Here is a 576,716-nt window from a genome sequence, read left to right on the forward strand (position 1 = left end):
GTCTTAGAATATATGCATTTTTGACTCAGAAATTCCAATTTTAGGGATTTGTCCTAAAGAAATGAAATCATATGATAAAATTTAACCACAGTGCTTTTTTTCTAATAGTCAAAAATTAGGCCCAAACTGTATACCTGAAACGAATAGAACATTGTATGGTAACTATACTGGAGTTAAAATAAAAATCTTAATAAAAAAATTAAGCATAAACTTCATGTCCAATAGTAGGGGCCTGGATAAATAGCCTGGGATTCATACCAATCAGAATGGTATTTTAAATGTATATTTATTGACTTGGAAAGATAGTCACAATGTATTAAGTGAGGTAGCACACTATAAAAACGACATGTACAGGGTCACCTGGGCAGTACAGTCGGCTGAGAATCTGACTCTTGACTTCAGCTCAGGTCTTGATCTCAGGATCATGAGATCGAGTCCCGCATCAGACTCTGCACTCAGTACGGAGTCCGCTTGAGACTCTCTCCCTCTGCCCTTCCCCTACTCTCTCTGTCTCTCAAATAAATAAATATTTTTAATGACATGTACAGTATTCTATTTTTATTTCCTTAAAAAGTCACAGAAGGTTGCATAGCAAAAATTACATACACTAAACCACTAAAAGTTGTTCTCTCTGGATGATGGAAATTATATGGGTGGTTTCTTCTCTTTATTTAATTTTCGTGTTTTTTGTCTTAATGTCTGTAATGAGGAATAAAAGTGAAAGTTTTAATTAGTAATAAATAAACTCTACAGAATTGCACTTGTGGAGTGAAAGCACAGGCTTTAACTCATGCTGTCTGAATTCGCAGGTCGGGAAAACCTCGCAGTGATCGGGGTCTTCACACCTCGTAGGCACTTGGCTTACCTCCGTGGGCTCTAATTACCCTCTGCTGAGCTCGGTCCCTCCCATTTCTCCATTGCCCTCAGTGGAAGAGAGCAACAGAGATGCGGTGGTCCAGGTGATGGCAATCATTATCCAGAAGACAGTTGCTGTAGCTACAGGCCCACCCACTGTGTGGGGCACACTTGATTGGCTGGAGTTTCTGTTCATGACCCAAGCTGAGATTAAAAGCAGCTGGGGGGGCTCTGTAGGGATGGTGGTGGCTGAGAGGGGGCGCATTGTTCTCCATTTTGCTTCTCCAGACTCCTTTCTTCTAGGAGATTCTTATGTCTGGAAGTTACCAGTGCCATGGTGATTGATGGGGGATGCCACATGGTTTCATCTGATGATGGTTTGGAACAAAAGTAGCCTGTGCGTGGCCAGCAGAGGTACAGAGTTTGGTTTTCTATGTGAGTGGGGTAGTGCTTTGATTCATAGCTACTTTAACCCATCTCTGTTTTCTTCTTCTTTTTAAAAAGATTTTATTTATTTATTCATGAGAGACACACGAAGAGACAGAGACATAGGCAGAGGGAGAAGCAGGTTCCCTATGGGGAGCCTGATGTGGGACCCGATCCCAGGAGTCTGGGATTATGACCCAAGTCAAAGGTAGATGCTCAACCACAGAGCCACCCAGGTGCCCTCCATCTCTGTTTTCTGAAGAGATTATTACAGAGGGAGGGTTCTTTCTGCCTAATTTATGGCTTCCTCAATGGTGACAAGCCTGTGCCATAAACTAGACACAAAGCCAGCTGTTCAGCATCCACAATCAGATAAGATTAGCTGATCCAGGGTGCTAGCATTTCAATAAGACCTCTGGCCTTTCTACCTCCTCCCCCACCCCCAATCGCTTCCCTTCAGTTTGTAAATCAGTGGCCTCATCATGTTTAGAGAAAAAGCAAAGGTCCAGAAGCAGAAAAAGGTGTTGAAGTGTAAGAGGAGCCTATAATCCCCTTGAGGGAAAGACAGAGGGAGAGGTAACCATCACCCCTGTCCTCACACTCTCACATCTTGTCATGTGTTCTGGGAAAAGGCATCAGCCTCAGGTTTTGCTAAGTAAATAAGACCAGATCTGAGCCTCCATTTTCTTATTGAAGAAGGGGCAAAATGGCAGGGGGCAGAGCCTTTGACTTTACCAGCTTCTTGTCCTAAAACCCTAGGACCCTGGTGGACTCATAACTAACCAAGTATTCTATGCTTGGTGATAGCAACAAGTTTGTTTCCAGGTCCTGCTTACAGATTTCAAAAGGGAGCATCCTACAGATCTAGCACATCTGGTACTAACCATCCTCTAAGTAAGAGCAAGTAAAAAGGCAGCTATTACCTGTCTGGGTGTGAACTTCCAACTTCCCTGTTGTGCTCTCCACTCTTTCAAATAGTTGTGATGCAGTCAATGAATACAAAGCTAGTAAGTAAATGTTTGAGGAGGCACAGGAAAGTGGGGTAAAGGTTGAACTTGTGTAAAGGGAGAGAGTGTGTTTTCTAGAACTGAAACAAAGTAAATCCTTTGGATCTCCTTTAGGTGACCATTCTTAACTAGTTCTAGAAGGCCAAGGATGAGGCACTGGCTGTGGCTTTCTGATGAGGACATGCTGGTCTTGTTTCTAGAAATATTTATATGAGGGGCCAACAATCCTTGTTCATGGAGACATGACTTCTTAATGTACTTCAACATCTGATATTTATCCTGGGAGGCTAAAATATGCTTCTTCTGGCCTGTGATGGGTTGCCCTTTCTCATACCTGTTTCCACCAGGAATGAGTCTTTGCCACCTGAATGGTGCTTCTTACAATCTAGGGATCCTACTCCATACTGTTGAGTTTTCTTCTGGCTACAGATATAACCTGAGGTTTAGCAGGTTGGTCCAGTCTAAAGGCCATATTTCTGATCTGAATGTTTATTTTGTGGTCTTTGACCTGCCTTCCAGATTACTGCTCCCAACCCCCCAATAAAGCCTTAGCATGACGAGCAAAAACATTCAGAAAGTGGAGGGTAAGAGGGGCAGTTGTCTGCTCAGTAATCTAAGATATTTAATAATATTAACATTGACGCATTACTTCCCAAGCCATTTTCAATAAAATGTTAAGTTTTCCAAGAACACCTTTCCTGCCACAGTGTCCCAGATGCTGAACAAACAAAGTGCCCCTGCCTTAATATATCTTTCTCTGATGAGTATACACTTTAAACCCATAAGCATGATCTGCTTCTCCATCCCATTGGGGGCCTGTGTGACATAAGGCTTGTTGTCTGAGCAGCTTCTCTCTGGTGTGTAGCCATCTAAAGCGAGGCAGGATGTTCCTTTCTGACTCCTCCACCCTCTTCAACTTCTTGTCTGGAGAGACCAGAACCCCTCCCACTTCCTGGTATTTCCGCTCCACTCATGTGAGAAGTTCCCAAATAGCTCTCTAGCCAGGCTCTCAGGGTTGTGCTCTCATGCTGTGAGCCCAGGGAACCAAGACTGCAAAACAGAGGACCATGTCCCTAAGGGGTTGGTGAAGAGGGAGGTGTTGGCATGCCCCCCAAAGTATGGACACCCCCATCTGCATTCCTCACTCACCCTCCTGGAGGAGGTAGTGTAGCGAGATGGTTGGGGGCACCGGTTTGCAATGAGATTTAAGCTGACTTGTACATGTTATGCAGTGTCTAAACCTCGGTTTCCTTATTTCTAATTACCCTGATGAGCTCATGTGAGGATTAGATGGAAGAACAGATGTAGATAGGACACGCAGGCTGGTGCCTGGCATGGAACAGTAGCTTTAGAATATGGGACTGTTACTCCAGTCAAGGTCATAACCTCTGTGGAAGGGATGTTTAACTCATGCTGTCTGAATTCGCAGGTCGGGAAAACCTCGCAGTGATCGGGGTCCTCGCACCTCGTAGGCACTTGGCTTACCTCCGTGGGCTCTAATATGCCAAAGCTATATGCAAAGCAAAAGACCTTACTGTCTTCAAGTTCTTCCAGTTATGACATGTTCGCTGCTGCCGCTGAGTGACACACCTTTTGTTTATATTCTGGAGGCATTAAAGCCAAGAACCTATGGTCTAAATCAGCATTGTCCAAGGAAAATACAGTGCAAGTCCCTTCAAAAATTTAAAAATTTTCAGCAGACCTATTTCTAAGAGGACAAGGAACAAGGAGAATTACTTATCTAGCATATCCTAGATATTCTCACTTCAACATGTAAGCAGTATTTTTAAAACTGACATGTTACACTATTTTCTTCCATACTAAGTCTCCAAATTTTGGAATATGTTTTGTATACATCTAAATGTGGACTTGCCCCCTTTCAAGTGCTCAGTAGCCATATGTGGCTCCTGGTTAGCTATTGGGCAGCACAGATCTTAATCATTCCTCTCAGCCACCTTTCTAACCTGCTGGGAAATGCCGATGATTTTTACCAGATTATTGAGGGTTCTGGGAATTTAGAGCTGACAACCTCTCTCAAGGATCTTTCCACTTTCCATCTGATTTGTAAATGTTCCTGGAAACCACTTGCAGGAGCAAGTTGCCTGTGTCACTTTGTCACTGACAAAGGAGCAAGTTGCCTGTGTCCAACCTTGCTGACATCATGAACCTGAGAGTAAGCGTATTTATGTGACACACTACCCTAGATGAAGCTATTCACAAGCATACCAGCCACTGTGAGGGCTGAGGGCCAGTACCTCATGGCCCATCCGTGTGCTGTGGCTTACCAGTCAGAAAGTTCAGACCGAAGTCTACAAGGCCATGTGCTCTGTGTATGTTGTGTGTGTGGGGAGGTATGGCATATCTGGGAATAGGGAAAGCTTTGTATCGCAATCTATGCAAACACTCTTCTTGTAGACTGAGTGCTCACACTTGAATAACACTTCCTTCCCACAAAGAATGAGCAAGTGGCCTCAAGGGCCTGGGTGCTCACGCTGTTTCTGTTCATGACCCAAGCTGAGGAAAAATGAGCTGCTCTAGCACTGAAATGGAGGCCAGCTTCTCCCACACATGTTGTGAAGTCCCATGGTCCAAGATTTTTTTTAAAAAAGATTTATTTATTTATTCATGAGAGACACAGAGAGGCAGAGACACAGGCAGAGGGAGAAGCAGGCTCCATGCAGGGAGCCTGATGTGGGACTTGATCCTGGGTCTCCAGGATCACTCCCTGGGCCGAAGGCAGCACTAAACCGCTGAGCCACCCAGGCATCCCCCCATGGTCCAAGATTGACACAGTGCCCTGGGCACTCACGACTAAGCAGACCAACCTGAGGGTTGCACAGCTGGATCTATGGTGCATTGGGCTTCTTGAGTTGAGTGAAGTGAGGCTCTGTGTGGGAAATGATCTCAGTGGCAGGAAGGATATCTAGGCAGATGGAAAGCCCTTCTGAGGAGGGAAAAGGTAGCTGTTGTTTCACCCTTGGCATCAGATCCTTAGGCTGGCATTGTGTCCTGCTTCCTCTAAGACAACAGCTCTTAATTTTCTTTGGGAGACCAGTGAAAGATTCCCGAGATAAAGCATATATATAAATGCACAAGATGGCAAGAGGTTGATGGAATGGGTCATACTCATAGATATATACCTAAACTTTGGACTCGACTCCTTCAACTCAAAATCTGACTCTGAAACTTTGCCAGCTATTAGGCACATGCCTTGGGCAAGTTAATTGCCCTCTTTTAGCTTTTCTTTTACAGAACAATAAATTCTTTATGGGGACACAGTGAAGTTAAGTGAGATATTGCAGACAAAGCTCTTGGAACAGTGCTCAATAATGTTCCTGATACCTTGGAAGGCCTTTATAAAGGAGCTGGCATAAGAACCTTAGCTTGCTACCTGGCAAGGTGTACTTTGAGTGCCATAAGCCTTTTGAAACATCAGATAACCAAGGGAAGGGTGGGTATAGAATCCTGATAGTTGGAATGGCAAATTATATGGCACCCTTGTTAAGAGTTTAAGGAACTTTGCCCCTTCCTCTTCACATCTCCGTAGAAGGGTAAACTTCAAAGTCAGCTCTGCCATGTGGAAAGCTAAAGGTCATTCCCTCACAGTTTTATTTGTACCCACTCTATGCCATCACAATGTGTCCTCCTACACAGCCACCTCTAGAGAGGAATGTCTTGTCTCCTTTCTTTCTGAGCCACCATTACTAAGTTAACATGAGTGGATCCAGCCTATAGCTCTAGGCTCTGCTCTTTCTCCTCTTATTGCTTCACTTCTAAAGACGTTAGATTAGCAGTTGAAACAGGCTAAGATTCTTCCTAAGTAAGTGTTTCCTATGCCACATATCATAGCCATCTGGTAGGTTTATGGTGAGGGCCAAAGGACGCCTGTGTCACAGGCCCCAACAGATACTGAAGGTTTGGATGCTGAGGGTACTGTCCCCACTTAGACCTCACAGGTTTGTTAAAAGATAGTGGAAATGTTTTATAAACTGGGAGGAGCTACATAAATTCACTGTGGGGCTACATAAAAAGTCAGACTGCTTATAGATCTGTCTTTCCCTGCTTTCAAAAATGAAGGAAACCTGGAGTCTTCTTCTAGAGAGCTATCAGCCACTATCATAAGATGTATCTGGGAGCGACTGGGTGACACAGTGGGTTAAGCATCAGAGTCTTGGTTTCAGCTCAGGTCATGATCTCAGAAATGTGGGATTGAACCCTGTGTCCTGCTCTATGCTCACTGCAGAGCCTGCTTAAGATCCATTCTCTCCTTCTCCTCTTCCCCCTCTGCTCACCTTCTCTTGCTCTCCCTCTAAAAAAAGAAAAAAAAAGGATGTATTTTGACTATTTACAGGCTGTGTTATAAAACTCTAGAATACTGGCTCCTGGTCTTCTGGAGTTGTTGTATATGAAATACGTGGTTTCTTCGTCTCTGCCAAAGGCGAGGGCATATAAACAAACCGACCCCAGCACTGTGTGTAAGTGTGTCCAAACTGTGGCTGTTGGGTCAGACTCATAACACCTGGAGCACCTTACCTATAAACGGCATAAAACAATAAAGTTTGCACTTTGTGGGGGCTACAGGATGCTCAAACCTTGAAGGAATTTGTATTGAATTCTAGACATATATGGCTGTGGGAAGGGTGGGGAAAAATGGAGGGTGCTGTAAAGAAGCCTTATTTCACATAGGTTTTTTTTTTTTTAACTTTTTGTTTTTGAGGGTTTTTTTTTTCTTGAAGAGAGATGATATAGGAAATCGTGGTTTATAAAGAGATTGGATAGCCCATGGGGACACTGGAGACCTGGCTTCCAGATTCCCTTCTCCTACTGAGTCTATGCCCCAGCTGCTTTACATTTTACTATCTCAGGTATCCTTAAGAATAAAGTTAAGGTTGTTGGATCAGATGACACCCCCTGTACCCCCATCCTCATACCCACATAGGTTGTCTGGTTATGATGCTGCGGGACTTTGACATTTACACAAGGAGAAGTGAGGCAGGGAATGTCAGTACCTCCTGTTACTACCAAGGTGCCACTTTGAGACTAGCCTGCCTACGACCTTGAGGAACATCTGTCTTCCATAGCAGTAATGAGTTCTACTCTGGGCCCCATTTTCCTCCACCTGCAAGGTCACCATAGCCAAGACTTCCCCAAACACAGTCCCTTTTGACATTTCAGTAGTTGGGCTCATTAAAGGCAAAGTGGCTGCTTGGTTCAGTGGTGTTCCTCATGTGGTCCCCAGACCAGCAGCATGTATATCACCTGGAATTGTTAGAAATGCAGATTCAAGGCCCTAACCTAGACCTATTGAATCATAAAGTCTGGCACCAGCCCATAAATCTGTATTGCAACCAGCTCTCCAGGGGACTGTGATGTTTGCTAAAGTCTGAGAATCACTGGTTTGGAGCATCTTTTTATCTAAGCAAGTATGGCATAGTAGGTGGCTAATTAACACAGTTTGGCAGGAATTCAACAAATGGGTTCAACTCATGCCCCCAGTTTTCATTAACCCACATGTTCTTTAGTTATTTCTTAGCCCTTTTCCCTCAGGTACTAAGGCAGGACTAGGGCTGTGTGCCATCAAGTGATTTTAAAGACCCAATGTACCTAAGACCTGGGTAAGAGTCTGTCCTACTAAAACCTAGTGTGGTAGCTGCTTCATATGGGAGTCCACAGGACAAGGTGTTGGCTTCTGATTTTGAGGTTATTAGCTGACTGACTGAATACAATTAGAAGAAACCTAATGCAGCATTGCCACAAATTTCTGCCAGCCCAGTACACAGAAAGTGGTCAAGTCTAAAATCTCCTGGTGGTTAAATGACTACGTATCAATGAAACAGAACCATATCAGGACAAAGGCACTGAAGTGGTTGTCTGGGGCCAGAGTCAGGTGTCACTTTCACAACGAACTGGTTGTATGATTCTGAGTGACTCCCTTCACCCGAAAGGCCCTTGGTGCCCTTGCCCTCGTCTATAACACGGAAATTGAACACGATCTCTGGTGCCTCTTTCATCTCCTTTTTGTTTAATAATGGTGCCCTGCAGTCTTAAAGAGTTTAGAACTAAGAATGATGACCAGTGATCTCAGAATGGAAAGAGAGAGGGGCACCTGGGTGGCTCCACTGATCAAGCATCTGACTCTTGGTTTCAGCCCAGATCATGGTCTCGGGGTAGTGAAGATCAAGCCCCACGTCTAACTCCGAGCTCAGCATGGAATCTGCTTGTGATCCTTCCTTTCTCCCCCTCCTCACTCTCTCTAAAATAAACATATAAAATCTTTAAAAAAAAATGTCAAGAGAGAGTTAGCAGAGGTTGAAAAGCGATGTAATAGTAATGTACTTCTTTAAGGACCTTCCTAAGCCATGGGAGGTTCAGGCTGCATCCGTGGTTCTGCATTCTGAATTCGACCCAGGTAGGCTTGCCCCTCAGTCTAGATGCTTGAAAGATTTGTCTTATTTCATCATCTTGGAGATGTTCTCGTTCTGGAGGGGGTCACTGGCCTCTTCTGGAAGAAGACTGATCTTGAAATGCAGACCTCTGCCTATCTGATTCTGAAAGTTATAGCTTGAACCAATTAAAGTGACTTCCCATGTTCCTCTCAACCTTACCTCAAGGAGCAGGTTTTCCCTCTTTGTTAGCTAGACCTTCCTCTTCCTATCACAGTTTCAGGGATTCTGTCCCAAAAGCAGATGTGAAGACCTACTTGTCCACTTCCTTTCCCTTGAGGTTGGGCTTCATAAAGATTTTGCTTGTTAAATGACAGCTTTCAGAGTAGAGGGTTGTCTTTTCTTCTCCTTCTTTTTCCTCAGCCCTTGCATAACTATCCCGGTTTTAACCTTTTGCCAAATTCTACACTTGTCACTGTTGGAGGTTACTCCATGTGTTTGAACAGGTAACTTCTACCTTTGAACCCCTATTGCAACAGGTTCAAAGGTTTCAGGGAGCTTGTTGGTCACTCTCAAGACGGAACACATTGGCTTCAGATGTGGCCTCATCACAGGAGCTGTGCAAGGGGCAGAGTTGTCTGGATGTGGTGCTGATCCAGTGCAGCCAGCTGTGAGGAGTGCAATTCCTGGGCCCAGGAAGGGAGCGTACTCTTGCAAGGTAAGCTGCAGCATGGCTTCCTACTCTATACATCTAGGGACGATAAGGACAGGGACAGGTGGGAAATGCATGTCTCTCCTCGGTCTAAGGGCTCTTTTCTGACATGAAATCACAGTTGTTTAAATAGCGATCTCAGCTGACTTGTGCAGAGGCGAAACAGAAACCAGTTGGAAAAGAAGTAGAGACATCGAGGCTGTATGAATGGTGGCAGGAGGTAGATTTGGGAGAGAAAGTCGTTAATTTCACTAAATGGAACTACACTAGGGTTAAAAGTCTTAAGGGCTATAGACCGAGCCAAGCTGTGTTTCTCCATCTTCCATTCAAAAATTTTCCTGTCGGGTTGGTTACAAAAGCTATTTGCCAGCTTCTGATGACAGCGAGTCCTACTTGGAAGGGACTAGGGGAAGAGAATCCTTAGCAGACACTGTCTTGGGTGCTGGAGTCTATGCTAGGTGTGTGGCATGTGTTACCTCGTCCACGCACCACCTTCTATGAGGCAGGTGGGATTGCTCCCATTCCACAGCTGAAGGAAGTGTCTCTGGGCTGTTACACAGCCCAGCCCCAGGCGACCTACCCAGGAGGAGGTGCGGCTAGGATTACAGTCCTGATCGGTCTGTCACTCCAGGCTGCTGCTGCAGAATGCAGAATTCTGCTGGGTTACCGAAACCTTCCATTATTTCCTGGAATCTTGAGTGTGCCTCGTGTGCACAGAGGATTGAGTAGGAATGCAACTCCATAGCCTGTTTGAAAGACCTAGGCAATTCTGAACTTGAGTGTCCAATCCTGGAGGAAAATAGTAAAATGGGAGTAAAGCTCATCTGGCCCTGAGCTCTTCGTCCAGCTGGTAAAAGAAGCCAGCACTCGGAGTGTTTAAGGTAACTGAGACTGGACCCCTGTTTGGCCATCCTATGCTCTCTGCTGGAGGGAGCTGCTTCTAGAAGAAAGAGCTCCCGTCACTAAGCAAAGCCAAGGGCCCCTCCAGCTGCGAGATGAGCCAGGGCAGCCCACCTCCTCTTCTCTGACAGGGTCTTTCTTCCATATCTAAAGGGGACTCCTGAGTGAGGCCAAGGGATCAGCTCCCATTGTCTGAGATTGCAATGTAGCTCATATTGGCATTTTGTTTTGTTTCAGTTTGGAGGCTTTAGGATCTCCTCTCTGTAGAGAAGACGAATCCTAACCTAGCTCTGGTAAAGGGCCAGGTTCATACTGAACTTAACATAAGCCTTCTTGAAAGAACTAAGGCCAGAGAAAGTGTTACTTAATTCTGGGGTGTCAGGGAGAGGGGTAGGAGGGAGCAGGAGAACTCATGATTTCTGCCTCTAAGTCTAAGAATGGAAGCTCTCATGCCCTTTGTGGCCCCAGCCTTAGGGGAGTCCAGTGAGACTACTACAGGTCCTGTTATCCTCTAGACCAATCTCCGGGACCCTTCCAGACGGTCTACACATTCAGAACAATTTTTACAATAACACTAAGACGGGATTTGCCTTTTCCTGTTGCTGACTCAAGTGTGTCCAGTGGGGTTTCCAGAAGCTGCAAGATGCAGGATCAATCTGACAGCTAATGGCATATATGCTTGTTGTATTCCCGTGGTTTAAAACATTCCCAGTTTTATTTTTATTTATTTATTTTTAAGGATTTTATTTCTTTATTCACAAGAGACACAGAAAGAGGCACAGAGACATAGGCGGAGGGAGAAGCAGGCTCCCTGCGGGGAGCCCGATGTGGGACTCCATCCCAGGACCCCGGGATCACACCCTGAGCCAAAGGCTGACACTCAACCACTGAGCCACCCAGGCGTCCCTGTTCCCAGTTTTAATTTGGGGAAAGTGAGCGGGGGCAGCAGACTGGACTTCTAGTTTAGATTTTGAGGTACAAAAATCTAAGGGCTGATGTGTCAGAGGAAAAGAACAGGCTCTCCATCCGTGTCCCTGCCACTCTTGACTTGCTTGTTTTGTTGGCTGTATCAGAAGTGCTTGGGGACCGAGGCAGGTGGAGAGGGAGCATGGGTTGGAGGAGGGTGACCCTGCCAGGTGCTCCACGATCAGGAAGAATGAGGGGACCTGGGGCTGGACCTGTCCTGGGAGCCGATGGGGGAGCCCTGTCCCCTTCCTGGCACTGGTTGTCTGCTGGAGCAGCCTCAAGTCAATTTGGTCTGTTTGGATTTTTTTGTCTCGGTTTCGAGGTCGTCAGACACAGGGGCGAAAGTGAATTGTGTGCTGCAGGCTGGCTTTTGTTTGAGCCCTTAGAGGCTGGGGTTAAGGCTTTGAAAAGGAGCCAGGGCGCCTGGGCGGCTGTTCTCCTCCTGGTCAGAGCAGCTTCCACTTTCATTTGTGAAAGAAAAACCAGGAAGTGAGGTCCCCGAGCACGTTTGAAAGCCCGGCCATGGCCTGACTCGGGACAGCTCAGGCAGGGGCACAACCGGGGCGCTCCGAGCCGTGGCCAGCTGCCTGCATGGATGCTCTGGAGCCAGCCTGTCCCTGGATGAACTGGGGCTGAGGGAAGGGCGACAGGGATTCTGTGCCAGGAAGAACCTGGAGCCTGGAAGCCCCATTCGCAGGAAGCGCCAAGAGATGCACCCCCCTCCCAGGGTAAGGGGAACCGTCCTGGGGGGGCACTTAGCAAGGGGTCTTGTGTGCATGAGGTAGAGGCCGACAGGGCACTGTCACCCCTGGCTCCAGGCAATCTAGAGCTTGCTGTGCCCCGAGCACGTGTAGTGCTTTCCTCTCCCTCCCAGGTCTCTAAGGGACCCCTTTAAACCTTCCTTATCAGGAGGAGCGAAAGGGAAGGAGGACCGTGGGGGTGTAAGGGGTGTGGATTGGATTTTCTTTCTCCTGCCTCTCTCGGGGGAGGTGGGCTACAGGCCAGACCTCCTCAATATTCATTGTGAGCTTTGACTCTTTCTCTGCTGAGAAGTGATGGATCAGTGGTGGGTGGATGGTTCCTGAATGAACTTAGATCTGTTTAAGGGGGGCCACAAGTTGAATCTCAGGTGAGCTTCAAGGACCTTCAAAGAATGAGCTTTAGAAGGGATTCCATGGTTCAGGATTGTTACCTCATGTGGGGATTAATCTGTTTGGTGGTCTGAAAAGTAAAATTGAATCTGGAGCTTGTAGGAGATCGGTGTTTTCCATCAGCAGCAGAGTCTTTAAAAAATAGTCAAGTTTAATTTCAAAAAAGATTGATTTAGTAAAAATCATTTTTAGTAAAAATTTTTAGTAAAAAATGTTTTTAATAGAATAGTTGGTTTCACTTGACCCCCTCCCTTTATATTCCAGCACGGGAGTAACACTATGGAGGAGGGGTCCCCTCCGATGGATACGTATTTGAGATGAACACAGAATAGTCTTGTAAGAGACATGGTAAAAATTCTTGTAGGCATCACTTGTATGTTTGGCACAATCTAGAGAACAAAACACAAAGACCACAAATATTTAGAGAACAAGCAGATAATAGAGTTAAATAGGTGGTAGATAGTAAGATGCAGGTGGTAGGGACTCTGGCAAAATGCAAGGTAGGTGCACCGGCCCCAGAAAAAACACATTCCAATTTTTTTGATTTTTTTGATTTTTTTAAACATATTATCCAGTCCAAACAGAATGTTTCAGCCAGGTATTTGGCTAGGTCCTGACCTAAAATAGTCTTCTCTCCCAGGCTATATATTCTAACTCCTTGAGGGCAAAAGCACCTATCATAACATCAGGGAATCATCGAACGTTTAAGGGCTAAACGCATAGTGTAGGCCACAGATTTTATAGTGAGGCTCAAGGTCAGAGAATGAATGGAGAAAAGGCAGATGAAGCCAAGTTAAGCACCAGCTCATAAGAGCTACTCTTAACGTTTCATTGAGATAAACTTATGATGTGGATGATTTCACCATTTTATGGCTGAGGAGGTTCAGAGAAGTGAATTAATGTTCCAAAGTCAGAGTTCGAAGCTGTAGTCCATGTGCTACTGAAAACCATGCTGCAACTACTCCTATGCAGAGTTAGCCTTTCTTCAGATTTCCTAGAAAATCACATTTTAAAAAGATTTTATTTATTTATTTATTTATTTATTTATTTATTTATTTATTTATTTATTTATTTGATGGAGGGAGAGAGAGAGAGAGAGAGAGAGAGAGAGAGAGAAGCCAAGGAGCAGCAGAGGGAGAGGGAGAAGCAGGCTCCCCACCAAGCAGGGAGCCCAATGTGGGGCTTGATCTCAGGACCCTGGAATCATGACTCTGACTCACCAGAGGCAAACTTGCCTCAATTCCAGATGAGGCTAGAGGCGCCCGGGTGGCTCAGTCGGTTGAGTGCCAGACTCTTGCTTTCAGCTCAGGTTGTGATCCCAGGGTCCTGGGATGGAGCCTGGACCATCCCATCCTGGGATGGTCCTGATATTTCCTAGGCTCTCAATCCATGTTCTGTGAATGAACACACGAGTTTTGGAGTTTGGAAGGTCAGGCAGCACTGCATGGCTGTGGCCAGGTCATGGTTTCAACCGTCTTTGGGGGAGCAGGTCACAGATCTGCAACTCTGTAGGTCAGTCTATTTTATGAGGTTGTGAGTACCTGCGGGCAGGATGCAGGGGTAGGGTAGGGTCGGAGGAGAGAGCTGCATCAGAATTCAGAGGTGCTCGATGCCCTCTCCAATGAGAAATCCTCTGTTTCCACAGAAATGAGAAGTTGTGAAGACTTTTGCTTGTAAGTTGGAGGGCAGTTAGAGTATAAAGGTCCCGATCCCCTCCCCTCTTTCAGGAAGCCTCAGGATAGAACATCTGATACTTGATAAGAAGTCAGAGACTGAGGGAGGTGGGGGCGGGAAAGGGAGCCGGTCCTCCTGAGGACTTCCCACCTACCAAGCATTGCACTGGAGGGGACCGCGTAGGGTATCCCTTTCAAGTAGGGACTCTTACCTGTCCCTTCCTGTGTGCAGTTGAAGGAAACGGATGCTCAGTGATGTTATGGGACTATCCCTGGGTCACCCAGGTGGTGACCCAGGTGACTCTTCCTCTGACACCCAAATGGGCAATGGCCTTGAATGTCTGCTGCTAGAAATGAGACTGTTGGCAATAAAACTTATTGTTTGCACTTTGAATCTGTGACTCCTGACCACTGGCGGACCAGGGAGTACGAGGGCTGACTCTGCAGGAGCCCTGGCAGGAAGGTCTCTTTCACAACAGTTTGCATCACTGCTTTTATCCTGCCTGGGTGACAGGGGCCTAGCACTTTGTCCACACTATCTTTTTACAGGCTCTCTTATCAAGTCCAGTGGACTTCTGGTACCGATTCTCCTGACCCCACTTCTTTCAGAATCCATTCGGTCAGCAACAAGCTCGGGAAGCCTTTTGGGGTGTTAACTGAGACAAAGTTTTCCACAGGGTAGGGCTGCTGGGCTGTGGTTTGTTGGAGGCACCCTGGTAGACCAAGGTTGACTGTGTCAATCTGAGATCCAGTGGGATTTATCACTGCCTGCCACCAGCCCATGGGTGGCTCAACCATCCTATGCTAACTTCATGGACTGAGTTCAGAGGCTTTTGGTATTTGATTTTGAGGACTTTTTTTGTGAAATACCACTCAGCTCAACTGGTCAAGACTTGGCACCCCAAGACTCTCCAGTGTTTGTGAACTGATATAACTTCTATCATCTAGTATCTCCACCAGGCCCAGATACTGTATCCTTCAGCCTTCTTTTTTTTTTTTTTAAGATTTTATTTATTCATGAGACACACACACGGGGGGGGAGGGGGGAAGAGACACAGGCAGAGGGAGAAGCAGACTCCATGCAGGGAGCCCGACATGGGACTCCATCATGGGTCTCCAGGATCAGGCCCTGGGCTGAAGGTGGCACCAAACCGCTGAACCACCCAGGCTGCCCTCCTTCAAGCCTTCTTAAAGGCTTCTTCTTCCCCACACCCTTTCAACTAAATATGGATTCTCTACTTCCACCAGAAACATCCGTTCAACCATTTCCCTTTCCCAAATAGGATGTGTTCCTCTGCACATGGCAGAGTGCTGGGCACCCAGTTGGTCCAAGACCTTTGTTTGCCTTACTGAAATATATAAATTTATAAACAAATTTAAAGCACAGAGAATAATCTAATCTCTTGCCACACACACACTTCTCCTGTCCACCTGTCCACCAGATGCTCCAGAGGCTGGGCTATATGCCATGGTACGTTTGTGTACTGCCTGGGGAATTGTTTTTAGGTCCTGGTAGACTATTAAGCTTACGGGAGCTTTCCCCATGCTGAACACGCTGCTTGGCACATAGTATACTCAAATGCTTGCGGCATCAGTGACCCTCGAGCTCATTCAGGTCGAATTGCTTAGCGTTGCCCATGCCATGGCATGAAGCCTCTGGCTGTGGCATTTCTGAGAAGAGGTGGGCCCCCTTCTGCTGACTCTCTCTAGTTAACTTAAGCCACTGGTGAGTCAAAGGGATAAGTGGCTCCCTGGCACCCAGTGGATTCCCACTGTACCTCAGGCACCGTGCCCGATGCAGTAGAATCTGAAGGCTGAGACCACCTCTGCCTGGGAGCCCTCACGGCTGGGGTATCCACTGAGTCATAGGCAGCTTACCAAACCCAAGGCTGAACTGGTTCTGCTCCAGTCCGTACAACTCTCCTGAGCTCTGGTCCCTGGAGCTTTCCCTGTGTGATTCAGCAGCAAAGATCTTACCAATGGATATGCATCAGAAACCTCATGATTTATTTATGTGCTTGCTTGCAGGCCAGGAAACCTGTTTCAAGCCTCTCCCTCCCCTCACCCTGCCAGCTGCCCTACAAAGTGGAGTTGTTGGATATGGCCTAGCAGTTGGGCTAGGAAGGGCAAGATGTGTGACTTAATATCCCTTTCCTGTTTTAATTATTGAAATGCTCGCAGAATCTCTCCATGGTGTGGAAATGACTGCTTAGTCACCCTCTGGGTTTGAATAGGGATCCCCTTTGGTGATGCTGACTCCCCTCTCTGTCCTGTATGACCTTGAGGAGATAAGAACACCTCTTCCCATCTGCCTGGGCACATCCCATGGTGTGTGCACCTTGGAGCACCCTGGGTGCCAGGCCCCAGATGGAGAGAGCCCCTGCTTGCTGGAGAAGCCTAATGTGGGCAGTGACCTGAGCACCTGGGTGCCTGTGACTGGCTAGAAAGTCATCTTCAGACTCATAGGTCAGGATCTCATGCCAACCTCTCTTCTTAGCTTCTTGCAGTGAGTGTTGACAGATGCCCTGCGACTCAAACTTTACCTTTGGCCTAGCTCTTCATGTGCTAAAGAAATGAATGAAAAACATTTCTACCCTGGAGCAGCTGTCCAAACCAGCTTGCTCTGCAGTTGACAGGCTTGCACATGACGTGAGTGCTCGAAATGTGTGTTGAATGTGGCTTTGGTGGCGAGAAGGCTGCACTTGCAGAAACCGAGCTGAGGCTGTATTCTCAGGCATGTTCACATGAAATGCCGCCAACCAAGGTGGTGGAAGTTTGTGAGTCGGCTGTCTCGGTCAGAGGTAGGGTAACTTAGAGTTGTTGGTTTTATGTTCATTTTTTTTAAGCATGCATATTTCAGATTAAACAGTATCTACTCTCAAGTCATTTTCTCAATAAGACCTACTTGAAAACTTATACCCCCTGCTGTCCACAATCGTCTTTCCTGATTCTATCTTTTTAATTCCATATACTATATAATCTAGCTCTTGTTCAGATTTGTTATCAAACTCACCAATAAAATACAAACCCACAAGGGGAGGGTTTTTACTGCTAGATCCCCAGCTCCTGGAATGATGCCAATATATAGTTAAGCCCTTAAATATCTTCAGCTCAATGACCGAATACTCAAAACTTTCTGGAAAATCCATTTAGGACTTCTCCTCTTCCATCTGTCTTTTCCTGTGAGGAATATACTTCTAGAAACACAAACACGTACACGTTTGTCCAAGTGGTTCTTTTTTTTTCTTTCTACATGGCAATTTATCATGGAGCTCTTTCCACATCAGTACACACAGATCTGCTCTATTGTTTTTAATACCTGCCAAGAGTACCACTGTGTAGACATGTTATAATTTATTTGGCTATTCCACCAAGGGGGTCTTTCTTGGTCTCTGGCATTATAAACAATCCTATAGATGTAATGATGATGAACATGATAACTAATGCCTTAGCCTATCCAACAGGCACTATTACAAGTATTTTACAGGCATATTAACTCCTTTAATTCTGGGATAGATATTATCATTGTTTTTTTGCAGATGAGAAACCACAGAGAGGTTTTCTAACCCAGGTCAGACAGAAGATGATCACGTAGGGTATAAGCCCAAGTAATTGGACTCAGAGCCCACATCCCAAACCAGTACCTTACACAGCCATTTGTGATATATTTCACTGAACTGATGTTTTTCTCCAGAAGTTACTAGTAGGGTCATTATGTCAAAGGGCACAGATTTTAAATTGTGGTAGAAGGAAAAAGGCACCTCTTGAAGGATAACCAAATTTATGTTTCCCTGGTTAAGAGTGCACTTTACACTATTTCATCATTGCTAATCTTATGGATGAGGAGAAGACGTTTCCTTTAAATTTGCATTTTTTTAACTACAAGCAAAGATGAATGTCTTTCTGCAATCATAAATAATCTGTTCAGCTGTGAATGTTCTGGTCATGACCTTTGCTTTTTGTTTTGTTTTGTGTTGTGTTTTGTTTTTCATTGACTTCGAAGCATTCCTTTTGAGGAAATGAGCTCTTTAGACAGGCAAAGTACTTGATACATGTCCCAGTTTATCTTTGTCTCTGGTACCTTTCCTGAAGGGCAAATATTTTTAAAAATTTTATGTGCTCAAACTTGCCAATGTCTTCATTTATCACTTCTGGATTTTGTGTCTTTCTTGAGTCTTCTTTGTGCCATGATTATAAAAAGAATCCCTCATACTTTTTATCTCCAAATACTCATGGTTGTCATTGTTCCATATTTCAGTCTTTGATCCACGTTTAACTATTTTTGTTGTGGGAGTAAGATAGTAATTGACTTCATGTCTTTTCTCTGAGTAGCTAGCCAGCTGTCTCTATACTCTTTTTTTTTTTAAGATTTTATTTATTTATTCATGAGAGACAGAGAGGCAGAGACATAGGCAGAGGGAGAAGCAGACTCCTCATGAGGAGCCTGATGCGGGACTCCATCCCAGGACCCTGGGATCACAACCTGAGCCAAAGGCAGATGCTCAACCACTGAGCCACCCAGATGCCCCTATATACTCTTATTTAAGTGAAAAAATCTATCTTTATTTGAAATGCAATTTAGTATATAATAATATATCCACTAGGAGTTTCAAGATGATTTTGTTACATAGTTTTGTCCAATAGAAAACTACCCTAGCATTATGGAAGCAAATTTGGTAATGTTTAACTGTCCTCCCTCCCCAATTCCTGTTATTCTTAAAAAATTTTCTGACTCTTTTTAATAAGCTTTATTTTTCTGGGTGAGCTTTAGAATTGGCTTTTTAATTCCCATTGGTCTTTATTAGAGTTGCATTAAATGTATAGACACATTTAGGAATATGGAGTCCTCTTGACTGCTTTGAGTATGTATTTGGAATTTTCAAACCTTCTTATTTCCCTAAGATCTAAACTTTTTAAACAAAGTGTTTACACATTTTTTTTCTTAATATGCAATTGTGAATGACATTTTCCCCATTATTTTTGAATTAGTTATTTAAATGAAGTTAAGGAAAGCTATTGATTTTCTGGCTACTGATTTAGTAACTGGCCACTTTACTGAATTATTTCATGGCTTCTAAGGAGGTTATATTCATGTTGCATGTTAAGGAAAAGTTTATATTCATAAAACTGTCAGTTCATAATGTTCTTTTAACCTTTTACCATTACTTTGCAATTTTTCTAGAGCTATTGACTATGTGGTTAAGAATAGAGATGGAGGTTTCCTAAGTTGAGGGTGGCAGGAATCTAGGGGGGCTGGGCTGGTGACTTAAAACCCAATCAAGAAGGCAAAACCTTCATATACAGTCTTCTAAATCACACACAAGCCCCTCTGGAGTCATTATGAGTTGTGAAGCCTTGGGACCTAGTCTCTAGGAGAAAGCAAGTCATTCAGTACAGAAGAGTGTGTTAACAAATTGGATAAGAACTTGGTGACTGTGGTCTCTCTTTTAATGAGCTCTCTGTCACCACAGAATGAGTCCATACATGTAAGGGAACAGGGAAACCAATTAAATTTAAATTAGTATATCACTTTTTAGAAAGTAGATTGTTCCTCCCAAAAGTTCATAATTGAAATTTATATCCCATTATTGCACAGAAAATAGTTCTCCTGGCCTAAAAGCAAAGATAATTTGTCTTATTGTTCTTTGAATTCCAGAAACCTAGGGTAACCACAATTATTTATTTCTAGGCTGGGTTTCCTGCTCACTTACTACTGTAGATGACTTCATTTGATAAGATTCATCCTTTAGATTCTTTCAAACACAGAGGAGTATACTCATTCTGAGTAGTCTTTGATTTGTGTTAGAAACACATCCTTTTCACCCCCTACCATCCCTAATCCAATACTGTGCCAAAGTAGAAGTTTGATTTAGAAGTACCCATCTCAAGATTGGTCAGAGTGATTTTTTGATGATTTAAGATTTGGGAGCTTGGGGGTGGGAAATTTTACTAAGGGAAATATGGGTTAACAGAGTATTTGAAACAGACAATTCTGTACCAGAAAACTGGTCATTTATTCAACAACCACTGATGGTAAGCTAACTATGTGCCCAGCATGGTAGAGGCATTAGAGATACAGTGGTGAACAAAACAAAAATCTCTGTTCTAATTAGAATATCAGTTCAGTGGGGGCCATGGATGATAAGGGACCAGGACTATTTCAGAAAGTGAACAGCATCATAGAAAAGAGAACACAAGGTTCTGTGATAGTGATTGGAGTGGAAAGGGTGATGTTTAAATAGGATAATCAGAGAGAGTGAGTTTTTGAGGAAGTGACATTTGAGTTGAGGCCCAGGTTATAAGCAAGGCACAACCATTTCAAATCTGGGGAATAGTCTTTTAGGAAGGGGAAGAACATATACAGAAGCTCTAATGGAATTGACTTATGGTTGGAGAGCTGAATACATGTAGAAAAATAAATTTTTGAAAGGAAAGGGGCTATAAAACAAACATTATTTGTAGGCTAAAGGGATAGCCTGAAAGCTTCATAGCAATAAATATAGTTGACCAAAAACTAGAGTAGTCCAAGGGTCCATCTAAAGGACTTCATTCAAAGAAAATGAGACCTAGTGAAGAAATGGTAGCCCAAATCCTCAGAGGAGCAAAACTCAGAGCTGAATATAGGAAGGTCCAAACCTAGGTATCGCGGTCCTGGGAGTTGGAAAGCAGGTGTTAAGGCAGAAGGTAGAAGGCATCCTTCAGCTAGCTTGGGAATTAAATGTGTTAGAAGCTAGTAGATGAGGGACTACCTACCACAGAGGAGGGGGGGCCCTGGAGTGAATCCTGGGGAAGGACTGGGGACAAATGGACATCCTGGTGTGTGGGGCTGTGGTGTGTCCCTATCACTATATCAAAAAGTGAAGGAAGCTTTCCACATGGGGCCATCCTAATGTGTAGTATGGCTTGCTCATCCACCTGTAGATGACCTGGAAGAGGAGCTCCCATGTACAGTATAACATATCCTTACCGCCATGATACTTTTCTCTACCTCATTTTTTTTCCCAAATAGTAGTGTAAAGGGACGAGGAAATGCCACCACATCAACTGCTTACAGGAGGTCCCAGGAAATGACCAAACCAGAACTGTAATCTGAGTGACATTGGACATATGACAAAAGAGATAGTGTTTTCTCTTCTCATTTACTTGAGCATATCTGGAAGTGTTAGCAGATTCTAAAGGTTAGAGGGTTAACCAGAGCTTCCCGGTCCAGTAGTGGTAGAGCCCAAAAAGTTTTACCATCTCTTGGGCCCTCAGCTTCTCCTAGCTAAACAGTGAGAGAGTCACATGATATGTGGTTGCAAATCGTCTCTGGTACTAGCATCATGAGGTTGAAATTGTGTGTATGTATAAAAAAGGTGATCGAGGGATGCCTGAGAGGCTCAATGGTTGAGCGTCTGCCTTCAGTTCAGGTCATGGTCCTGGGATCAAGTCCTGCACTGGGCTCCCCACAGAAAGCCTGCTACTCTCTCTGACTATGTCTCTGCCTCTCTGTGTGTGTCTCTCATGAATAAACAAAATCTTTTTTAAAAAAGCTATCAAGATAGTAAAAAGACTATAGAATGGAAGAAAATATTTGCAGATTATGTATATGAGGAGGGTCTAGTATCCATATATATAAAGAACTCTTACAGCTCAACAACAAAAAGACAAATCACCCAATTTAAAAATGAGCAAAGGACTATAATAGACCTTTCTTCACAGAAGAAATACAAAGGATCACCAAGCACATGACAAGACTCTCAACATCATTAGCAATTAGGGAAATGCAAATCAAAACCACAATGAGGTGCCATTTCAGATCTATTAGGATGGCTATTATTAAAAAAAAAAACAAAAAAAACACAAAAAAAAACACAAACCCAGAAAATAGCAAGTGTTGGTGGAGATGTAAAGAAATCAGAACACCCTGTGTTGTTGTTTGGGATGCAAAATGGTACAGCCACTGTGGAAAACAGTTTGGTGGTTCTTCAAAAGGTTAAATGCAAAATTACCATGTGACCCAGTAATTACACACACTCCTACATATTTACCTCAAAGAACTGAAAATTGGCATTCAAAACAAAGTCTGTATACAAATGTTCATAGATAGCACTGGTCACCATAGCCTAAATGTGGAAACAATCCCAATATCTATCAGCCGATGAATGCATCAGTAAACTGTCTCTCCATATAGTGGAATATTTACTTAGCCATAAGAAGTGTAGCACTGATATGTGCTACAACATGGATAAACCTTGCAAATATTATGCTTAGTGAGAAAAGTCAGACACAGAAAGTCACTGTTACAGGTTTCCATTTATATGAAATATTAAGAATTTGTAAGAACAAATTCTTCAATTATTCAAATTGAAATAAAGTAAATTAGTGGTTGCCAGGGGCTGTGGGGGTGGCGGGAGGAGGGAATAAGCGGGCACTTGGTTTTCTTTCGGGGTTGAGAATGTTGTGGACCTAACTAGAGGCGATGGTTGTACAACATCACGAATGTGCAGAATACTGCTAAATTGTACATTTTAAATTGGTTAATTTAGTCTTCTGTGAATTTTACCTCAATTTTTAAAAAATGTGAGGCAGCAGAGAGGAACCGTCTGAAATTCTGCACAAATCCTGTTTCAACTGGCTTGGTGATTTGCCATAGCAAACAAAGTGAGTAAGCTCTTTCAGTTGACAAATAGACACATCCTTCAGTGTCTTCTGCAAATAAAATCCCTTGCCAGCATAAGCAAGGTATTTCATTCTCCTGAAAACGCCGTCTTCACATTTATAACTATCCTTCTCGTTTGTAACAAAGGATCCATCTCTTCCATTTGCGGGAGGTGCAACTGCAGTATGTCTTAAAGGAGGGCTCAGGAGTTGACACACCATGGTCCAGATTAAGCCAGATATCTTTTTGTTTGTCCCATACCAGACCTACTACTTGAGCCAATAGTTAAAATTGAGGTTTTACAAAAATCCAGTGTTCTAGATTTTCTAGGGAGAAAAAAAATCTAATCTGGTGATCATGGGCTCACATTACAAAGTGGTAACAGTCAGAGAGGGGTGACGCAGGTGTTGCCCTTAGACTGATCCTGGGTTCTCTCTCTCTCTCTCTCCTCCCCTCCCCTTGTGCTGCTCCTCCCTGGTCCCACACTGCTACCTGAAGCAGAAATTTCACCTTTAGATCCTCCTTGAAAAAATTGTTTGCAAAGTCTCTGGTTAAAATGTAAATCTGCTCTCTGTAAGAAAAAAGCCAAAATCCTTAGGTCAACAATTTCTTCCCTTAGCTGAGAAGGGGAGTAAAGGTTAAGAATCTCTTAATTTGAAGGTGTGATTAAGACAGAGGAGAGAATTCTAGGTCAGAAGATACTCCAGGATGGGGGGCAGTGTCTCAAGCTGAGGGTGCGTAGGATGGCCAAGCACAAATTAGGTCTCTCTTCTTCTGGGTGCTGCTCCCCACTCTGCCAATTTCACAATTTTCCCTGGGACACTCCATTCCCCATCTGGGAAAAACAAAGTTCTACCTGGCTGGCTCTTGAACACATTCTGACTCCTGAACGTGCCACTTGACCCTACAAATCCGGATAAGGCTTGATTTAAAAAATCTCAGCTCTCAGAATCCTGGCAGATGGTCACAATAGCACCAGTTGTGAGGTAACCTAGCACCTATGGGGCCTCGCTTTTGTTTTTGTTGTGTCTTCTTTTTCTTCCCCTAAACACAATGTGGAAGAAACCAAGGAGTGGGGGCCAGTCATCCCAGTGTTTGGAAGTTCAGCTTTCCTCCATAAAATGGAAAGGGATTGCTCCAAATTCAAGTAATAACCTGTCAGGGAGCAGAAGAATGCCAAGATGACTGACATGATTACCAGACTCCATAGCCTTTGTTAAGGTGAAGTGTTTGTCTTCTTGGAGAAAGTTCCAGATGCCAGCTGATGGCAGCTGCCCCCAAGTTCTCAGGGCAACTAGGATCTTGATCAGATCAAACTTTGTATTGAGCATGCTTTGCTCTCTTGATTTTTAAGTGGGAAACTTTGGCCTCATCTCTGAGATCTTGTTCTATAGGGCACCGTGGTAAACTTTGAAGAATGCAAACTCTGAATTTTCTTTGCTGTTACCCATAAGGTTCCAGGCAGGTTTGGTCTCCCTGAACTCTATAACTGGACTCCTGAGGAAAGAGGAGTAGTGGTTTTATAGATTTCAATGGGGAAGCAGCAGTGGGAAGTGGTACGTGACCTTGGACAAGTTGCTTTACCCCTAGGAGCTTCAATTCTTCTCATCTCTAAAATGCTACTTCATGACATTGGTTGGATGGAACTCCATGATCCATGCAAACAGCCTGGTCTGAAAGCTGTCCGGGGCAAGAGTTGGAAGAGATGGCCTCAGCCAAAGTTCCTAGGACCTGCCCAAACACTAGTTCCTGCTACCAGAGCAGTTCAAAGCTTGCCTTGGCTGGAAACTACAAGAAAAGCTGGGTTGGGGAAAACCTTTGTGGTTTCAGTTCCTTGAGATCTCTTCCTGGCCTAAATCTTTAATGCTCACTTGCTACCATGTGCTGGGTCCATTCTCTAGCACCTTTTCTGTGAACAGGGCGGACGTTGCCTCTGGTAAAAATGGTTTCTCTTGGCTCCCTGGAGGAGAGGGCATTGGACATAGCAAACTGAGATGCTGTTGCTCTCTGAGACTCTAGTGATGCTTCAAAAAAGAAAGCAATGCATGAGGCCTATCTGGTCAGCAGGAAATGTCCTTCATACAGAATGCTTGAATTTTAAACTCTGTTGAGTCACCTCTACAGATGTTCCCTTCTCTGCTTTGTACTAGAGAAATCCAAGCCAAACAACCCCTCCTTCCCCCTGGTTGGCCTGGACAGGTGAAGGTCTCTAGAGGGCCCTCCTCTGACTACCAGCTTAGGCTGGAGCCAGAAAGGTTTCTTCTAGGCCCTGTGGGCCCCAGTTAAAAGGGCAGTCATTTCATAAAATTGTCTGGGAAATGATTAACTTGTTTCCTTTGATATTTTCTGCCTTTCCTTTCTCCCTCTGCTGTGGGAGGACAGTCAAGTCGCAGGAGTGGAGAAAGCTATTATTTTCAACATTGCTAAAGTCAACAGTGAGAGAAACTCTGCTTCTAGAGAGGTCCAACCCCGGTTTTTGGAGGGTTAGACGTTGAGGTGTGTGTGTGTGTCCTTTTGTAAACACAACTATCGAGTAAAAATTTCAGCCATTTCCTCTAACTTTTTTCTTTCCTTTTTTTTTTTTTCTTTTTAAAGGCCTGAACTTCCTGCTGCTACTCACAAAGATGCTTTTTATCTTTAACTTCTTGTTTTCCCCACTTCCAACCCCGGCACTAATCTGCATCCTGACCTTTGGAGCCGCCATCTTCCTGTGGTTGATCAATAGACCTCAGCCCGTCTTGCCTTTTGTGGATTTGGACAACCAGTCGGTGGGAATTGAGGTAACCGAACCAATCCTCTACCTTGGGAGAACTCATGAGGAGGATGGGATATAGGGTGAGAAAGTTAGCCTTTTAGGTTCATGATCACCAGCAAATCTATAAATTTACACTTTGATCACTGGCACACTTGGCTTTGTAAGAAAAATGAAACCACAAACAGCTAGAGTTTATGATGCCAGTAATCTAGATCAGGATTGGTAAACTATAGCCCGTGGGCAAAATCCACCTTTTACTTTTTGTACAACGAGGAAGCTAAGAGTGGTTTTTTATACTTTTAAAGAGAAGTGATAAAAAATATATATATAAGAAAAAAGAAAAACAGTTCATATGTGTTCCACAGAGCACAAAGTTTTTACTGTCTAACCCTTTACAGAAAAAATCTTGCTGACCTATGTTCTAGATGACAGAGCCAGTGCTTTGCGGGTAGGAGAATGTTCTCATTGAGACACCCAATATCTGAGAATGATAAAGAAGTTATTTCCTTGAGTTAAATTCTGGCTTCGAGTTACTATCCATTCTGAAAACTGGCAGAAGTTGAAGTGGGATTTTCCCCCTCAGTTCCCTGACTTTCAGCAAATCACACAGCTTTCTACATCTCTGAGCAAAGGGAAGTTCCCAGAATGTTCTCATCATTTTCTATGTTCAATCCTTTTCAGAGAAGAAAGTGTTTCTGCTCCTTTATAAGGCTAACCCCTTCTGATCTTTTCAAGAGCTTCTTCCCTCTACTCGGGACTCTAACTCCATGTTACGTCCACTCTCCACCACCAGCACTTTTATTTAGGCATTGTCTGCATGTTCTTCATTGGCATCTTCCTATGCTGCTGATCTGCTGCTTCAGACCACCACCTCCTTTCAGTCTTCCCTTTTTCCAGTACAGTTCTTAAGAGTGCCCTGTCGATTTCCTTTCCTGAACTTCAACCCACTGAGATCTGACTTTTGTTGCTACCATCTTCTCCAAACTTCTCTGGGTCACCCATCATGTAACCTTGAAATTCAATGACTTCTCCTCCAGCTTTCCTCTCAAATGACTTGAGAATTCTTCTTTCTTAAAAATTTCTTTTTGTCCTTCATAATGTCCTTCAATGAGATTTCTTTCTAATTTCAAGGTGGTCTTTGTCACTGAGCTTCTTTTCTCCCCTTGTCTAGCGTTTCAGCCTCACCATCTCGATTCCTCTAAAGCAAGGGTTGGCCAACATGTGCTTTAAAGGCCAGATGGTGAGTAGTTCAGACTTTGCAGGCCATCTGGAGTCTGTTGCAGCTATCCAACTCTGCTGCTGTAACATGAAAGTAGCAGAGAATATGTAAGTGAATGAGCATGCTATGTTCCAATAAAACTTTATTTGTGAAAAGAGATGACAAGTCAGATCTGGCCCTAGATTACAGTCTGCCCACCCCTGTGAAATCTTCCTAGCTGAGAAAATCCTTCCTCTTTCATGACATGAAATTGTACCTAAACATTTATGACACTCAAATCTGGCTTTCTAATTCTGAACTCTCCCCAGCCCTAGACCATCTCAGTGACACTCAAGCTCAACAAGTCTCTTTATTGCATATCTTCTCCCTTACACAAACTTTCTTATTTCCCCTCCTGCTCTATCTCAGTTAAATGCTTCTCTTCTCATCCAGTTGCCTAAAACTGAGTCTGAATAATCCCTCCTTCTTCCTTCTTCTTAGGTCCATCTGTGTAAACAAACAATAAAACCCTGTCTTCTGTTACTAGACAGGGAACTTTATTGTTGACACTCGACTTAATGTGACATATGGAAATCTTCTCTGATGCTCTAGACTAAGCTAGATCTCTTGTTATAGCCTCATGTGTTACCCAGCACTTTTTCAGCCATTATCTCTGCAGCATTTTTGAGTGTTTTATTTGCCTGGGTCCCCTGTAGACTAACTTGTGTGAGGGTTGGACCATGCTTGTAGCTCTTCTTGCTGCTCCAGGATCCTCATCAGGGCCTGATCCTGTGGTTCCAGCTGACATTTCTAGGCACAGCACTATTCACTATCTCTTTCTCTAATACCCTGCTCTCTACAGGACAGAGACCACCCACCAGACTCTGCAATGTGTCTTTCACCTCTGTGTCTTTATTCAGGCTGTTCCTTCACTCTGAATTGTTCCTTCTTTCCCTCCCCTCTACCAAACTATAACTTTTTGGTAAATGCTTCAAAGTCCTTATTAAGTATTCTTTCTTTACCACCTTTCTACTTAATACAGAATGGGTAGCATCACGCATCTTCCTATATCATCACAATATTATAGTTGTAGGTTTTCCCTTTTCACTTCACCTCCACTCCAAAGATTCATTAATGAGATGCTGATGGACAAAGATTTTGTCTTAACTCACTTTGCATTTATAGTATTTATATAGTGCTGGAATATAGTGTGCATTTGGTAGATGATGAAACTTGGTATGATTTTTTTAAAACATAAAATATAATATTATCTCTCCTCTCTCCACATGTGTATGTATATACGCTCATAGGGGTTGAGGAAAATTGCCAAAAACATAACTGTGACATTCACTGGGTTTCTATAATGTTGAGATACTACAATTTGGGGATTTAAAAATTGATTGAATAATAAAGAGATCATTCCTGTGACCTCAATGTTCAGTATTTATGGTCTCTTCAATTCAATCCATGAGAGTTTGGAAAGGGTGGGAGAGACTCAGGCCTGGCCTAAACTTGATCTTGTGTCTTAGGGAGGGGCACGGAAGGGTACTGGCCAGAAGACCAATGACCCACTGTGTTACTACTACTCAGATGTCAAGACAATGTATGACGTTTTCCAAAGAGGACTTGCTGTGTCTGGTAAGCTTGGCAGCCTAATTTGGCTACAAGAAGACCAAGATGGGGTCTTGTTGCATACCTGTTCTTCCCTATCTCATTTCTTAAACCCCAGTGGTAGTCTAAATGCAGACATACAAAATGCAGAGGACGTAGCATACAGTATCAGAATGGGTGCTGGAAACAGGGTAAGACAGACTCGAGTTTGAAACCTAGCTCTTCTATTTCCAGCTGTGCAACTTTGTGCAAAATCACTCTGCCTCTCTGGATCTATTCCTTACTTAACACAAGGAAAGCTTCCCCAGCTAGTTGGTAAAGAGCTGACAATAATATGTAGGAAAGTATTTTGATTAACTCACAGGTACATTAGATTTGTTTAGAAATAGAACTTTCATAAATGCAATTCCCTGCATTTACAGTTGCAGAATATGAGCCTAAATTAGCATTCAGGTCTCCTGACCTCTAACCTTGTCCTTGACCCCAGTACTGGTCCACATCAATACTCTAGTATCACAGAAGGCAATGATCTTTTGGACTTCCTTGGAAAGGTCACCACATGGACTTTGGTAGGTCCATTTGGAACATCAAGGCTAATCAGCCCTACATACACATCAAGGCTCACTACTTATATCTGTATTACTGAACATAACTCAAGGTGCACTAGTTTCCTTTCAAAATCAGCCGGCTTATACTTCTCCCTACATCTTTTTTTTTTTCTCTTGTGACACTCTGTCCAGACATAGATTTGCTTATGTACTTTTTGTTTTCTAAAGATTTTATTTACTTATTTGAGAGTAAGAGAGTGAGACAAGGGCATGAGTGGGAGGGAGGCAGAAAGGGAGGGAGAAGCAGACTCCCCACCAAGCAGGGAACCTGATGTGGAGCTTGATCCCTGGACCCCGGGATCATGACTTGAGCCAAAGGCAGACGCTTAACTGGCTGAGCTACCCAGGTGCCCCTGCCTATGTGATTTCTTATCCCTTCTGCCCTTTAGCTATGACAATATTTAATAGCCAACTCCTCTCAAGTGCAAACTATGCAACAGGCACTACATACATCCTAGCTGCTTACCTTCCCCTAACCCTTAAGGATTAGTTATTATTGCCTTTATTTTTAAAAATGAGGAAATAAAAACTCAGAGGTTCAGGAACATTCCAAAGGTGATGGCATTAGAAAATGTTGCAGCTGATACTGAAATATTTCTGACTCGGTTGTTCTATTTTTGCTCAGCTCCTAAGTGCTTTATAAAAGTAGTTGCTTCTCCAGACAAAGAAAGGTTTCTTGTAAAGAAAACTTCTATGCCAAGGCTCCAAAGGGGACTACTTGGTATTTCTGGCTCCAAATCAGTACTACTTTAGGCTTCCATGCAAATAACAAAGCCCCAAACAACAATTAGTTTCTTACTTTTCTACAACTGAAGATACCATATGGCTGAAATAACAGACTTTCCTTTGGAATTTTCTGTTTTTCAAATGTTTCTTCGTTATTTTCTTTATCCCATTGTCATTGTAACTAGAAACAAGCCATTGAACACATATTACATGGCATTTAAGATTCTTCAGTTAGAATGTGTTTTTCAATACTGAGTTACAACTAAACAGATGAAGTTAAAATGGCCTCTCCTGTAGGCAGGCATGAGAAAGAAAAATGATAGGTCTGGTCCCAGGTGGAATTGAATAAATCAGCCCTACATATACCTTTTTTAAAACAAATTTTTTAGAGAGGGAGAGAGAGACAGAGGGGCAGAGGGAGACAGAGACTCTTAAGCAGACTCCATGCCCCGCCTGATGCAGGGTTCAGTCTCACAACTCTGAGATCATGCCCTGAGCTGAAATCAAGAGTCGAATGCTTAACCGACTGAGCCACTCAGGCGCCCCAACCCTAACATATACTTTTAATCTCTACCCAATAGATGGCCTATGTTGAGAATCATCTATGGATAATGTTTAAAATATAGATCCTCTCGCTCCACCTTGTTGCAGTGGATCATATTGCCACACAGTGAGTCCTAGGAATCTGAATCTTGAACAAAGCTTCTCAGGGGTTCTGCAGGCCAGAGTTTCAACTCTTCTGCTTAGGGCAGCAATATTGCCAAGAAGTTAGCCAGTGGGCTCTTTGTAGATAGCCACACCTTAGAACAGAGGAGAGCTGAGTTGAATAAGTTAATCAAAGGCTAGGCTGTTGCCTGGGCAGGACTTTGGCTAAATAGCCTGAAGCTGACTAGGGGACAGAGTTTAATGAGACTTTGGTTGGTGCCCCTTAGGGCCAATTATTTGACTTGTTCCTTGACCATGGGCCTCTGCTAGAATTTTCATCTTTAGTTATTAGTATGTATTTCCACATTTGCTGCCATTTCTTACTGGGTGAGCTTGAAGAAACTGCCCCAGTCCATCATAATGCTTAGTAGGGATAACAACAGTTGGTTATGGTGTACAGGGAATATTCCAACAGTGGTAGCTATCACTAGTAAGGAGTATTAAGACCAGTGCTTGCAGTGGTAGACTGCCAGAAGTACATTCTCTGGGATGGAGCAGTGGTTGTGAACACCTCTGAAGCAGGACTTGTCTTGCCTCTGGGGAAGTTTCAGTGTGAGACATACTTCTTGAGATTTCATGCAGCTGTTCCAGCAGAGAGAAAGTGTCCTAACATTTCCTGTGGACAAGTCTCCTCATTCATTTTTGTAAAGATTTTATTTATTTATTCATGAGAGAGAGAGAGAGAGAGAGAGAGGCAGAGACACAGGCAGAGGGAGGAGCAGGCTCCATGCAGGAAACCCGATGTGGGACTCGATCCTGGGTCTCCAAGATCACGCCCTGGGCTGAAGGCTGCACCAAACCGCAGAGCCACTCGGGCTGCCCTCCTCATTCATTTTAAAAATACTTCTTTAATCAGAGTGGTTCTATCTTTCCAGCTTTCTTTCCCTTTTTTTCTGTCACTCAGATTGGAAGTTCACTGATTTACTCTTGAATTCTGCCTCAGAATGCTACCTTTTGGCAAGACCTGAATCCCTCTAGCCATTTGACTAGATCCTCTAGATAGAATTTCCTTACCTTCTACTTTTCTGTTGATAACTCCATCTCACTCTGGTTTAGATGTGGGAATTTCTCAGTTAGTGCTACACCCTAACCTAACACCACCATTGCCATGGCTCTCATGGTTGACATTACTATTTATTCTAGTAAGTGGAGTTCCTAAACTTTAGCTCTTCAGGAGTTTAGTTCTTTGATTGTCAAATGTATGACACAATTGTAAATATGTTGAAGGCAAATGCTTATGTGTGTGTGTACAAGTGTGTACGTGTGTTTGTGTGTGTGTGTGTGTGTGTGTGCGCACACAAGTATGTATATGTTCCTGGAGTTGCTTATGAGCCTCAGTATCTCAGGAGACATTCTCATATAAACAGGCAAATTACATTAACAAGTGATTTGAGAGAGTAAATGAAACAAGGGAAAAGGTCCCACTTTTATAGCTGTTAAAGAAACTTAGACAAAAGTACTAACTTTTTAAACTTAGCAAACCAGAAGGCATATGAGAAAGATACTATTGAATGACTACTGCTTGAAGTGGTGCTGATGGGAGAAAAGTCCATTCTCACAACTGCTCTGCATCACGGTGTTTCATTTCAGAGACTCTATCCTAAGAAATGTTCTGAATTTGAAATTAGCAATTTGGAAATATTTATCAGAGCATTATTTCAAGTGTCAAGCTTGGAAACAATCTAAATACCCACAATGAAACAAAGTCATTGCAACAGTGCCTTTCCTCCATTGGCCATAAAAGGCCACTGAAATCTATACAGAAAAGAAATAATAACATGGGAATTTTTATATCAAATGGAGGAAGAAAGTAGGATCCAGGATATATCTTTGGAATGAGCATAATCCTGTAAAACTATACAAAGAAACTATGAAAATCAATATCAGTGTTAATAATAGTGTTTAGGTGATAAAATCATTGACAACTCATATTTTTATTTTTTTCTACATTTTTTATGAGCATACATTTCTTTTATTATAAGGAAGTTCAATCTAAGATTATCATTTGATATAGGCTGTTTGTGTTTACTTATGGGCTTTTACTTGTTCACATCATGTGGGTAGTTCATACTCCTGGTTTTCTCCAAATGCCTATTAACCATGGAGGTCACATATTCCGATATTGAACCACTCTGAATGTTTCAATGCATTTCCTAAATGTTTCAGATGTAGTTTGTAAGACTCTGCCTTTGAGAATGAAGTCCTTACTGCCTTCGACTTTCCTTGACACATAAGAGAAGCTCACATCTTTACTGGATTTCTCCTCCTTTGTGCCTTGTCTCTTCCTAATCTCTTTTTACCTTCTATGATTACTAAAGGATTTGCAGCTGGCACTGATTTTTCTTTCAATATTATGTTTTTAGACAATGGGCCTTGCTTGGGATATAGAAAACCAAACCAGCCCTACAAATGGCTGTCCTACAGGCAGGTAAGTCATGCCCATGGTTTTGGATAGATTCTTTTGTTAATGTGGTATTCTGGGTTATTTGGTCTCTTTGAGGTCTTGACTGCTTCCCCCCCCACCCTTCTGTCTCTCTCATAGGTGTCTGATCGCGCAGAGTACCTGGGCTCCTGTCTCTTGCATAAAGGATATGAGCCATCATCCGACCAATCTGTTGGCATCTTTGCTCAGAATAGGCCAGAGGTAACCATGCTCAAGTGAACTCCAGAAATAAGTCAAGGCTAGGTCTAAAGACTTAAACCCCACCCCCAAACCAGCACTCTGACACCTGCTGATGACTTAGCAACACTATTTAAAGCCCTGCTATCCTTTAAATATTGTCCTCCTGTAAAGAGTTACAGCTCAAGGGCCTCCTTAATCCCTGCTTGAATGCTTAGTGCTCTAAGCTGGTAACTGGATTTCTCTTATTTCCTAGCCCATAATGATTCACTTTAACTCAGTCTCTTTGTTGTATGAGGAAAATAAGAAGGCTGTGTGGGGCTGGCAAATAAGAGCTTGTGGATATTGTAGAAAGGAAGAGGCATTTGTATTAGAATTGGAACTTGCATGCTGTATTTGAACTTGTCAAACAAGGTACCCATTGCTACTGAGACTGGCTGTCCCCATCTTTCCACAGGGATTTAAAGCAGATTTTAGACATTGAGATGATTGGAATTAAGCTTTAGTTAAGTCATTAGACCAATATACTTAGACAAAGCCTTTGTATGCTTCAGAGTAGTTGGATGTCCTATGCTCCCTAGAGATAGTTGCTTCACCAAAGACCTGAGAGCACCAGATGCACTTTTAGGCGAATCTCCATAATCCACCTTTGTGACCACCCGGCCTCAATAAGAGATATCCTTGATTCTAGTTTAGGAACTTAATGCCAAACCTAGTCTATTCATCTCCTTGGGCTGCCATAACAAAATACCACAGATGGGGTGGCTTCAACAATGGAAATGTATTTTCTCATGGTTCTGGAGGCTAGAAATCCAAGATCAAGATGTCAGCAGGTTTGGTTTCTACTGAGGCCTCTATTCTTGGCTGGCAAGTAGCTCCTTCAAAGTGAGTCCTCACATGGTCTTTCCTCTGTCATCCCTGGTGCCTCTTCCTCTTCCTGATAAGGACACCAGTCATATCAGATCAGGACCCCATCTATATGACTTTATTTAACCTTAATTACCTCTTTAAAGGCCTCTAAAAAGAGATATCCAAAAGCAGTCACATTGGGGGTTAGGGTTTCAACATGACTATAAGGTTGGGGGTTGCACAGTTCAGCACATGACATCTAGACGGACACCTAAGGCCCACCGTTAGCAGATTCTGATCATCTTTCCAATTTGTTTTGTATTATTCCTCATGCCTCTTGATGTATACACAGTGATTTTGTACTATCCTTTCTTCATCTGCTTCCTTCTTCTCTGAATGCCTGCTCTGCCTCCATCTTCATGACCAAATCTTACCAGTCCTTCAAAGCCCTGCCCAATTTCCATCACTTTCCCCAGAGCAGTCCCAGATGCCTTTACGACCCCTCCCCAAAAGAGTTTTCTCCCTTCTTACACCTCTTTAAAGTTGGGGCCCTGGGTAGATTGGTCATTTGAGCATTCAACTCTTAATTTGGGCTCAGATCATGATCTCAGGGTTGTGAGATCAAGCCCCATGTCAGGTTCCACACTCAGTGGGGAATCTGCTTGGGACTCTCTCTTTCTCTTCTTCTGCCCCTCCTACACCCCACCTAAGAAAAATATCCTTATAACTAGTGGTTTCTATACCTTTTATGGATAGAACTTACCACGCTCTACCTTTGTATTTTGGTCCTTTGTATTGTAATCATATGTGCTTAGCTTATTTCCCTGATTTAAATGTTCTCTATCACATTAGCAGTGGAAGTCTCCAGGGCCCCCAGGTGATTTCTTTTAACACAAAGGCATCAAATAAGCATTTATTGGCTGAATGATTGAAGTAATACTCTTCCTTTTCAAAGCATTCTTTAGTCCTTACTTGAGCTTTTCTCTGTACAGTGGATCATCTCCGAGTTGGCTTGTTACACATACTCCATGGTAGCCGTCCCCCTGTATGACACCTTGGGAGCAGAAGCCATCATATACATTGTCAACAAGGGTAAAACTTCGCTATTAAATTATAACTTGATTTTGTTTTAATGCTGTGTAATTCCTCAACATCTGCTTGCGTTAGCCAACTTGGAATGCTATGGCCAGAATTTGCTGAAGTCTTTCCTATCTTGGAGTACCAAGGATATAATTTACAAGGAAATTACAAAAAGCCCAAGCAGGGATATTCACAGATAAAAGGCTCAATAAAATGCTCAAGGTGGCATGACAATAGAGTCTAGAGATAACACAGCTTACTTTGGCCACACTGGATAATTGGTCATAGAGTGGGTGACTAAGTCATTTAATTGACTAAATCACTATGAAACCACTGATTTCATTTCCTGTTGTTGTAAATTCAAGTCAGTAAAATTAGCCAGCATATACCAATGTCAATGGTGGATTTGTAGAAAAAATTACCATTGTTAGAGAAACAAGGACAAGTTCAGTGGTCAAGTAACAGCCCATTCACATATCTAAAATCTTACTTTCTGTCCCAGAACTAGGAGGGGAAGTGAGTAGACCCATTGGGACTATAGACACAATCAGAAGTTTTAAATTTTTATAAACAAGTATCAAAAAAACATGCTAACATATAGAATCATAAAATGCCTGTCTGCTAAAATCCCATTTGTCCCTTCTTTTTCCTTCTACACCCTACTTCCCTTCCCAACAGAAAACACATTGACAGGACCACACCTGAATGATCCATGTGTGTTGTCAGTATTTTTTAGCAAAAGGAATTTCGTGATTCTAGAAACTGTAAACTGGGCAGCACGCATGCAAACAATGTGCTTCTGTTTTGATTAAGTTCATTTATTATTGATGGAATTGCTTCAGGTTTTGCACATTATACACCTGATTTGCAGGTGTAATCTCCTTTGGGTACCCACTAGCTTTGAAATTTTCAAAAAAAAAATCTCTCCCTCCTTGCAAGGCAGTCAGGTACCTAGTAGAGCAAGGAGGTGACCTCCAGCTCTGTTTTTGCTTTCAGCTGATATCGCCGCAGTGATCTGTGATACTCCCCAAAAGGCATCAACCCTGATAGAGAATATGGAGAAGGGCCTCACCCCGGGCTTGAAAATGATCATCCTCATGGATCCCTTTGAGGATGACCTGAAGGAAAGAGCAGAGAAATGTGGAATTGAGATCTTATCTCTGTTTGATGCGGAGGTATGTGCTTTAAATTCAACTAGTGGCTTGAAGGCTGGCCTGACACCAGGGGATATACACTCAGGACATCTACATGAGAGCACAGGTTGTTGTCTGCCTGCAGTGGCAGGAGACGAGTCCATGAGACTTATGCTGTGAAGCTTTGAGAATAATGTCCCTAAAATGATTCAGAAGCCATGTCAGAGGAGAGGGTCTGTGGCCAATGGGAACAGACTTCTAAGCAGAGGATCTATCCATACTGATAGATATATAGAGGTCTTGGAGTCAGGTTGCAGGGTTTGTATTCCAGCTCTACATCTATTAGGTGACCTTAGGCAAGGTGCTCCACGTCTCCCTCTTCCCCTCTCTAAAATGAGGCTGAAATAGTCCCCACCTCGCAGATGGGTTGTAAAGAGTTACATGAGTTCATCTATATAAAGTGTTCAAATAGTGATTGGTATGTAGTAAACCATGCAATGTCGACTATTTCTGTTATTCAGAAAGATTTAGTAATGGTCCTAAATGACTAGACCTCAGAAGTACAATGGGGAGTTTGGACATCTGGAATCTACCCTCTTGAGATTGACGTCCTAGAGAAAATTTATGCTCCTCCCTCAGGCTTCCTCTGTGCTGGAATGTTGGCTTCCAGGTCTGATCTAGGTTAGAATTTTGGTTCTATCACATAAAAGTGAGGTGTTTGCATAGAGAAGAGAGAGGTCGGTGTTTGTCGTATGTCTTTCCATCATAATTAATGACCTCCTTTCTTGGCTTCCTATTCATGTAGATTCTAGGCAAAGAGAACTTCAGAAAACCTGTGGTAAGTTTTTTTTTTTTTTCTGCTCAAATGTCAGTCTTGCCCCGTTCAATTCTCAAAGCTCTTGGTAGGTTAACCCTTGTGCTTCCCCTCTCTAGCCTCCTAGACCAGAAGACCTGAGTATCATCTGCTTTACTAGTGGGACCACAGGTCAGTGTGCATGAAGCTGAACCAGTGTGCAGAGGCCCCTGGTTGGCTAAAACATAGCTTGAGTCACTGAGCACTGGTGGGCTGGTAAATATATCCTATAATGAACCCTATCCTTAGGATCTCATAACCTAGAGCTTTTGAGTATGGATGCCCAATAGAAAAACCTAAGTATAAGCAAGTAAATTTCATTGAACACACTGGGAGGTGTTTACATGGTATGGATTTCAGGAGCCATTCAGATGGCATCACGAAGTCAACTTTCTTCCCCAAGCCCCCACTCTCTCAACCTGACACCACCAGAATAGTTTCACTCAATCAAGGTGACCCAGGGATAGTTCTACACAGATCAGTGTGTGCCTTACCCTATCTCAGCCATTACTTTTCTATTAAAACTCCTTTAGCTTTTGATAATGGCCCATGATGACCTAGAGTCACATCCTCCTGTCCATTGAACCCGTTCATGATGAGATAGTTAGGTAATATAGTTAGGTCTGAAGTCTTAAAAACTGCACAAGATGAAGTTACTTGAATTTTTGTTTTTGACTGTTGCAATCTGAGATTGTGGCTGTTACCCTCTGTGGTAGTAGAAGGCTAATAAAGGTGTCAGCAGTAGTGTCTCTGGGTGCATTAATCATTTATAAATAGAGTCCTATAGCATTCATAAAAGGGCACAGTGACAGGAGAAACTCTTGGCTCTTGGGAACAGAACCAATTGAACACATCTTCTTTCATAGCCAAAAGCTACCTATTAGTTATCTAAAGGATCTTTCTCTTCATGTCCTGTTTCCTACAGGTGACCCTAAAGGAGCCATGCTGACCCATCAAAATATTATTTCAAATGTTTCTTCTTTCCTCAAATGTATGGAGGTCAGTGGTCAATTGTCAAGGAGGTCTTCATTAAAATGTAAATCTGTCATAAGATTTTAATCCTGATGTAAGAGGAGTCAGAGACTAACACAAAACAAAACAAAAACAAAACTCATGATAAAGGCCTGAAGAAGGGACAAATCGTGGTGTCTCTTTGTCCAGAGGACTGTGCATTTTCAAGCCTTGGCCTTTTAGAATCACTGCACATCTCTACACTCAGTGAAATTAAGGGGCACCTCTCAGAGTTATACAGTGCACCACCTGTACAACTGGGTGTGGCAGTCCTGGGAAGGAGCAGTTTTTTTTAAATTAAAGAAAAAATTTTGAGATACAATTAACATAACACTATATTAATTTCAGATACACAACATAATGATTTCATATATATGTTGCAAAATGGTTCCCACAATAAATCTAACATCCATTATCACACATAGCTATAGTTTCTTTTTCTTGTGATGAGAATTTTTAAGATCTGCTCACTTACTAACTTGCAGATATGCAATACAGTATTATTAACTATAGTTAACGGGAGTTACTTTTAAGTCTCCTTCGGAAGAGAAAGTTGGCATTAACACAATGTCTCCTCTTTGTTCTAATCTACAGTATACTTTCAAGCCCACCCCTGAAGATGTGACCATATCCTACCTGCCCTTGGCTCATATGTTTGAGAGGATTGTACAGGTGAGTGTCCTAGGTTCCCAGCACATATGTGAAAAGGTGGTCTTGACTTGCTAGTTCCATGTTTATTCCAAAGGCAGCTACACATTTCCAGTCCTTTCTCTAATGGGAAACCAGTAGGCAGGGAGCTGGCCCAGCTGAGTCCAGCATTACTCCTAACTTGCCGCAAAGCCTTTCTCACCATGTCTGTGTATGTCCAGCGGGACAAATGCTTGCTCCTGCTTTCCCACGGCGTGCCTGGGAATGGTGAAGTCCTACCCAGGGGCTTACTATCCACTCTTAATTTGGAGCCAAGATAGGAAACACTGTTTTGTCTTTTATTTTATTTATTTATCTTTTTTAATTTATTATTTTTTTATTTATTATTTATGATAGTCACAGAGAGAGAGAGAGAGAGAGAGAGGCAGAGACATAGGCAGAGGGAGAAGCAGGCTCCATGCACCGGGAGCCCGACGTGGGATTCGATCCTGGGTCTCCAGGATCGTGCCCTGGGCCAAAGGCAGGCGCCAAACCGCTGCGCCACCCAGGGATCCCTGTTTTGTCTTTTAAATTTTACTTTGGTTAGGATTTTTTAAAAAAAGATCTCGAGTTAGAGAATGGGAAGTTAACCACAGAAGGACAGAGAAGGAGCACCTGATAGGTAGGATGTTCAGTGTCGTGAGGTAGAGCCGCTCAGGGTTGTGTGTGTGCCAGAGAGCCGCCTTTCTGAGAGTGGATTCCAGGCTTTCCAAGCAGCTCTGAAGCTGATCTGAGAACTGAAAGTAGTGTTGGCTTTCCAAAAACATGTGTGGTTGTAAGACTGGAAAATCCCCTCTCTGCTACCCACTTAAATACCACTTCAACCAGCTTATCTGTGGACGTGCGAAGTGCCGAAATCAACAATTCAGTTCAGTTGGGCTAAAGTATTGACATCTGATTAATAAAATATCAATTCTAATAAGCACATTTTTTTCACATTTTAACACCTCTGAAACTGAGATGGTCTTGCAATTGTAGGCATGCTGTAGTTTAACTGGCAGTGTTTTCCTTAGTGCTACGTAATGAACCCTCTCTTACAAAGGACAGCTCTCAGACTGTCCCTCCCAGCTGTAGGTGGAGTAGGCTGGGCCCTAAGTCTCACGGCTGGTCTTACCTGTCCTGCCACCCCAGCAGCAGTGAGTTTCCAACCTGTCTTGGGGTTAGGCTGCCAGAATTCTGGGTATCTAATGTTTGTGGGGGAGGTGCTATCCAGAGAGAAGTGCCCATGAATGTCAACCTCGTTCCTCAATTCCGTCCAAGACAGGCCCTACCTATAGTGGACCTTTGGCTCTGAACCCTGCTCTCTGGTTTTGCTTTTAGGCTGTTATATATTCTTGTGGTGCCAGAGTTGGTTTCTTCCAAGGAGATATTCGGTTGCTACCTGAGGACCTGAAAACTCTAAAGCCCACACTTTTTCCTTCTGTGCCTCGACTACTCAACAGGATCTATGATAAGGTACCAACCTTGGTTCTGCTGGGCTGGCCCCGAGATTAAGCCTAACTAAGGCTCTGAGGGACTCCATCTTTCTAAGAATTTTTTTCTACTTCCACCCCCCATTCCCTACAATCATCCACTTATGGCCACATTCACAAATGGCAACTGTGAAAAAACATCATAAATGAAACCCCTTTCATCTGGATATGATCACTTGGACCAGATCTGGAGAAAGAGCTAAATTAAGAGACTTAGGGAGCCTCAAAATTAAACTGAGTCACTGAGGGGTTACTTTGATTTCATCATACCTACTGACTATTGAACTTCTTAATGAGGTACCAGGTCCCACGGTCAGCATTTCATATGTGTTCTGTCATTGAATCTTCACAAAAACATAGGAAATCACATCTACACTTATTATTGAGACTGAACCTCAGAGATTAAAAAACAAAACAAAACAACTTGACCAGAGCGACATCCAGTAAAGGGTTGGGCCAAAGTCATATTGTCACAAAGTAGTTAGATTGATCACTGCTCTGCTTTTCATTACAGTCTACAACATGGTGATTTTTCTAACTTAGTCACTTCTCTTGCATTCATTAGCTGAGATTCTTCCATAAAAACATGACAAATACTCTTTCCCTTGATCTATCAATCTTCAGAATAATGAATTGGTGCCCCAGTGATCTTCTCAAATGACCGAGATTTTTTCCTTTTAATATTATGAACTGTGATTTGCATAATTTTATGCTTAATCCATTTCAGTCATTCTTTGTGATCTCCAAATTGTCCCACCATGGAAGCTGGGAGCTCCATCAAGCTGTTCATGTGTCCTTTTGATATAACCCTGGTAGTTTCTGATAGCTTCCCTGCTTGTGACATAACATGTCCCAATATTATCTTGTATGTTTCTCACCCAAGTCTTGGATTGTCTAATCTTTCCAAGGAGCCCTTGTAACTGGGATATGAACCCAGGCAAAATAGTAATAGAGCCCAGGCTCTTAAGCATGTGTTTGGTCGTCTTATAATTCCATAGACCTAGGAGCCCTGAGGCCCTGGGGAAGTAACATGTGGCCACTCTTCACATGCTTTGGAATCCACCCATGAGTTCTAGCTCTCTTCTTCACACCTGTGAATCTTAAGATACTATGCTGGGACTTCAATGATGGGACAGACAGCATTCTAGAGCACGGATGACCCTGAGACATTGAAAGTGCTGTTTTTAACAGAACTGTTCACAATCCTAGTAGCTCTCAACATGCTATGGAATTATTTGGTGGTTGTTATGGTTTTTGTTCATGTTGTTAGACATTTTTTTTGTTTTTTGTTTTGTTAGACATTTTTACTTTTATTTTTTTAAAAAAGATTTATTTATTTGTGAGAGAGAGCATGAGCAGGAGGAACAGAGGAGAGGGAGAGAGAATTTCAAGCAGACTCCACACCAAGTATGGAGCCTAACTCAGGGCACGATCTCATGACCCTGAGATCATGACCTGAGCAGAAACCAAGAGTCAGATGCTTAACCAATTGGACCACCAGGCTCCCCAAACATTTTTACTTCTGATAATTTTTTGTGATATGGTGATACTTAACATAGAGTTTATTTCTGCCACTTATTTTAAAAATGGAGGGCTTTATTAGTGTGAGGCTCCAAATTCCAGCTCTTGTCAGTGACTTATTAGGAAGGAGCTGTCTTGTAAAAAATTGAAGATAAATCTCTTAAGGTTGAAACAGTTATCAGGAATGACAGGATTCTAGCAACATTTGAGTGTAGATCTTGGAGAAAGCTGGCGAGACACTGGTAAAATGATGGTTATAGGCACGAGTAGATGCCTAGAGCTGACCGCACAGTTGGCATTAGGGGGTGAGAATGAACAGCTCCATCTAACTATATACTCAGAAATGGAAGTATAAATATGGAAGATGGCTAGCGAGTTCTCTCCCCATTTTGACCTGGAAAAGAACTTTGCTTTCCTTTAATCTGACTTCCAATAGGATGGAGTCCCAAAGACCAGAATATGGGGTTCAGGATTTAATTTCAGAAGTAAGGGGGGATTTCAAGTAGTACTTGAAGCTCTCCTTTGCCAGGTGCATGGTTGATTAGTCAGTGAGACAAAAGTACAGGAGTCTGGTGAAATAATGTGAGCTGGTAAAATGGTGTCAGAATTAAGCCCAAAGGTAAGAAATAAGTGGGAAAGTCTGTTGGGTTATGTGTGGTGTGGCTAAAGGAGATTTAATTATGGATAAAAATGGTTTTTCTCTAAACTTAATGTATATAAGCATCAGGTATTGTGGGGATCAGGGGAGGGTGGTGCTTGTTTAAAAAACAAATCAAATCCCTAGGCCTTTGATCTATTAACTCAAAAGCCCAAAAGGTATTACCCATTGAGCTTTGCTTTTTTTTTTTTTTTTTTTTTTAAATCTAGTATTCTTAGGTGACTTTGGTGGGCAGATATTGACAACATTTTGAGGATATGCTTTTCTCAGTTGTCAAAGTTGTTTGCCAAGGACAAGAAATCTCCATACATATATACTCAGTACACTTATGTCTTAGTGTGGCCATAATTTTGTGGAATCATCATTGTTTAGCACCCAGTTCATGAATGAAAGTCACTTCTTTGTGAAGCAAGAAGTCACTCTTGCTCACTGATAAATGGCTTTGGTGAGTATCCAATAGGTTTCTAACTAAGAGGAGCTATCATCTTACAGGTACAAAATGAAGCCAAGACACCCTTGAAGAAGTTTTTATTGAACTTGGCTATTTCCTGTAAATTCAATGAAGTGAAAAAGGGTATCATCAGGCGTGACAGTATTTGGGACAAGCTCATCTTTGCAAAGATCCAGGTAGGCTGGTTGGGGCCTGGACAGAGCCAGGCAAATATCTGGGCTTCCTTATAGCTTATCATACTTTGCTTTTTCTCTGATGGCTGAGTGTCTCTTTAATGGTGTTTACTTACTTTTTGAGATCTCTCTTGGACAATTTTGTCATTGAAGGAAATTGGTCAAAAAGTAAAATATAGATTTTACTCAAGTTCTAGCACATACTCTTATTCTTGTAGGTGTTCTGTTGAGAATATATGTAATGATGCGAAGGGCCTGAGAATATGCATTATCTGAGGAACTTTTTAAAAACTGCAGGTATAGTGCCAGCTACAGATGATGGCAACAATAGCAGCTAACATTTTGAGTGGTGTTTCTCAATGTCAGGCCCTATTCTAAGTGCTTTGTAAACTAACTAGTTTAATTCTTATAAGAAAAAACACTGGTTAGGCTGTTCTATCCATTTAGCAGTGGAGGAAATGGAAGCCAAGGGAAGAGTTTTCAACAGTTCTTTTGTTTCTACTGCACAGGCCACCCTTGGAGGGAGAATAAACTTTGTGGTTACTGGAGCCGCCCCCATCTCCTTCTCCAGTCCTGATGTTCCTCCGGGCAGCGCTGGGATGTCCGGTAAGCCAAAGTATCTTCTTTGAAGATAGCTTATTTAACTTGGGCACAAATCTCACTCTTTAAAAAATGAAGACACCCTTTAAAAAATGAAGTCAAGAGAAAATAATCCTATAATCCTTCTTTATGCATCTGTGTATAGAAACCTTTATATCAACTGGCATCAGGTCTAAAATACTTGTTAAACCACGTTCCATCAAGATTGGTCCTGGTCAAATCAAGATCTACATCATTTTAATGGTTTTGCAGTATATTATTGGATGTACCTAAGTAACTAGTCCCCTACTGATCAACACTTAAGTTGCTATTTTTTCTCTATTATAATCAATGAAGTGATCAGGATATTTGTATATCCTTTACATTTATGCAATTATCAACTTGGGTATTGAAATCACTGCAAGTAGGTATTACTGGGCCAAAATGTAGGAATTTTCTTTTTAAGTTAATGTAGATTATTACACTTCCCTCCAGAAAGATCTTGTCTTTTTTATACATTGCTGCAAATAATGCATGCGATCTTCTTTCCCCACATTCTTGCCAGTGTCAGGCTTTCTCAGTCATTTAAATCTTAACCAACCAGATACATGAAAAATCTCACTGCAGTTTTGTTTCTTTTATTAACACTGACCATTTTTTCTATCACTTATTGGCACTTGTATTTCTTCCATGAATTACTCTATTACTTTCTTATAGAAAAATGGCTGGATGAGATGGTTATTTTTCACATTGCTTCCAAGAGTTCATATAGTAATAATATTTTTTTTAATTTTTTTTAATTTTTATTTATTTATGATAGTCACAGAGAGAGAGAGAGAGAGAGGCAGAGACACAGGCAGAGGGAGAAGCAGGCTCCATGCACCGGGAGCCTGACGTGGGATTCGATCCCGGGTCTCCAGGATCGCGCCCTGGGCCAAAGGCAGGCGCCAAACCACTGCGCCACCCAGGGATCCCAATAATATTTTTTTAATTCTTTTTTCATATAGTAATTATATTCTTTGTCTTGTTAGAAATATTTTTCCTAATCTCATCTTTTTGTCTTGTATATTGCTATATTAAAAGTTTCAAATGTTTATTTCACCACACTGATTAATCTTTATTTGTGGTTTTTGAATTGCTTACCCAGGACTCCCTGACTCCAATATTCCATAAGGCTGCTGTCATTCATGTTTTCTGATAATCTTATGGTTTTACTTTTTTCCAATGAAGTCTCTATTCCGTATGAAATTGCGTACAGGTACTTGGGCATGGAAATTCTCAATTTTCTCCCCCAGATTGCTAACTAGTTCATCCATTTGACCAACATGCACGGCGTGAAATAGATGACCTGTCCTCACAGAGTCCCCTTAGGTATATCCACCATCAAAAAAGATTCTGAACTGATGCCAAGGTCAGAGGTCCTCTACTCTTTCAAATTAGCACCCTCTTGGCCATTCTTCATACTTTCATTTCTCTTAGCCCCTAAAGCCAGTGGATCAGTAGGTCCTGTTGCCACACCCTTCCCAGAAACACCGCCTTCTCCATCTCTACAAAGTCTGCCTATCACAGCCCCTACCCCACTGCAGTAGTTGATGCGACCTGTTTGCCCCACCAGCTTGTCTCCAGTCAAGGTTATCGATACTCTATACCAGGGGCTGGCAAACCACAGCTCAGGCCAAATCTGGCCAGTTGCCTCTTTTTGGAAGTGACATTTTGGTGGAACATAGCCATACCCAATCATTTACATGATGTCTATAGCTGCTTTTGTGCTACATTGGCTAAGTGACTCAGAGCCCAGAGGCTCACAAAACTGAAAATATTTACTATCTGGTCCTGTAAAGAAAAAGCCTGCCAACTCCTGTTCTATATCACAGCTGAAGCTATTTTCCTTAAAAAGCAACAACAACAAAAAAATACCACCACCCCGCCCTCCAGAAAACAAACAAAAAACACTGCTCACTTCCCTTAGTGCCTTCAGAAGTGCTCCAACTGCCCAGGCTCAACTTGAAATGCTACCTTTCCTGAAGGTACAGTAGAAGTTTCTATACTTTGCTCCATCTCTGGAGCCTTTTGGTTTTCGACTGCATCCAAGTTGTAGAGATTTTACAGCTCAGGTGTGGGTCAGAGGTATTAGGACATCAAGTATTTTCCAACCCTGAGATCTTGCTTTCCTCATGTCTTGCCATTGGGACCTTGTTACCACACTTCATGCTTTCTCTTAAGTCTCAAACCCTTCTTTTGTTTCCCCAGGTGTTCGAAGCTTATGGTCAAACAGAATGCACCGCTGGCTGTACATTTACATCACCTGGGGACTGGACATCAGGTAGGTTCTCCACCTACTGGGCAGATGCAGCGGTTGGGAGAAGGGTTCTAACTGAAACTGAAGGGTTTAGGTTAGACGACCTCACTGCTCTGGACAAGTGTGACAAATGCCAAACTCAAGTTTCAGTCCAGACGTTTCTATCTTGGCTATCCAGCATTGGCATCAGGTAGCTTTTCAATCTTTTTCTTTTAGAGTCAATCCATAAATATCTCACAAACGTGCCTGGAATTATCACTGTTTTGTGGTTCCTCAGCTGATTCAATGTGGTGTATTCTAGGGCATGTTGGAGTCCCCCTGGCTTGCAATCATGTGAAGCTAGAAGATGTACCTGACATGAACTACTTTTCAGTGAACAATGAAGGAGAGGTGGGTAGATTATACTCTGTAGTCATGCCCAGACAATCACGGTAGAGATGTTTATGTCACAAAGAGCACACAGCTGTGATGTGAGCAGACTTGGGTTTGACTTGAAGTGCCTCTGCTGGGAGGTGCAACCTTTGCCACTCTTAACCATCCTCTGCTTTCTTGTGCAGATCTGCATCAAGGGCAGCAATGTGTTCAAAGGATACCTGAAGGATCCTGAGAAAACCAAGGAAGCTCTGGATGAGGATGGCTGGCTTCACACAGGAGACATTGGTCGTTGGCTCCCGGTGGGTGCTTCTTCAAAATTTCTAGGAGCTTCTGCTGTTGGATTGAAAAGATTATAATATGCAAGATGGGCAGAGATGCAAGTAGATTAATTAGCTGAGGCAGCTGGAAGGGTTGGGTCTGTATCCTATCTGTATCCTACATGGCTTGTGGCATCTTCATACTATAAGGAGGAGAATAATACAGCTGAAGAACTTAGGTGGGAGATCTGTGGTCTAGTCCCAGCTCTTTCATGGATCAAAAATGTAATTCTGAGTAAGTCTCCACACTAGAGTTAGAGAGGGCCAAGCCTTATTAGTCACTTCCAGATAATATCCGTTAGGCTGAATTGAAGGATGATTTCTGGAGTCAGCCTTCTTGATGGTTCCATGGTTGGTTCATCCCATCCTATTGTCCTACTTCAGAGGTGTGATCATGTGGCTTGTATTTGCCATTTGTCCCAGTTCTACAATTCAAATCACTAAGAACCTAAGCCCTTGGACCAATTAACTCAGAGAAATGAAGCCGCAAATGACCTCTGGTAGCTGGTCAGCCCTACCAAGCACAATTATTGACTTGCTTGATTAGCATTAGGACAGTGAAGCTACCTTAGCCTGCTTCAGAATTTAAGAGGACTGATACACAAAAGGAGTCAAGGAGAGGGGAGATCTAAATAATTCAAAGTCTTAGTAAAGATAACTCCTTCCCTATTCCTGAGAGTTCTGGAAATGGAATAATTGGAAATTAAGTAATTGGAAATTCAGAGCTGCCAAGTTTCTTCCCTGGATGAGGCAACCATTTCTACAACTTTAGAAGGTCCTGGGGATGCTTTCTGAGGCTGCATAATGACTCTCCAAAAGGACAAAACAGTATAGACAGGTTCTTGCTGGAAGCTGCTCCCTTTCTCTTTCCCCAAAGCCAACAAAGAGAAATGAAAGCTTGCTCAAAAGTCTCTAGAGGGAATGAAGTTTACCTGTGAAAATACCTGTGACTTTGCCACTGACCTCACCCATAGGGCTCAAAAACACTGATACTGTTATCTGTTTCCCATAGAATGGAACTCTGAAGATCATTGACCGTAAAAAGAACATTTTCAAGCTGGCCCAAGGAGAATACATTGCTCCAGAGAAGATAGAAAATATCTACATCAGGAGTAGACCAGTGTCACAAATTTTTGTGCACGGGGACAGCTTACGGGTAATATATTATATTAACGATAGCCATTTTCAGGGACAGGCCATGCTGGTTCCTGTAGCTACAAGAAATATGTATAGGTGGATTGAGGATGAGATTTGAGCTTATAAAACCAAGAAGTGAAGTCACACTCCAATCCTCAAGACAATACATAGGTTATAAAAAGAAAATTGTTTATGATGGAGTCTGTGAACAAGTCAATGGAATTGTTACAATGGTTCTTCTAACGGGTAACAATTTAGTAACAAAGGTCCTCATGTCACACTTAGTTCCCAGTACAGTGGGAATTCCTCTGGCACAATAAACTATTTTGTACATATTGTGCTTACACTTAATTTTTGGGGAGTGTGTAGGGGTTGGAAAAAGAACAGAGATGCTTTAGGCTTAACGCTGAACATCATTTCCTTTTGAATCATCAAATTTAATAGAACATTTTTGTAAAAATATATTGAGTAGGAAAATGGAATCAGAATTCCATAAGGGTTTGAAATATATGGTGAGAAAAGAATGTATAGGATATAAAAGACACTGTATTGAACTGAGGTCTTGTGAAGTACCTACCACAAAGATAGAATCCTGGTGTCTTCATCTGTTGTGGGACACCACAATCCCAGCTCTCACATGCCCTCATGCCTTGTTTCCTTTCTATAGTCCTCCTTAGTGGGAGTGGTGGTTCCTGACCCAGAAGTACTGCCATCATTTGTAGCCAAACTTGGGGTTAAAGGCTCCCTCGAAGAACTGTGCAAAAACAATGTAAGTCTTGCCCAAGAAAGTTCTATGCACACCCATGGGGCCCATTGTGGGAGAGCAGAGGCCTCACCAACTTAAGCATGAATCATGCCTTCCTCTCTTGAAGAACAGACTTTTCTGGCACTTGGGATAGGTGGCTTTAGCTGAAATAGATTGACTGGTTTTATTTGACTGGAGGATAGAATGGGAAGTTAAAAAGGAACAACAAAAACAAAAACCCTCTCTTCTTTTTATAGTATGTTCATTATGGGGGAAAAAATTGGAGAATAGAGATTCAAAAAATGTCATCCAGAGGAAAACATCCCTGTTAACATTTAGATTTGCCTTTCCTTCTCATTATTTTTTTTGAGCTATATTAAGCATTAGACATGCTTGTACATACATATGCCTATATCTGGCTTTTACCCTGATGAGCTTTTGCAGGCATTTTGAGTTGTTTCACGTTTAGCCTTTCATTTGGTCTTTTTTTTTCAAACCAGCCATGCTTTAAGCTGTGTGTTATATTTTTAGAATGTAAGGGAAGCCATTTTAGAAGACTTGCAGAAAGTTGGGAAAGACGGTGGTCTTAAGTCCTTTGAGCAGGTATGTACTACTGATGTAATCCTGGTCTCTCAAGTCATACTAAAGTTTTAATGTTTGCATTTAAAATAGAGTTTCAATGTAATTCCCAAGGTATTGATTTGAGATTTTGTACCATTAACTCATTAAGTACAAATGGCAGTGACCTTTTATACTTACTTGTACAATCCTCTTTTTGCCATTTATTATCCATTCTCGCTTCTTTCCCAAATTATCAGTTTGGGGAAATGGGCATGCATTACTGTTGTCTATCCTCCCACTTCATCAATCCCACTTGTATCAACTTCTTTACATGGCATGCAGAGGGCTCTACGAAGAAGTCTGAATCACTAATAAACGTGTATGTGTGTGTGCATCTTCTCTTCCAGGTCAAAAACATCTTTCTTCAACTAGAGCCATTTTCCATTGAAAATGGACTCTTGACACCAACACTGAAAGCAAAGCGGGGAGAGCTTTCCAAGTACTTTCGAACCCAAATCAACAGCCTGTATGAGAACATCCAGGAGTAGGTTAAGGTACTTAGAGCTGGAGGGGGCTCAGAGGGAGCCTGCCTTGTAGGAATATGTATTAAAAATGAATTTTCTGTTCATTTTCTGTCTTTCCTCCTGTTTTTTATTTTACCTACTAAATTAATAAAAACCATAGTCTGGAGTCTTTTTAAAAAATATTGTGAGAGTTATATGTAAAAGCTTGGCCCTAAACTAAATAAATCTTGTCCTTCCCATCTTAAATGTTGCTGATATTTAGGTTTTTAGGTCTTCAACATGCCTTTCTTCAAGGTCCATTTGTTATTCTTTGTCCCTTCCTCATAACTTCTAACCTTTAAGTGACCACTAACGAGCTCAAGAGCCAGAGTGACTTCTTCCTGGCTGTTTGACAGTAAGCCTACCTTGTTCACAGTCCCAACCCTTAAGCTTTCCAAGGTTTAAATTACGAGACCTTTAAGTTTTAAAAACTGATTATAATTCATGGTTTCTAACTATTCCTCAAAACCACTGAAATTTTTAATCAACTTATAACCTATTACTAATATCAATCATATCTGTGAAACTAATTTCTGTGTACACGAACATGTCTACAGAAGGCAAGCTTGATTATACTGAACATTTCCTAAACTCACTAGTTTTTCTGACTTGGGAGAATTAAAAAGTGAGGTCTATAACATGTCCAAAAAGAATGTTCATTAAGTGTTTAATCTACAGCAGTATCTGTAAATCTTTTCCTTACAGTTTGCTGCTGAGCTGGAAGCTCTGGGGGAAGGAGTTTAAACTCACGTCAAGTGCACTTTTCCGTAAATGAAGCTAGCTAGAACTGTGGGAAAAATAATCTGAACTGGGAATAGAAGACCAATGGGCAAGCATGAAACATCCACAACAGGATTGTCTTCTGGGAAGGAACTGACTGATCTCTTCTCTGCTGGACTCCAGTTCCCTCCATGCCTTACCCCCAGACAACACACGTTGCTTCCACTTGTAAAGTCTTTAAAATAAACTACTGCAAATATGTACACTGTGGTGTGTGTTTCCTCACAGACTATGATAAGAATCAGAATCCACTTAGATGAGGACCACTTAGCAATCAAGTAAGCCAGTGGCTCCCAGACTGGAGTCACTGGAGGGGTTTACAGAGATCCTAGAAATGACTGGGTGTGTTCTGGCTGAAATGTAGCCTGGGCATAGGGATTGTTAAAAGGTCCCTAGGTGATTCTAGTACACAACCAAGATTGGTGGCTATTGAAGGCAATGTGGAGAGGACCAGACCTTCTCGTCCCCCAGCTGTGAATATTAAAACAAATACCAGCTGAGCCTAAACTCCAACCAAGCACACTATTCAGTTTCCTCCTTTACCATCTTTGTTGCTCTCGTCTTGAATGGTGTTTCTTTCTGTCCTCTAATTGGAAGTAAGAACATTCCTGGATGGTCCTTCTAGACCCTAAACCCAGAAAAACTGAAGAAATGTCTATTCTTGGGTATCTGAAACAAAGGGAAGGCAAGAATTAACTTACAGGGTCCCTCCATGGTCTAGCTCCTATCACCTCCTTGGCCTCCTCTCCTACTCCCTCCCTCCAACTAAAACCACACTGGCTGCCTTCCTATTCCTCAACGGTGCCAGGCACATTCCTGCCTGTTCTGGCTCTTCTAAGACGCAGCTACTCCCAGAGGCACGTGACTTATCCCTTCAACTGCTTCAAAGGTCACTTCCATCAGACCATCTTACCTGCTTTCTTCATAATCCATGATTCCATCTGATGCATATTTTGCTGCTGTCTACCTCCCCACCTATCACTAGAAGGGGACAGAGTCATGTTTCATATACTGCTAAATCGCCAAATGCCCTTTCCTTAACGTTAACTGTTACAACCCTCCAAAAGCTCAAGTTCCCTGCCTTGGAAATAATTAGTATGGGAGGGGGTGACTCCTCTCATTCTACTTGTGTTTGGACAAGCCCAACGTTAAGCATCCAAATCCTCCAGCTTAGATCCTTCCCTTTGCATGAGTTTCGGGTTTTGAGAGATTCAAGTGTACATGACTAGCTGAAGCTCGCTAGGTTGAAAGTCTCCCAGAATGCTGTGATCTCAATATGCCATTAATTCATTTACTGAATACCTTAAGACTCATGATTAAAGATGCCGATTTTTCATAAGTAGTAGAGCAGTTTTTCCAGAAAGAATGAAGATAAATCTTTTTAGTCAACCCAAAGAATGAGGCTTTAAGTAAAAACTGGATTTATATAGAACATCCATTGACCTTTATTTGATTTGACAAAAATTTGCATTATTAAAAGACAGGTAATAAAATTTAAGCTTATATTGAATCTGACTTATTATGTTCTATAGTATCTAGAATATTATATAAGAAATATCAACTGAGGGGGAAACAAGATAAAAGCATCACATGCAGATGCTCCTGGCAAACGGGGGAACTCTATCTGCAGGTGAGGTCCATAGTGTGCACAGCATAAAAAAAATCCTAGAGAAAATGCAACTGACTTACTTGGGTGAAGTGTTTTTCCTTTTGAGGAGAGGAAGAGGTGGCAAAGAGGGGGCAGAAATTCAAAGGCATGTGCAGAATGGCTTCTCCATTTCAAAATGGTAATAAAAATATTTAGATTATGGCACTAGGGCACCTTTGAAGAAAAGAACACCTTGCCCAGAGTAGGGTCATTGCATAATTCTGTAGTAATATGTACAATTTTCAAGTAATGGAGAGGATTTAAAGAGTAATTTTACTGTAACAGTGGCTATCTATTTTTCTTCTCGCCCTCTGGGGCTTGATCTGTTTCAGCATCACAGGGACACTTCTCCACACAGTTTCTAGGGAACCAGCCTCTGATTCGTGAGACACCTGATGGAGGAAATGAAACTGACGTGAAATAGATTTACAACAATGATACCGCTGAGCCCTATAAGTCCTATTCAAATCAATAAGTTTTTAGTTCTGCTTTACTTTTTCCCTTTACCATCTTTTACAATTTGAGAAAAAAAATAGTTTTAAAATGCTATCTAACAAGCTAAAAAAAACCAGTATTTCCCAAATGTCATTATCTGGAAAGGTGCTTATGTGATTCAGAACAACCCGAAGTAGAGCTGGAGGGGATGGACTTCTCAATATGGGTATTCACTTGCACATGCATGCTTGTGGTGTTCTGGGCCCAATGTCATACTTTATCTGTTCCAGGGAACCACCTCCCTGCAGCGTCTATGAATTTCCTTCTTAGGTTTTTTACTAACATGTAGGTTTTTTTCTAACAGGTTGCCTAAGCAGTTATATGGGGTTAATTCACGGTTAACCTAGTGTTTTAGAAAAAGCATCTGGGATTAATCTTTGCTTTAAGAAAGAACAATCCTAAAACTTAAAAAAAAAAAAAAAATTGAAGACACAATTTCAAATCCATCAGTTTCCATAATAACTTCATGGGAATATTCATTCACAGAGGGACTGTATGGTAGAGGGGTTTATTGTACAGGTTCTAGAGCCAGGCTTCTTGGATTGGAGCCCTGGCTCTACCTGTTTTTAGTGTGGTCTCGGGCAAAGTGCTCAGTCTCTCTACATTTCAGTTTCCTCACCAATGAAATGTAAGTAAGGGCTGTTGGGGACTTCAATATCACAAGTGAAGCACTTCTATAAGAAGTCTTTTTTTCTTGCTTGATGATGTGTCTATTTCCTAATGCATGTGACACTGATTGTGTTTACAAGAGTTATTCCTGCAAAATTTGGAATTAGCAACCTTGTCTATTAAACATTTCTTTCCATTTCCATACCTTCTACAGAGGCATCATCAAGAATTTTATCTCCATACAACCAGTATCTGAAATATTTAAAAGATTAAAATTAATTTTTTTAGGTTAGATGCTAATTTCATCATTAAAGAAGAAATTCAGTACTTCCTACAACTCACCGTAACCCTCTTGTGGCTAAAATGAATTCCCCTTTCTGTAGCCTTATTCGAGGCTCCTCAGTGCAGGGGCTGGTGAAGAACGTTTTGATTCCTTTATTCAAAGGACAGCAGGCACCACTGTAATCCTCTATTACTCTATACCGCACCTGTCATCAGTAATCAGAAAAACAATTTAACATTTACCCCTTAATTTCTGTAAATTTGAATTTAAGTTGTTAAAGGCAGATCCAAAGTATCAGGTGACAAGTCTTTCCCTCCCAGTTCCTTTATAGGAGGCAACTGATGTTTCTAGTTTTCCAGGCTTTTCTTACCCTGCATTTTAAGCACATAGCTAAGAATTAAGTTCTAGAGCAGTGCTGTCCAGCAGAACTTTCTGCAATGACAGAAATGTCCCATATTTGTGGTAGACACATGTAGCTATTGAACACTTCTAATGTGGCCAGTGCAACCAAGGAAGTGAATTTTTAATTTAATTTTAATTACTTTAAATTTAAATAGCCACATGCGCCTAGTGGCCATCATATTGTACAGCAGAAGTATAAGGATGAATTTCACACTAATGAGCTATATTGAGGATAATTACTTTCCTGTTGGCAATATAAGCGGACTACATTCCCTCTAAACCTCCAGTCTAAACTATTTAAAAGAAAACAAAAGTGAATTGTATCAAATTTCAACGGTTATACTAAGAAATATTATTTAATAAAAGCCAACAGTTGGCTTCTACACAAAGGCAATTTTGAAAACTACACAGAAGTATAGAGCCTGACAAAAGGAAAAGAAACTAGTATAATTGCAAAAAATATGACTTACACTTCTGATTCTTTTATCTGCTTTTTGTTTCAACTGTTCAATCTGTTTGGAGACATAAGAAAAAATGTTATCTTAGTGTTGAAAACAGCCTTGTGCCATTTACTGTATCACAGTGACATGACAAACTCCCAATTTTCCAGCATTTCACAGTGCTGACAATTCAAAGGCCACATGTTTTGTTTTTTTGTTTTTGTTTTTTTCAGAAAAGTAGGCACTATGACTGAGAGTTGGAGCTGACATGGGGCTTCCTTCCCTGTATTCTACTGTTTTAATCTATGTATACTCACTGAGCATTTGCTAAGGCCCAGGGAAGAGGGGAGATGTGCTCACTGCCCTCATGAGGCTTCTAGGCTAGTCCTGAAGGTGAAGATGACCCAGACATTCAGATTCCTTACAGACAAGGTAGACAGACTGCAAAATTTATCTGCAAGTCTCCACTAAAAATCATTTCAACTCACTTTTCTTCACTTATTCAGCAACAATTTATTAAATGGTACTATATTAGATACAGTAGGGGAAATCAAGATAACTCATGGTCTCTGTACTAGAATCTTGTCAAATTAAAGATATTAGATATAAGAATTAAATGAAAATATGAGACCTCATGTGCGCCATACAGTGGCACATAGTTAAGGGCCACATCCAGATGAGGTGGGGCTGACACCGGCCTTGATAATTTCCTATAGAGAAGAGGTAATACAAGACAGAAAAACCAGCATAGACAGAGGCAGGTGCAAGATTGCACAGGGAGTTCACTGAGGAAACCAGGCGGACTGGAAAGGGTGATTTCCATTAGGAAGTAGTTGGAGACAGCTTTAGGCCAGATTTTATAACTAAGTGAAGGGATCAGGACTCTATCTCACATGTATGGAGAATTACAGAGAGATTTAAAGAAAAAGAGAGATAGGATATATGGAGTGCTTTAGGATTGTTAACTTAGATTTATTTTTGCCAAACTGAAAAAAATTTTATGACTTATTTTACTATAAAATGTCATCTGAGTTAAGGGAAACTTAAGGGGAAGAAGGGAGACAGAAAGGAAAGATTATCTGAACAGAAACACTTACTGTTAAGCTGTACTGGTGACAGTCTTCTCTTACTGGCCATGCTAGTCCATCTCCTTCAGGGACCCCTGACCATGTGAATACCTGTTTAAAGTTCTTCCATCGACTTCCCATATCATAGGGAAAAACAAAGACTTCATCTAGTTGGTAATATTGAATTCGATCCTTAGCCTGTGGGTAACAAAGAGGTAAGATGGTAGATGTCTCTGCCTCGAAGGGCTTTAAGTGATATATTATTGACAGTCTTGATAGTAATATACATTTAGTCCTCAGATTTGTATCACTCCTAAAAATGCTACCTCCTTGTTGTAGTGTCAGTGTACATAAAAGAGATACACAAAATTTACCATCACGTAAGAGGAACTTGCTATTCAATGCCAATCTCGTATGAGGTCATTCAGGAAATGTCTAGGTGGGCTTATTCAGGAACAAGCATTTTTGAATAAATTAAAAAATAGCTTTATTCCACATATAACAAATCCTCACTGTTCTTGGTCATTCAGCTAATAAAAGAATCCAGGTGGAAAGAAGGGATGTTGATAAAAAGATTTAAGAGAAAGCAAGAGTTTATTCAGGATGAAAGGAACTGTTTCAGGGGTGATCCAGAAGGCAGCACTTGTTTCTTGGGTGCAAAAACATCTGTGGGAATGGCCAGGTAAAGAGGTATGAGGGGAGGCATCATTTTCTGAAAATTATTTTTTTAAAAAACTAGGAGAAATGTGTAGATCTTCTTTCAGTTTCTTTTTTTTTTTCTTCTTTCAGTTTTTTATGCTGTTACACGTGTATATGTACTCACTTATACATGTATTTCTATGTACATTTTATGCATATATATATAAATATTCAGGTTGCATAAATTCTAGACATTTAAATTGATCACTTTAAAAACGTAAGGAGATACACTGGCTTAAAATTTCTTTAGTTCCACTGACATCTAGTGGTATAAAGACACATTATTTATTTATTCCTCCCATGAGTGTACAAACCCAGTTGTACATTTGTAAAATTTGTATAAAATTTAGTGCCTAATTTTGATGAATTTTCTATTAAGTTAATATAATCACTTACTTGTACTTTTTAGTCAGCAACAGAGTGCCAGTTTTAAAATCTTCTAGATTTGGCACAGCACTTTATGAAGAGCCTTGGTTATTAGGAAAAAAACTATTAATCTAATCATGATATATTATGCTAACTAGAAATTATACCTTGAAATATTTTTTATCAGGGGACAAGATCTTAGGGAAAGGCCTCTTGCAATTACTTATAAAGTAATATTGATGTTAATTCGATTAAAACTATTATCAAACTATGTGCGTATGAATCTACTAAATTGTAAATCCCCACAAACAGTAAAGGATAATTTATTTTCCCTTTTAATAAACAAAAGTTTCAGAGTCTTCAAAATGGACAAGAGTCTCAAAGAACAGAGATCTAGCCTATTAACAAAGGAATAGTGGTAAGGATAAGAGTTGTTTACAAAAATGACTGAGCCCTGGTCTCTGCCTAAGAGAAGCACTCAGCGAAGCTGGGGGGATTCTATTAATACTGTGTTAAAAGGTGGGGCGCCTGGGGGGTTCAGTCAGTTAAGCATCTGACTCATGATTTCAGCTCAGGTCCTGATCTCAGGGCTTTAAGATTGAGCCCTGCATCAGGTTCTTGCTTGAGTGTTGAGCCTTCTCAGGATTCTCTCTCTCCCTCTCCCCGTCCCCCTGCTCACACTCTCAAAAAAAGAGGAAAAAAAAAAGGGGGGGTGGGGAACAGAGGTGAACAAAAGGTGCTATGGGAAAGACAAGAAAAAACTACTTAGCTAATCTACGAAGATTCAAGGAAGGTTCTTCAGAAGAAATGACACCTAAACTAAGTCTTGAGGCAGAAGAAATCAGGCAAAAAAAACAGGGAAGACATGAAGGATTTAATTATGCATAAGCTAAGGAGCTTGGACTTAAATGTGTATCAATGGTTCTCAAAGCATGCTCTGCACAGCTCTTCCAGTCCCCAAGACCTTTTCTTGAAGTTCAACAAAGTCAAACAACTTTCATTTTAATACTAAGATGTTATTTGTCTTTTTCATTGCATTGACATTTGCAAGAGTGGGTTAAACTGCTAGTACCTTAAGCAGAAATCAAGGTGGTGGCACCACTTTGTGTAAGTAGATATTGTATTCTTCACCATTACACATACTCATAACTCAAAAAAAACAACAAAGTTTTACATAACATAAGAATGTCCTTGATGCAATAAAAATTATGATTTTTATTAAATCTCAACTCTCAAGTAGATGTCCTTTCAATATTCTGTGTGACAAGATAGGAATACACATAAAGTATGCCAAAGTGCTTATCTCAAGGAATACATGTGTTTGAGCTGTGAACTCACAAACGCTGTGTAGCCAGCTGTTTTTATATAATGCTAATTTTACTTGAAAAAATGAGTAATAAAACAAACTAAGGTTATTGAAACTTCAATATTAGGCAGAAATTTTCTCAAAAATGAAGTCAAGTTGTTACTTCAACATAAACAACTATTTGTTGCCAATAAAAAACTAAGACTTTCAAAAAAAAAAAAAAACTAAGACTTTCAAGTGAAAATTAGAATTTTGGAAAATTTATATCCACCACTATGAGCTTGACAGCTTTCCAAAATCTAAAGATCTTCCCCCATAAAATTGGTAGTGATATGAATGAATGTGTCAACATCTGGAAAATCTGAATAACCCTATAAAACTGTATTTTTGTATTTTCCAAATAACCAATACCTGATGTTATAAAGTCATATGTGAGTTTAAAAAAAAAGGGCAGCCCAGGTGGCTCAGTGGTTTAGCACTGCCTTCAGCCCAGGGTGTGATCCTGGAGATCCGGGATTGAGGCCCTGCATCGGGCTCCCTGTACGGAGCCTGCTTTCTGCCTCTGTGTCTCTGCCTCTCTCTCTGTGTGTCTCTCATGAATAAATAAATAAAATATTAAAAAAAAAAAAGTCCATTCAAAGAGCAAGATGTCCTGATGGACTGAAATGTAAAAGACTACAAAATGTTTACTGATACAGCTTCACATCTCACATGCAACTAACCTTTCAAAACTATCACTTATTAAGTTTTCATGTAGTATCAAAGAACATTCACTATTAACTAAAAAGCCTATTGAAATACTCTCTCCTTTTCTACCTACTTATCTGTGTGAGGCTGGATTTTCTTCATATACTTCAATCAAAGCAACATATCTCAACAGATTGAATGCAGGAGATGTGAGAATCCAACTGTCTTCTGTTAAGTCAGATATTAAAGAGATTCGTAAAATTATAAAACAATGCCACTCTTATTTTTTACTTTGAAAAATATAATTTTTAAAAATATGCTTTTTTTAAACATATAATGGGTTTATTATTTTTAAATGAAATAATAAATCTTCAAAATTCTTCTCAGAAAATATGGCAATCACCGGCAGACATTATACACATTAACAAAAGCTCTTTAGTGTCCTTAACAATTCTGAGAATGTAAAAAGGTTCCTGAGACCAAAAAGTTTGAGAACCTACTGCTGTAAATTAAAGTTCGCAGACTGGCTGCCAAGGGGCTAAATATGTCCTACTGGTGTGTTTTATTTGGCCCCCGAAGATTTTTGTTAATTTGAATTGCTCGCTAATATTTATAAACAGAAAAGAGATGTCAAAGAAATCCAGATCTATTACTTTTCTAGAAAAAGAATTAGATGATTTCACAATACTGGGTGAGTACCCACCAATGCTATTATAAAATGGCATTAATAATTACATCTAGTGAATATATTAGTGGGTAATCCTGGGTTAAGTCATTTCACCTTTCTGTGATTCAAAGACTCACCTGTAAGGAAGAGAAAATACTTCTATGACAACAGTCAACTTCATCTGCTAGGCAGCTTTAGTACACAGGACTAGCTCCTGTCACCGAAGTTATCTCCCTGGCCCCCTGCAGGCATTTGGGTTTGTAACCCCTGCTACAGTGACGGTGAAGCTCTGAGAAGCTTCAAGCAGGGAGCAAAGTAGTCAGATTGACTTTTTACAATAGAATCACAAGATAGGATGGAGTGCGTTTAAAGGTTGTGAGGTCTGTAGCAAGCTATACATGGAACAGGTAACAATAAGCCCAATCTGATATGGCTTATAAAGCACTGAAAAAAACTTGATGGCACCTTGGTAGGAGTGAGGTTCCTTTCCAAATAGCCTATCTTCACCCCTAATCTGAGAAATAATGGCCAAATGGTTTAATGTATGGCTTAGGCATCTTCAGCAACTCGGGGTGAATGAGAAGCAAATTTCTGTGGGCATTATATTAAACCAAGAATGAATCAAAATATTTCTTTCCTATATTTACCTTTTATGTGGCAAGCAAATGACTTAAGAAAGCCATCTGACAGTGAAGTTTTCACTTGTGGGTATTTATTAGTTAATCTGGCCTATGAACTAATCTTTATTGAGATTAAGGAAACAATTATTAAAATTTACCTTTTCTTCAATCCATGATTCAATAGAAGTTTTGTTTCTGAGAATTATTTTCATCTGAAAATTAAATGATAAACAGTAAAATTTTATGATGAAACTTTGGTTAAGATTATCATCTTCATAGTAACCCTATGAGAGTTTTTATTGCTCCATTCCACTGATGAAGAGACCAGGATACCAAAGGTTAAGTAACACACTCAGGGTGTGGTCCATCTGACTCTCAAGTTTTTGTTCTGAAGCCCTGAACTACAATGCCTTTCCACAAGATGATTATGGCAATCCATAATCAAATCTGAATCCACTATTTTAATAAAGCTTCATGTTTTAAGTGCTATCTTCTGAATAAGGTTTCCAGAGTATTAATAAAACATTGGTATAATCCATTTAATCAGTACTTGTACACTTTGCTATTAAGATGTCTTATCATTATCTTTAATTAACCTTAAGTTTATGATTACTTTATTTACTATAAGAAAGTATCTCAGTCAACCCAGATATTGTTTGCCTCAAAAACTGAATATATTCAGACTTGATTCAATTAATCAATTCTCCTAGCTATAACAAATTCCACTAATGGGGCCATTTACACCACAGGGTTTTAGTTTACTTCTAATGTGATTATTAATTAGAGGCATTCGGGGAGTTTTTTTTCAAAAAATTTGATCCCAGGCTAATAGAAAAACATGAAGTATAGCCAAAACCAGCATATTTTAAAAACAATGAGTTTTAATTTAAAAGAGTGGGGTGATGCACAAGGGTCCTGAAGCCAGCATTTCTGATTCTATGCGAGGCCTGCCTTTTCTTTCAGTCTGGCTGTGTCCAGAGGCAGTGTGGCACAGTACAAACACTCAGGTGCAAGGAGTCTTCATCACATTCCTAGGGTTGAGCACAACACTTGGCCCACAGCAGGCCTTCAATTCATGAACAAGCTAATTAAGTGAATGAAATAAGTCATAACTGTTTTGTGATCTCTTCAAGGGTCACATTCTCCTCCTCTGTGTTCTCACAGCACTTTGTACATAAACCTACGATACACACATGAGCCAGAATTAACTGTTTACTGCTAATTGTGACTTCTCTAGGGGCCAGACACTTTTCATTTTCATTATTGTAGCCTCAGGAATTAGCAGTTGTTCACCAGAATAGGCATTAAATAACACCTGTACCATAGGGTTGTTATTGAAATAAAATGAACTACATGTGATGTCCCTAAACAGTGTCTTGTACATAATAAGTGCTCAATAAACATTGGCTATATTATAAGGATGATGATTAAATACATGCTATTATAAAATGGCATTAATAATTACATCTACTGAATACATTAGTGGGTAATCCTGGGTTAAGTCATTTCGCCTTTCTGTGATTCAAAGACTCAGCTGTAAGGAAGGGAAAATACTCCTCTTCTGCTCTTTCTGGGGATTGATGTGAAGATCAAGAGACTATAAATGTGAGGAGAGCTTTCTCCGCTATAAAGTGATATATAACTCTAAGATAACATATTAAAAATTAAATAAATTATCTGGAAATTCTGGTGAAGTTACTTCAAAAGTTACCTGACTAGTACAGAGATTAGTTACCTAGATGGAACAGGTAACAATAATTTTCATTTCTAATGCAGGCTTTATCTCTTTCTCATTATAAGCAGCTCGAAAGTTGACAACTTTTAGCTAGAGTTAACCAAGAAACTTACCTGGATAAAAAACAACATCCCAACAGCTATGGTTGTTCCTAAAGCTAATCCCAAGGCAAACAAGGTGGCCGCAAATGCTGCTAATCCAAAGGGAATAATTGGAAGGGGATCTCTCCGGGCTGCACTCATATCAATCTTTACCGTGTTCCACCCAAAGGAGAGCTACAAAAACAACACACACTTGAAATACTCAGTTTATGTAAATGTTCAGACTACTGGAACATTTAAACAACTTGATCAAAAAAGAACAACAAATGATGAACTGAAACTGTGGCTAAAAGCAAGTGAATTTCTAATTTGCTTCTAATTAATACTGGGGCTTGAACTCCTACTAATATGGAGGATATCATTCTTAGTTATTTTCAAATGTTACTTTTTTTGTTCTTAATCATTTCCCCTCAGAAAGCATAAGGCATAATTCACTAACATTAATATGCATGAATAGGACTAGACATTAATCTAAATTGTAACTGTGTCATCCATCTTTTCCTTGCTTTTCAATATCTACAGGAATCTTCCACTGGAACAAAAGAAACAAAAAGAGCTTAGAATTCCTTGCTTCTTCCCTTATGTGGCACAACCAGAGGTTACAAATTGGCAAAATGCAACCAAATATGGCCTGTTGATGCCTACTGGCTGATCTGTAATATGTTTTAAAATATTCAGCCAGGTCCCAAAATTTAAAAGGTAGGAGATGGGGATGCCTGGGTGGCTCAGCAGTTGAGTATCTGCCTTCAGCCCAGGGCGTGATCCCAGAGTTCCAGCATCAAGTCCCACATCGGGCTCCCTGCATGGAGCCTGCTTCTCCCTCTGCCTGTGTCTCTGCCTCTCCCTCTGTGTCTCACATGAATAAATAAATAAAATCTTAAAAAGAAAAAAAAAAAAGGCAGGAGATACTAAAAAAGTCCAGATTTTCTGAGTTTCCCTGAAAAACTAGAAGACTTAGTATTACTGGACTAGATTTCCAAACATGAGAAACTGGATGAGGTGAATATGGGTTATCCCACCTGTGAAAGGCATGTGTTCTCCAGAGGCCACAGCCCCATCAGGCCTGGAAAACTCATTTACTCACCAAGCCTCTTTAGGGATTGAATTTGTAACCTCTGAACTTTATCTGCGGACAACTTGTCCATAAGTCAACCTAATCTCCTTGAGGATATTTTGGGACATGCGTCTGCTTCAAGAGCCACCTCCCCGGACATTGGAATTAGAAATGAACAAAAGAACTACAACTTGCCTCATAAATTAGATGGAAATATAAAATATTAGTGTTGTCTTTTTCTTTTTGTTCCTTTTTTTCCCTCTAATTATTCTTATCATAGGTACAATTATTCTTATCATAGGTACAAAATCTAACAAATTTTATATATAGTGATAAAATATTACCAACTTCAACTACAGCTAGTAAGGTAAGTTTCCAAAACAAAGTAATTTTCCTCATCTTAAAAATTACATTTTGGGGCACCTGGGTAGCTCAGTAAAGCATTTGCCTTCAGCTCAGGTCATGATCTCAGGGTCTTGGGATTGAGTCCCACCTCAGGCTCCCTACTCAGCAGCAAGTCTGCTTCTCCCTCTGCCTTCCCCTCCCCCCACCATGCTCTGGCTCTTAAATAAATAAATAAATAAATAAATAAATAAATAAATAAATAAAATCTTTTTAAAAATTAAATTTTAATACTTTTTTAAAAAAGAAATTCATATACAGGTAAAACAGAGTTCTGTTTCCCAACCTAATTCATAGAAATCATATTTCCAAAAGGGACTTCTTAAAAATAACTACCATTTAATTTGGCATGAATGGTTTTATAACAAACACTGTCACTTACCCGATTATAAAGCTGTGTATACATAGTCATAACAAAAATGAAGGCAGCATGAATACAACCCAGTGGTGCTAAAAGGAGAAACAGTGTGAACGAAGCATGATTTTGGTAACCACAACAGTTGTTGATCCAAGGACAGTGATGGTCCATCTTCATCACACATCTAACAAGAAAAATTTACATTAAACATGAGGCAGAAAATCCAATCTACTTTAAATAACTTTGGTCTTCAGAAGATCAAGCAAATAGGAATCCAGCATGTTCATGAGTCACAGAGGAATTATACTCCATGGAACAGAAAGCAAAGTCTTTATGAGTTTTTAAATAACTCTGAACCATGACTTCTTTTAAATTCTAAACAGCACAAGAAAAGTCAGGCTTTGTAATAGCTTCTGAGAAAGAGATGTCTGCTACAAGTGAGTTTATTTAAAGAAGTCAGGAGGCCCGCTGAGAGGTTCATTATAAATACGTGTGGGTTCCCGGTCTTCCTCTAGCTCTGAAATGCAGTGACTGAAGTGGAATACAACAGAGACTCAACAAAATCACTTCTAAATCTCCCCTGGGGTTGATGGGACCCAGCAGACCTTGTAACTTCCTTCCTTCCTGTTCTCATCCTTTAGATGTGGATTCTCTGAGCTAAGCAAGCTAACTATGGAATATAAGATGAGGTATAACAAGCAAAGTCTTACTGAACTTCCTTCCCTTGTTGCTACAAGAAAATTTCTTGGCCTCATACCAAACTTTATTTGCCACAAATGGTTTTCTTAAACCTCAAACATTCTCAACACAAATTTCTTATTAATCAGTGGAATAGCTGGGTGTTTAAAAACGTTCTAGTTTATTTCATATTTCTTATAGTGACTCAATTTTCTCCCCTTTACGTTTTTTGTTAAACACTTGTGATAACATGCACCTGAATTCATCTATTAGATTTGTATAAAATGTAAATGTTAGTCAACGTAAATAACAGAAAAGGCAGGTCTTCCTTATAATTTAGGCTCAGAACAATTCTAACGCTAGTCAAGATGACAGGAGACAAGCACAACTAATCCTGATCTATGGAAACACATGAAGGCATAACTTTTTATTCTTGGAGGGCATGGAGCAAAGTAAATGTGTATTTTTCCAAAATAAATAAATAAATAAATAAATAAAATCTTTTCACTTATAACAAAAAAAGGTGGGGATTATTTATTATCAAAATTGATGACTTACGGATAAAATGGATAAAATACACAAGTATTTTGACAACTTTTTTTTTTTATAAAGAAGCCACCTTGTAGAGACTAAAACTAAGACTGATGTGGTAAAAAGAACAACAGAAGACCAATAACAAAGTTGATCAGTCCCCAGTGAGGAGCAAAGACAGTACCTGTTACACTTTCTGCAGTGATGTGACCGTGGTGCCTTGTATGCTTGGCAGACTTTACAATACTGGAGGTACATGCTATCCTGAGAATTTTCCTTAGTAGCAAAATATAAACAAAAATACATCAGATATCTGATCCTAAGTAATAACATGTCAAGTCTTATGAATAAATGCTTTGGTATGGTTTGATTTTGTTTTATGGGGGTGGGGTTAAGGATGGAATTCTAATTGCGTTTCCAGCCCTTTTATTTGAGCTGAAATATTTTTAAACCTTGAGTTTCTGGTAACAGCTGCATCGCTCTTCCAATTACCCAAGTCATTTTTAATTTCTCTTCCCCATGCTCCGCTTAAACCCACTGCTCCTGAGTGTAACTAGTCCTATCTTTCCAAACTCTAAGTAGATTGGGAGGAGTTCAGGAAAAAGGTAGCTGACCATGTAGCAGGTATTTTGCCGTGGGGATGTAAACACTAGAGCTGATGCTCTTTAGGAAATTTCTCTTACACTATTTTAATCACTTCGAACTACTTTCCTTTACTGTAGTTTCTCTCTAATCCAAACTGTCTATTGTCAGAATAATATTCCTATGACACAACTCTGATTAGGTCAGAGCTTGGCTTGAAAACCTCTCATACCTCCCTATGGCTTCATGCATTTAAGGCCTTCCAAAATCTGCCTTTGTTTCAGCCTTATTGGCACTACATAACCCGTTACATCTGGTCATACGCTTCCACCACCAATAAATTGAAATGCCTTCTTCCCCATCCACGGAAATTTCCACTCCTCCCTCAGGTCCACAGCTGAAAAAGATCAGGTCCTTCTAGCTTCAACAGCATTCATCCCATTCTTTTCTATAGTTTAGTTACTTATACAAGTGCCATGGTTTCTTTCTGCAATTACAAGGTTTTTCAGAATATGAAATTGTCTTACTCATCTCTGTACCCACTTTAAATAGTACACTCCTAAGTGTTTTTCCAACATTAACGTACCTAAGAATCATGTAGGGATTTTGTTAAATGCTGATTCTGATTTCTAGGTCTGCAGTAGGGACCAAGATTCTGCATTTCTAACAAGCTATCAGGTGGTAGTCCTCAGCAAGCAATATGGAAATTCATTAAACTTTCTATAATTTTTAAAAAGTCATAAATTGATTCATACTGTACTTCCTAATGTTATGGTTTTAAAATCTTACGATTTAAGCCAGCAATTTCTAAAGAGTTTTTCTCAGTTCTGAGGGCTGTTAATGTATTACATGAATAAAGATCCTAGAGCCAAACTGCATTGTGAAATTTTAAGAGGTGCATGACATGCATTATTTCTTAAATTTAGAACTATTGATTCAACAGCCCCTTCTTCTTCTTCTTCTTTTTTTATTCCTTTTAATGCAGGACAAGTATTCACTAAAACTCTGCTGGGAAATACTAATTTAGATTAATACTTTCCAACAGATACAAAATAAACACTTTGAGCTTTAAATGATCGGTAATTCGAATAATATGCTTAACCTCCACCAAGGCAAAAAGAAGGTTGTGTCTGATATTATTGGTTAGTAGATAAACCATAAACTAAATATATGATTATCATTAGAGTTCCTTATCTTAAAGGATCTTTTTCTTACCGGTTTCCACCCCAAAGGGACAAAGCCAGGACCAATAAACATGGCATTGAAGTAGTTATAAAGAATCATGACAGTCCAGTTTATCAACATAATGAAATTCACGCTTCCTCCAGTTGTATGTAAAGGCCAATACCACAACACAGAGTCAATCATGGCCATTGTGGAACATATTGCTATAACACCGAGGGCTATGATGGGACCCCAGTGACACAGTCTCTTTAGTTCTTGGAGATTTTCAAACTTGATAACTGAGCAGAATGTATCCATTTTGGTGAGGAAGAATGCCTTCCTACTTTTAGAAAATCATAGATTTCCTTTTTCTGTGCACACATTTCCATGTGCCACGAGTCCACGTGTGTTCCTTAACTGCCATGCCTTCAAATTGTGGGAGGCCAATGCAGATCACGCCATTTTCACGGGTACACCCTCAGAGCTCTTTAATGTGAACTAGGAGAATCCAGGGTCTTGGCTCGAAACCCAACCTAAAGAAAACAAAATGAGAAAGTTCAGTTAAAAGAAAAAAAAAATTTGTATTACATTTAACGCCCATAACCATCTAAACCAAAGCATCTCACAAGCGCACTGCTATGGGACGAGCGCCTCATCAAACGCCAAAGAGAATTATTTTTATCTGATCCAATGTAGGGCTCGAGTCTGAACGGTACATAAACTGGATACTTGATTCCAAAACAGTTGTTTTTATGCCTTTGTCTCCAATTTATCAGGGGAACAGTGCTTGTCCGGCGTTCAGCGAGTGGTGGGAGGAGACCCGAGAGTTTTAGAGCTGGAGCAGAGGGCTTGAGGGTTGATGGAATCAATGGCTTCCTGCATCGAAGAAGAAGAAATCTGGCCCGGAGAGGAGGCTACGTGCTTGCACCAAGCTCACAAGTAACAGCTGAACCTACACTACGAACCAAGTCGCTGAAATCCTTTTACGAAGTTTCAAACAGCCTCCAACAACCGAGGCTCGATTCGCCAGGTAGGAGGAGCCCGACACGGTCTACACGTTGGCCTGGGCTCGCGCCAAAACACCCAACTTAAGGGTCTATTTGGGCCGAAGGTTAAGAGGCGAGCCAGTGAAAGCAAAGACAGAGTGAAAGGAGGGGAGGGGACGGGCCTCGAGGAACACAGGAGGATGAACACGAAAGAAAATATTTGGGGGAAAAGAAAGAAAAACAAAACAAAACAAAACACGATGAGGAAGTGCCTCCGGAGCGAGGGACAGGAAAGGCAGGATGCAGGGCGCCGGAAGACCCGTGGAAGGGTGTGTCGGGCTGGGCAGCCGTGGATCGGCGGGAGGATCTCGGCTGCAGGGTCATAAGGGGCTTCGCGCAACAGATGCCACGGCTCGAGCCTCAATTTCCCGCCCGCGCCGCAGAACAGAGCGCTTCCAGGTTCTCGCTCGGGGACGAGCATCCCGCCCAGCGTGGTTGGTTTCAACATTCTGGAGCTTCTGGGCTCACTCGGGGGGGGGGGGGGCGGGGCGAATCACCGCCCGAATCATGATTCCATCCCTTGCCTGGACTCCCACCTCTCAGCCTGGTCCTCGGTACCCGCTCCTCGGCCATCGCATTTCCGGGGCGGCCTGGGCTCACCCGGAACGGGTCTTCTCCTCCGCCGACAACCCCGTCACGGGAAAGTCAGGCCCGCGCAAGCAGTAAAGCAGATCTCGGTTGTCCGGGGCTGCAGCGCGGAGCCCGCCGCGCCGCCAGCGCGTCTCCCCAGCCGGCGCTCCGGCCGCTGCTCTCCCGCTCCCGCCCAGTGCGCGGTCCCCGCGACAGCCACTTCCGGGAGGTTCGCCGCATCAGACTTCCCTCGGGAAGCAAGTTCCTGCGACTTAGAGCTCTATTTTCAGGAGATAGAAGGGCCAAAAAAAAAAAAAAAAGCTTCCAGTGACCCCCCCCCCCCAAGAATCCTCAGGTTTCCGAAAGCTTCTTGTTGGGGGAGGGGGGGCAGTAATAGAAGCGCTATTCTTTCGCGAATTTTTAAATCTTGAAGCCCGAGCGGACAAAAAACAACGCACCCAAGGCAAATTCCGGGGCGGGTGGGGGGGACTGTGATTGCGACGAACAACCAGGAAGCGGCCGGGTTGGGAGCTGTCCCCGGTTCTCCCCGCTCTGCTCCCGAGGCCGCCTCCCGGGGTCCTGACACCGCGTTCCTCTGTCCCGCGTGGCCCCTGCCACGACCTGGGCTCCGGCCCGGGGCCGTCACTCCGGAGCCGCCATGTCATCCGACTTCGAAGGCTACGAGCAGGACTTCGCGGTGCTCACGGCAGAGATCACCGGCAAGATTGCGAGGGTCCCCCGACTCCCACCTGGTGAGAGCCCTGACCCGGCGGGCGGGGGTGGCCCCGGGGGCGCCGAGGCTCGGGGGCGGGGCGGGGGAGCGTCTCTAAGGCGCCAGGTGGTGCCGGGGCCCTCGCGGAGCGACGCAGCTGCACTCGGCGCAGGGTTAAGGGACCGTCCGGGCTGGCTCGTGGAGCGCCGGGACGCCCCGTCCCTTGCACTACCTTGGGCACGTTTCTCGGAGTCCTCGGTTTTCGTGTTGTTTTTTTGTCTCGTTTGTGAAAGGGAGATGCGAGTTTTCAAACGGAGCGAGTGGATGCATCAAGATCATGGGTCCAAAAAAAAAAAAAAAATTGAGAAAACAACAACAACAACAACAACAACAACATGGGTCTGCGATACACAGTCCTGTTGTTTTGTTAGCAATGATAGTATCCCAGGTGGCAGAACAGGCCGGTTAAGAGCCACGGTGCCAGGGTTCGGATCCCAGCTCTGTCACTTAAAAGTCGGGGCACTTAGGAAAGTTTCTTAATTAAAAAAAAAAAAAAAAAAAAAAAAAAAAAAAAAAAACAAAGGAAAGTTTGTTAAACCTCTCTCAGCTTTCTCCTTCTTGGTCAGTAGGGGAGAGCTAGCCGTACGTCTCTCTCGTGGAGTTGTGGAGATTAAATGATTTAACATACGAAAAGCCCTGTTTTGGTGCAAGCTGCTATTAGTATCTTTCACACACCCCTCCACCCCACTTCTTATTTCTCATCCTTCTTGGGAGACCGTAACCCAATTTTCTGTAACACCTGGTACAGTTTTTCTCGCTTTAGAAATTCCACGTATCCTACCTATAAGTGTTCTTGATTTTGTTTTTGTGGGTTTTTAAATTTTTTTGATATTTTATTTATTTATTTATTTATTATTTATTTATTTATTTATTTATTTATTAATTAGAGCTATGGGCACAGGGGCAAAGGACAGAGGGAGAAGGAGAAGACTCACCCCCCGAGCAGGGAGCCGCCTGCCAAAGGGCTCCATCCCAGGACCTGGGATCATGACCTGAGTTGAAGGCAGACACTTAACCAGCTGAGCCACCCAGGCTCCCCTTGTTTTTGTGTTTTAGCATGACTTACTTTCCATGCTCAACTGTCAACTTGGCATTTACCTAGAAAGGGCTCAGAAAAAATGTTAAAGTAAATGAACCGATGAATATGATATTTGGTAATTTTTTTTTGTTATGTGAGACACTGGTTTAGGATTTATCTTTCCCTAAATACAGATTTAACTTGAGTGGTTAGCTACAGATAGGATTACTACTTTTAGCTTAGTTTTGTTAAGGAAATTGAACCATCGTCTGGATTTGGGCCTACCTGGCTCTGGGGTGTAGTGCGTAGAAAAGGGGATGCTCACTGATCTGTGAACTGGTGGGCAGCTTCCTGTTTCCCACCTCCTTAGTCAATCCTTGATGTCAGCAGTAATCTCTGCAGGACCTAAGTTGACATTCCTATTTCCCTTTCCCTACTTCCCCCAAACGTGCGTGTTTATAAATAATTTTCTTCCTTTATTTGTTTTTCTTTCCCCTTCCCTCACCTATTTTCTATTAATAGGGACATTTGCTTGAAACCAGGATCTCTGAACTTACACCCCACTCATCTCCTGAAGTCCCAGTTAGTTCTGGAGAGGTGGATGATGTCTTAAAGAGGTTTATGAGCCCAAGTGAGGGAACAGGAGGAGAAAACCAAGGTAGCATATATCACCGAGCTCTGCTGCCTCAGAGATTTTTGTGGAGAAAATAGCTGATGGCCTCATCACTTCATGATACATCACCTCGCCTCTTCTCTTCAGTTCTGCCTTTCTCCACTGCCCAAGACCATCTTGATTTTTATTATCCTTGTTGCTGGAGACTACTTCCTTTGACTTGAGTCCCAGAGTTTCAGGACTTGTGATTTTAGTTGGATTTTTGTTCATTTTTAATTGTAACAGTTTTAAAAGAGAAGCATTTTCTATTTGGGCTAATAGATTTTTGTACTGGGAAGATGTTTTATATAAAGTAACAAAGTCATCCATGGGTGCAAAGTTGTAAAACCTGTTTCTAAGAAAACAGATTTTGTTACAATTGATTTTTTTTTCTTGTCTTTATGTTTTAATGTAACTATTCTTACTATATAGAAGGAAACCTTTAAGTGCCTTAAAAATAAAGGCTTGACTTGGCCTTGCATATGGTATAATGTAAAGCCCAAACATAGGAGCTCCAGTGGAATTGAAAGAAGACTGTTTAGCTGGCAATGGAAAAATGCTTACTGATTTGACTAATTGAATGACAGTAATTCTTTAAAAATGTAGTAGTTTCCCTGTTAATAGTTACTTATGCTTGCTCCCTTTATAATCTGTTTCTAATTGATAAATAGAAAAGGATGAATGAAAAGTATATCCATGTCGTTATGCATTTCAGATATAGGTCTGTGGACTAACAATATGTACCACTATTTAAAAAGTATAATTAAAAGTAATTATAATCTCTTTCTGAATAGCATTAGTGGTTGATCTAGAGGAGATAAACTATAATTTACTTGAGTTGAGAAGTTCAAAATTGGACCAAACTTTGCAGCCAGAGCGGTTCTTTCTCCAACCTATTAACTTATTTAAATTGAAGTAGAGTGAGTAGGATTGATTATAATGAACTTCAATCTCTGCTGTGCATGTATGATGTATTAAAGTGTTATCACCAGAGAGAATAGAAAAGATTGAGTATCTTAAAACTTCACTTGAAAAAATAAATCTTATTCTGTGACATGTTTTAAACAATAAAAAGACTTTGCTCTTAAACTGAAGTGTTTGAATTTAACTAATTTTAGTACCTGGATTAATGAAACAAATCAGTCCCTTCTTAGGTAGTATTCTTATGGTACTGTATTTGAAATTTAATTTTAGTGATTAGAGTTCTGTGATAAACTCAAGAAAATGGATGGGTGCAAACCATAACTAATACTAATTATGAAGTTCTTTTTCTTTTGGTGAAGAATTCTAAATGGGGGATATTTTGCAGAGGTTCCATTACAACAAGCAGGCATCCCCAAGAATCTTAAATGTTCTTCTGCAATTATTTGCTTACTTCATTTACAGAGAGAATAATGGTCTTTTGTGACTCCTACCACTTGTAAGATTCACACGTGACATCGGATCTGTTTAGAATCTCTGCTGCTTACTAGATGTGCAATCTTGGGCAAATCGCTTGGCCTCTCTAAGCCTGCTTCCTTCATCTTTAAGTTCAGGAGAGGAGATAATTGCTTCAACCTTACAGTGTTGTAAAAAAATCAAATGGAAGAAAGCCTGGAACACACTAGCACAATTTTTTTCCCAGAAAATGTGCAGAATAAATTAGCTATTAGCAGTATTCTTGCCACTGCTGAAGACGACAGGTGGTAGGGTTAGTCAGGACCCAGCTTCACAGACTGTGATATTAATTGAATTCTTAGGAAACTTGGACCTCAATTCTTGCTTCCTTTTCTGCCTAGACTAGAGTTAGGTGGATCTCTCTTGCTGAATGCCTACATTTGAAAGGATATGAGTATCAGGGTTTTTTGGATATGAAATGGAATTGAACTTTGAACTCAGGATATCAAGGATGGAGGCAGAGGAGATAAATCAAAGTTGTGAAGCAAGACAGGTGTCCTTTCTGGAAGAAAATGCTCAAGTCTCTCGCATTAGTTATGTCAATCCTTGAAGGCTTTTGGAGACTATCTAGGCATAGCCATGAATGGAAGAAGCTGTAAATGTTCCATAATTTTCTCTTGCATTTGTAGTTGTAGTAGTTGTAGGTGGGAGAATTCAGAAAAGTCAGCTTTTACTTATGAATACTGTGGTTTGCGTTTGTATGTGGCTTTGGAGCTGTAATATCCACATGTATCTGAGTGCTTGAAATGTGGATACAGAGTGAAATAATATTTTGGATATTATGGAGCTAGATTATTAAAACTTAATGTGCATATATTAAAATTAATTTATTTGTTCCTTTTTACTTTTTAAAATGTAGATGCTAGAATATTTAAAATTATACATGTGACTTGCATGCATTACATTTCTGTTGTTCTAGAGAGTTAGAGTTGAAGAGATGGTTCCAGTCCTAATTCAAGAATTTATGTGCGCAGTAATTGAATTGACACACTTTAATCCCATACCCACACTCTAATCCCAGAGGGACTGCTCTTCCTTCAACAATGTAATTAAGCTGATAATGCCTTCATTGATTTTTTTAAAAATAACTTTTAATTTCAGAACAGGTATAGATTTATAGAAAAATCACAAAGATAATACAGAGAACCCCTAAATATCCAGTGCCTCGTTTCCTCTATTGATAACATCATATATTACTATGATACATTTGTTGTTGCAGCCAGTGAACCCGTACTGATATATTATAATTAAATGAAGTCCATTCTTTGTTTAGATTTCCTTATGTTTGTTTATCTGTTTATTTTATCTAATGTCCTTTCAGTATTCTAGGATCCAGTCAGGATACTACAAAACATTTAGCAGTTATGGTTCCTTATGTTTTTCTTAGCTATGACAGTTTTCTTAGGCTTTTCTCTAGACTTCAGTTTAGAGGAGTACTAGTAGGATATATTATAGAATATTTCTCGGTTGGGATTTGCCTAATATTTTTCTCATCAGAATGAGTTATAGGATTGGGGGAAGAAGATCACAGAAATAAAACACTATTTTTTTTATCACATATCAAAAATATACTATAACATAACTTAATCGCTCACTACTGATGCTAATTAACTGATCACCTGGCCAAGGTAGTGTTTGTCAGGTTTTTCCACTGTAAAGTTACTCTTTTGCCTCTTTTCCATACTCTTTGGAAGAAAATCCTATGCATAGCCCACACAGGAGTTGGGATCACATTTTACCTCCTTGAAAGTTTAACATCTGTGTAAATCATTTGGAATTCTCTATAGAAGAGATATTGTCTGTTCTTCATTTACTTGGTCATTTATATCCGTGGATTCATGATATTTATTTTATTCTTTGTATTATATTCCAATACTACTTTATTTTGTTGCTCAAATTATTCCAGCTTTAATCTTTGGAAGCCCTTTTAGCTGGCTTCTGTGTCCTTTGATACACCCCTATCATTTCAGGTTTGGTTTTTGGTTTTTTTTGTTTTTCCTTTTTAGCCCTTTCTTGCTTTCTAGTATTATAAGATATTCCAATAGCATCTTGTATTTTCCCTGTTCCAGTCCCACAGTCAGTCATTTCTACAAGTCGTACTCCCATTTATTGTGAAATGGTGTTAGAAACCAAGATCTAGGGGCACCTGGGTGACTCAGTGGGTTAAGCATCTGCCTTCACCTCAGGTCATGCTCCCAGGGTCCTGGGATTGAGCCCCACTTTGGGCTCCCTGCTCAGCGGGGAGACTGCTTCTTCCTCTGCCTGCTGCTCCCTCTGCTTTTCTCTTTCTCCTCTCTCTCTCTCTCTCTCTCTCTCTCTCAAATAAATAAATAAAATATTTAACAAACGAACAAAACCCCCAAGATATAGGAGCATATGGGTGGCTTTAAGAGTCTGATTCTTGATTGCCTCTCAGGTCATGATCTCAAGGTCATGAGCTCAAGCCCCATGTCAGCCTCCATGTTGAGTGTGGAGCCTGCTTGGGATTCTTTTCTCTCCCTCTCTCACAGCCCCCCCCCCCCCCTTAAAAAATCTTTAAAAAAACAAGATCTGGATACAAGGTAAACTCATTGCTATTGGAGTATTATTGCTTCTAGTCCCTCTGAGCTGACAGATAAGGAAGTACATGTGTACAGTAAATATGTACATATACATATTAATAAGTATTTGTATATGTAAGCTTACAGATATAAGCTAAACAGGAGTTCATATTGCTATCACCAGCTCTGATCCATTATTATATAGATCATTCTAGAATGGCTTTGTTTCAGTATTGATCATTTTCTACCATGCTATATAGTGTAGCATTAGTAATATATCCATTTTTAAGTTCTCTAATATAAAAAGTTCCTCTATTAGTGGTTTTACTCCACAGTTCCCAGTACATAGTTTCTTCTGCTATTTTATCTAAAAGTATCTACATTGCACAAAGACAGGTATCTGTAAGTGAATTCAAGTTAGCTCTGACACTTATACTACTTTATGAGGGATGGTGGGTACAAGGCTAACTAAGCACTTCTTTTAATACTAACAAAACATGCTATGTAGATTTGTTTGTATAGCACTAAACACTTCTGTTAATATTGAGTGCATAAGAAGAGATCATACTCTGCAAAGACTTACGTGTATACCAGCATTCGTCAAGTCCGTTTGCCAAAAAAAAAAAAAAAAAAAAAAAAGGTGATGAAATTTGTTTAGTGTATTTTATATAGTACATCAGAGGTTAAGAGCTCAGTTCTGGGCAGCAGACCTTGTTGGAATTCCAACTCTGCAATTTATTAGCTGTTTAACTTTGGAGAAATTAATCACTCTGTGTTTATGTACTTGCCTGAGAATGGGATAATACTGGTATTTCTCAAGGGCCGTTTTGAGGATTGGCTGTGATAATGTTCAACACATAGCCCTGTGAAAATAATGATAGCTGTTAGTTATGGAGTTCTGAGTCCTAGGAACGTGCCATTTGTAAAGGGGATGACATTTGGTGTGGAAAGCATGAAGCTCTCTTGGAAATTACATAGGAATAGTGCTAGAAGGCTGCCAAAACTTAATGTTGAAAGATTATTTCCAAGGTCATCTCATTCAGTCTCTTTTCCTTCTTCCTCATTCATGCTTTCCTCCTAAATCATAACCTTTTCGTTCTTCTCTTAACGTGCGGAACACTGGAGAGGGCTAAATTCAGAGTTAGGGCAGAGCTATGTCAAGAGTGATCCCTGCCTCCAAGGAGCTGAAAATGAAGGTGAGGGGGAAAGTACAGAAAGCACCTTCTCGTGACCATCAGAGGCCACTAGAGGTCTGGGAATTCAGAGGAGATAAGATCTGTCCCAGGAAATCACCTTGAGGAGAGATGGGATTTAACAGACAAAAATGGGGAAAGGTATGGTAAGTGGGTGCGGTGGGTATCTGTTGTTTTGGATTCTCCAGAAGCCTTCTATGCTGTCTTCTGAGAGCAGCACCTTAGTTTTCCAGTGAGAAACTACCTAAACCCAGTCTTGGTGGAATTGACAGGCCGCCCCTGTGCCCAATTCAGGTCAACGTGCGCATATTCAGAGAATGTTTGCTGGGATTCAAATTTTGGACAGACTGAACCAAGAAGAGAGCATCGCATTGCTGCTCAAGACTCTCCTTTTGCAAGGACTGTCAGTGAGTTCCTGACTAGCCAGCCTAGCAACTGTCCTTTCTGAATCTGGGGGCTCATTTTTAAAATTGACTCTATGAGCAACTCCATTTTATTCTAATAAGATTCCCCCTCTAATTCTAACAACCATCTTTCTAATAAATCCCATTTTTTGGCTTAGGTTAGCCAGAATCAATTCAACCAAAGAACCCTAAATGGTAGCTTAAAACAAATGTTAGCAGGAATAAGGGAGAGAGAGAGGGTGGGGGTGGTGTTTGGCTAATAATGAATAGTCTGTCTGGTTAGCGTGTAGCATGCACACTGGACAGGTAGTAGTTGGAAATAAAGTTAAAAAGGTTGTTGGAGGGATCCCTGGGTGGCGCAGCGGCTTAGCGCCTGTCCTTTGGCCCAGGGCACGATCCTGGAGACCCGGGATCGAGTCCCATGTCAGGCTCCCAGTGCATGGAGCCTGCTTCTCCCTCTGCCTCTCTCTCTCTCTCTGTGTGTGACTATCATAAAAAAAAAAAAAAAAAAAAAAAAAAAAAAGGTTGTTGGATCTGGAATGTGGAGGACCTTCACTGCTGGGCTCAAGTGATGCAATCAAAGCCACATTTTAGTAAGATTAAGTGGTAGAGAGGAGCTGGTATGAAGACAGGGAAAGCAGGGTGGTTGGCAGCATAACTTCTTTTGTAAATGTTTTTACCGTCCTACATTGTTTATTCAATTAACCATCATTTTTCAAGAACTGATCATATGGGGTGCCTGGGAGGCTCAGTGGTTGAGTATCTGCCTTTGGCTCAGGTCGTGATCCTGGAATTTGGGGATCAAGTCCCACATCCTGCTCCCCGCAAGGAGTCTGCTTCTCCCTCTGCCTATGTCTCTGCCTCTCTGTATCTCTCCGTCTGTGTGTGTCTCCCATGAAAAAATAAATAAAATCTAAAAAAAAAGGAACTAATCATATGACAGTCTCAGTGCTAGATTTTAGGACTATAAAGATAATTTAGACATGATTAAAACCCCCAACCTAGAAGATGAATCAGACCTGTATATGTAAGAGATATCGAAATTAGATAGGAGTTGTTGGTGTTTTCTGTAAGAAAGAGTGGCTAACTCTCTTGTTGGATTAGGAAAGGCTTCGAAGAGGTGATGATTTCTGAAGCAAGTTTTGCATAGCAGTTTGCCAGGCAGTCACAGTGGAGTTGGGCATAGGCATTGGGATTAAAGGTCTTAGGTCCTGGAAATATATCAGGATTAGAGATAAAGACTTGGGATCATAAATGTATAATATGACAGCTTAAAAATGGGAGTGGATGAAATTGTCCAGGGACATGGATCATAGTCTGAACTCCCAGGAATACCGACAGGTTGGAGGATAAATGGAAGCAAAGGATGCTGGCAGAGGACCCTGAGTCAGAAGTGAATGTGTGAGAGGATCAGAAAATCAGAGTCTCCTGGAAGCCAGGAGCAGAAAAAGTGATAGGATGGGAGGAACAGAATGTCAGATGCTACAAGATTAATTGAAAGTAGGACCAGAGAATGTCCATTGGTTTGGGCAAAGGAAAAGTCATCAGATTTAGAGTCATTTCAGTGGGCTGACGGAAGTGAGAGTGAGATTACTGGGAGGAAATGGGGAGATGAGGAAGGAAAACATGACTGTGGATAGAAGAGAGAGAAATTGGTAACAAAGGCGAATACAGGACAAGGAAGGCTTCTTCCTCTGTTTTGTTTTGTTTATGAGAAAAACTGGTGCTTATTAGTCTTGGAGGTCCAGCATGGACTTTCCTAACAAATGAACACCTTACAGGAAACAGATGTTCCTTCCACTGTGTAAATGCATAATCTCACTCTTGGTCCAAGATGCTTGGACTTGTCTTATTTCATATTCTGCTCTGGCTTAAAAACAGTGTGCTCTGCTATAACGTGTGGAGATGTTGGACAGATTGACGTGTACCAGGAGCAAATAAATTAGGGGTTCAGTATTGTCAAGCCTTCTGAAGAGCTAGTCATCTACTGAATATTATACTCATTTCAAGCTTCATGACTAATCTAGTTTGTTGTATTAGTTGATCATCATTAGGTTCACAGAAACCTAACTTTCAAGATATTTATTTATTTATTTATTTATTTATTTATTTATTTATTTATTTATTTATGAGAGATTGTGCATGCAGTGGGGAGGGGCAAAGGGAGAGGGAAAGAGAGTCTTAATCAGACTCCACATTGAGCACAGGGCTCAATGTGGGTCTTGATCTTAAGACCCTGAGATCATGGCTCAAGCCAAAACCAAGAGTCAGATGCTTAACTGACCGTGCCACCAAGACATCCCAAAACCTAACTTTATTTTTTTTAATTTTTTTTTATTTATTATTTATGATAGTCACACAGAGAGAGAGAGAGAGAGGCAGAGACACAGGCAGAGGGAGAAGCAGGCTCCATGCACCGGGAGCCCGACGTGGGATTCGATCCCGGGTCTCCAGGATCGCGCCCTGGGCCAAAGGCAGGTGCTAAACCGCTGCGCCACCCAGGGATCCCAAAACCTAAATTTAAATAAAGAAATCTAGGGATCCCTGGGTGGCGCATTGGTTTAGCGCCTGCCTTTGGCCCAGGGCGCGATCCTGGAGACTCGGGATCGAATCCCACGTCGGGCTCGCTGCATGGAGCCTGCTTCTCCCTCTGCCTATGTCTCTGTCTCTGTCTCTCTCTCTCTCTCTCTCTCTCTGTGTGACTATCATAAATAAATAAAAATTAAAAAAAAAAGAAATCTGTTAGTTCAAGAAAACAAATCATGATAAAGTCGAGCAAAACCTGTTTCAGAGTTATCTGGAATGAGAAACTAAATCTATCTACCTACCTACCTATCCCTCAGCTTTGTTTCTTTCTCAATATAGACTTCATTCTTAACCACTATAAGATGGCTCTCCTTATAGCTAGAACAATGGATGCCAACAGCTTCTAGACTGATGTCATCATAACTCTACCAAGAGAGAGGAAAAGACTTTGCTGTTGCTCTAGGATATTGATTGGTCTACCTGAGTTATATGCCTATACCACTTCTACCACCAGACCAATGTGGCAAGAGGTATTGAGCTACTGGGATTGATTCAGCCTGGGAGAAGCCCGTGCTTTGCTAAGTCACTATGACCAAAGGAACAGGTCATAAAAAGAGATTGCATCTCTCATCCACCTCCTTGGTGGAGAGGAGAGCCTCAAAAAAATTGGGTTATTGCCTGAGAAAAGAAGGGTGCTAGACACAAAACCATAAATGGTCAATATGTTTGCTTAGCACAAAACTTACGTGTAGTCTCTGAATAAATGGACTGATTGTTTTGGAATGGGAGTGAGAAGTTTTCTGAAAAAAACTGGAAAAACCTGCTGGAACATGTCTCTCCCAGGAAAGGTAACTACAATTGGGTTATAACTTAATAGTGGTAGAACTTGAATAAACTACATACAGAGACTTAGCACTTCATAATTTTATTTATTTTTTTTACTTTTTTTTTTTGAGTTCAAGTTGCCAACATATAGCATAACACCCAGTGCTCATCCTGCCAAGAGCACTTCATAATTTTAGAAGTAATTTTACTTGCATCAGCTTTTTGAGCTAGAAAGAGTTAGACATTTTAAATGTCCATTTTAGGAAGTACCAACTGAGTCTCAGAAAAAAAGTTTCTAATTCAGGATCCCATAACCAGCAAGTAAGTAGTGACTTTGGGTTTAGAATCAATAGTCCTGACTTCAAATATTTCTTACATTACACCCAATTCTTTTTTTTTTTTTTTTTAAGATTTTATGTATTTGTTTGAAAGAGACAAAGATAGCAGCAGAGAGTGCAAGTGGGGAGGAGAGGGCGAAGCAGTCTCCTGCCAAGCAGGGAGCCTGACGTGGGGCTGATCCTAAGACCCTCGGATCATGACCTGAACATAAGGCAGATACTTAACTGACTGAGCCACCCAGGTGACCCTCATTACACCCTATTCTTTTTTTTATTATTACCCTAAATTCTTAATCAAACTACAGTCTTTTAAAGGATCGTAAGATCATGCCCATTTTCAGGAATTGTTGTGGTATGTGACTTTTTTCCCCAAGTTTTTATTTAAATTCCAGTTAGTTAATATACAATGTACTATTAGTATTGTCTGTAGAATTTAGTGATTCATCACGTACATTCAGCACCCAGTGCTCATCTCTGCAAGTACACTCCTTAACCCATCACACATTTAACCCATGTGACTTTTAAATTGTATTCATAAGGGACGCCTGGGTGGCTCAGTGGTTGAACGTCTGCCTTTGGCTCAGGGAGTGATCCTGGGATCCAGAATCAAGTCCCACATAGGGCTCCTTTCAGGGAGCCTGCTTCTCCCTCTGCCTGTGTCTCTCATGAATAAATAAATAAAACTTTTTTTAAAAAATTGTATTCATAAGTCATTTATTCCCAGTTTATTAAAGTCATGACTCTGAACACTTCTCGTGCAAGCACTGAATCTGCTGCAGTTGATACAGTTTCTCCTAAAGACAAACTAATTTTTTGTTTTCTCTTGGAAATGTTATGGCATCTTTTTATAATTAGGTACTCCGTAGGATTTTATATATATATATATTTTTTTAATTTTTATTTATTTATTTATGATAGTTAGAGAGAGAGGCAGAGACACAGGCAGAGGGAGAAGCAGGCTCCATGCACCGGGAGCCCGATGTGGGACTCAATCCCAGGTCTCCAGGATCGCACCCTGGGCCAAAGGCAGGCGCTAAACCGCTGCGCCACCCAGGGATCCCCCGTAGGATTATATATTATATATCTCCACATCAGTGGGAAAAAGTGGTTCCTAACCCACCAAAGAATGATCCAGTCATTTGCCTGATGTGGTAATTCTCTACTCTGACTAGAAAGGAAAAGGTATATAAAAATAGAAGTTTTCATTTAAATTTACTTGTATTCTTAGCAATTCCTTGGTATTGATTTTTTGTTTCAGATGAGAAGAAGCAAATGGTTGCAAATGTGGAGAAACAGCTCGAAGAAGCAAGAGAACTGGTAGGTACAGACTTGGTCATGTGTCTTAACTTACAACCAGAGCCATTTCTGCTGACGCCTTCCTCTAGCCTGTTTTATATTATGCAGAACTGTGAAACATTTCTGATTAGCATTTTATAATTTGGACTTCACCAGTTAAAATGAAGAGAATTAATAGTTTCTTGGGATTTTATTCTTCTTAATAAAGGTGATTCATTAAAGGTCTACTTTTAATTTTTATTCCTTTGTAATACTTTTCATAGTAGCTGGAAATAGCTCACACTTGTTAAAAGCATACTGAGTACCAAACATTGGGTTAAGCATACTACTTGCTTTATAATATTTAATTTTCACACAAGGCCTGTGAGACAAATGCTATTCATCAGAAAGTGTTAAGGATCTGAGATGTTCCCCTACTGTGCTTGCCACAGTTTCATCGATGTTGGCGGAAGATAGGAGATTTCTAGATCAGAGACAAAAGAATTCTATGACAACAGAAGGTGCTGCCCAAGGTTCCTGAGCCCCAGTTCCCACAGGGTGATGCAGGTTCACCAGGAAGACTGCCTAACACAGCAGAATACCTGCTAGGGATGGAACCTGGAGCCTGGGAAATGCCCTGAGCTTCGTAGCAGCCTGTGAGCAAGCTTGCTGTTTTTCCCAGAGGGACGCAAGATTTCCTCCCCCAGGGTTGCTCTGTGTGAATACAACCCTGAGGAATGGCTTGAGAAAGGAGCTGTCAGGGCCTTGCATTCTTGGCACATCCAGCAAGACATGCGGGAGTGTGAGAGATACACGGAGGAGGGATTCTCAGTGCTCTTATTGCCCCCATTTTGTAGATGGGGAAACCGAGGCCTAGAAAGATTAAGTAACTTTGAAGTCCCACACCAGCAAATGGTGGATTGCGGGCTTGTATTTAAATATGGTAAACTCAGAGCTCTAGCTCATCCACAACTTTCTGATATAAACAGACTTGCAAATCAAGGAACAAAGAGTATTAAAAGGTTTTATGTCCCACTGTTTTTTTTTATATATATAAATTTATTTTTTATTGGTGTTCAATTTGCCAACATATAGAATAACATCCAGTGCTCATCCCATCAAGTGCCCGCTTCAGTGCCTGTCACCCAGTCACCCCCAACCCCCGCCCACCTCCCTTTCTACCACCCCTAGTTCGTTTCCCAGAATTAGGAGTCTCTCATGTTCTGTCCACTATTCGGTTTTAAAGCCAAGTATTACAAGTACGACTCTGCTTGTTACTGCATCATGGTCTTGAATAAGAATGTTGCTTTCCTAAATACTGAAGGGCACTGCATGGTGTTCCTTTGGTATGTACTTACTCATGTACTAGAACAGTTCCCTAAGTGTGTTTCTTGTGACTGCTGTTACTAGTTCAAGTAAGTTTGGGAAACTGACTAGCTTAAATAGAATTGGGGGTTGGCATATTTTTCAGTTGTTGTTTTGCTACAGAATCTTCTTGGCCCCTTAAAGAGGCTGAGAGGCATTATGAATCTCTAAGAAGGAGATTCATAGGAGGTATATAAAGTGTGGAGCATTTCCAAGCTTATTTGACTGACTGACTTTTGTTAACAGAGTCATACACAAGGAGCTGCCACTTTAGGGGGTCTGAAGAAATAGGTGGCTGTCATTCCCCATAGCACAGCAGACCTTCTCTCTGTGACTCTGAGGGCCAAGGTAGCAAGCTGCTGCCACTGCTCTGTCTTTGTCACTGGCTCTTTTCTAGCTGTCAAAATGTCGCATGACCTCTATGCCCCCAAGATCAACATCTCATCTGCAGTGCTGTTGCCCTGGCAGCTTTGCTTCCAACTCCTCTGCTTCAAATGTTTGCCTCTCTTTTGAAAGTTTCTCCCTTTTAGCAAATGCTTTTCTCCTTACTTTCTTTTCTTTCTATATTCAACTATTTCTCTCATGCTTCCTGGCCTTGACGTAAAAAGACTGACCTCTAGAGACCAGCGCTGCCGGTCAGGACATTCCTTCCTGCTGGCAAGATCACCATAAATAGTACAGTACAGTTGTTTGGATCTTGAGTTGACCTCTTATATTGTTGCTGAGTTCCCAGGAGCAGTTCTTTTGCCTCAGAATCTGGTTTTGGAGCAGCCCAGGTGACTCAGCACTTTAGCACCTGCCTTCGGCCCAGGGCATGATCCTGGAGTCCCGGGATCGAGTCCCACGTCGGGCTCCCTGCATGAGTCTGCTTCTCCCTCTGCCTGTGTCTCTGCCTCTCTCTCTGTCTCTGTCTCTCAAGAATAAATAAATAAAATCTTAAAAAAAAAAAAAAAGAATCTGTGTTTTGGCTTGTTGAGCCATCAGTGTACTCAATGATGTTAGAAAGCTGATTTCCTAATAACCAAGATTTTGCTGTACCAAGAAATGTAAAACATATTTAGACCCTCATGGAGCTTGAAGTCATCCCCAGTCATGACCAACACCAAAGTTCTAAGATATGTGTTTCTACTTGTTTAAAATGATCAGACAGCTGATTTACTTAATTTCGATGACATCCTTGTTAAGGACACTGTTTATTGCATTACATCCTCTCCTTTGGATGAGGATCGTGGCAGAAAAACTTCTTTTTTATTTCACTTATTAAGATTACTTGTATTTCTGCCAAACAACTGCTTTGTATTAATCTCTCGGACACTGTTTGTCTTGTGATTACCATGTCTCCCCCTTCATGTTGGCCGTCTGAATGTTGTAACAACACAAAACATGTTCATGTTAGCCGTATTTCTGGTTTCATTGAAATTGCTTATAGTGTGTTTCCTTTTTTTCTTTCTTATCTGCTTTTAATTTTGTTTTCAGTGTGTTTATAAAGTGCTATAAGCAGAAGTGTAGTTAACTCTCAGATTTTCACTTATATGTACTTAGGCAGTTACTTGGATGATCCTGCTCATCTTATTAGAACTAGGTACTTAATGATGATTTCAGAGAATTTTTTTTTTAATTTTTAAAACTTTTTTTTGTTAGAGTGCACAAACAGGGGGAGGGACAGAGGCAGAGGGAAAAGTAGACTCCCCACGGAGCAGGGAGCCCAACACGGGGCTCAATCACTGGACCCCGTGATCATGACCAGAGCCGAAGGTAGATGCCCAACTGACTGAGCCACCCAGACACCCCCAGTGAAGTATTTTAAAAATTACCTTTCTGAGTAACTGTTTAATTTATTGGTGCTTCACATTTTTGTTGAGACATGGTAATCATATAAAATAGTCACTGTTTAAATCAAGGCTAATTCAATCTCTCTCTCTCTCTTTTTCTCTCTCTCTCTTTAATAAAAATTAAGGCCTGTGAATTGAAACATGGTTTATCTGAGAGCTACTATTGTTATTCAGTCTCTAATGCTGGACAAGTAAGAGTTTTATTAGTTAGTCATGCAAGTAATTCATTAGAATGTTTTAAAAGGTAAAATATATAGCAGCATTTTTGGATGTGAGTTTATTTGACATGGCCTGAGCCAAATTGCTTTTGGTGGCGGTTTTTATTTTTCAATGCCAGTTATAAATAAGTTGCCTCTAATACCTTGTGTCTGTACTTGGTATATTTCTTCAGCATCATCAGTAATCATCTTTACTATTATTAACATTCATCCAGTGATTACCAAGCAAGAGACACTGTTGTAAGCACATTAGAGGAATTAGAACATATAATCTTTACAGCTGTCCTACAAAAGACATACTATTTTTAGAAATGAGAAAAGTAAGGGCCAGAGGAGTTAATAAACCTGTCCGAGGCTGCACAGTGAGTACATAGTGGAGCCTATCATGTGGACGCAGGTGTCTGACTCGAAAGCCTATGTTCTTTATTTATTTATTTTTATTTTTATTTTTATTTATGATAGTCACACACAGAGAGAGAGAGAGAGGCAGAGACATAGGCAGAGGGAGAAGCAGGCTCCATGTACCGGGAGCCCGATGTGGGATTCGATCCCGGGTCTCCAGGATCGCGCCCTGGGCCAAAGGCAGGCGCCAAACCACTGCACCACCCAGGGATCCCGAAAGCCTATGTTCTTAACCATCACACTATTTCTGTATTGCCTCTTATTAAATGTGCATGTGTTCTATCCAAAGTGTTATTAATTCCAGATTATTGAAAAGTATGCTGCTATGATTTCAGTGAGCTTTATGTAATTTAGCAGATTACTGTTTTCATTTAATGCCATGTCAACATGGTATAAAGTTAGGAGTTAGGCTGGATGTTGAGATCACATATTGGTTGGCATGTGATTTCCTAATCAGAAAAGAATTTCCAGAAGAATTTTTACCAAATAACTAAGGCTGGGCTGACATTTTATAGATTAAGGGTAGAAATAAATGGTTTGGTTTATTTTATATTCCTTTAGTCCTGGTGGCTTGGGGCCAGAAGACCAAACCAGGTGGGGTTGGATTGAAGGATAGGACACACTAAAGGTATTAAAGTTGTTATATTTGAGAATGTTTGAATTGATACATATTTAAAAAAAAAAAAAACATTCTTGACAACATGAGTGCTTTTACACTCTTCATGTCACTAGCAAGCACTCAGGAACTATTTGTTTGTTGACCTAAGCAAAAGTGAAGCACAGAAGCAGCCCCAATATTACTTGATCATGGGCAGCTAGCTCTATCTGCCTGGCCCCTCAGGTATAAAATGAGAAATTGGGATTAAATCCTTTCAGCTCTAAATGTCTGGCCAAATGAGGTATAAACATATGGTTGAAGTCACATTTTCCTCTTACCCTGCCAGCTTGAACAGATGGATCTGGAAGTCCGAGAGATACCACCTCAAAGTCGAGGAATGTACAGCAACAGGATGCGAAGCTACAAGCAAGAAATGGGCAAACTTGAAACAGATTTTGTGAGTCAGATTTCACCCTTTGATATTTACCAGTCTCTCAACTGAGTTTTCACCTGTGTTTTCTATTGTTTCCTTCACATGCCTCAGTTAGCCTGACATGCATGATCTCTAGGAGCTGGTGTAAGAGATAGGCCCGGCTTTTGTTGTTTATGGCTCGGAGTGTGGGGGTGGGGGCTAAAAATTCTTGAAGAGCTAGCTAATGATGGAATATGAAGTATGTTGGATTCATGACTCACAGATCCAAAGCATGTTGTCCTCTGAGTTTAAATAGTATCTGTTGATACTTAACAATTATTAGAATTTTGAAACTCAATTTTGGGCCTTTCTTAGTTGGCAGCCTTTCTGATGCAGATGGACTTCAGGAGCCCATGAATGTCCTGAAATTATATAGGTATTTTTGGATGTCCATTTCTATGTGCACTTTTTTCCTGGGCTAGACACTATGGACTCTATTACAGTCTTTAAAGGATACCTTACACTCCTCCCACCAAAAGGACAAAAGGGATTCAATTAATAGTTTATACAAGTGGTCCTTTATACCAGTTGCCCCATGAGAATATTTAGCTTTTTCTTCCTATGTGTCTTTCAACTCTACCTACTTCATAGCAAATCTAAGTATATAAATTTAAACATATAATGTTGAAATTGTTAGTAATTAGCAAATAGTAGGTGTATAAAAGAGAGAGCTGAGCAATTCCACTTCTGAGTGTATATCCCAAAGAATTGAAAGCAGAGTTTTTATATTTGCACACCCATGTTCATAGCAGCATGACTCACGATACCAAAAGATGGAGGCAACGCAAGTGTCCAGCAACAGATGAATGAATAAACAAAATGTGATACATGCATATGATGGGGTATTACTCAGCCTTAAAAATGGTGGAAATTCTAACATATGTTATGACATGGCATAACATGATATGCTTGAGAACATTACACTAAGTGAAATAAGCCAGTCACAAAAGACAAATAGTATATGATTCCATTTATGTTATGTACATTGAGTAGTCAAATTTAAGAGACAGAAAATAGAATGGCAGGTGCAAGAGACTGGAGAGAGGGAGAAATAGGCAGTTGTTTAATGAGTATAAAGTTTCAGTTTTGCACGACGAAAGGTTCTGGAGATTTGTTGCTCAACATGTGAATATATTTAACACTATTAAACTGTACACTTAAAAATGGTTCAGATGGCAAATTTTATATTATGTATATTTTACTACTTGAAAAAAAAAGAAGATACAGGTGAAGAAAGATCTGAGCTTTACCTGTAAGTCATGGAGGAGTCATGTCTTGGTGTGTGAATCAATTTCATTTCTGACCCTGGGGTCCAAATTTGTAAAGAAATTCAAGAATTTATAAGATGTTTCTGCCTCTCTTCCTGCCTTAGGTGTTTCACTTACAGAGGCTGAGCCTCTAGGCTATGGTGCTACCAGACCTAGTAGAAATCCCCCTAGGATCTGGAGATAGGGTGATTTGTAGTTATGCATGTTTATTTTATATTTAGATGGATATTTTCCTATGAAGTTGAGATAGGCTCTATCTGCGACTCTGATGCAATTGCCTTTTAAATTGTGTTTCTATTAATTAAAAAATAAAAAATTGGAATCCACAATGGGCCTAAATTCAGAAGTGAAATGTGGGATGCCTGGGTGGCTCAGCGATTGAGCATCTGCCTTTGGCTCAGGGCATGATCCTGGGGTCCTGGGATCGAGTCCCGCATCAGGCTCCCTGCAGGGAGCCTGCTTCTCCCTCTACCTATGTCTCTGCCTCTCTCTTTCTGTCTCTCATGAATAAATTTGAAAAAAAAAAATGTTGGAAAAGAAAAAAAGAAATATAATTGCCTAGCTCCTGTGCTCTGTGCTAGATAAAACCTTCTCTAACTGCTTTGTGAAAGGTGGGTTCTCTTAGCAAGAATATTAGATATAGCGAGAAAATTAAATTGATTTGAGAACTTGACAACTCAAATTTATACTTAGACAATTATAATAAAAATTAATGTTTCAATTTATTTTAAAAAATTTATTTATTTATTCATGAGAGACACATGGAGAGAGAGAGGCAGAGACACAGGCAGAAGGAAAAGCAGGTTCCATGCAGGAAACCCGATGTGGGACTCGATCCCAGGTCTCCAGGATCACGCCTTGGGCCGAAGGCAGGCGCTCAACCACTGAGCCACTCAGGGATCCCCTAATGTTTCAATTTAAATGATGAAAGTAAAGTATTTATGAGGGTCGTTTAAGTTTGCTAACCTCATCTTTGTGAAATGCCTTTATTAAAGATTTATTTCTTGGTTTTTAAAATCACTAACTCTATTAGTTTGTAGGGGCTGCCATAATAAAGTACCACAGACCAGATGGTTTAAACAACAGAAATTTATTTTCTCACAGTTCTAGAGGCTGAGAGTCTAGGATCAAGAAATCAGCAGGGTTGGTTTCTTCTGAGGCCTTTCGCTTTGGCTTGGAGATGCCCATCTTCTCCTTGGGTCTTCACATGGTCTTCTCTCTGCTTGTGTCTTTGTTTTGATTTCTTCTTGTTTTTTCTTTTTTAATCTTTTAGATTTCATTATTTTATTTTATTTTATTTATTTTATGTTTTAATAATAAATTTATTTTTTATTGGTGTTCAATTTGCCAACATACGGAATAACACCCAGTGCTCATCCCATCAAGTGCCCCCTAAGTGCCCGTCACCATTTCACCCCCACCCCTTGCCCTCCTCCCCTTCCACCACCCCTAGTTCATTTCCCAGAGATGCAGATGCAATGAAACGCCGGGACACCTGCACCCCAATGTTTATAGCAGCAATGTCCACAATAGCCAAACTGTGGAGGGAGCCTCGATGTCCATCGAAAGATTTCTTCTTCTTGTAAGGAGACCGGTCACATTGGATTAGAGCCCAATGACCTAATGACCTTGTTGTAACTCAGTTAACTCTCCTCCAAATGCATTCACTTTCTGAGGTGCAAGAGTTAGTCCTTCAACATATGAATTGAGGTAGACACAATTTAGCTCATAACACTGAATGTAGTTTTAATCTTCCTATTTTTTTTTTCAGAAATTAAATCCCTTCTATTGCTTATAAGTCAATTAGCTCAATCTTCAGTTTTTTTTGTCTCCTAAGGAGTATAATCTGGCTAGAGTCCTTTAGATATTTGAATATTGTATGCTTGGGTAAGTATTTTTTAGGCATATTTTCTGTTCTAAAGGAAAATGGAACCAGTGACTATGATCTGAACATTTATTCTCCAGGCTATCATTAAAAATTCATGTGTTTATGTGTATAATTGTTAGCACAACTTTCTTCTCCTGTGTCAGAAAGCATGCTTTACCACTATCAGCCCCCACCTTCCATGGTATAGTGACTTAGAGTTTTAAGATTTCATTTATTTGAGAGAGTGAATGAGAGTAGAGAGAGAGAGAGAGAGAGAGAGAGAGAGAGAGTGAGCAGGGGGAGGGGCAGTGGGGGAGGGAGAGGCAGACTTCCCTGCTGAGCAGGGAGCCTGACGCAGGGCTCTATGCCAGGACCCTGGGATCCTGACCTGAGCCAAAGGCAGATGCTTAATGACTGAGCCATTCAGGCGCCCTGTGACTTACGGTTTATAAAGTGCTCTAACATACACCACTTCATTTCATTGTATGAAGAGTAGACAGAGTCAATGTGGATGACTCTCCCCATTTTACACATGATAGAACCAAGAGGTGCCAGTTGATTCTGGATGCCATTCAGCACATCCTCATTCTCAAACCTGGCTGTGTGTGAGACACTGCCCTCAGTGCTTGGAAAAAGCTGTAATTAAGATAAAGTTCTTGTTCTCATGGGATTTAAATCCTAGTGGGGAAGACAAAAAACAAATAAACAAATACATATATATCATAATTTCAGGTAGTGATGAGTGCTCTAAATGACTGTAAAGTAAGTAAATGGGTAAGAGTGGCTAGCACAGTGGTTGTGGCTGTTTTTGCTAGGATGTTCTCTGTGGCGTGAGTGAAAAAGGAAAAGGTTTACAGAGGGAGGCAGGAGAAAGATCTACAAGGGCATCATGGGCATGATGAAGACCTTGGCTTTTACTCTGTTTGGTTGAGAAGCCATTGGGGGCCTTTGAGAAGTGGGTGGTCTCTAAAAGCTTCCCTCACTTTCCTGTACCCCATCGCCTGAGATATTTGAACAGAATATAGAAAATACTTACATAATTCGTTTTTGATTTGTATTTCCTTTTTATATTTCTTTTGTTTTTTAAGGGAATGAAGAATATCTTCTTAAAGATATTTGATCATTTTCTAATGGTGATACACCTAGAAACATTGAACCCCAAGAAATATAGCACAGATGGTCCTTCATGTCCATTTGCAACATTTATTGCAAATGAAGCAGATGTGCTGTTCCCTTTGTAACACTGAGACTTTGGGGGATTTTTGCACCAATGAGGAAGAGCAGAGGACGGCTGGATACTTCTTTCTTTGTCTACTTGTTTTCTTTTCTTGGTCCCTCCTCCTCCTCTGCCTGTTCCTCAGACAACTGGATTCTTTTTTTTTTTTTTTTTTTTGACACTGAATACGTTTTTATTGGAGACAACTGGATTCTTCAGGCTTCTCCACTTACTCCCACTATCTTATTCTGTGTGGCAGCATCCACTCCTGTGGCTTCAATGACCACTTCTATACCAACCTGCATTTCTAACCCAGACCTCTATAGCTCTAGATTCATAGTTCTTACTACTTACTTTACTCCAGAGTCCCTTAAACACAAACACTTAAATTTGACAAATTCTAGTCACTTCCAAGTTATATTTAATTTCTTCCTCTCCATCACTTTGCACATCCAGTTGATCACTGAGAATCAGCAATCCTGCAACTTAACTATCTCTCACTTTCATCTCCATTACTGGAAGCTTTCATATTTTTCCATCTCAATGTTTGTAGTAGCCTTTCCTCCTCCTAATTCTTCTCCTGTGCTAAACCACCCTCTGCACCAGTGTCGAATTATCTTTCTAACACACTGATCTGAATATGTCACATTGTTCCACAATGTCCTATAGAGTGCTCATTGCCAGCTGAATTATATCCAGGTCAGCTTGTAGGCTTTCTGTTCTGTTCCATTGCTTCTTCACATATCTAGGAATTTTATTATCATATGCTTGGTACTGTGAATCATACATTGTTAAAAGCCTAGATTTTGTTGGTTTCCTTTAGAGCAGTGCATTCTCAACCTTTTCTTCATTATCTCCTCCTAAGGAACCTTTTTGGACTTTTTTTTTCATTTGCCCCTTCCTGAATATAAATAATAGTGAAAGGGAATATAAGGGAAGGGAGAAGAAATGTGTGGGAAATATCAGAAAGGGAGACAGAACATAAAGACTCCTAACTCTGGGAAACGAACTAGGGGTGGTGGAAGGGGAGGAGGGCGGGGGGATGGGGGTGACTGGGTGGTGGGCACTGAGGGGGGCACTTGACAGGATGAGCACTGGGTGTTATTCTGTATGTTGGTAAATTGAACACCAATAAAAAATAAATTTATTTTTAAAAAATTGCCCCTTCCTCCTCCCACCCTCATGAAATTTTAACACTACAGATATACTGTAGATCTGTACATACTATGACCCTTTGGAGAGCCCTGTGTCTTTCTGATATCTAAAAAGCTACATCCTCCCAAGAATCAATTTTTGCCTTTGTGGTATGATGTCACCTCTGATGAAAATGCATGTTTTAGAGAATTTTTTTTCTTTTTTTTTTTTTTAAGTAAGCTTTATGCCTAGCATGGGGCTTGAACTCACAACCCTGAGATCAATGGTTACATGTTCTCCTGACTGAGCTAGCCAGGCACTCTTTGAGAATGTTGAGCTTTATTTGGGCAGGCAGGTAACTTACTATCAATTTAGATTGATCCTCTCAAGGTCTATTGTTAAGATGTTTTCGGACATGTCTAGAGTAGACCTACTTTTGAGGTATGGTTCTTCTTGGTTTCCACTTGAGTGACTGGAGCATTCAATGACCTCTCTACCTTATGTTTGGTCAGAATTCTGTCTCTCTGTTTGGCTGCCCTCCAGAAGCTCCATGCCATCCATAGCTTCCCAATACCTGTTCTCTGTGGGATCTTGCCCTCTGCATATGCAAATTCATTTTCAACCATATATTCATTTTCACCTTTTTATAGATTTCTGGAGCCCCTTTTCTGTGTAGCTCCTTTCTCTATATTAACCTGCTAAATTCTCTCCATCTCAATCCCAAATTCCAGTGTCTGCCTCTTAGGCCCAGTGACATGCTATGCTCTATTTGGGCTCTACCTCCCCATGCTGTAGTCTGAAAGGTACCTATAGGCTGAGAACCACAGCAATTGTAAGGCTCATTTCAAGTGTTTCTCTTCCCCCAAAGGATTATAATTCTACACTGCCTATTGTAGTTTTTGAAAACAATCATTACACACATTTTGTCCATTTTTATAGTCGTTTAGAGTGGGAGGATTAGTCTTGTACCAATTGCTCTGTCATGACTGGCATAAAAATTCAGTGTATTTTTAGTGTTTATTAGTATTTAGCAAATAATGCATCTGAAAATAAATAATAGTCTCCTGTTTATAATGACTCATATCATAGGTTTCACTTTGTAACTGAGAAAATAACTACTTAAAGGAATTTAAAATTCTGGTTATAATTTGTATTCATAATTGTGAGAAGTTAAGGGAAGACAATTGTCATCATTGTGTTCCTTTTTATATTGTTGATATTCCTGATGATTCTGCTCATTCGCCTGTCTCCATTATCCTGAACATTTAGCCTCTTGTAGCCTCCTGGTGTTCATTTTTGGCTTCTAGGGTCTCAGTGGAAGCTAGGAATGTTAGGTCCTGAGAAATTAGAATCTAGGCATCTTATTTTTAGATGAGGAAATGCAAGACGACGAGGAAGACCAAATGACTTACCTTAAAGTCACACTGTTATTTTAGTTTTAAAGATTTTATTTATTTATTCATGAGAGATACACACAGAGAGAAAGAGAAAGAGGCAGAGGCAGAGGGAGAAGCAGGCTTCATGCAAGGAGCCCAATGTGGGACTCGATCCCAGGTTTCCAGGATCACACCCTGAAGGCAGGCGCTAAACCTCTGAGCCACCGGGCTGCCCAAGTCATACTGTTATTAGAACCAGGGCCAGAATCACATCGTCTAAACACACTTTCTTATGTTTTCTCCATGATCCTTTGCAATCCCCCATCTCCAATTTCACATTTCCATAAGAAATCAATTTAACACCCTCTTCATGTATTTGAAAACACTTTTAAAATTAGAATTCATATTTTTACATTGATCTGGTAATTTCTTTCCTCAGTATTCATGTAAGGTTAGCTAGAGCAGAGTCATGTCAGGATATTCTAGGAAAACAAACCAACCCAAAGGGAGGAATACTAGTAGAGGGTTTTTCAAGTTTAAGATTATTGTTTGTTTCTTAAGAAAATAAAATTAAACAAAAAACGCCTACAAAAGAGTCCTCACACTTTATAAAATGTTTGACCAAGTCTCATAAGTAGAAAAAGAAGGAACAAGTACATGATGTACCAGGATAAGGTTCCAAACGTTACGTGAGGACATGGGCGTTGAACGCCTTTTCCATCTGCTATTGTACTGTGGTGCTAGCGCCATCTTGTGGTTTATTTGTGTAGTTGCATAATCTTTTTTCTTGTAACAAAGCTGAACTTCCTTTAAGACGGATGCACACACACAGCATTTGGGGTGGAGGAACTGATTGTAATGAATGTTAGAAGTAGAGCTTTTTAGCCCCCGTCTCAAGTTCACTTCTATCCCAGGTCATTGACGACCGAATGCTGTCCTTTTCCTGTTTGGCAGACTATGTGATGTGATTGTTAGACCAGCTCCTAGTGCAAAGCTGTCTACATCAGAGAATGGCACTTCTATTGACAGTCTCAGCAGTGAGGCTGAATGGTCCTAGAAACCCAACTACCTGCAGACTATCGGAGTTGGTCCCTTAGGTCAGGGTTCAAAGGATGTTGTGGAACAGCTTGAAGCTTTTACTGCTACTACCTGCACTCTCTCTTTTAACAGGTGAATGGACAACTTGAGTGTCTGAGTTTATGAGTGAAGCCAGTAGCCGTATTCTATTTTTTTTTTTTTAAGTCTAAGACAGACTAAAGAAGTGCAAATGAGAAAGCTGAACTCTTTTAAATTTTGATTTTTGTTGAAAGGTCAAGAACTTGATGCTTCTGTTTACATTTTATCTTTTCTGTTCTTATGACTCCCTGGGATATTTTACTTCTATTCTGTGGAAGCTGTAGAAAACCATGAAATCATGTTTTAGAGATTTAGATAGTGTCAGTGGTAATATGTTGTAATTATAGCATCAACATATCCTTCTTGCAGGAACATAAGTGCATTCTAGAAGGAAATTAGACAGCCAAAGTGGATAGAACCATTCCAGAAAAGAAATTTACTTCTACTATATGCAATTAATAAATATGATTTATTTAAAACAATTTTTTAATTAGATTTGTTGTTTGATTCTCTGTAAAAATAATACCTGCTCATTCAAAAATATTCTGAAAATAAAGACGAGTAGAAAGAAGAAAAAAGAAATCACTTATCCTTATTCCCCAAAAGATCCACATTTTACATTTTGATTTGTTTTTTTTTTAGTCCTCCTCCCTTCCCATCTCCCTTGCATAATTTATTGTTTTATTTTACATAATAATGATGTTTCTCAACCCATGCTTTTTCCACCTTATTTTTTTTCCACTTTTTTTTAACACAAAATTCTAACATTGGTATTTTTCAACTCTATAAATTCAGAATCATTTTAGTGGGTGCATAATATTTCAGTCAGTGATACTAGTTCATCTTTTGTTGAATTATAATATATTTCCATTTATTCCCTCTATAACTTGTGCCATGATGAACATATTAGAACAGGATTATTTTATCAGGGTCATTTCTCAGAGGGCAAATTACCAAGTCAAAGGGTTTCAACAATATTATGGCTTTTATTTTTTAATAAATATTCCTTGGAATTATTTTAGGGATATTTTTAAATAAATATCCATTGGAATTACATTTTTATTGGGACTCCTTAGATCATTTTTGTTGTACTTTCTCCATATCTTCTTTGTGTTAGAATGTGATAAGAAATAAAATCATAGGCCAACTAGGCCTAACAACTTAAAATACATTGCTTATTTAATCCACAATTACATGAGAAAGATACTGTTACCTGCCATTATGGAGATTTTACAACTCGAAAATTAGATACAACTGAGATCTTGTTTTAAGTTACTTTTCTATGGAAGATATATTAATATTGGTAAGGCAAGCAGATATTCATGGCTCTCCATATCTGGTCTAAAACCAAACCCATTTTACCTTTTCAGTATTTCTTAATCACAAGATTTTAGTTATTTTGATATGACTTGGTCCTTAAGGGAGAAAGTAATACTGCATTTATGTGCACATATGTGATTTTCCTTGTTTGTAGTTATTTCCTAAGACCATTGTTCCTAAGGCCCTGCTGGGTAAAACTGTAAAAAAAAAAAAAAAAAAAAAAAAAAATCATCAGGCAAATAGCCTTCTTTGTTTGTAGGATTCTCATTCCAGGCATTGACCCTGGTAAATCTTCTGCTCATGAAGCCTCCAATAATTCCAGAGGCTGACACAGGAAATGGACCCACCAGATTGGGAAGAAACAAAAGTCTATTTTTGGCTGTAGTGATGCCAGAAGGGGCTGATCTGAACATATATGTCACTCTGGTCTCTTAATCTAAATGCTGTAAAAGGTTCATGTTCTTGACCCTTCTCCACACCATATATACTTGAATGGAACAGTAGTGTGCATTAAATATCTTATCATTGGTCTTATGTACTGAATTTGAAGTTGGTCAAAATAGATTTTCTCAACTTCGGAAGCTCTGGACACTTTCTTCCAGTGTGCCTTTTTTTATTTTTATTTTTTTTTTATTTTATTTATTTTTTTTATGATGACTGTTTTGGGCTTGAGATCATTGTCTTTAGCTCCTGTAGAGCTGGATGACCTGCAAAAATAACTTCCACATCCACTATAGTGATTCACCAAGTTGAAGTGTGTACTGGTACAAATACGTGTGTGTGTGTGTGTGCACTCACACATTCTCTGTGTGTAGGTTATTTAATTGGTGTCAGATCTCTGATTGGACTTTGCAATTTTGTTGGAATGTTTTTTCTTACCTAAACTTATGGATTTTTTTAAATCATTGAAATTAAAGTTATAGTGCCATTTTATGGCAGAAGGAGCAAATTTTTGTCATGACATAAGGCATTTCTAGCAGTTTGAGTTTTCTAAGCAGATGAAATGTATATTTTACAATGCTAAACTGCTTTAAAACAAAAAGAATATTGGTTTTAATGTAGTTGTCTCTGCTTATAATCCTTTTTAAATGACTTCACAAATTATTATCAGCTTTTCTGTTGTGTGCTTGTTTTGCCATGCCTCTTTGATCTTACCTAAGAGATACAGAGGAAAGGTAAAAAAAAAAACAGGTAAGATTTTTGAAAGATTAATTACAAACCCGTGGCAAATTTGGCTTCGTTGTTAGTCACTAGATGGCACTGTTTATTTGCAGAGTGCCTTTTTTTTTTTTTTTTTTTTTAAGGGAACTGGTGGTAACTGAAATTACTGCCTCATGAATAAAATATTTCTGATGGGATTTGCATTTCTATATTGGCTGAAGACACTGTTGAATGTTTTATTAACCAGCCCAGTGCAACTGTCAGCCTATTAAAGAGATCCAATGGTCCCTGTTTAGATAAATAAACTAAATAAATCCAATTCGTCAAATTGTGTTCCTGGCTGTTTATTTTCCATTCTTTTGATGTACAGTTTATTTTAAGTTAAAGCCACATTGGTTTAAAAATTAATGGGAAAATGTTATTTGGTGTTTGGAACATGAAGAAGCTAATTGCCATCGTCAAAAAGCCAGCTCTGTTTTAATGTTAAATTGTTTGCCTATAAATAGTAAACTTTTTACTGGTTGCTTATAAACTGCCCCATGGTCAAAAAGAGTCTGATATTCTGTAAATATACGGTCAGAGGCTGTGTTATCAAGAGTTGTGGAACCTGTTTAATTCTCTGGAAAAAGCACTAAGTAGTTTAAAAGACAAGTCTTTTACTTGGTTTTGCCTCTGAGTCATTCTCATTTTTCATGTATGGTATGCTTTTCTTGGAAAGAAAAGTAGGTAATTGATTTTTAAATGAAATGCTTTTTTATCAAAGTACTTGCCAGTCACTCTGCTGGTAAATGGCACACATGGAAGTGGTACAGTGATGCTCTGGTAGTGGTGGTGCTGGAGTACCCTAAAGCTTCCACGTCATGGCTCCCCACAGGACTATTACCCACATGTTCATCACTCTCTTAAAGTTTATGTTCTAGGGAATCTTGAAATTCACAATTGCATTATGTAACACCACTGCCTGAACTAGAAGTTTCCTACCTAAGCCCTAGGGTTACAAAAATACTCAAATCAAGTGTGTCACTTTTGTGCTTTGCTACATTGAAGTAAATTAGCAACTGGGAATGACATATGGTGGTTCGTTCTGACTTTTACTTACTTCTTTCTCCGTGAATCTTCAGTTGCTCTTTATGCCATTCTTATTGTCTTTTATCTAGTTCTACACCTGTGAGATTTAGAACAAAACTTAAAACAGATTAGGCATTTAGCATATTGCTTTTAGGTGCATTGAGCTGCTGGTGATGAAGATGAGCCAGAAGTGATCTCTAGGGTAAAAGGTTTTAAACTGTGTAATAGTAGTTGAAGAGCTTTGCCATGTCAACTACCGTAAGCTTTCCTGTACAAGTTAAAATGGGGCTACAAGAGATTTCAACCAAAGATGTTTTTTTCCTCTTGATTCCAAGTCCTTGAAAGCCTACCAGGAAATGGGCAATGCGTAGAGATGGTCTCATTTTTTCGCTTAGATTGTTTTGTTTAACTTTGTATGTTTTAGTTTCCCAAAATGGAAGAATCATATTTAAGAATAAAAACAAATAACAAATCTGGAGTCAAATTGTTCTTTTTGGCTTTTCTTTTAGTAAGTTCATAAGACAATGGATTAAAAGCTTTTCTAGAAATCTCTCTGAAATGCTTAAGTGTGGTCAAATTGGGGAACATCAAGAGATGGAACTCCATCCTCAGTGCATTTTATTAATTCTTGAGGCTTCTCATGTCTGCAAATTCACAAAAGCTGCTCCAGGTCAATCTCCATCACAGAAGATTCTAAGGAAATGTCCAAATTTTCTCATTCTCCATTTGGTTCTGTTCATTGTGGTTTAAAACAAATTATCTCTGTCCGGGACTTAGAAATCTACTATGAAAATGGAGATTTCGGGGTACCTGTGTGGCACAGTTGGCTGAGCATCTGACTCTTGGTTTTGGGTCAGGTCATTATCTCAGGGATTGAGACCTGCATTGGGCTCTGAGCTCAGCACGGAGTCCCTTGAGACTCTTTCTCCCTCTCCCTCTGCCGTTTACCTCTACACTAAAATAAAAAATAATTTTAAAAAAAAGGAGAAAAAAGAAGAAGGAGATTTCTATTATTGGTTATGAAGAATGTGACCTGTAATTGCATTCTTAAAACGGAGTGAGTATCAGAGTTTATGGTTTGGAAAGTTACATTGCATAGCATTGGCCTTGGTGTGAAATGTCTGATTATATAAATGAAATGAGTTTCTGAAAAATGTATTCTGTACTTTAAAATAAGAGAACCCTTTGCTAATCTCTTCTAAATTTTTTACCTGATGCTCTGACTTTTGTAATGGAGCATTGCATCTTTGCATATTAAATGACTGACATTTTTTGTCTCATTGTTTTCTTATTTTGATCTTTTTATATAAACCTAGTCTCCAAATAAATTTCAACCAAAGTAAGACTAAGGTTGTGTTATTTATACGTGCTTTTTAAAGTGAAGCTTAGAAAGCTTATATGTGCTTTTTAAAGTGAAGCTTAGGAGAAAACTATCTCCACAGTTAGAATCTTATAGATTATATTCTATCTCATTTCAGTGAAGCTTAAATTTTTCTTTTTCTCCATTTTTTAAAGAACATGATTCAGTGCTATTCATTTCAAATGCTGTCTGATCCAAGGCCCCTATTTGACGGCTCTATTTACACTTCAAAAAAATCATGTATATATTGTTAGACATTTGTTAGAAATGGTCCATCCCATATTTTTCTAATATTGTGTGCTAGCTAAATTTGGTCACGGACTACTTCGTCAGAAGAGGAAGTGTGAAATTGTGAGAACAGCCCAGGAACTGGAGGCTTGAGACCTCAGACGTGGCATATTCATCCTATGCAGCAGTTTAATACTGCAAATTTAGATCATCATATCAGTTCTGCCTACCTAATCGGTAAACATGAATGTAAAATAAAATAAGAACTGAGATAGACTTTGAGAACAGCGCTGATTTTTAGTCAGTGACTTTGCTGTGCATAAGTAGTAATCCTATAATTAAAGAGTTTAGAGGTAAGGTATGGTAAAGCCAGAAGATTCCTTGAGTATTCTAAACATGTAAACCTTCTTTCTCAGTGCTTCAGTGGACTAACTGCCATCTAGACAAAGGACAGAGACTTGAAATCTTCCATCTTATTCTCAGATACGACCTTCTAAGTTTCATTGCTTTTATATTCTAGTGCATTTTGTTTTGTAAAAAAGAAAATCTTAGAAATTAGTCTATACAGGCAGTTTCTCTTTGACTGTGTAGTAGGAGATTGAGAATTAAAGGTAGAAGAATTATGGTAGTACATATAATTTTATATTACTTTATTATATGTATCATATTACTAATTAGAGTTATGGTTATGCTGAGTTTTTCATCTAGAGTTAAAAATACATGTTAAGTTATTTACTTTGGATTTCCTTCTCATTCATTCCCTAATTTCTGATAACTGATTTATTTCCCAGAAACTATCAGAAATCACTTTTTTTGCATTGTTACGTCACTGGTGTAACATATATATCAGCACTGAGGAGGAGAAGGGGGAAGATTCTATAGTATCTGTTAAATTTTGTCATTAAGAGCAACAAAGAATTGACTTTAGCATGCCTAAAGACAACCAAATAGCTTTATAATTTAAAAGTTCCAAAAGTTGTCATATACTGAGAATTTGGTTTAGAATACACCCAAATATATAAGGCAGGATAGTACACAACTAGGAAGTATATGGTGGGAGCTAAAATTATTTAAATCAAATTCTCACTAGTAAAGCAAATAATACTAGAATTAATTTCAAACTAAAGAACAAATGAGGGGGCGCTTGGCTGGCTCAGTCAGAAGAGCATGTAACTCTTGATCTTGGGGTTGTGAATTCGAGCCCCATTTTGGGCATAGAGATGACTTAAATAAATATTGAAACTAAATAAAGAACAAATGAGGAAGCTGAGGAAGAGAACTTTCAAGCTATTGTTTTTTCTGTCCTCTTCATTAAAGTTAGTTTGAATTTTGGTAGCTTTGAACAATCTGTTGTTTTGGTATAGATTACTATAAACAATTTACATTACTTAATATTTATTATGTGTCAAGCATTGAGGAAGTGGTCAAAAGATGAGTAAGACATATTTTTCAAGAAGTTCACAGTCTTTATAATAATGTGGTAAGTGAAATTGGAGAGGCTCTGAAGGGATCATGTGTGAAAGGGTGTGCTTTCAGGGAGGGAAGTCCAACCTGTGTGTTTGTTTGGAAATGAAGGTGCCACAAGCAGATCACACCCAAACTGAGACTTGAAGGATGAGAAGGAATGTGAGAGAAGCAGGATTGATTCAGTTTGGAAGTACCAGGTACTTCCAATGTAAGTACTGTGAAACGTTTAAACTCTTCTTTCATGAGAGTTGCAGTGCCATTTTTTTTTTTTTTTGCAGTGCCATTTTAACTTGCTTTCATTTTTTCCCCAAAATCTTCAGTGCTTTTACTTTACATACATTTTTTTTAAGTTGGCAAATTCAGCATCTAACAGTAATAGTTACCCACATTTCTTTTGTATCAATTAAGAAATTGCTTAAAAATTAATTTCCTTTTGGTTTAAAGTTACGTGCTATGATAGCTTTTATTTGGGGAAAACAGAGAAGCCATAGCATGAAGCCATAACCAGAGCATAGCATAGCATAATTTTTCTCCCTAGGTGGCAAAATTTGCATTTTAAATTTTCACTTGAGCTTAGAGCAAAACAAAACCCTTGGCCCTTAATTTTATACTACTAAGTCGACTGTTCCTTTGACCTCTTAAGCCAGTGCCAATAGAACATCTTTATGTGAATATTTTGTCTATAAATATTCACTTTTAACTGCTTTGGAAATAGGCATATTAAGACCCCTTTTAAGAACGAAATAGTTATAAAGGGTGTGTGTGTATGTGTGTGTGTGTGTGTGTGTGTGTTGTTTTTAGATTTAGCAGGAAAAACTATATATTTTTTTCCTTCCCTTGTGAAGTCTTGCAAGACTGATTGTAACTTAATTTTGTACAAGAATTGTCAAGAAATTGCTAGTAATCTCTAATCAGAAAAAGAAGTACGGATGTGATGGATAAATAGGATTCTGTTATGGCCAACATCTTCATTGATCTTAACAGAATTGCTCTTTGCCTCCCCTGTGTCTGTATTTTCTCTTGGCAGTAAGCCGAGTGAATTTGGAACAGAAAGAAAGAGAAAATCTACTTGGTTCCAAATGATGATAGCTGTGCATTGGTGTGGGGAAAATAACTTACAACTTGATAGTAGAATTACTAGAGGATTTCTCTTGTTTAGGGGGAAAATTGAAGTTCCTTTTGTGGCCAGGTTGAAAAATTTCTAATTTTATATAACCCATAGCTTATGATATCAGCTTAAATCTTATGATCATCATGTCAAATGGTATTTAGAGTTTTTGATTATGAAATAGCTTTTAAACTATTTTTGAACCTTAGTCAAAAAAGACTCAGATTAGAAAAAAATACTCTGGTGTCTTAAATTATTATCTTAAAATCTATTCTATTTCTTAAAATAATTTTTATTTTATCAGGTTTTTTTTTTTTTAAACATAGGGAATTGATTGATGAATCTTGGTTTATGGGTGTATTGTTTTGCTATAGGCTCCACAGTCAGATTATCATCATGAAAGTATATAATTTCAAAATGTTTATATCATACGATTCACAAATTTATGTCTTTTTAGCTGATTATTACCCCCTCGGGTAGATTCTAAGGAAATAATCTTTCCATGTGTCTTGAAAATACAGATTTGGGCCAAGATTTTTGTCAGGGCATTTTGTAGGGGAGAGGGCCTTCTGTCTTCCTAGTCTTCGGAGATTGTCAAAGTAGCAAAACCATGCTTTCCAATTCAGATGGCCATAGATGGCACTGTAGCTCACACTGATACTTAAAAATATATCATATTGTGGAATTTTTCTGATAGAAGTCTCCAAGACCAAATTCATTTACAATAGCCCCTTTGTATGAAGAGTTCACTTTTCACTCCAAAGAGGAATGATTTTAAATCCAGCAAAATTAGAAACACTATGTTTTTAAAAATTAGTAAATCGATTATGAGCAACTATATTTCTTGAGCCCTTGGTAATGTTTTTCAAAATGAAGGCTTTTCCAATACTACCTCGGTGAAATTTTTTTTTCTGTAGGTGTAGCATCTAGAGAGTGCAAATTAAAATACATACATGGTTCTATCTCCTTCCTATCTCACAGAAAGCGTCATTGAAACCTTGCCACTGAATCAAGCATTTTGTCTCTTGAGTTCTGCCATGAGTAAGGCTAAACAACTGTTACTGGGAAGTGACAAGAGGCATAGACAGCAGGGAAAAGAAAAAGAGAGAAGGGAAAGAAGGAGTCGAGGAAAATAAAAGTGTAAGAGAAAGGTGGGAAAGGCCCAGGTATGTACAAGAAGGGCAAGGATGCCGGCAGCAACTGCCTCGGGTGCCCATTTGCTGGGACTCATGCAATGATCTGCTTGTTCCTGCTATATCCTGATATGCTGAATATCTTTTTGGAATCCAGGTAGTACTAAGAAAGATCTCAAAGTACAAACTCACATTGTCATTAAGTTCAGATTTGCCTGAAGAATTTTCCAGTCCTCCAGTTAAAAAAGAGAGAGAGAGAGAGAGAGAGAGATTCATCAAGATTCAGAAATTTCTTTTTAACTAATTATTACTCCCTCAAGGAGATTCTAAGGAAATTATCTTTCCATGTCTCTGGAAATATAGATCTGCATGCAGATCCATCACATGCAAATAGAAGACTCCATATAGCAAGGAATATTAATGCAATTGTATTTTTGTACTCTATGTACCCCAGCTTAGGGATCTGATATGTTTCTTTTCTTTTCTTTTTTTTTTTTTTTTTTGATATGTTTCTAATTTGATTTTGCTACTTTGCTGAAGTTAGGAGGCTTCTCTTTGGGGGCAGAAAAGATATGATCTCTTTTCTAACAGAACACTAGTGGTAATGGGTAGTCCTTGTCTTTGGTCTAGAACAGAAATCCTCAACCTCAGTACTATCGAAATCTGGGGCTGGGTAATTTTTTGTTGGGGTGAGGGAAAGCTGCCCTCTGCCTTGTACGATGTCTGTCAACATCTCTGGCCTTTACCTACCAAATGCCTGTAGACCACCGCCACCCCACTCTAGTCATGACAATCAAAATGTGTTTCTAGGTATTCCACATATCCCCTCTGAGGCAAAATTACTGCTTATTGAAAACTCCTCAGTCTAGAAGGATCACTGATGAGGACTGGAGAGGGATAGAGAAGAATAATTGATGACTTGTAACAAGCTAGACATCATGTTATGTATCATTTAATCTGCCCAGCCAGTTTATAATCCAGACATACAAGGTTATGAAAAGCTAGGACACTTTTCCAAGGTTTCATAATTTGGATCCAGGACTTGAAATCAAATCTATCTGATTCTAAAGCTACTAAATCATACCACTTTGTGACATTTATCTTTAAAGAATCACTATAGTCTGCAAGTTCCAATGTATAGAGTTTAAAGAAAATTTGGTTCGCTAACCAGTGTTCATTTATTTCAGACAGGCTGTTAACCAAGAGAAGCAGTATGATGCAATGGAAATTACATTGGATTAAAGGTCTAGAGCTCTGGCTTTGGGTGTCAGCTCTGAAACTAACTAGCTGAGTGCCACTGGGCAAGTCATTGTGTCTCTCTTTCTTTAGCTCAGATATACAGGGGGCAACCTCTGTGCTGCCTAGGGTCCGTGAGCTGTGTTGTTGAACAACTTTGAAAATTGGAATGCTTGGTATTTCAAGACTGGTGAAAGTTTTCAGATTGCTTTAAAACTATTTTATATGCAGTTTGGTATAATAGGTATGCATTGAAACTTTTGGCTCAATTTAATCTATTAGTCTCATATTGATATATTCTGTTTCTACAACCCTTAGCCCTTTATCCACTTCCCTTGTGAGGTCTTTTGTAATCATCTTTCCTATCATGATAGATTTTCTTCACTTCCCGTTTGCCTTGGTATATATGTTTATAACCTGTACCAACCTACACACTGTTTCCATGTCAGTGCTGAAATGATTTATTGATTTTTACTTACTTTTTATTACTCCAACTAAATTGTAAGATCTTTAAGAGAGGAGTCTGGGTCTTGTACTTTTCATGTTTTCTCAAGTATTCAAAAAAAATGTAGTACATAGTAGGTGTTCCATAAGTGTCTATTAATTCAATTTAAGAATTCACAGTTTTAAACACCATAGTAAGTGACAAGAACACAAAACACAAGTCTTCTAACCAAACAGTTACATCTAGTATGAATTGTTCTCTGAGCACAATTTCTGTCTAGTGAAGTAAAATAATAACACCATGTGTTACAGTGTGTGTTTCCTGTGTTCTGACTCCTTTTAAATTTCTCATACCTGGGAATTAAGATGCTTCAAGAATGAAGTTTCTGAAATGCTCCATTGCATACATCTCAGGAATGGCCATGTGTAGGAAAATATGACATATTCATTGGCAGAGAAGAGCTGATAAATACAATTTGATGTAGTATTTCAGCAAACATTTCAATAACTTTTTGACATTTTCCTGTAGTCCATATTTACCTTATCAATAGTTATAGTGACATATGATTGCCAACTTTTTATATTAAGACCAAACTAATAAATTAAACATGTTGTGTTTATATCTGATGAAAGCTGATGTTCTGGAAGGGTGTTAAAATATACTGACAGGTCCTGTTCATAAGCTCCTTTGGTATAAATATGCAGATGACATCTTTAGATATTGTTTGTACACATGTCGATAGACAGGAAGCGTTGACAACATAACAAATGCAAATGTCAACCTCACAATTTAACCTTTCAGTGTAGAAAAAGATGTTAGTTTTAAGTTACATGCATCTTTTAACTTTTTTCAAAGTTTTTATTATTTTTTAGCCTGTTTCCACTCCTGTTTCATGTTCCGCCGAAAGCAGACACTGCCGTAAGATTTACTCTTGAGGGCTTTTCTCTGTAGTGCTCCTACTGAAACAATGCAACTGCAAGATGTATTTATTTTTCTAATTCTTTATGTTACTGTCCATGTTTATTTCCTATCTCTTGAATCTTTTCTATTTTTTTTTCTCTTGAATCTTTTCATAGCATCCTTCTATCCACCTATACAAAGTATTTTGGGTTAGTAAGAGAGTCTGAGAAAAGCGTTATGAATCCCCCTTCTACCCCACAGATACTTTAAATTAAAGCATTTCTTATTAACACTTGGCCACTTATGTCTGCTAAGATCTAACAGTTGAGAGTGTCGTGTAGCACTTAACTTGACTTATAGAGGCTCATATGGGACAGCACTGGAGTGTGCTGGAAAGAGCACTGGATATTTGAGTCAGGAGGCCTGGATTTAAATTCTTCCTTGGGGGATGCCTGGGTGGCTCAGTGGTTGAGCATCTGCCTTAGGCTCAGGGCATGATCCTGGAGTCCCAGGATCAAGTCCCACATCCTGCTCCCTACAGGGAGCCTGCTTCTCCCTCTGCATATGTCTCTGCCTCTCTCTCTGTGTCTCTCATGAATAAATAAATAAAATCTTTAAAAATCAATGAATCCATCCATCCATCCATCCATCCATCCATCCATCCATCCATCCTGTCTTGGCCACCATTGGCCTTTGAGAGTTTTTGCAGGTCTCCTACCTTTTAGGGTCATCCCTTCTTCATTTGTAAAATGAGAGTAACAATCCCTGTTCTACCTGCCTAAGCATGAAATAACATATCATAAAAATGTTCTGGGAAATGTATTTTTAGAAAACATATGGAAAAGACATGTCAGAAAATTCTTATAGTGTGCCCTTTTGTGGGGTATCCTTTTCTTGTTTACCCTCTCTGTCTTTGAAAGAGTAGTTTTATGCTTAAAGGCTATCCAAAACTAGTTTTGGAAATCTGAGTCTTAGACACCTTTAAATCCAAGATAGTAAGTTGGATCATAGTGATTACATGCAGTAATGTCACAAGTGCAAATAATATGCAGGTACCGAAAAAGCAAATAACCCATAATATTTCTCGTAATAACATGCTCAGATTAAAGACTCAGATACCATAGTTTCTGAACCTACACATAGGCCTTTTTTCTAAACTCCATGGCCAATCTCTAGGTCATATCATTTCTGTATTTCCATATCCATATTCTTCTGTTTATAGCATCATATTTTGGATATTACCACATTAAATCTCTTCTTCAGTGCATTGTGTGTGGGTCTTTTACTGTTAAAACAGTAAAATATCAGAGATAATACTTTTTAAAGGGGTAAGGTGACCTCAGAATAATAGTGATTGTGTAAGCATATATATTTTATAAATGCTGTGCATCTGGATTGAGAAACACTATGATATAGTTGGACTTGTAAAAAGAGGTGTGGGGTTTCTCCCATGTTGCTTCTTTGAAGAGCATACAAGGGCTTTTCATTGCCAATTGGGTCAAATCCAAATTTCACATTCTAGCATTCATTTCATTCCCAATTCTCCCTAATTTCTAAGCTTCATCATTTCAGAAGCTTAAATTGCCTGTATTTGCTTCCCATAATCAAATTAATGTTTGAGTTATTGCTATGTGCAACTCATTCATGTATTCTCACCTAGCTGCTTTATGTGCTGTTTCGTTCAGGATTTTCTCCACCTGCTTCCCACCCAATGGCCTTTAGTATATGATTCAAAAATTATTGCTCCAGCTAGTCTTTCTGACCTGACACAATCTCTTCTACCTTATGTATCTTTTGTAATAAATTCATCTAAAAAGGAAAAAAATGCTTTTTCACATAGTTTAGCTTAAAAATTGGCCTTCATCTCAAAATTTAACTTAAGTCTGTAGAAATATTTTGGTAGTAATAGGTCCAATCCTTAATTTTCTGCCTGTGTAGATGGCTCAGGAATAAAGGCTGGTGGCCGTACAAAGAAGTTTCAAAGAACTATTTAGATGGTGATTTGATGTATTGAGTCACATTTTAAAACTGAAGGAATACTGTGATATTGTCAGAACACTTATTTCCAGTGGAACTCTAACATGTTTCTGATTGTTTTGTCCACCGTCCTGCCAGCTAAACTCTATGCTGCCTTACAGTTTGCTTTTTTCCCATGTGCAATTAGTCTTGTCATTCTAACTACATTGCTATTTTAGAATAAGAACTGTCATCATACTGTGCAAAAGTCTCTCAATTCTAAATAAATATTTGTGAATGAATGTATGAAGTAAGTGGGTGAAGAAACCAAGTTGGACTGTATTATGAGATGTACATTACAACATGGTGCATTTCTAACTTTGGGTAAAATGCCTGTATTCCTCGTGGTTAAAATATAGGACTTTGCTATCCCATATCAACCCAGAACCAGACTCAGAGGTGTTACTTAACAGTGTAATTATGCCCATTGGTTTCTAAGAAAGTGAAGTTTTTCCTTTAAAATAGTACATTTTTGGGATCCCTGGGTGGCGCAGCGGTTTGGCGCCTGCCTTTGGCCCAGGGCGCGATCCTGGAGACCCGGGATCGAATCCCACATCAGGCTCCCGGTGCATGGAGCCTGCTTCTCCCTCTGCCTGTGTCTCTGCCCCTCTCTCTCTCTCTCTCTCTCTCTCTCTCTGTGACTATCATAAATAAATAAAAATTAAAAAAAATAAAAAATAATAAAATAGTACGTTTTCATACTTATATCCCAAGCAATCCAATAATGTTCTGCATTTAAAATACAAAATAAGATAATCACAATACAAAACTTTAGCCTTATACCCTAAGGAACAGTATTTGTTTTAAAATACCCTGCGGGGTTTGTGTTTACCATCTTTCTTAAGTTACTAGAAATTTTCTGAGTTCTTCCTTTGTTTCTGAAAATATACCACTTTCTCACTGATGAGTGTAGAAGGACCTTTCTGTTCACAGATTGACATCCATAATTTTAAATTCAGTGTGCATTACCCAACCCCAACTGCCTTTGCCTTCATCTTTGTCCATTTGGGCAGCTGACAGTCACAGTCGGAAGTCAGGATTATGGCTCCTCCTTTTCTAGTATTGAAGATAGTACAGATTAGCAGTAGTTAAGGACCAGGAATGCTCAATCAAACTCTTTGTGGCACTTAAAAACAAACAAAACAAAACAAACGAAAAACAACCACAAGTCAAGGATTCCCCCTGGGAGATTATGTTTCCACAGACCGGAGTTAGTTCCAAGTAATTCCCATGTAAATCTTTAAAATAAAGCTATTAGGTTAATGTTCCCCAGTCTGTTCTCCACCAGGGAAACCAAATTAAGAACACTTATTAAGAGAGTGTTGATTTCCTTTTTTTTTTTTTTTTAATTAACAAAGGGAGATCTTAAATATATGAGAAAAGTCAAGGTTTGTTAAATAAGTATGAGAGAACTACGTTCATATATTCCAGGCCAAGAAGAAGAAAAAAAAAACCCAAAAAACTCAACTTGATGTTTTAATTGAGCTGTGTAGTCTTGTAATGGTAAGTATATGATCACTATTAATCTTTCTGAAATATTAAAAAAAAAAAAAAAAACAACCCATGAGCCCTTCAATGCTTTTCTGGATATCTCGTAGAGAGAATTGGAGAGAAACAGGGCTGAGGGCTAATGGAGAACAAGTCCATGTCTAGACAGAACCATGAATTTCAAGAATGGAGCTAGATAGAGCCTCTCAGAACACAAATCAGGACAGCTAGGAATGTGACTTTCTATCTGCATCCTCTATAAATTGAAAGAGAAGAGAAAGAAGGGGCTACCATTTATTGAGTGCTCATTCAGTACCAAAAGCTGTGTTAAGGACAGTGTGCATTTTATCTTTTCAGAAGCCCTGCAGAGTAGATTTAAGAGATAAGGAGCCACATCCCCAGCCAGAGGTACAATGTAGCTTGCCCAAGGTGATTGGCTGAGCAAGAGTGAGAAACCAAAGGATACTTTGATTCTGTATCCAGTGTTCTTTGCATTATAACACTGTCTTCCAAGTGCTATTCTTGCAGCTGTCTGGTTTTTTGGTTTAAAGTCATGTAAGACCCTGGCTTCCTCCTCTCTCTCGTCTTCATTTCTTGTTAGTTTAGTATTTGTGGAATGTTATGTTTTAGGGAACATTGTAACCAATACTCTAGGAATGTCTATGTGTTTCGGTCCCAGGAGCTCAAGAGCTAAGTATATTGTGAGAGGAAAGAGCTGCTGGGGATCTCAAGGATCAGTAGTCCCAGAAGTTATCTAGGCCACAGTATTATAGTTTAGATACTAACGGAGATTTTTTTTTTAATAAAAATGAAAGATGATAGTAAGTTCCTCAAGATCATTCTTTAATTTTATCCTTGTGCATTAACTTTGGCCTCTAATCTCCACATTCAGTTTCCTCATCTAGGCAGCAAAGTGGTTAGACTATCAAGAGTTCCTAAAGTAGACCAGCGGTGAGAATCACCTGGGCAGCTGATTGCTGTGCCCACCCGAGTACTTCTGATTCAGAAGGCATAGGTGGGGCCCTGCAAGGATCTAGGGGTTTGAATTTCTAAAGAGTTCCAGGTGGTTGGTGAAGCTGGCACCTAAGATCATACTTTGAGAGCCACTGGAATAGATAATTCCTAGAGTCCCTTTCAGCTCTAACATTTGTATGACTCAGCTCTGCCAATTCCTGGATTTACTGGGAAATAGCTTGTATCTCCCGCTTTGAAGACGTACACCTTGAATCTCTGCTTTATTTAATTTTGTTGGTTGTCCTTTCTGGTCATGCTGCAAGTTCCTTTTCCTTAGAAATTCTTTCTTTTCCCCCATTCTTTATGTACTGCCAAACAGAATGTTTGTTTAACTAAAGTTAGTGCAGTGCATTTCCCAAACTGCCTTTTGGGGAAATTTAAATGAAAATTTAAAGTATCATTAAGAATGCAAAACAATAAATTCTTTCACTTAGCTGTAGGCATCTTTACATTGTGATGACTAAAAAAGGTTCTGGTTAATTAGAAGTAATTTGTTAGAAACCTGAATCCTTTTTTTCTCTCTCTCTCAGAATAAAACTCAGTTCCCAGCTGGATGCTTATAAGTACAGGAAATGTAATTGTCAGATGATTAATTGCAAAAGATAGATAATTAGAGTTCATACGATGTGTCAAATATGGGCAACCAAGAGGCTGACTACACGTTGAAAGAGGACAGCTGAAATCCGGGTTGTGGCTATAGATGGGTCACTTGCCACCAGAGCTTGTAAAAAGACTTAAGTAGAAAGTATACTTGCCTGAACCTTGCCTCTTTCATCCCATTTTGGGCAAATTACTACATTTGCCACAATAAAATTGCTAGAGAAGAGTTTCCACTACCTGAAATCAGGCTTAGAACATTGAGCTATTGCTGAACTACCTTTTCTAACATCAAATAAAAGACTGGGGATTTGTAGATGTTTCTCAGTATCGTATATATATTTTTTAAATCTTTCTATTAAACCAACATTAAATATTTCTATTTCCAGTTGAAATGACTTGTTGTTATTTTCTAATTTTCCATGGCCAAATTTTATATCCTTTGAAATTAGTGTCCCTTCCTCCTGGAAGTTAAATGTTTTCAAGATAGGTCGTTGGATTCCAAGATGGAATAGTTTTACCTTCAAAAAAAAATGCACTTCTGGTGTTTCTTTAAATCTCCCATCAAAAAAATTAGTGAGATGAGAAAAAAAAAAAATCTTACAACCTGTCAGTAATTAAATTAACCATCTCCAATCTGGCTTACCTGTTGGTTTATTTAGAACCACAATGAAATTAATAAAAACTGGAATCTGTCTCTTGCATTTGTAAATGGGACCTTCTCCATTTTCTAAACTTTAAATTTTTACTAAAGAGTTTTTCAGCCTTCAGAAATACTGCTTTACAAATTCAGCTAATGACCCAAATCCAGCTTGTTTGTTGTGTAGGAGTTGTATTAAAATAACTCACTGTATGAGTATTGTCATTAATGATATGCTCATTTTGATAATGGGGCTGCAGATTCTTAGTCTATAGTCCTTGGGGAGATGCTACAATTTTTTTTTTAACTAAGTATTGTTCTGGCTCCTTTCCTTGATTGGCCCAGAAATAGCAATCAGCTGGGGAGCAGGATGACATGCCTCTTAGCGATCCCTTTGATCTTTGAGATGAGTATCAACATTGTATGCTTCCTAATGGAAGTGTAATTTAATGAAATCTATTGGGTAAACATACTTCAGATGTTCAAAGGAGGTGACAAAATTTTTGCTGGCAGCCAGGACCTGGCGGCTTTCCAGCTTGCCTCTAGCTGCTATGCATATAGCATTGAGAAAGGCACTTAAAATAGGAACACAAAGTATTATTTTCATTGTGTTTCAACCCCCCTGCCTGCCCTCCCCTACCAATTTCTTTCCCTTAAGTTTATTTTTGTGGTATTTCTGCAAGTGCCCTTTGACATGTAACCTTTCCTAGTATAAAGTAGAATGTGAGATTTGATCTTTTTATATTTTTCTTGGTTTATTTTATGACACCAAGAGTAGTGCATTGGATGTATGGCACCAAAGTCAGAAGTTGTAGGCATGAGACTTACATAGAACATCCTAGAGGGAAAAAAGGCACTCTATAAAAAGTACATATTTCAGTACCAGTTGATTAAATTAAACATTCTATTTTGGGAGGAGATGATAGAGCACTTTTGTTTTAACAATCCTTGAGGAAGTGTGATGGAAATAGCCATAGACAGCAGGAGTCAGGGGACCTGACTAATCTCTGCTATGTCACTTTCTAGCTGTGTGTTGTAGGGCCACTTTCTCTAGGTCTCAGTTTCCTTAGCTGTAAAATGAAGGAACTGAACTAGGTGATTTCATCTCTGAGATCTTATGATTCTTTTTAAGAATGATTATCAGCAGTGTCCAATAAAAATATTATTGTAGCCACATATGTAACTTCAAATTTCCTAGTAATCACACAAAAAAGAAAAGAGGTGAGTTAGCTTTAGTAATATATTTTATTTAACCTAGTAGATCCAAACAAAATATTATTTCAATATGCAATAGATGTTTAAAATTATTAGTGATATTTTTTACATTCTTTTTTTTTTTTTTACTAAGTCTTCAAAATCCAGTGCATATTTTACAAAAACAGCATATTTCAGTTCTGACTATCCGTATTTCAAGTGCTCAGTAATCACACATGGCTGGTGGCTACCATATGAAACTGCAACTGTTTCAGACCACATTCCCAGAAGACAGTTGGTCATGAACATAAAGGTTCTTGAGCCTCCACATCTTCCAGACTAGTGGTTCTCAACTTTGGCTGCACACACCTGGAGAACATTAGAAAATACTTCTACCTGGATCCCCTTGGTCTAGGTACAGCCAAGGCACAGGGATTTTTAAAGCTCTCCAAGTTATTCCAGTGTTCATTCAGGATTAAGAACTGGTGCCCTGGATTTAATGCTTCTAAATGAAGCTCTTTCTTATTCCATAGGCTCCCCACCATCAAGAAAGCTTCTATAACCTCAACCTTTCCCTTACCTATTCTCTTTCTAATAAGGAGTATAGAAGATCTTTAGAGCAGGTCCAAAATGTTGGCCCTCAATATACAAGAAACTAAGAGACTGACAGATTTTATTTCTTCCATTAAAAATAGGGATATGATACATAATAGAATGTGGACACTCAAGTGTTTCCAGAAGACTAACAACAACAAAACTCATATAAAATGTAGGAGGAGATTTTGACATTTTAAGAGCCTTTTATAGTCTCAGAAATTCTATGTGGTAGGCAATTTCCAGTTAACCAGTATTATTTTTTTGAGACAATTTTAGATTTTTTTTTCTTAGAAGTTTATATCCTTACAGTCCAGCTTCTTTCTTAAAAACAGACTTATGGAGGTATAATTGCATATTATAAAATTTTTCATTGTAAATATACAATTCAGTGTTTTTTAGGACATTTATGCAGTTGTGCAACCATTACCACAATCCAGTTTTATAACACTTCCTAGAGATTCCCTCATGCCCATTTGTAGCCAGCCTCCTTCCAACTCCCAATCCCATGCAACCAATGATCTGCTTTCTCTATATATAGCTTTTTTTTTTTAACCAAAAGATTTTTGAGGTCCATCTATATTCTAGTATTATCAATAGTTTGTCTTATTACTGAGTAATATTCTAGTGTATGAATATGTAACACATTTTATCCATTGGATTAATTGCAGTTTATACTATTCTGACTCTGCTGCTGTGAAAATCCACATATGTGGACACATATTTTCATTTTTCTTGGGAAACTACCTAGAAGTAGAATTCCTGCATCTTATGGTAAATACATACTTTTTAAGAAACTGTTTCTGAAGAGATTGTATCATTTTATATTCCTACCAGCAGTGTATGAAGGTTTCAATTTCTCCATATTCTGGTCAGCAGTTGATATTTTTGTTTGAAGTCATCTATGGGATATGTAAAAACATCTCATTGTATTTTAATTTGCATTTCCCTAATAACTAATGATGTTAAGCATTTTTATGTGCTTATTAGATATTTCTATATCTTTGGTGAAATGTGTTTTCAAATCTTTTGCCCATTTTTTATTTAGGTTGTCTTCTGATGATTGAGTTTTTTGTGTATCCTGGATGCAAGTCCTTCATCAGATATATGGTTTGCAAATATTTTCTCCCAGTGTGTGGCTTGCCTTTTCATTTTCTTAATGATGTGTTTTGAAGTATGAAAGTTTTAAATTCTGATAAAGTTACACTTATTAATTTTTTTAGTGGATTGTGCTTTTGGTATTGTATCTCACAAATCTTTGCCCAACCAAAGGATACAAAGATTTTCTTCTAGAAGTTTTATATTTTTAACTATTATATTTATTATATTATAAATTTATTAATATTATTATATTAATATCATTATATTATATAACTTCAAGAATCAACTGTGAATTTCTATGAAAAAGTTTGCTGAGATTTTGATAGGGATTCATTAAATAGATTCAATATAGATCAATATGGAGGAAGTTGCTATCTAAGCAACATTGAGTCTTCCAATCTTTTTATTTGTATATTCTTTAATTTCTCAGCAATGTTTTAACAGTTTTCAGTATAAGATCTATCTTGTACTTATTTTGTTAAACTTATTTCTAAAAATTTTATTCTTTTGATGCTATTGCGAATGAATTTTTTCCTTAATTTTATTTTTGGTTTGCTCATTGGTCATATATGGAAATACAGTTGATTTTTGTATATTGGTCTTGTATCCTGCAACTTGGCTAAACTCACTTAATAATTAATTTTCTTTGTGGAGTCTTTTAGATTCTCTACACTAAAGGTCATGTCATCTGTGAATAAAGACAGTTTTACTTCTTTCCAATATGTGTACCGAATTCATTGATTAATTAACTTACCTTTTTGCACTGACTTAAAACTCCAGTACAATGTTGAATAGAAGTAGTGAGAATGGATTTGCTTGTCTTGCTTTTAGGGGGAAAAGCATTAAGATTATCACTATTAGGTTAATATTAGCTGCAGCTGTTCTATAAATATTCTTTATCAGGTAGAGAAATTTCCCTTTAATTTCTTGTTTGCTTTCAGTCTGTATTATAAATAAGTGTTGGAGTTTGTCAAATACTATTTCTTTGTCTACTGAGATAATTAATTGTATGGTTTTTGTTCTGTATTATATTCATATAAGACCTTAATTGATTTTTAGGTGTTAAACCAGTTTTATATTCTTGGGATAAATTACACTTTGTCATATTATATTTTTAATGTGCTGCCAGACTTAGCTTACTCACACTGTGTTAAGGATTTTTATATCTATGTTTATGAGGAATATTGGTCTACCTTTTGCCATACCTTTGCCTGGCTTTGGCATCATTGTACTATTGGTCCTATAGAATGAGTTGAGAACTGTTTTCACCTGTTTTGTAAATGTCATTGTATAGGTTGTTTACTTCCTTAAATGTTTGATGGAATTCATCAGTAAAGGCAACAGGACTGGGCTTTTCTTTCTAGAAACATCCTTTTACTAATTTAATTTATTTACTTGTTATAGACCTATTTCTCTTTCTTTTTAAGTCAGGTTTTAAAATTTATGTCTTTCTAACAATTTGTCCACTTCATCTAAATTTCCTAATTTGTTGGCATAAATTCTTCATAATATTCTCTTATAATTCTTTTACTTTTTGTAGGGTCTGTGACAATGTCTCATCTTTCATTCCTGATTTTGATAATTTTATATTTCCTTTTTCCTTAGCCAGGATAAAAGTTTATCAATTTTTAGATCTCTTTAAAGAAATAATCTTTGGCTTCTTTGATTTTCATTATTTTATCTGTTTTCTGTTTCATTGATTTCTGCTTTGATCTTCATTATTGCCTTTTTTTCTACTTTAGGTATCCCTTGTTCTTTTCTTTCTAGCTTCCTGAGGTAACAGATTTCTTTTTAGATTCTTTCCTTCCTTTAATGATAAAATTTAAAGCTCTCAATTTCCCTTCACCAGCTTTTAAAAAAATTTAAACTCATGGCCATTTTCTGCATTATTTTCCAGACTAATATTGGTAGGCTAAAATAAAATTTGGCAATAAGTGTGGGAAGCTAAGAATCAGAGTTTTGGGGTTTTTTGTTTGTTTTTGAGGGGTTCTTTGTTTTTTCCTAATACTGAGTAAATGGCTCTTAAGGTCTCAGTAATTTTCTAAAATATATGAAACTCACAAGCTGATCTTTCTAGATGCAGTGAAGAGGGCTGAGTGTTCTGTCACAGTGCTTCTGCTTTAAGGACAGTAGCTCATTGGGGTGCCTGGGTGACTCAGTTGTTTGGGCCTCTGACTCTTGATTTCGGCTTAGGTCATGATCTCAGTGTTGCAGGATCAAGACCCATGTTGGGTTCCACGCTGGGTGTGGAGTCTGCTTGAGATTCTCTCTTTCTCTCCCCTTCCCTCCTTCTCCTCCTACCCTCTCTCTTAAAAAAACAAAAACAAAAACAAAAACAAAAAACAGAAAAGACTATTAACTCAATAATGGGCTATGTGCCAGTGGTTTATTTTATTGAAGATAATAATTTACCAAAGCCCTTTTTTCTGTAACTTAAATTTTTTTCTCAAACTTTTCAAGTATAGAGAAAAGTTGAAAGAAGAGTATAATGATCACTTATGTTCCTCTTCTTAAATTCAATAACTGTTAATACTTTACCTCACTTGCTTTCTCTGTTTCAGAGAGAGATTCCTTAATTTGTTTAATCTATGACTATTTCTCAAGAAGGAACCAAGAATAAACTCCCAAGTTTCTAGCTACCTAATGAGTTGGGGAAGACTAGTGTAGGACAAGTCACTTCTTGTTTCTTTGTTTAGTGGGAGAATGGTTATAGAATCAGTAATTCACTCTCAGATGTTTTAAAGTCGAGATACCTATGAGACATCCCAGTGGGGAAATTAAATAGTCACTTGGAAATACCAAGTTTGAGTTCAAAAGAGAAATTGAGTTAGATCTATTTTGACATCAGCATATAGATAGTATTTAAAGCCTTAGAAATAGATGAGAATACTTAAGGAGAGAAGAGAGTGATGGAAGAGGGTTCCTGACCAAGCTCACAGCAATTATAGCATTTAGAGCTCAAATATAGAATGATTTGAATTGAATTAGGAAAAAAAAGCTCAGCTGGTGAGGTAGAAGTAAAGCCAGATCATTTCTACAGAAGAGACTAAAAAAGAGGACATTTCAACCAGATTGAATACTGTTGAGAAGTTGAGTAAAATGAAGACATGAAAGAGTGCCCACTAGATTGTCAGCATGACAGTCACTATTGACCTTGAAAAAACTTGTGGCTTGAGTAGCAGGAACTAAGATTTAGCAAATCCCTTTAAAGCCTGACTTGGTCACTCTCAACCATAATCATTGAAATGTTTGTGTATGAAGATCATTGAAGTGAAATTATTGCTTTCTTAAACAAATGCAATATTAAGTTCATTTTACTTAAACAGATATTTATTAGCTAATTTTAAATCATTTAAATGGTCATGATAATTCAGATTGATAAAATGGACGCTACAATTTTTTTGGTCAGTATGATCCTGGCTGTGCCACTAACAAAGGACTGTTTCAGCTAAGAACCTAAGTTATTATGAGTGTTTGAGAAAGCATTTATATGTGGTCATAACCACTTACAAATTTTTTTAGCACTTATTTACACTTATTTTATTTCCAACCAATACAGCTGCCAGTTGGACCAATGTTTAAAACAAGTGGCTTTAAAAATTAAAGACAAAACACAACACAAAACATTTTGGCTATTCTTTCTTTAGCAATGGAAGAAGAAGGGTAGTAATAGAAAAAACTCTTTGAGTAAATGTGAGCAGATTCATTATAGAAAGTGATTTACTTTTTAGAAGCTTAGCCTGGTTTTAAGTTCTTACTGACACTAATTGTTTGAATTTAAACATTTTACTTATTTAATCTTTCTGCTTCAGTTTTCATATCTGCAAAGTGGGAATAATAGTAGTGTCTGCTATTGTTACTAGTGGGATTGTCATGAAGAGTGAATTCACACACACACAAACACACACATACACACACAGCTGTTAGAACAATGTTTGATACATAGTAAGTTCAAAAGATATATTAGCTATTATTTTTTAAACATAAATTAGGTTGGTTTTTAAATAGTACCTCCTCAATTCCAGATTAAACCATAATTTAAATTAGGCCAAAATCCCCAAGAGAAACAACTTCTCAGTTGTAAACCTCTAAGTCACATGTTTGTCCAGTGTAGTAAGACCATTTAATTATTGATTGCACAGTTTACCAGCATTGTGTTTTCTAGCTCTGGATAATAGATTTAGATGAATATGTAAATAGGTTAAAGTTTATTTCTAATGTAGAGTCTCACATAAACTAGTGTCAGTTTTATATATGATATTTGATTATCCTCTCCTAAAATTTGTGGCTTGTTAACCAAGAAATCACTTAAACCATCATTTTCAGTTATTGTTTATATTAAATATCATAAAATAATATGATTGATCATCCCTAAATAATTTCTAGTATGATTCAGAACATTTGATGTTACTTGGTGTGTCCTTCCTCCACTGGATTATGTACTATATATATAAATGCTTTCTGTCCAAGCATTCAGAGTCAACTTGAGTTTTAGCTGAGACAGGTCTTTGTCAACTGGATTTATAATGACCAAGGAACTGCTCTTTCTATTTCATTAGACCATAATTTGCATTTTTGTCATCTGTAAGGGGAAGAGGTTAAGTTATTCTTAAAGAGTCTTATAATTCTGAAGTGCTGTTTTGGGATAATTTATAAAATGTTAATGATACTGATATTTTATTCTTTAAGATTGTTTGAGGTGGTTTATTTTAGTGAAAATGGGTATTTTCTCTCTTGATTTACCGGCAGGATCCAAGCACACATTAAATAACCCCCCTCCCTTCTCACCCCCACCAATGAATGCAGTACTTTTTAAAATGCTTTTTTTAGGGGAACATTATAAAATACACTGTGACTATGGGAGCAAAATTACTAATATGACTAACTTACAAATATATTTAAACCAGACAGAAAAGAACAAATAAAGCTTGTGGGATTTATTCATCCCAATTGGCTATTTTTGAGTTTATTCATAGGGGGCTCAAGTCAAATAAAGATTGAGTAGACCTCTGTTTGCTGTTGGAGTTTTGACCACCACTTTTTTTTCTCATGTGACTTCCAAGGGTTATTCTATATTCAGATGAACAATTTTCTTAGGAATGCTGTTGCTTCAGGTGGTAGGTGTTCTATTCAGGTAGCCTGTCACTTTAACAAATGTCTCCTTTCCTAAGTGTCCCTACCCTAAATAGAAATTATTCTATTTTCACCACAGGGACTAAAATGTTATCCAGTAGAGTTTTGTCCAAAGAGAATGGGATGGCACCTGGTGGTACAATCAATCATTCATCTGCTAGATGTCAGGAAAGGTTTAAAGTAGATGAAGAAATAACCAACTTTTGGGAAGTGGCCTTATCTTGTGTCTATACTGTACAAATATTCCAACATTTAGAGAAAGGGAGATACTGCATTTTAAAAATATGTGTAAGGAAAAGTTTGAGCGTGTTATTTTTTTATTGCTTTCACCTATGATAGATTTCATACCTCTGAAACTTTTTTGCTGACGTCACATGTGACCTGTTTCTGAGGTCCCTTTCTAGTATTTATCATACTTGTCTTCCTTCTATGTAGCATTTGATTCACTCCCATCTTCTTTTTTTTTTTTCCTTAAGATTTTATTTATTCATGATAGACACAGAGGCAGAGACACAGGCAGAGGGAGAAGCAGTTTCCATGCAGGGAGCCCGATGTGGGACTTGATCCTGGGACTCCAGGATCACACTCTGGGCAGAAGAGAGGCGCTCAACCACTGAGCCACCCAGGTGTCCCCTGTCTTCTTCTTCTTCTTTTTTTTTTTTTTAAAGATCTATTTGAGAGAGAGAGTAAGCATGGGGGGGGAGGTGGGATAGGGAGAAGCAGACTCCCTGCTGAGCATGGAGCCCAGCTTGGGGCTCTATCTTGATTCTGAGATCATGTCCTGAGCCAAAGTCAGACTTAAATCGACTGAGCCACCCACGTGCCTTTACTCCCATCTTCTTCTTTTTTTTTTACTCCCATCTTCTTGAAACTAATTTCTTTGACACCAGGTTTCTTCCTGGCTTTTACCTATTTCCTTCATTGGGTTTTCTTTTCCTGTCTTCCCCTTAATTTTTGTGTTTTCAGCTCACTGTTGCTTTGACTTGTCATCTCTGTATTCTCTCTGGTTAATTTTATGTATGCCCATGGCTTCTATTAATGCCTATACATTGATGATTTCAAAATCATGTCTCTAGCTCAGACTTTCACATTGCAGCACTGTACCATTTTCTTTTCAATTATCTATTGCATCTGTTCCAGTTTTACAGATATTCAGATACAGTGTTCCAACCTAAACTCATTAAACTTACTGTCTTTCCTTCAAAATCTGTTTCTCTTCCTGCCTTCATTATACTGGTTAATGCTTACATTGGTTATGCTGGTGAGTATACCATCTACTTAGTTATCTACATGAGAAACCTGGGAGACACTTCATATTTCTTTCTTGGCCTTGACCTCACATCTAATTGTCACTAAGTCCCATGGATTCTACATTCTCTCTCCCCTCCATCCTCACTGTTGTTCTGTTCATTGAGGACCACATGGTCTCTTTCTTAACCCTAAAGATAAAGCCTGCAATTTCTGCCTTCACTCTAGTTCTTCTCTGGACTATTTTCCACTTTGAGTCTAGAGGAAACTTTCAAAAAAAAAAAATAAATCTGATTAGATCAAACTTCTATTTTTGTGACTTTCCTATACTTATAGGAGGTCACAAGGAATCTGATCCAGCTAAAAGAAATTGTTTGCCTCCCCAGTGTTTTTGATATGTTGAAATTGGATGCCAACATTAAAACATTGAGAGAGATCACAAAACACCCAAATTTCATATTTCTTTGAAAATTCCAGGAGATCTAGCATTTTGGAAACAGCTATAGCTGAGCTTGCATTTTTTAAAAAATTATTTAGTTTTTTAAAACTATTGAGTTTTTCAGCTTCTTTTTTTAGATATATGACTTGGAAATATTTTCTCCCATTCCATGGATTGCCTTTTCAGTCTGTTAATTATTTCCTGTAAGAAATCATTGCCACGATCAATGTCATGAAGCTTTTCCCCTATGTTTTCTTTTGTGTGTGCGTTTTGTGATTTCAGTTCTTACATTTAAGTCTTTAATCCATTTTGAGTTGATTTTGTGTATGATGTATAATAAGGGACCAATGTTATTTTGCTGGTGGATATCTGTTTTCCCAGCATCATTTGTTGAAGAGACTATCCTTTCCCCATTGTGTATTCTTGATAACTTGCCAAAGATCAGTTGACCATATGTGTGTGGATTTATTCTGGACTTTCTATTCTGTTCCATTGGTCAATATGTCTATCTTTTTGTAAGTATCATACCATTTTGATTACTGCAACTTTATATATATATTTAGAAACTAAGGGATCCCTGGGTGGCTCAGTGGTTGAGCGCCCGCCTTCGGCCCGGGGTATGGTTCTGGGGTCCCGGGATCGAGTCCCTCATCGGGCTCCCTGCATGAAGCCTGCTTCTCCCTCCGCCTGTGTCTCTGCCTCTCTCTTTCTCTCTGTCTCTAATGAATAAATAAATAAAATCTTAAAAAAAAAAAAAGAAGAAACTAAGAAGTGTGGTGTCTCCACTTTAATCTTTCTCAGAATGATTTGGCTATTTGTGGCCTATTACAATTCCATATGAATTATAGGATTGTTTTATTCTCTTTCTGTAATAAGTGCCATTAGGATTTTTCTTGGGTGAACCTGGGCAATTTTATTACTTCATCCCCAAACCTCAGTTTCCTCATTGGTAAGATGAGGATCATAATAGCATCTATTTTGTAATTATTCAGATTATACACATTAATGCAAGGGAAACACATTAATATGTACCTGGCACTTACTAAGTACTCAACAAATTTAGCTCTTTATGTATGCTGATGTCTTCAAACAGGGATAGAATGCTTCACAAAGCAGATAGTAGGTGCTAGCCACTCACATGTTCTCTTGGCTTCTGACACATGAGCTTCCCTGACCCCAGTACATCCAAGCACATGGGCATAGTTTTCCTTAATCTCTACAGAGGTTTGATAAGAGACAACTGTCAGATGCTTTCATCTGCATAACTGAATAATAAAAGCTATTCTAGCTGTTTTTGAAGGACAAGACAGTACAGATTAATCTTTAAACTTGATTGACTTGGAAGTACTCCTATCAACATAAAAGATTTTGTCTGGGGGAATGGAGGAGCCAAGGCCAGCACCCTGATCTTACTGCCAGCTTATGGCCCAGTCGTAGTCCTGCTGCAGGTTCTGCTGCAGACTGGCAGCCACCTTCTTGTTGAGAGCCAAGGTGGGCCTTCCAGTCATGTTAGAGGGGCAGCTGAATGAAGGGGACACATTCTTAAAGCCACCCATAAGTTTGAAAAATGTCTGTTTCCTTTTCAAACCCAGCAGTATCCCCCTGGCCAAACTGAGTTCTTGTCCCCTTCCTAACTCCTGAAGCTTCCTTCATGACTGCCACATCATTAATTTCTTCTTGCAAGGCCTTCGCCTCACCTGGTCTCTGCACGCCTGTGTGTATGTGTGTGTGTGTGTGTGTGTGTGTGTGTGTGTGTGTGTGTGTGTGTGTGTTTCCTTTCTTTTTCAGCACCACCTCCTCTTCCCAGGGTTATCCTGCTACTCTCCTCTCTTTCCTCTTCTCTCTCCTCCTCTTCAGAGCCAGCTTTTCAGTGCCTGGCTGCTCTGCCTTTTCCTTGGACTTCCTTTTCTTCTTTGCCAGGAATTTGGGGTTCTGTCCTATTGGGATGTATTCTGGAGCCTCCACTTGGATTGGCTGCTTCTTATTTTCTTTCTGAGAAATGCTCTACATGGTCTTGGAGAGCTCAAGGTGTCCTAGGGAGATGTCTTCCCTCTGGTGGATTTTCTTTTTCTTATTCATCTTCACAGTGTATTCCCTGGGGCTCCCCTGCTTCCATTTCTGACCTGAGGCCACCTGCTTCTTACCATTCTTCCCTACTAAGTAAGCATACTGAGCATCCCCAGACTCACAGAACCAAGGGTCCCTGGCAGAGGAGGCCACAGCCCCCTGAGCCTTTTTCTTCTTGTTGTGATTTTTGGGCTTCTTGCCAACTCTGGTCACCCTCCCGTGATGCCTGGGGTCCAAGGAGGTTTCTACCCTGGAGCCAGAGGACATGGCCAGAGGCCGTAAAGACTACCTTTTCTGTTTCTTCTCCCCACCTAGGAATTCAGATGAGCCAAGAGACTGCTTCCTGGGGCTGGATGACTTCTCTCTCCACCTAGCACATAACACGGTTTCAGGTTCTAGGTGCTCCTTACAGAGGGTCCTGTGGCCCTTCTTTTTCTTTACTAGAGGCATCTCAGATACCTGCCTTAGAACCATACTCTTTGAGGGGGGTGTGGCTCTTGTGGGACAGACTTCAGTGAAATAATTGTCACTGTTTAAAATGGACTATTGAGTCTCTGGTTCTTTGATCACCTTCTTCTTCTCTTTCTCTGTGAGCCCAAGGCCCGGTCTCCTTTGTGGGTTTTGGTGATTATTCCTGTAGGCCAATCTTCTCCACCTCCAGGTGAAAGCCGTCATTGGGACTTTGATAAGAATTGTGTTAGATCTGTAGATGATTTAGGGGAGCAGGGACAGTTAAAATATATTAATTCTAAAAATATATATATATTAATTCTTGGGGTCCCTGGGTGGCTCAGTCAGTTAAGGGTCCAATTCTTGATTTTGGCTCAGGTCATGATCTCAGGGTTGTGAGATAGCCCCACATGGGGCTCTGTGCTGGGTGTGGAGGCTATTTAACATTCTTTCTATCCCTCTCCCCCTGCCCCTCCTGCCTGCCCTCCTACCCCAGCACGCATGCACAGGTGCCCTGCCCCCCCTTCTCTCTCTCTCTTTTAAAAGAAAAAAAAATTGAATTATTTCAATCTGTGGACATGGGATGTCTCTCTATTAGTTTGTTTCTTCTTTAATTTCTTTCATCAGGGACGCTTGGGTGGCTCAGTGGCTGAGCATGATCCCCAGGTCCCAGGATCAAGTCCTGCATCGGGCTCCCTGCAGGGAGCCTGCTTCTCCCTCTGTCTGTGTCTCTGCCTCTCTCTGTCTCTCATGAATAAATAAATAAAATCTTTAAAAGAAAATTTCTTTCATCAATGTTTTATAGTTTTCAGCATACAAGGATTTTATTATCTTCGGTGCTATTATAAATGGGATTGTTTTCTTGATTTTCTCTTCAGGTAGTTTGTTCATGGATAGAACACAACTGATTTCTGTATGTTGATTTTGTATCCTGAATTTACTTTTTACTTTACTGAATTTATTAATTCTAACAGTTTTTTTTCATGGATTTTTTAGGGTTTTCTATATATAACATCATGTTGTCTGCAAACAGAGACAATTTTACTTCTTCCTTTCCAATTTGGATTGTTCTTACTTCTTTTTCTTAACCTAACTATTCTGGTGAGGACTTCCAGTACTCTGTTGAATAGAAGTGGTGAGAGTAGACACGTTTGCCTTATTTCTGATCTTAGAGAAAAAACTTACAAGCTGTTCAGCTTTGAACTTTTGATTATGATTGTCAAGGCCTCATATGATGATCCCTCCCCTTCTGTTCTTTCTAACAGTTCTTCCCCTTTCACCCTCTGTCCAGACGTGTCAAAGTACCCCAGTCTATGGTGTCATGCACCATAGACTGGGGCTTTAATTATTATATGTATGCTATTTCTTTGTTTTGCAATGGTTATCCTTTCTTCTTTTCCATTTGATAAACTATTCATCATGTAAGCCCCAGGTTACAGAGCACCTTTGTAAAGCCATTCTTGACCTGATCAAACCAGACTAGTTGCTTCCTTTCTTCCACTGTACTAATATAAATCTCCCTTTTATAGTACAAGTTTATACTTACATATAACAATAGTTATTTGTCTTCATGGCTGCCTCCTCTGATGTCCTTGAGAAGTCCACAGTCCAGGAATCTGCTTTGTTAATAATGGAATACCTGGCATGTAGTGTTGTTAAAAAATGTTAAATAAATTCAGAAGTGAATGAAATAATTGGTGAATGGTGCAGAACTCCATGCTTGTGGTCTTATTTAGATTTGTTATCTTCTTTGACCTGAGCATGAGATTCTCAGTAAAACTTTGTGACTTTATTAATTGAACTTTTTTCTAAAAATCTATAGCAATCCTTATTTTATGTCATTATAACATATTCAGTTTTATAATTAATTCAAATATTTCTGGTCTTCTATGGTAAACTATTTTAAGAACTGTACATCTTTCTGTTCTCTCTTATGGAAAATTCTAAATTAGGGTTCTTAAAAGTTATTTACAAAAAAAAAAAGAGAAAGTGAAAGAAGTAGTAAATATTACTTCTAAAATTCTTTTCTGGGATCCCTGGGTGGCGCAGCAGTTTGGCGCCTGCCTTTGGCCCAGGGCGTGATCCTGGAGACCCGGGATCGAATCCCACGTCGGGCTCCCGGTGCATGGAGCCTGCTTCTCCCTCTGCCTGTGTCTCTGCCTCTCTCTCTCTCTGTATCTGTCATAAATAAATAAAAATAAAAAAAATATAAAAAAAAAATAAAAAAAATAAAAAAAATAAAATTCTTTTCTTTCCTGATCAATATTTTAACATACTTTGTTTTTTAAGTATTATATTAATAATCACATTTTTCAAATACTCTGTGATTTAGTTACTGATTAAAAACAATTTTTTTTTTTTTTGGCTGGTTATCCTTTTCCTCAGAAATCTAGAACTTTTACATGATAAATTTACTTGTAAATTGAATAGTAAGATTTTTTTTTTTTTTTGGTTGGGGATTAGAAGTATCTTGTTTTCTAAAATAATGTCTTAAGTAAAATATAGCTTTCTTAAAAGATATTGCATGAGTTTGGAGCCGTGTTGATGATAGTTTGTAAGTGGCAACTTTAAAACAGATATTTTCTTCAGCTTCTATGATCTTATATCTTCCAACTTCTACAGTTGTATATCCTCTTTGCTATTTTACAAATAAACATAATGTTATTAGCCAGCCTTGAACTTAAGTAGCAAAATATGTATCTGTTCAGGTATCCTAGAATCCTTACCTTTTTTTTTTAATCTAGTATAATTTTTTTTACCTGTCCTAGATAAATCAGTGGTTAGTATTTATTTATATCTATGACCTCCAACTCAATAATCCTTATTTAAAAAAAAAAACCCAAAATGTCCATAAATCAAATGAAAATGAGTGGTTAATCAATTCGGTAAATGTGGAATGTTAGAAGGATGGCTGCATATGATTTTCATATGTGTTAATTTCCTATGAACATAACTGCTGACCTATTGTCATCAGGTCATGTATTTTTAGTTATTTTCCTAAAAGTGAGACTAAATCGTATATATCTGTCTTCATTTTCTCCACAAGTTCTGTTTGTAATCAATAGCATGATCTTGCTTTAACATTGGCTCTAGTCCCTGGAATCAAATGTCTACAGCTTGCTCAGGAATAAGGAGATTGTGACCTTTTCCAGAAAATATAAACTCTAATGTAACTATATGTGCTTTTTTATTGGTAGCTTAGAATTAAATCTACTTCTTTTGTTTCTTTTAACACAGCTAACTCAACTTCTTTCCCATTATTCTATTTCTAATGTTGGTATCCTGCAAGCAACTAATTTTTATGTTTTTATATCTTGGTTCCTCAGGAACAAACAAAACAGAGATTTTATGGAAGTTTGAAGCATGCTTTAAATTTAAATTGCCTTGGCTTTCTCTCATTCCTGAAAGAAAGCAAACAAATTTTCGTGTTGCCTATTTTTTTTTCCTAAGAAGGTAGAGGATTCCCATTTGATAAGGTTCTAATATTTTAACTAGTGAAACCTAAAACTTAAATTTTTCATATCAATTAAATGTTTTCTTTAAATAAATTTTCCAAAAAAACCCCCAAAACAACAAAAAATAAATAAATAAATAAGTTTTCCAAGTTTTCTTCCACTAACAGAATCATGGTTTGGAGGGACACTTTGAGGACAGCCCTTATATTAATGTTTAACTCTTCTGGCCTGTGTGATAGAAATCATCCTTTATCACTTAATCGCTTGGTTTTGAAAGTCTTATTTCTTGTTATCCATGTGAAATCGTGCATTTATATTGTTCTGCCTTGGGTCTTCAGTTTCCATTTCTTCTTTTATCCATGCATATAAGTTTGATGTCCAAGAGCTACAGAGATTATGGATGGCAACATTTACTGGATCACATACATATTCCTTCTTCTGTAGGCCAGTGTTTGATTGCACCCTGTGGCATAGTGTTTAGCATTCTGCCCAAGCCACTTCACTCAATGGAGTCAAACATGGTGATTCTTTCTTTTTTCCTGTGGGAAACTTCTCCATGCTGCAGAAGTTCTCACTATTTGGAGAACTTTTCTTAATCTCATGCCTAAAATGTCCCAATTATTTAAACTATCCTGGTAAAATATTCACGGGCAGTTGCCAAAATGTCCTAAAAATATAACCTGAAGTTCTTTGTTGCATTGTTGGAAACCTTTTACCCAGCAGATACTGGAGATTGTGGAACTGACTGATAAAGATGATTATCATTTACACAGAGAAAATTCTTCCTTTTTCCTGTGTTGCCTGTCTCAGTTCCTCATTCCACCTCCCCTTCAATCCCTAACTCAGGGAACTGCTGTTATTAATTCCTCGTATATCTTTTCAGCTTTTCTTTCTGTATATACAAGCAAATACAAATGTATATTCTTTTCCCTCCCCCTTTAAATAACAACAAGATGGCATGCCAAACAAAAGACAACCTAAATGGTACATACTGTTATACACCTTGCTCTCTTCACTCTTCAGTTGATCTTGGAGAGCAATACGTAAAAAAGTCATTCATTCTTTTTTTTTTTTTAATACCTGAATAGTGTGTTCCATTGTATGAATGTACTAGATTTATTTAATCAATCCTGTGTAGATGGGTTTTGGTATTGCATGTGGTTCTGCAGTGAATGACACTGAACTTTGTCATTTTTCATGTGGAAAAATAAAAAAACAGAATTACTTCTTTGAAGAGAGTGTGTGTTGGCAATATTGATAATCCTTTCACACTGTCCTTTATGGGAGAGGTCTCAGTTGACACTCCCCATGACAGTACATGAGAGGTTACTCATAAAATGAATTTTCACTTACCACATTGAGTATCAGACTTCTGGATTTTGGTCAGATTGATAGAAGTAAAGCAGTAGCTTAATGTAGTTTTCATTAAACTTTTCTCATAAGTGAAATGGAATGTTTTCAGGAACTGTTTTTACCCTTTGCCAGTTTATTTGGGGAGATGGGGAGGACTGGTGATTGTTGCTCTTTTTCATATTAACTTCTAAGAATTCTTGATACAACCATGCCTCATTTTATTGTGCTTCACGGATACTGTGTTTTTTATAAATCAAAAGTTTGTGGAAACTATATCGAGTAACTGTTGGTGCAATTTTACTCTGTTGGTGCGATTTTTCCAACAGCATTTGCTCACTTTGTGTCTCTATGCCACATTTTGGTAATTCTCAATACTAACTGAATATTTCAACGCTGTCATTATTATTATATTTCCTATGATGATCTGTGATTAGTGATTATGACTTGTTGAAAGCTTAGATGCTAGTAAGCATGTTTTAGCAATATTTGTAAATGAAGATATGTACTTTTTTTTCTAGACATAATGCTACTGCACATTTAATAGATTACAAGATAGTGTAAACATAACTTTTATATGCACAGGGAAACCAAAAAATTAATTTGAATCACTTTATATTGCAATATTTGCTTTATTGTGGTGGTCTGGAACCAAACCCACAATATCTGCAAGGTCTGCCTGGTATATCTTGAAGATTAACCCATTGTTCAAAATACAATTTGTTTTTTCTTTTTTCTTTTTAGTTTATAGTTTGTCTTTAGACTAATAAATAAACACTAAATTTATTCTATCTTTGTTTATATTTTGCCATTCAAAAATACTTCTTTTACGTGGTCAAAATCATCTGTCTTTTATTATTCTATATTTAGAATCATAGAAAGGATTTTTCACCTCAGGATTATAAATGAATTAAGGTAAAATTATTCCTGGTTGTTTTATATTTTTATCTTAAATTTGTCCCTTTCTTCCATTACATCTTCTAACTAGTTGTCATTTGTGTATATGAATTGTTTCCTGTACTTTAATATTTCAGCTTGCTCTCTTATTCACTTACTGTTTGCAATTTCAGCTGAGTCTCTTGAATTTTTGAGATATACAATTATATCATTTGTAAGTAATGATGGTTTTTTCTTCAATTTTATACTTTTAGCTGGTCTAATGATGTTTGCTCGTATTTTCAATAAAATGTTAAGTAACAGTAGTATTGATGCTCACTTTATTTATTTTTTCTTTTTTTGTAAAACAGCTTTATTGAGGTATACTTGACATGTATGTGACATATGTTTGACATGTGACTGTATATACTGCACTTGTTTTTTGTTCCTTTGTTCCTTATTTCTTACCTTCTTTATTTTTTTTCTTTCTTTCTTTTTTTAAAAAGATTTTATTTATTTATGAGAGACACAGGGAGAGAGAGAGAGAGAGAGATAGTGACATAGGCAGAGGGAGAAGCAGGCTCCATGCAGGGAGCCCGATCTGGAACTCTATCCCGAGACTCCAGCATCATGCCCTGTGCCAAAGGCAGGCGCTAAACCACTGAACCACCCAGGTGTCCCTCTTACCTTCTTTAGAGTAAATCACAAATCACAGTTTCTAATATGTTCTATCTCCTGTATTAAATTTTTAAGTATACTTCTTTGTGATATTTTTTAGTGGTTCCTATAAGAGCGTACAGTGTGTATCTCTAAGTTACTACAGTCTGCTTTCAAACAATATCATATTTTGTCATGGATAATGTTAAGACCTTACATAGTAGAATTCCACCCCACCCTTTGTAGCCTTGTTGTTTTATATTTTACTTCTACATATCCTATGAGACTCATGGAATATTCTTAGAGAAGTCTTTTATATCTACACAGGTATTTACTTGTTAGGGCTCTTTTTACTTCATGCAATTCATAATTTCCATTTGGTGTCTTATCTCTTCAGTCTGAAGAACTCATCTTAGCATATCCATTTGGGCAATTCTTCCAGAGATGAATTATTTCTACTTTTATCTATCTGGAAAAAAAAGTCTTTATTTTACCATCAGCTTTAAATAATATTTTCACTGGACATTGACTCTTGGTTTGGCAGGTTTGTTTATTTTCCTATCTTTCTACACTTTAAAGGTATAATTTTATTATCTTCTGGCCTCCATTGTTTCTGGTGAGTTGTCCATCATTTATGTTACTTTCACTCTCTATGTGATGAATGTTCTCTTATCCTCTGGCTGCTTTTAAGATTTGCTGTTTATCTTTGTGTTTCAGCAGCCGGTTTAATTATATTGTACCTAGGTGTGGTTTCTTTGTAGCAGGTGTGAACTTGCTGGTGATTCATTGAGCTTGCTGGACCTATGTGGTGATCTCTTTCATCAGTTTTATAAAGTTTTCAGTCATTATTTTTTTTAAAGATTTTATTTATTTATTCATGAGAGAGAGAGAGAGAAAGAGAGAGAGGCAGAGACATAGGCAGAGAGAGAAGCAGGCTCCACGCAGGGAGCCCAATGTGGGACTTGATCCCAGGACTCCAGGACCACGCCCTGGGCCAAAGGCAGGGACTAAACCACTGAACCATCCAGGGATCCCCCATTATTTATTTAAATATTTCTTCTGCCCCACTTTCTCTATTTTCCTTTTTTAACTCTAATTACAAATATATTAGGTCATTTAATATTATGCCACAGTTCTTGTGTGCTTTGCTTCACTTTTTGTATCTTTGTGTTTTGGTTTGGATACTTTTCATTGACCTCCTGTTAACTTTATGGGTCCTTTTCTTTGCTGTTTCCAGTTCTTAAGTGATTTTAATGATATCATTTTAATTATTTTTTGATACTACATTTTTGTGTTAACATTTTTATATATTTGGTTCATTTTTATAGTATCTCTTCCTCTACTGAAATTCCCCATCTCTTCATGTGTATTGTCCATATTTTCTATCATATCCCTTAGCATTTTTACCATAGTTATTTTAAAGTCCTTGTGTGATAATCCGAATACATGGATCATCTCTGGATGTGTGACCATGGGTCACATTCTCTTGCTTTTTCATGTGTCTTGTAATTTTTGATTGTGTGCTGGATATTTTAAATAAAAGATAATAGAGAGCAAAGTAAAATTTTATCAGAAAATAAAACATGCAAAACAAACAAAAACACTCCCTTTTCTTTCAGGCTTCTATGGTGGAGTGGCTAAGTCAATCTGACCTATATAATTGGGCTGTATGTGGGCCCTTTATTTTTTGCAATTTCAGTTTAATTCACATTATAAGGCTATAGTTAAGCCTTTCCTGTCAGCAGGTCTTGAGCTTTGAGCACTGGTGAATTTCCAAGATCTCATTCTGCTCTTCAGCCAAATCACCATCTTTTTGGTTTGTGGGATCTTGCTCTGCTATTTTATAGCCCCATTGCTAACTTTTTGACCCTCTGGGGAGTTGTCTTTGCTCTCCAGTCCTATCTTGACTTTCTATATCTTTAGAGATTTCTCTCTTTTCCACTTAAACTAAGCCTTAGGAAATTAGTGGGTTTACAATCTTTGAAGACCCAGAATGCCTCAGAGCATTTTCAGTCAGCACTGCTGTTCCCCTCTCCCATTCCAACCTTTGGTGGCTAAAATGCTGCAATGCCTCAGTTAGGTTTCTATCAGTTGTCTTTCCCTATCCCTACCCTACATATCCAAGATCTCAGAGTACTTAGCATGGATTTCTCTAAGCTCTGCTGCCTTACATCCCACTTTCAGAGGGTCAGCTACTTTAGAGGAAGCCTTGCATAGCCTAGGGGAATATCTCTCAGCAGCTCTATCATGTCCTGGGTACTCAGTGATGACTCATATGAAAGCATTGGTTAGTGAACCTTATACTTCATTCTGTGGCTCAGGATCATTGAAATCCTAACAGATGCAATGAAACGCGGGGACACCTACACCCCCCTGATGTTTATAGCAGCAATGTCCACAATAGCCAAACTGGAAGGAGCCTTGGTGTAAATCGAAAGATGAATGGATAAAGAAGATGTGGTTTATGTATACAATGGAATATTACTCGGCCATTAGAAACGACAAATACCCACCATTTGCTTCGACGTGGATGGAACTGGAGGGTATTATGCTGAGTGAAATAAGTCAATCGGAGAAGGACAAACATTATATGGTCTCATTCATTTGGAGAATAAAAAAATAGTGAAAGGGAATAAAGGGGAAAGGAGAAAAAATGAGTGGGAAATATCAGAAAGGGAGACAGAACATGAAAAACTCCTAACTCTGGGAAACGAACTAGGGGTGGTGGAAGGGGAGGTGGGCGGGGGGTGGGGGTGACTGGGTGACCGGCACTGAGGTGGGCACTTGATGGGATGAGCCCTGGGTGTTATTCTATATGTTGGCAAATTGAACACCAATAAAAAATAAATTTATATAAAAAAAATCCTAATGTGTTTTGCCAGCCCTGATACAAACCCTAAAAGTTTGTTAGAAGTTTGGCCATTTTCTTCTTACATGTATCTGTGGAGGCTTGTTCTACTCCTCCAGGAATGAGAACAGCCATAGGTCTCTTCTTTATTATGAAATGCTCATGATTTTCTGGAATGTTACCCTTGGGTGATTTTTAAAATGATGATTTTTGTCACTTCTCCAGCTTGCTTTGTTTGTTAAGGTGAAAACAATAGTCTTCTAACCTTCTATATTCTTTAGGAAACTGAAGTCCTATGTTATTCTTTAATTACCACTGCTTCTAATGCTTCTTTGAACATATTATGTCTAGGAAAGCCTCTGCCAGTGACCCACTTACACTTGTCCCCACACCCATTGTTTCAAACAAAGCATATAGGTTTTATGCTTCAGAATGAGTCTCCCACCTTTAGGCAGTATATGTTGGCTGGTGCCTGTCGAGCTCAGCTATTGTTGAGACCCCTTAACCTTCATACATTTTGTCGAGACCCCTTAACCTTCATACATTTTGTCACCCTCTACCAAGTGGATCTGCATGACCTCACCTGCTTTTGGACAGCTCTCCACATATTTTGGGATCTATGAGTAATACCTGGTTTCTAGTCTTGCCAAGCATAGAGAATTCAGAGTATATTTGTTCTTTCTTCTTGCCCACCCACCCACACACTCACTCCATCCTAGAGGGGAAGGAGAGGGAAAATGATGACTTAGAAGGCACCTGTTAACTTATGCAGCAGTGTTCTTATTGCAAGTCCCATGTAATCATTACAACAAAGTGTTTTTATTTTTCTTATGCAGATGTGCAGATGGAAACTCAGAAAGGTTAGACACCCTCTCTGCAGTCACACATATAATAAATAGCAAACCTGAGATTTAAATCATGTTAGACTGGGATCCCTGGGTGGCGCAGCGGTTTGGCGCCTGCCTTTGGCCCAGGGCGCGATCCTGGAGACCCGGGATCGAATCCCACGTCGGGCTCCCAGTGCATGGAGCCTGCTTCTCCCTCTGCCTGTGTCTCTCTGCCTCTCTCTCTCTCTGTGACTATCATGAATAAATAAATAAAATCTTAAAAAAAAAAAAAAAAAACATGTTAGACTCATAATGCTAAATAATGTGCTGATAATGAAGTGCATTATCTTTGAAGCTTCTATCTTGTATTACTGCCTGAATTCTTTTTAGAGCTTGGAATAACATAAACAGGTATTTTCTCTTTTAGAGACAGAGCAAAAGAATGGGTTGGAACCTAAATGCTCAGAAAACATTAAGGCTCAAAGCAGAGGAACTTAAGTTCAGATATAAGTTTAAAAAGAGTCAAAAGAAAAAAAACAAAAATAAGAGGCAAAATTGAGTCCCAGGAGCCAGAAGGAACTGGAATGGAATAGCAATCACGTCTTTATATCAGGAGTTCATGTGACAACTGGGAAGCAGAACTGACCCAGCCATGTTGGGCCATAGGTGTGTGAGGTCATCTTAAAGAGCTGAAGCAGCAAACCCAGAGTTTTATACACTGGAGAAATAGACTTGCTGGCATTCTCAATAATAATAATTATTATTATTATCAGAGCAGTTATTTTTCTTTAATGCCTACTCCATGCTAAACACTGTACTAGCTGTTTCATAAACTTAATCTCAATTAGACCTGAAGTGCATAGGGACTCAAAAACTTGCTTAGTAAAATCACAACTGGAAAAGGACAAAGCTGGAATTTGAATCCAGACTCATCAGATGCCCAAATTGGAGGTCTCTCTGATTTAACATATTGTTTCTTCAAAAGACAAGAAAATAAGAGTAATAGAAAGTAGCCCCAAACTCAAATAGAAATTAATATGTGTAAAGAATATTAAGTGTATTCAGAGTAGAAATAAGGGGAAAATGAAAAAAGAGTGACCTCCTCAACTTAACATATCATCAACAAGATATGGTACACATTGGTTCATGTTAGACTTTGGAAGAATCTACTAATGTCCACCTCTGGGTGCAATTAGGGCTACCGTTCATAAAGATAACTCAGAGAAAATTCTAGGTGGGCCCTCCAGATGATTAAAAAGAATGGAAACAAGTTGGAAAACAAGGACAGATAAAGAAAGGTCCCACAATCATTTTCCATGATGGAAAGTTGTGGAGTTTTTAAGTGTCTTCAAGTCTGTGAAGAACTGTCTTGCCAAGTATGGGCAGCAGGTGTTGTTGGTCTGTACTGTATGTATAACTATAGTGCCATACATTTGAGTTTAATGTAGGGAATTAGTTCCTGACAGTAGCCAGTGACTGTTGGTAAACCTAATTGGTGAAAGTTAAGGCACCTTCTGTAGGTTTTTATAAGATACATTTAGAGCAGGATGATATAAGGGAGCAAGGCAGACTGGAGGACCTCTCAAGGTCCCTTCTATCCCTAAGGTTCTATTATGATTGCATATTTATAGAGCACCAAAATTGACTGTGTTCTTTTCAGGGAATAGAATTGCATTCAGTCCCTGTCCAGGGCCATCACACTCAAAATTAGATCAACAATACCTTGGTTGCCAAATCAAGTCAAAGTTTAGCAGGTACATGTCTAACTATCTGAGAATGTGTGTTCTCTTCAAGAATGTTAGAGAATGTCCTAATAGCATGGCACAAGATCTTTAGTTACTGCAAACACTCCCGTAAGATTTGTATTAGGTTCCTCTAGGGTGTTTTTATTAAAAGAAATAACAATAATAAGTCATTTCTTACTATCAAGCAACCAACTTTAGAATGATTGAATCAAAACTTCTAATTCAGAAGGAAAGGAAGGAAAAAAAGAATTGGATTTTATTGCCAAACTGTTTTAAATGGTAGGTAATATTCTGTTATTATTAATTTGATAGCTTTGAATTTCTCTGACTGTGGGTGATTTAAATTCAGTCCATTCTAATAGGTGAACTACATACAAAAAATAAAAAAAAAAGATGTTGCTAATTTAAAACTAGCCAATAAAGTTCTGTATTTTACTGAAAAAAAGGAAAACCCCATCATATATGGTAAAAATTAATAGTTTAAGTTGTCTGATTTTGACCATATTTTTTATTAACATGTATAATTATATATCTAATCAAGGATTGATTTGGACATTTAATTAATCTCATACATTTAACTAGTTGTAGAAAAATTGCTTATCAAGAGCCTCTACACTTTTTTCCCCACTTATCTTTTCATACTTTTTAATAATTTTAAACTTTTGATTTGGAAATAAACTCACGTTCAAAAGAGTTTAAAAAAAAGTGTAAAGAATAGTACAAAGAACATACATATATTCTTTTTATTTATTTATTTTTTAAAAATTTTATTTATTTATGATAGACACACAGTGAGAGAGAGAGAGAGAGGCAGAGACATAGGCAGAGGGAGAAGCAGGCTCCATGCACCGGGATCCCGATGTGGGATTCGATCCTGGGTCTCCAGGATCGCGCCCTGGGCCAAAGGCAGGCGCCAAACCGCTGCGCCACCCAGGGATCCCTTGACCTGAAATTTTATTAGAAAGCCTCATTCTCCTCTGATAACATGTAATTCCTGTCTGTTAGTTTTTTTTCTTGTGTGCTTATTAGTATTAAGTTGACTGTATGCTTGCTTTATGCTAGACCACTGCCAGAAAAACTGGACAGAATTAGTCTCAAGAATATTTTTCCTTCTGTAGCACCCACATGCAACATGTACGATCTATAGTAATTCTTATTCATTTGAAATACAGCAATTTGTTCCTGTCAGTAGAGGATAGGTTTGTTGTTTTAAATTGCCAGGTTTTGTTTTTGTTGGCGTGTTCCCCAATACAAATTGAATGGCTGACAAAAATCTATTTGTATGACAGTTCAATCTAGATAAGTGCCCTCTGTGGCCTAACGGTACAATTTGGGGTCTCAGAGATAAAAGCAAACTGAATGCCAGGCTTCTTGTAGCAGAGCTTCTTCATGCAGATAACAGAAGTAATCCATATTCCTGAGGTACACAAATCAGACAAACAAAGGAGATATATGCATGCACATCATCTCGTTTGAAACAGTGGTCTTTTAGCTTCCACATAATAAAAAATGGGAATATCTAACTGAGGAGAACAAAAAAAATAGCTCATATGAGATATGGCTATATTTGAAATTAAAGAGAAACATGGTATGGACTTATAAAGTTGGCGAGAGGTCTGTTGCCTAGCATTTTCCCATGGTATCCAGGTTTCCCCTGTTATCAGAAAGTTGAGTGTTCCTATGAAAGCTTTCGTAAGCCGAAATGATGTAAAAAAGCAAAGAAACAGTTATTATATGGCAAGATTTTTTAACATTCTCAGACCCAAAGAATAACCTCTCGTATGCTTTGCTGATACGTTAGACACATCTTGCTAATGGTCACACAAAATAAATTGAGACAAAGCACAGATGCCTACAGACACAGTTCAGAACCCTGGCAGCCTGATGCTGAGATGCTGAGTGCTGTTCCTAGGGAGGGAGCCAAGCGGGGCCACATTCACTGCTTTGGGGGGAGCTGCCTTCCTCATGGTTCACTGAAAAACAAATGCTGTCATTTTCGCTTTTCACTTTTTTTTTTTTTTTGTAAAAGTAAAAATCCTCTTCAGATTTCTTCCAGCTAGCAAAAACAGTTACTAACATAGGCCTTTAACTAAAGTTGCATAATGTGAGTTTTCCAAAAGCAGGGGATACCTGTATTGGCTTTTGTCAAATGTATTTGCTTTCTATTTTAACATTTTCTCTTCTGAAATATCGTTAGACAGTGATTCCTTTGGAGCTTTGATATTCTGCAAGAGATAGGTTTAAAGAGGGTCTCCTTTAGTTCCTAAGATGAGGAACTGAGAATTTGTACCTTTTGGCTTACCTCTGCCTTTAAATATGTCAGGCTTACCACGCAGATATCTCTCAAATATAATTCATTTATAAAAAGAAGGATGAAATATATGCTAACAACAGTTATAAAGAAAGAGCTGTGACTAGTTCATAAGGTAACAGACACCCTGGAAGTAGGGCTAAGAGGTCCAGTTGTAGATATTCTGAAAAATAATCCATAGTGCTTGGTGATGTAGTGGATTTGGGAATAATTTTTAGGTTCTTATCTGAGGAGACTGTGTGCCTGGTAATACCATACATCAAACTAGGGAAAACATAAGGAGGAGCCAGCGTAAGAGAAAGAAAATGCCCCACTGTGTCTGTGCTTAGTCTGAGATGCCTTCGGGTTTTCTAAGGTGCCCAATGGGAATTAGATTGGTAAGAAGAATTTGCAGAGAATATGTCTCTCTTTGCCAGCTTCTAGGTGATAGTTAAAACACTGGGTAAAAATAAGATCATTTAGATGAGTGAGAAGAGATCTAAGGATGAAGACCTAGCCAGACAAAGAGAGAAGGAGAGACCAGAAGGGTGGGAGGAATTCCAAAGAAAGACAGTGCTGTAACTGCTAAGGAGAAAGTGGGCAACAGTGTCAGATGCTATCAAGAGGTCAAATGTGAAGATGTCTGAAAGGTGGCCATTGGAGCCAAAGTTGGTGCACCAATTTGAGCAACAAAACTAATGATGTAGTATTAGACTATAAGTCAAAGTAAAATAAATATACATAAGTCCATACAGATATCAACAAATTATTGAATAATGATTGAGGAGACACATCTTTCATACAGAAGATTGCCAAATGAGTTATGAAGATACTCCTCTCTGAAAGGACATTGAGCATAACTCCCCACTCTTAAGTGTGGGCTGCACATAGTAAGTGCAGTACAGGAGAGGGAAAAGAGTAACTTTTCAGTAGAGAAACATGACAAACACTACTTCAGTCTGGTACCAACATCAACATCAATAGTGATAAGTCATATTGATAGTATGTACCTTGATATGATCTGATGAAAATGGTACTTTACCTTTTGAGTCTTCCTCCAAAAAACAGTACCACAGTCTAGTCAGAAGAACATCAGAAAGATCCCAGTTGAGGGACATTCTACAAAACACCTGGCCAGTCCTCTTCAAAACTTTCAAAATCATCAAAAACAAGGAAAGTCTGAGAAATTGTCACAGCCAAAAGGATCCTAAGAACACATGACTAGTAAATGTAACATGGAATTCTAGATGGTATCTGGAACAGAAAAAAAAAAGTATTAAGGAAACCTGGAAAAAGTATGTACTTTAGTTAATAATAATGTATAACAATGAAGTATTGATCCATTAACTATGACAATTGTATCATAAGGTGTTAATAATAGGGGAAACTAAATGTGGGTTACATGGGGACTCTACTATCTTTGTAATTTTTTTATAATTCTGTAACTATTCTAAAACTTCAAAAGTTTACTTAGAAAACATGGCTAATGATTTTGTCAACGAGGAAGATACTGGTGATCCTAGGGAATCCTGTGGCATGGCAGGAAAGCATCAAGTTTTAAGTTGAGAAGGGGCTGGGGCGTAATAAGTGGCATCTATGTTCATGGAATACTCCTTCAAGAAGCTTGGCCAGGAAGGGAAGGATGAAGAAGAGGTTGGGTATTAGATGGGGAGTGTAGTACTGGCTGAAATAACATTTTGAAATATATAAAGCTGGATACACTTAAGAATGTTTATATCCTTAAAGGAAAGAACCAGTACAAAGTGACACACTGATGATATAAAAGAAACATTCAGCTGATGAAGCAAAGCGTTTGCCTAAGTAGGCAGGATTTTATTCTATTCAACTGAAGATGGAGATTCTTATAGGAATAACATGTTGTTTATGAATCAGGTATGAATATTTATATTTATTATACTTCATAGTTTGGGGTCACCCTGATAGGGAAGTAATCTTCAGAACGTTTCCATAGAGAACTTGGGCTTAAAAAATTTAGTTTTATTGCCTGAGCATCACAGTTTTATTAGCCATATTCATAAAGCATGAAAAGGCATCTATAAATTATGAGAACTGTAACCTCACTACAACACAGCATATACTATAATAAAGAATCTGTCACAACATGGGTTCAAAAGCAAGTATTAGGGAAAAAATATTGTAAAAATTATTTGCCTGTGAGATGGCTGGTTCCAATCTAAAATTGTAGAGTAACTGTATAGGGAGTCACCAGATCCCATGGGTAAGGAGGCAGTTCTTAACACATTTTAATAACTAGTGCAGCTCCTCTCCTGCCATCTGGGTAGATTATTGTTGCTTTATGGTGGAGCCTTTGAAGATTAGTCTTGAAACATATCTAAGTTACACCCATAAGTGTGGTTGTGACTCACCCTCAGATCAGACATTTTATTCTATGATATAAAATATTCTGCCTTAAGCATTCATCACCCTTGAACTTCCAAATTTATTGTTGTCAAGATTCCAGATGTTGACAACAATGTATAAATAAGGCTTGCTTTTTGTTTATTTATTTTGGAGGAGGGTGACAAGAAACAAAATCTATAAACTGATCAACTTTATAGTTGGTGATCAATACCTAGAACCAGATGAATGGTGCAGCCAAACCTGCCTTGGGGAAGGAGCAGTAGGACGGCCTCAGCCTGCCACAGTGGTTTTGTAATATGAAAGATGATGTGGTAAAGTAAAAAGAGCATTGACATTGGGAAATAGATTCCATCTTTCTTTTGCCTAGTCTTTCCCAAATATGTGGCCTTGGGGAGATCACTCATCTGACTTCAAACTCCTCATCTCTAAATATGTATGGTGGCTGGCCCAGATGATGCCTCATGTCGCTGTCAAGATTCTGTTTTTTGAGATATCTTAGTTCTTTATTGAGATCATTTGCTCTTGGAGATCTAGACCACATGAAATTATGGCTATAGACAGACTTTCAGTGAACAATTGCTTTTTGTTCCTAATTCTTAGCAGATTATGTAGGGAAATCAACATACAACTTAATTATGTAATTTGTGTACTTTGTTTCAGTAATTCTTTTAAAAATACAAATAAAGCATATGTTATATAGCATTCATTTATCAGAGTATCATTTTTCCAGTGGGAGTGCGTAGGGTATGTATGAGTTATTATCAAACAAAACAATAAACATTTGACATTTTATTTCAAAGATAGTCTATAGAGTGATTTTATTTTATATTCAGAAAGATTTTTAAAAATTAGATTTCCTCCACTGAAAACTTACACTATTCCAGATGTTGACAACAACATCTGGGCATTCTATCATGAGCTGATTTTCTGAATGAAGTAACTAAATTATTGATTGACAAGCTAACATGATTTACGGCAAAGCCACACTGTGTTCAATAGCAATGTGAAAGCCATAAACTACAAGCATATGCAAGTGAGGCCATGATACTAACTAACTCACATTGCATTTCGAAGCACCAATGCGCTAAACTTAAATTTTAGGCTTAAGTTTAGAATTGCTGGAGGAGGAAATGAAGAAGTACAGTTACATGATTTCTGGGCTCTCTGTTTTGCAAATCATTAAATGATGTAGCAGCAATGTGGTCAGAGTTCCTAGTATAAATAAAGGTCTATTCTAGCATTGTGAAACACAAATAGACTTATTATTCCATATGGATTGCATATGGGTTTGTGTGAGCCTGTATGTATGTGTGTGTATACACACACACACACATATATAACCTCATTATATGCATATAAATATTCACATGTGATGTTATAGATAAATTTTTAAAAATAAAAGTGTGTATAATCTAACTCGTTATTTACAGCCCAAACATAAATATCCACTTCAAACATGTAAAATGTTTTTGAAAGTATAAGCAAAAATAAGAAGTGAAAGTGATTATGGTAGAAAGACATTAGTCTTTTTCAAAAAAAAAAATATTTAAATACCTTTTCCTGGTATTACATACTAAGAACAATGGATTCTTTCAGTATTCTCACGTTAACCTGCTTTTCCAACTGTTGGTAGCTAGCAGCAGGGCATGTTAGTATTTTCTTTCTGGTGGCTTGCATATGGTCCATTGGCCATGAGTTTATGATAGATAGAAAGTGTGCTTTCCCTTTATGAATGCTACAATATTGGTGACATGTGGCCTGTGCACTTTCCAGCGAATGAGCTTGACCTTTAACTCTAAACAGTCCCTTGAGCAGAAGCAAGCCATGTTTAGTGGAATGATTACTTAGAAGAAACGGATTGGAACCTACTTTCTCTAATAACATTAAAGAAATTCAGTACAGTTTTTCCCACTGAAAGTCATCCAAAAATGGTAGCATCACAAAACAGGGAATTGGGCAAAACAATATAGTAGACTTACTGAGTTAAATAATGTTAACTTTTTTTTTTTTTAAGATTTTATGTATTTATTTGAGAGAGGGAGAGAGCACAAGCAGAGGGAGAGGCAGAAAAAGAGGGAGAATCAGATTCCCCACTGAACAGAGAGCCTAACGTGGGGCTTGATTCCAGCACCCTGGGATCATGACCTGAGCAGAAGGCAGACACTTAACTGAGCTACCCAGGCACCCCAAGAGTAGGAACTTTTAAAAGTTATTTTTGATATGTATTGGTCTAGGAAAGGTACATTAATTTGTACTCTCAGCCATGTATGTGTACTGGTTTTATTGCATCTTTTCCAATATTACTAATATTTAGTTGAACATCCTTTGCAAGGTTATCACATTCAAGGTATTATGATTGGTTTCCATTTGTTTATAATATTTAAATTCACACAACAGCCCCAAGAAATAAATATTGTTGCCATTTTTATATATTGAAGAAAGTGATATTCAGAAAACATAATTTGACCAAGATCACATACTGAAATGTTATCTCCATTCTTTTTGCTCAGTGGCCTGTGCTTTTTTATCCTAACTACTTTCCAAGAATCTAACATTTACCTAATAGTATACTTTGCCTTTACCTAGATCATGTACTATGGTATGTTTTAATCATAAATCTTTTTTTTTTTTTGCTAGAAATTAATGTGGCACAATGAGCACTGTGATGAACAAAATTTCATAACTTCCTTTTTTTTTTTCCTCCAAAATGTAAGTTTCCTGTCCTGGATTGATGAGCTTTTTTAAGTCTTGGGTCAGGGGTGGAGTGTGTATGAAAAGCTGAAATTGGTCATGGAGAAATAGAAGTGAGGTTAAAAATGGAATGCTTTGTGCCAAAGATAGATGCATTTTAGAAAATGCCATCTGGGCATTAGAGAAGTATGATATTATTTAATTCAAACCAGCTAGAATTCAGTAAGAAATGAATGCCAGCAATTATATGACTGGCTAATAAATATAATTTCATGGTATTCTGTAAGATATCCCAAAGTGTTAATTGTAACAGGAGCAGTTAAATTCTTTAGACCAGTTAAATTCTTTGGCTATGAAAGCATAACAGTTTCTAATCACCTGGTAACTTTGGGCACTATTAAATATATGGAGATTGAAAGACATGGTAGAAGCAATGGAAAAGTCTGGCCAGACTGAGTAATTTGTTTTAGACCTATGGAGAAATCTATTAACCATTTCTTCTATAGACCAATTTGATTAGGAAGTAGGACAAGCTGTTCTTTCATTACTTACCAAAACCGTACTGCACTTTGTATCAATTATTTGGCTGTCTGCAGCACATAGATTAGAATAAAGGGCTTTCTTAGTGTTTGTGAATGTTGCGGATTGCTGATTAGTAATTAAAGTACTGAATGAAGAAAATTAGGCCAAAATTGAATGGGAATGAGAAAGTCTTAATTCTGCGATACAGATGTTAGAAACAGATTGTCTTGAGCAGCCCATTCAACATAGTGACATTCTACACAGCCATGGAGTGTTTGCCTCCCATGTAAAACTCAAGTCAAATGCCTTAGAGATGGTTTCCTCTCCCATGCCTTGTGATGTAGCTGTATGGGTATTAATTTAGTGAAATATCCTGTCTGCCAGGTGTGGGAACTAGCTGATTTTATTGTAATACCAGATCATTACTTAATTCATATGCAACAGAGTGCAGCACATGGAAAGCATTATAAATCTATTTACAATGTGGCTGGTCTGATGATAACATTGTATTAAATTCCCAGGTGAGGCAATTTAAGCAATTGCTTTGCCATGTGCACGCTGTGGAAATTAAATTCTCATATATGCTTTAGTAATAAACTAACTGCATTGTTATGCTTATGTGAGTGGTGGATTGTAGAATCCTCATTCTGGCTATGTTGTACCCTATCTTACATGTAGAATCATATAGAAGGCTGCATCACAGATCACAGTTCTTAATTAGTTTCAGCTAGGTTAATTCGTTTTGTTTCTAGTCTAGCAGTGCCTATCCAGAAACATATTCAGTTCAGTTGGGAAATACTAAGGCTTGGGTCAAGTAGACAGATTGTTTCAAGCCAAATTTCCAGACAGAACTGGGCAAGTGTATCTGTTTGAACTTGGTTTAAGAAAATCAGCCAATCAGTGTGCAAAATCAGCCAATCAGTATCCATATACTAAGTGAAAACTGCTTGGAATCTGAAATCCTCACTTTCATAATGAAGAACTCACTTCTGTCATCAGTTTAAAATAGCCCTTGAAACTTTGTGCGCCTAACTTTTTAGGGATAACAGTCAATTGTTAACTTGCTGTATATTTTCTAGAGCTCATCTACAGTCTGTAGATTTTTCTGCCCAACTATGTCTAGTCTACCTAAGTTTAGTATAAGTTAGAAGGAATAAGCTATACAAAAACACACAACTAAAAGTGAGGAGTGCTGTTGTATTTAACTGTGAGTGTGTGTGTGTGTGCGTGCACACGCGCGTGTGTGCACATGTGGGGGGGGGGGCGGTGGGCAAATATTGTCAGTCGAAGCTTTCCACCCTTATGGTACAGACCTGAAATTGCAATAGATTACAAACTGCATAGAGCTTCTGTCTTCTCCAGAAGCCACATATAAAGCACCAGTAGACAGTGGTAACTGACAACTAAGACTAAAAATGTTGACAATTTCTTGATTTGCCTGGTTAGCTTATGTATAGAAGTCATTAACTATTTATAAAATGCATTATGAATTGGGTTCCTTCAAACTGTAGCTGAGTGTGTGACATTTCCAGCTCAAATTCTCATGCTTGCATTTGGCTAAAATACAGATTTTATACAGTTGATAATAAAGTAAAAATATTTTAGTTACTTTATGAAGATACAGTTGATGTTTCAGTTTCATTAACTTCCAGTCAGCTGAATTAAAATATACATAATACTTAGTAATGGAGAGTGGGGTTATTAAAAATTCCACAAAAGGTAAAATTATTTATTAATGTTTTGGAGAGAAATTATCAATAAAATAAGCAGTTTGTCTTTCAAAGGAATTTGCCTTTTTTTGGTATTCAGTCAGTTTAGTGATGATCTTGCAGTCTAAATTATGGCTGATTACAATCAGCTTACTTAAAATTTCAAACCACAAAAAAAATTAAAAGAAAATACCAATGTCAGGCATTTAAATATAACTCTTAATAAAACAAAGTCTTGTTTTTTTTTAATTGTAAAATGATACTCCAGTGTAAAGAGTTCAATTTTCTGCATCAATTGTGTCATTTTCAAGAGAAACTATTTCTGATATTTGAAATGAGGGGTTTTTTTTTAATTCTTTAAGAGAAGTTAGTTTAATCAGAGAACATTTTATAAACTCAGCATATCATTTGCTTAATTACATCCAGAAAGCCATCCAAATGACCAGTTTTTACCATCCCAATAGTAAGGACTGACATTTATAGAGACCACCCTTCAACTGTGGATAAATCCTTAGTTCTCTGTTGCTGAGCATGTACACTCTTAATTGCTGGTTTTCAAAAGCAATGGATTCTCACCAAAACAAGATTAGATATTTAGGGATACATGTTTGTAATTTTCTTCTTCTTTTGAAGTTTAGTAAATCAAAATAAGAATATAATGTAATTGAACAATCTATGCCAATTTGTTGGTATTTTGGTGAAAGGGGGAAAAACAAAAACAATCTCCATATGATATTCTTGCATACTGTGGAATGTTTTAGTCTCCCATAGTGATGAAATGAATAATTAAAAAGGCAGCTCTGATACCACAGCCTGTTTAAAGGTTCTCATTTCCTTTAATGCTGTAAAATACTTTTGCTTAGCTAGTTTGAGACTACTGTAGTGGGGATCTCCAAATGGGCAAAAGAAAGGTTTGGCTTGATCTAAATATTGTTGTAAGGCCATGAGGGATACTGACCTTGCAGTTTAGCATTTTTCAATACAAATTCTGTATGAAGTCTATAGAAATAATTAATAGTAGCTTCAGTAAATACAGTAAGAGAAGCAGGCTTAATATATGCTGTTTGTGGTGGTAAAAAGTCTGGCATGTTCACGACCGAATGAGTTGGTTCACTCTTGAATTGCTAGGACATGTGATATAGATGTCATTACTGACCCCAGGCTAATGACTTAACTTTGCTACTTTGTCCTCTGCAACACTGTTGGTTTTATTTATCTATTTGCTGCATTTGCTAAGGTACAAGAGATACAACTGCAGCAGAGAAGGGGTTTGGGGTAGAGATTTAGGGCAGAGAAGGATGCCATCATCTCCTTTGTACTGAAACATTATGCAATGTTTGCATTTTTTTCCTGAGTGTATTCAGAGGTCAATAAAATGAGGAGGAAATTTTGCATGGTAGAATGAGAACAGGTTCTAGTTTCAGTTTAACCAAAGTGATCTGTAGAATTCCATGAGATTGACTTGTTTTTCTGAAAAAATAAAGGGATGTCTAGATTTGTTTATTATTATTTACACTCCAGTCAGCCTTTTTTCAGCTAAATTCTACCAGAGAGTTAAACCCTAGTGCCCTTAGGCTTCTATTCTATGTAATGAACTAAATTCTCTCTATGTGCCATCCTTGGGAGATTGAGAAAACAGTCACTGAAATAATTTTCTGTTTTGTGGTTCAGATAAGGAACCCCAGTTGAGAAAGCCTGCAACTTTAAAATGATTCAAAATCTATGTGGTTTTCTTGTCAAAAGGCCTTTTAAATTTTAGTGTGATTTTTACATTTAAGATATTATGATCTCTATGTAGCAAAGCGGTGTTACTTACTAGTATAAAAATCTAATTAAAAATCTTGTTGACTTCTGCTCAAGGATTATGAAGAGTCCTTTTTAAACTACAATAATTTTTCAGATCATAGTTGAACAAGTACGAAATTTTAAGGCCTAAACTATAGTCTGCAAGTGAGAAAAGATTACTATTTCCCAGCTGCCATTTTAAGATTGACTCTTTTTTGCTTAGTTCAGAAGCAGAAAAGGCAGCAAAGTAACCTGTAAATCTGCATTTGGATCTGAAAGGGTGATGCTGAAGGAGGATCTGAGGATGGCACTCTAGCTTCATAACTAACTTTCAGAGCCTTTAGCTTTTCCAAATGTGTGGACATTTAGATAAGTCATGAATTGCTTATAGACATGTCCCTCTGACTTAACAGGTCAAGGTTGATTTCTTATAAAACAAAATTTCACTGAGTGAAGTGTTGACTCATAGCCCACTTGTCTTTATTTACTGGGATTGAGAAAGGTTGACTCAGCCCACTTGCCTTTATTTACTGGGATTGGGAAATTTAATTTGTTTTAACACACACACACACACACACACACACACACACACACACATGCATTTCTTTTCCTTAGGCCATTATTTGAGGAGGGCTTAGGGACATTTAAGTTACTGTTTGGAAAGAGGATGGACTTTTAAGTTCCATCTCTTTCTGGCTAGTAACATTACAATAATGCAGGAAATACAGATGAACTGTTTTCCAGGCATTCCAGTTGGAGTCATAATATTATCCTAGAATTAGAGATTTTAAAAGACCTATATTATATAGTTCATTTCCTGCCACAATTTTAAAGACCTCAATATACACTTGTTTTAATTACAATCTGGTGAGTTTTGCCAATATACAGCTAGACAGCTATATCTCCTTCAGTTCAGTGGTCTTATTTGAATGACTACATATGGAATAATATACCAGTTCTGATCCACTTGTGAATATTAATGGAGTACTTACATAATGCAGATTTTTCTTTCATTACTGGCATTTGAAAAACTTCTAATTTACATCAAACTTCTCAAGTTCAAGAACTTTACACAACTTTGCTCGGCAGATCTTAGCAAATAGGTTTCCATTAGGGGGCTCTCGAGGTTTGAAATGATCAGCCTTGATACCAATAATGCTTCGAAGCCTTTACTTTCTAACGTTCATCTCGCTCTCTCCCTTTTTGTTTTGTTTTATAGAAAAGGTCACGGATCGCCTACAGTGACGAAGTACGGAATGAGCTCCTAGGGGATGATGGGAATTCCTCAGAGAACCAGGTAGAATGCTAATCAGGAAGGCCCGGTGGGTGGCTGGAGGGTGAAGGAGGTCACTGGCATACTGGGCTCTCAAGCTGCTCCTTAACAGTATTAGCAGCAACTCATGTGGAAGCGATACTGTTTAATGCAAAGCTGGAGTCTTAATCAACTTCAAAATGTTTCTTGGAGATCTTACATTTAACCCTTTACCTTGTGATCACTGTCTGCTATCTTTTAAAAAAATCTTTTCTTCTCTTTTCTTTATTATTTAGTACTTAAGGAATAACTTGAAACACACTGTTTGCAGACAAAGCCAAGGTCTTCACCTCAAACACATGTAAAAGGAATAAAACAGTACATAATGCAGCTTTGATAATAATGCAGTATAATTAAATCAACACTTGCAGCAAAACAAATGAAAGTAAGCTTTCAAAATTCAACAGGGCAGCTCGGTCTCCTATTGTGGGGCTTCTTAAAATACATTCACCAAAATGCAAATTGTGAGCACCAGTGTGGAACTTAGATACTCAGAGAGAGGTCCTGCCTCTGTCAAATAATAATAATAATAGGAAAAGTCTTTCTACAGTTTAAGATCTGCATAGGCCAAAAATAAGATACAATTTCTTCTTAAAAGGGCCTTATAACTTGGCTGTCAGTTCTCATTGGATCACACAGCAGTGTCATGAGTCTAATTAATGTCCCACTTCTTTCTTTGAATTAATACTGCAGACTTCATTAATTCTTCTAGATAATATATATGACTTAAAAAAATGTTTTAAGAACCTCCGCGTAGAGATGACTTTTAAAATGTCTCAAACAACCCTAGTGACTTACTCTCTTTGACACTTTTAGAGAAAGTAAATGATGGGAACTTCAGAAGCAAGACCTGAACGTGTTTATTAATATTCCTTTGACAAGTATTGTAAAGGTCTCTACTCTGCCTAAATAAAAATGAGCATAAATCATTCATTGAGTAAACCGAAATTTTAATAAGATGGTAAAACATATTGATACACATTATAAGACTTGTATAATTGTATTTAACATTTCAAATAGATTATAAGTCTATATATGCTAAAACTTTATTACTATCTACTCTAATGTAAATATTGTAAATGGGATGTTGTTTATGTGATTAAGGCCCCCAGCCATCCACACCCCCCCCCCAATAAAGGATGGGGGGAGGAGAAGAATCACTCAGCTGATTATATTTGATTTTGGAAATATCTCACCTCATCCACCATTTGGATGTCATCAGCTTGAGTTTAGACATGTAAACATGTTAAGATTTGACTTGGGATTTCAGCTTTTCTGATTGAAATGTGAGAACAGCTAAGGGGAAGAAAAATAAGGAGCACATCAAACATAAAAGGGTGATGGGATAAAGAGTTTTACTCATAATAGGTTAAATAACACAAGAATGAGAGGAAAAATATTTTCTTCCTATTTTAAGTGTGATTTAGATTGTTCATATCTCTTGAATGAGTGAATCATAATTTTATTTCATATCTTTACTACAAAAAAAGTATTCTCTTTTTTGCAAAAAAAAAGTGAATGCAGAGTTCCCATGTCAATTCTCTAGAAAGCTATAGATCTTTCCCTCATTTGAAACTACTGCTTAATATAGAGGAAATAGAAAGGAAGGGGTGTTCCTGTCTAACTCAGACTCCTTTATTCTAATAGATGTTGTAGTACTCTGACAGGGATCCCTTTTTTTTTTTTTAAGGCATGTTCACTTCTCTTAATGGACATTTTATGTGCCTAAAACATTTGCCTCACGTACATATAAGTATGATTTTTTATGCCTAAAGAAAAATATTCTACAAAAATAGATAGAGTTCGTATTTTCTGAATTTTTCAAATTATATTCCTGTCACTTTAAAGTGATTACGCAGAGATTTCCTCTGGACTTGTATAAATCAAACTTACAAATTCTGAATGTGCTTGGAGAACCTGAAGTTTAGTTGTAAGGAGCTGTCACTTCAATAAATAGAATATGATAAATTATAGTCATGAGACAGTGTAACTGTTAGATTATTAGTTATGTGAACTTTTCAGTCCAAAATTTGAATTAGGTTTGAAAGTTCAAAGAGACCACACTTAACTTTTTGGATATCTTGTCGCCAACCATAACAAAATTTTTATTCCATAATGAAATCATTAAATTTTGTTTTGAGGATTTTTATCATAATATAGGAATTAAAATCCCTCAAAGTAAACCACATCCCTTAGCCAGGAATGGTCACTTGAGAATTACTCTTAATTCTGCATCAGTATTCAGTCAGACTATGGAATCAAAACAGAAGCCCTTTCTTTAAAGGAAGAAAAGATTTTAAGTTTGCTCTTTATGTATTAACTTTTGTAGCTCAGGGGCTGAGAACATAGTTTTGTTTTTTGTTTTTTGTTTTTTTTTTCAGGGTAGGATTACCTATAATTTACATAAGAAAATATTTTCTGCCCACAACTAAGTTTATCTTCAAGTTAATTGTTGATAAATTTTTAGAACTTTATAGCTATGTAATATTTAAGATAAACTTTTAATAAACAGAGAAAACTTGGAGATAAATAAAATGAAACCAAAATATATGTTTCACTGAAATTGGGATATATCTCAACTTAAAAATACATATATCTATCAGAAAAGGGAAATAATAAAGAATTATAACAATGGTTGCAAATAGGTCAAATAAACTAACTGCTGACTAGTTATTTTCGATGCAACATATACATCCTCCTTATAGTAGCTTCTTTGTAGAGATTTAGGCAAATATGAATGCCATAGCTATTATTTCTCATTCTGGTCATTTATAATGCTTTTTTTTTAAGGCATCTAAAATCTGTTAGACACATAATCTGTCAATTAACTATAAAGTATATTAATTTACTCTTATATAAACATTTCTGACATGATTAGAAATGTCAAGATTTCAGCAATTAAGAATTTTTCAAGTGCATCTTTAACGTCCCTCATACAGTACACAGTTTCATTTAATTGCAAATTAATTGCTTTGTATAAATTCATTTCTGATTCATATCCATTTCATACAATCAAATATAGCTCATCCCTCATTTACAAAGAAGGGACAAAATTACCTACATTGCACATTTGAGTATTGTTGGGTCATCATCAGCTTTCCAAGGACTATTGTCTTAGGCATTATCATTCTATTATTTTAAAATACCATGTTTTCCATTCCATATGGCAACATTGTAATTCCTTGAGAGAGTTGTGTTTTTGAAATGTAGCAGTGCTGTATTTGAGTGGAAACTTTAATAATTGTTACCTTGATTTAGTTTCATGAAAATCATTCTCAGGAAAGGAAAAAAAAAAATCTTACCGAATTAAATCCCCTAATCCCCTTCATATAGTGGAGTCTGATGATGGGGCGCATAAAATGTTCCAGACTCTTACGTTTGAACCCTACTAATGGTCTCTCAGTTTCCGTACGCAAAATTACACTGATCGGTGAATAAATGTGAGTAAATGAAATTTTAGTAAATCCTAAATAGAAGGTTCAAATCCGTGTCTAAGGAGTAGGATATTCCTAAACGTGCCGAAAATTTTGTGGCGTAGCAACATTTAGCAGATACGATTGCTTAATTTTTTTTAATGCGAGGTTCTCTTAAGTTCCGATTTGGGCTTGCTGTGCATAAAGTGTGTCAAACTTCAGCCACAGACCAGGGGGTGAAGTCGGTCAATTTAATTCCCCAAGATCTAAAGAAGGTCGGTATCATTTCATATAGCCCTGGCAGAGCAGATCATTACCAGGCACAAATCTGTTCGTTACGTGCTGAGGGTTTATAGCAAAATAAATAGACTGTCATCATAAGTTCAGAAAATTGTGTGTTCGACCCACGATAATGTGTAAAGGGCGTTTAATAGAGTTCAGCATTTATTCGTTATCTGTATGCGGACAGAGAAGGCAGTGGCGTTATCAGCTTTAAAAAAAAAAAATCGGTAGTTCTGGGGCTCACGTGACACCCTCACACACACAGGCGCGCGCGCATGAACCCTCACATGCGCTGCAGTGCAGTTTTGATTTTAGCCACAGCAGAAGGCTTAAGCCACAAGAGATTCCACTGGTTCAAACCAGCGTAAACCAGATTTTTTTTCAGCCCACAAAGGAACAGATTACCTCTTGTATCAAATTCTGCATTGGGGGAGAGGGAAAAAAAAAAAAAAAAAAAACATCTTTGTTTCAAAAAAGATGTTGATTATCATAACTCAACATGGTGGCATGGCACATTTTCAAGTCGCCTATGATGGAGCTAGTAACTCAATAAAATACGAAATCACTACTTTCAGTCCAGTCTAAGCATTGTTAATTTTCAAAAATAGACCATCTTTTGTTTACTTGAATGAAAACTCCCAGCCTAACAACAACAAAAAAAAAAGATGAAGATTAAAACCCCTCCCATTACCTAGCTTAGCTACAAATCCGGTGTAGAGCTTGAATGCAGCCATGCAGCACAAACAAGATAGAACGTTTTTTGTTTGGAACCTATTGAAAAAACAAATGGGTAGCATTTTTAAACACTCATTGATTATGGCAGGGTGGCATGCCCCAAATGGTCTCAATTGCTGAGGAGTAGTTTTAAACTTTGGCCCTTTAAGTATCATAGTCAACTGAAGAATGGTGCCCCCAGAAAGAAAAGATAGCTGTGCGATCAATTCCCAGATCGTCTCTTTCTGAGAATTAATGTTTGCCTTTTTCTCCCATGATGTTCAGATAGCACAGAGAAAGATTCCTATATATGATAAGCCAGGTATTTTAGTTTAAAATTTTACTTATTCTTGGGAAGAATGGTAACTTTTCACATGAAACAGGATGCTTGACTCATAGACACTGGATGGTTGCTGAGAGAATGAGTATATTAATTAAAAATAATTACATCTTCCTGTACATTTTGAAAGGACAGTATTAAAAGTTTCATTTCCACTAAATGCATTGAGAGACATTATGTAATAGATTCTGTACCCTTTCTCTAAAAGATTCATAACGATTTTGAAATCTCATTCTTTGTACTTGAAATACTTTTCATGTAATAAATAACAGAATGAGCTGGAATGCATACTGCCTTCCTTGAATTGGAGACAAAAACAGCATTAAGCATTGAGAAAGCAGGACTAATAGTAAACATGAAACTTCTAGAGAGACTTATAGTGAGCAATTTATGGCATGTTTTCTCCCAAAGCAATAGTTTAATTTATTGGCCTGTATATGTCAAGTATTATAACAGATGTTACAGATATTTGGATGTTTAAAAATTATCAGTTGTAGACCTGAAATGCTGAGGATGCAAATTTCAGACCTAGAATGTGGTTTATAGTCTTTCACAATATAGGTTTCAGTTTCTGTTCATTGCAGAAACTATGGCAGTCATCTCAACTACACAATGATATTTGATTTAAAATACTGTGAAACATATACATACCCCCAGTGCACGCACACACACACACACAAAGAATGAGTCAGATATATGGTTATATATCCATTTTCCAGTTTCTAAAGAATTAAGTAACTTATTTTATCTGTTATATTTAAGGCAAATAAAAAATGTTCTGCATAGGAGAATTAAAACATTATCATAGGGAATTTACTTACAAGTAAAGAGTGTTTTTTTGGTGTGACTTCAGTGAGAATAGACAGCAGTACAAATGAAGTAGGAGAGCTCATAGCATAGCTCATGGCTTTGAGATGACCTGGTTTACAAGATGAAAATTGAAAAATGAAGAAACTTCAAAAATTAAAAATAAAAACATCGCACGATTGCAGTAGCCTCTTAAGCAAAACAAATCCTGGAAACTAACACCGATACACACAATATTTATAAAGATAGTGAAATATTTGGGTACTATGTCTTGAATATTGTCTCCCTTGGCATGCTTTATTCCCAATTAAAATAATACAAATACAATCCTATTACTAGAGTGGGCCCATGTATGATATTAACTAACATAACTATTTGTTTTAAACATTTATTGGGACAAAAGCATGAACTATTAATCATTTTCATTTGTAGGTAAAATCTGAAATCAGTTGTCAAGATTCAAAATAGAGAAACATCCTGAAAACTTGTATATACAAAACCTCTTCAGTGGTACATTCTTAGAAGAGAGGAACAGTAAACTTGTTTTCTTTCTTTATAATATAGACTTCTATGAAGCCGTTCCCCTTTATTTCATGATGGTGTCTTAGATGTACTTTAAAAGAGAATTTCACACTATTCTCTTTGTTTAATGTGACAGTGTGAGAAAGTGATCTTTATTCGTTCAAAAAACTCTGCATGTAGTCTATGTTTAGGTTCTTTTAATGTGTTTGTCTGTGATTTTTAAATGCTAAACATGTAAACAGATAAATTGTCAATGTTAATTCTGTATCCTGTCACACAACTGATCTTTCCTTCCTGCCATTTCTTTCCTTTTTATCTTTTTTTTTGTGCATTCATGTTGCAGTTGATAAAATTACGTGAAGAGGTGAGTACTTCCTAGCTTGCTTTTTTTTTTTTTAATTCTGCTTTTTCCTATAAAATTGAGTTTCCAAATCTGAAGTAAGATCTTTGGGTTCATTTTTTTCCAGGAAAATTTACACATAGCAAAAATATTGATTATATGGCTAGCAATGTTCTCTGCTGACTATCTTTTAAAAAACAAGTAAACCCTAATCATGCTTATCACAGTGATCGTTGTTGTTGGTTGGCATCCGGAGAAAATTCATATTTTAAAGGCCAAAAAAGGAAGGAAAAATAAAAGGATATCTTAAAACTTTATCCAAGTGTAGTTTTAATGTTAATGTAGACTAACTTCAGGTTTATTTTATTTGTATTAGTTTCTCAAAGAAGTCAATGTGATTAAAATGTTTTTTCCCCTGACATTCCAATTTACTGAAATTTTTTTTTAAATACACTCTTTTCCCTCACCCAAAATTCTTAGGTTCAACACAAGATACCACGAATCTGTTTTCCTTTTAGAGAAACACACATATGTTATAAATGCTCTACTAGACTGTGTACACAGATACTTAAGAATAGCCAAAGCTCTCCTCATTGTTAAACACTTTCCTTTTTGTAGGAAATAGCACCCAAGTGAGTTCTCATTTTCCTGAGTTGCTGGCCTGTTTTATAATGCAGGTCTGGACTTTTTTGTGTCCCAGCAAATATTTACAGCAAAGTTTATCATTTTATCCCTGTATCAATGAGGGATGCTGAATGATTCTGGTCTTGTTTTCTATCTTGTTGTGTGTTTTTTTTTAATTAGAGTTACTTTTTTTTTTTTTTTTTGGCTTAGTGAGGTTGAGTTTTGTTGCTTTTATATTAGGACATAAAATAATGGCCCGTATTGCAATTTGAAAGCTAATTGCTTATAAAGAGTACTACGAATTATTTTTGAGGTTAGACTGACTGCATTGATTGAGATTTTCCTAGAATTTTTTTATTAGTATGTCATCAGTCTATAGGTGACATGAATGCTAAATGAGAGGCTTGTAGACAGTGGTTTTCACCAACCCTTTTGACTTAAGATACTCTAGTGATGTCCTCTCTTAGTAAAAGTAATAATGATATATAAAATAAAGGGTGAAAATATATAAAACCCTTATCCTCCAACATTTTTGTGGTTTTTTATGATAGCAGATGTATATGGTAAGTGAATATAATCAATTGTAGTTTTGTTGTATAAGATTATTCCTGAGATGAGTGATACTCAACATTATTTTCCTTGCAAGCCAGAATATCTGCTTTATGTGTATTTGTGTATGCTCCTGCTTAGGTAAAGAATATGTTTTCAAATCTTAATGGAACTAACAATAGACGCACAAACCTCTATATGAAGAAACTACACGAAGCTCTTCTCCTGAATTTAGTGAATATAATTAATAAAATATTAGGCCTTATTACAAGTCGGCGTTTTTGACAGATTTATTTTTGTTAAGCTGAATTGTATGGACTTAGAAATCTTAATTCTAAAATCTGAAAACCTCACATCTGCATTTCTTGTAAAATACAGTTTTATCATCGTTTTTGGCTTAATTCTTTTGTTGTGCCTATAGCAACCGTTTCATCAATAATGGCTCTGGGCTGCGTGTTTCCAAAACTATAACCCGGAATGGAATTGTACTTGGAAGAATTAAATCATTCAACTAATAGAATAATATACTCTGGAATATTCTTTTAACAGTCTTTGATATGTATATAGCATCGATATTTGTAAAATAGATTATGATGATGGCAGTGCATTGGTATATGGTTTGCTCAAAAGAAATTGTTTCTCAGCCAGGATTCAAATAGTAATCGAACAGTGAGTGTACCCCAGATTTCCTCCTTGTACCTCTTCTAAGAACACAGGCACCAGTCTGCTTCAAAATAGGATGTTAGGTTGTGTTTGGATACAGAGTGTGCCCCATCCCTTCCTTGTGATGCTCTTTCCCGGCTCAGTTCTGGAAACGGGGCATGCTTGGAGGCAGGCTAGTGTGCACAGGCAGCTGAACTGGTGTTGGCTGTGCTGAATCCTGCATCTCCAGTTCGCCACATTGCACAGCTCCTCATGCAAGTAGAGCTCTGTCTGAAGCTCCTGCACAGCTTCACTTACCTGCTTTGAAAGGGCTGAGGAGAGGGTGAGAGAATGAGTTTGGGATGGAGTGTGGGGGCAAGTTGAAAGCATCAGCGGCTACTGTAGTGTATTTCCTTTCATTTTCAGAGACCAGGGCAATGCACAACTAAGGGAACAATGTAAATAGCACAGCTGTTACAAGAACTTGATTTTAGCTTGACTTAAGTGAAGAGGTTCCAAAATACAAAGTGGGGTCCTGCTGGAAAGCTTGCTGGTAAACTGGTAGTCCTCTTGTGTGCAGATTTGCTCTGATAAACTGTCCTGAAGAAGAGTTGCTTCCATTATTTAGGAAGATATCTTTTTTTAAAAAACAATCTTTTAGAAATTTTGCTCCCCGTTAGAGCCATACACTTAATAATCCGCTTTGGCTCCCCTTCGTGGAATTCCAAGAATCATTTTACATTTAAATGCTTTGTTTCTTACACCATCTAGTATCATATAATTAGACTGTCCATTCCCAGTATTGATCTTTGATTTTTTTTTTAAATTCTACAGTAGCTAAGTGTTTTCTTTTAATTTAGGGATTTCATCCAATATGAAAATGAGCCCAAAATTTTTGTTCTGTTATTCAGAATTCCAATTCAGATTTACTCTTGATTTCACAAATGTGATATATTTTTAAGAGAATTACCAGTTTGAAATTAAGTCCTTTGTTAGAGTAGAGAACAATATTCAGAAAAGGGAAGAATACTCCCTACTCCTAAAACATGCGTATAGAGAAAATTAGGAGGAAGAAAGCTATTTTTGATAAGCTGAGTGAAGTGTTTAATTTTATTTAAAAATAGTCATGTATACCAAACACAGAGAGCTCCTCTTGCTTTTCTTTTTCTCAATTACAGCCTTCAGTGATTTAGCGTTTTCATGATATAAGCATTCCTTCCTTCCTCCTTTTTATTTATTTAGGTTTTTTTTTTTTTTTGTGGAGGGAGGGGCAGCTTTTCTCTTAATTTCTTCACTGTATATTAGACAACTCTATTAATTATTATAGACTGTTGCAGCTTTCCTGACCTTCACATCAGGTCCTATCTCTCTGTTCGAAATGCATTGTTTTAATGATTCTTCGCCCCCCCCCCCCCCCCCCCCCCCCCCGCCCTTCCCCCCAAAAAAAATTTTCAAGGAAAGCTTTGATGTGGCTTTAGCTGCCTCCAACGTCTGGCCGCATCTCAGATGTGTCACCTATGCCGGGAGGGAATAAGGAAATCACGTTTTGAATGGTAATGATAACATACTAATCACTTCCTTTCTTTGAAGATGGAAGCGAGATAGTCTGTCAGCATCCCTGGCTGCTAGAGCTTGGAGGCACTGGTCTAGGTGTATTAGCTTAAGTGTGCATGTCAATACAGCTTGCATCTCCACGATCCATGGGGGCTCATTAGAGCAAGGTAGATCGTTTCGCTCGACAGCCACTCAGATAATATGTGTGGCACCTCCTTTTTTATTATTATTAGAAAGCATTTCTTCGATTTTAAATGACATCTGTCAACAACACAAAGTTATAGGAGTTGTGGCTGCATTTTTTTCTTACCGTTTGACCAGATACCAAAACTGATTTGGGGGTGGGGGGAGAGTACTAATTTATACAAATACATGTATGCGTGTACACACAGAGAAATATACAGATACACATATTCATATATTTCTAGTATCCAGACGTATGTGCATCTGTACACACACACACATTCACATGTGCATGCATACATTCTTACTCATTCACAGCTATGATTAGTTTATGAATATGTTGGTCAACCTGACTGATCGAGTGACTGATCACTATGGATAAAAAAACAAAACCAAAAAATCAGCCTCAATGTAGAAAAGAAAGTTGAGACATGGAGAATTATGGGAAAATCCTTTCATTTCCCCATCAAATATAGCATAAAAGAGTACATATAATTATTATCATTTTAGTTCAGTCTAAAACAGGAGGAGTCAAAAGTTCACCTTCAATCTAGTGTCCTATATTTGGAACTAACTCACATTTTTGTGTATCTGTGCAGGAAGAAATGTGTTTCTCTTGTTTCTTGGTGGTTGCCCCGAGTTGTCTTAAAACCAAATCTGCTGTTTAATATTCTGTTCTAGTAGCAAATGTTGTTCTATATGGCATCTTGCCACACATCCAAAATTGGGGAGCATTCTCTTGAAAATAAAGTTTCTGTTTAAAATTTACTATCTGCAGGAATCAAAGGAGCAAATGAGTTTTTTTAATGATGGCATTTTATAAAAAATAAATACAAAATAAGGATCATAAATCTATGCAAGTGTCTCATACATCTACTCTGCTGAAACAGGAAAGATCCAGTTGGCTCTCGTCTTCGTACATTTGTCAGTGTTTGGGAATAAGATTCATGTGACCACATACAACATGAATCTGCCTTTTAAAACAAAAAACTGGATGATCCGTACACAATTGATTGATTGGAAATCTGCCCATAGGAGATTTGCTAAAAATTATCTATAATGCATAGTATCTCCCCCCACCCCAGAAGTGATAGGACATAAGAAGGCATTAATTTTTTTTTAAGGCAAAAAAAGAACATTGTAGACGGCCGTCTGATTTTTTTCCCTTTTTCTTTTTCAGAGGGCACATCTGCTCGATAACACAGAGAGGCTGGAAAGGTCATCTCGGAGACTAGAGGCTGGATACCAAATAGCAGTGGAAACCGGTAAGAATTCTGAGAGTGAGCAAATTGTCTTGCTTATGCACAGCAGTCTTCACAACACATGACATTTCAGGGAAACTTCAAAGGAGTAGCAGAGACAGCAGCCCGAGATGTGGTTTACATATTGGGGAGACAATTGGGAGCTTATTTGCGCTTATCTTTTTTCAAGTTAAAAGGCATGACATCTACTGAAAACAGTTCCTGAGGTTTAAAAGTATACATCTGAAAAGAGATGGAATACTTTGTCTAAATTCTACATTTGTCTTAATATGCAGTTACATGTTGTCAGTTTACCCACCCGCAATGATTGCTAGCACACAGTGCAGTCTCCAGTTGTTTGCTCCTTTACATTTCTTCACATATGGAAAAATTAACATTTTAATCAGTCTAAATGATGTGAGCTGGGGGCAAAGAAATAACAGTATCTAGCTTACCTTATGTGCCCTGGTGTTGAAAATGATTCCTAATGATTCTGTTTTTTAAAAATCATAAGATAGGAAAAAGATATGGAAAAAGAAGAGTCATAATAAGCAGCAAGACTAATGTTCATGATAATCTTAATAGCATTACTTAATAATTGTCCAAACTTTTGGTTTGAGTTAATACTAGTTATTAATTTCAGAAAATACAGCCCTAATTTGACTTCTAAGACTTGTCTATACTTAAAATGGACAAGCTTTTTCATTATAAACATTTTATGCAACAACTGTGTATTTTTACACAGTAAATAAATATCTATTAATCTTGCATAGTCATCCGATTTGTATAATTTAACTACGTTTTTTGTTTTGTTTAGTGAAGTATAGATTGTATAAAATTTATTTTATGTAGTTCAGATAGTTCTTGCCCTGTATATAAGCCACAGAAATAGGTAGTTAGCAATAAGTCCATTTTAAATATTTTAAATTTTAAATATTTTAAATTTAGCATCATAAAAATGTTTTTTTTGGAAGAACAGGTATAATGAAAATTATTCCAAATAATTTTTTTTTTGTGAATGGCTGATGTTTTCTCTTGCCCTGAGCTCATGGCTGTCCTATACTGGCTTACTATGTGATGAGTTCTAAGGAACTGAATAGGAAGAAGCCCAAATGGCATTGGCATTGTAGTAATAGTGAAGAACCTAAAGAAAACTGTGACCCCTCCAGATTCTTTAACAGTGTGGGCAGCCCTTCGTTCTGACATTATCAATAGATTGGCTTTCTGCCCTGATTGGAATAAAAGCCAGCTTTCATTTGTTCTTTTTTGTGCCTGGGCTCACCTTTAGAAGTCACTGTCTTGGTTAAGAATGTCAGTAACAGAAAGAGCCCTGAACATGAAGTCAAAAGACCAGACTTGGGTTCTAGCTTTTGTTGGTGAGACCTTGAGCACATCACACAATGCCTGAGTCTCAGCTTCTTCTTCAGTAGGTGGAATAATATTGCCTGTCTCAGAATATTCCTAAGAAATGATACCATATGCTAAAAATGTTTTGTATACCATAAAACTACACAAATAAAAATATTATTAATCTGTGATCATTTGGTGATATATAGGCATTTATCTTTCTCTATTTATAGAAAAAAGTTTTATTGTGGTTGAAATTTGTATATATTTAAGGACTTTTTAGAAAATGTTACTTTGACATCCTTGGAGAATGTAGTCCTTAGCCAAACATTAAGGGACTTTCTTTGACAAACCATCCTATTGGTGAGCCTCTTTCTACATGGGACTTGGTTGGGTTGGGGATATTCTTGCTTTGACACTTGATCACAGGGCTTGATTTGTCGGATTGGGCTACCTTTTCTCTTTCACTGTACCATTCATATATTTCCCTCCCAAAGCTTAAGGAAGTCATCAAAGAAGATCACAGATACTGCATTGATCAAGATGATAAGATTGAATGGGATTTGATGGTTATTCCTTTTGATGTGTACTAAAACATCACATTCACATCAGCTTATCAATATAGTCAACATGGAAAATGTCACTTTAAGAGTGTCCCCAAAACCAACCTCCATCCCTTTGGTAGAATACAATGGTAGTTTATAAAGTTTTGTAAAATTAAATATCTATTTGTCATATAAGGCTTGGGAAATTATTGCAGACTATAAAACCAAGTCTGGAAGAAGGAACACGGCGGGCTTTGTGGAAGTAAAGACAGATATGGTACAGCCTTTGCATAGACAAGAGCCATCACATTTTCTTGGATGAGTTTGGAAGTGGAGTGAGAAATGAGAAGCCAGGCAGAAAGCCTTTGTCTTGTCCTTGCTTCTTATCAAAGTAATATGGGGGGCGGGGGGGAAATGTTACTGTAACAGGTCCTATGTTGTTTATGCATTTCCTGCTTCCTTGTTAGCCCTCAGCCTGGTCATACCTGGTCAGCCAACAGCCCTCTGTTTTGACTGGGATTAAATATGTGATGCTAATAATTTTTGTTAAGATATTAGTAGAAGAACAATATCTTTCAAAAGGAAAAACTTGGCACATATTGGTTTCTTTTTGTTAAAGACTATGAAATGCAAGGAGCAAAAGAAGTAGAAAAGCTAGTAAGACTTGAAACAGCACAAAAGAGGGAAATGGTTTACAGGTATTGGTCTAATAGTTCTTAGACCGCAGCAGGAGTTGTGGGTAACAGCAGAATGAGAAAAAAAAAATGACAAAATAGTAACTTTCTCATAAGGCAAATTTTATTAATTAAAAGGACTGCACTTTTCCTAAGATGATGTTTTTCCTATTTTGGGGTGATAAAAGACAAGATAGTTTTATGATATGATATAAATAGCAGGTAGAAGTTATATATTTATTTTTCCCTCTCTCTGGAAAAATAACAAAATTGACAACCCTATTTGGGTCTTCTAAAATGTTTTTTGAAATTTTACTTGTCCACAAAATCTAGGAAAATACTGTGTGATGGACTAAATTGGAGAAAGAGAGAGCAACTCTATTATTTGGCCTGGTAATTAATGAGCTGTGTGACTTTGAGAAATCACTTAACCTCTCTGTGTATGTTTTTGTATTTGCAAAATCTAAACCTGACACCAGACTCTATGTATCTCCTAAGGTTGTTATAAAGTAAAATGAGGTCATGTATATATATTCAGGTTCTTTAGAAAGTAGAGATGGCTCTGTAAAAGTCAACATTTTTATGTTATTGTCAGCAAAAGTGCTCATCTTTCAGAATTACTGGCAAGAGGTTTCAACAAAAATCTGTAAACTTTTCTATTCATTTACTTGATAGCTATTATTGGCAAATATAAAAGAGTTTGATTATTATATATAATCAATTATATGTAAACAGCATAGAAAGCATATTAGTTTAACCACTAGTGTCTTCCTAGCAAACAATGAAATTCATCTTCTAAAGTTCTTGAAATATTTTTTATGTTCTTAAAAGTTAGTCTGATTGGCAGTTACTGTCTCTTTAGGAACTGCTTCTCAGCAGAGGGACACATGTCCAGAATGCTTTTGGTTTGAGAGAAAATACATGATTATTTCCATGTGCCATTTACACCTTGATATATATTGAGTTTAATACCAATCAAATTTCTTTCCAATCCTTTCCTTTTTGAGAAAATTGATGAGATTACCAGTTAATTAGATAGCTCTATCTAGAAAAGAAGAGACAGAGGAAAGAGTATATGATATTAAACTAAAGAGCTGTTGGTAGGACATTTTAATCTAAGACTTGCATCAAGAGGGACAATTATCAGACCTGTTAACAGACTTCCTTGAGAGTGACCATCAAAGACCAAACACTGTGGCAGTTGTATGAGCCATTGGCTTGACCCAGTTTGGCATTTCCTATAAGTTCTTATTCTAAAATATGTGCATAGAAAGTGACTCTTCCTTTTCTTCATTTACTACTAATAGTCAGGGATGACTCTTAGCTGTGGAGATAACCATTTTGTTTGACGTCAGGGACTTTATACTTAAAACTCTGGGTCATCTGCCCTTCATTCTGAAATGATGATTTTTCTTTCCTCTGAAGCAAATTATACCAGAATTACAACAGGCACACAACTAATGGAAACTATATGATTAATAAACAAAATAGATTGAAAGAGAAATTATACAAGTGCAGAAATACAAGGCTCACTCTCTCCTTTCAACAGGTGAGCAGATAGTTTAAGATAGTCCTTAGTATTCTACCCTGTACCTTAAGTAGGCCCAGGGCACCTGCTAGTACATCTCTGGAACCATAAGAGTGTTTGTCTACAGTTAGTAGCCTCACATCTTTGAAGAGTAGCCTATACCAATTATGAACTTTGCTCCTGCCATCTCTGAGTATCCAAGCCTTATGAGTCAGCACTCCTTCTCACTTCAAGCCACCTAGCTCTGGTGTTTCATTTTGGTCATTGATCTCTTACAACAAGGTGCTCGACCTCTGCCAGCTTCCTGGTGTGAAGAAAACGTGCTCCATCCACCTTTGTAGGTTCCTCGCCGTGGACTAGTGATTGGACCTAATGGAGAAATGGTGCAATGTTTATTGAACACTTAACATGGGTCACACACTGTTCTCAATCCTCTACCTTCAGTATCTCTTTAGTCCCCACCACAACCCTGTGTGGTCATTACTCTTCTCATTTTACAAATGGGAAAATGGGTACAGAGAGATTAAGTTATTTGCCCACTTTTACAACCAAGTTAGGAAATGGTATAGTAAGACTATCTGACTTCATTTCATGCCCTTAACCAATAGACCAAACTTAGATATGAATGAGTCTAACATACCTAGGTTTTCCAAGCTGATCTATTGTAGTAAAAATACGTCATTTTCTCACATCTATTAACTTCCTTTCACATAATTTTTTCTGAAACTACTATTGGAAACTGTGTGCCATGTGCTGTGATACAGTAGTAATCAAGATAGCTAAGGTCCCTGTTCCCAAGCAGCTTATGTATGGGGATAGGACTTGGGGGCAGAATGAGACAGAAATTTTGTTAAATTAATGAATGAACAGACTAGTACACTTCTAGTGGCAAAATTAAGCAGGGTATTAAAAAGTTACTGATGAAGGCTACTTTAGACTAGCTAGTCAGGAAAGACCTCCCAGAGAGGTGCTTTGCAACCTGAGTCTTGAACAGTACAAAGGTGCCATCAATAAGCAGATTTGGAGCAGAAAATTCCAAGAGGGAAAAGTAAACACAAGGACTCTAAAATGAAAAGATGTTTGGGGTATTCAGGCAACAGAAAGAAGACCCATATGGCTGCATCAGAGTGAACAAGGGGGTATAGTACATGATTAGGTCAGAGCCAGGTAAAGTACAGATTCTATGGGGTCCCAGAGCATGGGATGGAGCCTGAATTTGACTCTTAGAGTATGATGCCATTGGAGAGCTTTCAGCAGACAAGTGGCTTGATCTGCGTTGTGGAAATCAGGGATTATAGGGGTAGAGTGGCAAAGTAATGGAAACAAGGAAATTATAAATCATTTTTAAAGCCATTCAGGAGCAAGGAGCTTGAAATTTGTCCTCATTTCCTAAACAATTGGCATGAGATTCCAAAGATTCTTCCTTAAGGATATCACGCCCCCCTCAAATAGAGACTTATTAGTCCTTACACCTGGTTGGACTTTACATTAGACAACGGCCAGTTCACTGGGCTGTTGGTGATGGCCACTGCAATTATAAATCTGTGCTTAAAACCAGGTTTGTGATAATATTTCATTTGAAAAATTATGATTATCATACCTATTTCCTAGAGTTTATGAGAGGCATGAATTAAATAATGTATGTAGAAAGATTTTGTAAATTATCTCATAAAAGTATGGTGTCTTTTTCTCTAGAAATCTTCACTTTAGGTAGGTTCTGAATGTAAACATATATTACTACTTTGTTTAATTTTCTATTGGTGTAAAGAGTAATGGGTTAGTTCCTTACTACCCAAAGTGGGGATCAGGACCAGCAACATCCCCAGGGAGCTTGTTAGAAATGTAGAATCTTGGGTCCCACTTCACATCTACTGAGTCAGAATCTGCATTTTAACAAGATCAGCCAAGATTAAATCAAAATTTAATTAGATATCCACTCTCCAGGGTTAGCAGTTAGTCTGTGTCTGTTTAAACTGGATAAAGGTCATGTCACTGAATCTCCTATACATGTGTAGATATATGTATCTGAACATGTATGCAGAAACTTAGGCAGCTAGCCGTGTATAGTTAACACCTACAATCCCTATGAAGTAATACAGATGGTGTGTCTGTTAATACTGGTGGCATAATGAGTCTCTTTTGGGTTACTGGATAGGTTACTAGCTATTCTAGTTGCCAAGTAATGCCTACTCACATTTTCCTAAACAAAGTAAGGTAAATAATTATTATAACTCCTATGTTTTTCCCTATATTGAGCACTACTTACATTTTTTTTTAAATGATACATTTATCACAATTTCCTGTGTGTCTTATTTCTTATTTCATTAGGGAAATGCAAAGATAGATGTTCTGAGTAACCACAATACACATGCTATGTATTTATAAGTTATTTTCATAAAAGAAATATTTTCTATCTAATCCTTATTTGTTGTAGAAATGATATAAAGGATTCTTCCATATATGTTTAAGGGTTTTCTTGGGAGTGCCATTCTTTTTCCTATGAAGACTCTTGTGTGTTTCTCTCTCTCTCTCTCTCTCTCATTGTAAAAACATTTAAATTCTGCTTTCATAGCAAGTTCCAGTTATGATAACACTATATAGTGTTATCAACTATGATCACCATTGTTAGATCCTCAGGCCATATTCATTTTACAGCTGAAATTTTGTTCCCTTTTTCCAAAGTTTATACCCCTTACAAATTTTTTAATTTAAAAAAATAGATTTTACTTCAATTTCAATATTTCAGTTCTCTGTAATAGTTAACCTAATTTTAAGCTGCAAATATTCCCCATTTTAGGAATATACTTCCACAGGCCTGTTTTACTTGATGTGTTCAGATTGTTTTTGCTTTTTGATTATATCTTATCAAAATCCGAATTTATTTGACCTAATAGAGTAAGCTAGAGAAACATATGGAATACTTTTTTCTTCTTCTGGAAAACAAATAATTCTTAGACTTACAGCATTTTCATGAGGATAAGATATCTTATGTACACCACTGTTTCTGCTCTTTGCCTACATCTTTTTTTTAAGAGTTCATATAAGAAAAGCAATCAAGTATCAGCTTACCTTTTTAAAAGTCAAACAAGATGTGTTTCATGTTTGAAACTTTTAAAAGAATTAGAACAAATGCATTTAAGATAATAAAGTCCCTTCCTTTGTATCTTTAATTGTCTCAGAGTCTTGGCTGAACTCCTGATGGAGTTTTCCAGAGTTTCATGGGGTTATAGGAGGATTACGAAGTATAAGACCACAATACTGCAGCTTTATCACATTCTGTCTTTTGGTTCTTGATACTGTCTTTCAACTCACTTTATTATTATTATTATTTTGATCAACTCACTACAGAACTCATTTTGAAATTTTAATCAGTCTTGGAAGTATCTAGTGAAACAAGGTTTTTATCAAACTGAAGGCAGTCATTTTCTATATCATTTTAGTTTTTCCCATGTCTGCTGACATTTCCCTACTCTTCTACCTCTTCCTCATCATTCGTATTAACCTCTTTCTTCTCTTTTTCTCCTTCCTCTACTCTTCCCTTCTTTTCAAGAAATATTTTAGGTGTTGATTGCTGGGTACAGTGTAATAATTTTATTCAAAAATATAAATCATTGAATGTATTACTTTATCATCTACAGGAAGATTGATGGGTAAAACAATGCACAATAATACAATGTAGTACATAAAACTATTTTTGAAGTTTCAAGCTAGTTTTAAGCTAGCTTGAAACTGAGCAAATATATCTCCTGCACAAAATAAAAGAAAGTTGTTTTTTTTTCTCTCTCTCTCCATTTACCAGTACGCCATTTATAAGACTTCTGGGAAAATAGATCCAAAATGGTATTAACTGTATGTTTCTTGCTCTTAGAGCTGTTATCAGTTGGGAGAAGAATAAATTTCAGATTCGGTAATATTAGTGGGAGTGATATACATTATATAAAAGAAGGTACACATTGTATTTCACGTTTTCAACAAGATTTCATTGAGCTCTGCTGAGTGTCAGATGCTTCAGGGATGCAGAACTAGAAAAACAAGATATCCTAGTCCTGGGTTATCTGAGTACACAATGTTATGCCTATAAACACTGATCTGATTTTTAACTTAAGTATTTTGTTTAGGCACAGGTTGGAACTTAGAAAGGCTATGTCCACATTATTGCAACAATATCAAATTAATACTTTATATTGTTCTACAGTATAGGAACAGAATATGGGATTATAAAGTTGGGTTGATCCTAACCATCTATTTTATCCAAGTGTGTATGTATATATATTAGAGAAAATATTTTCCTGTAGAAATGTTAAACTTTTTGACAGAAAAAATAATTGCTAGAAAGAAGTTTCTCTATTCATTATTTTGGCTGGTGGAGTATGTGGTTATACTTTCAGAATCCTAAAGATACCTTCGCTTTAAAATGCATTTTTTTAAATGCCAATAAGAATTATTTGACCATGTCCTGTGAGTTTATAAGAGTTTTTACCTGGTGGTAAAATAATCACTTTTAATGTGTAGTTATCACTTACTTTATAATTACAACCCTATTAAAGTCTTACATCTCAAAAAGCTGTGGTTTTGCTCTGAAAAGAACAGAGGAGGTTGTCATTTGGGTGAAGCTCTTGAAGAACATTTTCAAGTTACACTTAAATTTACTTTGTGAGGTTCTCTGAAATATTGGTGAGCTCCATAGTAGTAAGAAAAGGATGTCATTTTTTCCCTATTTGGAGAACCTTCTCCTTAGGTGGTCCAAGTGAATTCATAGGTTCATTTTTAATCCATTAAAAAGTATTATACTCATTTTTAAAGGTGTCTTACCCCATAATGCCTATCACTTTTCCATTTGGTTTGTAAGATACACGTGAAGCCATTCTTATTCTGTTGCATCTCTGTGAGTTGAGAAAAAGAATGACGACCAAAGCAGACCGCTAAAATGCCAATTTACTTTCAAATATTACAGTGAAGGACGGTTAAGCTTATGACCTTGTTGCACTGTACTTATATAACTTTCCTTGGGATTTTTTTTAATCAGGTTTATTTTCCCTTTGAGTCTGACTTCTAGTGCCCAGAAGTTTTCTTTTCAGCGGTGTTTATGTATTTAACAGAATTTTCTGAGGTGGGTGCTACAGAATTTTCACAGCATGGGTTCACATTGGACTAAGACTTTGTGTACAACTTATATCAAGTGGGAAACTTGATGGACATGAGCTTTTAAAATGTCTTTTTTGTGTGTGCTCTACATTTGAAGCTTTCGCTTGTATTTCCTGTTGGGCTACAATGTTTTCCAGCATTGCCGTAAGAGAACAAAGTCAACATTAAAAAATAATTTTTTTATTGAAGAATATATTTTTCCAAGTCAAGTCATTATCAAAGAGACTGTCATGGTGGGTCATCATTCATGTATGGCACTATGTTGCCCTTTTGCATCTTGAGGTATAAACTCTAAGTCATAGTTAAATAAATATCTATTTATTTAGAGAGACGAAACCACCCTAAAGCCAGACAAGGAAGCTTTTTGAAGACTGTTCCTTTCAGAGGAAAACCAAGCATGTTGTTGAGTAATCCTCCCATTACCCTCCATGTTGGTAGTCCCATCACGATCAATTGCCTATGGTTCTAGTCCACATTGAAAGGTTGATATTTATGTCCACATAAAGTACACCTTTAAAATGGAGCTAATTTTCTTTATTTCCTTTCCCAGTGCTATTTGTAGTATGTGGCACTTGAAAAGAGCACACTGGAGCCTTTACATTTGTTCAGATAACAATTATTGGAGTCCTAAGAAATTAGAATTAGGGTTCATTAGACCTGGACTAAGCTAAGCTGATCTCTAAAAGAGCAAGGAAATACTGACTTAAATTAATATTATTAGCAATATTGTATTTGGGAGTAGGATAGGGGAGATACTCAACTCACCCGAAAGGAAATATAGTTTTTATGTAATTTAGAAAGAAGCAGACCCTGGCACTGTCCTAGGCACTTAGAATACAAAGTTTCTTTCATAAGGGGAAATATCTTGGCAAAATGTCTACGGGGACATTTTGTTTTAAAAGCAAGGCAGGGAGTAATTAAGTACATTTCACTGTGTTGGGAAAGGTGGATCTTATAGAATAAATACAGAGAATGCAGAGTGAGCAAGATGAAGTGGGTAAAGCATGAGCAAAATCAGGCTTCAGGGCAAATATGTGGCTTATGAAGACTTCTAGAGTGTGTCCTATGACATAGCTAACATTCATCTTAGTTATTAAGTATACTTGAAAGTGATAACATTTGGGGATCCCTGGGTGGCGCAGCAGTTTGGCGCCTGCCTTTGGCCCAGGGCGCGATCCTGGAGACCCGGGATCGAATCCCACATCAGGCTCCCAGTGCATGGAGCCTGCTTCTCCCTCTGCCTGTGTCTCTGCCTCTCTCTCTCTCTCTCTCTGTGACTATCATAAATAAATAAAAAAAAATTAAAAAAAAAGAAAGTGATAACATTTGTTTTAAAAACATTTTCCCTCAAACTTTTTATTATTTCACAGTAACCCTGCCAATTAGCCTATCCATTCTAATTGTCAGATGTGTAATTATTTTTTAGTACATTACGAAGTTTCTTAATGCTTTGAATTATAAACTTTAGGAGTTTTTAACCTTGTATTATGTGCTGAAAATAATAATGCTAATATTAAGAATAACATTGTATAATCTACTTTGAAATGTTCAGACTACTTTTATATCTGTTATCTCATTTTATCAATCAATAAATTAATTTATCTGAAATGGAAATTATTTGTTCAGACTTAGTAGACTGTTCCCCTGAATACTATTGCTATCTATTTTTACCAGCCAGAGTGGATATTAAGTTTCATTTGGTTTAATGAAGGAATCAGTATTTTGTTTCCTTCATCCTCATTTGCATGTCTATAAATTATCTAATAATTATCTATAATGTTCAATGCTCTATGCAGTGACTTGTTGATGATTAGGGCCTATTATTTAAACAAAGAAACAAGCAAACAAAACTGTCATAATAAGAAAGCTACACAAATTTAAAGGATGCACCAGTTTTTTTCACTGGTGTTAGCATAGAACTTTTACAATGTCATCCAAATTTTTCATGTAGGTTGAGTTAAAGAAATTGACTGGAGTGACTTTGTTAATATAAAAAAGAGACCTTTTTAAAAGAAAAAAAACACTATGACCCTAAAAGGTAAGCATGAAGATGGACCAGATATCTTATTGCCTCCCTGATATTGCCTGCCAGCTGTGAATTCTCTTACTACAATGAGACCCCTCATTTTTATTGCTGTGTGCAAGGTACAGTGTTTCATTTTTCTTCCTACTTGGGCTTCCTGTAGAATGCACACCCCATATAGTTCTTTAAATTCAGACTGTTGTGAGAACAAGTCAGTCTTTCTGTTCTCTCTTTGTTAACTATATACCTCATGGAGCAACAGTTCTTTCTTGCCCTCCCTGTGTTGTTGGACTGTGCTCAAATTAAACACTGTAAGAGTATCAGCAGGTTACAAAGGTGAAGTGTATCTTTGTATAACATCCTGTATTTTTGTATAACATCGTCTTGATCTGGAAAATGTTAATACATTTAAGCCAAGTAATCATCTCATCCCCACCCCTTGTAGATGAGGACTTCCTATCTACCATATAAAAGTAGGGAGAACATGTGTACAATTTTTGCTCTCCTTTGAGGCTAAAAATACTCATGCATATAAAATGCGGAAGAATTATTTTATAATCCAAGAATCAAGTCAGATCACCTGTCTTTCACCTGTAGTGAAGCAAAATGGAATGTTCATGGAGCTTCGTAACTAGACAAGTTCAAATCTTGGTTCTACCACATATTTTGCCAGGAGACCTTGGGTAAATTCCTTAGCCTTTCATTTCCTAATCTACAAAATCTTTGCAGGTTTTCTAGATGGAGGTTATTCTGAGAGTTAAGTGAGGTAAACCTTATAAAACACTCATTGCATGTTCAGTTCATCATAGGTATTCAGAAATGGTAGTTTCCACCTGTGCTACTTTATATAATAACTCAAACTGCTGTGACAAATAAAACCCAGTACCCAAGTGGCTGGAGGTAGTAAAGCTTATTGCTCACTCTTGGGAACATCCAGTGTAAGTGTTCCTTCCTGGTGAGCAGATGGCCTTTCAGGCAATGTTTCAGAAAACCAGGCTTCTCCCACTTTGTGGCTCTGCCCCACTTAGAGGCTTTTGAGTCCTCTACATTTTGCCAGCAACCAGGCAAAGAGAGAATGGAGAAGAAGGCACTCCTACTTTTAAAGCTCCATAGGCACCAAGTGACACACGTTGATTTTGCATACATTCCACTGGCAAGGACTCGTTGGATTGTGCCACCAAAATGTGAGGGGGCTAGGACCTCTACTTCCAACTGGATAACCACTTTCTAATCACTACTTTGTTCCAGTATAGACAAGCAGCTTACCCTCCTCTGCCATATCAGGTATTCCTTGCCCACTTTACTTCCTTATAATCCAATCAGTTAGAACCCTGGCTAGTAGAACATAATGGGGAGAGGTGGAGGAGGAGATGGCTTATGGGTCAGGTCAGTGCATGTGATCTTCGAGAATTTGTGACAAACGACATTTTCTCTCTTACGTATATTCTGTTAATAGACACAGTAAAGAGTCAATATCATTTGCTTTCTTTTCTACCAAGCATTTATCTCTATGCACTTCTCAAATTTATATTCCTTAGATCTGTAACAAAAGATACTTCTGCTGCATGTATTTTCATCCATGTGTTGACAATAGACACAAGTCAGCAAATTTATTTATACCACTTCTAAAGTATGTGCTTAAAGAATAGTGCGAACTGTCAGAGCTGAGAGGAACCTAAGGAGACATGGTAACTAAATGTAACTTGCTAGCCTGGGTGGGATCCTGAAGCATCAGACAAAGGTCTGAGGACATTAGACACAAATGAGGGAACTATGAAGAAAATGTGGACATTAATTGATAATACTTACCAATATTAGTTCATTAACTGTGGCAAATCTATAGTAATGTAAGAGGTTAATATTATGAGAAAGTAGGTGTTAAGACTATGGGAACTCTTTATACTATTGTAATTTTTCTGCAAATCTAAAACTGTCCTAAAATGAGTTTACTTTTTTTTCCTTAAGTACATTGTAATCACAGTGGTCTTCATATTTGCTGAATAGCCACAGTGTAATATTGCCACTGCTGCAGACCTGGCCTCTCCTTTTGAACTTTTATATCACCAGTGTCAATAACAGGGCCTTCCCAGTAATTGACAGAACCCATGTCTGTTTAAAGCATCTGGCTCAGATTGTGGCACTGGAAATGCCCCAGGAATGTTTTCTCCCCTTTCTTTGCTCTCCCTCCCTCAATGCTTCTAGTCATTCTTAAAAGAACAATATGAACTTTTATTTGTCTATCAAAAAAGATCAGACTAATAAATCACTTTATTTTATAGCTTCAGGAAGTAAAAGATACATTATTGGGACATGGTCCCAGCGTTCATGTGGTTCATCTGCATGTGCCCTGTTTATGATGTGTAGGGAGAAGACCATTTTGCTTATTAGAAGAATGACAGTCTATACTTTTTTCTTTTTCCGTCAAGAAAAACAAAACAGACTATACGATGACAATAGAAACAGTTTTGTAAGAATAGTAAGATGGTAATTTTTCCAGTTTGGATCTCCCAAAATGTTACTGTTTAATTTTAAAGCTAAAAAAAATACCTAGATTTAAAAATGCCTCAAATATATTCTTGAAAATCATTTCACATCATAATTTCTCAAAACATACAGCTAGAGAAAGAAAAAGAAAGAGATTCCATATGTCCATACCACGAAGAGACAAAACAGTTGTAAAAACATTATTTTCCTAATATTTTTGTTTCTCTCTCCAAATTGTATAATACTAGGATTTGCATCTAAGGTCAATGTCTGAAAATTCTACAGTGACTGACTTTTAGAACTATACTTCTTTGGTTTATTCCAGCATCATAGTGATGTTTCTTGATTTCTCCACACACAATTGTACCCATTTCAGCAATATTTATATGTGAAAGGAAGTGGAAGTTTGAATCCAGATTTGTTGACCCTTGAGATCTTATATTGACCTTAGTGGGTATTAACTTTTTAGATCAATAAGAGCTGTTATTGACCTCAAAGAAAAGTCAATATCTGCTTGTTAATTTGCAGCTTGAAAATGTTATACATTTTGTTCTTCATTATTACCTTACTTATTTCAGCCTTTTAAAAAAAATGTCTTTACTGTTTCTACCAAGAGATCATCTTGTCAAAACATTTTAGTTTTGGTGTTTAAGGAGATAATCATTGGGCATGGTGGGCATTTGTGAGTGGGTCATTTCAGTTTCTTATAAAATTACAGCTGGCTGAGATTCATGCTGTTCAGGAAAGTGAAATATACTTAATTGTATTTTATTGAATGTAGTTTTTAGCACTCTAGAAACAATTTAAATGATCTATAGCTCATGATAGGAATATTCTGACGTGTATATATGAGGAACGAGAGAAAGTTAAATTGGAAATAAGTGGTCTGAAAAGCAATTAATAATGTTTTCTGCTTTTCCATAAAAGTATGAATAAAAAAGATCAATGCAGATGAATGTTCAGCAGGTACTTTTTATATGGATAAACATTGAAAGCTTTTATAAGTACTTCTTGTGTGGGTTTGAATTTTAGAGGCCTATGCTTCTAAAGTTTTATTAAGTGTTTAAGTTTTAAGTATTGGTAGAGAAGTGGCTTTTCACATCATTGTTTTGTATATTAACATGGAAATGTCAAGTTTTGCATAACTTTAAATGTCTCAGAATTGCCTATTGCTGAAATTCAAATGTCAGAACAATACTTCTGCACATATATGACTCTGATATTTCAACTCTAAAAACCTCATAAATGATTCAGTATCACTTTGGCCTTGTTATGATACAACTTTAAAAAGAGGCAGAGAGATTTAAATCTGGTTTAGGAAGTGGTAGTCTCATTCATTCCAGGCTTAAAGCACTAATCTCTCACTCATTAATGATAATTAATCTTTTTAAAAAAATATGTAACCATTTTGATGAAGAATTTGAGTTTTAATAAGGATCCTTTCAGTATTTTGCAGCAGTACAAAAAATGAAGTTATTTCATTTTTGAGTGACAGGATTGGCTTATATCTTACACTCTTTTGTGATATTAGTTCATTGTCATGGAGTTCTCAAGATTTATTTAAAAAAAGAGCTTTATTCAAAAGATGAAGGATTTCTAGGACATAAATGATAAATAGAGGCCAAATGGCCTGTAGAAGTAGACTTTCAACTATTAATTTACTCTTGTAAAGTTCGCATGGCATCTATACCTTTAAGATTTTAAATTTGAGAGCTGAAATGAATGAGCCTTAGAGGTGACAAGCTTACCTTTGTCATTTTATACAGGAAACTGAATCTTGATATCCAGTCCCTATTTATCGCTAGTAGATTTAATTTTTTATTTAAAAATCTCAAATATTGTTGACTATTGCTGGCATATTAATAGTTTGAAATAAAATACCTTTACCAGCCTCATATTTTTATATTAAGTATTTCCTTTCTTATGGAAAAAAAGCTTTCCCCAGGGGGACTTTATCACTTGAAGAGGCTTATTTTCATACATGGTCCTAATAGCCTGTTCTATTTCCTTTTCTTGGATACAAAGTTATGACAATTAAAATATGCCAGCATTTCAATATGATGAAATTGATATGTTTGGGGTCTTACTATTCCAGAAATAAAAAATACTATTAGGGTCATAGCTTGGAGTGTGTACCTTGGCATGTTTCATTTTTCCTGTGCTAGGAGATTAGTGGAAAATAAGCTCTGTAAATTAAATTTTATTGCAAAATTATCTTCCGATGTTCAGCAGTGAAGATAATATTGAATGATAAGGCTAGAGTGGATTTTGTATAAGGCAATTACAGCATGAAGACCACAATCTGAAAGAAAAAAATATTGCTCAAGATTTTCTATAATCTGTAGAAAACTTCATTTTGGGATGTGTTTAAAAATTGTCTCATTTTATACAAGTGATTATAAGACTTAAGGTAAATTGCAGTTTGGAAGTAGCATTACTGAATGGTTTTAATGACCATTTATATATGGTGAAAGGGACAAATTTATATATATATTTTTTCATTCTTGGGAAATTGTTATCATTTCAAAAAGTCTCTCCGCTACTGGAGTTCTTTCTATGAAGCTTGCTTTATCCAGTGACCCTCTCTCTCTCTTTGGATAACTGCATATGAAAGTTAAGATCAAAATGTGCACGGTGTATTACACTCTCACTGTGGCACATGTAAAGAGGAACTTCTGTTCCAGGTCTCCATTGTGTAGTTGAAGAAGTATCTGGTCCTTTATTAACTTTATTTATACCTCAGGGCTTGAGTTTTGCCTTTACATAGCAATTGCAAACAGATAAGAATAAAGTCATTGTTCTTAAATTATGTGGAGAGTCCTTAGTTTCAGAGAACTTTCTACAAGTAAACTTGAAGCGTGTGTACATGCTTGTGTGTATGCACCCTCTCCCACCCCCAAAAACTCTGGTTCATGTGTGTGTTTCCTGGCCTTATGTTCTTTTTTTCCACCAATTAATCAAGACATGTTTAGTGGGTGTCTGAGATGAGCAAATTAGTGTCACAAGATTCTGGAATGGTAGAGACAGATTATGGTTGTGTCAGCATTGGCTCCATCCCAAGGAATTGAACATCTTCTAATAGTATTAGGCAGCAGAAATTATTAAAGGGATCTGCTTGTTACCTAATATGCATAGGATCCTGTCATTTTTTAATTAAAAAGAAGCCATTCCCTTCAATAAATAGCAACCTAAAAAATGAATAATAATTCAGAAGAAGTTCCTTCCTACAAGCAACTTGGAAGAGATAGCTTATTGAGTCAATATATATGAATTCTTACCATAGGCTTATCATGTAACCATCACTTTAGACAATTCATCCAGCTGAACTGACTCTAATGCCATCATGAATGAAGACTATGGAGGTTTATCAAGATGAAAATAACCCATTAAGAACTGATTTGTATCAGTTTTGAGAAGCAGAGCCCGAGACCTGGCCGGTAAGGCTTGGGCTAGGGAAAGTTCACTCGGTGCTGGGCATATACCAGCTCCACAGGCCCCAACTCTATTAGTGTAGAGATAAGCTGATTAGGTCTTGTCAATCAAAGGTGCCCATATCTCGATTGAGAGACACACACTCTCTCTCCATTTTTCTTTAAGCATTGAAGCAGGCAACAAAGAGAGAGATGTGTGGTATGCATCCCCACGGTTGTCGCCACGCAGGGTGCAAGGGTCCTGTGATGATGTGATGACTGTATTAAAGAGTACATCAATTTGTTTTAAAGTGTTTTGATTTTTTATGGTGGCATTAAGAGAGAGAACATTGTGGTTGCAGCTTTACTAGAAAGCAAAGAGTTCTAGAAGAAGAAAAAAAAAGTGTTTCTTTGAAGCCTACCAGGGCTTTGAATCTTGCTGTGCCAATGGGCGCTTAAGTGCTCCCGTAACTGGCATCCTCAGATCCACCATCAGCTTAGGAAGTACCTTCCTCTCCAAATTATTCCTTTAGAGGAACAGGGGGAAAAATGTCAAATTGACAAATGTGATATTCATATTTATTGACCACAAGTTTTTTGTTTTCTTTTTTAAAATGATATAAGATTTTGGATGAACATATGACATATATTGGATATACTGATGTACCCTGATCCATCTGTAAAGAATGGAGATACTTCTAAATGTTCCCCAACTATGGATGAGCAGTGTTGCTTCATTTGAATTGTTTTATACAGAATAAAAATATGTCTGGAAGATAAACTTGACTAATGAATATAGGCTGTCAAAATGGAATTCTGTAGGGCTTCAGCTTGAGACCTCATCATCTAGTCAGTGTTGAGAAAAAGGTAGAGCGATGGTGTAAGGGGAAAACCTGGCCTTTTGTTCTTTACATCTGAAGTTTGCTCACTGCAGGCCTCCTTCCTACTTCAAATGCAACAACAGAAAGGAGCCCTTCGTCCTTTCCCCCAACCCTGCATGCACCCCCGAGTGCCACAATCCTGCATGGCCATGGTGCCACAGTGGATTATCTCTTTATCAGCTATTCCTCCCTTCATTCCATCCATTTTCCACTAACCAATCAGGCAGCCCTCTTAGGAAAGACTGGTGCTTATATCAATAAAATGTGAATTCAGAACACACAGGTCCACACAGCCATTCTAGATGTTGCTGGTCACAGAACAGAAAAACATTCATGCTCCCCAGACTTGGATGCCTCTGCTGAGGGTCCTGTGAGAAAAACAAAAATTTGAGTAGATGAAAACAGGACTCGTAATAGTGTCTGAAGTGAAAAAGGTATTCCATTTTACACAGCACTGATTTGCCAGAGTAGGCACATTAATACGTAGATGTGTGTGGCATGCATATGTGTGTGAATGTGCTCATGGGTACCCCCAAGAAATGGGTACAGCATGTAAGACATAGGAGAGTAAAAAACAAGCAAACAAACTACTTTGTCACTGGTTCTCTTGTGACCCAGATAGGGGTAACTGGCCATGATGAGTCTGTTTTAAAGAAAGTCTGGTCTTGAGGTGCATTTTTAATTGGAAAGATTACAGTCAGTGGTGTATTTTAATATATACAGATTTTCTACTCAGGATTCTTTGCCTGAAGACATTTTATTCCTGGATTTATGTTAATAACAATAAAGTCTTTAGAATGCTCACTGATTTTTTTCATAAAAGTTAAGATGCAACTTTCTAGAAACACCTTTTAAAAACATATATATTGGTACATTCACATTTTGGATACTGTGTATCTCTCTTCTCTGTAAGCACCTTCTCATTGTTTAGGTTTCTAGTTTAATATTACTTTTTCAGAGAAGATTCTACTGACCACTCCATTTAAAGCAGCTTTGCCCTCCTGTCTTATCAGACCCCTCCCTCATAGCATTGACTGTAAATAAGGATAATCCATAACTCACTTCTGCACAAGAATGGAAGCTTCCTGAGGGGCATTTTGTTGAGTGACTGAAAGAATTGGACAGCTCTTTTTTCATTACAAAGAAAAATGCTTATTTCCAAAGTTCCTCACTAACCTTTAAACATTACAATAATCATAGCCTCTTCCCAGACTGCTTTCAAGGAGATCTACTGTGGCTTTGTGACATCTTAGGAATTAGTTCTATCTGTCTCTCATTGCGTTGAAATTCTTACTACATTCAAGTAGTTCTCGCCAAAATAACATTTTGCACATTAAAAAAACATTACATTTTACTCAGCAAAGTGATAATTAAGAAAAGTATACCTTACTTAAGCCAATCCACCATGCAGCTGGTGCGTACCCATGAATAAGCATTTGGTGGTAAAGATTTTAAGCCAATAATGAGTCTGGATTCCCTTTTTCATTCACTACATACTTTAGTTGTTAAGCTTTGTTTTTCTCCACTATTTACCAGTTATAATTTCCTAAGTTCACTGTGGTCATTGTTTCTAGGCTACAAAATTAATAGTGAAGTTAGGTTGCAGTATAATAATGTGGACTCATCATGACTTTGGATATAATGTTTGTTTCACTGAGACCCTGAATCAAGTATGGGAAGAAATGGCTTGGACTAAGGAGCATTTGCTAATAGTGGCTTTGTTGTTGCGTAAGCCTCAGTTTTCCTCTTTATTATGTGATGAGCAAAGCATGTAACTGTTTCTTGTTTGCTGCTTATAAAGATAAATACTTAAATTATTCAACTTTCAGCTGTAAGCATCTTCAGTTCATAGCAATGATTTTGGAGAATGGCTTTTTGGGGGCAAATTTAGAAGCTTAACTCTAAAGGGAATAAGATATTTTAATATGATTCTCTGATCACTGTAACTGAAAAAAATCTATTTGAATAATATAGGGAATTGTACACCAAAATAGATCATGCTTATAATTAGCATTTGAAAAAGCATTCTTGAAAAAAAAAAGCCTTTAATGAGAAAATTTAGGGATACCCTTGAAATATTTGGAAGAATATTATAAACTAAAGACTACTATCTCTTATTTGCCCCTCAGAAGTATTTTCCATCAACAAAGAATATATTTTGAGTTGTTTTTATCATCAACATTTCACACACACCCCCAAAGTATAAAAATCTATCACTGAACTTTATTTATAATGTACCAGAATTTACCAACATCACTAGACATGCTTATCCCTGAGACACTACTTTTTTATTTCATAAGGCAGAGGAGTATTCTGAGCGATTTGATGAATTTTTCTTTGGGAAAAACAATTTTTAAAAAAATAAATTACATCAAGTGCTTATTTTTCAGCTTCTCAGATGACCTTTCAAATAGTTGTCATACATAATAGTCCTGGTTTATCAGGAGTAAACAGACATAACTGCTGGACACTGGAGGTTTAAAGTATCATCATTAAACTACCAAAATTCAAAAGCAATAATGTTTTATTATTTTAAAACAAATGTGGTTGTTTTTGCCATATTCTTCCTTGATGCATTAGTATTTGTTCATGAATTAGAGGGCCAAGATCTTCTGTTTCTTTATATTTACCTTGCAATTCTGCTTGACAAATGTTTATTTCTGAGAGTAAGTAAAATTGAGCATATTTAGGACAATAGAGTCAATGGTACCTCAGTTCGATTTTCTTTTAGGATGTTATATTTTTCCTAAGTAACAAATACCAGGTAACTTCCAGAAGTAGGATTTAGATGGCAGTTTTTAGGATGTGTGTATGTGTGTGTGTGCACGCCGCGCGTGTGCATATATATAACTATATAAAATAGATTTTCTTTTATAACAACATCTAAGTGTCTCTTGATTCAGCTAGTTTTATCATAGCAATCACATGTTGTAGGGAGCTCTTTTGTACCATTAATAATAACTAAAACACAATCGTCTCTTTAAGGGAGAGAAAGAGAAGAGGGAAAAGGTGGAATTTGAAAAGGGAGGAAATCTGTTCCTATTCCTTCCCTGAGGCTGAACTGTTTATCACTCTATCCTCATTCGATAAAAGTGAATTTTATAATAAAATTTTCCCTAATCGGGCACTGTCAGTGGAGGTGTCTTATCGCTGAGAGGAAAATGACACCGATCCTATCGGAAAACAGAAACGATGTCACCATGTTCCCAATCACAGCTCTTCAGCCCCCATATCTACCTTCTCCACAAACACCAAGCAGTGCTTTTTTCATAAGAACATCAAAACCGAGCAAAGTCATTAAAATTGCACCCGCGTAGAGTTGCTGGGACCAGCCGCAATAGCGCAAAATGGGATGTGGGAAAACAGACTCTCTAAATGTGCTAATTCCATTGTCACGTGTTTACGGCTTAATTTTAATCAGTTAAAAAAGCCACACATTGCAATAAATTGGCATTATCTTCTGTGACACCAGAAGACACAGTTGGTTCAAGGATTTAGAGGGTCACTGGCAACAGTATATAGTATTACAGACAAAGTATTTTTACGCTTGAACTGCGGTAGCTAAGGTACAATCCCCAGTTAAGACTGCAAACAAAGACTATAACCCACATTGCACTAAGTTCAACTTGCAGACCACCTCCATCCTGGATGGACTTTGTATGCAAAACAAAGAATTTTGAGAATTTTTTAAAGCGTAATTTATTCATCATATAAAAATTTTTTTAAAGTAGCCTTTCAGTGCTGTCGCCTAACTACATACTTGGCAATAGACCAATAGTCTTTCCATAGGTCCTCTCCGTAGACTTGTCTTCCAGTACTGATGTTTCATTGACTGTGTTTACATTGACCGTTCGACTTGTGAGCCTAAACAAAGATACATTAACACGCTTGAGGAAATGCAAACAGAAAACAGTGTCATTGACAATTGTTGAAGGCCAACAATGAAAGACTATCTCTAATGGTCTTAATTTATTAACGTCAAATCAGCACCAAGATATTTTTACACAATTAAGTTCAGAAACTACTGAAGTAGAAACTGCTGGCAAATTTAATTTTAATTTGTTCTGTGGGGTTATTCTTAGGATATACGTATCTCTATTTCAAAGCAGAATAACCCCTTCGATATGGACTGACTCCTCTGCATGGGAATATCTGTGAGTGGTTTTTGGGCAATAAGTCATTTTCCATGGTGAGGTGTAAGATATCACTCTGGTTCTCAGCTTTGTAAACTGTCAGCACATTTACAATAGAGTTTTAAACATTAGCCATCATAAAGTTTGTTTTAAAACATCTACTAAAATACTAAGAACTATCTGACCTGTGTGGTTAGTGAAATAACAGTGAGTGGAAAAGAATTCCAGTTTCATCCTGAAACTAGTTTTTTTTTTTTTTTTCTTTTTAATTGACAAATCTGACCTTGGGGGAGAAAAAAAGAATGCAACCATAACTTTTATGGAATGAAAAGAGCTTTCAGACTTAAATCATTTGACAGTGACTGAAAAAATAAACATTTAAGTGGCTTTTGTTTTAATTTTGTTCAGCGCATTGTTGATCTGTTTGTACCAAAAGCAATAGAAAGAAAAGATGAAGTAAGAGTGAACCTAATAGAAATAATTTTTCAGTGCATTGTGCTTGTCTTCACTGTGAGTTCAGTTTTCTATAGTTGATGTCAAATTGATCAGACCTCTGCTGCGTGATTGAAGTACACTTTTTTAAAACCTCTCATATTGTGAAGTTAAAATGATTAAGTTGTAATGCCACTAAAACAGTTTTTCTGATTGCACTCACTTTGCCACAGAGGCTGTCTGAGTTACTGCACTTCTTCTTAACAACTTGAGTAAATTTACAGGGTCATTCCTTTAAAAAAAAAAACAACCTAATACGGAAGAGGAGTGGGTGCAAATTTCGAACACAGTTCTTTTCTCCTAGGATTAACAGCCAGCTCTGCATGAAGGGAGAAAAGTTGGGGGCATATAGAAAGGACTTCCCTAGATGATGGCTCTTGGCTTCTTAAAGGAGATGCTCACAAAAAATAAAAAGAGCATTAATTGTGTAAAATGGGATGCTGGCTTTTGTTACATGTCTAAAAACGGTTTCATTGATTTTGCTCAGACTTTACTAGTAGCTATGGGTCTTTGTCAATGATTTTTTTTCTTTCCTTTTCTTTTCTTGTTTTTCTTTTTTTGAGGAGATAAGCTAGTTAAAATTTTCATGTGTATACATACATATATATTTTTTACTCATTGTATGTTAATGTTAAAAAAGTTGTCCGAGTTGATCATTATGCACTGCCTTAAAGAGAAACAGCTCCCCCTCTATATTTGGATGGAGACCCATAGGATGTGTTGATTGAAGGAGATTTATGGGAGGTAACGTGTTTATCGAGTTTATACATGAGGTAGCAGAACAGGTTTTATTTAGCCTTCCTACACCATAAAATTAATAAGCCTAATACAATTGCTAAGTTGAAATCCTGTTTCTGATTTAAAATTTTCAATATATATATTTAATCTCTTTTTGGGGAAAGTAACTATTTTAAAGAGATTACAAATCACAGTGTCATAGTTAACCTGACAGAAAACACTATGGAAATATTAGTTCAGCCACAAAACACCATACTTTTTTAGAGTTTTGACAGTAAAGGATATAGAACATTTTTAAATCTATTTAGAGGCTGTGTAAAAATCAATTAAAAAGTATAATGCTTCATGATTAATGAAAAGACTATGTTCTATTTATATTTCTTCTTGATTTACTTTAGTTACACAAATAGCAGTTATGCAATAGGAACTGAGTTCTTTCATAGGAGCTCTCATTTTTAAAAACTATATTGTATTTTTAAACCCTATTTATAACTTACACTACTACTGACTGTAGTGTGCACACCAGTTAATGTTGTGTTATACTTTTCTACACATAGGCTGCGCCATTGAGCCACTAGTTAAAAGAATATTTCCTGTGCTGCCTGCAGTACGTAGAAATGAAAATGCAGAGTAGATGAGAGTGACTGGCTGAAAGCTTTTTAAATGTTTGTTACCAAAATTAACACAGAAAAAAGAAGCATATTTTGATATACCTGTCAAACAGTTTAGGATCTTTTAAGATAATTCCTAATAATTTTAAATTTAATGCTTTTTAAAAACACACTCTTTAAGTTTTTTTATTACATCCCACAGACATTAGAAAATATATAAGAAAAACATAAACTAGAAGAATTCAATGTTTCATTTAAGTATGTGGGGTCATTTTAGTATTTTTATATGACTAAAGATTATTTAAAATTTATTATAATTTAAAAGATACACTATTTAAATAACTTTGAAGCATCAAATATAATTAACATAAATGTATGCTGAGAAATTTTACATTAAAGTCTTATTCAAAATGAATAACAAAATCTATTTAACTTCCATATCTGCATGAGAAATTTGTGAAGTCAAAATCAATATCTTCTCTGGTGAAATATAAGAAACTGTTCAATAAATCTAAATTAAGGACTAGTTTGTTATTATGAATACACTAATTTCCATTAATATTGGGACTAGCAGACATATAAAGACTATAGCAATGTCTTTATTATATGTTTACCCTTTGATTTAAGAATACTTTAAAATAATTGATTGAAATAATATTTACAACTATATTATATTTTAACCTAGATGTTTATTTACTTTTATATATTGGAACATAAATTTTAAGTATAATCAAGTACTTTTGTTAAATATGTAAGAAAACTAAACTTTGTGTGTAGGGTACAACGTCATTCTTTGATCTTGGCATTTTGTAGATCTGTACATTCTGAAAGGAGAGCTCTCTGGGACTGTTTCTTGGCATAAATACATCTTGTTTAAACATTGCTTTGTATTTAGCAGAGAGACTTTTATTTATTTTTTTTTTTTTAGTAGAGAGACTTATTGAGAAAAGTGCAGTATCTTCTCTCTCTGCTAGTAGTGGAGAAGTTTGTGATTGAAAATCTAAGCGGTCATATTTAGTTAACATAAAGCACAAGTTCCAAAACTGTTAGTGCTGTTGCCAAGTGTGGCTCTTGCTTGGATCCGCAGCATGCAGGCCCCTACATGCTCCTGCTCATAAACGCCACCTCCTTCTGAACACCCCATGACTTCATACGTGAATCTTCAGGGAAGAGTTTATAAAAGTATGTTCCTCAACCAGTTCTGTGTTGGGGAGGTCTTCTCCAGCGTTAATTTATACTGAGGCTAACCTACAGCCAATTTGGACATAATATCTAAGTTTATCATAAGAGAAAAAAATCTTATAGCTAGTAAAAATTGAGTCTTTTTTAAAAAATATTTTTTTTATTTATTTATTCATGAGCGACAGAGAGAGAGAGAGCGAGGCAGAGACACAAGCCGAGGGAGAAGCAGGCTCCATGCAGGGAGCCTGACGTGGGACTCGATCCTGGGTTTCTAGGATCATGCCTTGGGCTGAAGGCGGCACCAAACCACTGAGCCACCCGGGCTGCCCTAAAAATCGATTCTTAATGTGTTGCAACATATTTTTGCAAAACCCCATTTTCATAGTTTATTGTGTCATTTACTTTATAAAATGTGGTTTGTTAGGAGTATGATTTTCACCATTTTGTGCATTCATAAATGAATGAAATCTGGGCACACAGTTCTATTTCTCATTACTGAGAATAGTATGATGTGAAAACTTATTATTGCTTATATTTATATCATCTTAATTCTATTATGAAAAATAAGTCTGTGATATCAAATAAACATTTTAGGGTTAACAGTGATTTGAAATTTACAGCATTAGGTTAACATGTATTTTATATCTTAGTGTATTTCATGTAATCAAATTTTTGTCTGTGAGTGCACAATGGTATCAAAGCATTAGCAGTATAATTGGGGGAAGATGATTCTTCTTGTAACTTAAACTTTGCATTGGTATCTGCCAAGTTGGATAAATTGATATCGTTAGTCTGTTACTTGTAGAATACCTCTGTGGTCTGATTTGAGATACTCAGTAAGTGCTACATGGGTAACCTGTCCAAATCCAAGAATAACAATTATTCTAAAAGGTATGATAGAACATAGACATGTTAATGACATGTCTTTCTGTTAATGACCTGAGATTATATGGATCTTTCTGGAAAGGAAGATTATTTTAATTGAAAAGGAGTAATCAGAATTAAATTTTTTTTTTTAATTTTTTATGATAATCACACAGAGAGAGAGAAAGGCAGAGGGAGAAGCAGGCTCCATGCACCGGGAGCCCGACGTGGGATTCGATCCCGGGTCTCCAGGATCTGCCCTGGGCCAAAGGCAGGTGCCAAACCGCTGCGCCACCCAGGGATCCCAGTAATCAGAATTAACACTTAAACAGAGCACACACTGAGGTAGTACACGGGACTAGATTGGCCTTTGTTTATGTTACTACATTTGAAAATGACTAGATAGATTTTCGCTATTTGGCGATTATATTTCTGCTCATCTCACTTAAAATAAGGCTATGAAATGTACCCCAAATTCATTATGGATCCCCAGGTGTTATTTCATAGCTGTTTCAGAGCAGCTGAAACTGAAATGTCGAGAAATATGCTATACATGTTAAGATACTGTGGACGGAGTGGGGGGAAAAGTGTACAGTTTCAAATATAGGCACCAAATTACAAATCCCAGAAGGAATTACACACACCAAGATGTGATGGAGCTGCTTTTCATATTAGTAGGTCTGTGTAGCTGAGCTCCAGGTGTGGAGCCAAGACAATTATTTACCAAATGATGGCAAATGATTTTCCTTTGAAAGGTTGGAGAGTTCTAAATAAGATCCCAATCTTATCCTATAGCAACCACCCAACAGCTAAAAATGACCACGTACAATTATGCTCTCTCCTTGAAACTCATTTAAATGGTCATATTTTACTTACTTATATTGTTTACTCAATTTGAGGATTATCAAGGCTTCATGCTTCTCCTCTTGCTTCCTGTAACTCTCCTTTGACTACCTCTGCACTTTTGGCTGCTTTTCTGCCATGGAGCAGGCCCACTCAAGAGGTAAAACTCAAATAGGTTAATTATATGCTTTCTAGAAACCCTAATAAGAGATTTGTTGAGAAGGAGAACAACCATTTATTGAGTGCTAAGCATACACTTCATTTGATCTTCACAATTATCTTAGAAGGTAAGTGCTATCATTCCCATTTTACAGATAAAAAGCCTGAGATCCAGAGAAGTACCCAATCTAAATGAAGGCCCATCTTTTTTTCATTATCACATGCTAAAGATAAAGTGTTTAATTATCCCGATTGACTTCTAGTATAGAAAACAGAATGGAAACGCATCTTGGGACATCTCTTGAGTTAATACTTTGAAGACAGAGGTTGGTATTTTGCCCTCTCCCTAAGCCCACTCCCATAGCAGTGTTATCTATAATGCTGCTGGCAGGTATGTGTACATTGGTGAGCCTGAGAACTGACTAGCAGAGAGGGCATCCAGGGAACACTTTGGAAGGTGGTGATATGATGTTACTGTGAACATGCTTCAGAAAGTGGGTAAAAACCCACATCAGTACCACTGAGTGCTTACTAACAATGCAGCTGCCTTGCCCCAATGCTAAATGACCAGATCCAGATCTCTGGGGGGGGGGGGGGGGGGGGGCGGGCAGACTTTCACTTCTAAGAACTTCGGGTACTTCTGAAGCATACTAACTTCTGAGTGCCCTGCTTTCATGGATGAAGCATATATGAAACTCGGAGAACCTGTGCTTTGAAATGCTGTGTGCCTGCCTGTGAATTCTGTTTTTCTCTAGAGAATTGTCTTTTCTGTGCAAAGTGTCCATTTAGTACCACTAATACCCCAAATTTTGGTGCTCAAACACTCAAAGACTTAATTAAGGGGGATTCTTCTTTAAAAGCCTACTACACGGTATCTTGTACAATTATATAGCTTGTCTATTTTTTGGTCCTTTTAAAAATACAAAGTGAGGAAGGCCTGGGTGGCTCTATGGTTGAGTGTCTGCCTTCAGCTCAAGGCGTGACCCCAAGGTCCTGGGATCGAGTCTAACATCGAGCTCCCTGCAGGGAGCCTGTTTCTCCCTCTGCCCATGTCTCTGCCTCTCTGTGTCTCTCATGAATAAATAAATAAAAATCTTAAAATAAAATAAAATATGAAGTGAAATATTGCCTTGAGCAGCCATCATTTTAAAATATAAAATTACCTTTTGCAAAAAATGAGATCGGGGCATATATCTGGAAATCCAACAAACTCTAAACTGTACACAATTTTTTTTTAACTTCAGAAACCAATGGCTGCCTGAAGGTCGCATATTTAAGGTCAGTTTCCCTGTTTTCTTCATTTTTACCCTATGGCAAAGCAAGGCAAGACTTTCTAGAAAAAAAAATGCAAGAAATAAAAGAAAGCCCAATCTTGGCATTCCGTTGGTATAGATTGAGCCTGGAATTTGTAATCTTTTGAATATTGGAAATTGTAATGTTCAGTTGGTAAATTAGTACACAGTATGTTCAGATTAAAGGTTCAGTGAATATTGACTCACATTTTGAGACATAAGCAAAAAGGTAGCACCTTTAAATGAAGAGATAAAAGCACTTCAATAAAGTTTAAATATGAAAGTGAAGTGGTGTTCATATAGCAACCTGAGTATCTCTGTGCGCAGCATTTCTCTGAAGAGGTTCAAATGCCAGCTGACTTTTCGTGTTCATTTTCTCACCAACTTCTGGTGCCAGTAAAGGAAGTCAGCATGTTTTATCTCATTGAAGTTATTATCTATCTCCGAATTCTTCCACATTTCTCCTTCCTAGTTTTTGCTGAATGAACTGAGGTGAGAGAGTTAACAAATAATAGGCTAATAATAACAGCAGTGGCAAACATTAATTAAGCAGTTACTGTGTGCCAGGCACTGTGTTAAAGAGTTTACATAGATTATTTCATTTAACTCTAAAGTAATTTTATGAGTATTATTATCCTCACTATACAGATGAGAAAATCAGCAACCGATGCAACTAATATTTATCAAGCATCTTCTGTGTGCTGGTACTGTACTGTGCTATTCCCTATATTATCTTAATCTTCAAAGCTTTCTAGTTGTAGTATTTGGGTATTTATCTTTATTTCACATATGAGGAAATTGAAGTTGAAGGACCAAGTGGCTTATTCAAAATGACAAGTAACTTGTAGATATTAGAGATTCAGGGCCTCTTGATTCCCCATTCTACTTTATGGTTGTCCTAAGCTGCATTTAAAATATCGTCCTGGGACGCCTGGGTAGCTCAGCGGTTGAATGTCTGCCTTCGGCTCAGGGTTTGTTCCCAGAGTCTGGGGATCGAGTCCCACATCCGGTTCTTTGCGTGGAGCCTGCTCTGCCTCTGCCTGTGTCTCTGCCTCTCTCTCTCTCTCTCTGTCATGAATAAATAAATAAAATCTTTTAAAAAAATAAAATAAAATATCGTCTCTATCATGTTTATTCTTTTCATGCTTTTACTCCAAAGAAAAGACTAGTAAATATTCCCACACATCCAGTGATCCATCTTGAAAACTATTCTTCTCTCAGGGACAACAGTAACCTTGGAAAGATATGTGAGGATGCCTTTAAAAACTCCACAACAAAAACATCCATTATACGGTGATGGTTGAGAGCATGTCCTTGAATTAGACTTCAGGTTAGGTCCTGCCCTACTACTTTCCTAGCTGTGTGACTTTGGGAAAAGTGATCTCCCTGTGCCTGAGTTTCAAACATCAGTTAAATGCAGGTAATGATAGCATTTTTGTGTACCTAGTAAGCTCTCAGTGAAAAGGATTAGTGGTAGTGGGCATTGTTAATGTACTCCTACGGCTAAATCCTTGAAAAGGTTTGTTTTTATAGTTCTTTCGTTGTTTGCTTTTTTTTTTCTCAGCCCTCAACAGAAGGGTTAAATGAAAGTAAGGAGGATAGACACCAGGAAATAAGAGAATTACCATTAAAAAAGGGTCATAAAACCATCCTTAACTAATCAAATAATGGCTACTTATAGTAATAACTTTAAATCAATAAAAAATGGAAATATTCTCTATCCTTTGTTTAAGGAGACAATGAAGTGTATGCTAATCATGTCTTTTAGACGATTCTCATTACTTAATCAAAGTATTTGTTGCTTGAAGTTAAATCAGTTTTAAATATCTGGAAAGTTCTCTTTCCTAAAATGCCTTGTTTAACCACAAGACTAGATAATGAGTTGCTACCCAACCCCTATAGTACTATAAGTTTATTAGGGATGATGGACCCAAACGCTAGGTTCACACATGTAATATAGTGAGTTGGGCCTACTATGGCTGAACTTGAGGGAGCATGCCCTCACCTAAAAACATTTGGTGTTTTAAAACACTGTGCTGGCCAAACAGATGCAATTGGAGCCGATATTGAGCCCAAAGTGAATGCCCTGGAGTGAGAATTGCGTCCATGGCCCTTAATGCTCACTAGCTGTGTACATGTTCACCTTGTGTGCTATCTTCTCCATTACCTGAACTATTCTAAGCACCTTGAGAGTGAAGACTAAGCCTTAGACCTCTTTCTCACCCCTTTTTCCTGCCCAGTATCCTGCACTCAATGGTTCTACAACACTTGCTGATGACAGAGGATGTGTTTATTGGGAAAAAGCCATATTCATGAAACCCACCAAACTATATCCATAAAATTGTTTCATCATTAGACATAAAAGAACAATATGTTTGATGAAAATATTCGACCCCAAGAAATGAAAAGGTAATAAAATATCACAAAGGGGATTCACTCAGCTGCTATCTCTCCTACCTACCTGGGAGGCAGTATCATGGAAGTGGAGAGTCCATAAAATCACAGAGATTCAAATTTTAATTCCGACTTCACCATGTATGTTTGTGTGGCTTTAGGAAGGCCATCCACTCTCCAGTTCCTCCCACTTCTCCTGGAGATCCCCATATTTCTAGCAAGCAGTAATGCATTGAAAACACATGGTAGTAGAGGTATGCACACGCTCTGTGAGAGGGTCCTTCAGAACAACAGTTTGTCTGAAGGGAGGCAGTAAGTCTTATTCCAATAAACAGTAAAACTGCTTTCCTTCTCTGTTTTCTTTTTTAAAAAAATGAACTAGAACTAATGCCAGGCTCTACTTTAACTTTGGTTTTGTACTTTAATAGTGCTTTCCAGACACTTCAACATACAATAGAATAAATTGTTAAAGCGTTAATTCTTTTTCTGAATGTAACCTTTTATCCTCATAGATCTCTGAGATCTCTAGTAAATACTGTAGTTTTATTCCATTTTATCTTAGTTACTTATATTACAATATTCTAAATCATTGTGTATTCTAAATAATCATTTCGCAGAAATTTGAGTTCAAAAATCAAATAAATTAAGTGACAAGTACTATAATGAAGCCCTGGTAAGAGCATGAATCAAACAGGCAAGACAAGCAAATCAGTGAGCAGAGTGTAGAGGGCGGGTACTGCATCAGGAAAGGCTTCAGTGTCCTGGTCTAATTACAGAAATTTCCAGATGTACAAAGGAAAATGCTGGATGAATTTGGCTCGGCTGGTCCAAGACTCTATTGCTGACTTGTTTGAATGGTGGACCCCAGTATTAAACCCTGATATATGCATTTTCTCCCTGAAATGATTCAGCTCACCCATTCCATTTTAACAGATAAAAGAATTGAGGCTGTGATATGTGAAGTGACTTGACTATGTTTACACAGCCAGTGAATGGCAAAGGAAAGATCCAGATTCCAGGTCACTATTGTACTTTGCTTCACTAACATGCAATTTCCATGACCACAGAGACCTTGTATGGTTTGCTCACTACTGTGTCTCTCTTTGGTGCTAATAGTAGGCACTAAATAAATATCTGTGGAATGAATGATTGATTTCTCTCTTGAGATTTCACAGCCTAAAACTCCTCTTGCTTTCCCTCACCTAATGATGTGTTTCCCCTGGCACTGCAAACTGATGCAAGTTGGTAGTGTTTCTGTGGCTCATTTTCAGCGTCTGATTTTCTGATACAGATCTCATTTCCAGATCTTTTCATTATAATATTTGTAGATGTTTTTATAAATGTACAAATCAAGATATTCTTCATGTGGATTTAAATATCATTGATATTTATCATCTCTTTGCAAGAGTGGGTTTTGATAACAGCCAGAAGTACAGTGCTTTTCTTCCTTCTTCAGTAAATGTTTGTTCATGTTGATCCTTTTTTCAAGAATGTTTGGTTCCTCTTCGTCCCTGTTGTGTGTGCCCTCCAGGGAATCATGCTGGTTTCGTTTCCTAGTTCAGTTAAATTAATATCACCTTCACTTAAATTAGAAATTTTTTAAAGTAATTACAGAACTAAATTATCTTTTACTTTATGAAATTAATTAATGTTTACTATATAACTTGAAGGATGGCACTCTCTTTTTCCTGTTATTTACAATGATACATTCATAAAATTATTTCATTGCCTTATTTTCTAGGCAGTACTGGAGCCATTTAAGCTATTTTGCCAAATAGACTTCATATTTTTAAGCCTTTATGTTGTTCTGTTCAATTAATACTATTACCTTATTTTAGATGATGTCTCCCTTAAAGTGAATAGTATATAATTATCTGTTTATTGTACAGGAAATGTAAACCTGTCATGGTTTCCTTAAGGATTTTTCTCTGTTCATTCTGTATGTTTCCCCTTTGCCCATTCCTATCCTGTCCCTTCTAAAAGGACCCAAACTACCCATTTCTATTTTCAATGGCTTTTCCCTACATGTGTTCTACATACATGCTATTAGAGCATGCATTTAATTATCAGATCATTTCTAAGTACCTAATAGGTACGATGTACTATGCTGGTGTGCGGGCAGCACTCATATTTAATAGCTTCAGAACTGTGCCATTCTCAAAATACAAACTTCAGAACCCACAGAACATGAAATATGTTTCCAAATGGAGTGTGTGCAATTAACAGTAAAGGAAAATCAGGAGGAGGAATAGGTTTTAGGGAAAAGATACCGAGTTCAAGATACCAACAAGGTGCCCACGTAACGTCTTTGATCTGGCTATTGCAATCTGAAAATTGAAGTTAGGAATGAAGTTAGAGTTGGATATATAAACATAAGTCATCCATGAAGTGATGATAATTTAAGCCTCTGTATTCTAAACCTTAGCCACTTGAGGCCTATTTGTAAGCTTTTTGCCATGTTTGAACAATACTTATACTCTTATTTATTTAATATTTTAAAATATACTATATATATATTTATTTATTGACTTTTTAAAGTATAGCACCATTCTAAACACTAATATCTGTGAAACCTTCGGTTTGATGTAATAGGTGCATTTTTTAGGATACTCATTGAAATAAATATGTAGTTACTATATTTCATGATTGTAAGATGTACATCCTTTCACACTTTAACATTTCTGAACTTAGGGTGTTCTACAGTTGATGACGTCTTACACACTGTAGTGGTGATCTACTTGTCATTGCCAACACATGAGCAATCATGGTTGTTAGTCCCAATGGCATGAGTAAAAACCTGCAATCTTAACATTTCAGTCAACAAACCACTGAAAGATCTTTAGAGAAAAAAATGTAAATTTTATTTGTTGTCTGAAAACCTTACTGTCCAGTACAATCAAGAAACACTAACATGGAAACTTGCAGAATGAGTATTGGCAACATAGAAGAGACTCCTAGAGAGAATAGTTGAAGACATTTAAGAAATGCTGTGTTCCTGGTACTCTTGATGGCTGGGAGAATATTGTTGCCTAGAAGTTTAAAATTGGTTCATAAAGAGTTGGACACAGAAAATTTTAGGAGAACCAAAACTCATTTGTTTTGTCTACATTTTCCTCTTTGAATACACAAGAATGGTGTGTGGTATATAAGAGAATCTCTATAAGTGAGTAATCTGAAAGAGCTCTTTGAATAAGAATATAAAATAAAAAATACTAAGTGATAAGAGAGCCATTTTCTAAGTAGTATATTAAAAAATGGTGCTTCTTACAATGTATGCTATCCAAGGTCAGATTAAACAAAGTATCCAAATAAAAAAAAGTCAGTTCATGTTCCACTTAAAGTTACCTCATAAATACTACTTTATGGAAGCACATTTAAACCAGGGGGATAAATAAGATCACCAAGAGAACATTTATGCAGAAGAAAAGAGCCTTAGAACGCCGAGGAAAGTCTACATTCTGTGGGACAAAGAGGAGTCAGAGAAAGTAACTGAAAAGGATTAGTGGATGACTCTATGCAGTACAGTTTCATGGAAGCCAAAGGAGTGATTTTTCAAGAAAGAAAAGTAACTTAGAATAATCAAATAGTTCAGAAGACCTGGAGAGTATTTAAACAGACAAGAAATGGTGGTTTTGAGAATTACAAGAGCTTGAGTAGTGGGAGCGGCAGTGGTGGGGGGGTATTAATTGCAGACTTTGCTTTTTAAGAAAAAGTGAGTAGAGAAATAAAAAGGTGATTCTTCATAAGGATCAGAATTGTTTTTCCTTAAGGTCAGGTTAGTCTACGGCCATACCACCCTGAACGCGCCCGATCTCGCCTTAAGGTCAGGTTAGCCCTGAACATGTTTTGGGACCTCGAGGTAGGAACTGACGGAGAACTATTGTTGCCATCATGAAGGACAATAGTTGATCATTTTAAGTCCCCGAAGACGTGCAGAGGGATGGAACCAATAGTATAAGTTGAAGATGTAACCTTAGAAAGGAGAAACACTTCCTCAGAAGCAGAGATGAAGAAAGAGTAAGTTTAGAATGGATTCTGAATAATGTTGAGTTAGAAAGGAAGGAACTTTGGAAGGATCACCATGATTCCAGACAAGTAACCAAATTACTCCCTGAAGGTGAAGGACAGAGTCAAGGTCTTAGGAAGAGTGTAGAAAAGGTTTAGAACAAATGGTTGTAGGAAATGTCAAGGAGACTCAACATGAGTAGGTCAGAAATGGCTGAACTATGCAGGAGCCCAGCTGAGTTCTGGGAGCATGAATTCACTGGTATGATTTCACAGGCCTCCTCAGGATTGCCTGGCAGACCAGGAGTAGGAGCCAAGAAAGCAAACAGTGGAAAGTTGATGCCTGTTGAGAACTGGCAGAGTAGGAATGACAGGAGAACAAAAGGGAGTGATTGTAGGGTAGTAGTGAGTGCAAAGTTGAAATGGCGAACTGTGGGAGGTAGGCAGATGGGGAGGCAATGGGAGGCCAAATCACAGTGATGGACAGGAAGAAAAGGGGGGCCTTGGGTGATTGACACTCACAGTGTGCACAGAGAACCAAGAGGGAAGAGAAGGAATGTGGGAATCCAGTTGGGTGAATGGAGAGTTTGAGAATTGCGAGAGATTTTAAAAATAGAAGACTTGGGAATAACTATGTACCAGAATTAGATACATACATGTCATCCTAGAAGCAGTTGGTAGCCTGATGGCTAATAGCAATAGATTTGGATTCAAATCTGAGCCCGACTAACATTTATACAGTGTGACCACTCTGGACCTAAGTTTGCCTTCCCCACATCCACTCTGCTTTGTTCTTTGGATGACTGACTCTGAATAGACCACACCAATGAGCTTTCTTGCCCTCTGGGTTCCAGTTAAGTTCACCCAGCGGGGAGCACCAGCAGAACATAGAACACTGGGAGGAGAATAGGGTTGGGGTATAAATTATCCTGGCTCTCTTCCTGTGGGATTGTAGTGGGCTGGCTGCATCATTCTGTCTACATGGCCCTTTCTTTCAGTGTTGGTAACCACTTTCTCTCCTCCCATCTTCAAGCCTAAGGGTGGTAACCTGCCCACTATTACTTGCCCCAGGCTAATGTGCCAGGGCTTGTGGTTTCCCACACTTTTAAATAGTCTCTTTATTGTAATCTGCTTAAATTGCCCAATTTGATTATGTGATCTGTTTTCTATTGGTACCTCTGATAAAAATCACCTTGGGCAAATTGCTTAGGCTCTCAGCTTCACTTTTCTAATTTGCAAGATTGAAATAATAGTACCTACTTTGTAGCTTGGGTAGAAGGATTAGATGTGATCATGCAAAATCTTTACATAATGCAGGGCATTTAGTAAGCTCTTAATAAATGATGATGATGTCGTATAAAGTCTGGAATTTCCATTCATCCACTTGTAGATTTATAGAGATCTATAGATCAGGGATTGAATGTTTATATTAGCAAGTATTATTTCCTGAGGTATCCTCATAGATGGTAGAGTTGAAGAGAACTCAAACTGGGGAAGGAGAAAATCTAGCCACCTTTATAATCTCCATTTTAAAAAAAATTCTTTATAATCTCTATTAGTCCCTCCTGCCAAAGGCACTTTAGATTGATAACTTAATTTGTGGAAGAAGAAACCAAATATGCAAAATGCTCTACACCACAATTGGAGTCTATAATATACGATCTAAGTGAAAATAGCGTGCTTCATATGCAAATGCAGCTTCACGATGTCCTCCCTTACTCTCGTCTTTGACATATTGTAGAGCCACCACCTGTCCTCTTGATTGTGAAGACTTCTCTGGTTCTCCTGATTACACAGCTAATTGTGAGACCTTTGAAGGCATGGTTGTGCCTTTTAGGTGGTAGGAAAGTAGTGGCTTTTTTAAAACCGGGGGGTTCAAAAACAACTTTAGTGGAGAAATTCAAAAACTCTTTCTTTCAGTTGTTAGGACTCAACAAGGCAATACTTGGGCTTGGTCAAGTATTCTGAATTATCAATCCATAATAATGATGCCATCTTACACTTGCTTAGGGCCTTTTAATTTGAAAGTGTTTTCGTCACTTTCCAAAAGTGTAGACATTGTCATACCGTGAACATGAATCTTCTATGAGGCCAGCCACCAGGAGACCACCATCATGGACCAGACTTTGAGGGATACCCATGAGTGTCTCTTAGCTGTTGCAACCTCTAGGCAAAGAAGGCCCGCTAAGCCTTAATCAGGAGCCCACTCAAGTTTGCCACTGACTGTGATGCTCGGGAAGGGGGCATTTCTGTTAAGACACGTACTCGCACTTATTTATGCATCCACCGGAGCCATTCTGTAAACTTTACAAAACAATTCAGTGGTTTCATGTTTCATGTCCTAGGTGCATGTAGGTGTACATCTCAGGAGGGGAGGGGAGATGGTAAAAGGGTAAGCAGGGATTTGGAGCAGAGTTCCCAGGGCTCAACTCGTGATTTTGTGATTCTCTTGCATTTCTTGGACCTGGTGCCGATGATAACAAGAGACTCGACTCACCTAGGCGCCATATGTAGTTTTAAGCCTGGGATAACAACTTGAGTTTGGTAATGTCTTGTTTGTCACCCTCTCAGTTCCCTAAATTTGATTTTTCGAAAACCTTCAAATCTGGAGGCCATTTCTCCATTGGATATATTTATGTGTCTATCCGCTTTATCAGGAATGTGGTTTCATTCAGGTCTGTTGTCCTAAGCGCCTTTGTTTGTGGCTGCATTCCATGCGGTTCAGTCTTTCAGCCTCATGTATTTACTAACTATTCAAATGCCTTGTGGTATTCACACACAGATTATGTAAAATAAAAAAAAATACATTATTAAGGCAGTGGATGCTGTGAATGGATTATTACAATTTGCCTATCATGGTAATGGCACCTGTTAGAGGTGTGATACAAAAGGCAGTGACAGGCAGTGTAATTTAGTCATTGTGGCCATTGTACTGGATGGCTGGTCAGTTCACCAGGCAAGTACAAAGGAAGCAGTGTTATAGCAGAGTAGGGGTGGGTACGCTTAATAGAGAGAGCTAGTTGTGTACTGAAAGAGACTTTTGGTGGAGGGCTAACTCCCAGGGGGCAACTTCGAATGAGTTGAAAAGAATGAACAAAAGTACAAAAATGGTACAGGTTTTCCTATTTCAGCTCTTAAAGTGACAGACGGGTTATGTGGGTGCACATTGCCAACACTTTCTCCCACTGCCAAAAGAGCTCCTTTTCAAAATACTCAGTCAGCGTTGCCTTGTGGTATGGCAGTCGCATATAATGTACTCTTTTCTTCCCCTATATGTAAAAACATACTGTGTCAAAGTTCAGATCTAACTGGCATAGGGGCCAAATGCACTAAAGTTTGGGAAAACCATTTGTTTACAGTCCGTAACAGTATTTCAAGAGCATATTACTGTGGGTTCAGGAAGAATGTATGTCACTGGCCTTCTATTATTTTTTCTCTTCTCCTTAGTATTACTTACTATCATGGGTGGTTTTGCTCCTAGTCTGAAAATTCTGGCATACTAAAAGAGTAATTAAGGCTGAACTTTGGCATCAGAATAGGTAATAGAAATGAATGGTAAGAATTTAGGTAGCTTATTTTCTCCTTACCTCAAAAACTTGTGATGTCAGGCTGTTTCTCCAGACAATACTGAGAAATACTCGAGAGGGAATGAGTGAAAGCACAATAAAAAGGATCAAACATGCCAAGATGACTTTAGTATCTCCAAATAATGTGTCTTGGGTTCCCTTCTGGAAGGACACCAAGTTGACTGCCATGCATCATCTCTTTATAACGTCAGGTATAATATACCTGTGATGCCAGGTATAGGACAGGATGTGCCGCTGGAAGCAGCAACTTCCTCCACCAATCTTTTGCTTGCTTTACTGTCCCAATTCAAGTGATGACTGACAACAAACTGCTCTTCTCAGGTTTTAGATATTGAATTCTTCTTACGGGCCAGCCCCTGTGCTAGACTCTTTATAAGCATTTCCTCATTTAATCTTTGTACCAACCTATGGAGTATTCAAAGAATTACTATCCCCATTCAACAGAGAAGGAAACAGAATCAGGGAGGTTCCATAGCCTTCTTATATGCAGTGATTTGGGATGATATTTTCACACTCTCTGCGTGTGTGTGTGTGTGTGTGTGTGTGTAGATAGATAAACATACACACACACACACACACTATGGTATATACATACAGTACATTTAATTCTACAGTATCTTGGAACAAAGTAACCATGATATATTTGTAATGATAGTTGACAGTGTTCTGGAAACTGAATTGTGTAAATTTGTCCTAAGATTCCAGAATCTTATCATGGAATGAAGTATTAGTATTTTGTCCCACAAATCATTTTAATAGCATGGGCTACATGAACTGGGTCCATTATTAAACTTATGTAGACTATATAATGCTACTGGGAGCCAGCCCAGTTTTAATAAAGGGCCACACAGAAGAAAATGTATGCTACAAAATGTCAATTCATGTCTCTTAACTTGTGTAAATAGTGTTGCAGACAGTACTAGACATGTGTGAATGGGCGAGGTGTGCCACTGTTCTGAATCACTCATGCAGCGCTTTGGCCATCAGCCCAATGAAGCGGGTGTGCCACTTAGAAGGGTGCCAGCTGAGTAGATGCAGTTGTATATTTAAAACATGATTTTGTACTTTGCTGTGTAGAACAGCTATTACAGCTTGTTACTTTTCTTTGCACTAGTTTTGACATATGAACATTTTTAACTGAAAAAGAATGTCATTTTCACAAGAGAACTTTCTGTACAATGAAGTTAGCATTTATAGTCATCCTAACATATGCAATGATTTGATAAGCTTGAATATTCTAATAGGCAGAAGTTTCCTTTTTCTGCTTCCTAGAAATTATCCCCAAGTTTGCAGAGTGGCCAAGGAGAAAGATATAGGCATTTATTTCTGGCATCAAGTTGTACAAAAACAACAAAAGATTATGGATTTTCAGGGGGTTGTGTCACACGCCCTCCCCCGCTGCTGCATTATAATGTCAGTAACTATGGAATGAATTAGCATGTTGACACACTGCATATAAACAGTATTCCACAACTGTAACGTAGCACTCAAGCAGAAAAAGCACTGGGTGTTTTGGACAGACAGAAGCAGAGTCAGAGATCAATATTCTCTAGCTTAAGGATCACACTTCTGTCTGATAAAACCACCTGGGTTTCCTCAGTGGCTGAGGTCAAGGATGTGGCCGCAAACCCGTGTGCTCATCAGACTGTTGGAGTCAAGTCCTCTGTTTGTATACAGTGTATAAATGGTAATGTGGATAAACACTGCCCTCTCCAACCGCATAATTACGTCGATTGCTGAAAAAACCAAGAAATGTACCAAAATATCACAGGAAAGCTATTTCTAACACGACTTTGCTCTTTATGGCTAAGTGGCCGCCACCGGTTTTTTTTTTCTTCTTCTTCTAAATTATGTGTTCTTGTTTCAAGCATTTAGATGATGCAAAACAGATTTTTGTGGCAACATTCTTTTTCGCAGCCAAAAAAGCATTCAAGGAAGCTCTGTGCTCCTCAGTTGCTATTTATTCTGGACCTTTCGTGTTATCGGCATAAACTCATTTCATTTTAAAATGAGAAATAAACCACTTTTTAAAGGCTATTTCTTAGAACTGCTAATCATGACAATAAAATATCTAATTATGATGGGAAGCAGAAGTTTTTACATTATTAGTCAGAAATGAATAAGTGAATGTAATAGGTACAAAAAAAAAAACAACATTGTTTTCCTACAGGGCTCTGAAGTAAGCAATTCTTTTTAACACAGACATGCTAGTTCTTCATCCAGATAAGACAATGGGTAATGTTGTGATGGGATCTGACCTAAAATCTCAAAAAGAAGGAATAATTTTATTACCAGTCTTTGACATTAACTTTCTGATCTCTTTTTTTCCCCTCCTTCATCTTTTCCTTTTTCTCCATTCCTGTCACTTTTTTCTGCCTTCCCTCCTCTCGCCAATCTCCTTAGAAACAATTGTGGTTAACAGAGTCGGAAGTCAAAATAGTTACTCTCATAGCCATGGTAAAAAAGACCAAAGTAAACAAATTCACAATTTCTCATTTCCAACATCTCCATTTTGCACATCCTATTATTATGGCACTTAGTTTTAGGGTAACCACTGGTGATTTAGTTGTCTAAAAATGGCCAGTGGTTTTTAGCAGCAAACATGTTTTATTCTTTCAGGGACCTTGAAATTTTAAACTCAGAAATTCCATATCCATAAACTTAGCTTCTTCTAGCACTATCCATTTATATGTGTAAGTTCACATTGTCATTTGTTTGTCTGACTTTCTTAGGCATGAGATTTAGGATCTGAGGAGGATGTACTATGTTTCAATAAGTCCTGATGCTATATATGGAATACAAATCCTCTTGATAGGTATTAAAATCAGTTGTTTCAAGAATACTTCAAGTAAATAAAATTTGTGGGAAAATACTATTTTTCTATTTCTGGCATTTCCAAAAGCGTATTCAAGGTTCCTTCAGTCTATAAATGTTCTGAGTGAACACTATTTTCCAAAGATTCATGTCACAGATACTTGCCATGTACACACCATTGCAGTAGTTACTGTGGAAACTTAAGAGGTGTACAATGTATGTTCTCAGGAGTTGATGGCATAGATATAGGAGAGTTAAACAATACCAAAGCAAGAGCTGGAACTGGCTCAGAGAATGAGTGTGACTAAGGGGAAGGAATTGGAAAGAAAATCGAGAGAAGAGTTCTTAGCTCTAACTGTTGTACATTAATGAAGAGGAAAAAAAGAAAAAAGATAAAGCTTTTGATGAAGGAGAACATGTGAAGTGGATGCATTAAATGGAATTCCCTGAAATCTGATATCAAAATATACCTTGGCAGAAAATGTTGAAAATTTACTTCTTATATTAAGTTGCATTTCTTAAAGAACTAAATGGAGTGGGCACATTATCTGGGGTCTCCCCATAATTTGAATGGATTAATTAGTAAATGTAAAAATGCCACTAATACTCAGAATTAGATTCTGAGAGGCATAACCAGAATTATAAAAATGTATTACAAAAACGTAATGGGATTTTTTTGAAGGTTATTTTCCCCTCGATGTTAAGACAGAAAGAAAATGACTTTTAGACTTCCTTTCTTCTCCCCCTCCCTCCAAATTCCTGAACTATTTTAAGTGCTTCTGATGGTTTCTTACATTCTTAATGCATTGTTTTAATCAGGAGAAGGGTGTGTATGTGTGTGTATATGTGTGTGTGTTTATCCTGAACTCATGCTTTGTTGGTTTTAGTAAAATAAGGTTTAAAAGCCAAGTCTTTCCCACTGAAATGAAATTAAAAACCACTGCTGCTGTGATGTCATGAAAGAAAAATGAGGTGGATTTAGGCAGGAAAATTGTGTAAAGAAAACTTTACGGAGCTTTTAAAGGAGCTTATGCAGTGTCTTCTAATGTGAACTAAGCTGCGATTGTGCATTCGCCATTTCTACATTGAATTTAATTGTATGAAAGGAAAAAGTAGACAAGCGACAGAAATATATATGGAAATATGAGTGGCTTTGGAGCAAAAAGCAATAAATATAGTTTTCCCATTTCGTCTAAAATAGTTGTAATTTAAGCTGTATCACTATGAAGGATTGTTTTTTTTTCTTTTTGAAAAAAAAAAGACTGATTTCTAAGGCAAATCAGTACTAAAAGTAGTAAATATAGTACATTTGTAATTTAGGCTGTATCATTATGAAGGGCTTTATTTTTTCCTTTTGAAAAAAAAAACCACTAATGTCTAAAGCAAATCAGTACTAAAAGTAGTAAATATAATAAATTTCAGAGTATTACTTCCGGATAGTATGTTCATGGCAAGTACTACTTGTTGAATGTTTGAAGTCATTCAGTGAAAGACTGATAATATTATGTTGTAACATGTTTGAAAATTAAGTTTCTCTATTCAGTATGGAGCTACTCTTTAATTTCTTTTGAAATGAATGACAATACCCCCTTACAAATCGAGAGCATAAAGAAGGATGAGGCCATGTTTCACTCTTCCCCGAGCCTGCCTTAGAACTGTGGATAGAAAGTAGTGGGGAGTAGAAAGGCATGAAACGTACGTTATATTAGCTTTGCAAGTCCGCGTCCCTCACATAGACCATCATTGTGTGGGGCTTTCATGCACCATAATGCGTGTTCAACACTTTCTCTCAACTGGCAGCATTACCTTGCATGCACGTCATCACTGTGTCATGAGTGTGTTTAATAACATCGCTCCTTTATTCCAGGCTTTGTCCAGCTTTCTTACCTCTCCTGACACCTTCACTCACTTGCAGAACACAGTTCCTGGCAGAGATGGAAGTATTTATTTCAGTGGAAAGCATCAGTGCAGTTTCTTATAACCGGTTTTTTTTTTTTTACAGATTTCTACTCTTGGCTTCCTTTATCATCTTTTTTTTTTCTTTTCAAAGTTTTATAAAAATGAAAGTGCAAATGTTGAAGATTTTTGCTTTTAAGAGAACTATTTTGTTTGCCTTATGGTGTCTGAGAACTGGTTGGTTTTCATAAAACTAAAACCTCTCTTCTCTTAATAATTTGGGGGGGGGGTAGAGGAAGGGAAATGGATTGCAGAGAGTAACATCTGACATCTAAAAATAATAATCATGATAATAGCTAACATTTGTCAAGCACTCACTACAGTGTAGACATTGTTGTAAGTGCTTTACATGTATGAAGTCTTCGCAACAACTCTCTTACTTTTGTCCCCATTGTGAGGAGGCTACAGGGAGTTTAGTAATTCGCCAAACGTAGCACTACTGGAAAATGGTAGAACAGGGATTTAAACTAGCAATCTGACATCAGAATCTGCATTCCTAACCAGAAAATATTACAACACACAAGAGTATTAAGTCAGAAGAGAGAAAATTTTATGTTACAAAAGCCCGAATTTATTTCATGACAATTGCAATGTGCATTTCCTTAAACTTGGTGATTTATAGTTTTCTTCCTTTTTATAGATTTAATGTGTATAGGGATTGAAGGGCCAAACCTTAATGTTAGGGTGCTATTTAAGTGGAGATCTCTAGTTTTCATGACACAATATTTTTGTACTTAGAATATGAACTCAGCAACTGAACCTAGCTTACTTTTCCACTCAGATGTTTTTACCCAAATCTCCATTAGAGTTATTTTGAGTCCTAGCCATGTTTCTTGATGTTGAGTGTGATATGCAAGTTGGTAGCTGCTCAAAAACTTGTATATGGGTGAATTGATACTAAGAATTTTTTCCTTATTCAGTGCTAATAATGGAAAGGTATATTTAATAAATGAGAGTTCTAAAGGGGAAAGTCAAGTACTGGGCATATCTATAAATATATAAAACTTATTTTTTGCCTTAGACCAGAGATCGGAGGCAGGAACAGAAGATTCAGCCAGAATACTAAGTGTATAGAAAGACAGCCACAACTTGAGGAAGAAGGTACCTTCAGCAAAGGTATCTCTGTTTCAGGCTTTGATGGTAGGAGCATGTAAACCATAAGAGCCAAGTTTTCTATTGTTTCCTCAGAACTATGTTACAAGAGTTAGCTTTCAAAAACAATTTCATATTGCTTAGACTATGAAGTTTACCTTCTCAGAATCTTTACTGCCTCTTACTGGCAAGATAAAAATCCAGACATTTCAGCCTGGTATTTGAGCCCTGGAGCTCCTTCATCTTATCTCCCAACATCTATGCTCCAACCATATCATGCGGACTACACTGCACATTATTTGGTGGACAAAATGGCCTCCAAACATGTCCATTGCCCAATCTCTGGAACCTGAGAATATTTTATAATACATGAAAAAAGAGACTTTGCAGAGGCAATTAAGGTTACAGAACTTAAGATAGGGAGAGTTTCTTCAACCTGGTGAGCCAGTCTAATCACATGAACTCTTTAAAGCAAAGAACTTTCTCTGATTAGAGGCAGGAGAGATTAAGCTGAAGGAGATGCTGAAGAGATTCAAATTGTAAGGAGGACTCTGAGTACCTTTGCTGTCTTAAGGTGGAGTGGGCAAAGCGATGAGGAGTACAGATAGGGGCTGAGAGAGATCTCTGGCTGGTAGGCAACAGAGAAACAGGGACCCCAGTCATATAACAGCAAGGAACTGAATTTGGCCAACCACCTGAATGAGTTTCAAAGTGGATTCACCTCCAGAACCTCCAGAAGTGAACACAGTCCAGGCAATACCTTGATTTTGGCCTTATAGGATACAGACCAAAAGAAGTAGTCATGCCCATCTGGACCTCTCACCCTTAGAACTGTGAGATAATAGGGGTACTTGGGGGACTCGGTTGAGCGTCCGACTCTTGATTTGGGTTCGGGTCATGCTCTCAGGGTTGTGGGATCAAGCCCTGAGTCAAGCTCCATGCTGAGGGTGAAACCTGTTTAAGATTCTCTTTCCTTCTCCCTCTGCCCCTCTGCTTGCTCACGTGCTCTCTCTCTAAAATAAATAAATCTTTTTTAAGAACCTTGAAGTAACAAATTTTTGTTGTTTTAAGTTTGAGGTAATTTGTTATCACAGCAAATGCCCTGTCTTCATCCTTTCTAATTATCTGTTCATCCTCTAAGGTTTAACTCAAATGGCATTTCCTCCATGAAGGCTTCCATGGAAGTCCCAATCAAAAGTCACTCTTCCATCTGTGGATACTGTTGGGTTTGGGCCTCTTTGACGGCATTTCTTCGCTAGGCTTGGTGTTGCATTTAGCTGTTTGCCTTCAATTCTTTCCTACTAAATCGTAGCACTTGGAGTCTGTCTGTGTTTTGGTTTATATCCAGATATTATTTCACATAGTATTTGTATGCAGCAGGTTCCCAGTCCATAAATATTGCATTCTGAATGTCATCCTCAGAGAATCTACAAACAGATAGACATGGTGCCCACATACAGATACTCAGTCTGTAAATTATGGGGCCATATGGGAAATAAAACCAGGTGTTGCTCTTCCCCTCATGGAGCTGACAGTCCACTGGAGTAAAGGAAAATATTAATCCAAAAGGTAAACCTAAAATTAGACTTGGTTAAGTGCCAGGAAGAAAAGGGTTATAGTACTGGGGTGTAGTACTTTCTATTCAAGTGTTTGTCAAAGGAATGATTGTATGGTATTGGAAGAAAGAAACAATTCAGATTGATTCAGCTTAAAGGAGAGACTGCATAGCAGCGATTTCAAATAGATTAGAGATAAGGATGAACGTCTTATAACAAGAGTGAGAATGGTCTTCTTTTGCATCTTCTTAAAGGATGCAGTGAGACATGAAATGTGAGAAGTGAAATGAGGCTGCAGTCCAAAGACTTGAGGTCAGATGGGGAATTTTCAACCCTGGCTCAATATTAGAATCAACTGAAGAGCTTTTACATATTATTAATGTGTGGGCCCCATCCCAGACCAATTGAATCAGAATCTCCAGGGTGAGGTGTAAGCAACAATATTTTTAAAAGCTCCTTGGCTACTTCTGATGCTAGTGAAGACTGAGAACCACTACTTTGGCATTTTTAGTGCATTTTCGGGTGTCATGGTCAGAGGATAGACAGGCTTGTGAAGTACAGACAGTGAAGTCCCCTTCTGCAGAGGGAGCCCTTCAAATAGGGCAGAAAAAGCCTCCTCCCAGTGGGTTGGGATCAGTAGGTCTGTCTAAAAGCAGGCTGGGGTGGATTGTCATTTTTTTTTCATGACATTTTTTAGAATTTTTCTGATTATAAAAGTGATTATTATAAAAGGTTGGGGTACCTGGGTGACTCAGTTGGTTAAATGTCCAACTCTTGATTTCGGCTCAGTTCATGATCTCATGGTCATGAGATCAAGTCCCAGGTTGGGCTCCATACTGGGCAAGGAGCCTGCCTGAGGTAATCTCTCCCCCTCTTCCTATGTGTATCCCCCATGCTTGCTCACACTCTCTCTTGCTCTTTCTCTTAAAAAGTAAATAAGTAAATAAATAAATCTTTTTTAAAAAGTGGAATCTGGGGTTTTTTTTTTCTGTACAAAAAGTTTAGGAAAAGTAGAAAATCACACAGAAGAGAATAAAACTTACTCATAATCCCCCAACCATTCTAAATATTTTTTGGCAAATATTCAAGGGTCACAGGCTGGTGGATGCATGTCTATGTGAACCATTTATAAAGGACATGTGGCTGCCCTTTTAAAAACGTGGTTGTGTATCATTGTGCATTTGTTACTATTCTCTGTAAGTGTTTAGGTTAGTAACCCCTAAAATACAGATAACTTTCTTTAAGCCTACTTTAAAAAAATTAATAGAATATGAAGTCTTTTCCATATCATCAAATGTTCTGTTGAGAAATATAAATTAATGTCTGTCTACAACTGCATCCTGTGAGCATACCATAAATTTATTTAACCAGACCACTATTACTGGACATTCTGACTCTCTAATTTTTTACTATTCTAATGTTGCATGGGAATATTTGTTCATAATTCCTTACACAAATTTCTGTTTTTTTTCTTAATGGTATATTCCTAAGCGTGGAATTGTTAGGCCAAAGAACATAAATATTTTCATGATTTTTTTAAAGATTTTATTTATTTATTATTATTTATTTGATAGAGACAGCACAAGTAGGAAGGGAGGAGAGCAGGAGAGAGAGATTCTCAAGCATACTACATGCTGAGTGCAGAGCCCTATGCGGAGCTCAATCCCAGGACTCTGATATCATAACCTGAGCCCAAACCAAGAGTCAGATGTTCAACCAGCAGCACTACCCAAGCACCCTTTTCTTGATTTTTTAATACGTAATAACAAACTGTCCTCTATAAAGCTATAAATGGTTTAATTTTTCTTTCCTAAACCTTCACTCACACTGAGCGAAAATGTGCTTGTGGTTTTTGTTGCATTTCTTCATCACTAGTAAGGCTGATATTTTCTCTTATGTTTATTAATCGTTGTAATTCTTTTGCTTATTTTTTTCTTTGAAAGTTAATTTTTTTCTGTTGATCTGTTTGTGTTTTTCTTCTTGATTTACATAAGAGCTCTTCTAGTAACTGTTTTGTGTGTCATGTTTGTGGCATACTTTTTTCAAATTTGTCAGTAGGCTTTTTCTTCTGAAGTACTGAAATTTTAAATTTGATATGATGAAATTTTTCTTTTTTTTTATTATATTTCCCTTTGAATTTCTGCTCAGAGAAGCCGTCCCTGCCATAAGTGAGATCAAAAACAAACTCATATTTTCTTTCTAATTCCTTTATGGTTTTGCTTCTTGGGTTGTTATCTGGTTCTCATTCTTTGAAGCTAACTTGAATTGGAGGTTTGAGAATGAGACAGATCTGGAAGAGACACTACCACTATTACCTGTGAGAATTGATTGAACCTCTAGGGATCTGTTTCTCTGTCTATAGGTATTCCAGGGATAACCCAACCTATGAGGACTAAATGTAAGGTAACAAAAAATACTGAGCCCAGGGGCACCTGGGTGGCTCAGTCAGTGAAGCATCTGCCTTTGGCTCAGGTCATGATCCCAGAGTCCTGGGATTAAGCCTTCCAGCAAGCTCCCTGCTACAAGGAGCATGCTTCCTCTCCCTTCCCCACTTGTGATCTCTCTCTTGCTATCTCTGTCGCTATCTCTGTCTCTTGGTCTCTCTATCAAATAAATATATAAAAATCTTAAAAAAAAAAAATACTGAGCCTGAGCCTAGGGCCTGGCACATAGTAAATGCTTACAAAACAAAACAAAACAAAACCAAAAAAACAAAAAACTCTGGTCGCTTTCTTCAGAGGAACGTTATCAGACTAGCATTCAAAGATCCAAAACCAATACTCAAGTTTCCTGCAATAAATTCTGACACCTTGATTTTGGACTGTCTCCAGTTTAACCCTTTTCTGTCATTGGTCTCTTAGGTCTCTCAAATTATCCAAACTGTATGGTTGCATTTTCATGTATGCAACTAGTTTATGTACCGCTTATTGAAAGGCCTCTTCCTTCTCTGCTGAACCATTGTTTTCCTTCTGTTTCGTCTTCAAATGTACCTTTCTATTCTCTTTAGCCTTTGACTGACATTTCTGTGAAGCATTTTGTGATGTCCATTTAGAACACTATGTAAAAATAAACTGCATTGTGTTATTTAAATATTTAGAGGCCTTTGTAGCCTCGCAGGCTATTTTTAAAATGACCTTTAAAACCATTTGCAAAGAAGACAAAAGTAATGGGGAGAAAGCATAACCTTTTAATGTTTCCTTCATTAGTGGTGTTCCCTCCCTTGGATGTATTGCCTTGCTTTGATAGCTCATAATGTAGGATACATCAAAGACCCAAATAATGGAGAACAATGGGGAACAATTTTTAAAAGCTTATTTTGTATTATTGCTGTCGCCATTAGGTGTCAGATGGAAAAGCTCCCATTCTTTTAAATAACCTGGACTCATGATTGATTTCCTATATACTGTCCACCCTCTTGGTAATGCTGGTATGTAAGGAAAGGCCTGCTACATATTCATTTGTGAATTAGGCTTATCTGGTTTTCTCTGGCTTTGCTTTCGTGAAATGATTTTATTTTCGAGATGAAAGAATCAACCTACATTATATATGACTTAGCAATAACAAGATTGGATTGCAGTAAGAGTCTACTCTCTTCCTTCTTTCCCTTACTCATTTCCATTCACCATTTCTTCAAAACATACCAGTCACTCTTTGACTGTGTTCTGAGGATCTGCACCCAAAACAGGAGCCACTCATCTAGAAACTTCTCCAAGAAACTAGGATGAAAGACAAGAGGTCAGAGCCACTGTGAAAAGCCAAGATTTTAATGCCTGAAAAGGACTGAAATGAGAAGCAGCTAGCAGGGTGGGATTCACCGATCAGTGAGGCTACAGTAAGGTCACAGGGAGGGGATCTGATTAGGGTAAGAGCATAATAGGCTAGAGAAGCAGGCTTCCAAAATGTGACTCCCCATGGTGTTGGTTAAGTGTTGGAAAGTCAAGTTGGGTTGACTTTATTACTCATTTTTAAATAGAGCCAGGTAGATATTGTCCTCCAGTATATATGTGCGTATGTCTGTATGTAAATGAGAAGTTAAATATCAGGACAAAAAGCAGTAGATGGTGAATGCCAGTAAGTAGACTGCCAATCAGCACTGGAGGAGAAAGCCTTTGTGGAGTGCTTTCAATAATAGAGACTTCATTCTGTACTAAAAAAGAATAATAATATCCCAGCACAGGGCCTGGCACATAGAGATTAACTCAAGTAAATATTTCAAAAATTAATCATGCTATGTGTTTGGCATTCATTATCGGATTATCATTATGAAGTAGATACTATTATTTTCCTCCTTTATAAAATCAGAAACTAAGGTTTAGAGAAATTAAGAATCATGTCCAAGGTCACACACACAGCTGGGTGGGTAATGAAGCAAATTTTAAATCTGTGGCTGGCTGATTCCAGAACCCTAATTATTAACCACCGTGGTTGCAAAACATTTCTGAGAAATGAAATATTTGAAAACAATGTGTGGCAGTTAGAATATTGCCCTTCTCCCCCAATATGTCCTGTGAATATGTGATCTTCATGGCAAAAGGAACCTTGCAAATGTGTATGATCATGAGATAGGAAGATCATCCTGAATTGTTTGGTGGTCTCAATAGAATCATAGGGTCTTTACAAGAGGTGGGTAGGAGTATCCGAGGCAGAGGAGGTGATGATAGAAGCAGAGGTCAGACAGGGAGGGGTTTGAAGATAGTGGGCTACTCACTTTGAGGATGGAGGGAGGCGCCGTAAGCCAAGGAGTGCAGATGACTTCTAGAAGCTGGAAAAAGCTAGGAAACAGATTCTTCCCTAGAGCCTCCACAAAGAACACGACCCTGACAAAACTTTGATTTGGGTCCAGGGAGATCCATATCAGACTTCTGGCTTCCAGTTTTTGAAAATAAATTTGTGTCCTTTTAAACCATTAAGTTTTTGGTAATTTGGTTATAGCAGCAATAATCTACCGTGTTTTTAAAAGATTGGTCCAGCAATGAATCAGCAGAGAGAGACTGAGGAGTCCCGTTGCAACCACTCCCCGTCTGGTGACCAGGAACTATCTCCTTTCTTCGCTTTTTATTTCCTTCCTAACATAGATTATAGATTGTATCTTTTGGGTTGATGAGCCATAATTGGGACAGGCAAATTTTCCATTCATTTTTTTTCCTTCTTATTAACAGCCTCACTTGAAAATAAGTAAGGAGAATTTCTTTGGGGGAATTGTACATATGGGCAGAATTAGCTAATTTTATTTAAGGGGGAAAATGGTGAGTTTTCATGTCTCCCCATATCTTTGTTTTTTACCACATGTATGTATGATATACAATGAATAGGTACCTGTATTGGGCTGGCTTTTCCATTTGAGTCTATGGCACAAAGCTGGCCAGGAGAATATAAACTTTTTTTAATTTAATAAAATTTTAAGGATTTTTATTCTTTTAAGCATTCTGTGTACAGCTTGGGACTAGGGGATGAGGAATTAAAAAAAGAAAAGTATAGCTGTATAGTGGGGAAATATTACTTTAAGTTATACATGGAAAAACTTGACTGCATTTTGGAATTTCCAGAGGAAATCACAGACATGCTATCTAACATACAGTGACAGAGGTGATGTCTAAATTAAACATTCATGTTCCTTCACATGACTATTTGCTGAAATATTCATGGTAGAATATACTTTATTCTTTTTTATGATTAAAGTTTGCCCAAAATGTGCATGCTTATTTATGCCTTTGGGATTAGGGTCAACTGTTGATGTGGTAGGCAACAGATTAAAGTAACTTTATTTTTAAAATTCAGTGTGCCTTAATAGGTTTTAAGTGGGCTTAAAAGTATACCAGTTAATTTTAACCTTGTAGCCTCAAAAGCATATATATGTATTCATAGATTGCAGCTATATTCCCATAAATTTCACATTTATATCTCCAAGTGCAGACATATATCTAGCTACCTACTCAGCATGTCCAACTGATGCTCTTTGTTGGCTCAAGCTTCATGTGTCCAGAATAGAACCCTCCCTTCCCCACCACCCTACCTTCTCCCACCCCATCTCTTCCATCTTGGTTAAGGTAATAACTTTCATTTAGTTGTTCAAACCAAACCCCTGGAGACAGGTTGGATTCCTCCCTCTATCTCAAGCCTCATATCCAATCTATCAGCAAATCCTAGAGGCTCTATCTTCAAAGAATATTCCAAGTCTGACCAGTTGTCTCTACACTATTGTTTGCACTCCGATCCAGGCTACCCGCACCTCCACCCTGCACTGTCATAGTAACCTCCTAATTGCTCCCCCTTCTACAAGTACCCCAGCATAATCTTTTTGGTCCTTATTAGTGGCCAGAGTGATGCTTTGAAGATTAAGTAACCCTCCGATCATAAAATCCAGTCTGTACTTCGTGTGGTCCAGAAGGCCTTCTATTATCTGGCCACTGTTTCCTCTAACCATAATTTCTACTTCTCCTTTTTGTGTGTTCCTCCAAAATGCCTAGTATGTCCTTGTCCCAGGGTCTCTGTTTTACTATTTCTTCTGCCCAGAAGCTCTTCTCCCAGATATTCACATGACTCACACTTCATTCAAGTGTGGCCTCCTCAGAAAGCTCATTCCTAAGTACCCTGTCTAAAATACTATCTTCATTTTTGCCTTATTCTACACATCACTACCGACCTCATAGTCCATGTTTGTTTATTGTGTTTTTTACCATCAGAATGTAAAGTCTTAAAGGAGAGTAGGTCTGTTTTATTCTCTGCTAAGTCTCTAGCTCCTAACATAGTGCCTGGCAAAAGGTGAATGTTTAAAAAATCATGAATGGATGAATGAATGAATGTTTACAACTTTAAAATTAGTGTTTGGTGAGAATTACATTATGGCATTTATTTGCACTGTTTCATCTAGAGTATGGGTATGTAGGTACAAATATTTTATCTGCTGTGTACGATTCCTCATGCTAAGGCTTCTGAATAGGCAATGATGAATAAAGTACAATCCCTGGTTTACTTTCAAGGCCTTTACAGTCTAATAAAGGTGAATTTCAATAAATGTTAGGCCGACAAGTATAACTTAGAGTGACTCTAAATACTGTAATCATGTTGAAAGCATAGTTCTATGGGAGTCCAAGAAAAGAGCATTCATATCTAGTTGCTAGATTAGGAAAACCTTCATGAAAGGAGAGGTGAAGTTTGGCCTGGGTTTTGGACAGTGAGTACTACTAAGTGGAACTTAAAGAAAAGGCATTCTGGGTGAAAGAACCACCTAAACGGAGGTACAGAGGAAGGAAAGTCCAAGATGCTTTTCTAAAGGAAAAATTGACCAACAAGAAACCAGAGTCTATAATACCCCAATGATAGTAAATATTGATGTTCATTAAAATCAGTTGGCATGTCTGCTATGCATAAACAATTTTGCTAATATTCGGAATGTTCTGGACTAAAATTTTGACTCAAAATTATTTGCTGCATTTATTGTATTTAAAATCTGTTTCTAGAAGGAAACTTCTAAATGGATCTGGCCTAACTTACTAGATACCAAGCAGGTACTCACTCCACATTTTGTCAACACTCTTTATTTTATTTATGGTTTCTCTGGTATTTGGTCAATTTTATTACTTGTCCCATGCCTCATCCTAGGAAGTAGATCTGTCCTGTTTGTGTTCTTAAGTGTGACTAACCAGCATAACCCTTGACCTTTAAGCTGATAAGTATAGGAACTCACTGGTTATACAATCATAAAACAAGTATTGTCTGCATCAGATATCCTCAATAAGGCAAGAAAAGGGAAGTGACATGTGCTGTAAGGTATCATTATGAATTAATGAGAATCGTCCACATTTTAGCCTTTATAGAAGTAATTCTTCTCAAGGCCTTTGGGAAATTGAATATACAAACACATCTGAAATTGGGTTTCAGTTTTGATAGAGCACAAATTATCATAACTAGGGTCCTTTGGTGGCTTAGAACTATTCACATATAGATAAAGACAGTGCATTTCCATAAATTCTAAAGAAAGCATGTGGATGGAGTCTGAGTCACATTCTTCCGATTGCTGGGCTTACAGGCCATTAAGAATGGGAAGAACTGAAAAACTTCAGGCATTTGTTCTTCATATGACAGTTACTCAAATAGTAGACCATCTCATAAACTGCGTTTTTTAATGTGAGCATTTCTAAAGTTAACACGAGCGGTAGAATGTCAAAGTGGAAATTAAATCATTAATTCTAACATATTCCTTTCCTAATTAAGAGTAATTATACCAGGGACTAGGTCTTATTCACCCTTTGACCTCAACCTTGCCCAGTGCCCAGGATTTAATGTTCATTGAGCAAATGAAAAAATTTTTTTTCTCAAATCTTTTGCTTAGGCAGGTCCACAAATGGCAAGGGGCATAGCCTGGATATTGCTGAAAATGAGCAATTGATATGCAAAAGTTTGGTGAAATTCAGCTGAGGCGACCCAGGGCTTAAAGAATAATACTCAAAAAGTTAAGGAGGATGGAGACTTATCAAAGCCTTCCCTCGGATTGATCGTTAATCGTGGAATGTTTATCTTTAATTCTGAAATCCTTTAAATGCTAAAATAGTCCTAATACCTCCTGATAACAAATTTTGAAATGCCTCAAATAAATGTGAAACTCGAATTGTTATGTCTTTAATACAGAAATATTGGGGCTAATGGATTTATAAGACATTCCTGTAGACTGACAATTAAGAGTCTTTACTAACAGGCAGCCTTTAGGAAGCAACTACCAACATATGTTTATAAGGGATGCATAAGCTGGGAAATTGTGGTCAAATGTCAAACAGTAAAACAGCAGAGTTCAAGCTAGTTCACATCAATATTTATGTTAATTTTGTAAACATTTATTTGGGTGATTTTTTTTTCCTGATTGACTAGGCTTTAGAGAAGCACCTTTATGGAAGAAAGATATCAAGGATCAATTTTAAAAATCATCTGGTCACATAGAACTACTTGATAATATTGTCCACACAGTCTGCTAAGCAAATGCACTGCTTAATTTTTTAAAAACCTATTACACAATTGAAGCATTTTTAATGTCAACTAAATAGTTATTTGGGGTCAGGAGTATTTATTGTTAATAGTATTTTATTTTTAATCCATTAAATACACTATGCAGACTCATGAAATGGGTTCTCTTCAGGCTTCTGGTAATTAATTATGATATATTTTACCCAAGTTGTACTGCCGTGCTGGTAAGTCAGCCATACCAGGGGGAAAAAAAAAACGACTCTTTTAAGCTGATTTGGACCTTGTGGCAATTTAATTGCAAGCATAAGTATAACAGGCTAACCCCAAATGAATGTGGACACTGATTAACTGGGAACTTGTTGACAGTGTAATGAGATTAAGAGCCCTTTTCTTAATACCACAAAGGCTTTGAGGAACATTTGTCCCACAGAAGTCTTTTGGTCCTAAAGGTGTAGGGCTGTTTTTGGCCACTGATGTACAGCAGAAGTGTGGAGGATTTTGTTTAACTTTTCAATAGCATTCATTGTCTTTATTTCTGAGTATAAAAAGTCACTATTTTATTTTATTTCGTTGTGTTTTTTGGCTTGGCCTGGTTTTGATCCATTTCAATACCAATAGTATTTTCCTTAGTTGCCAAGATTTGTCTCATTCGGATCTTTCCCCCATAGGAACTAGATGCTGTTTTACTTCAAACTGACTTATTTACACATTGGGCTCTCACAATATATCCTAGGAGTCTCCAGAATCCCTTCTCTTTACATAAGATGCTCACAGATTTCTTAGATAGTCAGAGGGATATTATGTCTTCAGACTAGCTCAGTAAGTGATAAACAAGAATAGTTTCCTATCACGGCCTTCCTGCCCCTAACCTTCCACTTCACTTACACTCTCCACGCTGCCAGACATACAAGGCCCAGTTATATGTCTGGTTACCTATAAAGGAGAAAAACAGTTACTGTTGAAATTTGACAACACACAAAAACAAGTGTAAAACCTTCATGAGTTCATTCCCTTAAAAACAATTAAGTCAAGTCCTGCCTCCCAATTTCCCTGTAGCATCTCCCATTGCTCATGGGCCGTGATTTAGGATTGGGGTTCTCAACATGCTTTGGAAATCGACTCATTTTGGGGCTTCTGGGTGGCTCAGTCAGGTAAGCATCTAACTCTTGATTTTGGCTCAGGTCATAGTCTCAGGGTCTTGGGTTCAATCCCCTTGTTGGGCTCTGTGCTCAATGGAGAGTCTGCTTGAGATTCTTTCCCTCTGCTCCTCCTGCCCTGCTCCCCACTCATTCATTCATTCTCATTCATTCATTCTCTTTCTCTCTCTCTCTCTTTCTCAAATAAATAAATAAATAAATAAATCTTAAAAAATTCTTTTTTTTGGTCTGCGAGTTAACCAAAGATTCAAGGATAAGAGTAAACCAGTACAGAGTGAAGACTAAACCCTTTAATCTATCCATTAATTTTGCAGAGGAGATGCTCTGGAGCCTGCCTGCCTGGGTTTGAATCCAAGCATTGCCTCTACCAACCATGCTAGGTTAGGGGAGTTATCCCATCTCTTTATGCCTCTTTTTTTTTTTTTTTTAAGATTTTATTTATTTATTCATGAGAGACACAGAGAGAGGGAGAGAGGCAGAAACACATGCAGAGGGAGAAGCAGGCTCTTCGCAAGGATCCTGGACCCTGGGATCACACCCTGAGCCGAGGCAGACTCTCAATCACTGAGCCACCCAGGGAAAGAGTTATACATATAGAGATGCCTTGGTGGCTTAGTCATTTGAGCATCTTACTCTTGGTTTTGGCTCAGGTCATGGTCTTAGGGTTGAGGGATCATGCCCCACCCACATCAGGAGATTCTCTCTCTCCCTCTCCTGTGTCTCCACCCACTCATGTGTGCATGCTCTCTCTATCTCAAATAAATAAATACATCTTTAAAAAAAAAAGAGTTATACATGTAAAAGGTTAAAACTCATACATGTAAAGAGCTAGAACAACACTTAACACAAAGTAGGATCTAAGTAAATTGTGATGGTCTATTTTCCTATCTCATTTTCTCCCCCTCTTTCTTTCTCCTCTCCTATCTTCCTCTCTTTCCACTTGTGCTTTCTCTTGCTTCTAGAAAGAATGTAAAGTGCAACAGGATTAAAGAAAATTAGGACAAAGATAAAATAATTACAAAGTGAAGTTGGTCAGAAATGCACTCTGTAATGCCTTATTGTTAATGAGAAGTGGGTTATTATAAATTTGCCTCTGAACTTTCTATTGGCCAAAGATGAAAGTCTGACCAATTATAAGAGTCAAAGTAACTAAAAGATAAAACTTACCAGTTGGTTTGGGAAAGCACGGCTCTTCTTAACCCTGAGTTCTATATGCCATTCTTTTCATGGGCTCTCACAACAGGAATGCCATGGGATATGATGGACAGTGTCTTCAACATTTTCCTTCCCATTATTTCTCAAGTTCAAACAAATACAGGACTAGGGCAGTGCTCCCAGATTGATGTGATCACAAGCTCTTTCTTTACAGAGCATCTTGCTAAACTGGCATTCCACCAGATGCAGTATTTCCGCAAGTGGGAATTGCCTATGAATATTAACATGGTAAACTGGAAAATTCAAGAAAAGAGGAAATCTGGCATTCAAGTTGAAAGGGCTTCATAGTGTTTATATATGTTTGCCTCCTCACAGTCCATGGATCTGCCTTTGAGGCTTTCAGATAATTTGACATTCCTATATACACAGAAACTACTGATTATGTTGCTTCTAGATTTCAGTCTGGTTCTACATATCACCTCTTTCTTATGGAGCTGTTTGGGTATATTACTGTATATCAGGCTATTTCTAGAGAACAAAGGAATGAATTTTAGGAAAAAAATACTGTGTGAAAGTTAAAAGCCAAAGAGCTATAAAACATCACATTTCTGATGCTTCCTGTTTAATTTATGAAATGACCTTGTCTAAGTAAATGAGATAGTCTTCTCACTTAGGATAAGGTTAAAATGTGTCAAAATGGACATTGTTTTCAAGTACATAGAAGTTCATAGAAGTTTGTTGATTTTGAGTTAATTTGCTAGTTAAATATATAACAGTGTCCATCTATTCATTTAGAAATTATACCTCTCTTGTGATGAGTCTCTTCTGAAAATTTGTGTGAGGAAAAAAATTCCCAAGTCAATTGGGGATTGAAATTCCTTTCAGAATATCCTATAACATTTCCCCCCATTGGAGCTAGGTTATTTTTGGTCTTGGTTGTGTTCCTGACCCCCAGAGACTTGCTCAGCTGCCTTTCCAACCTGATCTTTCACCACACTCAAACTCCACCTTCCGCATGTTTTTATTTTACCCCTTCCAGTTCACCTCATACCCAGGAGTGTGACAAGTGCAGGCCTGGCTCTTGGGAGTGACAGACGTAACAGTCCATGCAGTGTCTCCTTCTCCTCCTTTCACCCTGACATATTTACCCAGAGAAGGCTGGGTCATCATGTACACTAGGAATAGTGTTGGAAGGGAAAAGAAAATACAGGAGTGTAAACAAGTAATCTAGGAGGTAGAGGAAGAAAGGAAAATTGGTGTCTTCCACTTTTCCAGGCAGGAGACAAAGGACAGGATCATAGCTCCCCCCGCCCCCCCCCCACACACACTACCACCTCATCTACTTCTTAGCCACTAGCCAAGTATGCTGCTTTTTTTTTTTTTTTTAAGATTTATTTATTTTAGGCAGAGAGAGAGCGAGGGGAAGAGCAGAGGGAGGGGGAGAGAGAAAATCTCCAGTAGACTCTGTGCTGAGTATGGAACCTGATGTGGGGCTCAGTCTCATAACCCTGAGATCATGACCTGAGCCAAAATCAAGAGTTGGATGCTCAACCGACTGAGCCACCCAGGTGCCCCAAGCATGCTGTCTTTAATTGCATGGACCTGCCTACCTCCAGAGACAGTTCTATATATACTAGATACTCACATCTCCATCTATCCACATCAGGAGTCTGTAACTCAAATATCTGGGGCCACTAAGGAAATACATGTGTGCAAGACAGATAGGGTAAAGACAGTAGAGCCAAGACTTACTCCCTACCTAGTCATGTGCAGCCTGCATTTGCAGTCTCACATAATTCTTACCTCATCAATAATGCTTACTTAGAAGGATCTGACAGGTTAAGGAAATGAGTAATGTAGACCAGGCATAGGACAAAGGGGCATGGTGGAGACGAGCATGTATCTATGTCCCTAGAAGGGGTAGCTGTGATGAGAGTGAATCTGAGGTTATGAAATGGTCCAGCTTCTCAAGCAAAGCTAGAAATTCAAATATTCTCATTGAAATTGCCGATTTTTAGAACACTGTGTGAGCCAAACAAAACTCATCTGCAGGTTACATGTACTCTTTGGGTCATTGTGTGCTACTCTGATCTAAATCTTACCTACGAGCTTGAGTCTCCCCTTCTTCACCAAATCCTGCTGCCCACACCCCTGCATAGAGCCTGAGTGATCAGAAAGCTTGGCTGGGGCTGGAAAATCTGCTTCTAGTGTCTCATGGCCGCTATCTGGAGACCTCAGGGTTTCACTCCACCTTGGAGCCTCTCCATGAGTGAGTATACTGACTCCTGCCAAATCAAGTGATCCAAGAGAGTATTGCAGTATCCTGAAGTAATCTGCAGTATTCTATTGATCACATAGACCAACCCTGATACAATGTGGGAGGGGGACTGTACAGGGAATATATACCAGGCAGTGGGAGTCTCTGGGGGCCATGTTGAAGGCTGGCTTCCACAGCACTCTATCGTAAACCACTTCTGTAATACAGTCACCTCATACCTCCTTCCTTTGAACATTTTTACTTTAACGTCTTTTAGGATTTCTTAAAGAAGCATCCTTCTGGCAGAATTAGACAATACTCCAGCATCATTTACAATACGGTCACCTATCTGTTTAACCAACTGTTTACTTTTTAAAGCACTGTACACCCGGTCCTCTAGATGTGATCAGTAAAGCACCATGGGTATAAATAGAATACTTATGGGGTTCTTGAGGAAGCAGTGAAAGTGATTTACCCCGGGGAAAAATGATACACAAGGGCTACGGGCCACTTGGACCATAGTTTTTAAGTTTGTAGGTATTAGTTCTTTTCTATATTTAGGTGATTGAAATAACCACTTAAACCACATGTAGACATGCTGGCAAGCATATTGAATCAGTGGTATAATTATTTATTTCACGAAGGGGAAATAGGCCTTTTATATAATGACCTTACAATAAGTGTCATTTTTATATGTGGAAAAATAAGCGCCTGTCATTTTCTTGTTATTCTGAGGTCAGAGCCTACCACAGAGATTTTAATATTTGAAAACTATTCTATTCACTAGGATCTCAGCATTAAAATAATGATTTTCTTAAGATGCAGCATTCTGATGCACTATATCTGACCTTTCTTGGTCAGAAAAATAAAATCTTTAACACCTCTGGTTTCTTATTCTACTCTTTGCACATTGCTTGGAAACTGATGTTAAGTGACCAGGATGCATTTTCACTCCTTTTGCATTTTAATTAGCGTTTGTCGGTTGGTGTAGCTATCAGGAGATTAGCAGCTTTTGCAGTCACTATGCCTTTGGTTAAATATTTGTACTTTAGAAACCATTTTAACTAGGTTAACTAGTAAAATTGGGCTTGGAAGAAAAATCTATAGAAAGAATTCTCATCGGAAATTTTTTTTTTTGGTGAGATATATGGTTATGATAAAGATTTAGTGGATCCTAATTTATTTATATATCAGTAAATTTTAAGAAGTTCCTCTTTTACTATGCTGCTTAATGCTCCTGAAAAACTTGGTATATGCTTTGGGGAGGGATTAAGTGATGAGGTATATTTTTGCTCTATGAAAGAGAATTCATTAAAATAAAAACTTATGCTAAGTAAAGGAAGCAAGCAAAATTGAACAAGCATTTTAAATGGTTAAATTGCTTAAGATGGCCTCAGCTTTAGAAGAAGATTACTAGAAATATACAAAAATGTCTTTTGGGATGTGTAAGAATAGCTATGAAATAATTACAGGTATAGTAATGTTGAAAAAAAAAACAAAATAATTTGAATGTAAACTCTGTGAGGACAGGGTCACATCTTATTAATTTTTAAAATGCCCTTCCTGAATCTGGGATGCCTGGATGGCTCAAGTTGGAAGAGCATGTGACTCTTGATCTCAGGGCTGTGAGTTGAAGCGCCACATTGGGTGTAGAGCTTACTTAAGTAAATAAACTTCAAAATAAATAGATAAATAAAATCCCCTTCCTGAATCTAATACTTGGAGTATAGTAGGCCAACAATAAATCTTAAAAAGATAGATGATAATATGGTAGACTTTACTAAGTAGTTACATGACTCTGCATAGAATCCATGTTTCTCATTTTAAGAATGAGATGTCCTGAGTTGCCTGGGTGGCTCAGCCGTTGAGCATCTGCCTTCGGCCCAGGGCATGATCCCAGGGTCCGGGATCAAACCCCACATTGGGCTCCCTGCATGGAGCCTGTTTCTCCCTCTACCTGTGTCTCTGCCTCTCTCTGTGTCTCTCATGAATAAATAAAATCTTCCAGAAAAAGAGTATCAGACGTCCTAATTCTTCAAGTCTTTTGAATATCCTGTCATCATACAGTTATCTTAAGCATTTATTTAATACTCAGCCCTCCCTGCCACATTGTCACCCCTCCATGAAAAAAAAAGTGATATTGTATTGGTGAGTCAAACGAGTTTTGTTTGGCAGATTCATTGGTGCTCCACTGAACGATGGTCCCAGGTCCACACAGAGGGGGCTTGCTGGTGAAGGTCCCAGCAGTCCTTTGGCAGGTCAGTCTGTCCTGCAAGGGACTATGAATCTCACTTGTGAAAAGATGGAGAAAGTTAGCCATATTATCATGAAATAATGAGTTTATTCCTAGGCATTTTAGAAGACCATACCCCCGCTTTTACGTAAAATATTTGGAAACACACAGGAAAGAAAGACAAACCTGATCCCTTCACAGATACAGAACTTATAAAAATTTGTTGCCTTGAGAGGTGCTAGACCAAATAAATGCTTATTATGTGCATGAAGCATCAGTTTATTCTATTTCTTTTTTTTTAAAGATTTTATTTATTCATGAGAAACACAGAGAGAGAAAGAGAGAGAGAGAGAGAGAGAGAGAGGCAGAGACACAGGCAGAGGGAGAAGCAGGCTCCATGTACGGAGCCGGATGTGGGACTCGATCCCGGGACTCCAGGATCACACCCTGGGCTGGAGGCAGCACTAAACCGCTGAGCCACCCAGGCTGCCCAAGTTTATTCTATTTCATTTTATTTATATGTATATGTCATTCATTCATTCATTCATTCATTCATTTAACTTGAGTGTAGTTGCCACACCATGTTACATTAGTTTCAGGCATACAACATATAGCATCACATTTAACTGGTCTTGTTCTGGTTAAAATCCTCAGAAAATGCATAGTTTTCTAGTCATTTTGTTTTCACGTTTTTTCAAGACTGTCCCATAGGTCTGCTCTGTGGCTAAGCCTCTGGAAAACACAGGCAACCCCAGGAGGGTCCCTAAGAGCATCAAAAGGTCCAGTGATTACAGTTGATGCTCTAGGTAAAAGCCCCAAATCAATAATCTCCTGAGCCTCATTTTCTCGTTTGCCTTTCAGGGGCATCTCCCATGCCAAAAACACCAAACAAACTGTGGCATAAACCCAAAGAATCCTCGCTTTGGAAGGGATCTTTGAAGTCATCCAGTCCAATTCTTATCTCCTACCCAAATTTCTTAGATAACTGACTCAGATATTACAACTTAACTAATAAAATAATTCTAACCAAAAGGAAACATTGTTTGTATTGACATTTCTTTTACTTTGCTTCGATAGCTCATTGCCATCTAGCACTTTAGACAAAATGCCTATTCAAGAATTTTTTTTATCTCTAAACTATAGGATGCATCTAGACTATCTAGACTGTCCAGTAAACAAATGAAATGAAAATGTCAGTTGTCGTCAGATTGATTTTTACTACTTTCTCCATATGGCTGACTCTAACCTCCTCCTAGATTGCTTTATGCTAACCGTAAAGAAACCTAGGACTGCTTTTAATCCCAGCCATTTGTAATGAAAGCTGTCCCCGCATGGTGACACCTGACAAAAACTAATCTTCAATAAGAAACAGTAATGGAGTAATGTTACTTGCTTTGGCTGAAGCCCAGTGGTTCTAGGAATGAATTACAAATAAGATCTCTTGTCAGACATAAGTAAAACAGAATAAAATGTGTGTCTGTGAGCTTTATTTGCTACACTCTATTGCCATTCCTCTTCATTGTTTTCATTATCGTGCTATTGAGCAAATAACTTGTGAAAGGATTAGAAGTTCTGATTGGTTGCCCATGCTTCCAGTATGTAAATTCCCTAAAAGCTCCCTGGTAATTCAGCAAGCTATTTTGGTCATTTGTATAAATTCTACATGCGTATGAGCTTTCTCAATGCATGTTATAAAGGTGAGTATGAGATTCTTTAAATAGCTTTTTGAGTTACTCAGAGGCAATCAAGATGAGGTCATGGAAAAATAATTAAATTTTAATGTCAACACCCTAAATTGATATCTTTGGAATTTTTAAAAAACAAATCTAGAAAGCAAAAAACTAAAATAAAATGCTTATTTTAAAATCTGACAAACTGGTCATTTTTGGTAAAGCTTATTTATAGAGAAAGATGATTATTAAAGAGTTCTTTTTTGGGGGGTACAAACCTGTGGATTCACAAATTCCTTTTAACAAAGGCAATTTTAGTCATGAGCTTGAAAACAGGTATCAGGATTTTCATGTGACTATAAATGAGCATATTCTCATATTCTGTTATTGAAAGCCAATCTAGTTAGGCAGGAATTTATCTCTAGAAAGGTCTAGAAAGGCACATTTGGTTTTAGTTAGGATTAATAGAAAACAAGGTGACAGAGTTTTCAGTTTTAAACTGTGATCTTCATTAAATGAATTTGATAATTTCTTTCTACCTTCCACTACTTATACTAAAATGGCAAACACCTTCTTAAGTCTTTTCTAAGTAATAAAATGTGGATTACGTATGTGTGATTTTCCAGTACCTAGAACACATAAATAATAATATTGTAATTAAGCACTTTCCTGTATTGGCAATAGTATAAATAAAACAGGAAAGCTAGACTTAGGCTTGCGTGCCTGGACACTTAAAACGAGTGATAATTTTTCTTTGATATTTATTCAATTGGGTATATGAATATTACCATTTCTATTAAGGCACATATTCGATACGTATATTCAGTCATTTCAGAAGACTCCCCACCATGCGGCAATGGAGAAAAGGTTTTAATAATGGGATACACAGTAATCTTGTGGTGGTCAGGGGGGAAAACAGTTGCGTTTTTTTTTTTTTAAGTTACATTTGTGGGGTTTTTTTTACAAATGTTAAAATTTCTTTTTGCATTAGTCTTTTCACTCTTTGGTTCCTGGACTTTGTATACTATTGGGAAAATATACAAAGGATGTTTTATCCACCACCACTACTCCCCCACTGCCTCCTTCTGTTGGCATGCCTATCACTACAAAATTCTTTCTACAAAGATGTCCAAAAGCACCTAGGTACCCCTTACGCCATATTTCTCGTGCCTTCTACCTCCTTCCATATTTATAGAGCTCATTCTCTCTCTCTCGCTTTTTTTCCCTTCTCCTTCTGCCTTCTCTTTTTGCCTCCCCTCTTTTGCAGACTCTTTGCTGTCTAACTTGAAATTGATTAGAATGCATTAATTTTTAAATAAGTGTCACATATCCTTAACTGAGCACTAAAAGGTTGCGAAGGCTTTCTGGTGTAGAGTCTGATCCAAAACTAAGTGAGAAGAATTTTAAAACCAAGGGCTGCCCTTCATTAGCCCTCCTGCTACCTCCTGACAGGCTCTGTGCACTTCCGCCGCCATGCCAGGCCAGGGCAGGCCCCGCCGCCGTGCGCCATTTACCCTCTGTCAGCAGCTTCAGTCGGGCCCGGGCGCTACCGGACACGCGAGTCTGTCATGCGTCAGCCTCAATTAAACTCATAGTGCTTGCTTGGGAAATGCAATAGCCTCCTGTTAACCAGCTCTTTTTGTTGTTCCATTTTTTCCTCCCATTTTTTTTTCCATTCAACTCTCTCTCTCGAAGTCCATGTTTCATTTGGTGAAAATATGTTCCTGGTTTTTTAGCTTTATACAAAGAGAAATGCTTTTTAGGGGAAATAACCCCTCTATGTAGGCTCCCCAAAGCGGATTTAACTCATGGAAATATGCTCAGCTAACACTTGAGTTTGTTATTTAAGGGAGGGAATTATAGGCAACCCTCCCTGACATTTTGTACCTGTGCCAGGCCTGGTCTCGAGTCTTAGGAAGCAAGGTTTCTTCAGGCCTTTTAAGAGTGCTAGGGTACTGGCGTCCAGCTTTATCAAAATGATGAAGTATTTCTCTTCTCTCTCCACAACCTGTTTTGCTTACTCATGCGCTTGTCATCTAAGGGGGTGGCGGTTTGCTTTTTTTAAGAGTAGAATGAAACCTTACTACACTTGAAGGGAGAAAAAAAAGTGCAGACAGCAATAGTTTATATTTGGTTCACTATTTTGTGGTTTACCGTAAGTTGATGGGAAAAAACAAAAAGACCACCCATGGCTTCAATATTCTGAGTGGATGGTTGACCAAGTTAGTCTCATGAGAAATTATCTTTTGGAGGGCATCCTCAAAAAATAGGAGTCTTTGAGAGAAATTTTCTTCTCTTTCCTCTGGATAACTATAGAGAATCCAAAGAGCTCTTATGTGCTTTAAAAGACTAGGAGACGGGGGCACCTAGATGGCTCAGTGATTGAGCATCTGTCTTCGGCTCAGGTTGTGATCCTGGGATTCTGGGATCAAGTCCCACATCTGGCTCTCTGCAGGAAGTCTGCTTCTCTGCCTGTGTCACTGCCTTTTTCTTTGTGTCACTCGTGAATAAATAAATCATCTTTTTAAAAAAAAGACTAGGAGACTTTGAGATAGTTGGGCATCTTGAAGATTTATGGAAATTTTATAGGCTTGGTCAGTGTGTAAAGTCAAATTAATTGAAGAGACTGTTGTCAGATGTTGGTCACAAGGCATGGTATAAAAGGATCACACAGTGTAAATCTCGTGAGGTCTGTAGCATCGGAAGGGGTTCACAGTGAGTGTAAAGTAAGGTCAGTGTCACGGATGAGAATACAGACAAAAAAGTATGGGGGTATTTTTTTTTCATAAGTACACAACCAGCACAGATAAGTAACTTTTAAATAGAATCATACTGATGGATCAATTCAAGAAAACAGTTGGAGTAGGTAGATAATGGGATTCACATTTCCAGAATATACGGCAAATGGATCATTGTTGAAATTATTAACTGAAAAACTTAAAAATCCATAATTATTGAAAGTTCATATTGGCAATAGGCTAAGGATTTCCAATAAGACAGTGTGGCAGTCCATGATATTGACTTTATGGAGGAAATATTTATGCATTAAATGTGAAGTTATTGAACATCTTGAGTGAGACGTTTGCAAGAATCAACTGCCACAGTAGTTTAGCAAGGAAAAGTTTTTTTCTGAGATACTTTAGATTGAGAGATTTCCATCTGGAGAAAAAATGGCAGCAAAAAGGCAATATAAATTAGTATTTAGAAATATTTCTTTTGCACCTAAGGTCCTGGTGGATATTGTCAATGGAGTCTTTAATTTTTCCTAGAGATCACACTCCTTGTTTGGATGGGCCACACGTCAATGACTTTTTAGGTTGTTTGTGTGTTTAACAATATTTTCAAACCTCTGTTTTATAGCAGTCACTTGTTAAGTACAGATGAATCAGTGGTGAACAAGAGGTGTTTCTACCCCCATGGACTTAACAGTCGCTACAATATGTAAATTTTAAACTGTATTAAGTGGCTTGATAGGAATCCAGAGGGCTATTAAAGCATAGAAGATGAGATTTCTGACCCTAGTCTCGGGGGGGCAGTGAACTTTTCCTAAATAAGCAACATTTGATGTGTGATCGGGAAGATGAGTAGGAGTTAGTAGGCCAAGTGAGTGGAAAAGGGTTGGAGATGGGAATAGGCCACCAGGCAGAAGAAAGAGCCAAATGCAAAGACTCTGCAGCAGGAAGGAGTACAGCACACCAAGGAACTGAAAGACAGTGTGATGGAATGAGCCTAGCGACAGAGATTAGAGCTAGATCCCATGTAGTCTCATCATGGTTCATCTCTAGGTTTTATCCTTTATCTTAAAAGCAGACATTTTCCATCTGTAAAATGGAAGGATTAACCATCAAAGTTCTCAACCTAGAAAGCTATTGGAAATGATTGGTGTTTCTAATCATTTCAATTACCTGTCTTTGGCAGGTAGAGGCCAGGGATGTTAACTGCCTTAAAGTATTTGGGACAGTCACAACAGAGGGAGGATCATCCTGAGCAAAATACCAACAGTGCCTACCTTAGGAAAGCTGTGTTAAATAATCACTTTGATGCCTTGCCACTCTATAACAGCCTACTGTTTTGTAAATTAAAAGTAAAATGCATACCATTAGAAAACAATGAAACTAATGGTAGTGATCTTATTGAATGCTCAAACCTCAGAACTTTTGAACTAAACAAACAAAAAGCTACATTAGTTGAGACAGATGAGGTATCTGAATCTATGACATAATTGGATATGAGATGAATTAAAACATATGATTTGATGCATTGAAGTATTTTCCATGAACTAACTAGTAAGCTAAAACCGGAACAAAGAGCAGTGAGCTATAAGTGAAGCAGAAAATCTAAGATGCCTAGGGACTAAATGCAAACACCAGGACTGCACTTGGGAACCCAAGATGGCAGAGTGCACACACACATGCAAATACACACACACACACACACACACACACACAGAGTGGGATAGCTAACCTTGGAACTCTGTGTAACCAGGACAATTGAAAGGGTTAGAATAGCCCTGGGTAAATCACACCTGCTGGCTTCCAGCAAAAGTAAATAATTTTTTTTTTCTAGAACATCCTTAAATTAGGCTGTCTGGATTCGTACAGGTTAAATTTAACAAAATATGAGCTTATAATAAAAAATTTACCAAACACGCAAAGAAAAAAGCATTCCTGTAAGTGGGAGTCAGCAAACAATGCATTTTGACCTCCCCCCATGGTTCTCAAATATTGGAGTTATCAACATTGAATATAAATAGGAATGTATATATAATATTTACAGAAAAATAAAAATGGAATTTTTAAATGATCAAGGAATATGAAACAATATGATCATAAAGAACTGGCTAGAACTTTTTGAAATTAAAATTTGGGTGAATGAGTGTTAAAACAGATTAAACAAAGGCGAAGAGACAACTAGTGAAGTGGAAAATATATTCAAAGAAATTATGCAGGACTGAGCACAGAGAGAAAATGATATGGAGAACATGAGGGAACTTTTGAGTCCTGTAAGATCTAATGAAAAGACCTAGAAAACATCAGAGTTCCAGAAAGAGAAGTTAGAGGAGCAATATTTGAATATAATAGCTAAGAATTTTCACATCTGGCAAAAGACTTAAATCCACAGATACACAATATATACCAACCAAAATAAATACAAAAAATTTCACATCTAGACACATTGTAGCAAAATGGCAGAACACCAGAACCAGTAAGAAGTAAAAGGAGCCAGAGGTAAAGACACATCACCTGTAAACAAAAGACAAGTTAGATTGAAAGTAGGCATCTCAAGAATCAAAGCTGTAAAATGGTAGACTACTGTCTTCCAAGTTGTAAGAGAAAAATAACTACCAGCTTAGAATTGTCATCCCAGCAAAGTATCTTTCCATATTAAGAAAAGAACAACATTTTAAGTAAACAGAGACTGAGAGAGAAAATCCATCTGTGGATTTTCACTAAAGGAACTTCTTAAAAGAAATACTCAGAAGGAAGGAAAATGACTCCAGAAGGAAGATCTAAGGTACAAGAAGGAAAGTGAACCAAGAAATTAAACCTAAATGCAAATTTAGGTTTACAATACTCTAAAAAAGTATTGTAAAATTATATATTTATGACTTAGATTTGGGAAATAACATGATTTTCCAGTTGAGCCTTAAAATATTGATAGCTAGAATATGCAAGACATGGGTGGGGTGCTGGGGTTAAGGGCATACAGAGTCTACCACGCATTTCTGAGTCTACCTTGATTGAATATTATTAGGACATCCAACATAAATAGTGGGAAGGTGAGAAAGCACAATGGCCGATGTGGGTAGTCCAGCTTGGCTGGCTGAGAGGAGGTGAGGTTGGAGGGATAGGTTAGTGAACTACACTGAAGTGATGGAAGTGAACTTTCTTAGCACAACCCACTATTGACACTGAGCCAAGTACTAATCAGCTGTCAGATCACAAGTAAATGTCTAGGAGAATCTCTAAGGAAAGGTAAATAGATCCTCTGGAATAATGCCGGACACATTAGTAAACAGAGTATTTGTTGTTCTTTGTTTTTTAAAAAACTAACTAACATATACCATGCGGTGGGTTCAGAAAATTGTCATAAGGATTATATCACATGAAACTAAACTAGTTTTGTTGTTCGTTTTTTCCACCTGATTCCCACAATTGAAGAGATAAGTGTATGCATGGTCTGAGCCAATCCATTGCATCTGGAATGAAATTGTTCTTTTGGGAGAAGCAGTAGAAGGGGGTTTAGTGGAAAGAAATACGTGAAAATAGGGCAGATATGCTAATGAGGATAGTTCCTCTGACCCAAGCACCTGTGCAAGCACAAGCGCTTGGGGATGGGGGAGCTTCCCAGGGCTGGAGCCAATGTGGGCCCTGTGCTCAGAGATCTTACGGTCTCATCTCAGGAGCTGGCCTGACATCCTCATAGCTCTTCTTTGAACCACTCCCTGTCTCCACCTTGCAGGCACCCAAGCTACAGAGCTGGCCTGGTGCTGTTTTAATATTGCTTCTACAGAATATACAGACTATGTTTGTTTCTTATTTCCAAACCATACCTAATTTTGACAGAGCATTCCTCTTTAATGTTTTGCCCAGATGCACATAATCATCATTCTGCTCATGACTAGACACAGCTGGGGGAAGAATGTCTGCTAGATGAGGCTTTAATTAACTTCCTTCCTTGTTAGTAAGGCTTGGGATAAAAAGTGCAGGGGTCTTTCATACCTTATTCCTGACAATAAAAGTGGTTTGTTTGCCAACTCATGAGTGGAGGGATCAGGTGGGGAGGATGGAAGTTAGAAGTGGAGGGGAAGGAGACACCAGCTGGGGAAGGGCATCACTGAAAGGACATCCTACATCAGAAATGTGGACATCCAAACGGCTGGGGGGCAGGGGATGGGGTGGAGAGCCTCAACCCCCTGGACTGTATTTTCATTTTAAAACTGTTCAACAACAATCTGGAAGTATTCCCAGGACTTTTAAAACTCTCCACAAAAATAATTCTGGCAATAGTGTGGAAACCTCTCTGATAGGTAAGAGCACACTGTTTTTAGGCCTGGTAAGTGACCATATGTAACATTAACAGTGCGTGTTGTTCCTTTCACCTAATTCTTATTGGACTTTAATAGAATTTGTATTTCATTATTGGGATAATATAATCTCTTACTCTTTGTGCTCTTACTATTACTGATTAGAACATTGAAGCCATTTGATCCAATAAGCATTTTTTTTTTCATTTATGTGTTAATACATCGTACCAGGCATTGAGATAGGAGGAAGATGCAGCCAGGCTCTGCGGAAGGCTGGCTTGCCAGGCTGACAGCTACAACGGAGGCGCAGACCACTTATCATTGGTTTATAGGGGAGGAAGAAATGGATTCCACTGGTGAAAAATCAGAAGACTTCTGGTTGGGGTCAATTTTAAACCTTGCTTTCAAGGAACAGTTGGACTTGGATAGACAGACTGGAGAGAGTGAGGGGATGCTTTGTGAATGGAATTTTGAGCCATGGAGAGAAACAGGAGAAATAAGAGATACTTAGGGAAAGTTGGTGTCCTGGAGCACCTTAGAAGTGAAGTTAGGGGTACAGATGGACAGTATTGCATGTAATGGGCCAGGGCCAATGTCAGAAGCCTTTGATTGTAGGTCCGGGCTTAATTCCATATAGGGCATTGTGGGTTTTACCTATACTACGAATAGAGAATTTCAGGAACCCAGTTGGTTGCTATTTGCTGACCACAGCTGAAGTTTATTGGAAAATTATCTATTCTCTCTCATTCTCTTGGTAATTTCAAATAAGTGTTCTGATATTCACTTATAAACTCCAAGTAGATATATATTTAAAGACTTAGGGCACTGTTTCCCAAGTGTTTCCCCCTGTGGAAGTAGGTGTTCTGCCAAAGGAAGGCTTCATAGTCAAGTGTCTGTATGCAGTGCTATATGCTGCACCCCTCTCTTAAAGAGTCAGATTATACATTAGCATATTAATGGTCTGAGAAGCGAACATCTCACAAAACAAGATTGGAGAATTACTGGAGTAAGGCACACTTTCTAAGTATGTTTATATCTATAGTCTCCACAACATCCTTATGAAATAGACATTGCTGTGCCCATTTTTCAGATGAAAAGGGAAAGTTGAATACTTTAAGTTCACAGACCAAGAGCCGAAAAGTGAATCCAAGTTCCCCTAACCTGCAAACCATTCCACCACATTCTGCTACTGCCTAGATTCATGCGTATCTTCCACAATATATCTTAACCTAACTGGTTCTGGACTATGCCTTTTCGGGGTCTTTTAAAATAAATGCTCTCCCTTGGCTGTTCCAGAGATGGCCTGTAGCCCTAAATCCTTAATCAACCACAGTGCAGCATGTTTCCTGACACATGCTCTTCCACGTGGAACTGACCACTACAGAATCCCTGGATACATTATACTTTTTGTGCACACTTGCCTCCATTTTCTGGCTCTGTGTTCCTTAAATATGTTGTACATTTAGTAGGTGGAGCATCTAGCATAGCTCTTGACTTCATAGTATCAGTGCTTGTTTGCTGAATGAGCACTTGAAGAAAAGCATTTCTCCGATGCGGGAGTCAAGACAAAGAGAACCGGCTGTTCAGTTAGCTCTGGTTCTCATTGTGCTACAGGGTCAGCCTGCCAAGAAACACAAAAGGTGATATTTTCTGTGTATAGGTAGTCAGTCATCTAATACAGAAACATACAGTTGTCATCAGAATATGAGCACAGAATTGTACCAATACCATGTTGTAAGCCAATTAATAAACCTGAAAGTCAATCCAGAAGCCAGGACCTGTGCTGACCAAAGAGGCCTCAGAATATACAGTTGGTCCCTGACTTAAGATGATTTGACTTACAGTCTTTTTACTTCATGATGGTGGGAAAGCAATTATCGTTCAGTAGAAACTGTACTTGGAATTTTGAACTTGAGTCTTTTCCCTGGCCAGCCATATGCTGTTCAATCCTTTCTCATGATGCTGGACAGTTATGGCCACAGCTCCCCATTAGCCACAGCCAATAAGCCTACAACCATTCTGTTTTTCACCTTCAGTATAGTATTCAATAAACCATATGCGATGTTCAACACTTTATTATAAAATAGGCTTTGTGTTAGATGCTTTTGCCCAACTGTAGGCTAATGTAAGTGTTCTAAGCATATTTAAGGTAGACTAGGGTAAGCTAACAAGTTTGGTACATCAGGTGTATTAAATGGATTTTTCAACTTACAATATTTTCAACTTATAATGGGTTTATTAAAACAACCCCATCATAAGTCGAGGAACATCATAAAGTTTAACATTAATGGGCATGAAGCACACTCAGATACAGCAAGGTCTGTCCTGTTTTCGAGCTTCCTCTGTCTTTTACTTACTTCTACAGTTTTTAGCTTTGGTGGATCTTAATACAGACTAAGAGTGCTATTTTTACGTATGAAATCTTATATTTACAGAACAAAAAGTACCTTTAAAAAAAAAAGGTGTAACGAAGTCTGGATGAGTCAGGGCTACGGGCAGTCACAAACATTTCTTTATAATAGACTAAAGAAAATCAGGAAGTAAGTGCAGGTTGGCAGCATTTAAAAAAAATAAGATTTGAAAGATAAAATTATAAGTCTTATAATTTGGATTTTTACCCAGAGTGCATCTGATTGCATAGTCTTTGCTCTCTTAGGCATTTGGTAAAGCAAACCCATTTCAAACATTTTTTAACTTTTGCTAAGATAGCTCTAGTATCTAATGCAAGTTGAAAATTTGAATATTATGAATTTAAAAATCTGAAATACAACTTAGGGGGTAGATTAATAGAAAGTTTAAGCTGTAAATATGAATAGGTTCTAGCTTGTTTTCAAAATTCCAATTCTGGGTATTCGAGTGCATTAACACAAGCTGGGTTTGTTATTTCTGGAGTTAATAAGCAATTTCACAATGTACCATAGATCACTTTTAAAGACATGATAAATTGTCCCTAATGGTATTGTGTGTATAAACTAGAGCTGTTTCTGCCTTGTATATAACTCTCAGGATTGGGTGGTACACCTGAAAAGGCTTGGATTTTAATGGGGCCTTTTTAGCACTTTTGCACCTCGTATGTTCAGGATTATGTTTGATTGATGACCTTAAATGTGCTGGCATGAGAGATATGTAGATCTTAATGCTCTTAAACCATTTGTTTTCCAATCTCTGTAAAAGGCCCCTCTGTTTTGGGGTAACACTTTATCCTTCTTAAGTAAACAGAAATAGGTTTCTGGGATTTTGCTTTTTAGCATTGTAAATCCAGCAGGAAAGAGACAGGCTAGAGGCTTTTAAGAGAAAGCTAAAAACACCATGTTCCCATTTTATTAGAGCAGTCCAAAAAAGCCAAAGTGTGTGTGTATGTGTGTGTATGTAGATATATTTTTCTTTCTTATAAACAGTATTAAAATAGCTCTTTAAAAAAGAAAAAACAAAACAGAACTCTGAATCTTTTCTTTCCTTTGGACCACTTGATGCCTCAGCATTATCCTCAGCCTCCTGGCCAAGAACTCTCTTTGGATCCCATCATCTTAAACAGCTATGGGGTGGGCTCCTGTGTAGCCAAGGGGGTGTTCTCTCCGACAGGTCTTAGAGCAAGAGATTGGGGCTATAAATTGAATTCTGCTTCCCAAAAGACACTGGGACTTAGTACCCACGCCCGGAGGTGCTTTATAATCCATTCCTGCAGGGTTCCTCTGACTCAGACAAAATCTTCAGTGCTTCAGGAGGGACTCCAAAATACTACTAGCAAGGGCTCTCAGTTGCTGATGAACAATCTAGGCACTGTTCGGGGAAAGGGGGGAAAACTGACCCTGCTGAAAGAACAGATTGTTTTCAGATTGTAAGAACCGATGATAAACAAGTTGCTTAGGGAGGAGAGAACGGCCCTGGTCAGATGCAGCCTCTGCTGCCAAGGTGGCAGCTACTGCAGCAACACATCTGTGTACACCGGCCCTCCGCCCAGCTCCTTGTTGTCCGTCATCTTTCGAGAAAAGAGACCAGCATGGTACTGACAAACACATTTTCACTTCCATCTAAGACATGAACTTAGGGGCTCGCGAGTCGAAAGACTAGTGCATTTGCCCATATTTATAATATGTTGCTAATTAGCAGTCAGCGTCCTTGTGATCTTGTTCTCTGCCGTCCTCTTGAGGCATCCCCTTTCTTTCATTTCGTTCCTCTCTAGCAGCAGCAGCGCTAAATGGAATATGGATTATTCTGGCAGCAGGGCCGTTTGAGCCCCCTGACCAGTCTAGAATGAAATGTGAAGGGGAAAACGTATGAACTGAGCACTTGTGTCTCCTTGTTCTCAAGGTGTTATTTTGATACCTTCGTGGATGCTGATGTATTTGCTGGTGATTCATTTTACCTCAAGATCTCTAGGATTCCTGGGAACTGGGTGTGTTTGTCCATTTGTTTAATATACCTTCTCATTTTTATGTTTTTTTTTTTTATGAAACATTCCTACTGGGATAGATCCTTGTAAAGGAAGTATAAGTATGATAAGTATGATAGCACTTATCATACTTATACATTCTCATCTTCTTCAAAGATGAGAAGTCCAGACACCATCTTAGGGTACTTAAAATGGACTCAGAACTTCATGGCCTCAGAACACCAGTTTTCTCCTGCTGTCATTATATTTTAGGTCTCTAAGTCAACAGTTTCTGATACCTTTTTCACCAAGTCATCCCAAAGTTATTTTTCACTTAAGCTCTTGAAATTGTTTGCTGTAATGGGTATTTTATCATAGAATAAAGGCTAAATGCGTATTGTAGTTGCAGTTAGGTGTATTGAAAACTCTTATGTATATACCTATATTTGTGTTGTGCGTGTGCATGAGTTTAAAAGACTGGGAATGCATCTGCAGTCCTTACGTATGGAGGAAACTTTCACCGAAGTATCATGTGTAACACAAAGGAAAAGCTGGTCTGTGTTTACATTGGGAAAATAGATTGATAGAGCCACAAGAGATCTTGTAGCCATCTGGTTCGACTCTAACAGTTTTTAATAAGAAACCTGAGTCCCTGGTGAAGGTACATATGTGGTGGTCAAAAAGAGCTAGAACTAACTGGTAGTCTACTACTGTTACTGTGCGGTGGGGATATGCTCTGGCCTTTGTTTTCAGATACCTTGTATTTGCCATCCCGATATATAGATAAAAGCATAATGTAATCATTTTATTAACTCTAAGATTACTTAAAAAGTCACAAAAATGGGGGCGCCTGATTGGCTCAGTCGGTTGGGTGTCTTCCTTTGGCTTGGGTTGGATCTCGGGGTCCTGGGATCAAGTTCTGCATCCCTCCTCTGCAGGGAGCCTACTTCTCCCTCTGCCTCTCTCTCTCTCTCTCTTTCTGTCTCTCATGAATAGATGAATAAAATCTTAAAAAAAAATATTCACTCAAGTGGAACCACAAAACCAGCATTGTAACGTTTTACTTCCAAGGTATTTTATTCTATTCAAACTGTTATAGTGTTTAACCACTTACCAATTAGTTGCAAATGAAACCAGCTGAAATACTCATCCACTAACAACCAATTAATTAAACTTATCTAATGTTAATTAACCACAATTGCCTGGCAGATAATCGGTCCTCATTAAATATATGTTGATTCCATCTTCCCTGTCTCAACTCTATCTTGAGCCAGTTTCTCAAATGGTGAACTTTGAGTTAGTCACCTTGGGTGAAATTTTTTTTAATGGAAATTCCTGCTACCACAACCTCTATGCAGAATCTCTGGGGATAGGCCTTGAGAGTCTATATTTTAAACAAACTGGACAGAAGATTCCATGCACACTACAGTTTGAGAGCCACTGCCTAAAGTACAAAGGTTGAAATTGTAACTGATTAAAATATCTTCAGTTGATCAGTCCAGCTGAGAAACTGGATAACTAAGTGTAATCACTGGACATATATTAAAGCAATTTATCCAGGTTCTACAAACCCTGGTCCTTATATGAAAATTTTCTTCGTATTTTTTATGATAATATAATTCATCCTTATTGCAAATTATTCAAACAAGATAGAAGCATATAATGTAAAAAGTAAAAGATCCCTCCTCCCTACCTATCGACCTGTCCCTCTCCCATTCCCAAGAGTAACCACTGTTAATAGTTGGTATATGTGCTTTGAGATTTTTCTATGTATTTATGCATTTTATTTGTAAGTATATATTTATGTGTATAAGTATATATACATATATCTGTGTGTATGTGTGTATATATATATTTACATTTGTTTGCACATTCATTCCACAAATATTTGAGCATCTACTGTGTACCACGAACTGGTACTGAGAAAACAACAATGGCAAACAGATGAGGTGTTCCTTCTCACAAAACCTGTATTCTAATAGGGAGATAGAACAATAAATCAATAAAAATGTAATGCATACTATAAAGAAAAATCCAGTAGGATAAAGGGTAGACAATTTCAGGGGGTTCTGCTTCAGATTTGGTGGTCAGGGCAAGCCTCTCCAAGGTGACTTGTAGGCAAGAGTCCAGAAGGAAAAAAGAGCAAGGAGAAGAGAAGGCCGAGTTCTTTCTGGATTACTTGTGCAAAATCACACTTCCTTCTTTCAACAACATAAAATTATATTACACATACCATCCTGTGCCTTGCTTTTTCCATTCAGTGATAATTTGTATACATATATCCAGTGTTTGTTTATATGAATCTGAATTACTCTTTTTTAGTGATTGCTTAGTATTCCACACTACATCTATGCCTTAATTTAATACTACATATTTGATTGGACTTTTTTGTTTTTTACATTTTACCATTACCAGCAATACCACTTGAAATTTTATGGATCATAATCTTGATATGTAGGTATTACAGGATTAGTATTCTAGTTCTGTTGCACAGTGAGATTATTTTAAGTATCTAGATCATATCAGTCAAGTACAGAATTACTGTTCGGGTATACAAGAACCAGACCTTGGGGCACAAAAGTATATAGTACTCATTTTACATGTAGAGGTAAGAGCCACTTAATCATTTTTAACTTTAAATTGGGTCATCAAAGAATTCTAAATCATGTCTTTATCATAAAAGGCCATATTTTTACTGTTTTTCCATTTCTTAAGTTATTCAGCCTACTGCCTAGGGACTGGTTCTCAGTACTCACTGGGATCCGTTTGGGTTGTTTTATTTTTATGACTGTTTTTTTTAATATTGGATCATCCAATTCTTCTTCAGTGCTGCTGCTTTTATGTTGTTCATTGAGCCCAAAGTATTTGATTCAAACTATATTTTTCTTTTAAATGTAAAATTTTCTTATTAAAATTTTTCCATAATTATAAAATTCAGATAAGACTATCACCCAGAAATAATCTTGCCAGTTTTTCTTTTTTTAATTTCCTTCTTTCAATGCACATGTTTTAGCTTTTATTTTTTTAGGTTCGAGTTTTCATTTTGGGTTACCCCTCTTTAATGTACCTGGGAACAGACCCATTAACTGTCATTTATTTATTTATTTATTTATTTATTTATGTATGTATGTATGTATGTATGTATGTCTCATTTTTCTGTTGCTAGTTACTCACTTTATGATGAATAACCCAGCAGACTTTCTCTGTGTTGTCAATTGAATAGACACACCTTGCAGATCGCCAAGTGAATGGCTTGGCATGGCAGGTGACATCAATGCAACATTCAGAACCCCTGGACACTTGCCCAGGGGCTGTCATCTTGGTTTTGGGTCTATCTACATGTGGGGAGCATTTGAGCCCATGATTCACATCCTTTTTTGGGGACAGGGTGCCAGAAAGTTCTCTTATGCCCCTCCTTCTCTTTATTTCTAGGCCCTGAGGGAACTTGTTTTGTATTTTTTTTAAAAAAGGATTTCTTCCCACATGATTTATCCTATGCCCTTCATTCTTCTTGTTCTCTGTTTCACCATTACTAAACCTGGGAGAAGAGCTGACTTTTAACTGGAAGCGTATTTGTGTTTTCCCTCATCTTGGAATTAAAAAGAAACAGAATCTTGGAAAAATTGGAGCTAACTCACCATCTCGCCAGATCGGCTTCCCTTAGAAGATGGCTTCTTGTCTTCAGGCTCCTGCATAGCCCATGATGGGCCAGTGTAACACACTCTGTGTTTTGGGAGTGGATGTTTATTAAACGCAGGAATTGTTATTTGGAAAGGAGGTTCTGTTACAGCAGTTAAGTAATGAAAATGTTTTAATTTGCTCCTCAGTTTCCCATTTCCCAGAATGGCTTAAGCAATGTTGAATTAAGCTTGCTGAGTTCCAGTGACTGGAGTTAGTAACTCTGCCTATTTTTTGTAAAACTGGATAACAGTACCAAACAGTTTGGTGGTTGGGATGCAGGTAAATCTACTAGCCTTCAGTGTGCTCCATCCTCCTATGAACCAAATCTCCCAAATCTACCATATGCAATTCATAAGTCCTCCTGTGTAGTACAGTGTACCATTGTGTGACTACCAGATTATTTTAAAATGAAGATAATCTTTTCAATATTTTTTCTAAGACACCATTTTATACTATTAAAACTGAGTAGAGATGAAAGGAACCATAGTGTATTAAAGAAGCATATTAATTGTGCCTAAAGGTGTTTGTTTTTTCTTAAAATGCCCACTTAGTTCCCAATTGATCAAAAGATAAAGGTTCCAGAGAGTCTTTCTTCTGACAGACTTGATTATGTGTAGGGTTCCCTTCTAGAGATCCTTGTTATTTTATAAACACATGCATATGCATAATATATTCTGCCCAATACTCCCACTTTCTGATGTGCACAGTACAACAGAGCATCCCATGGAGTCAAAGAACAAAGAAAATCTTCACTCTGAAATTCTTTCCTGGAGCTGACTATGTCTTCAACTTCAGAAAGAAAATCCCTAGCCTGGATTGGGGCACCTCTCTGGCTGGCTGAAGGAAATTTTAGGCACCACTGATATGGTCCCCAGGAAAGTAACACACTTGGAGGTACTAGAACTTGGATTGATTTCATATTACGGATTCAGGTTCTGTTCTAGACATTTTTCCTATGTCATTGCAATTAACTCAATGCAGTGTCTCTGTGTTGTAGGTATTACTGTTCCATATCACATGAGGAAATTGAAGCTCAGAGAATTTGAATAGCTTGCTGTAACTGTATGGCTATGAAGTAATGAAGTCAGGATTTGAACCTCTGTTCATCTGACTCCAGTGCCCTAATATTTCTATTCTGCAGAACACAGACTCTAGCTTGTAGTAGCTAATGGATAGAAAAACCACTCTATCCCATTCAAAGTATCTGAATTATCTTTTTCAGCCTATAATCAATCCCCATAAAATTCTATTCACTGTAGGTTTATGGCATCCACTTCCTTACACAATAACCAAAAAAAAAAAAAGTAATAAAATAATATTTGTAACAATATGAGAAAGCATATGGAAAAGATCATACTGCTATGCTATTTTCCAGTATATTGGAGAACTCAAATTGATAAGAGCATAGTATAGAGAAAAGAATATTGTTTCTTAACCTTGTTTATTTATTCATTTTTAATGAAAGTCACATAACATAAACCATTTTACCATTTTACCATAAACATTAACCATTTTAAAGTATACAAACCATGGCATTTAGTACATTCACAGAGTTAGGCAGCCACCACCTTTATCTATTTCCAGAATATTTTTCTTGTTTTTTTTTTTTAAAGATTTTAAAGATTTTTATTTATTCATCAATGAGAGACACATACACACACGGGGGGGCGGGGCAGAGACACAGGCAAAGGGAGAAGCAGGCCCCATGCAGGGAGCCTGATGCTGAACTCCATTCCAAGACTCTAGGACCATGCCCAGGCCAAAGGCAGGCGCTAAACCACTGAGCCACCCAGGGATCCCCTTTCCAGAATATTTTTCATTGCCCCAAAAGGAAACTCCCATATCCGTTAAGCACTTGTTCCCCTTTCCATGCTCCATCAGCTCCTGGCAGGCAGCATTCTTCATGTCTCTATAGACTCATCTCTTCATACAAATGGAGTCATATGATATGTGACCAATTGTGTCTGGCCTCTTCCACTTCATGTAATGTTTTTGAGGTTCCTCCACATGGGAGCATATATCTCACTTAATGGTTGAGAATATTCGTTGAGAATTTTTTGTGGTTCTTTTTATAGTTGAGAGTATTGATTTTTAGGTGAGGTCTAGGTCTAGCACTGGTACTACCTCACTGAAAACTTGACATAAGCCTCTCACTTTCCCTGGGTCTTGGTATGTTCATCTGGAAAGGGGAGACTGCATATTCTTTTGAATCTGAGTTCTGCAGGAAGCTCTGGAACAAAAGGCCTGACTGCTCAAAGAAGTGTGGGGAATAGTGCTTGCTGTCTCTCCCTAATGGAGAGTTGCAGTACTCCTTGCCCTAAAGACTCTGAAACACTCTACTCTTTAGCCTTCCATTCCCCAAGCTATGACTAGAGAACCCCTTTCTTTTGCTAATAATTTTTACTAATATTTTTTATATCTTGTGGCATATCATCCAATATCTAAGATCCAATAATCTATGAACCACTCATTGATGAGACTCCACTATGCACAGCTTTGCTAGTCGAGTCCATGTTGATCTTATCCCTAGATTACTGGCCTAGGGGTATCCAGGGAAAGTTTTGAACCCATGCAGGTTCATTTTGGTTATCCCAATGATGAAAAGAAAGGATAATAAGTGTTCTACAGTGCACTGGACATTCCTTCTCAACACAGACAGTCCCTGGTTTACACAAACTCTCATCTATCCTACTGGTCATTTAAGTAGGTGAAAACACTGTTTATAATTATCTGAACCTAGTTTCCAATATTAAAAACACAGTAACTTTTACAGAGTTTTCTCATCCATTAATTTTCCAGGTATACAACAATTGTATAAAACCAGGGCATATTTGAAAATAGTTGCTCACAATTAAGGGATACAGAGCTATGCTGTAGAAACAAATTAGCCTAGAAATCCTGGTGCCTTAACACAATAGAGTTTATTTTTTGTTTATGCTACGAGTGCATCATGTACTGGCAGCATTCTCTGCTCATGGTTAATCAGGGGTCCAAGACTAATTCCACCATGGGGATTGTCCTCAGCCATCTCAGGCAGGAGTGGAAGGGGCTTGCACACCAGCTTCTCCATGCTTTTGCCCAAGAATGAGGCACATCTATAGCCCAATGACCAGAACAAACATATAGTCCCTCCAAAGCACAGAAGACTAAGAAACGAGGAGCAGATGGGAAGCTTGGATGCGTTCATGGCAATGCCACTTATTGCATTTGAGTCACCGTTAGGTGGTATGGGTATTGGTTTGCATGTGTACCTGTCACATTTGGTTAACTTTACATATGAATACAAGCATATGCTATATCCACTGGTATAGCAGTGCCTGCACATTTACATACAGAGATACATCTTATTGCTTTCCTGTATATTTTCCTTATTTTGCAGGTAGGGCATTATATTGATTTTTTTTTATTTTTTTAATTAATTTATTTTTTAAAAATTTTTATTTATTTATTCATGAGAGACACAGAGAGAGAGAGAGAGCGAGGCAGAGACACAGGCAGAGGGAAAAGCATGCAGGGAGCCTGACGTGGGACTCAGTACTGGGTCTCCAGGATCACGCCCTGGGCTGAAGGCAGCGCTAAACTGCTGTGCCACCCAGGCTGCCCAATTGATTATTTTTTAAATTATCTGTGTCCATTGGTTATATTAGCTCCGAATTCCATTTCAAGAGGATAAGGGGGCATGGGAAAAAATATTTGTTATAAAAAGGTTTGATGGGAATGAAAGCTGCTTTTCTAGGTCTTCAGCATCTTCCAGGGCATATTGTAGGTCATGAGGAGTTATAGGACTTACATAATAATAGTACAAAGACTATTAGCTAACATTTATTGAGTGCTTCCTATGTGCCAGGCACTAAGCCAAGCCCTGTAAATAAATTCTCTGCTTCTGTCTGACTAGAAACCTATGAGGCAACCTCTGAATTCTCCATTTTACAAGTGAGGACTGCTGACTGTCCTCTTTCAAGCATCTTGGAAAACTTGTAGTTCCCATAATATCTTTTCACCCCATGTCAGCCTGTGACTACAAAATAGGACCCCACACTACCTGCTGAGAAAGGACACTCGATCTTCAAACACTATAAGGAGACAGGAGGCAAAGCACAAGAGAGGGGACAATACCACAGGATATTTGAGCAGCCAGAAAGGAAGTCAGAGAAGAGATTAGTGGAAAATAGTAGTGAGGAAAAAGACACTATCCCAGAAAGCAATATTCCCCCATTCAGAGAACACTGGGATTGTAAATGTGTCACTGAGAGAGTTTGCCTGACTCTAGCCAAACACTAGTACATGTCTTTCCCATTTTACCCCTGTTCCTGGGCCTCCCAATTTCCCCATGATTTCTTGGGTGTAAAAGTGTACAACTAGCCATTCAGTCAATTAATTTATTTGAGTAGCATTATCAAGATGGTTCTAGGCCAAAATAAAAACCAGAATGTCAGGATCCACCCTAGAGTATTCCATTAATTAGCAAAAGAGGAAAAAAAAAAAAAGACTACAGTCAAACAATATGTGAAAAAAAAAAGTCTCTTTCGGGCTTCCTTTGTTAGTGGTATAGATACCTTTTTCCAGAGTCATGGGGATTTCTTCCCTTTTATTTGCAAGTATTTTTGCAAGACTGGCTACTTGAAAATTAGTGTTGTACTCATGCTTTTATTACTCAGTCTTTATTTTTTCTTCATTTTCATTTCATAAGAAATATGCTCCGGAGGCTTATACATTTGGAATCGACTTTGTGCAGGAGTGCAACATTTTCCTTGCCTGTGGCAAGACCACATTGGTTCAAGGCTGAGGAACTAGGCTGGTCCTTTAGAGATCCTGTGGATGCCTCCTCTCTTTTGGGATCCTGATTGTCCATTTTTGGGTTGGTGTTTCTAGCAGCAGTGTGTGGTGCCCCGGAGGCACCTTCTCATATGGTGTTGACTACACCACATTGAGCTATTTAATTCTTGCTTTGGATTGTGCCTCAAGTTTCAAGTCACCTCACCTTTAAGTACAGATGCTTTCTTTCTCCAAAGTTTATCAATAGCATACCATTCCCTCCCAATAACTACACACACACACACACACACACACACACACACATTCACACCAATGCACAAATTTCATGTTTTTTCCCTTTTGAAACCAAAATGTGGGATCCCTGAGTGGCTCAGCGGTTTAGCGCCTGCTTTCAGCCCAGGGTGTGATCCTGGAGACACGGGATTGAGTCCCGCGTCGGGCTCCCTGCATGGAGCCTGTTCCTCTCTCTGCCTGTGTCTCTGCCTCTCTCTCCCTCTGTGTGTCTCTCATGAATAAATAAATAAAATCTTTAAAAATTTTTTTCCATGTAATTATCTTTTTTGACTCTCAATCTTCCACCTTCTTTTCCTTGTGGTTCACTTGCTTATGACTGTTTTATATACCTACCATTTCTAAAAGGCATTTAGGCATTCTTACAGTAGTCTGTCTGCTTTTCATTAAGTTTGTCATCCATTTACTATGCATGCCTCTTGCCTCCCCCCACAGTCTGCCTGCTTGTTTCTCTGAAGGGTGGACCCTAGATGGAGTGGTCAAGGTTTGCTATGTGGCTTCCTTGTCCTTTGAGATAGGCAAGCAGAGAAACCTCAGAGAATGAAGCTGTCCCCTGGGGACATTTGGCAATATCTGGAGACATTTTTGGTCATCACAACTCGGGAAGAGGGGCTGATACTGGCACCTAGTCATTAGAGACCAGGAATGCTGCTGAACATCCTGCAGTGCATGGGACAGACCCTCCCCTCCAGCAAAGAATTATCCAGCCCATCACTTCTTGGCCTTTTGGCTAAGATCAAATGAAGAATTATCCAGCCCTAAATGTCAATAGGTGCCAAGGTGGAAAACCCTGGGCTAGAAGCTCAATTCTGTGCCAGAGAGAATTGGAAGAGAAGTCTGAAAGTATTTAGGCCTCGATTCTGAACCATTCTGAATGCCAGCTTATGCCTTGGATTTTGCTTGGTAAGCATATAAAGCATTCTGAGCAGGTGGAGTCTGGTGGTTTAGGGAGATTAAGCAATCAAGAGGTATTGCTGATTGGAGACAACAGGGACAATTCAGGAAGGAGACATGAGTCTGGGTGAGAGGTTACAACGGCAGCAACGAAAAAGAAGAAACAAATTTGAGAGATACATTCAAGGCAGATTTGAAAAGATCTGGTGCTGGGTTCCATGTGGGAAACAAAAGGAAGGAAGATTCCAAATGAATTGATAGGTGTCGGTCCTGGAAGACCCCCTGGATTTGCCTGCCGATAGCTAAGGGAAAGAGGCACATAGCGAGAAGACAGGATTTTTGTTTTATGCCCGTTGAATGTAAGGAGCTGTTGAGACAACCAGGCTGAAGTGTCTAGCATGTAACAGGAAATAGGGAGGCATAGAAGTGAGGGTGATATTTTAAAGCTATGGAAGAGAATGAGAGTCTCAAAGATATTTTGGAGAATGTGGGGAAGAAATACAAAGTAAGAACTCAAATTGCCGACACTTACAGGCACCTGCAAGAGAGAAAGATCCAGGAGAAGTGCTTTGCTCCTAATCGGCAGGCTGCATAGATTCACCTATGGGTGGATAGCTATCGAAGTCCAGGCCAGCTCTATGTAGTAGTATTATGTAGACCAAGGAGAGCTCTATGTAGTAGTGTCCTGTAGACCAAGAATCTTGAGCTAACCAGCTGGTGCATTTCATTTTTTTTTTTTTTCCAGTATCAGGACTTTGTGAAGGGATGCACAATTACAACTAATGTTACTTAATATTGTTATTTGTACCTGTTGTAATTGGTCGACAATTTTTTCTGCCATTAGTATGTTGAGGTGGGTGCAGAGTCCCATCTTTTCAAACAAATTTGAAGGGCAGAGACTGTGTCTTTTGTTCTTTGTCATACTACCACAGGGCACAGTAGATATAAATCAAACGCTATAGAACAATTCTTCTCTCCCCAAATAAAGGGAAAACAACCAACCATAACAAAACAAACCAACGAAAATCAGGTCATTCTGATTTACTGTCATGGATATGCTATTTGGGGTGGGTCATAAACCAGAGGAAACATTCCAAATCTCTTATTTATCAGAAGACTAGTCTATTCTTTCAGAACCTAGAGACCTCTGTGACCACCACATCTCAGAATAGCCTTAACCAAACAAATATGTTTAATTTGACTTAAATAATGAACTGCAAGTCTTTTTGAGTGGTTCCAATAGCAACATTAGGAATTGTTTATACCTAACTTCTATTTGGTTTTGTTTTCTTTTTCTAAAAGCAAAACAGTCTGGGGACTCACAAGACTTTATAGGTGCCATCTATTTTGGAATGCTGTTTACTTTTATGATGTTTATTCTTCACCCACTGAAGGGTGTGAACATTATGGGTTTCACTGCATGGCTACCTAACACTATTTTTACATTATACTTTATATATAGTGTCTTTTTTTTTTTTTTTTTTTGTGCTTCCTTTAAGGTTCCCTTGTTGCATGTCAGCAGGGAATCACAATCAGAAGTGCTTTGTAAAAGTTTCTCTTTCTCTTAAGCATTTAAGTCTTAAGGAAAGAGGAAATTAAAAAGTAATGTAAAAGTATAAATAATTGCATCTTTATTTCTTTGCTGTACATTACATAAAGGTAGATAATATAATTGCCCTAAAAGATCTAAGAGAATAAACTTAAATCCGAATGTGAGGATTAAGGAGTAAAATGGTAATACTAAAAAATTGCCTTGCATGCAGTTGCTTTTCGGTCCTATAAAAATGGTTTACTTGGCACATGTGCTTTCGAATTAATCAGATATGCAAGCATGTAGGCGGGGTGGCGGGGGGGACCCCTTATAGTTTCTACATATGTGAATCAAAGATGGGATTTGTTTGAATTACCCTTTAGCCTCCATTGTTAAAATCAGAATTAAGTTCTTTGTTTAGTGAAGCATTAATAGCAATCTTTGAGATTGCCAAGAAGGGCTGGTTGCTGGCAGAGAGTTCTCAGTGTATTATGCTGTTTACCTAAGGGTTATATTCAAGAAGCTCTCTGAACAGCTGGGCTGATTATTGAAAATGCCTCATAGTAACTTCCAGCCTAGGCTGATCGATATCGGTGCAAAGCTTTACATGGGAGGGAGCTATTTAAACATTGAGAGCCCCGGGGATAAAAGAGAATGAAAAAATAATGCTGGACAAATATGCTGAAATGTTCAAAAGAAGAGAGAAGTATCTTGTCTTGCTATAGGGAAAAAATTCCTAAACAAACAAACCAGAAAATTTTTAAGTTTATCTTACAATGGCATCCTAAAAATTTCTTTTACCTTGTGGCAACACCCGAAATATTTAGTTATTTTATCTTACCATGCCTTCCTAAATATTTTACGGGAGAAGGAAAGACTAATCAAAAATACCAAAGATCAATTTTGTTTTCATTATTTTGAAATATAACTTGTTATGTAAAATTCCATAAAATACTTTCCAGTGATACTGTAGGGAAATATTTAACTTTATTGTAGGTAGATTGGTGGTAAACCTTTCTTTTTCTCAGGATCTTTGGAAAATTATAGCACCAATGTACTTCAACACCCAAATACAGGCAGAAAATACCAATTTCTTTAATATTTTCTACTACAGAGATCTAGTATAGAGATACTAACATTTCCTTTTGTCTTAGTCCTAGCAAAACAAGCTTGTGTGTTTGTTTTCTAGTTCTATTTTTCAAATTTAATGCAATAAATAAATACTATACTAGATCTTACCTCCTAAGAACATTCGGTGAAATTATGCCACCGAGGCAAAAGTGTCAGCTTATAAAAGGCTGTTTCTTTCTACGAAATGGGATAACAGAGAAATACTTCGAAAAAGAGAGGAGGAGGAACCACTCAATTTATCAAAGTGGAAACCTGTCTCCAGAAATCCTACATCTTGTTACCTCCAGGATTTCTTACTTCTACTCTGCACATGAGCAACAGACAGGAAGTTCAGAAACACAAAGGCAATCAATATGAAAACTGTGAAAGTCTCTTAATTAATCAACTCACACAAACTCTCCAAGTAAGAGGATTTTACAAGCATTTCAATTAAGGCTTTCCCTTTCTATTACCAAATTTCATTGACAATTAAAAATGCATAATCAAAGTTGACATGATTATAAAAAGCAAAAGATTATTTAAGTACTGAGCTTTTGGACTTAGAGACTTTGATTTTCTGATGTTTATTCTTTTGATGAGTCACATAGACAATTGCTAATTGGATAGTTATTCTATAACAGTGGTGTTTTAAACATTTCAAAATGGGTAGATCTTTGAACATGTTTATATTTCCCTCCTCATATGAACATCATCATTTTGGCATACTCATACCTGGAAGTTAAATGGCTGACTTGTTAATGAAAGTTAATAAATATGCATATGCAGAGAACTCCCTTATTCACTGAAAAGTTCAAGAGCTGACATTCTATGACATTTTTTGACTTAAGAGCTTGAAAACACTGAAGCCCTGGCAGCAATTCTGTTTACCTCTAAATTCATGTGGGAATATAAGAAACTTATTGACATTGAAAAAATATATACAGAATATGGGAATTTTTGTAAAAAGCAAAGGTTAGCTTAGTGTAATACTCTGCTTTTGCTATGAAAAAGAAAGGTTTATTTGAAATCCTCACCAACTCTCCACGTAAGGCTAAAATGTAACAAATTTCCAGACACTGCACATATTTCCAGTATGGTTTGTGCTAGCTTTCTGCTTTGAAGACTAAAACATAGACCAGGGGACAAAGTATCATTTCATGATTCCGTTCCTCACTTATGACAATGGAAAAGTAATTGAACTCCTTTGTGCAGCTTTTCTTCACCAGGAAATTAGGAATAATCATTGCCATCCACCTTCAGCTGGGGACTTTGAAGAGTAATAATCAAAGGGCCATTTGGAGTTAAAATAAAAAGATGAAATTATTTTTCTTTACCCAAAGAATTAAGTTCATAGAATATAAGAATATCTCTTAAACAGTTTTTATTTTTAAATGCCCATTTGAGAACTTATCATATTATAAACTATTTATTTTGTGCTTACATTGCATGTACACTACAGAGATGCTAAAAATGTCACATTAATGTATCTTTAAATAATGATATCTACCAATGCCATGAAAATATTATCTACCTATAAAGCATAAAGTCCTACTGTTTTAGGAATAAAACCAGTGAGCTTAAAAAGAATAATCAGGGGATCCCTGGGTGGCTCAGTGGTTTAGCGCCTGCCTTTGGCCCAGGGTGTGGTCCTGGAGTCCCGGGATCGAGTCCCACGTCGGGCTCCCTGCATGGAGCCTGCTTCTCCCTCTGCCTGTATCTCTGCCTCTCTCTCTCTCACTGTCTCTCATGAATAAATAAATAAAATCTTTTTAAAAAGAGAGAGAGAATAATGAGAAACTTCCCCATTTATCCAGAATCATAGCAGTCAGTCTATAAACCTGACTAAAATTTTATTTTGCCCATAGCTTGCCCCATGCTCCCACCACCACCACCTCTGCTGGAGAATCAGTGGACCAGCTCTTTTGGGGATCAGCCCTTGTAGAGCCTGAGGTCAGTAGGGAGGATCTCAGCCCTCTAAGAAAACACATGCACACACACTCATGCTTCTGTAGATAAATCTTTAAGTGGATCTAGTTCTACTTCGTAAGTGATTTGCTTGCCTTTATTAGTGCCCTGCATTAGGGCTACAATGTTGAGTCCCAAAAGAAAAATATAGCAAAAGCATTTTAATATTGGCCCATCAACAACAATTGAATTACTCAGTCATTGTTTTATTTAAAGACAATCAGTATTCCTTTGTGTATAAGAGAGTAGTAGCCCTGAGGGCAGTCTGAATGCAAAATACGATGCTCATTCCAGAAACAGATCTTGGTGTCATTCATTGTCTGGGCTCCGAAAGATGTTGATGAATGCTGTGGTTTAGCATCCAGATACTCAGGATGAAGGCAAACTCTTAGTTTCTAGCCGACGGTGGACAATCAGGCATATAGTCTCATTGGCTGTTTTTGTATAACTTCAAAAGAATAGTAAGTACTGCTTTGTTGTCTTCTGACTATTACAGAAAAAGCAATAGGTTTTTTTTTTTCAAGGTAATCATTCTGCAAGGAGGAGGAAGAAAACAGCAAAAGTCACGGATTTTTCTCCTGTTGGAAAAAGCAATATCTACACAGGCTCGTAGAGCTGTCAGTTGGGCACTTCAGGCTCTCTCTCTGATCATGCTGTTCGAAAGCCTTTGCAACTCTCCTTCCAGTCTTCCTGCAGGCTCTCGTGATCCCATATGTCCCACATTACCTCCCTACTACCCCATCGCTCAAATACGCCATGCTTACTGTTGATAAGAAAAAAGCCATGATAGTCACTTTCCTTATTTTGCCTGATTTAGAAAGGTTGAGGACTCTCCCCAGGGCTCATGAGCTCAGCAACTGAGGGATTGGAAGGAACTTGCAGAGGTCATAGCAGGCGATCAGGTGATGATGTACATGACCATGTGGGCATAAGAAGGGACATGACCTAGCCATCTGGAGGATGTAAACATGGTCCTGGGCAGAAATTTCAGAGAGCAGTGGCCCAGCCTTCATACCAAATGGGTCCCAGCCTCCATACCAGAGCCTCACTTGCAGGAGCTCTCCCACAAATAGTCTTCTCTACTCCTCACCCTTAGTGTCCCTGTCCTCTCCAGATGCTCCTTCCCCATTTCCGTGATCCCTCTCCAGTGGGAGCCCTAGATTACCCCGACTTCAGGTTCTATTTTATGTGTTGCCCAAAGTGCTCACTTTTACAAACCACATTTGACCCATCCCTGTATCAATCCATTGTGTAAATCAGGTAGAGTTTTCATTCTACAAGCCAACTCCCGCGCTTGCACCCCTTTGAACACAAACACACAACAAAGAGACAGAAACCATGTTAGCCTTTGTGAATGACCAGAGCCAAGGTTCCACTGAGCAGAAATTGATAGCACCGTGGAAAGACAGAAATGTTTTCAAATAATCACAATCACTCTTGGAGCACCAAGTTAACATGTATTGCATTTAAAATGTAATAAATGCAGTATTTATAAACTTATATGTGCCTTGTGACTTTTGTGTCAGCAGGGTTTCTGTAGGCCTCTATTTATATCAAATAAACTTCAAATATTCCAGAACGTAGACTGCATCTGGCCTCATTTTTGAAGTGTCCCTCTAGGAACATTTCTAAAATACTAGATTGTTCCAATTTTTTTCCTAATGAGAAAAATCCATGTGTTCTGTGATTATTAATAATAATGGCTTCAAATAAATTATTGACTGGTTGCAATGGAATGTACGTTCAAGCAGCATGAGGAGCTCTTTGGAAAAGAACTCTGATTCCCACTGCAGAATGTCTAAATTGTTCCTCTGACCCATCTACTTCAATAGTTCCACCAGCTATCAGCCATCCCAAGCAGAGGCGCTCAAGGATCAACAAGGAAAAGATGAAGCAAATGTCAAGGATTTGTGGTTCAAGATTATAGTGACAGTTGATAAAAATTTTAAAGGAGTTGATGATCTGGATATTTTTTAATTTAGGAATTTTGGAGCTTTTCTATAAATTTCAACAGAATTCACTATACTGGCTCATACACATACTCATAAATGTACTATCTATACATCTATTTCTGTATATCTGCGTAGATAGATCCTATCTATATGGGGATAGAGATACCAAATAACTTACCATTTATAAGAAATCATACAGGTTGGGGGAGTGAATGATATTGAGGTTTTCCCTGTCACAGGGGAGTTCCTTACAGTCTGGGAGGGGAGATAGGCATGAGCATGGTCAGTCATTGTTTGATAGATGTACAATTTGTGCGCAGTACCAGACACTCTACTAGGCTCTGGGCATAGAACAAAATCCCAAGCTTTGGGATATGTGCCATAATAGTGGTACAGATAATCTGAGTCCAGTGGTAGGAGAGGCATTGCCAGCAAAGTTGATCATGAAAGGCTTCTAGGCAGTGGTGACATTGGAACTGTATTTAAATGTATTTCCCCTATGCATAATTCTCTGAGCATGTTTTCTCTATTGTATTACATTTTGAGACATTTAAGTCAGTGGTCATTTATAATTTTTTAAATATCTTGTGATTTTATAAGTAAATCTTTAAAACTCCAGCTTTACTGAAAATAGTCCAAGATCATTTACTATGATTTAAAGTATTCATAATGCAAGGTGATTATTACTCTTGAGACCATTGTACAAAGCCCTGAAGTGTGTTAGACATAGGCCAGAAACCTCTCTCCTTTGTTATATCTTATGAGTCTGTTAGGTTAAAAAAAAAAAGTCTATCCTTTTTTGCTATTCCTGTTCTATCTTAGACACTTGAAAAATAGAATTTTATGTGCACAATCTAAAGGGAGTATCATTGAGGAATTCTCTTTCTGTATTGTGTATGCTACCAAAGACTTAGAAAATCAAGAGAAAAACAGACAAAAATGCTTTGCTTATTAGTGTACACATCTTCATTTTACTAAAGTTGCATAACTAACTAAATTAGGGCAGTGCTATAAACATTGTATCTCTGTTGACATTGAACACTGCATAGCTGAAAAGAAAGGGATGCATGTATTTTTTCCATTTGCTATTTCAATAGTCTAAATCGCAGTGGCAAATGAAAATACAATTGAATCTCAAGTGAATGGCCAGAAACACCGTATATTTTATGAAATATGGCAGCATAATGAATAGGAGGTAAAAAAAAATGTCCTAGCTTTCAAGTCCTGATGGTTTTGATGTGATTGAATCATAGTGCATTCTGTTTGATGTCTGGGCTTTGCTATTCAGATACACTGCAAAGTATGTGCATCACCCTCTCTGCAAAGTGCACCTGGCAACCCGGCACGGATGTAGTTTGTTTTCCCTGCACCTGCAAGAAACATATATATTCAGAGTCAAATTTAAGTAGGAGTATTTTAATTCTCCTAATTGTGATAGATTCCCCATATAGGGAAAGCTATCAGTCAGGTACAAAAGAAACTGCTTAGGATTTGAAGGAATTTGACAATTTTGTTGTAGTTCCTAGCCTGGCAGGTGGTAATAATGCCTATGCCAGCACTGTCAAAATATGAAAATTAAAGTGACGATGGGTTTTAATGAAATCCATTTGACAAATATAATTAAGGTGTTTTAATATGAAGTCCTGTAATAAAGACTACCGGTGGACTCCCTGAGGTCCTGACTAATTGTGTAGATTGCTTTTAAGCTTTGAATAGTTTTATTGGATAATGAACTGTTAAGAAGTGTTAGATCTTTCTTAAGCAGAATTTGGTTTGAAAAAGAAGAGGAGAGACAGGCCTGAGGTGTGGCATTTTAAACATAATTAGAAGAGAGATTTAAGTTAACATCTTTGATCTTGCTGTCAGTTTTTGATTAGAGCTGTAAATGCTTTAATCAAGTGTAGTGTAGTCATTACATTTCTAACTGTTTTTTAAACTGCGAAATTACTGAGACATTGACATCAATTTTAACACATTCTGAAAATTTGCAGCAGAATTGGGTTTCTTTCTCTATTGAGTCTTTGCATTAGAATATCTGATGATACTGACTTACCAACCTTAAACACAATAGCAAAATTACACTGTGGTGAGAACTAGTTTGATTTCAGGAGTAGTTAGACATAGCAACACAACAGTGCAATTACTTGATATTTATTTTTGCTTTCTAGGAATGTGCTTGCAAGTTGAAAGCACTCATCATATGAAACTATCTCATTAAAATGTATAGATGAGTAATAACCTCAAACTGTTCAGCCAAAGATTTTTTGTGTGTGTGTTGTTTGCAAGAGGATTTTATAATATTAAATGTTCTTAACTTTCACATTTAAAGAACCATTGTTCACCTAACATCTCACTGTGATCATCCAATGGCATGCTTGAGTTTTTATTCCTATGCCTGTTGGGTGTGTAATAAGCACAAAGTAAATATTTGTTAAATGAATGAGTAATCAGTTCACAATAGCTGAGTATGTAACCTACTTGAATTATTTTGTCAAAATTAAATAAAATCTGAATAAGTGAAGTATAAGGGAAAGGTACATTTCCTGTCCCCTCTGCCACCTGTCTTGACCCAGTTACTCATTATAGGGTATAAATGGATGTATATTTGGTATTTCTGGCTAGTTTTAGATAGCATCACTAAAATGATGAGTTAGACCAGTGCTGTGTGGGATTCTCCTTGGTGGAAATCTGCCTCCCTAGCATTTCATCCACGATTGCAGAAGTGATAGGGCTATTTTAAGGAGCCATGCCCCAGGGCCATTCATTGACTCTAATAAGAAAGAGTCCACACTGATTACATGGTCTTGAACTTTCTGCTTGTGTATTATGTGTTACATAGGATATGAAATGAAGAATTAAGAAGTCTGGATTCTAATCCAAGCTCTGCCTGAGAAAGCATTTAGAAAAATTGCTTTTCTCCAGGTCAACTAATCCAACCCCCAATAAATAACTTCTAAATCTCTGTGGACTCTAGGATTCTGTTGATCAGTGTCTAGCTCTCTAAATGAGTCTCTACCACCTTTATCCTTTTAGCCTTTCTAACTTTTAATGTTCTCTACTTTTTACTTTTCTTTGAACTCCTACTTTGTTTCTCTTGACTTCCCACCATTCATTTATTTAGCCATCCATCCATCCATCCATCCATCCATCCATCCATCCAGGAAGTATATACTAAGCATCTATTATGTTCCAGGCATTATGTAGAAAAAAAACAACACCAATGCTTCTTGGTTACCTGATGCCAGAGATGGAGAGTTGAGTAGATGCCTGAAATAGAGGGTAGGAGAACATACTGTCTTTTTATCATCCACTTTGATTTATGTGCCACTGGGTAATATATATATATGTGTTTAAGTAGGGGTAGCTGGACCAGATGGCTTTCAATATTTTACCTGCAAATACTGCTAGAAATAAAACCTTTCTTTTAGATTAACCAATTTACCCAAACAATTGTTTTTAACATTTATTGTTTACAGTTACTTTCCTATAAGTATTGTATTTGTTCTGAATCTGAAGCTACAGTGAAAAAAAAAAAATAGGAATCAGCATTTCCACAGGTCCTTACCTTTGTCTTCTAAGATTTGGAAAGAATTATGTTGCACAGTATAACATCAGTTACAGTTAGGTGGTCAGTAGACACTAATTTTTTTTAAATTATGTCAAAACATATCCACATCATTGTGAGGTAGATGATTATGGTGGATTGGGGGAATCCTGGGGTGGAAGTTGTGAAATGTGGATTCTTGGAGACATGCAAAGACAATGAACAAATTAATTGATATAGCACATTTGGCACATTCATCTGTTTAGCACTTGTATGTGCAATGTCTTACGCTTTACTCTAGGGGTGGTGATTCTCCTATCATTCTACCCCACAGAAGCATGAGCTGCTGCTTACTGGGGGCACGCTTTATTTTTCTTTCTATCTTCACAATGCCTGCCACATAATTGGCTCTCAATAATGTTTATTGAACTGAAGTCTCATCCTACCTCAGGTGTCAAATTTGTCTCCATGGGCAAATTGTTTCATCTTTCTGGGAGAGTTCAAGATTTCTAAGAAAAAATGGATGGGGCATCCATGGATATATGAAAGTGATATACAGACTTTCCTTTTCCCTCCGTGGGCATATTGTAAACTACTTCACTCTCCATCCCACTCTCAAATGAAATAAAGATTCTCCAATGTGACCATGGCAATTTTCACTTTTGGAATATTTTTCAGTGCTTTGAGATTGTGATAAAAGACCTGTAGAGTGGGGAGGGAATGTTTAGGTGTGATTCCCTTCTGAATCCATAGATACAATCAGAGACAGTCTGCTTATAAAATCATCAACACACCATTTCCCACTGTATTAGGTGTTCTTTTGAAGTCTCTCATACCAAGCTCTGACCTCATTTATCAAGATGTATCCACATTTTCTGAATGGGAGATTTTGGCAAACATAAGGCAGCGCCAATATACAAAATATTTTCGAATGTTACTTTCCATTTAACACTTAAAGGCATCCATAAGGTAAAGTATGATATGTATACTATATGGTATTAGCTGGCATTTCATTAAAGTTGTCAAGACTAAAAATGGGTTTTTTTCTCATAAGTTACATGTAGATTCTTTTATTGCTAATGCAGAATATTTAAGATCTCACATAGAAACATTTTGTAAAATAATTCCTATATTACACATTGTCTCTCTTTTTTAAAGGGAACAATGAGCTAATCTCTGTAGAAATTACACATCTGGATTAACGTGGAGCTCCTTAGGGAAAAGTAAAAAGATTTCCACCTTCATGGGAATCAAGGTTTAGGAGTAAAAATACGAGAAATGAAAATCAGCTCAAACCATATCATTCTCATTCCATCTTGCTCTCACTAAGGGAAGAAAGTTAATGGTTTGTGCCAACTCCTACCTCTGTGAAACTAGAGAATTTTTGAAACTTGTCGAAAGATGCTATTTATTATATTTAGTGGCAGTCCTAGGACATGGCATGCTTCTTTGTTACTGAGGGCTTCATCATCAGGTTTCTGAGAACAGTTCTGGCACCAGACTCAATGCACCAGACTCTAAAATGAGTATCATCCACTATAAACACCTTAAATCCTCTTTAGGGTAACCAACATTGAAGTTCATGAAAACATTGCAGACAGTTCAAAAAGAGATGCATTTTCCTATGGTACTGAAGAATCAAGAATAATTTTGAATTCATGCTGCCTTATTCTGTCTCACTTTTTAAAGATTAGTTGTTGTTATTTTTTTAGTAGGAGCCTTAAACATTCTCTCTACTCAGCAGTCCTTTTTTCCCTCTTTCTTTCTTTTTTTTTTTTTCCAGGATTTTGAGCTTCTAACTTTGTAATACATTTTTTTTAAAGATGGCATTTGCTTTCAAACAAGAGTTTAGTAGCAGATAAAAATCTCTAATTAACAATTCTTCAGCCTAGGTGAAATGTGTAATGGATCGGAGTTTGTCAGTGGATATAATATTATACCTATTAAATACTATGTTTAATCATCTATTAAGACTTCGAGACTTATGGTTTTACTTGCTGTGTAACACACATTTTATTTGTATTTAGATGTTTGGGTGTGTGGGTTTTTGTTTTGTTTTTTTTAAGGCTTCAGTCACTTTTCCTGCACCTGAAGAGGAGAATGGGATTTGCCAGTGATAAATGGGGAAGTTGACTAGCTAACTAATAAAGATTTGTCTTAATCAAGTATGATTTGTCAGAACAGGAGCGCACTGGGGTCAGGGCGCGCGCAATGAATTATACAGCATTCACAGGAGGAAAAGACCCGGCAAGAGACCTCATAAATATGCTGCCATTCCCCACTGCTAATTCGTATTCAAAGAGTGCTCTGCACAGCCATTTTTAGGTTGCTGAGCTGTTCACCAGCTTCCGGAGCTTTCTGTTTGTGTGGAAAAGAAAAGAAGTTTCATTATGTTTAGGCATCATCTGGGTTCTCAAGGTATATCAGTCCCCAAAACTGGATTGATAGGGATAATCTGAAGTGTGGCTTATTACATGACATCATGTATAATATTTATTTAGTGCCTACTATGGGCTCTGCAACATGCTCTACACAGAGGAGGGAGGGAGATATACAAGATACAATCTCTGCTAGAAGAGGTTTTAGATGCTCTTATAATCCTCTTCAAATATTGTCTCTGTAAATTCAAATATGGCTACAAAAGGAAAAGCCATCTGCCATCGCATTAAATATGTCCTCCCAGTGAAGATTTCCAAAACTGAACATAGCCCTTACTATATCCTGAAGTTTGGCTTACACTAAATACATAGAAGATATTTTCTTGGGTTTCCGCTAAGCTTGACTTTCTAACCCGTGTTTCTTCTCTTCATACTGAACATAATTTTAAGTACTGCTCTGTGGCTGAAGCAACATTCAAGGCCAGTTAGTCTGTTGTGCTCAGCTATATTTGAGATGAAGTCCTCCTTAGCGCTAGAAGGTCGACATAGGAGAGCAGCTCTGACTTCAGAGTTTCTTTTATGCTTAAGTTTTCAGATGAGATTATAATCATACAAAATAGTTTGTAGTATCTCAGTGTCTAAATTGAGTAGAAAAGACATTGGCATCCTCTTTGGCGACTTTAGTAGTTAATAATCTGTTTCTTTTTGATGAAATAGATGTCTATATTAAATAATAATAGTAGTTGGGGTATCTGGGTGGCTTAGTCGGTTAAGCATCTACCTTCGGCTCAGGTCACAATCCCAGGGTCCTGGGATTGACCCCCGCATCGGCTCCTTGCTCTGCCAGGAATCTGCTTCTCCCTCTGCCACCTGCCACTAGCCCTCCTTGTGCTCTCTCACTCTCTCTCTCTCTCTCTCTAATAAATAAATAAAATCTTTAAAAAATAAATACAATAATAGTAGTAACAATAATAATCTTTAAAATTGTTTGAAAGCAGATTTATATAATTAATAAATAAATAAATAAATAAATAAATAAATAAATAGACTTTGGACTTCCACTTCCAAGAATGGTTCCTCCAAGAAAGATAAGAGAGTAGGGAAGGTCTAGTTTCTCCATTCCTGCTTTATTACAGGAAGATTTTTAGCAATAGGGCTATTACTCAAATTTTTCCTGAAACCTCCTTCAAACCCTGGCCTCAGCCAGGAATGGAAAAGGAACACAGTTCTTTGTTTTTTGACTATTGAGAAATTGCTACAACTCCCAGAAGGACATTTACCATGGAGTGTAATAGAATGTGGATAATTGTATACTGATGGATATTTATTTGGTTCAGGTAGAAAAAAAACCCACCAACTCTGTGAATCAAAGCTGATATGAAGGGGCTTGGAAGTATGGTTGAGCTGGTGCTTACTTAGTGCAGTGTCTGAACTTGAGTTAGACAATGCTCAGTGAAATCAAAGCCTACCACCCTCATGAGTAACGCTGTGAAGATATTCACAAGGCAGTGCAGGTAGACTGGTGGTGGAAACAGACCAGAGAGATAATCCAGTCCTCAGAAATGCATGTTCTTTACATCAGCAGTCACTGTTGTCTCAGTGCGTATGCAGTCACTGCACATCTCACCAAGAACAAAATGCACATGGTCCTGGAGAGGAGCTGGAAACCCTGAAGTGGCGAGGGAAAGAAAGAGCCGGAAAAAGAAGCCAGCTGGGAACTATACCATATGTGAGATTCTTGAGCCTTAGAAAACCCATCTTGCTTTTCTTCCTTTCAAGTAGGAGTCATTTTTAATTTTTTTCATTTGTCCTTATATTCTCATCCTTATAATTGATTTATGACATTCAGGAAGCCATAAAATGTCTAGCTTCCCTTTTTGTTCTGTTTGTCCAAAGTGTTGCTCCATATTGTGAGGCCATAATGCCTGTGATGTTGGCCTTTTATGGGGTGGTGAAAGCACATGTATGCCAGTGGCCACAACCATCAACTTAGGGATCAATCAGACATGGTTTTTGTGGTTTAGTTTGGTTTGGTTTGTTTTTTTCCAAGTCTAGTTTCAAAAGGGTTAATTCTTATTAAGCAGTTGCTGGATGTGCAGACATGAGTTTTGAATGCTAATTTGAACTTTGGGCAAATTATGTAACCTCTCTGAGCTTCAGATTCCTTGTCTGTAGAAGGGGTTAATAATAATCTACTTCATATGGTGGTTGTGAAGATTAAATGCAGTATCTGTCAGGTGCTTAGCACAGTGTCTGGCATATAACGAAGCAGTCAATAAATAGTAGCCCAAAATAAAAAACTTTCCCTAGAGGGAAACATTCATTGCAGTATTTTACACACAGCCTGTAAGCAATAAACTTTTGTTGGGTATATATTGAATGAATGAAGTCATTTTTCATCACCAAGGGTTTAAACCTGCATGCCTTTTTCCCCCCAAAAAAATCCTATCTCAACTTGTTAATACTCTTACACGGAAGTTTGGTAAAGGACTCAATTTTAGTGGTTCCCTAACAGAGCCTATTGAGATATAATTTAAAAATCTACTTAGAATTATGCTAATAAGTTCAATATACAGCCTTGCCGATGAAGCCTAATAAATTCTCTATTGTATTTAAAAACAATAGTGGCTTTGTTTTATTCCGTATTTTAGAAACTCCCAGTGTCACAGTGCTTGCTAAGAAAGGCAAACAATAGTAAAACTATTTTTTAAGGACTTTTACCACACTTCGTTATATACTATGCTTCTAAGGTCAAACTGATATTTCAGTTTACAAAATTGAATGATTCTCAACTGTTCTTCACCTGACATTGACCAGCAGTTACCATCTGATGAGTTAGATTATCCAAATCCATATTTATTTAGCCTTTTCTTTAATGTCAGAAGGATAGCATAAATATTAGGGAATCTTTAGCTCCCTCATATATCTTTTATTTTTTTAGGAAGACAATAATTTAAGCTCAGTTTGGATCTTTTATCAGCTATACATCTCAAGTTGAGAAATAATACTAAGGTCACATTACCTTAAAACTCTGCTAGAATATACTATAAAACCATCCATCCTCTTTTTGTTCACTGATTACCTTATCTTGAGTTTCATTAATTTCTATCTCTCTAAATATCAGCATCTAAAGTGCAGGGCCTTTCTGCTTTGGAGTTATTCAGGAATAAAATGTATCTATCTTTTTGGCTGCTTCATGATACAGTATAAATTCTCCCCCTTAGGTTTTAGAGTCATCTATAGATTGCTCTGGATTACTTCCATGTGTTTGTATATGTTTCAATTAAACTTTATTTACAAAAACGGGCCATGAGCTAGATTGGCTGAAGGGCCCTTGCAGATTTCTACTCTAGAATCATTGTTCTCAAAGCATAGCTCTAGGGAACCAGCAGCATCTGGGGACTTGTTGGAAAGCAACTTCTTGGGCCCCACTCCAGACCTACTGAATTAGAAACTATGGGTGTGGGGTCCAGGAATTTGTGTGTTAACAATATGGCTTAGATGTGTTTATGATTGATCTCTGACCCACCTTCTTTCACACAGACACAAAAAGAGTCTTACCATAAAAGATCAGGCAAGTATACCAAGAGCAGAAAAAATTAACCCAAGGGAGAAGATAGAAGCCAAGAATTAAAGGGAAGATTTGGGTAGGGGTGGAGAACAAGAGGAGGAGTTCATTCTGTGAAGAAATCCTAGAGCAATGCTCTAACAATTAAGGGTTAAACTCACGCAGAGCTTCCTAGGATTCAGGCCAAAGAAGAAAGTATGTTGGATTACATAGCTTATATTTTCCATAGTACAAAGTGAATTATTTCCTGTACCGTTAAAAAAAATTTAATCAGAAAGGAGAGGAAATGGGGGTGGTCTTTAAAACAAACCAAGAAATGCAATGAATCCTATTCTTGAAATCAGCTTAACTAAAATAACGTAGAAATATCCCTTGTTTCATAATTTCTTAAGTAAATCTCATGAGTATCAAAGACCCAAAGTTGAAGGGGTAAATTCTATATTGGAGCCAGATATGTAGCACTAGAGAATGTTGAAGAATAAGAGCTGCCTGTCCTTAACAAAGAGTTAAACGTGACTTCTAGAAATTTTTAATAATATATTTTGAACCCCATTTCCAAGGATTCTAATTTAGTCAGCCTAGAGTGAGGTCTAAACACAATTCTGTTTATTAAAAGTTCCATAAACGTGTCTAGTCCAGAAACAGAGACGCACACTACCAGATTGCCATTGACCATCCCCTTTAAATTATAGTCATCATCCTCAGGCTTTTGAAAGAAATAAATGGCAGAAAATTTAAGAATGAGAGCACTAGCTGAAAGCTGAAAAGTGGGTATTCTCTGTTGTCAATTGAAAAAAGACCCCAATGCTATAGATCCAGGATAGCAAGTAGGTCTTATCCCCTGTGCCCACTCTGATCAATTGGAGTTGATTGCCTGGAGCGTTGCGAAGAGAGAGGTAGTTATAAGGCATGTTCAGGGGCAATGTGATTGATTAATATCTTCCAGGTGTTTGGTATCAAAGAGTGGCAGCCATATGGCATATGTTTGTTGACTTTGCTCTCAGGACTAGATATGTGGGTAGCAGAAATGACACTTTGTTGAAAATTAAAAGAAACTGATTTTATCCCTCTGAAGTTGTATTTCCAAACCTTAATCGTTTCTTTAATTTCTAAGCCTCCTTTAATGCCAGTGGTCTCACTTGCTTTGTTTTTCCCCATAAATTTCCAACATGATTTCCAACCTGATATTTCTTAAATGTTGATCAGGGGGTTTTGAGAAAAACTTTGTTTTTCTTAATGCTAAAATTCACCAGCATTAATGTTCAAGGCCTTGTCTCTGCCTGTACCTATTGTCCTGTGCTACTTCAGATTTAGTAACTTTCTTTTTTCATTTATCTGATATATTCATGCTCTCGCCTCCTACTTTAACCTATGTGTCTGCTTTCAGTGTGTTCAGAAGGGTCAAGATGTGAAGAAATATTGTACAAAATATAACATTTTAATTTATAAATCAATGAAAACATTGGTCCAGGCTTTTAAGTTAGGGTATAAATTAGATGTAAGATATATAAGAAGATAACTTTTTCCAGGTAAATTCTGAATATTTTCTGTGAATAAAAAATAAAAAAATAACTGTGCAGCCTCCTACCTCATACCAGAAATTTAAAAAATTAAATCAAAGTGTATCAAAGACCTAAGTGTGAGAACCAAAACTATGAAATGCTTAGAAGAACACATATGGGTAAATCTTTATGGCCTGGATTTGGCAATGGATTCCTAGATCTGACACCAAAACCACAAGCTTTTGTGCTTGTGTTGTTGACAACAACAACAAAAAATAGATAAATTGTACTTCAGTCAAGTTTAAAACTTTTGAACATCAAAAGACTATCAGAGTGAAAAGACACCTACACAATGAGAGAATGAATATATTTACACATCTCATATCTGATAAGGGTCTAGTATCCAGAATATATAAAATGCTCTTATAACTTCCACAACCAAAAGACAAGTCAGCTTAAAAATGGACAGAGGATTTGAGTAGACATTTCTCTAAAAAAGATCCACAAATGGCCAACAAGCACATGAAAAGACACTCAACATCATTAGTCATTAGGAAAGTACAAATCAAAACTACAATGACATGTGAAGGCTATAAGTTTTAAAAATCAAATATAGTAAGTGTGGCTAAGGAGAATTTGGAGCCCTCGTGCATTGCTAGTTTGAGGATGAAATGGTATAGCCACTGTGGAAAACAGTTTTGGGTTCCTCAAAAGGTTAAACAGAATTACCATATGGTCCAGCGATTCCTCTCCTAGGCATACACCCAGAACAGATAGTCATAGAAATGCTGTACATGAGTGTTCATAGCAGTGCTATTCACAATAGCCAAAAGGTAGAAATATCCCAAATATCCGTCAGTGGATGATTGGGTTAAAAAAATGTGGTTTATCTGTACAATGGAGTAATAGTTAACCATGAAAATAAATGATTCCTGCCACAACATGAATGAAACTTGGAATCATTAAGCTAAGTGAGAGAAGCCAGTTCATATTTCAAATTGGTGTGACTTAAGTAATTGTTAGTGTTTAATCTGAACATCAAAACTATGCTTGTCTATTATGTGTATATTTATATATTAACATGAATCTGCTGCCACATACCCGAATCAGGAGAGAAGTGATTCCGTCATTCAGGCCATCTTTCCCTTTTAGCTTCAATTCAAACTAAGGATAAAATTAAGACCAGGAAAAAAAAATATATCAAGAAAAGGAATGGCAGAGCCAAAAATTCTAGTATCTTTCATTCACATATGACGATTGAGCTTCTGTGATTTTATCTGCTCCTGAGTCCATTCCAGAACAGTGAGTGAAGTGTTCTCTTTCTGAACATAGGTCTGAAGCCAAGTAAATATGTTTTATTCCATAAATGTGTACTTGTGTTGGTGTGGGTGGGGGGGCAGGGGGGATTGGAATGTCATCTCCCGATTACCTGCTTTTCACAGCAAGAATGAGCAATTTAAATATATTAAATTTTCCACCTCCGAGGTTCATTTGTTAAGAGTAACCAATTCACTTGCCAATGTGAATAGAGAGAAGAGAAAGGGGTCAGTGGGATGGACCCACTGGTTTAAATTTGATTTAATTTTTTACAATTCTGTATGAGAATTGGCCCTTTATTTTTTAAAAAAAACAAGAATATACTGAAGCCAAAAGGTTTGGATAATTATAATACATTTTTGCTGTTTGTATAATTTGCAAAGAATAGAAAGTTATTTCAGTCAAGACCATGAAATCACAGCACATTTCCCTGTTGAGTGCTATGGTTCTTATGTGGGAATGATGTTCAAGAAATGTAGAGACTATCTCCTGTCCCACTCTTGCCCAAGCTATTGGAAAGGCCTTTCTTGGGCACTGACATTTTAATTTTTTACTTTTCTTTTTTAAATCCCAGGATCAGGGCAGCCCAGGTGGCTCAGCAGATTAGCGCTGCCTTCAGCCAAGGGCATGACCCTGGAGACCTGGGATCGAGTCCCACGTCAGGCTACTTCTCCCTCTGCCTGTGTCTCTGCCTCTCTCTCTCTGTGTGTGTCTCTCATGAATAAATAAATAAAATCTTTAAAAAAGAAAAAAATTCCATACATCAGCCAGAGACACTGACATTTTAAAAGTATACCAAAGTATTACAATTCCTTATCCCCCACGTTGTAATGCATTTTAGACTGGACATTTTAAATTTTATTTTATTTATTTATTTATTTATTTATTTATTTATTTATCTATCTATCTATTTAGTGCTGCAAAGATCAGTGACATAAGACTCAGGAGGCTTGGGTCACAATTTCAGCTTTGTTGATAATTAGCGATATGACCTGGATGATCTCCACCCCCAAATCCCTGTACCCTCGTTTGTTCATCTGTGCCGTTACTGTTAAGGCTCATACTTCTAAAAATCTGTATATCTATTACTATAAACTTATAGAAGGCAGCTGTATTTTCAAGCTCAGTGGCTCCCACAAACAAAAATTTTCTGCGCACTTGCATATATGTCAGGCATTGCCTCTGAAAATGCTGGAGAGACTAAGAGGAATAAGAAATGGCCTCATCTTTAGAGAAGGTTATAATCTAATGGGGAAGAAAGAATATATAAGCAAGGAGTCACAAACTCAGATTCCATAGCAGCAAAGTTGGAACATAAAAATGAGTGAAACAAGTCAGATGGGAAGGTGGCAAGCTCCATGGTACCCGGCTCTTCCACATGGGGTAGCCGTATCTCAGTCCCAGCCAGTTGACCATTTGGGAGTGGGGACTCAATGTTGCCATGTATTCCAAATTTCAAAAGAAACTAGAAGGCCAGCTTTTTATATGAAATCTCCTGTTTAAAAAAATGTTTTGTCGCCAACCAGTTCAGAAGTGCTTAAACAGTGTTCCCTAAAAGCAAAATATATTTGCTGGCCACACAAGCTCTGCAGTGTACCCAGTAGTGACTTCTGAATAAGCGGATAATTAGAATGTTATACATTCAGTGATAGAAGCATGTGTAGTTCACAAAGGGTATAGATTGTGATTAACTCTGCCCATAATGATTTCTAAAAAGGCTTTCTAATTACTTTCTAGTCACTTGTCATAGTTTACAGCACTTTTGGGGTTTTCTTTGAGTTATTCATTCAACCTAGAGATCTGGCTGATGCTGAACAGGTCTCTCTTGTCTGCTAAGTAAATACATGTTTGGCAAATTCCACAAGTGAGCCTTTGGAATGTGTTTTGACAATTTTGCCCATTCAGGTTTTCTGCTGCTTCATCTCCTGGCTTTTACATTCTTTATTGAATTGTGAAAAGGGTATGTCCTTCCTGCTGCTCTGGTCTTGTTTCATGGAATAGAACAGATTCATTCTCGTTTTTGAATGAAGCTGTAATTAACATGGCTCCTTTTGTTTAACAAGTTCAGTTTACCCAGTACCTGCTCATTCCAGAGCATCATTATTGGTGGCACAGCTTCATTGACTGATGTCTAAGAGCTCTGGGAATAGTGTTTGTTAATTATCTGCAGCAAACCAGGTAACTAAGGGGAGGTTCCGCTACTATGACTTCAATGAAAGTAGTGCTGATGATTTTTTAATTGCTTAATGATAGATTGGATGATCTTAAAGCAAAGTAGAAAATATACTCACCTGCTAAGGAGATAATCTTAAATCATAATTGCTAAGAAAGGAAAAGAAAAAGAAAGCTAGGCCATGTACATCTTTTGCTGTATGTCTATGAAGAATGCATAAGTTTACCTTCAGTTTATATGAATGTATAGTTTTCTGTAATAATGTTATCATCCAAGTGTTTGTAAATATTTTATACCACATAGTAAATTCGAATGTCCTCAGAGGCCCAGCAGGCTACTGTATGAAGCAGTCCACTGTTAACAGACTTGGGCAAGCTGGAGAGTGTATGACTTGCTTAAAAGCATTCAAGTTTGAATTGTTTCATGTTTTCTTTCTTTCTTTCTTTCTTTCTTTCTTTCTTTCCTTTCTTTCCTTTCTTTCCTTTCTTTCCTTTCTTTCTTTCTTTCTTTCAACATTGCCAGAGTGGGAGGTGTGCCCTGGGGATGGAAATACATCTGTGGGCCTGATTTGGGCCTTGTGCTTCAGTTTGTTTACATGTTCTATAGAGAAAAAGAGGCATTAAGATTCTACAGGGTCATTGAGTTCTGATATTTCACAGCCACAAGGGGCACTGAAGAATACCAAGCCCAAGATGGTCATTTTGCCTTTAAGGAAACTGAGGCCCAGAGAAGGGAAGTGCTTACCTAAATTAAAGCTCAAATGGCCACTTCTTTTATTTTCTTTTAAGGGAGTCCTAAATACAGGGGGATCTGGAACACTCTTCTAGAGATATTTGTCTTCTCTAGCATAATAACTATTAGCCACGTGTGATTACTAAGCACTGGAAATGTGACTAGTGCTAGAGAGGAACTGAATTTTAAATTTAATTTTAAAATATAAATAGTTACATGTGGCTAGTGGGTACCATTTTGAACAGAGAAGCTCAGGAATTACAGTTTTCATTGCTAATTTATCAGTGTGCTTCACATATAACTTCAAAACCAGTCAACAGTATACTCCTGTTTTCCTACTCTTCATCCTTTGTGCTCTGGTTTTCATATATTTAATTCTATATATGTTGTTATTTTTACTTTATTTGGATCTGAATTCTGTAGATCCAGATTTCCATCCACTATCATTTCCCTTCAGCCTGAAGAATTTCCTTTAACACTTCTTGTAGTTCAGTTCTTCTGGATGATTCTCCCAGTTTTAAATTATCTATAATTATCTTTATTTAACCTTTTTTTTTTTCAAAGATTTTATTTATTTGAGATAGAGAGTGAGAGAGAGAGAGCATGAGCGGTGGGGACAAAGGGAGAAGGAGAAGCAGGATCCCCACTGAGTAGGGAACCCAGTGTGGGACTCAATTGACCCCGGGATCATGACCTGAGCCAAAGGCAGACACTTAACTGACTGCACCACTCAGGCACCCCTTAACCTTACTTTTAAAGGACATTCTCACTGATTACAGAAGAGTAAGATGACTTTGCCCTACCCCCCCTGCCCCCCACACACACACTTTGGGATGTTGCTTCAGTATCTTCTTGCATTGTTTTCTGATGAAGATTCAACCCTCATACTTATCATTATACATGTTGTTTTCTACCCTCTGGCTGCTTATAAGATTTTTTATTTATCTTTAGTTTCTAGAAATTTGATGATGATGTGACAAGGTGTGGTTGTCTTTGTATTTATCTTGCTCAGAGATTGTTCAGCAAGATTTATCTTGCTTGAACTACTTTGATCTATGGATTGACTTTTTTAAAACAAAGTTTGAAAAGTTTTGACTGTTATTTCTTCTATCCTGTTGTTTGTCTCTGGGAATCTCATTTTCTGGGAATCTAATTATATGTGTTTAAGACCACTTGTTATTATCTTTTGTTATTGTTAATGCTCTGTCCTTTTCTTTTTTTTTTCAGACTTCATTTCCTCCTTTAGATAATTTCTATTAACCCATCTTCAAGTTCAAGGACTCTTTCTTGTGTACTAAATGATACTCTCTTGGGTCCATCCAGAAAACTGGTTTCAGAAGCTGTATTTTTTCATTCTCAAATTTCATTTGGTTCCTTTTTATTTTTTTTTTTAAGATTTTATTAATTTATTCATGGGAGACACAGAGAGAGAAAGAGAGGCAGAGACACAGGCAGAGGGAGAAGCAGACTCCATGTAGGGAGCCCAGCGTGGGACTCGATCCCTGGTGTCCAGGATCACACCCTGGGCTGCAGGCGGCGCTAAACCGCTGCGCCACCAGGGCTGCCCTGGTTCCTTTTTAGAGTTTCCACTTCTTTCCTAAAAAACCCCTCTCTCCGCCTATTATGCTTATCTTTTCCAAGAAACTATTTTTTTTAAGATTTTATTTATTTATTCATGAGAGAGAGAGAGAGAGAGAGAGAGAGAGAGAGAGGCAGAGACAAGCAGAGGGAGCAGCAGGCTCCATGCAGGGAGCCTGAGGTGGGACTCGATGTGGGGTCTCCAAGATCACGCCCTGAGCTGAAGGCAGCGTTAAACCGCTGAGCCACCCAGGCTGCCCCCAAGAAATTTTTTAACACCAGTATGATACTTGTTTTCAAATCTTTATCTGCTAACTCTAATAAATAAGCCATCTGTTAGTCTACTTACATAGGCTATGTTTTCACTTTTTTATTCTCCTTCCCCCTCTATTTTTTTGCATGCCATGGAATGTGTGTAGTATTCTAGACACAGTGAAAAAGAACAGTAGTGTCTAAATTTATTTTTCTCTGAGAGCACTTTATCTTATATTTGATTAAGGGTGTGATCAGATTCGTTCCAAAATTAAGTGACTTGGCGTTAAGCTGAATCTCTAATTAGATTGGATTTATCTGAGATGAGTGCATCCTCAACCTGTGTCTTGGCTGCTTTTTTTTTTTTTTTTTTTTTAATATTATCAATACTTTATCTGGAGTGAATTGGTCTGTAGTTTTCCATGATTTGGGTTCATATTTGGGCTTAACTTTCCCAGTGTCTCAAAATATAAGCACCACAAGAATATGTAAGAATGTGTGATTTTTCTTTTTACTCACCAGCCCCTTCTCTACTGCCTCTTCCTTGGCAAATTTGGAGATTGAAGGAGAATTACCAGACCAAGCAATTTATTTTTATCTTTATAGCTCATCCAGATTTCATTCTGTCCTGTACACCTACATTTTTATAAGGTATTCTCTTCATCCTTGAGAAGTCTCTGAATGGCAGTCCTGTGCTTAACTGAGGCATTCACCCTAGGTATGAACATTGCCATAGCTCCTTGCTCACACATGAGGTACTAGTTTCTCTCTAAAATCTATCAGAGCTTCCTTGCACACATCACACTTCTCCCACACAAGTTTTTCTTGTTTCTAGGAGAGTCATTTACATCTTTCTACATCCTAATTGAAAGCAGAAGTTCCTCACGTGTCTTGAATTGTCAAATAATGAAAGTTGGTGAAAGAACTATCTTTTCCATTGTTACTTTTCTAGGCGTCAGGAATTCAAAAGACTCCTCATATCTGAGTAACATCAATACTGTGGATAACCGGGCAGCCCGAGTGGCTCAGTGGTTTGGCGCTGACTTCGGCCCAGGGCATGATCCTGGAGACGCAGGATTGAGTCCCATGTCGGGCTCCGTGCATGGAGCCTGCTTCTCCCTCTGCCCTCTCTGTCTCTCAAGAATAAATAAATAAAATATTTTTAAAAAATACTGTGGATAACCTACCCCCTCTCAGGCATGATACCAGAATCACCGTCTGAGAAGGTGTGCTAGATGCCAAAGAATGGCTTAACCAACCACTCCATGAGCTACTCCCTCCTGGGAAGGCTATGTGTGACTCTCTTTGCTTTCCGAAAGCAATACTTTTATTAGATTTGGTGGCCAGAAGTTCTGAAGTCAAGTCCAAAATTCAGTACTTCAAGTTAATAGGAAATATTACCTTGTATTTTTCAATTGTCACATTAGTGTTCTGCAGCATGCATATGAAAGCACATGCTTCAAAAAATAGCTCTTTTACAGTATTTCCATGCAGTCTTGCACTTCAGTGAAGTCACTATATGCACAATAGCTGGATAATTATGAATACCCTTTACCTGTTACTAAAATTGCTAATAAAGTTTTGAGTGCCAGAAAAAATAAACTTAGTTCATTAAAGAAGGCTCGACTGGATGTCTTCACTTTTTAAAATAATTCGCTGGGAACCACATCCTTAATAAGAGAGTTAAATTTAAGTGTGATGAAAAATATTTTTTTTTTCTGGTGAGTGTACTATTTATAGCATAATGGCTACAATTTTTTTGATATTTTGAATTTATCAATGGAATGTTTTCTGATTAACCATATTTGAGGCTCCTTCCCTTTCAGTCATGTTTATATTATAACATGATGTGAGCCTTAGTCAGTTCTGCCTTCCTATGAAAAATATTTTAATCTACTCATCTCCAAAATACAAGCCCAATAATTATTTGTTAAAGTTCATCCATGTTGGCTTTATGATGGTTCAAGTGACATTATTATTTTGAATGAAGAGCAATGATGCTTTCCATGGTACAGGCTCCTTAAACTAAGTCTTATCTTTTGTGATGCCAGGCCAGTCCTTCAGGAAGTATCTTGCTGGATTTGTAGTTTCCTGCTTCTTCGCAAGAAAGTGTAGAATGCCTGGTATATATCTCCCAACCCCACCCCAAATATATTGAAAAGGAGAGGAAATGTTAGCCGAAATGCATTTTGCAGTTTGTAACCCTTTAATAAAGGGCCTTAGACCAAGGATATGATTCATTCTGGATAACGTGAAAACAAAAACTCAGTGAGTTTGAATGCTGTACTCCCAGGATAATTCCCAGGACCCCCGTGGGAAGGATAGAAGAAGAGCAGGAAGGAACTTTCCTTTCCAGGAATTCATTTGTCACGCTCACACTGACATGTAGAATTCCAGCATACAGCATCAGTTTTGATTTTCTTTTATGCTTTTCATTGTTTCTTGCTCTCAAGAAGATCCTCACAGTCAACAAGTGCAGTATTTATAAAATTTATGATTTCTCAAGTTATTTCAGTGGAGATAGCATGGCTGTTTCCCATTCTAAAGGCACTGTGAGTATTTAAAGAGCTAAAAACTCTGGACTGGGAGTATCACATACACTAGTTTAGACCTACAAGATTGTGTTTTTTCTTTATTGGAGTTTGGTGTGTGCTTACATCTTCAGTTAAATTATTCAAAAAAAGTAAACCTAAAAGTATTACTAATTTTTTAAATAAAATTATCCCTAAATATCTAATACTATTTTAAGGATAGTCTGTTTTAAAAAAATAATCCTTTTCAATTTTGTCTTGTTTTGTTTTGATTGGAGTAGGGGAACACATAATGAAAAAAACATACAGAACTTTGTTTGCATGAATTTTTCCTTTCATTCTAAGAGTGTGAGCATTTCTTATATGCTTGGCCTGGAGTTTGCTTTATTGGGGCATTAAAACTGAAGGTAGCAAGTAAGAAATGAAAAAAAGAATTCTGTTTCCAACAAATGGATGATATCTGCATATAAAGACCATGCACTCTTGGCAATATCTCTTCTCTTGCCAGATGCGTTAGGACTTCAGATGCTGAGATATTTCCCAAGAGACAAGGAGATTGAGGGAGTGATTTAACAACTCCTGGAAAGACCTGAGCTCTTTACTGCTTGTTCTATTGATTCCTTCAGTAGCAGACTATGGATCCATTCAGAATAGTTTTTCCCCTAGCAAACCTGTTAGAATTGTGGATCTGTTACCTGCATTCCAATGTTGACTTCTCCCGTGCCACACTGGATATGATTTGAGAGCAAGAGCAGATCACAAACCTTTCATGCACTTTATCTACTCCTTTCATGTACTTTATTTCAATCTCTCCTTGCTTCCTTCCACATTTACTGGAAACACGATGCTGGTGACAGGCAAAATGATAATCTATTTCCTATTTGTTTAAAATTATTTATTTTAATGCTTTTAATCTTGATAGGAGAAAATAATATAGAAGTGGTATTTTGCTGAAGTAATTAGAGTATTAATGGTGTCTCTAAATATTAGAGATTTTGAGCTAAAATGAATTAAGATTGCTTAATTATATTGCTTAAAGGAAGTCAGTGTGATACTTAACAGTGTGATAAAATTGAATATTGTAGTCCGTATGCAAAAAAGAAATATTCTACTCTAGTTGTTTTTTCCTTCTTCATTATTGGTATCATCTTCCACTTTTTTGGTGCCTCTACTGGGAGCCACATATCTTATCCAAATTATCTTTAGAATATATTTAATAGAATTAATAGAAAGCTAACATCTGTCTGAGAGATGATACTATACTAGGGAGGTACTCCACTGGAAAGAATTTTTGGAGTTTATATAGGTATCAAAAATACATTTATGCTATTGCATTTGAGCATTTTTTATTACTAGAATTTCTTTTATCATGAACGGAATATACAGTCCTTTTTCTGATATGCCATGAAAAACAAAGCATTTGCCCCTTTGGCTGCCAAATCTTCACTATTAGCACAAAAGTTCATGAATGCAGGGGCTTGATCTTCCTTACTGGCCATGTCCCCAACATATGATTTTTTACTAAGTGCATTGATTCCCATGTATTATGCAATTACATGCATTTGTATGGTATCCTATAGCTTTCAAAACATTTTTACTTAGGTTAATTTCATTTGACTATAGCAACAATTTTGTAAGAAAGGTAGGACAGATCTTTTATCTTGTGATACCCAGTTCCAGTGGGTTGTGGCAGACCTAGGATGGGAGGGGGCCCAATCCCCTAGGATGGGGGGAACAGTCCATTGGTTCTTAATATCATTCATCATCATTCAACAAATGCTTATTATTGCTATAGGCGAGTCACTGTGTTAAGTATTCTAACTGAATTATTTAACCTTTACCACAGCCCCTTGACATAGAATAATCTTCTTTCCATTTTAGAAGTAAAGAACTAAGGCAAAATGAAGCTAGGTAACATATGCAACGTCACACAGCCAGTAAGCGTCAGCACTGAGGATTAGGCTCACACAGTGTGAGTTCCCAATCTAAACTCTCAATATGGCCTAACCACTGCTCCACAGTTTTTAGGATGTCCCTCTGAAAAGTTTGTTGGTATACATCCATGAGCCAAATAACTACCATGGTGACTTCCTAATGATTTCATTAAATTATTTGCTATAGTAATAGATGCTTGTTTAGTGTTGCAATAAATTTATAAGCCAGAGATAGTTGTTGTATAGGTTGTAGGTAAAGAGACAATACAAAAAGAAAAAAAAAAAAAAAATGTAGATACGTGGTAGTCAGATAGGTTGCCAGTATTACAAGTGTGTCAGATTTGTCATTCTTCTATTATAGAATAAGGTACCTCCCAGGTGATGGAGAATGAGTCTAAAAAAAAAAATTTAATTCAAGGCAGCTGAATATTTGTCAGGTTAGGACATACCTAGAGTCTTGTAAAAGAAGGAGAGCCGACCAGTGCCAACCAAATGGGATGATCACGGCAGAGGAAAACCTCATCGGAACTCAGCAGCGTGCTTTTTAATGAATGTTCTAACCTGCCTATTCCTGTATAAATGGAAGTTCTGTTTGCAGCTTGAGCTTTCCTCAGCCATGTGTGAAGTGCACCTCATCCTGACTCAAGTATCCACAGCAGCTAAGAACACACTAACGGAACCCTTGCTCCAAGAGAGCAAAAGCCTAGAGAGAGTTCCACTAGCAATAAGCTGCAGTAGTTGAGATTCTGAGGACTGTGTATGGGACGAATACATTAAAATCAAAATTGTTCTAACTGGAGGTTTGCCTACATACGCAAAGCAGTGCAATAATAAAGTGGGGGAGGTAGAGTAGAATCATTAACATTAGTTGTAACCTGCAAAACCGAGACTAGATTCCTATGTAATGATAAAATTATTGGAAGACCATTGGACCTGGGCTTTTCATCTTGCATCTTGGCAGATAACAAATATGCTGAGGTGGCCTTCGGCAAGTCGTATCACCTCTCAATCATCACTGCCTTGTTGGTTATGTTCTATAGGTTGAATTGTAAATCCCATGTAATCATATCTAAGATATATAGGTAAATTTATTAAATACTTTAAAAATATTTTTTATGTATAAGAACTATGTGTCCGATATGTAATGTACACTTATTAAACATGAACTCTGTGCCACTGCCATCGTGGTACCCCTAGAGTTTGTTTCCACTTACACCAAAAGCCACCCTTCCTCACTCAAATTTCCTTTTCAATAGAGCAAATTGGCCAGGAGATGTTGGAAAACCTCAGTCATGACAGAGAAAAGATACAGCGTGCACGTGAACGAGTAAGTAAGAAGGGATACAAAATTCTTTTCATAAATTCGGTAAATGATAAGACATAAAACAAAAGGCCTCCAACACATCCATAGACAGTAGTGATGACATAGATGTAAGTGTGTATAAAAATGGCAAGGGTAGTTGAGGGATGTCGAGTAAGGGGAGAAGAAAAAGAGTGGAATGGAGAAAGAAGCTGACTCTTTCCCCATCCTTAAATGCCCCCAGGTAGATATTTTATTTAGCTCTATAACTGAGAAGGTCAGACTTTGGAGTATGTCAAGTCTTACAGAATGAAAGCTGTAAAGATAGTGATGTCTCATCCTCCCTCAGTTTACTTCATTTCCGTTCATATATCTAGGACTTCACGCATTCAAAATTGGATTTTAATTACGAGATGTATATTCAGCATTGTCCGCCTAAGAGACATGCTTTTATCGCCGGTTCAAGTATCCAGTTTAATGCTCCTGGGATCATCTATTACATGTAATTTCTTAAATCTAAGAATTTTCAGAGATTGTGTAGGTGTCATGATGTATTTTAATGTATTTAAGTATCTATTATTAATTGGATTTCCATCCATGAAAAACAATTACTGCTTGCCAGTGCATTTGCAAAATGATCCAACTGCACGAAGTTTTGTTTTAACATTCCTTTTCTCCTCCTAGCTTCGGGAAACAGATGCTAACTTGGGGAAAAGCTCCAGGGTTCTGACAGGGATGTTGCGAAGGTAAGAGTAAGGTAGGGACCTATCTTCCTCTCTCTCCCTTTTTTGAAACGACGGTTTTCATCTAGTTGCAACTGGCCATATTCCAGGCATGCAAGCCTCTGCTCTTAGTACCCTGGGTCAAGACCCTTTTGAAATAACAGAGCACTGATATTAACTCTTGTTTGGACAGAGACACATGCTGAGTAGCTTAGATTAGAGAGAAGGTTTGAGCTAGGGGGGTTACCTCAAGCTATGGAAAAAATTAGGGTTAGACATGAAGTCTTTTTTCATAGCCCGAGGAAGTCCCCATGGCAGGAACAGACCGATTTTATTTTCTATTTCGATAGCCTCCTTCTTATAGAAGGAATGCGGGCCTGCGGGTATTAGCTGTGTTCTCTCTCTGTTGCCTTGTTTTCATTTTATTTCTTTAAGAGATGCTGTTTGGGGAAATATTTCAATTTTACATATATTTAAAGATGATTTTTAAAATTTAAATATTATCTAAAGAATCTGAATTCACATGTGCGAGCAAACAAATGTCAGTGTTTTATGTGCGTTAATTAACCTTTGACTGATGGAAGATATTTGGGAAAGTAAGTGAAAATAAATGAATGCCTGGGTAATACACTATATTCTGTATTTTTCAAGGGGGAAGTAAGAAATGTTTTCATTGTTCTGAAAATCAGAGCCATTTTTTACTTAGGATATCTAGCATGGTACTTTCTTACATTCAGTATCTACCAAATAAGATTATCATCTAGCATAACCTTCAGTTTGGGACTGTAGCTGGAAATGTGAATGAGGAATGTCAAGAATCGCCTCTAGAATAACTTAATTGGGATTTTACAGAAGAAATCTTTTAGCACTAATACTGTAGAGACAACTGTTTTAGAGTAAGGAAAATCATCTCTACTCAGGTATCTGTATATAATAATTTATTAGGAGTGTTTTTGCTGCATTAGCGATGGATGGCACAAGCAGTGGATAGTTACTTGGTCTCTATCAGGCTGATCAGTAGCGAGCCTGGAGTTCCTGCGACACCTCCAACTAACACTGACCTAACTCCACATGCCCCTGCTTTTCCTACAGGCACAGTGCCAATTCAGAACCATAAGACACCAAATTCTCTGCCTAAGAGTAATATGTAAATGATCTAGAAACACTCAAAATCCACACAGAAGTGGCAATTGAAAGGAATGCTTCAGTGCTTATAGACAATAAAAAAGGGAAAAAAAGGAAAAAAGTCCTCTATTGCTTCCCTGGGAGGGCCCCTGCGATGTGAGCTGTAACGAATATTCTGCATATGTCTCCATTTTGTCAAATCTCATTAAAGAGTCCTTCTGCTTTATGTCAATTGAGCTGTCCAGAAATCATTCATCATTTTTAGTGTAAAAAAAAATCATGCTGTTATTTAAATAATATCATATTAATGTTAAAGTTCAGCTGTCATTTAATGGTATGGCTTAATCAGATGTAGCATTTAGGAAAAATAGTTTGTTCGGGCTCTGCATGGCTTTCAGGTTGGCAGATTCAAATAAGGATTTATGAGTTTCTAAACCAATGTATTTCTGCCCATGTTTCTGCTTGATGTACCTCACCTTTTTGTGCAGGACACTGCAGACAGTTATTTCAACAAATAAAGCATCTCCTCATATTGTGTTTGAATAAATTTGCAAGTCATTTAGAGAGGGTGAAGCACAAACACTCCTGCAACCTTTGACTGGGCTTTCTGTAGGGCAATCGTACTAACGCGCCTGCTTCATAAGCCTACAGAGGGAAGTTACTCCGCTGAAATCTACTTGGGGTCCTCTTTGTAGACAGACTCAGTCAATCACTGACTCATTTCCTTTTGGGATCTGATGAGGGTATGAACAGAAATAAAAATCCCCAGGTGGACATCACCTTGCTATGGTGAGCCAAGGCTTAGGCCCTCTGGTGCATATTGGTGATTGTATTTTTTATAAGGCTCAACTGGGATCTTAGTATCAGCCAAGGTATCCAGATACTCTTAATCAGTGCTGTAACCTGACTGAGTCTCTGGGGAGCCACATGCAGGTGGTGGTTTTGTTCAGTTTCTAATTACTATCCCACATGACATACAATTTATTTTGGACTTGGGAAAAGGCAAAAATATTTTATCAACTTCTTCACTTCATTGTTTTTATTATTCCCTGGAAAACCAGTCTCTAGAGAAACAGAGCCAGCTTTTATGTACCAAAGTCTTTAATTTAATGCTCTGATTTTGCTTCGTCTGTTATATCCCTCCTGTTCACATGGCATTCCCTTCCAGCACTGGTGAGATTTTTCTTTCAGGAAGAGAGTTCACATTCTCTTTCCAAAACTGCCTACCTACATCATGTGTCAATAATTGTGTCTGATTTAAGTTAAGGTATAGTATTGAACCACGCACCCATCTGTCACCTTCACAAATGAATTAAAAGAAATTAATATCCTCTTTGTGCAGCGTAGATGTTTACCTCCACGCGACATAAGCTTATTGAGTTTCATGATAGATTCTGTATGACTGAGAATATTCTACAATATACTAAACCGTGGAATGAATTTATTTAAAAGAAAGGTTGCTGATTATTTTTCATTTTTTAAATTCAAAGTGTTTTTAATTTTGTATATTGAACGACCCAGGATCGAGTCCCATGTCAGGCTCCTTGCATGGAGCCTGCTCCTCCCTCTGCCTGTGTCTCTGCCTTTCTCTCTCTCTCTCTCTCTGTCTCTCATGAATAAATAAATAAAATCTTAAAAAAAAAAAGAAATAGCATGCCATGGTCCCCTCATTTGGGTCATTTTATTTGTTTTGATTAGTCTGTTGTGAAGACAGGTGAAACTTGTGCCCTATCAGTACCAAAGTCTATGTATGAACCGACCTGATTATCTGTAAGACCAAAAGCAGATAGGGAAATAAAAATGAGCTAAGTAGGGGCACCTGGGTGGCTCAGTCCGTTAAGTGTCCAACTCTTGATTTTGGCTCAGGTCATGGTCTCAGGGTCGTGAGGTCAAGCCCTGCATCAGGCTCCACCCGAGGTGTGGAACCTGCTTAAGATTCTCCCTTGCTCTCTCCCCCTACCCCTACTCATGTGCTCTCTCTAAAAAAAATAGAAAGAAGAAAGTCCTGGGGGATTCCTAAAATTACCTAATTCTCAAGGAAGTTCTCGAAGATTCTCCAACTCCAGTGAATGCTTACTAGTCATTAAAAAGGGTGTGAGGAAAACAACCAATAGGAAATATCATTTAAATAGCTATAAAACCAATGTGTTTCAAAGGTTTAGAGATGCAGGAGATTATTTATAGATTCATAAATAAGCTCTGAAAGGAACTAAACATGCAAAAAAGAACTGGGGACATGTCCAGTTTAGTGAGATAGCCGTAGATGCAACCAAAATAAATAAATAAATAAATAATTCTTTATGGAACCATACTATATTGCCAAGAGGAAGAAAGCAAAGGAGAAAATTGGCCCATTCGAAATTATAATGGGGAAACTTGACATCAAAACACAGATATTGCTAATTCCCTGGAAAGTAATTTTTCTTCTGTCTTGACAGAAGATGGAGAACTAGCTAGGGACAAACTACTCATTTCCTGACTCTGTGGACAGAGTTTGGAATAAAGTGCTATTCAGATAATAATGAAAATGGTCATGAAACAAATGGCCATTCATGTGGTGACTGGGGCCAAAGAAATGAATTTTTCATTGACTCTCACAAAATGTGATTATTACAACTGCTTGTCTTAAAGCATCACAAACAGCACTGAGCGGCTCACATGTTGCTCTTTGTATATTTGCGTGTGTTATATGCATGTTATTTCCTGTACAGCTGACTGGGAAGTCTTCTTAGAGTAGACAGAGCGGGCGGCCAGTGAAAATGAAAATAGAACTTTGCAAGATTTTCAGTCAGAAAACAAAAGACCTCATGATTCTTTTTTTTTTTTTTTTACCTCTGAATGAATAATTTATCAGTAATGGTATATTTATTTCTAAAAGTATCTGAAGGATTTCCTAGGAATATAACAAAGTTATGATTTGAGATCTCCTCCGACATAAATTTGGAGGATGCGTTATGCTGGCTCATTGACTGCATATTAGGTGCTGGCAAAAGGCTTACGAAAAGAAACAGCATTTCTTTTAAAACAGCTTTTTCAAAACGTATTTTCACATCTCTTCCCATATGATTACCTTAATATCAAACAATTTCCTCTCTCCCACACACGACCTGTATGTGCCCCCACTGTTTTAAATCATTTTTTAAAAAATTTTTAATTAAAAAAAATCAGAATATTTCCTTCAAAAAGTGAATTCTTGTTTATCCTTCCAGCATGCATGTAGTAACTTGTTTAAGCAAGGAGCTGGTGAGAGGCCTTTGGTAACTGATCTATAAGATAAACAAACCAGATAGTATTAAAGGCAGCTGCCCTTGCTAGCACTATTCATACGTTCTTATTTTATACTTGTATTTTTGTTACAGCTATCTCTGAGTCAGTCTGGGGAATAATTGCCACCTATCATTGCTATCACATTTTACATTTTAAACATGGTTTTGTTGCTTTGGTAGAATGACAGGTGAAACATCTAGAAAATTTAAATATACTGTCAAAATGATTTGCAAAAGTAAGGTATACCAGAAATACCAATGCAAGACCATTATAAGCCTTGGAAACACAAATATTTTTAGTAAACAAATGTATCTTAAAGAAATATGCTACAACTAGATTTTTTTTAATCTTTGAAAATTCTTGCTCCCCCCACCCCATCCTTTTGCTCAAGAAATACTTTATTGGGGGATCCCTGGGTGGCTCAGCGGTTTGGCACCTGCCTTCCACCCAGGGCGTGATCCTGGAGTCCCGGGATCAAGTCCCACATCAGGCTCCATGCATGGGCCTGCTTCTCCTCTGTGTCTCTGCCTGTCTCTCTGTATGTCTCTCATGAATAAATAAAATCTTAAAAAAAAAAAAAAAGAAAGAAAGAAAAGAAACACTTTATTGTATTTTAATTATTCTTTTTACAATGTCTAAAAATTCGACAGTGGAGAGTTTTCAGGGCTTGTAAGAAAGATGTCCTTGAAAATATACTCAATTTTTATGCACTGAAAAGTATATCTTACCTTGCAGTATCTTTAACATTTACATTTTCACTTTTCTTCCTTTTTTGCTTTTCTCTGTTTATCCCTGTTGTTCCCCCTTTCTTGGCCTGTTTTTACAAGCGTTGAACATAGGCCCTGACCTGAAATTAATATAGTGCAATCCTAACCTCCAAGATATTCTTCAGCTTTTTTATCAAGTGCATATTCGTTCAAGAATAAAATGATTGAATTTGCTGCAGATTCTTTAGACTTAACAGATTGAGGATCTGAGATTAGAATAATGCCACAATGAGAATTTAAGAAAAAAAATCTTATTTCTTTTTATGTGAGTAAATTTATTACTATTCACTTAACTCATTGACTTTGTCCTATGACCTCTTCAAGGCTGACCTGGATGGTGCTTTTACCAAACCAAAGCACAGCATTGGATTTCTTTATATGTGTTTCTCTTTGACAACAGTCTCATTGCTCAAAACATAGAATTTTGGTCCTGTGTCAGACATTTAAACACAGTATCTGGGGTTATCTGTCAGTGACAGCTCTGCCAGCTGCCCTAAGTGTGTTTGACCTTAACTATACTTTGCCCACATTATCTAATTCAGTCTTTAAGAAGCTTGTGGAGAAAGTATCACATTCCCATTTTCCAGATGAGAATACCTATGCTTAGTAAACTGTCCATAGTCCTATACATAAGAAAGGCACAGAAATAGGATGTGCACTTGGCTCGCTCTTTTGAATGCACTGTGCCAAAAGGTTCCAGAGCCAGTTTTCACTAACTAGTGCTGGGATGGGAAGAGTACAAACTGATGAGTTTTCATTACTCAAATTGTTAACGTCACATGCTATCTGTATTATAATTCCATTTCTTCTGTGAAATAAGTGTGGTAGTGAACCACTTCCTTTAGAAGTTGATTGTTAGAGCAAATGAAAAAACAGACAGTTGGTAAGACACATTGGCAGTCCTGCATCAGTGGTCCTACCTTGTCCCCTCCCCCCACATTATACTGCTCTGGGAAAGTCAGAATTTTAAGATCTATTATTCTACACTCTACTGTGTCTTTTAGTAACAAAAACACTACTACGTATACTCTGACCGATAGATCCTAGGTAGCAGGCATTGTTCTAAGCACTTACTATACATTATCTTATTTCATCTTCATGACAACCCTAGGAGACAGAGATTATTACTCCCATTTTAAGAAATAAGCAACTATTATTAGGTGTCATTCAGCTATACATAAGTGGTGTGCCTCTAGCATCTGTTTTTTCCTACTATGCCTCACAGATAGACAACCTTTCTGGATGAGCAATTAGTTGTTCTAGAAAGCAGTGAGCCAGCCTGACCAGATCCCACTGGTTAAGATGGGGCTGAAGGCACTTGGTCTGGTCTTTTAGACACAAAAACTGTAGTGTACCAATGGTGTCCCGGGGGGGAGGGGTATTTTTAAGGAGTCCCTTAAGATTTATTTTTGACCATAGACTGTGGGGCATTAGCCAGAACCAATGACACTGTGCAAAGATGAATCTTTAATCTCCCTTACCTCCAGCATTCTGCAAGTATCGTGAGGAAATTTTATGTCTAACCTTATTTCACTGGGGCCTTATCTTCACTGGATAAAGCAATCCCCCATTTTGTTTAATTATTCAAAATGAAATTCCTGCATATGCATCAAGAGGCATATGCCTCCATAGAGGAGAGATAGCCTTTGCAGCCACACTGGCTCTGCCAGTTTCTAGCTATTAACTTTTGGCAGGAAACCCACTTATTATACCTCAGTTTCCCATCTATAAAATAAGGAAGACAAGAGTCTGTATCTCATAAATTATTATGAGGGTTACATGAGTCAATACATGTAAAATACAACAGAGTCTGTTGCATAGTAAGGTTTCAATAAATGCTGAAATATTGATTATTATCATCATTGCTTTAAAAAATAGCCTGGGAGGCAAAGACTAAAATCAAATGGTTAATTAATAGTCATTTTAGGTTGATGAATTTCAAATGGATATGGTTTTTTTTTTTTTTTTTGGTAAAGATTTTATTTATTTATTCATGAGAGATACAGAGAGGCAGAGACCCAGGCAAAGGGAGAAGCAGGCTCCTCCCAGGGAGCCCTGATATGGGACTCAGTCCGGGAACCCCAGGATCATGCCCTGAGCCAAAGGATAGAGGCTCAACCACTGAGGCACCCACGTGTCCCTCAAATGGATACATTTAAATTATCTTTCTTCCACTGCTATATTTCCCCCAGTAATTTTTATAAAATTAAAAATCAGTAATAATAAAAATAAAAATATGCCTCCCTCCCCATGTTGTAACTTTCACTCAGCAGTGCTGCTTGGACTTCCCCCTAGTACTCACAGGACTGTCCAGAGCAGGAAGACCCTGCAAGCTCACTCCTTCCCAAATGATAGTCCATCCCTCTCCATCCCTCTCTTTAGACTGTTTAGAGAGGGAGCCTCTTGGGTGGTCTCTATTGCCTCTTCCTCTCTTATGTTCCTAATACTATTGGCCAGTTTATCTCCCAGAGTGCCAAACTAGTGCTGTTTCCTCCCTGCTTTAAACGCCCCTGTGGTTTCCCACTACCTGCTGACACATTTCCTCCTTAGTCTAATCCCTAAGGTCTTTCAATGAACATTCTAGCTTCCTTTGCTCCTACTACCATTGGATAGACCCATGCCCCTACTAAAGGTCATTACCTCTCATCTCCAAAGTTAGCCCTAACCCTTCACTAATCCTATATTTTGCTTCTTCTGTTACTTCCTCCTGAATATACTCCTTCTCCTCCCTATTATAGTCAGGAATCTTCTGGATGAAAGTGACAGAAACCTGAAACAAGTAGCCATAAGCCACAAAAAGGAAATGTATTGCCACATGTAACCAAATGGTTCCAGGGCAGAAGCAACTTCAAACACAGTGGAATCTAAGGTTCCAAGAGCAGAATCAGGACTGGGTCTCTCGTTCTCCATCTCCCATCCCGGCTGTCTTGTGTATGGGTTTCTATTCATGGACACCATTTTTGCTGGCCCCCTCAATGACACCCGCTGAACACAGCCATTTCCCCCCTCCAGTAGCTACAATAGAAGTTATAGCATGGAGTCTTGCTGCTGGTTCTGATATGGCTCTGGTTGGTAAAAATCCCATTCATCTACAATTGGTCATTTTAGACCTGGGATCTCCTGCAGAGGATGGACACTCAGTCTGAGAATGGACAAAGCATAGTTTCCTCAGAAAAATCCAGGAGCTTTTGCAGGAAAGGGGAATAGATAGTGGGCAGGCAAAAACAACAGATAGTATCTTCAGAATGTTCTAGATAAACTTTGATCTGTACTCTGTATCTCACCTGGAATACCACTCTGTCTGTCAAGCCTTTATCAGTCTCTCATCCAGAAATGATCTGTCCTGGCCCTGATTCTTCACAGTAGTTTGTACTTCCTACGAGGCCTTAACATCTGCTTTGCATTGTGTCTATTGTAGTTCTACATCTTACACATCTTAATTTTCTTCTAGACCTTTTTCATCCCCTACCTCATCCCTCAAAGGATTTTATGGAGCTCCCCACCACATTGTGCAACCAGCTGAAACAAATAGGGGCGGAAATCCAAGTGAGAGAGAAATGAAACAGAACCAAGGAATCCCTTTAGTACCGCCAAAGCATAGACTTTGAACACACTTCTTTGCAGATATCCAGACAGGCGGGGAATGTCCTAGCTGAAAGCAAAGCAGGAAACACTGTCAGGTGTTTTGTATGGTAAAAGTAACCTTCCACTGAGGCCAAGTATAGCCTTTCTTGCCACAGAGACCAGCCCTGGAAGGAATGGTTTTGGGGAGGTGGTGACAGTTCCCGGGCACATCCTCACCTTGAAGGGAATGAGAAGTTTCTGTATATCTGGTTCTGCTCAGTGTCCTCAGCTCTGGACTGTAAGTTAGTCTCAGTCAGGAACCTTGTCAAGTTTAGCCCCAGGTCACTTTACCCTGGCAGAGGCCTGATCAGTGGAATAATCCTTGGAAGAATGGTCCAGAATAGCTTCACAGTTGCTATGTAGGTTCACGTGGGTATAATTTAGTTGAAACCCTGCAGGTTTTTATCTGTTGCACTTTCACAAAAATGTAAACATGCTCATTGAAAGAGAAAATAAGTAACGTCACAGTAACAGAATATTTCTGCCCATTATTTCATCACAATAGAAAAGCATCTTATATTTTCCTCAGTTGTGAGCCACAATTTGACCTAATTCCTGAACTACTTTTCTTTTATGATTTTTCCTTTCGTCCCTGGGATACATGCCATTCTTTAGCATGATGTAGAATGTAAAGGTTGCACTTCACCTTCACCATCAATGCCTTCTTTGAACACAGCCTTGAGCTGTTAACTCGAAGCAAGGAGCCCCTAGGCCTTCCTTATAAACAAGTAATGGAGCCCTCGGCCCCCCTTGTAAATGGCTATTTATTAACATATACCATCACCAAACAACATTTTACGATGCCAGGCCCCTGCACCCTTACACCACTGTCTGCTCCATTGTAAGTTGAGGGAGGCCTCTGGCCATCTGTTTCATTAAATGCCAGAGGCAGTGAACAATATCTGAACTTTATAAAGCAAGTGTCAGGGCTTCTCTCTTCACAAACCTCCCCCTTCTGCTGCTGCCACTGCCGCCACCGCCGCCACCACCACCACCACAACCACCACCATATTTTTTTGTTTGAACGCTCACATTGTAAATTAGTGTATTCACACATCAATTTTAAAAGGCTTGCTGTGTTGGAAGATGGGACAAAGCGGGCTCAGTAACAGCTCATGTACAGTGCAGGTGGTCGAGCTAGCTGCTACCCAGATCAAAAGTCAAACAACTGTGAATCTTCTTTTGAAAGTGCAGTTAGGGAGACAAGGCAAGGCTTATCTGCACAAACAAGAACGAGTTATAGATATACATCACAAATGCAGGAGGACAAGAAGGGGTTTCATAATCTTGCGGGATAAGAAAAGCTTCCAGTGCTGACAATTCTGAGGGCATCTCTGGAATATGTAGCTTGTTGTTTCTTTCTTTCTTTCTCTCTCTCTCTCTCTCTCTCTCTCCCTCTCCCACCCCACTTTTTTTTTTTTTTTTTTGGTAAAATTAGTCTTTTATTGTGTGGTGATTGATAATTATTATTTATGCTTTGGTGCTGTTCCTAAAGTAGCGAAGAATTTTTTTAAGCCACCTTTGAGGCAGGAAATGGCTCCTTTTCATGGCTGCATTTTATTTTTCAGCAGCATTTAAGGACAGACTCCTATTTATACCACACAAGCAGTTTTGTCTGTTGTAAACAAAGTAAGTGGCTGGGAATTGTGCTTTCCCAGAAATGTTTTCCAGGGAAGCCATAATAAGAAACAACTGTGTACATCTTGAGAGTTTGTCATCTAGGTATTAAGAAAGAATTCTTTGCTTTCAAGGGGAAAAAAAACAAAACAAAAAACACTGTGAAGAAATATAGTCAATATCCAAAAGTGTAATTAAAATATTTCTTAAGCTGCAGAAGTTGGCCACCTTGCTGGTATTAATTGAAGTTGTTTTCAGTTTTTATTTTAAATTGTCCCTTATGTTTTGGGACAAGATAGAAGCTGAAAGGAGAGGAGACATCATCTTTTTTTTTTTTTTAACCTCAATGCCCTATTTGAAAAGCTAGTGACTTCTTTGCAAAGTTATGTAAAGAACTTTGGAACTAAAGTGCAGATATCAATGGAGAAAATGACAGACTGTTAAATTTTACCAAAAATTTACAGAGAGAATTGAAGAGGCTTGGAATTTATGAAAGAACAGCACTCTAGTCTGCTATAAAATTATCGTTTACTTAGGAAAAAAGAGACTCTGCTTTCTGCTTCTGATACCTTAATGATTTTACGATGAGGAAGAAAAAACTATCAGCTTTTTTAATTCCCAAATCAGTTAAAGGTGTTTGAATCAGGTCCATAGGTATTCTCATGAAACCACACTCTCTGTCTCAAGCCACAGGGCAGTGGCCTGTCTCCTGGGATGAGCTTCCCAGAGTCTCTGAACCACCAGAATTTTCTGAAAATGTTTGCATATGTGTGCATATGTATCCTTCTGGGGATTTTCCACAAAATTTTCAAGAATCCACAACTAACTCCAAAGAATTGAGAAATGAGACATGGTTATAGAACTATGTACAATTCTCTCACTAAATACCATTTAATTACTTGGCTATTTTCAAGTATTAGAAATGCATTGACCTATAAGAAATACTTATTCTGAAGTTTCCACAAAATTCAACAAGAGACTTGGCAGGATAGCTCCCCCAGGAAATCAGATCATGTATCAAAAATATGTCCTGAAAGATGATCACAGCACATTAAAATTTATATAGGGCCTTATGATTTTTAAGGCCTATTCACATACATTATTTCATTTAAAATCATCTTGAAAAGAACTCTGTGGATTGGTATTGCCACTGTTGTCTTTCTTATAAGTCAACTGTGGCCGTTATAAGACCTGCCATAGTTGAGTCTTGCCCAAGGTCATTCCACCCAAATGGGGCAGAACTTGGCCCACTGTCCTGGTTTTAGTGACAGAAGCCATGTTCTTAGCAGCATTTTAGCGGTAACAGCAACAGCAGCATCTTCAAAAGCAAATATTTAATGTTTCCTGTGTCAAAGGAATATGTTAGCATTGGAGATTCGACAAGCTTAGAACTCTACTCCCAGGTAGTTCAATATCTTTAAGAAACAACAATACATAATAACTTGTGCTGTATATAAGTGAAAGATAAATGCAGTATGCCAGGACAGGAAGGAGAAATCCCTGGGGCCTGTGATTACAGACTCTATAGAAGAGGTGGCAGGTGTCCGAGCCTGAAAGTTACTGCCCAATTCTCAACCCACATGTGGGGTTTGCTCTTTCCCTTTCTATGGCAGCATTAAGGTTGTAACTCCCAGCAACAGAATTAGAATGTTGGAGGTTGTTGTTAGATCTGTTTGGCCTCTGCCATGTTGAGGGCACGTGGGAAGTTAACCAACATCTTGTAACTGCGCCTGCTCAGAAAATAAGTATGATCCAAAGACTCATTGAGAATTTTTTTTTAAGTGTAATGAAGTTTAAGATTTTCTTCAGACAAATAACACAAACTTGAAATCACCTAAATAATCCGATTTCTAAACAATTTTGAAAAATTTCTTCACATGTTGCACCCCAGTTTTAGAAAGATATTGAAAATTTTCATGCACTTGACTAAAATCACATATTTATAAAATTTTAAGACCTTTGAAATTATACTGTGTGTTGGCTATTATACGAATAGATGCAAAGAATATTGGCAGAGTACAGTGACTTTTTATTGTGGCATATTATTTGATTAAAAATAAAGTGTATCACTTTAAAACACTGAATTTTTTCATATATTCCAATTAAACTTTTCTCATCAAATGGGCTTATAGAAATTTAGTTAGTAGAAAACTTGCCCAGTCAATAAAGGAAAGCTTTCATTTTCTATTCTGTATACATGATCTGAAACCATAGCCTGTTAGGTCTTTTAATCTGTTTGTTCAAGGCCAAGCTATTTATATGGATAATTTTTAAAGCTTCTGTATAAAGCAAAAAAAGAACATTTTATTTATTCACTGAGGTTTTTATGTGCCTTGAAATTGCATAGGTAAAGTATTTTCAAGCTCATGGATGTGGAGGAGATAAAAGGTCTCTTATTTTATAAGGCTTTATGTAAGCTTTTCAAACGCACAGTTTTCTCATGGCTAGAATGTTTTAAATAAAACATTATTTCACTATTATAATTGGAGTTTGATGTGGCATCTTTTCCTTTCCCCGAATTACATGATAAATTATGTGCTTAAGATCGTCTTTATTACATTTTACCTTCTGGATTTTAATAGTTATCTTACTGGAGAAAATAATTTACTAATCTTCATTTTCACTATTGGGCACCTATTCAATATGCCTAGGAGTGGAAAACCCAAAAATCAGATTTAAGAAAGAAAGAGTGAAAGGTATAACTTGGTTTTGCAACATGTTGGTATGAAGATGAAAAATTATTTACCTCTTCTTCCTTAAGAAATTTTGCTAAGCCCGGTAGAGTATGAAAAGGAGAAGGGGGGAAAAAGGCATTTTTAAATTCTGGGGCAACTGGATCCAGACCAGATTCTGGGTGAACATTAGCTGCTGTTAGCTCTGCTATTTTAGGGCCAAGAAACAGCTTTCCCTGGCTGGAGCATTCCCAAGCTATCATGGCCATCAAACAGGTGGGGAATAAATATTGTAGAATGATGGGACATTTGAAGAGCAAGCTCCCGATCCCCAGGACTCAATTTGGACAGGCTTCAATTGGAGCAAACAGGTGTTCCTGGGAGGAACTGTCCTCAGGTGGCTGGGGGGGTGCCATTCTTTCACATACATAAAAAGTTCCCCTTCCTTCTGCCTGCAGGAAAATTAGAATCAACTACAGCTTTTTCTTTTGAAATGGAAAAAGAGAAATAAAAATATGGCACCAGGTTTTGGCTCCAAGTGGATTTCCACGGAGCATGTAATCTATGATGAATGATGAGTATCCTTGAAGCGAAGCATCCTTATAGTTTTCAACATTGGAGATACTGTAAAAACTGAATGAATGCAAAAAAATCTTTTTACCAAAGGCTGTACCTGTGAAGTAGTGTATAGCCTTTCTTTCTTTCTTTTATTCATTTGCTCATCACCAAATATTTTGTGAGCACTCTGTCTAGAGATGGAGTGTAAGCCAGAAAAGGGCCCTGTCCCCAAGGGCTTAGCCTAAGCTGTGATAATAGTAATTGTTTGGAACATGATAGTGAACCTGAGTAGTCTTTGGGAAATTGTGGCTAGATCTAAAGTAGTTAGTTGCTGGCCTCAGAAATGTTTCTTTTCTGTAATGCCACCACTCTGAGGACATGACTAACATATTTTTTTTCAGGGCACTCTTTTGAAGTCAGATTTTTTGCTATAAAACACAAAATAGTAATAATAAAGTTAAAAAAATTTTTAAATCATACTTTATTCTTCCGCCTTGAAACAAACTACCCTTTTTGATTACAGGTGTTCCCTTCTTTCAGGCATGATCCCCACAGATTATTATGTTGCTTTTCTCACTTAATATTATATCTTACACATATTTGTTTCCACGTTGTCTTCATGATTATATTTTTCCTAATTAAAAAGTCTTTTCTAAAAAAAAAAAAAAAAAAAAAGTCTTTTCTAATAATAAAAGTTTTAAAAACCTCTTATTTTGTAGGAAAAGAAATTAACTTATCAAGAAACAGGGAGAAAGCCATCTATAATTATTACAGTGGTGACATGTAGCAACTATAAAGTTTTGGCATATTTCATTCCAAGCTTTTTCTATGTATTTTCCTGTGTATTTTATTTATATAATTGAGATCATACAGTATACACAATTTTATATCCTCCCACTCTTTACATTAAGATTATATTGAAAGCATTTTCCCATGCCATGAAAAATTCTTTATAATTCTTATTTATAATGGTTGCATAATATTCTCTCATAGGATTATTTCCTTTATGTTAAACGTGTAGGTTTTTTCTAACTCTTGCTATACACTAATGCTGTGTCTGCATTCATAGATTATATTAATTTCTCAAGGCAGTATCCCTGAAGAGAATAAATGTTTCTCTCATTTATGACTTTGGCATTCTTGCGTCTCTCATCTTAATCTAGTTTTGTGGTCAGCAGGGATATATACATCAAGGAACTTTTTCAGGATAAGTATGTTATATAGAAATCTATAAAGAATCACGTTCTTGCTCTGACTCTTAAAATATCGTTTCCTTTCCCTTGTTCCGTAGGATCTTTTTTCCATCGTCCTCATGTTGTTTTTGAGTTCTTATTTGGTTTGTTACTTTTGAAAACCTCTTCTTGAATCTGCAAATGGATGGCAGCTTTATATGTTCGGCTCTGTCTAGTGATAGTCCTTTGTCTCCAGATTTTATGGGAATGAAATGGAAATTCTCCTTTTCCGTGCTCCATGACTCTGGCAGGAGAAATGTCCAGCCCTTGGATGTGCAACTGTCTTCTCCACCACCACCCCACACAGGCACACTTTACTAAGGAAGACCACACTTCCCAGCATTCAGTGCCTTACACCATACCCACCATATTGCTTTTCAATGTTGATTTATTGTCTTCCTGGGAGCTCTAGTTTCTTAGTGGCTGTAGAAAGGAAACAAGATGCAGAGAGCATGGAGAAAGAGGAATGAATATGGCAGTCCAAATAGCTCCTAAGCTGCGACATCTACTCATAAGAGAGACAGCTGCTCAGTTTCTGCTTTTTACAGACATTGCATTTTTTTTTAATCTAGTAGCAGACTTTGTGGAGGGTGGACTACTGTTACATATTTCATCCCTATTCGTTTTTCTGTAGTGGTAGAAAATCCTTCCAGGCTCTGGCAATTTATGATGTCAGTTTTGGTGTTGTAAATTATCATTGTCTTGTATTTTTTCATCCCAGTTTAATGGGTACTTTGATAGATGCAACATCAGGAGCCATCAACCAGGCACCATTTTAAACTGGAGACTGTGAGTGATCTTTAAAATTGCCCTAGATAAGGGGACCATATAAACCATTTCTGTAGCTCAACCCTTGGGCCTGTATGCCTGGGTGGTCTTGTTTTAACTATTGCTATTTAATTATTGATGATTTACTGACACAAGGCATAGAAGCCTTAGGGAAAATGAAATCCCACGTGCCAGTTTCTTTAGATGAATCTTCTTTGAGGTTTAAGTGTCCCTCTCGGTAATATAGTAAGGCAGGATTTAGGGGGTCGTTCCAAATACTGCCTGGGAAAGTCTGCTGTGGCATCTCTATTCACTGATGAAGATGACTGATGCGTCTTGTAGACAAGGCATGACTGCCTGTGCTCGACATCATGACAGCCTCATACAAGCCCATCTACCCTAGGCCAGGCATCCTCACACATTTCCCTATCCCTCATTTCTCTTCTGTGTTCCTCATGTGGAAAAGTCTAATTTCCAACAATAATGACAACTTACCTACAGGAACTCATTTCCCCTATAAAAGCTTCTACCCTGGGAACCACTTATTAGGAAAGTGATAATTTACTCCATAAACATGTGAGAGGAACTTTTCTGGGTATGTAGGGATGTCGGATGAGTCTTGCCTTCAGAAAATTCAGTCCCTAATCAGAAAGAGATAAGGAGTGTGGAAGTACTAACTCAAGACATGTGGTGATCAGAAACCTCAATGCACAGTTCCCAGAGTCTCGAGATTATTGGCAGCTTGGAGTAATCAAGATGGGTATCCTAGATGACATGGCATGTGTGATCGCCCTTGAAGGAGGGCTAACATTTGTCCAGGCAAAGCTAAAAGGGATTCCAGGCTGAGGAAAGAGAATGAATAGGGAGGTAGCATCTTGCAAGGCAGGCATGGAAGATCATTCAAATCAGCTCTTTATTGTCAACTTTATGATTTTTGCCTTTAGTTTTCTGATGTTCGCCTTTCAACAGTAGAATGTGGGTCACCTCACAACATGTTTGCAGTTGTGTCCAGCTGTCATCTGCTTCCCATCTTTACTCTCCACTGGGGAGATGAAAGCTTGGCAGAGTCATAATGGCCTGAAAACCTATGGTCCATCTTTTCTCACCATCATTATTCCTTATTGAACACCTACCATGTGCTCTAGGCTGAACAAACCTTATTAAAAGGCCATGTTCTTTCATAGCTTTCATGTAATCCACTGATGAGTTTGGTCTCACAAGGTCTTATTTTCTCCTTTCATTGTTTTCCTAAGGATTCTGAAAGGTTTTGCAAGTACAGGTAGCTCTTTGTGAACGCAGAATGGACCCACTCCACCAAATCCTGCTGGTAGGATTTTTCCTTCAGAGCCCCTTGCCATCAGAAATACCATTCTGAGCCAGTGCCCAGGAATCCTCCCTGTAGAGTTTGTTCTCTTAATCATTAGGCTTGGCTGTCTCTTCAGATGCTGTGTGGGCACCAGTAGGACATAGCCAGATTCTTCTCTAAGAATAGGCTGGCATAGGGGTAAAGCAGAGCTAGATCCTGGAGGATTTTAGATCATGTATCAGAGTCTGGATGGCCTGAAATCAAACTTCATTACATTGCCTGAAACTGGCCTAGGCATGGTACTACCTTTTTTGTTTGTTTGTTTGCTTGTTTGTTTTAAAAGCAACAATTTTGTTTTGATAAGACTTAAAATTTTTAATTCAGTTTTGTTTTGGGGAAAAAGATTTTTTTTTAAAGATTTATTTATTTATTTATTCATGAGATACACAGAAAGAGAGAGGCAGAGACATCAGCAGAGAGAGAAGCAGGCTCCATGCAGGGAGCCAGATGTGGGACTCGATCCTGGATCCCAGGATCACGCCCTGGGCTGGAAGGCAGACACTCAACTGCTGAGCCACCCAGGTCGTCCTAGGGAAAAAGATATTAAAATGATATCTTGCCAAGATATCATTTTAATTTTTTTTTTCCAAGTTAAAGTCATCTCTGGCACTGGGGCTCTTTCTGTGTACACACCTGCCTTGTTAATCAGGTTCTCTGGATTTTATCATTTCCACTTGCAAATGAGGATGGTTAGCAGCCAGCCTTAAAAGAAGCTACTGTCCTCATCAGCATTGACTAAAGGGTTGATAAAATTCTTGCATATAACTGACATGTTTCTGGTACAAAATGCCTTCACCTTCAAATCTATAAGGAGAAGGAAGTGTGAACAGTCAACAGACATTAACTAACGGGTGACAGGTCGGCACACTGTGCTAGCTGTGATCCAGCCTGGGTGATTTCTTTTTCTTCTTCGATTTGTATTTATTACATCGATAATATTATCAAAGAAAAGAAAACATATTTTAAAAGAAAATGAAAAAAATCACTCATAACCCAATACACCTACAATTATCTTTTCTTTTTTTTAGTGTTTATTCATATGTTAACATTTTTCTTTGTGTGGCATTAATACAAATATTAAGTTCTGCCTTTTTCTTTTTAACTTCACATGATAGCTTGTGCTACTGTGTTCAATTTGATATTGTTATCTTGTCTTTTTTAATCAAGTGATTAGGACATTTGTAAAGGTTCAGGAAAGCCCAACAGCATAGGGCTGGTATACATTGGTTTTTCAGAAAACAGAAGGGCTCACTCTCCTGTGACTTAGAGTTCCCCAACCTGATATTTAAGAGCACTGTAAGGGGATTTTTAAAAAATTTTCTTTATTTATGAGAGAGAGAGAAAGAGCAAGAGCATGAACAGAGGGAGGGGCAGAGGGAAAAGGAGAAGCAGGCTCCCCCTGAGCAGGGAGACTGATGCAACAGGGCTTGATCCCAGGACCCTGGGATCATGACCTGAGCTGAAGGCAGGTGCTTCACCAACTAAGCCATTGAGGCACCTCAGGAACACTGTGAGTTTTGATAAATACTACTGAGGTGTCCTCATACCCGTCTATACTATCCACACAGGTGTCTTACATATATCCATTTAAAGGTGGTTCATGATAATGTTGATGACAAAGCGTATGTATAAACAAAGCAGGCAGGCCACTGTGTGGTGGAGATAAATGTTGAAGGTTCCAGAAATAGCCCCCTTTCCCCAAAGTATTCCCTAACTGACTGAGAGGGGATAACTGCACTCATCTTAGGATTTCATGCATTGTCTTTGTCAAATGCCAGTACCGAGGTGGTGACTTAATCAGTATCAGTCGTGGCACCTGCTTGGTGGTGTGCCAACCAGTGAAGTTTGCCTTGGCCGCACAGAGCACTGAGGAGTAGCCCCTGAGTAAAGGAGGTCGGGAGGCGGGCTGAAGGGAAGGGTGGTTTTGGAGCTGCCTCCGAAGGAGACGCGAGTGGGGTGCTGTGGTAGGAGGTGCCAGACAGCCAGGGGGCAGCATGGAAGCATTTTGCACCTGATGAAAGAGGAGAAGAGGAGGAAGGGATGAACACAAAAACTTCACCGGTTTTCCTTAGCCCAGCCTTGGGGAGAATGATGGATGACTTCTTGTCATCTTTTGTATTTCCTTGGTTGGGGGGTGGGGGGCAACGGAGGGCAGCTAAAACGGAATCTCTCTACTGAGACGAGAGATTGAAAACTATAAGCTGTGGCCTGCAAGTGGCCAGCAGAACTTTTTCCTTTTCTTTTTTGTGGTCTACAGTTTTGTTTTGTTTTTTAAATCGAGTTAGTAGGTGTTACTTACATATAGCAGAATTCACACATTTAGAGTTCGATGAGTTTGAGTCACAGTATGCACTTGTGTAACCTGCACAATACACACATCAGGACAGAACGGGGCTCCTGCTCTAGAGAGTTTCCTCGGGGCCCTTTGCTCCCAGTTCCCTTCTCTCCTACCTGTCACAGGCAGCCACTGATCTGCTTCCTCACAGTCAAGTTTTGCCTTCTCTAGAATTTCATGTAAATGGAATTCTACAGTATTTTGTCTTTTGCTTATACCTTCTTTCACCAGCATAGAGCTTTTGAAATTCATCTATGTCATTGTGTGTGTTACTGTTTCATTCCTTTTAGTGGCTAGGTAATACACCTGAGTCGAGATTTAATAGAATTTATTTATCCATTCACCAGTTTATGAAGGTGTAGGTTGCTTCCAGTTTGGAACTAATGTAAATAAGGGCACTATAAATATTTGTGTACACATCTTTTTGTGGACTTAGATTTTTATTTCTCTTGGGTAAATATCTAAGAGTAGGATTACTGGGTCATAAGCTAAGTATATGTTTAATTTTTTAAGAACCTTTCCAAAAAAAAGAAGAACCTTTCCAAAGTGGCTGACCCATTTTGCCTTCCCATAACAATGTGTGAGAGTTCCAGTTGCTCTGCATAGTTATTCTTAAAACATTCAAAATAACTGTCAACAATTAAAACTCAGAGCCCAGGGGTACCTGAGTGGCTCAGTCAGTTAGGCACCCGCCTTCTGCTCAGGTCGTGATCCCAAGGTTCTGCGGATCAAGCCCCACATCAAGCAGGGAGCCTGCTTCTCCCTCTCCCTCTGCCTGCTGCTCCTCCTGTTTATGCTTATTCATTCTCTCTCTCTCTCTCTCTCTCTCTCTCCCCTCCCCCCCCCCGCCAAATACATACATACATACATACATACAAATTCAGACCCCTTTAGAGAGGTACATGGTCTCCAGTTCACTACAGTTCCTGTATGATCCATTTTGCTCATTTATGTCATCCTCCTCTCACCTGTGGGTCTATTACCCCTGCCTTAGAAATTCTCCCCAGCAATTTTATGTTCCATGGTGCATGGCAGGGCATCATGGCTAAGAGCAGATTGGTGGAAAAGGCAAATCTGAGTTGGAATTCAGTCTTGCCACTTACAAGCTGTCACTTTGGACAATTTACTTCTCTCAGCATGAACTTCTACGTCTGCAAAATGCTAAGGATATCTTAGTCAGTGATTTGTTATAATAATACAGAGGTACCTGGCTGGCTCAGTTGGTGGAGCACCTGACTCTTGATCTCAATGTCATGAGTTCAAGCCCTACATTGAGTATATAGATTACTTTAAAATAATAAATAAATAAATAAAATAATACAGAGCATGCCAAGTACGCGGCACACGGCCAGGTCCATACAAATTATGCAATACCTAGTTCACATTTCGTACTTATTAGTATCATAGGATAGTCCAGGGATTCTCACTTGTATGTGTGTGTTTGTGTGTGTACATCAGAGAGTAACTTGCACAGATTTTTAGAAAACATAGAAACTTGTGCCCCTACTGCCAGATCTTCTACAGTCACATTCTTCTGGGCTGGATGTGAGCATGTGCATGGTTTAAAAATTCTGCAGATGATTGGGGTGAGCATCCCTAGTCAACAACCATTGGTTGGCCCGGAAGATTTTAACAAGGAGCCCTATATCCTAAACTTAGCTCTATCACTAACGAGCTGTGTGACCTTGGGAAAATCCCCTTAATCTCTCTGAGACAACAAGTTTAGCTTAGATCTGACTCTAGTAAATTTGGTTTTTCATAATTACTAGGTTTTTCATGGTAGACAGTGGCTACAGTTGGAGACAGATGAGATGGAGGTGGTTGGAAGCTATGCCTGCTTCCCAAGTAATATGTCAAGATGAAGGCAAATCTCAGGCAAATCTCTGAATTCTGCACGCCTAGAAGCATGTGTTTGCAAGCAGGCACAAAAACCACCATCCATCTTGTCCTATGGGCCCAATGATGTCCCTGTCCTCTGCCCTGATACGAGAGTGCATTGGCAGCAACTTGCCAGAAAGGATAGCTAGAGGCAGATATGAGAATATTCTAGCAACAAGACTTGGCTAATCTAGTCAGAGTCAGATGAAAGACTCCTCTAAATGACTCAGTCAGAATCCAGAGTCGAAAACACCATTCCAGGGTCACTAGATTCTAATGCCCTTTCCATGCAGGCTGTGGGAGTGCCAAGGACAATAGTTCTAGCCCTTCCACATAGCTTCAATGCCATTTCTAATGCCCTCATTAATAATTATTAGTTATGCTAATTAAGAGTAACTAATTAATAAGATAAAGATACTTGTAGTAGCTGCCTCTGGAATGTGGCTTTTCATTAGTCTTTTAAATGTGAACTAAACACCCCTGAAGTGTGTATTCCCATTAGGCCACTTCAATTATAAACTGACTACCCCAGGGTATGGATTAAAACTAACTAATACACACATATCTGTCACGCTATCTATACGGAAGTATTTTATAGTTAATTACAGACACTATAACAGATGATCCCTAAGGTTCCATCCAAACTTAAGATTCAACCATTCTGCATACAAAGGACCCTAATACTGCTCTCAACATAACTTCTTCTCATCCTTAGTCTCCTCTTTCTGGAAACCCCTCTGAATCCCCCAGGCCATATTAGTGCTCTTCCCTTCCCTGTGCTCTCCTAGAAGTATATGCCTCTTTCATGGCATCTTATTTCAGGCCAGGGAACATACAGTGAGGGTTCCAACCTTGTAAAATGGCATCCTTTTCGATTTACCCACATTGATCTTCATTATTTCCCAAACTTCAGTGACTTGAGTAGTACCATCATAATTTTGGTCTTGGCCCTACCTATCTAATACCTCTACTGCTATTTTTCTTTAAGTTGGCACACTCTTGCTTAATCTTAAATTCCTTCTTTAGCTCTATTACACAGAGAATTACCCATATAATCATGATTTGAATGTGCTAGTTATGTTTTTTATATACTAAGTGCATAACTTAATATCCTAAATAAAACGTTGAGTGGTTATGAATATTTAAAATAAAAAAATAATCATCTTTGTCCTACCTAAAATGAGCTTTCAAATCTCCAGCAGTCTGCACATAGCACTGTGGGAACCCTTGCTGTGCTGTACTCGTCAGGTCCCTGCCCATCTCCTCCACTAGACCATGAGTCCCTGGAGAGAGGACTGGCTTTCATCTCTGTATCACCATGTCAGTAAGCCTGGTGCCTGGTGCATAATATACACTCAATAAATGTTTGATGAATAAATGTTGCTCTCACTATCACAAGCGAAATATCATTAGCAAATAGAAATATTTTCTATATTCTCTCACTTTGATTCCCAACCTCTGATACTTAAGCACTCAGACATGGAATAAAAACAAGAGGAAGTACCAAAACATGTATAAGTGAAGTGATGTGTGTCTTCCTGTCTCCTAGAACTTTTTTTTTTTAAATGACAGAAGTGCCATTCATTCAATTCCCTTCAAGTTAAGGAGAATTTAAAACTGTAGACAATTTTAATGTCAAGTGAGTTAAAATTATATGTGATTTTTTTTCAAATAGAAACTTAACCTGACACAAGGCTCAAGGCAACTATATAATGGAAAACGTAAAGAACGTCAAGAGGAAGTTTCCAAGTAGAAAATGGTGATTGAAAAAGCAATGATCAAATTATCCCCAGAGAAAGTTCAAAAAGTGAATTCCAAGTACCATGGTTACTTTTTCCTGAGTGCCACCCTTGGAGACCTCAGCAATACTCTGACCCACAGGCACTGTGTACCTGCAGAGTCTCGCAGGGATCACATGTGCTCTTCAGTTCCTGTCCTGCTGAGCAACTAGGCATTCCTGATTTACAAACTTAAAATAGCTTATCTATTTTAATGTCAACTCTCCCCTCCCACCTCCATCCCCCAGCCCTCACCCCATAGCTCAGTGTCAGACTTGCCTGATTTATTCTATGGCACCCACAACCCTTTTGCTGCTCAAGGGCAGGGACTGGAACTTACAAGGCTTTACCTAGTAAAGCCTCTGTGCTTTGCTAGCTCCTGGGACGGAATGGACACTCAGGAAGTGTTTGCATGAAGGAAACGGTGGGGGAATGAATGAATAAATGAAGTAACTATCAAACAAAAGAATCAAGTGAGTTATGACTTGGGTTTACATATATCTTGCCAACTTAACTCCCTGCATTTCCGTAAAGATCTGGAAGAGAACACATTTAGGAGAAAACTCTCTGTCTGGAAGCAAGCCTGTGGATGGCAGAGTTAGTCTCATTTTGGGGAGCTAAGTTTTTGCTTCTAATCTCCTATAAAGAAAGTTTGATGATTCCATTTCTTAAAAATAATCTTAATCTGAGTTGATCTCAGAAAGCAAATGTTACAAAGTCAACGCTGAATAAAGTTACAAATCCATCTTCCACTCATTGAATTATCTTTAAATTGTATGGGAAATGCAACACATGAGTTTTTTGAGGTCTGTCTTTCCATTAGTTTCCAAAAACAAAAACTTGCAATTTAAAGAAATATTTATCTTAAATGGTACCTACCTTGAACTTTCCTACATGGTATTTACTGCTGTCATTTCAGACTGAAGCATTTGCATTTAATTATATAAAGTATTTTAAAAGTTCACGATTTTTAATTTGGGGTTGATTCTGTAAGCTGTAGTCAGAAGCATAGTATGTAGAAGAAAGGGACATAAGAAGTGAGACCTATTATAAAAGGCGTCTAATTTTCCTAAGCCTTTAAAAAAAATCTATATTTTTTAATGTTTAAGGTGGAAAAGATAAATGGATTTGTTGGCTTATTTGCATTGCTTTTGCTTTTTTCCCATAATTGCTGAGGTTGTTTTGTTCATAAAAAGGGAAGTGGTGCCAACCTCAAGAGGCAATTGCCCAGTCTCGATTTGGGACATTGTGAAAGTCTAGCTTACTTTAAACACACACTTGCAAATATGGTTCCAGTTTAGGATAGAGAGTTCCTCCCTGCACCATTTAGAAACTCTGGCAGGTTTATTCCAGTAAAGGCCCAGAGCTTGAGGCAGGGAGCAGAGACCCTGAAGATGCCTTGGGCCAGCACTTCCCTTCACCCAACAGCCCATGAAAACAAAACGCACAGTGGTTGTAAAACTGGGAAAACTTACTCCTTCAAGAGTCCTTTCCCTCCGCACGTGACCCGCCCACCTGAGGTTAATGATGGTCACTTCAAATAGAAAGCGGAAGAGGCTAAAATTACTTTTCTGATCATTTCTGCTGCCTTTTGAAAAATTTGATTGAAAGGCCAAATTGTTAGGCAAGAATTACTTTGTGCCACGTTAGTCTACCTAACATTTTATGGCGTACTCTAGGGAAGAGTTTTTACAGAAAGAGCCCTTCATCCTTATTTGCCCCCAGTGTGTTCTGTTTATTGAGTAGTCCATATCTAGAGAAAAATGTAATTAAGCAAAATGATTATATGTATTTAGATGGGCACCTCTAGAGAAATTCAAAAGCATTATCTCAAGGCTATATCGGCAACAGGGCCATTTGTCTTGTGTTTTCTACAAAGTAGGATGTGTTTGCATGCTTGTTTGGCTGTCGACGGGGAGCTTCCCATTAACTGGACTTGACTGACAATTCCAGTGGGTTCTGAGGATCCCAAAGTGTACCCATTTATAGTTTTTTCCATCATCTCATGAGATTTGTGGATGTTTTCTAATTTTGCAGAAGTTATTCCTGAGCCTGACTTACATGCATTTGGAGACTAACCTCAGTGAAATAGCTTCTGCTATCAGGGTGGATTTAGTAGGGACAAAAAATAAAGGGTCTGCCTTCTACATTCGTTTTGCACCATTAAAACTGAAATGCCGGGATGCCTGGGTGGCTCAGCAGTTGGGCGCCTGCCTTTGGCTCAGGGCATGATCCTGGAGACCCGGGATCGAGTCCCACGTCAGGCTCCCTGCATGGAGCCTGCTTCTCCCTCTGCCTGTGTCTCTGCCCCTCCCTCTCTGCGACTCTCATGAATAAATAAATAAAATCTTTTTTAAAATAAATAAATAAATAAGTGTGAAAATGCCTTACTAATGCAGAAATGCAGGATTGCTATAATGAATTTGCCCATCGGCGCATTTGTTTTGGTTGACAATTAAACGACTAAACACAAATTAAGAGAGCCTCTGCAAAGCCTTCCTCTAGTGTTTCTTGGTGGGATCCTGTGTCCTTAGTTTTCTCTATTTGGGCTGCATCTCCCAGAAGAAAAAATAATAATCACCACTTTGTCAGTGTATACTCTGGAAGTTGTTGAAGCAAAGAGTCAGGTCACAACACCCAGAGACTACGCTTTTTCCCGCTGAGGAATTGTATTTTCTTGGGTACGTACGGAACTACATGAACAAATCATTAAGTGACAACAAGCGAACAGGCAGAGAGAAGTATTCAAAAATCCTATGACCTTTGCTGCAAGGGTGGCTGATAGAAGACACTAGCTTTAATTGTTTGTTTCTCTCTTGCCAATTTTTGTTTCAACAAAACATTCCGTGATCTTGAGGCAAAAGGTGATTGGGAAGGCAATATTTTGATTTTAATGGCTATATCGATTTTTCTTTATTCAAGAATGATCAAAAGTATTTTCCTAGGTGTAATCAAATAGCATTTACACACAAATCGTTCTAGTGAAGCAGAAAGAGCCATATTAATTTACTGCATAGGAAATGGAATTTAAGCACAAACTTGCAGATCTTTTGCTCTTCTTCTGTTTTTTTTTTTTTAGTATGTTTAAAAAAGAATATTTGATTATATGTCCGCTCCCAACAGAGAAATGAGTGGGCTTAAATAGGTTTACTAGCTTATTTAGTTTATGGCTTTGTTTCATAACAAGAAATAAGATAGCTACTTGAAATTTTTTTTTATCTCTGTTGGTATATGTACATTTGTTTTCAGCTCTTTTTCTTTACCCTACAGAAAGGCATCAATAGCACATTCTGATTTTTATCTACTTTCGTTCTTTTTAAAGTAACATCTAGGACTGTGTATTCATACTTTAAAATAAGAAGATTCATTTGTTTTGGAATGGAAGCTTCCAGTTGCATCGTAGATTCATAAGTTAATATATTTAGCAAATAATGTCAGAGGAACCTTAAAGTTTGTCTCTATCACATTTTATTGCCAATAAGAACTGTCAGTATTTCTGTTCTCTAGAGCAGCCTTTTTTTATATATTCAAAAATGAAAACAAAAAGCAGAACCTGGCTGTGGCAAGTTTCCCTCGATGAGACAGTCACCCCAAGTCAGTGAACCACGCGGCTTATCAAACTTAGAATGATACCCCACTGTCTCCTCCAAACACTGTGTATTTGTCTCCCCACACAGAGCGTGCTTTACCCCAGTGTCTGGCTGCTGCCTTTCTGCATATGGAGCATTATCCCAGTTTTTGCTTACACTAGCAGAACACCACCACTGTGTTTATTGAAAACTATAGATGTAAATTCTTCGTGATGAAACCAAGACAGGAAGAAAGAATTCTAACTTCAAATTTTTTTTCAGTTTAATAACTTATTGTGTTAAGTTAGGACAACACAGAACTATTGCTTAGCAACACTGGATTAGGCAGAAAATAATTTAAGCTCCCAAATGAGAAACATTTGTAATAGAATATGCTCTAACACTTGCTTTACCACATGGCTTAACACCCTTTTGCTCACACATGGTTAAACACATGTTTGAACTGATGTTTTAACACCCGTCTCACACATCTTTATGTTCTTTGTTCACATATGCTTAAACACATGCTTTGACACCCTTCGTGCACTCATTGTTGAACACAGGCGGAGTATTGTCTTGGGTCTCGTTCTCTAGCAGTTCATTGGTTGGTGGCCAGCCAAAGACTGGTACCTGGTAAAGTAACAGCTCTTTCTGCTAGATGACCTCCACTCTGGGTTTCCTCAGTCTGTCTGAGAAGAGAATCCTCACGGAGGTGACCACCGCCATGGTCATTTGTGTCTACCGTTACCCCTGAGTCGTGGCTTTTCAGCAACGGGTGTATCATGTCGCAAAGTATTATTTTCCACCCTGGCCAGTCCACTTACATATTCTCAACCCCCCCGAGCTCCAAAGGTTTACTCACAGCCAGATGTAGAATTGAGGTGATTTTCCCCACCCACCCCCCCCTTTAGCCTTACTTGGTAATTTCAGTAGAGTTGAAAATGTACATACCAGAACGGGATATTTGTGTTGCAGAAATCTAAACATAAGTGGAAAAACTCTGGCCATGAGTCTGATGGTTTGAATTCTCTATCTTCTTTTTCCGTGTGGTATCTGCTATCACCCTAGACAAGGTGACTGTCTCCTTTTCACTCCAACCACCTAAACCTTCCATTGGTGGATTCAGAAAAGGTTGGCTTGTTTTCCTAAATTTCTCGGACTTGCTCTGTGACAGTAGTTTAGAGTGATGTTTCAGAGCCAGACTGCTCAGGTTGGAGTCAAGCTTAGGTTTCTTCATTTGTAAAATGGGAAGAATGGTGGAACAGACCTTACTGAATTGTTATAAAGATTAAGTGACACAACACTTATAAATCACTTATACAGTATCTACCACATAGTAAGTGCTCAAGAACAGTAGATCTTAATTCAAGTAGAATACAATAGTGACAGTAGCCTATATTTAAACAGCATGCTAGAGTATATAAAATATCTTTTAGCCACATATTTTAGATTCTTCTCAGAACACTATAAGGTAAAACATTCTCCCCAGTTCACAGGTAGGCAAACTAAGACATATACATCATCATACCTCTGCCAAAAATCTCATAGCTAGTAAGTAGCGAGGTTAGATGTTGAATGCTGATCTGCTGACAGCTAAGTCAGTGTTTTTCCTATCGTGTTACAAGGCTAAGTTCTGTATGATGTACAAATAAGTACCGGAAATAGCCCTTCCCATCAAAGAGCTTACAGAAGAGGAAATATACTGACAAATGAGAAATAGCTTCCATTTATTAAGAGAGAACTATAAGCCAGCCATATACAATGTACTCTATAATAAATCATCCTCTCCTGATCTTTACAACTGATTTGACAGGGGAAGAAACTGAGGCCTAAAAAAGCATAATTAACTCACCTGGAGTCAAAGAACTAATAAGTAGCAGAACTAGAATTTGAACACAAGCTGTTTCCAGATAAAATCCATACTTTTAACCATTACTCATACTGGCTCTCAACCAACAACAATAAATGAATCCATAGACAAACAACAGCTATTGTAGAAGTCAGCTTTGGTTGAAGTAAATTCCTCCCCTAATCATTCCTGATTATGCTGCTGTGTGATTATTTGGGTTGGTTTTTTTTTTTTTTTTTTTCATTTTTAACATTATTATACGGTGGATAAATAGCAAGAAATAAAAGTTATGGCTATTGTTTGAGAGCATTTGTAAACTGAATCCACAGTTCTTCTATACCAGCACCATAATGACATTCAGGACTATAAAATGTGCTGCCCAGCTAAATTTTCATGGAAATTTTCTTTTATGTGTAACCTGTGCTCACAATTATCTGAATATAAGAATCAATTAAATTCTGTGACTTTCAGGTCCCAAAGAGTGCTAAATGGATGCTAAATTAAATTATTTGAAAATAAATTCTACTTCATTGACTGTATCCTAAAGGTCGATATTAAGGAAACCATATAAACCCTTGAGTTTGGTGAGTCAGAAAGGCATTTTTCATTATTGTACATTAATAACTCAAGCTATCTTCATAGCTGGCTTTAAAGATAACTTAAAGGTGACTGGAATCCTTGAACTAACTTTCCATGTTAAATTGGTTTGGACCCAGATGCAGAGACTAATAATCAGACTATTTAAACACAGAACAAAATCAGCCAGGAATAGCAACCCTTGGATGCCTGACTTGAAGATGAAGCAGGAATTAGTGATTACTTTGAATGGCTGGAAGATCCCAGAGGAAAATTTGGGGGACTCTTCATTCCATTTTGCCCTGAACACGGAATTCTTAGTACAAAAATACCTGGCAACATCAAAATACAGGTGCAGATTTGGAATATGTAAAGCCTCACTTTGGTTTCTTTGTATTTTAACTACATTTCACTATGTTGAGGTTCAGGATCAAATACTTGCATTTTAATGTAGCATTTGCCAGATTTCCAAACCGCTGAGCACAAAATCCTCAGGCTTCATTTCTTTGCTTGCCTGGAAATCTAGGTAGCATTGAGCCAAAAGTTAGAAGTTATGAAGTGAGATTATACTTGATTGGGAACAAAAAAAGTCCTATGTCCAGAAATGCAGATGTGCACAGCAGTCCTAGGGGAATGTTGGTATTTGATCTCCAAGTCTTAAAGGTTCATGTTCCCAAGGTTAAGAGATGCAGAGAGCCAACTTTTATTTGTAACTAATGCTGAAATTACTCTGGAGATTCAAGAAATATTACATTACAAATCACTCAGCTTTGGAAGTCCTATAGCTAGTGAGTTACAAATATCACTGTGTGAGAGAAAGGGGCAATAAGTGAAGGACATCATTCATAAACTTAATTTATACTATTGCAGCATGATCATGCGTATGCTGTATGAGGGTTTTCATTCCACTGAGAAAAGGAAACGAGAGCATTAGAAGTCCATGAGTCAAGACCCCAACTAAAAGAACCAGGAAGTAAAGACCTCCTTGTGTAGGGGAATTGGGATGGGGGTAGGGATACAATAGTCAACTCGAGCTGCAATCTCTTCCTTCTTTTTCTGATAGATCTAACTTCATGAGCTGGCGGCAAGTCCCATATTTATTGAGCAAGCAAGGCTCCCATTTTAGTGAGAGTTAAAACCTAGGTATTCACAAAATAATATCCTTCAACTAACAGGGTGCCTATGGCCATCTATGAAAAAGATACACATAGCAGACATTTCACCTCAAGGGGGGATCTTTAGTGGAACCAAATCTAATATTAAATCATGAATAGTTAGAGGCATTCGGGTGTCACACACCTGCCTTATTTTTTTTTATAGACTTAATAAACCATATTCCTAAAACAGGTACTTTCTACTCTGGTATTAATTAATTGGACTTCCTTTTTGGCTAGACACTTTTTAAATTTTTATAGTTTTTTTAAGTAAGCTCTACACTCAACGTAGGACTTGAACTCATGGCCCCGAAATCATGAATCACATGCCCTACTAACTGAACCAGCCAGACAGCCCTAGAACTTTATTTTAAACTAAACAGTGATCTGATGTTCTTTTTTTTTTTTAAGTCAATGGCTTTGTTTCCAACAACAAAGAGAAAAGTGATAAAACTGTGTCTTAATTAAAGGAGTAAGCTATTCTAGATAAAATTTACCTTTTATAACTTTCTCACCAATATCTGCCACTAATGTGTTTGTTTTCATTGTGAGGTTAATCTGTCTCTGCTATGAAATGTTTTCTTTAAGAATTAAATCTATTATATCATCAGACTTTGGGAGGGTTTTTAACGTGATCAGAATGCGTGATCTTAAAAAGATCGCCAGAATTTGTAATATGGTGCATAATGTTTAATTAACGTACAATATATAATTGCAAATAGACTTGAAGTGGACACTATAAAAGTAAAATATAGGAAAATGAAATGAAACACATATCTTTTATATCACACTAATAAATTCAAATTCAGGTTGTGGCATTTGAACATTAGCTACTTCACTCATCCTCACTAATGATATTTTCAGATCTTAGATTTTAAGAGATGCACTGTGGAGTGTAGAAATAATCGTTATTTAGGTAGCTGAAAATAGCTTGCCAAAATTGATAATGGAAGTTATTCAAGATGTTCTGTCAAAATCCTTTCCAATTAGTGTTGAGGTCTTGAAGGGCCAGACTTAGCTTTTTATTAATATGTTCAGTTTATTAATGTATTTTTTGATATATGCATAGTGTGACTATCTACTACATCTCATGATATTGCATAATTATGGTGCCTTTAATTTGTTGTACCCCAGTCTGTTCTTCCATCTTATTTAAAATTCAGAATTACTTCATAGTTTCATAACTAATAACTCATTAGGAAGCCTTGCAGTGTACCTGAGGTTACCTCTAAGGCAATCCATATTTAACAATAAACCAGAGAAATATCTAACTGCTTGACTGTCATTGACCAGTTTAAATATTTAAAGTTATCATTTGACCCTTTGTCTAACCACTTATAGAAAATGAAATAAAGGTTGTGTATGAATCGAGGGAAGGAGAAGTCCTTTCAAATAAATGAAGAAGCTAGTTGTGCTGTCAGTAATCAAATACTTAGATAATATTTATATATATATGACCCCATGCTGACAATATATTTTTTTAAGGTAAAGGACCCAGTTTTTCTTTCCCTTTTTTCTTATTTTTCAATAAGACATAGAAATTTAAGCACGACATTCTTTAGTGACCAAATTCAGGTTGGTTTTAATTATCATAACAATATTATATGCCTGTTTTCTCTATTTTATCTTAAAAGATCGCTTTTGGCTCATTTCTGTCTTTAAATGACAGGAAGTCAAGACCATTGCTTCTAATGCCTTGCTTTCTGTGCCCAGAGAAGTGAACATAGTTAACAATTACAGGTTCAACTCCTTTATCACTGAGGGGTCTCTTACATATATCATTTCAGCTTTATCTTACTGTCTAATAAGGAGCTGAATAATGTTACAGTTAGTCCAGCACAATGCTATGGCTATAGAGATGTGATTTAACCAATATTTATTTAGTATCTACAAGATAAAAATAGGGGGGCTTGGGTGGCTCAGTCAGTTAAGCATCCAACTCTTGATTTCAGCTCAGGTTATGATCTCAGTGTCGTGGGATCAAGCCCTGCATCCGGCTCTGCTCTCAGCAGGAGTCTACTTGAGATTCTTGCTCTCCCTCTGCCCTTCTTGCCCACCATCTCTCATCCCCCTTGCCAAATAAACAAACAAATCTTTTTTAAAAATGAAAATAAAATAGTGTTACGTTCAGTAGAGAGACAAACATGGGATGATGCTGAAGATGCCCCATGTGAGACTGTGCGATAATTGGGGTCTATTTTTAGATGCTGTATTGGTTAAGAGTCTTAGATTCAGAAGGATAGAATCATCTATCTAATTTAAACAGAAAGAGATTTGCTAAAATAGCTTATAAACTCTTTGGGAAAACCAGTGAAGCTTTTTGAAGCAACAGCAGAAGAGTCAACCCAACCGTCCAAGAGAGCTCACTGCAGTGATCTTCCACCACATGGCATCTTCGATGCAGGAATTAGACTCTGTAGTCTCTGCCAAAACTGTCCCACAAAAAACCAAATGCAGTCCCCTCCCCTGTGTGCATGAATGTGCATGCACATGAACACGTGCACACACACACACACACACACACACACACACACTCTGTCTCACCACAGGTACCCATCTCCTCCCATGCAACTGCCTCATATTGCTCACATCTACTTTCCAAATTTTGCACCATCTGCCTCATAAAACCAGAACCACATCTGGAGCCTGGTTGCAAGAGAATCTCACAAATATAGTTCTCAACTTTCTAGCCTTTGCAGTCAAAGAGAGCTGCTAAAAGGGATCCACGTCTCTATAGAATGAGCCAATGTGCAGTTACCACACACCTCATCCCCCAAGGGATGCTGTGAAGTAGTGATTCCCAAATTGTGTTTCAAGGAACCCTAAAATTTGGCCCACCCATCTTAAGGTTGCCAAGGAAGAAGAGACCAAGCAGGCAGGGCTTCATCTGGAACAGCTCCACGTTAATCTGGTTATCTTTGAGTAAGTCTGTAGTTTGTTTGCAAAAAGTTCTCTCATTTTTTGTGTTTGTTTCCTTAAAGCTTCAAACTGCTGCTAACCTGCATCTATGCCTCTATCCTCTACCTACTACCTTCCAAGTATAGGCCAGTATTTCTTTCCAGAGCAAATTAGTTAGTTAGGGAAAGTGTGCTAACAGGCCCATTCATATTAGGGTTTTTAATGTGAAGTCACCACCTCCTGAGAATATTCCTTTGAGTTGTTTCAAAGCTTTTCCAACATCTTCTCAGAAAACCTCAGCGGTGGAGGGCTACCCAGTCATTATAGCCATAGGGATGAAGGGACTGGACACATTTAATTACTCTTCAGCTACTTTATTTCATTTAACTTCAAAAATAAAATTAGCAGTAGCAGAAGACAGTGGTTACATGAGGTTAAATTAATCAATGTGTGCTAATTAAATAACTGGTGTGCCTATGCCATCAGTGCCTGTTTCAGATGGCGGAGAGCTCTTAGTAAGTCTCTCCTACTTCAGTCTCTGTACTTTCAGTGTTTTGCCCTGCAGACTAAATTGAAAGGAAACAATCTCTAAATTAAGAAGACAGATAAAGCTGTTACCTCCATATATATCAGTCACCAGGAAAAGATTTTGGTTGGAAGCTTCACCACTGCAGTTCCTCTAGAATATCTGCCAGCACCCCGTGTATGGCAGCGTGTGAACCACAACTGATCCATGTGCTGAGGAAACCTGGGCTTTAGTTGCCAATCCACTGCTGTACCATCTTTCATGTGCTTCATGCATCTGTATCCCGAAACAGACCAGCAGCCCAACGTTGCTCTAAATACTAGAAATTTTCTTCATGTCCACAAGGCCATTTGTCAGGTTGCTCCCACTTGCTTAAAATAGGCTTCAGACTATTTCAGTTTTGTATAGTTTCCTTATACCTAAAAAAAAGGTGAATTAGCTGAACTGTTCATAATTTTTAAATTCTTAAAAATGTAATTGCATATTTTTTGTTGACTATCTTGAAGCTTCAGAAAGGTGTAGAGAATAAAATAAAATTCTCTATAACCTCATCATCAATTGAACCATTGTTAACACTTTCATACCTGTTTCTTCCTGCCTTTTTTTTTCTAGGCATATTTTACATAGAGACAATTAAATATTTCATTGACATTTGCAGGTTTAGAAACCTACCTATGACTTACTGTGGATAAAAAATTTAAAGTCATTGCCCTAAGTTGGCAGATGATGTATTTTAACATAAAGAATATAGAATCTGTCAGAATTATTTTTTTGAGTTTCACTTATAAACTGTAAAAGTCTCTTTGGTTCATGAAATTGCCTTGTAGTGCTTTTTTCTACCTTCAGCTATAAAGCATCAAACCAAAATTAGCAAGCTACAATCCTTGTAGCACTTTATTAAGTCTAAATCTGTAATCCACTTTTTCATCCCTGTTCCTGGTGAAGTTTATTTAGGTAAACGATTGATAACATTCTTCACGCCAAAGAAAGTTCTTTCTTTCTTTTCTGTTAGACACTACTATCTTGATAACATTCAAAAAGTTAAACATGAAGAATCATGGTTTCTCTCTCCTATAAATGGACTCACCCCGCCACTGTATTAGCCAGATTTATTAAATATGTAATCTCACATGCAAAACAGAGTAAGACTGTAGTGTATGCAGGGTATGTGTATTAGTATGGGTTTGTTGAAATGCACAAGAACCCAGAAACATTTGTATTTTGAAAAAGACTGGGCTTCCACCATGCACAGTTGCAGAGTTCTCATAGTTTATACATGGGCATATTTAGATAAGTGGAGTAACAAGGCTATGTAAACAAGTTACATTGATTATGAGAGCAGGTGTAAGTTTGGGAATATTTGTGTTCTTCAAGTATGGCCCCATGTATCCCTTACATAGGGGACTGTTTTCCTAGAAGTGGTAAAAGTGGAAACACTCGTCTGTAATGTTTGATGCCATGCTAGCTACATCTTCCAGAAGATCCTTTGTTTGGGCTGTTCTTATTAGAGATATTTCAAAAGGGAGGTGTTCTGCATACTAATAGAAGCATTACACAGTACTTACAACAAAGAGAGTCACTGAATATTCCAAATAATAATAAAAATTTCTGATGACGTGACATTTTTCAAATATTTCCACCTTCTGTGATTTAGTCTCTGATGGCCGAATACGCCAGTAAGCGCTACTCATCACACCTCTACAGAAATCATGCTGTACACATATCTATTTTGTAGGCTTTTCCACTTAGTCATTTCCCCTTAACATAAACCATTTTCCTAGCAAGTTTGTTCTGTCTCCATGGTCGCCAGTGGCTTTCTAGACCACCAGCTTACTGGCCCTCAGATTTCTGTAGTAAATTTTCTTAGGGATTAGCCTGGGACGGTGAGGTGATGAGAGGGACCTCTGTTCATCCTCCTCTTCTGTCGTTTCCATTGTGTTCCTGACTGGACCACCTTCTCTCCAGCACATTTTCTCCCTTACCCCACTCACCTTCCTCCTTTTAAATTCCTATTATTCTGTCTTTGTCCCCTTTAATTACCAATTCTTCCCAATAATGAGTTCCTTTTGGAGGGCCTCCTCTTCTGTCAGCATCTGCTTGCTTTGCTGACAGATACCTCAGTACAAAAAGTTGGAGCCTGACATTTTCATGGATAAAGAGTTTATGGATGAAGACTTCTGCCCTAGTTTCCAGTGCCCCTAACAGTGTCTGTCTTCAGACAGAACTGTGCCCTTGGTGCCTTGGACAGACTCTGTTTTCCATCTATGTTCTTCCCAGCTACCCTGCCCTCTCCTCACCTGCATTCCAGCCAGACTGAACTCCCCCTGCCAATCCTCCTGCCTAGACATTTACCCTCCATCTCCCTCATCAAAACCCTACCCATCTTTCAGAGTCATGTCTCCATGCTCTGTCCTCCAAGAGAGGAGACCACATGCTCTGGATCCCTCCAACAAGATGGGCTCCATGGTGCTTTGATTGTACTGCTCCTGTTGGTGTATCTAGCATGCCTGTATCTTCTTGATGTCAGTACCTGTTTCATCCACCCTACTACATTGTAAGCTCCTTGAGAGCAAGGAACATGTCTCTCATATTTGACTCTTGAGAGCATTGGACACAGTTCCCTTGCACCTTGAAGGTTGCTTGTTAACCGTTGGCCCATGAGAATTTTAAACTTCTGATTTGAAGCCATTGACTCTCCCCCAGTTAATGTCCTTACATTTTATTTATTTAGTGATACTGCAGAGTAAGTTTAAAAGTTGTGATGGCTTATATGAAAGAACAAAAATGGCCTGTCTTGGTTATATCTTCAAGTAAGGCCCAAAGAGAAGTCAGTACCATGTAGAAATTTACTCTGAGCTCATGCCATTGCCTGCTGATTTTTTTCCAGACTAGTCACATAACTTACCAGAAGACTCTTGAGCCATATGCCTTTGCTCTGATTTCCAGAGTCTTCCTCAGCTTTGTTAGTCAGTCTACCTTGTTGTTCTTTTGTGTGTATGAGCATGGGGACCTTGGCTTTTGGAATAATATTACATTGCAAATCAAATTCTGCCTCAAAAGAATTTTTCTTCCACAATTTTCTGCATTTCTGAACAGGTTACAAAATGTCACAATTCAGTAGGGCCAATTATTAGGTTTTCATTTAATGGGCAGTTTTAATGTTCTCAGAGAATCTGAATAGTAATAGCATTTTAAACTCCTGCATTCCATTTAAGGACTCACAACCAGTTCTCTCTTTGAGCACACCTAGTTATATTTTTGGGTATCATTTAAATTCAGGCTCTAAATCTGTAGGAAAAATCAATGAGTTAATGAATAGCCTCATTTTTAAAACTTTTCAAATATTTTATCCTAATTATAAGGCATATCTAGTGACATTAATTTGACGAAATCCCAAATCATCAGATTGTGCAGAATAGCCCTTACGATGGAGTCATTTGGAGTATTTTCAGGTTAACAAATGTACTGTTTCTTAGGGCCAGACCATGGCTTTGCTTACTCTGAGAAAAACTTTCTACGGTTAAGGTCAGTGTAGGCTAGACTTCATGCATTGTTTTCATAGTTATGTTTGTTCACCATTTAGCCTATTAGATGAAAAGCATTGCTGCTACTAATAAAATCACCCCTGACATTTTCACAGCAAACTCTTATTGGCTAATCACTCCCATGTGCCCTGTCCGCAGGCGTGGGGAGCTTCACAGTTGCTCTCAGGTCATACAGTGAGTAAGCAGAACCAGAGCTGGCCAAGCCCAAGCCCAGTGACCTTCCAGACACCACGGGTGTGTGTTCGTGTAAACCACTTGAATTCTGGGGAGGACAGGATGGAAAATAAGCCAACAAAGTGATGACTGTTGAGTCGCCAGCAGCTCATACATAGACTGTCCTCTGGAACAACAGAAGATGAGTTTCCCAAACACACTGAAGCTACAGCTTGAGAGAAACCCACAGAGCAGGCACCATCTCAGCCTGCCCCAGAATCCATTTGCCTCCGTGAGGTTCTCTGTTTTAATCTTTGTCTCTCTTTATCCTAATCAATTCTGTATCCATTCTTCAGCTGAAGATAGCTAGTACTTAGTCTCAGGGAGGTAGAAAACACTTAGAAGCATTGCTTGCTCAAGCCTCATGGCCATTCAAGGAGAAATCTGAAGCCCCTTACTACTCCTTCAATATTTGGACAAGGGACCAAATTAGTCCTCCAACCTGGATCCCCTGGCTCTGCTTTTTTGCTCATGCCTCATAAGCTGCTATACCTACTTCAGGTACATCATGCCTGAGTGTCTTCACTCACCCTCCCTCACCAGGCAGAAAGTTGTAGGTGTCACATTATATTGGTCTGGCCACTCGGTAACTAGAAGTTTATTCTTGCATTTCTCCCCTCCCTGGACCAGTATAGAAGCAAAGTGGAGGCCTTTCATGTATTCTTGGCCAAAGCTCATGACTGTGGAATACAAAAATTAAAGTCTTCCTGGGAATGCTTACCTTCTTAAAGAGATTTCTCTGCTGGACACACAGTAGGACTTAATAATTACCTGTCAACTAAATGATATAATCCTGCTACGTTATATAAAACATTGTATCACAAACACATAGACAGTATCAATGACATAAATCCAATTAAATATATCACCCAGAGAGAAAGAAAGGGAAAAAATAAATATTGAGGAAGGGGTTCATGTGAAACTGAGTAGAAAGTCATTTCCCTTCCCAAAGAAGCTGTACTCAGCACAACATGGGACCCATTAGGGAAAACCTCACACAGGACAGATTTGTCCACCTTGGATTTCCACTTGTGTTTCAATTCCACTACGTCCTCCCCCAAACACAAACTGATTTGTTTCTGTCACAGATGGAGTCTGGTGCAGGTCCAAGGCATTTTGATGACATAACATCTCATTGCATTGTGTGCAGATTTAATGAATTCAGACCATCAGGACGTGTGCTCTCCTGTTGTTTTTAAATTCGGGGTGACATGTTGAGCACCTTTAAAATTCAATGGAACAAGTGCCACAGCTACCATGAGGAGGCCTCTGAAACCAGCCTCACGTGCAAGGGACACATTCCACTGACCTCTCCCATCTTCTGTTCCTGATCTAGGGCCCCAGTCCTAGCTCTAGGGAGCTCCTTCTCCTGTTTCCATGCCTACTTGAGACTGCCTGCAGTGGCCCCCACTACCCATCCCATTCTGAACCCCCTGAGATTGCATGTTGGGTCATGGTCCACATGGGTGACTCCTTCCTCCCTTCGTGCCTGTGTTGCCTGACCACTGTGCTGCCAGGCTCGCCGGCCTAGCAGAGGACTAGTCTTAAGACCTACAGTACCATCCCTTATTGCTGAAACCTCTTAGGAATATCGAAGCCAGGGCTTTTCCTCTCGGTTTCCAAACCAAAGCGCTTTGCGTATGATTTCTTAATCATCATTATCCTCCTGATTACTGTTGTCATCGTAACTGTCATCTATTGTAAGAACACTTACGTGCTAAGTGCTGCATAACCATTAATAATTTCATCTCATTTAACACTCCGAGCAAACCTATAAGGGAGGCATTATTATTTTCTTTTACAGATGAGAAAACTGAGGCTTAGAAAGTTCAGTAACTTGCTCAAAGTCACACAGCTATCAAGTCTCAGCCAGGACTGCAGCTTCTCCTGTCCTTCAGCCTTAAGAGCTCAGCTCTCCTTGCCCGAAACCTGATACCTGCTGGGTTCTCATCACGCAGTCAGCCTCCAAGGAACATAAGTAATGTATGTGGTTGAACTAAAATGTCTGCTTAAAAATCAGACTTTGCTTCTATTCATACTTTCCATGTAGATCACCACTAATGTTTTCACTCAATAACTGGAGAATCAGTGTTTGAAGAAAGTATAAGGCTCATGTTTCCCATCTCCTCTCACCCTATATGAGGGGAAAGTGCCATAGTGGCCCCAAACTACTCACATACATGTGCTGAGGTTGGCCTATGAAATAATTTCCTTAAGGCACATGGAGATTGCTACCCTAAGACGGCAGACAGAATAGCAGAATGGCCAAAGAGGTCTTTGGTGCTCTCCAGCCCAGCTACTTCCTCCCATTTTTCCCTCCCCAGCACCATGGTCCCCTCTGGTGTCCTGAATCTCCCCCTGCAACCCCTGCCAGGACAGCCATGTCCCAGAAAGGCATTCCCCAGTGAAAACTCTCAGCCTAGGAGACACAGTGATCTCCGCTACTGGAAAAAGCAGTCTTAATATGCTGCAATTGAGTTTTGGGGCATAGCTGAGTTTTATAAGAGGAGTAGAAATGGAGATGGGTAAAATGATGAACTCTCTAGAACTTTATCTCTGCTCAGACTAGACCATTGTTTTCCAGGCTGTGTTGGATTTTTGCTCAAATACCCTCTTCACCACTCTGTGCCTTTCCTCTGGCTTCATCTTGCTTCAGAGCACATAGCACATATACCTAGAATCATATTATAGGGCAAGCCCGGGTGGCTCAGCGGTTTAGTACCACCTTCGGCGAGGGCCTGATCCTGGAGACCCCGGATTGAGTCCCACATCGGGCTCCCGGCATGGAGCCTGCTTCTCCCTCTGCCTATGTCTCTGCCTCTCTCTCTCTCTCTCTCTCTCTCTCTCTCTCTTCTCTCTCTCTGATGAATAAATAAATAAAATCTTTAAAAAAAAAGAATCATATTATATACTTGTTGGTTTATTGCCATCTCCCCCTGTAGTGTATAAACCCCATGACAGCAGGAACCTAGTTTTGTTTGCTGCTGTCAACCCATCATATGCAGAAGGCTTGGCACATAGTAGGTACTTAATAAATATTTATCAAGTGAAAAGATCAACTACTATGCCTCTCCTGAGAGAGACAACTTTTACTTTACCCCTTTTTTATCTAAAAGAACAAATTGAAGAAGCCATCAGACCCATAGTTTTACTGCCATTACTGCTTGAGATGAGGTGATATTTTTCTTCCTTAAAAGGCTAACTTAAAATTGACATAAAGAAAACAGTTAAATAAATACTAGCTCAGATGATGCTCAGGTAAGGTCAGGAAAATGGTATGAGTTTGTAGAAAACAGTGAGTTCAGAAAACACTGATCTAACAAAATCCAACATTATTTTTTTTAAAGATTTATTTATTTATTCAGTCAGAGCGAGAGAGAGGCAGAGACACAGGCAGAGGGAAGAAGCAGGCTCCATGCAGGAAGCGCGATGTGGGACTCGATCCCGGGTCTCCAGGATCACACCCCAGGCTGCAGGCGGCGCTAAACCACTGCACCACCAGGGCTGCCCAAAATCCAACATTATTATTAGTGAATAACCTTCATGTGAGTAAAAAAAAAAATATGTAGTGGTCTACACAATTCATCTTGAAATAATTATGAGCCAACCTTTTCAATCTCACATGATGTGCATTGTGTTCATGGTTCTTAGAATTATTTTTGGCTTTGGAAGTTATAAGTAATGTGCATAAAATTAAAGCCAAAACTTATCCACATTGAGCCCAAATATTTCCTCTTCTAAGCTGTTCCCATAACTTTGAAGTCAGGGTTAAACCACAGGCTTGTATTTTCTTATAATATTTTTTTAAATATTTGGGTCCAGTGATACTTGCTAATTGGCTTGTAGAAGTAGTGATTGGGTAGGCTCAAGAATATTCAGGAACAAATTGTTATACTATTTTATAAAATCTAATCTTACAAAAATGAAATACCACTAATTACTGAATTTTAATATCTCCTGAATCTCTCAGCAAAAAAAGAAGGAAGATAACACTAATGACTAATTTAAACACTAAATAAAAGGCAGGAAGTAGGAGAGATAATCCCAAGTGAGCCAAGCTTGCCTACCTATTATTATGATTATTATTAAAATCATAGTTTTCTGAGGGGGGAAAATGTACTTTGTGGTACCAGGTTTGAGGGATCCTCTTTGTTAAAACCTTCATAAATGAAGCTTAAAAATTGAGACTAGTTTCTTTCGGAAGCTTTTTAGTTGGGGGTCAGGGACATAAGGCAAGAAAATAGACAAGGGAACAGTAAACAGGAGGGGTGGACTTGTGTGCTTAATAAAAATATCATTTTTTGTATATTTGAAAAAAGGCATTTCATGCTCTCCATGTGGACCTCCAGCCAGTGAGCCTATGTACTTCCTTTTCCCTGCGAGATATTTGTTCCTGGCTGGAAGACATTTTAAGATATTTATTTGATGACACACACCTGCTGGGTAGATGAAAAGCAACTGCTCCCGAGGATGACCTACTTCAAGGGCGCAGTCAGTTTCTGAGGACTTTGGCAGGTTGTCCTTAAATCATTTGAGTGCATCTTGATATCACCTGTTGAACATATCTAAGACTAGTACATTTCCAGACTCATTGGAGGCAGAGTTGCTAACCCCAGGGAAGAGACGACAGAGGCAGTTATGACTTTGTAAAAGTATCCCAAGACAAGGGAGATGCACTGTTTCCCAAACCCACCCCGAGCATGTGAAGTGCTGTTCCTGATGCTAGGGATGGGCATCCACCACCATGGAGTAGACCATCTAGAAGGCAGATCTAGTAGGAATACACGTAAGTATGGTCCAAGGTAAAGTGATGGTTCTCAGATAGAAAGAAGGCTTTGGAGGACAAGGGTCGAAGATGAGGGGAAGTGCCATGAATGAAATTCTGATGAAGTGGTCTCCTGGGAATTTACCAGACAGAGAGATTTCCAAATGAGATCAGAGAAGAACGCAGGATGTTTGAAATGCCTGGAGACATTGTCACCAAATGGGTCCTTTGAAGCCAGCTTATCTTTAGTTGTTCATGTCCACAAACATATAGGAGCACCAGCTATTGTGACAAGGCAGGCTTTATGTGGTAAAGATACAAATGTAAATAATTTGTATCTCTTTCTTAATATGCACAATCTAGTGAGAAAACACACCTGAATAAGAATTTGTATCATAAATTTTAATGTGACAGATACTATGTATCTCTTAGTAATCAATTAATCTATTTAATAGATTCATAACTATTTAATGTGGCAGATGCAATCATACAATAGATGTACATGAGCAGTTCTCAGCCCTTGTTGGACTTCTAGAGTTGGTGACGCCTGGCCTAGGTTCTGAAGACTTAAGCGTGAGTTAGGCAAACGAGAAAACAGACACATGGAGGTGTTAAAATAACATGTGCCCAGGAGCTACAAACTGTCCAATTTTATTCCAGCACTGAAGGCAAGTGGGAATCAGTGATTGTGCCAATGGGTACCTTAGAGAGGCTATCACTTCCCTGCCCACCACTGTCGGGACCCCTGAGCAAACGTAGACAGGAGGACCATACTTGCTGCATAAATCGGGGTTCAAGGCAAGTTTCTTCACACTGCTCACGCTCTGCCACTCTCTGGAATACCTAGAGCTTCCACTGTGGGGACACTGACCCACCGCAGAGGAGTTTAATAAGCTCTGAATCATGACCAAATTGGGGCCTCACTTGTTGATATACAGGGAGTTTTTATCTGCATGTCTAGAGGTCATACTTTGAAAGACTTGGCTTCAGATACACCCTCCGTGTAATGAGTCTCCATTCAGGTGTCCTTCTCTTCTCTCTCAGCTATCTATCTCCTGCTCTGTAACCAATCGCCCCAAAAGACGGTGGCTTAGAACAACAGTCACCATTGCTCACAGTTCCTATGGGTCAGGAAGTAAGGAGCAGTTTGGCCAAGTGTCCTAACCCCGGTCTCTCATGACACTGTCTGCAGACAGAGCCCGGAGCTCCAGCAGTTGGGAAGAGATGAGATCCCGGGGCAGCTAGGGACTGGCTGGCATTATGCCCTTTCTCTGTTCATTGTCTCAAGCCACCCAGTCTGTCTGCATGAGCTAGTTTGGGCTACCTCACAGCATGGTGGTCTCGGTCTCAGATGCACAGGGCCCTGAAGATGAGTAAGATAGTCACCAGGGTCCATCAGGTTTCAGTGGAGTGAGACATAGATGGCATCTCATGATGCAGGGATGGCAAGGTTGTGGAAAACCAGTAGGATTGGAAATACCATTGTGACCAATTTTAGAGAATACCATGTGTGACACACTCTTCAAGAATCTTTCCCTCTGTTCACATAATCCTTTACCTGAATATTAATTCACACATTGTCATTTCCTGCAACTGTTCTTGCTCCCTTCCCACACCAAAACATAAGACTTCAGTGCATTTGCACAAACCCAAAAACTTCCATTTCCTGGACAAGAGTCAATCACCCTGGTGTGCAGCGTACTCCCCACGAAATGATAACGCTTTATAAGCTTATATTCTGTGACCCCATCTTGAGAGGAGCTGTACTCCGATCAGGCACTGTAAACACCTAATATGGCTCAGATCTTTAACTGAGATGCCTCTTTTCATCTAACCAAGCAGACTATAGACTCACGAGTGAACGATTTGAAATCTCTCCTTTTATTTGGCATGCACTTGGACGATTGATGGTGCTCTCATAACAAGTTTAGTCGGTGGCATCTTGTAGAGTACTGTGTATTTCAGGGAGTGAAAAAGAGGGGAAAAAAAAAAAAAAAGGCCCAGACTTTGGGCTCAAGGAACTTTAAAAATGGAAGCATTAGCATGTTCTTGGTAGGAAATCTTCTGATGTAAAGTTAAACTATTGATGTAAATTTTACATTTTTAAATAAGTAGTATTGCAAGTGTGCTGTCTTTAATGAGGGCTTTAATTCCACTTTTCACACATATATGGTGAACAGAAGTGGAGTTCTTCAAATATTTTCTGTTAAAAATGTATGATACATAAGCACTGGATTGGAGGTTTTTTTCGCTCTTGGATAACCTAGAAAAAAAACATAGCTCTATTTTAAAATCCCTTCCAGTTCAAGAGTTATCCAAGCAAATAGTGTTGACCAAGGTGTCGAATGCACCGCTAATAATAATGCTACCCTTTCATAAAGCTAAGTAATCAGGAATAATGCTGAAAATAAGAAGACAGTCATTTATTTACTCTACTTGGCATTGTTAGTACTAATAATGCATTTCAACACAGTGGAACTGCTAGATAATGCTTTTGTGACTTTTATGCAGCGTATTGTTATTTAAATGAACAGTCGACTGCACTGTAATGAAGAAATGCATGCTTTTCCCAACTCAGTTATCAACCAGGATTCTAGGAAAATGAGAATTTGTGTCTGCCTTCATTCACGGAGCAAACTGGAGGTCACTGTTTTCAATATGAACCTTTTTTTAGCTTTTCAACAGTGAATAATTAGGAGCCGCTGCTTCTGAAATTACCTGTATTCACTGTAGAGAAGGAAAGACTTTTATCTTCCACGATGAAATACATTTTCTCATTCAAACTTTGTCATTCTTTTTTTAAATGGCATTTTACACTGCTGAGTCAATCCTAGGTAGTAAAATAAAAGAAATATATTTTTTATGCCACAATAGCCTTGTTTATTCTATTTTACTTCCTTAAATTTCAGCCCCTCCTTGAAAAATGATCCAAATGCAAAAATGGGTTTCAAGCAATTGAACATACCAAGCAATTATCCACAGAAAATACTTTACACAAACACACATGTTCTTTGCACTTTGATTTAAATTGAGTTGATCCTTGATCCTTGTAATTTTATGATTACGTGTTTCTATTGAGTCTTGTAACAGCTTTATTGAGATATAATTTACATATCCTACAATTCACCCATTTAAAGTGTATAGTTCAGTGGCTTTTGGTGTATTCACTGAGTCGTGCAGCCATCACCACACTCAATTTTAGAACATTTTCATCACCCCAAAAAGAAATCTGGTATCCATTAGCAGTTACTCTCTGCCCCTCTAGCCCCCCCTCCCCGACCCCTGACAACCACTAATCTACTTTCTGTCTCTATGGATTTGGCTACTCGGATATTTCATATAAATGGAGTCATACAATATGCGGTCTTCTGTGTCTGGCTTCTTTCACTGAGCATAAGGTTTTCAAAGCTCATCCATGTTGCAGCGTCGACCAGTACTACATATCTTTTTATTGCTGACTAATATTCCGTTGTATGAATATGTGCACTTTATCCACTTATCAACTGATAGACATGATGAATTATGCTGTTATGGGCATTCACATCCAGGTTTTTTGTGTGGACATATGTTTTCATTTCTCCTAGCTGCACACCTAAGAGTAGGGATGGCTGGGTCATAGGATACTACTCTGTGCTAACATTTTGAAGGACTGCCAAACTGTTCTCTCAAGTAGCTGGACTGTTTTTTACCCCCACCAGCAACATACAAGGGTTCCAATTTCTTCACATCCTCGCCAACACTTGTTATTGTCTGTCTTTTTGATTACTGTTATCCCAGTGGGTGTGAGAATATCCCATTGTGGTTTTGATTTGCATTTCCCTGGTGGCTAAGATGTCCAGCATCTTTTTGTGTGGTTATTCACCCTCGTATTTCTTCTTTGGAGAAACGTCTGTTTCTGTTGACTTTTTTTTAATATTCCGGTACCTCACCTCAGGAATGTGGCTAGCAGAACTAAGTTGGAAACAAATATATCTTCCTAAGGGGAGTCGTTTTCAAACACATTTGCAAATTGAAGACGTGGCTTTCACAGAGGAAGTATTTGGGGATTGTGGAATAACTGGATTGATCTCAGGAATCAATTTACTTCTGAAACTTTTTTCAGTTTGATTTGCAGTAAGGATATTGGTGGCCCCAGACCATACCTAGAAAAGGGCTTAAAGATCAGCTTGTCCAATTAATTCATTTTACAAATTAAGAACTCTGTCCCAATGGAATCCAGGTAACTGAGCATCCCCATATACTTTAGAGAGACTATAATACCCTTTTTTTTTTAAGATTCTATTTATTTATTCATGAGAGACAGAGAGAGAGAGAGGCAGAGACACAGGCAGAGGGAGAAGCAGGCTCCATGCAGGGAGCCTGATGTGGGACTTGATCCTGGATCTCCAGGATCACGCCCTGGGCTGAAGGCAGGTGTTAAACTGCTGAGCCACTCAGGGATCCCCATATAATACACTTTTCTGATGGTTTCTCACTGATTTGAAAAAATAACAATGGTATAATGCTCTGAAATTAGAATCAACAGCGTTTATTGTTGAATACTCCACATATTTCGCTTTACTTTATCCTAAGAGTAGTGCATGTTAGGTCATTATTATCATCCTCCACTTCTATGTGTGGGGAAACCGGTTAAACTGATCTGTTCATGGCACCTAGCTAGTAAAAGGCAGATTCTAACCCAGACCTTCTGATTTCAAGTCCAGACTTCTCTTTGTTCTGCTCTGCCAGCCGACTAAAAGACAGCATTAGCACGTTGTGACCCTTTCCGGCTTGGACAGCTTTTATTTCTGATCACTGGATCACCAACACAAGTAACAGATAGGTGGCATCATGGAGCACTCACTCACCATCATTAATATAACTATTTAGCAAATCCAATATATGTAACTTTGGAAAGAGAATATATGTTTCAAATGACAGAAGAATTGTCCAGTATAAAAACACAATAATTTAAAGTATTTATTAATACAATAACATAGAGTGCTTTTTAGTTACAAAGCATTTCACTTAGACTTCTAATTTGATGCTTATAATTATACAAAACAAGTTTTCTGTTGTCTTTGTTTTTATGTATTTTTCCTACCCACAATGACACTAAGGCCTGAAGTGCTTCATTTGCTAAAATATAAAGTCTGAGGCAAACCTCCATCTCACATCCCGGGTGGCTTGGCTCCTATATAGTCCTGTGTTCCCTCCAGTGTACCATGCTCTGCCTTAATGATGTGCTGAAGGACACTCATTTGAAAGAAAAAGAGACTTTATACCATTATTCCAGATAACAACAGGGCTATGAACAAGTACAAGTTATAGGGAGGCAATTTGGAGCCCATATAAAGAAGACTTGATCTGCCCAACAATGCAGTGTGTTGTCTTGTGAAGGAGTGAGGTCTCTTGTCATTGAACTGTTCAGGCTAGAGCTAAATGACCATCTGGGAGAATGCTCTAGAAAGGATTTCTGCATTGGGGTGTGTGTGTGTGTGTGTGTGTGTGTGTGTGTGTGTGTGTGTTTCCAAGAGAAATTAGGTGGTATTAAGGTTCCTTTCGACTATGAGATGGTAGATCTTTGTTTTTAGTTAAAAGAATAAGCTGGCCTAAGGATCTTCTGTATCTTCATTTGTTTATTTATTTGTTTACTTATTTGAGAGAGAGAGAGAGAGAGAGCAAGCCAGAGAGAGAGCACAAGTGGAGGGAGCAGCAGAGACAGAGGGAAAAGCAAACTCCTGGTTGAGCAGGGAGCCTGATGTGGGGCTTGATCCTAGGACCTTGGGATCATGACCTGATCCAAAGGCAGATGCTTACCTGACTGAGTCACCCAGGTGCCTCTGTATCCTCATTGAAGAAAGAGACTTTTGCTCTGATAAATTCTCATCCTAGACATTAAAGGTACCAAGTTTTCTGTTTAAAAGAGAGATGCCAAATTTATTAACCTAAATTACTGGTTTCCAAATGGTTAGAACAGCAGTTCCCATCTATATTTGTAGACACTGTGTACAAGGGTTCCATATTCAAGTAAGTAATAAAAGCCTTTAATACACCACTGTCCTTTGCGACAATCGAAGTGGGAGGTGAAGGTATGCGACAATCCCAAATGTATTTTTTACTTTTGCAAAGCACTTCAGTCTCATCCAGTGGTTCTCAGCTCCGGTTGCATGTGAGAATCACCTGAAGAACTTTTTAAAAATACAGATGACCACGCCCTGCCCTGGACCAATGAACACGAATCTCTAGGGGTATGTTCCCAGCATCAGTATTTCTTATCAGCTCTCCAGGCAATTCCTTTTTATTTTTTTTTCTTTAAGAGTTTATTTATTTATGAGAGACACAAAGAGAGAGGCAGAGACACAGGCAGAGAGAGAAGCAGGCTCCCTGCAGTGAGTCTTTTGCAGGACTCGATCCCAGGACCCCGGGATCATGCCCTGAGCCAAAGGCAGATGCTCAACCACTGAGCCACCCAGGATCTACACACGATTCTTACTTGGAACCAGAGTTAAGAAAAACTAGTCTGGTCTGAGCATGAGCTCAGGCAAAATCTGGACATTTGCTTTTGTAATTCAGGTCACAGTTTAGAATTCAGATTGTTAATTCAAAGCCAATGTTCATAGGTATGATAAGAGGCAGTATCTCATAATGGGTCACACTACTCCTCTTGAGCCAGATAGCCTGGCTTTGTCCACTAACTAGTTTTGTGACTTCAAACAAGTTATTTTTCAGGTTTTTAATGTGTAAGTGGAGGTAATAATTGTACTTATAAGATAAAGGTTAAATTTGCTTCGACGTGGATGGAACTGGAGGGTATTATGCTGGGTGAAATAAGTCAATCAGAGAACGACAAACATTATATGGTCTCATTCATTTCGGGAATATAAGAAATAGTGAAAGGGAATAAAGGGGAAAGGAGAAAAAAATGAGTGGGAAATATCAGAAAGGGAGACAGAACATGAGAGACTCCTAACTCTGGGAAACAAACTAGGGGTGGTGGAAGGGAAGGTGGGTGGGGGGTGGGGGTGACTGGGTGATGGGCACTGAGATGGGCACTTGACGGGATGAGCAGTGGGTGTTATTCTATATGTTGGCAAATTGAACACTAATAAAAAATAAATTTATAAAAAAAATAAAAAATAAATAAAAGACTAAAAAAAAAAAAGATAAAGGTTAAGGTAAAGACCCAAAAGAAAATAAAGACTCTACATACTTGGCATTACAATTACCATCATCATCATTGTTCTGTTGTCAGTTGTAGTAGGAGCAATAGTGGCAGGAGTCCTGTAGGGATATGGGCTGAGTATCCATTGAAGAAATATTTCATCCTGTACAGGGCTTCAAACAGGACTTGACCTTTCTTATAAACTAAGGACTCTTTGCTGCAACATTAACAGTGTGCTTCCTCAGATTCAGAACTTCCCAATGAAGTACAGAGGGTCCCCAGCTTATGATGGTTTGACTTAGATTTTTCAATTTCATGATGGTGCAACAGCAATATGCATTCAGTAGAAACCATATTTTGAATTTGGATCTTTTTTCAGGCCAGAGATATGCCATAGGAAACTCTCTCATGATGGTGGGCCGGGGTGGCTCCCAATCAGCCATGCAACCATGACGGTAAACAACTGATAAACTTAGAACCATCCTGTACTGATATAACCGCTCTGTCCTTCACTTTTAGTTCAGTATTCAAGAAGTCACATGACATAGTCAACATATTATTTATTTTTTATTCTAATATAGGCTTGCGTTTGATGATTTTGTTTACAATAAATCACAAGACATATTATTTATACTTTATTGTAAAGTGGGCTTTGTATTAGATGATTTTGTCCAACTGTAGGCTAATGTCAACCTTCTGAGCACATTTAAGATACCCTAAACTATGCTATGAGGTTCAGTAGGTTAGGTGTGATAAATGCTTATTTGACTTACAATATTTCCAACTTACAATAGGTTTATTGGGATGTAACCCCATCGTGAGTTAAGGGTGAGCTGTAGAATGTTTTGTGTCAGGTTTTCTGCAAGAAGCTGAGGCTTAAACCAGATAAGCTCCTGCAGTTCTATCCATCTCTTAATTCTGTATTAGGAATGGACTCTTCCAGCCCAGGGGCCTAGACTGATGGGTCATGCTGATTTTCTCTTGGATGGTTGGGTCCAGCATGCACTATAATATGGCAGATTGACCTCCTGAATTCTCAGGACAATCTCAATTTCAATGGCCTGCCCCCTGCTGAATGATTGGATCTGTGGTTCAGAAAGCATGGTTGCTATTGAATAAGACACGATAGCTTGGTAGACCAGTGTCCTGGACTAATCATGCAAAAAGTAAACACAGTTTGAATATGTGGGATAGCCCCAGAGAAAAATTAAAAGAGCACAATCAGACAGTTTCTTTTTCATTTTCAGTTGATAAAGGAGTAATTTGAGGTAGCTCTTGTCACCAAGGGTACAGTAGCAAGAGTCTCTGACTCTCTCTGACTCTGGGTTTAGGACAAGTGTGGACATTATATGGATATTACAGGTTCTTTAGCACACAGCCTCCAATTGCAATTGTGGAAATTGGTGGAATATTCCTGGGAGGAGCTCAAAGGACTGTAAAGCTGAATAACATCTTTGTCTCAAGAACTTATATGAGAAACTGTTTTTTTTTTCCCTTTTCTCCTACAAGCATTTTGTGGCTCACCATTGCAGACACTGCATATCTTTGTATCCCACACAGTCCCCATGTTAATAGTTGTTTGCTAGTTGTGGTCATTTAATTGAAAAAAGCTGGCATGGAGATATTACAGGTCCCAGTAGGTCATTTGTGTATCAAGTTTGGTATTATTGCCTCTGACCAAACTCCTTCCAAGTCCAAATTTATTACAGTTATTTAAACACATTAATAACATACAAGAGGATAGTCAGAGGGCTGAAGAAAAGATGTGTGTGGCCTTTAAATATGCCAATCGTCTACAATTCTGAGGGTTGCTTGCCATGGCCTGTTGCCAGGAGTGCATTATAGAATTCCAGATGGCATGTTCTGTTGGTACTTGTTTTGGATTTGCTCTGGGAATGAGGTTAAAGAGGACGCTAGACTGTGGCTGGGATCCTCTTGCTTGCCTCTCCCAGAGTAGATCCTGAACATCTCCTTCCCTCCCACCAATCAGAAAGCTGCCTCAGCCTCTGTTGAGGATTGTGGATTCAGCACGCTTGCTCTCTCCCCTATGAGTTCCCACGCACCTAGTAACCCTGCCCCACAGAGACCAATGAGACTGTACTCCCCCCTGTGACCTGTGCTCACCCTTCCACAGACCCCAGGGCTGGGGCAAGTATGGGCCTGAATTCAAAGACTCAAAAGATAAGCGTTGCATTTTTCATCAGCTTGCCTGCCTTTATTTTCTGAGATTCTCTTAAAAAAAAAAAAAAAATTTTTTTTTCATTACAGTAGTTTACTCTCTCACACATGTACACACACACATACCCTGATAAAGAACATAGTGTTGTGAAGTCTGTGTTCCCCAACACCTAGCTTTTACAGTTACCAACATATGACCATTCTTATTTTCTTTGCTTTTGTGCTAGAGTATTTTTAAGCAAGTCCCAGATATCTGATTTTACCTGTAAATATTAAAGTTTGTAACTCTAGTTGATATAGCATAACTTCTTAAAAACCTAACCACAATACTCTTACCACACCTACCAGACTCTAATAATAATTTATTAATATGATAATAGTAATCTGTCCAGGTTCAAATTTTCCCTAATTGTTTCACAGATGTCCCCACATAGTTGGGCAGTGTAAATCAGGGTCCAAACAAGGTGAATCTGTTGCATTTGGCCGATCCATTCTTAATTGTCTTTTGACCTATTATAGAGCTTCCTCCAGTTTTTACTGTATTTGTTGAAGAAAATCAGAGGATTGTCCTGTAAAATTTGTCATAATTGTATATCTGGCCTGTGCATTTTCCTTGTGCTGTTCAGCATGTTCTTCTCTTCTCCATAGTTTCTATAAATGAGTCATTATTTAAAAACTTAATGAGATTCAGGATACCTGTGCACCATCAGGTTAGGAGGCACAGAACAACTTTTATTAATATCAAGATTGATCAGTAGGCTCCGGTATGCTTAGCCTGATTCATCCATTATGAAATTCTCTGTCAACCAATTAACCCAATAGTTTTAGCAACCAGCAAACATTGATATCACTGTATGCATCCACAGGGGTTATAAATGGTGATTTTTATCCTTCTGTCTGCATTTATTAGCTATTTTTTCCACACAGAAGAACTTATTATCAGCTTTTTGGTTTTTCTGAAATATAGTTCATACAAGAAAAGCAGCATAAATGCTTCTTTCCATTTATTTACCAATTTTCAAAACACTAAATTGCACCAACAACCTCTGAAAGTGACTAAAGGGGATCCCTGGGTGGCTCAGTGGTTTAGCGCCTGCCTTCGGCCCAGGGTGTGACCCTGGACTCCAGGATCGATTCCCACATCGGGCTGCCTGCATGGAGCCTGCTTCTCCCTCTGCCTGTGTCTCTGCCTCTCTCTCTCAGTCTGTGTTGCTCATGCATAAATAAATAAAATCTTAAAAAAAAATGAAAGTGACTAAAGAGGATTGTTAATTTGTCATTAAATATTATTATAAATACTTGGATCTTTTATCTCATTTACATCAGTCCATTGTAGTCATTATTCTTTTTGATGCTCAAATGTCCCGTCTTTGATCAATGGGAGCCCCTTCTAGTTGCCTCTAGTCACCTTTTAATATAATTCCCCTAGTCTTCTTTTCTGGCAGAATAAGATACGGGGAATTCCTGGCTGAAACATTTCTGTAAGGAATCTTAGTTCCTTTCCACAGTCTGAGCACTAGAAGAAGATTCCTTCTTAAAACGTAATGGTGACTTCATCCTCCCGGTTATCTCCTTGCTCCTGACCTCTATGGCATCTGGTTCCACCTGGATACTCCGTCCCCCATCACTTATAACAGCCAATGCTCACCTCTCCTCCAACCGGACCCACCCGCCTCACTCTACAATTTCATCCCCCCTTCTAAGCACTTAAGCACTTGCCCCCAACCTTCTAAGATGCCAGTGTGGGGGATACTTCCATAATGCTGAGGAATAGTGATACCCTTTCTTTTAACAGAGTATTTTAAATTATTTTTTCAAGAAAGTTAACCTCCTGTCACTACTCAGATATTTGGTAGACAAATCCAGTCTGTTTTTTAATGTAGAACAATAGTGTTTTGAAACACCAGGGAAATGGTTAGCCCACTCACTAGAGCCTTCATAAAATGAACAGTCCCCTCAGGTGAATGTGTTTCCCAGGGAAGCACAGGTGGTTGCATGTTGAAATTTGTAACTAGAGTTGCCAGGTAATGAAAAAGTATTGAGGCATTAGCTTCTCTTAACCATTTCTAGGCCACATACCCATTGGAACATATGATGAAAACCATGGACTTTGTAGAAAAAGATATATACACACGAAATTCGGTAGACAGTTTCACTGGCTTCGAGGAATTCAGATTATCTTGAAGTTAAATATGTTTTCACAGACTAGGTCTCTATTTGCATTGGTTTTTGGAAGCAGCAGGATTTGGAGGTGGGTCAGAAGTCCAAGTAAGAAGGCACATAGCTAGAACCAATGGTGGCAGCTTTAAATCACTCCAGTGAACATTATTAATCCTTTGGTCTAGAACTCCTCTTCATGCCAGTCCATGAACTATTTGGTGTCAGTCCATGACATCTTAAGTATAGAAGTAGAGAGTAAGCATTTAAAAACATTTATAGCAGGCGTGTCTGAGTGGTTCAGTCAGTTAAGCATCCGACTCTTGGATTCAGCTCAGGTCCTGATCTCATGGCTTGTGAGACTGAGCCCCATATCATGCTCCCTGCTCAGTGGGAATATGCCTAGACATTCTCTTCCTTTTCCCTGGCTCACGCATGTGCTCACACACTCTCTTTCTCCCTCTCTCTCTCTCTCTCAAATAAACAAATAAATCTTTAAAAACAAATAAATAAAAACATTTGTAGCAACTTGGCATTGCTACAACGTCCAAGCAGTAGACTTGTCTCATTGAACAGGACATAAGCCATTTTGGATGCTGTTGAGTGCACTTGGTGAGTTGCATGTGGCAGGAGCTGCATGCTTGTCATGTGACTAGGACCCCTTACCAGTTACCAACGGTTGGAAATTAAAAACTAAAGCAAAAACCGGTACTTCACCTCATGATGATGTAATAGGCAACAGCAGTGAAATCTAGAATACTTTAACCCAGCCTACTACCATGTTGATTTAGCCTGTGATTATGTTGGTACTTGCTTTGGATTTGTCCATTGGCTACCTCTCTAAAGCTTATCTAGAACAGAGCACACAGTAGGCATTCAGGAAGTCTTAACTGAATGAAGACACAACTGAGCAAAACTGCTCTCCAAAGAGAGAAGGCACATTCTTTTCCTAATGATACCCTGGGGCGGTAGGGGAGGAAGGGAATTCCTATAATTCCTAAGAAGTTGGAGTTCCCTACTTAAAGAAAGTATGATAGGAAATAAATTATAAGCAGTCATTGTTCACTGAATAGTCTCCCAGAACATGAGATAAGTAGAGTAACATTAAGTAGCTGGTCCTCACAGAAGCTGTGAGGCCTTTGAGATGGTTTCTGTTTCAGTGTAAAGGGTGTGTGAATTTACTAACAAGTCAATAACAAATGTGATCCATTTTCAGGGCAGAAAAAATTAGAGTGGTCTCAAACATAATACCAGTAATGAGGGGAAGAAAATAATGTATTTAACCTCCAGAATAAGATTTTTAGAAATGAAAGGAAAAAAAGAAATAGTAATGTATTCCCTGCCCAGTTTTTCCCCTCTCCCATACCTTCTATCTATCTTCCCCATGGATCCAGGATTAGTAAAATCCACTCTTTGAAGAACTCCAAAATCTTGTCTTTAAAAACTGGGCTTGTGAAAAGTCACCTGTAGCTCTCAAGACTCCTGGCCTGAGAACAGACCAGCCCTTGCCCACCCTCCTCATTCCCGGCACCACCAGACTCCAGGCTACACTCCCAGCATGCCTTGGTGCACTCTGCAGGGGCCCTGACACCACGCGGTGCGTTGGTGACACAGGCTGCTGAGGAGGCAGCGTGAACTGGAAATCACCAGCTGTCTGCCTTACCAGAGAAAGGGATTTTACCACAGGACAACTTCTCAGATTCTGTGGATCCAGACCCTGCTTAAATTAGAGACAGATTTCTTTTTTTTTTTCCATTCCTTCCTTTCTTCCTTCCTCCCTTCCTTTCAGTTGAAGAGAATTAGAAATACTATCTGCTAATGGTAACTGAAGAAGAAAAATTGAGGCTGTCTCACACAATCAGTGAAATGGGGAGTAGACGGTGTATGGACACATGCTACGCAGTGACAAGTAGTTTCTATTTATCAGCAATTATTAAGTGAACTAGAAGTTTCTGGAAATAACTTTGCTGATGTTTGCTCTATCTCATTAAAGAGAGACCACCCTCCAAAGAAAATTTTGTCCTATTTACCGTGCGCAGGATACCGAGGGGGATAAAGGAGTTCGCCCACGGTACATGCGCCCAGAAACGCACAATCGCTCAAGTCTGATATGACCTTTGTCTCCACAAATAAAAAGACCGATAACCCCAGGTGTCACCACCACATTTTTTAAACACATACATCACACACAAGGCTCAGCCTAATGACTATTTTCAAGTATGAACGAATTTCCTGAAATGGAAGAAAAGAAACAGAATCACTCTATGTCTGTGTAAACAGAGGGGAGAATTTGGGGTAGGTGGGAGCTTCAGTTACCCCTAGTGTTCACAGTAATACCTACCAATAAATGTTTCCTGCACCAATGCCCTGACTGTTCCATGGAAGTTTTATGGTTACTGATAGTAACATGATTATGGTAACCATTTATTGAGTGCATCTATGTACCAGGCATAGGCTAAGCACTTTATGTTAGTGGATTTTAAAAGCCTTTAATATACCCAAGAGATAAATGTTTTATGATTTCATTTCATAAGTAAGGCAACAGCTTACTCAGATCATGTTGCTTATAAGTGGCCAAGCTGGTCTAACTTCTTAGCCTTAACAATTAGCTGATCTGTAGGGGATTTTTTGTTTGTTTGGGTTTCGGGGGTTTGTTTATGGGTTGTTTTTTTTTTTTTTTTTTGCTTTTGTTTTTTTCTTAGAAGTTTAAAAGAGAGGCTCCTATGCTCCTTAACTAGAAAGGTTCCAAACCACTTTTTTATCCTAGAATTCACATAAGCTACCAGAGGGAATGGAAGCTGGCCGCAGCACTATCACTGAAAGGTAATAATTAATGACAAAAGTGTCACTTAAAGAGGTCAGTGACACCAAGTGTATGTTTCTCTTGGATTAACTTTTCTAACACTCTTTAAATAATGCGTTGATATCAGCAGAGACTAAAAAAAAAAAAATGCAAACAGACTTGAACAGTTTAAACCTCTGGGGAAAAAAAATAGGAAAATAAAGCTGTTCTCATAGCCTTCTACAACCACTTACACTTCTTTTTCTGTGATAATAATTGTGATAATCACCACTTGTTGTGGGTCTTTTTTTGTGCCAAGCAATGTGCTTATCGTTAAGTATCAACAAGCCCGAAAGGTAGGAATTGTCTCAGTTTTGCAAATGAAGAAACTAAGGCTCTGTGAGGTAAAGAAGTTATATATCTCTGCGTAGAATCTTAGGAAGACTTTCCCTCCATGAAACTGAGCCTATCCAACAGAAGTAGCAGGAAATATGGCACAGATTGATGAGCACTTCCAAGGGATCTATACAAAAATATCCTTTTACAGTGCAAGCAATGAAGGATCAGCACCTCCTATGGTGTAGCACATTGTCATTGATGGGGACGTGCAGCAATTAAAATACAGTCAGGTCAGCACTCTATTTGAAAATTGTCTGATTGTGGGCTGGACACCCTTGGTGTAACCTATAAAATGCTCTCTACAAAGACTTAGAGAAGGGACTTGTGTCTCCTCAGGGATGCAATGGTACTGCCAAGGGTCATGTCTGGGCGTGATTCTAGAGTTCCTCTAACCTTCTTTGTGGGTAGCAAACCTGATACTCCCCCAGAAGGTTCCAGGGCCAAGGGCCAGGCATATCGACCTCAAATCCAGGAGCCCCAGCATGATGACCTCTCTCCCCAGCAGCTTCACCTGGGATGAGTCATTTAGCTTCTCTAGCCCTGGGTCCCACTGACAATAAGAGAGGGCATATTTCTCGCCAACACGGCATGAAAATAATGCTAGCCACTGGTACGGATCACATTGAGCTCCTCAGAAGAATACGTGAACGGTCTGAGTTATTTTTAGAGGTGGAAATGGGCTTGTCAAGGGAGAGAGATTACAGCCACCAGTAAACCATGGATTTCCTCTGTTGTGTGACCCTCATGTCTCTGCATCTCTTAAAGGCTGCTAGAACTCTAGTTTTCCACTTCTACTCATGAGAATGCATCTCTTGGAGGTTAGTGGTGATTCTTGCCTGTGTAAAGCAGAGAGAGGGCCCTGCCAATTGATAGTCACCTTGTGGCTTGAACTGGTCAGTCCAAAAAGCGTGACCATGAGAGGTCCCTTTAATTTCACTTAGAGCGAGGGATGGTGCGAAGCCAGGATGCTGGGTGTCACGTCCTGCCTGCTCACCAACACATGGAGTCCCTTTGACAGGTGACCTGCCCACACTGGCAGTTTGTCTCATACCAGTCTCTGACACTGAGCATTCCTCCTTCCTGTTTATCACAACTTGTACCTTTCAGATTATCTTAATCTTCAGTCTCCCTTTCCTCCTCGTTTTCCCCTCTTTTTCCTTCTTTCTCCTTCTGCTCCCCTTTTTTATTGTGTCCTCTTTTCTCTCTCTTCACCTCTACACTTTTCTTCTCAACATTTTACTCCAGCACCACATGTTCATCAGTCCAGGAAGTGATCATGAAAAGACCAAGTCCAACTTCAGGAATGGCAGCACAGCCTGGGCTTGGAAAAAGTGGAGGGAAACAAACTTAAGTCATCAAAGACTTAAGAAGAGATACCAGAACGCGGGGATTTGCTGCGAGATCTATTTTACAATGAAAATTCTGCTACGAAGAAGAATCTTTTTTATTTTTTTCTCCCTTGATATAGTCTGAATAATTTATACCTAATGCCGAGAAATTATATATAATTAGTCTGGGTAATGTATAATTTCCGTTTGATTATATATATTAAGGTGATTAAGGAACTTCGGTTTTTCACTAGTAAATATCTGCCTTCTTTGTTCCATTCTGGGTCTGTAATGACTGTTTGTATCAAGTGGAGGACTCGTGCAGAACCCAAGTGAGCAAGGTTTGAATGCTCTCACCGATCTTGGTTGGCTGATGTCTGTGAATCTGGGAGATAATACAAAGTTAGCTACATGCTGGGGGGCCGGGGGCTGAAGGGAGATTTACCTCCAGTCTCTAAAACCATCGTGTAATTTGGCATGACTTCAATAAAAAATTTTAAAAGAAAAAGCCTGAGTAAAACAGTGTAGGTGGAAAGCCATATTTAAAACAAAGTTATTCGATAAAGTACATCACATTACCACCATTTTTAATATTGTATAGAATGAAATGAACATTTTGGCACTTCAGCTTTAATTAATGATTTCTATTTGCTTTTTGTAGAGTACTTCTATATGTTTATTACCATATATAGCAGTCTTTCTTTTTCCAATTAGAGGATAGATTTCATCCTTTATCTTTGCAGGTAGCTGATCCAAGACATTTTTATGTAAATGGATTAATTAATTGGTAGCCTTCATTTGAAACTTAAAAAGGCAGTAATCCTTTTTTGAGAGGCATTAACTGTTTTTTAAAGCTATAAACAATTCTTCACTTAAGCACCTTGTCACACAATTAGAAATTATTTGACAACAGTAATCATAATAAAATGCATTACCCCTTTCCAAATCACCTTTAATTCAAGGTGATTAAAAGAATGTGTTCATTAGAAGACTGTGCAGCAACTTTGCCTATAAAAGTCGCATTTTTTGGAAACTTAATGCTACCTGTTGAGGAAACTTGAGCAAATGACATCACGCCTTAAATGACCTGGGCAGTGTTTGTGAGAAGGCGTCTAGCTACAGAAATGTGCTGGGTTCGAGGAAAGGCAGCTACACCTGGCCTCCTTTGAGAGCCCTCCAGCCTCAGCCTTCCAGCCCTCTGATTTATGCAAATCAGAAAGCTTTGGCGGTCTCCACTTCCTGGCTGGGCCAGCATAATCCACTTCCTTCGGGTTCATGTGACCATGCAAATTCAAGCACTCCTGAATAGTCCCGGAGGGGCTGCGCCTCTCATTATTCCTGCCCCATTCTCCGCGCAGTGCAGGCATTCAGACTCTGAATGGACGAGGGCTTAATTACTCACCACATCTGTCAGATCGGATTCAACTTGAGAATGAAGAGAATCCCAGACAAGCCCAGTCGTTTCTTTGCAATGTTCTTCATGGCCGAGGTCACCCAGCTCTGTCTTCTAGGGAATATTTTCCACTCCTTGTTTCATGACCCTTCTGGAAAACAGGGACTCCAGCTTTTGGAGATCCATTACTGGGCCTTTCACATTGTGTGTGGCCTTTACAAATGTTAATTAATCTTCCTGATGATGCACTGAGCATCAGGGAGCCCTTTATTCCCCCGGGGCTACTGATGACCAGTATGAATGCCAGAAAGTTTTCCTTACTGTTTCCTGACCTACATGCTCCTCTCTCTATGTGCTTTGCATCTTTGTCCCTCCCCCATTCCCCCTAACATGTCTCCCACATGACAGATTGACTACTCACATTACCAGGTCAGCCAGAGTTTGACAAAGTAAAGGCGGATGGTCCCCAAATACGAGATATACCTACAAGGAATAAGGCTCTTGCCAATTAAACATTCCCAGTGCTGTCAGCCCAGGCCTGCCAAGGAAAATGTGCATAATAATGGGTAGGAAGGAGTGTGTCCACCAGGAACCAAACACAATTATTCTCAGTGAAGGGGCATTAACACGCCTTCCCTTATGCTTCTTTCTGTGTTGGTCTCGCTTATGTCTAAGAGGAGATGCTTGGTATGTGCAACTCTGGAATACGGGGGTGCCATGGCCTGCCTTGATGTTTTCTGGGTTCAGTTTTGGTTTTGGTTTTCCTATTATCTTTCTTTTTTTTGTATAAAATTTATGTAGCATAAAAGTAACCATTATAAAGTGTATCACTTCATGTTATTCAGTACATTCATCATGTTATGCAACCCTCATCTCTCTCGGGTTCCAAATCATTTCATTACCCAAAAGGAAATTACCCCAGCCCCATCTCTATAGATTTAGCTCTCTTGGATATTTTATATAAATAGAATCATAGGATGTATGACCTTTTATGACTGTTCTTTTATGTAGCATAATGTTTTTGAGATTTGCATATTGTTTTACCTTGACATTTTCTGAGGTGTGTGTGTGTGTGTGTGTGTGTCTGTGTGTGTGTCTGTGTGTGTGTGTGATACTTGCCCCATCAAAATGATTCCTCTTCATGTTCTGTGCTGGGTAATGTTGTTACCATCCATGGAAGCCTGAGAATCAGCTTGGACCCGTCCTCTTTCTTTCATCCTAGTGTCTACTTACTCTCTAAGTTCGGTTGAGTCCACATCCAGAATACCTCAAATCAATTCTCATTTATTTTCTTTCTGCCTGTACCCCTTTGCAGACACTGTTCATTCCCCAGCTAGTCTTTCTCAAGCACAGACCCATCTGGTCCTGCCACTGCCCTGCTCAGTGCTTTTCCCTGCTCCTCACCACCTTCAGATTAGCAGTCAAGCTCCTTACAGTGTTGCCCAAGGCTGTCCACAGCTGTCCCTCCACTTCTTTCACCTTCATTGCCATCCTCACATGGTGCATATCTGTCCAACCACATGAGCCAGCCCCTGGCTCTCTGAACAAGGTGCACAACTGCTCTTTATTCAGCCTGTTCTCTCTCTCCTTATACAGCCTGGTCCTTCTTCTCCCCACAACTCTGAAAATCCATCCTTCCTTCACCATCTATTGCATTTTACCTTCTCACCTTTCTGGATCCGCTAGTCAGAATGAATTCCCTCTTTCTCCTTAATCCCATGGCCTTTCATTTATCATATACTTAGCATAACCAGCCTTTAATCAGGGTTCTTTGTAAATCTCTGTCCCTTCCTCACTAGCCTCTGATCTTGAAGGCAGAAGTCTTGCCTTACTCATTCGGTGATATCTCTAGCACCAACCACTATGTAGGTCCTCAATAAATGTTTTCTTTTTTTTTCTTTTTTTTTTTAAGATTTTTTTTTTTATTTATTCATGAGAGAGAGAGAGAGAGAGAGAGAGAGAGTGTATGTGTGTCAGAGACACAGGCAGAGGGAGAAGCAGGCTCCACGCAGGGAGCCTGATGTGAGACTTGATCCTGGGACTCCAGGCCCACACCGTGGGCCAAAGGCAGGAGCTAAACCACTGAGCCATCCAGGGATACCCTCAATAAATGTTTTCTTGAATGATTTGAATTTTCTTCCTCAAAGAAAAAGTTACAGACCCACAAGGAGCCCTGAGTTATGGCTAGAACCACTCTGATGAGAAAGCAACATGGACTAACATTTAAAATAGTAATTGTTTTGATCTTCTATTGAATTTAAACTTGCCCACAGTGGTTTACCAGTTTCAATTAGCAGAAAATGCAACTTTGCTTCCCCCCCCCCCCAGATTATGTTCTTCATTACAAATCTCAAGAGTTTTATATGCAGTTGCCAAAAATCTTTTTGACAAATTGCACAGGAGGCATTTTGGGATTGTGTGATAGAGCTGATTGAATTTAGGCCAAGTTCTGTACCCTGACATCACTCAAAACAAAAATACAGATGTAGGGCTACTCAAAAATTTATCTATTTATTTTATCCCAACCCTCCAAAGTCATCTGTCTTCAAAAATAATCAATTGGATTCTTTTAAAACTAAATGCCAAGTAAACAATGCAAATAAAACTATTTTGTTTGCTGAGAAGTAATTGAAAATCTGCAACTAATTACAAATTGGCAAGCTCTGAGCCTACAAATAGCTGAAACACTCTGCTGATGCATTGTTTACAGCGGGGTTCAGAACGGGTTTCTTTACACCAGCCATCCACAAGTTATTAATCAATACTTTGCCAAGTTCTATACCTCACCTTCAAAAAATGGTAATAAACATTTAATTTTCAATATGGGCTTCATAAGCAAAGCTGTTAAAAACTAGAAGAGGAGGTGTAATTGGTTAGAACACATAAAGCCTGTTCTTAAGTTATGTGAATTGGCTTTTCATTTAAATACACTGTTCTTCCTTGACTACTCAAGAATCCTGTAATTTAGTTGAAATTAATACTTTGTCAGTCTGGTCATTGAGTCCCCTATGGCACTTCACTAATATATTACAAGACCTCCTTAATTGAAATTCTGGAGAAAAGCAACAAATAGTATTCATGGACCACAGAGAGACAGGGATCAACGAATTTGATTTGCTATTGCTATGAGCAGGTAAGGTTGAATTTATAAAGGACTCTATTTGAATCATGAAGTTAAATATATATAAATATATATGTAAGATATATATTTATATATATTTGTGTATTTTTAAATATATATAATATGTATTGAGCCATGAAGTTAAATATGTTATTTATATATATATATTTAAATATATATCTAAAATATATAAAACAGATATAGATAGATAGTTGTATAAATGTACACACACCCTTCCATACCTCTTAGACTCCATCTTCTACTGCTTTTTCTCTGCCAGCCCTTGGCTCCTTCTTTTTCCTTCATGTTTCAGTTTATTTTTTTTTATTTTTTTGTTTTTTAAAGATTTTATTTATTTATTCATGATAGACAGAGAGAGAGAGGCAGAGACACAGGCAGAGGGAGGAACAGGCTCCATGCAGGGAGCCTGACGTCGGACTCGATCGTGGGTCCCCAGGGTCAAGCCCTGGGCGGAAGGTAGGCACTTAAACCACTGAGCCACCCAGGCTGCCCCATGTTCAGTTTAATGTCACTCCTCAAAAAGACTTTTCCTGTCCACTTTACCTAATATATCATAATTCATTCTCCTTCATTTATTTCCTTGATTATTTCGAGATGCCTTCACTGGCTTACAATCTATGCAAGGACAGACAGCCTTTTTGTCTTCACCACTATAACCCTGAATAGTACCTAACACATGGTGAGTTCTCAATAAGTACTAGATGGATGATGGGTGGATGGATGGGTGGATGGGTGGGTGGGTGAGTAGATGGTGGATGGGTAGATGAATAGATGGATGAATAGCTAAAATAAAGGGGTGAATGAAGGAATAAAGCTATGTTGGTTGGGACAAGCAGCAGAGGTAAGACAAATTGCATCCTAGTAAGGGCATGACTCTAAAAGCAGCTCCTTTGATAAAAAGCCAAAGCCTATTCTAAATTCAATTCCAAAGTTGGAGGGTGTACCCGGGTGGCTCAGTTGGTTAAGCATCTGCTTTCAGCTCAGGTCATGATCCAAGGGTGCTGGGATCAAGTCCCACATTGGGCTCCCTGTTCAGTGGGGTGCTTTTCCTTCTCTCTCTCTCCCCTTCCCCCAGCTTGTGCTCTCTGTCACTCTCTTTCTCAAATAAATAAATAAAATCTTTTTTAAAAATTCCAAAGTTGGAGACACCTCTCCAGATTGGGATGCATTCAGAGGTGAGAAATGGTGACGAGGGTCCCATAATGAATCCTCTTCAACTTTCACAAGGGTTTGCTCTACAGAAATATGATGAGATCTGTCTCTGTGGCCCCAAGGCTTGACCTAGGACCAGTGCGTGGAAATTACTGGAACAATATTGTGGCATAAATTAAGAAAACTTTCTGAGAGAGCTGCCCTGAATGGAAAATGAGTAGCGAGATGATGTTGGTGAAGGTATTCATACATACAGTTCCTAAATATTTGGCAAGGATGCTTATCATAGGGGAGATAAGCATCAAGTGTGCTGTGGTTTTAGAGGACTTGTCTGGCCCCTGGAGCTCTATGATTCTATCATGATCAAAAGAGAAACCTGCTCAATAGTTGACAATTATTTTAAAACAGAGAAATTCCAATGAGATTTGGATTATTCATTTTGTCCCATAAGGAGATAACTAAAAAATGATAAAAAGTGAACTGAAAGAAAATGTTCTAGCAAAATAATAGGGCTGAATTTTGAAAGTCTCTTTCCCATCTTCTGTTCCCTGGGATGCCTTAGACAGGGGCATGCAGTATTTTAGGTATATTGTGAGCAAGGAGCCTACATTCCCAGGGGGTGGCAGGGACGGCACGTAAGGTCTCAATCTAGCTCTGTGATCTCCAGGCAAAGCCTCTAGGTGGGAAACGCAGTGGTACCTCCAAAATAGAACAAGAGCACTTCATCCATGTGAAGATGACTGGCAAGGTCACTGGGACCTACAGTAATCTGGTAAATTAAAGCTGTCTGTGGCCGCCTACCCTTTCAGGACATACTTCTGGGGATCAAAAAAAAAATTACAAATTGATTTTCTGTTGCTAGGTCACTTTTCTTGCCATTCTTTTTGTTTTTTCCTGTTTATTGTTGGTTTGATACCTGATCTATGGAATCGTTGCCTTCCAGTGTCTGTGAGGGAGAGAGCTCAAGATGGAGCTCTGTTCCCAGCAGACCAATCCAGACATGGATGTGTAGGCCCCCCTACAAGTTCACAAATGTCCAGAGATCAAGATTAATGTTCTATCTGGTTAATGAGCTTTAGATTATTCACTGCATCACAAACCAGTTCTTTCCCTTGCCAGTTGTTGGAGTGATTGGATGCTGAGAATGGGGTATGGGAGGGATTTCAATTCCTCACCTGATATCTAGCCAGTCTGAGTTACTGTCTTCCGGGGGCGGGGGGGGGGGGGGCCTGAGTTGGACCATGGAGAGTGGTCACTGATGTTCTGTTCTTCATGCACCTCTCCTCATCTAAGGAGAGCTCACTCATCTTGCGAGACCCCGCTGAGGTGGCGCCTTCTCTTTGGAGCTCTCCCAGGCCCTCAGGCAGAACAACCATTCTTTCCAGAACAGCCTCCTCATTCTCCTTGATCTCACATTTATCAGTTCATGTTATAGGTTCTTCTGCTGACATGGCTCTCCCCTGGGGCTGTGAGAACCTTGAGGGGCAGGTATTGTGTTCCCTTTTTCTTAAAGCTCCAGAATCCCGCACAGTTCTTGGCACTTAGTAGGTTCTCCATGAATGCCTGATGAACTGGGCCGGGGGGGGGGGGGGGGGGGGGGGATGGGGATGGCTAGACACCTCAAATATTAAAGGCATTGATAATTCACGGAGGGAGGGTTATCAAAACATGTGAAGTTCAATATGAAACGAATCTTGTCTCCCCGATCCTGATTAAGTAGTGACAGTTTCTTCCTCTCCTGAGCCACCTGGATCATAATGGTTATTTTCTTACAAGGTTGTTGAGTTTACAAGATGACAGAACTGTGTTTACCTTGGACTTGGGGCTGTCCTCTACTAAGAAGCTTTCAGCAGAGCCTGGGAGTCAAGTTATGGCATCATGGGCAAAAAGCCAGTGGGGAAGGCCTGGGGAACAAAACCTCATGGATAAGAAATGCTTTATCATCTGGTCCCTGTGTCCTTATGGAATGAAGCAATGACCTAGCCAACTTAGCCCACATTGGTGCCTCACTGTGTGTTCCATAGCCTGAACTTGCTCTGATTGGGCTCTGGATTCCCAGTGACACAGGCAGCTCCTCGGGGGCAGAGGCCACCGTGCCGCCAATCAGCCGGGGCAGGTGGAATGTTGCACAGCTGCACCCCTGCTTGCATTTTCCAACACCTTCGTGTTCCACGATGATCGGTCATCGGCAAGCTATTTCTGCCACCTTGTCATACATGTCTGGGGTCTTAGTGGCTGTGCGTGTGGAAAGACTCTCTCCAGCCCTTTTTTTCTCAGGACAAGCTCAACCTCACTTCCTCTGGCCTTATCAGACCCTTTGTTTCCAAAACTGTTACTCAGCCACTTGGGGAACTAAACTCAGTTCCTCCCTCCCTACATCCTCGCAGCTGAAAGTAATGAGAAAAACAATTGACCATGATGAGGATGTCCATCTTCCTGTTCTCCCCAGTCTACCATGACTTAGGGGGATAAGGCTGTCGAATTTCGTCAGCTGCATTTCGTACTGCTGGTGGTTGGCCATCCCTGCTTCAAGCCCAGCTTAGAGAAACATATGGCCCTAGATTATTCATTGCTACAGATATGGGACTTTCCCATGTTAAGAGACTTAACAGATGAAATATGGTTTTCTGGACCTCTTTTCATTTACCGTCAAAATAACAAGTGATGTCTTGTCTTTCAACAGAGACGCTCTTTTTACTCAGCTGTCCAACAAAGAATGTGCCGTTGTCTTTACTGTAGATTTTTATTTTATTTGTAAATTGTGCGTGCTGCATGCTACGGCGTACTGAAAAGCCATACACCCTGGCTTGTTAGCTGACACACAGTATGTGTGATTACAAATTGTTTGAATAACAGTGGACTATTGAACTGACATCCAGATGTGAGTGGAGTTAACTGTGGGAATGTCCACAAAGGAGGATTATCTTTCTTGTTGCTGGGTCCAAGCCCCCTAGAAAGTGGAAATGTAAGCATGGAAGCTATTCAAATAGCACAGTAGCTACAGATGGCTCTTCAGAAGCAAAATTAATAATTTTTTTTTAAATTACACATTGCAATTAAGACTTAATTTGTTCTTCTAAAGTAAGTCATGCAAAGAAAGTGCCAAACAACAACAAAAGAAGTTATACGTTTGAATGGCCTTTGGTAATGTTTTCATCATTTTGTGTTGTTAAATGTGTGGAAAAATAAATAAATAAATGTGTGGAAATTCAGAACAATGTAGATTCAAGATAAGACCCTGATCATCCAAAGTCTCTGGGCTATCTTCTTTTGAGCTTTCTGTTTCCTGTACTTCCTTCCATCCTGTCTGTCATCTAAGATACCACAACCATAGAACAGGTGGCATTCATAGTACTGGTGGTGGGAAAACAATGCAGAAATTTTCTGTGAACATTTTCTTTAAAAAATATTTGAACTACAGTGAGATATCACTTCGTACCTGCTAGATGGATAAAATTAAAAAGACAGACAATAACAAGTGTTGACAAGGATATGAAGACATCAGAAGCCTCCTGCACTGCTTATAAGAATGTAAAAGGATGTGGTCGCTTTAGAAAACAGTAAAAATAGAACTGTCATATGATCCAGGATTTCTGTTCCCAGGTATATATACTCAAGAGAAATGAAAATACACATTCACATAAAAACTGGTATGTGAATGTTCATGGTAACATTATCCATAATAGCAGGAAGTAGGGGATCCCTGGGTGGCTCAGTGGTTTGGCACCTGCCTTTGGCCCAGGGCATAATCTTGGAGTCCCAGGATCAAGTCCCACGTCAGGCTCCCTGCATGGAGCCTGCTTCTCCCTCTGCTTGTGTCTCTGCCTCTGTGTGTGTGTGTGTGTGTGTGTGTGTGTGTGTCTCATGAATAAATAAATAAAATCTTTAAAAAAAATAGCAGGAAGTAGAAACAACCCAAATGTCCATCAACTTATGAGTGGATAAATAAAATGCAGCATATTATTCAGCCATAAAAAGGAATGAAGCCTTGAAAACATGCTGAGTGAAAGAAGCCAGTCACAAAAGACCACGTGTTGTATGAATCTATTTGTATGAAATGTCCAAAATCTGTAGAGACAGAAAGTAGATTACTAGTTGCCTAGAACTAGAGGGATTGATGAAAAATGAAGAGTGACTACTACTGGGTATAGGATTTCCTTCTAGACTGAGGAGAAATTTCTAAACTTGATTGTGGTGGTAGTTGTACAACTTGTCAAGTATACTGAAAACCATTGAATTTAATACTCTGTATGGTAAACTACATGGTGTATGATTTAACCCTTAATAAATCTGTTTTAAAATGAAGGTAAACTAAAGACATTTTTAAGTAAAAATTTTAAAAGGTATTTGTAGGTGTTTTTTTTTTTTCTTAGAAAATCATGCTTCAAATTAGGATATCTTCAGAAATCACATGTCTGAGCTTCTTTGGCAGCACAAGAAAGAAGGGGAAATGGTTTTAAATTTAGTAGCTTATATCCTTTTTTTTCTTTTCGGGAATGAAAGATCTGTTACTTGTTCAACAGTGTCAACGCTTTCTATCTCTACTTGGAATCTACAGCAATAAGTTGGCACCCAGCCATCAAATACCTAGATTTACCTTTGTACGATAAAACTTCCTTTAGCAATGCATATTGAAATTTATCATTTTGAACCTATTTTAAATTCTGTAGCAAGCAAATAAAACAAAATTTAAATCATGAAACAGCAACCAAGTCAGAAAAAGCAAAGAAATCCTCTCTATTCTCTCTACTCCACTTTCTATAGTTTAATCTAAAGAAAAATGTGGAATTTCCTGCAGAGTGATTAATAGGCCAGTGTGGTGACATACAGGAACTCTGAGCTTGACCTTGCAGGTAAAGGCTAACTGGTATGTTAAGTTGATTACACAATTTCCTCTAAATAAGTTGACAAGTGGTTTGCACAGTTGCCTTGACTTTTGCCCTTATAAATGCACACTTATAAATGACTTGCTTTTTTAGCTAAAGCAATCCTTATTTTAGATGTGACATGTGTTAAGTAAACAGCTTGATAGGGAACCCTAGCTTCTGAGCCTTCCTAGCCAGGTCAGATTATCAGAGTTGCTAGGGGACAGGAGTTGGGGGAGCCTGAAACTGTTTCAAGATATGGCTATATTCACAGGGCATAAGAAACCCAAAATTGTCTTACCCCCTCTTAGTATGAAATAGCCTGGTAGATTTGAAAAGTGATTCCACACATAGCCAGAAATGTTCCAGGAGTGGAAGCTGCTAGATGGTTTGCAGTAAATAACTAGTAGGCTTAAATCTGGTGTTCTAGTGTTTTCTCAGGCAGTTAAGTCTATAAGCAAAAATAGTCTCTGGTGTTCCTTCAAAAATACTATGGAGAAAATGTTTCTAGTTAGCATTTCTGTTCTGTGATCATTTACACAGGAAGAAGATGTAGTCCTTTCATCATGTAGAAAATATAGTTTATTGAGATTTTTTTGTTTACAGATGTACTACATCCCTCTGTTTAAGGGGCAAGTTACAAAAAGCCATTATAAACAAACAGGAAATGTAGTTTCAGATGATAAATCAAAATGCTGCTTAGGAAAATAACTGTTTATTTGTAGATTTATAAGTCAAGTACCTTTATTGAACCTAATATATCCTGATTTGATAAGTGAAAAAAGCTTTGCTAACATTGTTGATTTAGCTGAGATCTATTCGTGTGTGTCTCTTCCTGAATGAGTTAAGCATTTGGAAAATGAATTGATTTTTATTTGTGTATACAAAGATAATACCATTTATGCTTTCCAGGTCTAGAATATGACAAGCCTTGAGCTCATCTGTAAAACAGAACATTATTAGGACTCAGAAGGTTAAATTTACCATCCCCGCCATCAAGTCCATGAACGTTCCTCTGAAACAATGTGCAGACCCATTATAAATCATCTTCATTCACATTAACTCTTATATAAGATGAAGCTCATCAACCTGAAAATGTTTACTACTTGCCAGAGCTGACTCACTTAGTAATCTTCTTATTTATTTCATTATTTCACTCAGTTGTCCGTAGGTATTTGTAACAAAAGGATTGCCATCCACTTTCTGGCTGGCTGTGTGCTTGGACAAGGGCTGGAGCTAATCTGTCCTGCCATGTGGCTTCTCATTGCAAGTTGTCAATACTCACTAACTATTAACTATTAACAACAACATCCTCAGCTCCTATTTCTGAGCCATTTCACTTCCTCCCCAGCTGGCCAGCACCCTGATAGATGGACGTATGGGGCAGGGGGAGCCCTCACTGCTTGTGGAAAGTCACGATCTCCTGAGGTTTGGCTTTAAACTCTGCATGGCAAGCCCCAGCTTCATGATCTGCCCACCCCAGTAGAACAGAGAAGTTTCTGCTGCCTGTCAATTTTCTCTCTCAAGGGAGTACTCTCTTTAAAAATAAAAAATAAGACTTCTGGTATATATATTTTCTTCCTACATATCAATTCAACAATTCTATACATCACTCAGTGCTCACCACATTAAGTATAGTCATCATCTGTCACATACAACATTGTTACAATATTACTATTTCCTATGCTATACTTGTTTTTCATCTCCGTGACTTATTTCATTTATAACTGGAAGTTTATACCTCTTAATCCCCTTTATCTATTTCACCTCATCTATTTTACCTTTGTTTTTCTTAGAGATTTATGTATTGTTTTGAAAGAGACAGAGCATGTGCACACGAGCAGGGGAAAAGGCAGAGGGAAAAGGAGAGAGAGAGAGAGAATCTCCAGCAAACTCCCCACTGAGAGTGGAGCCCGATGAGGAGCTCAATCCCATGACTCCAAGATCATGACCTGAGCCAAAACCAAGAGTCAGACACTCACCTGACTGAGCCACCCAGGTGCCCCTATTTCATATTTTTAATCAAATATTTCAGAAAGGAAAAAAATACAGGATATAATATAGCAGACACCCTTCTTGGCACAAGGTTAAGAATTAATATTTCGCAAATACAAAGGAAGCCCCTGTTCGACCTCAGGAAAAGATTATAAAGACCAAGACTGCAGCACTTTGAAGAAATCCAGATAAAATATTGAGAACTGCCCTGTGAGAGGCAAGCAAGATGATGTTCATGGAGGGAGAATGTACTTTTCTTTCATTGGATTGAATTTTTTTATTCCAAATATTTGATCCATAAGAAATCACTGATGTTCAATTATCTTCAACCTTCAGAAGGGACAGTTTATGTGGTCAGCCTCATAGCAGGAAGACAAATGTCCATTGTACATTGCAGAGGAAACCAACATCAAGCTCACATTTTCTCTTATGTAGATCATTACCTGAGCCTCAGAATTAGCTGCACTGCCTGGTTTCTCCACCCCTTCCAGCTGAGCTTCCTCCACTTTCTTGCCATGGCAGAGAAGCTGTGAGATAGCAAGGGGCAGACCCACAGCCTGTGGGGTCTGTGGCTCATACAGTCTGGGATACCCTGCTGTAGAGAGGTAAAGTTCAAAATTAGTTATGAAAGATAGTGCTTGTTTGGATCAAGAAAAGAAAACACAATAGCACTTTTTTAAAGATTTTATTTATCAGAGAGAGAGAGGGAGAGTGAGCACAAGCAGGGGGAGCAGCTGGCAGAGGGAGAAGAAGGCTCCCCGCTGAGCAAGGAGCCCGATCGGAAACTCAATCCCAAGACCCCAAGATCATGACTCCAGCTGAAGGCAGAAGCTTAACTGACTGAGTCACCCAGGCATCCCCACAACAAAACTTTTAAAAAAAAAAACACAAAGTCCAGAAAAATCACATAATTTTATTATCTGACTGATAGGCATTTGCAGTTCTTTTTTCTGTATGTATTTAGCTGCATATTCGTTGGTTGTTTCTTCATATAACAATTATTGCATACTAGCATTTTCTATGAAGAAAATAGAAAGATACTTCGGTCTTCCCTCTAACACGCTTGAGCTAAACCTGTTAATTATTATTAAAAGTATTTTGAAAGTCTCTTTTCTTCATAGCTCAAAATTAGTAATATCGTATAAGCTTTTTAAATTATTATCACTTTTTTTCTCACTTCTTTCCCAGATATGAGCTGTAGGATTTGAAATTTTTTCCCATAGACTAGCTTCTGGCCCATATTTTTTTTTTTCCTCTACTCCTCACATATCTCTGGGACCAGGACCTCTAAGATGTTCGTGTCATGGTATGACCTCGGGCCCTGGCCCATGTCTTAACACTAGATGAGTTGGCCGTTAGCAGCCCAGGACAGCTAGCAGTGATTTAATAAAACATGGAGATGACTGCAAAAAAACATGGAGATGACTTGCACTTCATCCAAAGTAGATTATTCCCAACTCAACCTCCCCACAGCTGGATCCCAGAAATGCCCACGGCACTCCAGTGCTACTCAACGTAAGAGAGAGAGCAGAAAGAAATGGTTAATGGATGGATTACAGTTAATATATATTATTTTTACGTATTGCACAAGATATTTGACCCAGTGAACGTATTTCTGGGGCCTTGGGAGGAGCCTAAACAAGTGAGGGGCTGACCCAGAAGACAGGAAAGGAATGAGGAGCTATATTCACTTCACAGGAAACATGTTCAAGGTCATTCTGGTAGCAAGTGACAGAACTAGGATTTGAACCCAGTCTTTAGAGGACAAACTCTTACCAACTGAATTGTATCAATTCAAGTCTTATTTTGAAAAACCTTTGCTTTCTGTATGCCAGCTTATAGCATATAGACATTACTCAACATTTATTATATAAAAAAACGGGCCTCCAAATCTTGAAACAGATTTGCTCTATTCCTAATCATCCATGGGCCAACTTCTTTTAAGACTCTGGAATTTCTGCATGAAACAAATTTTATCATGATAATTTCAGAGAATTTTAGATAACTCTGTATTAAACAAACTCGCTGCCTCTATCCAACCATGTCCTAAAAGTCGTGCTGCTCCTCATTCAGTAGGCATATTTTTCAGTCTGTCCAAAGGGCTGATAAATATAGTACCATCCTCTTACGTTTATTCTGGTGTCCTAAGAGCCGTAGTTCGGAAATGGTGGGACAGTCCCAATTAGAAAGGGGACAGCCAACAGAGGTCCTGCTCTCCATGCCCTGGCACCTGCAGAAGAAAGGTTTTCTCCGATAAACCTTCCAACGTCTGTAGCCCTCTGTCATGCACATAGGCGGAACTCTCTCTCAGAACAAGTGTGTTTGCCAAATCATAGGGTAAAGTATCTTGCAAGTCCACTTGTTCCAGAAGAAAGACAGGATAAGGGAAGTGGCAGAAGCAGTGATAGGAAAGGAGTTTTTCACACTAACAAGTGTGAACCGATAAGCCTGACCTGTAAGGCAAATGTTGAGCATCCTAAGTATACCTCTCAGGCCAAAATTAGCTGAGCAAATTTGATTTGGCTTTCCATTTTATAATGGAAAAAAATTCCGAGGGAGAAAGAAAATTCAGTGTTAATTACTGTGATGAATGACAGCTTTGACTGCTGGATTTTTCTGCTAAATAAGTCAGTGGAATCACTTTCAAAGATGCCTGAAATCGAAGGCATGCCAGGATTAAAATATAGTAAAAATAATACTTCAGTCCTTACTCTGTTCATCCCTAGGTTGGGTGTGTTTTCATTTTGTATTTCATGCCATCCTCACAAGAACCCAATGAGGCTGTTTCAATTTACAGATGGAGGAAATGAGGCTCAGAGAGAGTCAATCACTTAGCCAGCCCAGCCACACAGCCAGCAAGTGCCCAAAGCCAGATTTGAACCAAGGCAGCCGACTTGGAGCCTGCAAACTTACCTGCTCTGTTGTACACAGAGAGATCCATGTCAACCTATTGCTACCTCCCTGCTCACCCTGACCCCACCTCCCCAAAGAGTTCCCAGAGGAGAGGGCATGCTTTGAGAAACTCCCTGAACATTACTATAATACGTGCACAGCAAACAAGGGCTATTTGTATCATCTGCCACAAATACCCTTATTAGCTAATTTTTTTCTCTTAGGGTATCTAGAATAAAACATAAGAACATTGGCAAGGGAGCAAAATAAATATTTATTGATCCCTGAAAGCACTGATCTATGTTTCATTCTTCTTCACCACTGTTAGGAAGCCCAGGTTCTGCAAAAGGAAGCTCTCAATGAGGATTAAAGAGAGTGCGGCTGCTTCTTTCTGGCAAACTCAGGTTACTGTGAGGTACCTGAGGTTGTATCTTAGGGGCTGAATCAGTGTGTTACCCATTTATACCTAAAATCTCTGCCAGGAAGGTTTTTACAAGTTCTCAGGAAGGGAAGCCATAATCACATGGTCCAGCTGTAGGTAGGGTATGGGTATGCTGACAATTCAAGACCCAGACCAACGGTCCTGGGGGAAGTACTGCTCTAGGGCTCGTAGACATATTGGAGCCCTATTGGATGGTCCAAGGCCAAGATGACATGAGGGAACCTCAGGAGAATATGTGCTCCAGCCCCATCATTTTATACTTGGGGAAACTGAGGCCCGGGGAGAGGAAGTGACCTACTGCAGATTACTCAGCCAGTCATGGTGAAACCAGTACTAGGATTCCTTCAAAGACCCTCCTCCCACCATCACTGCTGACATGCCGGCCTCAGGGCAACATCACCCAAGCAGACAGGTACCTTCCATGGTACATCCTGTATACTTCATGTCAGTTTGTCATCCAGTGATCCGATTTGGGGTTGCATTTGCAAATTGTACTTAGAAGACCGATTACCAGTAGAGGTGATGCCCTTTATTCTTAGCTGGTTAGATTCCTAGTGTATAGCAATAAAAGAACTATTTAAATAGACTATTTTAAGGTGATGGGGATTAGGGAGTGCACCTCTCATGAGTACCAGGTGATATATGGAAGTGTTGAATTACTCACTATATTATATATCTGAGACTAATATAACACCATATGTTAACTAATTAGAATTAAAATAAAAACTTAAAAAGAAAAAAAAAATAAAGAAAGAAAAGAAAAATAGGTAAATAGACTATTTTATTCCTGTAGTTGGTAACTCATCTATAGTAATCCATGTTATCATATTACCTAAGCCAATCAACTTTTTTCCAGACTTATATTCCATAGCAGAGTTGCAGGGAGATTGCCCAGCAAATTCTTTATTGCTTATTCTGAAAGCAAGAAATGTTCTGGCTACATTTGTTCTTGTACACATGTACAAGTATTTCACATGGATGATACTTGTTACTCATTTTCTCCTTGAGGTGATTTATTTCACTAAATATACTTGGGAAAAGTTGGGGAAAATCAAACTGTTGTTCACATCAATCCATCTTTGCCCATAGAATTTTTTGTTTTTTGTTTTTTAGAAAACACTTTTATGCTTTAAATATATTCGTATAAAAACCTTGGGACCGGGAACCCTGGGTGGCGCAGCGGTTTGGCGCCTGCCTTTGGCCCAGGGCGCGATCCTGGAGACCCGGGATCGAATCCCACGTCGGGCTCCCGGTGCATGGAGCCTGCTTCTCCCTCTGCCTATATGTCTCTGCCTCTCTCTGTCTCTCTCTCTGTGTGACTATCATAAATAAATTTAAAAAAATTAAAAAAAAAAAAAAAAAAACCTTGGGACCAGGGCACCTGGGCGGCTCGGTCAGTTAAGTAGCTGACTCTTGATATGGGCTCAGGGTCCTGAGATCAAGGCCCTCACCTCCCGCTCCCTGTTGGGCTCTGCACTCAGTGGGGAATCTGCTTGAGATTCTCCCTCTCTCTCTGCTCCTTACCCCACTTGCTCTTGCTGTCTCTCTCTCAAATAAATAAAATAAATCTTAAAAAGAAAAAAAAAAGCTTGGAGCAACAGATTTATCTTCCTCAAATTATGGAAACGTGCACTGGATAACCCAATTAGCAAAACCAGTCTTCACTGTCAAAACCACCAAAGTAGACTCATTTTCTGATAGAACAAGTCAGACTTCTTTTTATTTTTTAATTTTAATAAATGTGTTAGTACATGTCCCTGGGACAACTGGATCACTTCTAAGTTCTGATTCCAAGGTAGGTGGGTAGCTAGAAGAGAGGACTTAGGTAGATGTTACAGCATAGAGCTTCAAGCCCCTCTGCAAAGTTGTCACAACACGAACATAAAGTGCTGCTGCTATCAATATATCCCCCTGATGCTCTCTTTGCTTTGTCTGCACGTGACTCAAGAAAGTTATATTCTCTAAAGATAAGTTGAGAGATGGGATAGGCTCACTATATTTTCAGTGAGCAAAAATTGTCAAAATTTGCACCAATTGACAATATATCTAAATTCAGACCATTGCAACACAAGCTAAAACATCATGCTTCACTCTTACCAGGAATATGTGTAAACAGGAGGAAACTCAAAACTCCAGACTGGATCTCTATTCCCTAACTAGAGAAGTAGCTACTTCCAGAACAAGTGCACATGGCTTCTTTATTTGCCATTATGGAGGTTTTTACATCAGGGATGTTCTCAAAAGTTTGGTTTCAGCAGATAACACATATGGGAGTTAGGGATCTGGAAACGGGTTCTCTTAAAATTAACTATACTCCAATCTGAAGTCTTTAAGAGAAATCCTTATAGGTACTGACAATGGACAAAAGGTAGTAAGAAATCCTTATAGGTACTGACAATGGACAAAAGGTAGTAAGAAATCCTTATAGGTACTAACAATGGACAGAAGGTAGTGTACCAGAGGATGAAGTATCCTGCAATCCACTTGTTCCAGAAGAAGGACAGGATAAAGGAAATGGCAGAGGCAGTGGTAGGACTAGCTTGTTAGTTGTTAGGCTGTTCGTTGCAACACTGGAAGAGCAGAAATTGAAAAGCAACAAGAATGTTCAGCAATGGGAGGAGGGGGGATCAATATGATAAAATACACAACAATTAAATTAATTCTACACACATGTACACACATGCATCTTGAAACTAATATGCCCAATTTTCGAAGTGCTACATATAGAGCTATGTTAAAAAACAGTACACATGTTTAGAGAAGTAGAAGTATGTAGTAAAAGTATAAAGCCACAGACAGAAGCATTCCTACTGCAGAAGGAGTACCAATTGTATCTGTAACAGGTTATCTTTTTAAAAGAGCAGCACAGTCTTCCTTCCTTGCCAGTAAATTGATTATTGTATTCCAAAAGGAAACAAAGAGAATGATTTTTAAATCTGTGTCCTGTGCAACAGTCCAGTGGGAAAAGTAGCATTAGAGTTCTCACTTGGGCTTTCATGGGAGAATAATCCAAGTGAACTGCCCTTTCACCTGGGACCCTACAACAGCCCCAGCTACAGGTTTCTGAGAATTTCCATCTTGGAAGGGGCTGAATCTAGTTAGTCTTCTTATCCCTAAGACTCTGCAGAGTCATCCCTGATTTTTGTTTTTAATGAAATTTGACAAATAAAGTATGTGCATGGAGGCTCCTGTAGAATGGCCTTAATTTGTGCTTAGGAATGCATAATTTTATCAGGGTCTCTGTAATTAGATATTGTGCAATAGAATAAAAAGCAAATACTGCTTGTTCCATGGCAACAACGGCCTTTAGTACCTCACTATCTTTGAGATAACGAAGGTTTCCATAGATACACGTGTCACATGGGATTTTTTTTAATAGACATCCAAGAAGAAAATGAAAGTTTCCCAGTTGGTTTTCCCCTATTTTTAAGAGTGAGTGTATTAACGTGTGTTTTGTTCTCTTCTTTTTCTATTACCTCCTAGATTTGGGTTGGTTTTCCCCCTCTTTTCCCTGCCTGGACTGTAAATATGAATACCTAAGTCTTCGTAGTCCTGTAGAATAATGTCGATGCTTAAACTCATGTGCGGTGTAAGGAGCTTATCTTTTGAGGGGAGAGGAAAGAATTGAGATTGTGGTCACTTTCTGCGTAAGGACTCGGGGAAGGTTTGCTGGGAATGCAGTCTGTATTTTTAGCAGAGAGAGTACTGACATGCCAGGGCATGAACAAGAGAGCTAGCTTCTAGAAGACAGAAAGTGTCCTCACTTCTTTCTCAGAGAGTGTCCTGCATCTAGCATTGCAGGCACATAGTAGGTGCTTAATAATTAACTCCCAGCTGCTTAGCTAATCGCATAAAGAGAAGACAGTAATATTTATAATTACTAAGAAAAGATGCTGCAAGGCACATCATTGCTTCTAGAATAGAGGTCAGATGCCAGTGGGAGCAGGTGGGTCATGAAAATGTGCAAGGGTGAGCCTAGCCAATGTTACACAATAGGAAGTGGAGGGCTTGGGTAAACCAAGGTGCATATGGCCTATCTTAAAGCATTCCATCCACGCTTTTTTCAAACACCAACTAAGATGAACAAAACACAGTAATTTGCTTTCTGCCCGGACTGTAAAGAAAGCTAATTTCAGTACTGTGTTGTTCCCAGTGAGAGACAGCCAAATCCCAAACAGGGTAAGGACCGTTCCTACCACATGCCAGTTTTGAACAGGTAACTCTGCAGAGGCATTGCTCTTTAGTAAGTAGTAAGACTTGGGCCAGGCAGCAATGTGCCAGGCCGGTCCTGGAAGCACCAGGCTCTTCTTCTCAGAAGCATTGGTATCTCGTTGAAATCCGTATGTGATGTTCACCAAAGACCGCCTGGAAGGGGGATGGTACCCAGCAATGTAGCCTGCACCTTAGGAAGAAGGCTAGGTGGGAGGCAAGAGCAGCATGCCTGCGTGTTTGTGGTCCGCTGACATGCATGTGGCCTTCAGCTCACCGTTTTAGACAACCGGCAGGTCAACCACTGCCTTCTGTCCAGCCTGCTGCCTCCCTGGGGTGATTTCCTAGAGCCCCTTTAACAGCACCATCAAAAGAACGCCTGATTGGTTGTACCTAAACACCTCTAATACAAATCCTCTTGGCCGCAAGATTTTTTTGCTCTAAGAACGATTAGCCCAAGTACCTCCTGCTGGAACACATGGCCTCAAATATTTGCAGATGTTCTGCCCTAGATATACCTAGGCTGAATTCTGGGAACTATTCCTTTTGTCTCATATTTCATTAATTACATTTAATAGTATGATTGAAATTGTTAGGGCAAAGCCTTTTGCAATTTCATTAGCATTAAGCAATTTTATATGTGGCAGTGAAGTGTGCACCTTGAGAGAATATTAACAACATTTTAAGAGGTAAAGAGAGATCCTGATAGGCAGTGAGAGGGGCAGAGGAACACGTTAATTATCCCTGTGAATCCAATAAAAGTCTTTGTGGAAGCATAGAAATCCTAGCATTCCTTGGACTTACAGAACATTCTCTTCCAAATAACTCAAGAAACGGTTAGAGGTATATTGTCTTACCTTCAGATGATCCTGGGAGAGAAGGAGGGGCAATTGTAAAACTGTTCTGGCCCTGTTAGACATGATGGGAGAGCATTTAAGACATCGTTTAAGATATTGGCCATTTCTTCTAAAATTTAAAGTCTCATTGGAGGCAATTATAGTCACCTTTTTACGTAAGATCGATAAAAGAACTAAACTCGTCTTTCTGTCTGATAAAATGAAGAAATGTCTGGGACTCAAAAGCAAGTCACAGGAAAGGATGAATTTCATAGCACACACCTGCAAAATTGAGGAGTTGATCTCTACTCTCATTGTCCATGTAGTCATTTTAGGATATTTAAACCCTTGCAGTTGACAGCCCATCCTTTGCTCATTGATGAGTTTTCACATTAGTAGAGTGGGCAGAGGTTCGGCAGCATTCTGTGATGGCTACAACCACCTGTAGCCATTAGCAGCAAATACCAGGTGCATCTCCTTAACCACAACTAAAGAGTTCTTTTAATTCAGCACTCGGAGAAGACGGGTCTCTTTTCGCAGGTTGAGGGGAACCAAAGTCGCAGTATAGACATAACTATGCATAGGTAACATAAACAACCATGAACAGGAGACAGGTATGGAGAAGCCATACAGTACAGTTATGAGGAGGTTGCAGGTTAATTACCAAATCCTGCCCATTGAGCTGGGATGAAATCCAGGGTCAGGAGCTACCAGGGCTGAGCCCAGACTGGCTCTAACCAGAGTCTCCTCCTTTGTCATCACACAGACTCCATTTTGTCTTCTGATCCTCTCCCGTGTCCCTTCTTCATTACACCATGGACTACTCTGAAACAGAGTTAGTATCCTAATTACAGAGAGGTCTCCATCTCACCAGCTGCAGCTGCTGAAAGAATAACTCCCACAGTTCATCTACTGCATTTCTGTTGCTCTAATACTTTCTGACCTTTATGCTATCTGATAAATCTTTGAACATGCTGAAGGTATGATTCTCCCTCAGTGGGAATATGCTTCTGAAAAATACCCAATAAAGTGTATTTCTTCCCTGCTACGGCAGCCTGTTTGCTTGAGGTGAAGAATAGCTCCTCCACATATAAATCATGGATTGTTTTCTATATGGGACTATCCCACACCAGTATTAGTGTGGGGGCAAGAACTGTGGTGCCTGGTTGGTGTTCTGCTGTTTACCTCCTTAAAACCCACTGCAGGGCAGTAATGGGGTTTGAGTACTATACAGGCTTCTTCTTCATCCTTCATTTCACTTATAGGGACTCCCTCCCTCCCTACCACGGCCCACTTAGCCTCCTCCTTTTTTTAAAAAGATTTTATTTAGTTATTCATGAGAGACACACAGAGAAAGGCAGAGACATAGCCAGAGAGAAGCAGGCACCATGCAGGGAGCCCAATGTGGGACTCGATCCTGGGACTCCAGGATCACACCCTGGGTGTAAAGGCAGGCACTCAACCACTGAGACACTCAGAAGTCTCATCCTCTTTTTTTTTTTTTTTTTGTATGATAAAGATCTTTGATTTATGAACACTAAAACCATATTTTACATATCAGAAAGACATGTGGCCTGCAAAAGGATTTTTTTCCTGATTCTGTACATGAGTTTTTATAGGAAGTCTCTTATATAAAGCAAATTTATGTGTTGGGGGAAAAAAATCACCTTTTAAAAAGGTAGATTAGATAAAAATATACTGTCCTAAGAAGATTGCACTGTACGGACATTCTACTTATAACATATGCAGACCAAAACATATTAGCAGTTGTTAGACTTATAACTTCTATTTGCAGAGAGAATCCCCTCACCAGGTTTATATACATGGGAGAAATCACCAAGAATCTTTACTTTTTGAATATCATAACAATACAACCCTTAATCCCATACCAGAAGAGCAGACATCCCAAGGCACTTTTCTCAACTTTGGAAGGGGAATGATTTGGGTTGATGTTGGTTTGGGTTTGATTTTCATGAGGTTTTTGTTTATTTGTTTTTTCAGAGTTACTGTCCTTAGGATGGTAGACAGAAGGCAAATCCTAGAAAGAGTTTATTCTGCTTAAAAAGTGGGCATTTCCCCTCCAGAGTAATTGCTTGCTGTTGAGACCAAACCTATAATTACTCTTATCTAATAGTTTCATAGCATGCCATGCACTATTTGCAAGGAATTTTTTCCATCAGTTTTTTCATTGGTAGTTCAGAAATACAATTTGGTGATGAAAATTAGCTATTTGCCCTTGGTATGGGAAAAGAGACTGGGTAAGGGCAAAAATAGACTCCCTCACTCCCACCCCTGATTTCTGTTCTGCCTACCCAGCCTTGAAGTAGCCAGGAGCAAGCAAGAATCTTCTCTGTGAGTATATTTATATGAAAATAATTTGAGATTTCTTTCTCTTACGGATGCGAAAGCCTCAATTTGAGCCTCTATCTATGACTTCCTGGGGATAGTAAAAGAGGGAGAAAACCCTCCCAAGGAAGAAACCCTTTAGGTCAGGGTGAATCAGACCATCAGAGAATTTCCACAGGTGCCTCCCAGGACCGAAGCTGTAACAAGAATTCTGTACACAGCACAGGTGGGGCTCTAGAAGCCAGGGAGAGATGGAGCACACAAACATCTTCCTGCTGCTTGACGAAGCCCTGTTATTGTATAAACACACAAGCTGGGCCAACAGAGAAAATAGGCCTGGCATTCTGTTTGGGGCATTGCACTTCTGCGTAGACAAAGAAAACTTAGGGAAAATTTGAGCCAAAGGCAAGAACGTAGACATTCCTTAGGAGGGAACAACCAAGGGGGAAGGGACTGTTTACTTCTCAGGAAGTTATGAAATCTCATATGTAAAACACAGTCATATTTTTGTTATTACTTGATTTAACACTCCAGGAACTTAGCCCAGCCAGCTGTGACTCTCAAGCTGCCCTGCTCGTTAAAATTCCCCCTTTCTGATTCAGACCCCTTTCTACCACTACTGGATGTTGCCTGGCCTGTTGTCCCTGAAGTCGACTCCATATAATTCAGGAATGTGCCTGTTCAGTGCTCCCAAGAAGTTTCTTTTTAATAGCTTATTTTATATCTGCAAAAGTAAAAGTTCACTGTAGAAATTTGGGAAAGTTCTGAAAAGCACCAAGAAAAAAAAAATACATGGCACAGTAATTCTATCACCTGTGTATTGTGCCACTGTTAACACTTCAGTAATATAAAATTATCATTATTTTTTTAGCATCCAAACTAACTCTGGAGATACCAGGAGTAGAGGTGTCCAGACCCTGTCCTTGAGGGAGAGAAAGTTCTGCCTTTTACATCTTGACATGCTGGAGCTGGCCCAGTGGCCAGCAGGCAGGTGCGCCCCCTACAAACCTGCGTTTGCAGAGGAATAAGAAAGCAATACTCTAGAATGAGTGCAGGAAGGAAGAAATGGGTTAGTACTTTTTCTCAAATAGCAACTATGAAATATAGTTCTCAATTACGACCTTTTCTGGAATTATCTAGAAATGTCAAAAATGTGTTCATAAGATAATTGGGGGGGGCAGGGGGGGTGTTAAGGAAGGTTGGAGTTTCTGGGACTTTGCACAAAAATTAGTTTACTTAAAATTCTGCACCGTATCTTTAGCACCTGTGACAGGAAGATGTGTGTTTGAGAAAGTGGACTCTAGGCAGATGAGCTGCTTGAGGAGGGGCTAGGGTCTGCCAAGGCTGGGGTCGGCTACCCTCAGGACTTGATCTAAGGCGGAGTGAGGTCTGAAGAAGGGGCATGCAGGGGCCGAAGCACTCAGCATCCCGGCCCTCCTAACCCACCAGGGTCTGCAGGTGGACCCAACGTCCCTGCACAGAGCAGCGCCCATAAACGGATTACGGAACGGCCATTCGTTAATCCCCAAACAGTTTTTCTGTCACTTAATTGGAAAATTCATCTTATTTTGCCTCCAGGCATTGTAGCCTTATTGCATTTGCACATATTTCAAAATGTTTCAAGCACTGACCAGATAACATTAATGAATATATTAGATAGGCAAACGCTTTTAAACAAAAAATAATAAACATACTTGTGTGTATGTATTAAAAAAATGTTAATTCCGTCTGGAGCCAAACAGGTAATTTCCCTTCAGCATTTTTTCAGTCAGCTAAGACAGGTTGGCCTAGGAGTGCAGTCAGCCTGTCTGCAGACTCGGGCTTGACTTGCATACCAGGGTCAGCTTCGCTTCAGAAACAGACAGGGAGATGATCTGATTGGCCCACGTCCAGAGCATGCTCACAAGGGCTTCTTTGATGAAAGGGTTCTTGGTAAGTACTGTACCCAAAGCAGCCTGCCACCCTCCTTTCAAAGATGCCCATTTAGACTAATTCCCAGAAAGGGGAAAAGCAGCAAGAAAAAGTGAGAGGGAGGGGAGGAGAGGGGAGGGAAAGAGAGGGAGAGATTGAGAGAGAGAGAGAGAGAGAGGGAGGGCCGAACTACAGGATTACCACAAGAATAATTATGCTCCCTGGCATAGAGAAAGGGGGAAAGTTATTACAAGTAAACTGCTGGATGTTGAAGTAGCTGGTTGGCAACTCTGCAAGAACATAAGGAATGTGCAATTAAGCTCATTAAAACATCATCATTATGCTTATCAATCTTTTTCCAAAAGGGGTAGGGTGGAGCAGTGTGTTAAGGCATGACTGCTTTTGCAGATAAAGATCCGGGGCTACCTCGTTTGCTGGGCTTCTCCCGGCAAACAAAATCAGCTATTCAGTTCCACGCAGCACTTAGGCAGGCTGGCTTCCACTCACCCTGGAGTGGCGCCTGAACTCTGGGGGAGGCATTCAGCAGGCTGGCTCCTCTCAGCGGGCATGCTTCCTTTTGATACAGTCCCCGGCAGACAAGCAAGTCTTTATTAAGCACCTACTATATGCCCAACACTGGTGTTCGCGGCAAATTCAGAAATATTATACATGATGTGAGCCCTGCCCTCTGGACACCGTTAGCTGGGGAAGTGAGACCAAGTCATCCATTCATGATGCAAAAAAGAAAAAAAAAAAAAAAGGTATTGAGAGGCAGTCATGTGTGGGTGCTCTGCTAGGAGCCATGGGGACCGGGGTGGGGGGCAGGGGGGTGACCGAGGAGGACACGGCCTCCACCCTCACCATCTAGCAGAGAGGCAGTCAGTCGGGCAGTCAGTGAGATAGAATTGCTACCCGACCAGAGCCAGGAGAGGAAGGGGGAGGTATGGTGGGAGCTCAGGGTGGGAGTTACTACTCCAGACATACCTTGCTCGTTTTGCACAATACATTATAATTTAAGCTCCTTAAGGAAAAGCAGTGTCTCTCCCTTTTGCTTTCGCTTTTTCTCTTTCTTTCCTGCTGCTGTTCTTTAATGGCATTTTTAATATGAAAATACTATTTCTTGATGAAAATTAGTCACATGCAGAATAATATAAAAAGAAAAACAAAATCAGCTCTAGTCTGACCACCCAGAGATACCCACTCTGACATTTAGATCTGTATCCCTCCAATCTTTTGGTTTTATTTTGCTGGTCTTTTTTTTTTTTTTTTTTTTACAAAGTTATATAAATAGCATAATTTTTTGCTTTTTCCACTCCAACATTTTCCATACCATTGAATATGCTTCAAAGCACTGTTTAAAATGTCTGTACTGCTTAACTAATCTTCGACTGCTGGACAATTCGTTTGTTTACAGGTTTTCACCATTATAAATAATACTGCCCTGAGTTGCTTTGTGTGTGAGAATTGTCACATTTCATATGCCCACAGTTATGTGCAAATAGTATTTATGCAATAACCACCTATAAAATAAAGGAAGACTACACAATACAAAGTAGGGGACCCACACTGAATAAATCTGGAGAACAAGTTGCTCACTGGGGAGCTTAGCCCGACAGGAAGGCTCATAGGGAAGGCAGGGTGGTCCAGTTTTTTAGAGTCCTGTATTAGTGTGGATTATCTCAAAACCCCAGCTTGCATTTTCTCCTGAGCATCTGTAAGGAGCACCTCTTTTTCCCATCAGCTCAGTCCTGGCAGCCTCCATCACCCACGTCTACACTACACCTATAGTTCAGTAATCCATAAATATTTATCTGCTTCAGAATCACCTGGGATGCAAGTTTAAAAGATTCCTGGACCCCATTCCAGACCTGTGAGATCCAAACCTGTGGGGTAGGGCCCAGGAACCTGAATTTTGGAAACAGGCATCAAAGTGATTCCAGCACAGGGGGTCCAAGATCCAAAGACACAAGAGCAAGTGCAGGCCGCGGTCGTGATGCTGGGCACCCAGTAGTCAAGCACAAGGGCTCAGGACAGACCTGGGCCCCACCAGTCCCCACTGTGTGGCCTTGGGCAAGTCACTTTGCTCACTGAGCCTGTTCCCTCACCTGTCAAAAGAAGATGGTGATAAGACATCCCTCCAAGAGGGTTTGTGAGGATTAAATGAAGACCTAAGACAGAAGCGCTGAGCCCAACCCAAGATCAGTTTCCCAGGCATGTCTGGTAGCTGCTCTTATTGTCCACGTGTGCCATTCTTTAGAACATGAGCAGCATGTAGGCCTCCCTCCTTAGCTTTTTGTCTTGACTGAGACTCTGTTTTGCAGAGTGGCCTCAGAGCTCAGTGACCCTGCAAGGCTCTTGCCGTGACCCCTACCATGCCTTCCGCCAGTGCCTACTCTGCTTCCCTAGGCCTCCTGGCACGAGAGGGGAGCCGTGGCCACTGATTGGTAGAAATGCATCCTTGGTTGGGAGCCAAGTTAAGCTAAGGTGGGAGGGAAAGATAAGCCTGAGGAAATGCTGACGTGAAGAGGTGTGACTGGAGAAACACCAGTACCCTCCAGGACTGGGGGAGCCAGCTTGAACTTTAATTCCTGGTTTGATCAAGGTAGTGTAAAAATGGACCCCAAAGGTCTTTAGATGGAAAACTAGGTTTTAGGTTTCACATATTAGCTGTAGTTAAAGCCAAATGTTCATTCCTCTCAAATTGTGTGGGTGGATCACTTTCCTCCCACTGTTGAAGTATCGTGTTTTTAGCTGCTAATAAACTTAATAAAATCCATTTCTTGTTTTCCCTAGTGTATTAAGTTCGTTCACATGCACTGCTGAACCAACATTTAGTGACACTGTGTTAGAAAGTATTTTTGTTGGAAACAGACAACGGACACAGTTCAACTGCAAAACACTTCTCAAAAAGGCTTCTTTTCTCCCGTCTCAAGCTTGCAAAGAGCCATTTGAATTCAGGGCATCCTCCCAGTCAACCATAACACCTACACAAAGTATGAAGGAATTTTGTTTTATTGGTTCAAGAAGCAGATTCAAAGGAACTTCATGCTTCTCTACTCCCACGGAAGCTCCCACCTGTCGCCACCCCTAAACTCCCATTGCCACTAATGGCACCCCGTTTCCTCACTGTTCCAACACCAGTGCTGCCCAGGTCAGAAGACTCGGGGTGCATTGCCAGGGTCTACCCTACTCCAGGTATTCTCAAAGTGCTTGGTGACTGAATGTGGATGCTGTACTCAAGCAAAACAAAAATGCAGTTTTGAGAGGTGGAATATAGAAAGCAGCACAAAAAATACTGGAACCTTCTAAGGCTGGGTTGAAAAGAGGCAGAAATAAAGAGGGATAATGAAGATATAAAAAGGAAAAATCCATAGAAGTCCACATGAAGAAGTAGAATCTAGGGAGGGAGAAATATTTGCTGTGCAGTTTTTGTTTTTGTTTTTTCTTTTTCTTTTTTTTTTTTTTTAAGATTTGCTTATTTGAGAGATTGAGAGCCCACATGCACAGGCACACACACAAGTGGGTGGAAGAGCCTAGAGAGAGAATCTCAAGCAGACTCCACACTGAGCACAGAGCCTGACTCAGGGCTTGATCCCAGGACCCTGAGATAATGACCTGAGCAGAAACCAAGAGTCGGACACTTAACTGACTGAACCACTCAGGCACCCCAATGCTTTGTGGTTTTTAATAGTTCTATTTAAAATCTCAGGCAGCCCAGGTGGCTCAGCGGTTTAGCGCTGCCTTCAGCCCAGGGCGTGATCCTGGAGTCCCAGGATCGAGTCCCACGTCAGGCTCCCTGCATGGAGCCTGCTTCTCCCTCTGCCTGTGTCTCTGCCTCTCTCTCTCCCCCTCTCTCTCTCTCTCTTATGAATGAATAAATAAAATCTTTTAAAAAATAAAATCTCAAAAGGTGGTGCTGAGACGATCACAATACAGGACACTTGTGGCATGTTGATGACTGGTATGCATGAGTTGGAGTGGGAACAGATAGGAGATTTTATTTTAAGAAAAACCAAAAAGTTGGAAACAATCCAAAGGTTTGTTGATCCATAATAGTGATTAAGTTCCCATTTGATTTAAGAATGCAGAAATAGGAGATAATGTCCTTCCTTGTCAGTCTGGCTCTGCTTTAGTGATAGGTGACCCAGTTTTACATGTGAGCATTAATTTTTCTTTCTTTCTTTTTAAAGTCAAAGAACAAGATAAAGTCAATTTCTTGCTCAGGCTTATGCATGCCATGACTGCAAGTCTTGAGAAATCTGCTTCTCTTTTTTTTTTTTAAACAAAGTGATTGTGAGATCTTTGCTCTTCTGTAGGGCGAAAAACTAGAAAATTACAATGCCATGCCCATGTTTGCTCAAGTGATCACCCTTAGATTGTGTGGAGCTTATCTTCTGGTATAATCAGCATGGCCCTCTTAAACAGAGCTGTCTTTTTAAAACCCAGATCTACCGGTAAGATTTGTTTTAATTTCAGTCTAACAGCTTTAGGATTACCCCTCAAGACTATATCGTCAGGCTTTTGTACAAACAAGGAGCTTACACAAAACTGCCATTATAATGGTGGCTTGAGGTGGGGGGGGGGGGGGGGGCGGGCCTTGTTTGGTTGATTGAGTTATGATTGTATAGGGAACAAATAAAGGCTTTCTTTCCTTAAACATAACAGTTATGTCTTACTCTGGCTAATAATGCCATGTATTCTTTTAAAAAAATATTTACACAGCCTGACATTATTCTTAATGTCAATGCAATGTGTTACCTCTAGGTTGAAATCCAGTTTTAATCCTATAAGCTAGAAAAATAAGTTCGATCCTACACAATTGAGTCTTGAAATTGTTGATTCTGTTGTGTATTTATTACCGTTGATAGTTGGCCTCTCCCTTCCTCCTTCCCTCCCTCCTTCTCCTCCTCTCCCTCTTTTTCTCTCTCTCCATATATATATTTATATATGAATTAAATATATATGTGAATTAAATATATTAGATGTACTATGTATATATCTCTAAATATATATGTATGTACACATGTGATAGTTTCATTCATGTTATAAGAAACTATCTTTTTTTATTTTTTTTATTTATTTATTTTTCTATCTTTTTTTAGCAGAGATGTGCTTTTTTTTTTTTTTTCACAATTTTATTTATTTACTCATGAGAGACCAGAGAGAGAGAGAGGCAGAGACACTGGCAGAGGGAGAAGCAGGCTCCATGCAGGGAGCCCGATGCGGGACTCGATCCTGCGTCTCCAGAATCACACCCTGGACTGAAGGTAGCACTAAACCGCTGAGCCACGTGGGCTGCCCAATAAGAAACTATCTTACTTTATTTTCTGGGTGTCTACTCTGTGATCTCAATAAATTCTTTTTACAATGAATTGATTTACTCCAGCCCTGTACAGTATTATGCCTTCCTCCCCCAGAAAGTTAAATGGCTGTTCTTTGACAGTATGTTGCACTAGGTACATTATAGTTTGACTTAGTAGATGCTATTTAAAGTCTCTAGTAAATAAAACGGATCAGAAAGTCCTTGTGCCAGCTGAGTTATGTGATTTTAGCAAGGCAGTAGCCAACCACTGGTATGGATGCTGTTGGTCTTCCATCTGGCTCGAAGGGCTGTGGGCACACTCGCTGTGACTCCACTCACGGGGTGTGCTTGAGCCCATCATACTGCAGCCAGTGTTCCCACATGCACCTCCATGGCCGCAAGGTGTAAATGGTAGGGGGAAAAAAGAACAAGAAAGTGAAATCAGGAGTGAAGTTAGACAAAATTAGACTGAAAGCTTTCCTTTTTTTTTTTTTTTTTTTTTTTTTTTTTTAATTTTCTGAAATGGAAAGCAGATAACAATCCAGAAACAGGAAGACAAAGGGAGGTTCCTACAGATTGGAATGGGAGCCACAGAGAAGGCTTCTTAAAGTGAATTTGAAATGACTTTGGCCCGTATTAAGCACTGAGTGCTTTTTGAGCTCTCTAAATCCATCTTTAAATATAGTGAGGTTCTGCAAGCATATTTGGGCAGGAGATTTGAATTAGGATTTATAACTTAAGCGGGACAAATTTTAGTCAGCTAATTTGGCATTTTGAAAGCACTTTCAGGTCATTGTAATTATGCAAAGGATATGCAATCATTAGTTCCTCAATATACAAATTTCTCATTAATATCTACTTGGGGAAGAGTTGATGAATATGAAGCTATCACTGACTGAAAATGAACATTTTTACTTGAAAATGGGGCTGCTTTGCACTGCCGGCCCCTCCCAGAATTGATGATGTGCCGAGCCTGGACAGCAGTATCCCTGAAGCTTCAGGACCACATCTCACACATGTGTGATGGATCGAGACATTAAAATATCACTGATCCAGCTCCTCACAACCAAAAGATCTGGGGGAAGGCTAGTTTAAAAAAAAAAGAATTAGGAGTCACAACTGGAGGACGTTCTATGTAGCCTCCACTGCTGTCCTCAGGCACTGAAAACTCTGTACCCAGACGGTGCCTACCACTTGGCATGGGACTCCAAAACCCATTAGCGGTGCCACTTTGGTTAGTAGAGAATGAATGGCTGAGCATGTGGCCTCTTGGTCGACTTGAAATACAACACTGGCCTTTGCTGCAAGTCTCACGTCCAAGCATAATTATACGCGCTCCACCTGCAGAGTTCTTGCTATTTTTCCTGCGTGTTTGTACTAAGAGCAATGTTACTCTGCTTTGTAACTTCACTAAGTGAACTTAATGTTCTGGTGGTAGTTAGGACACTGCTTCCCTGGTTATGGGACTTTACAGTCCCATGTTTGGGAGTTGGAGGCATTATATTAAGTTCTCTTTCTTTAGAACCTATTTTATCCTGAAACCTCTCAAAATAGCTCTCAGATGTTGTTGTATCAAAGTGTGCTACAAGAGGGCAGCCTGGTTGGCTCAACAGTTTAGCGCTGCCTTCGGCCCAGGGCATGATCCTGGAGACTCGGGATCGAGTCCCGCATCGAGCTCCTTGCATGGAGCCTGCTTCTCCCTCTGCCTCTCTCTCTCTCTCTCTCCATCTCTCATGAATAAATAAAATCTTTAAAAATATATATATGCTACAGGATGATTGAGTTTCTGCCTTTGACTTCCATCCTCACTTTTCTCGCCACCTACTGTTGTATGATACCCAAGAACATGTCATGAACTGGGTGCCAATCAGACATCTGTGCATGGCTTTTGTAACCATCTCACTGTCCATTCATTTCGTCCATGTCATAGAACCCTTTCTGGGAAACAGCATGCCAAGAATGTGTATGGTTTGGGGCACCTGGGTGGCTCTGTCGGTTGAGCATCCAGCTTCTGGTCTTGGCTCAGGTCATGATCTCATGATCCTGAGATTGAGCCCTGCATCAGGCTCTGCACTCAGCATGAAGTCTGCTTCAGATTCTCTCTCCCTCTCCCTCCCGCTCACTTTCTCTCAAATAAATAAATAAAATCTTAAAAAAAAAAAAAAGACTGTGTATGGTTCAAGGGAAAGAAAAAGGGAAAGACAGAAGGAAAGATGTGTAGGGACACCTGGCTGGCTCAGCAGTTGTGTACCATCTGCCCTTGGTTCAGAGCGTGATCCCAGGGTCGTGGGATCAAGTCCCACATCAGGCTCCCTGTATGGGACCTGCTTCTCCCTCTGCCTATATCGCTGCCTGTCTCTCTGTGTCTCTCATGAATAAATAAATAAGGTCTTAAAAAAGAAAGAAAGAAAGAAAGAAAGAAAGGGAATGTGTAAATGCTGCAGCCATGTCTGTCAGTAACCGCGTCTCCAGCATTGTTGGGAGTTACTTAGAGGTTCCCCATAGATGCCCATGATGCAGTGCTGGGGATGGTACTCAGCCTCCAGGGATATGGCACCATCAGGAATTCTTAGTTAAGGCTAGGGATGTTTCCTCTTCTGTGCCAGAAATTCTTGGACTCTGTGCATGTGTGCTGTCAATCACCAGCTACTTAATCCCAATCAGTACCTCTAGTACCTGATGTGTTGATCATCGTAGCCAGCTGTAGGCAACTCTGATTGTAGGAATGGAGGAGGCTTGTGGCATGGCTAATCCAGAACCGTGAATAGTGCAAAAGAGTCATATTTTGAGAATTACCTAGTTCTGTTTTTACAGAACTGCTTTATCTTCCTAGTTAATTTTGCTTAAGCTGAACTTGGTGTTTAAAATGTTCTATTTTAAGTTTTTATATTATATAGAGTAATGTATTTAAAATATTAGAAAATTATAAGAAACATAAAGATGACTTTTCATCACATTGTTGAAAACCTTTTGCTGGGATCCCTGGGTGGCGCAGCGGTTTGGCGCCTGCCTTTGGCCCAGGGTGTGATCCTGGAGACCCGGGATCGAATCCCACATCGGGCTCCCGGTGCATGGAGCCTGCTTCTCCCTCTGTCTGTGTCTATGCCTCTCTCTCTCTCTCTCTCTCTATGTGACTATCATAAATAAATAAAATTAAAAAAAATATATTTAAAAAAAAAAAAGAAAACCTTTTGCTGAATATACGTCTAGACATTTTTCTCGGGATACGTACTTATATAGATACCAACTTTTCATTGAGCTTTTGTTTTTTACTAAATATTATGATCATTGTTCCACATCAATTATTCATCTCAGCATCATCCTTTTTATCAGCTGCATGGCATTTGGAGTTTTAAGGGCACTGCAATTTGCTTGTACAAATGCCTATTGAGGAACATTTGCATTATTTCAAAATTATGGTTATTTACAGGGTTACAGTGTACACTCCTCTACATCTGTATATCTATGCGCACATTTTCTAATACCTACTTAGAGTTCACAACTAAGGGTGGCGTTGTTGGGTCATTTTCGGTTTTCAAAATGATGGCAAACTGTGGCTGAGAAAAGCTGCACAAATGCACATGCCCACAACAACGATTATTCCCCTGTCCTGGCTGGTGTCATAATTCACTTTTCACCTTCACTAGCCTAGTAGGTATGGAGGAAATGGTGTCACACTGCTTACCAGTTTCTCCACTTAGTCGTTGAGATTGAGCATGTTAAAATACTTGCCACTTTCATTTCTTTTTAAAAGTACCTGTTTATGTCTTTAACCCATATCTTCTATTATAATATTTGTCCTTTTAAAGGTAACCTCTGCATATTTTGTTAGTTGATTGAAAAATACTTAACTGAGCACCTGCTATGTGCTGAGCACTGCTTGGTCCTGGGGAAACAATGGTGGGCAAGAATGACACAGTCCCTGGCCCTGAGTTCAGTGGGGAATCAGACGTTAGCCACATAATCACCCAGATATGAGAGTGTAATTGTCATGGATGCCATGAAGGAGAGCTTCAAAGTGCAACAGAACTCTATCAGCAAGTGATTCTCAGACTCCAGCAGGCATCTGTACCACCTGGAGGGCTTGTAAAAAGCATAGATTGCTGGACCCTAACCCCAGAGTTTCTGATTCAGTAGGTTTGAGGTGAGCCTGGAATTTGCATTTCTAAGGAGACCCCAGGTTGTGCTGATGACGCTGGTCTAGATAGCACTTATGGAGAACCTCTGGTCTAGAGATTTCTCCTGAACAGGGAGACCAAGGCAGATTTCCTGGTGAAGCAGTACTTGAGGGACCCTGGGTAGCTCAGTGGTTGAGCTTCTGCCTTTGGCTCAGGTCATGATCCCAGGGTCCTGGGATCAAGACCTGCATTGGGCTCCCCGCAGGGAGTCTGCTTCTCCCTCTTCCTACTGCCTCTCTCTCTCTCTCTCTGTCTCTCATGAATAAATAAATAAAATATTTTTTTTAGAAGATTGACTATAAGCAACATACCAAGGGTGTAAATGACCATAAAGAATGAAAAACTGGTGCTTTCAAAGATAAACAGTCTTATTACAGTTACTTGACATTTCTGTTTCTAAGCCTTACTAAATTCCATTAAAAGCTGGTTCATAAACTTAGGTTCAAATACAATTTTAGACCTAATAGTTAGAAAGAGGCTGTTTCTGGAAGCGGCTTGTATCTGATTCTTACCTGCTGGTTGCTCCAGGCAGCCTCACCTGAAGAGGAAACCCTTGCCATCAAATTAACAGGAGGAAAACCAGGATCCAAATTCCCATTGGAAAGAAGAAAGTGTTAGTGCCCTTCAAAAGAAGAGAGAAAAATAGCTGCTTCAGACTAACAAAGAGTGCTCGAACCTCTCCCGTGATTGCTGTCATAAAGAAGAGGGTAGGGGTAGCTTTCTAATAAAAGGTCCTGCAAAATATGTCCCGTATGCTTCTTCATTAACCTGTTCCATAAGGGAAAAGAGACCTGAGATCGTATAGATATTCTAAGTAGGTATAAGTATGTCGAGGTGCTATGAGCCTGGTTTAGTGGCAGTTACATTGAATGAGGTGGAAGCCAAAGATTTCTTTTTTGGAAGCCATAGAGAAAAAGGCAACAGGACAAGATTCACACCAGTTGTGGTTCAGTGAGAAAGGAGTAGCAGCGCTGCATTCAGGTGTGTGTTAGGTCTTGCTCCATATGTATTACATGCCCTTAAACAGAGCTTTTAAGCTACTAATTTCTTAGCCATTTGAACTTTTATTCTTGAGAAGGGAAATCTATCAGCTTCTTAATCTGTGGCTTAATACTGACTTTTCAAACCATGTTGTAATAATAATAGTAGTAGTAGTAGCGAAGATGTACTGAGTGGTACTATACGCCGGGTACTGTGCTAAACTCTTTATAGGAATCATCTCATTTTAATTCTCACACCAACATTTGGGGTAAGAACTTTTATCATGTCGTGTTCCAGGTGGTAAAACCAAGGCCCAAAGATCATACAAGTAATAAGACATGATTTGGGGATTTGAATCCGGATGATCTGACCACAGAACCCATACTCTTAACCATTTGGCTCTCCTGCCTCCCAAGTCCTTTCTTCACCTGGGGGCAGCAGACCTTAACCGCAGGCTCCAGGCCTCAAAGGAAGGAAGTGCTGAGTATGAAGTACAAACTGTCAGATTAAAAGCACAATAGAGAAACCTTTCTAGTGTGTTATACAAAATATATTTGTCCTAGTCCTGAGAACAGGGAGGCATAAACTAATAATGACAGTGTGGAGTTTGCTGGAACAATGGAAGCAAATATCCTATAATGTTAAATACATTTGTTTCGAGGTATTCAACTAAAGGAGCCTGACTGCCTGCCCTCCTCCCTCTCTTCCTTCCTTCTTCCCCTCCTTCTTTTCCTCTGGCTCTCTGTATTCTCCCAATCTTCTTAGTTACGATAAAAAAATAATAATAATTTTAAAAATTGCTTGCAGATCCAGGGGACATTTAACCTACTTACTTAAAACACTAACTCCATCCAAAACGTGGTTAGATGGTGTGAAATCTAGAATGTTCTAGACACTCAGCCCCTTCCCAGGACCCAGTCTTATCAATAGGCTGGAGAGGGTGACCTTGGAGGCTGACCTTGGAGAGGTGAACTTGGTGTTTGGGTGACTCCTGATTCTCTTTTTATTGAACCTGGCTCAGCAGTAGTGCATGGGGCAGCTTCAGAGTGTGTGGCAGGACAAGGACACGGCACCTGTTGGGGTCCTGCTCTCCCCAGAGGTGCCAATAAAATATATCACCATGCTCTGTGCCGTGTGCTTTTGTCACCGAGGGCTGACTCCACATTACTTCATCCTTGCATCTTGGTACCTTTTCTGGGACTTTCGGTGCCCCACTCTCCCCCTGCACCCCAACACCATATGATAAGGGACCATCAGGACCAAGCCAGGCCTCCCTCAGCCCCTCTCTGTCCCTACCCCACCTATTCCACATCCTATTTTGACCTGCAGCGGCTTGCAGCTCCCTGCAGATATTTGAAAAGAGAATGAAGTGATTTACATAATTAAAACAAATTGCCTGACGAGTGTGAGAATCCATTGTTGTGGTATAATGGCGTGATTTAGATGCTTTGTGAGACACAAGGCTGGGGGGAAGTTCCTCTACCACCCTGGCAATGTAATTAGGCTCCACAGAGCTCTTTCTGGAGAGGCTTTAGGGCGATTAGAACAGGACATGGCAGTTGTCTCTGGAGGAAAGCACAAGACCAAAATGGAAGACTCTGAACTCCACAAGTCTTCCTTGTCGACTGTAAGCAAATAATGCACTTCCTGGAGAAACTGCTGAAGCCTAAGGGACCACCCGGGATTCCCCCACTGACCGATTTGCCATGACATTTGGGGAGGTTTTTTTTCTTTTTCTTGCTTGTTCCCACCGCCTTCCTCTGTGTGTTCTGGTTCTCTGGTGCCACATCTTTAAAACCACATTTAGGATTTCAGATTAAAGGAGGTCAAAGGGACCTGAAAACTAGACAGCTTAGAGGCAGTGAGTGACCCTAGACTGAGTCCTAGGGCAGGGGTGAGGGTGGCAGGGGAGCCATAAAGGACATTATGGGGACAGGTGGCAGGATTAGAATGCAGGCTGCCGATTCAGTGTGAGTCTGATACCACTGGCAAATTTCCTGATGTGGGTAAATGTGTCTGGTAACATAGAAGGGTATGGTGGTCTGCAGCTGACTCTCCAGTGGTCCCCAATGAAATATGCATTTATGCAGAGAGAGAGAATGGAAAAGCTTATGGGGCAAAATAATAACAATCAGTAAATCTCGGTGAAGTGCATAGGAGCTCATTTTATTGTTCTTGCAACTTTCCTGTTAAGTTTGGAATTATTTCAAAATAAGAAGTTAAAAAAAAATCACTTTAGGAAGTAATTCTGGCCTTTTAGGACTGACAATTATTCATTTCTTAAAAGAAAAAACAAGGAGGGCCAGAAAAGAGAAGTAACATTCACACTCCAAATCATTTCTGTGTGAAGTAGGGAGAGCTGAAATTTGCAATTAATTAGATCCACCAGTCAGAAGAAAATCCAAATCAGCCCCCGCCGCCCTGCTGACTTGAGAATACAGACGCAGGCCCTGCTTGTGTCCGTGCGGGGTGCGACCCTCATGGGGGCCTCATTACGGGGTGCCTGGGAAGCAAGGCCTCTGTGTGCACGGAAAGACCCACGCTTCCTCCGACGGTGTCGAGAAAGGCTTTGTTGGTTAAATTGCAGGACCTGTTTGTCTCCAGTTCTCATAAGGAAGGAAATGAGTTGACTTGGAATTTAAGTCCATTTGGAATGTTAGATGAAACCATGGAATTTCCCTGTCTTCTCCTCTTTAGTGAGCTAGACTTGCCAACAGCAGCCTCCTGGTTTATGCATGGGTGCACGCCCGTCCAAGAGCTGGAGGGCCCGGGCAAGGGAGAGGGGTGGTTAGAGCCAAAAGCCCTTCAGGTGTCTCATGAGGTTCTGGCTGTAGGTGTGGTGTCAAGGATGAGGGCCAAAGTGGTATCCACTAGGGCTTTTCTTGCCTTGGGCTATGGGCACCAATCTCTGTGTCCCATTACTCTGCATGGTATTTAGAAAAGCATATAGCGAGGTCCTGGTGTCTCACTTCATTTTTACCTTCCTGTTGGAACCCTACAAAGCTTACAGCATAGCCTGAGAGAGAAGGTAGGAACCAAAGGAAGGATCCAGTTCAGAGGCAGTATAACTAGTGCCCATAGGTACCAGGTGGGTATCATAGGTGAGTAAAACAAGCCAGGAAGTGATGAGGAAACCAGTGCATATGTGCCCCCCACCAAAAAGGCTTCTTAAGATCCATTCCACCACTGCAGTGGGGGAAAGTGGGTCTACTGAGGCCAGTCTTCTGGGTTTTCCAGAATGCCTGAATTCTAGATTACAAATCTCCCCATTTGCAAATATTGGCAAGAAAAGAAAAAAAATTTTTTTTAATTAAAAACTGAGCAGGCCAAACCAACACATCTGGCAGGTGGGATCTGGCCACAGGCTGCCAGTTGGCAACCTCTGATCTGATCTAACCCACTCATGTTACGTGTTTGACAATGATACTCCACAGTTGTTGGACTCCAGCAGGGTGCTGGCACCCACGGAGGCAAGTGACTGGCCTACAATCACACCATAAGTTAATGGCAGAGGTGGGCACACTGCATCAAAGTGTTAACTTGTGTAGTGAGTCTTCTAGTTTGACATGAAAACAAAAATTTGGCTAAAAGATGCAGCCTCATGAACAGGAGTAATTAACTCCAAATGTTTGTTAAAAAGAAAATTAATTCCATCATTAAATCTCGTAACATCCTACTTCTGCCACATGTTTATAGAAATAACTCCTTAAAATTCAATGAGTATGTTTTTTCCTAACCACAAACAAACTGGTTTTCAGAAACAAATACGTGTAAAGATGGGTTCAAAGTGTCAGCTATAACTGCTGCAGGGGAAAACGAACCCCCTCCGGTTTTAAATAACTTGTTTTAGAAATAAACAGGATGGATAGGACTTCTCTCGAAAGACGTTTCTGGCTCTCCCAGGAAGCACTTTGGGCAAATTAGAATGGAGAAGCCTTCAAGATCCCCCAGGCTGCAAAGGGAAGGGGGGGGGGGGCTTCTGTAAGTGCACTCATAACCCCCACTACCACCACCAGGACAATGGCACATGTTCATACATAGCCAAGACTCCCATGTGCCCAATTCTGGAGTCAGATGCACTCGAGTTCAGATCCAGTTGCTGCCACTCACTAGCTGTGTGACCTTGGATAAGGTTACCTACTCCAGTTTCCCCATGTTTAAGTGGAGCTAGGAATAGTACCTATCGTGGGGAGCAGTTGTAAGATGATGTAACCTCTGCACAGCACCTCCCATAGGGCCTGGCACAGAGCTCCTTCTCTCTGTCCTCAGAGGGTGAATGGACAAGGCACTTTTGAAATGAGCAGCACACCTGCCCAAGTGGGGCAGACCGTCGGAGCCGGTAAGGCATGTGGGGTAGGATTTGGCTGCTACACAGCAAAGGTGCTGCACCACAAGAGCAGTTCCTAAGGTATAGTCAAGTTTGGGGTTGTTTCAGGGAGTTTTTTCAGACATAATTCACATACCCCACAATTCGCCCTTTTAAAATACGTGATTCAGTGGCTTTTTGTACATTACAGATATGTGCAACCATCAGCGCAATTTTATCACCTTGTAAGGAAGCCCCTTCACATTTAGCCAGCACTCCCCAGTGTCACTGTTCCCCAGCCCTTAGCAACCACTAACCTCTTTTCTCTAAGGACTATTCTGGACATTTCATAGAAATGGAATCATATCTTCAATGATACTTTGGGACTGGCTTCTTTCACTCAGCATGTTTTCAAGCTCCAGCCATGCTGTAGCCTGTGTCAGTAGGTCATTCTTTTTAATGGCGGAATAACATTTTGTTTATCCGGTCATCAGATGATGGGCATTGGAGTTTTTTCCACTTTGGGACTATTCTGAATAATGCTGCTACGAACGTTCATGTACGAGTTTTTGTGCGCACATATGTTTTCATTTCTCTAGGGTACAGACCTAGGAGCAGAATGCTGAGTCAAAGGGTAATTCCAGTTTTAACTTTTTGAGGACCTGCCAAACTATTTTCCAAAGCAGCTGTACTATTTTATATTCCCACAACAGCATAAGAAGGTTTGATTTCTCCTTATCCTCACCAACACTTATTATTATCTGACTTTTTTATTCTAGCTGTACTCATGAGTATGAAGTGGTATCTCATTGTGGTTTGGATTTGCATTTCCCTGATGACTATTGATCTTGCCATGTGTTTATTGGTTATTTGCATATTTTCTTTAGAAAAATGTCTACTCACATTCTTTCCCCATTTTGAAATTGCTTTTCAAAATCAATCAGTGAGTGGTAAGAGTTCTTCGTAAGGCTAGATAGAAGTCGCTTATCAACTATATGATTTATAAATATTTTCTCCCATTCTCTTTTTACTTTCCTGATAGTGTCCTTTGAAGCACAAAAGTATTTCATTTTGATGAAGTATAGTCTATTTCTTTTTGGTTTTGGTATCCTACCCAAGAATCTATTGCTAAATCCAAGGTCACAAAGATTTACTTCTGTGTTTTCTTCTAAGAGTTTTATAGTTTTGGCTTTGCATGTAGGTCTTTGATTCACTTTTGAATTGTTTGTATATGGTGTGAGGTAAGGGTCCTACTTTCTTTTTTTGCATATGGATGTCCAGTTATACAACTGTGTTTGTGAAGGAAGAAAAAGAACTGTGGGACGATGTGGTCATCCACTAAGACACGCCTCAACCCAGTCTACCTTGGAAGTCCACTGGCCAATCAGAGCAGGATGGGCAGAGTCAACTTTCACAACAGGAGAGCCACTTCATCTCAGAAGTTCTAGGCTGCAAACCATAGAATATATCTCTATAGCTCATAAAGTGAGCCTATTAATTGGATATAAAAATAACCAATGAGGTAGTGATTTAATCACCTTAACTCATACTTATTTATCTCTTACCATCTCCAGGCCTTTGAGGCAGAAGTAGGGTGTTACAGAAAGAGAACTGACCTTTCTGACCTTTCTGTCAAAAGACTAAGAGCTGATTCTTGGCTACATTTGTGACCTTAGACAAGTCACTTAACCTCTCTGAGCCTTAGTTTTCTCATGTCTAAAGTGGAATAATGATATAAAGCTTCCAATATTATTGGGTTTTTTTTTTAAGATTTTATTTATTTATTCATGAGAGACAGAGAAAGAGGCAGAGACACAGGCAGAGAGAGAAGCAGGGTCCACGCAGGGAGCCCAATGTGGGACTCAGTCCCGGGTCTCCAGGATCAGGCCCTGGGCCAAAGGTGGCGCTAAACCACTGAGGCACCTGGGCTGCCCAGCTTCCAATATTATTGAATGAGTTAAAGAAAACAGTTATGTATGGAAAAGCCCACAGTACCTGGTATCTAGTTTCTGCACAAAGGATGTTTGCTCACTGTCATCATATTCTTCTCTTTTTCACCATCGATCAAGCTAAAAGCTAACTATGTGTTTCCTACTTCAGATCATCAAGGCCAGAACCTTAGAACCCCATACAGTAGCAAATTCCAGAGGCACAAACTCACCCAACAAACTATCCAGTGCCAGCCCCATTCCTCTACCCACAGCATTAACCACTGAAAGAGAATGATGCTGGGGCACCAGGGTGGCTCAATCGGTTGAGCGTCTAACTCTTGGTTTCGGCTCAGGCCATGATCTTGGGGTCCTGGGATTGAGCCCTGGATTGGGGTCCATGCTCAGCATGGAGTCTGCTTGTCCCTCTCCTTCCCCTTCTGCTCCTCCTCCCACTCATGTGCACGCTCTCTCTCAAATAAACAAATAAAATATTTATAAAAAAAGAAACAAAAAGAAAAGAATGATGCGTAGACACACCTCAACTTGGCAGAAGATGTGCTTGGAAGGTGCCCAGGGCTCAACCTATCTCACTGTTGCAAGTAATGCCCCCAGTGCCTGGCAAGAGACAGTCACTTAGAAAGAAAACTTGCAGCTGTAAGATCTAGTGGCAGCCCATCTGGCATAGCCTGCATATTGTAAAGAAAGGACCAAGAGGGATCTTCAGAGTGTGAATTGAGATCTTTTCCCCCCTGGGCTTGAAATTCCTTCCAGCAGTGTCTTGCCCATGGGTTAAGGCATAGTGTCATTTCCAGAATCTACTATCTTACCTGGGGCAAGCAGCAGAAAGCTAGTGGACATGAAGACACTGGGAGCAGTCGGAAGAGCTATGCAGACATGACAAGGCATGAAAACCCATGAGTGGCCTTTGGCATGAATCCTAGGATGTTAGAGCTGATAAGAAATCTTAGATATCTTCTGTCCAACTCCCTCACTTGGGAAAAGAAAACAACTAAATCTCAGAGACAAGGAATGACTTGGCTGAGGCAAGGCCATGAGTAGCAACAGAGCTAGGGACCTGGTGCACATGCCCTTGGGCCCTAAGGCCATGGAACCTGGCGTTGAAATATTTCGATGTGGAGCGTATCAGAGAGGGCATCACAAAAAGAGGCTGGGTGTTCAGGTCTGGAGCTGAGGGCACGGGAGCATAGCTCAGGAGCTATTTTCCTGGGGAGAGGGAAGCAGAAATAGGTTGAAGCAGAGGCACATGGGCTAGGAGACACTCCCCTGCATCTCTGTTTGGCAACGGGTTATTCTCATACTTATATTCTCTCTCAGTCAAAACTGGAGAATGTAAGAAAAAGATGGTGAGAATCTATGACCCAGGCCTGCCTCTGCCACTGACCATGCAAGGGCTCCCCAGAACCACCACTTCCCCTTCTGAACCTTGGGCTTCTCGTGAAGAATGAGGTAGGAGTAAAGCAGGTGTGCTTTGGAGGCCTGTGGTTCTACCCACTTTCCAAGCTCAAGGCCAGATTGTGTGGAGGGTACTCCACTCATCTGAGGATGAACAACTTTTTGTGAGCATATTTAGAAATAAGTTTGGGATGATGACTTCAAGTTCCACCACTTTTTTTTTTAATGCATCTATTCAGGTGATACATTTGACCTGATTAATAGAAAGTACATGAGCCTAATGGACGATATTAGGAGATAATTGCAATGGATGAAAGTCTCTTGAGTCAATTAACTCTTATTACCTGGAAACCATTTATAAGAGGCAATAAATTATTGGGACAACACAATTAGCAGTCCCACAATAAAACGGGTTTCATGTGTGCGCATGTCGCCCCCCCCCCCATCTCCTGAGGACCTGTCAAGTTAAAGGGTACGTGTTTGAGGGGGCTGCTGTGCCCTTTTGTGTTCACAGGAGTGTGTTAACATGCAGTAGGGCTGACATATCCCAGGCTAGACCGAAGCAATGAAATAAGCTTTCCACGCCTGGGAACAATGATGCCTGTGTCACAGCCAGTCAATGGCTGCTTCAGTGCCTTGTAGCTAATAGACTTTCACCAAACGTTGGCCAATCTGCTGAGTGATATTTGAGGTTGGACGTTGTGATTCTGTTTAAAGACCATTTCTAACACTCTCACCCTTGAATTTAAAAACTAAAATCGCTCAGCATTTAAAAAGACTTTTTTTTTTTTTTTTCTGTCAAGCTACGGGTTCTGTAATAGCATAGACAGAATTGGGAAAAGGAAAGTTTTCTGTAAGGATTCTAGAAGGTACTACTGCGGTAGCAAATAAGCTCCAAGGGCCCCATTGATCGCTTACATTTGCTTTCAATCTATGGAAGAAGATCGTCTCGTAACTAGGCTGGCCCAAGCTCAGTTCAAAGTGTCTTAAAGCAGCAGAATCCTGGATCCTTGCCACTGAATCTTCACACCATTTGCTTATGAAGTAAGGAGAACTGCTCTAGAACTCTTTTACGATGATCTGAAATAACCTGGCATTTACTTCCGTGACCTCTTAGTGTTTGTATCACCTAAAGCATTTTTCCCTCCACTGTTGCGTTACAAGCCAGATTCAAATTCCTGACAGCAGGGGGAAAAACAAAAAAGGAAGAAAAAAAAAAAAAAAAACCAAACCCCAGAGCACAACAATGTTAATGATCAACATGTTATTTTTATTGTGTTGACTGTTTCAGCTACAAGCTTAAAGAATTATCAAGGCTGACTGCGTTTGTCCAAGTGAGCCGGAAACGATAGGCTGACCAGAACTAGTGCAAAGAAAGCAAATTTACAAGCCGAGGAGATGAAAATATGATAAAGACGGAAACAAGTTGCCATAGAATACAGGTCTCTCTTTTGTGTGCTCATCCAAATTTGTGGGAGTTTTTTATATTACCAGATAATTTCGTGATAGTCTATCTGTGACTTCTTCAATGATGATAAATGTGCAATCTGATCTTTTAGAAGAATAAACAGTTCCTTGTTAATTAATTTATACAGCTGTCAGTGCAGCTTTCTCTCTTTGCACTCTAAGAGTTTCCCTGCCATAGATTTTCTTGCCGTTCCTGGCAAACCTCCAGTGAGAGCCTGGGATTTATTAGGCTGACTTGGTGCAAAGTCTATTGATTGTGGCCCCGAGGGTAATAACTAAATAGAGCCGGAGCAACAAGTCAATAACACCATTGTTGCTGCAGCCTGCATTCACTCGAGGAGTGAGATTGTTTTACAGCAGCCGAGGGTAATCATGGGCAGATCGGCGTGTTCAACACGCGCTGCATGCACCGTGTTAGTGCTGAGGACCGTTTGAAAGATTTCAGCGGGATCGCTGGAGAATCGGGGTGGGGTCCTGGGATTATGAACCCTGTGAACTCCTTCATTACAGCTTAAAGGTTTCAACTTGAGTTTTTAACATCTGCTGCAACCTCGGGGAGCTCAGAGGCAGGGCTGGTGCAAAGGAGCGCCCACGCGGGTCCTGGGCTAGCACGGGAGGGCCTGTTCTGCGTGTGTCCCGGAAACAGGGTGCTTAGGAGGGGACAGGTTCTCTCACGGCTGCTGTCTGTCGCGCATCCGTCCATCCTGCCGGCCGTTTGGGTGGGGTGATATGGCCTCTCACACCCCACCATACGCTCAACATTCACCATCTAGGCAGGAGCTACTGTCACCTCCGCAGAAGTCACATAATTGTCACTTTCTTGCTTCCAAATCTCGAGTTGCACTTGATTTAATTTTTTTTTAAAGATTTTATTTATTTATTCATGAGAGACACTCAGAGAGAGAGGCAGAGACACAGGCAGAGGGAGAAGCAGGCTCCATGCAGGGAGCCCGACGTGGGACTCGATCCTGGGTCTCTCCAGGATCACGCCCTGGGCTGAAGGCGGCGCTAAACCGCTGAGCCACCCAGGCTGCCCCTACTTGATTTTAAAAACCATTTTCATACGGCTGACTGGGTTTTAAATTACAGAAAGCAAAATCGAAGTCCACATCAGTGCCTGTCTTTTGCCTCTGGAAGACTCCTTGCCATCCCCGTGGTAGAAAACCCATTTCTGTCCGGGGAGGACTGGAAAGTCATGGGACAGGTTCCCAGAGGTGGCCAGCACTAACGGGTCTCCCAACCTCCCAAGACCCAGCTTGTCACACGTGGCTGTGTGAACCAGTTACCCACAAATAACCACAAACCCTCGTGTGACCCAGGCTACACTGAGTACAAGTCTTGCACAGAATCTCCTATTGCCATCATATCTTATATTTTTAAACAGATTTAATTATTCTGTAGAGAACTAAAAGGGTGGTTGGGTATTTTTCCCCCGTTAACTCCTATTTTACTGAAAGAATTCTTGGCAAATCTATAGCAAAAAAGAAAACTAGGGAGGGTTTTTAAAAATTACTTGCAGTATGACTCACTGTAATGAAAGGTTCAGAGCATGGAGTAATTCCATCGGGTAGCAGTCCCTCTGAAAAAAAAAAATTTGTTTTGAAAGTTTAGTCAATACTGACACACAACCTAGGAGAAAAGGTGGGCCACTCCTTCCTCCGCTGGGAGACATAAGTAACTTTCTCATCAGACTTTTCTCGGTCTGAATGAAGAAATTCCTGTCCAATCTGCTTAGGCTCAACCCTGTGATCCAAGCAGTTTTTGACAAATCAAGATGACCTCAGAGTTGATAAGCTTTGGCACAGGAAAGAAATATGCAAGAGAAGTTCAGGAGCTTGGGGTGGGGGAAATGATAATCTAAGTTGATGTGTGGAATACTTTCAAATTTTCAAAGAAGATGTTTTTGTTTGGGTGGCTGTGGAAACCTCACGTTTGCTTTATCACCGCTTAAACAGGGGAAAGAGGGAAATCACCAAAGAACACGCACACTTGCAGTTCTTTTGCATGAGACTAACCCAGCATCTCATCTCAAGGTTTCCGTGAGTGGAGGCCAGATATTTTCACTGCCATTCACTCCTCTAAGTGTCAGCGGTAGTCAGAATCATCTCAGGCGGAATATACCAGGGGATAAACAGAGGAGAATGATAGCTTTGCGTATTTGCTAGATGCCAAGAAGTCAAAGGGAGTCATGTGTGAGTTCATAAAACAGCGGCTGCAGGGATTTATGTTTTAAGGGGAGGCGGATTTTGACACAGCAACAGGCATGGCAGGGGCATTACAGTCGTGAAATGACCGGTGCTTTTGCTAACGGCCACCCAGGAAAACAAGTCTATGGTAAATGCATCTCCTTAAGAGATTGTCCCCTTCTCGCCCCATCAGGCAGCTTATTCCAAACTCATATACATTCAAGGCCAATAGTGTAGGGGCTCGACTTATTTTTAGCCGGTTCAGATCATCTGAACATGAATTTAGAGAATATTCCTTAGTCTGTTAGCACATGCTCAAATACTTAAAAAAAAAAAAAATGACCATCTAGGAAAAAATTTTCTGTGACAATCAAGTTGGCCTCAGCAACTACAGCCAGCATTCATCTTTCATCACTTTGTGATTTCATTTCCTGCATGTTATGGTCTGGAATCATCTGAAAATAAATATCTGAAGGATAACTCCCATAAACAGGTGAGATTGGAGAAGATATCTATATTTTAAATATTACTGTTGTAGAGGAGCTGTCATACTCTATGTAGCCACATCCTCATTTATAATGTGCTATTTCCACCTAAAAGCTCCCCTGTTCTTTGGATTTCTCATGGACTTGTTTTCTGTTACAAGCTATTTATTACTTATCCATCTCTGAATTGCCAGTGGTAATTGTTTAATTCTAAGCTTATTTGTATGCCTGGAATTCCATTAATTGAGGGTTGAGGTAACACCATGCTTTTGGTGGAGAGGAAATTGAGTGATTTAGCTCATAGTTTGTTCAAATGCATGCACATTATTTCAGAATAAAACTTTCAAACCTTTGAAAATAAAATACAAAAGTAAGTCCATATTTCTCCTTGCCTTCTTTCAAAAGGCATTTCCAGTTATGTTTTCTGTAATACCCAACATTTCCCAAGTGTTTCTGTGTACCAGGTACTAGATTAAAAGCTCAATATGTATAATCTCACTCGATTTCTCACATCAACTTTACAAAGCATATATCGTTGTTCCCATTTTACAGATTAGGAAACCAAATGTCAGTAAAATTAGTAACTTCCTCAGAGCCGCTTTGCAAATAGAAAACCAAATCCTTATGATGATGATCCACGAGGCCAGCACGATATGATCTCTGCCTCCCCCTGGGCTCTCACCTCCTTCCATCCTTCTCCTCCCTGGACACACTGCCTTCTCTTGGTCCCATCAGATGCCACTCCAGATAAAGGACCTTTGCACATGCTGTGCCCCTGCCTGGAGTCGTTTTCCCATGTACACCCTCTTCCTCCCCTTCTTATTAACCCAGTGCATTATAAAGTTCTCAAGTCAGCATCATTGCTGCCTTAGGGAAGCCCTCTCCGGGCCCCTAGATGAGCTCCATCCCATGGCAGCCATAAGAGTGCAGGCAGCCAGCTTCCAAGAATGCGCTCGCTTGAGGAGTTCGCACTTGCAGGTACCCAGCTCATCATCAGAACTGAGGCAGCCTCTTTCTAGGCAGCCCCCCAGCCACGGACTGAGCACAGTGGAGGCCCCAGGTCCAAGGTATTTAGGCCCACCGTGGACTTCCTCTAATGGAATGGAGTCGGCTTTACCCCCAGAGCTCTTCTGGGTTGGTGGAAATGGTCACATCTGCATGTGATGTGATGTTCTCCTTTGCTATCATTGGTGTCAGATCTGCATGATGGAGCCTCTCCCCCCATCTCCCAGTCTTGCTTCCTTCCCCACCTATCTTCCACAGGTGTTACCATTCGATAAACTTTTTTCACTCCTAACTCCATTTCAGCATCTGCTTTCCTAGAAATCCCAAGTGACGTGAGCCTCTCAGAAGTTTGAGTCTTCTCCTTTTGTAGCACTGCCCAGTTTTGTGCTACTTACAGTTTGACACAATATACTGGGTGAGTGTGGCTGCTTTGGTATAAAGTCTGTAAGCTCCATGAAGGCAGGCACCTGTTTGATTTTGCTCATCACTGCATCTCCAGACCCAGGGCTTGCCTTTCGCCCCAGAGTAGACAGACATGTGCACTGCACGTGAGCCACATCACTTCCAGTCGCCCCGCTCCCGGGCCTTCCCATCCCTGTGTGGCCAGGGCCACTTCACCAGCTGTAGGCAGTTGAGCACTGAGTCTGCCAAAGCCCCCTGAGGGTGGGACAGTGAGCCTAGCGCGGACTTGGAGAGCCCCCGGAAAAGGAGGTTGCACTGAGGCCTGGATCAGGCTGGCCCCTGTGTGAAGGCCCTTTGGCTTTTTTTCCTGAGTGGAAGTGCATGCCCTTTCTCCTTGAGGAGAAGATAGGACTTTAGCATTTCCAAAACCTTCTGAGTGAAAACATCTGTATCCGATTTTTCCCGTCACAGCGTATTAGTGAAGTCCTGCTAAAGAGCAGCTTGCAGCGGACAAGGCTCTCATCAGAAGGTGTCACTGCCATCAGCTGGAATTATGGTGGGGCTGTGAAAGCTGGCGCCCTTGCCAGATGCCAGTCTGGGTAATTACATTTGGTCTACCTAAATTCCCTCTGGACTTCTCATCGGACACAGTATTCTTCATCTCTGCCCTGAACTGCTAGGGAGTGTTTGCTAAGAGCCTTTCAGCTGCTGCCATAGTTCATTCCAAAAATGAATGCATTCCTGAAGGACCACTTGTCAGGGGTGTTGTCGTGGCTCAGGAGAGGGACTGGCCTGGCTCGATGGCCCTGAAGGCCCCTTGCCCTTCCAATTCTGACTCTGTGATTCTGTGATTGTCACCTTCAAAATATGGTGTTCATGGAGCTGCTAAGAGCCTTGTAAATGAAAAACCTGCCAGATCAAAGGGTTGAACTTGGTAGGAAAGATCCATAAGTAGACATGCATCCCCCCCCCAAAAAAAATGTGGGCACAAATCTGAACATCCTTAGAACCCACAAACAGTCATGATTATATTTTCTCTCTCGAGTGGATTTTGAAGCCACAGTTAAGTGAAGACAAAAACACAAATACATCGAATGAAAGGCGTGTAATCTTTGGGATAATTCTGATGTAATTAACACAGCAGAGCTGTATTAAGGCCCATGTGCAATGAGTAGGATTTTCCAACATTGATTAAGCTGGACTCGAGGAGAACTGAGTCTTTGTCTAAAAGCTGCCAAATGAAAACAACTTTGGGATATTTAAATTCAGGTTGGAAATTGGTTTGAGTAAGGGATATTTAAACCACAGCTGTTCAAGGACTAAAAACATATGAGTATATGTGCACACACACACGCTCGTGCGCGCACACACACACACACACACTGCCTCCTCTAAAAACAAGTTAGCCAAAGGTGTACATTCCTTCTAAGTTCTCATGATCCACAGATGTAAATGTTCACGGTGTTCAGATGAATTATGGACCCTAATGAGATTTCAATACTGAGCAAACAATAAAAATTTATGCATCGCATAGTTGCCGTGGCCTTTGGCTCCATGGCTAGTGTTCCACCCTTTCAACAGCTTCAGTAATATAATATCCAGCTGGCTTTGGAGGTAAGGAAAATTCGAAGGGTGAATTGAAATTGTGAGAAATTATTTGATGGATTACTTTGTCAGAGTAATGCATGGCCTTGGCATAATTACCGTGGCCACCCTAACCCTTGCGGCAGGTGGTGACAAAGGCCTGCAGGGGCTGGGGTGCCGGGCCGGCCCGCACGTGCGCCCCGCTCCCCCGGGCCCTGGTGTCCGGGGAGTCTTGGTTCTCCTGAGCAAATGCCAAACAAGCACATTCCTGTCCCAGGCCGGTGAGCGAGCCGGACCGCCGAAGGGCTGCACTTTTCCCGAGACCTGTCATCTGGGTCCGAGTGAAAGGAGCCAAACAAAAGGCAGACCAACCTTGAAATAAAATGGGGCAAAGTCGGGGAAAGAGATAAATGATATCTTTTAAGGCGATATGTTCAAATGCAATGGCAGACGTGGGCATGCAAATCCTTTTTCTCCTCTCTCTCTCTTTTTTATCAGTCCAGACCTTGAACTTAATGGTTGTCCGCCTTGTACTTTATAATGTTCAAATCTTACCGTGTGATTAATAGTGTGTACGTGTCAGAGACCACATCTGTAGCAAATCTGCCGGTGTATTTCTTGCACTAGTTTTACTTTGGAACCATAAAGTAATTACTATTTTGTGAATGAGAATAAACCTATTATGCACTAACGTAGCTACACCCAGCATCCGGCTCTTGGCTCTTGGGGAAAAGAAGTTGCCTATAGGATAGGGCAGCTCAAATTTCAGTGTTCTGAAGTGCTTTTCAGCATGGCCTTGCAGCAGGGAGACCCCGCCCCCGCCCATTTCTTGGTTTCATTATGATAACAGAAGTATATTTGCAGCCTGTTGACAAACTCATTTGGCGTAAACAGAGGCGTCTTAATTGTAAGTTCTAATGTTTTAATGCTAAATCGGGCGAGAAGTCAACGTTTCAGCTTGGCACAGCGAACCACATGTTCTCTGAAAATAGCCTTTGACACTTTTTAAAGCAAGTCAGTGGTGTACTTAGGCTGTTCACAAAAGACTTCATTCTTGTCTACAAATGGCAAACCTCCCCTTCCCAAGAGCGCCCAACTCAAGTGAGGTTGCAGAAAAATAGACGCTTCCTGTTCTAAGGCGTTTCTCCAACTCTTCGTCTCCTCCAAAAGGCAAGATTTTGGAGTTTATAGGGAAAGCATGCCTGAGAAAGGTTATCTTGATTTTCATTTAACACACCCTCCCACTGACTTTTTTAAAGGTTCGTTGTAAGTATTTCTGCATAGCTGAAAACATAGATTCCACCCTGGAGAGATCTCAGGGCTGTTCATGTTACACTCTGAAGCCATGTGTTTTCACATCATGGCAAAACCCAAGATGTAGGCAGATCCCTTGGCCCCTGTTGGCTTTGGAATTTAGTCTTTCCCTTGTTTTCCACTGTAAACTTACACAGAGAAGGACCTCTGCGGCCCTGAATGTAAGCATGGCCATTAATGTTTTCCCACACGTGCCAGTGGGATAGCTAAGTAAGACTCAGGAGTGGTGGGAGAGGTAAGGAACAGGGGCAGAGGTCCATGAGTGTGGTAGATGGGCATGAGAAACTCACTAGGGTGCCCCAAGTGCCTTCCCAGAGGCTGCCACTTTCCTGAAAGGTTTTGTCAGCACAATGACCATGGACGCACCCCCTCCCCAACAAAGGCAGCTCTGGTTTATAAGACCTTCCCTTGAATCTTTTTTTTTTTTTTAATTTTTATTTATTTATGATAGTCACATAGAGAGAGAGAGAGGCAGAGACACAGGCAGAGGGAGAAGTAGGCTCCATGCACTGGGAGCCCAACGTGGGATTCGATCCCGGGTCTCCAGGATCGCGCCCTGGGCCAAAGGCAGGCGCCAAACCGCTGCACCACCCAGGGATCCCAAGACCTTCCCTTGAAACTATACAAGACAGGGGTACCTCGATGGCTGAGTCGGTTCAAGCATCCAACTCTTGATCCGACTCAGGTCACGATAACAGAGTCGTGAGATTGAGCCCTGCATTGGGCTCTGCGTTTAACAGGGAGTCTGCTTGAGATTCTCTCTCCCTCTGCTCTTCCCCACCCACCCGCACTCTCTCTCTAACATAAATTTAAAAAGAAAATCTAAAAAAGACAAAACACGCACACACACATACACAAGATAATGATTATGGAAATAATATCAACTCTTTACTTTTATAGTGGTCACTATGGCCTAATCCCTTTTTATGGCTTATCTCACTTAATCCTTACTACAACCCAATATGATAGGTATTGGTAGCATCCTGAAGCCCAAAGAGGTAAGGACTTTGTCCAGGCTTACACAGCTCAAGAGTGGCAGAAAGCCAGGATCAGACCCAGGCAGTCTGGCTGCAGGGCTCACATTCTCAACCTCATATTGTGCCATCTTCCACTCTTTAGAGGCTGCCTTCTCTTGTCTTTTAGCATAACCTGATCCACATTTTTCTGCCTTGCCACATTCTCTTCCACTTATCAATATTTCAGCAATGGGTGAAATATGTCATTATAAGTCACTAACTTTAGGTAATTTACTGTTCTCTTGAACTGCTTTGCTTAAAGTGCTAAAGTATTTGCTACCACAGTGCACTTGCACAATTTTGAGAGCTGGGATAAACAGACCACTGGGCCGGTGTGCCCCCAACCTGCGTTTTGAGGTCTGATCTAGTACCGACATCCTCAGGATTTTCCTAACCCTCTCCAATGAACTAATTCTGCATATCTTTGTAAGTGTCCATGGCCCTCAGTGGCTCTCACTTATGCCCTATCAATTATCTTTCGGTGTCCAGACTGATGGATTCTATAAATAAAGTGCCCAAATCCCTCCCCTCAGCTTCCCCATAGAACAGCAGGTCTCAAACTTTTAAGTCTCAGGACACTTTTACACTCTTAAAAATTATTGAGAGCCCCAAAAAAGTCCTTCTTTGTATGGGTTACTTCAATATTTTTTTTTTAAGATTTTATTTATTTATTCATGAGAGACACACAGAGAGAGAGGCAGAGACACAGGCAGAGAGAGAAGCAGGCTCCGTGCAGGGAGCCCGACGTGGGACTCGATCCCGGGGCTCCAGGATCAGGCCCTGGGCTGAAGGCGGCGCTAAACCGCTGAGCCACCCGGGCTGCCCTTTTTTTTTTTTTTTTTAAGATTTTAATATTTTTTATATTAAAAATTCAAACAAAAATTTAAGTATTTACCAAGTCATTTTTAAATCTTGATAATCAACTGATCACATATGAACACAATTTTTTATGAAAAATAACTATTTTCTAAAACAAAATTAGGGAGAAGGGGGCATTGTTTTATGTTATTGAAAATCTCTTTAATGTCTGGCTTAATGGAGGACAGCTGGAGTCTCATAGGTGCTTCTGCATTCAATCTGCTGTGATGTGGAACCTCTAGAAAACTCCTCTGTACACTCCTGAGAGAAGGAATGCAGAGACAGCAAATAACGTCTTAGTATTACTACAAAAATGGTTTTGACTTCATGGAACCCGTGAAGAGGCCCCTGAAACACATTTTGAGAATCATGCCCTAAAATATGGCTGATATTTACAAAACCACACTGATCTGAGTAAAGGAGGCAGAAGTCCTGAGCTATGAAACAGTTTACCTTTTCGTAGCCACAGGTAACACTTGGTTCTCTGCCCCTTTTCTCCACATTTCCTATAGGCTGAGCCACACCACTCATGTTCCTCAGATGTCAGAATGCCATGTTTTGTTTTCCACTAAGCCATGAGTTTTTTTTTTTTTTTTTTTTTTTTTTTTATTTATGATAGTCACAGAGAGAGAGAGAGAGAGGCAGAGACACAGGCAGAGGGAGAAGCAGGCTCCATGCACCGGGAGCCCGACGTGGGATTCGATCCCGGGTCTCCAGGATCGCGCCCTGGGCCAAAGGCAGGCGCTAAACCACTGCGCCACCCAGGGATCCCTAAGCCATGAGTTTTTTGAGGACACAAACCAGGTCTGTTTAATCTCATTCGCTAGTATCAAGCACATAATGCCTGACATGTTGATAGGAGAATTTTGCTGAAATGAGTAAGATTCCATGATAAAGATATCGGTAAACAATCCAGGCAAACATGTGTTGATTTTTTTAATGAAAATTCAAATATTTCTCCTCTTTCTCAACATCATTCATCTACTCATCAGATATTTATTGCTATCTATAATGTGTCAAGCAGTAGAATAAGTAATGGGCCACAACAAAGACTAACGCAGACTTGAACCTCGCTCTTGTGCACTTCCCACTTCATAGAGGAGGCAGCCAAGGAAACAAACAATTACAGACGGGAAGAAATAAAGAGGCTGCCATTACTAAAAGGGGAGACAGGAGGGTGGGCTACTTCAGCCTGGAAGGTTGCCTTTACTACACTAGTACACCATCTGCCCTGAAACACAGATGTATGGACTTCCTGTTTAACAAGTGTATTGGGGTATCATTCATAAGCTATGAAATTTACCCATTCGGTTCAATGATTTATAGTAACTTCATAGAGTTGTGCAACCATCACCATAATCTATTTTAAAAATATTTCTATCACCTCAAAGTCCTTCATGGCTGTTTGCATTGAGTCATTTCTGCTCCTGCTCCCAGCCCCAGGCAATCACTGATCCAATTTCTAGATATTTCCTAAGAATGGAATCACACAAGACAATATCTTTTATGTCTAGCCTCTTTTGCTTAGCCTAATGTTTTTGAGGTTCATCCCTATTGTAGCGTGTATCCGTCATTTGCTACTTTTTATTGCTGAGTGTTATTCCATTGTATGCCTGTATCACATTTTGTTTATCCATTCACCAACTGGTAGACCCACTCAATTGTTTTGAGTTTGGGGCTATTATGAATATGTTGCTATGAACCTTTGCCTATAGGCATTTGTGTAGAAATACTTTTCCATTTCCCTTGGGTGATGCTTGGGAGTAGGATCAATCAGTATACAAACATATAGTATGTATTATGTTTACCTTTTTTTAAAAGATTTTATTTATTCATGAGAGATAGGCAGAGACATAGGCAGAGGGAGAAACAGGCTCCCTGCAGGGAGCCTGATTCAGAACTCGATCCCAGGGCCCTAGGATCACGACCTGAACTCAAGGCAGAAACTCAACCACTGAACCACCCAGGTGCTCCCCCTCCTTTTAATTGCCAACTGTTTTTGCAAAGTACATGTACCATTTTACGTTCTTACCTGCAGAGTGCCAGGACTCCATGTCCGCAGTAGTGTTTCCTTGATTAAAGCCATTCAATGGATGTGTTATGCTCTCTCATTTTAATTTGCATTTTCTTTTTTTTTTAAATGTTATTTATTTATTCATGAGAGACACACAGAGAGAGAGAGAGAGAGAGAATGGCAGAGACACAGGCAGAGGGAGAAGCAGGCTCCATGCAGGGAGCCCGATGTGGGACTTGATGCCAGGTCTCCAGGATCACCCCCGCCCCCTCGCTGCAGGCGGCACTAAACCGCTGCACCACCAGGGCTGCCCTAATTTGCATTTTCTTAATGACTAATGAGGTTGATCATTTTTTTCATATGCTTTTTAGCCATTGGTATATAGTCTTTGGTGAAATGTCTATTTAGCTCTTTTCTAATTGTATCAATTTTTAATGGAGTTGTTTGTCTTAGTATTGGATTTTGAGAGTTTTTATTTGTATGCTTCTGGACACAAGTTCTTTACTAGATACATGATTTGCAGATACTCTCCCTCAGCCTACAGCTTGCCTTTCTATGCCTTTCTATTTTCATAATGGTGAATTTTTAAAAAATAAAAGCTTCTAAATTTGGGGAAGTCGATTTATCAATTCTTTGTTTTATGGATCATGCTTTTAGTGTCTTACTTAAGAAAACTTTGCCTATCCCAAAGTGACAAGGATTTTCTTCTAAAAGTTTAATAGTTTTAGCTGTTACATTCAAGTCTATGTTCCATTCTGAATTTTTGTGGATAGTTTGGGAAAATGGTCAAAGTTCATTTTTTTTCAAAATATAAGCATCTACTTCTCATAGCATCTTTGGAATTGCTTTGGATCCTTTGTCAAAAACGAATTGATCGATGTAAAGGTTTAATTCTGAGATTTCTATCTTGTTCCATTCATCTATGTGTTTGTCCTGACACCAATAAATACTACACTGCCTTAATTACTATAGCTTTATGGTAAGTTTGAAATCCAGTCATGGAAGCCTCTAATTTATTATTTTTAAAATTGTTTTGGCCATTCTAGTTCTTTTCATATATATATATATATATATATTTAGGATTCATTTTCAAATCCCACCAAAAAAAGAAAAAAAAAAAGCCTGCTAAGATCTAATAAGGCTTACATTGAATTGCCATCTTAATTAACAATATTGTATTTTTCTGGGCATGAACATGAACTTGTTCTCTATTTGTTTAGATCTTTAATTTTTCTCAGCAATATTTTATAGATTTCGGTGTACAGGTTTTATACTTATTTTGATAAAGTTATTCCTTTTTTTAAAAAAAGATTTATTTATTTACTTATTTACTTATTTATTTATTATAGACAGAGAGAGAGAGAGACAGAGGCAGCGACACAGGAGGAGGGAGAAGCAGGCTCCATGCCTGGAGCCTGACGTGGGACTCGATCCCAGGACTCCAGGATCGCGCCCTGGGCCAAAGGCAGGTGCTTAACCGCTGAGCCACCCAGGCATCCCCGATAAAGTTATTCCTAAATTTTATTATTCTTTTTTATTCTGTCATCAATTAAATTTTCTTAATTTCATTTGCATACTATTCATTGCTGGTATATAGAAATACAATTAATTTTTGGATATTGGGGGACACTGTGTGGCTCAGTGGTTGAGTGTCTGCCTTTGGCTCAGGTAGTGATCCTGGGCTCCTGGGATCGAGTCCTGCCTCAGGTTCCCTACGAGGAGCCCGCTTATCCCTCTGCCTATGTCTCTACCTCTCTCTTTGTATCTCTCATGAATAAATAAATAAAATCTAAAAAAAATCAAATCATATTGTTCTTATATCTTGCAATCTTGCTGTATTTACTAGTTCTAGTAGCTTTTTGTAGACTCCTTAGGATTCTCTACATATAGCAATATGTCATCTCCAAGTGAAAATAATTTTATTTCTTCCTTTCCAGTCAAGATGCCTTTTATTTCAATTTCATGCCTGACTGAATTAGCTAGAACCTCCAGTAAAAAGTTGAACAGTAACAGTAAGAGCAGACATTCTTGCCTCAATCCTAATCCTAGGAGGAAATCATTCAGTTTTGTTTTCATTCATTTCAAAACATTTTCTAATTTCCATTGTAATTTCTCGTTTGACTCAGGTTCATTAGAAGTGTGTTACTTAATTCTCTAATATTTGGGAATTTCCCAAATTATTTCTTTTGTGGCCAATTTCTAATTTAGTCCTCTTGTGATTGGAGAACACACCTTTTATCATTTATCTTTTCAGTTTACTGAGACTTGTTTTATGGCATATATGTGGTCTATGCAAGGGAATATTCCGTGTGGTTTTGAAAAGAACGTGTATTCTGCTGTCATCGAACAGAGTGTTCTAGAAATGTTAATTAGGTCAAGTTGGCTGATAGTGTTGAAGCCTTCTTTATCTTTACTGATTTTTTTGTGTAGTTATTCTCTCAGTAATTTTTTGGACTTTTTAAGTAGGCTCCATGCTCAGCTTGGGCCCAAATCAGAGCTTGAACTCATGTCCCTGAGATCAAGACCAGAGCTGAGCTCAAGAGTTAGTGCTTAACCAACGGAGCCACCCAGACACCCCTTCTATCAGTTTTTTGAAAGGAGTATTGAAATCTTCAAGTATAATTATTGAACTTTCTCCTTTCATCTGTCAATTTGTGCCTCATCTGTTTTAGGAATTGGTTGTTAGGTATGTATATGTTTGTAATTGCCATATCTTCCTAGTGCATTGACCCTTTCGTATTTATTATGTAATATCTCTCTGTCTTTAGGAATATTTCTTGTCCTAAAGTCCATTTGTTTGATATTAGTGTAGATACCCCAATTCTCTTATGGTTTCTATTTGCATGGTATATATATTTCTACCTTTAACTTTCAACTGACATGTGCTTTTGAATCTGAAGTGTGTCTCTTGTAGACAGCATAAAGTTGAATTTTTTTTATTCTGTCTGACAGTCTGCCATTTGATTGGAGTATTTAGTGCTATAGCATTTGTACAATTTTTGATCTTATTGGATTTATGTCTCCTATTTTGCTAACTTTCCCATATGCGTCATGTCTTTTTCTCCCCTTTCCTGCTTTCTGTTTTAAAATAGATATTTTTTGTATACCACTTTAATTATCTGCTGATTTTTAAACTACATTTGTGGTTATTATTTTCTTAGTCTTTGCCCTAAGAATTGCAATATATATCCCAACTTTTCACAATCTCCTTCAGCTTCTTACTGACTTAATCCTAATAAAATCTAGCAACTCTTTTCCAATACAGCCAGTTTCTTCCCTTTTCCTTTGTACTACAACTGTCATATCTATGTATGTTATAAACCTCACAATATTAAAATATTAAATTTTTTAAAGAAATTAAGAGAACAAAAAGAACATATATAGCTATGCACTCTTTTATATTTACCCAAATATTTACCATTTCCAGTGTTCATTTCTTTCTGTGGAATTGAGTTACTATCTGGGGTCATTGTCCTTCAGCCTAAAGGACTTCATGTAGTATTTCTTGTAAGACAAGTCTGCTAACAAAAAACAACAACAACAAATCTTTCTCATTCTTTGTTTCTCTATAAATATCTTTGGTCACTTTCATGTTTGCTGGATAATATTGCTATATATAGAATTCTTGGTAGACAGATTACCCCCACCCCTCCCCTTTCTACCACTTTAAATATGTTGTTCCAGTGTATTCTCCCTCTGTTGTTTCTGATGAGAAGTCAGCTATTTATCATACTCTTGTTTGCCTATACATAATGAGTTATTTTTGCTTTGCTGCTTTCAGGATTTTCTCTTTAAGCCATTATTTCTTTGAATGTATTTTTCTACCACCTTCTCTCTTCCTTCTCCTTCTGGGACACCCATCGCATATATGTTAGTCTGCTTATTATTTGTCACACAAGTCTTTGAGGCTGTCTCGTAATCACTTTTCTTCCATCTTTTTTTTCTTTCTAGTCTTCAGATTGTATGATTTCTATTGAGCCATGTTCAGATTCGCTAACTCCTGTTCATGTGATTTATGTATTTTTCAACTCTAGAACCTTTTTAGAGTTCCTCTTTCTCTGCTACGATTCCCTATTTGTTGAAGCATTATCATCATAATTTCTTTTAATTCTTTAAACAGTATCTTTAATTCTTTGAATGTTTATAATAGCTGCTTTGAAGTCTTTGTCTGCTAAATCCAACATCAGAGCCTACTCAGAATCAGTTTGTATTGACTGCTTTTATTCTCCTGAATATAGATCACGCTTTTTTCTTTCTTTGCCATGTCATAATTTTTTGTTGAAAACTAAACATTTTAGATGATATATTGTAACAGCTCAGGGTTCTGATATTTTTAAACAGCTTGCCTGAACATAATCTGCAGGATCCTTCTCCCCTGCAGTCTGCTCTGTTGTTGCTTTTCTGTTTGTTTTTTATTTCTTATTTTTATTTTATGAGCCTGACTTCCTAGGGTTTGCTCCTTTATGTGCATAGCTTAGTGGCCAGCCAATGATTGAGAAAGGGTCGTGTTCAAAAACCTTGAGCCCGTAAGTCTTCTGTCCTCTGGCAAGTGATCTATATGTGGGTTGAGGAAAACATTCGAAGTTCAGCCTGTTCTCAAACCTGCCTTGGCTTTAACTTTTTACTGGGGTCCCTCAGATCTCCCCAGCACATGCACGTACTTTGTCGATCAACAGGAGATATGCAGAGAGCTTATCTGGCACCTTATGGCTCTCTCATTCCCAGGATCCCATCTTCCACATTTTTGGTTGATCTATCACTCACCAAACCAGAACTGCAACTTCTGGCCAGCAGAACTCTGGGCTTTGGAGTGCCTGGGTGGCTCAGCTGGTTAAGCATCTGCCTTTGGCTCAGGTCATGATCCCAGGGTCCTGGGATCAAGCTCCACATCTGGCCCCCTGTTCAGCTGGGAGTCTGCTCCCCCCTCTCTCTTTGCCACCCCCCCCCCCCTTGTCTCAAATAAATAAATAAAATCCTTTAAAACAAAACAAAACACTCTGGGTTTTCCCTTCTGTATTTCCCTATCAAGTTTGCTGCTTTTACTGAACGTGCCACTGGGCACGGGTTTCACCTTCTGCTCCAAGTGCAGTCAGCCTTCTCTGGCAGCCCCACCCTGATAAAACCATTATTCTAGCCAACTAAGCTAGGGGAAGAAGTGGGGATGTTCTTACACAAAGTTCTTCCAGCTTTCTATGAATAAACACTTCTCAATTTCTTTTTTTGCCTTTGGTCATTATCCAGAGAACTGAGAGGATTCTTTTTTAACAATCGTTTAGTTTTATCCTTGTTTTGGGAAGAGTAAATTTGCTGACCCCTTCACTTGTAGCCGGAAGTACCCCAGTACAAGGAATTTTGCTGGTCTGTATAAAGTGTGTTTTGTGGGGTGCCAGCTTGCCTCAGTAGGTAGAGCATGCAACTCTTGATTTCAGGGTTGTGAGTTCAAGCCCCACGTGACACGTAGAGATTACTTTAAAATCTTTAAACAGCAAATAAATAAAGTATGTGTTTGTATAAAGTATATAGGATCTGCTTGTAACGAAAGACCTCATCCTTTCATTCCACCCATCCCACCATCAAGACTTTGACTGCTGCAGGCTTATCTGCATGGGCTTACATTGGCTGCGAAACCAGGGCAGCTCTTTGCCCATTAACTGACCCAAAGGCAACAGGCGGGACCTGTTTTTGACAGAACTGTTGAAGAAAAATGGGCTAGTCGTCAGCTTGTTTCACTTTCATTTATCTCCGTCATCTGGGAATACAATATAGATAGTATCAGACCCAACAAAAGGTACATCCTGATATTATTTTCTGTTTTTTGTCTAGACAGAGAAGACTAAGAGCTTAGATATCAGAAATACCTACCATGAAAAATAAGAAAGATGGGCTCAGTGGAAGGCCAGAGGGGGGTAGCACTGCTTGTTCCCTTTTTCTCTGTATATTCTTTTTTTTTTTTAAAGAAAAAAGTTTAAACCCCACCACCCACTCGTCGGGTGATTGGAGACTATAGTTGTAAAAATGTGCTGCAGGCAGAAGTTCTGAAAAATCCCAGAAAGTGTTGAAAACATCTCTAAACAAGGTATTTTTCTCCTGCACCTTTCTTGCTAAAGGTCCCAATTGCTGCCAAGAAAACTAGTGAGAATGTTAGCTGCCAAATAAAAAATTTATGACGGTGTTTGGCAAAGGACTATCTCGCTGCTTGTTTTATACATTTCCACAAGGCACTTGAAGGCAGCCTCTTTTTTCCTTCCTCTCCCCCCCCCACCTCCTCTCCCCCACTTTGGGTGCGTATACCTTACTGATCACTGTTCTGGGTCTGTCTTCTAATAAAAGAGCAAACTCCTATAAAGTAGGATTAAACAGTATAACTTTTTTCCTCTTCAGTCCCCTCTGAAAATGCAAGGAAAATATCTGCAAATATGTGTTGCATAGAAGGGGGAAAGAGATGCGGGGTCTGCTTGTTTAGAATAGACACATTTATAAGAAGAGCAAGAACCTTTTCATCAATGGCTGTAGACTCTTAGTGGCAGAAGGAATCTTAGAACCCCCTCAGTCCTTGCACACCCCCCACACCTAGCCCTTTGCAGATAAGGACATGGGGGCCCAGAAGGAGCCAACCTTCTGCCTAAGGTCACACAGCTGTGCTCACCTGGGATGCTTTGCACACCACTTTGCACCATGCTTTCCGCACCACTTTGCGCACCACAGCCCAGTGTGGATTTTGTTTGCGGGGATTCCGACACACGTGCATGCAGCCTGTTTGATGAGTGTGAGAATTCAAAGCCCCTTCTGCTTTGTGAAAATTAAAACATTCCCCTCCCTAAAATCCTTTTAAAAATCTAACACATTAAAACTGGGTCAAGATCAGGGCAGTGATACTGCTGAAATGTCACTGCCTGCCCCGGATCAGGGAAGCCTCCTGGTTGTATCATTGTTTACATGAGCTTTTTTACAAAGGATGGTGAGGGGGCAGCCCGGGTGGCTCAGAGGTTCAGCCCAGGGGCCCAAGGTGTGATCCTGGAGTCCCAGGATCGAGTCCCACGTCGGGCTCCCTGCGAGGAGCCTGCTTCTCCCTCTGCCTATGTCTCTTCCTCTCTCTGTGCATCTCTCATGAATAAATAAATAAATAAATAATCTTAAAAAAAAAAAAAAAGGATGGTGGGGGCCGGGGGGTGGGGGTGCTCTATTTAGGGAAAAGTTTTTCTTCGACCAAGTTTGGATGTTGATAATAATAAGGACATAGACTGCTGAGCACCCCGAAATATTCCGCCTGCCTGTCTGGGAAAGCAAAATTATCTGTCGCAGCCTTTTCAAAACAGTTGTTTTCTCGGTTGTTAATGAGTGCTGGGTAGCATCCACGGCCTCACTCGGGCTTCCTCGCAAGGCCCTCTGCACCCTTGGGCCTCGCCCCCCGCTCCTGCCGGCCCAGGCGTCCGAGGTCCCGGGCCCGCGCTCCGAGATGCCGAAGCCCGGGGCCGGGGCCGCCGCTGCCTCCTGCCGCCGCCGCCGTGTGCAGGGAGCCAGGGTTATTTGATACAAAGTACTGCAGACAGACCAGTAGTAAGCGGATTATTTCAGACAGTGTTAGGAGGTAACTGGAGGAAGATTAGCTCGACATGAGGCAGATATCATAAGCAAATTAGAAAACCTCCCCAATTAGTACAAGAAACCCAGATTTGTGCCGTTTGTGATCTTCTGCTGAAAGGCAAAGTGTCGATGTTCTGGGCTCTAGCCTTGATTTAAGTTGAAATGTTGGCATTTCCTATCAGTGTGCGTTAGCATCTGAAGCTGTGTACTGGCCTAATAAATGAAGTAAATCCCTGTTCTCCTCAGCTGCTAAGTAGTCCTCGTTCTGCAGCTCTATACATTGGGTAATGTTTTATTTGGCCCTGGAATAATCTCTAGGGCATATTATAGTATTTCTGTACTGGGAATATTCGACATGACTCCAGTGTCCCACACTTAATCTCTCTTTTGTTTGTTTGTCTTAGGGAACATGTATCATGCTGAAGTCATAAAAATGGAGCGTGCAAAATGCCAGATGCTACAAATGCAATTAGATACTTAAAAATAGCTTCCTTGGTGGCACTGCTTGAAATCTGAACTGGGCCTTGTTTTGCCAAACCGGGTGACACTTTTCTGCTAAGCTATTGCTAGTGTGCTTGGACCAGAGGCCCAGGTCCCCTCCAGAGCCCCATGCAGATGATCAAGTCATTCTAGAAATCAGACCAGGCACTACGGTCCTATCAACATCACGGCAATCCCAAGCAGGTTTTCTTTTTCTCAGACTGCACTGGGTTGCCTCTTGTTTCTTGACCCCTGATGATTCACAGTCAAGTTGCATGTGGCAAAAGCTCTCAAGAGACTGAGCCCGACTTGTGTAAAGAAAATGAGGTGTCTACACTCCTCATTTTAAGGATTGAAATGCATTCCAAATCAACTTTTATTTTGCCAGAATTCGAACAATTGCAAAGCTCAGAATTTATTTTACAATCATATCCAAGGAGGAAGGTGATGTTCTTGTATATGTATTTTGTGACTGAATTTTTTTTTCTGATTGCAAAATTAGTGCATATTCATTGCAGAAACCAATTTGGAAAATGCAAGATTTTTTAAAAATCTGCATGATCCCAATACCTAGCCGCGATCATTACTTTAAGCTTATATATGTATTTCCCTTTTTGCAAAATTGGGGTCATAACATACCTACTATTTACAACCTTTGCTTTTTAGCTAATATATTATGGACAAGAAAATTGGTGTCTTCAAGGGGAGTGGGATAGTTCAAGATCCTTTGGAATCATTAAGAACTAATTTGTTCAGTGTGTTTTTAGTATTAATTCTATTTTAGTGTATTTTTTTCTTTGAAAATTATCAGTATCTAAGTTGCATTTGTGGCAACTCTCAACACCATTGTTATATGAAATATTATCACATCACCATAGTCCTTTGAGCAGAACTTTGCATTTTCTGTTTTTTACATGCATGATCTAATTTGAACATCACAAGAACCTATAAGGTAGGGAAAAAAAAAAAAGAACAGATGTTGTTACTCCTGATTTTATTCATAAATGCAAAGTTAGCTAGAATGTAGGATGCAACATAATGCCAGTGATTGCTCTTTGCACCATGTACAGTATGTGGTCTTTGAAATCAGGCCTGACTTTAAATACCAGCTTTGCCACTGACTTGCTGTGTGATCATGGGCAAATCACCTTCGTGAGCCTCAGTTTCCCCCTTTAGAAAATGAGAACACTGATACCTTTGTCATAGATTTGTTAGGAGAATTAAATAAAAGAACTTGTGGGGACGCCTGGGTGGCTCGGTGGTTGGGCGTCTGCCTTTGACTCAGGGCATGATCCCGGTCTGGGGATGGAGTTCCACATCGGGCTCCCTGTGGGGGGCGTGCTTCTCCCTCTGCCTGTGTCTCTGCCTCTCTCTCTGTCTCTCATGAATAAATAAAATCTTAAAAAAAAAAAATAACTTGTGCAAAGTGCTTAAAATAGTAGTAGGCACAGAAAAAGAGAAATACATAAAGATAGAAAGAAAACACCTACCACCTGTTACATCCAAACACTGTTAACACTTGGCTACATTTCCTTCCAGTCTTTTTTTTTCCCCCTGCACAAAGGCTTGCCATTTGTTTTAGACATATCAACTATTACCACGAGCTAATGAAATATAGGTGGTTAGTTAAGGCAAGCGTTTTAGAGAATGTATTCTCCAGGCCACCACACTCTGCTCTTGTTTCCAGATTATAAAAGAGGTGCCCCTTGGGACTCCCACTTCCCTTGGCAGGAAGCCGAAACAGGGGGTCGGATGGGTGGTCATGGTAGAGGTACAATGAGGTTGTCTCAAGAACCTGACGTACTTGAGTGCACTGGGTCCCTAGCCCACTGATCTTGTGGCCTTGGAGCAAGTTGTATAAAACTCCACCCAACCATTCACAAGACCAGAGGGTCCGATGAGACTTCAGCAGAGGCCACCATCTGTCAGGCTTGAAATCAGGATTGTTGTCACCCAAGGCATGGGCAGCTCAGAATTACTACTCTCGAGTATCTTCAACCACTGGGAAGAAAAGCTTCTCCTAGACTCTTAAAAGGTGTTCTGTTCAGGCCGAAAGGAAAATTCTTACAGCCAAGCATCTCCTGTCAGCTAATTTGATAGTTCTCTATCAAGTAAACCATTAGTGAATACATTGATTCTTTTCTTTTTTTTCCTTTTTTGCGGTTCTGCCTTTGCTATTCCCAAGATTTCTCTGAACCAGTTGGGCAAAATTGATTTTTATTAGTTCCACCGGCCTTGTGGAAAATTATCTCATGAACTGGTTTTTATAGGAAGACTCAAAGCACAGCACAGGGTGAAAAATAAGCCTATAGCAGTCAAAACTGTTGTCTGAAATGTCTTCAGACTGGAAGGCTGAATTTATTGCACAAAACAAGTACTAGCAAGGCGGAGGTGTGCAGTCCTGCTCATTATCACCGGAAAGGGGAACCAAAAAGCCGAGTAAAAAATTAAATTTTAATAATGCCAGTGATATTTTCTAAATCTTTCCTGACAGAAAGATTCTCATTATTTTTATCTGTCTCCGAGTAGGTTCTTTTAGTGCCATCTCAGAAATGGCCTTAGCTATGATTGTTTTCCAGGCTTTAAAGCATCTGAAAAACCAAATATATACAGAGAGAAATATGCTTTAGATTGTTCAAGGAAGAGCCGTGACCGTGGTAACATTTCGGCTAGTGTCTTTGCAGCCAACACTTGCTGGAACGCCCTCAGTTTTCACAAAAGAGGTCCATGTCGTTAAGGCAAGTGAAATAAATCCCCGAACAAAGGGGACCCACGATCCACCGCACTTGGCTACCGAGGAACCCAGGGGCCCCAAGTCCCAAGTTTGGGTTCATTCTGGAAATCGCCCCGTGCTGGCCACGAAAGGAGATTCAAGGGGAAAATGGAAATATCCTGTTCTGGTAAACGTGCTAACTCGCTTTTCCAAGTATCACACGATACAGGATTCTTTGGGGATAGGAGGAAAAATAAAGCCAGAATCGTTAAGGTAGCCGACCCATGAGGACATGAATTCCTCTCGTTTTCTTAGGTCTTCCATGCCTATGTGCAAACCTGTCTTGTCTGGTCCCAAAAGGGTTTATAGCAAATTACCTAAATATATCCAATAGGTTTTCTATATACGAAATGAAGTCAGGAGTGAGGTCAGTACACAAACTTGGAATAGCCTACTCATTTGTGAGAGGTGGGCCGCAGGTTTATCTCGAGGCATCCTGGCAGCCAACTTGAAGAGGGAGATGGTTTCAGTTACATGAGTCAATACCCATAAGATAAAAACATAGCTCTTTCCCCTACCCCGACGAGCGAGAACACCTTCCCGTGGGACCTCATTGCAGGGACACACGCTGTTCAGGGCAATAAACACCATGTTCAAGGGCATCCTTACAGGAAGTGTGAGTTCCACAGGGCTGCTTCTTACTGTTCCTCTGTGGAAGCGCCAAGCACAGGTGAGAGCGCGTGTGCGAACCTAATCGCACCGTACAGGTGGACTCCCAGGGGCTCCGCTGCTCCGGGGGGGAGACCCTGGTGTCTCGGGGAGAGGTGGACCCCATTCATTAGGCTCCTCACTCAACGCCGTTTCTCTCTGCTGGACTTCTGACAGATGCTCAGAGGGGGACCTTGGGGTCGTGCCCCCTGGGAAGGCCCTGGAAGGGCACCACCTTATGTTGGTAATGAGGCGCCCTCGTGTTGTCTAGTGGCCAGTTAAGGGGTTGGATTTCGCCATCTGCTTTTGAGAAATTAAGGCCGAGGGGCTTGAGGGCAGTCCCTCCAAAGGATGAGTGAGGAAAAAAAGCAGCTCCTTCTTTGTAACATTCAGGCTCCTTTTGGGGTCGGCTCCGGAAAGAACCCTCGGAACTAAGGGTTGGTTTTGCTACATATCACAGTGAAATAAAGAGCCTGAGAACATGTTCAAAGGCCACGCTACTCCTCAGCAATTTATTTTCTTTGTTTTTATCAAGTCCACAAAGAGAATCCTCAGCATCCATCCCCAGGAGCACTTGGGTCACATGTAGTTACTACCATTTTAGAAATGGGGAAACTGAGGCATGTTTACTTGTTTTTCACAGAATCACTCAGTAGATTGCAAATCTCTCCTTGCCACCTACCCTCCAATAGAGACGGCTCGGTTTCCCCTCACAAGCCTACTGCCTTGTAAGACGTTGGTGTCAGACGTGTGCCATCCTCCTTGGGAATCACCAGCTGGGCTCTTCGGTGCATGGTGCAGACTGCGAAGGCCAAGGGGGCTGCAGATATGGGGTTTTCATCACCTTGTGAGAGGTCCACAAGGCAGACACAAGCTGGTTTATGGCTTCTGTTGACCTCTCGCTGGCCTTTGACCCGGTGGTTAGGAGTCGGTTGTGGGCTAAGTTGGACACACTCAGTGTTGCCCGTGGTGTTTTTCTCCTCTCGAGGCTGAGCTTCACACTTCTGCGGGGTCAGGAGGGCCTCCGAGGGAATCCCCAGTACGGTGGTAGGCCAGGATGCTTTCATCCACCCACCCCCTTCCTTTTAAATTGTTCTTTAATAACCAGTCAGAGGTCACAGACTGAAGACCCACAGGCCCTCTCTGCCCCACAGACAGATGTGCTTTGTTTGGCCACCCAGTGTTTTGGAAAACTTTTCCTCCGTTGCCAATAATTAAAACTTGGGGCAGACTTCACAGAAAGAACACAATGGCTGACTTCTCTTGGCTCAGAAGCCCCGGCTGCACGGAGCCCACGATGAGTCCCATAGCAATCAGGAGCAGCCCGCTCGATTGAGAAAAAGAGCCAGCACTCCTGCTCCCCCACTTCCCACTCCTGATGCCCACGGCCCTCGGGCTGGATATCCCCCCACCTCCCCGCAGGACTTCCTTCTTTAGTTAGAGAGAAGAAGAACATGCGTTTTCAGGCCAGCAGGTGACATGGCTTTGCCTGGCACAAACCTTGGTATCCGGCCATCTGATCGTCACCCCACTCCACCCTCTTCCCCCCTCCTACTGAAGAATTATGAGTCAACCATTCTGCTTATCATTAATAAGCCTTCAGAGGAAGCCTTCTTAACCTGGAGTTCACCTGCTCTGAAATGATTAATACTGCTTTGGGGAAGGTGAGAGGAGTTTAAGGTAAAGGATTGTGAAGGACGAGTAAGTTTGAACGGTCAGTGCCCACGCTGCTGGGGCGTCATGTACTCTCCCACCAGGAAAACAGAGTAGCCCAGGGATTAGCATCGGCGGGAGGTCCCCTGCCTGGAAAGGAGGGACGGGGGGGGGGGGGGGGGGGGGCAGAACAGGGCACCGGGAGTCCAGAACTGGGGCCACCCGATGGACGCTGGAAGCGCGGAGGCCTATCTGTTCGGAGCCGCAGTGGAGACAGAGCTGCTGAGAAGGCAGAGAAAGAAAGGAGAGAATACCATGGCTTCTCTCCCCACTTCCCCCGACCCCTGCTCATCCCCCTCCCGCCCTTGGTGCCTCCCAGGGGCTGACTGCGCGGGAAGCCAGCCAGCAGGGGTTGGCATGGCGGCAGGAGCAGGAGCCAGCCTCCCTGGGATGCCGAGAAAAGCCATAGAGGGACGAGAAGAGGACCTCAGGAGAGGCAGCCTCGGGAGGGCACAGTGGGGATACGATTAAGACATCCCACTCGCCTTGCCACAGAACCAAATCTGGACAAGACAAGAGAGGTTCTGATGTTATAATCTAGAAATTGGAACCACATCCCTCAAGAGTTGACAGAGATGCAGGTGGCCGATAAACCTCTGCCAAAATATTTCTTCCTCCTGACATCAAGAAAGGAGAAAGGTGTAAATCCATAACAATTAGGAGATAAGTATCTAACGTCGTATCTTGCAGGGAAACAGTGTCAGAGCCCATCACTAGAGCCAAGGCCGCTGTGTCTCCACCAGAGTGATCTCAACCAGCCACGTCTCAGAAGAGCCAGCTTGGCTTGTGACGGGGTGTTCCCGGGGAGACTCCCAGAGCTGGGAAGGGCAGCCTCCCCCCTCCTGGGTAGCTGAGTAGCTGCCGAAGGGGGGGGCTTCCAGGACAGTGGCTCAGCCCGGACCCCACCAGGCAAGCTAATCAGAGTCAGCACCAGGGTGTGCCCTTCAGGAGTCCGTCAGCCTTCCTGAAGTGGGGGGCAGTCGACCGCTTCAAGGCGAGGGGGAGCAGCCCACTGTGGGGAGACCCGTGAGTGATAATAGGACTGGAATAATAACAATTCTTACAGCTATTTACTGAGCTGTTACTGCTACCGAGCACTGGCCTTACAGCACTTCACGTTGAATTACCTCATCTATTTATTCATGTCATTCATTGAGGTGCTGCTATTATTAGTCCCACTTTTTAAAAAGATTTTATTGATTTATGTATTTATTTATTTATTTATTTATTTGACAGAGAGAGAGTGTGTGTGTGTGCGCGCGCACGCGCGTGCGCAGGGGGAGGGGCAGGCAGAGGGCAAAGCAGACTCCCCACTGAGCAGGGAGCCCGATGCAGGGCTCCATCCCAGGACCCTGAGATCCTGACCTGAACCAAAGGCAGACACTTCTCTTTTTTTTTTAAGTAAGCTTTTTATTAAACATAGAGATAGACTTTATTATTTTGCATCCCCCATAGGAACCAGTACCAAGTGTGTCAGAAATACTCCGTACAGGTGAAGAGAATGATGAAATATTTTCAGACTTCTGTGTATGTCTATTTGTGGTTGATTTGGAATGAGTCTTTGGTGATTTTACTGAAAAATCTTCTCTGAGCTAAAATTATCAGTGAGCAACACCTCTGTGAGCTGTGGGAGACTCAGTAATCACCATGGGTTAATTATGTGCTTTGTGACTTCGTGTCAAAGAAATATTTCTTTTTAAAGGCCTTTAATCATAAATATTTCTTATAAACGTAGTGGAGCTTGCTTCAAACATTAAGCATACAAGAGTTTGTGATTACTGGTATGTTTTTTTGTTTTTTTAAAAAGATGTTATTTATTCATGTGAGACACAGAAAGAGGCAGAGACATAGGCAGAGGGAGAAGCAGGCTCCCTGCAGTGAGCCCGACGTGGGACTCGATCCTGGACCCCGGGATCACGCCCTGAGTCAAAGGCAGATGCTCAACCACTGAGCCACCCAGGCATCCCTGGCATGTTTTTTCAGTATATTAAAGTTCTCTCTTTTCACAGTCAACAGTATGTTAGGTATGTGAGGGGCTCACAAAGGCAGACACTTAACCGACTGAGCCACCCAGGCACCCCAGCCCCACTTTTTTCTAGTGAGGAAACTGAAACATTGGTTCTTTGGAACTTTCAGATTCCTTGTATTCGTACTTCTGTTTTTCTTTTTTAACTAGAGGGCCAAAGGAGATTGTCCGCTTTCTGTTTTGCCAAGTAAGAGAGAGTACATTTCTGATGTCCATGTAAGGACACTGGGGGAAACACTGCCACCTACTATCACCATCACATCATAAAATAAGAACATTTTCACACTAAAGCAGTCAAAAGGACTTAATCTCAGAGAGATAGTGAAGCAACCTGCACAGTTGGTATGTGGCAGATCCTGGATGCAAATCCAGACAGTTTGGCTCCAGAAATGAAGGTAGCTGATCAGCTTCAGCTGTTGTGCCAATGGCTTCTCTGGAGGGTGAAAGGGTGAGGAGCCCTCCGCCAGGAGCCCTGGTGGGGCCAGGGCAGGGTCCAGCAGGAGTGGGAAACCTCGGGGCACCCAACAGGAGTGGGTAAGGGGTGGGGCAGGAGCAGCTGAAACTGGGGCTGGGAAGGGGGCATCATCCTGGCCTGACATCATGATAGTCTGCCTTGCGCTGAGAACTTTACCAGGGCCACATGGGGAGTGGGTCTGCCCTCTCCCCCCGGTGGGCCTGAGCCACCAAATCTGGGTTCTCGTAAATCAGGATCGTTGTGAGAATTAAATGACATCACACATGCAGTAAGCATCCAAGACCACAAAAAGTCACCTTGCCTTTTTAAGACTGTCTGGAAGTACATGGCTGCCCACACCCCGTGCAGAGAATACTTGGGAGAGATTCCTTTATTACATTTCATGGATGAAGAGACCTTTAGTCCTTTCCCAGGATCATACCGTGAGTCTAGCTGATTCTCCCGCCTGATTTTCTTTTCTGTCAGTCACTCTATTCCAACAGATGCATTAAATTAAATCTTCCGCAGACCTGGCGTCTTCCTGTAGCGTATTCCCTCATCTGTATGATAGGTGATGAAGACATCATAAAAAATCACGTGGTCTAAGGTCACTGGGCGATGGGCAGTCATGGGTGACCAGCTCCCCAGAAAACGATTGCCATTCCCTTTGTCCCCGAGTCCAGTGAGGGATCCAGTGATGATGCATTTACCCAGCAGAGAGAGGCAGAAAGGACAACAGCCAACGTGCCTGAGAGCGAAGAAAGCTGACAATATGCTACTGATGAAAAATGAACATTATCTCCATAATTTCCTGTGCGTTTACACCAGGCATGAAGAAGAGTTGACTTTGGTTAATTAGCGTTCTGCATTTTCAACAAAATTAACCCACATACCCAATTACTGTGTCTATGGAGAAGAATATAAAGATGAAGATGTCAAAGACTTGCCCTTCAAACAACCAAGAAGAATCTGGTGGAGAACCCAAGACACACGGGTTCTATGAATAACCACTGTGTTATTGGGGTGTCCTGCAGGGGTGGAAGATATACTAGGAGGGGTGATCCGAGTACTTGGTGAAAGTGAGGATGAGCCTCCACCCCATGGGATTGTTGTGAAGGTTCAACAGAGTATAGAAGATGCCAGAACAGCCCTTGGCCCGGAGTACATACCCAGTCAGTACAGGCTGCCGGCGTGGCGTGGCTGGTCTGTGGCCAGTCCCCGATGGGGCCGCTGCCCACTAGCACCAGGAGTGCCAGAGTCCAGCTGGGGGACCGGTAGGGGGGATTGTCTAGTTCCCAGGTTCAAAAACTTTCACATTTCTCGGATTGGGACTTCTTCTTTTTAAAAACAGGACAGAGGATTATCCACTTTTTATTTTGCCAAGTAGAAGAGAATAGTTTCCAAGGAGAGAGTATATTTCCAATGTCCAAATAAGGTCATTGGGTCATTGCCACCTGCTATCACCATCACACCATAAAATGAAGGACATTTGAACCCCAAAGCAGTAGAAAGGACACAATCTCGGAGGAACAGGAAGTCCTTCCATTTGAGTCATCGAGTTTTCAGGGAGAACGAGTCTTCCCGGTTGCTCCTCTCTTCTCCCTTCGGCTTCAGCCTGGGTTTGGGAACCTCTGTTCTCCTTGAATTCACAAGCAGCAGCATGTTTGCGAATGGCCATTGTGTGCCGTCACCGTGGTGGCACCGGCCACTTGGATGAGCCTGAGCATTACTGTGAACCCAGAACGGACCTGGGGGTCTGAAGACCCAGCTGCCCACCTCCCCACCCCACCCCCATCCCCGAGATGGTCGGCCTTGGGCAGGTCCCTTCCCCAGCCACAGGGTCCTCCATTCTAAAAAGAAGAATCTCGACCAGGGTGTGGAGACGTGCGCCCCCTCTAGCAGTCTGCAAACCTGCAAGGGATTAAGTAGCGCGTGCGTTTCTAGAGCATCATTCTTTCCTTCCTCTCCAGTTCCTTCTAAACTCTTTGGTTCTGTCTGAAAGCCCAGTGGCCAGCAAAGCCACCCTCGGGCCCCTTGCCATGGTCAAGTCCATATTTCAGAATGGCAGTGGCCTTTGGTGCCCAGGCCGAAACTTGAGGTCCACATTTGGCAACAAAGAGTGCGCTGTGACTGCAGATCCCTGATCAAATCCGTTGGGTCTTATCGGTGAGCTCTGACAGGCACTCGCTGGCTGCCTTCCCAGGCCGGGAAGGGATTCCCGAGCCAGCCAATGGGACCCCACCTCAGAGAGAAAGTAGCCCTGCTGGGGGCGGGGGTGGCTGGATGGGAGTGTCACCACGAGGCCCTGATGGATGCCGGCCTGGGGGAACGAGAAGCCTGGTGGGGCTTGATGGCAGCGGCTTCCTGGACTGCTGCCTCCACCTTCCCAACCAGCCTCTGGAAGTTTCCCAGGCAGCTTTCTCCTGCCTCTCACCTTTCCTGAAATGGATCCTCTTTCACAGAATTATATGCCAACTGCATGCATGTCAAGGGCTTTACGTTTTCAAAGTGCTTTATAATCTTTAATGAGCTAATCCTCTTCTCCCTGGGGTGGTTATGGAGCCGGCTGATTTTGCTTAGGAAGAAACTGAAACCCAGGTGTCATGGAGTGTTGCTCCAGGTCACCCCTGGCGAATCCAGGATTGTGGGCACACAACAAACTGTCCCGCGCTGGCATTGCTCTAATGACGCCTTTGTTGTCAGGCTTCTGTAATTGCTCATTGTGACACCCTAAGCTCCCACAGGGCAGGGACTGCGTGATCCCTTTATTCTTCAGCAGGACTTGGCCAGACCTGCCATACCCGTCTGTGCATGGCCTGAGGACCACCTTGTTCTCCAGAAGATGAGGGCCAGCCTTACCTGGCTTTTAGCTTTCAGACCACAAGTGAGCAAACCGGGGGAGAGAAGGCCAAATCTAGCCCATTGCCTGTTTTTGTATGGCCTGTGGAGTCAGAATCATCTTACATTTTTAAATGATGGGGAAAAAAATCAAAATAATTTTTTCGACACAGGAAAACTATATGAAATTCAAATTCTAGTTTCCAAATAGGAAGTTTTCTTGGCACACAGTGATACTTGCACACTCTCATTGTCTAGGGCTGCCTTGGACACTACAAAAGGCAAAGCTAGCAGTTGCAACGGAGACCATAGGGCCCACAGAGCCTAAAACATTACTGTCATGAGCTGGACTGTGTTCTCCCCGGACCTCCTGGCCCCCCACATTCGTATGATGAATCCCTAACCCCCAGTAGCTCAGAATGTGACCTTATTTGGAAGTGGGGTCTTTGCTGATGTTACTGGGTAAAATGAGGCATACAGGGAGCCAGGTGATCCCCTCATGAGGTATGACTAGTGTCCTTCTAAAAAGATTCCTATTTTGGGCAGATATACAGGGAGGGGGTCATGTGAGGATGAAGGCAGAGATTAGGGTGATGCATCTACAATCCAAGGAACCTCAAATATTGACAGTACAGAAGCCAGGGAGAGGATCACTCATAGCCTTAGGTGGAACCAACCTGCCAACCCCGTGATCTCCAGCTCCCAGCTTCCAGAAGTGTGAGACCATACAATTTGGTTCTGTAAGCCCCCAGACTGCGTTCCTTTGTTATGGCAGCTCTAGTAAAGTAGTAGTTACTCTCTGGTCCTTTACAGAGAGCATTTGCTGATCCCTGTTGAACTAAGTGGAAATTTGGAAATGGGGTTAGCTACTCTGACCCTCACTCAGGATCTCACCTCGGTGGGTGTATTAGGGCACAGACACACGTCCCTATCTCATCGGTTCCTTGCCAGAGCAAGTGCCAGAGCTACTTGCCAGAACTACTTCTCCACCTATCAGGACGTATTCTCCTGTGCCCTGTGTGCTCAGGGCTCCCAGATAACCCACATCTCCTAAACTTAGGGCAGTAAATGTAGACTATGAGTGGTGGACAATGGCTTAGCAAGTTGACCTAGAGATGACATCTGGTTTTTCCTCCTATTTTAAATGTCTTATCCCAGAGGCAAGAGTCCTGTGAGACATGTCCCCTCAGGGACATGAGGCTTCATTTCACGAGGCTTTGGGCAGCTGCCTGCTTGATTCATGAGTGGAAATTCTCATTTTGAGAGGAAAGAACCAATAGCTCCTGAAGATTATGAGCCCCACAGCTATGGTCAGAGCTTCCAGGGAACCGGGGCTGGGACTGTCCTGTCCTCAGTACATAGGAAGACTTTGTACAGTTCCAAAGTGAATGTGTCATGCAGCCAGGGGAAAGAAGGTAGAGAAAAGTCATCATAAAGGCCAACCCAAGATGGATGACCAGGTCCATATCCCGTTCTGGATCTAAGAAGTCCACGTATTTGTGTCCTGGCACTTTCATAGCAAAGTACCACCAAGTGAGTGGCTGAAAACAACAGAAATTTATTCTGTCACAGTTTTGGAGGCTTGAGGTCTGAAATCAAGGAGTCAGCACGGACATGTTCCTTCTGAGGGCTCCAGAGAATCCTTCCTTACCTGTCCCAGATTCTATGGCCCCAGGCATTCCTCGGCTCTATCTAGCTGCATCTCTGACCTCTGCTACCAGTCTTACATGGCCTTTCTCCCTGCATCTTTCTGTGTCCCGTCTTCTTATAAGCACACCAGTCATTGGATCTAGGGCCCAACCTACCTCCAAGATGATTTTGCCTTAAGATCCTCAACAGAGGGCAGCCCAGGTGGCTCAGCGGTTTAGCATGGCCTTCTGCCCTGGTCATGATCCTGAGGACCCGGGATCTAGTCCCGCGTTGGGCTCCCTGCATGGAGCCTGCTTCTACCTCTGCCTGTGTCTCTGCCTCTCTCTGTGTGTCTCTCATGAATAAATAAATAAAATCTTTAAAAAAAAATTCCTCAACAGATTACATCCGCAGAGACCCTATTTCCACATAAGGTCTCCTGAGGTTCCGGGTGGACCTGAATGGGGTGGGGTTGGAAGGGACACTATTGACATCAATACAGTCAGTAATGGTTGAAAGTGAGAGAAGACAGACTCAACCAAACTTGCTCACAAAAGGGAATTGTTTGGCTTCTATAACTGGAAAGTTTAAATGTGACTCTTTAGGTCTCAGGCACACAGCTGGATCCAAGGGTCCAAAGAATGCTGTTCAGGATCCATCTCTTTTCTTCATCTCTGGATTCCGTGTCCCTCTGTGTTGGCATCCTTCAGGCAGGTTCCCATCCTGCATGGTGACAAGAATGGCCTCCAGCTGTTCTAGGCTCCCATGGTCCCTGTAGTCAGTCCCAGTAAAGAGATTACCTTTTACTTGATTTTCCAAGAAAAAAGTCCCCGGAGGTCTCTCTGGCTTGGGTGGCAAGCCAACCAATTCCTTAACAAACACTTGTGCAAGGGATAGAGAGCTGTAACTAGCTGAGCCTGCCTGGGTCATATGTCTCCCTGTGGAATCAGAGAGTGGGATCAGCCCTACCTGACTCCTGGGGTGAGACAGGATTCTTCCCAAAGGTGCAGGACACAGAAGACCCTGGATGGGCATTTTCAGGGGGCATTTATAACAACCATATAGCTCTAGCTTGGAGGCAAGCGGAATTGGCTTGGAGGCAAGGCCTATATTGGCCTTTGAAGATAATGCCTCAAACTAAAGTGAGTGTTAGAGGCTGATGGCACTGAACCATTTCCCCCTATTCCTTTTTTCATTTCTTTCCGGTGAATGCTAACATCAAAGTTGAGCTAGAACTTGGCGAGCCTTTCCCTTGGCCCATGTTTTTGCGAACTTCCCAGAGAGGCTCGGATATGCACTCCTTTGCACAGTTTACCCCACGCTCTCATGATTGCTAATTGTTCCACCAGTTGTTACTGTTCGGTCAGATCCCAGAGGTGGGGCATCATTATTCAGGCCTGGCTGGCCAGGCAGGAAAGCGTGTGCAGGACGGGGCAGTGAACCTACGGAGTGTCGTGCACTCTCCGGCTAATGAATGCAGGCTTGTAAAAGCGTTGGGACACTGCTGGCATCCTTAATGGGAGGGTGGCTAACAGCTAACTCCTAAGGCTGTGCTTGTCTAGAAGCAGCGCTTGGAAAGCAGGAAGCAGACTACATGAACCTTCGGGGGAGCTTATGTAGCTAGAGTCTCTCGTTCGTGCATTCAGCAGGCATTTTTTGACAACATCCATGCCAACCTCTGCTTTAGACACTAGGAATACAAAAGACAAAGGAGCGTCAAACCCTAGAAGGTCTACTTTTTATTGGAGAAACCTGCAGAGAAACAGAGAATCATAAAACCGTGCGATAAGGGATGCAGGGGGAAGTACAAGAATGAGAGCATGGTCAGGAAATTCTTCTTAGAAGAAGGGGAAAATATGCTTTAGATCAAGGACTTGGTTTGGGAATTAGGGTATATCAACCTAAAAAGGCTTTTAGGCCTCAAATAACAGAAGGCCTAACTCAAAAAGACTCAAAAAATTCAGTTAATTTAGTTTCTCATATAACTCAAAGTCTAGAGGAAGGGCGGTTTGGTAGAGGGGTTCACCGTGTTTTCAGGCCCGGGTTCCATCTCTCTGCCGCTCCTTTGCGCCGTCCGCCGTGGGTCACTGCTTCGTTAGTCTGGCTTCCTCATGGAAACAGAATGGCTGCAGCAGATCCAGAACTGACACCCACACACCACAGGATCCAGGTGACTCAGCCTTCACGGCAGAGCTTCTGAGATTGTTGGACTGGCTTGAGGCACATGCCTGCGTCTCACCTCATTAAAGCCATGTCCCACTGCCTTACTTCGAGTCTGCCGTGAGTCCAGGGGAGTGTCCTGGGCAGTGATGCTCCATGCAGTGACTCAGGGATCCAGGCAGACGCAGTCTCCCCTGTCCTGTAACTGCACCCCTGGAACACCCAGCCTCCTGAATCAGAACAGCAGGGGAAGAGCCAACCGGGGAGTCCGACGCTGGAAGTCAGGTGCCTCCACCTGGCACGGAAGTGGAGCCAGGGCCCCTTGCTCACATTTCATTGACCAACACCAAGTCACATTGCCACGCCTAACATCAGGGGACAGGTGAGGGCGGGTCGTGCCTAGAAGTAGAGGCCACCCGGGTGCTGGCGGGTGCTGGGCTTCTCAAGCAGGAGGGAGAGCCGGCCAGGTGCCCCGCCTGCCTGACCAGGCTCCTCTGATTCCGCGGCCACACGCAGGAGCTTGTTTCCAGAGGGGGAGGAGACTGGCAATGGAAAGATTAGCCGCTCCCAGGGTTCCACACGGGGATCAGTATTTTCAATAGTACTTTGTGAGTTCAGCCTCAAAGTAAATGGTTAATTCATCTTGTATCAACAGCACTGTGATTCATAATGTAAACTTGGAGAATCCTTGATGTTTTCGGGCCCACATTCCTTTTAATTTGGCTCTGCATTCTTTTAAAGCCACAGTGTGCTCACTTAATAGAATGCAGCATGCAAATGCACAAGTTTTTGCCCGGAGGCAATTTAGCCTGGCTGTTCCAATGGATGTCTTCTTTCAAGTGTATATTCTTTCTTAAATTATTTACTGAGTAAACACACTTTGCATTTTCAAAAGGGAGATTAAGACAGCTTGCTGTAGACCTAGTTGAACGTAAAGTCCCCTTTGCCCAAAGTTAGAAAGAAGTTACTTTGGGCTTCCCCAAAGTTCCTTCTCTGGCTCACTAGCTGGGAACCCCTCTCCTGGCTTCGTTTCCTGATTCTCGGCGAACTCTGCATTCCTTTCTGCTTTGCCTACAGCAATACCTGCCAGCAGCCCGTGGCCGCGACTGTCCTCCAGGTTCCCTCACAGATGGGGCCCACCAATGCCAGCCTTTGTTTCCCCTGCTCCAGGCTGGCCTGTTCCTATCCATTCAAGGGCCCCAGCAGCTCCCTTTTCGGTCCTTAGAGGTACATATCAACCTAACACCTTTGAGGTCCAAAGCTGGGTTGCTGGCCTGAGTCAAGCTTACTTCTAATCCCTGCTCCAGTTCTTTGTAATTTTAATTTTATTCTTTTTCTTTTTCTTTTTGCCCTTCTGTACCCTCTGTCCTAAATATCTGCCAGCCCTTGGTTTGAAAGCAAGTACTCTCTCCTGCCCACCTCTTTCATTGCCGTGAGGACCATTCCTTCTCTTACCTTCAGGGGGAAGACCCAGTAATGCTCTGAGAAGGCATATGGCATTAAGTTCCATCTTTGGGGGGTTTACTTCAACTTTTAACTTCAGCCTTATCTACACAGACTCGTGGAGATTTTCCTGCAAACTGAGTTTGCACAGATGTCTTCTCCATTCACCGTTGAATGGAAGGATTACAATTACAGGAGCTGCATTCTTTCATTATGATCCTTTGGATGGGTCTCCTCCAAGTGCTGGGTGCCAGCACTTGTGCCATATGCTGGGGCTGCAGAGGAGAAGGCTCTGGGCTCTGGACACACCAAGGAGGGCGTGGACACTGCAGTCTTCCTGAGTGTCTGTGACCCAGTGGAGAGGTCAGGCTGTCCTGGGATCGGCTGTGTGTTGAGCGAATTAAAGATAGAACCTGTTAAGAATGATCTTGGGTGAACCGTACCCCTCTTTGCCTTGAGATGAGGGAAGCCCAATTAGGAAGACCAGGAAAGAGCTGAGGATTTAGGGATTCCTGTGTATTCATTTTTCTAACCATGCCTCAGATTAAACAAGTAACACCCACAGTTAATCCTTTATAAATTAGCATCACGGATGCCTTGGGGCCCTCAACCCACAAATAAAATGGTTGTCAACCAAGAGACACACTACCGTATATTACTTAAGGCAGAATTTTAAAGAGTTTTCATGCTTTTAATCTGTTTCACTGCTGAGTTTCAATTTGGCTGATTTCCTTTGCAAGGCTGACGTGGATGACTGTGGTAAATAGAGATTGTGACAGTGACTTGGGCAAACAGGACGTGTCGAGACTGTTCTGAAGACTTCTGCCCCTTCCAGAGAAAAGGGGAAAAAATCAATTTGGGTTTTAAATCAAGCCACCAAGTAGCACCGATCAGTGTTCATAATTAGCCTCACTTTAACAAGCCATGAAGTCCTGTTTTTATTTATTTATTTTGGGGACAGAGACTCTCCCTGCCTCCTGAGTAAATATGGCCTGTTAAGTCTGAATTAGCTGTCATTGCAGAAGAATTAATGTCAGGGCACAGCCTTTCTAGTGGGGAAGGGAAGAAATAAAGGAGACAGATCTTAGCTGAGCCCTACGTGATAAATGAGGACCGAGCGAATCATTCATCTCCTTCGAGGAAAGTGGACACAGGCACTAAAGCAGTTTTGCGGAAGACGTGTCAGCAAATGTGATCATTTTGTAACCTGTCAGGAGGAGAGGGAGCTAGTCCTTCCAGGGGGCCACCAGGGAGTGGGCTTGTCTGATGCGACCGTCTCCATCCATCCATTTAGGTTTGGAGAAGAAGGGGGTGGGCGAGGAGGATTCCAGCTGAAGCCACAGGGATGTCGCCTTCCTTCCGAGAAAGCAACTCATCCAGAAGCTTAGAAAAATCTGCCAACACCCTGCAGAGATTTCTTTGCAGAGATACAAAACAGGGCAGGGTCCCTGTGAGACTAAGACAGCAGACCTTTTCCTCCTCGCTATTTGCAGGACAGGCGGATGGGGTTTGCTGTGGGGAGTGAGGCACCTGGACAGCTGGCCAGACCAGCCCTTCCATCGCCATATGGTTGGTTCTGCGGGAGGAGTGTGGGCAAGGCCACTTGACTTGGGTTCCCTTGGACTAGCTCAACAAAGCATTCTGGGGGTCAGTCTCTTTTCTCAGAATGAACTAACACCTTAGGAGGCAACTTCATCAGAAACTCTGCAGGCATCTCAGAGGCAAGTCTCCAGTCCGGTTCTCCTCCTGACTCCCCGGTTCCCCAGCAGCATTTGGCAGAGCCAGAACTGAGGGGGGCTGGGATCCCCAGAGTGAGGGCCCACCAACCCAAGCACATGAGGCATTCGGGTTCTTGGTGCAATTCCTCATTTCCATCTCTTTTTGTTACGGAGCAAATGTAACGTTTCCTCCTGGCGTAACAGAGCAGTGAGCCCCGGTGACAGATGACGGTTTCACAGCCTGAGCTGCAAGGTTGACACTTGCTTCTTAATCCTGTCCTTTTCTTCCTAAATCTCTCTTTCACTTTTCCCCGGGTATTTTTGTACAGGTAAGTACCTTACTGACATATGTTTCCTTGGAGTCTTTTACTTTAACAGGAAACACCGCAAAAAAAATGAGGCTTGTCTCACATTTTAAATTAAAAAGAGAAGCTCACATGGGGCCCTTGATCGCTTAAAGATTACTACATGGTACCCCGAGCCCGGAAAGCCATTTGATTTGCTTTAGCTTTGCAGTAAGCATTTCTCCGGGTGCCGTGTGACAGGCACTGTGGAGTCGTTCGTGGATCGTTTGTAGAACCAAAAGCTCACACGCGAGTGTGTGTGTGTGTGTGTCTGTGCGCAAAACACACATGCACACACGAGCCCCACACTGGGCTCCCTACCCCCACCTGTGAAGCCATCATTTGATTAGCCAACTTGGTCTTCGGTGGCCTTTGTCAGAAAACCCTTCGTTTATCTGTGTGAATTTTATTTTTCCTTTGCTCTTTCCTAGAATCATCCAGAACCGCATCCTGGTCGTCATCTTGGCCATCATCCTGGTCGTCACCATCCTGATGGCGATCACTTTTTCTGTCAGAAGATACTGATGGATCTGCTCCTCCCTGATAAACAGCAACATCGGCTTGTTCTGAGTAATTAAGACAAAATGGTCACATGAATCATTCTTTTGCGCTGACAGGCCCTGAATGACCCTCCCTCTTTTCACCACTGTTCAGCTGAAGTGCAAAGAGTGTAAAAATATTTTCTATTCCTGTTTGCATGTGGGTCGGTTTCCTTTCCTAGGTTTGTCTTCACCCAGATTTGTTTTTTTATAAGGGAAGGTGAATGTTTATTTGCCTTTTGGTGATTTCATCTACTAACCAAAATAGCCTTGGTGACATTCTTGCTTGCCCTGTGGACATGTCAAGGGTCATGGTTTGGGATAGGGCATGATGAGTCAGCTGTGGGGCATCTGATGGTCTGTGCTGTTTGTCACACATCTCTTGTCACCAAATTGCCCTTCTGTGATGTCCAAGGATAAAAATGCAGAGAAAAACAGGAGCCAGAGCCAGTGACCGGCTCCAGCAAACCAGCCCTGTTCCTACCCCGGCATAATGAATATAGTCTACCTGCCTGAGTGCTTTCATTGAAAAGGTGGATATTTAATGTCAGTTGTGCAGGAAATTGACTTAGCACTTTCTCTGTTTTTCTGTGCATAAATTTTTTTTTTTTTACAGCCAAGAATATTTTTGCTGAGCCTGCCCAAGATCCACTTTTCACAACTTTGATTACTGGCTACGTGAAATATTTCCTTATCTTCCCCAAATCCCCTAGTCCCCAGAGTTTGCTGGCAAAGTGAGCCCTGGCACGATACTTAATTGTGACCTCCTCTCCCCTGACCTGTGTAAGCATCTCTGTATCCTTTCGGTTTTAATATCTGCACTGCCAAAAGCAGCCCTCATACATGCAAAAGGTCTGACAAGGTTCTCTCCACATCCATCCCAGTATGTAAAGAGAACATGAATATTTCAGGAAGAGCAAGAACACGAGTCCATCAGTGTGAAATTTCAAATGTGGTTATAAATATGGTAGAATCCTATAGGATGATCCACTAGAAATAAACTTTATGGAAAATGTTCACTAACCTCCTTTAAAAGAACAAGGGGTTGCAGCGTGTTACAAAGGACGGCTTGGATTTTCTACAGAAAAAAAATGTTAGCACAGCCTTCCTGAGTTCACTGTGCATTCAAACCTCTGACGTGCTTTGTGATTTCCTTTGGTTTCTTTCTGTCCGAGGTAACGGGGAATTGCGTTCAAAATGAGTTCGTTTATGATCAGGCTTAAAGCTGCCCCAAGCTGAGGTCATTTTCCCCCTAGTCAGAAAGCAAAATGTGTTTTTCTTAAGACTTCGTAGGCACTTACAAGGTCCGTACCATCTTTTGAATATAATTGGAAGCTTCGAATCCCTGAAAAGCAAACCTGTTCCCTTCATAAAAAATGCTAACCACCTGTGCCCGTAGACTGAGATCACCTGGATGCAGCACTTTATTATTTTTTTTCCCCAACTCAGAAAAGAACCATTATGGCTTAGAGAGGAAATGCAGAATGGCAAAATCCACCAGAGAAATCGTACTTAGCGAAACAGGCCAGGGCCTGCATGTGTCCAGATAAATCATTTAGTATTGTGTAAATAAAGCTGCAGCCTTTACCTCGCAGGGATGGTACGGGGATTTTGGCAGAGCAAAGCAGGACAGTGAAGGAGTTGGGAAGGCAGTGCTCATTTTCCTATCAGCTTAAGGGATCTATCTCAGCAAGATTCTTTTATTCCAAGAACGGAATTCTGTACATGCTGAACACATAGGAGAAACCATTAAAAAGGAGGAAACAAACAAACAACCTCCTTCTTGTTCCGAAACACTAATGGCAGGGAAGTATTACACCAGCCTCTCCGGTGGCTTCTTTTGAAACTGTTGATCTTAGCTAAAGTGTATAACCAGCTCTCTGCCTACACCTCACGCCTCTTCCCAAGGCCACCCAGCAAGCCAGGTTGATCTGATCATTCAAACCCGCTGGCTCCTAAATATTTCACTAAAACCTTGTGTTCATGTTGAAGTAGATGAAATGGGGAGGGAGTGCACTGCTCACCTCTCGATGGCTTTTTCTTTCCAGTTCTATCTCTTTATCAGGCTCTTGCCTGAGATTTTGCCCCAATTCAACCTCGAGAGTGAGAGAAGCTGAACAGATAGATAACCCTTGGCCTAACGGCCCCATCAAACCCACCTTGAGAGTGACCACCCGCCCCCCAAGACCCGAATAGTGAGCGCTTTGTAAGAAGCTGATCTGAAGTCCCCCGAACTCCTGCCTGGCCCTGGCGGATGGATGGCGGAGGAGAAATGCAAAGGAAACCCAGTAGAAGAGGCACATTTTTCTCCCCCCTTCCCTGCTCCACCAGGGAAGGGATGAAGCCCACCAATGCGGAGCAGGTCCTAGATCCGTGAAAGGTTCTAGGAACTTAGCATGTAGACTTTGATCAATGAATATTTCTACAGCTGGGCACCTGTGCTAAAAAGGATGTTCCATGGGAAGATGGGGTGGGGAGGGGGTGAAGACGAAGACACGGAGGAAGAAGAGGAGGAGGAAGCCTTGGCCATATAAAATTCATGCAGACTAAACAGTCTCCCTGACCGAATAAATAAAAGCGGCTGCTATCCTGCTCCGGAATCAAAAGCAATTTAATTAAAGTCTCTTAAGTTGTAAAGAGTTTTAAATGTTCCGTGTTGAAGGCGAATGCCTGCAGATGCACTGGGCTTGACGTCAGCCGCCAGGCCTGGGCTGGGAGGCCATTTGCTATTCTGTTTAAGGCAGGCTGGATTGTCTTATTTTGGAACCAGCTTGGTGGGGGGTTTGCTTTGCTACTGCTTCTGAGCCCTGAGCTTCAAAGGCTGAAATTAATGGTGAACAAAATTGTGCGGCTCTGGCCGTCCCATGCGGGGCAGGCCCATTGAGGGTTATCATTAAGTAAAGAAATAAAGAGGGGGGAAAAAAAAAGCCTGCCTGTTCCCAAAACCTCATCAGATAATGACCTCGGTGATTGGATTTTCATTACCAAACAGCATCCCCAGATTATCCACCCCGTGGAAGAAGGGACGGGGGTGGAAAAGAAAGAAAGGAAAGCAACTGTCTTTCTCTCCCTCTCTCCTTTTTTTTTTTTTTTTTTTTTTTTGCACCTCTTTTCTTTAAAACTGTCAGATCATTTCAGTATTTCAAATCCGAGGAAAACAGCCTGCCTGCTGCTGTATTTGAAGTTGTAATGGTGTCAAAAAGTCACGACTGACTGACAGGCGTCAGTCCCAGAGGGGCTCATTAAATCATAAAAACTTGACAAGGAAATAATTGCGCATCGCCAGCAACTTGGCGCCTGTTTAGACGTTTTTATTTTCTTTCATTATTCGTCCCCACCGTTACGTTCATTAACAAATTGCATTAAGCAACTGCGAAGGGCTAATGGTTTGTTTATCGCTCTTTATTATTATTATTATTATTTAAACATCAGCTGGGTCAGGTGGTACCCGAGCAGCCTCTTGCCATCATCCGCCTGAATATTTTTCCGCTCCCGAGCTCTGGGTACTGTTGGAATATGAAATAGATTATTCATTACTCTCCTCTTTGCCACTGATTTGATTTCATGTAGCGTCTTCCACAGAGAAAGATGAAAACTTGTCAAAAATAGGTTATATCTTATTCGAAGGGGCAACAATAGCGGCAGGTACAGGCACACTTTAATATTTAATTAAGGTTGATGTTAACCCCTTTAAATGACTTTAGCTGTAAGTTCTATTCAAATGCAGAGGAGAAAAATAATTGTTCTTAATTTGCAACCTGTTCAGCAGGCATTCTTCATGGAGTTCGCCGGAAATTTAGAGCCGAATTTTTAAATAATGAAATTTCCCGTCATAAATATTTATAGCCGTTTGTCTACGTAGTTGAGAATTAACTCCGAGCAATGATTTCCTCGTCGCGTTGGTTTGAACTGCTAGCCTAGTGGGGCACTCGGTCCTCGGGAGTGGAGGTGGCTTTCCTGGGAGAAACGCACATCCAGAGCCAAGGACTGTTGGTTGGTTGTGGCTGGGACTGGTTTCAAGGAACCTCTGTGAGTCCCTGTCTCTGGCCCACTTGTCTCCTCCGTCTGCTGAGTGTGTGGTTGGAGGACTGTGGTCTGGGGAGTAAGTAGGGATTTCTTAACGGAATACTTGTGTGTCCAGGCGGCTGGTGTGGGGAGGGTGTGATGGGGCATCTCTGCGTAGTCGGCGAGCTCATTGCGAACAGTGCTTCCCTAGTAGACAATAGGACCGGTGCCTTGCTGGGCTTGACCTCCTGTCTTTTTTCCTTCCTGTGACCTTGCCATTGGTGAAACCATCAGCTTTTCCATGGGCTCTGAGCTTGAGGGGAAAAGCTCCAACATCATCATCATCACTGTCGTTGTCATCAGCAGCATCCCAGGTGTGAAGTCAGTGGTGGTGTCCATGCCGGAAGAGCTGGCTGCACCTGGTCACCCTGTTTGATTCGATGAGTTTCACAGAGCTGTGGAAGCCGTTCTCAGGCCTGGTTCATTGGTACCTCAGGGCTGGGGTATTCTGGCCAATACCGGGGAACAAGGAGTACTTTTCTGCCAACCTGCTTTACTCCCATCCACCCAGCCCCAGAAAGATAGACCCCTTGGACAGCCGCTCCATGGATGTGGAGGGGAGAGATGGCACATGTCCCTTGCCCAGCCACCATCTCTCAGCATCACCCACCCAAGGACAGACGGTCCAGCAGAAGCTGCGGCACAGGAGGGGTGGGTCAAGCACGTGTGAGCCGAGCGAGGCCTGCCCTAAACTTCATAGGAATGGCACGCACACCAGGCTCTTGGGGGCTCTCAAGCCTCCATTTCAGTGTGTTCCAAATTAGCCACAAAGGTGACAACTTGCCACCTTTGGAAGGGACTCCGCACCTCAGCAAGAGATCTGCTCAGAGTCATTTTTCCAAAAGGAAGGAAGACTTTGTGGAAAGCCATCCCCAGTCTGACTCCCAGAGACACTGGTTGCCTGAGGTGAGCCGCCAACCATCAGACTTGACCTCGTCCTATGCTCTAATTCACTAACCTTAAACTAAACTCCAGGAAACCTTGCTTATGTGGCTTTGCCTGCAGCCCGTTGGGCTCAAACCAGTAGTGCCTGCCAGGGGGCATCCCCATTTTGTGACAAGTCAGGTAGCTCTCAGACAAGGTGTCAGCCTTTTAAAAATGGGGCAGGTGACTATGTGGACAGCTCAGAGAAATTCTGAAAGCCACGGGCACTGTCACCCAAGAAGGGAGACATTATAAGATAAACACGAGCGGCCAGGCGCAGGCAGGAGGATAGTGTGTGTGATTGGAGCCAAGGCTGGGTACAGGGTCCTGAAATAGGTGATGGAAGCAGGGTCAGCACCCTCTACTGTGTAGAGGAGGGAAGATACAGGGAGTGAGGAGAGAAGCTGCCCATGTTCGTTAGGATTCTAGGTCAGTAATTAGGTGAATGTTCCAAAGCCCCCTTACCAGAGGCAAGTAGGGCAAAAACAAGATGGTGGGACAAACCCAAACTGACTGGACAGGTGGGTTGGGAATGTGTGAGGAGGTGAGGAGCAGATGGTGTAGGGGTTAAGGATGGATTCCCAGCACCAGGGGACAGGAAGTGGTTAGTGGGACTCGTCCCAAGAGATAGTCAAGAAGGAAGGGCCCCGATGTTAGGACCCACTTTATGCCACCCTTGGCCCATTATTGGTCCCCTTCAGGAGGAGCCATAGGACTGGAAAGACAGGGTGCGTATCTCCCAGGACCCCGGCCCAAATCACACACAAGCCCTGTTGTCATGCCTCAAGGAGCTCCCAGCATGCTGTGGGAAAAGCACTTCCTCATCCTGAATCACCTCATTACTCGTGCTACATAAATAACGAAGGCATCACAGAGAGAGGGGGAAGTGCCAAGCAGCAGAGCTCTAGACTGTGATTCTGTGAACTCGTGCACCCCCCCTTCCCTTCATCCAAACAAGGCCCTTTGGCGTGAATAATAGCTCAGCGGCCCCGAAGCCCATATTGATCCACTGCACACACGGCTCCACTGAGAGCTGCCTGGACTTTTCCTGGGGGCAGGACAGCATCGTTCAGTGCAGCCCCCACCTTCTCCCCCCGCAGGTGTGCTCAGGAGGGGACAGTAATGGGGGGAGCAGGGCCCATCTCCAGCTCAGGGCTGCTTCGTTGCCTCAACTTTTTTGTTTTTAGCTTCTTTTGCCAAGAAAAGTACCTGAGTTGGAGAGAAATGTTTTTTTGCATGAGGCCCCACAGAGTTGAGAATGAAATACATCCTCAGGCTCCAGCTTCTCTCCAGAAGGTTCTGCCAAAGAGCCAGGCCACAGAGGCACGCTCAGCTGACACGGAGGCCTACTGCATGCCCAGCATCAGGCTAAGCACCTTGGCATGCCGTCCTGCGTGGTCCTGTTAATTTTCTGTCTTAACACCATCAGAAGAGAGAGGAGCCGAGAATGTGGCCAGAATCCATCCCATCTTTGGGGAATGGGGTTGTTGTCAAATTCAGAGAGAAGCATCAGCCATAGGTTGCTAAATGTGCGGGGCCTGAAGCCCACCAGCCCCCCACTGTGAGGCTCCAAACACACTCTCCCCTTCCTTGTTCCCATCTCTTCTGGACACAGGAGGTGGCCCAGGCCTTGGCCCACTGAGCCTTGTACACTTGAAAGATAAGCCAGGTCTCTGCACAGTAACACCCTGTGAGCTGGTGGAGACCTGAAACCCCACCTTTAACGGCCCACTCCTTTGGTTTCTGCCCCTGAGCCCTGGAAAAAATGCAGATTCTTTTTCCTCTTAGTCGGCTTCAATCCCATGAACCACTGATCCCTCGGATGAACTGTCTGACTGTTTCCTGAGGGCAGAATTGGATTTGGGGGAAGAAAGACCTACCATGGCAAGGAGCAGCTTAGTAGTCTTTGGGAGAAGAGATAGAAGGAAAGGAGACCTTTGTTGCCTGGGACCAGCTCCTTGGTGGTGTCTTCCGGGACCAGCTGCCCTTTTGGGTCACGAATGGGTTATGGGGGGCACAGCCTTGCCATAGAAGCCCACACACACCCTGGCCCGGGGCCCACGAGCACTCAGGTCAGAGGACACATGGGCTCTGCCAAGGCAGGATAACTGGGTGGGGTTCCCCTGGCACATCCCACAGCAGTGCCCTTGCCAAGGAGGAGAAGGAGAGAGGGCAGGAAGGCAGAGGGTGGAGGGGTAGTTAGAACAGTAGACAGTGGGTTCCAGCCAACTGCTTTCCTTGGGGAGCTGTTCCAGCCTACCCCCCCCCCCCCAGCCCTGCTGAGGTGATGAGGCTAAGGCATTTGGGGAAGAGCCCAAAACTGATTGTTTATGCCCCAGCAGCCCCTCCCCGTGCTGCCCCATCCAGCGTCTCAGCACAGCAGGGACAGTGTGACTCTGGAGACTGTCTCCGCCTGATTTATATCTCCTGTTCGTCCACATCCCCCTCTCCCCTGCCAAGAAACCTCAGAGCGAGGAGAGCTAGGGGCTTCATGGGCTCATCCGTGTCCCCGACAAGACTTCTAAGCAAACAAGCCTTTCCCTGTTTGAAGTACGAGAGGTATAATCAGATTTATTCGTCTACTCAAAAAATACTTACGGGCTGCCCTGCCCACCGTGTTCCAGGCCCCAAAGATGCACTAGGTAAGAAAACCAGTAGGACAGTCCCATCGCCCTGGGGGCTGCAGGCGGGAAAGCTGTCTTGGTTCCCAGAGCCCTGACTGCTAACTGCTCTCAGGCAGGTCACTCTCAGGGGCTGGGGATCAAGCTGCGCTGCCCACGCCTCCGCCACCTCCCGGCGCTGCCCGGACGCCCCACCTCCACGAATCCTTGCAAAGCCCTCCAGTGCTGTGTGTTCCTTCCTCCTTGCAGTTTCCACCACAACGTGTGCAAAATGGCCCCGTTGGAGTAGCGTGGCATTGACATTTGCCTGCAAGTGGTTGAGTCCCCATGAGCACTGGCTCCGTATCTAGGACCTGCCCCCGAGAGGCAGGGGACAGGAATGGGGACCCTTTAGATTGGGACTGACTTGGAGGGCTTTTTTTTTTCCCCTTTTTCTTTTTTCTTTCTTTCTTTTTTCTGCTTATTAAATGATAAAGGTTCAACTTGGCAGGCAATCAGAAACCCAAAATATCATAAAAGGGAAAAAAGTTGCCGAGTGGCTAAGAGGCGCACCACGGGAGTGTCAGTGGGCTCGGCGGCGAGGTGAATTGCTGAGCGATGGAGCAGGAGACATTTTTCAAAGGCTTCTCTCTCCTTCTTCTCTCTCTGTCCCCCATGCAGAAAGGGGAAAATAGAAGCAGAATCCAGATTGGGGCACGAGGCTGATGGGTCACCCTCCCCCACCACCAGCCCCCAGACAGTGGAGAAACTTTGATCTGGGGACAGGAGGAGCCTGGGCATCCCAGCAAAGGCTGCCACGGGGTCCTGGCCCCCGGATAGGCCTCCCTGAGCTCCCCACAGGGGACAGAGAGCCAGGGGGAGGGGGATTTGAAATGAGGAAATGTGGGACCCGTGTCCCTTGAGTTCCATGCTGGCCACCGGTTTGGATGGCAAAAGCAAATCAGGTGGATGGGCTCAGGTTCCCAGAACCCTCTAAGTGTGCAGGCTCTAGGGACCCTTTGGCCCACCCGCTGGCTCAGAGTGGAGATGGGGTTCAGAGAGGGAACGAATCTTTGCTGGAGACCGCCCTACAAATGGGTGGTGGGTCCAGGCGTGGACTCCAGGTCTGCAGCCTCTGCTTGAGCTTCCCTCCTCCGCTCAAGGTGTAGCTCAAACAGCACCACATTCTGGAAGCCACGGCCCAGCCACGGGGCCTCTTTGGTAGCGGTGGCCTTCACACCACGGGGCTAACATTCCTCCATTACATGCTTTTTAAAGCAACATGCACAGAAAGCCTCGGTTCCCTCCCTGTTGGCTGTGATCATTTTTTCCCTAAATGTCAGATCTTTTCTCTCTTGAGGAACTGGAAGAGGACACCCTGGGTGTCCCGTCGGCTGAGCTACGAATGTCCCCTGGGAGAGGCATTTTTACTCACATCCACTAGCAACAGAATCTTGTGAGAAACAACTAAGTAAGAATTGGAGTCCCGCTGCCCCGACACTGAGCCCACAGAGGTCTCGGGCAAACACCTCAGCTGCCCATGATGCTCAGGCGATGCTGCTTCAGAGCTGGGGAGGCCCTAGAATGCTCCAGCCTCTGGTGGCTGTGGCGGCGGTGTGTTCCCACCCAGGAAGAGCCAGGCGGGGAGGCCCCACGAGGCTTTGCTCTTTTCCCAAGTTCTGGCACCTTCCAGGCCCGAGGTGCACAGAGCCCTAGACCACCAACCTGACAAGTGGCCTCACGGTAACGAGTCACAGCCTGCTCGGGGCTTCAGTTCCTCTCCGGGCAGATGGGAAAGTTGGTCGGAAAGTCTCAGGAAGGTAGGCATCTGCCAACTCCAGCCTCCAGTCATTCACGCCAGTGAAAAGGGAATGTTCCTAACAGTGCAAGGGCCAAAGGCCCTGGGGTAAGCTGGCAGCCCCTGGCATGGAGAACCGCCTAGAAGAGCAGGAGATTGGGTGTGCTGAGCTTCTGAGCGGTCTTGGAGGCAGGACTGGTGGCACGGGCTTGTGACCAGTGCAGTCACACATGTGACCCCACATTCAGAAGGGCCCCACACTGGGGTTCAATGCTGTACAGTCGCTGTCTTGAAACTCATGATAATGTCACCTTTATAATTGCATTTTGTAAATGAAGTCCAGTGAGACAGTGGAGCATGAACAGGGAGCTTGGAGCCTTGGCCATGCAGTCCTGCCTCCCACCACCTCCCTGCTTCTGGGGTCTGATTCTCAGCTCCCCAGAGTCTCAGTTCCACTCGGCCTTTCCATTCCAACCTCCACACAGCAGGTGCTACCAACCTGCCCCCAGCCTGGGCTCAGGCATGGGAAGGGTCAAGGTTTGGATCCGTGCAGCCCGCAGCATCTTGGGGTGGGGTGTGGCAGCCGCAGTCCCTGCCCTCTGCTGGCAGCATCCGGGGCACATTTGGTGGGGGACTCACCCTCCAGGGTTGCCCATCTGCTGAGGATCGGAGCAGGGACCCCGCAGAAGACGGAGATGCCTCTCTTGACGTCCTGTCCCAGGCCTGCGGCACAACTGTCCATCCAGCCACTGGCAAGGAAGGGAGCCTGACCACCAGGCTGGAGGGCGAGTGCATGCCCAAGTCACAAGGCAGGGACCAGCACCCTGAGGGGCTGACCTCCCCCTGAGAGCACCCCTGTGCCTGGGGGAACCCTCTCTTCCTTCTTCCAACTTCCCAGCTTGTCTCTTCTGGCCAGGTTGAGGCACTTTCTTGAAACAAGCCAAAAATATGTTGTGTAACTGGTGATTCCACACACGTAAATATTCTGATATTTGCCTTTAAACCTGGCATTGTGCTGTATAAAAATAAAAAGTAAAATTCGGGCTAGTAATTTAAAGTTTTGTCTTTACTTGGAAGACATGAACTAGAAATTTTTAAATACTGTGACAAGAGACGGAGACCAGGGAAGAAATGCAAAAAGCATTTTCAGGGGCTCCGTATTTTCATTTTGCTTCGGATCTCACCGATTGTGGAGCGGGTCTTGCAGGGTGAGTCGCTTTCCCTCTGGGGCACCCATTCCCCTATCAGGAAACCAGACCATTAACTTTGCGCTTGCTCCTCCCTTGCTCACAGGCACAATATGAAGATGCGCTTGGATAAAACCCACGAACGAGGTTTAGAAACCAGTGTATGGTGCCAACCCTTGGCCTTGGAACAGGGCCCTGCTTTCTTAAAAAGGAGTTCAGCCCCTCTCCTGTAGGTTTAACCATCGACAAGTCGGTCTGTCCTCCAGGTATTGTCCCTGGGTATCGCGTCGTAGGGACTGAAGCACCCGTCTAAGAGCCACCCCTCCTCCCTGGCGTACAGACAGTATAACCCCTATATCTGGAATCTCAGCAAGTTGTGAAATGGAAAGATGTCAGCCAACCCAAGGGTTGGGACCAGCGTGCAAAGACTGGTCATTGATCTCTACATTCACCCCTTAAATTAACGGTGAGGCCAGAATTGCAGAGCTCAGTACAAAGTGTCCAGCACGGAGGAGTATAGGTGCCAACCAGGCTTGGCTTGAGGGATCATCTTCTCGAGAATGGTAAAAATCCTGATTCCACTCATTCTTCCAGGAAGAGGGTGTCTCCATTTCAGAAGCATTCCCCAAGCCACTGTCATGGAGGTTCCAAGTGCAACTTTCAACCTGCCTTGCCCGATGTCTGAGGACTCAACTGTCCAGGGGATGAATGTGTCCAAAGTAGCAACCTGTCATCTGCTATAAAAGTGCTATTACTTTAAGAGAACATATGTGAGGGATGAATGGCATGAACGAACGAACGAACGAACGAATGAGTCCGTTTAGATCAATTAGCCTCAGGTGGAGTCTGGATATTAAACAGCATACTCAACAGTGCCATTTCAAGAGAAGAAAATTTGGATGACCCCCCCCCCCCCCCCCCCGCCCCATCCGGCTTCTTCTACAGCTTTTCCCGAATAGTGGATGATCTCTTGATCATTTTAAAGTTTTACAGTTTTAAGTTTATCTTATTTCACTTCATTTCCTTTTGAGTGGTGTCTTCCGGCTACAGCTCAACTTCCCCCAGCTAATTCATTAGGCCTGAGAGCTGCTCCGGAGTGGGATTAGAACCCGTGTAGTACATACTCCCTTTAAACTGAAATCTGCTAATTAATGGCTCTTCGGTGCGTAACTGAACGATAGCGCTCCTTCCCCGGGGAATTGCGATTTCATGGTTCCTAATGATGCTGCGATTACATTATCTGGATCACGCAGACGGTGGGAGTCAGGAGCGGTGCTCGGAGCCTGTCTCGGGGATGGGGAGAAATTGCTCCTAAAACCAAGGGGACCAGGGAAAGGAGTTAGAACGTTTGTTGTTAATTGTCATTAACACGTGCTATTCCTTCATCTCATTCAGGCATTTGTTTCAGGATCCAACTTCCCAAAGCTCCGCGAGGTCTCCCTCCCCATAACCTCACTTCCCCGCCCCCTATTATTCATAGGGTTATTTTTTGTTTAAAAAAATATATATATTTATTTGCTGTACTCCACAAAGTAATTTATTTTCATTACATTTCTTGGAAATGTGGGTCTACAAACCGTTAGTACAAGTAATATGTGTTGATTGTTGTTTCCTGAACCAACTTGTATTATTTGATGAGTTAAATAAAATGCCTAAATCCAACATCTGCTATTCCCACCCTGTGCGGTTGAATTATTTATCTTACTTTCATTCCCTTTCTAAATAAAGGGGAGTTATAAATCTTCAGCACTTGCTACAATTTCTGTAGTGTGAATATAGACCCTGTCATTTTTTGTTTTAATGACGGAACTTGAAAGGATCATGTTCAAGGTTGCTTTTGAATACCCCTCCCCTGCCCACCATCTTCTTTAATTGCCCCAGAGATGGCTTTGCAGGGTGACGACACATCTGGATGTGAGCTCTGCTTCTCTCATTGGTGAGTTGGAATAATCTACCCATCTCTTCACGAAGCCTCTGTTTCCTTGACTGTAAAGTAGGGGAAATACCCACCCACCCCAAGGACTGATTTGAAGATTCCATTAGGTAACCCATGGAAAGCACCACCCGGCATGTGATAAGCCATCACCAACCGCCTCATCTTGATAAGATGAGCTGCTCTGTAACATCGTGGTGGACAAACATGGAGAGTGGGGAGTCTAGGGTGTTTTTGTTTTGTTTTCTTTAAAGATTGCTCATGATTATGGCCTTAAAATTCCTTAGGAATGCCTTATATTAATAATAGTAAAAGGAAGATATTCATTGTCTTCATTCATTAAAAACATTTTTTTCATTTAAAAAAATGTTTTCTTTTTTTTTAAAGATTTGTTTATTCATAAGAGACACACAGAGAGAAGCAGAGACATAGGCAGAGGGAGAAACAGGCTTCCTGCAGGGAGCCTGACGTGGGACTCGATCCCAGGACCCTGGGATTGCGACCTGAGCCAAAGGCAGACATTCAACCACTGAGCCGCCCAGGTGCCTCCGTTGTCAAATTATTTTTTAACACTGAATGTCAGACATGGCCGCAGGGACTGGAAAACAGCACTGAACCGCCACCCAGAGCCTGCCCTGCCAGAGCTCACAGGCCGGTGAGGGAGACCCAGCAGCTACCTGGCGGTTACCTGCCATAGGGATTGAGTCAGGGGGAGGCCTGGAGAGTGGGACTCCAGGAGGGGTCAGCCTCCGTGGCTTGGGCTGCTGAGAGCCTGTTCGGTGCCAAGGGTAGGCCGTCCTGGAAGACACAGTGGAGAAAAGGTTTTAGTTAGCAATGATGGCACCTTAGAGAGAGCTTGTTGGCTGTGATACTGCCTGCCGCTGAGCAAAGCCGAAAGACGCATTTGAGACACACACACACACACACACACACACAAAGTATTGATTAAGAATGAATGAATGAATGAATGAATGAAGGCAACTTCTGTCAGTCCAGATGGCCAGCTCAATCAGAATTTCACCACCAGGGATCCCTGGGTGGCGCAGAGGTTTGGCGCCTGCCTTTGGCCCAGGGCGCGATCCTGGAGACCCTGGATCGAATCCCACATCGGGCTCCCGGTGCATGGAGTCTGCTTCTCCCTCTGCCTGTGTCTCTGTGTGACTATCATAAATAAATAAAAAAATTTTAAAAAATTAAAAAAGAAAAAAAAGAATTTCACCACCAGGAAGCTCCCTATTAAATTGTCATTTGTTCCCACCTGGGGGCAGAGATGCTGTGGACTGGTGTGGGCAAGAGGACACATGGGACCCGCCCTGGCGCTGGTCCCCGGGCACACCTACTCCTGGCAGCGCGGGGGTCCATGGTGTTTCCAGGGGGGCCACCTGCCATGGACCAAACGGTTTTCCTCGGGAGTCTCCTCTTGGCCATCCTAGTCGGTCACCAAGACACACGCCCGTCCTAGGAGGCCGCCGAGCGGCTTCGCAAGGCCTGCCTCGTTTGGATGCACAGCGCCATGAATTTGTACCCACTGAGCCTCCAGCGCTGATATTTCAAAACCTACAGTACACTAAACGTGAAACTTTTGTTCAAATTTCAAGGATTTTGATAACCCAAGTGAATAGACACTGCCTATTGATTTTTCCCTTACAATGACTCTTGGATAACCTATTTTCTCATTTATTTTTAAAGACAGCTCATGAGATTTCATAGCAATTCCGCCCAACCTCCTAATATCAAAATCCCTCCTTGACCCTGAAAATTGTAATTCTGCTATAGATCACAGCTGCTGAATATTACCTTTTACTAAGCTGGTTAAATAAAATATGTCCAAATCACTAGATCCCACAAGCCGTGGCCTGAAAGCGTAATGATCCGGGGGCCGCGATCCGCAGCGCCGCCCGCCCGCCAGCCCCACGCTCTCGCCCGTGGCCGACACCAAAGTGTGGGAATCCAGAGTATCGGCTCGGGTCTGAGACTGAAGGAGGCGGAGAGGGGAAGGGGAGCTCTTCTGGTCTTCGGTGATTTTCTTGTAAAACTTTTACAAGGGAGAGTTGGGCTGTTTGAAGTGTTCTAGACAATCGACTGCCCTCTGAGTCTGTGGCAGGGTGGCGGGGGGGTTTCTCCGGAGCAGAGGAGGGGGCAGATTTGATGTGGGGCAAGTTCAGAACCTCCGAAGCCTTCCACGCTGGTGGGCCAGATGACCCTCACGACGTGGGGAGACACACCGCGGGAAACATGAAAAGAACCTGGGAAGTCTCCTTCTGCCTCCAGCGGGCCGGGGCTCCTGCTCTGGCTGGAGAGGGACCCTGTGGAACTTAGGCCCCGGGGGCCGGTAGCCCCCCTGAGCCCCGGCACCTGCGTGCGCTGGAGCTCCCACCTGCGCTTCTTCCGCTGGAGCCCAAGGCCCCCCCAGATCTCGCAGCCTGCCACGCGGCCCAGAGCCTCCCTCCTTCCAGACTGACTTTTTCTCTTTCTCAGAAGAGTGAAGGACAGCACTGACCCAGGTTGGTTCCAGGGGAGTTTTAAATATTTCAAAGCCAACGCTTCGATCAAAAGTCATAACCTCTGGCTTTCAGATTGTCCTCTTGCCTTACGTGGGCAGCCCCCAAGTCCAATATGGTAATGCTTCCCGGAGCAGCTCACTCATTACAGGTGAACAGAGTCGGAAATAGGCCTTACTCGGCAGAATTGGGGCACCTCCCAGCAGTGGCCGCTGGAACCCGTTTGAAATGCAGGGGACAGGCGGGTCTTCTCAGGCCTTGGAGCTCTGCGGAGGCGCCCCCGCTGCCCGGGCTCTCCTGTGACCGCAGCACCCACCGCCTCCCCTGCGGGGCTGGCAGCCCGGCTCTGGCCCTTCATGGTCCTGGAGGAAAAGATGCGGGAAACCTGCTGACATCAGCACCTGGTGAGTCCGAGCGAGCAGGAGATGGTCCACGAAAGGGAAATTAATAAATAGCAGTGCATTCCCCTCCCCTTCACCCCCAAATCAGGAATCTGTCAGGAGGTCAAAAGAGCTAACACGTGTTACTGTCCTCTAAGCATACCTGATGCCAGGGATGACAAGCATGTGGCAGGAGGTCGCCTCCTTCCTCCCACGCTCCTGGCTGACATTGCTAATTGATGCTGGCTCTCTGGCGTCCTCAGAATCCTCTTCAACCCCACTTTCCCCGCAGCCTCTGATCCACAATAAGAGTGGATTTGGGGGATACGATCTACTTGCCTGGCCCACTATGTCCCCACGCCCCACACACATCCTGTGAGTGCCACCTTCTCTACCTGGAGGCCCTCCCAGCTCCTCCCCTGCGGGTCGGCCCCTGCTCCTTCCACCGCCCACTGGTCGCACATTTAATTCCCACGATGTGATCATCTCCCTGGGAAGGAGAGTCCCTAGAAAAACGCAGTGATACCAAGGTAAGCGTTATTCCAAAGGGATTGACTCCACCTGTTACCCCACCAAGGGGCTTTGGAGGCCCCATTGGGGATGCCACACCGTGAGTCCAGGACAGGTGAGAGAAATGGTGAGCGCGGTGGCCAAGGCCCCGGCACAGGAGCCAGGCTGCTGCCTTGCACACTAGCTATGTGAGTTCAAGCAAGTCCATCCACCTCCCCACACCCTAGTTCCCTTCCCTGCAAGTGAGGCCTGGCAAGGTTACCCTGGATCAGGGTGGGGGTGTCGGGGTTGCATGAGAGAACCGTGTAAGGCACCCAGCTCTGAACCTGGACAGCGGTAAGTGCCCTGTAAATAGAAGCAGTTGTCACAGTTCTCCTGAGGCAACCAACCGAGGGCTGGCTCCGCCCTCAAGGCCTCCCGCCTTTTCATGAGACTGATGCCCACTGTCGGTTCTAGGCGGCTGCGGGCCCTGGCCAGCCCCTGGGCTAGGAGTGCAAAGGGGAATGAGCAATTCTTGGCCCAGAGGAGGAATTTAGAGCATCGGGAGCAGTAATGAGTTGAGGTCAGACCATGAGATCCAAATTCTGACCGTCCAAAGTAGACGTAGACACCGCCTCCAACCCCTGGCCCAGCTTGTGACTGGCTGCGTGCAAGGAGCCCTCCCTGGGGACAAGGTGAAGCAGAGCCCCCTACCCGATGGGCAGTGCCACCTGCCTCCGGGGAGAATGCAAGCTTCAGGGCAATAAATTTTCGCTCTTGTTACCACCTCCCCATTCTCTTCCATGGCTCCCTCTTGATCTTGCCCCTGTCCGCTGACAACAAGATATGGTTGGCATTTGGTTGGGGATTTAAAACCAGGAGAGTTTCTCCCTCCCTTCAAGCTGGAAGCTCGTTCCCTGGCTCTCTGAGGCCTCTCGAAGCTGGGTACTTGATGAGTGCCAGGAGCCCAGCTCCCAAAACCGGAAGGGGCCTGCATTGTTGGACCAAAATAGCAAACGTGTAACATGAGTCTCTTCAGGGGCCCTCCGCGGGCTGGCAGCTTCCGGTGGGTGCTCGACACAGGCCAGCCCGTGGAAGCAGATCGGAGTGGCCCTCGCTGCACTTGAGAGAGCCCTTCTGTGTACATGACTGTTCTGTCCCTTAGCTAGATTAGCCCATGCCGCTGAAAATGGATCTGAGATATCCTTGGCTCAAAAAATTCTAGATGTCTGGGTCAAAGAAACCAGACCTGTGCACGTGACATGCCTGCTCCCTGAATGACTTAAATCTTCCCATCTGGAGTTTCCTTCCCATCAGTGTCCCAGAACAAGAGGCACCCCCACATCCAAAAGGACCCCTTCCCCATGGATGGCAGCCACACTCTGTCCCACTTGTGAGACCGGAATGCAGAGTTCCAGGATGTCACTTCTCCTCCCAGGAGAGGAGTTGGGTGGTGTTTGTTGGGTGGTGCCCAACTGATTACTTGTCAACTCCCCAAAAACAGTTGGAAGAAACAATGCACCGAGAAAAGCAGTTCTGGGAGAAGAATAAGAGGCTGGTTCGACATAGGTCTTGGGTGAGGGTAGGTGGCCTGTGGGGGAGCCTTTGAGCAGACCTGCTGGGGGTTTTTTTAAAGGCTCCCCTGCAATCCCTCTTAATGAAGCTGTTGTCCAAGTCCCTTGGAGGGCCATATGCTCCAAAGTAGTAGCAAGTGTCCCATTACTGTAAACGGCTTTTTATTTTTAAACTAATGCTATATTTGGAAAGCAGTAATCCTGGGGAAATGATACTGGGACTAATGGGGAACATATTACCTTTCATGTGTTTTCTTCATGTTTAAGGGTTCTTTGTTATTATCTGAGTAGCAAGGCTCTGCATACACTCTTGGGCAAAAAATCAAAATAAGCCTTAAAGCAATAATATTTTAATAAGCATCAAATGTCTTCAATGAGATAAAAGTATTAGATGGTTTTTTGATATTGGGCTTTAGTTAAAACCTCATTAAAAAAAAAAGAAAATTTCTCAGATGTAGTGGGGTGGGGGAGCAGTGATGTATTTTTGAATTCAGGTGGAGAGAAAGGTCCGGTTCAGGTCAATTATGCTAATTAAATGCCACAAACGACTGGAATTGCCAGCAAATGGATGTTATTATTTGTTGCCTTCCTTGTTTTCCATTGATCAAAAGCAGCATCTAATGATGCTGGAGCCTCCAGAAGCTTGAAGCTCCAGCCCGAATCCACATCGATGCTGGGGCGCTGATCCCAGCCCTGGGGTAGCAGGACGGGGCTCCTGTCCCACCCCCCACCCCACCCCCTGCGCCCCTCGGCTGGGGTGAGGCTCCCTACAGCCCAGGCTGCTGGCCCGTCGCTGAGACTCCCGTTCTCCTGGTCGGTGAGCGTCTGGTCCTGTGTCCCGTCCTGTTCCCAGCCCCAACTGGGAAGTGCTGAGGAGCCCAAGTTCCGAAACAAAACTGGGTCTTTCATTTCTTCACCCGTGGCCAAGGAATGAGCTAGACTCAGGGGCTCTTTAGAACTGAAAGGAGCTTGGAGATCCTCCAATTGGTTTTATAAAATCAGGAAACTGAGGCTCAAAGGGGGGAAGTGACCTGCCCAAGGCCACCCAGCGTGCTGATTGCTGAGCCAAGAACAGAACAGCAGTTTGCTGACTTTCGGTCCCGTGCCCACGGGCTCCCTTCTCCAATATTACAAAACAGAACTTCACCTTTCCTCCCCTGGCTCCTCACAGCGAGCATCACCCCACCCCCGGGCTCTCTCTTGCAGTTTCACATCAAATCTCGGTTGGGTGACGTCAGCACAAACCAGCAAGGCTCCAGGTTTGGAATCGGGCCAGGCGTAGCATGACTTGGGTCTGTCTTCTGTCTTCTCCCCCCAGTTGACCTAAAATGGAGTCAGATTTCAGTTGCAAGATGAAGTGCACTTGACTTTGGATAGAAGAGACATCAAAGGGGTCGTGGGAATCAGTGGTTTGAGGCTGATGCGGGGACTCCACCATGCTGGCTTTGTCCCTTGGGTGAGAGGAGAAACCGCACTCCGATCGGTGGCTCTGTCATTGCCACCTCCAGGGGAATGAGGGTCTCAGAGAAAGTTTGCTGCTGGAAGAGTCAAAGAGATCAAGAAGCTGAAGGTGGAAGGTTTGGAACAGGGACGGTTGAAAATGTCAAAAACACCTCTGTCACTCCTTTGCTGGCTTACTGAGCTGGGCCCTGAAGGCAACTCTGTTGACTTCCAGGTGTCGGTGAGGGGACCCCACCTGGTACTTCTACATCAGAGCCGCTGGCCATCATGGAGAGTGCGCCACCCTGGGCCTCAGACATCCTGGGTCCTGCTGCTGCTCCACCCCAGCCACAGGCCCCTGAGCAAGCTGCTCTCTCTGGGTCTCAGTCTACTGATCTGCAAAATGGGAGGGCTCGGCCTGCAAGGCTGTGAGCAGAATGGCTCCCCTGGGAGCAGCTGCTGGTCTTGGGGACACAGGACAAGCAGCTCTGTCATCGCCACGTCCCTAGGGATGTGTAGGTAATTCCCAGCCACAGATAATCCTGAAGTCACATTTGGGGGCTTTGCAGGGGCTTTGTGGAGTTTAGGTTTTGTCTTCCAAATAGCAGGGTCAGAACAGATACCCGAATTCGGTTTGTCTCAGGGGCATCAAGAAATTAAGCCATGTGAGGATGGCAGTAGAGAAGGTGGCAGACGTGGGGGCGCAGCAGGGAGTGCCCAGCCCGGGCCACGACAAGGTCTGAGGCTGAAGTCACACAGCATGAAGAGACCAAGTCCGTGCGGTGCTAAGGCTCAGGCGTGCGGTTGAGCAACCTGACCATGGCACCGAGTGCTTCTTCCTCGGCCAGGGGCTGGCTCTTTCGCTGTCCCCGTGGCCACTGAAGCAGCGCTGCCCCGGGCAGGACAAACCCAAGAGGGCTGGGCAAAGCCTCCAAAGCCAGAACCCCTCCTTGCCCTGTCCATTCTGCTCTCGGTGAGGCCCACTTAGGGGACCCAAGCCCCAAGGAGGCCCTGGCCTAGCCTGGGGTTTTCCTAGAGTCAGAGCCAGAGCCCCCCCCAAACAGCTGCTGGGAGCCCCAGGGACCTGGGAGCTGAGCCTCCTGCATAGACAGGCTGAGCGAACACCAGGATATGGTACCCACTGGAGTCACTGAAAAATAAAAAGTGCTTATAAAATTGCACAAGGTTATGTCATATATGTTGTAAAGATTACAGCTGGGAACAATCCCATAGTGTAGATTTTCTTTCCTCAACTAGTTTGTATTTAATGCGTCCAATATTTTGTTAAAACCACCTGTAGGCGCCCACCTCATAGCAACATGCAGCCGGAAGGGTGGGAGCAGGGAGGGGCTCAGCACCCCTTTGGCCCCCCACCAGGTGACAGCGAGTTGAAACGAGCTTCCAGGGCAGGGATGGGGGCAGAGGACGGAAGACCCCGAGGGGCAGGCCGGGCGAGGACGAGCAGGCCCCTGACCCCCGGGAGCTCCTCTGCTTCCAGGCGTCAGGCAGAGGCCCAGTCTCCAGCGTCAGGCAGATCCCGGCTAAATCCCAACTCGGCCTCACAAGCCAGGCCCTTCAGATGGCTCCCGTGGTGTCCCCGAGCCTCACTTCGGGGACTGCGACACAGGGAGGCTGGAAACTCCGACTTTGGAAGACTGTCACCGGGATTTGCAGGATCCTTATGACCCTCGGTTACTTCGGGCGCCCGCTGTTGGACGCACACCCCGTCCTCCCTGGGGGGCTGCTTGCTGGTCACTACCCGGCTCACCCCAAAGTGAGGGGCCACAGGCAGCCCCCGCAGTCACGGTGCAAGGCTGGCTCTGATGTGACCCTTTTCCTCGGTCACAGGTCGGGGAGGGAGCCGGAGCCCTGTCTTGGGAATATGAAGAGCAGCCATGGGAGGAAGGAGCCAAAGACTCATGGATTTCGTCACGAGGTGTTTATTGAGCACCTACTACGGACCAGACACAGAGAACCGAACAGGGTAAGTCAGTTCCCAGGTGGGACTTTCAGTCTGGTGGGGGGGGGGCGGGGAGACGCCACACTGAGGGCTCCTGTTGCTTCAGGTTGTGAGGGGTCCCACAAAGGGGTGACAGGGTCCTGACATGCAGAGGCGGCTGTTTAGGGTACAGGTGGTGACACTGGCACTGGGTCCTGAAGGATGCTGAGGACCCAGAAAGGGGTGGCAGGCAGGGGGAAAGGCGAGAGCAAAGCTCCATCCCCGACCCCTGACTGAGGTGAGAGAAGTGGGGTCTGGGGAGGCTGGAACAGGGCCTGGGGGAGCCCTGGGCCGGGGGGTGAGGTAGGTGGGTGGGACTGAATCTGTGGGCCGTAACCCTGGGTGGGGGGCCGGAAGCCAGGGACCGAGGCATCGGATCCATGTCCGAAGGGTCACTGGCTGGTGCGCAGGGATGGGGTAGACAGGGACAGACATGGGATCAGGGGTCGGGGGGCCTGGCTTCATCTGCCCCTGCGGCTCACGGAGGTCAGGCTTCACGTCCTTGGGGCTCAGTTTCCCCAGCAGTAGGATGGGCTGCGTGAGGATTAAGTGGGCAGAGAAGGAAAAGCCAAAGGCACGATGGCCCGACCACAGGTAGAAAGAGGACTGTGACCCACAGTGCGCAGTGCCCCTCACCCGCCCGGGAGGCCAGGCCGCTGCCTGCAGTGACAGTCCACGGGGCTCGTCTGTACGTCAGCCCCAACAGCCAGGACTCAGCTAGTCACCGGCAGCCTCTCTAGCTGTCGTCCCTGATCCCAACTAAGGGCCGCCGGGGAAGCCGAACACATCCCTCACCAACCGCCCGGGACGCCTCGCGTGCTTCTGGGCAGCCCGGCCGGCGGCCTCCAACCAGGGCCCACTCGAAGCTTCCCTCTTTCCACGGGGAAGCTTTCCCACTCCTCTGCCTGCCCTTGAGTCCCTGCCAGAGGGCAAACCACGGGGGCTGACTCCCTTGCTGCAGTAAAGCTCAGAATAAGTAGCCTTGCTTTTCTCATTCGGTTGGTTCGTTTACTTCCACGGTGCAAATGTATGAAAAGCTCCAAGAGCCTTCCCAGCACTTAATGGGTAAACCTCAGCGAGGTTCTGTCCCTCCCGCTCCGTCCACTGAGACACCTGCCACCCTGCTGCCCGCCCGAGAGCCTGTCGGAACCCCGAGTAGCCAGGCAGCCCGGGTGCTCCGACAATCGGTGTCGTGGGACGTCTGCCTTGTGGGGCAAGTGAACCTGAGATGATTTCCTATGTCCTTGCGTACAGTGTGCAGAGAGTTGGGGAGGGGGCTACCTTCGGGGGGTAAGAGCCTGGGACAGTAGGAAGAGAATGGGGTTTGCCTGGGTTCAAATCTCCGCTTCGGGCTGGCTGCGTAGCTTAGGCAACAGTTGTCTTCTTGTGAAGTGGGGAAGATTAAACAAGCTAATTTGGGTTGGATGCTTAGCACACCGCCTGGCACCTAGGAAATGTGCCGTAAACAGAAACTGGCAGCCGACAGTGGTGGTGACAATGGGCACGTGTGGCTGCCAGACCGAGTTACCCAGGGTTCAGGAACTGTGTGGGCACATCCCCCTGAACTGAGTCTGCTGCCTCAGTGGGGCAGGCTTCACCCCAGGACTTTCCCAGGGGAAGGAAAGACAAGCCGGAGGACCCCGGGGCTACAGCGGGGAGCATCTCTCCACCTGGGCACCCCCCCACAGGGAAGCAAGTGTCGTTTCCCTGAGGGCTGATGGAGTGGGTGACATTCCACCATGAACCCCAGTGTGCAAAAAATTAGTGCAGCATCCCATGTGAGAGGGCTCAACTGGGGTGTTCTGGAAAATAATCCGCTTGCTGTTCATTCACACTGAGGAGAAAGCAATAGAGAGACTTAGTCTTTTTTGTTTGTTTGTTTTAAAGATTTTATGTATTTATTTATTTATTTATTTATTTGAAAAAGTGAGAGAGAGAGAGAGAGAGAGAATGAGTAGGGGTGAGGGGTAGAGGGAGAAGCAGACTCCCCCCTAGCAGGGAGCCCGACACAAGACTCGATCCCAGGACCCTGGGCTCATGACCTGAGCAGAAGGCAGATACTTAACAGACTGAGCCACCCAGGCGCCCCAATAGAGACTTAGTTTTTATATTTTAATAAGAGGCAAAGCGCTAAGTCCCGAGAAACCCCATTAATGTGTGCTTTCAGGCATTTGGGTAAAAGGAAGTGGTGCTACATTGAGAGAAGGGGGGCCTCTGAAGCCACAGCACAAAGATGGAAGCTGAAACGGGCACTGGCCGTGTAGCATCCAGCATCAGAGCCCATTAGAGGACCCCGTCAGCTGCCAGAGGTCAGGGAAAAGTGGGCATCTGGAGAGGCCAGATGCCCCAAGCAGATAATGAATCTGGAGCTGGCAACTCAAAATAGAAAGTGGGTGAAGAATTCATTCCCAAAGTACCCGTGGCAGCCCGAGCCATGTTCAGAGGCAGCAGCCTTGGAAAGGAGAGAGCGTCCAGGGGCCGTGCCAGCCCTCGGAGCTCACACACCCAGGATTTGACAACACCCCCGGCGGCACCCACGGTTTGGGGCACAGTTGCCCAAGTGTCGTTCTGCTGCCTTCCTGGTCTTCCCCAAAATTCCTCCTCTGCTAAGACGGTGGCTGGCCACCCGGAATCTGCTGGGATAGAGCCACAGCCCCAAAGCCAACGGGGAGGCAAGCGGGTGATCGCAGGAGAGCACCACAGTTCCTTCTGGTTCCAGGACATGCTTCCCAAGGATCGGACACAGACACAGGGCTGTCTTTAAGATGAGCTGCCTGTTAGCAGCCAGAACCTCGGCACGGTTCAGATTAGGGCAGGAAGGTTCTCCTGTTCTCCTGCTGTCACGTGCTGTCACGAGACCCGCCCCAGGCTGCGCTCCCCTCCCCCGGGCAGAGTAGAAAACGCACGTGCAGTCACTGCGCTCACCTGGGCTTCCCTTTGCAGCCAGGTGTTTCCCACCTCACATCAAAGTGGCCGGCCTGCGGCCTGCTACGGGGTGAAGGCAGCCCGGCTGGGCCTTCCTTGCGAACTCGCATGAGTCACCTTGTTTGAGACCCTGGGGGCCAAGGGCGAGAACCGTTCCAGGTCAGCAGGCCTAGATTCCAGCCCCAGCTCTGAGATGAACTGGCTACAACTCTCCTCTCCTGGCCGGTTTTTCCCATCAGTCAAATGAAGAGGGCCCATATGCTTCGATATAAATGAAGGTCCTGCCAGCTCCAAATTCTGTGATGCCACTATTCTGATTCTTTGGTTTTTTTTTTTTAAGTATATTTTTTTCAAGATTTTATTCATTTATTCATGAGAGACAGAGAGAGAGAGAGAGAGAGAGAGAGGCAGAGACACAGGCAGAGGGAGAAGCAGGCTCCACGCAGGGAGCCCGACATGGGACTCGATCCCGGGTCTCCAGGATCAGGCCCTGGGCTGAAGGCGGCACTAAACCACTGAGCCACCCGGGCTGCCTTATTCCGATTCTTTGGCACCCTCTCTCCCATTGCTTCCTTTTCTGCATCCTGCACAGGTGGACCACAGGAACAGTATAGAAAACAATAAAGGTTAAACTCAACAAGAATCTGACTTTCGTGTTTAGCAAGGTGGGGAATATCTATCTTGCTGCCGGGTTCTGTTCCTCGTCCTCAAGGTGTTAATATTATTGCAGTCATTGGGGGGGCGGGAGGGGGGTCATCAGGAAAACAGAAACCACTCGAGGTATTTCAAGTAGGAAGGGCTCAACTACAGGGAATTGGAGACTTGCATGGTTGCTGGAAGGGCCCAGGGAGCAAAAGTCAGGCCAGCAGCCACCAGAGACAGGAACTGCCTAGGAAGCTGCAAAGGACCCAGAATGTCAGCAGTTGCCGCCACCACCATCCCCAGCAGCCTGTGGCACCCCAGCATGCAATTCTCAAGTCTGAGTTTGGCCCAGGCATCTAGATGCATCCGTCACCAGAGAATGCCAGCAGTTCTCCCCCACCTCCCAATTCTTGCAGGAATGCCTCATTGGCGGACTCTAACTTGAAGTTATATAGGGAGAAGGATCCTAAGAAATGCAGTTCCAAGCTTCTGACATGCAGACTGTCGAAGTGTGTGGCCATGATGTCAGGGCACAAGAGACAATACACTTGTTTACACATCCACAAACCAGGGTAAGCAAAGAAACTTCACCCTCAGAGCCAGCTCTTGATTAATTGGTGAAGGCGATCTGCAGTGCTGCGTTGGAAACAATTTTGAGGTTGTATCTATGCTCAGCAGGGAAAGGTGCTATGATTGATTAGCAATGCCTGTCATGGGCGTAGAAGGAAAGTGGAAATCGTAGGCAACAAATTTGCAATGGTGCTCTAAATTAATGATTGGAAGACTTTCTTTTTTAATTAATTTATTTATTGTAGACAGAGAGACACACAGTGGGGGGGGGGAGGAGTAGGGGCAGAGGGAGAGAGAATCTTAAGCAGACTCCATGCTCAGCACAGATCCCCACGACTCGATGCCATGCCCCTGAGATCACAACCTGAGCTGAAACCAAGAGATGGACGCCTAACCAATTATGCACCCCCAGCACCCCCCAGCCATTGGAAGACTTTCTAAAGTCCCTGCCATTTGTATTTGTTCCTTTCTCCCTCCGTTGAATGTATAAGCTGTAACCATCTATGTGTGGAGGACACAGGAGTTGGAAGAGCTGGTGAGGAGTAAGGAAGGGACATGGGGAACCTCTGGAGCCTCCAGCCTCCTGGAACCATGCTCTGCACAATCCACACAGTCAACCCCTCAAGGTCATCTCATGGTCAGCTCTTTCACCCCCACCACTATTAACCTCTGCCCCCCACCTCACTTCATTTGTAAGTTTCTAGGTCCGTCTCTACTAGGTCTTTACCACAATCATCTTGGAGGAAGCTTCCATCTCTTCTCCAGTGATTTAGTTCCCCTCTCTGCACCTTGGCTTCCTCATCCGCATATTCTGGAGTCGGCTTAGATCTGTGGTTTGTTGATGGTGTATTTAAAAGCCTAGAGTGTTCAGAAGGAGGAGGTTTGGAGGAAAGCCAAGGCAAGGTGTTCTGGGAGGCACTTTACTTTCATCAGTTTTAGATATTGTGCTTTGGCTTAAGATGTCACTTGAGGAAAGGGGGGTGGCAGTCCTGCTTGCTCGATGGACAGACAAATCAATAAAAGACTTGCAAACCTCTGGACAGGTCCTCCCTGAGGGTTACCTGCAGATGTCTTGGTTTGCCCGTCTCCGCAAACACCAGCCCCCTCTCTCTCCCCACCTCCTTTTGTCTTTTCTTTCTCCATCCCCTCTCTGCCAAAGATCAGAATTGCAAAGTCTCCATCTTAACTTCCAAACTTGGGCTGAAGTTGAAACCAAACCTGAAGCCTGGTTCTTGTCATTATGAGATGCTGTGAGGTCATGTAGAGGAGCAGGGGAAAATAAAATCAATATGTCATTTCCCCCCTTTCCCAAAATCTGGTGCTCTTCTCATTATAGCTGAAAAACACGTTGAACCATAGAAAATTCAGAACTTGACATCCTGGAGTCGAGAGGTACTCGGCTTTTCCCTTACCATACATTGTAGTGCAATATTTGGAGAAATGGGAACATGCTGCTTTGAGTTGTCACTGTTTTTAATGACACCGCAATTACTATCTGGTTTTTTATCATTTGTGGTTTTTTTAATTTTTTGTTGTTGTTGTTGTTTTAAGACAGGAGGAACTGTTCAAATAGGTTTTTCTGCTCAAATTGTACTTTGGAGTTCCATCTTGGGGAATAAGAGCCCTTTTGTTCCTCTTCCTGCTGAAGTTTCACTTAGTTCCCACTAATACTAGCTCTAGAAGAGTCTGAGTCAGCCAAAAAATATGTCCATTCAGGAAAATGACAAGTTCGTTTTCATTATTCCCTGCTGGAGGCAAAGGGACAGGTTTGCGGAGAGCCCAGGGTGGCTCGTTTGAAGACTGGTGGGTAGAGCCCACTTTTCTGCCCCTGCTCTGTGGGGTCCTCCTGGGCCAGGGGGCTTGGCTTGAGAAGGAAGCAGCTGGAACCCTGCCCACCCCAGAGCCTGCCCAGTGTAAGTCCAGGCGCCAGTGGGGTGCCGACCCACTTCATAGAAGAGCCTCGACCGAAGCCCTCCTGTCCCAGCCCTGAGCAGAGCGCAGCCAGGCTAGGACTGAGCGTGTGCACACTGCACCTGCTGACTGGCTGGAGCCTGAGAGGATCCCCTTTTTCCATTGGTTGGTCCAGGTTGGCTTCGGCCCCAAGAGGGGGATGGGGCTTGTGGTCCCCAAATGCCCCTGCCTCACTTACTCTGTGGGTCCCCAGTTCCCCCACCAAAAAAGAGCCTGTCTGCATTTCACTAATGCCTGGCTCTGGAGAAGAGCTCTCAGAACTAACATGTGCTTCGGCATCCCTCTTGCCAGAGGGCACAGTGACCTGCCCACAGGAGAAAGGGCTCCCCGCCTTTCTGAGAGCCCCTTGGAGTCAGAGGGTCTGGGGCAGGACAGGAGGAGGTGCCTCAGTGTAATAGGAAGGGAAGTTGAGGACATTTCCCTTCCCCTTAGCTCCAGGTTCACCCTGGAGCTGCTCCCCAGAGGGCAGGAGTGCGGACCTTGGTGTCCTTTCTGGAGAAGAGCAGAGAGCATGAGGCAGAGCCTGGCATGAAGGGACTTGTCTCAAGGGAAGGAAAGTTTAACCTTCTAAAATAAGCAAATCATCTTCCACATCATTTTCCATTCACTTTAGGAGTCTTTCCCCAGATACTGAAGCATGCGTTGTATTACCAGAGCTTTCCTGGTCTCCTCTTAAAACACAATTTCCCCTGAGGGCCATAGTAAGTCACATCTTATAGAAATGGACACCTGACTGGGGTGCCTGGGTAGCTCAGCCAGTTGAGCATCACACTCTTGATTTGGCTCAGGTCATGATCCCAGGGTCCTGAGATCAAGCCCTGCTTCAGTCTGGGCACCCAGCATGAAGTCTGCTTGGGATTCTCTTTCTCTCCCTCTGCCCCTTTTTCCCACTCACTCTCATTTTAATTAATTTTAAAAAAGAAAGAAATGGACACCTCATTAACCTGGGGAAGTGACTCAGTTTTGCCCAAGCAGGAGTGATGGGAGGGTGGGCACAAACATACATTATTGATACTAAAACACTGTCCAATGGAACCCATTTGTGCTGTGTAATACCATGTGGCAATTGAGCTTTGAAATGTGGCCAGTGTGACTGAGGAAACGAATTCATAATTTAAATGTAAAGCTACATTGGCTAGTGGCTTCTCTATTGAACAGTGCTGTTCTAGAAAGTCTAATTAAGAAGAGACCCTAGATATTCTTTGGTTCATGGGGTCTCACCAGTTGACATATCTTATTGGGCTCTCTGGGAGGTATAGTTTGCAAAAGCCTATGCTTTATCATTTTATGTTTGAAAAACAAGAATGAATTCCTAGGTCTGCATAATACAAACCTTCAGGAAAGTTAGAGTTTTGTGTTTATCAAAAGGTAGCAAATCTTTGCCACAGTCCTGCCCTTTCATGGGAGCGGCTGAGCCCCAGAAAGAGGGAGAGGTTGTCCAGACTCTCAAGGTGACACTGACTTCTCCAGGGTGACCTGTTTGCATCCCAGCAGACCGGGAAGAGCAGGATCCATGAGGTAACAGAGTCCTCGTGCTGCTTCCCCCATGTCACAGAGGCCTGGGGTATATGAAAATACATGGGTGACATTAAATAAATGGTATTTGTCCTGAGTCCCCACCCAGTATTGTTCCTGCATCTTAGGGCCCAACCCCAATTTTCCTTGGGTCCTGGCAGGTCCTGGATGGCTCACAGTCTTCCCTGGTGATTTTCGTGGCCTTCTCAGGCCCACCCCCCACTTTTATGACTGTGGCAGACAGGATAATGGCCTTCCAAATCTTTGAAATCTGTCACTATGTTACCTTATAACCTGAAAGCCCCAGATGACTCTGGGACAGTCGCAGGCATAGAGCCCCCACCTTGTGCCATCACTCACAGAAGATGCCCTTGATCTTAGGGTTGCCGTGACCATGGGGCCAGTCAATCCCCAAACGCACAGGCCAAAGGATCTCTTCATACCCTTTATGCTCCAAGGACCAGGAGACCTTGCATTGCAAAGCGGGGGTGAGGCTAGAACAAGCAGAAAGAGCTGATACTTCCATTTTCTCAGATTTCCCCCAACATGAGAATGGCAGCACTCTGAGGACAGGAATCAAACACATTTGTCTTGGATGAACAATGTAGAGGAAGTTAAAAATCTCACCATTTGTATGACTGCAGATGGGCACAACAAGCCATCTTGGGGCCAGGACTTACTATTCAGGAATGAGTCACATGAGGGGCATATATAAGTCAAGGAGGCAGCCACTGCCCTGCTGGTCCCTCCCCATATCACACCTCTTGGGATACAGGGCTAGTTGCTGGGGGTGAAGTAGGCAAATTTGGGGCAGCCCGGGTGGCTCGGCAGTTTAGTGCCGCCTTCAGCCCAGGGCCTGATCCTGGAGACCTGGGATCAAGTCCCATGTCAGGCTCCCTGCATGGAGCCTGCTTCCGTCTCTGCCACTTGCTCTCTCTCTCTCTCTCTCTCTCTCTCTCTTTCTCTCTCTCTCTGTCTCTCATTAATAAATAAATAAAATCTTAAAAAAAAAAAAAAGTAGGCAAATTTGCAAAAGAGCAAAAAAAAAAAACTTCCTGGAAAGAAAAAAAAAAACCTCAGACCACAACCTCTTCCTTTTTGAAGACCACCATTTCTTGGATCCCTCTGATATATCTGGAGAGTCCCAGGTAAATCAGTGGACAGGAAGTCCAGGAAAAGTCACCTCAGCCCTGGGAAAGTCAAAATGAAGAGTTTGGGTGTTTGGGTAAATGATCCTGATCAGACCCTGGAGAAAGAGGGGGCCTCAGAGGAGACTTCTCATATATAAGGGGTGTCATGAGAAATCACTGAGAACAAGCAAGAAGTGATCATGTTCTCCATAAGCCGGAGAAGTGTATCACAGTAGTTATATGAAATCATACATTTACTGTGGATAAGGCCAATTGAACTATTACCTTATTCAATTAAAAAATTCCATTGTTTAATTCAGTAAACATTTATTTACCAAGGCTTGGTGACTACAGCCAGGAAGGCAACTAAGAAAAGAAAAAGAGGGATCCCTGGGTGGCGCAGCGGTTTAGCGCCTGCCTTTGGCCGAGGGCCCGATCCTGGAGACCCGGGATCGAATCCCACGTCGGGCTCCCTGCATGGAGCCTGCTTCTCCCTCTGCCTGTGTCTCTGCCTCTCTCTCTCTCTCTCTGTGTGACTATCATAAATAAATAAAAATTAAAAGAAAAGAAAAAGAGTGGTTGTGATGTCATGTGATCAGTACAGAAACAGAGGTGTATACAGAGCCCAGACACCGCTCTGGGGAGGAAGGCAGTGACAATTTCTGGGGCCGTCCAGGAAGCCTCGCAGGAGGTGGTGACCAACGAGATAGGTTTTGAAGGGTAAATTGGAGAGTTCACTAGGGCAAAGGGTGGGGGCATACCTTCAGTGGTTGGCAGCCCGTGGTTTGTGGATGGGCCTACCTGACTCAGAGGTAGAAGAACAAAGCCAGCTTTCCACACTCAACTTCCAACAGACAGTGTGTTGATTTGATGCTGGGTGGAGCTGAGCTCTCGGATTCATCATCAGCTTTGAAGATGACAGCACCCACTGGGGCCCTGGCATGAAGCAACCTTAGACGTCACAAGTGCCAGTCAGATTGACCAGCCGCAGAAGTTGTATTTTTCTCTGAGTCTTTGTGCATCGACGGAACCAAGGAAGAAGAAATAGAAAACAACACATCCGAAGCTGGTCGTTGGCAGCTGTAACTGATGAGACTCCCAAGTGGTGGTGGTGGTGCTGGCTCAGGGCCCCTCCACCTGCTGGAGAAGTTTCTACATTGTCTCCACGCAAGGGCGTTCATCCCCCAGTGTGGTTCTCTCTGCCTGAGCCCTGCGGCCGAGTTTTCGGTTCTGAGACCCCATCTGTGGAGATGGCCTCCCTAGGAAGCTGGTGCCCATGGCAACCCCTTCCCTTACTCAACAGAGTAAACAGACCGAAGCACCAGCAGGTTGACCAACATGGGTCTTGAGCGGCGACTCAAGTCTCCTGGTCTATAGTGGGTGCCCCTTAGAGAACCCTTTGACCATGGAGGGCTCTGGCTGGGTATCCACTGGTGGGGGCAGCCCTGAGGTAGGCACTGCCCCTTTGAAAAGAGCAGATGTCAATCTTGCCACTTTAAATTAGCGTTAGCTAAGAGGCACTGGCAGAAACATGATGCCGGGTGAACTGCATTTGACTGATACTCTGTCAAATATCGCATGGGGTTGCGATCCACAACTTTTCCCATCTGCTGCTCTGGTCTGAGTCACTGAATGCACAATAGCATAATTACCATATCTTGTTCGGGGTCCGACCATCGGATCAGAGCACGTGAATGTGAAATGTGCCCACGGAAAAAGGAAGCCCTGGCGGGGTGGTTGCAAGGGCAAGGGTAGCCCCCCGTTCTTCCCCTGGGGAGAGCCACCGAGGGAGGGGGGCTGCCCCGGAAGGCGTCCCAGCCCTCGCCCGGGAAGGTACATATCCTGGAAACAAAGGAGGAAGGTGGAGGATCAGGAGTAAGGAGCAGGATTAAGATCACACAGACCTGCAGCCCTTAGAAACTGGCTTAATCCATTTTATAAAGAGTTGGGAGGGTTTTTCTCTCCGTGAATATAATACCTTGCACATCTGATCAGCCCTTTTCCCAGAACATTTCAAAGCTCTCTGCAAATACAGCAGAGTCTCCTCAGATTAGAGCACGGCCTATTATTACCTGGCTTTTGGAGACACCCCGGGTCAGCGGGTCACCTGGGGCCCTCTGAAATAAGACAGTTCCCCTGCAACAAAAAGCCTGGTGTGATGTGGTTTGTCTTAACTAGTGGTTTTCAAACTACGTGAGTCATGGGACCCTTTAAAAAACAAAACAAAACAAAACAAAAAACCCAAACCACACAGCCTAAAGCTAAACTCCTAATTCAGAACAAAGCGGAGTCTCCCGGTGAAAGAAAAAGTGGGAAGCAGAGCTGGGTCCACTTGACACCCCCATCCACCGGGCCCCAGGACTCCGCAGCCAGTCCTGCCCCTACCCTCTAGCGCAGGTGGGGTTTCTGTGAAGCTAATGGAACTTCAGCTTCTTTAGGGTGCTCTCCAAGGCCTGGTGCCTCATTTTATTTCACTCGTTTTGTGTTGTTTTTGTTTCATGTCAAACTGAGTGCAAAATTACCTGCAGTCCTTTGTGCAGAGTAATGAGGAATTTCAGGATGGTGACAGCAGAGCATTAAACCAGGCTTGGAGCCCTCGGGAGCACCACGGGGCCCCGTGTGCATACCCCGGTGGCACACCCATGAAGCCAAGCCTGACTCCGTGTCCTACGAAACCTGCATCTGCCCTTTTCTCCAACTTTCTGGAGAATGCCAGTAGTTCCAAAGGAACCCGCACTTCCACTGAGCATTTTCTTCCAACCTTCCTGAGTCAGGCTTGTCACAGCCTCGTGGGCCGGAGGCTCCTCCCGGATGCAGGGCTGGGCCTCCTGCATCTCACTTTTTTGTAGAAGAAAGGCCTTAACATGAATGACTGCATTTGCAAGCAGAAACTAGGGCAGACCAAGGAATCTGTCATATATTCAGGGATCGGGGCTGGGTGGCATTTGGGGAAGTTGTGGCTCAGTGCTAAAACCCCCAGTGTGTTGGACAGAATCATTTCAGGGTGTTCCCTGAGGGCTTGGGCCTCAACTGCTCCTTGCCTGGGTTCCCCACGCCCCCGAGCTGTGATGTTACTGAAAACGTCTCTGCTGGATAAACACAGCTTCTGTACCAACTGGACAGAGGGCACGGGGTCCTATGACTGTGCCGCACTCGCTACAAATGACAGACCTTTGGACATCTCTTCCCCTCCCAGAAGCTCTCCCTACCCCCTTCTTTCATCCTGGCCCTACCCACGTGCCAGGCCCCTGATGAAGCATTCCCTTCGGGTGCCCTGCCTTCAAGATGAAATAGGCTGCCCGAACTGGGAAGTAAGGAGCCCCCTTCTTGGAATGTCTCTGGCTTGGGACTGGGCCACCAGGCAGTGAGCGTGCCCGCAGGGTCCACCCAGGAAACAGAGGCCACTCAGGTACTGACAGCAGGTGGGCTTGAATGCCAGAAATGGCTTTGCAGGAGATGCAAGAGCTGAGAGCCAGCCAGGGGGCATTGGGTCCAGCTCCTGATAAGCAGCCAGGAAGCCAGCAATGCCCTGGGCCGGAGGAACCGTGGGGGGGGGTGAGGGGGGAGCCAGGTGGACAGAGGGAGCCGGGGAGTCTGGGCGAAGCTGCATCCACAAGGGTCTTTCTGAGAGCCGCGGAGGAAAGGATGCCTCTGTCAGCAGCACGTCAGGATGGAGAGAAGGACCAGGCCCTTCCTTACCCCATCCTGTCTCCCTCCAGTGTCCCTCCAGGTCTAACCCAGGAGGACAGGTGGGAGCCACAGCCTGCCGGGGACCAGCCCCCCCGAGAGGACCTAGGACCAATCAGCCCTGGATTGTGTGCAGGCGCCGGTGGGAGTGGGTGGGAGTGGGTGGGAGTGGGAGTGCCGCCGGTGGAGGCAGAGAGGGGCATCTGAATGCAAAAACCTCTGCGAATCTTTCCAGCCTTGAGAGGAAAACCTGATGGGAACACTCTACTTTTCTCAACAATTCACATGATAATGGGCTTAGAAATCACGTTTTTCATGCTCAGTAAAATGACAGTAGAAAATCTGGCCATTGGATAAGTAATGTCCCACCGGGTTAATTTCTTTTTATAACTTAGGAGAAACGTTGTGTTTTCTGACTTGCAGATTCACTTCCTTTTAGGGAGACAATGAGAATTATATAACCCATCACGTTTCCCTTTTTGCCTTAGCGGCCAGGAAGCTCTGAACGAAATTTCAAACTTCCCAAATAACAGGTTTTGGTTATATCTGTCCTCTTCTGCACTTCTTTACACCCATGATGTCTAACTTAACCCTCTTATTGTTGAAATGTTTTATAATATAAGACACCTCGTATACTCTTACGTAGCAGGTAAATCTACCTCGGCTTCTGGTTAATGGGAGATCATCCCAACAGGGCCTACCTCTGACTCTTCCTTGCACTTGGTCCCTGTCTGTTCCCCCTTCCCCCACACAACTCCCTGGTGCTTTATCATTTTCCCACGTTGAGAAAGCCACAGGCCCTTCCCACTTCTCCATGGCACTCTCTTGCTCTTAAATTGTCACTGTATGTCTTTCACTTCCCTCTACACTGCCCTCGGTGGAGATTTCCTCTCCAGCAGGGCATGAACCCTTCCCAGGCAGTGCCAACATCACGGGGCCCACTAAAGAGGAAGCCGAAAGCCTGGACAGAGAAGTGAGGACCAGTGGAGGTGGAGGGCTGGCGTGCGGGCATGATGGGCAGCCCTCAGAGGCCTTGGCTTACTGGCTTGACTCCCACTTTACCACTCACCTACTTTGACCAATGGACACCTGCTTTGACCAAGCCAGCACAGTGTTGCTTCCCCTGCCTTTGATAACAGCACCCCAACTTTTCCCTAGGAGATTGATTACTCCTCCAGTCTGCATGGGACTTTCAAAGTGGCATGGTCCTCTCTGCCCAAGGCATGGTCAGGTGACCTGTCCAAACCCATGAGACTATCTCTTCCAAGAGGGTAGGTTTGGAGTGAGGTGACGAGCTGGAGCTCATTCTCTTGCCTACAGCCCCCAGTGAGTTTGTCAATCTGCTCCTACTACTTCCAGCCCCAAAGTAGAACTCATCTTTGTCCTTCATGGCCAGCATGCTTAGGTTTTCCTTGGGTTTTTTAAGAATGAGTTTCTGTTGCTGCAACCCTCAAACTCCAGGCAATGCAGGGCTCCATTCTGGGGAAGTTATATAACCTCCTCGAGCTCCAGGTTCTGCATCTGTATAATGGAGATACCAGCACACCTGCCATGGGGTGAGGGCCAATGCACCTACTCCGTCATGGGTGTTCCACAAAGATTTCATCCCTCCTTCCCAGTGGAACAAATAACCTTCCAACGATGATGGAACCTGCCCCCATTCCACAAGTGGCCAGTAGCAAGTATCAATGGCGAAGTCTCTGGAGACCTCTCCTTGACCTCTCTGCCTTTCAAGGAATTCCTTAGGCTGTCACCAAAGGATGAGCAGTGGCTTACCCATTTCAATGAGGGAGAGACAAAATTTTGAAAAAACTTATCATGAGGAATGAAGACATACGATTCTCTGGCTGTGGTCTTTGCCAAACAAAAGTCCTGCTATGCTTGGTAGATTTCTCCCTCCATAAACCTGCAACCAATTCTATTTTCAGAACATATGCACAAGCAGACTTGGCTTTGAGGGGCCTGCTGTTTCTCATGGTGACTCACTATTGGTGGGCACTGAAGATGCTTCCATCCTCCAAGAAGACTCAGCAAGCATCCTCTGCCCTGGTCAGCATGAGCCTGGAGCTAGATGTGGCTGGACATGCCCGGCTGTCTCCTTGGGTCCTTGTGTAACACCGAGTCAGTCCCCAGAGAGTGGTGTCTCTATAAGAGAGTGGGAGCTAACTAGTGATGCTCCCCAGCCCACGGTGGACTCCATGGGGAACCCACTGGCTAGTCCAAAAGTCTTCTTAAAAGAACAACTGCTAGTGCTATCATTGCTGCTTATTGCTTCACATAGGTAGGAACTAACTTCATCAGATTTACCTTATAAATGCAGAATCAGGCTTAACCATTAAGAAACCTGACCAAGGTCACATGGCTAATAAGGAATAGAGTAAAGAATCTCACCCAGATTGATATGACTGGGAAACCTGTGCTCCACTGTGTCTCCCATACTCCTGGGGGGAAGCCCACCAGGACACCCACACACACACACAGTCACCAGGCAGCCACCAGCCACCCAGAGATCATGGAGAGGAAAGAGAACTGATTTCCAGTTCTACTGCTCAGCCGGGAAGGCTTTGGAAAGTGGCATCTCCTCTCTGGTTCTGAATTTCCACCTCTGTAGGGTGGGAGAGAGGACATTTCCTCTGCCTCAGTAGAGTGAGATCATCTACAACATTCTCTGTGGAAGCACTGTGACAGACGTTGTGCGTTGGGCCTCCAAAGAGTCCTGCTGGGTCTTTTTCCCAACACCTTGGGCCTAGAGATCTTCCTAGTTCACCTGGGAAGGAATTGGAGAAGCTGGAGATGGGATGGGAAGCCCAGGCCTTGAACCTCCTGCCCTGTCATCCCCAGCAGGCCCTGAGATCAATCTGGACCTGCACCCCAAGACCTGTGGAGGACCAAAGCCCTGCCTGAGGGTCTGCAAATTTCCAGGTGACCATGGTGTTCTCTCTGCCCTGTTCTGGCAAACCGAATGGCTTCCCCTCACCCACCCCACAGCCACCTCCTCATTACAGAACAAAGGAACCTGGCTCTTTCTCCCCAGTCCAGAGAGGGTTCCTAATTGGCTTTCCATTAAAGAGAAAATAGACTACTGTTTCCACCTCATTATTTATGAGCCTTTCTGGAAGTGCATTTCCATGCACTCTGGGATTACTCACGCCCATTTTGCTTGGCCATATTTTATGATCTGTTTTATTTATTCAGGGCCTCTATTGGGTACTCACATCTGAAACCAATTAAAAACCAAGAAATAGGAAAAACCAAATAAACACCTGGTGATGTCCAAACCCAGTCTTTCTAAAGCCTGTGATTGAGAAACTGGCATGGCCATGCCAGTAGTCTAGGCCATAGGAAATGGGGACCTCTCTCCTAAGACATCAGGTGACAAGGCCACACAGATGGCAGCGCATACATTCAAAGACCTGTTGACAGAGCTTGGGCTGAGATTGCCTGGTTCCTTGGCTCACCTGGGATCTCCCTGTGCAGGGCAAAGGCACTGTGGATTCATTTGTGGATGCCCCTCTCTGCCCAGCCCATAGCAAGAACTCAAAAATTCTTTGCTCAGCCTTGGATTCATTACTGTCATCGCTGCTGAAGCGACAATATGGAGAACCATCTCTATGAATTTGGGAATGGTTTCCCATTTAAGGACACTGCCTCTAGTTCCACTCTGGAAGGATTTTTAGGGATAAACATGCTCCCTTTCTTTGTTTTCTTTTTCTTTTTTTTTTTTTTTTTTTTTTGTTAGTAAAGAAACCTTTAATGAGGATTTGAGTTGCCTGAGGAAGATGTTGTGGAGGACCACTGCTCAGCCCCAGGCACCTCCTGGGTCCATGGCTCCATGGAACTTTTCTTTTTATTTTATTTTTTAATATTTTATTTCTTTATTAGAAAGAGAGAGAGAGAGCACATCCAGGGGGAGCAGCAGAGGGAGAGGGAGAAGCAGGCTCCCCGCTGAGGAGGAAGCCCGATGCGGGGCTCGATCCCAGGCACCTGAGCCCAAGGCAGCTGCTTAACTGACTGAGCCACCCAGATGCCCCTCCATGGAGGTTTTCAAGTTGGTGCTTCTGCTGCTGCTTGTGAGGCTTATCCCATCTGTGCTCCTCATAAGTCATCATCGTGGGCAGCTCATGGTGGCACCCACAAGTGGCACAGGGGACACAGATTTGTCTTGTTTAGCCAGAATAGAATGCAGTTGGAATGGAAGAGGTGCTGGCAAGCCATCTTAATAGCAGTCTCCTCCTCCAGCCTGAGAGCCCCCAGTGAGTATCCTGGGAAGGTTCTCAACCACAGTCTTGGCAGCAGGTGGAGGCAGGTGACAATCCTAATCCACTACCACCCCGTCTTCGAAGTCCATCCTGTTGAAAGGTGATCTGCTAGAGCTAGCCTCCCTCCCACTTCTGACCCCCCACCCTACACAGGCTCCCTTACAATCTCAGAAAAGCAGCTGCCAAGCTTGGTTTTCCACAGACCTGCAGTGTATCATCAAGATCATCTCGGTGGAGATGGGGGTCTCAGCAAGAGGAAAGCAGTCCCTTCCTTCTTTGTGGGGGTCTGAACCCATTTCACACATCTTTGTAGGATATGCATTAGAGTCTGTGTCCACGGACAAGCCATCCTGTATCCTATCTGTCCCTGTGAGATGCAGAGAGGCCTCTCTTTCATTCTGCCCAGACTCCCCCTCCTCCAAACTCAGTCTCTGCTGAAACTGGAGGCCTCTCTCTGCCCCACTTCCCACCTCCACCCTACAGAGTCAGCACATTGGCTGGTGGTCTCTGCCCGAAGCCAAATGCCCCATTCGTCCCCCTACACGGAGCTGGCCGTACAGACAGTATGGCAAGTGACAAGTGCAAAGACCACCAGCAGCAGTCTGCTGCGGCGGCAGCAAGATGGTAGAAATGCCACGCGTTGTGACACTTTGTAGGGTTTCTGTTGGGATTAAAAGAAATGGTGCAGGGTGATGGGTGGGCAAAATGGGGAGAGACATCAAAAGGTACTAATTTCCAGCTATAAGTACATAATGAGGGTGTAATGTATAGCCTGGTGACTATAGTTAATAATTCTGTATTGCATATTTGAAAGTTGCTAAGAGTAGATCCTAAAAGTTCTCATCACAAGAAAGAAATTATAACTATGTAGGGTGACAGATGTTAACTAGATTTATTGTGATCATTTCACAATATGTAGGGGATCCCTGGGTGGCTCAGTGGTTTCGCACCTGCCTTTGGCCCAGGGCGTAATCCTGGAGTCCCGGGATCGAGTCCCACGTCGGGCTCCCGGCATGGAGCCTGATTCTCCCTCTGCCTGTGTCTCTTTCTCTTTCTCTCTCTCTCTCTCTCTGTCTTTCATAAATAAATCTTAAAAAAAACAATATGTACAAGTATTGAATCCTTACATTGTGCACCTAAAGCTAACATAATGTTATATGTCAATTGTACATCAGTAGAAAAAAAAAAAAAGAACTTATAGAGAGGCATTGAACTGAGCACAGAAGAAAAAGAAAGAAATGATACACATCACATCTCTCACTTTTTTTCTTCCCAAGATATTTGTGGTGTTTATTGTAAACTGATTTCACACACACAAACACACACACGTGCGCGCGTGCGGAGGAGACTAGGCTCCAGAATCCTTAGGGCTAATGCTCCTTAGACTTCTCCCTCCTTGTGTCTTCCTTTCCTGAGTAATTTTTGTCAATCATTCCTTCCCTCAGTCACGTATTCGTCTGTTCATTAATGCAACAATGTGTTGGGAGCTTCTGTGTGGCAGCACCGGCCGTACATCTGATATAATGCTCAATCCAACCTTCTTTCCCTGCTAACAATGCAGCCCGAGCCTTTCTACTGGGATGATACATTTCAGAGGTTTATTCCCCACCTCGAATCTAAGAACTATAAAAGCCATCAAGTCTTGAGACAAGGAGGGGAACTAAGGACACTGACACAACCCCGCTAGACACACTCTGGCTTCTAAACTTCAGGTCCGTTCTCCTATGTCTTGGTCACATGCTGGTGAACATGACACTGTCTTCCTTGCTACTAGATGACTGGCTTGATGGTTCCAAATATGAGAAGCAGACATCCAGTCACTCTTCCTCTGTTTTCCTCAGCAGCACATGAGGACTGATAATGGTGAGGATCCAGGGAGCAGATGGGGCGCGTGAAGGTGAATGGGGAAGAGATGGCCGGCACAGCCACAGACTGGATCTTTCTCAGAGAAGGGCCAATGTTAGTGATGTCGGGTGCACTAAAGCAGCCTGAATTGCCCTGCATGATAGTTGGGGAGAAAATGTTGGAATTCCTATACTGTTGGTGCCAGGGACCCCATTGGCCACCCAGGGAAGGTTATGAACCCCTTCTTAGATTAATATTTGTAAATTTCTGAAACAAAATATATAGGATGGAAAGGAAGCCAATTATATTAGAATGCAATTATCAAAATACTTTTTAATTCTAGTAGGGTAATTTAGTGCTGCTTTAACACATTTCAATAACAAAGCCATATACTGAAAATAGTTAACATTAACTCACATTTTATTTTTAAAGACATATTCCTATGATCGTTGTTTCTTGGCTTGATCCTGGCCAGTGTGGCATGCTTGTCTTGGAAAGAGTAACGCACACGTCATGTTGGACACTCAGTTGATTTTGTTTTTAATTCTGATGGTTCCAACGGTCAATTCACAAAGAGAAGTTGTTGCAAAATTATTTTAAGTCCACAGCTTCCTCCACAAGGAACACCTGAGTCCTCCGAAGTTTATGGAATTAATCTCCAATTGTGGGAACACAGAACTCTGCCATTTTTTAAGGGTTTTATTTATTCATGAGAGACACGGAGAGAGGTAGAGACAGAGGCAGAGGGAGAAGCAGGCTTAATGCAGGGAGCACAATGCAGGACTCAATCCCCGGACTCCAGGATCACACCCTGAGCCAAAGGCGGATGCTCAACCAATGAGCCACCCAGGTGCCCCCAACACCACCATTGGGTGGCTGAACTGCTAGGGTTCCGAGTTGCTCCCGAGTTGACAAGTTACGACTCTTAAATGTCTGCAGACAGGAGCACGGTGATATTCTACAGTCTAGGGGCAGTCAAATAACTAACATCATGTCAAAGTAGAGTATGGATGCCATTTCAAGATCTGCATTAATTGTACTGCAATAGAAACGTATCTGGATTTCTCATGGTGACAAAGTCACAGGTACTGCTAATACTTTGGATTTGTTTCCTACACTCTCAGGGGCAGGAAATACCAAAATTCAGCCAGAGGTGATCAAAAAGATGTCCTTTCCTCCCATCCAAGTTTCCAGACCCCACAGAACACCTTGGAAGTCCGTGGATACCAGGTTAAGAACCATCCTCCTAGGGGAAGGCGATGGGGAACAGAGATAAATGTCAGCCAGACAACACAAATCTGGAAACTTCCAAACATAGGGCAGCCCATGGAACAATCTCAGCACACAGAGCGCAGGAAGGCCTTTACCGTACAAGACCGTCCTCATCCCGGTGCTTGGGCTGGAATGACACAGACCCTGTGCTCCTGGCAAAATCCTCAGCTAAGTCTCCCCACTCCCGTATGTGCTTAGAGCCAGTGGGGTTTGTAGCAGAAATCAAGGAAGGGGCTGCATTTCATAATGGGATCAATCCAGTCGGGGGGACTGTCAATCTGTCAACGGAACCGATCCAGCTGAAGAAGTGGGAACCTGAGGCAGAGAAGTGAGGCTCACCTGGAAATCTGTAGACCCTCAGGCAGGGCTTTGGTCCTCCACGGGTCGTGGGGTGCAGGTCCACACTGATCTCATTCAGATCTCAGGGTCCTGGGGGCCCCTGCAGACCTTGGGTGGCACCTAGAAAGCTCACAGAGCCTTCTGCGTAGGAGGAAATCAATAACTCGTAGCTCTGATGTCTGAGAAGCTGGAGGACGTCGAGGAACTGGCCGTACTGGCAGCCCCTCCACCCCCCTGCCTCCTCGCTTGCTTTTGTTGCATGGCACACAGCCCTTCCCTGGATTCCTTCGGGCATCCAGAAGAGAGGCGAGGCCTTACTGGGTTTGTGGTGCTCCCGTCACCAGAGCTGAGGGTTTGGCCCTTTCAGAAATCTGAGCGAGAACCTGGCTCCTGGCAGCGAGTTGCCAAGCCAGGCAGTGTTCGCTCAAGAAGCTCTAATGAGAAGCCGACAAACGAATCCCCTTTGCCCCCGCCCTGCCTCCAGCAAGCCCCCCGCTGCCCCACGCGGTCTCCTCCACGCTGCTGTGAAAGTTTTCCTCCTAATCTCAACCTCAATTCCTCGTTCCCATTCTTCTGGATGTTGAAGTCACGACCTTTGCGGTTTATGGGCCACCAGAGACTGAACGAAATGTGTTAGCTCTGAGTCCACACAAGTAATAGCCGGCCAATTAAATTAATAATCCATATTGTTACCGTGTTTAACCATGGCTGTTTCCTCAGCGGTCTGTTTAAATCACAGCCAAGGCCTGACCTATTAAAATGAATAACTGGAATTATGAGAAACTCCATTTAATAAACACAGTGAGGAACGCAGCACAATTGGGCATGAAATATTTATTACCACTTGAAGCGGAGGGCTGTTTGGGACTTTAAGATGGCATTAATGAATGCGTTTTAATTTCTGGCTCTCAAGGTGGGAGGTGGGGCTGGAAGTGAGGGCTCTTGGCAGATTCCTGGAAAAACCAGCTCCTGTTATGTGAGTACATTGTGCTGGGGCTATTTGTCGGTACCTGGGCCTCCCCCAGTCACTGTAGGAGTGGGAAGGTGGGTGTCTGATCACTGGCCTCTTGTAGACTTAGCACTTGCTCAATAAATGCTTGCTGGATGGACTGATGGGTGGATGCATGGATGCACGGACGACAGATAAAACATTTTGCCACCTTAGTATCCACACTTCAATGATATAGGACAGATAAAACCTTTAGCACTGTGCCCTATTCATGCTACGTCCTCAGTAAATGGTAACTGTTATTATAGTTAAAAGAGCAAATGCTGGTTGATTTACTGGAAAGTCAGTGCTCACATTTGGCAATTCCTCAGGAGCCCCAGAGCTGCCCCAGGACCTCTGACTGGACCAATTATCTTTATGTACATTGGGAAGCCTGTTTTCAATTAGATGTGTTTTACTATTTTTGGATTTTCTTGGAATGGATTGTTTCTTTCCTTGCTTTCCCAAAGCTCAACATCTTATCTCCACGTTTGCCTGGACATGTCCTGTTTTCCCAGGTATGACTCCATTTCATAGGGTCTGCCCCCTTTTCCCAGACCTCGGCTCTGAAGTTCTGATAATGGGTTTAGAAATTGTGGTTGCTGTAATGATAGCCCTTAGCAAGTCTTGTAACCACCAAGTCAAGCGGGGTGGTTATTGGGGATCTATGAACATGGTTAAGTGGGCCTTTTCTATAGGAGACCCCCCAGATGGGAAAAGGAGGAGCCAACTCCTGCCAGAACTTGTTTTCCAGAAAAAAACAGAAAGCAGAGAGACCAAGCTATATGCTGATGGAGCACATGGGATGTTGTGAAGGTTAGGGGCGAGAAGGTGGAGACTTGGGAAGGCTCGGCCTTGGTCTCCCCTCCGAGAACCAGGGGGCACCTCCTGGAGACCACAAAAATACCCCTTCAGCTCCATTCACCGCATCCCCAAGTCTAAAATTAAATGTTGTAATGAATGCAAGGCAGGCAAAGGGCAGTCTCATTTTAAATAGGCCAAATCTTGAAACTGAAAATAGGGAAAGAGGAGTGTTGCATTTTCCTTTCGAGGACAATATGGTTCTGACCTTGTGGAAGATTTGGTGGAGTCTCGCCACCTCCCTACTATATTCGAAAGCTAAGGATGATCCTAAATAAGGAAAGTATCATAAGTGGCCAGCATGTCATGGGATGTGACATGGGAAGCTCGCCTGATGGAAGTGAGGTTTCAGGGGACTCTGCACTGTCTACACTCTGCAGATCTTCTGTTGTCTGTTACTCGGATCTCTAATCCTTAAAGATGCTTGCAGGATGACAGATATCGTGGCTGGGTTGGGATCCTGGTTTCCTATATGTTGGAGGGAGGCTTTAACCAAATCAAAGATGTCTATGCCAAAGACACTTCCATGGTAGAACTTCAGAACCAAAGAACACAGGGTAGAGTTGCTCCTTATCACCCGACCCTCCTCTATGAGGTGTGAGTTCCTACAGAGTAAGCCTGTAGCTATACTCATCTTTGTATGTTCCCCACTGTGATTTGCACAACAGCTAACATCTCTCTGGCTGTAGGCAAATGTTTGTGCACAATAAAAAGGCACCATTTATGGAGCCTTTATGATATCTAAGCCCTGTGGCCTCTCATGTAAGAGTCCCAACCACACTATAGCTTTCTATCAATCGCTATGCCCCATTTTTTGGATGAGGACATTGAGACATAAAGAAGCTGAATGCTTGTCCCAGGTCACCTAGATAACAAGTGTCAACCCTGGAATTTGAACCCTAGTCTGTGTAGTTTCAATGCCTTTGCTTTCATTGCCATGTTGTTCAGTCTTCAAGAGGAAAAATGTACATAGATACATAGCTTCATCGTCAAGGTTTTTTTTGTACAGATTTTATTTATTTACTTACTTAACTTACTTACTTGAGAGAGAGAGCGGGGCAGGCACAGAGGAGAGGGGCAAGCCGACTCTCCACTGAGCATGGAGCCCAACACGGGTCTCGATCCCATGACCCAAAGATCATGACCTGAGCTGACATCAAGAGTCAGATGCTTAACCGACTGAGCCACCCAGAGCCCCCATCCTCAAGAGTTTATAGTCAAGTAAACAAAACAGATGCAGAAAGAGATCATTTAAATATAGCGCATTAGGGCAGCCCCAGTGGCCCAGCAGTTTAGCGCCGCCTTCAGCCCAGGGTATGATCCTGGGGACCCGGGATCAAGTCCCATGTCAGGTTCCTGCATGGAGCCTGCTTCTCCCTCTGCCTGTGTCTCTGCCTCTCTCTCTCTCTCTGTCTCTCATGAATAAATAAATAATCTTAAAAATAAATAAATAAATACAGTGCATTAAATGAGCCCTGCCCCAGTGACCAGGTGAATACCAAAGTGGTTCAAACCACCTAATCTGGAGGGCATCAGGACAGCTTCCTGGAGGAGATGAGACTGGAACTTATTTTATTAAAAGATGAGAAGTCAGTAAGACCAAATGTTAAATGAAAAAAGAGACAATCCAAGCAGAAGGAAGAATGTGGACAGTAGGTAAGACCTTTGGGTCCAACACGTTGGCAGGATGGTTCTCAGTGGTAAAAAGGTGGCCGACCTAATTACCAAGGAATCGTGAAGGAGGAGGGCATCTGTCCAGCTACCACGGAGTCCTTCCTTGTGCCTTGGACTAGAGATGCCAGTCATTTCCTTCCTATCCCACACCTACTTCCTACAGGCTCTTCCTGATAGGTGATCTGTGGATACAGACACCCTGGAGACAAAGCCCTGGTACCTGGCGATCCCACCCTACCTCCAGCCATTAATCCAAACTGAGCTCATCAGGTTCTCTCCCCCAGGAACTTGGATGTGAAACATTGAGAACAGATCAGCTCTCTTTGGGGAGCTGAGCTGACAGGTCACACAGACACAGGGATGGAGGCTGCCGTTTTTGTAGCACTCATCAGGGAACCCTGGGCAAGTGATTGGGATGCAGGAACGCTGATGAACGAGCAAAGAGAAGTAAACAAGCAGCTGAGACGCACATGGGATCATACAGCCTCAAAGAAGGAATAACAGAGAAAGCAGAAAGCAGACCGGGCCACCACCAGTGAAGAAGAGAGGGTAACTGCCTTGGTTACTGAATCTCCCCGTCATTTCTTGCCTTGAAATGATGCACAGTTTCTTTTTTTTTTTTTTTTTTTTAAAGATTTTATTTATTCATTCATTCATAGACACAGAGAGAGAGAGAGGCAGAGACAGAGGCAGAGGCAGAGGGAGAAGCAGGCTCCATGCTGGGAGCCTGATATGGGACTTGATCCTGGGTCTCCAAGATCATGCCCTGGGCCAAAGGCAGGGGTTAAACCGCTGAGCTACCCAGGGATCCCTGATGCACAGTTTCTAATCAATCCCTCTTTACTGAAAAATGCTTCATGGGGTCTCTGAAGACACACCTGAGACAAGAGGCATCATTTCAAGGAGGAGGGCGGGGGGGAAGGTGAGGCATCCCAGGGGCACTGAGCATGCCTCCAAGACTGTCCCAGAACTCAGTCTGGTGACAGAAGGTGGTACCGTGCCTTAACCAGACCTAATGGAAAAAAGCAGCCCTGGAGTCATTGTTATCTTGTGTGTAATTATAGAGAGACCCAGGCTTTGCAGGACTTCTTTGAAAGTTCTGCTTTTACAACATGTTAAGCCTTTATCTGCACAATAAATTGTTGAGGTTATGATTAACCAGGACTTCTCCATCAACAGTGTGGTCTTTTCTGTAGAATGTCTGTAGAATTTCTACATATATTGAAATACTTGTAATTTCAATATATGGCTTTATTTTACTGCTTCAGTGAGGATTGTTAACACAATACCAACATTTCAAAAGTAACCTTAAAAAGCAAAGAGTAGGGGCACCTGGGTGGCTCAGCCAGTTAAGCATCTGTCCTTGGCTCAGGGCATGATCTCAAGGTCCTGGGATGGAACCCTCCTACCCCACCCCACCCACTGGGCTCCCTGCTTAGTGGAGAGTCTGCTTCTCCCTCTCCCTCTGGCCCCCTCCCCTGCTCCTGTGAGTGCTCTGTCTCTCAAATAAATAAAATCTTTTAAAAAAAAGAGACTAAATATATACTAAAGTTGTAACTTTTTCAGTTACAAAAAAAATATGATTTTGATGTGCCACTAGTACTAAATGAAGATAGTCACTATAAGTCGGGATCCCTGGGTGGCGCAGCGGTTTAGCGCCTGCCTTTGGCCCAGGGCGCGATCCTGGAGACCTGGGATCGAGTCCCACGTCGGGCTCCCGGTGCATGGAGCCTGCTTCTCCCTCGGCCTGTGTCTCTGCCTCTCTCTCTCTCTGTGACTATCATAAATAAATCAAAAAAATTAAAAAAAAAAAAAAAGAAGATAGTCACTATAAGTAAAATATCAAACCACATAGACCTATGTCCTCACATAAGTCATAGTTGCACAGCATTGTGAATACACTAAATGCTACTGCATTATACACTTTAAAATGGTTAATTGTATGGTAGGTGAATTTCAGGCTAATAAAAAAGAGGGGTGCCTGGATGGCTCAGTCGGTAGAGCATGCAATTCTTGATCTTGGCGTGCACCCCTGGTGGCGCCGCGGTTTAACGCTGCCTGCAGCCCAGTGTCTGATCCTGGAGACCTGGGATCGAGTCCCGCGTCAGGCTCCCTGCATGGAGCCCACTTCTCCCTCTGCCTGTGTCTCTGCCTCTCAGTCTCTCTCTCTCTCTCTCTCTCTGAATAAATAAATTTAAAAAAATATATTCTTGATCTTGGCATTGAGTTCGAGCCTCACACCTGGGTCAGAGTTTACTTAAAAAATAAAATAAGATAAAATTTAATTAAATAATGAAAAAGAGAGCGGTGCCTGGGTAGCTCAGTCAATTGAGTGTCTGGCTCTTGAACTCAGTCCAGGTCTTGATCTCAGGGTTTGGGCCCTGTCTTAGACTTCATGCTGGATTGGAGCCCATTTAAAAAAATAAAAATAAAAAAGAGAGGCAGAGATTTAAAAGACATATCAACCACGTGTAAATGTGTGGACCTTATATGGATCCTCATTCAAATAAACCAACTCTTAAAAAATAAACAATCATGAAACACTTAGAGATTTCTGAACATTGGCTTCTTGCTGGTATATTAACAAATTATTGATATTCTTATTTTATTTATTTAAGGAGGTTCCACACCCAGCCTGGAGCCCAATGTGTGCCCTGAACCCATGACCCCAAAATCAAGATGCAGACAAAGATGAAGAGTTGGACACTCAACTAACTGGGCTACCCAGGCACCCCATTTGTTATTTTTTAGTTTGATGATCATATCCTGGTTATGTTAATAACAAATAATCCTTCTACATTTAATGTCTATACTGAAAATTTACAATGAATACGATGTTTGATATTTGATTTTAAATAATCTGTCATATTCTTGTATGTGAAGAGGAAGGAGGATGATATAAGTGAAGCAAGACAGACCATGTGTCATAAATGTTGAAGTGGGTTACAGCTACCTGGGATTGTCTTTTAGTTTACATTTTTAAATTTTTAAAAATTTCCATAGTAAAATTAAGAAATAAATATGAGAGTGGCTCAGCAGTTTAGTGCCGCCTTCAGCCCAGGGCCTGATCCTAGAGACCTGGAATCAAGTCCCAAGTCACGCTTCCTGCATGGAGCCTGCTTCTCCCTCTGCCTGTGACTCTGCCTCTGTGTGTGTGTGTGTGTGTGTGTGTGTGTGTGTGTGTGTCTCATTAATAAATAAATAAAATCTTAAAAAAAAAAGGAAGAAAGAAATCTGAAAACTTGACCAATCAACATTTTCAAAATAGTTAGCTTCCCTAGTAATCAAAGAAATACAAGTTAAAATGACAAGATACAATTTCAACCTATCAGATTGGTAAAGGTTAGAAGAATGTTAATGCTTGGTGCAGGGAAGGATGTCGCAAATGGGCTTCTTATGCATTCCTGGTTTACCTGGTATGGCCTTAGTGTCATCTTACTAGAAAGCATCTAGTAAGCATCTCAGCAATATGAATAAAAATCTTTAACGGATGCCTAGCTAGCTCAGTTGGTTGGGCGTCTGACTCTTCATTTTGGTTCGGGTCATGTTCTCAGGGTGGTGGGATTGAGCCCTTTGTCTCGCTCTGCACTCAGTGGAGACTCTGCTTGAGAGTCTCCCTCTTCCTCTGCCCCTCCTCCCACTTGTGTGTGTGTGCAATGTGCTCTCTCACTCTCTGTCTGATATTAGTAAATAAAATCTTTTTAAAAATGTTTAGGGCAGCCCAGGTGGCTCAGCGGTTTAGCGCCGCCTTCAGCCCAGGGCGTGATCCTGGAGACCTGGGATCGAGTCCCAAGTCAGGCTCCCTGCATGGAGATGGAGCCTGCTTCTCTCTCTACCTCTCTCTCTCTCTCTCTCTCTCTCTCTCTGTCTCTCATGAATAAATAAATGAAATCTTAAAAAAATGTTTAAATATGTGAATGCCCTTTGCCCTAGGAATGCTAGTAATTTATCCAAGGGAAATGATCAAGCAAGTATACAGGATATCTAGTCAAAAATGTTTATTACAAAATAATTATAACAGCAAAAGTTTAAGTTAACCTAAATGCACACCAATAAGGACAAGGTTTTAAGACTAAGGAAGAGCAGGGTGCCTAGGTGGCTCAGTGGTTGAGCATCTGCCTTTAGCTCAGGTCATGATCCCGGGGTCCTAGGATCATGTCTCACATCAGGCTCCCTGCTGGGAACCTGCTTCTCCCTCTATGTCTGCCTCTCTCTGTGTGTCTCTCATGAACAAATAAAAAAAACTTTTTAAAAAAAAAGGCTAAGGAAGAGCTACATAATGGATACATACAGAGCCACTAAGAACAATAATGCTTTCTCTTCCCCATCCAACAGATAGATAGCAGCATCTTCTGATGCAGTGCCAGCCACATCCCTGAGACATGATGGGGAAGGTCAGGGTAAATGGATTTGACCATATGGGGCACCTGGTCACCGGGACCACTTTTAAATCTGGCAAAGTGGATATTGTCACCATCAATGGCCCCTTCATTGATCTCAACTACATGGCTCAACTACATGGTCCACATGTTCTGGTATGATTCCACCCTCTACAATTTCCACAGCATAGTCCAGGCTGAGAACAGGAAACTTATCAGCAATGGAAAGCCCATCTCCACCTTCCAGGAGTGAGATCTCACCAACATCAAATGTGGTGATGCTAGTGCTGACTATGTTGTGGGATCCACTGGGGTCTTCACCACCATGGAAAAGGCTGAGGCTCACTTGGAGGGTGGGGTCAAGAGGGTCATCATCTCTGCCACTTCTGCTGACACCCCCATGTTTCTGATGGGCGTGAACCATAAGAAGTATGACAACTCCCTCAAGGTTATCAGCAATGCCTCCTTTGCCACCAACTGCTTGGCCCCTCTTGCCAAAGTCATCCATGACAACTTCAGCATTGTGGAGAGACTCATGACTACAGTCCATGCCATCACTGCCACCCAGAAGACCATGGACAGCCCCTTTGGGAAGTTGTGGTGTGATGGCCAAGGGGCTGCCCAGAACATCCTGCTTCTACTGGTTCTGCCAAGGTTGTAGACAAGCTCATCCCTGAGCTGAATGGGGAGCTCAATGGCATGGTCTTCCATGTCCCCACCTCTAATATGTCGGTCATGGATCTGACCTGCTGCCTGGAGAAAGCTGCCAAATATGATGACATCAAGAAAGTGGTGAAGCAGGCATTGGAGGGGCCCCTAAAGGGCATCCTGGGGTACACTGAGGACCAAGTGGTCTCCTGAGTCTTTAACAGTGACACTCACTATCCCACCTTTGATGTTGGGACTGGCATTGCCCTCAGTGACTACTTCTTCAAGCTCATTTCCTGGTATGACAATGAATTTGGCTACAGCAACTTTATGGTCCACATGGCCTTCAAGGAGTAAGAGCCCCATGGACCACCAACCCCAGCAAGAGCAAGAGGAAGAGAGAGGCCCTCAGCTGCTGGGAAGTCCCTGCCCCAACTCATCCTCCAACATGCTGAGAATCTCCCAACCTCCACAGCTTCCATCCCAGACTCCCTGAAGAAAGAGAGAGCCTTGGGTAGCCCTACCTTGGCATGTACCATCAATAAAGTATACTATACACAGCCAAAAAAACAACAAAAAGAACTATAAGGCAGATGTATATTTATTAGCATGGAAAGATGTGTCATAGCTATATCAAGAAAGAGCAAAACCAGGTAGCCCTGGTGGCTCAGCGGTTTAGCGCCGCCTTCAGCATGGGGTGTGATCCTAGAGACCTGGGATCGAGTCCCACGTTGGGTTCCCTGCGTGGAGCCTGCTTCTCCCTCTGCCTGTGTCTCTGCCTCTCTCTCTCTGTCTGTCATGAATAAATAAATAAAATCTTAAAAAAAAAAAAAAAGGAAAGAGCAAAACCAAGTTCCAAAGGCTATCTATAGTAAGATACTTTTTTGTTTCTTAGAATGTGGAAGGAAAAACAGTTAACAATGATTACTTAAAAAAAAAAAAAAAAAAAAAACAATGATTACTTCTTGGTGGTAAAACCATGGATTATTTCTATTGCTTTTCTTTTGCTTACTTTTTCATTTTTCTAAATAAATTTTGAGTAGTTTTGGAATTCTAAATAATGAATTCCTATGTAATTAAAATGCCTTTACCTAATGAAATGACATGGTATCTGGAATTTACTCCCGTCATCTAGGGTTGGGCTATGGATGAAACAAGTCTGGCTCTGAGCTGACAGCCCTTGAAGCTGGGTTATTGGGTACCTGGGGGCTCATTTCACTTTGTTCTCTACTTCTGTATATGTTTGGAATTTTTCATTCTAAAACTTTTTCCTAAAATGCTCCTTCTCAGGGCAGCCCTGGTGGCTCAGCGGCTTAGTGCCACCTTCAGTCCAGGGTGTGATCCTGGAGACCCGGGATCAAGTCCCACGTCGGGCTCCCTGCATGGAGCCTGCTCCTCCCTCTGCTTGTGTCTCTGCCTCTCTCTCTCCCTGTGTGTCTCTCATGAGTTAATAAATAAATAAAATCTTTAAAAAATAAATAAATAAATAAATAAATAAATAAATAAATAAATAAATAAATAAATTGCTCCTTCTCAGTACAAAGGGACATCTTGTCATCTTTTGTCCCTGTCCTTCCCACAATACACCTCCCGAGGTCACAACAGACCAGCACCATGCCCAGAGATATGAAGACCATCAGATGTTTTGATTAGTAAAATGGCTCCCCTCTCCTGTGGTCAGAAAGGCATTGAGTGAGATTCCCCCCTGCCCACCTTTCCAGCCTACACGAGACAATAGGCCTGGGGCCAGTCAAGAGCTAACTGACCCACACAAGAAACAAACTCACAGCCTTAGCACCTTATCAGCCTGATTCCTGGGTCACTCTATGTGATGGCCTGCCCTTGCTTCCTCCCACATGGGGCCATCTCTTTCTCAGAGGAAGCAAGTATGAAGATGTTAGCGGATTTGGCATATCCAGCCTGAAGATTGTCTCTTCCTTGGCTACTGCCCTGTGCTTTCTCATCCAGGCATATTGGCTATAAAAGTGCCTAGAATGCAAAAATCACTATGAATATTCATGAAGTCATATTACAAATAATACTCCTTTAAAAATGAATAATCTTCTGGCTGGTCTCCCTGGAAATTGAATTCCTCTCCCACACTTTGAGTCACTTGGAGATTGTTAATAGCATCGGTCAGCAAACTGTAGCCCAAATCTGGTCCACCATCTATTTTTACATGACCTGCAAGCCTAGAACGGTTTTTACATTTTGAATTGTTGAAAAAAAGTTTTAAAAGATAATATTTTGTGACACATAAAATTAAACTCAAATTTTCAGTGCCCAGAAGTATGGTTTTATCAGAGTATAAGTAACACTCATACCTTTACCCCTTGCCTGTGGCCAATTTCACACTACAATGACAGAACCATTTGCAATACAGGCTGTATGGCCCACGTAACCTAAAATATTTACTATCTGGCTTTCTAGAGAAAAAGTTAGCTGACCTCTGGCTTGTGGTTCTCCTAACTAGTCTTGTGGTTCCCTCCTGTCTAATAAAGCTGAACAACGATGTCATGCATTGCCAGGAAGTGAGGCCGTCCTTTACACATCAGCCTGCAATCACCCAGATTGGAGGTTTTGGGTTTTAGAAAAATTCATTCATCCATCCAATGAAAATTTAATGAGTGTCAACTTTGTGCCACTCACAGTTTTAAATTCTGAGTTTCCGGGGGAGCCTGAGTGGCTCAGTCAGTTGAGCTTTTGACTCTTGATCTCAACTCAGGTCTGGATCTCAGGGTCATGAGTTCAAGCCCCATGTTTGGCATGGAGCCTACTTTAAGTTCTGGGTTTCTAACAGTACAATAAATAAGCAAAAACCTCTCTTGGAGTTGAAGCTCTACTGAAGAGACATGACCACAAATAAGTTGAATATTAATAGATATTATGCTAAGTGGCCTTAAGTGCTATGGAAGAGAGAAAAATGCAAGGCAGGGGTAGGAGAGTCAGGGAAGGGGAGGGTGGCGATTTCCAATCAGGTTTGGAAAGACTTCATTAACAAGGTATCATTTGAGTAAGGACTTGAAGGCAGGAAGGAGCAAGTCATGAACATACCTAGGAGGAGAACATTCTGGGGACAAGGAACAGCAAATACAAAGGCCCTCATGTGCACCGTGCCCTTGGTATTCAAGGAATATCAAAGACAATAAGTGGTAAAGGTTGAGATCAGGGAGGCAAGGAATAGGGAACAGATCATATGAGGTCTTGCCAGGCATATGGAGAACATGGCTTTTATCCAGAGTGCAATGGGAAGGCGATGGGGGATAAGAGCTGAGAAGTAACACAGTCTGATATCCAATTCCTTATTTAACACCTGTCTAAAATATTTCACAACCTTATATAAATGAGGCATACCTTTCCTTTTATTCTGATTTCTTAAGTTTAAAGAAGCATTGAAATGTATGAGAACAAGTGTAAAAGTTTAATAAAAAGGAAAAAAGCACATCAGTGAGTGTTCAGTTATCCATTGCTGCATGACAAATCAACCCAAAGATTAGTGGTTTACAAGAACAATGTTTTATTATTTCCCGTGATTCTGTGAGTCAAGTGGGATCAGCAGGGCGATTCTTCGGCTTTTTTTGGCATCAGCTGAACTGAGCTGGAAGATTCAAGTTTTCAGTCATATGTGTGGAACTCTTTGTTTATCTATCTGGCCTCTCTTCCTGGTTAACTCAGGTTGCTTCACGGCATGGTGGTCTTGGGGTGTCAGAGCTGGCTTCGAGAGAAAAAGCAGAAGCTGCCAGACTCTTAAAGGCTAGACCTAGAATCAGCACAGCATCACTTCTGGCACATTCTATTGGCCAAAGCAATTCAAAAGCCAACTCAGATTGAAGGATAGGCGAAAAGAGACCCCACCCAGTGATGGGTTGAGCTGTGTGCACTATCTGACAAGAAGAAATTAGATGGTGGCCATCTTTAGAGACTCGCAGGGTGGGCAAGAAACTTTGATTTTCCCCCCATGGAACCTCAAAACTCTTGAGCTCCACTCCTTTCCTTTTGACCATAATGTATGCATACTGAAAAGTGGGATTAATAGACCCTGATTAACTTTATATTCTTTAATCATGAAATTCCCTAAGTCTTGAAAATCACTCTGAGAAGCATCCTGAGTCCTGCATCTACAGAGACTCTGTATTCATTCTCCTCCCTGGTTCTGCTGGCCCAGCTGTCTGGCTGAGCCTCCTCAACGTTCCCGGGCACTGTCGCACTCCAATAGGCAGCTGGGCTAATCTCAGAAGACAGGGTGGGTGGTGTGGCATTCTGTAGAATTTAGGGAATGTGATGCAGCTCTTTCCCCAGAAGAAGTCAATACTTCTCAGACTGGCCAAATGCACCCCAGCCAAAAGGAAAAGATATGGGAGGATTGAACATCTAAATTACCTCCAGACTTTAAAAACAGAAACCAAATTTGTTTGAAAATAAAATCTTAGATTTATGGAAAAGTCACAAAGATAGTACAAATTCCTTTTCCAGTTTCCTCTAATATTACCTCCTTATATAACCATGGTACATTATCAAAACTAAGATGTGAGCACTGCTACAATACTACTAACAAAACAACAGACATTCCGATTTCCCCAGTTTTTCCCACTAATGCCAGTCTTCTGTTCCAGGGTCCCAACCAGGATCCCACAGTACTTTTCGTGCTTCATGTCTCCTTGGTCCCTTCCAGTGTGTGACAGTGTGTCACAGCCTTTCCTTGACTTCTATGACCTTGACACTTTTGAAGAGCAGTGGTCAGATATTTTGTAGAATGTCCCTCCATATAGGGTTGACTGATGTTTTCTCATAATTAAACTGAAATTACAGGGTTTGAGAAGAATATTATAGAGATGAGGTGCTTTTCACTGCATCGTATTCAGGGGCACATGACAGCGATTATCTGATTACTGGTGACGTTACCCTTGGTGTCACCATTCAGTAAGGTGGGATTTATGAGGTTTCTCATAAATAGCAGAGGCCAGGCTCAAAACCTTTCCATTTTCTTCCTACATTTCTCTCTCTTCCTACATTTCCCTTTCCATTTTCTATCCCTTAGTGTTGAACCTGCACTCAAGGGGAGGGGAATTGAGCTTCTCTAGGAAGGAACTTTTGAGCTTTGAAAAATCCGCAGCACGCTGGGGCAGGGTTGCCAGCAGGGAGGGCCCCAAGCCTGCCCACTGACTTGCTGGTGACCTTGGATGAGTCACACAGTCTCTCAGAGCCGGGATTTCCCTCCCTCTTGTGAAATCCACGATGGCATCTCTGCCCCACAGCTGTCTCCTGGGAGCCTCAGGAGGTTTCAGCTGGTAACACTTTGAGTTACTAGAATATAGATCTGATTGGAGACAAAGAGTCCTTGCTAATAACAGCTGAAGTCTTGTCCTGGTCTGTAAACATTTCCCAATCCTTACACTCATCATCCCCATCACAGGAGTGCCCCCTAAAAGTGATGAGGCCATCACTATTTTTATAAAATGATCTCATGTTATTAATGTGCTAACATGGTCTAGATGTTGGAGGGAAATATTTTTGTAAAGTGAAGCATGATTTCATAAAGCAAATAATTCCCCTAAATTCACCTTTTTACATGAAGTCACTTTTCACTTGCTGGAGCTGCCTCAACCAAGGGAATTCCTCCCAAAGCACCTGCCATCTTCATGCAAATGCTTTGGAAAAGGCAGAATGTTTTCTACATTAATGGTGATAAATTATCTTAGAATTGTCAATTGAAGTAATTATTTCACATCCTTGAAGGTTGGCTCTTTCCTGGTGGAGAATGCTGGCCAACCTGTATTTTTGACACTTGATGCTAATTATAGACTAAACCCCAAGAGTATTGCTGTTTGGTGATTTTAGGAAAGATGTGGCTAGTAAGTAACAGTTTTTCTGGGGATAGCTGTATCTTTTGGGATTGGATGTCTTCCGCCATTGTTTGGAAATGACACCACTCTACTTGGGCTGCCATGTCTGGGCACACGGGCTTTGCCCTGTACAACTCAAGGGCATCATCCACAAGGGCTCTGATGTCGATGTATTACCAACTTCAGTAAGGAAATCACTTAGAATGAGGTACCCCGTCCTTACTGAACACATGTTTTGAGCCTGGCCTCTGCTATAGACCTTATAACGCATGACAAGGTGAACAGTACACACATGCCCTCTACCCTCGTGGACCTTAGACTGATGAGGAAGTGAGTTATCAGTCAACATACAAAACGTGTGAGTAATCTGATAGGATAAGTACAGGGAACTCAAGAACCTATGATGGGAGGTTCAACATGGGCTAGGTATTTAGAAGATGAGTAGAAGAGGAGGAGGAGTTGCAGGGCCAATAAGGAGCAGATGTGAAATAGAAACAAGAGCCATGGCATGTGGGGCCTTTTGATCATCTCTCCCTCATCCATTCTGCCCCTCAGCCTTGTATTGTAGATGCGATCCCCCTCATCCCTAGCCGCAGGGCTAATTTCAGGCCTTCGTGATAGTAATTGGGGGAAGTGGCACAGACGTAAGCCAAACGGCATATGGCATTTTCCTGGCCATAGCAATTGGTTCAGGACAGTCCATTTAGAGCAAAGATAAAGATTCTTTTCCCCCCCTTGGATATGAAAGCTTTATCTATCATTTATCAAACTGTACCTGAAGACCACTTACCGCTGATCCTTTGATTCATGAGCTGATTATCCCTCTTGGTTATTTACGCAAGCTTGAGTTGAGCCTTTTGTTACGTTCAGTGAATTTTTCTAAGGAATGCCAAGGGAAGAGTAGTTTGAAAATAAGGGAAGCGGTGGGGGGGCCGGTGGTTCAGCAGTTTAGTGCTGCCTTCAGCCCAGGGTGTGATCCTGGGGACCCGGGGTTGAATCCCAGGTCGGGCTCCCTGCATGGAGCCTGCTTCTCCCTCTGCCTGTGTCTCTGCCTCTCTCTCTCATGAATAAATAAAATATTTAAAAAAAAAAAAAAAAAAGAAGGGAACAAACGTAACAGCACCTGATGATGTGAACATGTTAAACAAGACAAGGACAAAAAGTGTTCATTGAATTTGACAACATTTGTGACCTAGGCCAGACTGGTTTCAGTGGTGGGGGTGAGGTGCTAGAGAGAACCGGGTGCAGGTTTCTGTGGGGCATCTGGGCGGACAGAGGATCCTGAAGCTACAAACCTTTGACTGTGCTTTGAAGGAAAGAGCGGTCCTAACGTCTGACACCACAGAGAGATTGGATTTTCTAAGATTTTAGACAACTTTCTCTGTTGTCCTCACTATTCAGCAAAACCTCTCTTCTACCGAATCCTTTAACTGTAGGCTCTACGCTGTTCTGCAGGCCTACCTCTAGAAAGAACAGGACTCAGAATAAACTGTGTAAAGGCTTCCCTCGTGGAGCTCCTGGGTAGCTCAACCAGTTAAGCAACTGACTCTTGGTTTCAACTCAGGTCATGATCTTAGGGGTATGAGATTGAGCCCCATGTCTGGCTCTGCACTCAGTGTGGAGTTTGCTTGGGATTCTCTCTCCCTCCCTCCCTCTCTCTCTCTCTGTCTCTCTCTGCCCCTCCCCCTGTGTGCATGCTCTCTCTCTCAAATAATTTTTTTTTTTTTTTTAAGGAAGCTTCCAGGGACACCTAGGTGGCTCAGTGGTTGAGTGTCTACCTTTGGCTCAGGCCATGATCCCAGGGTCCTAGGATCGAGTCCTGCATCAGGTTCCCCACAGGGAGCCTGCTTCTCCCTCTACCTGCATCTCTGCCTGCGTCTCTGCCTCTCTGTGTCTCTCAGGAATAAATAAATAAAATATTTTTTAAAAAAAGAAGAAGAAGCTTCCATCACAACTGACCAGTTAGATTAAGTTTGGGCTTTTCCCCTCTAGGGTAGGTACTATATCTTAACTTTTGGGGGGCAGAAGTCACATAGCCCTTGAAGAATTACATTAAAAACTATGTTAAAATTTTTCTCTCCATAGAAGAGAAAATGTCCAAAATTCTGCAAGCATTTCCAGGGCCTTGTGATTCTTGTGGTGCTATGGGGCCTTGCAGCTGATGGGGGACACACAAGCATCCCATCACTGCCCAGCTCTGGTGAACAAATATGGGATTCCAACCCATCAAACCAGTCCCTCCTCCTGCCAAGCCCTCCTGGAACCCCTTCAGGAATGGATGCGGGGAAGGCTTTACAGCTTCCTCACCTGCCAAAACTCATTCACACCAGTGTCTGTCCCCTCTCCCTGTTCCCCTTCCCATCTCTCCTTTCTGAGGCCTGAATTTCCAGTCACGGCCTTGCTAAAAGCATTGGATTCAGGAGGTGTGTATGGCTATCATTCTCACTCATTCAGGCCTTTATTCCAAAGTGCACGGTGAGCCCCAGCCCTCCAACGTCCACACAGCCCCCAGAAGCCACACCTAGAAATCGGGCAGCAGTGAAGACAGCCGAGCCCGAGACTCATGACCTGCCACCAACGGCTTCCTGCCCACGGCCTCAATTTTTCTCATCACGTAAACTGTCCACATAAAAGAATTCACTGGTCCCTAAGTGCGGGTTTCAGGCTGGCAGGGATTCCCTGGTGAGGGGTGAAAGGTTGTAGAATCCGAAGGCAGCTCTGGCTGTCCAGCCTGGAGCAAACACCTCTGCTCTAATGGTGTGCACTTCCCACCTGAGCAGAAGAAAGACACCTAAAATGTTGAGCCTTGACCTCTGTTAACACTTAGAGTTACGCCTGATTGTTTGCATACCCACCGGTCATCCTCACCAGCTCCTCCAGGGTGCAGCCATGAATAATTCACCCTCCTGCCCTGCAGAGTTCCCACAGATAATAACTCTAACAAGAGTGAGCGTGGGCAGAGCTCTCACTGCTCAAAGAATGAAGTTAAGCCCCATCTGTGCTTATCACCCTCACAACACTCTTAGGGACCATCGACTATTAACACCCCCCCTTACATTTTTTTTTAACTTTACATTTTGAAATAAATTCAGACTTACAGAAAAGTTGCAAAATGAATATAAAGAATCTCTGCGTCTCTTCTACCCAAGGCCCCCCAAGGTTAACATCTCCAGTAACCATAACAAAATAGTCAAAACCAGGAAATCAACACTGATACAATCCCATTAACTAATCTACAAAGCTTATTCAGATTTCACCAATTATACCACTACTGTACTTTTTTTCTGGCACAGGATCTAGGATCTCGTGTTGGGTTTAGTTGTCATGTGTCTGGTTTCCTTTCACCTGAGACAGTTCCTCCTTTCTTTGTCTTTTATGGACTTTTTTTTCTTTTTAAATACAATGAAGCTAAAGCTGACACACAGTTGTAGCACATGTAAGGTGGGAAAAAGATACAAATGAAGCTCACATTAGTTGAAGACTTAATATTTTTCTTGAAGACTATTGGCTGGTTAGTTATCTGTAGAATATCCCTCCATTGGGATTGGTGTTTCAAGATTAGATCTGGGTTACATCTTTGGGGCAAGAAAATCATGAAATGCTATGCATCTTATTGGGCAGTCAATATATGATGTCAATATATCTCATTATTGGGAACGTCAGCTTTGATCACCAGGTGAAGTGATATCTGCCAGATTTTGCTACCACAAAGTTAGCAATTTTCCCCTTTGTAATTAAAAAAATATCATTAGGGAGGGGTACCTGGCTGGCTCAGTCAGAGAAATGTGTGACTCTTCATCTCAGGGTTGGGAGTTCGAGACCCATGCTGGGTGTAAAGATAATTTAAATAAATAAAACTTGAAAAAAATATATCATGTGGAGAAGTACTTTAAGGCTATATAATTATCCAAGTTTTTATAATACTTTGGCTTACTCATTTTAGCATCAATTGATGTTCTTTGCTTGAAAACAATTACTACTGTGATATTTGCCAAAAACTGATTCTCTCTTTATTTCCTTCTATACTGAGAATTGGAATTCTACTGCAGGGAAAATCCTTCTTCTGCTTCTTTTCATTTACATCTTTAATTATTCATTTATGCCAGTATGGACTCCTAGAATATTAACCTCAGTTTTCAGATGAGAAAACTGAGGCCAAGAGCTGGTAGATAGGGTGTCCAGAGCCATAAAGCTAGGATGAGAAAGAACCCAAACTTAGTCTTGAGCTACCTGAGGCCTTAACTGATACATCCTCCTCCCTGACAAGGTGAATCTTGCAACTCAGCATGGTCACCTCTTTGCTTTAGTTATCAGGAAATTTACATTTAAAACCACCTGCAGCGGGGCACCTGGGTGGCTCATTTGGTTGAGCATCTGACTCTTGGTTTTGGCTCAGGTCACAATCTCAGGGTCATGGGATTGAGCCCTTGGTTGAGCCCTGAGAGGGGCTTCAAGCTCAGCTTGGAGTCTGCTCAGGATTCTCCCTCTCTCCCTCTCTGTCTAGCCTGCCCCCACTCTCATGCTCTCGCTTCTTCTCTCTCTCTCTCTCTCAAATAAATAAATAAATCCTTTAAAAAATTAAATAAAACCACCTGTAGGTAATATTGCTGGTCCATACAACACGCCAACTTTGCCTCTGACATCCTCTCGTTATCATATCCTATTTCTTTCTTCTCTTGCTCTTGTGTCTTTATCTGTGTTTCGCCTTATTAGCCAGGTATATATTCTTCTAAATCACCTTAAATCCCTCTTTGGGAGAATGTAATAAGCAAGCACATTTCTGAGACTAGAACATAGTGGGTTTTTTATTATTGTTTGGGGAAAAAAACCTAATTTGATTGCCAGAAGATTGTTCTTTGACAATAATGTGCACTGAGTGGTCCTTGAGATTTGTCCCAGTGGACAAATTCAGAAAATCAGTAGAAATACACATCTCTCTGCACCTCCCAATAAATGAGTGTCCGGATAGGGTTATCAGAGGATGTAAGTATGACAGCCAGCTACCAAGTGCTGAATACCCAAAGTGGATGTGCGGAGGGACCATTTTTAATGATGCTCTATGCATCTTTAAGATGGAACTCCAAATAGCTTATTCTAGGGCATTGTTTGAAGATTAAGGGGGCAGAGGGTACGAGCAGTGAGCTCTCTGAGACTGCAATTATTCAAGCAGAGGCTTCCAGAAGATGAAGTAGGAATCAAAGGGGCAACTTCACAGCACACCAGTGTCACTCGGAAGATGCAGATGGTGGACCTCTGTACTTGACTTTGCAGGGTAGATTTTCCCTCCTTCTGGGAAACGTGCCTAACATTCCTTTGGAGATGCAACTCTCTTCTACTCTCAACTGTGTGGTTAGAGTAAGCTGAATTCACCCACAGGTTAAGGGATTTAAGCCTAATAAGCCTAACCCACCCGCAGTCATAATGACTGGTTCAGGTATGCACAGGTAACAAACTCAGAGTGAGAGATATGACGACCAGTTCCTGGGGCCCAGTAAGAGAGACAACCACATCACCTTTATGGAGTTTTCTGGAAGAGATACAGAGAGCCTCTCTAACGGTGGGGTTAGAGGGTCTGAGGTCAGGAACCATGGCAGCCGTCTTGTGATCTTGTGATAGAGTCTACCTAAGAAGGGAACCAAACCAGAGAGCTAGAGCTGGGAAATGGAAGTACGGTCTGAGCTGTCCCTGGCTCCATCAGAAACCAGATTATTTCCTGTCTGTGACAAGAGCCAGTGAACTGCCATTCTTTTATTAAAACAGTCTGGATAGAGTTTTCTATCATTTGCAAGTGAGAGAATCATTAATGATAAGAATAGCTGGGCTAGAAGTCCCATTTAGTTTCAGAATCACTGGGGAGTCTATTAAGCGCACAGATGTCCAGGGATTATGAGTATTGAATAGACACCCCCAGGGATTCTTATGTACACCCAAGCCTGGGAGTCCTGATCACACACATTAGGACAGGCTGCTCGGAGTCTGTCCGTGTGTCCCTTCTGCGTCCTTCCATGCTTCCCTCCAGCCGCTCGCCTGCCAGGTGAGAGACCCCCAGGGAGGATCCCTGGCCCCTGCACCTGAGCTTCAATGTTCTCTATTTATATGTGAAATTGCTTGCATTTTCCTAGTTGGTGGCAGATCTGCCTGTTTGATGTTAATGAGTATGTGAACCCAACAAAAACATAAAAGATGAGGATCTTCCAAAGAGAGAAAATAGAAAATAAAGTGCTATCCAAAATGGGATGGGCTCAAAATTCGCCTTGAACCTCACCAGCATCTTCTCTGTCTTCCCAATGGGGCCCCTTTCATCCAGCTAAAGAAATCAAGATAAAATGCCATCCTGGTGAAAATCCTGCAAAACCAAACCAATCTCATTTTTCCGGACAAAGAAAATGAGGAATTTAGCTGATCAAAGAGGGCACAGCTCCCCCTTAAACTCCTCCCACCCTATTAGGCCTCCTGGAGACAGGTGACACAAATTTCTCACACATCAGTGATGATCCTGGACTCATTTTCAAATAGCCCCTTACATCCCGGTGCAAACCTGAGCCATCTCCTAATAACCCACTTTAGGACATGGATGTTCTGATCTGATATTATTAAATGGAAAGTGGCCGCTTTCTAATCTAGAGAGAGGCAGGGGCATTTGTAACAGCTAGAATCAAAGGCCTGGTGTCTTCTGTTCCTAATTATCAATAGTGTTTTATAATCTTATTAATATTGATACACAGTATACTGAAGATCTGTTAAGGCGTAATGTATGTGGAAGATAATTAACAAGATCCGAGTCAGATCAATCGCCTATTTGACAGCCAACGGTGTGTGGCTTATAAATTATACATATTCTAGGTATTGCTCAAAATGTTTAAAGTTTCAGTCCAATCCTTCCAATCCAGCTCTGGGGGAAGGCATGAACCTAGGGTACCGTCCCCAGCCTATTGGCGCCTCGTCTGCGCATGCAGGACTCACTCTTACTTAAAAATCAAAGGGTTCCATTAACCGCCAAGATCTACACACAGCATAAAAACACACCGTCTCCTTGTAAAGTGCAGAAAAACAAAAGGTGAAATCTTGTAAGAAAAGAGATGATTAATAAAAGGAAGGTAATTTGGCTTTTGATTTCTGAAAGAAGGTAACAGTTGGATGTTTCAAATGGCAGAGCTAATCCTTCCTGCTGGTGCTCGTGTGTAAGAGGGTGAGACATGTGTTTGCAATAAATAACAAGGAATGATCCCAATTAATGTGTGTGTTTGGGTAAATTCAAGAGCTTAAAATCTCCTGGCCAAGTATAGTGTATGTGTGTACGTGTGTATGTGTGTATCCTTGTGTGCGTCTCTGTGTGTGTGTATGTGTGCGCACATGTATTGTGAGGGTGGTGGGCATTATTGTTTCTCTAGGGCAACATCTCTTTGGGAACAACTCCACCCGCATTCTGTAAGAATCCCATTCAGTCCATTCACATGGCGCTAACCCTATCCTTGCCCCAGGGATGAGACACACGACCCCAACTGGCCAATCAGAGCCCATCTCATGATTTATTTTTCAGAACCCTTCCAAAAAACAGTGCAGTTTCCCACTGAGGTTTTAAGCAGAAGGGCCTCGTACTGCTGGGGGTCAGTCACTTTGCCATGAGGTGTAAAGAGCCTGCCTGAGAAGAAGAAATCCCCAGGAAAGCACAATGAAACAACTGAGTCCTGCTGACATAACTTGAACCCCTGGATCGAGCTATGCCTGAAGTTCACAGTTGGCTCCCAATGACCTGAGCTGATTATTAATTCCCTTTTTGCTTAAGGCGGTATGAATTGGGTTAACTGAAGAAATTCTAGTTAACATTTAAATGACCATTGCCTTAACGCAGGAGATTGGGGCAGGATTCTTGGCCCCTCTGCTTTTCCTCACCACAGTGCAGATGAGTATGCAACCTCTGCCCAGATCCCGCCACAGAATAATGGGTTCAGAAGACATTCAGGTTCAGAAGCTGGAAATAAATATGAACAACAACAACAAAAATTAGATGCAGCAGATTTATCCAGACAATGCGGCTATGATGAAAAAAACCTTGATCTGGGGCTGAACCTTACAGAATCTCCTAGAAGCTGTCAAATTTAACGGGGAGCTACAGCACTCTATTTCAGAGCTACAGCACTCCTATCAGAAGGGAGCCGGGGTCCAGAGAGTCCCCAAGTCAGGCAGTAACCTGACCTGAGCGGAGTAAGTCATTATTCCAGAAGGATAACCCCAGGAGCCCGAACACTCATGGGTCCTTGTTTGAACATGAAGTGATGTCACTTCATGTGACACAACATCACTTCATGACACTTCACTTCATGAAGTGATGCTGAGGAACCTCACACATTGTGATTTCAGGTTCATAGAGGGTGATGACCATCATGATAAGTGAAGCCTCATCTTATTTGCTGGCCAAGTTGTAAGATCAGTGTTAAGGTCAAAGTCACTGATGGAGGGGAGTAGAACAGGTGCAAGTCTCTATAGGGCCTTGGCACAAATTAGAAAAAGGCGCCCACTTTACTCCTTTCTGGACTAGAAAAAAGATGCCTCCTCTGGACAGAATAATCTGCAGCAGATCACAAGGCTTGGGAAGAGAAGCTCAAACAGGATTTTATTGCCCACTTACCCTGTAAGCAGGCATCTTGTGCAGTATGCAAACTGAACAACAGTATGTCCTGTCCTTCCACAGGAACAGATCACTGTGTCTTCAGCACCGAGACAAGACTCCCTAGTCAGCCTCCCCTAACTGCCTCTGATCTATCGGCTACTCCTCCTGCCCTCTGTAAAACATCTCATCCCGGGGTCTATGGCCTGTGGTCCTTCCGAATGCTCAAGATTACTAGGCTACTCGCCAGGGTGTCCATGCACATTTGCTTCCCTGGCTGAGGCTAATGCTTACCATGAGTGCACCCGGTTTGTACCCAAACCTGTTTCTGCTGCTACATTGCAGTCCCTCAGTTTAATTAAAAAATACAGGAATCAGTGAAAGAGAAGAAAAGAGAGCATTGTGGTTTTCTATGAAAATTAAGCGAATGCTTTGGAAAGATAAAGGCAAGCTGCTAAAAAAAATACCTTAAAATTAAGGAATCTTTTAGGGGTGATGGAAATGCTTTACATCTTGATGGTGGCTTCATAGCTATAGAAAACTATGCAACTGTTAAAACTCATTGAGCTGTGCATTGTAACTAGAGGCCGTGGATTATATGTAAATTATTCCTCCATAAAATTGAGAGGAAAAATAATAAGTGCAAGTGAGACAATATACAAGATTGGGGGAAATAAAACCTAAAAATCCTCGAGGATTCTTGCCTTCTGATTATTTTGCAAGTGTCTCTAAGATTTCACTTCAAGAAAACCACAACTGGGAAATTAGAAATGATGTACCTCTGTCTTGGACAAGAAAGAGAAGCTGGAACTAGAAAGAACGACTCCTACCTCCATAAAACCTCGTTCCTACATCAAAAGATTGGCAAAGAAAATGGACATTTATTATGTTTGAATTTTTAAAAGTGTTTAGTGTACATGTGTTGTTTTATAAAGATTCCTCATTCTGGCTGATTTTTTTTTGTGATTAACTGCCAACCTCTGCCCAGATGCCAGCACACAGCAAGGCTTCCACTGTGGTCTTTGTCACCATGAAAATCCCCGAAATCATTTTCCAAGTGTGCAGTAGAGCTTTGTTTCAATAAACCCAGCACAATCTATGTTCCCCCTTTCCTCCCACAGGAACAGATCACTGTCTTCAGATGCATCTAAGGGCCAGGTTGCACAAAATGCTGGCTTCCATCTTCACTGTGGTGACACGCTCACCCTAGGGGCGGCCTCTGACCCAGGGAGCACAGGCCTACCCAAGGAAATGCAATCAGCTACGCCATTTACATTGCACACACTTTCTGTCACCCTCTACATTGTAGCCGAGTTCTTAGAACTTAAATGAGTATAATGGGAACCCACCACATGCCCATTTGTACAGCGGCCCATTCTTGATTCTCACCGCCAATTCCCAAGCCATGTAGTAGAATGGTGGGCTCTCCCACTTAAAGTCACTGAGCATTAACAATGAGAGCGATCAATGAGAGTATCTTCCCCAATTCTTCTCACTCTCCCTTCTATAGAATTACAATCTCCCTTCTGTGCTTTCACAGGAAGCCCATTACCTCTCTGCACCGTAGGCGGGGCTGAACCACTGGTTTAGCTAACACGGATATGGCATTAATAGGACTAAGTGCATATGTGTATCTGGCTTGTCAGCTTTTGTTTCTGCCACATGTCATGAAAAGATCATGCCCTGGGAAGCCACCTGCCCAAGGAGAATAAGAGACATGATGGTGCAAACCTAGACCTAACCCAGTGCCTAGAGCTGACCCCAGTCAAACCACTGCCTGAAGCAAGCTATGTTGGCCAACTCATATGACCATGAGCTAGAAATATAGATATTTGTTGTGGTAAGCTATTGAGACTTAGGAGCCATTTGTCATGCAGCATTATTGAACAAAAACCTGACTGATACAGAATGAGAGGATGTTAAAGAGTCTCCGGTACAACCCACTGATTTTACAGATGAAATCATTTACTAACTCTGTGACAGTAGGCTAGGCAGTTTTTTATCTGTTTTTTTTTTTTTTTTAACTGTAAATGAAAATATAGTACCTGTCTCACTCAACTCTCAGGGATGTGATAAGGACAAAGTAATAGCTGTGAGAAACTTTACCCATTGCCATAATCAAATTCACACTGCCATGAACCATAAACTATTGATAGCTCCCCATCACCCATGGAACACAGCCAGCCTTGCTTGTCATGGCTTGCACGCCCACTGTGTACATTCCCGCCTGCCTTACCCACGTTACTTCTCACAATATCCACACACCATGTTGCCACCACTTGAATTATTTGCTGCTCCCCAAACTGTCTCTGATCTTTCCTCTGTCTGTGTCTTTCTCACTCCAGACCCTTCCCTTAGAATGCCTCTTCTTGTCATCTCACCCTTTGGAAACCTTCACGGTGTGACTCAAATGTCGCATCCTCTAATGGCTTCTCCATTCCCAGTAGCTAGAATTAAGTCATATTTCCGTCTGGACACTTAATATATTTTACTTGTATTCTGAGCATTGAGCCCAAGTCCATCACTCACAATAAGTGAGAATCAGCTCTCTGAGCAGAAGGATTAGTTTTTATTTTCATCTCCTATGGACCCCAGCCTAGGATGTGCTCCATGTTTATTAATAATGAAGTAGGGTATCTTCATGTGGCTCCAGGAAGCAAAGTCACCCTAGCACACTCTGGTGGCATACTTCTGGTGTAACGCAGTCAATAAAGAATGGCACTGGCCACTGTGAATGGTGACCCAAATAGCAGCCATTTATGAGCACTTACTCTGGGGCAGGATCTGGACTAAGCACTCTACGTATATCTTAAATCTTCCAATGACCCCCTCAGTGATTTGTTTCATTGAACAGTGAGATGCTGCAGAGTTTGCTGTGAATTATCCTGTCCCTCCTTGGCACTCAGCTAGACCACATTTCCCAGATTTCCTAGCAGTTAGATGAAATCATGTGACTGAGTTCTCCCCAGTGGAATGCAAGAGAGGGTAGTGCGTGCACTTCTGGCCATGCCTATAAAACACCTCCCCTGCACCCCTCTGTCTTCTCTTCTGGCAACAGATGGAGAGGATCCAGCCAATCGCCTCAAGGCCTAGAGGACAGTGGAGCCATAAAATGGAAAGAGCTTGAGTTAGCAAAGCATGCTCCAGGTGAAAGGCCACCTGCCAAATATTTCTGCGTTGTACTACAATATGATCATAAAGTAAATTTTTATTTCATTTAGCCACTGGGATTTTACTTACTTGAGGCTACTATGTGAGGAGACTGGGGTTCAGGTTGAGTAGCTTCAGGAAAGTTAAATAAAAGTTGGAGTTAGGATTTCAACTCAAACCTATCTATCTCTCCTACTCCTGTGATTCTAACTACTACACATATTGCCTTTCAGCTAAGAAAAAAAAAAGGCAAACACATGAAAACAAACCTCCTAATGGAGCAAAATTAGGCTTTCTAAACCATGACTCCCTGTGGCTCAGGAATGTTGCACAGCCGAGTTCCCATGGTGTGATTTCACGAAAACACTGATTTTTTTTTTTGCCTACTTTAAGGCAGGAGGGAGGCAGAAGGGAAATGACATGTATTGAGTGCCCATACATGCCAGGCACTTTACATACATGTAATTTCACTTACTCTTCACAATAATCTCCAGGACAGTGTTATTACCTGCAGGCCCAGAGAAGCTAAGTGACTTGCTCAAGGATCTGTGGCTAATGAGCAGCAACACTGGGATTCAAACCCATGACCATCTGATTCCAAATCTAGTGGCTATTCTTTCTGTTATTGCTCTAAGGAAGCTACTATTTCAGAGTCCATTTCATTCATTCATTCATTCATTCATCTATTCAATATTTATTGGGTGCCTACTGTGGGCCAGCACTCTGCTACTCTCTAGAGTTGAGGACCTAGACAGAGGTGGCCTGAGGCACTACCTTTAAGGAGGCACTCATTCTCAGATGCTTCCCCTGCACTTTCTGTACCCCTGAAAGTGAATGCCTCCTTAAATTTTGTGCCTTAGGCATCAGTTCACCTCACCCTAGCCCCAGATCTGACAGAGGAGCCAGCAAAACCAGACATGGATTCTGTCCTCAGAGAGTTTATATCTTAGAGTAGAAGACAGACAAGCTACCAACATTCCAACTACTATTGCAAATCACCCCAACCACACTACCATAGCCCAGTAAAACCACACCATTTTATTGTGCTCACAGAGTCTGTGGTCAAGCATTCAGCAAGCACAGAAGGGATGGTCATTCCCCTTTCCACACTATTTAGAATTCAGCTGGAAGACTGGGCCAGGGTGACTAGAACAGATCTGGGGCTTCATTGTTCACACATCTGGCATCTCAACTGCAATGCTTGAAGATTTGGATGACCTGAGAATATGCTGCCCAGAGCTGTCTGCGGTGTCCCCATATGGCCTGGACTTCTGGGCAAAGCAGTCACTAGCTGCCCAGATCCACAAGGGAGGGACAACAGAAGGAGGATCAAAGTATTGGTGGCCATTTTTAGAACCATCACAAAAACTGGCAAGAATGAATGAATAATTTTTCTATAGAAGAGAGGAGCAAAAAGGCAACCTACTAAATGGGAGAAAATATCTGTAAATGATGTATCTGATAAGGGATTAATATCCAAAATACATAAAGAACTCCTATAAGTCAACAGCAAAAAAAAAAAAAAAAAAAAAATTCTGATTTTAAAATGGGCAGAAGATCTAAATAGATATTTTTCCCAAAGAAGACACAAATGGCCAACAGGCACATGAAAAGATGCTCAGCCTCACTAATCATCTGGGAAATGCCAATCAAAACCACAATGGAATATCAACTCACCCCTGTTAGAATGGCTAGTATCCAAAAATCAAAAAATAGCAAGTGTCTGGAAGAATGTGGAGAAAGGGAGCCCTCATACACTTTTGGTGGGAATGTAAACTGGTACAGCCACTGTGGAAAACAGTGTAGAGGTTCCTCAAAAAATTAAAAATAGAAATACTGTATGATCCAACAATTCTACTTCTGGGTATTTATCTGAAAAAAATAAAAACACTAACTCAAAAAGATATATGTACCTCCATGCTCACTGCAGCATTATTTACAATAACCAAGATATGGAAACAACCTAAATGTCCACCGGTGAATGAATGGATAGAGAAGATGTGGTATACATATAGCATGAGGTACTATTCAGCCATGAAAAAGAATGGAATCTTGCCATTTGCAATAACATGTATAGACCTTGAAGGCATTATGCTAAGTGAAATAAGTCAAACAGAAAAAGACAAATACTGTATATGATCTTACTTATATGTGAACTCTGGGGCGGAAAAAAATGCCAAGCTCATAGATACACAGAACAGATAGATAGTTGCCAGGAGGGGAGGGACAATGGGTGGGGAAAATGAAATAAGTGAAGGGGGTCAAAAGGTACAAATTTCCAGTTATAAAATAAATAATTAAGTCATAGGGATGTAATATACAGCATAGTGACTTTGGTTAATAACACCATATTGTATATATTGAAAGTTGCTAAGAGAGTAAATCTTAAAAGTCCTCACACAGGAAATCCTGGAGACCTGAGATCGAATCCCACGTCAGTCTCCCTGCATGGAGCCCACTTCTCCCTCTGCCTGTGTCTCTGCCTCTCTCTCTCTGTGTGTCTCTCATGAATAAATAAATAAAAATCTTTAAAAAAAAAAAAAAGGCCTCACACAGGAAAAAGAAAGAAAAATTTTTTGTGACTAGGTGTGGTGACAGATAACTAGACTATTGTGATCATTTCACAGTATATGCGAATATCGAATGACTGGTATACAGCTGAAAATGATATATAGTATGTCAATTATACCTCCCTATATATTTTCTAAATATGTATTTTTAATATGTGCATTGACATATAAAATTTCTGAAATGAAAGTTTAAAAAATTGAGGAATTAATTAGAATTCTCAGGACATACAGAGAGCTAACCATCATGACTGCACTTCAGACAGCGTTCAGCGTTCAGACAGCTACACATTTCGCCTGACCATTCTTTTCAGTGGCTTGGCTTCCACTCACAGAAGAAGGAACAAAACAAAAGATTATCCAATCAATCAGTTGCAATAACCACCATATTCCCCCAGAGTGATTAAAAATATATAGATTCAAGAGAAGGACAGGCAGGTGGCAAGAAAGGAGTAGTATTCTTTGAAAATGTGTAACAGAGGATTCTTCTGGGGGACTGAATTGGTAACAGCAAATATGACTCGTTCAGGCATTCATTTTTTCAACCAATGAGTCAACATTGACCAAAGACCTACAAGGCACCAGGCACTCAGCAGGTCACTGAGGAGGAACAGTCCTGCCTGGGGACGAGAGTGAGATTGGCCCCTGTTTCTGCGAGGCTGCTTATCTCGCCCTACAAGTGAGGCCGGCCCATCACACAGAATTGGTTCAGCTGCATGTGTGCAGTTGTATCCTGAGTCCCTCACATGTATTTGCTCTGGGGAGAAAGTTGAGGGTGACACAGAAGGTGCAACCCTACCCCTGGACACCTCGTCTCATGGGCTGTTACCATCACTAGCACCTTTGTTATTATCAGGAGCGCACTGCAATCAATGGTACCTTGACGCCCTTAACAACTCCTGGTATCCACAAAGGATTTATAGGTTCTGAAGCCTTCCCACACTCTTTACCTGACCTCAAAACCTACAGGCAGGAGACTAAGCGTCCCCCTCAACTCCCGTTTTGCAGATGAGAAACCTGATCTCTGGGAGATTAAACCCAGGGCATGCCCCCAATAAGACACCTGATGATGGCAGCTCTGCATTGGCCTCTGCCCAAAGGGATTCTCAAAATTCTCAAGTCCCCTTTTTCTCAGACCTTATTCTTTTCTCGATCTTCCCTCCACCGCTGTTTACCTTCAGTACCAACCACTTAGAAATAAATGCATAGAGTGATCACACACCTGCGTGCCAGGCTCACGCAGGGCTCACCCGTACAGGCCCGTGAAGCCTTCCCAAAACTCCAGGACAGAGACAGACCCCCGCTTCTGCTCCACCTTACAGATGAAGAAATGAGGCTGAGGAAGGTTGGGGGACTTTCTCAAGGTCATCCCAAGAGTAAGGAAGCTGAGAGAAGAAACTAAGTCTCCATCAATCTGACTTGAAGCCAAGGTGAGCACCTGGGCCCTGGGAACAGCCTGGGGCTGTACCTCCTTCCCCGCCCTCCAGCTCCTTAGTGGGAGGAGAGGGAGCCTATCCCCAAAGTGCTGGACTGAGGTGGATGCTCAGTGGTCCTGCTTAGAACGAGGTGAATAGTCACTGTCACAGCCAGCTTGGGGGAAGGGGCCTGGCTGAAGCTATTCATTATGCCTGGTCCTGGGCTGGGCCCCTGTACCCTGGGAACTGGAGGAAAGACCTGGGGTCTGGATCACTCTCCTCTCACTCAACCCTTCCCTTGCTGCCTCAGTGACAAGGGTTTGGATCTGGAGATCTGTTCTGTGGGCCTCTGCCAGGGTTTGTGTTGGGCAAGCAACAGCTGGATTTCCACTCCATAGTGTCTCAACCCGCTGGCCCAGCCAGCTAGCCAGGGCGGTTCCATTCATTTCAGACCTCATTAGGGCCCCAAAGCTCGGATTTACACAGATGTAAATCAGGTCATTAGCACCTCACAGTTTGGCCAGGAGGTGTGGCCAAAAGGGACTTTGAGGGCGGAATTTAAGGGAAGTGGGGGTAGAGAGCAAACTTTGAGTCCAACTTAATGTTTAACCTCCCTGACAATGGGGCTGCAAACCTTCCCCAAGCCTTCCCCACCCTTCTCAAGCAGCTCCTTGGGTGAAGAAGTCGATAAATACCCGTAGATAACAGATGGAGCTGGGTGGGAGAAAACGGATTGCTAAATTATACATCAGATGCAAGGGGAGCTAGCGGGGCCAATAGGAAGCAACTTCTGCAGAGAAAGGCTTTCACGGGCCCCCACCTCTCTCCCTGCGCACACTTCGCCCTTCCTTTGTCTGGGAAGAGAAGCCCCTGAATGCCTCTTAACACAGTGTTAAATGGTAGTGAGGGGAGACAATTCCAGGAGCGGGGAGGGAGGGAGCCAGGGAGAGAGACTGTGAGAGACAGAGAGAGACCCATTTCTGGTAAATAATTAACAACAAAAAATATCTCCCTCAAAAAAAAAAAAAAAAAAAAAAAGGCCTGGGCAGAACTTTCAACTTCTCTAATTTAGGAAGTCAAAAGTTTAACTGGGCGCCAGGGTGCTGATGCCAAGACCAGTTCCAGCAGAGTCATGCTGGCCATGCAATAGCTGTCACCCCAGCTGTGGTCTTCTTCATGGGAAGACAGTGATGTCTGATGACAATGGCCTTCTCTCTGAAGGCCCAGGGCCAGAGAGCGGGACTCTAGCCTCTCTCATCTGTCCGCTTGAGGACTCCCCATCACAGGACTTTGCAAAGCCACCAAGAGCTGGTCACAAGTCAGGGTATCAGAAGCGTCAGTTTTGGAATCAAATCTGGGTTTCCATTCTGACTTGGCCTTCCCCTGCTGTGTGACTTTACACACCTCACTCAACTTCTCTGAGCCAGTTAGCTATAGAATGGAATCAACAGAAGTGCTTTTGCAGAGTCCATGCCAAGATTAGACACGGTATTTGTCAAAGGTCAGCAAAGTATGGCCCGTGGGCCAAATCCAACTGCTACTTGTTTTTTTTAAATAAAGTTTTATTGAAAAAAGTCATGCCCATATATTACTTATAGTTGATTGCTGTTTTCATGCTACAAAGGCAGTGTTGAGAAGTTGCAGCAGAGATTATATGGCCCCCAAAGCCTAAAATATTTACTCTCTAGCCCTTTCCAAAAAATGTTGCTGACTCTTGGGACATGTAGCAACACAGTGTGGTGCTTCATAAAAGGTCAGCACATGACAAAGGTGATGGTGAATTTCATCATTATCATTCCAGGGATTCAGGGGTTGGCTTTCATTTTCAGAAGTGTGAGTCTTGCTTCTCTTACTTATTTACTTCCTCATGGCCCCTGCCCTCCTCGTATTCTAAGTGCTGGCAATTGCACTGGGAACAGGGGCCTTTCCTCAGGCTGCTGAGTACATAGTAGGTGCTATTGACAACACCTCTCACCCCCATCAGGACCAGAAAAGCCTCAGCCCTTGGAGGCCTACAAGTCATGTGACAGATGGCAACTCATGCCCAGGGAGAAGAAACCACAGATGCAGGTTAAGAGCAGAGCAGGCCTAGAAAGCAGACCTGTGGACGCAGGATTAGAGTGGCTGAGCTCTTCTTGGGAGCCAGAGATGAGGGGCAATGAAGAGAGAAGTAGCCCCACTATTGTGGGTCAATCACTGGAACAAAGTAGGCGATGAGCCACCTCGACTGTGGAAGACAGTGCAAGACCCTTTGTACCAAGGAGCAGGGCAAGTTCAGGGCCAGTGCCATGCATCCCACTCCTGCCTTCTTAAGCCAAGCACCAAAGTGTCCAAATGCAGCCATCCTTATGAAGTCAACTAAAGTGATGTGCTGGATTTAGCCAACTGAGGGAGAGCTTCTCGGTAAACATGTAGATTGATAACATCCCTTTTCCTCGCACAACTAGCCCTTCTCACACAGGTTATTTCATTCTCATAGCAAATGCTATTCCTGTTGCATGTGAGAGGAAACTGAGGCTTGAGCAGTTGAGAGAAAATCTCTGCTCTCCAGGACCTGGCAACAGGATTCAAGAAGGAGCCCTCAGAAGCCTGCCAGGCTGCCTCTTCTTCCAGCTTGCTCTACACAACATATATGCACCAGCCTACACCACATGACTCATGGCTGTGGTCTTCATAGGCACTAGAAAGGTGGTTCTAAAACTCCAGAGACTCTTTCAGGGGGGTCTATAAAGTCAAAACTACTTCATAGTATCTCCACAATTTTACTAAAACATTATTTCTAAACTCTCATTCTCTCTTAAGTAGATAATAGAATTTCCAGAAAATATAGAATACATGTTGATGTCTTCACTCTAATGGCCAAGGGAATGTACTTTTTAGAATTTTCAAAAGTGAAGTCTTTGGGGTTGTTAAAAACAAGACAATAGGCCTCAAAATGGAGTCACTTATGCTAAGCCCTACATCACCAAACCAAGGCCTACCTTAATTACAGTCCTGGCCTCTCCCAGGAATGGAATCTTTTTATTTTTTGTTTTTTAGATTTCATGTATTTATTTATGAGAGACACACACACACAGAGAGGCAGAGACACAGGCAGAGGGAGAAGCAGGCTCCATGCAGGGAGCCCGACGTGGGACTCAATCCTGGGACTCCAGGATCACGCCCTGGGCCAAAGGCAGTGCTAAACTGCTGAGCCACCCGGGCTGCCCTCCAGAAATGGAATCTTAAATAAGTTGATCAAGAATAACCTGGTCAGGGGTACCTGGGTGGCTCAGTCAGTTGAGCATCCGACTCTTGATTTGGCTCAGGCCATGATCTCAGGGTCATGAGATAGAGCCCCACTTTGGGCTCTGTGCTCAATAGGGAGTCTGCTTGAGATTCTCTCCCTCTTACCCTGCCCTTCCCTGCTGCTCTCTCTCTCTCTCTCTAAAATAAATAAATACATCTTTAAAAAAAAATAAAAATAACCTGATCAGAACTAGTGAGGTGGGCAGCCCCGGTGGCACAGCGGTTTGGCACCGCCTGCAGCCCAGGGTGAGATCCTGGAGACCCTGGATCGAGTCCCACGTCAGGCTTTCTGCAGGGAGCCTGCTTCTCCCTCTGCCTGTGTCTCTGCCTCTCTCTCTCTGTGTCTCTATGAATAAATAAATAAAATCTTTAAAAAAAAAAAAAAAAAGAATTAGTGAGGTAATCTGCCTAATAGACCCTGCCCATCCCCTAAAGGAAGGTGGCCTTGCCACAGCCAATCCACTTTGTGCTAGTATAACTTCCTGTTCCCACTCCCTTCTGCCTATAAACGCCTTTCACTTTGTACAGCTCCTTGGAGCTCCTTTCCATCTGCTAGATGCGATGTTCCCCTATTCATGAACCATTGAATAAAGCCATGAAGATCTCCAAAATTTACTCAGTTGAATCCTGGTTTTCAACAGTGACTCAATAATTTAGAAGTGTGCAAAGGGATCCTGAGCTCACAGTATTTGCAAACCACCATACAACTCCCATCTTCTTGCCTAGGCCTCAAAACAATCCTGTGAGGTAGGTACTATCAGCTCCAGTTTATAGATGAGAAAACTGGGACTCAAAGAGAAAAAGTCACCCCAGGTCACAAGGTTAAAAAGCAGCTGGGATTGGAATCTGGCTCTGTCTCTGGCCAAGAACACACTCTTCATGCCTCTGGCTCTCATAAGAAAACTTCACTCTGGGGAGTAGGCACATTGTGGCTTGGGAGTACCTGAAGTGATTTATATGACCAGTTCCTTCTCTCCTGAGAAGTCAGGAAATGCCAAATCTTTGGGCCTACTTTCTGCTCCTTCAAACGAGACAAGGGGACTTGTCCCTCAGGTGATCCCGGATATCCTTCCCAACAAGGATCCCCAGGCCCATAGCTCATAATGCCAACCTGTGAGGACAGGTGAGGGCAGACGACAGAGGAGCCAGCCAGGACAAGGAAGTCATGGGATCCGCCACAGCTGGCATTGCCTTCCCTAAGATTTCAATTTTCCCTATTCTTATTTGGCTACAGAGTCCAGTCAGATTTCAATCCAGTGGCTTTGCCAAGAAGAAACTTTTTTTTTTTTTTAACTGAAACAAAACCTTTTCAACACTGAAAGTTTAGCTGAGCCTTCCCTTCCCTTGGTTCCCTTACTACTAATGGCTGTGGCTGTCCCCAGCAGCCTAGGCCAGGACATGGCTTTGTTTGTGGTGTGAATAAGAGAAGAGAGCACCTGCTTGTCTCTTAAACAAACAGCACCATTTAAAATGGGTCCCAGCACCATCACTGGTTAAGGAGCCCTGAGAAACAGAATCCCTGACTTTTGTTGGTTTGTGTGTGTGTGTGTGTGTGTGTGTGTGTGTTTCATATTGTTTTGTTTTGGGTATTTTGTTATTCTGTGTGCTTCAAAAGAGGCTTGGGTGGCCCTGGGAAGGCCTGTATTCTTAGCTCATTCCCCTCCCATGGGGCTTTTGTGGACTTGCTTCTTGTGTTGGTCTTATTGTTCTTGCCTGGAGATTTGGGCTGTAAAATAAAGAGATTGGATTTTTAAAAGGAAACCAATGTGGCCGGAATGAAGGTGCCCCGAGCAGCTAGATTACACCTGTGAACATCCAGCGTGGTAGCCCTTGGGACCTGCATCCTGTCTCCCACACAATGAGCCCTCGCTACCAAGTTCAATCAGCCGGAACCCTGGGACTCCTCTTTGACACCCTACTGTTCCTCAGCAGCCCACCCAGCCCACCTCCAGGATCTGCGGATTCGGCCTCCTAATTAATTGGTCCGAAGTGTTCGGCGTCACAGAAAAATAAAGAGTTTTGGCAAGCAGCAGGCTTGAGTTGGATCTTAGTTTGGTTCCTTGAGCTCTCAGCATGACCTTGAGCAAGCATTCGCCACGATGTCCAGGCTCCTCTTCAAGCGTGTGTCCCACCATCTCCCGCATCGAGTGCGTGGGGCCTCTCTTTGCTTGGTGACCGGAGGGCTTTCCCTGGAACCAAGGGAGCTTCTCAGCCTAGTGCGGGACAACCAGGGAGTTCTGGATTTAGCCCTTGCAAAGAAGGCATCCTTGAGGGACACCTGGGTGGCTCAGCAGTTGATCCTCTGCCTTTGGCTCAGGGCGTGATCCCAGAGTCCCGGGATCGAGTCCCGCATTGGGCTCCCTGCATGGAGCTTGCTTCTCTCTCTGCCTATGTCTCTGCCCCCTCACTCTGTGTCTATCATGAATAAATAAATAAAATCTTAAAAAAAAAAAATAAAAGAAGAAGGCATCCCTGAAGAGGGACAGGTAGGTAGAGAAATATCTCAGCTCCCTTATCCTTTGGGGGTCTGCAATGATTCTGGGCACATGCTTGCTCCCAGGGGCCCCAGCAGGATTGAGCCCCACTTGCCCAGAGCAGTGCCTGCAACCTTTCTCACCCCAGCTTCCTGGGATCACCTTCCTAGGAAACTGTCTCCTCCCAAGTCCTTGTCTTGGGATCTGCCTTTGGGGGATGGGGCTTAACTACAACAGCAGATGACTCACCCTACAGGAGCCTGTTTCCCCAGTAAAGGGGGTGGCAATATCCCCTCTCGCAGGGTTGTCAGGGAGTAATAATGTGTAATGAACCCCACAATGGCAAAATCCAGAGGTGCATCTGCTCCCTCCCTACACCCGTGTCCACTGCATGCTCTACAGAACCAAGATGGGTATCTTAGGAAGTCTCATCGTTCCTAATCCCAGTGGGTTAATATCCAGCGCGCATGCTTCAGGGTTTGGAGAACCCAGGTTACAGGCTTGTGACCATGTACTGAGGTTCTAATTTGCCAAATGAAAAATGTGTGCTATGGAAAAGAAGGAGAATGGAGAGGTCTCTGGGTGTGAAGACCATTCACCGTTCATTTGCCAGAAGATGTCAGATCCTTCCAGAAGTAGCATACAAGAGCAGAGTCTGAATCCTGACCCCGTCACTCGAAGGCTGGGTAAGTTTGAATAATTTACTGGATCTGCCAAGCCTCTGTTTTCTGCCTTGCAAAACTGTAGTGAGAATGCTAAGTAATATCTGTGAGCACTTGGAGGCAGTTGTACCGCGGAGGCAGAAATGAAGGGTAGAGTCTCCGCTTTCACACATCTCGGGATCTCCCTGGGAGATGAGGTCGGGATCCCAGCACCGCAGTGTTTGCTGAGCGTCTCCCACGCCCTCCCACGCCAGCACCTGCGAGGAGCATCCGCCCAGAGCGCTGCTCCCCATCTCCTGGGTCTGGGCCCCTTCCCTCCTCCTGCCATTCCCCCTGCCTTTCCTGTCATTCTTCCTTTCTTGCTGCTGTCTTCTCTCTCTCTCCTGTTCTCTTCATCTCACTCATATTCCTTCTCTCCTTCTCCAGATGGGCCTCCTTCCTTCCCTGCCAACACCGGGGGCCTCCAACCAATCACAGTACTTGACCTCTGGGAAACCGCCCACAGTGGGGATGGAAGCCCTCCAAACCCCATCCTTCCTTCAGTGTACACAGGGGGCTCCCAGGGTATTTTTTTCAAAGATTTTATTTATTTATCTGAGAGAGACAGCACACAGGAGCAAGGAGGAGGCCAGAGAGAGAGGGACAAGCAGACTCCCAGCAGAGCAGAGAGCCCAGGACAGGGCCTTGACCCCAGGACCCTGGGATCATGACCTGAGGCTAAGGCAGATGCTCAAACAACTAAGCCACTCAGGCGCCCCCACTCCTAGAGCATTTGAATTCGGAAGGATTGAGGAACATTGTAATCACTGACCTCATCAGTATGTCTTAGTTCCGTCCTATGTAAGGCACTCTGTGCACACCAGCATGCTGGGCCAGCTCCTACTGGCTTATAAGAGCCAATTATTAAATGTTCAGGAGTTTTGCAAGTGGCTGATATCACAGGGGTAGCTTGAAATTGGTCTCCGTGAGTATTTACACTACAGAAATGGGCAAACACTGCAAATCAGGGATTTTTCTTCTTCCCTGAGAGCCGGTTGTTAAGCATTTACCAGCACACCACTGTATAAAACGTAGGCAGCAGGACAAGGACAGATTTGTATAGAACAGGCCCTGCTTTCCAGGAGGGACGTGGTGGGCTTGATGATTATGCAGAGGAGGTACACTTCACGTTCCCCCTGGTGACCCAGGGCACAGCACTTTGCTTCTCTGAAGCTCAGTTTCCTGTCTGCTACGTGGGGATTAAAACAGCAATACCTCCTGCCCTTTCTCACTAGATGGCCAGGTGACTCACCAGAAATGATGCACATGAAGAAAAAAAAAAAAAAAAACAAAACACCATTGTGATCTCTACCGAACTGTTCCAATCATCGCAGAAACATCTGGAAAGTGCAAGACTACCATCCTCTTGAATGCCTCCAAGAAATGATTTAACTGCACACAGCACCTGCCTGAGAAACGATGGGAAGCTGAGCTCCGTCTCCCCTGGTTAGACTGGAAGCGGCTTGGCAGCACAACCCCGTCTGCAGCTCCTCGGCAGCCCTCACCTAGTGTCACTGGACAGATGGGGAGGCAGGGCTTGGCAAGCAGGTGGTGGGAACATCCGCAAAAGCTGTGCTCATGGGTGGGGGCAGAGAAGGTTCGGGGCTCCCTGACCCGCCGGGAGAAGGCTGTGGTTTTGGGCAGCCATTGCATGGTTACTTGGAATGTTCTCGATGGGTGAGGAAGAATGGCTCAAGCCATTCCTGACATGGTTTGGGATCCTCCACCAAAAAATGCTGGCCAAAAGACTGAGACAAGAGTGGCTGGCTTTCCAGACTGTAGGTTCCTCATGGGGCCAGTGGCCTAGCATCTTCTTTAAGTCACCCAGCCCCTACCCCACTCATCTCTGCCAGTGCCCAGCACCGCACTCTCCCCACGCAGACCCCAGGCCACACCGTCTCCATTCCAAATCCCAGGCTCTGCAGTTTAATTACAGGAAAGTAGTTATGTCTTTTTCTCGAAGGATCTCATGGTATGCCTCCCATCCAAACTGTAAAACCTCCCAGGGTGGGGACTCCTGCCACCTGGATCCGTATCTCCCAAGATTCTGGGCACCCTGGGAGGGCTCAGTGCGGCCGTCGGAGGAGCTGCCGTTGACCACGTGCCTGCAGGGACCAGGCCACACTCCACGCTTTGGTTGCAGCATCTCCAGGTGCCCAGGAGGCAGCTGGCTGCGATCTGCTGGCTGCTTCCTCCAATGACCCAACAAGGCAGGAGGGGGAAGTAGATCCTTTTTACAGCTGAGGAAACTGAGGCCTGGGGAGGTTAACATGCTGGCCCTGAAACACAAAGAGAGTGGCAAGGCCAGAATTCAAACTTCAGTCTATCTTAAAAGTCTGTGCTCTTCATCACTATGTTCTGAAGCCAAACTGAAGTGAAGCTGTGAGTTGAGGGAGTGAGCAGTACAAGGCCTTCCCCTGGCTTCGCAAGCTGACCCAGTGAGGTGGTTAAGAGGACCTGGCCACAGCGTGTGCCTACCAGGGAGGCCTTGGGAGTCGGTATTACCCCTAAAGAGCTGCCTGGTCCAGGAAGTGAGGGCCTGGAAGGTGCTGGATGTCAGACGAACAGTGCTCAGGTAAAGCACCGGCATCATCATTATCTGGTGACTCCAGGCTCTGCTGGGTCAGGTTCCTTAAACCCGGCATGACTTGGTGCAAACCTTCACTTCAGGACGATTTTCTTTCTTCCCTCCCTTTGTTCCCTTTTCTGGAGAGCTCTGGGTGTTTGGGGGTTTTGTTATTTCACTTTCTCTTCTTCACTGTGTGACTGTGGCAGAATGACCCCAGAGCTTCCAGGATGCTCTGAAGCCTGGGGACACACTGTCCTCCCAGACCAGGGAGCCCCTGAGAACTGTTAGCATGGAAGCAGCACTGGCCTCTACAGGGAGCGGGGTTACAGGGAGCTGGTGGGGACCCCGGGTGCGGGCTTGGCCCAGTCCCTTGGGTCGGCCCCAGACAGCACACCGGGTCATGTAGGTGGGGACTGTAAGCCCAGCAGGGACCAGAACTGAGATGAAGGCCAAAGGGCTCTGCATCAAAGTCTCATTTCTCCGGCAGCCTATGTCTGCTCTAGGCTTCTCATCAGCCTCCAGAAACAGTCACTGAGGTCCAAGACCAGTGCTGGTGACTTAGAGCCTCCCAGTCTGGCCCTCCCTGCATCTGTCACTCCCCAATCCCACCAAACCTTCGTTCAGAACTCAGGTCCCCAAGGGAACACCTACCATTTCTTAATATTCCTTATAGGCCAGGCACCGTGCTAAGCAGCTCTTATGCAGGTTGCCAACTAAAATCCAGTCCACCCAGTTAAATCTAAGTTGTCGATAAGTAATAAATAGCTTTTCATTATAAGTATATACCTAAGATGGCATGGGACATACTTATGCTTTTTTTTTTTTTTTTAAGATTTTATTTATTTATTCCTGAGAGACACACAGAGAGAGAGGCAGAGACACAGAGAGAGAAGCAGGCTCCTCTCAGGGAGCCCGATGTGGGACTCAATCCTAGGACTCCAGGATCACGCCCTGGGCCGAAGGCAAGTACTAAACCGCTGAGCCACCCAGGGATCCCCAACTTATGCTTTTTTAAGAAAAAATTCACTGTTTATCTGAAATTCCAATTTAACTGGGTATGCTGTTTGTTTGGTTTCGTTTGCTAAATCTGGCAACCCTTGGTCTTATTTCAGTTAATCCACAGTTAATCCACTACTGTAGCCAGTAGTTACTATTAATATTCTTGTTTTACAGAAAAGGAAACTTAGTGGGGCGCCGGGGTGGCTCAGTCAGTTAAGTGTCTGACTCTTGATTTTTGGCTTAGGTCGTGATCTCAGGGTCATGGGATTGAGCCCTGCATCCGGCTCCGTGCTTGGCGTGGAGTCTGCTTGTCCCACTCCTTCCCCCTGTTTGTGCTCTCTCTCTCTTTCTCTTTCTCTCTCTCAAATAAATAAATAAGTAAAATCTCTTTAAAAAGAAAAGGAAACTTAGCACAGACCCTACAAACCACATAACCAGGACTTGACCCCAGGGTTGTGGGGGAGGTTCCGATTCCCAAGCCCAAGCCACTCCCATTGTGGTAGGTGGCCTCAAGGGTGGCAGCATGTCCTGTGTAAGCCTGGAGTAACTGAACCGCTATCGGTTTTAGCTTCCTCACCTGCACGTAGTGATCACGCAGTGGCCGCCTCCCAGAGGGGAGAACTGAATGAGCCCATACGTGTCAAGGCCCAATGCCTGTGCCTCACCTGTGCCTGGCCCATAGCACGCACTCAAGAGATGTTAACTAAAACTGCCTCTTAAAAAAAAAAAAATTTATATATATTATTTATTTGAGAGAGAGCAAGAGCAGGAGTAGCGGAGAGGGTAGAGGGAGAGAGAGAAGTAGACTCCTTGGAAGGAAGGAGCCGGATGCAGGCCTCAATCCCAGGACCCTGAGATCATGACCGAGTGGAGCCAGACCTACCACACTGACTGAGCCACCCAGGAACCCCTAAAACTGACTCTTTAAAACAAGATAATGATGACCCATTCATTGGTGCTTTTTAAGAATCATGGCAGCATCCCAGGAGAGGGGCCAGCAGGCATTGCCTTCAGATTCCTAATGCACAAGGCAGAGAAAAGTTGAGTTGGGTCCACACGGGTTTAGGGCTAAAGCTGGGATTAGAATCCCGGCATACTCTTTCCTGGTCCAATACTCATTTCCTTTTCTTTTTTTAAAGACTTTATTTATTTATTCCTGAGAGACACAGAAAGAGAGGCAGAGACATAGGCAGGATCCCTACAGGGAGCCTGATGTGGGACTCAATCCCGGGACTCCAGGATCATGACCTGAGCCAAAGGCAGACACTCAACCGCTGAGCCACCAAGTCATCCCCAATACTCATTTCCTTATAAAACCACCACCATGAGCCAATATCTCTATGGGGACAGATGAGAAGGCACCAAAAAACTGTTAAAACCATCGCAGGAGTCCCCTTTCTATGAGGAGAAACAGATTGTGACTTTTCTTTCTTGTGTTTCCCTCTTGGGCTGTGCATGTGTGTGTGTGTACAGAGCTAAAATTCAAAATAAATTCAGAACAGACTCTGGTACCAGTGCTGGAATAGGATTTGAAGGCCCTTCCCCATAATCCAGACATTAACCCTGTAATGGCAGCAGCACGAGGCCCTTTGGGAGCTCAAGGCAGGGGCCCTTCACCAATCAAGATGGACCTATGTCAACATGTTAACAGCCAGCCATATCCGTGTGGGGTGGTGAACCTCAGGATGGTGAACCCCAGGTATCAGGATGTTCGTCTAATGAACTGTCCTCCCCATCAAAAGAAGAAAGATTGAGGGCGGTATGTCTGAGCTATGCTTGTTGAATCCCCTGAGATAGTGCAGGAATCATAACTGCCTCAACTAAACAGTCAGATCTGCAGAGGCCAGTCCCTGCCAATCATAGGAGAGCCTTGCCACCAAAGTCTCCTAAAACTTTGTTATTGGGATTCCAACAAATCTAGAATAACTGTGCTGTGCTGCCTCAAACGGGAAGAAAAACTGTGAAAGAGCCCTGGAGTGGACATCAGGGGGCTTAGATGCTAATCCAGGTCTATCCCTGACCAGGAGACCTTGGGCAAGCCACTTCCTGATTTTGGGTTGCAGAATGAAAGAGCCAGATGGTGTATTAGCCATGGCTCTTTTGATTACAAAGGAAAGACAACAAGCTCAAACAGGCTTAAGCCAAAACCTGGATTTGGGGGGGCTCGCACACTGAAAAGGTCAGAGGTAAGTTTGACTTCAGGTACAGCTGGATCCAGGGTTTCATGAAAGCTCCTATGATTTGGTCTCTTCTTCACACTCTTCTATTCAGGCATGCTTGCTCTGTGTGGAGACTCCAGGAATTGCAGCCTGACATGATCCTTATGTCCAGCGATTCCATCAGAAACAGGGCTTTTCTATCCCAATAGTTAGTTCAAAAACAATAACAAAAACAAAACAAAACAACCTCATTGGACTGGTTAGAGCTATGTGTCCATCCTAAATGAATCTCTGGAATTAGAGGATCTGAATATGCCCATTGGTCAGGGCTGCATTATGGGCCAAGCCCTGGGAACCAGGGGGTAGGTCAGCCCCATCCAAAGGTCAGAGGGGGCCAGAGAGCAAGTTTCCCAAAGAAAACCAGAGTGAGTAAAAGAAGTGAGGAGGGAGGCCAGGAAGGCGGGAATAGCAGGTGTCCACTCCAGATGGCTCTGCGGGGACTTCCAGTTCTAACAATCTGTGGCTTTAGGGAATTCAGTTTTCTGTTTCTGTCCCCTGGTCGCTTACAAAGAGGAGTACATGGCGGGGGGGGGGGGGGGAGGTAGTGCTCTGTCGAGGTCCTTACTGCTTCTCCTTCCACCCATTTTATGACTGTCATCCGTCCCCAGGGAAGAGAGCAAAATAAGGGGTTGACCTTGCGGAAAGTCAGAAAGCCACTCTGAGTGGGATTTATGGAAGACATTCTGGCTCATCTATCCAAAGACCGGGTCTCCACGGACACAATCCCCCAACCCATCATGACACACGGGGAGGGGAGCCTCCACGGCCACGTGAGCAGCAGCATTTCCACTCGCAGAGCACCTCCCTTCCCCGCTGCACTTACCCCGAAGAGTCCTCTGGTCCCTCAATCAAGCTCCAGCTGATTTGTATGCTGTAACGGTGATCCGCACCGTCTGGCTATAACCAGATCCAAACACCAAATGGTGAACTTGCTTGAGAAAGTGCAGTTTTGTGAGCAACAGTAGGAGGGAAAATGTTAATAAAGGGCAGGCTGCTGAACGGAGGTTAAAGACTCTCATACTTCTCAGCTCACCCAGAAACTTCCCTGAATTCTCATTAAAAAATTTTTTAAAAGTTCTCTGTAATCTGATGTTTTACCTCATTAAATGCTGCAATTTGAGAAGCAAGAAAAGGATGGAGTTGAAAATTGGCACCTGGTTCAGGTCACTGAGCTGTTACTCTGTGTCTGGCTCCCCCAGAGGTGGGGGCTCAGCACAGTGAAAGGGAACCAGCTGGGTGGGGGTCAAGATTTTCTGTGGTCCCTCGGTAGCCCTTTGGTCTCTCAGTCCCAATCCACAGCAGCCCACCTGGGCCCTTGCCCCTTGGCTCCCCACAGCTGCTCAGGACCATTACATTCTACCCCTGCCTTGGAGGAGTCTGGTGCCATGTTGGGTTTTTAATCCTGGTTGAAAGATTGAGAAATCCAGGAGATCCCTGGGTGGCTCAGCGGTTTAACGCCCGCCTTCAGCCCAGGGAGTGATCCTGGAGTCCTGGGATCGAGTCCCACATCAGGCTCCCTGCATGGAGCCTGCTTCTCCCTCTGCCTGTGTCTCTGCCTCTCTCTCTCATGAATAAATAAATAAATAAAATATTTAAAAAAAGAAAGAAAGAAAGATTGAGAAATCCAGAAGCAGTGGTTCCTCTTCTTTGGAAGTATTTGGTTTCCTTTCTTTCTATTCCTCATTTTCTCCTTTCCCTTCTATCCTTCTACTTTCATTTATTCTTCAGTGTTCTTCCCTTCTTCAGTGACAGTACTGATATTTCTAATAAGAAAATAATAATAAAATAAAATAATAATAACAGATGATTAAGCATCTGTGTTTGGCTCTGATCATGATCTCTGGGTTCTGAGATCAAGCTCCGAATCAGGCTTCCAACTTAGGGGGGAGTCTGCTTCTCCCTCTTCCTCTTCCCCTGTTCCTCTTCCGCTGTTCATACTCACTCTCCCACCCTCTCTCTGTCTCTGTCTCTTTTTCTGTATCCTTCTGTTTCAAATAAATAAATAAAATATTTAATAAAAAGAAAGAAAGAAAAGAAAATATGGACCAGGGTCACCTGGATGGCTCAGTTGGTAGAGCGTAGGATTCTTGATCTCAGGGTTGTGAGTTTGAGCCCTACATTGGGTGTAGAGATTATTTAGAAATGAAATCCTAAAAAAAAAAAAAAAAATACAGAAAAGAAAAGAAAATATGGACCAATTTAAAAAATTAACTAGTGTGGGTAACCCGGTGGCTCAGTGGTTTAGCGCTGCCTTCAGCCCAGGGCATGATCCTGGAGACCCGGGATGGAGTCCCACGTCAGGCTCCCTGCATGGAGCCTGCTTCTCCCTCTGCCTGTGTCTCTGCCTCTGTGTGTGTGTGTGTGTGTGTGTCTCATGAATAAATAAATAAATTCTTAAAAAAAAATTAACTAGTGTAAGATACCCAAAACTACTGAATTGTACACTTTAAATGGGTGAGTTGCGTGGCGTGGATGTTATATCCCAATAAAGCTGTTTTGATTTGGGTTTGTTTTTTTTTTTTTTTTTTTTGGTTTTTTGTTTTTTGGGTTTTTTGTTGTTGTTGTTGTTGTTTGTTTGTTGGGGTTTTTTTGTTTTGTTTTTTTAAGAAAAGGTACGGGGCAGCCCCGGTGGCTCAGAGGTTTAGCACCGCCTTCGGCCCAGGGTGTGATCCTGCATGGAGCCTGCTCCTCCCTCTGCCTGTGTCTCTGCCTCTCTCTCTGTGTGTGTCTCTCATGAAAAAATAAATAAAATCTTAAAAAAAAAAAAAAAAGAAAAGAAAAGAAGAGGAGCTACAATCTAGTCCAATGGGATATTAAAGCTGTATTTAGATAGCAGTGTTGGTAAGACTGAGAAATCATTATCCACATCCCCAAATGGAGATGAGGTGGTATCGTCGCTCAATTTGGAGTAGCACCTGTTCTGACTTTCTTCCAAAAGCCAAAATGGCAGATGAGTTTGAGATTATGGCCAAAAGTGGGTGGTGGGAAGGGAGGGTGGGGGTGGGGGTCCTGTGTGCAGAGTATATTTATATACCTGATAATCTTTCTATTGCTACATGAAGTCCCACCTCCTAAGTAGCCCTGTGTTTGGAATCTCAGAGGTTAAATTCAAGTAACAATGGCTTGCCTTTCTCAGAACTACCTGGTTAAAAGGTATATGACTCATGATTTGTCAGGGACAATTTGCTTTTATCTGTCTTTTTCCTTATTGACATCACTTCCTCCTCCTTTCCATATCTCAGAAGTGGCTATGGGATTTGGCAACATGGCACAGCCATGTACTGGGAAGTTATACAGTCTCTTGCCTGAGTCTGGTGGCCGGACTCGGAGAGCAGTCTCATGGCTCACCTACGCTACACCACCTGCCCCAACTCACACACTCTCAGCTCTGTATAGGAAATTCACTACTTTATGGCCCCACATAAAAGTGCCATTCTGAATAAACACAAAAGCAATCAAAGGCTCTTGAGCTGTTGGTCTTAAATATCAGTCATGCTTCATCGCAGGCATACAGGACCTGTTCCTTGCATGATATCATCATATAAAGAGTGAGGGCCTTAGGGGCATCTTAATGAGGTGATAATGAGGAAGAAAATGTTCTGGTTTGGGGGGGCCTGGCATTCACTGTAACGTTCAAAGTAGTTTTAATCTTACATTGGACTCCTTGCTATACAGTATTTACAAAGAGGAGGGGGAGGGGAAATGAAGATGGCGTTGAGGTAGGGGTTGTGTGTGTATGCGTTGAATTTTGTTTCTTTTTTAAAAATATTTTATTCAATTTGCCAATATATAATAAAACATCCAGTGAATTTTATTCCTTAATTTGCCTTTTATTACTCTTGAAGATCTGCCCAAAATATCATAAAGCTTTTCTTTTGATACAGATTATCCAAGTCATAGAACAATGGCTCCAAGGAGCTTCCTTCTCCAATATCCAGAGCTCTTTACGCTCCTTTCCTCTGCATTTATGCGGCCTTCCTTGCTGTATTATGCTGTTATTGTTTTTGCTTTGTTTTCTAAGATACCATTTGTTACTCTTGAAGACCTGCCATTATTTCAAAATCTTTTCTCTTTATATGATCCATCATGAAGCAATAGGGTGAACAAGCTTCCTACTTTGCCATACAGATGGTCTTTATTCTCCCTTCATCCTTTCTTCTTTTGAAACACTTGGAATAACCAGATAGTTGAGAAAGTTCTTTGAAATGGGAAGTAACAAACCTTGCCCTTCACCAAGTGATTTAACCTCCTTGGAGGAAAAAGAGATTGTGTAGAAACCAAGGTGGCATTATTGTTACTACTGAGCAAGAACAATATGTGGGTTCAATCATTCATTCATTTGTTTGCAACTTATATATTCCTCTGGGAGCATGAGACAGCTTATTTATGCTTAATATCAAAAATTATCTGGGGTACCTGGGTGGCTCAGTCGGTCAAGCATCCAAATCTCGATTTAGCCTCAGGTTATGATCTCAGGGCTGTGAAATAGAGCCCTTCACTGGGCTTTGCATTGAGCATGAAGCCTCCTTAAGAGTCTCCCTCTCCCTCTGCTCCTCCCCCAGCTCACACACATTCTCTCTCTCTTTCTCTCTCTCTCTCTCTCTCTGAAAAAAAAATTGTTTGCTCTGAGTCTTCACTCATTTTACTAACAGGATTCCCAATTTTTTTTTTTTTTTTTTTTTAGTGATTCTCCTCTTCAAAGAATTTCAGTTAGTCATGCTCATGAATCAGTTCTCATTTTTGCTCTCTTGCTGCCATTGCCAGTTAATTCAGTCCCCAATCAGCCACCCATCCATCCATCCATCCATCTACCCACCTGTGGGTGGATGTACACATCCACCCACATATCCATCTACCCATTCATCCATTCTTTCAACGAATATTTATTGAGTACATAGTATGAGGTGAGTAGGTAAGGATACAGTGGTAAGTCTGGATATCTGTGCTCTGGGTGGAGATCGTCTGGGGAGAGATATAGATAAAGAAACAGCTGCAGTACAGCATCAGGTCCAGTGCAGAGCTCATGGAGGGCACAAAGGAGAATTGGGCCAGAACATTTCAGATGGAAATGCTATCTAAGCCAAGACCTAAAGGATAGGAAGAAGGAGGAAGGATGGAAGTGAGATATTTTTCAGAAAAAAAAAAAAAAAAACCAACTCCACAAATGTATCCACTACTCTACTGAGCAAAGGAATTCATCTTGCTGAGCCCTGAGTCTCAAGGTAGTGATAGATTTTCACATAGAAGAAAAATGGATTTGGGGACAAAAATACCTCCATGACTTAGGACAACTTGCTTAAACTTTTAGGGGCCTCCTTGGTAATAAAGCACAAAGTAATAATTTTGCTAGCCTACAGTGTTATTGGAACAATTAGATGTGTTATAGCCAAAGTCCCCAGCACGTGAGAGGCTGTCACAAATGGCAGATTTTATTACAGAAGCACAAAAACATATCTTAAGCTCTTAAGGGTGGAGATGGGGGTGGGGTATACACTCTGGGGAAGCTTAAAAAAAAAAAAAAAAAAAAAAAAAAGGACAAATAAACAAACACACCCAGACTCCATCCCATGAGATTCTGAGTCACTAGGTCTAGGGTGGGTCACTAGCATCTGGATTTTTCTAAAAGCTCCATAGGTGATTCTGGTATTAAGCCCTGGTTGTGAATTGTTGCCTCTTTTCATTATATAGCTGCCATTTTAAGTACATTAAAACCACAACTGAGAACATAGTAACTATGATTTAAAGTAACTATTAAAACAGAGTTGGAACAGCGTGCTGATGACCAGCAACCATCCTCCCAGAGTAATTGAGAAGGGACTTAAGAATCAGTGAAAGTGAAACTGCAGAGTTTCTCAGGCTCTTAGAAATGATGTCTGCAAAAATGTCTGGCTTGAGTCAGAGCGGAATTTAGCTGTCATATTTCTCCTGACTGACCACCATAACCCTTTGGTAATTGATCTAGTAAATTAGTAACTCATATCATACAAGCAGCTTAAACTTTCTAGAGTTCACAATTACTTGCTGAAAATAGACATCTGGCAGTAGATTTTCCAGCATAACTAGTAAAAAAGAATTCAGACAGTCATTTGCTCATGAAAAGTCTCAATATTTCAATTCCCGGTCTGAAATTTCAGTTGTTCAGCGTGGAATTCTTAAGAGTATGTTTGTAAATGTTCCCTGAATGGAGGGCGCCCTGGCTTTTCGGCTCTGATTCACTTCTTCCCTGGCAGACAATACGATGGGATATTGCTGAAGTTTGGGTTTGCCTAGAGCTTGGGGAAGGAGGCTCACTACCTACAACTTGCCAGGAAAATATCAGGAATTAGCAAGTTTTGATCTTCAGAGATGGCTTTGTTGCCCCGGAGACAATGAGACTAAATATTCATTTTTAAAAATGTTTATGTATTTATTGACTTTCTAAAGTGAGTTCTATGCCAAATGTGGCGCTTGACCTCACAATCCCAAGACAAGATTAAGAGTTGTATGCTCTACTGATTGAGCCAGCCAGGCACCCCAAGAGGAGACTAAATATCCTTTTTTTTTTTTAAGATTGATTTATTTAAATAAATAAAATCTTTAAAGGAAGAACAAGAATAACAAGAACAAGAAGAAGGAGGGACGCCTTGGTGGCTCAGAGGTTGAGGGTCTGCCTTCAGCTCAGGGTACGATCCCAGAGTCCTGGGATCAAGTCCCACATTGGGCTCCCTGTAGGGAGCGTGCTGCTCCCTCTGCCTAAGTCTCTGCCTCTCTCTGTCTCAAATGAACAAATAAATAAAATCTTTTTAAATAAAATCTAAATATTTTATTTATTTTAGAGAGAAAACGTGTAGGGGAAGGGGTAGAGGCAGAGGGAGAGAGAGGATCTCAAGCAGACTTCTTGCTAATCTAGAAACCTGATGCAGGGCTTGATCCCAAGACCCTGGAGATCATGACCTGAACTGAAATCAAGAGTCAGAGATTCTACTAACTGAGCCACCCAGATGCCCCAAAACTAAATATTCTTGATTTGACCTCATCATTCTGGAAAAGAATAAGCCTAGTATATACCTCTCTCCACATATGGTCCAAGGAACCTGCCTGAGAATCAATGGAGGGAACTCATGAAATGTGCAAGGCTCTGCACCCCATCCCAGCCCCACCAGATCTGAATTTCTAAGGGTAAAGGCCAAGGCCTTTCAGGTGATTTTTATAGCCACAACTACCCTATGAAAAAAATAAAGTGAAAATCTCTTTTTAGTACACTTGTATTTTGCCACAATGGAATCCTATTCCTGCATTTAGATTCCCATGAAGAAACCCCATTTGCTTTTTAGACTTCAGTCTCCTTTTTTATAAATGGCACTAATGCATATCATAATTAAAAGGGGACTTTTAATTCCTATCCTTACCTCAAAGACCATATATGAAAATATTTTGAAAACTAAAAATATGCAGTCCTATCATTGAAGTCATTTCATAGGATGGAAGGATCTGCAGTTTGAGATTCCCAGCTAACATTTTTTTCTGGCCAAATGCTAACCAGACTTCTTAATTTGGCTGTTTTTATTTTTATTCAAAAGGAGGAGGATGTTTCCATACATGATGAGCCATCTAGCCCTAAGCATAAAGAAGATGGCTCCGATGTTGCAAAGATACTGGAAGAGATCACTGAAGTCCTTAACATATCAATCCAGAACTGCATAATTCACATCTAGAGCTGCTACCAAAAGTGGGGGTGGGGACCGAGGGTAGCAACTAAATATGTTCCCCAAAGCCTATTATGTTATCCACATCAGGAAGCAGCTTAAGCCAGAGCTTTCTCAAACCAAAGCAATGTCCACTATCTCTGACCACTTGCCTGCTGAGATTTTTTTTTTCTTTTTCTGACAAATAAATACCTGGCTGTAGAACAAGCCAGCTTGATGCATTTTTTGACAGTTCTTTCCTAATATTCTAATCTCTCAGGCCCCAGACATGAGTCCTCAATAGAGGTGGAAAGGCTTTGTCTAAAGTTTAATTGATATATAAGAACCCTCTATTATCTGCCTTCCATTAACCATCCGAGGCTTCAGTCTAAGAAAGGAGGCTGCCTCCTACACCAGCTGCATTCCTCCGAAGTTTATACAGAGGCTGATGAAGTCAGGGTGATGCATGAGGTAGCCCGAGATCTCCCGCATAATCCTCAAGGTCCCTGTCCAATTTTTTTTTTTTTTTTTACTTTGAATAGATCTATTTTCCAGGCCTAGGGGAAATAGTAGGGAAGTCCCTACTGACCAGGGTAGGAAATGGGGGAGACAGAAAGGAAAAGGAAGGAGGAGAGAAGGGGACCCAAGGTTTAGCCTCTTTGGGGGATGAAGTGATTGCCTAGGACTAAAAAGTGGCCTCACCTGCATTCTGCGTATCCACTCACTCATTTCATTCATTCCTTCTCAGGCAAGGGTAGCGGGGATAGGGGCATGCTCTGTGCACTTCTCAGGTGGAAGTGCTGAGCACAATACCACTGCCTGAATTTGTAGCCATAGTATTTATAAGCTGGGCAAGTTTTCCTTCGGCTTTGTTTGGGAGAACAAAGGACCATGAGACAAATCATGCTAAAGCAACAGGGGAAGAAAATCCAGTTCCACCTGGCTCCTTCTTGAACATGCTCCCACCCCTTTGGGGGCAGGTGGGGCAGTCAGAGCCCCTAACCACTGGTTTGGAAAGGAAAACCCTAGAGTCATTTGATCCAGGCTTTCAGAGCTGCATTTTACCAGGAAATGGAAGGTGCCTTCTAGGAGTTAACCCTTTTTGCTCACGAGTGCAGGATAGAAACCATTCAAGGCACTGAGAGGGCATGTTGTAGGAACGTGGAAACAACCATGAAGATGTGATGATGATAATGATTAATGGCTTTCATTCATTCAGCCTCTGCCACGTGAGGCACTGTGGTTCATGGCTGCCTTGTACGAGTTTCTTGCATCCTCACAACAGTGTGTGAGGTAGATATGGTTATAATCCCCATGTTACAAAAAGGAAACTGAGGATCAGAAAAGTTAAGAATCTTCTTCAGAGTCATCCCACTGGTAAGATGGTAGAGCTGGGCCAGTGTGTGTTTATCTTCTTTTTCCGTTCCTTTCATCCACAGGAATTATAAAATAAAATGTGCCCACTTCTACTCAAAACATTCTGTGTAGCTGAGTCTGGTCTTATTAGACTCTCTTGGTCCCAGAAGGCCTCTAGTTTCCTGTACTAACTGGTGAAGGGGGCACAAAGGAAATGTGAGCTTGAGGATTCGTTTGGTCAGTGTCTTGAGGCCACCCGAGGACCAACTAGTTTTTTATCCCTGAAGGCCCAAGGACTCAAGATCCCAGTGGGATAAGCACAGGCAGTGAGTAACATAGATGAAAGAACAGATAAGGACAAAAGAAGAAACACAAAGGAAACCCATGAGAGTTATGGAGAAAGCAAAGGTTGTCCTGATTACCAGCACTGCATGTTTTCAAATTCTTCAGTGGTGACCAAGTTTTACTCTTTCAGAGAGGGAGGAAGAGTAATCTGAGGGTCTCCAGAGCCACGTCTGAACCAGGCTAGGGACAGAGGCCAGAAATGCCTTTCATATGTTAAATAAGACAAAACTAATGACAACTGATGAGTATTTAGGGAGGTGTGGAACATGTCACAACTCTGGAATGAATGTCTTACTTCCTTTGAAAGAACACACTGTCCACCTAGATGTTTCTACATGCGTGTCTCTGTTAACAAATCAAATGTAAGACTTCTATATTCCATCCTCTTTGAGGTTGAATGCTGTGTTTGCCTCCCAAGTACCCATCTGAGTACCTGCAGTTGAACAGACACTCACTAAAGTTGTGTGGTTTAAATGAAGAGCATGGCACTTTACATCTGGCAGGGATTGAGCTTGGAAGACAACGGAGGAGCCCAGGAGGACATAGGAGTACCAGTGGGCAGGCAGCAATGGCCACACCACTGATTAGGCTGATAGAGAAGGACAAAATGGATGGTATCAGTTGGAAAGTCTAACAGGGTAGAAAGAAGTGCCAGTGTAGGAACCATAAATCTAGCGAATGAAGCCAGACTGTGAACCAGAAGTCAAAACAGAGAAAAGGCCAGGGTTGGTGCTTGAATATCAAGGAAAGATCCAGGCATTACAGTGTATTGGGAAGAGTCTAGGCTTTGGAGCTAGACAAACTGAGATTGAATCCTGCTTCCACTACTTAATGGCCTGAGCTTTGGTTTAGTTATTCCTATCTGTAAAGAAAAAGTCATGAAGCCAATCTTATGCTGATTATTGCTATACAACTAGGCATCTCAATGATGTAGTAGCTTAAAACAAAACCCATTTTATTATATCTTGCAATTCTAGGCAGGACATGGCTTGGCGATTCTTCTGTTCCATGTGGCATCAATTGAGGTCACTTGGTGGTATATAGTTGGCTGGTAGGCTGCTCTGGAAGTTCCTGATGACATCATCACATGTCTGGAGCCTTAGCAAGGATGATTGGCAGGCTAGCCTCTGCTGGCATTGTCAACCAAAGGACTTTCAGCATGGTGAAGGATAATCAAACTTCTTACATTGCTCTAATGAACGAAGAGAAAGCTGTGCAACTTGTTAAGACTGCGACTGTCACTGTGTTATGTTGGTTAAAATACTCATAACTTTACCCAGATCCAAAAGAGAGAGACATAGATCCCACCATATATATATATATATATATATATACACATATATATATATGAATCATTGTATTTAAGAGAAAAATAAGATTGTCATTATTTATGCATACTTCACAAATTATTGTTGAGCTCAGTGATTATGAAACTTTGTGTATTAAATATAAGCAAAAAGATCAGTTGTGAAAGAACAACCCCATCTCTTGGTGGAAAAAGCATTAAAGAATTAATAAAACCCATGAAGTACCTTAAAGTAAAGATTAAATGGGAAGCATTTAGCATAATGTCTGACACACAGTAGGTGCTTATAATATTAAGGTGTCTTCCTCATCTGCTCAAAGGCAGAAGAAAAATCTAAGTATATGATCTGGATTTCACAACAAAAGGAGATGATCAGTTTAGGATGTTTTAGTCAAAAGCAATACGAAATTTACATGAAATGCCTTAAACAATAAGATCTTTTATTACCTTATATAACAAACCAATTGGAGTTAGAATGACTTCAGGGTTGGTAATTTAATTGCTCAATGATATCTTCAAGGAAGCAGTCATTTATTTTTATTATCTTTTATTTATTTATTTATTTTTATTTAGATTTAATTTGCCAACATATAGTATAACACCCAGTGCTCATCTCATCATGTGCCTTCCTTAGAACTTGTCACCCAGTCACCCTATCCTTCTACCCCCCTCCCCATCTGCGACCCTTTGTTTGTTTGCCAGAGTACGGAGTCTCTCATGGCTCGTCCTCCTCTCTAATTTTGTCATCAGTTTCCCTTCTTTCCCTTATGGTCCTTTTCACTATTTCTTATATTCCACATATGAGTGAAACCATATGATGATTGTCTTTCTCTGACCGACTTATTTCACTCAGCACAATACCCTGCAGTTCTATCCATGTCAGTGTAAATGGTAGGTATTCATCCTTTTTGATGGCTGAGTGATATTCCTTTGTATATATAGACCACATCTTCTTTATCCATTCATCTGTCGAAAGACACTGTGGCTCTTTCCACAGTTTGACTACTGTGGACATTGCTGCTATGAACATTGGGGTGCAGGTGTTCCATTGTTTCACTACATCTGTATCTTTTAGATAAATACCCAGTAGTGCAATTGCTGGGTTGTAGAATAGTTCTATTTTTAGCTTCTTGAGGAACCTCCACACTGTTTTCTAGGGTGGCTTCACCAGCTTACATTCCCACCAACAAGAGGGTTCCCCTTTCTCTACTTCCTCGCCAACATTTGTTGTTTCCTGTCTTGTTAATTTTAGTCATTCTTACCGGTGTAAAGTGGTATCTCATTGTGGATATGACTTGTATTTCCCTGACGGCAAGTGATGTGGAGCATTTTTTTCATGTGCTTGTTGACCATGTGTAGGTCCTCTTTGGTGAAATGTCTGTTCATGTCTTCTGTCCATTTCTTGACTGTATTGTTTGTTTTTTTTGAGTGTTAAGTTTGATGAGTTCTTTATAGGTCTTGGATACTAGTCCTTTATCTGATATGAAATTTGCAATTATTTTCTCCCATTCTGTAGGTTGTCTTTTAGTTTTGTTGATGAAAGCAGGTCATTTCCATCTTTTCATTTTATTATCCTTAGTCTGTTAACTAATCCTCTTAGGTAAGATTCCCTCATAGTCTCAAGATGGCAGCTACAGTTCTAGAAGTCTTGTGAAAATGGGAGCATCCTCCAAGCTCTTGTATTCCTTCTCATGAGCAAAGAAATCTTTTGGAGAGGCTCCCCAGAAGAGTTTCCTTCACATCTTATTGGTTCAAGTCCAAACCATTCATTTGGCAAGAAGGATGAGATCACCATAATTTGTTTGGGTCAATTAAGCTTCAAAGTTCTGGCTCTAAGAGAAGTCCAACCCTTCTGATAAGCTGTAATCATTTGAGTAAAGGGGAATAAAATCAGGTTGTTCTTATCCCAAAAGATAGGAAAGAATGCATTGTGCAGGAAGCCAAAAGCTTCTACCTCACACCCCATGATTTATTCATCTTATCCTTTGTTCTGAACATGGCTCACCATGTAGGAGGGTACTGGTCATGCATGGCTCAGAGCTTGACCGTGTTCTTGGGGGATGCTGTAGGTCATTCTCTTAGTTATCAGTAACAGGAAACAGAATGAGGGGAAGGAGGATGCAAAGATAAGAGGAGAAACCCAGATCCAAAGTATCTGAAACACTGGGTCAGAACCAAGCCAAGAGAATGGAGAGCTTAAAAAGGAAAAGGGACCAAATTTTAGTGTGATTATCTCTGTGAGCTGTCTTTTAATTATTCTGCTAGGCCAAAACTGGGATTAGTATGTAGATAGAAATTATCTCCACCTTTATAGAAGAGAAATATTGAAGAACAGGGAGGCTGACTTTTCTGGCCCCATTTTCTACCTTGGAATGGAAATCGAAATCTATAGATGGCAACTCTTGGAAGTCCCTTGGGAGCTTCTGAACTTAAGTGATAAGAATCACTTTTCTGGTCACTTTACCTGGTTCCTCATTGCTTCTAAAATGAAGACCAATATCCCTAAACTCAGCTTCAGAGGCCTTATATGATCTAGACAGGGCCCCAAAGTATAGTTGTATAGGTGTGCAGTGATCAAAAGTGTTTGGATGAGAAGTGAGTAAGGGCGAAATCCAGCCTTCACTCCAATTGCCAAGCCATTTGTCCCCATGTCTTTGTGTGCTCTGAAAGGGTGCCTGTTGTAGTGTCATTGGGCTTCTAACAAGTTTTGGATCTAGCATTTACTCCCTTTTCTGTTCTTAGCTGGCAGAGTGGTACTCCCAGTAGTCTGTGCTCTTTTCCACTGACCTTCTCATAGTTCCCCATACATACTGTTATCCAAACCACTCCTATACTAAGTGGCTTAAAACAATGACAATATTTAATTTTGCTCATAAGTATACAATTTGGTCAGAGCCTCGTAGAGGCAATTCATCTCTGTTCCACTTGACATCAGCTTCAGAGGTTCAAATCATCTGAAGCCTCATTTACTCACATGTTTGGAGAGTGATACCCTTTGCCAGCTGGGTCATCAGCTGGGACTTTCAATGTGGCTGCATGGCTGCCTGACAGCATGGTGGCTAGGCCCCAAGGGGGCCAGGTGGAAGATTTTTAGATTTAGTTGTGAGAGTCATATGGCCTTGCCTCTGTTGTAGTCGCAGGCCCATTGAAATTTAAGAAGAAATGTAGACCTCACATTTTCATGGATGAGTATCAGGATCACATTAAAAAATACAATCTGACACACACACCTGCTTCCTCAGGCCACAGGGCCTTTGCACATTCTGTTTCCTCTGCCTGCAACTTCCCTTCCGTTCTTCCTCTAATTAAAGCCTACCCCTCCCTTGTATCTCAAATGAGTCATCATTTCTTCAGGGAAGACTTCCCAAACTCCCTGACCACGTCAGTTCCCCTAGTTTATGATTTCTGATTCTTGTCTGATTCTTATATTTTATATATGTGTATAATTATATATGTGTGTATGTATACATAAATATATTTATACACATACATACGTAGATGTGTATGTGGACAGACACACACATGCACACCAGTATTTATCTCTCAGTTAGATGGTAAGCCCCACATAAAGAGGAACTGTAGAGTTTGGTTTTGCTCATCACCCTATCATCAGTGGCTAGTATAGAGACTGGGATACAGCAGATGCTCATAAATTTACTGAATGGAATAAATGCATAGATGCCAAAGGCTGGATTTTGGAGTCCCTTATCCTGGGCTATGATTTGCTGATGGCAGAAACTATTAAATTCAGGTAAGAAGAGAGAAAGAGAGAAAGATGTTTCTGAGTTTGATGCTGGAGTAGCAGTTTAGCTCCATTGGAGAAGGTGTTAGGGTTAATCTCTATAGAATGAATCCCTTCTGCCTGGCTCCCATGGATCTGCTTACAAATGCTAATGAGTTCATTTCATTTGTCTCTTTAGAGCAGCTCAGATAGTTCTAGTCTTCCAAAAGAAATTCAGGGAGACTTGGAATTCCAGGTAAAATACAGGACTAGTGGGACACCTGGGTGGCTCAGCAGTTGAGCATCTGCCTTCCGTTCAGGATGTGATCCCGGGGTTCTGGGATTGAGTCCCATATCAGGCTCCTGCGTGGAGCCTGCTTCTCCTCCTTCTGCCTGTGTCTCTGCCTCTTTCTGTCTCTCATGAATAAATAAATAAAAAATCTTAAAAAAAAAAAAAAGTACAGGGCAGCTCTGGTGGCTCAGCGGTTTAGTGTCGCCTTCAGCCCAGGGTGTGATCCTGGAGTCCCGGGATCGAGTCCCATGTCAGGCTCCCTGCATGGAGCTTGCTTCTCTGCCTGTGTCTCTGCCTGCCTCTCTCTCTCTCTCTCTCTCTCTCTCTCTCTCTATCTCTCTCTCTGTGTCTCTCATGAATAAAATAAAATAAAATCTTAAAAAAAAAAAATACAGGACTAATGAATAGTTTCCAGGTGGGAGCCAGCCCTACTTTCAGCTCCCTTGTCAGTCAGGCAAGAGAGACCTCCAACCTGTTCTGACTTTGCACCAGGATTAACAAAACATGCTCTGCTAGGGTGCACATAGATTCCTTCACCAGGCAAAGGCTTTCAGGTTCAGGAAGCATAAACCCTAATTATGGAGGAGGGGGAAATGGGGCAGAGCCTGTAACAGGGTGGGAAGGGCTTCCAGGAGGGGCATGGGGAAAGAAAAAAGTTTCATAACCAGTTTTGAAGTGAAATTAAAACTCCATAACACATTTGCCCACAGCATGCAGATTTACAAATCTCTCTGCAAGAAGCAACAAAAACACAACCAATATGGAGCAGAGCAGAAATCAGGTTCCTCCTGCACCTATTCCAGGGAGAAGCCCATGGTCATGAGTTCAAGCTCCCACCCCTCCACCCCCATTGGGCACAGAGATAACTTTAAAAAATATGAACTAATACCTGAGGTACCGAGCAGAGGTTCTTCACCTTTTTTCATGTTCTCATCCCCTCTGGCCATCTGGTAAAGGGTATGGATACCTTCTCAGAGTCTATTTTTTTTTTTAATGCACTAAATAAAATATATACAACTGATTGCAGAGTCCCACTGCTGACGAATATTAAAATAAGGATTAGATTTATCCTTTTGCCTGAAATAAATAAAGAGCTAGATACAGTATGTGAAACAATAGTTTTCAGAACATTGAGTATCAGGCAACAGAAAGCAGTGACCCCTGACAGATGGGAAACAAAGTAGGTGAGCACTGTGATTGCCTGGAGAGTTTCCAAACTATGTGCCAGGACAGGGAGCTGCTGGTCTCCCTGAGTCAAGGAGAAGAAGTTGAGAGAAAGGGGAGGCCAAGGCAGCTAGAGTTTGCAAAGCAGAATATCGAAGAGAGAGTACTTCACAAAGAGAAAACTCTAGAGACCTGGAGAGGGTCTTCAACTGAGTACTAGTCAGCACACTTGTATGAAAAAACTGTGCTAGGCAAGAAAAGAAACACCTAGATGGCCTAGAGGGAACAATTCTTAGAGATCACACAGGGTCAGGAATGGTTCCTCTTCTGACCAACTAGACTAAAAACCTCAAAATCCACAGGTTATTGGGGAGAGTACTCAGAATGGTTTTGTCTCAATAGTTGGGAAAATTTATTTCTAATCTAAATGCTATTCTGATCCCACTCAACAAGCCTTAAAAATAAGATTTAAAAATAATCAAACTGATTCCAAGCAATTTAACCATGTTCCAGAACAAAGTTCAAGAGTACTTAGAATGCTTACAAGTATACAAAAATATCCAGTACCCAAAGGAATAAAATTCATAATGTTTAGTGTGTGGTAAAAAGTTACTAGCATGCAAAGAAAAAGGAAAATAAAACCCATAATGCATATGAAGATCGATCAAAACTGACTTAGAAATGATGCTGATGATAGAGGACCTAGGTGACTCATTTTGTTAAGCATCTGACTCTTGATCTCAGTTCAGGTCTTGATCTCATGGTCATGAGTTCAAGCTCCACACTGGGCACAGAGCTAAATATATATATATATAGCATCATTGAGCTATAAGACAACCTCATATAGTTCTGAGGTATGTGACTGGGGTAGCAAAGAACAAAAAATTTGAAGAAATCATGGTCCAAAATTTTTCAAATTTAATTTAAAAAATATAAACCTAAAGATCTAAGAAGTTCAACAAGCCCAACAAGAAACCTGAATAAATTTACACTACCAGAGCATATCTTAATAATATTGCTTAAAATCAGTGATAAAAGAAAAATTTAAAGTAGCCATACTTAAAAGACATTATACACATAGGAACAAAGATAAGGATTACAGGAGAATTCTTGTGGAAGACAATATGAACTCGAAGACAGTGGACTGTCCTAAAGAAAATTCTAAAATCTTTGTTTCTACTGAAACAAAACATAAAACCAACCCACAGCTGGCAACTTAGAAATTTATACTCAGCAAAAGTATCTTTCAAAATCAAGAGTAGGGAACCCTGGGTGGCTCAGCGGTTTAGCGCCACCTTCAGCCCAGGGTGTGATCCTGGAGACCCAGGATAGAGTCTCCCGTCGGGTTCCCTGTGTGGAGCCTGCTTCTCCCTCTGCCTGTGTCTCTGCGTCTCTCATGAATAAATAAATAAAATCTTTAAAAAAAAATAAAAGAACAAAATCAAAAGTAAAACAGACCTTTTTTAGACATAACAAAATTTGGAAGAATTTATTACTAGGATACCTATAGTACAAGAAATATTAAAGGAAGCCCCTGAGGAAGAAGAAAAATTATTGGCTGGAAATCCAGATCTACACAAAAGAATAAAGAGTACTAGAAATGTTAATAGCACGGGTAAATATAAGATGTCTTCTTTATTATTTAAATATTTTTAGAAGATATTATTTAAAGCAAAAATACTAAGTGTGTTGTGGTGTTTATAATATATGTGGTAGTAAAATATAAGACAATAGTAACACAAAGGCTGGATGAAGAAAAATAGAAGTATATTATTGTAAGTTTCTCACACCATAGGTAAAGAAAAATAATATCACTTGAAGGAAGACTGTGATATATTAAAGGTATATGCTATAAACCTTAAGGCAGGAGCACCTGGATGGCTCAGTCAATTAAGCATCTGACTCTTCATTTTAGCTCAGGTCATGATCTAAGGGTCATGAGATTGAGCCCCATGTTGGGCTCCACACTCAGTAGGGAGTCTGCTTGAGATTCTTTCTTCTCTCCCTCTCCCTCTTCCCCTTCCCCTTCTAGCATGCTCTCTCTCTTAAATAAATAAATAAATATTTTAAAAAATTTTTTTTAAAAACCCTAAGGCAACCATCCAAATAATATCACAAAAGTTATAGTTAATAAGCTAACATAGATGATAAAATGGAACCATTAAAATATCCTTGTAATTGAAAATAAAGTGAAAAAGAGAAAAAGGAAACAAAGAATAGATATGACATGGAAAACAAATAGCAAGATGGTAAATTTAAATCCAAAAATAGCAATACCCACATTAGACGTAAATGGTCTAAACACTCTGATCAAAAGGCAAAGATTGTCAGATTGCATAAGAAAGCAAGTCTTATCTATATGATGCCTATAAGATATGACTTTAAATATAAAGACACAGGGATCCCTGGGTGGCTCAGTGATTTGGCGCCTGCCTTTGGCCTGGGGTGTGATCCTAGAGTCCAGGGATCAAGTTCCGCATCTGTCTTCCTGCATGGAGCCTGCTTCTCCCTCTACCTGTGTCTCTGCCTCTCTCTCTCTCTCTCTCTCTGTGTGTGTCTCTCGTGAACAAATGAATAAAATCTTTAAAAAAAAATAAGTATAAAGACACAGTTTAAAAGCAAAAGAATTGAAAAAGATATACAATGCTAATGTGAATCAAATACATGAATCTCTACTTTTAGGAGTAGCTAAATTAGGGGCACTTGGTTCACTCAGTCGGTTGGGTGTCTGCCTTCAGCTCAGGTTGTGGTCCTGGGTCCTGGAATCAAGCCCAGGAATGGGCTTCTTGCTCACTGGGGAACCTACTTCTTTCTCTCCCTTTGCCCCTCCACCCCATTCATGCTCTCTCTCTCTCCCTCTCAAATTAAAAAAAAAAAAAAAAAATTTTTTTTTTAAGGAGTAGCTAAATTAGCATCGGAGTAGATTTAGGAGCAAAGAATACTACTAGAAATAGAATCATTTCACAACTGTATTTTTACATATTAACAAAGAACTGGAAATTGAAATTGTAAAAATAACATTTATAATAGCATGAAAATGTAGTTTTTGGACTAACATCGAATGAAAAATATTAGGGATACATCTGACAAAAGTTGTGCACTAAAATTCACAAAATATGTTAATATAAATTAGAGAAGTTCTAACTTCTCATTCCTTAGGTATGAGTTGCATGTAGTGACTTCCTCCAAAAGTGTACAGTGTAGTGGCACTTGCACCTAGCTGGCACAGTTGGTAGAGCATGTGACTTGATCTTGGGATCATGAGTTCGAGCCCCATGTTAGAGGTAGAGTTTACTTTAAAATATGCTAACAAAATTTTAAACAAAAACAAAGGTAAGTCTGTAGCATAGAAAGGTGGAAAAAAAAAAAAAAAGAGGGTAACTCGACAGTGAAGAAACCTGACAACCCATCTCAGCCAGAAAATCAAGGTTGATATCAATAGTCACAAATCATGTTGATGTATGTACATTTGATATGATGCCATAAAGACGGCACTTTACCTCTGTGGTTTTCCTTCTAATAACCCATTTTTCCAGTTGTTTTTTTTTTTTTAAAGATTTTATCTATTTATTTGAAAGAGAAAAGAGACAAAGAGAGATCATGAACAGGGGGGAGAGGGAGAAGCAGATTCTCTTCTGAGCCAGGAGCCCAAGGTAGGCCTCAATCCCAGGACCTAGATAGATCATGACCTGAGCTGAAGGCAGACGTCCACCCATCAAGCTACCCAAGTACCCCTCTATTTCTCCAGTCTTGTAAGAAAGGCATCAGAAAAATTCCAATGGTGGGGTATCCTCCAAAATATTTGACCAAGACTTTCTCAAAAACACAGAATATTGGAGAAATCATCATGTCCAAGAGGAATCTAAGGAGACATGGAAACTAAATATAATGTGATATCCTAGATTTGATCCCAGAACAGAAAAAGGACATTAGCTAAAACCTAAGGATATCTAAATAAACTACAGATTTCAGCTAATAATTTTATATTAATATTGGTTCATTAATTGTAACAATGTATCATAATAATGTAAGACATTAATAAGAGAGGAAATGATACACAATATATGGAGATCTCTGTACTAACTTCTCAATTCTCTTGTACATCTAGGATATTCTAAAAATTAAAGTCTATTTTTTAAAAATTAAAGGTCTAAATAAATGGAGGAATTGACTATGTTCATGGGTAAGAAGACTCCATTTTGTTATGATGTCAGTTGTCCCCAAACTGATCTATAGCAGAGATAGGCAAACCATAGCCTGTGGGCCAAATCCAGCCCACCACCTGTTTTTATAAATAGCGTTTTATTGGAACACAGCCACACTCCTACGTTTCTGTGTTGGCTATGGCTGCTTTCATGCTACAATGGCAGAGTTGAGTAGTTGCAACAGAGACTGCATGGTCTAAAATATTTACTATTTGGCCCTCTACAGAAAAAGTTTGTGAATCCCTTGATCCAGTGCAATCCCTATTCAAATCCTGGGAGGCTGTTTCATAGAAATCAACAAGCTGCTTTTAAAATTCATATGAAAATACAAAAGACTAAGAAAAGCAAAAGCAACTTTTTTAAAAACAGAACAAAGTTAGAGGAGTAACACTATCTGACCTCGAGATTTCTAGAAGAAACTAACAGTAATCAAGACAATATGGTATTGTCTTGGTATGTAAAGGTAGATAAATAGGTCAATGGAAGGGAATAGAAGGTTCAGAAATAGACTCATACATATATAATCAAATATTTTCCACAAAAATGCAAAAGCAATTCAGTGGAAAAAGCATAATCTTTTCAGCAAATGGTGCCAGAGCAATTGGACATCCATATGAAAAAAAAAAAAAAAGAAAAGAATTTAGATCTATACCTTGCTTGTACTTTATAGAAAACATTAACACAAAATGGGTCACAGACCTGTATGTTAAACCTAAAACTGTAGAACTTCTAGAAGAAAGCACAGGAAAAAAATCTTTGTGACCCCTGGTTAGGCAAAGATGACTTAGATCTGATACTGAAAAGATAATCCACATACGCACAAAAATTGATAAGCTGGGACTTTATCAAGTGAAGACCTTCTACTCTTCCGAAAACACTGACAAAAGGATGAAAGAGCAAACCAAACATGGGAAAAAAGCATTTTTCAACCAATATCTGATAAAGGACTTATATCAAGAATATATCAAAACTCAATAATAAAACAGGCAAACCAACAGAAAATGAGCAAAACCTTTGAACAGACTCATCACCAAAGAAGGTATCTAGATTGTAAATAAGCGTATGAGAAGCTCACTACCACTAGTCACTAGGAAGTACAAAGCAACACCACAGTGAGTTACCATCTCACATCTCTTAGAACTCCTAAAATTAAAAAGACTGACCACATCAGGTATTGATGAGGAAGTGGAGCAATGGCCCATGGGAGCGTAAGTGCTACAAACACTTTGGAAAAAAGTCTGACCATTTCTTGTGAAGTGAAACACAAACTTCCTATTTGACTTAGCTGTTCCACCTGTAGGTGATTACCTAAGAGAACTGAGAGCCTAGGGGTGCCTGAATGGCTCAGTCGGTTGGGTGTCTGCCTTCCGCTTGAGTTATGATACGGAGGTCCTGGGATCAAGCCCCTCATGAGGCTCCCTGCGTGAAGGGGAGTCTGCTTCTCCCTCTCTCTCTGCCCCTTTCCCCTATTTGTGTTCTCTCTCACTCTGCTCTCTCTCTCTCTCAAATAAATCAATAAACAATCTTTAGAGATGAGAGCCTATATCCACACTAAGACTTTTAAACCAATGTTCAGTGGGGCTTCATTTGTGATAGCCAGGAACAGGAAGCAACACGAAGGCCCATCAGCAGGTGAATGGATAAACAATTAATGTTTAACTGCACAATGTAATACCACTCAGAAAAAAAAAAAAAAAAAAAAAAACAACGAACAAGTGATAGACAAAGCAGTGTAGATGAATCTCAAAATAATTATGCTGAATAAAAAGAGCATAACTTAAAAATAAGAGTACACACTATGTAACTTTATTTACATAAAGTTCTAGAAAAGGTGAACTAGATTTCCTTGAAGCTTGGGGTCTGAGGAGGGGCGGGAGGGAGGAATTCCAAATGGACATGAAGAAACCATAGTAGGCACTAGACAAGGTCATTCTTTTCATTGTGGTGGTGGTTTCACCAATGTAGACTTATGTCAAAATTTATCAATTGTACAGTCTAAATACAGGTAGCTTATCATATGCTCAGTCATACCTCAATAAAGATGTTAAAAGTAAAAAACAAGCTGAAAAAACACATAGGATTATAAGAGTCCAATTATATTGAAATACAGCTATCAAAAAAAAAGGAAATACAGCTATCACAATATTTTTAAAAACAATTTGTGATATAATCACTTTAAGTGTTTCCTAAGGCAAGTCTAAGAACTATTGTGATTTAGAATTAATGATGAATATAAATGATATTTTGAGGGTTTCATAACTGTCATAATATGACATAAAAGTATCTGTGATTGGGGTGCCTGGGTGGCTCAGATGATTAAGCAACTGCCTTTGGCTCAGGTCGTGATTTCTGGGTCCTGGGATTGAGTCCCATGTTGGGCTCCTGGCTCAGGGAAGAGTCTGCTTTTCCTTCTCTCTCTCCCTCTCCCCCCTTCTCATGCTTTCTCTGTCTCTCTCTCAAATGAATAATTAAAATCTTTTAAAGAAAATCTGTGATTTCCAGTAGTGTTAAAGTTACCATGGCCAACTCTAAGGAAGCAAAACCAAGAGATGGAGAGAGAAACTGAGTCTCATTCACATCATCATCACTGGAGCAGGCATGCTAGAAGAGCTCAAGTTTAATTTTTATGCCTTGTCCCTTTACCATTGTCTAGTTTTGGCTTGGGGATTAAGGCTAGCCTCATAAAGTGGATTAGGTGATTTCTCGACCTTTTTATATTGTGCAAGTTTGTTTATGTAATATGGGAAATACATTTGGGCCCAGCAGTTGTTTGGAGAATTATAGATTTTTGGTTTTATAAATCATATTTTATGGGATGCCTGGGTGGCTCAGTGGTTGAGGGTCTGCCTTTGGCTCAGGTCATGATCCCGGTGTCCTGGGATCGAGTCCTGGGATCGGGCTCCCTGCAAGGAGCCTGCTTCTCCTTCTGCCTATGTCTCTGTCTCTCTCCGTATGTCTCTCATGAATAAATAAATAAAATCTTTAAAATATATATATAGAAATTATATTTTACTATTCATATTCCCATATTATAAATAATATACACTTGTAACAATTGAAATAATTAGGAATGTTTAGATATGAAGTTAATTTTTTTAAAAGGTTACGTTACTGTACTACTATTACGGTTTGTTGCCCACACTGATAATAGAAGGAAATACTAAATTTCAGTGAGAGCTCAGTAAGAATAAAGACACAATGTTTTGCCTCAAAGTACACAAACCCCTGGATTATGTGCACATCAGAAACCCCTGGGAAGCCTTTGGGATCCACCTGGGGTAGAAGGCTCAGTTCAGTATGGAGAACTCTTTTCAAAAATAGCATTCAGCAGTTTTCTCTTTCTTTTCTCAATAGAGTTGATGGCCTTAGGGAATAATAATAATAATAATAATAATAATAATAATAATAATAATAAAGGCCTGAGCCCTGGGAATAAGTAGCATGCTTCTTTAGGAGGGTACATGGGACATGCTCACTCCACCCCCTTGGCTTCACCTCCAGAATAGATCGCCAGCCTTGGGTTCCCTCCTCAGAGCCATTCCTATGTCAGAGAGGAAACATTTCCTTAATAAAGGCCACCCCCAGCTGCTTCCAGAGAAAGCAAGCCTGAAGTCCACAGTGTGGGCACTTTATCTTGAGGAAATTAAGTAGAGCAGAGTTAAATAGAGCCTGGAGTTGCCAGGGGCCCCTTGGCTTTGGTATGGAGAGAACAGTCCCCTTTGGTTCCAGCACCTTCTATGAGCCGTGATCATAGGACTCAGCCCTCCTGAGTCCTTTGTCTCTGAAGGGGTCAGGTCTTTCCTGTTGAGTTCCCAGTGGGAGCTTCTAGCTTTGGAGCGTAGAGCACAGTTAACTCAGTTTTCCCTCATGCTGCTCATAGGAGCCCTAATTCCCTTTAAATGCCTGTATTTGGCCTGCAACAAGGATTGGACTATTTCCCTGCCCCATTCATGGTCAGGCCACCCTGGAGGCCCGCCTCCCAATAGTCTGTGATCTTCTTCCAGGCTCCTTCTGTTGGCTCAGAGAATACCGTTTGGTCTTGCACCACTCAACTGCCCTCCTTACAAGGTCCAGTAAAGGTTCCTTCCTGCCTCCAGCCTGGTCATCACAGAAGCTCACCTTGCTGTCCCTCCATCAAATCAAAAACACACACCAATGCTGTTAGAGATTCTTGGTACATTTTATTTATTTATTTAAAAATCTTTATTCAACTTTTAGCCATCATCTACGGGCACTACCAAACTTTTTTTAAAAAGTCATCTCTACCCCAACATGGGGGCTTGAACTCACGACCCCAAGATCAAGAGTCCAATGGTTTACCAAATGACCCAGTCAGGAGTCCTTCTCTTCATGTTTAAAGTATTCTCAGAAAAATCTCACTCAGTGTTTCCTTACTTTTTAAAAATACATCAAGAGTTAAGAACCCACATTTGCATTTCAATTCTGTGCCTTTGACCCCTTATTCTTGTAATCTTCCCTTTATTTAGGAAAAGGCTATCTGCCACCCAGGAAGACTTCCTTTGAGAAGAAAGTACTAGGTAGAGAAGCATCATCTGAGTATTTCAGGGTTTTTGCTGGAGGGATTGGGAAGTAAGCTGGTGAAAGAAAGTGGAGAAAAAAATACCAGGAAAAATGAAAGAGTAAGGCCCCTTTCCCTACAAGGTCTAGACTCCATCTCTTATGGAAGTTGTGATCGGCTTGTCTGGGACGAGAGCCATCAATGTTGTAGGTGAATTTTGGAGGGTGGGACTTCCTGGGGAGGGTGGGATATTCTAATTTGAGGTGGTCGGGGCCAGGAAGAACCAGGTAAGGAGCTCTAATCCCCAAAGACAGTCCTAAGACACAAGGAGTCTAAGATACAAGGGTCTTGGGCTGGGCTTGTTTATGTTAAAGGTTTATGTTCTGGACCAGCTTCATAAGTCTCCAAAGGAAAAAAGACCCTGGAATTGAGGTAGAGGCTGCTATTCCTTTACTGACCACCTTCCCCAGTCTAAGAATTGGTAGCTGGGTGTTAGTTATGTGATTGATGATTGATGGGAAGAACTAGTGAGGCCAGCAAAGCAGAATAGTTAGGATGCGATGAGCTACCACAAATCATTCATATTTATCATTTCTCCTGTTACTGATATTTTAGCTGCTCCAAGCATTTTTGAGCCAATCCAAGTGACTGGACAATGGATCTTTGCCACCACTGACTTGGCTGGAATGTAGGCTCTTACTTGGCACAGGGATCTGCAACTCACAAATGATCCAGGTTTCAGGCTCTCTCTTTGAACCTCCAGCTGGCAAAGGACTAACTCTTGCGAGTATGCGCTACATCTTCCTGCCCAGACTCTGGAGGACAAGCATCAAGCCCCAGCCTTAGATGCAAATCTGAGTGGACTTTGCCTCTAAAGGGAAATCTATGGAGACATGGTGGTGGAGGCAGGAGGCATAGGTGGATCTGGACAGATCACACACTAGACTAGGAGCTCTGAGAAAATTACCACCTGAGTCCTGAGTTCAAATTTTAAATTCTTAGATTAAGCACAATGCCCTGGCACATGGGAATATACTTAGTGATTCTTTATTGGATTGAAAGGAACTATCTAATGAAGATATTAGCAATTATGAACATATGTTCTGTAGGATTATGAAGCTGGGAAATAATTTTTAAATTAATTGGATTTTACATACGATAGACAAAGAAATAGGCCCAGTAACTCTAAATGGGAATAATAAAATGAAAATGCTTTTAGAAGGTAACATAGGAGGATATCTTTATGACCTTGGGAGAGGTCAAGATTTCTTAAACAGCACACACACAAAAGTAATACTCATATAAGTTAAAAGCTTCTGTCCATCCAAATGTACCATTATGAGAATGAAAAACAAGCCACAGATAGGCAGAAGATATTTACAAAACCTGTGTTTGACAATGGTCTTATATCTACAATATGTAAAGAATTCTTACAAATCAACAAGAAAAGACATGCCATTTTTTAAAATGGGTAAGTCTTAAACAAGCATCTTACTAAAGAAGACATCTAAATCATCAATAAGCATGTGAAAAGATGAGTTATGAGGGAAATGCAAATTCAAACCATAAAAGGGAGGAAATTGACAATACCAAGTGATGCAGATGGATCTTTTTGTGCATTCTCAAATATATTGTTTCAACAAATTTGGAGAAATTTGGTACTGTCTATTAAAGTTGAACAGATGTATACCCTGATGTCACAGAAATGTTACCCTTAGGTGTATACCTAGTAGAGAGGCATTCATATATTAACAAAAAACATGTACAAGAATATTTATAGTACTCCTCCTTATCTTGGCTAGCAACAACCTAAAAGTTCATATTCATTGTATATGTATATGTTTACAATATATGATGAATAAACTTAGATTGATTACATATCACAAATTTGTTTTCCACTGTAGATGGGGTGCTTGGCTGGCTCAGATGTGGAATGTGTAACTCTTGATCTCAGGGTTGTGAGTTCAAGTCCATGTTGGGTGTAGAGATTACTTAAAAATGAAATCTTAAAAAAAATAAATGTGTTTTCCATTGTATACAGTAAAATATTGTACAGTAATGAAAAAGAATTGTGGCTACAATGTTGTTTGTGTGAGAGAGAGAGGGGGGGAGAGAGAGAAAGAGGGTAAGCTTTATTTAAACTCTCAAACTCTTATAAGTTTGCATAAAGTCCTTTTCCCTACCTCAGAGATGGCAGAAACTTTAATGAGAGATCCACCCCCCTGCACAATACAGTGAATTTAATGTCTGGGCTCCTCCCTTCGGGGGAGAGGAGGTCATACTACACACTTTTGTAGATACCTCAAAGATTGTTTAGCACGTGGGTACAGAAAGGATTTTGTCCAATTTCATGCTGGCTTAGGATACTAAAGGCATTAAAAAAATGGACAGGGAGGTAGTCTGGGACAGATGGGCAGACCATAGGTGTGGGCTCAAGTCCTTGTCAACAAAGGTAGTTGATCCTGGGTGGCTTCTGGGGTGGCTGAGGGCAGCCTGAGTGCTCAGGCTGGGTGGATGCTGCTCTGGAAGTGTCCATCTACCCTGTCCACTAGCTCTTTGTTCTGGAACCATAGCTGGATCTCCTCTGACCCTCCTTCATGGAGTCACTGGTGTGGACGATGCTCTTGCTGAGGTGGATGCTGACATCCTCATGATGGTGCTGGGGGCAGCCTCAGCTGAGTCACCACATTGGCCCCACCACATTGGCCCCACCACATTGGGGCCTTCCCAGACCATGGCCACCATGGGCTCAGATAGCAGATGAGGGCTGGATAGAAGGGCTTCCTCTTGTAGGTCACCGTGGTGGTCCATTCCCAGGTCCAGAAGGACCCCCTGGAGTTGGGGCTAGCAAGCAGGCTCTGGCCATGACCCTCAGGCGTGTACCAAGAGGGCGTCCATGTCCCTGATCCCAGGCTGCTGGCTGAGTACCGAATGCTCCTGCTTCATTGTTGAATCTCATGCACCTGTTAAACAAAAGAAGCCAGAAACAAAAGAGTGCATACTATATGATTCCACTTCTAGGACATACAAGAGGCAAAGCTAATCTAGAATCATAAAAACAAGACTAGTGGTTGCTTTTGAGGTAGGATTGCCAGATAAAATACAGCCCACCCAGCTAAATTTGAATTTCAGATTAAAAGCAAATAATTTTTTAAAGATTATGTTTATTTATTTGTGAGAGAGAGACAGTGAGAGAGAGACAGAGCATGAGCTGGGAGGTGGGGATGGAGGGGGAGAGGGAGATACAGACTCCCTGCTGAGCAGGGAGCCAGACATGGGGCTCAATCCCAGGACTCTGGGATCATGACCTGAGCTGAAGGCAGCCGCTTAACCTACTGAGCCACCCAGGTTCCCCCAAAGGAAATAATCTTTTATTTTAAGTATGTCCTAGGCACTATTTTTATTGGCTAAATCTGGCAACCCTCCATTGGAGGATGTTGACTTGGAGGGCACATGTGGATGGCTTCTGTGGTTTTGATAATATCCTATTATCCTAATCTAGATGGTAGTTACATGGGTGTATCTATTAGTAAGAATTCAGCAAGGTGAATTTTATGATTTGTGTACTTTACTTTATGAATGTTGTCCTTCAACAGAAAGTTTTAAAAGTTTTACTGGAATAATTTATGAAAGGAGTCCTGGGTTCAAATCATACCATTTCTAGTCCAATTTTTCCAAGTCTTGGTTTCTTCTTCATCTGTAAAACAGAAATCATATTTTTAAAGATTTTATTATTTATCCAACAGAGAGTGAGAGAGAGTGAGCACAAGCAGGCAGAGTAGCAGGCAAAAGGAGAGGGAGAAGTGGGCTCCTCGCTGGGCAGGGTTCCTGAAGCGGGACTCATCCCAGGACCTTGGGACCATGACCTGGGCTGAAGGCAGACGCCCAACCAACCGAGCCACCCAGGTGCCCTAGAAATCATTTTAACAAGACCTATCCTACTACCTGCCCTTTGTGCAAGAGGAAGCGGAAGTGCTGAGAGGTGAGATACCTCGTTCCAGGCAACCCAGCTGGTGAGTGGCTCTGCCAGGTTCACACCCATCATTCTAGAACCCACGTGGTTCACCTCCTCATCCTCCTGCTTGCCTGTCGCAAAGGGCTCCTAAAACCGTAAAAGGCTCAATAAATGTCAGACTTGACTTATAATTCTTTAGGGCAGGAAATTTTAATAAGAAGTTCAGAGAGGACTGTTGACCATTGAACAACATGGGTCCACTTAGTTGTGAATCTTTTTTTTACAGTACAGGACTGTAAATGTATTTTCTTTTCCTTATAGCTTTCTTTCTTTTTTTTTAAGCTTTATTTATTGAGGGGTGCCTGGGTGGCTCAGCCAGTTAAGCGTCTGCCTTCAGTTCACGTTATCATCCTGGGGTCCTGGGATCCAGCCTGGCAATGGGCTCCCTGCTCAGAAGGGAGGCTGCCTCTGCTTTTCCCTCTCCCTCTGCCCCCTACTCACCGCCACCCCCATCCCCCACCCCCACCCCCGCTCTTGATCTCAATCTCTCTCTCAGATAAATCAAGAACACAAACATGTGTGAGCGTGAGTGGTCTGGGGAGGAGGAACAGAGGGAGAAGGAGAGAGAAATTCTAAGCAGACTCTGCACTGAGCCCAGAGTGGTCGTGGGTCTCAAATTCATGACCCTAAGATCATGACCTGAGCCAAAACCAAGAGTCCGACAATTAACTAACTGACTGCACCACCCAGGCACCTCTCCTTATAGCTTTCTTAATAACATTTTCTTTTTTCTAGCTTACTTTATTGTAAGAATACAGTATACAATACATATAACGTACAAAATATGTGTTAACTGACTTTATGTTATCAGTAAGGCTTCTGGTCAATAGGCTATTAGTAGTTAGTTTGGGGGGAACCAAAAGTTAAACGTGCATTTTCTATTGGGCGTGGGAGGTCAGTGCCCCTTACCCCTTGCATTGTTCAAGGGTCAACTGTATATGCAAAAAAAATTGTTTTAGATTTTTATTTATTGAAAGAGAGAGAGTGTGTGTATGACCAGGCAAAGAGGCAGAGGCAGAGAGAAGAGAAGGAGACTCCCTGCTGACTATGAAGCCCAATGCAGGGCTTGATTCCAAGATCCTAAGATGATCTGAGCTAAAGTCAGCTGCTTAACAAACTGAGCCACCCAAGTGCCCTGTATTTGCACAATATTTAGTGTGAGCAGGTGAGAAAGCCTTGAAGCTAGCTTGGGATTCTCAGAGGGGTCTCTAACACCATTCTCTAAGAAATGGAAGACCTAGCAGAGCCTCTGATCTGAAAGAGATGCTCCAGTCCAGAGTAGCCAGTAACAGCCTTGACTGTACCGAACACCTGAAGTCCTTTCACCTGGAATTCCTCCTCTTCCCTTTTGACCTGGCTTCCTCCTTTCTTTCTTCTCTAGGCACACCACTTCTGGGGGGCCACCTCTCCATGGCCTCCCTTCTGAAAGCAAGAGCCTGGGGTGAGAGGGTGGCAGGCCTCCCTGATCCAGGGGCGGTGCTCTAGCTTAATTAGTGTTTACAAAGGGCTGCGTGTTATTAAATCACCAGACAATGGAGATGGCCTTGGGGGGTTTCTGAAATCTGTCCTGCTGCCCTTCCTTAATGGGTGGTAGGGATTTGCTTGAAGGGACAGAGAGAGGAGGGTGACTGGGGACACTCTTATGGAGGGGCTGCCCCTCCCGATGGATAGCACCACAGAGAGATCCTAAAAAGTCTTCCCTGCAATTGTCCAGCTTATCTTTGGTTTGAAAGCCACCATTCAGGGATCCTTGGGTGGTTCAGTGGTTTAGCACCTGCCTTCCGCCCGGGGCGTGGTCCTGGGCTCCCTGCCTGGGGCCTGCTTTTCCCTCTGCCTGTGTCTCTGCCTCTCTCTCTGTCTCTGTGTGTGTCTCTCATGAATGAATAAATAAAATCTTAAAAAAAAAAAAAAAAAAGCAAGCCACCATTCCATTGTTTTGACTGCAAGTGTTTCTTCTCTGTACAATCCAGCTATCTTTGATTAAGAGGGATAGAATAACACTTAGAGCTGAGGCGTCCTGAGCCCTCTTATGGTGCCAGTTCGGTGCTGAATCCAGGCATTTGATCTCCATCTGGACATAGGGGGTAGGAAGCAAAATCTGCCCTTGACTGAAGGCCTCTGTGATCAAGGCAATTTGACATTTTACTTCATGGGATCCTAGTAATAACATGCAGATGTAGGTCTTATGTCCCCACTTTCTAGTTGAGTAAAGAGAGTCAGGACAATTTTTAGGTGGGCCCCAGGGCTCACATTTAGACATGGCGGAGCCAAGATTTGAACCCTTCTGGAAAAACCAAGATGTCCTCTTGTGAGGGGCATAGTTTTTTTTTTTTTTTTTTTTATTATTTATTTATGATAGTCATACAGAGAGAGAGAGAGAGAGAGAGAGAGAGGTAGAGACATAGGCAGAGGGAGAAGCAGGCTCCATGCACCGGGAGCCTGACGTGGGATTCGATCCCGGGTCTCCAGGATCGCGCCCTGGGCCAAAGGCAGGCGCCAAACCGCTGCACCACCCAGGGATCCCGGGCATAGTTTTCACCAGAGAGTAGAAGTGCCCTGGTGTAGAGAAACTCCCCAGGCCATTCTGAGCCAGCCCCTGGTTAACTAGAGGAAGGCAGAGACGCTCAGAGAATTGACTTACTAAAATGATTGAGTTGATCATATTCCTTCCAGAGAGGGAGTTTGGTATAGAGCAGTGGTTCTCTACTGGGGGTGATTTTGCTCCATACCTTCCACCCTCAGGGGACATATGGCAATTTCTGGAGACATTTTATACTGTTAAAACTGAGTAGGCAGTGCCAATGTCAACTAGTGGATAACAACCAGAGATGCTGTTCAATATCCAACAACATACAGGACAGTGCCATACAACAAATAATTATTCAGTCCGATACATCATCAGAGCCCAGGGTGACAACCCCTGGCACTGTTTTGGGGTCGGGAGTATAAGGAATGGGATAAGTTGAGGAGAGAGCCCTGGACATCCCAGAAGCATAAGTGTGCGTGTGCGTGTGCGTGTGTGTGTGTGTGTAGGCTTGAGGACAAATGTTATCCACTTCACAGTGTAGCTGAGGGCTGGGTGTGAGTTCTACATTAAAGGAGACTATTTATATTTTTGCCAAGATCCTCTTTATAACCCCAATATATCACAGAAAAATCGTGAGGCTAATTCTGTTGTTGGGTTGACCCAGGAGCCAGTGGCAAAAAAAGACCTGGACTTGGGAATCAGGAAACTTGAATTCCAGTCTTGGCCTGGCTATCACCAGCCATAGGATGCTTGGTCAGCCTGCACCTCTTGGACTCTCAGTTTCCTTACCTGTCAAGTGGGTTAATTATATTTGTCCTCTCTACCTCACAAGGTGTTGTGAGCAGCAAGTAAGACAATATATGAGAAAGGGTTGTAGAAAGACCGTCCCCTTTAACGAACAGAGGATGCCACCACTATGAAACCTGCAGGCAGGTCTCTGAGCACCTTTTGGGTGAATGGGGTTATTTATTTATTTATTTATTTATTTATTTATTTATTTATCTGGGGGGAGTGCGCATGCATGTGCTTGCAAGGGGGGAGGAGCAGAAGGAGAGGGAAAGAGAATCTCTAGCAGACTTTTTTTTAAGATTTATTTATTTATTTATTTATTTATTTATTTATTTATTTATGATAGACATAGCGAGAGAGAGAGAGAGAGAGAGAGAGAGAGGCAGAGACACAGGAGGAAGGAGAAGCAGGCTCCATGCCGGGAGCCCGACGTGGGACTCGATCCCGGGACTCCAAGATCGCGCCCTGGGGCAAAGGCAGGTGCTAAACCTCTGAGCCACCCAGGGATCCCCTCTAGCAGACTTTTTGATGAGCACAGAGCCCAATGTGGACCCCGATATCATGACCTGAGCTGAAATCAAGAGTCCGACACTCAACCACCTGAGCCACCCAGGCACACCCAGATGAGGTTAATAATTAATTTTCAAATTAAAGGCATGAAATGGAGTCTTTTATCATACATGTGCTTTGACATAGTCTCTTTGAGAGTAAATTTGACAAGCAGAGGTTCAAAGTGATATATTAGATGCAATGTCAGCAACAACTACCTTGAAATATCCCCGGTTTGAGGGGGTTAGAATGCATACAAGAGAGAAGGAGAAGGAAAGTCAAGGCATTTACTTCTGAAAAGCGGGGGGGAAAAAAAAGCATTACCTTCCTTTGTGATTGTGCAAATAACCTGTGCCCAGTTGTCAAAACCAAACAAAACCAGATAGCATAAAAAAAGCATAAGAATGAAAGTCAAAATTCCATGTCTAGAAAAGAAAGTGCTGTTGACATTTTGGAGCACATCCTTTCAAGTATTTTTAATGAGCAATTTCACTTTTAAAAAAAGAACTCTACAGTACATGTTGTTTTTTAGCCAGCAAAAAAAAAAAAAAAAAAAAAAAAAACATGAACAGCCAGATCACATTAGAAAGATGCTTCTCTTACAGAAGGGTAGGCAAGGTTCCTCCAAAGAACAAAAGGCTGAAAGTCACTGACAGCAGATCCTTCCCTAAGAAATGCCCATCAGGCTTCTAGATAGTCAGCACCTTGGCTGTTGGCAGTGGGGGCGGGTGGCAGGGCCTTGCAGAGCTAGGAAGGTCTTACAGGCATATATAGGCACCATCACTCAGAAGGCTTCCTGCCCCCATGAACGCCCGCAGGAAAGAGAAGGGAGAGTGGGTGGGGCCCCTGCTGGCTCTTCCCTGGGTTTCTCCCAGGACTTGGGTTTCTCCAGGAGCAGAGCCCTCGGCTGGGTAGGAGCAAGAAATGTTTATGCCTGTGCTACCAACAGACGTCAAGAACCCGGACCATCGCTAGAAAGCGTGGGAGAATCAGTGTCCAGGGTACACACACATAGAGAAAGACTATGTTTCTAAGCCAGGGGTTGCTAGGAGGGGCACCTGTGCTTCTTATGGGGTTTTGAGGTCATTATAACCTCTCACTCTTGGCATCCTGGAACCTTTAAGAAATAACGATTAATGCCTTCCCTCCTGCTCTAGGTATTTACAGTGTGCCCTCAGGCTACCAAGAAACGGAGTTTGCTCAAGATGACAGTCAACCGGAAAACCTCTCTCTGGCTGAACCTTGTGCTGCAGGCTGTCGTCTATACTGCAATCCAAACTCACTCTGGACCATGGAACTCATCATTTATCCTTCTTCCTTTTCCCTGTTCAAATGAAAGTTTCATTAGGAAACGTAATCCATGAATATCATTGGAATTTACAGAAACAACTGGGGTTTTGTAAGGGAGAAGGAAAGGGAGCCGATTCCAGTCCAGTCTCAAGGGATTCGATCAACGGAGATTTAGTCCTTCCTCAAGGACACACTAGGGCTCGAAGCTGTTTGTAGATTCCTGGGGGGAGGTTGGGGTACCAAGCCTGAAGTCTTCACACTCTGGATCTGGAAGTCTCCCTGGATCCTTCACCTCCTTTATCCCATGATGCTCTTGGCCAGAAGCAGGTGTGCCAGCCTACACCTAGATAAGTTACAAGGGGAACAATGGTATTGTCCTTTCCTGAAATTTCACCTGCTCTGTCCCTTGAACAGATGTAAACCACCTTGTGAGATTGCTGCATGCTGGCTGACATTGTCTTTGCCTCAGTTTAAAGTGCCCACGTTTTTGTGGAAGGTGCTTGGATATGCGTGACATTTCCGAACATAACAATGGGCTTGGGCCAGCAAGGATGCTTTGTAAGAAAGGATAGGGTCACTGAAGCTATTTAAAAAAGAGAGAGAGAAAGAAAAGAAAACCTCAGGCATTTTAATATGTTAAATACAGACCCAATTATTAATTCTAAGGACTTCTACAAATCAACCTAGATGAAACTTTTTTCACCTTTTTCTGCCTTTCCCCCTCCTTCTCAGAAACATTTAGACCTACCCTATGGCAACGACTATCGGGAAGTCTCTATCCTGTATATCAGGGTAGCACAAATAATTCAGCATAAAGCAGCCCAGTTCCTGTAGCCTGGCATTAGGATAAGTATATCTTAAGAAAGTTCTTATGCAGACTTGGCTTCAGGCAATAAAACGTCATAGACGTATAACTGTAGCAAGCGAAATTTCTAGGGAGCAAATTAGGCTGAAAACATCTTCTAGAGACGGCTAGAAAGGAATCGTACACCACCCCAAAATAAGGCAAGTTATGCAGTAAATGTTTCATTTATTGGCCTTCTTCCATTACTATTAGGGTTAAAAGACATCTTGTCAATAAGAAAGGTATATTTATGGAGGACTGATGTCTTTCGAAAGGCTGCTCCTGTCACAAATGCCTATAGCGGTAGTGATCAGCTTATGAAGGCAGATGATGAAACTCTGTACAAATGCATACATCTCCCCATTAACCCTTGGATCATCAGGCATTATTGTCACTTTATTACCCAAACCTGTCATTAGCTGAAGCAAGGTGATCAAGCCAGGCGCTGCAGAAAAATGCCAGAACAGGAATAGTGTTCCTCAGGGTTTCAAGAGGAGGGTATGTGCCTTTCCATGTCCCTTGACAGGATCATTGGGGAAAAATAAAAGGATGCCTGTGAAGTGGCCCTTTTGTGCCTACCCCTTCCTCCTGCTAAAATTGAAAACTCTCAGAGGTGTCCAATTTTGAGTGTTCCTATGTTGGCTAAGGGAGTAGCTTTCCTCAAGGTCCAAATAAGGAACCATCACCCACGCAGAACAAAAAGCAAACAGAAAATCTCACAGTGGAAGCAGGACTTTGGCTTCAAAACATTTCCCCATTTTATAGCTTCCTTATGTTTTCAGATTCTTTTTTTGGCTTCCCTCAGTCAGCACGCTCCCTGCATAGATAAGTCCAACACAGTGGGTAACAGATCATCCATCTTGGAACCCGGATCTTTAAGGAAAAAAAAAAAAAATCACATGGAACACATATACACACCGCATACATGTACAAGTCACCGTCCAGGGTCATTTAGTGGAATCTGGCTGAGTGATTGGGGGAGCTGCGGGTGCTTGTCAACATGTATTCTCCACCTCTGATGAATCTGAGCAGACTATCCTTGTCTTTCCCAAATTCCAAAGCCAAACTTCCAACATGCTTTGTCCCCTGCTGGTGTGCTGGTGAACTTCTTAGCATAGGTGGGGTGTGGGCTAAAACTATGGAATCATGAGCCCCTTGAGTGTTGAAGAAGGACCCAGGGACATACCAGTCCAACCACCTCATCTGCCAGGTGAGACAGTTCTAAGAGGACACAGGTAACAGTTGGCCAATTTCCGCCATCCCCCCCATCAAGCACATTCCCATATGTTGGAGGGTACCCCCATTCCACCGTGGCTCCCGCATGTGGAACCAACGCCTGAAGAATGATTTATATTAGCTGAAATCTCCTTTTCGCACCCCCCCCCCCCCCCCCCCCCCCCGGCAGCAGGGATGGAGAAGGAAATATCCCTGGGAAAGGTGACCTGTTCACTTTATTTTCAAGGTAAAATGCAGACTACCAATATCGACACGTGCCCATAGGGATTTAATAGAGGGACAGCTGGAAGGGAGGAGAAAGCAGAGGAGTGAAGATGCAGAAGTACAGCAGGTGAGGAGAAGCAGGAAGAGACAGAGGCTGAGGCATAGTCTCCTTAGAGTTCAGGACCTACCTGGGCTGGCCCCCCGGAATGGGCACCAAAGGAAGAGGTCACAGCTTTTGCCCTTCCCTGCCTGCCTCCCAATATGCAAAAACCCCTTGGCTCAGGCCAAAGTCAGAAGGGGTCTGGTTCCCTCCTGGTGTTCTTCGAACCCCTTGCTATCTGGGCAAAACTCATGGTCCTGTAAACCAGGAGTCATCAGTATCTGGAGAGAGAAGTTGCCTCAGCACCTGGACACAAGCCAACTGTTGTTTAAGATTTCACACCAAATCTATAAAATACATGTCCGCGTTGTGAGCCAACCTGACTTTTAAAAAAATGTATTGTATTACCCTGATTTTTTGCTAACTGCAATCCCACATCCTCTCCCTCCCCCACCTCCCATCCGGGCATCACCTGAAGCCCTTTCAGAGGCTTGGGGGTCATCGACCCTCTGAGATCTCGCGGCTCTCCCCAAGCCTTTTAATGGCACGAAGCAATGAAATTAGATGTGGCACGTGTGCTATCATAGAATAACTTTTAATTGCATAATTAAGTCAGAGATTTAAAGAAGGAAAGATTCAAGAGTTTCCTTTGAATGAGAAATATTAAGGATATGCCAAAATGGATGAGGTTACTAATCATTGGAAGAAAGCCCTTGGTATTTACATATGCTAAAAAATGCAGGCCAGGACATTAAAAACAATAAGTTCATGCCTTAAAATTTCCACTCCGTGTATTTATGAGCTTTTATTATCCAGGTAGTCCTATGGAGGACATAGAAGACCTCATTAGCCAACTTAATTCAGATCAGGGTTAGATTAAAAAAAAAATACCACCGCACAGGACAAAGAAATTGCCATAAAATTGAGTTACTATATGAATGTGTTCCAGTTTAAGTAAATAAGCCCTTAACACAGGCTTTAGGAAAGTCTACGCTGTACACAGACAGACTCAGGCACACTAGGTATGCAGGTGACAATTAGCAAGTGTGAAAAGCTATGGTCATTCGCTAAATGTGTAAATCTAAAGGCAACCAAGTGAAAAGACCTACGAAAAGGAAACTGTTAAATCCATTTGTACATGGATTTAACAGTGAAGCATTTCATTCTTCATGTTTTTACTCGGTGTCTTGAAATAATCCCCTTTCTGTCTCCACTCTCCCTCTTAGAAACTGTGCCCGCCTTATTTATTTATGAAGTCTGAAGGTTAGTCCTACCTGCTGAGACTAATTAGCCCTGTGCTTTGTATCCTATGCAATCCTGTCTGATTAAATGTACACATTTGTTTTACTTCTTTTCTGGCTCCTTCTCACTGTACTTCTGATTTTTCTGATTAATATTAAAGTTGGGAGTTACAGTGATTCTCCTCCGTAGGCCCCCCTCCCATATTATTTTGCCTGCATCTTCACTCTTTAGTGTGCTAATGTGGTTGTGAATTTTTCCCAGTGCAGGGGAATTCACTGGCCTTGTCAATCTTGGTATCATTATTTTTAGTAGTCTTCTTTCTGAGACCTTAGCCTATAAAACAGTTTTGCTGAAACCCAAACTCTCTAAATATTACATGGTAAATTTGCTTTCTTTTAGAAATCTTAGGTACTGATGGGCCAGTTGGAATGTATGTGAGTTTTTTTTTTAGGGATTGGCGGGATAATTTAGTACATCACGCGCTGTTCCTAACTGATAATTTGCTAACTCCTATTGATTTCTTTTCTTTTCTTTTTTTTGGTCCTCCTTTTCATGTTGTAGTTTCTGGTCCACTTCTCATTGGATATTTGCAAGAAAATGAGTGTTCCTGCTCCATCACCCAGGAAGACTATGTTTTGGGAGTCAGGCCTTTTCTTCTTTAACATAATTCTGTTCCCCATTTTGTAGCAAATCTGCTCCCCAGGCGAGTGCCTAAAAACAACAATACCTGCCTCAAACCCCAGGCTTTCCACCTCCTCCCTGAGCTCTTTCAGCATCAGCTTGGTTAGCAATTTCCTGCCAGAGCCATCTACATCTTGATTATTTGGCCAGTCTTTTGGGGATTTCATTTCACACCCCCTTGGAGAAAGACTCCAGTACCACTGATCCCCAGGGGTTGGTGAACTTTCAGTTTTATTTTCCCTGGCGGTGTTAACGCCCAAACTTTTCACCTCCAAAGGCAGAAAGGACTTTGAATCCTAGCTCATTTCCTACCACCTCCAACGTCAGTTACCAAAGGAAAAAAAAAAAAAAAAAAAAAAAAAAAAAACCCAACCACCACACTTTACATCGAAAAAGAACCACGTAATTTTCCTTAAGGATATTTTTAATGCCCCTGACACACACTACAGTTATTTGATCGTCTTTTTGGATACAATGTCATCTTGGTATATTTATTCTGGTGAGATTTAGATTTAACGAAATGACTTGCTATTAATAAACAAAAAGGGGAGGGGAGACCTCGTGGGCTAATAGTTTCTTTCACTGCAGATGACCAGGAACTTTGCCCAGCTCCCCACTTCCCCAAGCTCTCTGAAAAGTGGAGGGTTGATCTTTCTTTTTGACCACTTCTGTTAGATCCCCGCCCAGCCCAGGGGTGGCTGATTTCACTGCTGGATTAACCACTAAGCACCCCCTCCCGTCCCCCCACCCCCACCTCCACCCCCATCCCTTCCCCACAGTACTCTCCTCCTCCTCCTCCCACCCCCCCTTCCTTAAGACTTATTTCTAATATTTCCAAAGTGCACTTTTTCTGGGCCTCTCCCCATCCCCGCCCCCCAAGTGGGCTTTCCTTCCGCCTTCCTCGGCTCGGATTCCTGCCTCGGTCGCCACCCCCTTCCCCTCCTCTCCCCCTCCGCATTGTCCTTCCCCAGCCGCCCCCTCCCGGAGCGAGCCCCGTACCCTCGCCGACTCGCGGGCTCGCACCCACTCAGCGCAGGCCTCTCCCCCTGCACACTCCTCCCTCCGACTCCCTCCCCCTCCCTCCTCCTCCTCTCCCCTCCCCTCCCTCTCCCTCTCCCGGCGCCCGAAAGGATCATTGTTGGCCGCCCCCGCCCCGCCCACCCCGGCTGTTTATTTATGCACACGTCACCCGGCCGGCCCCGCCCCCCGGCATCTCATTAAGCGAGTGTGTTCCTCTCGCCCTGTCAATAATCTCCGCTCCCAGACTACTCCGTTCCTCCGGATTTCGATCCCCCTTTTTCTATCTGTCAATCAGCGCCGCCTTTGAACTGAAAAGCTCCCAGTCTAACTTCAACTCACTCAAATCCGAGCGGCACGAGCTCCTCCTGTATCTTCGGCTTCCCCCCCCTTGCTCTTTATATCTGACTTCTTGTTGTTGTTGGTGTGTTTTTTTTTTTTTTACCCCCCTTTTTTATTTATTATTTTTTTGCACATTGATCGGATCCTTGGGAACGAGAGAAAAAAGAAACCCAAACTCACGCGTGCAGAAGATCTCCCCCCCTTTTCCCCTCCCCTTCTCCCTCTTTCCCCTCCCCAGAAGAAAAAGACCCCAAAGCAGGAGGAAAAAAAAAAAAAAAGTTCACCTTGGACTCGTCTTTTTCTTGCAACGTTTTTTTTTTTTTTTTTTTTTTTTTGGGGGGGGGAGGGAAGCAAAACTTTTTCGGGGGTATTATTATTATCATTATTTTTTTTTTTTTTTGGCTTTTCTTCCTCCCTTCATTTTTCTTCCAAAATTGCTGCTCGTGGGTGAAAAAAAAAATGCCGCAGCTGAACGGCGGTGGAGGAGATGACCTAGGCGCCAACGACGAACTGATTTCCTTCAAAGACGAGGGCGAGCAGGAGGAGAAGAGCTCCGAAAACTCCTCGGCGGAGAGGGATTTAGCTGATGTCAAATCGTCTCTAGTCAATGAATCAGAAACGAATCAAAACAGCTCCTCCGATTCCGAGGTAGGAGAAGCCCCTCGGGCTGGCGGGGTCCGGAGCCCGCTCCCCGGGCCGGGCGGCGCGGAGCCGGGAGGGCAGGCGGCGGGGCCGGGGGCGCCGCGGGGCCGGGCGGGCGGCGGGGGCGCGCCGGGCCGGGCCGGGCACCGCCGCGCAAACTTGTAACCCTGTTTTCTCTGCCCCCCCCACCCCCACCCCCACCCCCACCCCCGGACCCCCCACCCCTGCGCTCCTCTGTCTCCCCCTTCTCCCCCACCCCTCTGCGTGGCGTTTGCCCCTCGCCCTCCCCACCTCCACCCCTCCGGGAAGGCGGAAAGACGGCCTCCGCCTCGCTCCGAAAGTTTCCGAGATAAATCCCGGGAAAGTTTGGAAGAAGGTGAGTACGCCCCGCGCGCCCCGCAGCCGCCCCCGCAGCCGCCCCCCGCGCGCCCCGCGCCCCCCGCCAGCCCCGCGCGCCCCGCCCGCCCCGCGCCAGCCCCGCGCGCCCCGCGCCCCGCTCGGCCCGGCCCGGCCCGGCCCGGCCCGGCCCGGCCCCGCGCAGGCCCTGCCGGGGCGCCCGGCGACTCCGGGCACTTTCTAAAAAGTTTCTCCTCGCTCTCTCCCGCCCGGCGCGGCCGCCGCCGTCCCCTCGCCGCCCCGCCATGTTAGCGGCCAAGAGGCAAGATGGAGGGCTCTTCAAGGGGCCCCCGTACCCCGGCTACCCCTTCATCATGATCCCCGACCTGACGAGCCCCTACCTCCCCAACGGATCGCTCTCGCCCACCGCCCGAACCGTAAGTGCCTCCGCGCGCGGCCCCCGCCCGGCCCCGCATGCGGCCCCTGCCCTGCCCGGCCCGGCCCGGCCCGGCCCTGCCCCTCCCCCTCCCCCTCCCCCGCCCCCCGCCCTCGCTCCCTCCCCGCCCCCCGCCTCCTCCCCTCCCCGCTCCCCTCCCCCGCTCGCGGCCCAGGCGGCCCGAAACTCTCCAAACTTTTCTGCCTTTTGTGGACTGGATTTGTTTGCACTTCGCCATGTTCTTGCTTTCAGTTTGCTGCCTCGTGATGTTGGGGAGACCTTTCTTTCCAAGCAGGGCTTTGTTGGGTTGGTGGGAGGGCGGGCGGGGCCGGGGGGAGGAGAAGAGAAGACAACTTTTTTTTTTTTTTTTTTTTTTTTTTTTTTTTTGCGCTCTGAGTCCCCCTCCCCCTGCGGCGGTGGTGTTTGTTTCTTCACCCTGGGAAGAGGACTGTGTGGCTCTTTCTTTGCGCCCTCTCCCTCTCCCTCTCTCTCCCTCTCTCTTCCTTCCCTCTTCGGCGGCGTCTTGGGTTTTCCCCGGTTAACCCCTTGGCTGCCGCCGCCGGGGCCGGGGCCGGGGCCGGGGCCGGGGCCGGGCTGCGCCCTGCGCGCGGGCGGACCGCGGTGGCCCCGCAGGCGTTGGACGCGGAGCGGGGAGCGCGCGGAGCCCGGGGCCCTGCAGGAGCGCCTCGGCGCCCTCGGCTGCTGCTTTATCGAGCTTTCTAGGGGCGTTCGCTGGCTCGCAGCCCCCTCCCCGCCCCTCCCCCCAAGGTCACGCTCCCCAGGCCGGCGCCCCTGCACACTCGGGGGGCCCTGGGCTGCCTCTCTGCGCCGCAGCCCCGCGGGGTCGGGAGCGCCCTGGGCGCGGTGGCGGGCTCGGCGGCCCGGCGCGCTGGCTGCGGGCTCTCCTGGGCCGCGCCGAGCGGGGAGGCCCTGTGACCGGCCCCTCGGCGTGAGTGCAGCCGGGGAGGGCCTCCTCCGAGCCGCTTCGATGCATTTCTAGGGAATTTTGGTGCCTCGGGGTTTGGAGCCGGGTCTGCGTTCGCCAGCTTCCAAGAAGGCCCTCAGTGGGCCCTGGGGGCGCAGAGACTAGGGTTTGCCGGCCCCAGGGGTGTGCAGAGGGTCAGGGAGGCCCAGGGCGCCTCCCCTTCACGGGAGTGGGCTGCCGCTCGCGGGCCACCCAACTTTGGGGGCCCCCAGGGCGGCACCGGGTGCCCTGGCTTCGCGGGTGCTTTCCCGCAGCTTGCGTTCCGCGCCCACCCCCGACGTTTGTTAATAGGGCGCATCCCCTTTCCCCGACCGGCCGCTGCCCCCTGCCCTCGCCCTGAACCCCTCCCTCAAACTGCCCCCCCCCTCCCCTCCACCACCTCCCCTCCAGGCCCCCAATCCCACCCTTCTCTAAAAAGCCTGGATTGCCAATCTCTAGAAGCAACCCTCTGGACATTTGTGCCTCGTTTCCCGGGATTGTCATTTTGCACCTTTTCTGGTTTTGGTTTCCCCCCACTCCCCCCCCCCCCCCACACTCCTTATTTACACACACGACTTCTGTATTTTTCGGTAACTCGAGGTAGCAATTTGAAATCCTGTATCCAGTGTTCAGCAGCCGTGGATTCGGTGCTAATGGCCGAGCGAGGGCTTGCCGGTCGGGAGCCGATCCGATCTACAAGTGTTTTTAAGCATTAAAATATTAACTATCAGGTTTTACTTGTTTTTTGGGCCCTGGCAAAAAAGGGCAAGGGCATGCTAGACCGGTCATTTTTTATGGCTAGGAAAGAGAAATAATTATCCCCCCCCCCCCCCCCTTCCCTGTACCCAGGCTTCTGCAGGCTTGGGAAGCTGGTAGAGCGGTTCAGCCCGACCTCCTCCTGCAGGGCCCGCTCTCAGGCCGCAGGGGCCGGGCTGTGGGGTTGCAGCTGCAGGGAGAGGCTCTGTCCGGTTTCGTAGTAGAGCTCATCTTAAAACCCGAGCATTCGGCTCAGAATCAGAGGGTTTGTGTCCCAACCAACCCGACCAAGCCGCATTCCAAAGTAACCCTGAGAATTTCCTACTCTCCTCCCCTCCCCCTTCGATGGATTCCTCCCTGGTATTATTTAAAAAACCCACTTCGCCATCAGAAAGGCCATCTGAATGTTGAGCCTTGATGGCGGGCTTCTTGGCCTTCTTGAGTCTTTTGCAAACTCCGGGTCTGACCCGCTGGCAGTCTTGCCATACTGTCGCCTGAAACTTGAACACAGTTGTGCTGTGCTGTAATTAGGAAACAGGGAAATTGTTAAAGGCAAATAAATGATTTCCCGGTGCGAAAAGGAAGGCTCCCAACCCTCGGTCCCCTTTGTGGGCATTATAGGAATAGACCGCTCTAGTTATTTTAATTGTGGACGTAGCGGGTGGCCTTGTGCTGTGACATCAGATTGAGTAGGAGAGGACATTTCTGAACTCAGTAGGCAGTTTTGAGATTTGCATGTCAAACACCAACAGACATCTTTGTGTGTAACTGCCCCTTCCTCCTTCCTCTCTGTTACCTGGGTTAGGCTCTGTGCTCCAAAATTAAAGTTATTTATTTAGGCCAGTAAGCAGAGCGATAGAAATGGGGACGGGAGGCTGTTGCGTGTCACTCCTGACGTCTTCGATCAGAGGGCCGGCTTGCAATTCCAGATTTGATACAGCTGCCGAGGGCATCTATAGGCAAGATAGGGGTCTTTTCATGCTCATCTGAAATTCTCAGTGCTTCATAGAGTGTGTTTTTGAGGGCAAGGTGTAAAGACAAACTAGCTGTATGCTTTCTTCTTTACCCGACCCTCCTTGGTGGTGGTGTTTTTGCTACGGTTTCTGTTCCTTATTAGTGTACCTGTGAGCAGCTGCATCCTTTAAAAAAGCCAACTCTTTGGATCCCTGATTCCTGCTTTTCTATTTAAGAATGTAAAGAATTGAGGAGTATCGTTAAATCAGCTATGATGAATAATACATTATCTCAAGAATAATGCTTTAATTGCCGAAGACGCCGTAAAGCTCGATAGTAATAATTTTATTTTAAAACGACAAAGCTTTCTGCATAGCATTAATTTAGTCTTTGATACAGTAATAGGAATGGCTTTTAAAAAGACAGATTCGAATACAAAACTACATTAGGGAGAGAGATCTAGTGAAGTTGATGGGAAGTGATAGAACAGCAAATATTAGAACTGTGGTAACATTTGTATACTAAAGATAAGAGTATTGTTACCATATTAAAGTTGATAGGAAAAAGTAGTTTCACGGTTCTTTCTCCCTCTTGCCAAAGGAGAAGTAGGAATAGGGTGGTCGGGATTCTTGTTAGGTTTGAGATTTCTTTTTAGGACTTGATTATTAGAGCTCTCACATCTCCCTTTTATCCCAAAGTTAGTTGCTTTTTAACTGAGCTGTTTGCTACTAGGTTGAACAAATAAATAAGCAGCATCTTGAATTCATTTTTGAACTTGGAATCCAGCATTTAAAAGAAACCGAGAGGGGCCTATTCATTGGGGTTTTATTTAGCCCGGCAAACAACTTCCCTTTCTGGCTTGTGAAAAATGGATGTTTTTTTCCTCACTCAAACAACATAATCCTTTCTAATACAAAAGATTTAGACCTTAGAGTGTGAAGGGTTAATGGTGGTCCTTCCCTGCTTGTCCCCCCACCCCCCACCTTTACCCCTGATTGTTTTGACAACACTTTTCAAAGTGTGACATTCCAAGCCCCTACATAACAATGTAATATTACTGTAATTACACAGGTCATTACATTTTAAATAGAGAACAATAAAATGCTTATCGCCCTGAAAAAGAACAGGTGTTCTTGCCCTTCTTTGGTATTTATGCTAATTGTTTTTCATCTCCTTCAGAAATATTTATGGCGAACATGTTTAGATTCCAATCTCAGTGCAACAGTATTAATTCTGTGCTAATCTTTATAGGTTGGGGTTTAATGTCTGCAGTATGGATTATGGGCTCAACATTCACCCCATAAGTCATATTTTAATGATTATAAATTTAATATGCCAGCGCTTTGCAGTTTGTTGAAATTAAAGCTTTCTGAACCCCCAGAAACAAGCTATTAGGCAGTGGGGGGGTGGGGGGCGGGCTGAAGTGCTTATCTGGAAGAAGTGTTTTTGGGAACTTTGGACTGCTTAAGGGAAGTAGCTTTTACTGATGCCCCCTATCTGATTGAGAAAAGATTTGGAGGCAGACGATCCCGGTTCTTGCCAGGAGTCTTCCACCTTGATTTTAGTTTTACTGATACGGATTTCATTTAGAGTCACTGCTGGAAGCTGGTCAGCTTTCTGTTTCTTAGCAAGCTGTGAAAAAGTTACAGGAAGGTTTCCGGGGGCTGGCAAATCAAGAATGCTGTTCTGTTCGCAGCGCAGGATAACTGCAGTTCTGCGCGCCATTAAAAAAATATTTGCTTTAGAAAACTAGCATTTTAATAGTTGCACCAGAGGCTGTGCTTTCAAAGATTACAGTAGAAGCCTTTGCAGGTTTTGAATGCCTCCACACATCCCACGAGGTGCTTGTGTGCATGCAAAAAGTGCCTAGATTTTCCTTGGTTGGGAAATCCGGGTGCAACTTCTCTTACACATGCACAGTGGGTAAAGGAGAAGGTATCTAAGAGGATTTTACATTTTGTCAGATGTTTCACAACAGGGGCCCCCGAATCACATTAAAAATGCACTGTAGAGAAAGGACAGCTGCAAATTTTTGTGTGGACGCGTGTTTCTGGACCATGACTAAAACTCCGAGGACCTCTTCCCCAGCTGTCTGGAAGTTATGTGGAAGTTGGTTTATTGGCAGTTAAGTATGAGACAACCTGGATTTAGCCGAAGCTCTCTCCTACACAGGAAGTAGATGACATTATATTGGGGGAAGGGACGGGGCTGCAGGCAAGGAGTGATTTATTCCTTTTCTTGTTTTGTTTTTTAAACCTTGGAGCTGCCAAATAAATAAGCACTTTCCAAGGTGGTAGGTGTAAGCTTTTTACTTTTGGTAAGTGGCCTTAGATAATATCTGTAACCCACGTTTATAACTGTTCTAAGGTGACACATTTCAGAAGTTTTGAAAGGAGGGGCGAATCAATTCTTGGAGGCTTTTCTTTTTGAAGGGGTGTGTAATGTGGGCGTCTGAGTCTCTCCTGCGAGGGAATATTGGCACCCGTGTAAGTAAATCTTCAGCTCTGACTTATAATTGAGCACATTTGTGAAGGAAATGGTTAATTTTACAACCAAAGGCAAACTTGCACCTCGACAGGTCTGCTGAAAGAAATGTGCCCCAGTCCTTTGCTGGCAAGCGCCACCGGGTCATAAATCCACAGGCTTTATTTACAGCCCATAACACTTATGAATGTTAAGATATTTGACGCCACGTTGGCCTTATAATATTCAAGGTCCGCAGACATTGGCAGTAGCTCAAATTTCTCTCACTAATTATAAGCAGGGAGATGGGGGGGCAGGGTGGGGGGGAGCCCATCTCAGATGCTGCCCTCCCCCTTCCGTGACCCCCACCTCTACAATCTGAGCTTACTGAGACAGACACCCTCTCCTTTGGCAGCTGACTTGTACTTTTTCCTCTAGGCTATTGTTATACACATTTATAAAGAGCACTTTCAGGGATGGAAATTCAGTGGGGGCTCTGCACAAACGCCTTTTTCAAAAGCAAAGTTGCTCTAGCTGTTTGCATCTTTCTCCTTGTCTTCTGGTTTCTCCTTTTTCCTTTTTTTCCTTTCTCACTCTCTCTTTCATTCTTTTTTTTTTTTTTCTTCCCCTTGGACTGTGTTGCCTATATTGTGCATATTTCCCAGAACACTTAGAGAAACGTGATACGAGAGATGGCTCTTTAATTTATATGATGTTCCACTGAGCTGGAAGGGCAGATACGCACGTTGCATAGTACACTAGTTAATGTGAGGGTTTAAAAAAAAAAAAAAAAGTTGGGTGGGTGAGGAGAGTTGATTAAAGGAATTTAATGGATAAGAAAAAAAAAGTTCCAGGTTTCATTGGGGATGAGAAAACCACTCATTTGGGAAAAGTGCTCTATTATCTGGGGGGAGGAAACAGAAAAGTAGCCAGGGAGGCAGCATAAATGCTTGTTTAAGAAAGTCTAGAAAAAAATATGAGAGGATGGGAAAAAAATTGCGCTCGGGGGAATGGCTTGGTTGAAATTGGGAATTGGAAGTTTCTTATGAGAAGTGAGAGTACCATGGTGGGGGGGGGGGTGCTGTGAAAACCTATTGCTTTGCTCAGCATAGAGTAGCTCCAATCCATTCCTCACCTAAAATGCTCTATCTAGCAACAGATATGTTTCATATCAGTTGTTTGTATGAGGGTCTAGGGGTGGGGCATCTGTGGTTGAGACCCCGATGAGAGAGAGTGGGGGCCAATTATCCTGACGATTTTAATTTATTTTTTAAAAAGTGGGCTGTTCCAGTGTGTCTGTTACAAAGGGACCACATGGTAAAGGGGGAGTGGGTTTGTGAGGTGCATAGGTAAGTCTTGAAAGGGGGCTGATGGCTTTGTCATTTCTGGCCGGATTCTTCCCTCCACCCAGCCCAAATTTAAAGACTGAGGCTGAAAGGTTTTATTTTCTAATCAATGGAATGCAGAAACTTACTAGCCCTCAGGGACAGATATGAATCCCTTAACAGCTCATTACAAAGATGGGGCTGTGGGATCTATGAACGGGTTATCAGCCGTGGTGTTCTTCGGTTTTCCCAGGATAGGTTTTTCTTCCTTAGGCACATCTGATTTCGGGCTGGTCATTCAGCCTGTTATATTTTCTTCTTCTTCTTCTTCTTCTTCTTTTTTTTTTTTTTTTTTTGTCGTGAAGTAGCCCCAAACAGTTCTGTTTATGGGGGCAGGAAGGGCTATTATTAGTGGGATCAGCTCTGAAGGAGTTAAAATTGCTCACTAAAGTTTGGCATCATGAAAATAAATTTGAGGCCTGGTAGGCATTAGCAGGGCACAGCACATTTACAGAGCTTAATTAGTACGAACTGTAATTGTTCATGGTCTGCCAGAAGAAGTAATGTTCAGGAAAAGTGGAGTCCCTTCTCTTGCAGCCTTCAGTTTGAAACCGATAAATCACTTGCATATTTGTGTAGTGATTCAAATGGAGCTAGGACCTCTCCCATCCCAACATGTGGTAAATTGTAAAGTCAATGAATTGCAGATGTAGGCTACAGTGAGATTCTCCAAGAAAATGCAGAATGAATGGGAAAGAATGATGCTATAAATATTTACTGAGAAGATAACTAGGTCTCTGCGTGCTGGGCCAATTATGATGTACTAAATATATTAGCAAAATGCTTAAAAAATCGGGAGGATTTGTGTGGGTCTTCGGGTGGGTTGGTTTGTTTTGGAAAGTGAAATAAAAGGCACTATGTTACTGTCTTGTCAGTTTTATTAAGCCCAAATCACAATGGCATACCCAGGGAAGGACACATGAAACCCACATTAATGCAAATTAATTCGTTATGAGTTGCAGAGCTGTGACTGCTAAGTGGAGTAATGATAGGGCATCATTTTAAGAGTGTTAATGTAGCAACTTTTAATGAAAAATGCTGTGTTAGGAACATGTCTCAGCACCTTAGCCCACGTGTTTTTATACGCTAGAAATGTGTTTCGTACAAGAGCAGGAAACTTGATTCACTTCATCTCGTCCCCCCTCCCGCCCCTTCCCCCCAGTTTAAGAACTTTAATTATGTTTTGCTGTTTGAAGAAAATCTTCTCGTTTTTCTTCAGAAATCAGCCCAGAAATGCCTATCACTGTAACCAAGTTGAAGTTTTATTTTATTTTTGCACCAGATTGCAGTACCAAGTGGAAAAACAATGAATGTAACCCCCTACCCCCACCCCCCATAGACCTACATCTATAGCTTTCTTGAAGTGATTTCCCCCCCCCCCCCCCCCTTTTCTTTCATGGAAGATTTTGGTCTCAGGCAATGTTGCAAGTCTTCTTTTCCCAAATGTGAGTAGGTGGATGTGTATGGAAGCTGTAAAAGTTAATGATCATTCTCTGACTCATAGCTGATGGTTTCAGGTTGAGGAAAAGAAAAGAAAAATTAATGAGGGTAAATAGACCTTGGATGGAACATCGAGACAGTAGGAGAGATTGTTCTTGTGTCTAGAGGCATGCGTTTTGTTGCAGCAGAATTTCTAAAGGAGAATGCCAGGAAGTGAAAAGGGGATGCCTTTGTTAAGTTGTTGTTTTAGGATGGTACAAGTGTTCGATGTCTAGATCTGGGGAGGACTGTTTAAGCCGGCATACCTACCAGTCAGTACTGGTTTTGCCTTCCCTGGGGAAGTCAGAGGCCCCCTTAGCACTTTTTTGAAAAGGCGGCAGTAACCCAAAGTTCTGATCAGAAGTTCATTTTCCATTAGATCTAAGAGGTTCACAGCATAGGACTAGAGATGCTGTCTCCGTCCTGAACAGTGACTGATGACCTAAGAAAAAGTCTTAGATGTACTAATGACAGCAAAATTCTGTCTTTTAAGCTAATGACATGGAAATTAAACTTCAGGTGGCTCATGGTAGTAGCTACAGCGTAAAAGTAGACCCTAAATCCCCCAAACCAAAACCTTTTAAAAGGGGAATTAATCTGGATTCTTTTCTTTAAATAAAAAAGAAAGCCAGGTGATTCATAAAAACTGAACATAAAGCATATGCTCCACCTCTTCGCAATTTAGTGGAATGAAGAGGTATAAGGAATTGAACGTCATCGTACGTTCACGGAGTATTGGAAAAACCAACACAGGGTTTTTACTTATACCTTTGAGGATGAGATCTCTGTGGTTGAAAAAGTGGTTTTTCTTTCTCTCCTCTCTGGAAATCTCTGATGTCTTGTATCTGAAACATCAAATTAAGGGCCAGTGGTAGTGATTAGGAATAAAACAAGAGACATCTAGATATGGTAATAATATGGGAAGCAGCTCATTGTAAATTGTTGGTTTTTTAATTGCTGGGGAATTGTGCAAGCCCGTGTCAAGCACAGCCACATCTTCATGATTCTTCCTCTGGACAAGTGAGGGCCAGATCATCTGGGGGTGTTCGAATGGGTGGGTGGGCTTGGCCATTGTAAACAAGCACACGGGAAGGGAAGGTTTATTTTGTTGAAAGTTTTATTGGGAAGGAATTAAATGAAAAGTACCCTGGAGTTCTCATTTGGTGATGACCCAGGATGCTCCAGGGAGGCACCATGCTGAGGGCGCATTGCATGCCCATGGGGTTACAGCTACAGTCGCTGGCGAAGGAAGTGACAACGATGTAGAGTGTTGCAGGTGACCAGGAGCAGGGCCGTCCTAGGGGTGGAGGCATGTGGGAGCCTGACTCTGAAACTTAGATGAACCTTAGGTGGTCGCCTCATGCTGGGTCTCAGAACCTCCCCTCCTCTTCTGAAAAAGAAAAAGAAAAAGAAAAAGAAAAAAAAAAAAACTGCCATCTCTTGTTCTTTCCTTCCTTAGAGATTTTTACAGAGAGAGAAATGAATTCTTGCTCCAGTCCAGAATGCCAAGTTTTTACTGGGTCCTTGTATTTTGTCTTTGTCTTAAAAAGCTAGACTATAACGAACAAGGCATCTTTGTGTTTTATTGGGAAGCAAAAAAGCAGTTGGAAGTGTATGTTTAAGAAAACAGTATTTGAGAAAAGAGGGGGTGGAAACCCAAAGGAGAAACGAGAAAATTGTAAGTCTTTGTCAGTGTAGCTGGGGGAAGTTTAACTCCGGATCTCTCCCAACACAGTGGTTGCTGGCTGGCAGTGAAGATCTGATTGGAGCTTGTTCAGTGTATATTTATGAGCTGGTCCAGGTTGTTCCATGTGGCTGGACACCTGAGGAGGAAAGTTACATTGCTTGGTAGTATTAGAATGGTGTGTGTGTGTGTGTGTGTGTGTGTGTGTGTTAACTTTGTCCAACTAGATCCTTAAGGACCTTGCAGCTGCATTTTTACTGTTTTAATTGCGGCATTCTCTCTGGGATTGTGTTGTCCTGGTGGTGATTGGACTCAAGGATTAAGAATGGAACCGGACAAGTGAAAATTGAGTTTGGATTAGCCACAGTTTCATTAATTTATTCATAAGACTGTGATTATATGAAATTTTGTTTCCACGACATATACATAGTTATCAGGTGTCCATTCAATTTTAATTGACAATCTAAGATTCCTGTGGTTACCCTGAGTACAGATTGCCTAGGGGCTCTGCAGGGTTTGTGGGAAGAAAAGCTTGGACAAGTTTCCATTAAGCTCTGAATCAGGCAGTTGGAAAAGAGGAGAATAAAACCCTGCTGAAAAGGGGGACAACTTGTTACTGTTGCCTCTCGACTTAGAAGGAGGAACACCGCCCCCCCCCACCCCCCAAGAGCTGCTCTCTAGCCAAGAATTCCAAACTTTCCTAGCACAAACATTGTTTTAAGACGATGTGGAATTGTCACAGAAATTAGTGCAATCACTGTTTAGTGACTGGCAGTTTTCACAGAGAGGACAGGGGGGCAAAGGGCGCAAATTCATCTTTCTTTTTCCAAGATTCACTTAGATGAACTGCTTCTGAGTGGGTGGGGGCTGTGAGGGGGTGGGCTTATCTTCACTTGCTCTGTGTACATCTTGTGTTGTTTTAGGGAGCGTGATTCAGTGATTCAATCACTCTGCTTTGACAGGTAAAAGAAAAATGTGTTTTTGGCCTCATTTGTGTTGTTCCCCTTTTAACCTTGATTAATAAGCTTTGGGGACAAGCTGACTTGTATATAGGCAGTATTTTGGTTGTTTATTTGGAACAGATAAAATGATCTCAGAGCCCATTGTATGCTAAAGTGGGGACTTTTAGCAATATAAATTTAGACCTTTTTTTTAAAAATTTGATTACTTCTGTTTTGTGTTTGTTTTCAGTTGGTTCAAAAGTTCTTATGAATTTCTTTCTTTCTTTTTTCTTTTCTTTTTGTCCCCCCCCCCCACCCCCAAAACCCGTGTGGACTGAATGATTTTTCATGCAAGGACCAAGATACAAAATAATTGGATCTGAAGCCCCCTTGCAAGCTAGGTTACATTTTGTTCAGTAACAGAGAAGTGTTCTGGCAACAGCAGTAGGACAGGAACAGTAATAGCAGTGGTGTGGAATCGCAATGGATGCCTGTTGCCATGTGGGGAATGGGGAGTGATTTCCCAGGACCATCTAATTCCTTCTCATTCGTGTTCATATAGTGCAAATTGAAATGCATTTTCCCATATTGTTGAGATTCTTTAGTGATTGTTGTATCGTTTATAAAATAAATCAGATGGTGTTTGTTTTCCCCATCCATAGGATCCTAAGATTAACAAGTATTGTTTGGGAAAAAGAGAACTTGGTGAGGGATCTCAGTATTCCGTTGTATTTGGCAACACCCACCTCTTGGGTGGGGGATCCGTAGGGCTTCAGAGGGACAGGCCCAAGAGAGACCTCACTTTCTGTTGTGGAGAGTGTAGGGGAGCCAGGGGCCACTTTGGCAGTGGTTGGCTCCCTCTTTGGGGAAGTGTGGATTCCTAGAGTGCAGGCTGTAGAGATGTCCTGGGACTGATACCTTAGTCATTGCCAAAGAATGTATAAGGCTTTGGGTGGCCCCTGGCTTCTGCCTGGCACATTTATTTTTCCCCAAAATAGAATTGCGTTTAGGGGCAAGAGCCCAGTTGTTAGAATGGTGGGGAGCTTGTACCTGTTACAGTCTTGTGGCTTCTCAGAATCCTTTCTCACAACCTTTCCTCTTGCCTACGTGTCGCAATTCTGATGACTTTTTGCAGCACACAGTTAATTTTTCCGCAGCATCCTGCTCAGCACACTGGCTTCCTGTATGTTTTAATGGGCATCCGTCTTTCCTTTTCATGTCATTGATTCTCACTCCTGGCTCCCTCCCCCTCCCTTTTTGCTTATTGAATAGGTGCTTTTTTTTTTTTTTTTAAACTTTACCTTAGATTATTACGATCATCTTATCCATAGCAACAAATAAAAATACACAGGTCTTGATTGAATGCCAAGGCTGCAGTTCAATCTAGGAAGGTTTGTCTGCTATTCATAAACTGCTTAAGATGTTTTCTTGTAGTTTGTGACATAAGCAGAACGCTTTGATTTGGTTTCTTTCTACAGCTCCATTTTCAGTCCGGGAGCACACATTACTCTGCGTACAAAACGATTGAACACCAGATTGCAATTCAGGTAGGAAATGCAAGAGATCCTGAAGCTTGAATTGTCAATATGTAGGTCTCTTGTGTCTTTTATTCTCTGTCCCTTCCCCCAATCTAGATGATGATGATGATGGTGGTGGTGATGGGGGATGATGGGGATGATGGTGGTGATGGGGATGATGGTGGTGATGATGATGATGATGGTGGTGGTGATGATGATGGTGGTGGTGATGGGGATGATGGTGATGTTGGTGGTGATGATGCTGGTGGTGATGATGACGATGGTGGTGATGATGACGGTGATGGTGGTGATGGTGATGATGGTGCTTGTGGTGGCTGATTCACTGGGCGGAGGGTGGGAAACAAATAAATGAGCAGAAATGCTGCAAAAATGATTTAAAGATTTGGAGAGAAAGAGGAGCATGTGTTTTTTGTTAAGTTTCTTGATCAGGCGTGATGGGCACATATACCCTGGCTTGGCTCTTGTTTTTGGCTCAGGGAAGAATCTTCAGTTGGAAGTAAGATGAAGTGGCAAACTGAACTGGAAGAATTTAGCCGAGGGGAGGGAGAGGAGGCTGTGTGACAGCCAGAGAGTTGCTTCCGGTGGATCCAAATCATGTTAAGTGGTGCTAAGAATATCACTTTTGACCTGATTGTCCTGAAATGTTGATTTCTCTTGGACCTGTTGATATATGTCATTAAAAGTGCTGGAAGGGAGAGGTGACAGGTCCCAGCTTCTGATGAGTGTCCTGTTTCCTGCTCACGTAGTACTTCCATTCTCTTAAATCCAAAGGCTAAACAAATCATGGACTAATATAGACTCAGAACTGAACTGATGCCAGCAGCATGCAGGAGTGGAGGGAGAGCAGACTAATACGATTTTCGTCTGTCTGCCTTGCCTGGCTTTGCCAGGATGGATGTTACTCAGGGTATAACTAATGGTACCGAAACTTCTTGAGTGTTCTGGTTTAACCCTTTGAAGAGAGGCTTTTGAAACCTGTTGCTGTGATGTTGAGCTCTGGCTCTAGGTCTTCTCTCCTTGGAAGTTGATGTCAGTTGGTTGAATAATTCCTCTTGTTCCGTTGAATCCTATCTTGTAGTCATTCCTGGCAGATAGCTTGTGTGTGTGTGTGTGTGTGTGTGTGTGTGTGTGTGTGTGTGGTCTGACCAGACTCTAGCCACGTTGCATCTCGGTAGTTCTGCTGTTTCAAATCTGTACCTTCCTGGATAAGACTTTTAAGTAGCCCTGTGCCCCAGCTAAGCTGTGAATTCTTGCCCCATTGAAAAGTATGACTCAGCAGACATTTTTATTTGGTGGATCCCTCCTGTTTTTGTACTTATTTCAAGGCAACAGTAACTTCTTTTTAAAATATCTTGTTTACTTCTGCAGTGTGCTGCTGACCTCTGTGTCTTTTAGGTGAGGAAAGTGCTATCTTGATTTTTACCCTCTCAGACCCAGATATTTTCAAGCCTGATGTTCTTGAACTAGATGCTGCAGTTGTTCTTGCTGGCACACTTCCTGGCAGACCCTTCTTCCTTTTGATTAGTGGCATCGTGAGTCTTGCCCCACAGAAACTGGTTCAGACTCAGGGCTTGGATGGGGCATGAGCCCAAACCCCAAATCTTGATGAGTGGATGGATGCAACAGGCAAGTGTCCTCAGGCCTGCTATGTCTCGAGGAGTGCTGGAAAATCCTGTTGCCCGGGGTGTGGGAATTGTTGAGGTTGAATAGCATAGTGATCCCTATCTTGGTGTGGAAAGGCTGGCTGGGGCCATGTCACTGGGAGACCAGCCGAGACCAGAGCAGCTGTTGTGTCTTTACACCCGCTGCTGAAGCGTCCCTTGTTAGACCGAGCAGGTCGTCTTTCTCCGAAACCACCTGGCACCATGCAGGCCATGTGAAGCTCTTTCTCGGGAGGAAGATGGAGTGAATTACAGGCCTCATTGTTTGGAGGACTGAGACCATTACCATCCCTCCATGAACAGGTGGTATTGTTCTCTTCTGCCTCTGTTTGCTAAGGCTTGATGCCCATGTGGGCAAACAGAGAGACATTTTATTAGAGACCCAGCACCGGCATGTTCTCAGAGTTCATTCTCCCCCAATCTCTGCTAGACCAGAAGGAGGCCAAGCCAGATGGCATCTAGCTGTAATTTTAGTTTAATCATCAAAGGATAAATGGCAAAAACCAGAAGAAGCAAAGAGAGAGGAGGGGAAACCCCAGACACAATAAAATTATTCCCAATGCATGTGGCAGCCTGACTGCAATGTGGGGGATAGAGATGAGGATGGTGCTACTTTGGAGTAGAGTACAGCTGACATCCATTTGCGTCATTCTCCGCATAAGACTTACATGTGATGTGATTGTTGGGGCAGAATTTTCTTTCTCTGGAAACTTAAAACTGCTTAACCTGAATAAATACTGTATTTCAATATGAGCTGAGCTTGTTGCTCTCCTAAGCTATATCCTAAAATAACCTGAAGTAGTATGACACCTTGCATCAATCACATGAGATCCATACCCCCTTTCCCTTCCCATCTCCTGTAATCTCAGGTCTTGGCCAAGTTCACCATTTATATGAATGGCCTCCGAGCCATTCTGTAGCCACGTCCTATTCCTGTGAAAGTTCGGACACAATATTAATTGCTGTTTTGGGATCTTCCTGGCTTTTGACAATCTCCTAAGTCCTCTCAGCTTCGAAAAGACAAGAGTAGCACAAATGGCCATATCCTCCCTAAGGGTTTAACACACGTATAACTGGAATGATAATTAACAGGCCTTAAAGAAAGCATAGTTATTTAGCTCTACTGACTTTTAAAAAGTATTATTGAAGTACAATGGAAGCATAGCACAGTACACAGATCTTTAGTGGAGAGGTGGATGAACTTTTACACATGTGAACATGTGTGAAACTATCATCGTGACCAATATATAGAGTGGAGTTGGAACACTTTTTCTGTAAAGAGCCAGATAATAAATATTTTGGGCTTTGCAGGCCATATAATGTCTATGGCAGCTACTCAACTTTGCCATTGTGGTACAAAAGCAGTTAAAAATTATACCTACAGGAATAGACGTGGCCTTGTCTTAATAAAACTTTATTTATAAAGTCAGGCAGTGGCTGGATTTGGCCCACCAACTATAGTTTGCTGGTCCCTGAGAGGGTATTACCAATCTCCCAGACGTCTCACTTGTTCCACTCCCTTCCCAGTCATTCTACCCACCCCCCTCCAAATCTCACAATGGAATAGTTTTATCTTTTGCCATTGATTAGTTTTGCCTGTTTTTTTTTTTTTTTTTTTTTTAAGCTTCATTGAAATGGGATTGTGCAGAATGGATTGTCTCATGTCTGGCCCCACTCAGCATTATGTCTGAGTTATATTCCTGCTATTGTGTATAGCAATAGTTTGCTCTTTTTATGGCCATTAGTATTCTACTAGGAGTATGACACAATGCACACATCCTTTCTGAGTTATTGGATTTTTGGATTGCCTCCAGTTTTCTGCTATTATAAATAAGGTCCTAGTAACATTCTCACCCCCATCTTTTGGAGGAATCTGTGTGTCCGTTTCTGTTCTTCATATCTAAGAGTGGCCTTGGAGAGACATGGGGTAACATGTGTATTTAGCTTTGCATCGATCTTTTGAGAGAGCTTTGAATGCCGGATTTCAAGCGTCGTCACTGAAGTGCCCTGGCAGAGTGGTTGTAGGTATGTGAGTGATACACAGGAGGGGAGCAGTAAAATGAGCTAGGTGTGGTCAAAGGCCAGTTTGCCTTCACACAGCCATTTGGCTTTTGGCCTCCGTTCCTAGGAACTCTTCCCACTGTCTCCATTAACCTGGGAAGATTTTGCAGGCTGAATGCAGAGGTGACCCACACATTGCAGATGCCTTCCAGAGAATGTGGATGAATGTTTAGGCATCCCTGTTGCCTCCCTGAAGACAGCTCTTCCGAGACTCCTCCACTCATCATTATTCCAGCCCCAAGAGCAGTGTTGTAATCAAGGTCAAGACCCACAGAAGAGATTTCCCTTGGTTTTCAGAAGGGCTACTTCAGAACCAATTAAGCCTTTGTTTTAAGAGTATTTTGGCCAAAGGTTGATGTTTTAACACCAAGTCAGATGTGATTTAGGAAAAAATAACTCCACACACAGCAAAAACAAACTGTGTAGACCTTTCTTGGTTGTTTTTCTTTTAAGATATGAAGTGGTCTGTGTGTGCGCGCGCCCGCATGTGTGTGTGCGCGCGTGCACATGCACCCGCTTATGTGCCTGTGCAAAGACAACTAGGAGAGTCTCCAGGAGAAATGGACCATTTTATTTGTTTACACAGCTGAGCGGTGGAGACTTTGCAGCCGGTGTTGCTTTGCCTCTTGTCCTCAGGCTTGCAAGTCCCATCTGAGCTTTACCAAAGCATATCCCTTCTGCTTGGTCTTAGAACTCACCTGCCATGACTTCATATGGCCCCAAGGACTGTTCTCTGGGGCCTGGGTGCTTTCTGGAGTCCAGGAGGGAAGGGTAGAGACTGTGGAGTGTCCTGGCCCCATACTGGCCCCTTATTCCTGGATGTGCACTTGATCTTTAGTCTTGTCCATGTCTTAGAATTGCTAAGATTCCAGAGGTACTGTGGGTTGCAGCCTGTCTCCTCGTCCAGGTAGACCCTTAGCATTTGAGGTAAAAATGGCTGGAGGTTAGTATCAGTGGATTTGGCCAGGATGTTTGCAAGGGCTAACCCAATTCTACCCAATTTGGTGGGGGTCTCTTGTGTTCTCTGCCTGGCCTCTTGCCACAGGTTCCGTGGCCTTTCAGTTCTCACGAGGATTCGCTTTCTCGGCTCAGGGGCAGCGTTACCTGAGGGGACTCCCAGAAACAACCATAGTTCTTAGTATGGTCACTTCCTCAATTTTCCCTCAGTGCCACTGACCCACCTAGCTGGGAGATTTCACATCCCTTTTCCACAAGGAGTGAAGTGTGCGTGCGCATATGTGTGGCTGGGAGAATGATAGTGTCACAGATGTCATTTCACCAGGGTAGTTTGACAGAGCTTCTGGATGCCAGTCAGTTCATTCAGAAGGTTCATTCACTTGCTCCAGCTGTAGCCTTTTGTTGGAGAATAAAATGGACAAAAACCCCTTGTTCTCATGGAGCTTAAAATCTAGGGATGTTTTATTTATTTATTTATCTATTTATTTTTTAAGATTTTATTTATTTATTCATGAGAGACAGAGAGAGGCAGAGACACAGGCAGAGGGAGAAGCAGGCTCCTCATAGGGAGCCTGATGTGGAACTCGATCCCAGAACCCCGGGATCAGGTCCTGAGCCAAAGACAGAGGCTCAACCGCTAAGCCACCCAAGATCCCTACGGATGTTTTAGTTTTTTATTCTTTTATTTTTTAATTTTTTTAAGATTTTATTTTTTCATGAGAAACAGAGAGAGAGAGAGGCAGAGACACAGGCAGAGGGAGAAGCAGGCTCCATGCAGGGAGCCTGATGTGGGACTCGATCCCGGCTCTCCAGAATCATGCCCTGGGCTGAAGGCAGGTGCTAAACCGCTGAGCCACCAAAGGATCCCCGGCTACGGATTTTTTAAATACTGATTTGTAAGCACCCCGTTTTCCTTCGTCTGACTGAGTAGGCTTGGTTGCAGTCTGGGAATTGTTAATCAGAGTTCTAATTTTCAGCCTATTTAAGTTTGGGAATTGCTGCCGTAGAGTCTTTTGAAATCAATCAGTTGATCATTTATTGGCTGCTCAGTGCCAGCCTAAAATTGAGGGCTGGCCAAGTACTCAGTTGGGATAACTTTTTCTCATTTTGAGTGAGAATCTAGATTGCCTGTAGAATCCAATGAGCTTTTGAGACCTTTCCTCCATGGTTCTGTGAAGAGAGCCAGATATTTTTGCAAACCTCATGAAGAAGCGTTTCTTTGTTTATAAAAGAGTAGCTTGGACGAAAATGTGCCTGGTCTTAGGCACTAAGACTAACAACAGTTGATAATAATAGCAGCTTACACTTAGTGAATTCTCCCAATGCATTGGGTTTGGTGTTAAGTGCTGTGTATGAATTATTTATTGATTCTTCATAACAACACAGAGGGAAACCCAAAAAGATGTAGTTACTCTTATTAGCGTCATTATCTCCATTTTGTAAATGAGGAAGCAAATCCTCAGATACTGGAGATATTTTGCCCAAGATCAAGGAATTAGGATCCAAACCTGGCCTTCAGACTAGAGAGAGAGATTATATCGCACAGCTTTATACTAACTACTGTCTGCAGGAAATCATGCTTGAGGGTCCAGAGGTTTCCTCAGACCATGGCACCGACCCTCTCTCTGGGCTGTGTACAAATGAATCAGTGCTGGGAACTGCTCCAAAATACTGAATCCTTGATGATTCCCTTTCACTAGGGCCAGGTCAGTGTTTCACAAACTTGAGCAAGCCTCACCTGGAGGCTGCCTGGCAGGAGGTGGGGGGGGGGGTGGGGGTTGGTTAGATGCAGACTGCCGCCCTCCCCTCTTGAGTTTTAGGTTCCACAGGTCTGGGGTGGGCTCAGATATTGCAGCTTTAACAGGTTTTCAGGTTATGTGGATGCCTCCTCTCTGGCGATAGCACACTGAGATAGCGCCGGGCTCGGGCTCCACTGCCCGGTCCCTGGTTGTACATCATGGCCCCTGGGGGAGTGGTATAAACAGTGGTCAGGCCCAGGCTCTGCCCCAGGCCTCCTGGATTGGGATCTTTAGGAGGTAGGGCTTGGGCATTCCTGTTACAAACAAGCTTCCCAGGTGATTTTATTATTATTTCTTTTTTTCAAAGATTTTACTTATTTGAGAGTGAGTGGGAGAGACAGCATAAGCAGGGGGGGAACAGAGGAGGAGGGGAGAGGGAGGGGAAAGAATCTTGAGCAGACTACCCCCCCCACCCGCCCCCAGTCTCATGACCCTGAGATCATGACCTGAGCTGAAACCCAGTGGGATGCTTAACCGACTGAGCCACCCAGGCGCCCCTAGAGTCTCTTTTGAAGGGTAATGAAAATAAGGTGCAAAGAGGTGATTGGTTCATCTGAGGTCCCACAACTTGGTGGAGACAGGGCCAAGATGAGAATCCAGGAGCCCAGTGTGGTTGTGTGTCTGTCATTCAAGAAGTTACTGGCTCCTTTAAACCCACAGCAATTGTATTACGTTTGCCAGATAAGAGAAAACAATCTTGTTTTAGGCTTTCACTTATATCCTTTTTTAACTTCTAACTGTTCTAATTGTATCATTGTATTTGTAGGAGTTGAGATATTTGTATCTGTTCATTCTCCACTACATGATAGCACTTGGGGCCCAGCCTGTGTGGTTTGTACGTGGACTGGTAAGGATGCAGAGAGAGTGTCTGGTAGTTCCTTGACTAGAACAATCCCTAAAGAACTCACCTGTTCTGTCAGCCTTGTGTGTGCCTCTCAGGGGCCATAGCGAGGAGTATAGAGTCTGATCTGTGGCAGTCAGCTGGTTCTATGTTCTTAGGAACTTTATTTTAGAGGTTGCAGTTTATAATACATACTTTTTAAAAAGCTCCTGAGAATCATAAGGCTGTTTAGTGAAGCACAGAAATTTCTTCTTTTTTAAAAACGATTATTTATTTATTTATTTGGGAGGGAGAGAGAGGAGGAGAGAGAGCCAAGCAGAGGGAGTGGAAGAAGGTGAAGCAGACTCTACTGAGCAGGGCTCCAAGATCATGAGCTGAGATCATGAGCCGAGATCATGAGCCAAAGTCAGGTGCTTAACCACTGAGCCACCAGGTGCTCCAAAGCACAGAAATTTCTAAGTGGGTTGTGGCTTACATATGTAGGCTTATCAAGCTTAGCACTTAATTTGTCTCTGGAATTTGGTTTGGTGGCATGGTATCAAATCCTGATTGGACAGATAAGTGGTTGCATTTTTTTTTTTTTTTTACAGTTTACATGGAAATCTCAGCACATTCTTCAATTAAACCAACAGGGCAGCAGCCCATTGCCCCTGAAATTTCTACCAAAACTCTTGAGTGGCTCACAGTGTGCTTAAAATTTAGTGAATAATATATTGAAATTAAAAAAAAAAGTGTAAAAGCTCTGGTGCATGTACTATATAGCTTTATGTCTATATCATGTTATAAAAAGAAATATTAGAATCAAACATTTGTGTACTCTTTGAAGTATCTTCATAAAACCTCTGGTTTTAAGGAGTGCATCTAGAACAATACTTGGTTATGCCAGATTCTCCACCCATTGAGGCCTGGACTGGGAATGGGTGTGTCTGCCTGCTGGCTAGTTAGTAGTGGGAGTGGATGAGATGGGATGGCTTAGTGCAATGTCTCTCCACCTCAGCACCAGTGGCTACTTGAGCCAGAAGGTTCTTGTCTCAACAGGGGTCTGCCCTGTGGGTTGTAGGATGTGTGTGCAGCATCATCCAATGGCCTCTAATGTCTTCACGCCACTAGCACCTAACAAGAATGTCTGTAGACGTTGCCAGATGTCCCCTGGGGGTCCAGATCCCTGCCCCTCAACCCTGTTGAGAACCACTCATTTAGTGCAACAGTTTGAAGTGTACACCCTGCTGCTAAGGCCATAGTAGCAGTACCTTTGCATTTTATTTATTTATTTTTTAAAAGATTTTATTTATTTATTCATGAGAAACAGAGAGAGAGAGAGAGAGGCAGAGACATAGGCAGAGGGAGAAGCAGGCTCCATGCAGGGAGCCTGATGTGGGATTTGATCCCGGGTCTCCAGGATCACTCCTTGGGCTGAAGGCAGGAGCTAAACCACTCAGGGATCTCCTACCTTTGCATTTTAAATGGACCAGGTATAAGAGGTGGTAGGTGGGTTCAGCTCTTTATTCTGGAGTCCCATAACCAGGATTAGGGTCCTGGCTCAGCCAAGCCTTGGTTTCCTAATCTGTAAAATGGGGATCATGGTAGTAACCTGTTTGCTGAAGGTTGTTGAGAAATGGAATGAGATACAGGCATGTAGTGAGGTGGGCAGGGCAATGGCGCAGACAAGAGCACTTGATAAATACAAGCTGCTGTTTTTACCACTGAGAACTGTGTGAGGCACTTGTTGGCAGATTTAGAATGTGCCTTCGCCCGACACGCATTGTATATTTTTTACTTCCTGTCAGAAACATCACACATGATAAATTTGATAACCTGCACTATCTTTGCTGGGTAACAAAGATTTATGACTCCTGTTGTTTGCTGTTTGCATTTCTCTTATGTCACTTAAAAATTCTGCTTGGTCCTTGTAACATTTGACTAGAATATAAGCCCTTCTGAGATTGTGTCTTTCTCATCTTCCTGTCCCTAGAGCACCTTGCACATGCGCCTGGGACATTGTAGGTGTACAACCAGGGGTGTAAGTGTGTTTAAATAATGCACACTGAGGGCAGAAAGGGAATAGAGGACATAAGTGGCTTGGGTGGCTGTGTATTAGGGGCAGCTTTTTGCATTTTTCTCTTAATAGCCCCTCCATAACATGATGGGCAGTTATATACATAATAAGTAATATATATCATATATATATATATATATATGCTTATTATCTTTTGTACACAATGAAGTAATTTGAGATAGACCTTCAACCCTTTTGTTTTCTTTCCCTGGTATCTCCTAGCCTGATCTCAGCTCTCCATCATTGCATCAATTTGCACCTTTTGTTAATGACTATGGCACCATTCAAATAATGGTTAACCACGGTTGGACTGTTCTAGATTTTTAAACATATGTAAATAATATAATAATACATAATTTATGGTATGTTCTATAATATAAATCCTATAAATATTATATAAAGATATATTAAAACATGTATAATAAATATATATAAATATGTAAAACATTCATATGATTGTTTTCTAATTTTCAAAATGCTTGGAGGTTAGTTGGTTTTTAAAAGCAATATTAGCTTTTTTTTTTTTTTTTTTTAAAGGATGAGTAGTGTCCTTGGATCATACCATGTTTTCTCAGACTATGACAACTGTCATTCATTCCTGCAGGCAACTTCAAAAAACTTAAACAAGTGTTTTCCTACTTGTGGATGGATGATCCTACACAAGCAAATTTGTTTTTTTGTTCTGAAACCTTGTACCTCCCAGAATAATAAATAATATATATCATATATATGCTTATTATCTTTTGTACACAGTAATAAGTGATATATATCAAATGGACCAAAATAAATAAATAGCTTTGATTGGAAATCAGAAACTGTCCAAGACTTGAGAATGTGTGTGTGTGTGTGTGTGTGTGTGTGTATGTGTGTATGTGTGTTGGCAGCCCAGCCTAGGGGGACTGGGGGATTCTTTTCACTAGGGCTTTGGTGAGGCTACCCTGTCGGTAAGAGAGTCTTGTGTCAAAGTTTCTGAGTTGATTTGGGAAGCATTGTTGATGATTGAAATTGAAGAATTGTGAAGACAATTCATCTTGAGGAACAGAGAACATCGGGTGTGAGCCGGGCTGCTGGGGAGCAGACATTGACATACGGGCCGTCATCAAACTAATTGTTGTTTGAATTACCTGTTATGATCCGATGACAAATCTGCCTTGCTCCTGCCACTGGAGCAGAAAATGTAGCTTGAATTGGCGTGATGTTAGCAAGTGTAAACTGTACTTCAACAAGATGGATAAACCCAATTATGGGGCAGACCTGTAGAGAGAAAATCCATTTAAATCTCGTAATGTTAAGCAGAGCTGTGTTTAATTCATTTGGACCAATTTGGGAATGATGTATGAGTGTTGGTGAACATTAGTCAAAGGGGGGACCACCTGGGGGAAGGGGATGCGCCTGGGCTGCCTGCCGCCCCGGGGAGGCAGCTGGGGTGTCCGCTCAGGAGCCTGCGCTAATGGTGGGGGGGAGCAGAAATGACAAAACGATGTACTAAGTGCTGCTAGGAGAGCGGCGCTGTGTAAATGAACCAATAAGGAAAGCACATGAAGCAGAAATGAAGGAGGTGTTTTCCCTAAATGCTACTGACGGTCCAAAACATGAAGGAAATTTGAGGTTCCTCTTCTGTATTTCCATCCCAGATACCCTTCTGGGTTTTTCTAAACCTTGTGACAGGAGGCCTAGGAAATGCTTTTTATTTTTGCTTAATGAGGATTGCAAAGAGGGAGAGAGAGAAAAGGGGCAGCTACATTTAAATTGATAATCTTGGGGCATTTGATTATCAGAAAGCAGTTAAGAGGGGCTGATTATTCTGAAATATATAATATATAATATGTGTATTTGGAAGAGAATGGACGGTTTTGTCAATTTTTTTTTTAATAGCTTTGGGAGGGGTGACCTAGCTTTGCATGTAGTAGGCGGTTTATATACACTGATTAGATGAATGAAAACACTGAACTTTAGAGAAATAACTTTCAGGGCTAAATGCTGGTATTTCCCACACCTCAGACTCATTAGGATGTGTAAGGACCTTAGGACCCCAGTTTCATGAGGTCAGTTCCTGGGAGTTTGCATTCCCAGGAATTTTACAGTTTTATGTGAAAAGTTATGATTTTACTTTTTATTATGGCTTCTATATTGTTGGCTTAGCCATGGATGTTTTTAGAAGACTCTAGCTTTTATTTTGGAAGGAGCTGATAAAGCCCCCTCATGAGCTGTTTGTTTGTTTGTTCGTTTTTTCCTTTTGGCTTGGGCATTTCCTTTCTTTTCTTTTGTGGACTGGACTGGATTCGGAGACTTGGCTTGTTGAAAAGAGAATCTAAAGACTGGAGTGCACGAGGAACTTGGCAATGAACCGCCAAGAAATTCATGGTTATGCACTTTTGCCCCCAATGCCCATAAATCTAACCATTGGGAATGCTGGGCGTGAATCGAGGTTACAGCCCTGAGTTTTTCCCTGTAATTGGGGTACAGTTCATTGTATGGGCTTGTGGTGTACGGTTTTTTTTTGTCTACTCCAGGCAAATCTTTTCTCCTAGAGGCAGATTTGTTAGGATTTTACTTTCTGGCTTTCTCCAACTTTCAACTCAGTTGAAAAACCATTAAAGGGATGATAATAAAACAATTAAGACTTTCCTGTAATGGTTCAACACTGAATTCTGAGAATCTGAATATTCTAATCTAGTTTACCAGTAGAAACTAGGTAAAAAAACACTTTGGGATAATTTAATCTATCCTTGCCAGAAAAACCACCAGCACATTTAGCCCTCAATTTGACCTGCCTGATGGTCGACCTCCAGTTCAGAACAAGGAAGTAATGTAATTAAACTGGAACCTAGAAGAAACACTGGGAAGCGCTTCTGAACCTGAAGATCTTTGCTTTGAAAGAAGGAGCATCTCTTGTGGCCCATGGGTTTTATGGGGGCTCTGCCTTGCGTGGTTCAGATTTATACTCCTGAGCTTGGGGTATAGACCTTGTGAATTGAACAGGCAGTGAATATGGGGATTTCTGGAGAACAGATCCTAACGGAAAAGAAGGCATCCACTTTGTGGGTAGAATGACCTGTATGTGTTAGGGTTCTTCAGGGCTTTGGAGGTGTGCCTTCTTGATTAACTTGTTACCTTCTGGTATTATAGCAGAGCGAAATCTTGCAAGGAATGTGTGCAAAGAGGAATTTCTGCAAAGAGAATCTAATCCTTTTGATTAGATCCTAAGAGGTAATAAACATATAGCAAAAGACCTACATCAAATAGTGAGATAGTATCAACTTTTTAGCTTAAAATAAATTATTTTCTGTAGAATTAAAAAAAATTAGCTTCCCTATGGTATCAAGTTCTAGATAAGGGCTTTATTGATGTATGGAATCTATAAGACTCAATTCAGAAGTGTTTCAGGACTCATAAAGCTCTGAACCTAATTCTTATCCTTAAAATCAAAACCAAACCTCCCCTCTTCCTTCCTTCTGGTCTTCAGTTGCTTAGTTTTTATTTGGTAATCCAGCAGCTTTTATTTCTTAATCATTGCTGAAGAAGCCAAGATTTTCCCTGTTCATTCTAAAAAACTCATTGACCTAGGGTACACAGACATTTTTTTCCAAAGAGAATCTAGAAGGAAGGTTTGGAAAAAAGCTTCTCAGCTAAAGGACATGTTTACCAAACTCCCAGCGTGCTTTATGCACCCTAGTTTGTTTTGTGTTTTTTTAAAGAACCTGTCACTGTTGTCACGTTTTCATAATGGTGAGTGAAAGCAGATGACAAATGTCTCCCCACAGAAGACCTGCTTTGTGAAACCATTTGTTTCTGAAGAATTGGCACTCAGGGCTTGAATTCTCTAGTGAGGAATAGGCTTCAGTAATATGGTAGGGCTCTTTCCTTGGGAGAGAACTTCCCTTCCTCCTCCCTCCCGCCAAAAAAAAGCTGTGTTTTTCCTAGGTAGCTTTTCAGTTGGGTTAATTCTGCCAGTTTATCTCCATCAGAAAATAAATGTCAGTTTACTTGTCATTCCTCCGCAAGCATGCTATTCCTGACCTGATTTTTGTCATCTTGGGATAGTTTAGGAAAAAGCACCAAACATGTTGCTTTTGTAGATTGGGTTGGGTGCCCCTGCCATCCCCAACTGGTATTTAATAGTAGTAAGTTGAGATTTGTTTGGGATTTCCTTCTTCCACCGTTCTTGGGGTTTTTGGACAAGATGATCCTCTGCAGGTCCCCGGTTTGCACCATAGAGAAAGGAGCCCCACCATGACTTACATGTGGCCAGGAACCGACAACCCGACGTGGAGAAAGTACACACAAACCACATGCCACATGCAAAGCAGATATGGTTTTGATTTTAGCCTCCGTGGTTCTGTTATCATTTCTTTTTCCGTGTGAGTGGATTTTTATCTTTGGGTCTGACTTCTGCTTTGGTTCATGGTTTGTGGTTTCCATTTGCCATCACAGCTCATGAGTTTGGCTGCTTGGGAAGTAGAGTAGCCTAGGCTCCTGGCCCACGGAAGTGCGAGGAGAGGGAGCCCTGGGACACCATTCCCAGGGACCGTGGAGCTGGTGGATGTCTTGCGTGGTCAGATCCCTGGCGAGGTGCTGCAGGGCCATTGTCATTGTTCTTGTCCTGAATCCTCAGCTGTCACACGCTCCCCCACCTGGGGTTTCTTCTCTCTCTTTCTGTGTTACTTACATAATGCCTCTAAGGACTATTTTGGAAACATCTAGACCAACTTGTGATTGATCTTCCTGTTCCGTGTATTTGCCCTCATTCCCTTGCTCTCCTGTCATCTCCTTTGGCAGGAAATTTTTTTTTTTTTCTCATTAACTACTTTCCAGGTCAGAATTTCCCCATAAAGTATGAACTTTTTCTTTATTCCAGTATTTGATTTTCATCGCTTTTTTCTTTTATGTAAAGCTGAAAAGTTTAAATTGGGCAGATTACTTAATTGCTCTGTGCCTCCGTTTTCTCATCTGTGAAAAATGGGCTTACTAATAGGACATGCCTTCTGGGCGGGTTATTGGGAGGCTAGGTGGGAGGGGGTTAGTTTGCCCAGTGCCGGGTTTGGGAGGAAGGTGTGAGTGGTGTTCTTCCTCTTACCAAAAGGATGTCCTGGGAAACCCAGCAGCTCCTGGGAGACGGGGGCAGCTGGTCACCCCGACGACACTGTCATTCCCTTCTTGCCAAACTGACAAGCGGTGTATTTTTTCATGCATTTATTTCTTTTCCATCTCCCGACACCCCCCCCACCCCCCGCTGCCCCCAATAATCCAGTTTCTCCTGTGAGCTAGTGGGCCGAATCAGGAGGCCAGGGCACCTTTTGAAGAGTGTTGGGGGGAAAGAGTTTGTTGTGACATAATTTATCTCCCCGGGGGGACAAGACAAAAACCAATGCGGGAGACTGGACTCAGCTTCTGATGGGCATGAAATTAGTGACAGCAAGACAGGAATTTGTGGCCTTTTAGTTATATGTAGTGTCTGCTCTCTTCTTTGGTCGCATTTCTATTGCTTAGAACTTCATTAAAAAAAAAAAAAAAGATTTAAAAGGCGTCCGCTTTGGTGTTTGAAAGGCAGAGGGCTGGCTCCTGGCTCGCAGACCTAATAACACTTACTTCTTTCTTTATGAGGGAATTTCCTCGGGCTGCTGTGGCCAGGCTATTGTTTGTCTGCATTTGTAATAAGCGTGTAACAGCCCCTCCTCCTCCCAATTTGCCTCAAAGCCGAGCAGCTAGTGGGTTCCTGGGGCCAGGAGACCTTGGGAACCTGTGATCCGAAGCTCACTGCCGGAGAGCGGCACCGGGGGGAGGAGGAAGGGCCGGGTCTTTGCAGGCACGCCTGTGCCCACCACTCAGGCCAGCTCGCTGGGCCTCCCCGTGCGCCGCCCCCCCCGTGGCCCCCCCCCCCCCCCCCCCCCCCCCCCCCCCCCCCGTGAGAAATCAGGTAGGGGACGGCCAGGGCGGGCCAGTTCACACCTCCACGTGGGGACCTGCGATGCAGCCTGGAGCTCCTGCTCCGTGATTGACTCGCAGTGGTGGTGAAGATGCTGAAGATGCGGCACTGATTTTCCCAGGGGACTTGACGACAGCCCCAGGACCTTTAACACCCCCTGGTTCCAGAAGGTGCGGTCTGGACCTCCGTCCTTTGCGGGAGGCTGCATGAAAACAGTGCTTGGAGTTGGTCCGTGTTTCTTGCCAGCTTTCTTGAGCTTCTGGGGCAGGGGGGTGGGGGGGCAACAGGCAAAGAGATGGAATGATAAATGAGGCAGAAAGCGGTCTTCATCAGTGGACTTTTTTTTTTTTTTTATCCTCACTGCCCTGTTTGGCTTTGGGAGGTGCAAAACAATGAGCTGGCATGATTACACCCCGCCACTCCTCCACGCCCCCCTGCTCCCCCCCTTAAAAAAAAGCACTCTATTTTGGCCGCCTTTGTTAATCAGAAAGCTTTGGTATTTTTGTTGGCATGGCCGGACCTTTGTAGCTGTTCAGTGGCCTTAGGCTGTGGCAGGTGTTTACAGTTTCTCTCCTCTCCACTGCAGTTTGTCCTGGGCATCCTGGCTGGTGGCGTGGCTTTTGGCAAGAGCAGTGCTGTCCCTTTTTAATTGGTTAGTTCCACGAAGTGATGATTTAGTCCACACCTATTAGAAATATCTTAATTGACTTTATCTAACCGTGTCATCCCCCTTTGAGGTCCTCCACCCCGCCCCTGACAAAACTATTTCCTCCAGGTAATGGATGGTGAGATGAGGCCTTTTTCCCTGGGGAGGACTTTGCCTTTGGGGTTGGCAGTGGGGCAGAATTAATTAAGGTTGAGGATGATGCTTAATAATGATAGGGGCCCGGGAGCTCGGAACACGGCTAGGTCAGTTACTAAATTCCCTGCTTGTAGGTACCATGCTCTCTGGTCTCAGTGTGCCCATCTGTGAAATGCCTCCACAGGATGTATGCAGCAGTGGGACCCGTTAGCAGCCACAAAAGTGCTCTTTTGTTTGGAGTTGAAAGTTTTTGATGTGACAAGGGGGCCTTCTCGGGTGATGGATCGGAGCCCTGACACTGATGTTAGATGCTCCTGGGCTCTCGAGTCACACCCATGACTTGCATATGGGACCTTGGCCACTTACATAACCTCCCCGAGTCTTAGTTTTCTCTGTAAAATGGACGTAAAACCAGTCTTGGAGGATTAATGGGGATAGCCTACATGATCACCCCGACACACAGTAGTGAGTGTGGAGGATAGAGCAGCAGTGGTTACTTGTATATAAAGGGGAATGACATGTGTAATCCTAGCAAGTTGAAAGGGTTGCTGGTACTTTGTCCATTTTGCTACTAGTGAAGGCAAGTGGAAGGACTCTGTGGTTGGTTTTGGTTTTATCTTCTCTGGTTAAATTTCCTCTTCTCAGAAGCAGTAAGAGATGAACCATATTCCACTTGTCTGATAGATACCAAAATAAGACTGAAATGAATTTGAGCATCCTTTCGTGGAAGGGGACAAATTCGTTGCTACTCAGACTTTAACTCATGTTTTTAGCTCTCCCCTCCCCCCAACACATATATAAACACATTGATTTTTTTTTTTTTCCTGGTATTACTACGAGGATCAGTTTCTTCTGGCTTCATTCCAGAAACAACATGCCTGTCTTTTTTCATCGTTGAGGAAAAACAGTCTGAAGGCACCATAATTCCTTAAATTGGATTTCAATTCTTGATCCCCTTATGTTCGGTAAACAGAGTGATCTATGAAACATCATTGCTTAGGAGCGAGAGGCTGGGAGTCTTGGTCCCCCCCACCCCAGAAGGGGAGGCACTGTGTTGGAGCCTCCTGGGGTGAGGCAGTGGGTGAGGTTCCTTGAAGGTGAATGCCCACCTTCTTTTGGGATGAAGACCTGAATCCCTTTCCAAAACATGCTAGTGAAAGTTGGGAGGGCTGCCTGTGAGTGAGCAGAGTTTAGCTTGGGAAGAAGCCTGTAGTGTGTGTGTGTGTGCGCGCATGCACACTCGTGGGTATGTAGTGCTTATTAACTCTATTAGTGCCATGGGCAGCTGCCACTTGAAAGCCTTGGGTTTCCTATATTCAAATCAAAGGCACCCAGAAGCAGAGATAAAGGGGACAGTGTGATCTTCAAAGATGGAGGGAATAAAAAAGTAGTGGGGGATATTTTCTGGGTAATTCTGCTCCCCACCTTTTAAAAAGAAATATTAGGAGTGTTAGTGCTTTCTCTCACTTGGTGGTTAGGCTCTGGTCAAGCCATGCCCTTTTGGAGCACAGGACTGATGACTTGCAGAAAGTAAAATGGAAATGTCTTGGGCTGCTTCTGAGCTTGTTCGAGGAGTGAGTCAGTCAGTGTTTCTCGGGTTCTCTCTTCCTCTCTTGCCTTTCTTCCTTTCTTTGAGCTAGTTTCGCTCTGAGAATACAGACTTGGCACCCACTTACCCAAGAACTGATTAGTTCCTAAAAGAAGCAGTAAGTTGATTGCTTACAGAGATGATGTAAGCTTTGCTCTGGGGTACATCAACTTGGATTTCTCATGCTTTATCTTATAAAGCCTAAATTAACAGCTGGTTTGGTTTGAGTTCTCCGGGATCTGACTAAGGGATTAGAGTCCATTCTCAAGTGAGTCAATCTAGTTTAATTTATTTCAGGTCTATCAAAAAAGATCAATCAAAGCTCTTTTGAAAGTAAAGCTATAATCGGCCTGCACACTTAGAAGTCACTGTTGTTGCACTTGGTGTTTCTCTCTGGTGGAGAAATGCTCGGGCTGTGGTTAAGAGGATGTATTAGAGCATTTTCTTCGTACCTCCCTTTCTTGAGGCCTCCACTCCTCCCTGGGAAGATTTTGAGAAGCTATCATGGTTGAGAAACTCCGCCCAGGTGGGTGCTGCATTGACCTCCTGCTCTCTTTTCTCTGGTGATGCTGGATCCCTGGTTTGGAAATTTCTGGTGTGGCATGATTTAATACCTGAACCTCAGCATCTCAGGTCCAGCCCATTTCACGTCATTGGTTTTGCTCCTGGGCTTTTTCTTGCAGAGATTGGTGGGTGAAGACCTGCGCTGAATTCTTTTCCCAAAATGTCTACAAGCAAGGAATTTACTCACGTAGTTTGCAAAGCTAAGTTGAAGCATTGTCAGCTATGGCTGATCTAGGGTTTTGTGAGCACTGGAAGCTACAACCTATGTTGTCCATTCTTTGGGTTTTTAAAATTATTATTATTATTTTTTATTGGAGTTCAATTTGCTAACATATAGCATATCACCCAGTGCTCATCCCATCAAGTGCCCTCCTCAGTGCCCGTCACCCAGTCACCCCACCCCCCACCCACCTCCCTTTCCACTACCCCGTGTTCGTTTCCTAGAGTTAGGAGTCTCTTATGTTCTGTCTCCCTCTCTGATATTTCCCACTCATTTTCTCTCCTTTCCCCTTTATTCCCTTTCACTATTTTTTATATTCCCCAAATGAATGAGAACATATAATGTTTGTCCTTCTCCGATTGACTTATACTTCACTCAGTTCCATCCACGTTGAAGCAAATGGTGGGTATTTGTCATTTCTAATGGCTGAGTAATATTCCATTGTATATATAGACCACATCTTCTTTATCCATTCATCTATCAGTGGACACCGAGGCGCCTTCCACAGTTCGGCTATTGTGGACATTGCTGCTATAAAAATTGGGGTGCAGGTGTTTCTTTGGGGTTTTTACTTAAAACATACTCAACTGAGCATCTGCTTGTAGTTAAGAACTCTGCGGGATGTATATGATCTATCAAGAGAAATACCAAGAATAAGGAAGTGGTTAAGGGCTTGATTCTAGAGTCAGACCCATGTTTGAATCCTGGCTTTGCTATTTTGTGACTTAGTATGAGCTTGAACAAGTGCTTCCCTGATCCCCTGTTTGCTTGTCTGTAAATTAGGCAGAGTTAAACGATTTCCTTCAAAGGATTGTTGTAATAATGAAATGAAATGATACTACATGTTTTGCTTTTTTATAAAAAAAACACTTTGGAGGAGATACCAGGGAGTCAAAGCTATTTTCCCCCCAAACCCATTACACAGAATCGAATATTTATGTAGGGTCTGTAATGACTCTTTTGCTCTGGAGGTGCTTAGGTACAGTGACATAGTCACTGACCTGTAGGAATGTACAGTCTGTTGGGAAAAGAAAATACTCAGCAGACGAGGGTGTCCAGAACTGTGGAGCCATCTGTCTTATGTGCCACTCACCTTGGTCGAAGAGATGCTTTTTTGTCTTTCTTCCATTTGACTGAATGAAAACACAGCAGATCACTCTTCATGTGCTCCCATTAATGGTTCCTGTAAGCTGCTCACCCCCCTGCTACTCTCAACCTTCTCCAGGTCCACCAGGTTTGAACCTTTGCATTATTCCTGGTGCACATATGAGTCTAGCCTCAATTTTTCCAGCTATGAAATGGGGCTAGCATTATTCCATGACCTGTGGGTTAAGGGTGGGGAGTACTTCATTTTTAAGGTATTCTTGTGGATCTGTTTTCTGTGGGGACTTATATTTTGTTTATTTAGCATCATTGCTCCAGAAACAACCTTGATGGTAGCAAAAGAAAAAAAGAATAGATATTGTTTGTTGGGCTCTTGCTAAGTGCCAGTTTCTAGAAAATTCTATAGATTTGTTAACTTTTTTTTTTTTTTAAGGTTTTATTTATTTATTTGACAGAGAGAAAGAGACCGAGCACAAGCAGGGGGAGCAGGAGAGGGAGAAGCAGGCTCCCTGCTGAGCAGGGAAGCTGGATGCAGGGGTCAACCCCAGGATATTGGGATCATAACCTGAGCTGAAGGCAGACACTTAACCAACTGAGCCACCCAGGCACCCCTAGGTTTTAAACTTATTGCTCACAGCAACTTTCTATATCATCCCCATAATACAGCTAAGGAAACTAAAGGAAAGTTAGGGAACTTGCGCAAGGGTACATGGCTGGTAAGTGGCCACCCTGGGGTTTGAATCTGGGCTTTGCCTGATGCCAGGGCCCTGGTGGGCTGTACTTTTGCTGTACTGACATGGAAACAAGGAGCCTGCTGTTGGGATGCTAGTTGGGTTTCTCTTTTAAAGTTCTAACACGGCCTTGGAGGGCGAATGAGAATCGATCCCTCTGTGGCCTTGTGTGTGAGGGATCGATTGTGGGCACCTGTGCCCCCCTCTAAGGGAAAGCCTCTTTTTTCCGCTCCACAATCCAGGTCCAGTGTATATCTGGGTCTGGGCCGCTCTGGAATTTCTTCCCCAGGGTGAGTGGCGGAGGCCTTGCCTGTGAACCAGCGGGCACCTTACCAGGCTGTGCGCGCCTGCTGCCAGGGGCGAGTCAGCCACCTCATGTGTGGCTCTTCTTTGCAACCTCTCCTTCCTGTCTCTGCCTCTGGGGTTAACCATTAAAAAAAAAATAGCCACAGCACTTTTAGAAAGTCCCATGCTGGGTTTCTATATGTCCTCCAAACTGTCTAAATTCATTTTCCCCTTTACTCTTAATGGAGTAGAGAGAGAGAAAAAAAAATGATAGTCAATGCTAATAATTGTGGCATGTAATGTAATTGGAAGTGTTTCATTGCCGTGCTCATGAGAGTTTCCAGCTTCATCTTCGGGCTTGGATGTAGCACTAGCCTTGCCTTGAGTGTCTTGTACAACCCTTTGATGCAGGTAGACCATATTATAAATAGGCGCGTTGCTATGGTGAGGATGGCAGTCCTTGCTTGCTGTGGGTAACCTTTTCTACCTTCTCGGACACTGTTTTAAAACACAGCAGCATGCTAGCATTTCATTTAATATGAACCGAGGTGGGGTGGATGAATGGGGAGATGGAAGTCTAAAATTTTTTTTGGGAGGATGATGTTTTGGGGTTTTCTGCTCACCTGGGACTGTGGTATATTTTGCAGATTGAGCTCTCTCATTATTTATTTAGGAATAGGTTTTCTAATGGATGGGGAGGGGGATGGTGGTGGGCAGAAGGCTGGGCTTTCTTCTCTTCCCCCTCCTTCCTTCCCTGAGCATTTCTGCGAATTTGTTGGCTTTGATGCCCAGCAGCTCATACAGTGAAATGAAGGTTCAGGTTGGCATGATGCAGAAATGATTATTCCTGGTAGTGTGTTCCTATTACTGTTAATAATATAAAGACAATTGCCTGCCTCTCAAGACTCCTGCACATGGCTAACAGAGAGTTATTTCTCCATGGAATCAGACACATAGCAATGGGGGACTGGTGTGTTTTATTAGTGGTTGTCCTGCAGATCCCAGGGTAACTCAGATTAGACACGAATATATTTATTTTTTTCCTCTTGCTTGAAGGGTAACTTTTAATTACATCCATCAAATGTCAGTGCAGTTCAGGTTTGTAAAATTCATTTCCCCCATCTTTTCCCTGCCACACATCTCCATCTGTTAAATTTTTGGGCAGATAAACAATCTCAGGATCCGAAGGGATGGTAAAAATGAACTCATCAGCTTCCTATGCTTCTTTAGGTCTCCAAGTCTATTTCCCACCTTTAAAATGGGAATAATATTCCATACTCATCTCAGTGGGTAGTTTTGAGCACTGAAAGGGACATAGTTTGATGGAAGCGCTCTGGGGAAGACACTGTTACTAGACAATCTTTAACTCTGAGACCATTCAACGATCTTTTGGGCCAGTGTCTGAATCCTGTGTTTTTATAGTTCAGACCTGCCTTTGCAGCTTCTTATAACTCTCCCATCAAGGTGAGCTCTGTGGCCCTCGAAACCCTCAGGTTCTGGATTCCTTCTTGCCAGGTAGAGATCACATGTCAAATTGGGGGAACCCAAGAGCTGTGGCCACTTAGCTAATCTCAGCACCCACTGGGTAAGTTCCCAGTTTCCCTGTGTGGGAAGTGGGGATGCTACAGAGACCTTGGTAGTGGTGTGCACATCCCTGTATACTGTGTGAGGCTCCTAGGTGGTTCAGAAAGTTGGGTACTCCTCCCCCAGGGGAGGAAGAACCGCACGGCGAGGCGCTCAGGCTGAGCTACCACTGCAGGGACTGCGATCTCTCTTTGGGGCGGTCCCGTCACCCAGCCAGGGCTGCATGGCCTCTGGAGCGGAGATGGGGTGGGTTGCCTTGATGGTGAAGGCCTCTTATCAGGCTGTTCAGCCATGGTGGGCTTCCCCTTCTCTGAGCTTGCTAGCAGAAGGGCTTGCTGCGATCCCCTGGCCTCCAGTCTCTGCCTCCTGGCCCCACGCTTGGGAGCCTGTGGATTCTGCCTCCAGGATCCAGAGGACACCTCACCGTGAGGGTGGAGCGGGCCACAGGACAGAGGTGATTGGCAGGGCCCCGGGGCTGGCACGGTGCCATGGCAGGGCCCAGCGTAGACCTCAGGAGGGGCTGGCCGATGTATTTATTCAGAAGTATTTCTAGAGGGTAACCTCACTGGCTAAAAAACGTGTCTGAACAAGAGCCCCGTTGTTCATTCCGGGCTCTGTTGCCCTGGCAGGATGCGGACCCGGGCGGCCTGTTGGTCGGGCTGGGACGCGGGGCGCAGCGAGGCCCGGTGGGCGGGGCCCGGCTCCCTCCTGGCCGCCCGGTGCCAAGTCCCGGGAACGGCTGCCCATCCGTCCCCGCGGGCGGTGTGATTGGGCAACCTGGGGACCGGGGAATGCACGTCGGTGGCACGGATTCCATTCCACACACCACCCTCGCCTCCTCTCCCCAGCCCTGGGAGGGAAACATGCCCTCCGGGAGACACCCAGACCCGACAAAGAGACCTTTGTCGGAGTTGGAGGTGAGAATCTGTGGGCGTTGGGATTCCTGGGTTCGAGTTCCAGCTCCCTGCCAATCGCCTGGGCGCTGGGCTAACATTTCTGGAATCAAAAGAAGTGCAGCCTGCCCCACGAGGCCGATGGGAGGCCGATGGGACCTAGATGCTGCTTGGGCGCCAAGACTGCATTGTCTTTGCCAAAGGTTTTGAGCTCCAGGGAGGAGTCCTCGGACGCCGATGGGAGGTGCTTGGAGCATCTCGAGCAGGACTCCGGGCTTCTGTTCCGGCCCCGGAGGCCTCTCCTGGAGAATCAGTTTCTGAGTTGATCCCTTTCTGAGATTCTGGAATAAAGTTCGGTTCTGTGTTACATTTTTAGCATTTCTCAGGCTTTCTTAATCAAGGAACTCTTACCTTGTTAAAAACTGAGATTTATCATGTGTCCCCTTCCCCACCCCACCCCATTTACTGAATTGGGATCTTCTGGGGTGGCACCTAGGAACATGTCTTTACTAACACACTTGTAAAAATGGTTTTTGCCACGTGTTGTCTCCTGCTTAACACCCTGCATCGGCCCTGAACGTAGATTGTGAGGTTCCCCTGGGTACAGCTGGACTTGAAGCTGCCTGTAAGTCATCCTCCTGAGGGCTTTGCACATGGTGTTGGCACACGGGTACTAGTCACAAGAAGGGGCCCAGCAAAATCACACCCACTGCTTCTCAAGCTCTTGTGAGTAAAACCTCAGATTCTTTTTGAGTGCAGTAGCTCTGTTGAGCTATTTACAAACTGTACAATTCTCTTATTTAGAGTGTACAGTTTAGTGATTTTCAGTATATTCACAGAGTTATGTGATCGTCAACACTATCTAATTCCAGAACATTTTCATCACACCCCAGAATAAACCCTCTGCCCGTTAGCAGTCACTCCTCATCTTCTCCTCCCCTGAGTTCCTGGCAGTTGCTGTAGATTTGCCTATTTTTGACATTTCTTATATGTGGAATCATAAAATATATTCTTGACATTTCATATACATGGAATCATAAAATTTTTGTGTCTGGCGTCTCAGCATGATGTTTTTGTGGTTCAGCCATGTTTTAGCATGTGTCAATTCTTCATTTCTTTTTTTTTTTTTTTAAAGATTTTATTTATTTATTCACAAGAGTCACAGAAAGAGGCAGAGAAATAAGCAGGTTCCCTGCGGGGGAGCCTGATACAGGACTCGATCCCAGGACCCTGGGACCACGACCTGAGTCCAAGGCAGACACTCAACTACTGAGCCGTCCAGGTGCTCCTTCATATCTTATGACCAAATAATGTTTCATCATATGGATGTACCACATTTTGTTTAATCATTCATAAATTTTTGTGTGGACTTTTTCATTGATCCTGGATGTATACTAATGAGTGGAATTGCTGACTTCTCTGATAACTGTGTTTAACTTTTTGAGGGACTACCAAACTTAAAACCTTGTATTCTGTGATGTGCTAGCTGTCTTGGGCAAGAGAATAAAATGTGACTTGTTTGCCAGAGACAGTATAAAGATTGCCTAGTAAAAAAGTGGTCATGTTAAATCTTCTTCCACTCTGTTGTTGTAATTGGATGGACACCCCTCAGGTACATTCCTGTAGCAGGGGTTCTTGGTACTGGCACATGATACAGTCACGTGGGAGCTATAGACGCCTCACCTCTAGGAGTCTCTAGCTACTGGAATTTGGATCTGATTTTTCACAAACTTGTGCTGCCTAGTTTTCCTCCTTTCCCCCCATGCTTGAGGCAAGTAGGCCGAGGTGCCGTTGGTCATGCTGATCAGAAAGAACCAGGGAGGAACGCCTGGGTGGCTCAGCGGTTGAGCATCTGTTTTCGGCTCAAGGTGTGATCCCCGTGTGCGGGATCCCACATTGGGCTCCTTGCAGGGAACCTGCGTCTCCCTCTGCCTATGTCTCTGCCTTGCTCTCTCTCTGTGTCTCTCATGAAATCAATCAACCAGTCAATCTTTAAGAAAAAAAAAAAGAGAAGGAACCAGGGAAGATCCCAAAGCTCTTGTGGGAGGAAGCTGGGGCTGCCTAGTGGGTGTAGCTGGGAACCCAGACTTGGACAGGTCAGTGGGAGGAGCCTATGAGAAGTGAAGCTTGTGGCTGGGGTACCAGAGGAGGATCTCCCAATCGAAGCCAAGTTTGGCCGTAAGTTGTTTTCAAGCTGAAGCACATACTTACCCACAGAGGCAGTTTCTGAGAGATTTGTTGGTCCCCTGACAGTGACTGGAGTTTGGTGGTTGTTCTGTGGTTGTCTTTCTGCCTCAACCCTTGGGGATGTGAACGAGCACTCCCTCTCCTACAGGCTTCCCTTCTTCACTGTGGGGAACACGGTTGGCCAGGGATGGGGATACCTCTGTCTGCAGTGGTTTTTACCAAGTACTGATGTGACCCTGGGTGTTATCATCACACTCCAGGCAGCTCAGAAGGAGGGATTGATCTAGAAGGTCCTTTCCCCTGTGCTATTCTGTGGTTCAAATTGTCTTCTCCTAAACCCACGGCAGCCTTGTGTTTGGTTAAATTGGCTTCAATATCACTCCCATAGATTCCTGGGTGGTTCAGTGGTTTGGCGCCTGCCTTTGGCCCAGGGCGCGATCCTGGAGTCCCGAGATCGAGTCCCGCGTCGGGCTCCCGGCATGGAGCCTGTTTCTCCCTCTGCCCGTGTCTCTGCCTCTCTCTCATCATAAATAAATAAAAATAAATCTTTAAAAAAAAATACCACTCCCATGGAGACTTCTTCTCTGAAACCTCCTCTTCCTCCCCAGAGAGCCTTGATTGGCCCATGTCTACCTGTCAGTTTCCTTGAGTGTGGTAGCACACACACCCTGACATCTTCCCTTTCCTGTCACTTCCCCCTCCATGAGGAAAGGTACCATCTATTCATGTTTTCACCCTCACTGTCTAGTGGCTTCAGAAATATTTGCTAGTAAATGAGTTACTAAATCTTTATTTCAAGTATCTGTTGACTACAGGGATGTAGCTTTGAGCCTCAGCCTTAAGAATCAGCTGAGATTCTTATTTTTCCCCCCATTTAATAAATTATATTCAAGATGAATTAATAATGGTTATCGAAAACTTTGTGCCCAGGAGTGCCTGGGTGGCTCAGTCGGTTAAGTGTCTGCCTTCAGCCCAGGTCATGATCCCACATCAGGCTTCCTGCTCAGTGGGGAGCCAGCTTCTCCCTCTCCCTCTGCCTGCCCTCCCCCTGCTTGGACTCTCTCTGGCAAAAAAAAAATAAATAAATAAAATCTTAAAAAAAAAGGAAAGAAAACTGTGCTGAGCATGGCACTAAGGACTTTATATTATTACCTCATTTATGCTTCATAGCAATCCTGTGAGGTAGGCATTCATTTACAGAGATTCCCATTTTACAGTTCAGAAAGCAGACCAGTAAGGGGTGCAGGTTGGATTAGGACCCTGACCAACCGTGTTCCAGAACCCATAATACTCTGTGGTCCCCATTGAGTGAATCAGCAAATAAAAGAATCTTGTACGTTGGAAAGAATGACTTTAGGAAGGAGGATGGTGACCCTTTTAGATTGTGGCAACCAAAATGATTTGGACGCCCTGACAAAGGAATCTGTTGTGGCACCAAGAAGATTCTGCATTTCAGCGATGCCCAAGGTGATCCTGCTTTGGTTTTTGCCTGAAACCCAGAAAAAGGGTAGTAGGGCTGTCTGAATGCCTAAGATACTAAAGAAGGCAGCTTTACGGCCGGAGTGGACATGTCAGGCTGTGAAGGGACACCCCGGCTCCCAAGGGTTGTTGTCATTGTGAACCGCCGCCCAAGAGCATTTAGCGGTGGCCACAGAAACCAGTAGCACAAGCTTGGGTGAGGCCCTTGGTGGAGAGGTGGAGACTGCAGTGCTCACCAGTGATCTTTATCGAGGAAGGCCAGAAGGCCATAGATGCCCACTCTCTCCTTTCTAAGCTGCTTTCTGGGGAGCTCTGGGCTTTTGGGCCAGCCCTTATCAAGTATGAAGCCAGCAGGCAGATGAGGTGTGTGTAGTGTGTCAAGTTAGACCCTTCTGGCCGAGAGGGGTTGGGAGACTATTTCATTCAATGTCTTCGTTTCCAGATCAGGGAACTGAGAGGGGGTGAAGGTCAGAGCTTCTTTGAGACTGAGCTGGGGCTAGGTCTGGAAGTGGACCAGGGTTCTGGAAGTGGAAATATCTGCAGACTTGGGGGATGTCACAAGGGTGTTCTCTCTTCTGAGACTGTGCGGAGACCCTGTGTTCC

At 41.3% G+C, this 576,716-nt stretch overlaps 4 protein-coding genes, 2 long non-coding RNA genes and 2 pseudogenes across 37 annotated transcripts in view; 4 read left to right on the top strand and 4 right to left on the bottom strand.

Moving 5' to 3' along the window:
* The first annotated feature begins 11,706 nt into the window (after positions 1-11,706).
* ACSL5 (acyl-CoA synthetase long chain family member 5) lies at positions 11,707-50,384 on the top strand. The gene is given in 23 exon segments (XM_038578793.1): positions 11,707-11,977; positions 25,310-25,494; positions 28,197-28,305; positions 32,681-32,745; positions 32,860-32,961; positions 34,779-34,878; positions 35,863-36,041; positions 36,805-36,837; positions 36,933-36,984; positions 37,778-37,851; positions 38,458-38,535; positions 39,871-40,005; positions 42,694-42,828; positions 43,335-43,394; positions 43,396-43,431; positions 45,655-45,727; positions 46,005-46,093; positions 46,261-46,377; positions 47,408-47,551; positions 48,200-48,301; positions 48,809-48,880; positions 49,246-49,392; positions 50,107-50,384. Coding segments are annotated over 21 exon segments (2,052 nt in total). The 5' UTR covers positions 11,707-11,977; positions 25,310-25,338; the 3' UTR covers positions 49,387-49,392; positions 50,107-50,384.
* Positions 50,385-51,591: 1,207 nt separating this feature from the next.
* On the bottom strand, positions 51,592-67,920 carry ZDHHC6 (zinc finger DHHC-type palmitoyltransferase 6). 3 transcript variants are annotated; one of them, XM_038578795.1, is made up of 11 exons: positions 67,722-67,920; positions 66,127-66,608; positions 64,514-64,605; positions 63,145-63,304; positions 61,319-61,480; positions 59,629-59,682; positions 55,156-55,323; positions 54,089-54,130; positions 53,276-53,421; positions 53,139-53,185; positions 51,592-52,221 (listed from the first exon to the last, which is right to left on the bottom strand). In XM_038578795.1, exons 2-11 carry the CDS (start codon positions 66,391-66,393, stop codon positions 52,118-52,120), a joined length of 1,242 nt encoding a protein of 413 aa, XP_038434723.1. In that variant the 5' UTR covers positions 66,394-66,608; positions 67,722-67,920; the 3' UTR covers positions 51,592-52,117. The 3 variants fall into 3 exon arrangements, with proteins under 3 accessions (XP_038434723.1, XP_038434722.1, XP_038434724.1); XM_038578794.1 differs by having other exon boundaries at positions 67,658-67,920; XM_038578796.1 differs by lacking the exon at positions 67,722-67,920 and having other exon boundaries at positions 63,145-63,212; positions 66,127-66,173.
* A 248-nt stretch (positions 67,921-68,168) lies between these two features.
* On the top strand, positions 68,169-425,197 carry VTI1A (vesicle transport through interaction with t-SNAREs 1A). 11 transcript variants are annotated; one of them, XM_038578805.1, is made up of 9 exons: positions 68,170-68,443; positions 80,655-80,713; positions 85,433-85,543; positions 147,299-147,376; positions 153,813-153,833; positions 158,542-158,626; positions 272,152-272,222; positions 272,880-272,952; positions 412,854-425,197. In XM_038578805.1, the coding sequence occupies exons 1-8, from the start codon at positions 68,350-68,352 to the stop codon at positions 272,943-272,945; spliced, it is 585 nt and encodes a 194-aa protein (XP_038434733.1). In that variant the 5' UTR covers positions 68,170-68,349; the 3' UTR covers positions 272,946-272,952; positions 412,854-425,197. The 11 variants fall into 11 exon arrangements, with proteins under 11 accessions (XP_038434734.1, XP_038434728.1, XP_038434733.1 ...); XM_038578798.1 differs by having other exon boundaries at positions 272,880-272,941; XM_038578804.1 differs by lacking the exon at positions 412,854-425,197 and adding an exon at positions 312,039-312,253.
* On the bottom strand, positions 121,742-145,382 carry LOC111092935 (annotated as a pseudogene).
* Positions 425,198-461,914: 36,717 nt separating the features above from the next.
* Positions 461,915-463,264, top strand: LOC100855860 (annotated as a pseudogene).
* Positions 463,265-520,666: 57,402 nt separating this feature from the next.
* On the bottom strand, positions 520,667-535,499 carry LOC111093048. Its single transcript, XR_005380617.1, has 4 exons — positions 535,438-535,499; positions 531,696-531,848; positions 524,617-524,658; positions 520,667-523,924 (listed from the first exon to the last, which is right to left on the bottom strand). It is a non-coding gene; the product is annotated as an uncharacterized LOC111093048 (long non-coding RNA).
* A 341-nt stretch (positions 535,500-535,840) lies between these two features.
* Positions 535,841-537,278, bottom strand: LOC119866590. Its single transcript, XR_005380618.1, has 2 exons — positions 537,177-537,278; positions 535,841-536,397 (listed from the first exon to the last, which is right to left on the bottom strand). It is a non-coding gene; the product is annotated as an uncharacterized LOC119866590 (long non-coding RNA).
* TCF7L2 (transcription factor 7 like 2) overlaps positions 536,238-576,716 on the top strand; it is a 197,252-nt gene continuing 156,773 nt past the window's right edge. For 12 of the 20 annotated variants that reach the window (XM_038578812.1, XM_038578817.1, XM_038578821.1 and 9 more), the window contains exons 1-4: positions 536,238-536,445; positions 536,749-536,815; positions 537,088-537,212; positions 549,316-549,384. In XM_038578812.1, the coding sequence (XP_038434740.1) occupies positions 536,257-536,445; positions 536,749-536,815; positions 537,088-537,212; positions 549,316-549,384 (450 nt within the window). In that variant the 5' untranslated portion in view covers positions 536,238-536,256. The remainder of the gene's footprint in view (positions 536,446-536,748; positions 536,816-537,087; positions 537,213-549,315; positions 549,385-576,716) is intronic. The other 8 variants (XM_038578818.1, XM_038578823.1, XM_038578827.1 and 5 more) reach the window with 1 other exon arrangement.

This window comes from Canis lupus, chromosome 28 (assembly GCF_011100685.1).
Source record: "Canis lupus familiaris isolate Mischka breed German Shepherd chromosome 28, alternate assembly UU_Cfam_GSD_1.0, whole genome shotgun sequence".
In the NCBI taxonomy this organism is placed as follows: domain Eukaryota; kingdom Metazoa; phylum Chordata; class Mammalia; order Carnivora; family Canidae; genus Canis; species Canis lupus.

What these genes read in the sequence shown, in the direction of transcription:
- VTI1A (XM_038578798.1), top strand. Translation starts at nt 68,350, where the DNA reads ATGTCATCCGACTTCGAAGGCTACGAGCAGGACTTCGCGGTGCTCACG. An exon ending in GCAAACTTGAAACAGATTTT is followed by an intron (nt 85,544 to 147,298) that starts GTGAGTCAGATT and finishes TTTGTTTTATAG; the next exon opens with AAAAGGTCACGGATCGCCTA. An exon ending in CTGACAGGGATGTTGCGAAG is followed by an intron (nt 272,942 to 412,853) that starts GTAAGAGTAAGG and finishes GCTCTTTCCTAG; the next exon opens with AATCATCCAGAACCGCATCC.
- ZDHHC6 (XM_038578795.1), bottom strand. Translation starts at nt 66,393, where the DNA reads ATGGATACATTCTGCTCAGTTATCAAGTTTGAAAATCTCCAAGAACTA. An exon ending in ATACACAGCTTTATAATCGG is followed by an intron (nt 61,481 to 63,144) that starts GTAAGTGACAGT and finishes TTGTTTTTGTAG; the next exon opens with CTCTCCTTTGGGTGGAACAC. An exon ending in TTAGCCACAAGAGGGTTACG is followed by an intron (nt 53,186 to 53,275) that starts GTGAGTTGTAGG and finishes TAAATATTTCAG; the next exon opens with ATACTGGTTGTATGGAGATA.